Source organism: Toxotes jaculatrix, chromosome 12 (genome assembly GCF_017976425.1).
Source record: "Toxotes jaculatrix isolate fToxJac2 chromosome 12, fToxJac2.pri, whole genome shotgun sequence".
Taxonomy (NCBI): Eukaryota; Metazoa; Chordata; class Actinopteri; family Toxotidae; genus Toxotes; species Toxotes jaculatrix.
The window spans coordinates 7,082,830-7,630,112 of NC_054405.1; the positions used below are offsets into that span (position 1 = coordinate 7,082,830).

At 41.0% G+C, this 547,283-nt stretch overlaps 17 protein-coding genes and 2 long non-coding RNA genes across 29 annotated transcripts; 12 read left to right on the forward strand and 7 right to left on the reverse strand.

Annotated features, from left to right (window-relative positions):
- The first annotated feature begins 3,112 nt into the window (after positions 1-3,112).
- On the forward strand, positions 3,113-47,621 carry atp2a3 (ATPase sarcoplasmic/endoplasmic reticulum Ca2+ transporting 3). The gene is made up of 21 exons (XM_041050993.1): positions 3,113-3,490; positions 15,335-15,352; positions 15,696-15,778; positions 19,877-19,981; positions 20,622-20,760; positions 25,554-25,634; positions 25,912-25,997; positions 26,318-26,782; positions 33,139-33,227; positions 34,242-34,344; positions 35,339-35,470; positions 37,355-37,471; positions 37,605-37,823; positions 38,388-38,723; positions 39,691-39,911; positions 40,010-40,212; positions 40,794-40,879; positions 41,254-41,387; positions 42,237-42,354; positions 43,294-43,411; positions 43,729-47,621. Exons 1-21 carry the CDS (start codon positions 3,373-3,375, stop codon positions 43,770-43,772), a joined length of 3,015 nt encoding a protein of 1,004 aa, XP_040906927.1. The 5' UTR covers positions 3,113-3,372; the 3' UTR covers positions 43,773-47,621.
- A 5,175-nt stretch (positions 47,622-52,796) lies between these two features.
- Positions 52,797-108,506, forward strand: camkk1a (calcium/calmodulin-dependent protein kinase kinase 1, alpha a). 4 transcript variants are annotated; one of them, XR_005894968.1, is made up of 18 exons: positions 52,797-53,142; positions 58,355-58,485; positions 71,829-72,282; positions 78,053-78,100; positions 79,820-79,873; positions 84,317-84,368; positions 86,454-86,587; positions 89,750-89,786; positions 90,188-90,209; positions 92,525-92,613; positions 94,982-95,181; positions 96,535-96,588; positions 96,918-96,991; positions 98,416-98,503; positions 100,027-100,155; positions 101,510-101,613; positions 103,609-107,876; positions 107,977-108,506. XR_005894968.1 is itself a non-coding variant. In XM_041050898.1 (17 exons), exons 3-17 carry the CDS (start codon positions 71,950-71,952, stop codon positions 103,679-103,681), a joined length of 1,491 nt encoding a protein of 496 aa, XP_040906832.1. In that variant the 5' UTR covers positions 52,797-53,142; positions 58,355-58,485; positions 71,829-71,949; the 3' UTR covers positions 103,682-108,506. The 4 variants fall into 4 exon arrangements, 3 of the variants coding, with proteins under 3 accessions (XP_040906832.1, XP_040906833.1, XP_040906834.1); XM_041050898.1 differs by having other exon boundaries at positions 103,609-108,506; XM_041050899.1 differs by lacking the exon at positions 58,355-58,485 and having other exon boundaries at positions 103,609-108,506.
- An 18-nt stretch (positions 108,507-108,524) lies between these two features.
- p2rx1 (purinergic receptor P2X, ligand-gated ion channel, 1) lies at positions 108,525-120,143 on the reverse strand. Of its 5 annotated transcripts, none has more exons than XM_041050904.1 (14): positions 119,814-120,143; positions 116,630-116,774; positions 114,532-114,603; positions 114,114-114,171; positions 112,765-112,852; positions 112,477-112,557; positions 112,017-112,158; positions 111,691-111,836; positions 110,185-110,275; positions 110,019-110,084; positions 109,815-109,910; positions 109,330-109,419; positions 109,180-109,224; positions 108,525-109,081 (listed from the first exon to the last, which is right to left on the reverse strand). In XM_041050904.1, exons 1-14 carry the CDS (start codon positions 119,948-119,950, stop codon positions 109,076-109,078), a joined length of 1,263 nt encoding a protein of 420 aa, XP_040906838.1. In that variant the 5' UTR covers positions 119,951-120,143; the 3' UTR covers positions 108,525-109,075. The 5 variants fall into 5 exon arrangements, with proteins under 5 accessions (XP_040906838.1, XP_040906836.1, XP_040906835.1 ...); XM_041050902.1 differs by having other exon boundaries at positions 109,189-109,224; positions 114,102-114,171; XM_041050901.1 differs by having other exon boundaries at positions 114,102-114,171.
- A 2,920-nt stretch (positions 120,144-123,063) lies between these two features.
- Positions 123,064-131,295, forward strand: dhx33 (DEAH (Asp-Glu-Ala-His) box polypeptide 33). The gene is made up of 12 exons (XM_041052101.1): positions 123,064-123,395; positions 123,652-123,812; positions 124,063-124,290; positions 124,493-124,663; positions 124,976-125,161; positions 126,182-126,293; positions 127,327-127,486; positions 127,691-127,779; positions 127,865-127,992; positions 128,188-128,391; positions 128,506-128,592; positions 129,465-131,295. The coding sequence occupies exons 1-12, from the start codon at positions 123,185-123,187 to the stop codon at positions 129,771-129,773; spliced, it is 2,046 nt and encodes a 681-aa protein (XP_040908035.1). The 5' UTR covers positions 123,064-123,184; the 3' UTR covers positions 129,774-131,295.
- A 964-nt stretch (positions 131,296-132,259) lies between these two features.
- LOC121191270 (complement component 1, q subcomponent binding protein) lies at positions 132,260-135,339 on the forward strand. Its single transcript, XM_041052446.1, has 6 exons — positions 132,260-132,659; positions 133,125-133,275; positions 133,371-133,461; positions 133,599-133,694; positions 133,842-133,967; positions 134,525-135,339. The coding sequence occupies exons 1-6, from the start codon at positions 132,407-132,409 to the stop codon at positions 134,672-134,674; spliced, it is 867 nt and encodes a 288-aa protein (XP_040908380.1). The 5' UTR covers positions 132,260-132,406; the 3' UTR covers positions 134,675-135,339.
- Positions 135,340-137,138: 1,799 nt separating this feature from the next.
- LOC121191296 (carbohydrate-responsive element-binding protein) lies at positions 137,139-154,999 on the forward strand. Of its 2 annotated transcripts, none has more exons than XM_041052487.1 (17): positions 137,139-137,606; positions 139,096-139,202; positions 139,384-139,466; positions 139,680-139,769; positions 140,238-140,279; positions 143,414-143,588; positions 146,048-146,128; positions 148,799-148,950; positions 149,070-149,682; positions 149,775-149,848; positions 150,331-150,601; positions 151,754-151,860; positions 152,046-152,168; positions 152,401-152,528; positions 152,786-152,909; positions 154,061-154,190; positions 154,281-154,999. In XM_041052487.1, exons 1-17 carry the CDS (start codon positions 137,260-137,262, stop codon positions 154,442-154,444), a joined length of 2,811 nt encoding a protein of 936 aa, XP_040908421.1. In that variant the 5' UTR covers positions 137,139-137,259; the 3' UTR covers positions 154,445-154,999. The 2 variants fall into 2 exon arrangements, with proteins under 2 accessions (XP_040908421.1, XP_040908422.1); XM_041052488.1 differs by having other exon boundaries at positions 150,334-150,601.
- A 352-nt stretch (positions 155,000-155,351) lies between these two features.
- Positions 155,352-225,842, forward strand: srrm3 (serine/arginine repetitive matrix 3). Its single transcript, XM_041051731.1, has 14 exons — positions 155,352-155,513; positions 190,990-191,294; positions 199,776-199,877; positions 206,634-206,735; positions 207,297-207,377; positions 207,868-207,936; positions 210,446-210,481; positions 210,757-210,807; positions 211,418-211,525; positions 212,619-212,781; positions 220,508-220,803; positions 220,925-221,176; positions 221,279-221,404; positions 223,644-225,842. The coding sequence occupies exons 2-14, from the start codon at positions 191,002-191,004 to the stop codon at positions 223,915-223,917; spliced, it is 1,953 nt and encodes a 650-aa protein (XP_040907665.1). The 5' UTR covers positions 155,352-155,513; positions 190,990-191,001; the 3' UTR covers positions 223,918-225,842.
- Positions 225,843-228,588: 2,746 nt separating this feature from the next.
- hspb1 (heat shock protein, alpha-crystallin-related, 1) lies at positions 228,589-232,647 on the forward strand. Its single transcript, XM_041052377.1, has 3 exons — positions 228,589-229,060; positions 231,155-231,218; positions 231,868-232,647. Exons 1-3 carry the CDS (start codon positions 228,688-228,690, stop codon positions 232,022-232,024), a joined length of 594 nt encoding a protein of 197 aa, XP_040908311.1. The 5' UTR covers positions 228,589-228,687; the 3' UTR covers positions 232,025-232,647.
- A 7,904-nt stretch (positions 232,648-240,551) lies between these two features.
- Positions 240,552-251,574, reverse strand: ywhag1 (3-monooxygenase/tryptophan 5-monooxygenase activation protein, gamma polypeptide 1). The gene is made up of 2 exons (XM_041051942.1): positions 251,335-251,574; positions 240,552-241,305 (listed from the first exon to the last, which is right to left on the reverse strand). Exons 1-2 carry the CDS (start codon positions 251,419-251,421, stop codon positions 240,649-240,651), a joined length of 744 nt encoding a protein of 247 aa, XP_040907876.1. The 5' UTR covers positions 251,422-251,574; the 3' UTR covers positions 240,552-240,648.
- Positions 251,575-254,447: 2,873 nt separating this feature from the next.
- On the reverse strand, positions 254,448-262,456 carry LOC121190971 (scavenger receptor cysteine-rich domain-containing group B protein). The gene is made up of 11 exons (XM_041052002.1): positions 262,321-262,456; positions 261,314-261,346; positions 260,241-260,279; positions 259,423-259,725; positions 259,259-259,327; positions 256,925-257,239; positions 256,551-256,619; positions 256,220-256,288; positions 255,717-256,031; positions 254,868-254,951; positions 254,448-254,764 (listed from the first exon to the last, which is right to left on the reverse strand). Exons 1-11 carry the CDS (start codon positions 262,454-262,456, stop codon positions 254,448-254,450), a joined length of 1,749 nt encoding a protein of 582 aa, XP_040907936.1.
- An 8,192-nt stretch (positions 262,457-270,648) lies between these two features.
- On the forward strand, positions 270,649-329,664 carry LOC121190436 (peripheral-type benzodiazepine receptor-associated protein 1). The gene is given in 33 exon segments (XM_041051159.1): positions 270,649-270,956; positions 271,810-272,803; positions 292,641-292,748; positions 293,128-293,256; positions 294,255-294,431; positions 295,266-295,448; positions 301,978-302,145; positions 304,518-304,601; positions 304,750-304,839; positions 305,129-305,251; positions 305,336-305,440; positions 305,671-305,721; positions 306,956-306,976; positions 308,497-308,677; positions 309,555-309,644; positions 310,090-310,295; positions 312,002-312,108; positions 312,203-312,312; positions 312,402-313,277; positions 314,907-315,058; positions 315,222-315,413; positions 315,415-315,702; positions 315,810-316,196; positions 316,599-316,754; positions 318,574-318,673; positions 320,528-320,670; positions 320,924-321,092; positions 321,991-322,059; positions 322,774-322,827; positions 323,672-323,787; positions 323,877-323,948; positions 324,411-324,530; positions 325,105-329,664. Coding segments are annotated over 32 exon segments (6,009 nt in total). The 5' UTR covers positions 270,649-270,956; positions 271,810-271,960; the 3' UTR covers positions 325,444-329,664.
- Positions 329,665-333,022: 3,358 nt separating this feature from the next.
- Positions 333,023-335,989, reverse strand: LOC121191043. The gene is made up of 3 exons (XR_005895062.1): positions 335,904-335,989; positions 334,369-334,652; positions 333,023-333,308 (listed from the first exon to the last, which is right to left on the reverse strand). It is a non-coding gene; the product is annotated as an uncharacterized LOC121191043 (long non-coding RNA).
- Positions 335,990-339,596: 3,607 nt separating this feature from the next.
- On the reverse strand, positions 339,597-340,811 carry supt4h1 (SPT4 homolog, DSIF elongation factor subunit). The gene is made up of 5 exons (XM_041051665.1): positions 340,625-340,811; positions 340,265-340,371; positions 340,122-340,177; positions 339,961-340,014; positions 339,597-339,860 (listed from the first exon to the last, which is right to left on the reverse strand). The coding sequence occupies exons 1-5, from the start codon at positions 340,691-340,693 to the stop codon at positions 339,793-339,795; spliced, it is 354 nt and encodes a 117-aa protein (XP_040907599.1). The 5' UTR covers positions 340,694-340,811; the 3' UTR covers positions 339,597-339,792.
- A 1,558-nt stretch (positions 340,812-342,369) lies between these two features.
- On the forward strand, positions 342,370-345,811 carry hsf5 (heat shock transcription factor family member 5). Its single transcript, XM_041052003.1, has 7 exons — positions 342,370-342,416; positions 342,946-343,457; positions 343,718-344,023; positions 344,223-344,314; positions 344,461-344,832; positions 345,077-345,169; positions 345,272-345,811. The coding sequence occupies exons 2-7, from the start codon at positions 342,962-342,964 to the stop codon at positions 345,284-345,286; spliced, it is 1,374 nt and encodes a 457-aa protein (XP_040907937.1). The 5' UTR covers positions 342,370-342,416; positions 342,946-342,961; the 3' UTR covers positions 345,287-345,811.
- A 700-nt stretch (positions 345,812-346,511) lies between these two features.
- On the forward strand, positions 346,512-425,144 carry LOC121191103 (E3 ubiquitin-protein ligase RNF43). Its single transcript, XM_041052181.1, has 9 exons — positions 346,512-348,067; positions 396,037-396,150; positions 418,530-418,604; positions 418,738-418,872; positions 419,363-419,464; positions 419,585-419,755; positions 419,870-419,972; positions 420,381-421,886; positions 422,557-425,144. The coding sequence occupies exons 1-9, from the start codon at positions 347,846-347,848 to the stop codon at positions 422,580-422,582; spliced, it is 2,454 nt and encodes an 817-aa protein (XP_040908115.1). The 5' UTR covers positions 346,512-347,845; the 3' UTR covers positions 422,583-425,144.
- Positions 425,145-425,855: 711 nt separating this feature from the next.
- On the reverse strand, positions 425,856-447,497 carry LOC121191105. The gene is made up of 3 exons (XR_005895065.1): positions 447,483-447,497; positions 432,218-432,237; positions 425,856-425,972 (listed from the first exon to the last, which is right to left on the reverse strand). It is a non-coding gene; the product is annotated as an uncharacterized LOC121191105 (long non-coding RNA).
- On the reverse strand, positions 426,305-432,159 carry hpda (4-hydroxyphenylpyruvate dioxygenase a). The gene is made up of 14 exons (XM_041052182.1): positions 432,092-432,159; positions 431,882-431,908; positions 431,485-431,547; positions 431,022-431,126; positions 430,878-430,920; positions 430,703-430,785; positions 429,384-429,473; positions 429,183-429,289; positions 428,400-428,477; positions 427,951-428,113; positions 427,602-427,673; positions 427,328-427,450; positions 427,105-427,221; positions 426,305-426,450 (listed from the first exon to the last, which is right to left on the reverse strand). The coding sequence occupies exons 1-14, from the start codon at positions 432,092-432,094 to the stop codon at positions 426,337-426,339; spliced, it is 1,188 nt and encodes a 395-aa protein (XP_040908116.1). The 5' UTR covers positions 432,095-432,159; the 3' UTR covers positions 426,305-426,336.
- mtmr4 (myotubularin related protein 4) lies at positions 433,856-471,963 on the forward strand. Of its 3 annotated transcripts, none has more exons than XM_041052179.1 (20): positions 433,856-433,909; positions 438,616-438,716; positions 453,030-453,119; positions 458,018-458,134; positions 459,184-459,213; positions 459,875-459,957; positions 460,531-460,697; positions 460,837-460,933; positions 463,236-463,349; positions 463,460-463,659; positions 464,545-464,673; positions 464,992-465,103; positions 465,271-465,466; positions 465,631-465,816; positions 466,113-466,283; positions 466,746-466,900; positions 467,096-468,569; positions 468,736-468,846; positions 469,021-469,109; positions 470,955-471,963. In XM_041052179.1, exons 2-20 carry the CDS (start codon positions 438,714-438,716, stop codon positions 471,130-471,132), a joined length of 3,702 nt encoding a protein of 1,233 aa, XP_040908113.1. In that variant the 5' UTR covers positions 433,856-433,909; positions 438,616-438,713; the 3' UTR covers positions 471,133-471,963. The 3 variants fall into 3 exon arrangements, with proteins under 3 accessions (XP_040908113.1, XP_040908112.1, XP_040908114.1); XM_041052178.1 differs by lacking the exon at positions 433,856-433,909 and adding an exon at positions 437,332-437,478; XM_041052180.1 differs by lacking the exons at positions 433,856-433,909; positions 459,184-459,213 and adding an exon at positions 437,332-437,478.
- Positions 471,964-515,537: 43,574 nt separating this feature from the next.
- Positions 515,538-523,099, forward strand: ca4a (carbonic anhydrase IV a). The gene is given in 8 exon segments (XM_041050912.1): positions 515,538-515,670; positions 519,258-519,302; positions 520,404-520,568; positions 520,660-520,805; positions 521,789-521,881; positions 521,987-522,053; positions 522,136-522,299; positions 522,920-523,099. Coding segments are annotated over 8 exon segments (993 nt in total).
- Positions 523,100-547,283: the final 24,184 nt, after the last annotated feature.

Here is a 547,283-nt window from a genome sequence, read left to right on the forward strand (position 1 = left end):
AGGCTGTTTCTCAATACCAGGACAGCCAAGAATGGACTTCAGAAGGATGTTGTTTCCTTGAGAGAACAGTCTGGCAAGACTGCAAGGGCGAGGGACACAGCTGTCAGAGTTTGAGACGATCTGTTTAGCTGCGTTTATGCAGCTTAAAATGTCCAGCTCATTTTACCAGTGACAGAACAACACAAGCATCATATTTTCTTATATTTGGATTATATTTATTTTGTTGTTTTACATTGCATATTCTGCTGTTTTTATTTCTTATGTATGTCTGTTGTTGAATTTGTATTTTCCTCTTTGTAAAAGTGCTATATCCTGTAAACCGACATACCAAAACCACTGTCAAAACTTGAGTATTAATATTTTATTTACGCAGGTTATGATACCTGTGGCCTGTGTGAGAGCAGAACATAAACTCACCCTTCATCTTACTTCTTGTGATCATTGTACTTAACACTGGCTACAACCCTCCTCTCCACAAACATCTGAGTCCTTCTTCCAATTATCTGCTCCTTGTATAAAATATGCAGCAGTTCAGATGTTGCTCATTTCTTCCTTTTCTTTTCTTTCAATACATAAATACAAACTAAACTCTGATCATCCCCTCTGCTCTTAGTGTTGCAATAACTCCTGTGATATCAGGGACAGCTTTCATAGATGTGGACTTTGATAATGTTAAGATCTAACAAATAGACTTTGGCTGAACAAGAAACAAACACAGTAAATCCACTGGCTGCACGAAACTTTCAAATTCCTGATGGTGTCCAGACGGTGTCCCCCTCCCATGTCTTAAAGCCTGTGCTGTCCAACTGACTCCAGTCTTCATGCAGATCTTCAACAGATCCCTGGAGCTATCCCCGATCACCTCCTGTGAAACACTCCACCATCAGCCCAGTCTACAAGAAAACTGCCATCACAGGCCTGTCGCTCTGACATCTACAGCCGTGAACTCCTTTGAATGACTGGTGCTGACCCACCTGCTAGACCCCTACAGTTTGCCTACTGGGCAAACACATCAGTGGATGACACGGTCAACATGGGACTGTACTTCACCCTACAACATCTTGACTACCCAGGGACATGTGCAAGGATCCTGAAGGACCTCAGTTCAGTGTTCACTACCATCATTCGAGAAATCCTCTCCTCCCAACTCTCCCAGCTCACTGGATTCCCCACCATCTGTCAGAGGATCACAAGCAGGAAACCAGCAGAAACAGCAGGTGAGACTGGAGGAAGTCACCTCTGGTCTACAGACAGCACTGGTGCCCCACCAGTGGATGTGTCCTCTCCCCACACCTCCTCTCCCTCTACATCAACAGCTGCACTAAGGACCCAGATGTTAAACTCCTGAAGTTTTCAGACAACATTACAGTCATCAGTCTGGAATGGCTGAATGTTGAATAGTTGAATGGCTGGTGTGCTCTGGTGCAGTCAGAACAACTTGGAACTGAGCAAACTCAAGGCTGTGGAGACAGTGGACTTTAGTCCAGACTGTGTGTGGACACACAGTCTGGTCTCAACCATGGAGGCCTTCAAGTTTCTGGGAACTACCATTTCCCAAGACCTGAACTGGGAGACCAACATCAACTGCATCCTCAAAAAGGCCCAAAACATCTACCTCAAAAAGCAGAGGATATACTTTCTGTGTCAACTGTGGAGGGATGGTCTGCCACAGGAGCTGTTGAGCCAGTTCTACACCACAGTCATTGAATCCGTCCTGTGCACGTCCACCACAGTCTGGTTTGGTGCAGCCGCAGGAACAGACTGCAGCAAACAGTAAGGACAGCGGAAAAAAAATCACTGGTGCTCCCCTGTCCACCTTCCAGGACTTGTACTCATCAAGAACCAGGAAACGGGCAGGGAAAATCATTACAGATTCCACAGGCTGGACACACTCTTTTTCAACGCCTCCCCTCCGACAGACGCCACAGAACCTACATCAGAACTACCAGACACAGGAGCAGCTCCTTTGCTCAGGCCCACAACTTCATAAATAGCTGAGCAGTGTCATCTGCTATGACACAGCTTCTTCAGATACAGACATCACAATTTCATTCTCATACGTGAAGCACATCATCGTTATCAGCACTACCACACACATTTGCACTTCATGTTTATTGTTTGTCTTTTATATCATCTGTATTTTGCTTGTATATTACATATGGTCTGTAAAATAACATGTACATTTTCTGTCTGTCTGTATTGCTTGAGAGTCACCAGCAGCCAGAACACAATTCCTGGTGTGTGTTCACATAAATCAGATTCTATATTAGGTACACTTAAGTGTATATTAATTATATAACAAAACTACTAGTTCCAGCTGCTCACCTCTCCTGAGCACAAGAATTTAACTGTTTTGTGATAATTCAGTGACATGTGAAACAAATGTATAAATTCAAAAATACACATATTTCAAGTGATTATATGTCATCTACAGAAACTTTATTGCCTCGCTGACTCTACAACAAACCACAAATTACAAGCCATGTTTCCTCGTTGTCAGTTGTGAGGACAGCCTCGCAGTGGAAAGTAGCCTGGAGGGCAGAGTTGCTGTCTTTTTATGTTTAAAATTAGTCAGCCTTATTTTTGTCTGACTTGCTTCTGACTAGTTTCAGAAAAAAAAGAAAACTGGGGCTTAATTGACTAGGTTAACATAATCTTTGTGCAACTGGCCCCAGGGCTGCTTTAAGGACTCACAGGGTGCAGTACATGCAACCAACACTGTAAAACTCTGCACTGGTGTCACTTTAACTGCAGTACTCTAGGTGCTGAGGGACTGAAAACTATCATTTCATGGTGTCCTTGAGCAAGGCACTGTGTCCCCTTGCAGCTCCAGAGGCGCTGATGTGCAGCTGACCTCTGTTGAAATTTATAATCATCAAAACAATTTCCCTGTGCAGAGCAATGAACATGACAGCGCTAACTATAACCTTTATTGACCTGCTCTGTAACAAGGATCGACGGAGCTTTACGTATCCTGTTTCAAGGAAAGATGTTTGAAGTGTTTGCATGAGGCAGCTGAACCCTCCGCTCAGGTACACGCAGCCAATGGGAGCGCAGGAGGGAGTGCTCAACAGCGAAGAGGCGGTCCGCCCCGGCACAGATACAGCACACCTTCCGATGGAGATGAAGTAGCAGCGGCAGTCGATCAACAGAGAAACAACATCGTCTGTACCGCGGATCCGGAGGTTTTCTTCAGGGGGGACAGGTGATAGAGCAAACCGACCAAGATCGACCCTGAACGTCCATCGGTGGAAATTACTGCCGTTTCACCCCCCACCCCCCCTCTCACCAGCACACCCTCCGATTGCCACAGTACATGCATTTCGATACTACATGCATTTCAATCTGATCCTCTAAGCCCAGTCCATCAAGATGGAAAATGCGCACACTAAATCGGCGACTGAAGTTTTAGACAACTTCGGTGTGAACGAGAACACTGGGCTGACTCTGGAACAAGTCAAAGTCAATTTCGAGAGATATGGACCGAACGGTGAGTAGTTTTATAAATTATCTTTACATGTCAGTTCGTGGTTGGCGCCTGCTGTAAGCCCGTATCGATTCATTTGCCAGGAAATCCAACTGCTGCGGCTATATCTCAGGCTGTTCGTGCGCGTAAAAATATATTCCCCGTGGCGCGCCGTCAGTGGAAATGTAGGTGGCACATTCATTGATGCACATGCCTGTGTCGAATTCATTCAGCGCGCATCGCACTGGTTAAAGTTAACAGGTAGAGAGACAAGATATCAGTGCAAATAAACTCTGATCGGTCGGAATAATTCATCCAGAGCGACTTTTTGAATTCAGCTTGTCCCCTGAGGTCACATCATGTCAGGCCTGGTTTGAAAGTATGTCAGGTGGAGTTCCCAAAGAAAGCTTTATTCTTATCGCAAACAAACCTGAAGCCCTCCCTGACCAAGTATTGACTCAGTATGTGCTGTGCTGTGCTGTGTGTGTGTGTGGTGTGTGTGTGCGTGTGTGTGTGTGAAGACATGATATCCCTAGCCTGTCATACAGGGATCAGGAAGTGCAGGGTAGGTTCAGGCTACTGGAGTGGAAGAAGATGAGTTGGTGAACATAATGAAACAGAAAATCTCGAACAACCTGTTTTCACTTTCAACAGTTGTTCTTCACATGGCTTATACTTTCCAGTTCATATTACATATCCACTTCCCTCTGTGATCCTGTAAAGTCGTGTTAAATAGACCCTTTTAGAGTGGTGAAGACTCTAACTTCTGTCAAAACTGTAACCGTGCAAGTAAAATTGTTCTTTTATCAGATGTCTTTCAAGTGAAAATAGTTTCTGTCAGTGTGGATCATGCAGCTGCTCTTACACTAGGCCCCCCCCCCCCCCAAGTCCTCATCATCTTTTACACTCAGCTCGCGTTTGATGTATGAATTTTCGTGTTGAGCTCGGGCTTGACATCACCGCACCTTTCCCTCCTGGCCTGTCATTTGCATGTGTGGCCAAGCTGTGGAGTAGAGCAGCACATTGTGCCAGTCAAACAGAAGTCCTTTTGTTGCAGCCAGCCGCTCTACCCAGGGGCTTGTGATGACTTCATGGAAAAAAAGCAACGTCTTGCCACAGATAACATCTCTTTCGCTTTTAGCTGTGAACTTCCTGTCTTATGCGAGCATGTTACAGATAAATGGAGGGAGGGAATACCCTTTTTCCCTTTTAGGGCTGACTGCATTGGGGTTATCCACTCTAGCTGCTCCTCCACAAGCCCAAAAAAGGGGAAAAACAACATTAAATTGGAATTGGTTTGTTTACTATTTTAGTGCAGTCATTGCAGAGTGATGTACAGCTGCTAAACGGCTCCTTCCCCTCTGCACACAAACCACAGACTTTGTAGTTGACTGCAGAGGACTCTGTGTGAGCCTCGGTGTTTTGTTCCAGGGAGCGCCTGTTCAAAGCTGTTTGCGGGTGGTACGATTACCTCGCTCCCACTGACATGCATGCACTGTGTTTCACTCTGCGTAATGGTTAGCAGGATCTGATTATCAGAGGGGTCATTAACCTAAATCAACATGTCCACAAACAAAATCCTCACTGTGAGTCTGAACTCAGCGTCAGTGCTCGTCTCAGTTTGGACACGAGTGGGTGAACAGGAGATGAAAATGACATGATCAATGTCATTTCACCGTCATCGCACAGTTACACATGTGTGCAGGAGGAGGCACTGACGTGCAGGGAGGACGGTGTGACATGTTTGACTCGGACATAACACTCCTCCGTAGGACCGGAGAGGTTTTACACATTCAGTTTGCCCCTGGAATATCTGGGGTGGGTGAGGGAGTTTAACCGCTGCTGGTTTCCTGAAATATTTGAGCACTGTCTGCTCTGCTGGCTTTTAGCTGTCCCCTCAACCCAACAATTAATGTACAACAAGAGTGTGTCCTGTCTCATTACTTCTATAGATGACCTGTAAATTAAAAACTGCTTTGAGGTTCCATGTTCTGGCCTGGTTATGGGATTTTCTTTCCCTCTTATCATTGATGGCAACATTCATTCCAATTTAAAGCTGTGCTGTCCCTTTAATTTGTCTTTAATGGCACAGTGGGTTTATAGATTGTATAGATTCTTGCTCTTCGTGGTGTTTTAGGAAAGCACATAAAGTATTGTTTTTCAGTGGTATCTAGGCTTCCTGTCATAATGTTGGCACTTTCATGTGCTGTGACAGAGAAACCCCACTGACCAGCGTCAGGGTTTCTGATCCCTTTCCGAGATGTTGGAAAATTAGCATAGCTGCCTCATCTGTTCAGTCTTTTCTACAAAGCCTGTGCTGCAGAAAGGTGGCGGCTGACCTTTTATTCACACCTTCCATTCATGGTCCACGAGCAGTTCCTTTATTTGCAACTTCGTTCACAGACACACACACACACTACAGGAATCTTGCTAATTTACTGTTGAGAGCTACATGGGCCACAATTTACAAGACAGTTTACCACTTTCATGGTGAAATAGCTAATTCTGATGTAGTAGAGGAAGTCACAGGCCTCTCTCACTCTCTCACATACACACACACACACACGCACACGCACACACTTGCTCGGTGTGTGTGGGTGCACAAAGAATGTTTGTGCTGTTACATCTTGCAGTGCTTGATGATTGTATTCCATGCCCTCGCAACCCCGATTTCAAAGGCACAGTTCGTTCATTTTTAGAAGGTGTCAGTGAAAGGGCACACTGTCCCCGTGAGCAATCAACTGTTTTTTTGTTTTTTTTTTTGGAGAGGGTGGGTAGCCTAGACAGCAATTCTCTCAGGAGCTGGCACTCAGGTGAGGGAGTGTCCAGGGAAGAAGGAGGTGTTAATTTATTGATTCCTTTTCTAACATTTTGGAGAATTTTGTGCTTTAATGTGACAAAATACTACATCAAAGCCGAAGTTCTTCAGACTCTAAAATATGAAAGTATAGTTGACTTAAGAGACGTTATTAATCAAATCACATTCAATAAATGACTCTTTAAATTACTCTGCACAGCTGAAGAGCCTTCAAAATTCGTTTAGGTTGTAAAAATGCCACTTGACACTCCCTGCAGGAGAGGAGTACAGTTGCGCAATACATTCAGGTTAAACAGCCTCGCAATGCATGTCATGGCAACATCGTGTTGCCGTGTCCATAGTTAGAGACATACAAGCAGAATATGGTAGAAATGCTTTTAGCAGTGTCAACAACGATCTTCCCAACAGCTGCTGATTCTGTCAGTTTCACCACCATGAAACTATTTTAATTCTTGTTGTTGATTCAATTATTACATGTGTCAGCTTGTTTTCCAAAGGGGAAAATGCATCAACCCTCTGGCACCTAAAGGTGTTTTGTTTTCTGTCACTGATGCAAACCCAAGGGTGGCTGACATTGCTGCTAGTGATCAATAGCTGATTCCATCCTTGGTAAATTATGCGATGTTATTGCTCTTTCTTCACTCAGGCTTCTGCCACAAATAATAATTACAACTTCCTCTAGTGGGATCTCACTCACAGCATTGTTTCTCTTCCTGTTCTGCGACTCAACATTAAAGCGGCCTGATTTGCACACTCCTGCGTTTGAAATTTGAGAGGCGTTCTGCTGTTTCCTGCTCCTCCTCCTTCACTCTGACACACTCGTGGTGGCACATTGCAGAGCACTTCTCAATCAGCGGTTGTCAGCTTCAACTTTACTGCCACTTCTTCTGAAAACTGTCCAGCTGAGAGTTGAATTCTCTGAGCAGTGTTGGAGTTGTGTGGGCTGAGAAAGGAGAGTTAAGTTGTAGAAAAGTCATTTGAGTCACTTCCCTGTTCTAGTGGGCTCTGTGTGTGCCTGCCCTGCTGCCTTCAGCGGAGCTGTGATCCTGTTCTGGCCTGTCACTTGTCTTGGCTTCTTCTCTTCCACCTCTGCATCTGTCAGTCACCATCATGCCCTAATGGTGAGATGATGTTGAGTCACCCGGGTCTAACTCACAGTTGACGCCACCGCCGCCTGCAGCCCAGACACTCTGCTACAGCACAGTCCGGTCCACTGTGGGGATGCATACTCAAAGGTGTTTGTGTTTCAAGGAGTGGGTTGTGTGTACACAGAGCATATGCTGAACAGTATGTGTCTGCCTTCTGTGTATACCATAAAGGTCATCTAAAGGCACTCAGATAGAGATGAGCTGTTTGTGCAGTATAATGATCTGTATGTAAAAAACACTTGTGTTGCTTATTAGTGTCTGGAAAAATAAGTAAATACTAGAAAAGTCATGTGCTTGGACCAGATGGATAAACCTGTTCCACTTCACTGGAGCAGGTTTAGCCGAAGAAAACAAGTAGCAGTGAAAAGAACATAGTGTCAAAACAGAGCAAGGAAATGGTAAATGATTTGCTTCCTTCTGGTTAATTCATTATTTAATAGCAATAGTTTAACTAATAATATCCAATACTTTTTTATGTTGAAACTCTTTTACTTTTCAAACTTTATACATTTTAAAAAATTGTTTATACATGGTGAACTCAAACCAATCACAATTTTAAGTTTCACGTCGACACTTTGCTGGTATCCCCCTCTGTACTTATTCAGTTCAACCAGATGTAGAATTTGTGACACCCTAAGATGTTTGATTAATTTCTAAGAACTATACCCTGCAGAGAATTTATAATAAAACTGCAGAGTATTACCACTTTTTAAGCTAAGGTGGCAAAATTCAAGATATCAGGCTTCCAGCTGCCTTAAAAGATAAGGCTGAGGATATTCTGTGTTTTTTGTTATTGTCAACAAAACTGAAATGAAGAATGCGTTAGTCTGTCCCTTAAAATGTTCCAACTTCGCTGTACGGTGTGTGGCACTCAGCCCCACCTCAACTGGCTCCATCTGAAGATAATCTTTTGAGAAGCAGGTCACAAATATATACTTGACTTTTTATTTATTTATTTATTTATTTATTTTTTAAAGGATCAATAATTCATTAAAATAGTCAGGCACCGTGGTTTGAGGTTTGGTTACTCAAAGAGGGGTAATGGCACATATATTTTCAGTTGTGGGTCTGATGCACTCTTTGGTGAAACTGCCTCAAAATAAACTGCAGTACCCAGTTTGGCCTGATAATGGAACATCCAGTGTAACAGTGTGGCTCGCTGATGTGTTTTAATAGTTTTTGGACAACAGCGGAACTCAAAGGCACAGACTTAGGTTCCACAGGCAATACTTGTTAGTGGGATCAGTTCATTGTTAGATTTAGTATTTTCATTGGATTTCTTTAATGATATAGAATATCACCAGAACTATACTTAAGTATTATTTTGTCATATCATAGGGGAATGTGATTTTATCTTGGTGTGCTAAAGTGTGTGTTTTGAAAGTTACACCCTTTTTTACAGTGACATATACACCCAGTCGTAGTAGGGTGCATATATTTAACCTATTCAAAACATTTCCAACATTTTAAAATTTCACTAGTTTGATTGGCCTCAATTTCTTCAGGGCTCAGATCAGTAAAGTTGTACTGTAGCAGGCGTTTGATTGGATAGAAGTGTCGCTCTGGTTTCTAAACCTAGAATAAACCCTATAAATAGAATGATGTTAACACAGATATTTCAGGCTGCCGTTAGGGGGATTGCTGACTATTTTTCACAGCATTTAGCTTCTCCATTTGGCTACTGGGTGGCCGGGTGCCATCCTTCTCTCTAGCCTATTGAGATGTTCAGAAAATGGTTCTTTACACAGCTGTGACCTTAAAGAGGAAGCTTCGAGCCCTGACGAGATACCAGCTCTGTGCTAATCACCTCATGCATGTCCTGCTCAGTTGACAGGCCCTTTTCCTTTTCCTCTGTTAACTTGCCAGTAGCGCTCACCATGCAGTACTGTTTTGTAAAATGTGACACAAGGTGCTTATTTGGTGTGTTTCAGAGTGTTTATTCAAACCTGAATCTAACATGCATTAAGCTGCACAGTATGTATGCAGGTAAAGAGCAGATGTATGCACAGTCAGTGCATATATACAGCTGTCTTATCTTTAGTAATCATCAGCAGTTTCACTTTGTCGTGGCTCATGTCATCTGTAGTGTGCAAATATTTGTGGCCAAGGAAATTTCCTTTTCAGATTGACCAAGATGTATTGATTTTAAGATAAAGTAGTTAAGAACAAGCCTTTTTGAAAGACACAGTTTGGTACTAATTGTGAAAATATATAGTAAAAATAATTAATACATACAGAGTGATTGTGCAGTTTGCTTTCAGCACACTATATTGTGTGCAATGTCCCAAGGAAAAATCCAGTCTCTTTTTCCCTGACCACAGCTTGATGATGTCAGAAACAGTCCAACCAATGGGCAGCTGCAGCAGCCACTGAGCTGGATCTCATGCCATTTGCTGTCTTAATTGGCCGGAAAAGATGAAATCTACACGTTGATACTAATTCTCCTTTTCTGACACGATAGTCTTTCAGAGATGAGCCTCACAAAAGAAACGATCTCAGTGCAGCTTTATTTTTTCTCTCTGTCTCTTGCATGAAGAGAATTAGAGCTTGATCAGTTAATCAAACACAGCAACTAAAATAAAAATTAATTGTATTGAGTCGGACATCTCATTCCTCTCCACTAGTGTCCTTTCTCACCCTGTGCATGATAATATAATTTGCCTTTCACTGAAATAAAACCATTATTTCCTAGTTGGGAAAATGTTACTGTCAATGCTACTTTGGTCCAGACTGAAATGTATATAACAGCTGTTGGATGGATTGCTGTGAAATTTTGGACAGGTATTCAATTCATGGTCTCCAGAAAATGAATCCTAATGACTGCTGATCCTGGTTCCTATTTTAGCACCAACAGACAATTAAAATGATATGCTGTGAAATATCTCAACATCTACCAGATGGATTGGCACAACATTTAATACAGACGTTCATAGCTCTCAGAGGATCAATCCTGATGAGTTTGGTGACCCCTTAAATTTACCTGGAGCATCACCGTCAGGTTAACCTTTGTGCTTTTTAGTGAAATATCTCCACAACTAATAGATAGATCACCAAGAAATTGTGTACACACATTCATGTTCCCCTCAGGATGAATTGTTATAACTTTGGTAATCCCTCTTCACCCAGCACCATCATCAGGTCACAGTATCAGTTTGCCAAACACCTGCTGAACTATTGACATTCCCATTAGTCTCAGCTATGCTTTGTGTTTTTAGTGCTAATTGGCACATTCTAGCATGGTGACACGCCAAACTTAGATGGTGATCACGATTAACATTAGGCCTATATCTGCTCAACATTAGCATGTTAGCATCGTCACTGTGACACTGACGTTAGCATTTAGCTGTACTTGTACTTAAGAACAACCTCAGATAGCTGCTAGCATTGCTGTTGCTTTGTTTGATCCATGTGTTTGAACACAGCAGCTTTAATCCAGTATGAGAGGCTTGTAGAGGGCTGATAATGACTGAAGAGTAGCTGCATGTCTGGGGTCCATGTCCTTCTTTCATTATGCTGCAGAGGAGAGATTAGTGACTTGGTACCACTTCCTCCTCTGCCCGCTTTCTGATCCTCAGGGTGGCTTCTCAGAGGTTGGCGGGACGCCTAAAGATAGCTGCTGACACTCACCCACTTGACACAGTTGTGTATGTCTTCCTCAGAGAAGGGAAGCCCTCCATTGACATTTATGTAAATGAAGACAACACTGACTTTGTCAGACTGCAGACGTCTCTTCTGCATTTACCTGTGATGCCCTCTGTGTCTCACAGATAATAAGGTTAGGGAGGAGAATGGGGTACATCTATAATTCACATTTGATATGGTTAATGCATTCAGACCTTTTCCGGTGGGAGAATACATTAGGAGAGTGAGCGGATATAGGAAGCTATAGTAGGCTGTGTCATTAGGGGTTACCATCATGGTATTTATAGGCCTTGTTCTGCATTCTCATGGTTAGTGGATGGAGCGGGAATCCTGGAGCTGGAGCCACTTACGGAAGCAGCACAACTGCACCTCCATGTACCCGTTCTTCTTATGCCTCCCTGCTCACACTTAACCAGCTGGCTGCTAGCTGTTTATTTGGAGGTGTGTCTGCTTGCCTGCATGCTATCACTCATGGTAACTGTACATTAGCAGCCTGCGGAGGCCAGAAATGAGCCTGTTCACATCAGAATGTGTGTGGTTTTTGATGCCTGCAGTCAGAGCGTGCTGTATCAAGGCCCCTCTGATTGCATAACAGTTATTCTTGGTAAATTTTGACAGACCCTGGCACATTACCTCGTGAAACACGCGTTTTTCAAGGAGCCTTCGTGATCCAAGTTGTCATGGTAACTGCTGAACCTTTCTCGTGTTTGTAGTTTACACAAGACAGCCTGAACTCTAGCTTGTTAATACTGCTTAACCACACTCAGATGTGATGTTTACTGGGGGTCCTAATAATCTGGGCTGTAATTTGTTAATGTACTCAGTCAGACTAGGCAGAGAAGAGGAGATTGCAGTGAAACCTCCTTTATCAGAACATGGTATGTGGTGTAGATAGATACATGGCCGGTTTCCTGCTTTGCTTCCCGACTCTCTGGACAGAGAAACCAGCTCCCTGCTGTTGTTGGCAACTGTCTCCAGGAAGTGTCTCCCCTCTGCTCGGCACTGCTCACTTTTCTGCTGCATGTAAACAAGCTCTTTTATTCATTGTCTGGGCTGGGAGGGTGGAGGGGGGGGTGGAGGGCGGGGAGGTGCTGTGGGGACACAGAGAGAGAGGGAGAGGGAGAGAGAAGAGAGAGAGAGAGAGAGAGAGAGAGAGAGAGAGAGAGAGAGAGAGAGAGAGAGAGGTGAAGTCAGTATTCAGGAATGTGCCTGGGCAAGCCTCGGGTTGACACAGCCCAGATGACTGTGAGGGAATCCTTGGCAGAGGGAAGCAGGGGAACCCCGTTCAACACCTCCAGCCCTTTCCCTCCCTCCTTCGCTTTCTCTCTCTCTCTGTCTTTCCCCTTTCGTCTGTCTTGTCCTTTCAGTCAGTCTGTCTTTGTCTCCTGCCCTCGAGCTGCAGCCAGCCTGTCTGCCATAAAAACATTATACAACCAGGGAGGCACAGTAATGGGGAAACAGGCTTATGTCAGACTGGTGGAGCATGGAAAACAGCAGAACCCACTTCTCCACATTTCTGCTGCTGCTGCTGGCAGAGTGCAGCCAAAAGTCCCCTGTGAGTTCAACTGTGTCCAACCTGAACTCTGAAAACCCTCCAGACAGCAAGTTTATTCGCAGTGACTCATCAGCTATTATTACACAGACTGAGGATGGTCGTTCATGGAGCTGTGAGGTGACCTCTGCACGAGGTTCAGTCCTCCCCAGGAAGCTTGTTTTCTATTAGGCTATACAAAACTAATAATGTTCAGAAGATCATTTGCAAGTTTGACCAGAGGCATTGTCAAATTGCTTTAATGCCTATTGAAGAACTCATGTGTTCTTTAATAGCCTCAATCTGTTTCGCTCCCCCTGGTTTTATTACAAACCAAATGAATGAAGTTACTCCACCTGAAATGATCAAACTTTTTCATCTCCTTTGGGGAGAAAAAAAATTCCCTGATTGCTTTTGCTGTCTCTTGACCACTTAAAAACACATTTGACTGCAGAAGTCATGATGTGAAATAATTTCTATTTCTGCCAGTGGCATGTGTAATGTGAGTTGTGAGTGCCTGCAAGGTTTTTGTTTTTGGAAGGAGGCTGTGGGCTCACGTCATGGGCCTTCCTCTTTCCAGGCCCTCTCTCCACAGGGTCACGTTTGATACTCGTGTAGCACGGTCTGGTCAAAACATGCAGGACACGAGGTTTCCACTGCTCAAAGGAGAACACTGCTGTCATTTAGGGTTACAGCCCACAGCTTCCTAAATATAGCCGCTTTTCCCCAATCATTTTGTAAGGCACGCTGTAATTCAAATTCTTTCATTACTTTATGCTGCATATAAAAAGTATTCCTTATAAGACATAGGTTAACGGATGATAATATGTTAGAGGCATTATTCTGTGGTGTTGGGATGTTTGAAAACCCACTTTTCCAGAGAGAAATCATGACAAAACACAAAGACCTTGATGACAGACAGATGCACAGAACTGAGCGGAGAAAATAAACCGATCAGATGTGTGTTATCATCGCTCATCAAGCTCTTCAGATGTGATGGATGTTGTTTGTTACATTGGGCCTGTTCAGTCATAGCTTTGCGTTGGACGTGATGAGGACCTGACAAACGCAGTGACTAAGCACGCCTGTGTCTCATTATGGTGACACTGATCAACAGTACTTGTCAATTGCAATGATTTTAGAATATGACTGATGTGTTTTCTACTCACACCAGTGACTCATGTGTTGGTGGGTGTTGTGTTCTGGTAATGAAATCAGAATGTTTAAGATGCTCAGCTTGTCTCAAAATGCAAAAATAAATAAATAAATAAATAAAATGCAGCTTCTCTTTGCAAGCGACCGATGAAGACTAACAAGATGATGTGAACGAAAAGAGCGATGCATTTTTATTCATGGGTTTGTTTTCATGGGGGCTTATGCACATACTGATGCAAAAAAAAAGGGGGTTTAGAACAGGAAGCAGCGTCTGTGCTGACCACTGAGACTGAGAAATAAACTCAAGCTGTTTAGTGACTGAGGCTGCAGTATGAATGTTAATGACCACCACATTTCTGATTAAGGAAAAGTGTTTCCTGAACAAGCTAACAAAGGTTAGCTTTATTCTGAAAGTCATTTCACACAGGGGTTCCAACCATTGATTATTTTCATTGTTTCACCTTTCATTTATTTTTTTTAGTTGATTGAAAATGAAGCAGCATTGATTGAAAAGGAACAAAAGTTGCAAGAGCCCAAAGTGAGGTCTTCACATTGCTTGTTTTTTGCAATTAACAGTTTAAACCAAAATGCATTCAAGTTGATTATAAAACCCTAATTATAAAACCAACATTCATTTGTTATCGGAACCAATGATTGTTTATTATTTCATGTTTAATAAATGACTTAAAAAGCATCAAAATAAGTACCAAAGTTGAAGTACCCAGAATGTAGAATGGCTAATTTCAGATTAATGCAATGTATTATATTATTGGATTATAATTATAGATCCATTAATGTGTACAGATAGATAGATTACTTTACTGTTGGGTACTCTGGGAATTTCCCCAGGGATTATTAAAGTTTTATCTTACTTTATCATGACGTATAACAAAACAGAATAATTTATTATTATTATTTATCCTTATAATCAGTTAAAAAAGAAAAAAATCATTGCTTCTAGTTTCTCAAATGTGAATTTTTAAAAAGGTTTTTCAGAGCCTTCTATGATATTAAATTAAATATTATATTACAAAAGCTGAAGATGAAAAATCATACTATATCAACAGCCTTGGTTAAGTTATGAATCTGTTTATTATCTGTGTTGACAATGATTTCAGACAGTCATTGCACAGTGAGTTGATTCTGTAGGTTAGAAGCTACACAAAAGCTACTGAGGGTGAAACTTAAACCATCCTTAGTTAAGGATCCATAAAGGATTATTTGTTTTAGAGCATATCTTGGAGTTAGACTGGTGGTTATTCATTTCAAGAACAGTATGACTGCAGACAATAATTCTCGGCTTGAAAAACAACAGTGTTGCTCTGCTGTCGTCCTGCGTGCAGCATTAAATCATCATAACCAAGCAGGAAAATTCTGCAGAGCAATTTGTATGTGTACGTGCATCTCAGAGTCAGGCTGAGTTAATCAAATGTATTAACTGCTCTTTGACTTTCTCTTCCAACCCCCCCTCACCCCCCCACCCTCTTTTCTCTCGCTCTCTTTCTCTCTCTCTCCACTCTCGCCGGCCCCGCCAATTTGATTCCTTTATATCTGCCGTGGTGTGACATCCACAGAGCTCCCGGCTGAAGAAGGTAAATATTGATTTTTCCAGTGAGCTGCAATCCTCCTCCCTTTACTACCTGATTAAGTGTCTTGAGCCAGGATCTTTTCTTTTTTGTAGACTGAGGGGTAAACTTTGGGAGTGTACACTACTGCAGCTATCCACCCATGGACACACACTACTACTCCTCTGTAAATACAGGGATTGTCTTGCTTTGCAGCTGCAAACGAATACTAGAAAGCTAATGTTGACATATCATGCAGAACTTTAAGTATAAAGGCACACTTTCAGTCCTTTACACAGGAAGACTCGAACTTTAAATAAAGTAGGATACATAAAGGTGTGTGATGGTTTATTGTCTTTGCATATTTCAGGCAAGTCCCTGTGGGAGCTGGTGGTGGAGCAGTTTGAAGACCTCCTGGTCAGGATCCTGCTGCTAGCTGCCTGCGTCTCCTTTGTAAGTATGACCCAGCTAATTAAAATGCCAGTGGCTCTCAGTGTATTTGTTCTGGATCTTGACTCCACATATGGAACCTCATGGGGGTTTGAGACCCGAATTGGACATTAGTCAGGAAATTGCCACCTAATAAACTGCTCCATTAGCTTTAGGCAGCTTTATTCCCCTGTTAAAGGCTGTTCATCCTAGTTTGTGGTCCCTTTTCATGTGGAGCAGGCTTTTCCATCCAGTGTTGATATGGTTTCAGTGGGGGGAACAGGCAGAGCACTTCGGCTGAATTGGAAACAAAAGTATCAATCAAAACTCCCTCCACTGCAGCACCGCAAACTGTGACCCTGGTTGCCATCTGAGGGTGGTGAAGGTCGAAGAGGGGTGGAGTGGGGGAATCCTGACTGCATAATAACTTTTCCATCTATTACAGCACGTCCCTGGTGTCTCGGGATGGAATTGCTGTTGCTATTTCTGAAAGTAGGAAAATTGCTCTAAAAATGTATATGACACAATTTATCTTCTCTAACTGTTCCCCGTGTTAGTGAGAGGCTCGGAGTGCAGGCGTGGGCTGTAGCTGCAGGACTTTGGAGTGTGGGCTCACTTTTCCTTATGTAAATCAGGCTTTCCTTACTTTAAAAAGCTTGTTTATAGTGGAACACAGCCCCTGTTCCACTGCTGCACAGACCCTAATGCTTTACAGTGTCATCGTTGCCTGGAGAAGTTTCAGCTCAGTGACTAAAGCAAGGTTCCTTGTGACCTGATCTGACTTGAAATCAAAAATATATTACACCCCAGAGCAGCTTCTTTAATCACACAATTTTCAGAGCTTGTCTTTTGATGGGTTATATTCCTATAGTCCTTTATAGCCTTTTAAACTTTTCTATTTGCTCACAGTTTTCTGTGTTTCCAGTATAATCAGGGAGTGGCTAAAGCTGAGTGAACTGCAGTGAAAGTTAAACCCTAACCCTGGGACTCATTTGGCTGTTATTCTGAACATATTCAAATTGAGATTATTAGACTCTCCTTCCTCCTTTGCATGACACAAGAGTGAAGCTGGTTAACCAACAAAACAGGTCAGGGCCACTTTTATAATATATAGAAATATATGACAACAAATTTTTCAGCAAGTAAGTGGGAGAATTTAACAGTGAGTGACATGCATAACTGTGCCATTTTATTATCTCCATTTATCATTTATCTCTTTTCATTTTGCTGAAGCAGTAAGCTGGTCGTCAGCTCTCTGGTAAGGTTTAGGTGGGGCAGAGCCACACAGAAAACCACACTAGCCACCTGAAACAATCAGTGCACTTCCTCCCTTTGAGTTTAGGGAAGAAAGAGGGCCGATCTTTTATTTGTTTTTCCACTACATGAAGTTGAGTTAATGTTGGGGAGTACAGGAAGCGTCTCAAAAAGTCAAGTGACAGTTGAATTGGATTTCAAGCCTCCTTTGTTTATAATACATTTTTCAATAGGTGACCTTATGATCAATTTGATATGAATAAAATGTGTTTTTTTCCATTTTGCTGCTAACTGTGCGATGTTCCAAAACTCTGGAGACATTCAGATATAATGGGCCATCTGTCGACATGTGTCTCAGCGTTCAGTTATGCATGTGGGGTGTGAAGAGTGCAGTGTTTAAAGCTGTAGGGAGAGGTTTATTTTGGTGCTGAAGCTTTGATTTCCAAACCCAACGCTGAATTAGAGCTTAATTTTGTTTCAGATTACAGAAAGCAAGCAGTTAAATTTCCACCAGATTCCCTCAATAAGTTCCCAAATGAAATCCCACTCATCTCTCCATTTGAACAGCATGAAAGTAGGAGTTAGGTATTCAGACTGCTCTCTGAATGTGTGCTGATTGTGTGAAGTGTCTTTTGAACCGTCCTTAACTGAAAGGACTGACATTGTTGCCCTCCATTCTCGGCTCAGTCAGAAGGGAGATTTACCGTCCCAAATGATGGGGAATGATGAGCTATCGACCAGGCTCAGGCTGCCGTGACTTACACGCTGGTGCTCAATACTCTGTGGAGAATATACTCTTTTATCATTTGATAGGCCCCATCAGATCATCGGACCAGAGACCCACTTTCTCTCTTCTTTTCTCTCTCTCTCTGCTGCCTTTGTTGTGCAGTAATTTCAGTTTCTTCAGTTTCGTGCCATCGATAAAATGATGGAAATATAAGCATAAGGTCATTTTTGTGTTGCAGGGGAAGTTTTCTCTGTTGCAGTAAGCTACTGACTCTGTAGTTTCTCTCAGTTCAAAGGTGTTTTATAGCATCTTTCAGTTCATTGTTATAATTTTCTGGCTTACAACTTTTCTGTTTTAATTCACTCTTATTGCTCTCATCAGTGTTGCTTGTGGTTGCAGCACACAGCAACAAAGAAATCTCTAAATCGACAGTACGCTTTTTGCCCTCAAGTTAGCAACTAGCTGGTTAACACAGTGGAGTTACGAAAGGGGAGTGAAATTCATTAGGTTGCCAAAAACATGACACCAAATGAATGTTAATGTGGCCAAACGAAATTAGCTCTTACAGATAAATATTTTAAAATATTTTATCTCTCTCGAAGGTTCGAATCATAATGACACAGTGACGAGTTATGAGCGTCTCCACTAGGCTGACATCTCTGAAATTTGAAATGTGAAGCTGAAATGTGAATATCAAACGGGATGATTTTCTATCACCCGAACAGACTGATCCCTAAAAGACCCTGTAGAAGGTCAGACAGCAGTTTAGGAGGTACACACTTTTAGTATCTCAGCATTAAGTCTGTGATGTTGTCATGAACGTATTTTGCATCATCTAATATCATTTGCATCTCCTCTCAGATCTGAAGACAGAGATGTTAACTGCATAGTAATGTCAAATGTCCTTTCCTGAAGTTATTTTAAAGCTGCAGGGATATTTATCTGGAAAGTTATTTAATATTTAGTAGATATTCCAAAAGCTTGTCTCTGTCTTACAGGTAAAAGAGTCTGTGTTTTCATTAAAACATGTCATTCTCACTATTTTAGCTGTTGACTGTCATGCCATTCAAACCACTCATGGCTCCTGCTCGGGTACACAGTCATCCTAAGAGACACTACACCACAGAAAGAAGTAGATCTCACAAAATCCTTATGCAAATGTTAATTTGTGTGTGATTTTCCTACCATCCAGGAGCTTTGGTGTACTGGTACTAATCTATGCTGCAGCAAAAAAAAAGAAAAACTGGGCTTCATAAGAATGACAGTGTTTTAAATTAGCCCAGTTCATTCAGTGTAATCCCAATGATTTTATTTCTCCAATGATCACATTTCCTGCACGATTTAATTTATTTTTATTGCTCTTGTCATTTTTGCCGTTGTCTTGCTGCTCCAGGCAACATTTAGGGTTCTTATCATTACTTTTATGTGTGTTTATTTTTACCTTTAATTCTGAATGATTCTGTAAACTTATGCATAGAGAAATGCATATTAAACTAATCAGTATTGCATTTTTTTTTAATATTATTTGTTTTGAATGCCCACTGTTAACTTTTGGGGTTGTGGGGGGCAATGGCATACCTTGCTGAATGTGAGAAATGTGAGGTTTTCTTTTGTTTTCACTGTGTCCTGTTCTCTGCAGTATCTTGGTCTTGCAGTTATTTCTTCAAAAATTATTATTGCAGCCTCTAACTGTATTTACTGCAGAGGACAGGTCTGGACTCTGTGGTCATTTCTCAGCCTTTCTTTTTAAAGTGCTAGTTTTGATCTTTTCTGGCTTCAGCCACACTTGATCACCAACTACAGGTAGTTCTGCAGTTGCCAGGGTGGTACGTAGAAAGACTGTAGAGTAGCTCAACTAATTTGAAAAATAGACGTTACAGTGTTTACACACTTGATCAGCTTAAACACCTGAACGCTATGTGCTTTATTGACCTAAACACTGACAGATGAAAAATTTATTGTAACAGTATCTGTTACAATATCTCACAGGGTTGTCAGACTACATCAGACAAAAAAAGGTTGGGAACCTCGGCTACAGCAACACACTGAGCAGCCTCCAAATACCATTACTTAAGGAGTTGCAGTATAATATGTGTATAATATGTGTCTGCTGAAGTTATGCCTACTTTATGTTCATATAGGTGTTGGCGCTGTTTGAAGAGGGAGAGGAGACAACCACCGCCTTTGTGGAGCCTATTGTTATTCTTCTTATCCTCATTGCCAACGCTGTTATCGGGGTCTGGCAGGTGAGATACACTCTTCATCCTGTGTCTCTGTGAAAAGTGTGTATGCATATGTCTAATGTTTCTTTCCAGCTGGTGTTCTCATGGTTACAAGGGCTAACAGTGGCTAAGGAGACAGTGTCAAAAAATGATCCAGTCCACCAGCTGTTGCAGGATTCATCTTTTGTGTCTTTTTATCCGTGCACTATAGTCAGACTGACACCATGTCCAAGTAGCACATAGCAGTGGGATGAGGCTGTTGACAGTGGAACAGTTGAGTCTGTGTCAGGCCAAAACATAGAGATGAGGCATCCATCAACACTTTAGTAAAGAAGTTGTGTTGTGTTTCTGTGTGTACACTTGCTTGCTGTTAGGACACAGTGTAACAAAGTGGATTATTGTTTAAACTATTAGCACAATTTCAGTGTACGTTGGTGTTTAAATAAAATAGGATTTCAATTTCAAAACAGAACTTGCAAAGCCAAGTGCGCTTGAATATTTTTTCAGGATACAGTAAAACAGAATAAGCTGTTAATGCAAGAGTTTGAACTACATTTATTGTAAAATATAATTTACTGAGATATAAATGAAAATTTAAAATAATTTAAAATTGTCCTTGGCGTGACGTTATCTTTTCCATTTCCTGGCACGTCTCCCCACATAGGAGCGCAATGCAGAGAATGCGATTGAGGCCCTGAAAGAGTATGAACCAGAGATGGGAAAGGTGTACCGCATGAACCGCAAGGCTGTCCAGAGGATCAAAGCCAGAGACATCGTCCCAGGAGACATAGTGGAAGTGGCAGGTAAGCTGTGCCTACACTCAACTAAACTCTTCTTGTCACTCGTTGAGACATGCTTTGTCATGCTTTGTCTACTTCCAGGGGACTCTGACTGTTGTCACCTAGCTGCCTCTATATGCTACGGCTGCCACTGACGTGCACAGACACACACACACTCACACAGCCTTTGCCACCCATTCATGTGTCTGGAAACACTGTTGGAATATCTCAGACTAGATTACATAAGAGTCTTTTCCCTGGATGTGCAGGTGCCAGGGCTGTTATCCAGTTGGGTCTATTCGTGTGTGTGTCTGTGTGTGTGTATGTGTGAGGTTTTGTGTAAGTGGCTGTGGTCACCCCTTATATTTAAGGCCCAGTTTAATTTTCCACAGCCTTCCTCTTCCCTTTGCTTTCCATGCTCTCAGTCTCACCACCTGGACACTGCTGGATGTTTGTCAACTCCTCACTCACACTCCCCTACGTTACATACACACAATTCCCCTGCTGTAAACTCACCCATGTGTGGGCAGCCTCGGCTAAAAATAGTCTTGTTGTCACTGTGGTTCCAGAACATCTGTGTATGCCAGAGTCAGTGTGCAAGCGCACCACACACATGCAGCACCAAGGAGATCCCTCCACCATCAACATAACTGGGTTTGGGAGTGTAATCTTCGCCACTGCATGGCTGGTTGTTTATCTCCGACAGTCACAGCGATGCATGGGAATGGAGGCAGACCTCAGGGGGTGTGTGACAGATCACAGTGTTCATTCACAAACATTAAATCAAATTCTCTAAATAGTTTTTCTCACAATTAACAGAGTCTAGTTTACATTACTTGCAGGGGAAAGACACGTCTTAGTGTGTGTGTGTGTGTGTGTGTGTGTGTTTCTGTGACAGATAACGCTTCCTAGGAATTTGGGCTTGTTACAGCCGGTGTCCTCCATCACACATGCGTGAGCATACAGTTAGAAGGAAACAAGCCCGCACAGGTAGCAAGCACCAAAATGACTCCACTCAACCTCCATCTAGCACCACCACCATCACCCTCACTGTCAACACCACCGGTGTCACCATGACAACGCTCCATGCTCGGCTCGTCTCTGTGTCGCTGAAGTTCACAAGGGGTTGGGGTTTAACGACACCTGTGATGACAGTGTGGTGGGGAGACAGATATGAGTTTAAATGAACCAGCTGCTGTTTGAATAAGCGGTCTGATATTATTGCTGGATGTCAGCAGCTGCTAGTGTATCCATGTTGGTCGTCCCATTGTGTATTGACAGTGGATTTAAAAAAAAAAAAAAAAGGTTCCAAGGCTGACTTCTCTGCTGTTTTTTTTCCTAAAAAATAAGCTGGTAAATTAAAATATAATACATTTAGAAATAGACACGGTGGAGGGTAAAGCCTCATAAGCTCAGTTTATCCATCTTTTATTTTTTGAGATAAAGTACATGGATAGTTTGACCCCCTGTAAACCCACAGTCTACATTATATTAGAAACAATAAATTTAGTTTCTATTGCTGGTTTTGTCCACACTCTTTTTAATTTCCTTCATCATTTTCCTTAAGTGCTCTATGTGGAGTCGAAGGTGAGGATATATATTTTTGATCTAGGTGTGAAACTCTGTTGAAGATGAGGCACTCATCAAGGCTGGCATTCCAGTTTAAGCACACGATGCATTTACTATCAACGTACTGTTTGGTATGATAGTGGTATTATGCACCCTGCTGCATTTTTGTAAAACATATGTTCAGCGCTTCGTTTTGTCTGACATAATCTTGTTGCTATGCAGCTTTAAACAGGGGTAAACAGCTGAAGTAGGCACCGCACCACACACACCTCTCTCTTAGAAAATATGTGTGTCAGGGGTCTTCAGGCACACCCTTCTGACTGAACTAGGTAGAGATATTGTGACAAAGAAAACAAATTAATATTTTCTTTTCCTACATTGATTTCCCAGGCTTTCCTGTACTTCAGATTAGCTGGTGGTTGTTCCATGGGAACTTGATGTTAGGGGTAAAATAAACTCTATGGAGATCTCGGAAAAGGACACCGTTGACCACAAGCGCCTTTGAGTAGAGAAACGAATATAAATATATTTACTCAAGTTTCCACTGCTGCTGCCCGCCTGCCTTCTTGTAGGTACTCTCCGGCGATGCCAACCATGGTTATGGCACAGTTGTGATTTGCGCCTCTGCTGGAACTTTCCTGTTTTTTTGTTTTTTTTTTAATGGAGTGACTGCAGTGGTCAGATTGTCAGGAAATCCTAGAGGGTTTGCACAGGACCTCCACCAAGACATTCCCAGTAACCAGTCACGGTTATCCTCCACGTGAATGAAGACCTCTTTGCCAGTATATTATGCAAGACATAAGATTTTGTTTGGAGTCCAGTTTTAGCAAATGGAAAGAGGGCGCTGACTGTTCAAACCAGCTGACATCCTCATTTGTTTTGATCATCATATGTGCATGTGTTATGTTCCAATTTATTCATGAATTCCCATTTAAATTTGTTTTTTTTTCTTGCTTTTATGCTCTAATCACTAAAAGTAATAGCCAGACAAATTTCTGATCGTTATAATATTTAAAAGACTGCTTATCTGAACTCAGCGTGGCTATATTAGGATTTAAATTTCTCTTCTAGCAGATGGAGAGTGTCTGTGGGAGGCCGTGGCACAAAGTGAAGGTTTGATAGGGGAGAAGGAGTCTGTGGGTAGGTGTTTGAAAAGCCTCTCTTCTCTGCCCTCGGCCAGTCCTGCTACAGTGAACCTGTAGCCCCCAGCCACCTCCCACACAAACAAACCACACACTTCTCTCCCCGTCCGCCTCTCCCACTGTTGTTCTCCCACAGCCCATGGGTGTCAGACAGAGAAAAGTAGAGAAATACAGAAATGGAAGTGCAGGCTATTCAGCTACACACAGTACGGCCTCTTCATCTCTCCGCCTCTCTCTCTCTCTCCATCTCTGTCCCGACAGGAAAGAGACGGTGAAAAATTCCCCTTGAGTCTCAGAACATTGAGCAAATGTCAGAAGGAGATGATGGAGCTCAGAGAGAAATGGAGAAAGATCAAGAAACGAACACTCAGAAACTTATCAGCGTGAGGCCACTTTGAAAAGTTTTCACAGTGAAGTGTGCTCAGACAGAAGACATACTGCCTGTTGAGCGTCTTTCAGTGCATGAGCGAGGAACAGTAGAAATTCAAACAAGATGTCCAGGCTTTTTCATGTTGAAAAGCCATGCTTGATTCACACGGAGTCCTGATTTTTGTTGTAATAAAGGCTGAGAGCGTTGATGGCTGCAGACTCATTCACGAGGCGCTTATTACACAAAGTAATGATCAAGTCTTTTTCCTTGTCTCTCGTGGTAGAAAGAAACAAGTGAAGAATATTACATCTGTCTGGAGTGTTTGGAGTCATTTCCCTCTCCTCTGCCCTGAGATGATTGCCACTGACTACATCAAATGATCCATTTTTCACAAGCCAGCTCTGACCTGCTTTTATGAAAATATTTTCATTAAATGTTCATTGTCAGTCTCTGACAAAGAGGAAGCAATAACCATTTTGTTTGGGGGCCTTAGATACTTAGCTCTGGCTAAGAAATACGACTTTAATATGCAGGCTTAATAAGCGGACTGTAAGACTACTGTGGAGAAGATAAAAAGCATTCTGTGGATTTAGTGCAGGCTTCGTCTGTATTTTGTGTCTGACATGTGTGAGGAAGTGGTGTTTCACAGGAACTAAGAGAGCAGCAGAGAGTGAAGACAGAACAAGCGGGAGGAAATGATCGATCATTTTAAAACAGCAACGTGACTCCATCAAGGCTGTATCGAGCCGCTGTTTACTTGCGGCTGCAGCCTGAGCCCGGGCAGAACCCAACGATGTTTCTTTGCTCAAGGATTTATTGTTTGAACAGACACTCGATGGGGTGTATCGGAGTGTTCACCTGCAGCTACATTTGTGGACTCTTCTGAGGGGTTCAACACAATCCGAAGGTCAAAATTACTAGAATTTTACTAGAATTACTACATTGTCCTCCTCACTGTCCTGTTTTCTTTATATTCTTTGTATTATGTAGGTATGTTAGCTCCCGCTGGGTTTTTAACCACACTAGCAGCTTGACTCTTGGGATGGCGATTGACGTTTTGACCCACACTGAAAAAACTATTGGATGGATTAGCATGACATTTTGTACAGAAATTCATGGTCCCCAGAGGACCAGGTCTAATTAGTCTGATGATCTCCTGACCTTTCCTCTGTTGCAGCGAGCAGGTTGACATTTGTGGTTCAGAGTGAAATATCTTGAGAACTGTTGGATGGATTTCCACAAAATTTGTTACTGATATTCAAGGTGATCAGATGATAAATTCTAATGACTTTGTTAGTCTTCTGACTTTTTCCTCAAAATTTCGTACATGCATTCATGGTTCTCAGATGATGTTTCGTTATGGGAGTCCTCTGACTTTTTCTTTGAGTGAAATGTCTCAACAACTTTTGAAGGGGCTCCTTTGTGATATTTAATGTCCCTAGAGGATAAATTGTAATAACTTGATAATCTCCTGATTTCTAAGGGCATCCTCATCCACCATCATCAGGTCAAAATTTCACTTTGCCCAGTATCTGCAAAACTAATGTATTTGTATTGTGCTTTATGTAAAATAAATCCTTACGGGTTAATGACCCGCTTTGGATAACCACCCTCAGTTGCTAGAGTGAGGGTGAGTTGCTAGCATGGCTGTAGACTCTTAACTTTGTTCAACTCTAACATTCATTTTTGGTAACCCCAACCTGTTGTGTGTTTTATGTTGTTTGTTCTTTTGTTAGTTGGTGACAAGGTGCCTGCTGACATCAGAGTGACTTCGATAAAGTCCACCACCCTGCGAGTGGACCAGTCCATCCTCACAGGTATTTCTCACGTCTCATCAGGCAATGAACAAATCCTGCTTCTGGGCTTTCACATAATTCAGATAGAGTATACTCCCTTTATTGCACGTTTATTGCATGGCCTTAGAAGACAGAGTTATAGGCATTCTGCAGTTTTAGTTTCTGTGGCAGTAGTTTCTGCCCTTTAGGCTGTGAACATAACATTGTTTGGCTCGGTCACTGTCGAAACATCCTATTGTTGGTCTAATAATCACCTGTCACACCTGCAGATCTAATTGTCTCATTTTCTTTTCTTAAGGAGAGTCTGTGTCCGTCATCAAACACACTGACCCTGTTCCTGACCCCAGAGCTGTCAACCAGGACAAAAAGAACATGCTGTTTTCTGTAAGCACATCCCCCTGCAGCTTCATAGTGGCAATTAATGTCATAATACACAAACCTATAAAACACTGACTTTTAGTAACATCATTGAATGAAGGTTACACTTCTCTAATGATCTGGTGATTGCTTAACATCTGTCTGTTGTTGATTCATTTCTCCATTTGATGGAAACTCTTCTCTCCTATCTTTTGTCAGCATGACTGATTTTTAGCACTGATTTTAGTCAGAGAGATAAAAATCGAGTTTCACCAATGCTCATTTTAGAGACTTTTCCTGCTTCACTTCCCTGCACTCATTTCTCTCTCTCTTTTTTCCCCCCTCAGGGCACCAACATTGCTGCAGGCCGTGCCATAGGTGTCGTCGTAGCTACTGGTGTTTCCACAGAGATCGGTAAGATCCGTAACCAGATGGCATCTACAGAGCAAGAGAAGACGCCGCTGCAGCAGAAACTGGATGAGTTCGGACAGCAGCTCTCCAAGGTCATATCCCTGATCTGCGTAGCAGTGTGGGTTATCAACATTGGTCACTTCGGAGACCCCGTCCACGGTGGCTCCTGGGTCAGAGGGGCTATCTACTACTTTAAGATCGCTGTGGCCCTGGCTGTGGCTGCTATCCCCGAGGGCCTGCCTGCTGTCATCACCACCTGCCTGGCCCTCGGCACGCGTCGCATGGCCAAGAAGAACGCCATCGTTCGCAGCCTCCCTTCTGTGGAGACGCTGGGCTGTACCTCTGTTATCTGCTCTGACAAGACGGGCACCCTCACCACCAACCAGATGTCTGTTTGCAGAGTAAGTAGCAATCATAAAACTAAAACATGCTTATTGTTTGAATGGGGATCTGACTGTTGATAATACAGTTTACCATATACACACAGAGGAATTTGTTCCAGAGAAGAAATTAAAGTTAAACCATTTAATTTCCACGTCTTATCATTTGATTGACACATCTAAAAAAAAAAAGCTTGTGGGAACCCCCTCTGAAAAAGTGTGGTGGAGGTGAATTCTAAAAGGGTTTGCTGTTCATTATTGATGCCAATCTCCACAGTTGATCCGTCTTTGAGATTTTTCGGCATGTTGTTTTTTTTTTTCTTTTCGTGCAGTGGAGCTTAAAGAAGGGTGGAAAATTCTTGTGGTGTTGTAATGTTTACCTCCACTTGGCAGGTATGAGATAGCTGCTGGTGGAGTAGTACAGACTGGCATGAACCAGCGGTACCCAGAGCACGACAGTATATCACCAGATCAGCTCACACATACACAGTGAAGGTTTCCAAAATGTCACATCACCTGAATAAACACAATGCAGTGACACATGTCCTGTAGGTTTCAGTATATAAATGGTGTATATATAATTATATTAGACAACAAACAGAGAAAGATCTTATCCACAGGTATTCATAAGTGTTCTGTAGCACACAGCCTCACCCTTCTCTTTGTGCCTGTCAGTGTGTGTGTGCATGTGTATGTGTGTGTGTGTTGCTCACCAGCCGTCTTTGCTCCAAGCACAGAGTAAATGCCAGCGCTCCTGTTTGTCTTGGCTCCTGTTAAGGGCTCTCGCTCTACACACACAGATACACACACACACACACACACGCACACACTTAATCTCAGTTAACACTCATTGTCCTTACATCCTCCATGTCACCTCTCACCTCTGCTTATGACCTCAGAGTTATCAGAGGATAGACCTGGCAGCTCGTTCAGTGATTTCCAAAGGTCTGTATGCCTGAATGTTAAAAGGGAGTTTGTTTCCACTGGAATCTGGGCAATTGTTGTTCGTTATTCGTGAATCACAAACCACTAATCCTACTGGTAACAGAATTTACCACTGTCTTTAGAAAACATAAACTTTTGGCATCATTTTGAAGTCTCTACAGGATCTGAAACAGACGTGGAAAACCGACCCAAACCCAGCGTGCATAAATTTAGGTTGAATCTAAAATGCTGTAATAAAGTTGACTGGGACACACCTTAAAGAGAGAACATCTACACCGCAGCTGCGTGATGAAGCAGTTAACAAGCAGCTGCGGTCAAAAAGAGCAGTATCATAATAATTATGAAGAGTCACTGGAACTAATTGCAAAAATCATTTCTTTATGTGCCTCAAAGACTCATTTCTAGAAATAATTTAAAGTCCTCCCTCTCCAACAATAAACCAATTTGTAGCCAACTCAGACTGATGATCATAATAGTCTAATATAAATCATTAGCATAATTTTTTTTACATAGGTTACTTTTTTTTTCCTACAGTGCTTTCTTGCACTGTGATGATGGTGCTCCGTTTTATCAGAGCTGATACCGAGTAAGCTTGGATCTATTCTGATTCACTTAGATATTAGACATATTAACACACAGACCTGAAACCCAGGGCTTTTCCCAAAGTCAAGTCTTGGTCATGAAGACCTTTAGTCTAGAGATGATTTTAATTTTGCCCAACCTTTTGTTGATTGTTTGAAGCCAGAAGCCAAGCACATTTGGTGCAGTGGGATGGAGCCTGGGTTGAGCCTACAGTATGTAACATTAGCTGAACAGCATACACTGTGGCCACAAATGCTAAAATGTAGTTTTCATAGTCATCCACTTGTGATATTTAGTGAGTGTAGATAAGGTAGAAGTTATTGTCCTGCAGACTGAACCTAGTCCTTTGTGTTTGGACATGACTTACTGTGGAAAACCAGGGAGAATGAATACACAGACTACTATATGTCTTTCTCTTAGTGTCTTTCACTTTATTTGTGTTTCAAAATGGAGCTTTGTGGAGGACTGTGCACTTCCTGTGCAGCAGACACTCTCTGTCGTTGCTCTTTCCGTATAAATGCCCCTCCCTCCTCCTTCTCATAAAGATGACGTGGAGTATCTGTGTGATTAATGCGTAGCAGCAGGGAGTTCCCTCTTGTAGGAAAGACACGGAGGAGTGATCTCACCACACTCCTCAAACCCTCCCAGACAGAAAAAGAGTGAGGTAGGCTGATGTCGGTCAATATTGACCTTCTGCTTCCACCTGTACTCCCTGACTTGCTGCTCTCAGCTCTCTGGTGGGAGATAAGGGGGCACGTACACACTCATGTTCTCACAAAGGCAAATCAAACTTCCCCTTTGCAGTTTTTCTTTTTTTTTTGGTCAAAGTGTTTCCTGAAGATAGTAATTTTTGTGGTTGTTTAACTCGTCCCTCCTCATGTTTCTTTTATGCTTGTCTGCTCTGTTTTTATGGTTTTTGTGCATCGTGGTTTAATGCCTGCACAAATGTTTGCCCATGCTTATCCATCTGTGCTTATTCTTGGACTGGTCCCCAGCCAGTGGCCCTGATAGGGCAATGTGTCTCCCTGGCCTCGGGGGTATCCCCGTATCGACAGGATTTCCAGGGATTCCCCTCCGTATCCTGACACCGTACTTCCCTTTTCCCTTCACACACACACATGCACACATAAAAAGGGCTACTCACCATTCATCCGCTCATAAGCTTAGAGGAAGGGAGTAAAAGAATACAAACTTGTATCACTACCACTGCGTCACATGCATCGCACTGTGCCTTGTTTCCTTGGAGACCAAAGCGGATCAGATAGTGAGGAAAACTGACCACGAATGAAAGAACAACCTTCTTTTTTCTCCCTAAGGCCCTACTTTGTGTGTGCTGTGTCTGTGAGTAGTCATTGTTGATTTGTTATAGGATTGTGGAACAGAGGAGCGAACCTGATGACCTTTGTGAAATTAAGAATTGAGCAGAAGGGTGAGGCTATTTAAGAGATCCTTAAAGGGACAGTACATTCCCCAATATGAAATGAAAAATCAGTGACCAAAAATACAGGGAATAATCTGGTCCAAAAATGTGATGGGAATTTTAAAATCCCTTTTCAACATCAGTACTGTACTCAAAGCAAAACCTTGCTGCTGCAGACGTAAGTCACACACATGCATACAGCTTACACCTGCACACACGCACATTTATTAACCCACAAATGACAGTGATAAAAAAAAAAACTGCATCTAACTGTTTTGAAAGGAAATACAGAATACATAGAACAAGGTATAGGAAAGTAATAGAATAATGTAACTGTCTGAACTTAACCCTGTGAGCCCGTACGTATCATATATGATACCCACATTTCTGGGACTCATTGCATCACCATCAAGCATAAACTTTGCATTTAACCCTTTTAGATGAACTCTTATGCTCGTATACTGACTCCTGGTGGACCCCCCTCACTTTTCCAAATGTTTTGACATGTGTGATACAAACAAAAAATATAATTAGAATTTATTTTTTTAATTATTTTTTTTTTACATTTTGTCAAAGGGACAAATAAAGAGTTCATATTTGAAAAATTAGAATTTTCTGACCATTCTTTCATAGTTCAGGTCTCACAGGGTTAAAGTTATTCATATTCATTCCTGGTTGATGGGTGACACTCATGGTTAGTGCTGGTACAGCAAGTGTGGATCAGCACAGGAAACACAAGATGAACAGATGCTTTGTCAGAAATACATCTGAAGAGCAACCGGTGTGTCTGTTTTCAGCGCAGCCAAACAAAATCACTTTGTTTTGATAGAAAAGTCTGTCAATACTTTTTGCAACTTTGATCTAATTTCATCCTGCACACAGCATGAGAATAGTTTCCTACACAACAGCAGAAAAAAAACAGCTGGTTGCCTTGCTTGTTTAGTGCTGCTGTGTGACAAACACATTGCATTTCCTGTGACTGTTTCATCATAAATGCCGCCCTGTGTTTTACCAGTAGAATGCCTTTAATGTGAACCGGTAGCAGGACTAGACTAACCTGCTAGCAGGTGATTTAGTTTATAATCTGATTAATTGCAAATTTAAGAATATGTAACGTTAGAATTATTTCAACTGAAATATGAAAACTATTAAAACCAGGTTTTGACACACGGTCACAAGATTATTTCCACATACAGGAAGTGTTTTGGCGGATATTAATCAATTAATCAAGTAACTAACTGCCACACAGTGAACCCTGGACTGAGCTGGCCATATTGCCCAGTTGGTAATCCAGACATGACAAGCAGCTGTAGGAAATGGTGGGTTTGCATCATCAGTAATTTAATATAGGTCTGATTGTTAGTGCATTGTGAGACAGTAAACAGTGAGGCTGATCAAAATGGGATAAACAATAACGCTGTGCTAAATGCATGCATTGTTTTCTACTTGTGCAGTGGAAGGCAATTTGATTTCTGTGTCGAAATGGCAGATATCACCATTAACTGTTTAGGAAAGTGTCGACACCCTTAATGTCAAAAATGACAGATGCAAAATTACGTGTTCTCACAAAAGCTATAATCTCACAGAGGCTATAATCATGATTCAGTATGACAGCTATTTATAAGTGTGTTTCATCTTGTCCAGACTAGACCACAGCAATAGACTATGTGCAGTAACTCTGTTGCTGCAGAGAGTTGTTAAGGAATAATTAGTCCATTAAGAGGCTAAAATGTACCTTTTAGGCTCATATGCTAGAGAGACCCCAGCTGCCCTACATCTCAAGTCTACAATTGATTTTGTGTTCCTTTTTAAATTGATGGGTGCTGTTAAGTCAGTGACACACACACACACACACACACACAGCCACTGACAGAAGAATTTAGAAGGAAACCAAATTTAACCAACGAACTGCTTCATTAATTCTTCAATTAGCTAGACTTAATGGAGTCAAACAGAGTTTAGCTAGGCTATATGGGTGTTTCCCTCTATATGTATGTGTGTGTTTACTGTTTGAAGAACTTCAGTTATTAAAAAGGTGAATATTAATCAAGGAATGGAGATCAAGGGCGGCCTGTTAGCCTGTTGAATTTATGTATTTAGATGCACAGAGAGGCCCTGAGCTGTGACTAGTGTTGTCTCCCATTCTTATAGAGCACCAGCCACAGCTCTCCTTCCCTGGTTTTATTGATATCTTAGTATTACCAGTACACCGTGAACTGCCTGTCCTGGGGGAATTTCAGGAAGAAGATTTGCCAACAAAGCAGCCAACAAAGCAAATCTTTGGACAGCTCTGGGACTCCAGCTCTTTCTCCTGTTTTCTCTGACTTATGCTTTGTTTTTCTGCAGCTGACTGGAGCGTGTACGGTAGTGTGAGTGACTGATAAAACTTTACAAGAGGACGTGCAGCTCCCATGTTGCCTGCATGTTTGGAAATACCAAAGAGTCTGGGAAAGAGGTGACAGTACAGTGTACACACAGTGGTTGTCAGTGGGTAGAAAGGCCTTCGCATTGGTCATAGTTTGAAGTCCACCTCTCCAGTGACCCATCTTTTCCCATCTGCAGAGTACTTGCTGCTTACAGCCCTTATTTAATTGCCATAATGTCTTTTATTTATCTGGAGCAGGTCAAGAAGCAAGGCAAGAGTAATTGGTCTTTGTTAGCAGTGTCCTTCTTCATGGTATTTACACAAGATATTTACACAAGTGCGTTTTGACAGCATGGTTTTGTGTGGTGTGAATTGGAAGCTGATACTGCAATGGCAGTAAATCATTTGGCAATTCGACTGTAAGATGTACCAGCATCTCCACTACAACTCCACATTGCCTTATTGTGACAACCAAGGTATTATGTTTCCTGTATGAGCCATACAGCCCACTCTTCGGCGGTGTACATTGAAACCAGTTTTCATAAATTGAAACATTAAACTGTGGTTTTCAGCTTAAAAATGAAAAGTTGGATCCATTAGCAATAAAACACCCAATTAAATACACTCAGGGGTTTTTCTGCTACAGCCTCACTTTGTCTGGTATGACCAGTCACTTATACTAGCTGATTTTATAGGTGCACCATTACACAAAATGTAACTATTCCAGATGTCCTTTGCATCTTTTTACACACATTTCCCCATATTTCAAGACCCAACATATTTACACATGTAATGGAGGTTGACTTACTACAAAACCAAGAAAAGTCAGTCAGTGACAGTGGGTCATCTTTAAGCTTCTCATTCACTATTGGAGCTAATAAGGTTGTTGGGGTTTTTTTTTTCAGCTCCAAAGAAAGACAGAAAAACTGATACAGATTTCTTTATTTGACCCATCCTAACTGTTTAACAGCAGTGGGCAGCCACAGCACACAAGGACCAACTGCAGTTCCGACTAATTAACTAAATATACCGCCTCCGTTTGTGTTTGCCTTTTCTCCTCTCCAGATGTTCATCGCAGACAAGGTGGAAGATTCAAACTGCACCCTGCATGAGTTCTCTATAACTGGTTCTACGTATGCCCCTGAGGGACAAATGTGAGTATCACACTTTAAACATGTATTACTTTTATTGAGGAAAGTCTGTCCACGTTTAATACCTCATTAAATGAAAAGAACCTGTGTCTGATTTCAAATTTTACCAACACATTTTACACTGTACTCAAGTACTCTGAATTGTTATCTTCAAAACAAGATATAATCAAATCATGTAAACTGTGATGTGGTCTTTGGTCATCGCAGCTAATGATTCCCTAAAAATGTAGGTAGCTATGTTGCCACGGTAGTTTCTGTGATAACCACGGAAACCAGGCCTTTTGTAGTGTGTAAACTATCATGCAAAATTATAACACCCATAAGCCTCAGCAGCACTGTGTTCCTATTGAATTACATTCTTTCTTGGTTGTAATTCAAATTCTAGTTCAAGTGTAGAGTGAATTTGGGCAAATAAACAGAACAGAGGGTTTTAAACATGATCTCTGCTATGTCAGTCATTTTTTTTATTTCAGTGAAAAATGCATTTGTGGAGGAATATAGGTAGGTGGCTAGTCATTATGTAGGAGAAGGATTTCTACAGTTCATTGTGTATGCATGTTGTTTATTTCGCTGTTTGGTGAGTACAGCATTGTGACTCCGCATGAACCTGTCGATTTCATAACAGCAGAGAGTGGGTTATTGTGTGGGAGCTTCGCTAGCAACCGTTGCAGTCTCTACTGGGAAAGGATCCATGGTTGTCATGCAATCAGCACTGCTTGTCAGGAACACGCACGCACGCATGCACGCGTACACAGGCGCGCACACACACACACACACAGGCACAAAGACATTGTTTACTACTATACAACCACTGTTTCTCCAGTCAACTTTGGAAAGCTAAACAACTGAATAGCTTTCCCACTCTTAAATATTGATGAGGTTACTGTGTCTGAGGTGTAGCAAACCGTGGAGTATTTTTCCCTCGTGTGTTGCTGTTGTGACTGACATTTGTGTGTGTGTATCTGTGTGTGTGTGTGTGCACGTGTGTGTTTGTGTGCGTGTCTGTTTTCCTTCTAGACTGAAAGGAGACAGGCCCATCCAGTGTGGAGACTTTGATGGACTTTTGGAGTTGGCTACTGTGTGCTCTATGTGCAATGACTCTTCGCTGGACTACAATGAGGTCATTAACACACACACACACACACACACAGACCTGCATAGAGATATAATTTTCTTTATAATTTTATAAGTTTCTATGCAAACTAAGCCTCTAACTAAAATCTGTAACACATACTGCATTGTGTAGGTCAGGTTTCTTTGCATGTCCTCATGCTTTTACAGTATGTGTGTGTGTAAACACATACTGTAAATACAATCACTGCATGAAAGGTAGCACTGAGCCACACAAGTACACACTCTGTAGAAAGTGTTCTTTTCTTCAGCAGAGCTAATTTTACTCTGATGTACGATCTTTTTCTCTGGTGTGAATTGCTTTCTCACCTCTTTGTTATCACCATGTTATCATGGTAACCATGCTGAGGAGAGAGGCCAGGGATAAGGCACTTCTCAGCTTCCACGTATCCTCCCCAGACTGTTTCTGTTCTCGTAAATGGTCGTTTTGCCACCAGTTTTGTTCATTTTTGTGTAAAGAGCCTGAGAGTGAGATCAAAGTATGCAAAACCAGGATAGAGAGAGAGAGAGAGAGGGAGAGGGCGAGAGAGCGAGCAGTTGAGTGCTGGAGAGGTGCGAGGTGTTTTATTGCTGTCTGTCCCCGGTCACACAAACAAATGATGTGTGGTTCGCCATTACTGCTTCATCTCACCTACTCCACTTCTCAGCTGGCAAGGGCTCATTTAAAACCACTTTGCATGTATGACTCAAAGTTTGTGGAGGCAGAGGTGAACGACCTACAGATTTGCTCACAGCGTTTGCTCTGGAGTCGTTCTCGTGTCATTTTGAAGAGGATTGTTCATGTTTAACAATGGTCACAGTGTATGAGTGAGTGAGACTGTTTCTCCTCAGATTTTATCTCAAATATGTCATTATAAAGACATCTGAATTTAATGACTATAAACTCTTTAAATACTGTATGACTTGGCTTCTATAAAATAAAATCCTCTAAGCCCAACAAACAGTTCAGCAGCATGTTTTGATGTATTTCTGTTCTCTCGTAGGCCAAAGGGGTTTATGAGAAGGTGGGTGAAGCCACAGAGACCGCTCTCACCACCTTGGTGGAGAAGATGAACGTCTTTAAGACTGACCTGTCTGGACTCAGCAAGGTGGAACGTGCCGGGGCCTGCAACTCGGTAAGCGGAGATGTGTGTGGCGTTAGCAGGAACCGAGTTTGTGAGACCTCTGTAGCATGCTCTTTATCTCTGCTTGAGGCTCGTGGCTCCAGACTGCTTAAGCAGCTCCCAGCATAAAGTTGCATTACAGGTAATGTATGCACCAGATTTAGACAAGAAAGAAGAATGTGTGGAATAAAAAAGTGTTTAACGACTGCAATGTTAAATCAGTGGAGGACTCTTTTAATGTCCAATCAATGATGTATGAAGTATATAAACCAAGTCTGTTGAACTCTGTATAGTATTAGTGTTCATTCATCATTCAGCTACAGTGAGAATATTATTTTCTTCGACAACTGGCATATGTGCTGCAGGCTTTTCACTTCTCAGCATGAATATTCCACTTAGACTGCAATTACCCCCCTCATTATACCATACTGTACACTGCTGTGGTTGTGCACTGCACAGGGGGCGACATAATGACCTAGTGTGCCCTTCTTACACATGTTTGTACAAGATGATATTTTGCATTTAGGCATTGTTCATGATCCAGACTGACTTGCAGTGAGTCGACAGGTCAGGGTTCAGTGTGTTACTTTAGGTCTATTTAATAAGCACATAGCTGTTGATAGACACATGTGTTTGACTTCAGGGTGTGAGCCTGCGAGTGTTTAGTTAGGAATGTCAGCTATATGAATATTTAAAATGTAATTTACAACAGTTGTAACGACGCCAAGCCTGCCTGTTGGTTTAGTTTGAGTTTGAGGTGAATTTCGCCTGCAGTCTATCACAAATGAAGTGCATGATGTCCTTTATGAAGATGTCAGGTCTATGTGGAAAGTGTTGAGCTTGATGTGATGCATCACAGTAGTGGGTCTCGGTGTCTGAACAACCAGTGAGATCACTGTTGGCGTTTGAGTGCAGAGGGTCGTCCACTCTGTGGTCACCTCCTGTTCCGAGCCTTTTCACTCCACTGTCGATAAAGGTCCTTGAAACACCTGTTGGTTTTGCTCTCAGGAAGAACAAAGCTTGTCGATGACAAACACTGAAGAGTCTCAGGTGAAATGAGGTGAAATGAGCCTCCCAGTGAATGTTTCCTGGTTTTAATTCAAACCTCTGAATAGGCCCAGTGCACCTGCCGAGTGGATAAATGGACAAAAACAATAATGCGCATCCTCAGCAAATTTTAGATGAGACGACCTTAACTCTTCAAGAAGAAGAGAAGAAAAGAGACAGAAGAAGAAGGGGGAGACTAATTTCCCAGCATGCCATCCCAAAGCAAACTCCCATCGCTCTCCCTTTGTGATTTAGAGGACAAGTGTGTCACATTTACAGATTTCAGCACATCCATTAGATGTTTAAAGTCCCCTGGCAGGCTGTGTGTACATCACAGCTGCCTGGTTAGGTACAGAGCATTGTCACTGTTAACCTTTCAGTCTTTCATGTGTACTGAGATCAGCACAGACTCTGAACTAGAGAGACACCTGCTGGTAGAACTGGACCTGACACTAACTGCAGATAATACAGCATGGAAAGGACAGATTTGTTTTTTGAATTTTGAGTGTATATAGTAAACCTATTATGGTCTGCTTTCTCATTAGCATTTTACAATAGTTTTCCCTATACTTTCAGCTGTTATTGCTAACCATCCTCAGCCAGGTCTACACTAACATCAAGTGCTGTTGTTCACAGACATCTGGTAGCAGCCAGACATCCAGACAAGGTGGTTAAGTGCTTGATTTCCACCCTTCAGCTGTCAGGAGCTCAGCCAAGTCTCTCACTCACCCACTGGCTGCTGTACTGACAGCTGCCCATGAATACAGCCGCTTAGCTCAAGCTCTGACTCTTTACCACCTTCTTCTTCTTCTTCTTCTTCTAATTATTATTATTGTCATTATCCATCAGGTGATCAGGCAGCTGATGAAGAAGGAGTTCACCCTGGAGTTTTCTCGTGACCGCAAGTCCATGTCAGTCTACTGCACCCCCGTCAAGCCGGGCTCCCAGAGCAAGATGTTCATCAAGGCATGAATAAATAATACGATCACAAATACAGTATAATATACTTTCTAATCAGAATATACTTTTCATCACTTCCATTAGAACTCCATTCTCACCATTGTTTGGTGTCTTCTGTTGTGTAAATCCGTCTCCTCAGGGTGCTCCAGAGAGTGTGATTGAGCGGTGCCAGTACCTGCGGGTGGGAACAGCGAAGGTGACACTGACACCGGCCCTGCGTGACCAGCTGATGTCTAAAATTAGGGACTGGGGGACTGGCAGGGACACCCTGCGCTGCCTGGCTCTGGCCACTCATGACACCCCACCACGCAAAGAAGACATGGACTTGGAGAATTCCAGCAAGTTTGCACAGTATGAGGTAGAGGACCATGGTAACATCTGATGTTTAGCCCAGGAATCGTGACTCACATTTTCAGGATTTAAAGTAACTAAGGAGAGATAGATGAGAAGATCAATGTTGCCATCACATCTGTCCCCTGAATATGAAGCTAGAAGCAGGAGACAGTTAGAAAGCTTAGCTTAAAGGGAAAACGGACAGCCTGGCTCTGTCCAACCGTGTCCAAAAAAACAAAAAGCTGCTTACCAGTACCTGAGACAGGTGGCTAAGAATGGAGGTCTAAACCATCAAGAGTACTAAAATTAAAAAAAAAGTTCTTCAGCAAGATCAAACTATTTCTTTCGTGCCATCTATGCAGTTGTCTCTCTTTTGTTTGAGTCACAGTATCTATTAAACCCACTGAACTTGATTAAGCTTTTACGCTTAGTTCTTCTTCCCTGGAACAGGCTCTATTTGTATTTCAGCAGCAATACAAATAGATCGTGGCAAATTCCATCTCGGTGGTGAGATTGTGTTTTCAGATACAGTTCTGTGCAACCTAATCCCCCTGTCCTCTTTTTTTCTCTTCTTTTTTTCCCCATTCAGTTGGGTCTTACGTTTGTTGGCTGTGTGGGGATGCTGGACCCGCCCAGGAAGGAGGTGATCGGTTCAGTGAAACTGTGCAACGAGGCAGGTATTCGCGTTATCATGATAACAGGAGACAACAAGGGCACGGCTGTGGCCATCTGCAGACGAATTGGCATCTTCGGGGAGGACGAGGACGTGACAGGAAAGGCCTACACGGGCCGCGAGTTTGATGATCTCCCATCGGATGAGCAGAGAGAGGCCGTCAAACGGGCGCGGTGCTTTGCCCGTGTCGAACCAGCACACAAGTCTAAGATTGTGGGATACCTGCAGTCGTTCGATGAGATTACCGCCATGGTGAGGAGAGGGGATGATGCAATTTGGTCAACTCAGAAGTACATGGCACCCATCCACCCACTATAACTGGCATCCACTTTTCTCTGCTTCGAACAAATATACACTTTTTATACTTTATTTGTCACTTATTTATGTCTCTAGCAAGACAAAAAAAAATGCATCGTCTCCTTCCTTCAGCTTTGCTTTACGTGAATGACTTGTCGAGGATGCATGAGAAGAGGCCAGTGAGGCATGACATGTTTCAGGTCTCTCTGAAGCTGCTCTCTCAGACACTGCTATCTAAAGCTGTCATCTCTGGCCCCGCTCTGCTGCTTCCTCTCTGACACACGTCTCAGAAGAGGGGTTGATCCGAGGGGAAGATGGGAGGGAGGGAGACAACAATATCACCATTTGCCTGTCAGACAGACTTTCACCATTCACCGCAGTATAAAGCTGCTTTAGACCCTGCTACGACAGATAAATATCTCTGTCTTGCTCAGCTTTAACTTAATCCTGTCTGGATCTGAGGCGATAATGAGACTTTGCATAGTGAGATAACAGTTCGTCTTCAGTCATCTTTAGTTTGGTAGACTCAATACTGTTTAAAGAATATGAAGAATAATCAAAAAAAGTAATGTGGGCTCAGTATTTAGAGAGTGATGAACTCAGTTTAAGCAAAGAGTAATATTCATTTTTGTTTTTTCTGTCATATTTAACACCACATGACACTGATTTATGACCAACTAAGAAATGATTTGAGCTTTTCTTCTTCAAAGAGATTTATCCAACTGATTATTAGAAATTTTCCTCTGTTCTTTGAAAGCAGCTCTTGTCAACAAAATATCCTCACGTTTACAGTTAATGTCGCAGCCTCAGGTCAGGCTCAGCCGCAGCCATGAAAGAAGTCATGGCTTTTGAGATTTGAGACAATCTTGTGTCTCGTGTTTTCTGATGCATTAATGACTCAGGTAGTGTCTTCTTATCTCAGACAGGAGATGGTGTGAATGATGCCCCAGCCCTGAAGAAAGCAGAGATCGGCATTGCTATGGGCTCTGGAACTGCAGTGGCCAAGTCAGCCTCTGAGATGGTTCTGTCTGATGATAACTTCTCCACCATCGTGGCCGCCGTGGAGGAGGGCAGAGCCATCTATAACAACATGAAGCAGTTCATCAGATACCTCATCTCCTCTAACGTGGGAGAAGTCGTCTGGTGAGGAACAGGAGAACACACAGAGATACAGACTATCTTCACCTTCAGTCTGACCTCCTCGGCTGACCTTTCTGTGTCTCCTCTCTGTCCGTCTTCAGCATCTTCCTGACAGCCATCTTGGGTCTCCCTGAGGCTTTGATTCCAGTGCAGCTGCTGTGGGTTAATCTGGTGACCGATGGCCTGCCAGCCACCGCCCTGGGCTTTAACCCGCCAGACCTGGACATCATGGACAAACCTCCCCGCAACCCAAAGGAGCCTCTCATCTCTGGCTGGCTCTTCTTCAGATACCTGGCCATTGGAGGTAGAATTATCTCTGACCTGAGTAAACTACAGTTAATCAGTGTGACTTAAACTTAAACTTAAACTTATGTAACAGTTTAGACAGGTTTACAGTTTACAGCAGCTACCATCAACATGTTAGCATATATGAAATTGCTATTGCACAAGCTAAGAGCTCAGAAGCCTTCTGATTCTGGATATTAACACTGGTATGTATGAAATTCCTCTGTTCACCATCAGAAAATAGAAGACCTGAGATATTTGCCAAATATGGGCAATAACTTACAGTACAGACCTGTCTGTGAATTGTTTTTATCCTCTGAAATATAAGTAATAACACAAGATGCATTTTCAGCTGTCAGTCTGCTCCTCTATCAACTGTCACACTGAAATAATAAACACACAGTGAACTGATCAGCAAAGCATTGATCATAGAGCCTGTTTAATATTGGCAGCATTCATTAAAGGGACATAAACACACTAACAGTGTGAAATCGATAGATAGACTTTATGGTTCCCCTAAGGGAACATTTACATTTACATTAACTTTTATAGGTCAGTTATAGGAATTTTTAACTTGGTCTCTGACTGTTTTTCCTGTAGGATATGTGGGTCTTGGAACGGTGAGCGCTGCCACATGGTGGTACCTGTTTGATGAAGATGGCCCACAAGTGTCTTTCTATCAGCTGGTAAGTTGCAAAACACTGTTCTGCTCAGTCTGCTTTGCTTTGTTTGCTGCAGCACAGTCCTGTCCTCAGAGAATAAGGCTTTTATTACTGTTATATTTTGATATGCGCCCCCCTCCACATCTTCTTTGCATCCCCTGCTGTTGGACACTGTGATGTTAGGCGATCCCAGCAGTGTACAGAAATAGAAAAGGAAGTAAGACCCATGTGGTTTGACTGCACACAGGGTAGGAACAAGGCCAAGGTTCTGCAGCTGTTCCCCCATCAGATCTGAGCTCCATCAAACCAGGTCACAGAGGTCCTGGTGACACACGCAGGCATAGACACACATACACTTACACACACTCACACTAATTCTTGCCTCTCTCTCTCTACAGAGACATTTCATGCAGTGTACTGAGGAGAACCCCATGTTCCAAGGAATAGACTGTGAGGTGTTTGAATCCCGCTACCCCACAACCATGGCCCTGTCTGTGCTGGTCACTATCGAAATGTTCAACGCACTCAACAGGTTAGTCTTCTTGTGTTATGATGTTAAGATGAGGTAAACGCACGTTAAATGTCACAGCTGTCGGATATTTGTTAAAAAGAAGAGGCACTGTCACCCAACAAAACACTGTCATCCCTTTGAGAAAGATTTACACAGTCGTCAGATGGATAACAGCATACTTTCCATGCTTTCCATGCCAGAAAAACACATCCATCACAAACATCAGTTCCATTCATTGCTGGAGGACTTAATGTTACTGTTTATAATGGCCGTAGTTTTAATATCCTGCATTCGGTGAATGTGGCGAAGAAATCAGACTCAGGCACACATCTTAAGAAATGGAATAATTTTTTTTCTTTTTCTTTTTTTTGAGGAGACAGAAAATAAAAGGAACAGTGGTATGAAGGGAAAACTCCCTGTGTTTTTGCCAGGATTGCTCATGGAGCAAGTCTGTCAGTGGCTCCCTATAGAAACAAATGCTAATGTCTCATTTAGGAAAGAATCTGAGAGAGGGAAGGTTAAAATAAAAGGCTGTCTGGCCAAGTTATCCGAAACCAAGAGGGGGCATGTTTCCACTTTTGCTAACAGGAATGAGACTTGTTGTTATGATGTATTTACTGTTATTTGGTCTATTGATAAGACATTCTAATAAAACGCCATCTCATTTCTTTACAGCTACATCTTTAATTGTGATGTAGCTGTAAGTCTCCTATGGGAAACTAATGAAATCTTAAAGTCTGTGAGTTTGCCAGAATATTCTCATTTGATCTTAAGCAACATGATGGAATAACTGCCATGTAAGTCCCTAATGTCAAGTCAAGCAGCTAAATTGTCAACATGTTTTGATCTATTAAAACTTCTCCCTCACAGTTTGTCTGAGAACCAGTCCCTGGTCAGGATGCCTCCCTGGGTCAATATCTGGCTGCTGGGAGCCATCATCCTCTCCCTCTCCCTCCACTTCTTAATCCTCTACGTTGAGCCTCTGCCGGTGAGTACTCAGGACAGTTGTTTGGGTGGGTGGAGGCTTTGCCACTGTCAGTTAGCCTAATTTAGATCTGTGGGGAAATGTGAAAAATGCATACATATAATGCTTGTACAGATCTTGGTCCAAATTCATGCCAGTGTTGTCTAACTGGACAACTGGACTTTCAGAGAGTTTGCTCAGACTGAAGACGACACCATCCATCCCTTGGATAATTACCCAAATGTAATAATAAAAATAATAGTAATAATAATATGTACCATGTTTTAATTTAGAAAACATTTGCTTTTGTAATATTTAGGTTTCATATTTCACATACAGAATATGCAGAGGCTGAATTATCTGGATTTGTTTTGATATGTTAATATGTTTCAAAGTAGAAACAGAATATTGATATAATATTGTGTTTGGAAAATATCAATATCACTGCAAATATCAATATCATTAAGAACCACACTCTTAAGGATTTTACTCTAGAAAAAGGGATCAGGAATTTCAGTTCATCTCCATGGAAACACGAGGCCATAAAAGTTCCAACTCACAGCGCAATTCATCTCCTCATGGTCTGGCACAGTCTGCAAGTCGAGAGGGTGGATATGCAGGGATCCAGCCAAAACAACAGACGTTTCCAGGGGTGTCTAAATATGGCTGCTGTGTTTATTACTTTTTAGAATCTCTTGGAAACACATGTTGTTCTGTATCTCATTTCTACTGTGTTCTGTGCTACTTCAGTATTTCTGTATTTGGTTGTGTGTCTGTGTTTAGTTACAAATATATAAAGTTGATTGTACATTTGACTTGTGTTTTCTCACTTTGCAACATTTTTGCCTAAACACTGTGTGTGTGTTGTCAGTGTGTTGAGCTTCCAGGGCGCCCACAGAGAAGGCTTTATTGGACATTGTCTCCTGTGACTCTGTCTACCATCTGATTCCCTCTGTCCTTCAGTTAATCTTCCAGGTGACCCCTCTGCACTGGTCCCAGTGGATTGTGGTCTTGAAGATTTCCATCCCAGTCATCCTCCTGGATGAGGCACTGAAATATATCTCCAGGAACCATCTAGAAGGTGTGTTGAGCCTTTTTGTTCCAGTTTCCTAACGAACCAACCTGTAAAGAATTTGGTTTTAAGACTCTGAAATATTTAAAATGGATGAAGCTTCACATTTTACTAACAAGTGTCCTCTGCTCTTTTTTTTCTCTCCTGCATTTCTAATTCAGCCTAAATTCTTTTTATCTCACCTTCTGTGAAAAGGTACTCTATTTCCAACCTCTTCATGCCTTCAGTCTCGAGGAGAGACTTGTAGCAGTAGACTAATCAGATCAGTTACTGTGTTTCCTAAATTCTGTGTTTTTGTGTTGTTGTTTTTTTTTCTGCCCCGGCAGGTGATGAGGAGAAGAAATATCGGAGGAGATGGCAGCTGAACTAAGACCTCTCCCTCAACACACTCACACAGTTAGACACACACCTACCCTCTTCTCTTCATGAGCTAGGAACCTTTTCTCTCCCCCCTGTCCTCATTCCCCACTCCTGCATGTCCAACAAACCACCACTAGAAATGAGCAGGGCTTGCATGAGAATGAGTGTGCAAGAAAGACAGCATGTGTGTTCCTGCGAGCATGGCTTTGTACGAGTGTGTGAGTAGATGAACGCTGTGTGTGTGTGTGTGTGCGTGCGTGCGTGCGTACAGGCAGATGCAGGCCTGTCTTCATAGTTGCGAGAGCGAGAAACAACTGCAGGAAAAAAAAGATAAAACTGCCCAGGGCTCTGCTTTTTAAAGATATCTGCTCATTGTTTTTTGTTTTTTTTTTTCGACTGTACAGTACAAACATAGTGGTGCAGTAACTGGACTTTGGGGAGGGAAGGAGAGGGAGGACAGGGGAATGCAGGTTGATAATACTGGGTGGGAGGGGAGGGGGGGTGGGGTTGAAATTAGCACAGAGGCCGGAAGAGAGATGGAGAGGTGAAGCCTGCCGTGGAGAAGAGACTGGTGTACACACTGGCAAAAGAAGAGCATCAGAAAGCACGTGGTAGAAGAAAAGAGCCGGCTCTCGAGGCGGTGCTTGTGTGTGTGTGTGTGTTAGACCAGTGCAGAGAACTGTTGTACCTGTGTGTGTGTCAACAAAAGCATTATCTCAAGGTACTTCCCAGGCTTCTGCCGCCCACACTACTGGCAGTGAGTTCCAGCCAGCTCTGCAGGAGCACGGCCTCATCAGCACAACACAGTCACATCTGTGGCCCGTTTGTTACAGAGCTGCTCCTTCATCGCTCTTTGTCTTTGCTCCAACCACATACACAAACTCCTGTTGATCATATTTTAAGCAGAATCACTCTCCTTTTGCCTGTCTTGCTCTCTCTCTCTCTTTCTCCGTCTCTCTTTCTCGCTCTCTGTGGAGGAGGCAGCTGTGGGGCCCCTGGTTCGCGACGTTATCGGGCTCTTGAGTTGGGGTGTGGAGGTGTCGCTCCACCTAAAGGTGTGAATAGCTTTACGCTGCTTGGCCGCTTCCTTCAGCTCTTAATTCGAGGAGCTGGGGTCAGCTCACAGACTTGGCAAAAATGAAAACATAGAAAAGAAATAAAAATGTCAAACAGCAACCAAACCAGCATATTAGCAGTGTAGTTGTCAGCCAGTCCACCCAGCTGGTCCTGTTTAGCCTCACTTTAATGTCCATCTGCCGTGCTGACATTGGACTTTTAGCTGTCAAATCTTTAAATCAAAGGTAGATCTGAACGAGAGGATGATGCTCCTGTACATTTTGTGCAGGATAACCATCTTGGAGCGTCATGCTGTTCATCTACCTTTGATTTATCTGGTTATTTCTAACCCTGCACCAGTGCTTAGATGTGTGTGCATATACGTAGCCTTACTTGAATACGTTTTTTCTAATTTGAATTGATAGGCTTTCGGTCAGTGAATCGCACAGAAGATGTAGTTAAAGTAAGTTAAGGAATGGCAAGTAAACTGCTTGATTGTCACGCTTGGTCATGAATCATTTATATATTAGACACCTTTAACATACAAGCCTTATACAGCCCACTGCACCTCCACATTGAATATGTGGTCCAAATGAATGTGTTTCTGCAAACCTTTAAATACCTTTTTACCCACCACCACCATTCACACTGACATGTGCCCTAACAGTGACAACAGTGATAACAGATCACTTGAGGTCTGACAGAGTCTGATTGTCCACCTGGTCTGAGGCATGTTTAATAGGAAACCCTTTTTGTTGTGCTTTGTGCGCTGCTCCCTCAGCTCCTCCTGCTCTTTCAGTGCTTTAGCGACTCACTTGGGTATTGTTTTATAATGACTAAATAATAATGTATTTGACTGAATGAACCCATAGGGGGGTGTGGATTGTGTCTTTAAGTCTTAATTATGGGTTTTTGTGTTGGGCCCTGGTGCTCTGTGGACTGGATCAGGGGTGCTTTTGGTCTACACATAGGAAAGAGTGTGCACATTAAAAAAAAAAAAAAAAAGTACTTTGCAAAGGTCCTGGAACAAACATAAGGACAGGATCTCCACACTGTATCAGCTGCTTCCAGTGAATTTAATAAAGGTGAAGGTGTCAGGTTCTCAAATGTGACAATTAACTACTAACATGATGGTAAATTGAATGTTTTGGGGTTTTTGAAAGTTGGTCAGACAAAAGAAGATGTATAGAGATGTCACCTTGTGCTAAAAGATATTGTAATTGGCATTTTTTACAGTTTTCTGTTTTATAGACAGAATGATTGATTGATGATAGAAAATAAAAGATTTCTTTTTAATGAATTGAACTAGGAGTTATTGGCACAGTGTGTAGATCTTTATCCTTTTCCCTACCCTTTCTTGCTTCCAGAGCTTATTTCAACCAGCAGGACTGATTTCTGCAGTGCGACATAGAGCATGGTGTAGAATCTAGGGCAAATCCATCCTTAAAATCTTCATCATTGGCGACTGGCCTGCGGTACTGTATGTTGTTGCACTCATCTATTTTGTTGCTTGGTGAGGGGTTTTTTTTTCATACCCCAGAGGAGAACTAGCCAAACTTAGATAGCATGACATCACTGAGTCCATATTTCCATCCCACATGCTCTCTGGGGTCATTCTTTGAAATGTACTGTAGGAAATCGCTCACTTGAGTAGAAGATGATGAGGATAATTAAGGGGAAGTGCTCTAGAAAAATTAATAACAACGCGTCATCTGAAATAAATAATCTGATACTGAAATGCTTTCAACATCACAGATGGCCTGTAATCGTGATTTAAGGCTGGACTGTTCCTTTAGTTTTATGCCAGAAGCTGGATTTTCATTATTGACATAAACAGCCTTTATGTTCAGTGATTTCTTCAGCTCTTTATTTTTCTTTAGTCTTTTTTTTTCACCACCATGATAATGTGGCACCTCTGTCCAGACCAGCAGACCACCTGTCCCTGTCCCAGGTCTCCATGGCTCTGTAACATGCTGGCACTCTGGCCACCCGGGCACTATAGGTCTGTATAGCCTTGTTATTTACTACTGAATCCTCAACTCTGTACAGAAGAGGAGAATATGATCGCACGGACCCTTGTTACTGTAATAATAACCTATACAGTATATAATATTTAATTTTTGATAACTTACATCAATGAAATCTACTTACCAACAACAGAATTGCTTAAAAAAACTTTTTTTTTTATTATTTTTCTTTTGAGCACTTTTTTTTTTGTAGAATAGAAAGGTTGTTTCTTCATTGTTCCCGTTTGTTTGGTTTTTACAGTTACTGGGGTTTTGTGTCTCTTACTGTAGGGAAAAGAATATGACGTTATCACGTTAAAGGTAGACAAGAATCATGCTTACGCTAATTAAAGATGATGACGCTGATCATTTCAGTGATAGTTATCCAGTGTGAGAATGTTCAAGAATTTGTGAATGAACTGTGTCTGGTTTACACTGAGCGATAAGCAGTGATGAATCCTGGCTTATGAAGTTTTATGACTGTACATTGAAGGGCTTGGTGTGGATGCAGGCTCTAGAGACCCATGACAATCCAGCATGGTTCTCAAAGTCCTCTACATCCATAAGAGAATAACCTCCCTTACTAACAGTGAAGGAGGGCTCAGTTTCACTTCAATAACATTTGACCAGTGGTTCCCTTTTTCTTTGTCTGTATAGACAAGTAAACAGTCTCTAGAGCCTGAGTTTCACCTCTGAGAAATTAAAAGGATTCTCTGTATTGCCTTGTTAATATTAATTGTGGACACATAATTTTATAAATGACAAAGACGTGGAAATAAAGATTATTTATCTTGTTATTTATTCAGAGGTCGTGTTTTTTTTTTTTTTTTATGTAACATTTTGAATATGATTTTTTTTTTTCACTGTGTGAACATTTTTATTTGGAGCTGCTTCCTACCAAAGAAATTCTGTTGTCCCAGTGAAAACTGATGACAGTGAGGTTTTGTGGATTATTCTGAATAATCAGCAAATCAGCATTGTTTTCATAATGTAATTTTTTGTGTTGCATTGAGGAAAATATAAATCCATTCAGTAGATTCAGAGTTAGACACTTGAAAATCTGGGCACACAAGATAAAGTTATGTGCATAGCTAGACACCATCAGGGGTAAGTGGAAAAACAACCTCCAGTTTTGAGAAAAGGTGACACAAACTCAAAAAACTGTTTTGGTCTGAAAAAGCAGAAATTTCGTGCTCCAAAAGGTGCTGTGTTCTCCAAACTGAGCATGACAAAGTGTTCTCATTCACATCCAAAAATAAACTTCCACAGGTGCTGGATCAAAAAACAAACTGAAGGTAGATAGGTATGTAGAATATTAAATATGTAAATAATTCTGAAAAAAAAATATATGAATGATATAAACCATATGAAAAGGGAATAATGATCATAGAAATAATAATTGCTGATCCAACAGAGCATGTTGAAACACACAAAGTATCACAAATATAAAAGATAACCATAAAGCAACATGAGACTGTAGTGCCCAGAAGCCCTTTCACATGTTCAGCTTGTTTTGTGGAAGTTTCAAAAGGCAGTTTCCCTCTCTCACTTCTCTAAAGTGTGAAGTCTATGATCATCTCTGTACGTTTTCCTAAGTTTAGCTGAAGGTCACAGTCACTGCACCAGTTCACAAGATTAGACACTTCCCTGTTACTAACTCAACCACTGCAGTGTCATCAGAAAATTTAAATACTTCATTATATTTATTTAAATGTTGTGTCATCCAGAGAGCACAAACCAACTGACAGAGAACTTTAGAGTCTAAAAATGTGATCTTATTTTCTTGCTGTAAAATAAATTACCTGACTAATTATTATTTTTTTTAAAAAAAAGCTCATTTTACTTTTGCTCATGTGAAACTGCTGAATCCTGGTTTCACGCGTTAGGTTCATTCAAGACTTCCAGACTGTTTTGGCTTTTCAGAAGAAAAGAAAACTTCCTTTTTGAGCCTCCTTTATGAATGGAGTCAAAAGTTTTCAGCTCAGTAGAAACAGATTTCTCTCTCAGCAGAACTGAGAACAGTAGTAGCAGAAAACCGTCGGTGCCACAGATTATGTTAAATGTAAATTCTTTGCTTCCTATGTGTGAGCATAGAACAGAAGTCATTAAAAGTTGTGATCATTGTATCACTGCATTGCAGAAATAGAACAAACTTGACAGAAGTGCATGAAATGACAGTGTGCGCAATGAACCTTTCAGACCAGCAGGGGGAGATATACACCACTTTTCCCACATGTCTAAAGCTACAAGGTGACTGACCATTACAAGACAGAAAATGTGGAGCCATCCTTTAAGTATGAAGCGGTTGTATTCTGCCACACAATGCCAATCAGATCTGTTGATGTGGAGGAAAAGAAGCTTAAACAGAACAGATGATTTCTCCATGAAACAGAGAAACAACACTTTGGACCTGCACTGAGCTTTTACATTTTTAATTGGCTGCCTCAACATGTTTACATGCACCTCCACCTGCCTGTCTGAATACAAATTACCAACAGAGCTGTGAGTACTCTCTTTTGCTCATGCTATGCTCATGCTTCCTGAGAATGACACACACCCTCTCCAGGGGAAGTTCCTGGAGTGAAGGTGGGATCCCAAGGGCTGTGGGGAGAACAGGAGAGCGTCTCATTAGTATTAGGCCTTTATTTCCACTCTGAGCCTCAGAGGGATGCAGGATAGGGAAAGTCAGCAGGGCACTGCCCCAGTGAAACACACAGGTCAGGGAGAACGTGAGGCAATAATGAACAGACAGAAAGGTCACACACAGGGACAAAGGTGTTGGAATAGAACAGGTTCTTTGTGTCCAAATTTTAATTGAAGTGGATTTGGTGTCTTTTTCTGTCGCTATTTTTTTAGCAGCATGAGCCCTGCCTGTAATAATAGGGTGCAAGATTTCCTCTAATTGAACTGGGTGCTCTGCTACAATCACTGCAACATATGAGTGGCACTCCAAGAGCACAAAGCATGAATGCTGCCTGTGATAAGCATTATTTGGCAATTAGGGTTTTATACTGAGATGAAAGGCAGAAATATATCGATTGGACATGTTGATGAAAAGCTGATGAAACACAGGGGAAAAAAACTGGACTTTGTGCAGGTGAAATAATGAGAACCTAAGTGTTCAATGTAAGCACACATTTAAAATAACAAAGAAAACCAAGGCAAGCATCACACTGGTGAACCGGGGTAAAGCTCTAACACAAGCAGCAGTCACAGAGCTTTGATAATGATCTGGTCAAGCACCATTCCCACATAAAACTAGTCTGATGTGGCCGGTCATTCTATGCACATACAAGGCAGTGCTGTGGCTGATTTGCACTATGACTCATAGGAGAACAAGCAGGGGTTGCTGTCTGTGCAGCAGGCTCTGTGAGGACACGCGTCCAAAAAAGTGCCTTAAGACAGAAAAGGCTGGAAAAGACTTAAATTTAGAGGGTGATTGTGCTGTGAGGGAGGACATTCTGCCCCTTATCCCGTGGTGTCAGCTTTTGTTGTGCTATGAAGCTGAAGCTGTTGCCAAGAAACTAAATGAACTTGCTATGAACTTCCCCCACCGCCACCACAGGGAAGAAGAAGTACTCTCAAAGGCTACAGCACCCATCAGGGCCACTACCAGTTACTGCAGTTTTAATGCTGATGAATAGTCTAATACACTGTTCAGTGTTTGCAGTGGACTGTAGGTTAAAGCCAGTAGTAAAACATAAAGGAACTATTTACTCAAATGAAGTAATTCAATACAAATTCAATACAAGGTTTTTGAGGTTTTTGTGTTTTCCACTTTATACTCTTACTCAATTTTAGAGGGAAACACTGTGATGTTTCATCATTTTACTGCACTTCATTTGTATATGACAACTAAGAGTTTCTAGTTACTTTACAAATACGAGAGAATTTTACAAACAAAAGACATGAAGAACTCGTAAAAAAAAAGAATCACTTTGGACTGTAACTTTTTTTTTTAAAAATAATTAATCTAATTATTGAATTTATTAAAATGTTCTATTGTGGTTTTAAGATACAAAACAAGGAAAAGGAAAAATGATTAAGAAACAAATGAATAAACTAACTTAAAAAAGAAAAAGGAACTGTGGTTTCCGTGCTGTTATGAATTGCATTTTATTCAGAGGGACTGACTCATGCTGACACAGCATGTTTTAGTCCACTGACATGCAAACCATCCTCATAGTAGCTGTCTTTTGAGTAGTATGTATATATGTAAAGCACATGTCAGAGTCATATCATCTTCCGTACAGTATATTACATTATAGTCTGTCCTCAGTTATCACACTGTGCAGTATGTCATCATGTGTCTCCTCTCAGTGATCCATCTCTGCTGTCAGCTCACACATGATTCGGTAAAGTGTAAAACTAAGGGTACACAGTAAAGGAATACGTTGTACTGTCTCTTTAATCTATTATTAGAGAGTTAACAGAAAGAGTTGGCTCTAAGTGGGTGAACATGGAGCATGGGCATTATTGTCTGTCATAGAGTACAGCTCTATGGCAGACAATAATGCCTGGTCTGGAGAACTTTTGTTTGTGTTCTTAGTCTTCTATTAAATATGGATAAGGGGGAGACCTGTGTGTACCGACAGTAGGATGTATATTCCTGAATGACAAATAAAGTCCCCTTCCACTCAAAAATGGGTTAGCACTATTGTTACTTCACTTGGATGTTTCACTGTGCAGAGTGATGTATGTGCAGGGTCTGACACTCAAAGTTTTCATCTGCTGAAGGGAGAAACCGTTTAAGACGATTGGACGCTTAAGAATTTTAAACGTGTTGCGTGAACTTTTTGGAGGAAAAACCATACAAAACCCACATTATTATTGCTGTTCATATTTCGACCCTTCACAATATGGACTGGGTCATTTTTGGCAGGACTCAAAAATCCCCTCGTAATTAGTCCCTATTCCAGATTTTAAACCATAAATCTATTTAGCATTCATACATATCTTATGAGTCATGAATAAAAAAGATGATTTACATTATTTATTTATGGAGAAAAAAACATTCACAATCATACTATATGGTGGTCTTGTGTTTTGCAGGCGCAGATGCACATCGTGACCCTACTTATTTATCTACACCATATATGATGATGATGCCTATGCACAGTTTTACTCCTCCACAGAATTCCCCCCTAACACATCAGTGGTCTACAGGAGCCCGCCTAGGTGGGACCCTTGACTCTTGAGTTCAGATTACACTATCCCGCTGACAAAAATACAGACATGCCTGACCTGAAACATTCACTATGCAAAAATAAATAAATAGAATGGAGAGGATCTTTAAACTACCTCTATTTATCTAATATGACATAAAATGAGCACCATACTCTCAAACAGAAGAGCGTCTTAGATAGTATTTTGATGGGAAACAAAGGTTGAACGTATCCATTGGAAATGAAATTGATTTAATGGTTACAGATGATGAATTTATTGCCTACAACATGTTCAGACTCAGTAATTAGACTGTTACCCTCTGCAGTCACAAATGACCGCTTCAGCTCTTCAGTAATTACTGAGACGCTCATTTGAATTTTGGCAACTGGTTAATAAAGTAGGAGTGTGGCCAGTAGGGGCGCTAGCTGCACATCCCCACCTAAATTCACTTTCTGTGAAATCCGGGCTTTAATAGAGGAGCAGCGAGTCCACGTGTCATATGTGGTGATAATACATTTAATCTAAAAACTGTTTAATCACATCCACTGCAGGTGTAATGCTATTCTGTATAACATAAAGCAGTAATTGTCATACTGTAGCAGAGCTCAGTGATGGCAGGAAATTGGTCACAGTGCAGGAACATGGCGGATCTTAGGACCCATGGATTCGTTCCTTGTCGAATAATAAAAGTTGGGGTTATCTATGAGCTGTCGACGTGCGACAATAGCAGTCAGTCAGCGTGTGTTTCTAAGTGTTTGTGGCCACACTCCGCCGCTCTGTGCACAGTGCAGCGCTGCAACAATAGCCAGCTGTGGTGGGCTGTGTATACATTCAGCCGCTGGGTGTCTTCACTCTGTGGCTCCTCTGTACACAAGGAGGAGAGGCTAGAGTGTGGGCTGGTCTGCCCGTGTTTTCCGGAAGAGAGGGTGTGAAACATGGGACACATCTCAGGTCCAGCAGCTGATCCTGGCACACATGTAGCAGCGTGTGTGGATGCGTTTCTGTCAGTGTTGTGTCAATAATCGGCTGCACACGAACAGAGTGAGTCAAACTGGCACCGCGCGTCCAAACGGGACATCCCTCTCGATCCCTTTGACTGGAACACGCTCACACAGGGGGGGTGGGCTCAGATACGCCCGAGCACTCATTTGGGTAAGTGAAACTTTTAAGATCTGCTCAATTGGCAAGTGTCGAAGGAAGGGGCCACTTGGTGTTGTGTTAATATGTGTCAAGTAAAGCTGAACATGTCCTTGTGCAATGCAGATGGAGCTCGCTGCACGTGTTTCCCCGCCGTGGTTTATTGTTGCTCAGTCGCGGGTACAGGAGGATATTGCATCCTCTGCAGTTTTGTTGCACTGGATCTTTTACCACTTTACAGACACGCACGCACGGGCGGGCACTTTGCACCGTAAATTTGGAAGCTGCACTGAAATGCAGCGCGTAAGCGTGCCAATAATGTGCCACTGATCTGTGTCATGCTCCTGACAAAAAGGTTGTTGCTTCATAGTCGACAAAAGACATTTGGAGATTTCACGGTAGAGCTTTGCATACTGAAGTCCGAGGTCCCTTAAGGGACATTTGAAGAAAATTCGACCCCCCACAAACCCCTCCTAGTAATTTTGTTATAGTTTGCTCTTTAGGAATTAGTCAAGCTACACACTGGGATGTCTGATGGTTTGATCACAGGTTTTCCAGATTAATTGATTAGTCAGTTGATAGAAATTTAACCAGCAACAGCGCTTCTGGGCATTGATTAATCATTTAAGTGATTCATCAAGAGATAATCCAGTGAACATTTGCTGGTTCCAGTTCCTCAGACATGAGGATTTGAAGCTTCTTTTACTGTTTGCAGGGCTGAATCCTTCTTTTGGATTTACTGTGAGGATGACTTGAAACTGAATCCACTCCTCCAGTTCTGCACATTGAAAAACAATTAGCAAGCATCTGAGTGACATGCAACAAATTACTGCAGCTGTTGTTCTTAGTTCTCCCTAATGAATTTGTCTGCATAGTGTTTGTTAGTAGAGAGAAAACTAGTTCCTGTTTTGCTTGTTGATAAAATGACGATTTAAATATTCACATGCTGTTAAAATCAGCTCTGCTGACCTGGACAGAGGCTTTACTCAGCATTGTATTTTGTAAGTGTTGTCTCTTCCCTCTTGTGGATTCATATCATTTACTCTGTATGCAACTCTATGAGCATTAAATACCAGACATGGGGACTGTGCTACACACTGTAGTATGACAGTGCTGTTACAGGACTAAGACAGAGAGGTTTTCCAATCATAACAACCCAGAATCATGTGACTGCCTGTGACATATTGAAGCAGAATTATTTTTTGGTCAGTCACGTGTAAGGAGAACAAAATACTTTGATTGAAGAGAAGTTTAGATTGATATAAAGTCTCAAGTCACTCTGACTTATGTCTGCATGTTATATGTTCAAGGCAACTCGGTGTAAATTAGCAACACCAGTATCACTTCTGTTTGTCTCGTCCACTTTTTGTTGCTGAATGTGCTGACGGCTGTAATTCCCCCTTAACACTTCTCACCATGGGCTATGTAATGGTGCCAGAGCTACGACCCAGCTACTGAAAAAGAGGACATGTCAACAGCTCCCAGCTTCCTTCAGCCCCTCTGGGAAATCATTGTGGAGAAAGACATCAGCTTTGTGTGTGTTTGTGTGTGTGTGTGTGTGTGTGTGTGCAGGTTTATGTGTATATTGCCATGAATGTATTGGTGTCTTAAATAAATGTCATGGAGGCCTGGACATCATTCGCCCATATTATGTCAAGCACAGCTACACTGAGAATCAGAGAATGAACAGGAAGCTGCTCTGCTCTGAGATCGGTCTCTGCTGCCTCTCCTGTTGCAACGATTTTCTGTTTTCAGTCCTCATACCAATCGTTTGCACTCACTGTAGAGTTGCAAACAATTTGCAGAAAGTACTTTTCTTCAGCACAGTCAAACCAAAAGACCCTTACATTTGTTTGATGTGTAACTGCTTGATGTATCCCCCACGCGATCATCATCCGTGGGCTGCACTTCTGAATGCATCTTTGCGTACGTGTGTGTGTGTGTGGCCACAGAGACAAATTCACAGCCACTCATTATGGATGAAAATAGAAATCCATGATAACCTTTACTTAGAGGGCTTAAGCAGGTAGGGTTTGATGTGTTGTCTTTCATCCATTAAAGACATGAGTTATAATTTTCACAAATGCAGCACTAAAAGACAGGCTATAATTAAATTTCAATGTCATTGGTCTTTTTTTTTGAAGACAACAACCTCAGTGAGTCATTTGAAACAGCATTTGCAGGAAAGTGGTGTATATACTTTCACAGAATAGTTTACTTCAGAAAGGTAAGACAACTTGTAGTGTCTGTGACTCAAGTGTGTTTTCCAGTCTGCAGAGTTAAGACGCTCAGCCCTGTGGAATCCACCATGAAGAGCTCCTTATTTGATGTGTAACAGGCTTTCATGTTACAGCTGAGAGAAAAGAGAAACAGCCGTACCTTCTGTAGTGTTTCTGTTCGTACTGTTAGCACATCATCCGCCATCTCCTCTGTGGAATCAGCGTCCAATTCCTGGAAGCTTTCGAGTTGTGTTTGTGGAGTTCCACTGTCATGGAATCACTCAAGTGTGTGTGTGTGTGTGTGTTTGTGCGCGCTTGCATGATGTGGCAGGTTGCACTGACTCTCAAACAGTCATAACAGGCGATCTCTCCGTCAGGGTTGAGGTGATAGGAAGCAGGTTAACATTCGACGGGTCAACATTCCTGTTGATGCACCTTCTCTGTTTGTCAGCTGCTATCAAAAGTGCACGTTGAACCACATCAATGATGTAAAGCATCTTGGTGTTTTCTTTTTTTTTTTTGGTGTTGTTTTTTTTTTTTTTTTTAATGTTTCATATCTGACTTCGGTCTTTAGTTCCTGGTCTATATCCAATCCTGAAAACTTATGGAAACAAACTGTCTTTAATCTTGTTATAGGGAGATGCCACCATTTTAACATTTTACACACCATAGCCATGTTGAACACTGCTCAACATGATGAGAAAAAAAATAGATGTATAATGTCTTTTGTGGCTTTGGGTGGAGATTTCCAACGTCCGAGAACATAACCCTGGTGATATCACCAAACTGTAACGTGTTGTCTCCTCTGAGGTATAAATAGCTCTTTAGAGTTATATAAGTGCAGTCAAAATACAGTTTTCCATGAAGGGTGTTTGCATCTCAACACAGGTCAAATTCTAGTAATAGGATGCACAAGGATTTCATGGAATTCATGGCACTGAATGGCAATAAAACCCGCAGTCACACTCTTATCATGGATCATCCATGTGGGAGCTGGCTGGGATGAACCTGGAAAAGCTCATGTCCAGCTGCAGAGAGAGAAGGTTTCACTCTGTATAGATGGTAAGACTGTGCCTCAACAGGTATTCAGTCTACAAAGACAAAATTTTCCCTTGAGTGGAACAACTGCAGACAAGGGGGAAAGATAAAGCTTTAATCGCAGAGGGGAAAGGAGACTCTCGGGGAGATGTGAGCAGCCAGAGAGAAGCCAGGAAACACAAAGGGTGGCAAGGAGGGTTGGAGGCAAGAGTGGAGCTGAGTCCACACAGGTTCTCATTGCTGCCTAAGCATGACCAGGGTGTGTGCATGCAGCAAGACGGACATTTCTGGCTGACAGAGGGAGATGTATCTTAGCCAGTCTGCCATCTTTACTTTGCTGCTAGAGTTAAAGAATGCTGATGCAGAGAGATCAGCGTTATTGCGTGATCAGACGAGCAGAGACAAGTTCCATCATGCATTTCTCATCTGTTAGTTGTCTGAAGTCCAATGTTTTATTTTGTTGTAACAGACTCTCTATGTGCTCTGTGCGCGTAGAGCTCCAACTAACCCACCATCCACCTCCGGAAATAAGGACAGCAAACATGCAGATAAAGCACAGGTGATTCTGAGGGCAGACATATGAGACAGGCAGGATGGACATCTGCAGTATCTGCATGTAAGCTGTGTCGTGTATCTGAAATATCTCAACATCTAGGGGATGTACTGACACTAATTTTATACAGGCGTTAATGGCTTCCAGTTAAATCCTTATGATTTTGATGATCCCTGACTTTTTCTGTAGTGCAGTTGACGTGTGCTTTGGAGTGAAATGTCTGTGCAACTATTGGAAGGATTGTTTTGAAAGTTGGTACAGACATTACTACGTACATGGTGGCATCATCAGTTCAGAATTAAAAATTTGTTTAATACTTTGGTTTGTGACAAAATACCTGCAAAACTAATGACATTCCCATCAGCCTCGGCTGTGCTTTGTATTTTGTGCCAATTAGAGAATGTTAGCATGCTGACATGCTAGATGGTAAATATTATACCATCTAAACAGAACATGTTGCTATGCTACTGTTGTCACTGTGAGCATGTTAGCATGCAGAGGTGTGTGTCTAGCGCAGAGCACCACTGTGCCTAAACACGGCCTCATGGAGCTACTAGCGCGACCATAGACTCGTAGTCTGGTGAGAATATTTAGAAAACCTTGTGAACAGAATGTATCAAAGAAGAAGTCACAGGAAAATGTGCATCTTGCTGTGACTGGATCAACTGTACTTATTATAATAATTATAATTAATTATAATTTTTTATACATAATTATAAAAAAATTAGGTGAAGACAGGTCAGTTACGAATGTTTTTAGGTGTTTGTAGGGAGCACATACATGGGCACATGTACAGATCCTCATTAGTTCATACTGTGGCCGGGCTCACCGCCACATCTGCATATTAGCCTTCATTATTCAAAGCACAAGCAGTTAGGACTCTGGGGGTTCTCAGATCTTTTAGTTAACCTCATCCAAGTGCTAGCATGCACTCCACCCCACTTACACTTCTCTCCTGTGCTCATTAGCCTGTGTGTGAGAGTCACCCAACACGAATGAGACACCTACTGGGAACCTACACCAGTTCATTTCTTTTATGAGGACAGGTTTATTGGAAGAGCACGGTTTAGCTCTGAGGAGGTAAAAGTAAAACCAAAGAAAATTAATACGAACCTGTTGCTTTATTTAGTTCTTAGACCCGCTTGAAAGACTCAGGTTGGTAATCTGGCTGTACTCTCATTTAAAGGAATTTTAAATTTTCTTTAAACTGTGTTTTTGGCCAGGCAGTTCAAAAGTTGTAAGCAAAAGTAACAGGGGATGTGTGGTATTCCCAGATAAAGACGAGTAACCTCAAATCTCTTTCAGTTTTATTTCTAAATGTCTCATATCTAAATACCCTGGTAGCTCCAGATGTTATTCAGCTGCATGTCCCCAGAGTTATACTGTTATACTGTATAACTGTGTCTGTCCTCTGCAGAAACTGGTCTCTGTGCTGTCCAAAACTCTTCCTCGAACCCTGACACCAGCTTTTTCCTCGACGGCCACTTGTCACAGTGGATTCCCTTGGGAAACCTGTAGACATCAGCCACAGTCTTGCCTCCTTTCCAGGTTAGTCCCTCTTGCACAGAGGATTTCATTTCTCTCTGGATGGGCTGGCAATGTGCAGAAAGTTATTGATTTCAGCTTCAATAATATGCAGTTAAAAATAGTAACTTATCTATATATCTGTGATTTTGAGTGAATGCCCACACACTCACAGAGGCTTTTGTAGTTTGCCACCCAGCCCACATGTTGCTGCTTACATGCTGCCTATAGTAGTAAGAAGATATACATTAACAGATGGTATTTTCTTTGTTTACGTTTGATTTGAGTGATACATGGGTGGACTTTTTAATTGTTTCGCTACTCTGCAAGAAAAGAGTTGGACTCACCAGGGTCCAAGTAAAGCCCACATCTGTTGTTTGCTGTCGTCATTCAGTGAGAATCAACACACGTATGTTGCAGTCCAACTGCCAGGACTTATCATCAGGTGTTTCTCGAGTGACAATGTGAAAATCACTAATTAATACATTAAAGAAAAAAGTAGTGTCCTTCTCTGCTTCTATAAAGTGTGTGCAGTGGTGGTGTAGGAGGCTCTGGCAGATTGTCTGCTGGTGCATAGCAGTGACAGTGTTGCTGGGGGAGGAATCAGCTCTCATGGCTCCAAAAACAGGTTTGTGATTGCAGCGAGTACTGCCAGCTAAAGAGAGGGAGCTTAAACCTCCGCTAAGTACTCTCCCCTTCATCTTCTCTATATGACATGCTTTACTATTTCTGCTCAGGTCTCATTGCAGTAGGCTGGTAGAAATATCCCTGTGTGTGGATGATGTACTGAAAGGAGCTGGGTAGTCTTTTTCATGAAATCCTGGAGGAGTGAGAAGCAGAACCTGACCCTGGGCCAGCCGACACCAGCGCTCTCCTCTTGAGAAACCTATTTTAGTGAGCAAACGGTTCCTCAAATCCATTCCAGTTCTGGAGCATCGACCAACCTCGGCTCCCCTCTCCTGGCTCCTGCATCTAAATTTCTCTTTGTAGCTTGCACCAGGGTGGAGAATGAGAGACTTTTCAATGGTGCTGCTAACATTATTGATGAGGAAAGAAAGAGGCTCACAGCCCAGAGGCCTGAAATTCTTGTATTTCTCAAAAATAATCTGGCCCTTCTGCTGTAGGAAGAGAAATATAACTGTCACATCAGATAAGGGCTGAGAGAAGTCAGAAACAGCCGTCAGTAAAAGTAAAAAGTCTGCCTCTAAAATGGAGAAACTGAGTGTTGTGTATTAGATTACAAGCTTTTTTTTTTTTTTAAATATAAGCAAGGCAAAATATAAGGTTGCCCTATTGTAGTGGATTTTTTTCCTTCTACGGTAGCACAGAGAGGACAAAACTAATGTTCAGTCATCTTAAAAAAAAAAAAAAAAATTCCTCTGTGTTGTATGTTGTCTTCGGTCTTCTGCAGTCTTTGTAAGAGCTATTTGGATCAAGATGCGCTGCAAATAATTATGTTAATAATCTAATTAATCGGTCAGTTGTTTTCTCAAGTAATTGTTTAATCTAGTTTAGACAACAGTTAAAAATATTCACTCCAGTTTCTCCAAATCAGAGTCAAGATCAGAGATGAATTCCATTTACAGTCATATAAAACACAGAAAAGCATATTGAACATATTAAAGAGGCTGAAAACAGCATGCTTTTTTCACTTAAAATAATTTCAACAATTGATTATCAAAGTTGTTGCCTATGCCTGAAAGATCAGCTAATTGATGACTCAGCTAGTCACTACGGCTATAGAGGACCTTTGTCTCTGACTTGACTTTGACATGTAAACTTTTGTCATATTTTTAAATATCTGTTATTTGCCTCTGTCATGTAAAGCTGCAGATATTCTGAGCTTCATAATAAAAAATGTAAATGAGTATTTTTAATCAAATGAGCTGTAAAATATGTAAATAATGATCCTCTGTCTTTAGGGAGAAATATTATTAAGATGAGTCATCAAAGGGCTGCTGGGCTAAACGCTTGCTCCATCTGTGATAGCAGCAACTTCTTCATGCTGATACCTCCCAAATCCTCTGCTTGTGACCTTTCCCCACACAAAGAACACAACCTGGAGTCTGATTTTGTTTTCAGGTTTGTTTTCTCTACATATTTAAACCACTAAATCCAAATGCACATTTAGGAACCTGTTCCTAAGAGATAAGAGTTAAAGAAATTACCATTTTGTTTTGGTGCTGGGAGAGACAGATTAGCTTGAGGAAAGTGCTGTTCAGTCTCTTTTTGGAGTGTTGAGTCTCTGAAATACTGTGCAGGAGGGAGCTCACTCCTCAGCCAGTACAGAAAGTAGTGACGATGACAGGGGTCAAACCAAGTCAGGAAATGTCTGTATTTAGTCAGGTTACAACTGACTGCAGTCTTTGCTCATTTAGAATAACTGTCCATTACACGGCAAGTGTAATTATGCGACTAATCATGTTTATTAGATCATTATCCACAGTCAGGGGTGTGAACATTATCTTGTTAGTCATGTTGCCATTTAAGACACCTATACTATAATCTGCACTTGCACGACTTCACACATACACACGCACTGTCAGTTCACACTTGTTGGACCGCACACACACGTGTGTAAAGACACATGGGTGGTAAAACACCTGTGGCTATATGAGGCATGAGTGCAACACTTGCTGTGCCACTGTAGATCATCTTGACTGTGTGTTTTGTAAAACAGTCTGATGCCGTAAATGACATGGTGAAAGTGCAGTATATGAAGACAAAGGGTTTGTGGGAAAGGGAAATGTCATATTGAAAAAACTTGCGTGAATTTTGACTTTAAAGGAAAATATTTGTTGTTGATCATAAAACCTGTAAAGCATAAAAATGGAAACCTGCACGAACAGTGGAAGTTGTGTCTTTGTTGACAGTGGACGTCAGCAGAGTATTAACTTTGGGACAGTTTTGTAGTTTTGGATTACCTAGACTTCTATCCAAATGACCTCATTGGTGTTTTTAGCCATGGCGGTGAGGTGGATGTCCACCCGTTTGGTCCAGACTGAAACATCAGAACAACTACAGTGTTTCTGTAAAACCTGTAACTGTGTTAGCAAATAGTATGCTAAACTAAAATGGTAAACATTTACCTGCTTAATTTCGGCATGTGAGCATCGTCACTTCTGTGCCCAGGTGCAGTACAGCTTCACAGAACCAATGTGTTCCCTTAACCATGGTCAGCTGATGGACACACTGATCTCTGTATTTCTTTAAAACCCCCGAGTAGAAATGTATCATGTCCTTATTAATTCAGTTCAGCACTTGCTCATATAATATGCATCTTTATTGCTCAGGCTGTAATGAGTAGAGAGAGAGCTGGACTCATTTTTCTACCTGCAGCTCACAGCTTGGTGGATGCTGTATTGGTCAGTTAGATGAGAGTAAACCGCAGCCAGCACTGGCCTCTGTGCACCAGGACCGACCTGGCAGCCTGCCTACCACCTGACCACAAGTTTCTAACAGCGATGAGTATGGATAGAGATCACTGGGATATTCTGCCTCTCTGAGGGATTTAGAGGGCACTGAGTATCTCTCCCAAGGGAAAAGATAGATGGTTTCTCATTTTCAGCAGCTACAGATTAATCCTCCGCAGGTTCATACCATCACAGATTTCCAGAATCGTGATGTCGAAAGCTTTGAATGGAAATTGTGAGGAACGTGTTCCTCTCTTATATTAATTCTATCAGCCTCTTTTGCTATCCCTTCCGTACTGAGCCCAGTGCTACGAACTCTTTCTAAAAATAGATGATCAGGTAGTAGCAGGTCCTGTACCTGGACAGCCTGAGTAGTGTCACAAGGACAGAGGGTGGAGCCACCATCAAGGCCCGCCCAACCTGGAAATATAGTGAGTCCTCTACATCAGAGATTTGCAGATCAGTTTTTATCTGCCTGTTGGTTGGAGGTGTGTGTGTGTGTGTGTGTGGGGGGGGGGGTGATCCCAGGCTGGCCTTTCCTTGTTAGAGGGACCCTTGTCAGGTGACATTTCTAGGATTCCAGGAAGGTCAGCCACGCTGGAAGCTACAGCCTCATTGTCAGTGTGAGTAGAGGAGAAATAATTGGCTCATCCAACTTGCCAGTTTGCACTCTTATATCCTGTGTAATCCTGGGCTTATTATTGCCTGAGGCAACCAGCCTCATAGAGGGGGGGCCCTGGATTTGGTTGGGATAGTCCCAGAGTGCATTTCTGTGCAGTGAGATTGATTTTTGCTCATGGACCCTGTGTCCAGCATCTAGCCCAGGGAGCAGAGCTGGTGCCTGTTTTCTCTATCACATCACAGTGATTGGGCAAGAATTTGTTTAACAGGTTTTACGGATACAGATAGTTGTGTCTCCTACAGCTGCCTGCTAATCCTGTGGATTGAATTAAAGAGTTCCAGGGATTAGTCTGTGACCGGTAACACACAGGAAATGATTGCAATTATGGTGTTTGTTCCTGTGTGTTTAAAGCTAGAATTTGTGGAGTTGGTTTTGTTGACGGATTTGAACTTTCTGTGCTGTCAGTTTTAATTGTTTGCCATCAGTAATGTGAAGAATAGACTCTTTGTGTGGGCCAGGACCTGGGCTGTTTTTGCTTTGGGTATTAAACTGCAGCAGTGGTTGTTGAGTTTCACAGATCCTGATTGTATTCTCTTGTACATACTGAATACTGTGCACATACTGAAGGGTTTCACTTTTTGCACCCAAGATATGACATACCTACAGTGTCCTTTAGGGAAATTTAGGTTATTTCAGTTGTGTGCAAAAGATTTAAACCCACTAGAGGTAAAGTGAGGACACCATGATGTGTTTGTATTTGTCAGTTAACATATCAAATCGATATGTGGCGTGACCAACCTTTTGCCTTAATAACAGCACCAGTTCTCCTCTGTACACCTGTGTTTTCCAGGTACTCTGCTGGTAGGTTGTTCCCAACATCTTGGAGAACTTCCTCTTGAACATTTCTTCTGGATTTAGGCTGATTTAGGCTGTCCCAGTGTCTTCTGTCTCTTTATGTAATCCCAGACTGACTCCGTGATGTTGAGATCAGGGCTTTGTGGGGGCCAGACCATCTGTCGCAGGACTCCTTGTTCTTGTTTGTCTCTGAAGATGGTTCTTCATGACTCTGGCTGTGTGTGCGTGTGTGCGTGTGTGTGTGTGGGCTCGTTGTCTTGTTGCAGAATGAACTGATCATATACCTCCCTGATACCGTTGTGAGATGGATAAGGACCTGAACATCTGTAGTGACTACTGTACTGTGCTGTATATGACAAAAAAAACCTCCCTTTTAGTACTGAGTAGTTAGCAAGAGGTATATACCTTGTATTGTGTGTTTGGTTGCAGTTTTTAGCCACACTAGCGACACGGTTCTTGTCACGGTATGACAGTGTTTGTCTGTCCACCACTGTGGTCCATGGCTGACCCTGACTTTTGCTTTAGTGCCATCATGAAGTGGACTGGAAATGTCTCAGCAACTATTTGATGGATTTTGATGAAATTTAGTTCGCACATTAATGCCATAAAAATTGAAACATTTAAACATATAATTATTAGCACTGTAGAGTCCCGTTAAATAGTATGTCCAACACATACAGTTCACATATTTCTAATTAAAGCATTAATGTTTATAAAAAAGCAAAACTAATTATTGAGTTAAATGTAGTCCAGTGACAGCATTTCACTTTTGTAATTTCATGCACTTTGATTATCACAAAAAAAAATTTCAAGTGAAATGACCATAGAGGATTTTTCACTTTGTTCAAAGACAAACTTTATTTAAAGTCTCAAACTGTACTTTCCGGATCATGTTTTTTTTTAAGCGAGTAGATCACCACTGTACTCTGGGTGCTGTCGTCTGCTTTCTGTAACTGCTGGTGTGGCGCAGTGAGTTCCACTGATTCTGACGAGGCACTTTAGATACTGACTTGTCATTCGGAGTCTGTTATTGCCTCTAAGAATAAGTTGTCTTTGACATTAAATTTATTCATCAACATTCATAGTGCTGACAGTTTCCCTTGATCACAGTTGATAGCTGATTACTATGCTCTCTCACTGTTTCCAGAGGCCCTGAAAATGCTGTACACTCTGCTCCATATGAATGAGGCTCTCTCAGTCACTGCCAACTGTTTGCTACCACAACAGGAGGAACATGAGGAAAAGCTAATTCTAGTGTATGTGCCTGTGTGTGTGTTTGTGTTTGTGTGTGTGTATGGGGGGGATGAAATGTCTCCCTTAATCCGTTTTCAAAAAAACACTCTCAAGTGTGTCTGTGTGGGTTTGTTTGTGTGGGCACGTGTGCGTGTGCATGCATACAAAAGCCATGCAAATCCGAGCTGTTCCCCAGGCTCCCTCTATCTTCCACCAGGAACAGTCAGGTAACATTCCTGCTGGGCTTTCCTACCTTCCCATTCCTTTCTTTTTTTTTTCCTCAGCAGTTCATGTGACCTATCCTGTTTGAGTACGATGAAATGTGACAGGAGAAGGCGACAGGAGAGAAAGCCTGGTCAACCTGTGGGCCCAGCAAGAGTAGAACTGCAGGAGTGGAGGAGATACAGTATAAGAGCTCTGATTTGATATTATAAAGTATTAGATGGATGTATTGGTTTGGGCTGATTGTGCCATTTTATTAAATATGGGATAAGAGTCAGTGAGAGTGCTGTCTGTAGTCTGTAAATCCCTGCAGTGAAATAGTGTTTTCTTTATTGTCTTTTAACAAGATTCTCACCCTCTTAAAGAATTTTATTAGAAGAGATTTTTATTATCGCTTTACCACATAAATGCTGTTTCCGCCTGGGCCAAGACTGCAAATACTGGATGGAGAGCACTGAATCCTGGTTACTCTGCAGTTTGCTTGACATTTAAATGGTCACACATGGTCACAAGACAAGATATTGTAAATATCTGTAAGTAAATAAGTAAACTGTCTATAAAACTGTCTTTTTATTGATTTTGTAGTACAAATTGAGTTAAGTAGATTACAATGAGATGTGTATTTGTTCCTGACATTTGTCCTTTAATCAGCTCTGAATGTTTTTTTTTTTTTTTTTTTTTTTCAATGTTGTGAAGATGCAGCTTTGCATAGTCTTCCATGATGGCCCTTCTGGCCTTGATGTCAACTCCTGATCAGGAGTAAAATGCAAATGGCACCCAGCAGAGTCCCAGGCAGTACTATGAATAGAGTTTCAATAGTCTAATCAGTATGCACACTGCCTCAGCACATAGCAATGGACTATAAATGTTTATGATCTGGCCTGCTCTGTAAGGTGCAGGAGGGATCAAAGCTCAAAGATTCAGCTTGTACTTTGAAATGCAAGATAAGATGCAGCCTATTTCATTTCTTTTGATCAGCTGACATTTACTTAGTGTGGTTAGGCTACCTTACGGTATGTTCTCTAGGTCTGTTTATATCAGCGATGCAGCATGCAGGTCAGCAGTCTGGACGTTCCATGTGCATTTCATGGAAAATATGCACACACACATACTTATACCTTTGTGAGGACTCTCACTGACATAATGTATTCTTTAGCCCCTTACCCTAACCTTAACCATCTGAACTGAATGCCTAACCCTAACCAAAACCCAATTCTAACCCTAACCTTGAAAGTCTTTACCCTCAAACAGCCCTTCAAAGTTATGAGGACGGATCCAAAATGTCCTCACATTCCCAAAATGTCCTCACTCTGTGAGGTGTATGCTGATTTCGATCCTCACAAAGATGTATGAACAAGTATAGTAATAGTGTAGAAATAACTGTGTGGAAGATATTGCCCTTTGTAGCTCACAGTGGCCAAAGTTTAAAGATTCAGAAGTAATTATACACATCAAGTTGAACAAAATCACAACATTTAGTGTCTTGCCTCAGTGCCCCTCTTCCCTGGAGATACTCTGACTACAGCCTCCTTCTGCTCTGGTTCTGCTTTGGTTGCTTTGTCCATATGTTTCTGATCGTTGTCCTGCTGAATGATGAAACGTCGTCCAATGAGTTTTGCTGCATTTGGCTGAATCTGAACACAGAAAGCTCCCGTAGATCCTCTGCATTCATCCTGTTGCTTCCATCAGCAGTGAAACCATCAATAAATGCCAGTGTACCAGTTCCATTGGATCCATACATGTCCAAACCAAACCATAACCATCACCATGTTTGACAGATGGGGTGGTGTCTTTGATTCATGAGCTGTTCCTTTTTTTTTCCTCCACACTTTTTCCATCTTTGTAGATGGAAGGAAGCTCAGTTGTGTTTGAACCCTTTCAAGTTGTGGACTGTGTGTTCAAACATCTCACTCACATTTCTTTCAGTTTTGACCTTCTCAAATTAAAGCAAAATCAAAGGCTTGGCACCTTAAAGTAGAAATTGCAAATTAAATGTGCTGAAGTACAGACCCTGAAGAAAAAAATATACTGTATGATTGTCCAAATACTTATGGTTTGGGCTGTATTTGTTTTTGTCCAAACCCAAAACTTCTCAGTTTTCTAGACTGTAAGACATGAAAAAGCAGCAAATATTCACATCTGAGATTTTTGAATCCTCAAAATGTTCCTAAAAAAAGGCTCTTTTACTTGAAAGATTAATCAGTTTTCAAAATAATTGCTAACTAATAGTTGAAGGCTTGATGTGGTGAGTAACAGTATAAGTGATGTTATTAATCCTGAAGAACGTGCAAATGTTCGGATTCTAGTGGCTGTATGTCTCCGTGCCTGTCTCTAAAGATTACACATATTACCCAGGTTTGGACAGTGTCCCACAGTGCTGAAGGAAATCTGTATCGCTACACAATATGAGGATGATTGCAGGGTGATTCTCCCTGTGGTACACTGTGGTTACCCTCAGATATTGCACAATGTTGCTAAGGTGAATTCTGTGAGCAGGTGTCCACAGTATGTTGTCCATCAATATGTGCTTTGTTCCACCTCAGGAGTTCACAGTTTGTCAACATGAGCACATGACTCTGATCTTACAACGTGGAACATCTCAGAAAACCTGACACATAACACAGATTGTACTGTTCAGTGTTTTTCATTTATCATGCAGATGCAAAAAAAAAAAAAAAAAATCTGTTTGGGTTTGACATGATTGCACTGCTGATTGTCCTCCTATTACACCTTTGTAATCAGAAAACAAACAAAGTTGATTGCTTTTGATCCTGTTGAACAAGATGATTGACTACCCCTCACTTAAAATATTCCATTTCACAGTTGACAGAGAAGAAGAAATGCACTGCTGCCTCCCATCAAGGGAAGCCAGCACCAAACGTATGCTTTCAACATACTGCCATGCCCTCTGCTCTCAGCATCTCCCTGTATACTGCAGTTACGTGGACAAACACTGTGTTTTTCAGGAAACATGAATCACTGCAGGTCTGCAAGGTCAAAATACGAGCCTTTCAGCCCTCTCTTAAATGTAATCTGTAGATTCTGTGCCTGCTCTTTGCACTTTGTCAAGGACCCCAGAGGAGGCAGAGAAACATCTAAATAAATAATCAAAATACACGAGACCAATATAAATGAACAACCACTTGTTGTGCATTAATAAGGTTTGTTCCGGAGTTTCTCTGCTTTTTCTTGCCAGATGAAGGATTTTGTTTTGATTTTGGCCTCGGACGTCTCTGTTTGATGTCTGCACACAACAGAGCGATGGAAGAGACATACAGAAACCAGGTTAAGGGTAAAAGTGGTTAAATAATGGAGCTAGATTGATCCATTTGTTCACCCTCTGTGACTCCCTCTCTCCTCTTACTGTAATTGGCTCTGCTGAAGCTTCTTTCCGTTTAAACAAGTTGAAAGATGGCAGCTATTGAAAATACTTCATATTCAGGTGCTGTTCTCAAGGTTTTCACTGGGTGCACTTATCCTTGTTTTTCTTTCTTTTTTTTTTTTTTAAACCTAATTAGCTTCCTCTAACACTGTGTCGTCACTGTGTCAAGCTAGACAGGAAAAAGTGTTTTAATTTCATCTCAGATATTTATATGACGAGATGGACAGATGCAGTGGAAACTAATAAGGTTAGATGTGAAAGAAAATATGAAATCTAATAAAAAAAAATTAGTCTTCCATAATGAAAATGTGTGGTTACCTGCTACTGTAAACAAATAAAAGTCTCGGTGCAGCTGAAATTAATAACCAGTCCACTGCCGCTCCCCCGCCTCCCACCTCTACCAGGATATTGCTCACACACGCAGCAGGCTGAATGGTGCTACAGTGGAGAGAAACCTGTTTCAAGAGACAGATAATCACTAGTTGGGATAAGAATTAGCAAAATATGACAGTTTCCTTTTTGTTTTTGCTCAAATGATTCAGGAGTCAAACAATGCGTTTCCCCTCACTGCTGACAGTTAAAAGGTTTTTCCTGCAGTCTGAATTTACATGGTTTGAATAACAGTCATCTGAAATATGCAAATGGGAGTGGGCAAATGATGATGGGTTACGTGTGTGTGTTTGTGCGCACATGTGTGTATGTGTGTCATGGGAAACCGGTGTTCATGGCTCCTGACACATGAAAGGCTCAATATATGACACTCATGACAAGCCATTATATATACTGTACAGAATGAAAGTTGCATGCCAAAAAAGTTTTCTAGCTTACAAATATAAAACCTCTTTGGAGTAAAATTCATAATAGAAAGAGTAAAAACCAACCTTGTTCGCTGTGCCAGGTGTCCTGTCAGCAGTTTAACAGATGCTGGTTTCAATGGTGGTCCATGAGGAAAATGCTTTTCGGACTTCAGGGCATTTTTTTCATTGCCAAACCGTGACAAATTGGCAGCACGGCTGAGTGGAGACGCCGTATCCAGCTCTCTTAATACATCCATAGAAACCCCACAGAGCTGCGAACATGACTGTAGACTCCTTAAGGCTCTATTGCACAAATCTAAGCACGTGGTCTAGAGTGTATGGAGGATGTGCATTTAGGTAACATCCAAATCCACTTGTGCTATTTTAACAGCAGAAAAAAAAGGTTGCGCATGGTGTAAGATCAGGCCCTTAGTTTTATTAGAAATATCAGTTAACATGTGGGAAATGATGTACACATGGTGTTGTGCTCGTGCATTGTTTGTACTTCTGTCCCTTGAACTCTTGTTCACTGTAAGAAAAATACGTGCTGTGCCTGTCAGTCCTCATCCATGCGAGTACCAGATACTCTTAATTGTTTTGCCAGGGAAACATAATCGCTGCTTGGATTATATTCAGTTTTGTTTTTTTCCAGTGAAGGAAATGGTACATTCTTTCCATTTGCAGTGGAAGGTGGTTGGGGTTTCTAAACATAACCATGACAAAGGTCAATCATGTATAATGTATTGAGCAGATATTGTATCAGAGGGTGCTGTCTGAAAAACAACTGAAATACAGTGTCAGTGAATATTTTGCAGATGCATTCACTGTAAAGACTTTGCATCTCCACCATGTTTCTTCATAATGCTGTTTTTAAAAAAAAATATATATATATATACATATATATAAATAAACTACAATAATGATCTTTGACTCCATGGACATTCATCCACTGCATGTAAACTCTAAGCTTCCTGTGTCACTGCTGTCTCAGCCATTCACTGTGGAGCCTCCAGGCAAATTTCACCCTCATTTGCATAAAGTCAACATTATTCAGCTTTCAGCCTCTCCCATATAGCAGCCCCACGTTGCCTGCAATCCCACAATGCCTTGCAAAGCGATGAAAGGGGGAAACTTTGCTTTACTTCATGCTGAGTTCAGTGGGTCTGAACTGTAAATGTCTGCAGTCATCCTCTGTGACACTGCACTGTTTGAGCTAACATGCTTTCAGTGACAATGCTAACATGCAGGTATCATGTTTACCACGTTCACCATCTTAGTTTAGTGTGTTAATGTGCTGACATTTGGAAATGAATTGTGAGTATATAGAAATTTTGGCCTGATGTGTTGGTGGATTAAAAAGTCCAGATATTTCATTCTGGGCCAAAGTGTTGAACCGACTGACCGACATCTCTGTGCCGCTCGCATTGTTAAATATGTGATACACTGCTGTTAGTGCTGAGCTGTGGTTGTGTAAATGCATGAATGAGTGCGACCCACCTGGATGAAGTGGAACACTGTTATTTTTGAATATGAAGCTCTACCTACCTGACACACTTCAGGAATAGTATAACATGGCCCATTTAACTGAATACTCCCGTTCTAATGCCTACAGAATTGCTTTGTATTTAGCTCCATTATTTCTCTTCAGACTGTGTCTTTTCATGGCATATATACAGACCCAGGTGGCTCCTATGGGATCAAAACAACCACCACACTTTTTCCTCTTGATTCCTGCTGTTACGTGAATGGACACTGTTTGAGGATTAGGGATTTAAGGGCTCTTTTCTTTGGATGGTTGTGCAAGGCACACTTTGCATATCTGTGTTCTTCCACCTGCAGAACAAAACCTGAACCAGATGTACTCAAGAGCTTTGATATTCTCTGTCTGTGGCAATCTGCCGCTGACTTGATTTTCATTAGAGATGAAAGGGAAAAAGCACAATAAACAAGTTCCGCTAAATGTCTGGTTACACGCACACACATAGTGTATGTACGTAATACCTTCAGTCTTTTTTTTTTCTTTTTATGTGTGTATTTCTTTGTGTGTCCACCCACAAGCATTTGACAGGGACACAGGAAGCCATGACCAAAGGCATAAAGCATAATGAGTTTTGCAGCATTTGGGCTGGGTTTTATCTGGAGATTTGTTTCAATTTATGATTGCATGTCTACTGTAGGTAACTTGACCCACCAGACCACCCACACAGAGATGAGATGACATTTTCTCTTTTACTGTCTGCTTGATTAAACTTCAGTCTCACAGGTGCTCTCGCTGCAAGATGTGGTCTGCCAACGATCTGTAATATAAGTCAAAGGTTTTAATTTACATGTAGCAAAAATATATATGTCGTTCACATTGATTTGGTTTGGCAATATGGACTAAATCAGCTTTAACAATCATATAAATCTGTATGTTTATTATAAAGTTACAGTATTCTGTGCATGACAAGCAGCATTTAGATTCCAGGGAAATCTGAAAATGAAAATTGCTTGTAATGTGGATACGATGATCGTCGATGTCTTCATCTAACACACAAACACTCTCAACTTAGATGACAATCTGGTAAATATTACACCTGCTAAACATCAGCTTATTAACATTGTCATTGTGAGCAACTTGACATGCTAATGTCATCCTAACATACAACCTCACAGAGCCATGACTTGTGAATTGTTAGGGACAGCAGTTCTACACCAGTCAATCCTGTCCATTTTATTTAACAAGCATTTTAAACCAGGATTGCTGTTAAAATTCTTTCTCTTTATCCAGATGTGGTTATAATGTAGATCAGCTGTTCTTGCTACATCTGATTTAGCTCATAGTCCTTTCTTCTCTGTTCCAGCTTTAGTGAGACCCTGAACATCGTGCTCACAGGCTGGCCCGGGTCACGTTGATGCTGGTGGGCAACCCCCAGTACTCTCCCCGCCACCTGCTCCTGCACCGCTCCCATCTCCCCACCCGCCATGGCTACAAGCAGTGACCCTGGCTGTGAGAGGCTGGACCCTGACTCTGACAAACAGACCAGCGGTCTCACAGACATCATGGCTGCCATGACGACCAACGACTCGGACAGCTCAGCTGCCAACGGCGTGAGGAACGGTGGGGCAAAGCAGGACGGGGCTCAGGCCAAGAGGACTCATCCGCTGCGGCCTCACCTGACTGGAAGGAAGTTGTCGTTGCAGGAGAGAGGTACTTACCTGTCGTCAGGCACTGGAGGAGGCTACACACACATCTCCCCCCGTGTGGCTCGCAGGCCCACAGTGGAGTCAAAACGGGTCTCTATTTCAGACTCTCAGGTGAGAAAGTAATTTTAATTCATATTTTATTAAAATTGTTAATCATTAAATTGTTTAAAAGACCTCACTGCATGAGAAACGATAGATGAGACAGTGAGACAGAGTAAAGAAAAATCAAAAAGGTCATCTTTAACATTTTTTTTTTTCCAACTACAGTCCTCTGATCTGGAATAGTGGACATGTTGGGTGTGACAGGTGGCAACATAGCAGGGAGTGACACACAACCTGAGAGAATGCAGCTCCATTGTGCTTATTAGAGCAGTTATCATAACTAGATCCAGGCATGTTTATATATCTGCTCTATCACCAAAGGGAGGGGAGCAGGCGGTCAGTGGAGAACAAGGCAGGGAGAAGGAAGCGTGAGGTGTGTGCAGTAGTCTCCCATTAGCACACATGATCACAGAAACATGCCTCTGCTGGTTTATGTTAACACATCATTATCCCAGCTTCTGTCATGATGTGCAGCCTATATAATACTCAGTGCTCTGCACTGTGAGCACGTGTGTTGTAATGACATGTGAGAGCATTGTGTTCTGCAGTAAATGTGACAAGAGCACTTTTGACTGCTTTCATCAAACAGACATGAAATGCATTCTGGGCAGCATTGTGCTGCTGGATACACCATAGAAGAAGTGAGGGGTGGGGGTGGGAGCAGCTGAGAATTTGCCATGGTTGTCATGTGGAGCAGCTCTACTTGTTTTTCTGTGTGTGCATGTCAGTTTGTATAAATGATGGAAAATATGATACAACTTTGGTGACAGTTAACACCTTTCCTGTTGTATTTTAGACACTGTAGTTTTAGACATAGCCTGGTCATTTTGTTACACAGTCACCTCTCATCCCCCTGGCTCGGTGAAGGCATTCCCCTCGCTGGTTGTTATGCCGGACCCGTCACATGCCTTTGCATTTCTGACATATTTTACTGCACATTCAGAAAAGAAATTCATAGTGTCAAACCTGTGAAACTACCTGCTTTATCGCCTGCTTTCCAGGGTTTCAGGGAGACAGGAGAGAGCTGACAAACCCACACTGATGCACACACCAGATCAGACCTGGAGGTGTACTGCATGCAGCCTATAGCCTTCAAATTTGATTCAGGCTTTATGGCTCTTGGCCGGTCTCCAGGCTCCCAGAGCAGTAGGGCAGGTTCTGCAGGTGAATCGGACCTGGCGAGGGGCAAAACAGCCTTATAGCCCTGATGACTGTAGACACTTGTAATGCAGTCAGCTATTGGAGACCCCATGGTACCACCTCAGGCACTTCAGCCAGGACCAGGCTGTTATACATCCTCAGTGTGGTAGATGGGCTCAGATACCTGCGCTTCCATACATGGTTGATACTTGCTAAGAAGTGGCAAGCTAACCAGCTGCTGGTTGTATAGAGTTTACAGTTTAACTCTCTGCAAGAAGGTAGATTAGATCTAGATCCCAAGAAAAAACTTTATTCATTACATCACATAGAAAACATGCAGTTGTAAACACAGATAATCAGTCTGTTTGTATTAACCTATGAAAACTAGTAGGAGTATCATGTGGAAGTGGGTGACTCCCGAATTTCCATTTTCCACTGACTTTTTTTTTTTTTTAATTCAGAGTGAACATTAAAAATTCATGACATCTGCCAGGATGTGGAACCCCTCTGAATTTAACAGACTGCTGCCTCAGACTCGCAGGCCTGTCATTGTGTCCTTTCCTATCTGAAAATGGAATTGCAGCTCTTGCACTGAACCATAAAAAGGATTCATGTTGCTTGTATTTCCCTGCTCTCACTGGGTCTACAATATGGCACAGTGGAGAGAGCAACATTTCTTTCTTGCACAAACATCAGTTTAGACTGACGTTTCATAAAGCCTGGGAGGAATATATACCAAGCAATGAGCACCGATGTTTTTTTTTTTTCTTTTGGTTGTGGAATTTCATTTTGTCCATCTTTACAGTCTGGGCAACAAAAGTTTCTTTCTGCTTCACTGTTCTTCACTGTTAAAGGGGCAACAAATAATTGGCCATTTGTTGAATTCATAGGGGGCAGCATATTACCAGAAAATTGGGGTGTCCATCCCTATTAGAAGAAACAAGGAAGTGCACTTTTTTGTGCCTCGTCCCTTGCTCCTGTGCCATAGTCAGACAGGCCATCGGGCATACAGGGACAAATCCCAATGGGTCACCCCATTGGTGAGCCGGTGGACCGTCAAAAAATCCATAAAGTTTGTTTACCTGTCATTCAGGGTGCGCATGAGAGCATTCTGGGACTGGGCTCACTGGCCAATCACAACCAAGCTTTAACCCCCCCTCCCTCACACTGAGCTAACGTTAGCTTGATTTAATCCAGCCTCAGCATAGGGCAGTAGTTGAAATGCTGCCAAACCTGCATGAATTGGAGAACAATGTTTCTGCAGTACAATACTTAGACGTCTTTGACATAACGTCAAAACTGTTAATTCACATTCCTTTAGTAGTCTTGGTTAATTTTTGATACATATTTCCCTTTTATTATTATTATTATTATTATTATTAACAGCAGTTAATGCAGTTAATGGAAAAAATGTTCTCATCCCCACCCTACTGAACAATTTGGGAAGTCCTGCACTAAACCACATGAGGAAATACTGTGTGTATAGCTTATATAATGCTTTAATTAAAGCACAGAGGCTCTTACTCTATGTGCTTTTCTTGCTGTGTTGCAGAAAACTCTTTTGGTTCTCACGTCTGACTTTCTCATCACATTTGTTATTGTGTTTCACTCTGTTTTGTACACATGGTGTTTGTAATTTTAAAGCAGGATGAATTATATAACACAATGACTCCTCAGTTTTGTGGTTTTAAGTTTAGGATTAAGAAAATCCAGGGAAAACTACCAAGAATAAATGGTGTTAAATCTATGCCTTCATATGTGAGAATGATGTTTTATGTCAAAACAGGATATCAACACACGTTTATTTATACAGCCATTGTCCTGGGATCCATAACATCCAATTTATGAGACTATAAATGCAAATGATACACAACTCTCCTCACCCTCCCCACCCCCAACCTTAACCTGTAATGAGAAGGAGGAAGAGATCCTACTATAAACCAGTCCACACATGCTGATATGTACATAGTAGTGTTTGCACACTGGCTGCAAAGGAACCACTCCGCTTTGGCTGAATATTTTACTTATTTGTTGCACAGAAATGGGACCGTGCATTTTACCCCCCAGCAATTACATTGGAATCAGAGAAAAAGCCATTACAACAACCATTAGTGCTTTAAATGTACATAAAAGCATGTGTTGTTTTCCAAATAGTACTTGAAAACATGTGAACCTGTCCTTTAAGGGAGACAAATAGAGGACATACTGTGAAAGGCCTGACAAGACAAGAATCATCATTCCAGTTTGTCAGATGGGCGCTGAGGGTTGGCAAAGTAAGATTAAACACTGTCCTGTACTTCAGTACTCTGTGAGGACTCTCAGGGTCACTTTGCAGCTCTGTACAGATGAGTCTCCCTTCTGTTTGTGTTTATGTTCACAGCCACTTTGAAAACAAAGATGCACCACCTGCAACTTCTTCACAGGCGGTGCATCTTTGTTTTCTTTGCAAGACAAATAGTTATTACCATGAGAGTGAAAATTGATATACCAGAGAACTGACTGTGATAACTGTGAACAGTGAATGTTAGCAATGTTTTGTCATTATTAATATTACCCATTTTCATATGTACAGATTTGTCTCTTTTGGAATTTTGTTTTGAAAAGTCAACAAAGCCTTTTGCTTCATATCTGTTATGTCTGACTAACTGTTTGTTAAAGCTAACAGCTGAAGAAATTTCAAAATTAGTCACTTTAGCCAGCCCATGAGCAACAGTGAATGTTACTATCTGTTCCTCTTCATAGGACATTAGCACAGTAAATGACGTGGTTATCTCTATTCTTGTCAAGTACAGCAGTAGTTGATAGTGGATACATGCACACAACAGAATCTGTATGTGTTACTTTCATATTTTATCTATAAAAAAAGTGAAGTGAGGCAGCTATGTTCCCTGTTTTAGTTGATTTTCTTTTGTTTTGCCACATGTCAGCTCTGCACATTTCTGACATTTGCACCAGAACATACCCTGTGGGGTCCAAAAAGTGTGAGACCAAATAAAACTGAATAAACCACCTTCCTCTACTATGGTCTCATTTTGCCATGGGCTTTATGCCACTCTATCAAAATTGATTTTAAAATGACAGGATGGGACAATAATTTTACACTTCCAGGCTTTAATTACACTCAGACACAAGTTCCCATTTTTATTACATACTTCCTGAGGAAGACATGCTCATTTTTCATCATAAGAATGAAATGCGTGGTCACTGCTTTCGAACCAGTGGCAGTGGTCCATTTGTTATGCACTGATATTGATCGCTTGTTGAGTAATGGACGGAGAGATGGGTGTGTTACATACTGGGGAAGACAGTGGAGCTGCACTGTTAATGTAAAGCAACAGTCTGACGTGACAGTAAGACAGAAAAAAGCCCTCTAAATATTTATTGTGGCCCAGCGGAGCATTTGAGTTTAATTTATGAGTGTGCATGTGGCTGATGTATTTAGGCTTTCTGCATGGCCCTCTTTATCCATCAGCCCTGACAGAGTATTAACTGCAATGCAGCGCCCACTGAGCATGTGCCAGCAAACTGTGAACCCAGTGGAAGTCCTCTCAGACAATCCCTCCTATTGCTCCTTTCTTTGGATTCTCCTCATTTGCCTTTCCCTTTATCCTTCACCGCCCTACTTTCTTTATTCTTTTATCTCACTTTAACAAATCAAAGCAGTTCTTTTCTGAGTCGCGCTGCTTGCTTCACCTCACAAACCCCCATCTTCTATTCTATCTCTCGCCCTTTGTCATAATCCCTGCCCACAGTACTTCACACCCTCATACCCTACAGTACATAACCCTCCTCACATTTCCTGCAGCACCAACAGTAATATTCAGTACAAGCTACATAACCAGCACGTTACATAACCCACTATATAATATCATTTTTTCTGAAATACCTTGCCTGGTGGTGAGTGAAGTCCTGTCCTACACCATGAGTTGGAGCTGTACTTTCAGTCTTGCCACGCTAGTCTGTGATGTTACATCTGTGTTCTCCTACCGCCTCTCATCCTTTTAAGCATGTTCCAGTATCAAGCCTCAGGCACTGGTCTGGCTCAGACTAAGCCATCGCCCCCACCCTCACCCCCCCGCCAACTGTAATGAGAGAACAGCTTTCTCTCCCTTTTCTCTCTCCATCGCTCCATCCCCTTCTCTTTCGCACTTAAATCACTGCTCACTTTCTGCTCATTGACTTTGTCTGTGCACCCCCCCTCCCCTCCTCAGCTTACCTCTTCTCCTCACCACCAAACTCTCCTCTCACCTCTCTGTCCCCACCCCACCCCCTTCCTCTCTGTCCTGCTGTGGTCTCCTCTCCTCTGCTGTGCCCCTGGCTGACTCTGTGCTGTAGCGGTGGTTGCTATGGAACTGCAAATCAGCCATTTAAGCAGTGGCACTCTAATGGATTTGCAGACAGTAAACAGAAACTACAGACTGCATCGTTACCTACATCTCAGAAATAAATGACTTTCACCACACATACACACACACACACACACACACACACATAGTGTGGGAACATTTTGTTCCTGTACCAAAGACTGTCCCGTTTCTCTTTGCTTTAGATGATGCAAAGCATTTAATCTATTGCTGATTATATTTATGTTGGTGATTTAGTATCTCATGTCCTCACCTTTTCTCTTCAACCCTCACAGGACTGTATCCAGTTAAACCAGTATAAGCTGAAGAGTGAGATTGGAAAGGTGAGTTTGTCCTATTTCTGCCATTTACCTCTGTTCAATTTCAAGTGGTTTGGGAAAATAGCAGCAGCTTGGGGAAGATTGGCCCTTTGCTCAATTTACCTGTTGGCTGAGAAAACGGGCACTGCAGCCATCACAGCACATGCACACTTAAAATTGCGAGTTGTCTTTTTTTATATGACTTGTAGTTTATTCAATTTTACTAGTGTAATATCATATGATGCAGACAGGAAGGTGTGTTTTTGCACATCAGCTGTCCATTCACTGTGTAGAGAGCCATATCTAATACTTTCAATAATACTGCCACAAATAAATCAATATATGGGAAACACTGCAGTCTGGACTGCAGCAGTGGACAGACCGACCAACAGATTGACATCACCAGCCCGGATAAAAATGTCTCAGGGTGACAAAAGCATGAAATAACAAGTAACAAATAAGGAGGAAATGAAAGGCGAAATAGCCAAATTCAAAGTGCCATAGTCGGTGTTTTGAGGGGCAGAATTAGTGTTAGTAATCTTTCAAATTTTACAGGAGGCACATTGAGCTGCAGCATTTGTCTTTACTAAATCTGACAGCTTACCAGATCTGCTCAAGTGTTGCATTTCAAAAAAAAAAAAAAAAAGCGACACTGGGAGATAACTAATTTTGGACTTAACACATGGGGAAATTCATTGCAGCAGCACTAGAGATGGAAATTGAAGTGAATTCACTGATTGTATACAGCAAGGCCAGGCATATGCTGAAAGTGATGTATAGATACTCATCTTTAGCAAAAGGTATTTAAAGGGCTTATTAACAGTAGACCTATTGTTAGATATTAAAGAGTAAAAAATGAGTATCATGTTAGGTGATGTTTGGAAGAATTCACACTCTTACCATGTGTTGACTAAAGCCCACAAATAGATCTCTGTCCAGAAGATAGAAGAAATTTTGTTCAGGGGACGATTAAACCCTGAGTCATTTATGAACAGCCAGCTGGCAATTTTGGCAGTTAAAGGCATGTAAGGTGATATAACTCTGTTGATTTAATTTGTGTCAATGTTTGATCTGCTTTTCAAGCAGTTATGGTTCTAGTTTGCTGTTAAGTAAAAAAAGGGTGAGGGTGGGGGGGTTGACTATGATGGTAAGTACACATCCCATGGCAGTGTGTGTGTGGGAGGAGCCGTTCTGTGCTGTCAAAGAATAAAGATGTTGTTTTTGAATGGAAACGGTGCTGCCTTCAAAACATTCTGTCAGTCTGGTGTTGCCGTCTGTTCTTTAAGTGAGGCTTTAGGAATCTTAACAGAATCCCTCAGTTCTGCTTTTCACTACTTAGTTTTAATGTGTAATGTGTGGAGCTCCAAAATCATGCAGGCGCACTGTAGGAAAATATGAAGCAATAACTTGTCAAATTATTTAAACATTTCTGAAACTCAATTCATTATTACAATACATAATTTCATCCTTATGTGATTCTAATAGCCTTTTTTTCCGATAACTCATTCCATGTCAAGTCAGGTGAAATGAGATAAAAATGAAATCCAATAAAATTCTGTTATAAAAATGAATGATGATATGATATTTCATATTAATGTGTTGAGTTTTGATAGTTTCTCCGATTATCTCACACACCTTTAGCTCATTTATACGATTTATTGATATGATTATTTATTTCATAATGTCGTTTTTTATTTAGGAGGTCCATATATAAACCTAAATCTCTCTGTTGTTGTATTGCAGGGTTCCTATGGTGTGGTCAAACTTGCCTACAATGAGGATGATGATAAACATTATGTAAGTCAAGGCAGTCTTCTTACATTTCAGCCTTTTTCTGATCATTTACTGAAATGCTGTCCCTCTGCAGCACAGCCACGGCTCTTTTCAGTTTACATCCATTCTTCCTGCATCTATTGTCTAGACAGAGGAGCTTTACAGGATCTCACCAGGGCTATTGATTTTTTTTTTCCCTTCCACCTTGTTGCTTAGCTGTGAGTTACATGCCCTCAAACTGCATCACTTACCTTGGAAGAAACATGGAAATTAGAGTGACTTCTGGTGCTACTTAAGGTGCATCTAAGAGCTCTCACTCTGTATATCAGGTTGCTGTTTTGATGCCAGTTTATGTGGGAGAATCTGGGTATGAGCCGGCACACTGACATGAGGTCATCTCTCCATCAAGATGATTTGTTCCCGTAAAAGCTTGGGCAGCCTCAGCCCATCCTCAGTAAGCTCTTTTATGTTTTAACATAACTAAGCTGCCCTGTACAGTAACAACAATAAAAGTGTTTGGATGAGTCATGTGGACTTAAGCTGCCTACTCTGGATGGGTTTAAGATGTACTTTTGAACTGGAGCCAGTAGGAGCTCAGAGCTAAACACAACCCAGTATTAAAATGGGAGCTTATAAATGTGCTGGTGCAGAACAGTAAACAACAGGAGTTTATGTAAGGACACAGAAAAGGCCTAACTAAGATAAGTGAAATATTATAACAAGGGAGAGCTTACATAAACTTTCCCTCTGCAGTGGAATAATGACACGCAGCTTTAAATGATGTCGACCTGCAGAGCTGGTCAGACATGCAGCAGTGAGCAACCCTTCCCTTAATTATATCTACACACTACAAATTAGCAACAGCAGCAGTGTATTTTGTGGGAGACGGTGTTAGTGTTGTAGTATGAGAGAAACCAGGTGCAAATGGAGCCTCAGAGAGTTGCTCTTTGCCTAGAATCTCTTAATCTCTTCATTTAGATTAATAGAAGGACAGTGCAGCTCATTTTTGACCTCTACATTCTGTCCCTTCTAAAGTATGTTAAGCTTTTATGTTCGTTGTGCATGTGTCTACATTTAGATTTCTATTCTCTGTTTTTGTTTCTGGTTTTCCATGGAACTGCTCTTGTATTTGATGCTGACTGTTGACACTGATAGAAAATGTTACCTTCCGGGACAGACTGGCTAACATAGCAGACTCTGTAATAACACTGACAGGAAGCAGGAGAGGAAGAGATAAGTAATGATGACATGAAAGGGTGGTCCTATTTCCTGACAGTCTGCATAGGTTTTATATAGAACTGATTGGATTTTTGTATGTGGAGCAGCACAAATATCACATGCACACACACACAGACACAGACACACGCACACACACGCACACACACACACACACACACACACACACACACACACACACACACACACACACACACACACACACACACACACACACACACACACACACAGATACCACACAGGAAAGATAATATCTTAACTGACTCCTATAGGTTCCAGTACTTCACCTGTATTTACCTGCTTTCACTGAACTTGAAAGTTTTTTTTAAGATAAAATAAAGTGACAACTGTCTGTGAAAAAGAAATGACTGTTTTGAAATTATTTAGTTTTTATATTAAGTGGTATCACTTAATTAAATACTCATCCTTGGCATCAGCATAGTAAGGAAAACACTGATGAATTAACGTGTTGATAAAGCAGCAGTGGTCAGCTTTAAAATGAATGGAAATGGCACTGTTTCTGACTTGGGATAAAAATAAACTGATGACTAATTCTTCCCAGTGTTATGTATTAACACAAAAATATTGTCCAAGTGAGTGTTGGAAACCAGGCTTTATTGTCCAACATATCAGCAGATTCACTAAGGGCCTTTGAATCAGGCATGTGTTGTGTCGTGGCGCCCTGTTTCGTATAATTACCATGCTCACAACTTGATTGGCAGGCATCCAATCATGATGATGCCATTTATCAGCCTCGGGGGGCTAAAGTAAACCTAATTCATGCAGCGTTTGCTCAACTCATTTCAAACTGGAAGAGAGATGAATTTAAAGAGCTAATTATTAGCAGATACTTCTTGTTCTCAGAAATGGGAACAGAGTCTTTCCTTTCCTTTGCTACCATGAATGAAAGTCTGCAGACACCGAGATCCAGCAGACACAACTAGACACGCACACACACACACACACACGCACACACACACACACACACACACTTGCACCCAGGACTCAGCATTTCCTCCTGCTGCTGCTTTCACATTAAAATTGCTCAACAGGTGAGAAGGTGTGAAGCAGTCACAGGTATTGCGATGTATTTATCATAGAAGTATATTTATTTATGTCAACAAAATGTGTCAGCAAAACAAAAGATGATCATTTTAAGCTTTTTCTAATCTATTTTTTTTCTTAAATTTTTTTTTATTTTTTTTTTAAGATAGCCCATTAGGTTTAAGTATCACAGGGAATGATGCATCAGAAACTATGTGACTTTGTTTGGCTGCACTGTGAACAGAGAAGACAGTACTGTAGAGAACAGAAGTCAGAAAATATAGATCAGACGGTATATTTTTCTGGAGATTAATTTTGAAATAGTCGGGGTTGCTTTTTAATTTTACTGTGTACTGTGAGTAGCACAGTTCTACAGAGAGTGTTGAGTAATGGGTCATTCGTAGCCTTAATGTTGCCAGAGTAATGAGTGATTTCACTCATGTCTGTTTAGAGGGACTCTTTCAGAGTTAGTCAGCCTTAAAAGTGTTTCATTAGCCCAGGAGTTTCTGAAAGCTGGTGTAACGTGTTTTGCTGCCACGAGGAAATAAATTCATGAAATGAAGCAGAGAGAAAATCTGTCAAACGGCCAAGTGTTATGACTGTCACAGATGATGAGCTCAAAAAGGCCGTCTGAAAAATGCTAACTGTCAGAGAAAATGATTCTGAACGCTTCAACAGCGCAATAGGAGAGAGCTCGAGCCTGTGACTGATAGACGCAGTATGCAAATGTGTGTTTTACGTGTTACCCTATTTCATATTTCATTCGTACAAGAGAGGAAGATTCAGTGATGAGGACTCTTTTCCTTGGATTAATCAGGGAAACTTACCCATCTCTTTCTCAAACACAGATGTTGGAAAACGGGGTTCTTCTTATTGTAAACCAGCCTTTTGTTACCACCTGTAACCACAGCTGTCGCCAGATCAAACAGGATTATGGTTTAAAGTGGCTCCAGCATTGATTACTTTGATATGCTGTTTATGATTTAACTAGGAGAAATTCAATATTAAGATATTATATCAGTAATTATATGTGTGTGTGTGTGTGTGTTTGTACATATATATATTTAAAACTGTAATTATATCAGTTATTACACTTACATGGCAAACATCTACACATATCTAGATATAGGTTTAATAAAATCAACACTAAACTAAATGACACATAGAGAACGAGAAGAGAACTAAGCAGTAAAATATGATATTTCCGATACTGTGAGTAAAACTGGTGACGCACCTACACCTACATACAGAGTTAGAATTTAGCTTTTCGAGGGAAGCCAGCCATCAGTCCCAGAGTCTGTAATGAACTCAGATCAGACTGTGGTCATGATTAATGTGATTGTCAAAGTGTCTTTATGGACAAATGAGCCCTGTAGCCTCTGTAGCTACAAATATTCTGAATGTTCTTAGACAATCTTTAACTGTTTGATGACTCTGTGGTTGAAAGATGATTTATTTTCCCCACCTTAAGCACCCTCCCACAAGTCTGTACACACACACACACACAGGCAGCACACCATGGAAACTGTGTACAGGGAAGGATATGCTTTCTTGCTGGTTTCTGCACAGTCATACCCATGGCGACCACAGTTTTAAAAGAAACTACAGAGCTGTGCATCACTGAATCTGTTTGTGGTGAAATGTCCCACCTTAACATGAATTAGTGATCACTGAGCTCACATTGACTTTCTGACAGCGAAGGGGATCTACTGTTTTTGGGGGGTTGGTTTGAGGATTGTCCTACATGCAGTGAATGTTATTTTTCTTCTCTCTGCCTTTACATAACCAGTCCCTCATAACCAGACATCATTATGACCTGGAGTTTATTCTATCTCTGTCTCTCTCAGACACACACACACACACACACACACACACACACATTTATCCTTGCGAAACCGGTCAGACGATTCCATTGCTTCAGACTTTTCTGTTCAGATATTCCCCAGACCTTTTACAAAGGATAAGACAGATAACAAATCCAGCTGCTGAAGCTTGTGTCTTGAATTAACATCTTTATGGTCCCATTTACATTAAGTGTTAACTAAAACTTTATTTCATTTTATTTTATTGGTATACGTCACATAAGTCAATTCTTGATTAATGACTGGTGATTTTGGCTTCCTTCACTGTTCATACTAATTGTATGTGATCACACTGTGTGATCTGAATCATTTTTCACTTTCCTAGGCCATGAAGTTGGTGTCCAAGAAGAAGCTAATGAAGCAGTGTGGATTTCCACGTAAGTCCTGTTCTATTCTCTTGAATTCAATGAATGAAATGAAACAAAACAAAGAAGGTAAGAGATGAAGGAAGTAACCCACAGAGAAGGATTGGATTTTGGCAGCAAGGCCTTGACCAATTCCATCTAATACCAGATAGAGCCACAGGACGCCTTCCAGGATTTTCTTTAGACCGGCACCCGTCTGTTGTCTGTTAACAGCATTACAAGTTCCTGAAAGTGAGGACAGACAGAGTCACACCACAGTGAGACATACTTGGACATTGCTGTCTATATGAGAGTTTACAAGGGCTGTTAACCCTGAAATAACATATAGTGCTATGAAGGTGTGTCACATGAGGTTGAATTCCAAAAAAATGCCAAAAATTAACATCTTCACTCCACTTTCTTGCAACCAAATTGTGATTCTGTGTACAAATAATGTTGCATCACATCTGTAAGTTATTTCCTTCTGCATAGTGCCATAGATCTTGCTAAACATAGCTTGAGAGCTTACAAACCACCTTTTTAAGATAATTTGACTGTATGTTTTCCCATGAAGGATTATTTTAACTTCCTTGAGACGTTTTCATGGGAAAGTGCTCGTATTCATTGCAGATACGAGCAGCTTGAGACAACTAACAGAGCGCCAAAGGGGTGAAATCATCTGCACCAGATTGCAGGCGTGTTGCAAAATTATTGTGTACAGCAGACCAGGTTTCAAAACTGTGACAGCAAATGCCAAAAGACAAACAACAACAGGCACATTTGAAAGAAAAAGAGGAACAGCAGTGACAAAATTCAACATGATGGACATAAAGAGAATATAGGGGCGGACAAATGCTTCTCATCAGCAGGCGATTTAATAGCAGTGTTCGTCTCTTAAACTTAAGATCCCTTCTTCTTGAAGAGTTACTTGGTGTGGCCCTCAAAGATACAACATTGTGAAACTTATAACTGATTATGGTTGGTCTATTAACATTTAGGATACATAATGACTACGACTGAGTCCGTCATCATGATGGGTGCAGAGGTAGGAATTGGGGGACCACTTGAACAGCAGATTGAACTGAGAGGCCAACACTGATGCTGTGTTCAAGAAGGGGATGGGCGGACTCTACTGTCTGAGGAAGCTCAGGTTTTTTTCAGTGTATGCAGCAAGATGCCGGAGATCCTCTACCAGTTTGTAGTAGCGAGTGCCATCTACTGTTCTGTGGTCTGCTGGGGGAGCAGCATCAGTGCCATAGACCCCGGCAGGATCAATAAACTCACCAATAAAGCTGGGACCATCATTGCTTAGAACCTGGAGACGTTTGAGGCAGTGAGGAACAGTGAGATCACTGAACAAACTGCTCTCCATCATGGACAATCCATCCCACCCCCTCCACGACACACTGCAGAGGCAGAGGAGCTCATTTTCTAACAGACTCATTCAGCTCCGCTGTGACAAAGAAGATTTCAGGAAATCGTTCCTGATCACTGTTACACTGTGCAACAGCTCACCTCTGTGTGACAGACAAACACACTGCTGCTCTACCATCTGTACATACTGTCTGTATCATCATTCTGCTGGGTTTATTATTCACTGACATTTTGCGTGGTTCTTCTTGCACTCCAGCCTTTCTTATATTGCACATTGTATTTCTGATTAACGCTGTTTTTTTTTTTGTATTTTTAAGTCAGCACCAAAAAGGGTTTATTCAGTAGCTCTGCATGTCTGCAGTTCTACAGTGGTGATTATAATTTTTCACTCTATTGTTATACCCAGTCTGCTGCTGTTACAGCTTTGTGGAGAACAGTCCAAATCATCTGTAACCTAAACGTTACCATTCGAGTAGTTTCCTGTTGGGGTTTGTTCCTTTAATTTCACACCTTGCTATCAGAGAGCACAGGGAGTACAAAGGTATACGACAGTGTATTGCTGTAGTAGTAGTACACTTTGTGATGAGTAAACTGAACTTTTTCTCAGGCAACCTGACACATTTTTATTGTATTTTCTTATTTTCTTGTTGCTCATACTTTCACACAATAGAGAAACATCTGAATCGTGATTAAATGAATCATTTAGTAAAGTGTGTGTGTGTGTGTGTGGTTTATTGTCTGCAGGCCGCCCACCCCCAAGAGGACCCAAGGCAGCCCAAGGAGAGCAGCCCAAAATCTTAGGACCCCTGGAGAGGGTCTACCAAGAGATTGCCATTCTTAAAAAACTGGATCACATCAACATTGTCAAGCTGGTGGAGGTGAGAGTTCCTCTGTCTTTTGCTTGTTGAGCATGCAGTAGTAAGTTGCTGCTGTGTTTGCATTTGCATTAATGCAGGAGATGGGTCAAAGGAGGTGTGGCAGTATTTATATTTTATTTTGCTTCTTTTATATTAAACTGTTATAATGAGATTCTCTGAAAAAGCCTTTTACATTGAAAATGTTCAAGCACACTTGGTAAGAATGTGTTCTCAGGTGTTTTCAGCAGTATTTAGCCATGCTATAGTAAAGTACTGAGGATGGCGATGTCAGCTGGTTGGTCCACTACTTTAGTCCAAACTGAAATATCAATACAATTCTAAACGTTATTGCGCATTTCTTTAAATTAATCACAATATGAATGTTTATGGCTCATAACAATACCATACTGAAATCCATGCAGTGCCTCTCTCCACTACTTGGGCAATTACGACCCATTTAAGGCTAAATCAGTAGAATAACTTTATCTTTCAACAGCATAAACAAACAGAATTGCTGAATGAAAACAATATGGAAACATGAGGAGAACATTATGCTCATTTACTCAAGCAGTGCACAGATGTTACTCCTCTGCTCCGTCTCTGCTCTGCATGCAGTAAATACAGACACTGACTGTCATGCTGGCACCACTCACAAATGAGGCCAGGCGGCTTCTTACACAGGCTCAGAAGGTAAAAGGTAGTTGCCTTGTTAGCGTTGTGGATAAGATTTTTTGCTGGGAAGTCAGCCTAACGGGATCAAGGACACAAACAGCCACTAAGAAATGCAAAAAGAGACAAAAAAGTTGCACAAATAAGATGCAAACAACTAAAAAGAGACACAAAACGTCCACAAAGAGATGCATAATGATTACAAAGACACATAGAGACGCAAAACAACAACAAATTGGCACAATACAACCGCAAAAAGATGCAAAACAACCACGACCTGACACAAAATCATCACAAAGTGATACAAAACAACTATAAGCTGACTATTGAGAATCACAGACAGCTGTGATGGGAGCTACAAAAAAATGTAAAGACCACAAGCAGATGCAACATAAATACGAATATGTGAAAGTACCACAAAAAGATGCCAAATGACCAAAAACAAAAAAAAAAGAAGAAGAAAAAACAACTTCAGAGATACACAAAACAATAACAAGACTCTGAAGGCAGCTGTGTCATTTGCAGTTGTTTTTTTGTCTCTTTCAGTCCACAAGTTTTGCCGGATGTTTAGTGGTGAGGATAATCCTTTACCACTGTATCTTCAGATAACCTTTCTTGCTGTGTACCCTGACTCTTGCTTTGTATTCATGTCATATCAGTTGGGCCAAACAGGTGGATAAACCCTGTGCTGCCAGGAAACAGGAGGGAAATATGAGATCCAGCACATCAATCACACTTCTGTCACTGGACCTTTATGATATTTAGGTGACATATTCTGGACAACCACAGCTTCCACCCTGTAAATGGATTCTTATATTTACAACAGCCACCGCTCTCAAACTGAGTTGGGACATTTTGAAGACGGATTGATTTCAGTTTCTGCAGAGGCGGCTGTTTATGAAATATGATAGCCGATTTTGAAGATGTGACTCAAGATGCCTGTCGCTCCCTCGCGATATCATCAGAGTGTTTTTCAATCTTGGCCAGATGGCGGGGGCACCGCCGCTGTGGCTGGGAGTTAAGCTCAGGGACTCAGTCAGTAGGAAAGCTGTCTGGCTTGTTTGGATGTAGAGTGTGCCAGCAATATACAGTCGAGTTTTTCAGTAAAAGTTGAGTACTTCTGCTCCTGTGTGCTCGCTCCAGCACAGAAAACTCACATACACACACTCATCACGTTCTTTGTCCGCCTTCACACACATAATGGGCATACATAGGCAATGGGAAGACCTGCCCCCCCCCCCCCAGTCCACATCCCCATCTCTCTCTGTTCATCCATTTAAATGGGCTGTGCTTGGGTCAGGATCACATTCATTATGGGTATCCAACTGGTTCCTGTGAGACTGCAGTCCAGTCCATCTCATTATGAATAGACGTTTTCACTCGTTTTGAAACATTAGAGCCCACGCCAAGTGGAACAGATTAAAACTGATGAAAGTGATATGGTCATTTGTCACAGATGGTTGGGAAGAGACAGTAAAACCGGCCCCATACTCGCCAAGGCGTGCAGTTGTTATGAGAGCAGACACTTATATTAAAATCCCAAGTTTAATTTTCCTTTATCGTTTCCCCAAGAGTAAAAATACACTTTTAATGCACCTTAGTCACTGCATTAGCCAACATCTACAAATAAAAACATTTTGCTACTAATGGTTTGCACTTTGCAAACAGCAACAGCTCATTTACTGTTTATAGCTTTCTGTCCTTTTTACTTATAACAAAGAGGGAAAAACAGTGTGCAATGCAAAAAGAACAGTATTTATTTAAGCAAACAGGAGCAAACATTCACCTATTGACTGTTCATGACTTGAAACTGACTGGGTGAGTAAATTACGTTCCTGTTGCTTTAGAGGTGATTTCCTGCCCTTGTTTTTCCAGTACCGTGTCCTTGGCAGACGTTACCTACACTGTGGTAATTTAAATTCACCAGGGTGTTGTATTTAAACAGATGCTCCAGATGGACTGCGTGTCACATGCTTTGAGCTGTGAGTGATCAAAATGTATGCAGCAAAACCAGAAATCTCCTCTATGTTATTCCACACATTCCTCTTTTATTGTGAAAACCTGGTGCCTACATTAACCATGATGCAACCACAACAGTCAGTAGTTCCTTTGGAGATTTGGGTGTGTTATGTTAGTAGCAGCCTTTTCAAACTTCATTTCAGCCCCAACCATTACTGACTCAAGAGAACCATGAGAGAACAAAACCATTTTTTGTCAACAAAGGAAAACTGAGCAGAATTTTGAGAACCACAAGCAGCTTTCTCATGAGAAAAAGGAAAAGGCCAAAATGTAATTTTCAAGTATCAAGGGCACAGTCATCACAGTTCCCTCCTTCCTTTTTAGGAAGAAAAAGGACCATTTAATTTGGTACTGAATGCATTGTCAGCTTTTTAAATAATCCAGAGAAATACCACAAGTGTAATTTGTACATTGTTCACACCCACCTGTACCTATAGGCCTTTGAGGTTTCCATCTGACGAATCTCTAATCGTGATGATGATGTTGAAATTGCAGGTGCTGGATGATCCTGCAGAGGACAACCTTCACATGGGTACGCATATCATATTTTCTTTGTCCAGATCTTTCGCTCTGTGTTTGCCCTCCCTCAGCCTTTGGCACTTGACACATATGCCACCAACAAGTGTTCATATAACTAATTCATAATTTAGATGCTTGCTTCCTTCCACACCACCTCAGGGCTCACACATTATGCAGAAACCTTCCATTAGCAGTGCCAGGTCACAGTTAGGACACCTCTGAGTGTGAAACTTCAAACTCTTGATGTGCTTAATGTGGCACATTCAGCTAATTCACTGCTCTTGACAATGAATAAAGTGATGCTGGGGTGTTGCCTCAGTGGCAGCAGTGGTCAAACCCAACTGTTAATGAATAAATAAGAAACTGTTTGGTCTTATGTTTTCACATTTCCTTCTCCCTCCCTTTTTTTGACAGTGTTTGAGCTGATGCGTAAGGGGTGAGTAGAGAAAATGTCCTTTTTTTTTTTCTTTTTTTTTTTAATAATTTAAGACTCATCCCCTCTGTTCCACTACCTTCCACTCCTCATTTCTTCATCCCTCCATCCCTGCCTCGGTTTCAGCAGTGTTCTCCTTCATTACTCCAGGCTGACACTGTGCGGGTGTTTGTTCCATCCCAGGCTTCAAAGGGATTGATAATGTTCTTAGGTTTTCACAGTTATTACCAGTGGCAGTCAACCCTGTAAGCATTTTAGATTCTGATGCATGAGCTGCTCCTTCCTACAACGATTTGTGATGATCTAATGATCTGAGACCTTCTTTTATTGTCAGTGAAAGGAGGTGGGAGGGAGAAGTTGGTGCCTTTTCACATATATGCATAAATAAGTTATATGGGCCTTTTAATGGGAAGACGTGCTCTATATGCTATTTGTTAGCTTTTTCATAATGTTGCTCTCATGTTGCCACTGGGAGGAAGTTGATAGACAGCCGTTACTAAACTGCCCTCTGCTTCTCATAAAAATAACAACTCCACTTCATAATTATGATTTCATTGGTGTGTTATCACCTGAAACTAAGAATCACTGTGTTTTTGTTAGAATGAGCCCTTCGTATCTGCACAGGGAGCAGGGCCTATTCTATGGAGCCATGTTTCTACAGTAGCCCAGAGCAGACAAACCAAACACTGGCTCTGAAGAGGGCCTTTCATGTTTTTATGCTACCCGAAGGCCACCGTAGTTTCACTTTAAAAGGGAGGGGTGAGGGGCTATTCAGTTGGTTGCAGTCTGCAGCCTCACCGCTAGATGCCACTAAATCCTGCACACTGGTCCTTTAATACATGAGCTGCAGCTAAAAGTGCTGCTACAACTACAGTTTCTATTTCTGTTGCCTCACAACAACTTGTTCTACTACTTCTAACACATATAACTAATATTTGTCCTCCTAGTGTTACAATAGCAGAAGTGTCACTTTGATCGCTCTTACTATTATCTGTATTGATACTTCAGTTGTATGACACTACAACTGATAACATGAAACTGAACTTGAAAGTGCAACTTACTGATCAGACTGAAGTGGGGTTTACCTTGAAATTCTCAACATTTTAGTTAATCTACAGTTGATTACAAAATTAATCGGGGAATGAAAAAAAACAACTCCTCTTGGCACCAAGATGTTGTGAAGGATATTTTACCTTTTAAAAAAGCAAACTTACTTAAAAACAGTTCAGGATTATCAACAGAGTAAAGTGGGTAAATGCTCTATGAAGGCTCCAGGTTCACTCCTACATGATTTGATCGATCTGATCAATTTGTTAGAAATTGCACCACCAAAATACAAAATCAATGATCCTCAGCCCTCCATCTTGTTTCCTCAGTTTTACACCCTTACTTATTTTAATCAGTCCTGAGCTCAGTTGCTGTAAGACTGTAATCAACAATTATTTCCATTATCAAAAGGTTTCTCTAATCATCAGTTGATTGTTTCATGTAAAAAATGTGTGAGAGTAATGAAACAGGTCCATTGTTATTCCCTGGAGCCCGAGTGAACATCATGAACTTCAAATGTCTTGTTTTCTCTGACCAACAGTGAAAACAAATATGTTGAGTTTAGTGCTAACTAGCAAACCTGAGAAGCTGGTAGCAGTGAATTGTTGCTTAGAAATTACTTGACAATTAGTCAGTCCATTTCAGTCAATGGACTAATCATTTCAGCTTTAGTGTAGTAGTAGGTTTCTGGGTGCCTGGGAAAGTAATGAAACTGCTGTGTACATGGTGGGTCAATAGGGGCCAGGGGACAGCAAATTTTTGCCCTGGGGCCCCACTAGGAGGTTAATGTGGCCGTGGTTTGAACACATAGTGTTTGCTCAGCTCATGCTGTTCTTAATGAAATCTTCTTCTTTTTTTTTTTTTTAATCTCTGCTTCTTGTGATATGATTCTTTTGTGTTCATATAAATGGCTACAGGTGGAGTTAGAGAGGGTTATCTTTTAAACAAGGTTAAACTGGGGGACTGAAACACAGTATCCCAAATGTGAATATTAATGTTGATGCATAATGAAAAATGGAATCATACACTCACTCAGAAAGACACTGAGCTGTTTTTGGGGAGAAGACGAAGATGGTCTTTACTGTAAGACTGTGAGCATCAGTGCTGTTTGATCAGGATGCGTACTGTCTGTTTGGACGTGTGTCTTCACATTTGGAGTCAAATTCCAGTGCTGATGACAACTGATTCATGTAATGCGTGGATTTGTCTGCCTCGCTGTCTGTGTGTCTGTTTCTTTTCCACACTTCCTGTCTGCCTGCATGGATTTGTAGTCCAGTGATGGAGGTACCCACAGGCAATCCTTTTTCAGAGGAGCAGGCGAGGTTATACTTCAGAGACATCATCCTTGGCATAGAGTACTGTAAGTACCTTATTTATGGAGGCAGCATCAGAAAATGGAAAATCACCATTTTCCATTTTTCTTTTGACAAACCTCTTTATGATCCTCACGGTGTAAAAGCAGAAACATTTGGACTGCTGTACCTTTCCTATGCTCTCTTACTACTCTTAAAAAAAGAATAATACAGTATTATTTTCCATTTTTATCTGAAGGAACAAAGCGTTCCTCTAATTCCATGTCCCTGGGGTTTGCAGTTGTGTGCTGTCCACCTCATCAGTATCAAGCCTCTGTTTAGTGAAACGTTTTTTCTCAAGCTGTGTCGTCATTTGCTGTACTAGATCCATTTCACGGGGCTATGAGCCTAATTATAAGGGATCATTGCTGCTTCTCTCTGAGCTCTGAGGTCTAGAGACTCAGTATACACTTTCAGTATTTCCACATAATGTTTTTTTTTGTGTGAGTGGTTACACCTCATACACCTCAGAGGTCAGAGGTCATATTTGAGGCTCAGTTACATTTCCTGCTCAAAGGTACATCAGCAGATGAACCACATTCCTGTGGCTGAAAAGCAATTTTCTCACCACTTGGCTTTTATTGAGAAATACAACCATGGACTGTGGATAAGGAACACATATTCACATAAACAATACGAGTTTCCAAATCATAATTTTGGTGACTGCAAACCTGGATGAATGAAAAAATGAAAAAAAACAAAAAACATTTTGAAACAAATGATGATATGAATTATTTGTGTGAAATATATAAATGAACCGCCAATCTGTGAAAATAATTGAAGAAATTATTCAAACTCTACTCATTATTATGAAATGATATTTTGTTATTCATTTTCATTTTTCATTATAGACATTCTAATTCAAAAAATGCCCTTAAAAAAGGGCCTGCTTTATTATTTTAAACAGTATATTATTGGCATTTCTGTCTGACTTCATAAACCCCCTTCAATTCAAAGTGAAGAGCCTGTGTTAGGTAGCTGCTGTTGGCTTAGGTGACCACAGAGACACAGGAGCATCTGACTGGCTGAAAGGTGACAGCGTGTCATCAAAAATGACAATGAAATAATCTTTTCTACCATAAAATAAAAACTCAGAGAATTCTTATTTTGAAAACAAGAATGATAAAGCAGCATTTTATAAAACTGTGTTGAGTTGAATTTTAATTTCTTAAATTAACACATTGTTTCATTCATTCATTTTCCACGATGGGTTAGGGTTATGACTATGACTATTTATATTATAATTATTTATTTAGTTAATATTGAACATTTAGTTGCTTTATAACAAACCCCCAGAGTAGTCAATGTATGATTTTCTCTTGATGGACAGATCATATAGTGAAAGTGAAATAGTTTGTCTTCTAAAACCTAAATAAGCCTGAAATATAAATCTCAGCAGTCTTTCTGTTGGTCACTGATGTTGTGTCTTTAATTTGAGTATTATTAGAGCTAACAACGTTTAATGGCCAAGGCCTTTAATAAGTCAAGTGCCTCATGTTTTAATAAGACCTCTTCAGACAAGAAGGCACCACTTACCTAATCAGTGAAATATCCAGGGCTTAACTCCAGATGGCTGTTAACTGTTAAGGCACAGAGACGTACATCACTTTCAGTCTTAGATGACCTTCAGTTCACCGTGTTCACATCATTCTTTCACTGCAGCAATCAATCAGACCAAGGTCAAAGTAATCATTTCTTAACTGCTATAATCATGGTTTGTGTCTCATACATGTTTTCTAATAACCAAGATTCCCTCTGTATCTTGGTTATTACTTTTTTCTGCTGAAATGATGAAAATGCAATGCATTCTATGCAATCTTTTTGTCACATGATTATAAGAACATTTTGCTGTAAATACTTCTGTACTTTTACTGATGGATAGCACCTTAGTAGGATGTTGAATGCAGGACTTTTACTGTGGAGTATTTGTACATTGTTATACTGTTACTTTTGTGTTTGGTCCAAACTGAACCTCGCGTTTGCTGTGGATATTCATGTTCCTCGCAGCGTGACTCCTTAATGATTTTGGTGTTCCATCACCTTCCATTTAACACCATCTTGCTCCATGACATGGTGTTTCAATAAAAAAAAGACAAGTTTATATTATGGAAGATTGAAGAGAAGAAGAAATAATCAAACTCCACTTACTGAAGCAGATTGGCATGAAATTTACTGAGTTCATTCACACGTCCCTCAGGGGAGAAGCCTTTTAAATTTTAGATACTGGCTGAGCTTTTCTGCAGCACCACAGTTTAGATTTTTTGCAGCACTGCTGCTGAGGGTCCAAGAATAACAAAATTAGGAGGATGTTGTGTAGTCTTTTAATTATAGTAGCTCTAAAAAGCTTGCAAATTACATCTGCTTTCTTGTCTTCAGTGCACTACCAGAAGATTGTCCACCGGGACATCAAGCCTTCCAACCTGTTACTGGGGGATGACGGCCACGTGAAGATCGCGGACTTTGGGGTCAGCAACCAGTTTGAGGGAAACGACGCTTTGCTGTCCAGCACAGCGGGAACTCCTGCCTTTATGGCACCAGAGACCCTGTCAGATCAGCGCAAGAGCTTCAGCGGAAAAGTGAGTTAACTCTACATTCATACATAAATGTGAGGTGTGATATCTGTGCAGGTCTGATGTGTGTGTCTGAGTTTGAAATTGATGTGGCTACAGCAGCTGCAGGTGCCGCCCTGAGCCTTGACATCGGGATTTAAAAATGAGGGCCAATAAACCAAGATGAGTTTTCAGACCTTTGCTGGCCTGCTAATCTGAGGAGCAAATTGGCATTGTCAGTCATTTCCCCTCTGTGTTTGCTGGTATTAATAACCAGGATGCTACAGAAAACAAAGGCATTACCAGAGTAAACAGGAGGAATAAGGCTCTCAATCTGTTTTACATACCTGTTATTGATTTGGGAATGATCCACACCATTATGCAGTACTGTTTCTACTTTACAATAACATTGAGATCATGTTTATCGAGGATAAACCACCACTCTGCCATAATGATGGAATTGATTACCACTGGCCTCTACACTGAATCCACATTGTTTGCAAACCAATTTATCACAAAGCTTTATTTTTTTATTACAACTGAAAGAGCTGACTGATGTAATTCCTCCATGATTTTTGCAGAATGAGTGATTTGAGTGATCTTTTGTGGCTTGTGAATCAACCCTGCCTGCTGGTTTATAAACAATTACCAACAAAGCCTCAACCATGACATCCTATTCATCTCCAGCATTATTGGTATAGGTCGTGTTCCTCTCTACAGTGGTAATCACCAAAGGCAGACTGATGGATTTGCTTCAGGAAGGACCTTGCATATCCATAAAAGAGGGTCCAGAATAGAATATTTGATTGCAGACAAAAAAACTATCAGGATGTAAGAGCCATTCAAGTGCCTCAGCCTACTGTTTCCTCAAGCTTTCAAGAAATAAATGCAGTCTTAGTGGCTCCTTTTCTCTGATTAGGCTTGCCCTCTTCCTGATTTGGATTGGTTCAAGCCATGTTCCAGAGAGCTTTGTGTCCGTTATTCACCAACGTTTGGTGCACATCAGCGGAGAAATGTTTAATATCTGACACTCATATGTCACTTAAACGCTCAGTCGTCAGTCCCAGTAGAACATTAGGCAATTAGAACATGTTGAGCACACCGAATAGAGGCAGAGAGAGGCTGAGGGGAAGACAACAAGCCTGATGGATTGTTGTGCTCCCTCTGCGGATCATACACATCCATCTCCACGGTGTCTGGTGGTAGACGGCCTCAGAAAATAACCTTAAAATGTCTCATAAATCACCGTAGGCATGTATTGATTTAGGGCACTGTGTTTATGTAAGCAGGTGTTTGGATAGTTTCAGTGTAAAAGAATATTTTGCAGTCTGTTTGCCATTATGTCGTGTTTAAAGTACTATTACTGCCACTTTCCTACAGGCTCTGGACGTGTGGGCCATGGGAGTAACTCTCTACTGTTTCGTCTTTGGGAAGGCAAGTCTGCACATTTTCTGTCCCTCAGTCACTTATAAAAATTCTGGTCCATAAAAGGTAACAGTAAAGGCTGGGAAAGTGCTCATTTCACAGACTTCAATGCTTGTTAACAGCACAGAGTGGCATTTCAGTAGGAACACTATCACCACTTTCTTTTTTTTTATGTTTGATACTGCACAGGTCAAGTGGCATCATTCTTTTTAATGAATACTAGAAGCTGCTGTGATTTGTCTTGTTTTTTTTTCTTCAGGGATTACAGATTTTCTCTGGCACAGTTCACTGTTCCTCCCTCGTGTTTTTCACTGGCTTTTTTTCTGCTTCCTCTGCAGTGCCCATTTATTGACGAGTACATACTGGCTTTGCACAACAAGATCAGGACGAAGCCTGTGGATTTCCCAGAAACGTAAGTCCGCCTCCTGCATCCTTCTCTCTCCTCCTGTTTATAGAACACACAGCAGTGTTGTTTCAGCCATCTCCAGTCCTCAGCTGTAGTCTTTGCCTTCTCATCTGTATCTCAGTCACAAAACCATTTTATTTTCATTTCCAGTTACAGATTGCACCTACAAAATAAATGAATAGTTTGGCACAGCAGTCAGTGCCAGCACATAGTAAATGTCACCTGCGTGTGATCAAAACAAGCATTGAAAAAGAAAAAGCAATCAGGGGCATCAGCAGCTTGGACACAAGCTGCTGTGCTTCCTCTACCTTCCTTTTGCCCGAAGAAAAACACGGAGGTCTCGTAGGGTGAATAATCCTGAGAAGACAGTGAGAGAGCAAAAGATAAAAAGCCAGGAAGAGGCTGGCCCGTGGTGATAGACTGAGGGAACACAGTGATGAAGTATAAACACAGCACATGTGAAGGGGCTTTGAGTGGCAGTTGGAGTATGTGTCAGTACAGAGTGTCATATCATTAATGATAAGTGTCTTCCCCCAGCAGGCTCGAGGGACTCCATGGCTGTGCAGAAAGCTCGTTCATTAAACGCCACCCTCCTCCTGAACAGAATAGCACACCTAATGAAATCATCTCCACACTCTACCTATCAATGACGGTTAGCAGCACCTTGTTGTCAGCTCTGATAGGGCCATTATACTGCAGCTGTAGTGCATTCAGTGTTGCATCTGCCATTATGATCAATGACTGAGCTCCCATAAACTTATTTTACTGAGATGAAAATGACCTCTACTCCTATATTGCATTTGTTCCTAATTTTTGTTCCAGTGTGGTTCGCAAAATGCCCCCGCAAGCCCTGTCAGGTGGATTCAAGAACCCCTTCACTGACACCAGCATTTTATGTTGTTCCAACTGTTTATCAAGTCATTTTAGTAACCATTTATCTCTTACATATACCTCTGTCAAGTTTATCCAAGTTTATTATACAGTGACGTCTAATTGTAGTACATTTAAAGTAAGGACTACAATGTCTACCCATAATGCCCTCCCTCAAGCACTGAATCAGCCAATGGAAGACCTCCAAAGATGACATGTCAAGGCAGCATCAGACCCTCATCATCATCATCATCACAGCTTCAGTCAAAAAAAAGAGTAACCATCATGCATTGTGTCCAGCTGTGAGGGTCCTATGAAATGCTTGAGTTAGATTTATGTGTTTATGTGTGCTTGTGCCTGGTGTTCTCAAATATGACATTCATACTGGCAAGTTTGTAGATTTAGAATAAACCTAATTTGTCTTTTTTTATAAATTTTTTTGTCATTGTCTTTGAAACTCACCAGAATTCTTGTATTTCAGGAACAGTCATAGAGGTAATCTGGGTATCACTGTCTTAGAGTGTTCGTAGAGTGAAACGTTATTATCTTGTTTCATTCAGACCAAAGATCAGTGAAGAACTGCGGACTCTGATCTTACGGATGCTGGATAAGAACCCGGACACCAGGATCACCATCCCTGAGATCAAGGTACCGTACAGAACAAAGCAGTTGTGAAATAAGACCTTGGGGTTAGTCACTTGTTGTTCAGGATGACTGGCAGCTAACATGAACATGATCATAACAAGAGAATTTCCCTGTTCTTGTTCAGACACAACAGGACTGTGCTTTCTCTCTTCGGCGATTGGCTCGTGAGACTCTGACCTTGCTGTGATAGCTACAGCAGGGTTCATTAAACATGCTGGGTTGCTCCAGGGCATGATGAAACTTGTTTGTCCCTGAGGAGGACTGGGCTGAGTCAGTCAGCGTTAGAGGGGTAGGGAGGTCCAGGAACCGGCCATGGACAGATGACATTCCCTGCTCCCCACCTTTTTTCCATGACACAGTCTAACCATGTGTCAGTGAGTCGTTTTCTCACCAGAGACTCTGTGTTTATGGAACAAGAGATAATTAGGCTGTCAGGCATCATGCATGTCCTTGTGTGCAAAGACACACGCAGTCACACACAATCACATCTTATAGTTAACACAGAATACAAGAAGCAACTCAGAAAAGCCTCAATTGATAGAGATAACAGAATTGACTGAGAGCTACACTTTACTCTCACTATCACTGATTTCAGATTATTACACTATAGTATACTCGTTGATTTTTGAAGTCAAGTCATTGAGAGATTTGAAAGTTGCTTCAGGTCCATAACCCATTAACATAAACATCCTTCCTGTGTAAATCTTTGTCAGTTGTATTTTTTCATTAATGCATGTGAACGCATCATAAGTCTCTGCAGATGTTCAATTTGTTTCTTACTGTCAACATTTAATATGAAAAGACCAAAACCAACAATGAAATGATCATAGTGAAGTATAAATACATCAGTGAGCCATTACACTGGGTGATATGTTCCCTCAGTTTGGTGAACACAGGCACTGTAGGTTATATCCCAGACACACCATTGTCCTGTATAAATAATTGCGAGAAATGTTTGAGTAACTTTGGTAAAAAAAAAACTACAGTGCCCAGCAGTTTTAAGAAACTTTTTTTGTCTTTTTGGGAAAAAAAAAAGAATATACCCATGACTGGAGCTGAAAGCAACAGACAGTCTGGGGATGTCAGAAAGTACTGATTGACAGACATAGCTGGTTTTGGTCTTTTCATCAGATTTGGTGACAGTAAGAAAACACAGAATATCTGCGGCCTTAGAAGTCAAACCAGTGCATTCAATAATGAAGTAACACTGACAAAAATAAACTCGGCTGGTTTAGTCACTTTGATGGATTATCTGTCTCAAGCAGCTTTTAAGTCTTTGCAGTTGGTTTTTTGGAGCGTAAAGAAATTAATCAAAACAGAGGCATTCACACTTATAAATCCAAACAAGTATGTCTTGCTTTAGAAAATGCTCAGTAGCAATGTAAAATATTCATTCTGTGTAGTACAAAGTCTTAATCAAAGGAAGGGAGCCGAGCTTCCTACAGAGATGTTCAGTTGCATACAGACTAACTGTTGATCACAGATTTGTCAGACAGGTTGTCATGTCTTTATGCGTATGTGTTTAGATGGACCAGTGGGTGACGCAGGGAGGCACCGACCCTTTGCCTCTGGAGGAGGAGCACTGCTCTGCGGTGGAGGTGACAGAGGAGGACATCCAGAACTCGGTCAAGTTTGTTCCCAGCCTCTCTGCAGTGGTGAGTGTCCTCTATTCACCAAGCACTTTTGTGTCATAACAGATACATTCAGCAGCTCTCAGAGTGGCAACTGCATTCCTCTGTGACCAAGAGACCAAGAAAAAGAAGTAATTTTACATTTCAAGACACAGCCATGTTTACCTTCATAGAGGACAAGGCTGCATCAAATTGTTGAACACTGAAATCCAAAAAAAGCACCTTGATACCTCAGTATAAATATTGTGTATTCCTTAACTTCTCCTTCCGTTGTGCACCATGTAAAGCAACACTATGTAACGTTTACTGAGCAGAGGCAACAGCAGGCTCTGCACCCACAAGTGGTGATTACAGTGACGCATAAAATTCTGTTGGGCTCCATGTCTGAGCAGTTAAGGGTGATGAAAGCAGCATATCACTAGAAGCTAACAGCTCATGTACAGAAAACAAAGCCTTTCAATCCCTCATTTGGGGCGTGGAGTGGGAATGAAAACGGCACCGTGTACCATCAAAGGGATTTTGAAGCTTTTATTTTGAAGGTAAAATAGTTGCATAATGTTGCTTTTAAGTCATCTTTACCGCACAGCAAGGTTAAAGCTTTACGGCACTTTTAAGTATTATTCAAATCAACCGTTACAGCCACCGTAAAGGAACCTCTTCCCTGAAAGCAGGAAGCCAGAGTCTGCCCTGTGTGGCTCCATAAATGGCACAACGTTACATTCATTTGGAGATAAGCTCATATAGTGGCAAAGGCATGCACAGAAATTATTAAATTGATCCTTTGACTCACAAAATGACGATGTATTTTCTTAAAAAAAAACCCTGAACAATAAAAGCTTACCAAATTAAAGATGATATCATGCAGTTATTAACAGTAAAGGTTCGCCTTAGTCTGCCATCACAATGTCATGACAGCTCATATATGGACATTTTAATTATGTAGAAATAAAGAAATTTACTGGAAAGCAGTAACATTACGTTTTAGAGGCGAATGTATATGCTGATCTTTTACTTGTGTTTGCGAAACTTTTTGAAAGCCTTGTGTTGATGAACATTTTTTGGTTCTAGCTAGTTAACATATCATATGGGATTATAGCAAAGCTTCACTCATGACAAACTGTATCAATACATGATTGAACAGTGAGTCATACACTCTACCTAACTAGCAGAGAGGTTTTTGAATGTTAAACATTTTCCATGTATTACCTTCTCACGTTGATTTCTCCATAAGAACTATTATATATATTCTGTTTTGCTTTACCCCCTGTGTGCAAGTCTCTCGATGACATTGCTTGGAAATCCATCTACTCTCAGTGCACAACCACAAGCTCAAAACAACAATTTAGCACATTCGTTCCTGTGTTTGGGAATGTTTCAGATCTTGGTAAAAGCCATGCTGAGGAAGCGCTCCTTCAGTAACCCCTTTGAATGTCCAAGCAGGAGGGAGGAGAGGTCCATGTCTGCACCTGGCAGCCTGCTCATGTAAGCACACACACTCCAGCAGCCGGGCATGTCCACGCCTCCCTTGCACACTTAATTCTTACATATCTTATCCATGAAGAGGAAAAACAAAAAGTCAAAACCACACAGGGTCCATCTTATTGCCAAGATTGCTTGAGATTTTGACATAGATTGATAATTCACACCTGTCTCCTCTTTCTGCTGTATCAGGTTAACTAGCACTCATTCCTGCGGCAGCAGCTGCTGCTTTGTGTTGCCATAGCACCATAATTCATTCTTTCATTGAATGCAGTGGAGCTTACAGCTTTTCTAAGTGTTTCTTTGTGTGTTGCTTCCAGCCTTGAAAGGTAGAAGGATTCGATTCAGAGTCACAAATAATGATACAGATCCACCAGTGCCTCAGGCTGACCTTGGACTTTCTGTTACAACGACTGAAAGGAGTCGTCTTATCCCATCATGCAATTTTAACATACACAGCCGAGGGCACATTGGAGCATCTATAGCTGGTCCCTGCTGTACTGCCGGTGCCCTTGGGACAGTAATCTGTGTTACATGTCCAGCAGACTCTGTCATGAAGACAGACTTCAGTAGCGCTGGTTGTGGAGCAGACTCAAATCTCCTATTGTTAGGTTGTTTTTTTTTTTTTTTTTTTTTTTTTTTTTTTTTTTCTTCTTTATCTAGGTCGAGGTTTCCCTTGTTACAGTCTAGGCAGAGCTGGGAGCTGCTATCTGAGGTAAAGGTGTTTTCAGAGGACATGTAGGGAGTTTGGAGCAATACTGCCCCCTGCTGGGAAATGAAAAAACAAGACCTTTCAAGTAGCAGCAAGTAGTGTCCTTTTTCTTGTCCGGAAGCAACTGGATTTATGGGTAATGCGGTCTTAACTGTAATAAACACCATGGTGAGCTGAAGTCCACCAGTGTCCCTGACCTTGATCTTGTCTTCATACTAATTATGCAAAGATTTCAGAACTTATTAAAAATAATGATTTGATTAAAACTGCCGACGATGATTGTTCCCTTTAGTGAAGAAAGGGGTTTTCCATAAAGAATGCTCAAAATCAAAACACCAGAGGCTGATAGCCTTACGTTTAATCCCTAGTATGAGTCAAGCTCCAAAAACACTGGATCCTACATTTCCTATAGTGCAAGGTGATAGCGTCTTTAGCTTCTTTTTTATTGTCTGCCCGTGGTGTCAATCATCAGTGTGTAATGCACCCTTTCAGTTTCAGAACTTGAAAAACATGCTGAGGTGTACTCTCCATGATGAGTAAACGGTCTTTTAATATTGCTTATTTTATCTCACTGTTAAAAATCAGAATAAAGGTAAATTTTTCACATTTTAGAAACTGTCACTTTATCAAAATGATAATTAGTGACTGACAAACTCAGCACTAACAATGTAAAAATTTAAAAAAATTACCTTCCTACCTTCATGTTGAGGAGTTGGAGTATGTAGGAAGGGAAGGTCATCTCCACCTGCGACTATGTCTTTGACCTCCTGAGATGACCTTTGCCCTCTTACCTGTGACCTTTTCCATCTTTTCTCCCACTCTGCTGCAGGGACTCGTGGCCCTTCCGGCCCTCTTTAAAACTTCACCCTTCTCTCAGGTAACACGTTGTGCATTACAGTCTGACACGCTGTCTGTCCAACATCTACCAGCCGCTGTGCCTGTCATCATCTTAGACTCCTCAACTCTTGCTTATCCCCATCATGAGAAGTGATGGATCAGCCCCTCCCCAGCTGTTACCTCAGAGAGTTTTCTCATCCCCCTGCTGCTGTCATTTACTGCTGTGTTACGTGGATAAAGCATTTTGTATTGTTACCATCCGTCATGTAACGAAGCAGGGACGAGAACCTCAATGATTGCGCTGCTTTTGGAGAGAAAGCATAGACTTTTTAACAGTGTGATCATTTAGATCTCTGTCCTTGCTGAGGTTGTCCAGCTTGAAATAATCGGAAGAAAATACTGACGTTGACTTGTTTCTCTCTCTTTCTGTCTTTCATTTCTTCTTTCAGAAAGGGCAGCACAGGAGATGGCCCCAGAGAAGGAGAGCTGGAGGACCTGCATGAAGACGAGCCCTCCTCTTGAGTCTCTCATCAACAGAGCTTTGTCTTAAATTCCATCCTCTTTACATCCTTTTGCTTGAACCGTTTCATCGTGCTCACCCTTTCATCCACACATTCCCCTCAAAGCAGCGACACACTACAGACTTCTGTACATTGAGGGAGGAAACTCTCAAGGTTTGGAATCTGATCCGCTGCTTGTGTTAACGTTCAGATTTGTTCGCTCAGGCTTTTGCTTCCAGTCTATCCTTTCTTACCCACATTTTCCCCGAAACGTCTCCTTCCCTGCAGAGTTTGTGGGCACTAAGTTTGATCTGCAGGGCTGCTTGTTGTACCTGCTCATCCACTTAATGTTGTGACTGGCATCAGTGAAGAGATAAGAGATAAGAGGAACTGACTGTTTTCTGGATCAGTAACAGTCAGTTATTGTTGCAGGAGAAGAGTTTGTCAGCTTGCATTACACTGTAATGTGGGAAAAAAACAGTCAAACTGATTTTTTTTTTCTTTTTTTTTTTTTTTTAAACCGTGTGCATGGTGAATAGTTGTGGCTCATCATCAGGCTGTCCACAGCCACCTGTCACAGTCATAGCCAGTCTGATGAAATGAAAAGAAACTCCTCTTCATTACTCATCACAGACTTCAGCATGTATATGACACTATATTGTCTCTTCAGTAAAGTACAGGGCTTTTGATTTCTGATCAGTGATCAGTCGTTTTATTATTGTACATAGACGTCTTGAGGTATCTTCAGCATTATCGTCTCACAGTCCTCTTGTGTATGTGCCATGAGCAGCTTTTATTTTGAAGCGAGGTTATAAAGGTTGAATTCCTTCCTCTGCTGCCATCACAGTCGTGGTTGAACTTCTCTGACAGGAGGGACAGGAAGTCCGCCGTCTGGCAGTGATCGCACAGAAAGCACAGTGGCTTTGCATTGCTTAAAAGTGACTTTCCTACTGTGTGGTGTGTAATTATTTTTTTGTTCGGAGTCTTTTCACGCTTCTTCTTCTACTGTTATGTGTTGTTTATATGGAGATTTTGGTTTTCTAACGCTGTCTCTTTCCCTCCATATCATACTGTGCTGTTTGGTTCGACGTGAAGCCTTTTGAAGTACATGTTGTTTGATGGTCAGTGTGAACTGACTGAAAAAAAGGACTATAAACTACTCAGACCGCCTGTACTTCAGTTTATCCCAAATTAGAACTTATTATTAACATTCTTGGATGCAGAGCTGATTTAAAGGCATAAATAATCTTATTGTCCATGTTAAACATCAGTGAGCACTCTTGCAGCTGAAATTGAATCAGCTTATACAGCAGCGTTATCCAGGCGAAAGGACTGTACACAAATTATTTAGGTGGAAGCCGAGGTCAGAAGGGGGTCAGGGTTATGTATGTTTTTTTTGTTTTTTTTTTGAGAGCACAGGGAAGGGTCTTATTTTATCATTCCTTAGTGGGATTGAAAAAAAAGGGGGAATTAAATAGTTGTGAATGATGGTTCTGGCGTACATAGTGGGTCCAAATCCTGTCAACAATCCTGTCTCTAGATTTACTAGCTAAATGTCAAATATAAAATTGGTGTTAGAGGCTACTGTTGAATATATTAAGGTTAAAGTGACATAATCTTAAATGCATTATGCTTTGCCTCTTTTAGTTATTGATGGTTGAACAAGTTGTACCAACTAAGTATTATACATATTTTTTTAGGGGGAAAGGTGGTGCAGTTTTGTTTTTGTTTTTTCTAAGTCAAGGTTAGGGTCCAAATAATATATTAATGCTGAAGAGGCTCATGAAATTTTAAGATTTAACCTCCGTCCCCTAGTAATTTTTTCACAGTCCCTAATTATTTTTGCCTGGCTGATCTTTTGAGGTCGTAACTAGCCATGCAAGCTTATATCTTATAGAGCTGGGTAATGTTGGGAATGAACATTTTTTTGTGATGTGAGTCCCTTCTTTACCATTCAAGGTGGTTAGCTAAGTTAAAAAAAAAAAAAAAAAATTATGGAAATCATTGTTTTGTTCTGCCGGCTGAACTCAGTGAGAACATCTCTGCCTCCACAGCAGCTCTGCGTCAGATAAATATTTATATAACTCCATTTGGATTCCTTCCTGCTCTTTCGCTGGCCTGGCACATTGAACAAGAAAGCATGTTTTGCTGGCCAAGTGCTCTGATCACTTGAACCGAAGTGAAAAGGAGCATTTCAATGTCATGATTAGGCGCAGGCTGCAAACAACAACAACAACAGATCCCACATCCACTTCAGTGCCCTCCCCAGTGTGGCTGATTAGAGACAGAGAGTGCAGTGCTTTGCATTTCCTCTATTAATCTTGCCCTTGGTATCCTCCAGTGAAGGACACTAACTGAAGCACAAAGGATGGAGAGAGCTTGGTGGAGTCTGAATGGAAAAGTATATGACATGTAGTGACTGAGCCTCTGTGTTTAGGGCTTTATGTTCACAGAAGCAGGGAAATAAAATCAGTACTGGAGAATGTAGATCTATATCTATCTATATATATTTTTTTTATTTTATTGTTCAGGAAAACAGTTGGTTCGGTTTGATCGGTTTGTACAGGATATATGAATATGATAAATGAATCTGTATGTCTGTCTAAAATGTCTGTGTGTGCAGTTTAAAATTAAGGGTTGTGGTTGATGACGCTTCTCTTCTGTTTTTGTCCTTCTCTGTGTTCAGGGTGATGTAAGTGAAAGTAAGTACTGAGGTCTGTTTGTAGGGTAACCTTCAATGAAGGGCTGATTCAACCAAAAAATATGAAATGCTGTCTTGTATTTTATTTGCTTTAAAGCTATGTGACACTCATTCTTGTAAGAATTAATTTTTAATCCAGGTGTTGCCAGCTTTACATTGGTGTGCTTGTACAGATGTTTTGTCAGTGTCAGAGGTGCAATATTGTTGTGGTCTTAATCATCAGTGCATTATTGGCTCATTCCCCTGCTGTTACAGCGCTCATGCCAATCATCCTTATGTGTGTGTGTGTGTGTGTTTTAGCTGTCCTTGTTCAAAGTTAAGCTAAAACGTTGCTTATATTTAAATATTTGCACTTTTCCACTTACAAATGCATATTAAAATTATTGTGATTACATGTAACACTGCTGGTGCCTACCAGCCATGACACATTGTACAGTTTATGATCAAGAGAAAAACTGTGGTTCACCTTTAAAAGACCATATTTACTGTGTATCGGTTTGTTCTCATAAGCTCCTGTGCTTTTTGGTGCATTGCTCTGCTGTCGATCTGCATGTCACAGCGATGCTGCCTGGTTTTTGAGATTTTTTTTTTTTACTAATGACACTCAAATATGTTTTCCAGTAATTTATTCTCCTACCTGTCTTAAAATGCTGTAGCAGCTGCAGCAACATGATTGGTTTTGAATAGCTGTTTCTGTTGTGCATATCTATATGATTACAGAATTGTGAATGTGGTTTAACTGAGTTTTACTGCTGAAAGGATAAAACACTGTAAATCCCATCATATGAACCAAGTTCAGTGCATAGGAGCAGCCTGGTCTTTTTTTATGTATCCAGACAACAGTTATTTAATAGTTAGCTATTTTATATTAATTATTTCAAAGATTATGAATAGGCCTAACACTATTTTGTGGAAAATTAGACAGTGGGCTAATAAAGAACTGTTTCATTTTTGGTGCAGAAAACATCACCACTTATAAACCTTTTATGTTTTTGTGTTTTTCATTTGTTATTCCTGAACTGAGTATATGTGCAAATAAGTGCAAACATTTGTTTGTTTGTTTTTCCTGGATTCCATAGTCCAACGTGTCAGTCAATCCACATAGGCCACACTGATTTCCACCTACAGATATGTCCCACCATTGTGATTTATTTATTTATTTATTTTTACACCACCACTCTTCCCACTGATTTTTTACCTCACTAAATTGTGTGTAACGTATCTGATTGAACCTTAACATTTTCAGCAAAACAAAAGTTCATTAAGAAAATGGTTTTCTGAGTTTTCCATAGGTTTTGTCATACCTCTTGAAAACATCAAGCAGTTGCAACCGGCTTTATACTGTTTCAACTGTATCAACCCGCTGATTGAACCTGTTTAATTGTTTGCCTGGTGGTGGCACTACAGCACAGCACATGAATTTAAATGGCCATAACGTAGTGGTCACCTATATGATTATTTTGAAACACAGGACAGTTCATCCTTGTAGGAAGCCCTGATACTTCCACATTTTGGGGTTTCTCCAAAACTCAAGCATTTCCCATTATGATTTGCTGCAGGTGTCTGAGTGCAGAATACAGGCTTAAAATGTACTGCACTGTGCAGCCTTGGCAGAGGTTGCACTCTCAAAATTCTTTCTAGCTTAGTACTGTTACAGCAGTGAAACACAAGAAAAATCATTGGGTGCAGTTTCTACAGTGGCAGCACAGGAAATGACTGACAGGACTAATTTCTCTTGATTTCAGGTTGTTATTATATCCAAAGGAGAGAGAGTGTGGGAGAGCGAGTCTGTACATAATAATGAAGTCAGGGACGAGTCGAATCGCTGCCGTGTATCTTATGTGACTGTCCTGACACGTGTGTTGAAGGTGCCTGCTGTCTCTGTGTTTCTAGATGTCAGTTCAGTGTTGTTTTGTGCATTTCTCTGAATGTACTCACTGGCCTGCATAAGTCGCTCATATAAAAACAGATGCATGGCACGTCCCTATAGAATGCAGTTGTTACAATGTAAATATGTACCAATATATATAAAGAAGCTATTTTTTGCATGCTTTTTGTACACAGCTACAAATAATCAGAGACAATAAAAAAAAAAAGAAAATTTGAATCCTTTTGATATTTTTCCTGTATTCCTGTTTGACTGCTTGAAAAAGAAGAAGAAAAATAGCAGGAATATCACTTTTATTAAATTCAATCGTCAATCACAAGGTGCACACAAGGGATGAATCACTCTGACGGTGGCACATCCACACATCATGTGTGTATATTTTGCCATGACAAAGACAGAGACAGAGGTAATGGATGACTTATGGATGATTTGTGTACACACAGGAGCACTTAAGTGCCAGAAATTGTTCTTTCACCTGTCTGGGTATGGAAACAGTTACACCCAGAGATTACACCCAGAGTATGAACGAAAGCAAACTGAGCTACACCCAAAAAAGTACACATATGGCTGAGCTACACCATCAATAGCAAGAGTCACAGTCACTCAGGATGGCTTTAAAAGTTGGAGAATGTTGTTGGTAGCAGATGCTGGACATCAAAAAGAAACAGAGGGAACACAGAGCAATGTCATTTGACTTTGTCCCTTCAGTCCCAGTCCTTTTTCAGTCCATTTATAGTGCATGTTGTCTTGCAGGGTCTAGTGCAGGGTCCCAGTGTGATACACCTTCAAAGTAGACTGGCCGTTGTCTTGAATGTTTGCGCCCCAGGTCACTTCTACACAACAACAGCAGATAAATAGATGAATCAGCCATCAGGCATTACAAAAACTAAATGGGCTTTAATCTTAAAAAAAAAAAAAAAAAATATCTTACTTTAGATACCTCAGTCTCTATGCTACCTGCCTCTGAATCAGGATCCTGCAAAAAGATTAGATAATGGGCCAAAGAATTTTCCAAATCATCACATGACAGAGTACATTTCAAAAAAACTGCCTATTGTCTTAAACTTCTACATACACTCACATTGGACTGGTCAGTGCCTTGGACTTGTCTTGCATTTGCTTCAAGGGTGTAATAGGCGCTTGTGTCTAAACCGAGCGACTCGCTGTCATGCTGCAAATACAAAATGTTCTGCCTGTTTCAGTTAAAGAGGGAAGCTGAGTGGGTGGGATATGAGGAGATTTCATCTTCCATCAGATAAATGGCTGTACTGTACCAAGCACAGATGTTTCTGCAGCGCTCACAAATGTTATGGGAATAAACACTGCACTAATGTGGTCGCTACTGAAGTTTACTGCTCCTGTGTGCTAGTGGGGTTTCCAGTTCTAGTATGTAGCACTCCTTCACAAGAACTGAAGCACTTCCAAAAGATGTTTAGATAAAGAACAGCTAGATACTGCTCTGTGACTGCATGGACTGATATTGGTAAATGCCTCTCTGCTACCACCTTGTGTTAAAAATGATAACAGCAGAGTTTACACTGGATGGTTAGTTGATGTAGAACTTACCTGTGCTGGTGTATCTGTGTATTTGAATTTCATGTTCTTGTAAAATTCTCTTTTTGGCAGCAAATAGAGCAGCACCAAGTCACATACTACAGTTGCCTAACAAAATATTTGAAAGAAGCAGAATTAATAAATTATTTTACATTCAAAGTATTGCACAGTCAAAAATAAACAGTTATTGCAGGTACGAGTTAGGCTACAACATACCACTCCAAAAATGCCCACTCCAGAGCCTATAGCTGTCAGTGTTGGGATGATATCAAACTTTCTTGCCTGTGAAGGACAGAGTTCTGATTATCCACATGTTCTTTTTTCTCTCTAATTCTCAAATCAGAAGTTTGAGTAAATAAAAATATTTAAATGTAGAACTTACCAGTGATTGCACAATGATGTCAAATCTGATCCCAAACACTTTGAGAAGGGTTCGTTTCTGAACTTTGTCCTCCAAATAGTGCTTTGCGTACCTAAAATATGTTACATAGAGTATTTTGGACAAAGCATTTGGTAAATATTTACAATGGCCACATATTTCCTATCATCCATTTGAGATTGTACTTAGGAACCTGCACAATAACACATATTTCCCATAAAATAAACTACTGTGAAACATCAGGGCTTTTTTAAGTCTTTAGAATTTAACTAGAAAAAAAAAAGGTTTCACACCCTCTTTCTGAATCATCCCATTAGAAGAGGATAAATTAATTCCTTTCCATCAATGAAAAATTGTAAGCTACCCATGTAATTATAGTCTACAGCTCTCCAGCCAATTAGCACTGCTGTAATATAAATAATAGCCTGGTAATGACTCTGCCTGCATTATGTGTGAGCAGAGAGAGCGGACTATCCACTCAGAAGACCTTAAACAATAACAAGTGACAGTTTGAGACAAATCTCAGCAGCCACATGAAGCTGCTTTACTGTGGGGCGAGTAAACATTATAAACTCAAAGCTGTCAGCACTCAGTGCAAACTCAGAAGACCTGAAGCAGAGCAACATCAGGAACCAGCGAGTTCAGTTCAGTCCATGGAAAATGAGTTGAGCCAAAACAGTGTATACTGCATATGACACTATATCAATGTGAAATATTAACTCCCATAAACTGTATTTTGTTAATATTTGTCAGGCAGTCCAAACCGAGCAGTTTTATCTACAAGAAACAAGAGATGACTGAAAATCATCAAAGTGGCGCCTGAGTATCAAACCTCTCTTGGTCTTCACTTTGGTTACCATGCTTTCTTGCCAAGAGTTAGAGAAGTTAGATGATATGAAAGAGTTAGCAGATAAACATGAAGCTGCAGCCAGGAGACAGCTAGCTTAGGATGAAAACTGGACACAGAGAAGCATCCCTAACCCTACCAACACCTCTATAGCTCACTAACATGTTATATTTTGTTTACTCCACAAAAAATATAAAGTGAAGTAGAACAACACTGGTTTATGTGGTGTTATAACATCCCATAAAACAGGGCTAGGAGAGCTATTTCCAGTTTTTGTCTTGTACTTACTGATATAATAGAATGTTTAATTTAATTTTCTATCACTTCCTCTCCTCACCTACTTTGTTTTCTTTGATACATTTTTATTTTGCCTGGTAGAGTTTACACAGTTTCTCTGGTTGTTCCACCATTTCCGCTACCAGTAGCTGTAGAGGAAAACAATTGCACTTTCTCTTCTCTTCCTGTTTTGGTTGTGCTGTAAATCAAGCCTTAATTTTCCGGGGAGATTTCCTACGCGCGTGGTGACAGCGAGGCTTACAGGGAACCAGTCTAGATGCTGATGGTGTCTTTATTCTATAGCCATTACATTGTGCAATCAACATTTACTTCATAATGATAAGTTCATAAGTTCCATGTTCATTCAGTGAAGTATATTTACACACCTGAAGTTGTAGCCCACTGATGCTTTCGCTTTGTCTGTCTCAGAAGGGTTTCCATACAGACCATGGAAGTTGTACTTTGGTTTACAGTGTTTTACATCCAGATCAAGGTTACATGTCCAGTCAACCACAATGCCAATGGCCCCTCCCTGTCAAGATACAAGCACATAATAACATCATACAAGTCTCCATTATCACATGAGAAATAAAAGACACAAAACACCAAAAGACGTGCAGCTGTGACTGCAAGGAATGGAAATCTACTCATCCACCTGTAAATCATTCCTATCCACTCAGTGTTGAGTAAAGATTTTATGCAGTAAACTCACCACTCGGGCTATTGTTTCAAAATTAAAACCAGAAAGTTTAATTATGTCTCCCAGTCTGAATATTGGACACAGTGGATCATGGTCTGGATGATGAAGGCAGTTACTGATGTATGTGGAATCAATGCCCTCCACCAGGTTACTCCTGAAAACACAATTGGGTGTTAGAGCGCAAAGTCCACGTTGCACACTCAAAAGCATAATTTTATCCTTCACCCTCATCTACAGCATGACTGATGTGGATTTAAAAAGAAGTTTTATTAATTTATAAGAGATCACAGGTTTCTTATCTGTCTTTTCATACTCATTCCATCTCATTTAAAGATAAGGTGTAACATTGTGCTTGTGTGCTATAACAACATATGCCAAAGCCTGACTTTTTTTGTACTTATTTATCTAGAGTTGATCACATTTGTAACATCTGCTGAGCTAAATGTACTTTGACATGAATGAGGTCCTTCACCTTGTGACACCAAATAAGGGGAAAGTTACAGAATTTTTGATGAATAGAGTGTAGTTCTCTGCAGACATCAACAGAGGTGGACTGGAATGGAAACAAGGAAAGAATCAAATAGAGTATGTTGAGGAGCTTCATACAAGTATTCAGGATAAATCATCACAAATTCTGTTTGTCATGGAAAGACTTTTTTTTTATCTTATAAATGGCACAGAATCACTACAAATTCAATCATCACATGAATTACAAGTCAGTATCAGCTTGAAGTATGAATAATTCAGTGTTTCCACATACTCTGGTATGTTGTGATCGTCCTCAACAGGGCACCAAGCCAACACTTCACAGGTCTTTGTGGAGTTCACACAGACTCCCGTCATTTGCCCTTGAAACAGAAACACACTAGAGTTCATCAGTGTGACAAAATTAAAAATGGAGCAAATGTGTTTCAAGCAACAAAAAAGGCATAGCTTTAACATTAAAGCAATTCTCGAAGTTTTCTGCCTCCAGTTTTCACCATATCTTGAATTAACATCAAGAGCAGCAAGCAAGATATAAAGTCAAGCAAAGCAAATGCTGAAATAGCTCTTTCCTTTATCTCGCCCTGATCCTAACATGTCATTTCTCTCCATGTGATTAGTTTTGTTAGTATCAGTCTCTCTCATCATGTGTTGTATGAGTTCGCAGACAGTTCTCCAACAGGCTTTTGGTCGCTCAGCTTCAGTCTCTGACCTTTCACCAGAGCCCTCCAGCCTTTATAGCTATAGGGGCGCCCACCATGTTTACTTGTCTACAAGCATAGACACAGTATGAAGCCTCTAAAAGGACACTGGCACCTCAAGGTGAATTTGACTGGTCTGAAACAGACATATCTAAAGCTTTGGCTAACATTGGTCTTATTGAAGGTGATGTGGGACACAGAGAACTTGAAAGGCTCAGGATTTAACCCTGGGACAGATGGAGGACAATAAATTTATGTAAGTGCTCTTTGAACTCACCTTCAATACTGTGTATGTTCGGACCTATTAAAGAAAGCTCTTGCCTGAATGGTTATATGAATTTAATGTCTCTGTGTGCTTATATTTTGTGTCAACTCATATTCACAAGCATTGATGTAACATCTGTGCCTGTGCTTATACATGCATGTGTCTACTTGCTTATGGCAGGGTTTTACTTGGATGCTTCAGTGTTCAAAGTCAAATAATGAAAACAGTGGGTTTGGTTGCTAGGACTTGGGTTGTTGATTTTCATCAGTTCTTTTTTTTTCTCCGTGCTAGACGAGAGCAATGCTCGACTTATGTCTAAGTGTTTACCTTAACAGTGATAGTGATGAGTCAGATCTGGTGTATTTTAGTTTCTGCTGTGTGATTCTGTCCTGTAGCTGTTCTCAAGAGCCACAACCCATTTTGCAAATACACTGCTCCACAACCTGACACAATCCTCTACCTCCCTCAGTACATCACAGTTTTGTCACTGGCTTTAAGAGGTTTAAGATGGGCTTTTGTCTCTGGCAAAACAAAACAAAATAATGAGAGGCCAGAGATCTGGACTGATGTGAGTTTGGCCATAGGCAGACAGACGGTTATTCAGTGAGGACTGCTGACGTCACACACTGTCAGGCCGTCAGGATTTACCATGTCCCGTACGTTTGAAACTCCCTCCTTCACAGTCGGCATCTGAGCTGCAGTTGTGCTTGTCTTTTAGCTGTTATAAACAAGAGACTGGGGTCAGTGTGTGTACACAAGGGTGAAATGTGGATGTGAAAAAAAACAGAACATTTTAAATGTGAAAACAAGGTGAAAATTGTTTTGTGCTTATTTAGATTTTCTGCAGCGTAGAAACCGCTGTTTGCGTCATCTTGAAGCCATTAAGTTTAAAAAGACTCTTTCCTGCCATTTGACAGCTACACAATTACCCAATTACACAAACAGTCTTGGAATGGACACAGTTTCCGTTTTGTTTTACTATTTATGGAAGTGTATAAGTCTGAGGGAAAGGGAGAAAACAGAAAGACAAAAATCAGCAAGAAGGAGAAATGAAAACAGAAGAAGCATTTTCACATACCTCGGTACACTTTCCCATAGTCTGACCCTCAGTTATGATGTAGTTTGTCATCACCACAAAGGATGAGTCTCCCTGAGGTTTAGGTGGAAAAGAAGGAATATGTTAAAGTTTTTATTTAAATTCTCATTTCTTTATGCTATAAAATTACACTGTGCAGTGGTTGTAATTTAACATGCAACATTTGTTGAGGGCAGCCTGTCAAACATGAATGTCACAAACACCTATAAACAAAACCCTTTGATGAACTATTGATGCCACTCTCATATCTGTATCGTAAGTATTAACCTAGAGCCAGGAGACTGTTTTCTCAGCATAAAGATGGGAAACAGGAGGAAACAGCAAACCTGGCTCTATCTAACTTATTAAAGGTGGAGTAAGGGATTCTGATCCAGTACACTTTTGGTCAAATTCCGCAAAAATCTCCTCACAGTCTGCTAGCTGTCCATTCTGCGTGTGCACTGAAAAAAAAAATTCGAATAAATCCTTGTTTTGCTGATGAGTTCAAATATCAAGTCTTTCTCTAGAATCGCTAACTCCACCTTTATCATGTTTTATCTCCTTTCTTTAACCCACACAAAAATAATATTAAAAAATTAAACAGAATTACACACTTTTTATTTATGTATTTGAGGTGTTAGACACTGTATAACAGAGCCAGGCAAGCTGTTTCCAAGACATGAGAGTGGTATCAACCATCTAATGTGACTCTGAAGCAAAGTGAAAACAAACGAAGTATCGCTTCATGCCATATCTCGATTATTTAATCTGATCATAAAAACTTGTTTTTGGTTTGGTTCTCAGGGGTTATGTGCTGGACTATTCCTCTGCTGTGAGGAAGGTTATAGAAAAGCTATAGTTGTTAATTTGCGTGTTTCTCTGAGTGTTTTCATACAGAAAGCGAAGCACATTTTTGCTTTACATCTTTCTTACAAATTTGCCTGCTGGACCGTTCGTGCACCCTGTGTTGATTCCAGCATACAGGTCTTAGATGTAAACCAGCTAACAATAGATGCACATACTGTCTGTTGTACTGTGTCTGTAGGTCTGAGAACTCATGTTTTCCTCTCTCTCTGCTCTTCTTTGTGTGTACTCACAAAACTCGTTTTGCACCCTGTCTGGACACACAGTTACAGGTGCTGTGGGGCGTGTTGTGTTACCCTTGGACAGAGTAAGGCTAGCTTCTCCCCCAGTTTACAGCTTTCAGTCAATGGAAAAGTACTTGATGTATCGGTGGAATCATTGATAATGGGATACAGGAAACAAGATGCTTGATCCCATACAACAATATACTCCTTTGGTGCTTATTGTCATCCGCTAAAGTGATAAACTCAATTAAGAAAACAATGACTATCTGGGAAATTCTTACAGACAAAGGGGTGGATTTCAGAATAAAGATGAACAGGTTTGTAAGACCTACCTGATCAAAGTGTGAGGCATTGTACTGAAGTATCCTTTTTATCTTGCTGGTTGGATTTATCATACCAAACCATGTGTTAAACCCACTGAATTAAACAAGGCCCACACCCACACCTCAAAGCAAACATGACAACCTTCATTGTGTCTTCTTTATTTCTTTCAAAAAGATAACAGGACCTAGCAACATTTTAGGTAAACAAAATATATTTGACCAGAGTTTCCCTTTTGGTAGGTTGTTTGCTCAGTTCTCAGTACAGGAGGCACGCAATGACTTTTGGAAAGCATGGGGGCACTTTGATGTTGACAAAGCCAGATTATCATCAGGGTCAAATTTACAAACCTACTAGTAGCTCTCAACCTGTGTGTACGTCATCCTCGTGATGTTATTGGAACTGGCATAAAATCAAGCCAACACGGATGTTTTAAATGTGTGCCTTGAACTTTGTAACAATCTGACTGGCGATGAGCATTCATGGTCTGACTCAGGCCGATGTTTAATCACTCTGTCAGTTTGAATCATGGACTGTGGATGTTGACGTCATGACGTCAGACTCTGACCCAGATTTAATATAATCCCAACAGTGGTAAGGGACTTGTTCCAGGTGCAAAACAAAATATGTCACCATTAGGAGCCATAAATGTTCATACATGCATGGAGGGCTTCAGCCAACCAGTCACCAACCTGTGGAGGGAAGACATAGTCGGCCACATCCCAGACTCTCTCATTTCCGTTCTCATTGGTGTAGCCTATACCTTTCATTTTGGTGAAGATGGAGCTGACTGCTGTGTCTGTGGACTGGTAGCCTTTTTCGTAGATGAAAACCCACCTGTCCGGGACACACAAAACATCCTGTCAGGCCTGTCAGCACCTCAGACTCCCACTCCACCCCATTCAAACACATATTTCCACAGGCAAGGGCATGTATATGGGTGATGTTGACATTCTGCACAGCTATCCCGTATGCCAGCAGCACACCTCACAGCGACACATGCGCAAGTGATTGTGGATGTGCAATGTCATGGTCGTCATACTCGTCCCTTTACCACCACTAGGACAGATTAGACATACTGAATCTCACAGTACTGAATATATTTTTTTCAAGGTGGTAACTTACCAGCTTTAAGTTTCAGACTAATCAGAGGATTGCAGCAAACTCTTAAATGTCTGTTGAGGAAATGACAATAGTGCAAGGAGGAAGTAAATACTATGCATGGTCACAGTTGCAGTCAGTGGCTCTACTGTGCTAATTTCCCAGTTGACAGCAGAGAACATCTGATGGTATGTCTGAGAAATTTGAATGTCATTAAAATGTCGGCTTGCATGTGTATCAGTGCAAATAGATGTAATCAGTCCTCCCCCAAGAATACTGATTGTTTAAAGTTCGTTCACTTATGTACTGTAATTAAGTACAAATTAAATAATGTATAGGAAGGACAAGTACTTTTGATACTTAAAGTGTATTCATATAATATTACCCCTGTAGTTTTACTTGGACTGGAAGACTTTTAGTTGTAATCGAATATTTTTACATTACTGAATTGGTGATTTTACTTAGGTAAAGGATCTGACTATTTTTTCCGCCAGTGGAAGAAAGACATTTTTGTTTCATGCACCAAATGTTAAATATTCCAAACTTGTTCTGGGGAAAAACTGCAGTTGTGTTGACTAAATCAAGAGCAAGTGCCTGAATCCTTCATCACATAAAAGAATTCCAATCAAGCAGACACCAGCTTCCTACTCGAGTGCTGTACGTTTGGATTTTTGCAGAGTGAAGATTCTCATTGTGTTGCTCAGTCTGAGTGTGTGGCCAGGAGGTATGAGTAACAGCTGGTGTGCACTGGACAGATACTGTATGTACACACACACACACACACACACGCACACACTCGCACATGCAGAGCTATTTTATATAGGGTTATAGGGTATGATAGGCAATTATCCCCTGGCAGAAAGCCTACATAACAGAATGTATTGCAGCAGGCATTCATTTGTCTCTGCACAATGAAAGCACCTTGCAGCAACAGACGGACAGAAACATCTTTCAACAACTGCAGAGTGAAGTAAGGTATGCACAATGAGCTAAGAGCCGCAACTTCTATCAGTTAGGCAAATCACATTATGTAAGTTAGAGATTTCACTGAAGGGGAAGTGGGGAAAAAATAGAGCACATTAACGGAATAAAGGAACCCATGAGCATGAAATAATAGAAGTATCTTCCAAAACAGCAGTCTAAGTGAGATCTGTATCTGCTCCGACAGAAGGAGAACGGGGAGGCAGGGAGGAGGCTCCTTGATGTGCGTAGTGCTTTTTCTTCCCAGCATACTGTGGCGCTGAGATTAGAATTCGTTTTGTAAAGACAAATTAAATTGAAAAAAAAAATCTACCTCCAGCTATTCACTCTGAAATGCTAACAGTGGAGTGGCATTTTTGTCAACTTAAAAGGGACAAGATGGAAATGAAATAAAAAAAAGTTATTATGATTTGCTGTAGCTGCTTGTCTCTATTAAATTAGTCTTTTATATTTGAGACTTACTTTTGATTGATTTATATTTATATTTTTTGATCGATTGCCTGTCTGCTGCTCCGACCTGTCAGCCTGCTGCTTGCATCCTGAAGAGGAAAATCTCCTCTCATGCCCGTCCAGCCTTAATGTGGCCTGATGGCTGCAGAAGGCAGGTGACAGAGGGAATGAGGCAGAAGAGTCTGTCATGCACAGAGAACCTTGATACCAAAAGAGATAATGGAAACACACTGCAGCCGCTCCCTTTTTTCTTTTTAACGGTTCAAAATAGAAACTAAAATCATATTTCCCAGAAAAAGTTCTTCACGGTTTGAAATTAAAGAAATTACCATAATGAACTTTTTTGATGCCGGAAATTGTCACGAAAAAAACACCATGATAAGACAGGAACCACAAAGAGAAACCAGCAGTGAGCCATTTCAAATCACTTTAAATCAGCAGGCTGTTTCCTTTAAAAAGAAAAAAAAAAACAACCTTGCTATTAGCAAGAAAAGATGTTCTTAAATTTGTCTTTCTCTGTTACATTTTTGGTCATGACCATCAACATCACCAGCAGAAGGTAACACGTCCTTACGCTGTTTGGCAGTGAATTGGGCAGCAGTTGATTGTTATCTGTGTTAGCATATGCCTCAGCGTGTTCATCACACACAGCTCCTCAGGTTCTGCTGCTCAGAGGTGCAGAAGAAAAAAAATAGCCCCCCCCACACATACACACACACACAATCATACGCGTGCACAAACAGCGTGTGCATGATCTCAAACTAACAAAAACAGAAGCCTATATGCTGTGAAGTGAGATAAACAGGCTCTCCCTGCCTCAGACTGACTTTCCAGTGAATGACTCCAACATGTTAAAGCGTGTGGAGGTTATGAATGGCTTGAGATGCGTAAGTTAACAAGCATGCTGTTTTTTTTTGCCTCAGCTTGATAAGGGCAGATAATAAGAATAATATCTCCTGTGATCTCATGGTCTTTCCCATTCACGCAGTCAGTCAATACTTTTTGTTGCGATACCTGTTTGCTGTATCAACAGTATCTAGGTAAGTGTCCGTATGTATCTCTGATCAATGGTGGCACCTTCTAAAAGTCGAATAAGATGTCTTATCTAAAGTATTTTAGAAAAACATGAAGTCATCATTTGTTTTTAGTCACTCTAAACAGCCGACAAGAAACTAAAGTTCCTGGAATTTGCAGGATCACACTGAGTGGTCATTCCTGTATCAGACCGTGTTCCTCCAAGCAAGCTGAAACATGTAAAACAATGCGAATATTCTCTGCACTCCAATCTGCCTGTTTCCCCTCTGAACAGCAAAATAAAGAGAAGGTTGAATGTGTGGGTCTTACCCAATAATGTAAGCCAGGACCCCCAGCTGGATCAAACGGCACACCACTCCCACCCTCCTGTTCCTCACCAGCACCTGGCGTGGGGTCTCATACTCAAAGAAGAAGTCAGAGAGAGCATTGGTAATTTGGCTCTTCATCTTCTGTCATCGGCTGACCCACAGAGAGTGGGGTCTCTCTTCTCACCCTACTCGCATATAAACACCCAGGCTCCACTTCCTCTTCTCCTCCTGGTCACCTCTACCTTGTTCCTCTCTAGTGGCGAGGATCCTCTACCTCCTCTCATAAGTGACGTCTGAAGCGCTTCATGAGAAGTCCTGAAGTGTTGGACTTCCTCCTTCCCTCGCTGCTTTCTCTTTCTCTCCCTCCCTCTTGCTCCCTCTTGCTCCCTCTCTCTCTTTCTCTCTCTCTCTCTCTCTTTCCTCTCTCTACACATGGTCACACTCTCTTCAGTCTTTTATGCATCTTCCCATTCACCTTATCGATGCATCATTTGACTTTTCATTGCATCTCTCGTCTCTCTTTTGTTGCACACAGCACTCTAAATTAGTGAAAAGACATTTCTGGAATTCAGTCTTCACTTGGCTGCAAGTTCAAATAACTCAACAGCTGCCACACAAGCACTGGACCTCCTCCTCTCTGTGTGCAATCAAACCTTATCGTCTCCACTGACACTCTCTTCCTGCGTGCTCAGCAGAGATAGAACTCACATAAGCTCAACACAAACACAGTGCATATTCCACAATTCAGCTTGTTTGCCCACTCTCGTGTCACCATTTGCAGACATTAAGCCTTCTTATGTTTTATCATCATTTTGTGTGGGGGCACAAAGAGAAACAGTTTGGGTTTCTCACTCCATATGACGTGCTTTGCATTTCTAATCTTCACCCTTAGAGGAATGGAAGTGGCAAACGCACAGTTCTACTTAAAGTGTACCATTCCATTTCAATATGAATTAAATTGAACTATTAAGAATATTACATAAAAGGTTTTCCATCTGGAAAATGTTTTTCTCACTTGTGTTTTGTGTTTTCTAATCTCCAGGGATTAGTGAATGGAACATCTTATTTTGGAATCGTGTATAAAATCCAAATCTAAATCTGGTTAAGCCTATTCCAAAAGAGATATAAATATACATTGGCAAGGTCCGCAAAATGGCCATGTCTAGACTTTGGTAGGATTGCAAGGAACCAAAAGATTATGTGTCAATCACTGTATCCAAAATCACCGTCTTGATCACTCATTCGCTTCCCCCCATATAATGGACACTCGGTCATTTTGTATCATCCCTGACAGTTGTAGAAAGTAGTGTAGATGCCATGAACACTACTTCTGTGTAGTGGTTACATTTACACATCAGAGAACTGATACTCAATTAAAATGTCGGACAGTAAATGTAGTGCATTCTGTAGTAAAGAGGGAGTGATTTCTGAAACAGCCATGGGCTCAGGCACGAACACTTTCTGCAAACCATCCCACAATGAATGAATGAGAGGATGAAGGAGTGATTTGGGACACAGCCTCAGAGTCTACAGCCACTCTAACACACAGCAGGACTAATGTTTACCATATTACATTTAGATTAGTCTATTACAACAAAAAATACAGCTGAGGCTGATGGTGATTAGTCATCAACAGACATCTGACAAACTGAATTTAAGTCTCAGGCTGATACCTTGGTCAATATTGACGGAGTATGGGATGCAGTTATGAAGCAAGTAAGCTGGAGATTAGCTTAATTTACTCCTTTCATCTGCAGTAAAGAACTGCTGGTTACAGAGGTTACAGCAGTGCAAATGGAAAAAAGGAACATCAGATAATTACAAAATGCCGCTCATGACAGACACATTGCGGTCAGTGGAATGCAAACAAATGCAAATGTGGCAGAGTCATGCAAGGCTTTAATTTTGTCACAAGCAAACCTGTGCAAAACAAAAACATGTAAATAAGCTGTATGGCGGTTTGGAGGAGTGGTTTATTCTTACAGCAGCTTAGGTAATGCAGCTATCAAGACTTCTAACAGTGTGTATACTGAACACCTGCTTTGTTCTTCCACAGTAAGATTTAGACACAGACAGTCCTGTCAGGACACAAACTGTTTTCCAAAGAAATACCAAGAATTTTTTTTTCCTAAAAGGAGAAATCAAAAACATTGCATGAGCCAGCAATGTGTCAGTCATAATGATCCATTCATGTTCTCACAGTTCCTTGGTTTCACAATATTAGATGCATCATTTAGTGTGTGTTGCCACATTACTTGACCTTTTATGACATGTTGGTGCTTGAAATGTGTCCTCAAATTTGACTGCTGCATTTCAGAAAACGGAAAATAATAATAACAATAATGTGACACCTCAAAAGGCACCATAGATGTGAGGCATTCATATGTTTTTACTTTTAAGGCACTTTGGTGTTAATACATTCTAGGTTCAATATTTCTGTATTTTCAGAAAAATCTGTTTTATAATGGCAATTACAGCTTAGAAGCTGACTTAAATTATGAGAACAGTCGATTGTTTCTTTGCATTGACAGTGTGTATTCATTAAAAAAAAGAAGATAAAATTCCTGTGCAACTCATGATGAAATGTAATGACAGTGCTTTGTATTTAGTACTGGCACAATGAAATTCAATACCCCTTTCACTTTGCTTTCAGTGTGTTGATGTTGTTTGGAAAATTCACGTCACATGGAAAAACAATTCATTCAGTTCTCAAGGACAAAAGGCTAAATATCCTTTTAACATATGTTTTGCATTTAATAATGACACTAAATGTATACATATTAAAAATACATATCACAATGTGTATTGTATTGTATTTTTTTTTTTCTTTAATTTGTTTAAAACAATTCATTCAGTTCTCAAGGACAAAAGGCTAAATATCCTTTTAACATATGTTTTGCATTTAATAATGACACTAAATGTATACATATTAAAAATACATATCGCAATGTGTATTGTATTGTTTTTTTTTTTTCTTTAATTTGTTTTTATTTATGTATTTCAAATCTTCCACAGAGGTGGTTAAGATAGGTTAATTACATATGAGAAAATAAGTTTGTATAAAAAATAAAACTAAAGGGTGTGACTGCAACATTATGCACCGTGACAAAACAATGAGATTGTCCCTGGTTTGAACCTGATAGACCAGACTCGGGTTAAATTTTATATCGGAGGTGTGACGTCAAACATCTGCGCCGAGCTTGGCTTAACCACGTGGGCACGTTCTTGCAGAGGTAGCAAAACATCCGCAGTGACGCTTGCGTGTCTGTCAGTGAGCACGAAGAAAACTTTTTCTTTCTTTTTTTTTTACATTAAATGAACCTCAAGAAAAAGGCGCAAAGGTTTTGAAATCAGAGTCACTCTTTCTAGACCATGCCCCACGACCCCGACCCTCCTCCGGCTAAAAAATTCAAGCCGGGGTCAGTTTTTTTCCGCCTCGATAAGAATAAACCTGGAATGCTGCTGCCTAGAAAGGGAAATGCAACCACTCCGATAGACGTCCAGAGGAAACAGCTTCCAATCTACCAGGCGAAACCTCAGCTGCTGAACCAACTGAGACAGCTTCACAATGCTATTCTCATAGGTAAAGTGCTCACAGCTACTGTTAGCTAATGCTGCTACAGCGTTAGCCGCTGCTGTGTAACTCAAGTTAAAGGGCAAACCCACTCTAAAATATCTTGTCTTTAATATTGTACAGCTCCGTTTCGGTTTATGATTTTCAATACAATAGTAAATCTCTTCAAAAGCCTGAATTATTTGCGTGTTTTGTTTTGTTTTTTTCATTCTACATTTTACTACATGTGACTTGTACTATCCCTAACTTGACCTGTATAAATCAGGGGAGACTGGCTCTGGGAAGACCACTCAGATCCCACAGTATCTGTATGAGGCTGGCATTGGACGACAGGGCATCATTGCCATCACTCAGCCCCGTCGAGTTGCTGCCATCTCACTGGCAGGAAGGGTGGCAGAGGAGAAGAGGACTCAGCTGGGCAAGCTGGTACGCACAGGAGACGTGTTTCCCACATAAGTGTTTAGTCTTTACTTTAACACACAGCTGAATGTTGTTGTAATGAACTTTGTTTTTATTCTATAGCATAATCTCAATATGTGGAATAATATGTGGAGTTTATATTTCTGGTTGCTATCAACATGTTACAAACCTGAGAAGGATATGTGAGTTGATATAAGTGAATCAGTGCTAAGTTTCAATGGACTCTTGATAGTAAATACATCAAACTTCCTCTCAGGTTGGTTACACGGTGCGTTTTGAGGATGTCACCTCCGCCGAGACAAAGCTGAAGTTCATGACAGACGGCATGCTACTGCGTGAGGCCATCGGAGACCCTTTACTGCTGCGCTACACTGTGGTGGTGTTGGACGAAGCTCATGAGCGCACCGTGCACACTGACGTACTGTTCGGCGTGGTTAAGACCGCTCAGCGCAGACGCAGAGAACTTAATAAGATTCCCCTAAAGGTAGGAAGACAGTTGCAGCTGCTCTGGTTTCAATAAGATATTTAACTTTCATAGTAAGTCCTGGGCTAATCCCTTCACTGCTTGTGAGATTAAAAAAAAAACTTGCTCTACATTAATTCCTGTAAGCTCATTTTCTGCCTCTACCGTGTTGATCTGCTGAAGCATATGTTTTTTATTTTTTGTTACCTTTTTTGTAATACAGGTCATAGTGATGTCGGCCACCATGGATGTAGATTTGTTCTCTGAGTACTTCAACAAGTCGCCTGTACTGTACCTGGAGGGGAGGCAGCATCCCATTCAGATCTACTACACCAAGCAGCCTCAGTCAGACTACCTGCAGGCTGCACTCGTGTCTGTCTTCCAGATCCATCAGGTAGTCTTCAGTATTTGCCTTCATCTAGAGAGAAACTTTTGTTGTACTGGATTAGTGATGTCTTACATCTTCTAATATCTTATGTTCTTTTAGTGTTGCTTAATACTGCAGACTCTGATAAATCAGATATTTCTTATTGAATCCCTAGTATCTAATTGGTTGTATTTCCAGATTAAATCAAAACCATAGAAACCTTTTACTTCAGTATTATAAGGAACACAAACCTGTGTGTAAACGGTTTTCTGGGTACATGTTCATGTACTGTTTCTTTGTGACACTGGAATAGAACACAGTCTTGTTGTGTGCATACAGGAGGCACCTCCGTCCCATGATATCTTAGTCTTCATGACGGGTCAGGAGGAAATCGAGGCTCTGGCGAGGACGTGCCGGGACATCGCGAAGCATCTGCCTGACGGCTGTGGTCCCATGGTCGTTATCCCTTTGTACGCGTCGCTGCCGCCAGGGCAGCAACTCAGGGTCTTCCAGCCAGCTCCCAAGGTAAAGGCAACAATAATCATACAGGAGAAACAGAGCTCTGCAGACTAGTGTAGACAAAAGGATGTGTTTAATTAAAGGATATAAATATAAATGAAATTATTAGTTATTGGATGCTATATGTGAAATGTTCCTAACAAATATGGAGACAGCGGACACCCCTGACATACTCCTCTAAATAGGGTGAAACTGTTTGATAAATTATATGTTTATACTAGTTTGAAAACCCAGGACTGCCATCGATCCCAGGTGATTTACCAGAGGGGAAAGAATTAATGGCATCCAGTGACCTTCCTTCTAAAAATTTCACCTTCACAACTTAGTTTCTGATGCACTGAAAGTATCTGATCGTAGTTTACATGAAAAAAAAAATCAGTGTCAGGTCTGGAGAGAGTTACTGGAGAGAACAATGCTTTGAAATAATCCACCTCCTCACACAGTATTTCCTGTGGGGATGAAAGTATAATACCATTTATGGTACAGAGGTTCACAATGTTTCTCTTGGCAGAACTGCTTTGATTTAATCTTAAGAAATGAGCAGTGCATTTTTCTCCTTTTTCCATCCAAATGGTGCGAGATGTACTGATAATACCATTTACACGCTCAGAGTATAAATTCTCCATTTCCAGTTGCTTATTATTTATTAAATAAGTCGTTTTTAGGGAGGGCAGTTTGGTTTCATCCAGCCTTTTATTCAGTTTATTTATCTCGTCCATTAATCTCCTCTATTCCATCAAATGTCCCCGCCTTAATGCTGTGTCCTCTAAAGGCACATTTAAAGGACTCCCACACGTTGTATGAGTCAAATAATATTTCATAATTTTTTATTAGAGAATCTTGAGGTTTTTTTAATAAACATTGTCATTTGAAAGAGATTGGTTGAATTTCTTTCTTGGTTTTGTTCCTCTAGAGGAGAAGAGACACTCAATGGTGAATTGCTTTCTTGCCATTTTAAATCCAGGTGTATCAGTGGCTCATTATTTTCTGTTATTTTATCCGTTTGTCCCTTTTACCTCTCTCCAGGGTTGTAGGAAGGTTATCCTCTCAACCAACATCGCTGAGACGTCAGTTACAATCTCTGGCATCAAATATGTCATAGACACGGGGATGGTGAAGGCCAAACGTTTCAACCCTGGTAAGAGAGTTCAGTCCTCACACAAAATTTAGGATCACAGTGAAAATGTATTTTTCCTTAGTAAAGGAGTCAAGGAGCCATTTACAAGCACTACAACTACCCAAAGCAGTTTAAAGAATATATAATGACGTGGTGAGAACATTATTTCTGCTCAGGCCGGTGAAAACAGAAAAAGAGGAGTCTCGAGGGCCCTCTGCTCTGACGAACGGATAATGTGTTCAGCGCAGGGACCACATTATCATCATCATCATTGTTGTTGTTGTGTTATTAACGTTTCAACTGTAAAAGAAAAAAAGAGCCTGCTTTTTCACACACGTGCTCCTAAATAGATTTTACGGTTCACACACATCTATTTTTAGGTGCTAATGCAGCTCACACTGTTGAGCCCTGACTGTAACAGCATTCTATTGACATCTCATGAAACTCTGAATAATATCGTGCATTCAGAAAGTTCTCACTTTATTCACATTTTCTCATGTTGTAGTCTTATACTAAATTTGTGTAAATTAATTCTATCCCATAATGACAGAGCAAAAACCGAATTTTGGACATTTTTGCAAATGTATTAAAAAAGCTCAGAACCTCAAACTGGGTCGAAGGTTCACCTTCCAACAGGGCAGTGACCCTAAGGACACAGCCAAGACAATACAGGAATGTCTTAGGGACAACTCTGTGAATGACTTTGAGCGGCCCAGCCAGAGCCCTGACTTGAACCCAAACAATCATGTCTGGAGAGACCTTAACATGTCTGTCCACTAACAGTCCCCATCCAGCCTGACAGAGCTTATGAATGGCCACTGCCAGAGGTGCTTCAACTCAGTACTGAGTAAAGGGTCTGAATACTTATATCAGTAATATTCAAAATTCTGTTTCTGCTTTGTCATTATTGGATATTGAGTGTAGACAGATGAAATAGTGTTATTGGTTACTGTTAGTGTTTTTAACAATAACACTAACAGTATCCTGCGGTTTTTATTGTTTTTCTGTTCAGTTCTGTTGTTGTCTTATTGTACATGTGTTGTTTGACTCTCAGAAAGTGGTTTGGAGGTTCTGGCAGTGCAGCGGGTTTCTAAAGCGCAGGCATGGCAGCGAGCAGGCCGGGCTGGCAGGGAGGACTCCGGCTCCTGCTACCGTCTTTACACCGAGCAGGAATTTGACAACCTCATCCCCATGACTGTGCCTGAGATCCAGAGGTAGGACTCTGTGTTTCATACAGGTAATGAATCACAGTACAGTATGTGCTGATCTGCAGGAGCCTGAGTCTCTCCTATAGGTTGATTCATTTAGGTCAGTGTGATTGAATGGCCCTTTCTTCCCTTGTGTTTTTTCCCTCTGTGTGTGTGTGTGTGTGTGTGCGTGTATGTGTATGTGTATGTGTATGTGTCTCTCTACTGCAGGTGTAACTTAGCTGGTGTGATGCTGCAGTTAATGGCCCTGGGGATTCCAGATGTGATGAATTTTGATTTCATGTCCAAGCCCTCTCCAGGTAAGATGCGACTGCTTATGAATCACTGTCCTCCTCTGGTCATTCGGGGTTGGTAGGTCATAGTAAGTTGCTCTGTTTATCCCAGAGGCCGTTCGTTCTGCTGTGGAGCATTTAGAGCTGCTGGGAGCTGTGGAGAGGAAGGAGGGGCAGGTTTTCCTCACTGCCCTGGGGAAGAAGATGGCAAGTTTCCCTCTGGAGCCTAGATATGCCAAGGTAAAAAAAAAAAAGAAGAAGTGCTTTACACAAATAGATGCTGTGTTCAGGGGTTCTGTCCAGATGTTTATGTTTATTTAATAAAGGATGACATGAAGTGACAGCCTGTTGCCCACAGCGCCACACGGTTCACATGCTTATAAATCGGACACAGTTTGGTGTAACACTTCCTGCCTCGTTCGCTCTGTCTCACAGACCATCCTGTTGTCCCCGGATTACTCCTGCTCCGAGGAGATTTTGAGCATCGTGTCTCTGCTGTCAGTGGACACTGTACTGTATAACCCTGAAGGCAGGAGGGAAGAGGTGCTCGCAGCACGCAAGAAATTCACCTCCAGCGAAGGAGACCACATGACTCTCCTCAACATTTACAGAGCGTTCAAGAAAGTCAGTGGTAATAAGGTGAGTGTATGTGGACGAGCAGAGGAAAAAAAAATACTTGTGACTAAGCAAAACCCAGAAATCAGATGATGTGGCTGAGCTGCCTGATAATCCAGTGTATGTCTGTTTTTAAAGGAGTGGTGTCGGGAGAACTTTGTCAACAGCAGGAACATGGGTCTGGTGAAAGAGGTCCAGGCACAACTCAAAGAAATCTGCCTTAAGGTAAATCCCTGTGAGCCTGGGCCAATACCACCTGAAGTTAATATCACATTTAACTTTCACATGTACCCACATTATCCTATAACACCTGTGCACAAGATTCTCCATCGATTCCTCAATTTTTCCAACTATGGAAATAAATAATATTAGACTTAAAAATATGAATAATACTTCGATTGCTTCTGTTACCTCAGTCCGTGAGGAGGATGTTTTATGGTATGGAGGGGAACTCCACATCAAAGTCTGTTTACAGGTCCTGGGGAAGAATGACTGCATATATGAAAAAGTTTTAGAAATGCCTTTGTGGCTCCAAAATGAGCTGAGCTAAGTGGAATTTGAGTCACTTGAGTCAGCGTCTGTTGGGGAAAATTTTGGGGAAAAAAAAAAAACTGAGGCAGTGGTGTTAGAAAGCAGTGAGCTTACCAGGCCTCTGACGACTGGTTTGGACAAGGGAGAAGAATGAGTGGAATAAACGGGACAATATCTCTGGTTCTGCTGCATTGATTTTAATACTTTTGTTTTTAAAAAAATACTATCCATCATGATGAGTCCAGCAGTGCTACAGGAGTGTGACGCTAAATCAGCGGAGCGCTCTTCTAACCGCTGAGCGATGGGGGGAGCTGCAGATAACTCTCACATTTATTTTCTCACAAACTGTACACTGACATATTACATTCACATTTTACTGTTAACGTGCCTCTGTTCTCACCTGTACACCTGCCCGAGCACAGTCACACTGTCTCTGCCAAACAAGTTACCACATGACATCACTCTAAACTCTAACTAGTACTTAATACTAATACTTATGTCTAAAGTCACAGTTAAGGGCAGTGCATTTGAGCTTATTGATAACTAAATTCTTTGTATTTTACCAGCTGAATTTGAAGCTGGAGTCATGTGGGGCAGACACAGGGAACGTTCGCCGCTGCCTTTCCCATGGGATGTTCGTCAACGCTGCGGAGCTACAACCTGACGGCAGCTACTTAGCTCTGGACACCCACCAGCCTGTGGCCATCCACCCCTCCTCTGTCCTTTTCCAGGCCAAGCCTGCATACGTGGTCTTCAATGAGCTGCTGCACACCTCCCGCTGCTACATGAGAGACCTCTGTTTGGTTGATGCTGACTGGCTGCTGGAAGCAGCGCCAGAGTACTTTGGCCGCAAACTCCACCCTACCAAGAGCTAACCAACAAAGAAACTGAACACCTTCCTCAAATCACCCAGTGACAATAATACTGGGAAAATGTATCCTCTTTACAAAGCTGAATTTGCATAAAGACACTTGTTACAAAAATAAGCAGAGAACATTTTCTGTGTTGTAAACTTCTCTGGATTTCACTACCTCCCAGTTGACAAGCATCTGGTATGTGTCACTGCAGCAGAAATCTGCATACTGAGGCCTCACAACCACGACCTCCTCCAGACTGTAATTCAGATTTTATAAACTCTGTTTCTTCAGCCTGATAGTATTTTATCTCGCCTTTCGGCCACATGTTTAACACCTGAAAAGGAGATTCTTTTTGAGGTGTCATGCTTCAGTTCTTTCAACATTTGCATGTGTTTTAACAGCACAGATAACCTCACTGAAGCACAGTTCTTTAAATAGGCAATGTCTTGGTCTGATATGATTTATCTGTTCGTTTTTTTCTTCAACATCAAATTGATTTCACCAAACATTGTGCTTAATTGCTAAGCTACTGTCCCATCAAGTTGATTCAGAAAGCTAATGCAGACTGGTTAGTTGTTCTTTTCAGTGTTGTTTTGAATAATGCTGACAAGTTCTCAGTCTGATTTCTGCCTGCAAAATGTTAGTTTATCAGAGGCTAAGAGAAGAAATCTCATCTTAAACTTGTGTGTTTCTGGGTTTATACAAAGTGATCTGAAAGGGTTTTATACTTGTGAGAACAGCAGCTTTGTCTGTGGAGTTATATAATTACAAGAAACATGAAAAAGACCAAAGTTATAATTAAAATATAAGGTTTTCAAATGTCACAGTGACATGGTTTTACGTAGTCTACATGCAGCACTTGTCTTGTTAACGTGTGCATGACCGTTTTCACATCTACAACTGTATAGCCACAAATACATGCACGTCAGGAGAAGTAGCATGCCTTGTTCTCCAGGTTCTCCTCTTTGCTGTTGTGTGTTGCACAGATCCTTACTCAGACCCTGCACAGACTAACTGCAGATGTATGCTGACAACAAATGTATGCAATGCATGGAGATTATAGTCAACGATCTGATCACTCAGGTCTTTCGTACTTTGTAGAATGTAAATCACACCATGTTGAGGATTAGGATGGATTCTCCTCTTGTCTTTTTTACACTGGACTCAGGATTGTACAATATATACTGTAACCTGAACAAATGACATAAAGTATTTCTAATTTTGCAAAATATCAAACACCAAATGCATCTGGGGTTGCTGTAGAGAACTGTCAGGCTGACTGTTTGATACATGTTGTATGTTCAGTTACTGAAATTCTTACACATCGTGCTGCCCATGAGGTTTGTAAGATTTTTGTTTTCATTCGCAAAGGAAAAGTAGACAGTTCACAGGTCTGCATGTACTGTTCTATACTTTCTAAGATTAAATGCATGCCTTTGATGAGTTTATTATAACTATATTTAACACGATTTGTTATAATCTTACATAACACACAGTTGTTATCGTTTCTAATAAAAAATAATAAACCAACTGCCTCAGAGCATAAGTCTGTATGTGGAGAGGAAAGATTTAAAGAGGAACATGGGAATTTTCCACTGCTTGGTTTTGGCACAGGAATAGTCCCAGAGATCTGTGAGTGTGTGTTTGAGAGCTGCTGCAGAATTTCAGACCTGAAAGCTGTTCAGGCTTTGTGCTGAGAAGATGATACAAAAAGCGCATAAGGCAGAGCTCAGGTTACTCCATCTATTGCACTTTAGTTTGTTTTAGACTATCTATCTATCATCTATTGTTCTATCGTTCTATCGTTTTTTCTCTCTCTTTTAGATAGATAATAGATCTTTTTTTAAGTGGATATTTAATTCATCAATTTGTCACATTCTTTCATACACCTTTCTGGTGATACTGACAGTTAATACAATTCTTCAAATGAATTTAGTTTTTAATGTGCAATCTGTGCAAAAACTGAGGATCTTCAGTTCAAAGTGTTTATTGTCATGTGCACAGTAAGGAAACCTGTTTTCCTGTACAATGAAATTCTTCCTTTGCAGTCCACAGTGAATGCCAAACGATATAAAGACACTGACAGACTGTCCTTGATGTGATGATGTGAATCTTATAACCTTTCATGTCCAGTCGTCTCTTGTGGACAGGTACTGTATTTATTTTATATTAGATGTAGGGATCATGGAGGATTTGTGTTGTTTCAGGGATAGATATATGAGCTATAACCTTCCAGTCATTGCTGAGGTCACACAGCCCCACTCTTCAACTTGAGCGCTTTAATTAAACCACGAGGGGGCGCTAGTGGGTGGGCTGGAATCCGGAATCATAGGCTGGACCATACCATTACCCATTCTCTTAAAAACATTTTTCATTTTAATAATTTAGTTTAGTTATTCGTATATATTACATACAATCTTTATCGTATTTAGGAATTTTAAAGATAGAGGCAACAATTTTACTTTACTTTCTTTCGTTTTTAAAGTATTATTTCCGGGTCAAAGTTCGTAGTTACGGTAGGTCAATGTGTCCTTCCACACGTGTGTTGCTGTAATCTTCCAGAAGCAGCAGTAACTGAGAGGGAGCCGGTTGTTGTGTGCTGTCAAACTAATTTATTCTGTCTCTACAAGCTTTAATATTTTTACACAGTCATGCTAAAGTCGGTCGTCCGCGCGGTGGGAGCCGCTGTCCGCGTTTCTTCAGCCACCACGTCCACAGCACGAGCTCTGCCGCTCAGCTGCGCGACCCTGCGCTTTCCGAGTTCGGCTACAGCTCGGCCCTTCACCCGGTCTCTGTGGATGCTCAACAGCAACGGAGCCTCGTCGGGATACAGGCCGAAACTGTTTACTTCAAAAGGGCTTCATCCCTCGGTATCATGTGGATGTGGAGGACTGCACACAGAAGGTAGCGTATGGTTTGGAAGACAAGCTAAGCTAGCTAGCTAGTTTGACACTGTTGCATGGCGAGAGAACAGCTTTTTTTTAAAGGTATAAAGACAATATGTTATGATGATGCTGAATTAAACATATCACTTTTTTGTTTATAAAGACATTTCGTCATTTAACACAACTAGTTTTGGTCTTTGTGACAACAATGACTGCATGATGTCTTCTCTAACAGCTTTCACCTTGACAGATTTAGTTCCTTTCAACAGTTAAAATGTATAATGGTTCTTAAAAATATCCTAGTTTTGTATTGTGTGTGTAGGTGTATGAAATTAAGTCATACTGTGTTTTGTGTCAGTTCAGTTTCTTTCACTAGTCCTAAAACTGAAAAAAATGTTGTTATATGAAAGCTTAGCAACATTAGATGTACTTTGTGGTAGTGTCCCAGGATGAAGTTATCTAACCCATCTTGTACGTCAAACAGGTGACAAAGCATTTGGTGATTTCCTGACTGATGAAATAAAAGAAGAGAAGAAGATCCAGAAAAACAAAACTCTGCCTAAGATGTCTGGAGGGTGGGAGCTGGAGTTGAATGGCACAGAGGCTAAACTCTCAAGAAATGTTTCTGGAGAAAAGTAGGGCTGCAGCTGTTGGTGATACCACTGTTGTCTAAGGATTGTAGAGAAAATGATACACTAAATGAGCTTACAATGTGTCTTCTCTTATACAGAATCTCTGTCACATTCAACATCAACAACAGCATCCCTCCCAACTTTGAGGAAGAGATGGAACAAGGACAGCAGAAGTCAGCAGAAGAAGAGGTGAACCACCAGAGTCCTGTGGTCACCCGTTTAAGTCAGACCTACATGACTGTGTTGACCTGAAAAATTGCCCAATTAAAGCTGTTAACACTCAAATTTGAAAACTAGAAAATTTATGATTGTATTTCTCTTCTCAGCCAGAAATTGTGTCAACGCCCAACTTTGTTGTTGAAGTAACAAAACAAGCTGCAAAACATTCCCTGGTGTTTGACTGCCATTTTCCTGAGGATGAGGTAAACATGAGCTGCATTCATTTATACAGAAACAAACCTGCCGGATGTATAATATAATGAGTAGCAGCATGACATGTCCCTGACCTTCCTCTGAGAAAACTGAGTTGTGAATCTAAAAAGTAAAGCTGGGTTTGATTGCATTTGTAGATGAGTCATGGTGAAGGAGAAGAGGAGAGCGACATCTTTGCCATTCGTGAGGTCAGTTTCCAGCCTGAGGGAGATTCAGACTGGAAGGAGACCAGCTATACACTCAACACAGACTCTCTAGACTGGGTAAGACTTGAGGCAGTACATAATTACAATAATTAATTTATAATTAATTTAACTCAGAGTTAATCATGGAGAGAATAGCTGTGTTTAACATGAATCAATTTCAGTATTTCCCCCCTAGGTTTACAGCCATCTTCACCACCCTGGGAGCATTTTTTAAAAAATGCAGATATTTTGTCTGGTGGTTGACACGATGTATTTTCCGACATGCGCGCTCTGTCCGCTGGTGGGAGTGTGCTCACCTGTGTGTGCGCGCACGTTGGAGCAGAACTCCACCATGCGAGATACAGAAAGCAGAGGAGAATTGTAAACGTGTGACCACGTAGAGATAAATAACATAAGGCTATTTAATATGTTTAATAAAAGAACAAGGTATTGACCTGTTCTATAAGAAAGGTGTCATTAAATGACTTCTGTTGTGATTTGGCATATATATAGAAAATAAAATGAGATAAAATAAACTTGATCTTCAATGGGGGTGGGGAGTCTCACCCACCAATATAATGGTAGACGAAACACTGAATTTAACTGACAACTGATTTGTTACTGTTGTTTTGCAGGCCTTGTACGACCACCTGATGGACTTCCTGGCCGACCGCGGGATCGACAACACCTTTGCTGATGAACTGATGGAGCTGAGCACTGCCGTTGAGCATCAGGAGTACATCAAATTCCTGGAAGACCTCCAAGGTTTTGTCAAATGTAACTAATGTTAGATATAAGTTAAATTTCACTCTTCTTCCACACACATTCTGGCAAAGTTGGACATATGATGATACAGTAAGACAAAGACAAAAGTTGCAGCACTGAATGATTGATCTAAAGAGACTGATGACAGTGTCTGTGACAGTGAGCCTTGTTGCCAGCAACTGTCACATAAAGACTTGGCTGCATATGTGTTTTCTTTGTTAAAATCCATTGTTCTGTAACTTAAATTAGATTGTTTAAAGTAAATATATGAAGGCCATAAATAATGCAGGTCGTAACAATGTGCAGAAACCCTCATTATAAGGAATGCCTCTCAATTTTACAGCTCCTGTCTTAACTGCAGTGGTTCAGTATGGTTCAGTTAGTATTTATGAATGTTTAATTTCCCTCAAGCCAACAAAGGGTGACTTTGTCAAGATGTGAAATCAAAACCAGAACACCAAAGAGGAAACAGTTCACGAAATCAGTCCTCACTTCAGTGTATGTGACAGCTTCTGGCAATCTTGCTTTGAGTCTTGCTTCTAGCTGGCTTGTTAAGGGAGTTCATTTTGACTAATACTGATTTGACTGTCAGACCGTAACACATGAGATCTAAATTTGAATGGCATATATCAGTGTGTGTTGAGAGAATGGAAGGTTTGTGTCCATTAAAACAGTTTGATATAAATGGATTATTTTTTTTTTTAATGGGTTTTTTATGTAAGTAAATCAGACATGACCTTTATTAGAACCTAGCAAATTACTAAAGCAGATCAAAAATGTTTTTATTTTAATTTAAATGTTTAAATTTATCACAGGTTTCACATTTGTAGGTTTTCGCCCTAAAGGAAAGCAGGTGTGGGTAAGCTTTCTGTGTTTACAGATAAGATTGAAATCCACTGTGTTATCCTGTGTTAAAATACTTCAGTTGTTCCAGTATTTTCCTTAAATGCTCTAATTTTCTCTGTTATTCTTGTGTAAAACTCAGAAGTAGTTGATTCATTGAACTCAAAGCTTCTCAAATAGGAGAGTTTCTTGTGCTACAAATGCAATATTTGCCCCAGTCAGCATGAAAAAGGTACCTGTTAAAACTTCACAATAGTCACATAAAGGACTTCTATTAACCTTTTAACTTCAAGTATATGTAGTGACTGAGCTGTTGACAGATTAAGGTTTATATAAATTATAGCCAACTGTTCATTTGAGCCACAAGTTTTTAGTTGTTCAGCAACATACAACATTTTAGACATTTCAGGTTTGTATCAGTGAGTCTTGTCAGAAATTTGAAAGGTTCACCAGGTTAATGTAGCTCAGTCTTGAACAAACACAATCACATTTCTTTTATTTCAAACATGAGAAAGGTCTAATGGAATTTTACAATGGCTGTAATCTCTGGTGGAAGAAGTATTGATCTTTCACTGGTTTCATTTTTACTTAAGTGAGAGTACATAAAAATTAGCAGCACAAATTGCTTGGATTATCTGTTAAAGTACTCATGCAACATGGCACCAGTCAGGCTGCTACCTTTATCATGTACACATGACTGTGCAGATTTTTAGGCACTAAGTGTAAAGTGTAAAATAATGTCATGAATAGTTTTTGTTATTTAACTTCATACAAAAACAAAATCACCTTTTCCTTTATAACAGCAACAGTTCTCCTCTGTACATTTGCACAGGTTTTCCAGGTACTCTGCAGGTAAGTTGTTCCAAGTGTCTTGGAGACCTTTCCTCAGTCCTTCTGTTGATTTTCTCTGTCTCCGTGTCTTCTGTCTCTTCATGTAATCCCAGACTGACTCTATGATGTTGAGATCAGGGCTCTGTGGGGGCCAGACCATCTTTTGCAGGGCTCTTTGTTCTTCTTGACTCTGGCTGTAGGTTTGGGCTCACTGTCTTGCTGCAGAATGAATTTGAGACCAGTTGGGCATGTTGGTATTGTGTGATGGATATGAATCTAAACGTCTAATGTTCCTATAGTATTGGTATTGGAATGTATTTATATGCTGCTGGATAGTTAATCTTTCACAATACGTCGTATTTGATGAACTGATCATTTGTTTTAGAAAATAAGAAAAGTAAGTGCATCTCTGAAATGTAGTGGAGTAACAAGTACAATATTTGTATGTAGTGGAGGAGAAGAATGAAGTAGCATAGAATGGTGATAATCAAAATCTAAGCAGTAAAGTTGATCTGCATTTAATTTTAGTAACTGTTCCACCTCCTGCTTGTTGAAATTTTAAATAATATGTTAAAAGCTTTTAATCACTCAGTTTGTTATTAGAATATTTCTACCTGAGCTATGGTACAGTATGTGTTAAAGTCAATATGTATTATTGTGTTTTCAAATGATTCATTTCCCATTAGGATTAGTCCATTAATAATTAGCGCCCTCGGGAAGTTGACATAGTGATAGTGCTCTTACACAACGGCCTCCACACATTGTGTTCAAAGGTGTGCTGCTACGGGGACAGCTGTGTCTCAGCTGACAGATGTTCGCAGGCAGCGCTGGTTAGAAGAAATCCTGGGATATCTGAAGGAAGCGGGAGGAGTCATCTGAGGAGAAAGTTCACTGTCTGGAAGGGTTAGTCAATACCGAATGAAAACGCACCATGGCGGGCAAAGGGAGAGTTTGTTCCGCTGGAGAGACCCAGATCCCGGACTCCTCAGACTCGGACTCTGAACCGGAGGGGGAGCCTGTTCGGGTGGCCGGCACCGGACCGTCCGCCGGCTCCTTCCGCAGCACCCAGGTCATCCACAGCGGACACTTCATGGTGTCGTCCCCCCACAGCGACTCCGTGCCCCGCCGGAGGAAAAGCGGGGGGTCTCTGAAATATGACTTTGACACGGTGAACAGGACGTGGTGCCAGACTTACCATTACGGCCCGCTCAGCTCCGGGAGCCTGAGCATCGACCCCACTCTGACCCGCCTGTTTGAGTGCATGTCCCTGGCCTACAGGTGGGTCTCTATGGTTTTTGTCAGGGACAGTATAAAACCCACCTCAGCTCAGTTTAAGCTGCTTCTCTATGTTCCCCCCTTTGACGACCCCCTTTCATTTGTGGGAATAGATCTGTAAATGAGTTGTTTTCATTATCTGGAGCTCACAGCAGCACATTATTTTGAAAAAATAAGTCTATGATTGATAAGAGTTTTCCCCCTGCAAGTGCTGCAAAAAGTGCTGCAAAAAGTTTACACAGAGAGCTCCACATACAACTTTTTATCTGTTTTTCGACAAATTTCCTTTTTAAAAAGTGCTAAGGTTGTGGTAATGAGTGACTGTGCTGAAAAGAGGGACTTTTCAGTCTCTTGTGCAACAGCTTGGAAAATCTTCACTAAAAACTGGACTTTGATTCTAGTTGGCAGCACTGGAAAGATTACAGTGTAACTGAGGGAAAGGAGAGAAGATCCTGAAATGATGCCCCTGATTTTTTTTTTTTTTTGAATGTTAGCCCTTTGCTTTGACTTCACGCCATGCTTATTTTAGGCTAGGTCTTTCTAATTCTAAGTTATAACTCACAGACACTGTAACTGGGAATATATAAGATGTTAATTTTTATTTTAGCAGTTTTATCCCCTGCCCTGAATATCTGGAGTGAACCTGCTCTTGCAGGAACATTGTTCTCTTCAAAACAAGTGGAAAATATCAGTTCTGCTTTACCAGCTAGTTCTGAAGAGCTCCCATCAACCTTTGGCCCAAAAAAATTTCTTTTTCTTCAATTTTGTATTTTTTATATTTTCATGATAGTTGCACAACAGATGGTTACCAGTAAAATCAGACCACAAAATCGACATTGACCTCAAGGACTTTTACTTTAAGGACACGAAAAACTTGACATATGTAAATTCAGCAAAAAGGATTTTTATTTTTTTACTTTTAAATGAATCCAAGTGTGTATACAGCGTTATGTGGAGCAAGTGGAATGTATTTGTGCTAACAGCTGTTTGTCATTAACTAGCTTGGTGTTAATTAGTTCTTCCCCTGACAGGTTTTTTTCAGTAAAATGCTGTCTCTGCTGTTTCGGAGCGTGTGACATGCAGCGATGTCACTCTGTTAAAAGCATGTTGAAAATGATTCCCTCTGGCTTCCTAGCAACTCCCCAAGCACTTCACATTATGCGGCCTCTTCTCTGCACTCAGCAGGCTGAGGGGCACTGGAAAAAAGTGCAAACAGGCTGACAGTGTACTGGTGAAGAAGCTGATTGGGCTCTATTAGTCAAAATCAGGACAGGTTTCCAACAGAGGTGGCAGCAAGGCCAGTGATTGTTTTTTTTTTTTTTTGTTTTTTTTTTTTTCACTGTGTCACTTCTGCATGCCTGTCACTCTAATTGTTTTTAACATAAGGGGGAAAAAACAGGGCATTAAACATTGCCCAAATCATATATATATATTTTTGAATTTCACAAAACAGCTCCAAAACCAGGACTGCTTTTTTTTTTTTCTTTTGCAGTGGTAAGATAGTCTCACCAAAGTGGAAGTCCTTTAAGGGTCTGCGGCTGCTGTGGAGGGATAAGATCCGTCTGAACAATGCGATCTGGAGAGCTTGGTTCATCCAGTGTGAGTCCACCACTCTTCACCTGCTCTCACTCACATCTCTCCGCTCATGATGAAGGATGACATTACAACAGAATGCAACTGAAACTGAAATTAAAAACAACAACTAAGTGAGCACAGTGGATCTTAATCATTTTTTTCGGTGCAAATCTGTTGATTCTGTCTCTGTCTCTGCTACGTTCAGATGTAGAGAAGAGAAAGAGCTCAGTGTGTGGGTTTGTTACCCCTCTGGAGGGCTCTGAGGCTGATGCACATCGAAAGCCCGAAGTGAGTAATTTGTGTCACAGGAAAATTAATTTTTAATCAAATTGGTTTAATGAAGTACAAGCTTGCACATTATTTCAGATTTGCCTGACACTTAATAAAACGTTATCGTTTATATTACTGAGTTTAGATGTTGTGTAATGAGGCTCAATGTGTGTGTGCGATTTACTCTGTCCTGAAAGTTTCATGCTTTGTATTTCTGCTTCATGTCAACAGGCGATTGTATTAGAGGGGAGCTACTGGAAGCGAAGGATCGAGGTGGTGATCAAGGAGTATCACAAGTGGAGGATTTACTATAAGAAGAGGGTGAGAACTGAGAACTCAGCTCTTGTTGTTGTACAGACCTTCTTGGTTCCCAGATAATATATCCGAAGGACTTTGGTGACACCTTGACTTTTCCCCTAGATTCAGCCATAAGGCTGGCATTTGTGACGTTGACTGTAGTGTTTCAACAACAAGGATGAATTTCTGTGAAAATGAGATTTGGTACAAACATGTTCCCCTCAGGATGAACTGTTAATCACTTTGTTGAGCAATCATCAGGTCAGATTTCAGTTTGTCCAGTACTCTGGTTTATGACCAAGTAGATACACAACTAAAGACATCATCAGCCTCAGATGCTCTATGTCTTCAGTGCTAATTATAGCAAATGTTAGGATGTTTAAACACTAAGCTACAACAGTGAATGTTGTAAAAATGACCTGCTGCTACCATGACTCTTTATTTTGATTATTTTAAGATTAATCAAACTGTTTCTCTTCTTTTTCTTTGCAGCTTCAGAAAAAGAAGGATGATATTCTATCAATGCTGCAAGAGGTATGACAAATATATGTTTTGGCAACTCTAAGGTAGGCAGACATTGATTTTGGCCCTGGGAGGCTAAAGTTGGCTAATTGATCCGGTCGTCAGTGTGAGTGTGTGTGTGTATGTGTGTGTTTGTGACCTGCTAGCATTGTTTACTTTTGAAATCAGTTGGAGTTCAACATATAATTACCAAAGCGGCTATTTTTAGCGTGTTGATTTCGCCTCCCCTGGTTAAATAGAGAGGAAACAGAGACATGCAAAACGACGTGGTCTGACATTTGTAGGCAACTGACACATATTGTTTGCCGGCAGCGACAGTACCTCTTTATTCAAGTGAAATAGCTGCAGAATTTAATGTCATTTAATCAAATCTGACCTACTTCGAGCAGCGCTTTGTAAAAGTTGAGCAGTGGAGGGGCAGTCAGTGTGACAGGGACGTCACAGAGGCAGAGACAAAAGATCAGGAAGAAAAGAGGAGAGGTAGGAGACGGGCAGAGAGAGGGAGGGACTCTGGGGAAGCACCTCATTCATGATAGTTCTCACAGAATATGAGATGTGCCATGTTCCAAGCCACAGCTATACAGCTGTTACCCCTTTCAACTTTGGCATCACCATTAATCTGTTTTCATTCAGAATTTCTTTGAGGTCAAACCTAAGACCACTGCGACGAGGGTTAAGGTTACACTGTAACACTGTCTGACTGTCTGTGTGTAGCTCAGAGTGTTTATGTGTTGTGCGGCACATGAAAGGGCTCATATCAGCATGTAGCTGAGAGGTCAAGGATCACTAAACCAGGTTTTTATGCTCTGTCCCAAGGTGTTATCTCCGCGTTGGCTTAACAGATGATCTGCAGTGGCTGGAAAAAAAAACACACACACATCAGAACCATTTTGTTATTGTAGGTGTTGTTATTGTAATGAATATTAATGTCATATACTCTATAGCAGTTTCAAGCTCTTAAAGCCTAATTTGAAAATTTATTTCCCATTTAATTTCAGTCTGAGCTCTATTTTCATACAACCGTTAACAATCTGAGTTGTGCAGGGAAAGCCGTTTTGTCACGTTAGACTAGGCATCATGTTTCAAAAGCATTGTGTGTGCAAATATATCACAGACTCTTACTCTTACATACTATACTGTCAGTCATCATATTAAAACTCAGTCAGTCTTTCTCAGAGTGAAACAAAGTCCATCAAGGCTCTTGAATCAAGTCATAACTTTTGCGTGTATCCGGGAAGATGTGCTTCAACAGTAGCAGTGGACTGTACAACCTCTGAGAAGTTTGTACTCTGATAATGATGGAATATTACTATTGATCTGCAACCAGACCAGCAGCAGCTCTGTAGATCTACTTTGGTTTAGGACCAAACACCTGCAGAAGTACTACTGATAATAGTAATAATAATAATAATAATAATGAACAACATTTGCAACAGAACTCTTGCAAGTTAGAAAAATAGACAAATATATAAAAGAATAAAAGAAAGAAACACACGGAATGTGTACATGAAAATCTGTACATAAAAATCAGCCTTTAAAAGAGTTTTAAAAGATGACACTGAAGTTTTCTGTCTAATTGTCTAATAGCATATGGAACATTTTTCCAGAGTTGTGGAGCTTGTACAGCAAATGCCTTGCTACCCTCTGTCTCAAGCCTTGCCTTGGGCACAGAGAGCTGAGACTACCGGCAGTGGTGGCAAGGCTGACCAGTACGTCAAAGACAAGCAGCAGAATTTTAAAATCAATTGAAAATGACAGGTAACCAGTTCAAGGAGGTGAGAATAGCGGTAATGTTCTCATATTTTGTGGTTCTTGCAGGACACAAGCCACTGTGTTTTATACAAGCTAAAGACAGTAATACATTGTAGTAGTCTAGATGGCTAGAGACAAAAGTGTTTTCTGGCATTAAAATCTTGTTTTAATCTATTATCTTATGTTGCATATTTTTTCTTCATCTCATCTCACCTCACATTGTGACACCGCGTTGTTAAATTTAATGCAAAGGACCGCCCCCGTTGCAGGAAAGCCCTCAAAAAATGTAAATATTGCTCATCGGAAGTGTGAAATTTGGAGTCGCTCATATGCATGTATGTTTTTTTTTCCTCACCAAGGCGACAGCAATTTGTGTTGTTAGGGGCTTCAGGTCTTCGTGTTTGCCAGCACGTGAATGTGACTGCCAAAATTAGGTCAGGGACAAAAGGCTGCTGCTCTTATTGAAATGGTGAGACGTCAAAATAAAGAAATGAACAAAGCCAACATAATGATAACCTGTGATGGGCTAGTGTTTTTGAACAATATGTCAAAAGTGTTTTTTCATCCTGCACTGTATACACACACAAACACACACACGCATGCATATGCACACAATAATCTTACCTCATTTCTACTTGGACTCACTTATGGTCTCCCTCAAAGAAAACAAATCGAGAGGTAAATAAACAAATTACAAGAGGGTATGTCGTGTGCTTAGACGTAATCAAAACAATTTCCGGCTCCATCTGGGCTTCCCTATAAATGTGGCCTCAGACGTAGAAGTGGAGGGTAAAGCCAAGAAGATCAGGCTGAAGCAAAGCATCTCACACAGAGGGAACAGAACCGGGTCTAGAGCTTCATTTTCTGTGAGTGTTTTTTTATTTAACTGGGTTTCAAGAAGAGAATGGGCACTTGGAAACCTTTATTAGAAGCATTACATGTGTCTGGCTGGATGTGATAATAGAGGTGAAACAGTAGCTATATGTGTACTTTTGTTTTTGTGAATGTGATTTGTTTGTTTGCTGTTTTGATATTTGTTTTTTAGAGAGTTGGGCAACTGGATTCATTAATTTTTCACATCACTAACACTTTCAACAAGAAGTATCTTGGCATATTATGTAGCTTTTTGTGTTCATTTCTCAATGCAACAAACAGCAGCTTTTTTATTTTTGAAAGGGGCATTATTACCTTTTCACAGTCTCTATAGAGCTCCAAACGCCGACTTAAAGAGGTGGGGAGAACCAAATGCCATCAGTGCATCAATTTGCATTCAGGTCTTTTCAGTCCTATTTTCAGGGAGCCCTCTAATGGATACACCAGGGGTTTACAGGGTGTATCACTTCATAGAAGTTCCTTCCTATGAAGTGTTTTGATCTCTGGCTCATGTGCTCCAGGGTCAGATCTGCCAGTCCAAGCTGGAGAAATGGTCCAGTCAGATGTACCAGGAGCCTGAAGCTGCACCGGTGGAGGCCCACATGTTTGACCTGGACTGCCTTCTGTCCGACATCTCCGACACCCTGTTCACCATGACACAAAAGCCATGTCCCTGGGCCAGTGACCGACACAACAGTGAGTAGTCCGCGCTCTGAAGTTTTCAGATTGACTTTCAGCTGTGACTTTGCACTGGTCTCAGATCAGTCTCAAATACAGTGTCAAATGACTGGAAGTGATTAGTAGTAAGGATGAACAACAGGTGGACACGTCTTCATTTTGACTGTATATTCATCATGTGAATGCATTTTTGGGCTGAAAATGAATCCCTACTTCATTTGTTTTTATCAATGATGGTCAAAATCCATAAACCTGGATTTATGACATCTCTGCCATGCGCAGATAAACTTTGTCTACATCACATCTCACATATATGTGTGAGCTGTGAAAATCCAGTATGAGTATTTGGAAATATGTCATGCTTAATGTTTTACAGCTCCTGAAAACCAATTTTCCAAATTTCAGTGTCTCACCATAAATGATGAAAACTAACATTTCTGCCAGAGTTTGAACAGTTTTGTATTTTTCCCATGAGAGTTTTCTGTAGTTTGTGTTTTTCTCTGACTTCCTCTCACAGGGTTGAAGTGAGCTGGGCTCAGTTGGAAAAATCAATTACAATCAATCACCCATATTTTTATACATACACTTATTTTTCCTGCTTATTTAGTCATGACTATTTAAAGGAATGATTTGTCATTTAGGGAAATACATTTATTTGTTTTCTTACTGAGATAATTGATACCACTCTCACATCTTTCAATTCAATATAAGATTACATTACACAATGCAGTTATCTTAGTTTAGCATAAAGACTGGAGACAGGGGGAAGCAGCTCGACTCGCTCTGTCCAAAAGGAAACAATGTCCACATACCAGCACCAAGCTCAGCTAAAGCTCAAGCCAATTTCTTGCCCAGCTGTAGTTACTACCTCTGGTTGATGGCTAACTCACAGTGACAGCAAGACTCCAGGAACTCACTGTGCCCTGCTAACAAATAGTCCACAAATAACTATCCATAATACCACTAGTTTTCCTTCAGAGAGAGTGAGTCTAGCTGTCTCCTTCCTGTCTCCATTCTAAGCTAAGATAACCAGCTGTGGGCTGTAGACTTACAGTGGCAAGAAATAGTAAGTGAACTCTTTTGAATTATCTGCATTTTGTAGAAGTTTGTGTTAAAACATGATCAGGTCTTCATCTAAGTTACAATTATAAACAAACACAATCTATTTTAACTAATAACACACAAATCATTGTAATGTTATTGTCCATATTGAATACATCAAAGATTCACAGTGTAGGTTGTTGGAGCTGGTTAACATCTCTGTACATGAGTTTACCATATTCAAATGGAACATGGCTTCATGGAGCATGGAGTCCATGGTAGGGCACCACAGAGGACGTTGCTCTATCCAAAGAAAGTCATCACTGTGTGTCTGAAATTTACAAAGAGCACCCTGATGCTCCACTATGCTACTGGGAAAAGGTTTTGTGGACTGATGAATCCAAGGCTGGATTGTTTGGGAAGAACAGGCACAGACACCAGTATGAAAACATCATCCTAACAGTGAAGGTCAGTGGAGGGAGCATCGTGATTTTGGGGCTGATCTGCTGCCTCTGGGTCTGAACAGCTCACTGTTATCGAGGGGAAAATGAATTCTCAAATTTCTTAAAGTATCTTACAGGATGATGTCAGGGTGACTGTCTGTCAGCTGAAGCTCTGTAGAAGTTTGGCACTAAAGTAAATCTTCTACAGAATGATCTCAGACAGAGAAGATCCACGTTTTGGACTTTAACCCAAACGAGATGCTGTGGAGTGACCTAAAGAGAGCTGCTCACACCAGACATCCTCAGAATATGTCTGAGCTGAAGCAGAAGAAATGATCTGAAATTCCTCCTGAATGTCGTGCAGGTTTGATCTGCATCTACACGGGGAGCTTGTTTGAGGTTATTGCTGCCAAAGGAGGTTTGATCACTTATTAAACCTGAGGGTTCACTTCCTTTTTCATCAGCACTGTGAATGTTTAATCAGGGTGTTAAATAAAGATAGTAAAGATTATAATTCTTTGTGTTATCAGCTCTAGCACATGGTGTTTGTCTGTACTTGTGACTTAGATGAAGATCAGATCATGTTTTATGATCAGTTAATACAGAAAACCGGGTGATTCCAAAGGATTCACATACTTTTTTCTTGCCACTGTATATTGATTGTACAGATATTAGAGACGCATCGATCTTTTCACCTAACTCTCAGCAAGAAAATAAATTAGCGTAGTTCCCAAAATGTTGAACTATTTTGAAAAATCCTTTTTTGGGGGATTTAAGATTTTTTGTGCCACTGACACATTTTTGTGTCTTTGTGCGGCTTATAGTCACATGGGTCATCAAGACAGACAAAGGAACCCACCCTACAAATAAGGAAATTCCCAATGATGAAACATGACCACTCAAAAAACCCACACACAAGACACACACTCTGACTGATGCATTCACATGCATTTCTCTCTCTCATGTCTAATATTGCTTTCTTTTCCTCCTCAGCGTACACGAGCAATGCTGATATAATCCAGCCAGGCCTTACTCCGCTGCAGCTCAACTTGGACGATTTCATGGATATACCAGGTACTTACTTACTTACTGTCTCTGTCTGTCTGTCTGTCTGTCTGTCTGTCTGTCTGTCTCTGTCTGTCTGTCTGTCTGTCTGTCTGTCTGTCTGTCTGTCTGTCTGTCTGTCTGTCTGTCTTCCGGTGGGATCTTCATACGTTGTCATAGAATGGCAGCAGATCAATATTTCCCATTGATTTGGCTTCTCATTTTATCCATCAGGTTTCAACTGCTCATCTCTGCCCAGCATAGTTAATTATTCAGTAAGAGTCTGATACATGAGTCAGTGCGGTAAAATATATTTTATAACAGATATAAAATGTCTGAACTGAAAGACTTTTTAAATCAGCCTGAGAGTTTGGTGTCCTTATGGCAAGCCATAATCCTAGGCGCTTATCTTGATTTCCTTCTGTCCCTCTCAGACACACGTCAGCAAAGTCAAACTAAAAAGTCATTCAGTCAGATATTAAGCCTTTAAATCAAATGAAATTACTTCATGAAGGGATTTGCTATTTTGCATTTTTGTGTGAGGCTATTGTTTTTCCCGGGGGCTTTTGCATCAAAAGAAAAAAAAAAAATCTGTTCTCGAATCACACTCCTTTGTTTGTGTGCTGTGTCCGCGGTATATTACTTGGTTCTCAGAGGTGAAAGGGGGGTCAAAGGCAGGGTTAAGCTGGGAGAATGGGGAAGTGGAAGAGGATGTATTTAACCGTGAACCCTTGTTCTGAAACAACCTAAAAAGGCAGTGGAACATAAGGTGATGGGCTGGGAGACGGTGGAATTTCCTTCTCCAAAACAAGGTCTTGATGACCTCTGTTTAAAAATCAGCCTGATCATTTCTTAATTTGCTTCATTTTGAAGTCTAACTTTCTTTGAAGGTTTTGGTTTACCATTGGGTTTTAACACAGATTCCTGCAAATAAATGTGATTATTAATTGAAGCTTCTGCAATCTGTATTTTTACAACAAATGTAAAAATGACTGTGTGTAATATGTAAGGGGTCACTTGCAGTGACAAACCCAGAGAGAATTAGTATCTAATTCTGCAGTTCCCCTTTGCTCTGCTGAGTTTCACAGTGACTTTCAGTTCAAAAAAATTAATTATTTAATGATTTAGAAAACGTCTCGGTGAAGTAAACCTATGACAAAATGTTGAGCACCAGTTAATCTATGCCACAGTTTGAATAAGTTCTGTTTGGCTGCAGCATATTTGATTCTCTAACGAATGACTCCTGAATCCTTTTCTAAGTTCATACTTTGATACGTCCCTTCGAGTGTTAGAAGCAGGGAAAGGGTTTGTTTTTTTTTCTGCTGTTTTGAGGGCAGACCGCTAGCCTGCAGCAGCACACAGACAGCAGAAGAGCTTCATACAGCAGGGAGGAAGCAGGCTGGAGGTTAGTTCCTTTCTTGGGGATACAATGGCTGTGGTTGTTCTGGCGTGTGTGTGACTTTCAGTGAAGCAACCCAGCAGCCCTCTGGCTACAAGTCAGCCTTTGTAACCCACAAACAACCTGCTGCTCTCTGTTGTAATGTGTGTGTGTGTCTGTGTGTGTGGCTTCAGTACACCACACTGGCAGTGTCCTGAGGGATCAGCTGTCTGCCTCTCTTTTGGTCACAAGGTGCAGGGAGTTGGTGAGTGTCTGTCAGAGTGACACTGCCATGAATTAAATGTGTTCGGAGTCTCGGAGCTCCTCTTAGATGGAAATACAGATCACTTGTCTGAGACAGCATGTTCAGCCAGTAGTTTCTCCTGACTGAGACGAAAACACAGACCCACTGGTATGTATCTGCAGATTGTCCAACACATTGTTCCTGTATTTACAGTGCTTGTCTCATGCTGGATTCTGAATACTGTACATGTTAATGTTGATAGGGGTTCAGTTCTAAAAAGATGGGGTCTCGTTAATATTTGTCGGCTCGACTGGTTAAAACTTGGTTTGAAGTGAGTAAATTTAAATGCTGAGAAACGGTTTTTAATCACAGATGGCATCTTGCCACCATCACTTGCCAGTGTGGCTCCGAAAATATGTGGCCTGGCAGATACAAAGCAAATACCTTGAGTGACCACGTCTCACAGAGAGCTTCGCAGTGTTTTGGAGGGTGACCTGCCGTGACTGTGATGTCAAATTGCACAGAGACAGTAATATTTTCAAGCTACTTTGAGCCATGTCAAAATCACAGCTTTTGTGGCCAGAGAGTGAAATTTATGCCAGAATTTGTTTTATACATTTTATAATCAGCTTTGATTTTTCCACAGATTTCTTCAGAACATAACAAGGCTAATAATCTAATATTCACCCGTAGTAGTTTTGTAATTTATTGTAATTTCTATTAGAATTCAGCTATGTAGGCCGGACACCTGACCCTCCTTTTTTTTTTTTTTTTTTTACACTGACATTTGTTGAAGTTGGCTTTTAGATAAATGACTATAATTAAGACATGTTTGGCTCAGCTGAACCTTAGTAAACAAGCTATGTGAATATATTTTAGGTTAAGTACAGTGTAATAATTTTCTTGTTGTTTGCATTGTATTTGTTGTCATTGTGTTTCCTCTATGCTGAGAGATTTACATCTCAGTGATGATATAAATTGCTTACATAAAGGAACTGAAGTCGATTGTCCAGTGTCAGTGCTCAAAGTTTCTTTCTAACTGACAGTTTGATTAACAGCATGTGTGTGGTTTTCTCAGATGTATTTATGAACTACAGGGGCCAGCCCACTGAGCAGACTGGTTTTGCTGACTGTGGCTATTTTGAGAGCTCATCCAGCACAGCGTTTGCTCCAGTTCCCTCCCCTGTAGTAACAGCTCCTCAGTTACTCATTGACAGCCAGCTTGCTCAGGTATGTCTCCTTTTACAGCTCCTCCTGCTTGTGAGATGTGTTGCTGCAGAAATATTTCATTAGCAAGTAATCGTAGTGTTTTTTTAATCAGTAAAAATGACTGAATCTTTCTTTTCCAGCCCAATCTGTCATCTGACAATTTGCCTCAGCCCTCCTCATCCGATACCAGACCAGACCAGGCCAGGCCAGGCCAGGACTGCAGTGAATACAACACATCCAGCATCATATCAGGAGCCATGCCATATGGGCATCAGTCATACTCTGATCCACCTATTTCTATAGCATTCACCACCAGCATTGAGCAGCCAGTCACTGCAAGTATTCCTTTTTTGTACCCACTGCCATGCCACAAGTTTGGTTACTACACAACGACCAGCGTGACCTCGTCTGTCATTACCCACACCGCCTCGTCTGTGGGGGGCCAGGGCTCTGTGCACCAGGGTCAAGGCTTCCTGCACTCAGGGGACACATACCCCCAGACTCCATGCCACTCTCTCAGCTACCCCACTGCCGTGTCCGACCCGGTCCTGGCAGCGCTGCCCTCTGTCACTGCAGCCCACTGCTTCTCAGTCCCGGAGCAGGTGGCTGTCACAGGGGTCAGAGGGAAGCACAAGCAAAAGACAGGAGGAGTGAGGACGGTTAGTCCATCTGTAGCTCTGTCTGGCCCCCAGTCCACCACCCCCACACCCACTAGCTGCCTAGCTAAGCTGCTCTCCTCCGGCACCCGTGAACGTGAGTCAGTTCTCTCCCTCGTTCTGTCCTTAACATCAGTTATTAATGAGAATAAAACAGTGGGATCATGTTTCTGGTTTTTGTGCTTTCAGGGAAGCCATCGCTGGGATTTGATGCTACTGTAGTGACAGCCAAAGGTCAGAGGTCATCATCTCCCAGCTCTGTGGTGAGCCTAACCCTTACTGTCACACATTTTGACACAGTAACTGGCTCGGCACAGCATCTCAACAACAAATAATTCATTAACTTAAAGGAATAGTTTGACATTTTGGGAAATATACTCATTTTCTTTCTTGCCAAGAGTTAGATGGATAAGATAATCATAACAAGCTTGATAACTGTGGCTAAAAATGTAATTATTTGTTCTCGAGTGACCTCTGCTGGTCAGCTAACCTAAATGGAAGCTGGCTCAAATTAAAGAAATTTACAGTGTGGTTAATTATCATACATGAAGTTGTCTATATTTAAGTGTCTAGTTGAACTCTATCTGAGGGGTTCTTAAATTCAATTATCTTTCCAGTGAAAGAGTTATAGAAACTAAACAAACAAAAAAACAAGAAATGCTAAATGCTTGATTTACTCCCTCTGAGGACGAATATTTGCATTTGTGTGAGAAGGCAGTCTGAGTAGAGGTTGTGTGTTGTTTAGCAGTCGAGCAGCAGCGCACATATTGGAGGAGCTTCATCGCAGCTGCAGCATGGAGCTGGCTGGCCTGCAGGGATCCCAGTGCTGGCACCTCTGCAAGGCCAGAGTGCCTCCCTGGGTCACAGCGGACCCCACGCGAGCACTTCCAGAGGCTTGGCTGTGTCTGCTCCGCTCACCCACGGCTCTACACATGCCGCCACCACCCTCCTCATTCCCAAGACTGAGAAACTATCTCCCGTCCAGCTGTATGGCACCGAAAGGAGCAACTTAACCGGTAGGCCCTCAGTGCTCCAAGACACTGAAGCAAAAAAACTGCTCGCTTTTTCCAAATGCACTAAGGAATCAAATCTTGTCAAGAAATATACTGTAGGTCGTTTCAGGGATGTTAACATGTGAAGCAGCCAAGTGATGGGAAAACAGACACCAAAATGATCCATGTATCCCTGGTTCATTGGTTGCTCTAGTGCTCCAAGCTAATACTTCAAGATACTGTCTAGGGAGTTTCAGCAGGCACATGGTTAAAGTGAGTACATGAGAATTTGTAGCAGCTTTAAGTGTAAGTAAATAAACATTAAATGGTGTGCAGAAAAAACTGAGATTTTTTTTTTTAACTGGATAGTGGTGAAATACAGTGGTTTATTGTGCAGCAATACTGTCAGCATAAGTGAATTAGTGTGTTTTGTGCTCAAAATAATGATAAGAAAAAATAAGAATATGTCTTCCCACACCAGCTCTACAGACTTAGTCATGACTCATTCTTAAAGTTCATTAGTCTACAGCCCATAACACAAATGTCCTAAAAACTCACAGCCCTTTATTACTAAAACACTCTTCATGGGGAAAATGGGTAATACTTGTAGATAAATGTTCAATGTTGCTCAGACCGAAGCAGAACTGGAAAACAAAGCAGTTATGAGTGATATGAGTTCGTAAAAGATAGATAGAAGAGTAAAATATAAAATGATTAGTGCTTAAGAAAACAGTAAAAAGCTTTTTTCCCCCTTTTTTACCAACTGATTTGAGCCTCAAAGAAAATGAAAAGGCTTTGTATTTCTCTGTGACTTGTCTGATAACCATTTAGCACCTTTTGTCAGTTTCGGAGCTCCATAATTATCACACAGCATAATGTGTAAGATAAAATGATAGAATCTTTCAACACGTTGATGATTTTCTGTGTTTTTTTAATGTTCTCATCAGTTGTGGGTGGATCTTGCAGGGAGGTTTGGTCAAATAAAGCTTGCTGTAGAAGTCAGCATCCACAGCCACAGTATATGTGACTGATACAATTCAATCACATTATTGTCCTGGAGAGACACAGCAGTGCATGTAAATAAGTCATTCGTGAATGAACGCATTCAGATGCATCATTATTTCATCAAATATTTACCTGCAAATATATTTTTTTAATGTTATCTGTTTGTTTTAGTTAATTTTCCAGAACATCCAGGACGAACATCACCACCAAACCCTCTAGCCAACCCCGAGTCCCCACAGTCAGGCTTCTCCGGTTATGGAAAGATAGAATCAAGTAAGGTAGGACATCCTGTCTCATTCAGTGTTTTTAAACAGTGCATGGCATGGCATTGAGTATTATTTTGAATATGAATGCATACATCCCTGTTGAGTGCTAAATATGTGAAAAGTATAGGAAAGTAATTGTTGACCCAGCAAGTCACCCTCAGTGCGATGTACATATTTCTAAGATGTGTTATCTGCAGCAAACAGAGACCAGGAGGATAACTCACATCTCAGCGGAGCAGAAGAGGCGTTTCAACATCAAACTGGGATTTGACACTTTACACAACCTTGTGACAACACTCAGCTCTCAGCCAAGCATAAAGGTACTGTGAGAAGACATGCAGCTGCATTATAGATAGATGTACTGAGAGGTGGAGGCAGAGAGCATCACCAAAGAGCAGTTGATCCAATGAAGAATTTAACTGGAAAACTTTGACATGTAAATGCAGATAAAGATACACCTTATTAATAGCGATGTAGCCACAGTAATATTGAGTATTTGTGAGTAATTGTGGTGTATGGCTGACGTGGCAATCCCTCTGTCTGTTGGCACAGATCAGCAAAGCCACCACACTGCAGAAGACGGCTGAGTACATCAGCAAGATGCAGCAGGAGAGAGCTCAGCTGCACGAGGAGGCTCAGAGACTCAGAGAGGAAATCCAGCTCCTCAACTCTGCCATCAAGTGAGACCTTTAGCCAAACTCAACTTTATATGTGTGTGTGTGATGAAGAACACTTTGCATTAATTACAAAGAAATGTTTTATCATTAGTGGAACAGGATAAATACATGTTCACATCTGCACTGTGCATAAAGTACCCTGCAGTTAGGACTGTACTTGTTAATGTGACATACAGCTGTTTAGAAGCCATTGGTTCATTGGTTTTGCTCTCTGTCAGTTGTGTTATGGGGGCTGTTGACTCATGTGTCTATCCATGCAGTGCGTGCCAGCAGCAGCTACCGGCCACCGGTGTGCCCATCACACGGCAGCGCTTTGACCACATGAGGCAGAAGTTCAGAGAGTACGTCCAGGCACAAACCCTGCAAAACTGGAAGTTCTGGATTGTATCTTTACCAATGTAAACCTACCGAAGGTTAATTAAAACATCACACTTCCAGAGACAGGACTATAAAATCTTACTTACTCTACATACAAAAAAATTACAAGAGTGCAAGTGTTTCAAGTGTTGTGTACTAAATGTACGCATCTATTCCTGTGTGAGGTTTTTATGTTTCAGTACAGTAGCTGGCTGCAGCATCGTTTGGCTTCTTCAGACTTTGGAGGAATTTCAAATTATGTTTTATTCCCAAAACCTTTTTCTTTGAATCCAAATGAGATAATTACACTGAGCGTTATGCCAATCTGGACAGATACTGAGAGGGGATAATGTTTTTAAAGCGTGGCAGGGAAAATGTCCTCTGAAATGGAGACTTTGGTCCAGTACATATGGTAAATTTCCAAACCTGGGTTTTGTACAGATTTGAGTGTAACACGGTACTTTTAATTCAAAAGGAGCACATTATTAATGTCGGGCTTGTCAGTTTAATCAGGCAGATAAAACAAATGTCTGTGTGTTGCCAAAAAAAAAAAAAGTAAATTTAATACATAACTCTGGCCTTAATAACCACTGAATCTGTTACTGCTGCTGTTAGCCTGCAGGCAAGATAAGAAGATTAGATAATGGTTTTATCATATTTGTGTGTTGCACAAAAAACACCTTGAGGGTATTTCCTCTCCATGAGTATTAAGGTATTTGCTATGGATCCTCCAGAGATTATTATCAGATATTTGTCCACTGATTTTCTTTGTTGTCAGCCACTAGTTTAATTCTTCTTTTGTTTTCCACTTTCAACAAATCATATGAAAAGACCAAAACCAACAATATATTGATTTCAATAACAAGTTTGTGTGTGTTTCCAAAGCTTTATATATCATATTCCACCGTGCCATAGAGCTCCAGTGTCCAAAAATGTTTAAAAACACATCAGTGAGTCACATCACTGTACTGGATATGCTCCTTTTTACCATGAACATGGGCATTGTTCATGTCGTTCAGACAGACAGACTTACACATTGTTGGCTTTATTCTTTTCTGGGATAAAAGCTTGAGAACTTTAACACCAACTTTATCTTCTAAACTCTGTAAGACTCAAATTCATTAACCCACATGTCACATTTTTGATGAGCCAAACGTCTTTCCTCAACTCACTGTCAGTTCAGTATCATCATCGAGCCGCTGTTTGAGTCCTATAATGGAATGGTGTCCACTGCCAGTGTGGAGGACCTGTGTAGATCCACTCTGTCCTGGCTGGACCAACACTGTTCCCTGCCTGCCCTAAGACCTAGTGAGTCCACAGTGTAATTGTATTGCTACATATATATGTATATATTTTGTCATTTCTTTGTGTTTGTCATTTCTTTGTGTGTTCCCCCAGTGGTACTGAGTTCACTCCGTCTCCTGAGTACCACCACAGCCATCCTGACAGACCCCAGCCTACTGCCAGAGCAGGCCACCCTTGCTGTCACCCAGGGTGGCGCCGCTGCTGCCCTGGATGACTCCTTACAGCCCCCCACTCGAGACAATATACACCCAATGTGACCCTGAAGAGCAGACTCAGTGGAACTTAACAGGGACCCACCAAAATGCGCAGGAGACCACGAGTCAGAGGAGAGCCTGGAATGATTAAAAAAAAAAAAGACTCAACACTAAGCCCCAAGACTGTTAATAATTATATTCCAATAAAACTCACCCGCTGCAAAAAGAATGCATTTCAGTACGCCCAAGAGTCATAGGAGTTATGTGATATATACTTACATTCTGATTAAGGCATAACATAGTTGTAATATGCACTTGTGATTATTTCTCAGCCTCAAAATTATTTCCTTTGGCAAAGCCAAAGTTCAGATGAGTGGAAGGAGACGTCAGGTACTGTGACTGTGATGAATGGCTTTATTTTCTGTTGAAATAATTTGGTAACATCAGTTGACAGCTGCATTTATTCTCTATTACTCTGACATCTCAGGTTATCTTTTCTGTGTATTATTGCCCTCAATTACTGACCTTTACCTAATGCGATATATGACTAAGCTATACTGTGTACCACACACCAGTGCATGTATTAGGAGAAAATATGAGAAAATGAATAGTGGTATTTCAGAATATTAAGTGGTCAGTGCATCAGTTGTAAGTTTTGTACTAAACTATAACAAGAAACATATTGTGTTAAAGAAGCCTTTTGGTGTTTATGAATTGCAAATAAGAAAGTGAACTGCCCCAGTGTGGCACAGTCTGTCACACAGAAACAACGTGGGATCATCACGCTAGGTGGCGCTCTCCTAGTGCTCTTGAATCCCTGTAGCTCCGCGCTGCTGATGCTCCTCCGAGCCGACAGAGGGCGCGGGCGGGGCGGGAGAAGCGCAGTGTGGGCTTTTTTTTTTTCTTTCTTTTTTTTTTTTGTTCCCAGAGCTCCTCGGTGCGCTGTCCACTTCAGCACCACAAGCCGAGCAAAGGCAGCGGACTAGCTAACCCAGAAGAGGAGCGACTGAAGACACGGCTCAGCATCAGCACCAGCACCGACACCAGTCCCAAATACAGAAAAATAAAGAAAAATACCCGCCGATATCCGCCAGAAACGCCCGCAGCTACGAGGCAGAAGACTGCAGGAAAGGTAAGAGTTTACGAAGAAGCTGAAATAGGATCAAGTTGGTGGAGGCAGGGATAATAACGGGCATCAGCGGGGAGGAACGAGCTCTCCTTCCCTTCCTGGTTCATAAATACTGTATGACCGTATTAAGTCGGTGTTTACGTTAGCTGCTTCTTCTTTTTGAGCTTCTTGTATTTACCCTGTGCTTCGCTTGCTACAGATAAAGAGGCACCCCACAGTAACACGCAGCTGGTCGGAGACCGTGTTTTTGCTGGGCAACCTCTCCTCGCTTTGCAGATGGTTGTGTTTTATAAGTCGTCCGTTTCCGCCGCTACACCGCGGCCAGCTGCCGTCTCTTTATTCACCCTCCCGCCCCCTCTGCTAGCTGTGGGACATTTAATATCACCGTCGCTGTCGGAACATTGTTGCCATTTTGTGAACTAAGGGGCGTATTGTGTGGTTAAACCGCCTCCACTCAGTTTTACACACCGCGGTGTCAGCTGCGGAATTACCCAGCGCCTAAAGGCTGGCACACAGGGCAGAAAACATAATAAACATCATGTAAAAACGCGTGGCTGTGGATGAGATGAAACGGGACTTGCTAAAAGAAGCGGAAATTCGAACGGAGTTCTGTTCAGAGCTGAATATGGTCATTTCCTTTGTGCTGAACACTTTTTGAGTGATTGTTAGCGTCTTGTAAATAGACAAAGACTGAAGGGCATGTGTGGTCATGTACTGTTTTGTCATTCCAGTGAAAGGGCTGTTTTATTTTAACCAATTTTTGTCCTTTGAGTCGCATGAAAAGTAAATCCTTTAAAATTACACTGTACTCACTGTACTCGCTTTTTTAAAAATGATTGACTCACAGACACGTTATTTGAAGAAGTTGCTCTTCTGTTTATAAGTGAGACACCTGACAGGGATCATTTGCTGTCACTTTATTAATATTTTGTGAATCCTTTCTTCTAGTGCTGGTAGACTGAAGTGTCAGGTCTCATGAGCAGCCTGACTGTAAACTGTTCACTGTGCACTGAGGGAGTGTTAGATTCTGTCAGCGTCTGGGTAATTTGAAAGAGCAGATGTTTCAGGGATTAATGCAGATAATAGATTAATCAGAAACTGCTTTGATAATCATATAGTGATTTGTGTGATTTTTTTGAAAACAAAAATGACAAACGTTTTAGGACATATGAGGATTTGTTGTTTTTTGTCTGTTTGTTTGTTTTTGTCATCCATGATTGTAAGCTGTTGTTCGGACAAAACAAGTCTTTTGAAAACTTTACGTATATTCTGTCATCATCATTTCTCACTATTTTCTGATATTTTATATACAAAATGATCAGTCAAGAACACAACAGGCAGATAAATTGATAATTAAAACAACTGCTAGTTGCAGCCTCAGATTAAGGGGGAGGGTTAGAGATGAAATGATGAACGTCTAGATCACACTTTAAAGGTTCAGACGGAGCTTAGTTTAACTCCTTTGCTGTGGTGGCTTCTGCAGTGTTTCCAGGCTGCATGAAATCCTGATATATAATATAACAAATATCAAAACAAATGTACAAGCAAAATATAATGTTGTATTTGAATCTTACAGAAATAATGATGCATAAGATGAACAAAACACACTGTAAGTCTGTACAGGGAAAGTAAAGTGATAGTTGTAGTGCTTGTGACTAGATCTGACCTGTTTCCTAATACACTGAATATTGAATTGTGACACAACATATTGATACGAGGGCTGAAATTGTTAGTTGCGGCCCCTAATTGTTGACAAAACCTCATCATCCATGCTCCTTCAGATTACTTAATAAAATGCAACTGCGTCCAAAATTCAGATATTGATTCAAATGCCTGCTGCAGTCCATGCCGACATAGGAGATGACTGCTTGGCTCAGCCCTTATGAGCACCCTGTAAATCAGCGCTCGGTTCGTGACGTGCTGCTCGGATGAAAAAGGAAACGTCAGCAGGAGCTGTGTGAGTGACAGGACAGTCACAGTGCAGACCAAATACTCAGCTGCATGGGACTGGAGCACCACCGTGCCTGTCTGGCCAAACTAAAATACTGAGTGTACTTTGGTAAAGCAGTCTTCCATTTTGTTGCCGTGTATCTGTTGGTGAGATAGGCCCAGGTGAGGTAAGAGGCTGATAGAGGGATTAGCTTGTATTAGGATCTGGCTGCTCATAGAGGTGTGGGGAGAAATGTCAGTCACTCTCACTCTATCTTCCTCTGCCGTCTGTCCTTCTCCACAAAGCATCTGTCTCCTGCCTGCACTACATTCGCATTGTTCCTAGATGAGCAGTGATATCTCCCCCCATCCCCATCCTCCCAGTCTGCAGCATCTCAGCGGTTCTCCTCGCTGTCCCTCCTCGCCACATGAAGCCACTGTCAGTGCATACCTCCCTTGCGCTCTCCTCTCATCCCGCTGGCAGACACACACTGCTCCTACTCCTGTCCTACTTCCTTCTTCTTTGGCTCTCCTGAAGGGCGAAGCTGCTGTTGGTGAACCCTCGAGGGCGGTGTGTGTGTGGGGTGGGGGGGGGGGCAGTTGAACGGGTGGCACGTGGAGCATGTAAAGGTTAGGATTTTTATCAGGCTCAAGTGATTCAGGCAAGTACCATTCGCCAAGTGTCAAAACATAATAACCTATATATATAAATAAGACATAAAAAGCATACAAATTACTGCAATGTAAGAGCGCAGCAGGGGTGTCTCTGCTTATTCAAAGACAGCTGTGCCAAATAGACTCAGATTCTCAAGAAAAATGAACATCAGACTAAAACATTACTTTCTGATTCTCCTTGAAACTGCATTTGAGCAGGCAGGATAAGGGCAACGGCGTATCTGGGCTGTATGGTATCACTGCAGGTGGTAATTCCTTTATGCTTTATTTAAAAAGCTTGTCAGTCTAAGTTCCTTTCTCCAATCCAAATCCACTTTGGGAGTATTTCTGATTAAAGAGTTAAGTTTTACTGCTTTATCATTTTGGATCAGTTGAGTGAAGCATCCAGGAGGTTGTGCTTTTTTTTTTTCTTTTTTTTTAAAGCAAACTTATCATGGTGGTCAGAGTAGGAGATTGAACTAGACCTCGTACCACCATGAGAAATTAGACCCCGTCAACATTTATTACAAAGATATTTGAGGCATTTTATGCTAATTAGAAGCTTAAATTTTTCAAATTACACCATATTGGTTTTTGTTCTGGTGGCTGTTTCTACTCTGCGACTAAAACCTTTAAATTGTTTTTTTTTTTTTTTTTGGCCCTGAACACCATTTTGTAGCACTCTATTTTTCTCATTATTTAGTCACAGTGTGTTCGTGATTGACGGTTACGATAATGACTAGCTGTAAATGATCTCTTACTGATGCACCAACAAAGCAAATAAGTGCGTTTCTCACAATCTGAATTGATCCCTCTTTAGTGTAACTAAGACAAAATGAACAGCTGCACAGAAAATCAAATAAAATTCAACTATAGACAAGCCTGCCTTTTACAACATGGCTACATTAAGGAAGTTATGTAGACCACGTTGTAAAGACTACAACCTGTTTATATAATTAATATAAAGAGGTTGTAGTAATCACAGTGATTCATTTGAAAGTTCATTTACAGTTTCACCTCCTATCCTATCAGACAGTATAAGAGATATCCTGATGCTAAAACCTCCAGCCCTCTTGTACTTGAAGATTTATTAGCAGCTGCTATAAGACCCTGGTCTGATATGGATCGATACCCAGCAGCACACTCACCACTGGCTGCAGCCCTTAAGAGGCTGTTATGAGCTCTGTGCTATTGTTGTGGTGTATTGTTGCCGTCATCAGAACCTGCAGCAGCCCACTCACAGGCAGAATGCAGCACCTTCCTCTCCTCCATTAAGACTACCTGAGATAAACTATCCCCATAAGCAAAACTTCCACCTCCACCACCACCACCACCACCCCCAGCCGTTGGCTTTGCAGCAGGGCTTGTGTCACCGTGCTCAGGTGGACAAAATAGCACACCACTCTTCCCATGTTAGAGCGCATCCATTTTTAATCCTTTAGTCCTTTGAGTACACACACACACACTCTCAGTGGCTGATTCTTTATGGAGTTTGCTTTTGATGTTGCATCCCATTTCTCAGTACCTTGCAGAAGGAGCACACGTATCATCGTATGTTTTTTTTTTGTTTTGTTTTTTTGTTGTTTTTTTTTCCTTTTTTTCTTTTGTGTATTTCCAATACTCACCTCTGTGGGAGATCGTATTATTTGTGTACCGTTTGCACTGCATCTACAACAAATATTGGAGCAGGCTGGTGTAACTATAGAGTGTGACTCATTTTGATAACCAAATCAGACCGTGGATTTCTTTTATGAGGATGCCTAGAAAGATGCCAAGATTAACCTGAGCACATCTTTTTAGAGCCCATCCTCGTCCTCTCATCCTTATGAATGTCACACCTGACATTCAGAAGTGATTACGTTTTCCTTTCGATAGTTTTAAGTGGTAATCTGTGCGTGTGTAATGTAACTTTAGGTTCTTTGTTGCCCGCCATTGTAGAAAGCATTTAAGCAACTTGGAAGATCAAGCGAACGCCTGCTTCATCTTCTGATCAAAGGGAGCTTAGCCCTGGATTCATCCTCATCAAGACGCGGAAAAACGTTAGATAAAATTTTGATCAAGCACTAAGGGCTGAATAATTCAACCCTACTTTTTCCAGTTTGAGGGTGTTTCTAATGAACCTTGTCCTTTGCAGCTGTTAAATTAGAGAATCTACAATTCATTAGTATCTTCAGATCTATTATTACTAAATTAAATGTTATTATTATTATCCTCTAAAATCAGTGCATTCTTTTCTACCAGACATTTTCTATTAGATATGGAGTGTGCATGCATGTCAGTGCATGTGTGCGTGTATAGGTGCATACATCTATCTTTGTGAGGACCAAGAAAAGTATAGACCTTACGGAGTGAGAACATTTTGGTTGGTTCTCACAACTTTAAAGGGCTGTTTGAAGGTTAAGACTTGGTTTTAGGGTTCAGGTTAGAACTGGGTTTTGGTTAGGGTTAGGTTAAGTGTCAGGGTTAGGCATTTAGTTCGCATGGTTAGGGTTGTCAACGAGTGCCCTCACAAAGATGTGTGTGTGTGTCTATGAGAGAGAGATATGTGATAAAACTGCATTATTGAAGTCAATACAGTCATGAGAAATGGCAGCGATCTTTTCGAGTTGGGGCCGTTTGAAGCTGTCACCCAGTTACTGCTCAAAGGGCACTGTTTGACTGCTTGTTAGCCATCTTTGGGCTGTGTGTGTATGTGTATGTGTGTGTGTGTGTGTGGTACTGTCCCCCTAGGGATCCCCTTCCTCTATCCCACTGACTTCAGAGCAGCTTTGAAGTTCCTCCTCAGGAGAGGAGAGGTGAAGGGGAGGGGAGGGAGAGAGAGAACGGGGGAGAGAGACTGAGACAAAGAGAGGGTGGGGGGAGGGCGAACAGTGAAAAATGCTTCATTTTTATTCCTGCGCTCACTCCGCTCATCGCTCAGCCTTTTTCCCCTCATAATTTGAGAATGATGTCACAGTCTGCATGGTGCTTTTTGTATGACAAACTGTAGCTGCGTCGGTGAGGAGAGTACAGAGTACACCAGAGAGCTCAGAGGGAGAGAGAGAGAGAGAGAGAGAGAGAGAGAGAGAGAGAGAGAGAGCGAATGGTCGAAGCCAGGAGAGCGCTGTGTTTGGAATTTATAGCATATTAGGGTGGTCATGTCGCTGCTCTCGGTCAGCTGATGAATAATAGAAGGGATCAGTGTCTAGTTCCATCAGGTGATCCTGGTGTACTTTTCAGGAGTGCCGTGTTTGTGTGTGTGTTTGTGTGTGTGTGTGCATGTGTGGGTGGGTGGGTGTGAGGGTGAGAAGAATGGAGAAAGGCGCAGTGAGAGCAGCTGCTGCACCCAACACACCCTCAACACAAAACCATCTGCCGTGCTGACTCCAGAGGACTAACACACACACACACACACACACAAACACACACACACATCCTCCCCATTCCCTCTTTAGCAAACATACACCACTTATACAGACAGAGAAGAATATACTTTGACTTCTACCGCAAAACTAAACTATCTATCTACCTGCAGTTTTCATGCTCAAATATATCTTTTAATAAGGTTTACAAACATTAAAATATAAATAAAAGTATATGTTTCATATATTTTTCTGTAAAATTAGGCCCATTTAAAAAGAAAAAAAATGGATTTCAGATTCTTTACAATGGCAGCACAATCTAGTTTTTATATGGGTTCAGGGGAACAGTACTGCAGCCTTGTGGAAGAAGAAGAAATATAAGCTAATTAACCTTCAATGTGTGAAAGCCACAGAAATTAATGAGTTGATGTGAGCACAGGTGGGTCCACCTGCTGGGCATTTCTGCCTGACGCACCTCAGATGGTGCCTTTGTGCCAGCTGTAGGGTCGTCAGCCAGGAACCACTCTTCACTGATGTTCTGCTCCTTTAATCCCAGAAAATCTCGAGGTTGTGGAGCAGCGGTAGAGACGTCTCCGTACCTGACAACCGCAGCCAGCCATAGGATCCTTGCTTTCCCCACTCCCTGTCCTTTCTTTGGAGCCAGAGCCAGAACCTTGCTTGTTTTGCCTCCTCCACCAGGTCTTTGGAGTCTGTGACCCCAAGACACGTCAGGAGCTGCTGGGTGGATGTTCCATTGTAGCCTCTGCAACCCACTTCCAGTGGATAGCCTAGGTCTCCTCCACCCTGCTTGTGAACAGCTGACAGCTCTGTGCGCTTTTCCTTCTTTCTCTCGAAGGCAGCCTCCTTTCCCTTGTCAGTTCAGCCATAATGTCTGTCTTCGTAGAAGTGGACCAGAGCGCGATATCTGTCCGTAGGGAAGCTGTGGTGATCTCTCGTGGGACCTGCCACATAGGAAAGACTGCCACAAGAGATTTAAACACACGTGTTTACAAAACACACATTCGGCAAATTCCTTATTCAAGATGGTGCTTGATTGCACGTAGCCGTTCAAGGAGGGCAGGGTTTTGTTGTGCAGGAGATGATTGTTTGATGGTTGTTTTTGTTTCTTAGTATTCCTCAGGAAGCCTACTAAATCCTACTGCGGCGACAGATACTGTCGATAAAGCAGAAGAATGAGTGGGAGAAATCTTCTCAGCAGCCCATCCAGAGCTGTCATAATCCTGAGTGGGTGAGGTGGTGGAGAGGATTGGGCAAAGATAAGAAGATGACTCAGGGAGTAGCTCTCACAAGAGGAAATGAGACATAGCCTCAGTAATAGCTTGTTAGGTGAATTACTAACCTCTCTCTCACCCATGAAGAACAGTATTTACAAGAGTAAACTGATATCTGGTATAATCTCCTACAAGACTCAGTTTGCAGTTTTTATGGTCTGTTTAAATCACGCTGAATCTTTGCAGCATTTATTTGGATCACATTCGGCCTTTTGAATAAACATGGTTTTAACTGCTCTGGATAACAGTATTGTTGACGGTTGCGTGAAATGAGTGACAATGATTTGCTGTGAGTGAAAGCAGCCCAGCAGATGACAAAATGTCATCAGTGCTGGGCTGCGCTGCGTGGCAGAATTCCATTTATTTACCCCAGAGAGATGGGAAAAAGGCCAAGGACGCAGAGGAATAAAAGCAGGAAAAGGTGATCCTGCGAGCAAAAACTGTGCTGAGAAGATGAATGCTGGCTCTGACCTTTTCCATCTTTTCTTTGCGGGGCATACTGGGAATTCCTATCAGCCCTGCCTGCTGCAGTCGGCGCACCGTCACTGGTTATTTAGAGCAGGTCAGACCTAAAATAACAGTTTGTTCCCTTTATCGTCAGCTCTGATTTGGCGTGCCGGTGGACTGACCTCAGTGTAAAAACCATACCTGTGCTTGGTTTTGAGTTACGCTGTTATTTCAGTGTTTGTGTTGCGATCAGACTGATGTGTGTTCAGATCAGCTCATCAGCTCACTCCTCCCTGTCAGAGAGAGTCATACAGCTGTTATGGGGGAGGGTGAATCAATCATGTTCTCTCTCTGATTATGTAAAACTGTGTCAGTGCGTGTGCATGTGGTGGCTGATAAATGTCTCTCCCTCTCTCTCTCTCTCTGGTTCAGTATAGTCAGACTTATGAGTAAATGGCTCTTGTAAATAATAAATAGCCAGTTTAATAGAAAGACCTGAGTATATGTATATTATTCAAAGCTACTTCTCCAACAGCTTGAGCTTCACTTTACCCTTTAACTGCTCTCGTAACTTGGATTATTGTCCACTTAACACTAACAAATATGTAAATATGTATGTAAATAATATATAAATGGGGAAGATATATCAGGAAATAATTAGGAATAGGAAACAAATAGAAAAGCAGACTGGATCAGGAAAGAAATTCTGGTGCTAATGATGTGTGAGATCTTTATTCATGTTGTTGATACCTGTGGTAAATGCCAAAAATATAGCGTCCTAGCACAGTGTCAGATCAAATGCAAATAGTATGCTAAAGCTATGCTATTCTCAATTACTATCGCCCACTCGATAAATTGTCCAGTACAGATAATGTCTCATTGGACAACAAGTTTATTTTTCAGATGTAAAATGTTCTGTTCAATACATGTCTTGGTTACAAAAAGAACAAATTCAAGTGACCTTTATCAAAACCTTTTATTCTTGTCATGTGTAAGGAAAACGAATATCATCAAATATTTGATCATCTGATTTTTTTTTTGCCTCGAAAGTTAATCAGTTAACATCTGGTATCTTTATCAAAAATCCTGTGTTTGTAGCTGCCATGAGGGGGTATTGTATTGCAATGTCATACTGGGGAAAAAAGGAATACATTGTCAGTGAACATTTCCTAATTTGTTCAGTTTCAACATTCTGCGACTTTCCACATGTTAATTAACAACATTTTCTCATTATGTGGCTAAAAAATGGAATCGGGGTGAGATTACATTTCACACAAAATGTATTTGCTGTTGCAAATTAGTGGTATATAAACCTCATTTCCGGTAGCAAGGGCTGTTTGATAAATACAGGCTCAGGGATCAGCTTATATGCACACTTTCACTGAGCTTTTGATATACTGGTATTGTCACTCTGCAGCTGCTATAAAAAGAAGAAGAACAAAATGAAATGAGCTGGTGTTGCCGTGTTATGTTGTTCAGACAGTCTCTAGTTTCTAGACTGGGTTGTTTTTCCCAAAAGCACCAGTCAGTTACATTGAATAATGAGATGTCCTGATGTTTGTGGACATTCATAGAATATGCCAAAAGATTTTACTAGCAATTCTATTACAAACAGAAATTGGCAGCAGGCTCCTGTTAAATTGGGCAAAATAAGGCACTGATGTTAGAAACAAAGAAAAGGCAGGACAAAAGCAGGGAACACCCGTTGTTTGTCCAATCGCATCCGTAACATGGGCTCGACACTGAGAGAGCCTAACATGGCTGTACCCCTCAAACAGCAGAGCAGTCCGTATGGATCTATGGTGACTACCCTCTTCTGAGGGAGAGTTTACAGGTAATAGACATGGATAGTGGATCGTGAATTATTTAGGATCTCTATCCGACAGTGTCTGCCAGGCACAGCCCCAGACTGTGAATTTAAACCTGATATTGGACTGATATGGAAGGAGGGAGTCCTTATCTGCTGCTCGACAGACCTCCTCAGTGGAAAATCAACAACCTATGTCAGAGAATGAGCAGTACCAACAGACTGGTGTACTGTTGCATACACTGTTTTATTGTAAATGTTGTAAAGAAGTAATCATACAAAAGCATTTATTATAAATGATTGCGTGTTTAATAAGTAATGCAGCGTTATGGTTAAATGCTTTTGTTCCAGGAACCTCTCAGCGGCATGAATGCAATGCACGAATGTCTCGTTGGCAGTAAAGCTCTGACTTAAATGTCTGCACTCTGTCATGATGTTTAGGTGGAGAGTGTTGAGAGGCTGTGTGCATTCAGGTGCAGTCTGGTTGGTTAAAGCTAATGATGTCAGATGTGCTGTGCGTATTCTGCAGACACGTTTGAGCGTCTTTTCTTCTGAGTGGCACGTTAGGCGTGGTGAAGTAACACATTGCTGCTGTCAATAAAGGACATCCTCTTAACATCTCATACTGTCACCTCCTTTTATGTCTCCAAACCTCTGTCACCGCTTTGATTAAGCAACCACAAGCAATTACCCAGACTAATTGTATCCAATATACAGAGTGAAAGCACTGGCAGCACGGGAAGCCTGTTCATCAAGATCTCTGGGAGGAAAATTGCTTCTGCTGTTGGCAAGATCACTTTTAGTTCATTTTAGCAGTGTGTGTGTTATACATAGATGTGATTTAGTCTGTGTGTTCTTAAGTGCAGGTTTGAAGTTCTCCTGCTTTGCTTGTGTATTTCCATTTAATGCTGTTTTGTATTTTAGAGGGAAATATTGTTCTATTTATTCCATTACATTTATTTGAGAACTGTAGTTGCTAGTTATTTTACAGGTTAAGATACATAGAAAACTGAATTTTTCCTTTCTTTGTACTAGTAATGTTAGATTGTTGCATAGGTACTTTTACATAAGTAAAGGATCAGCATACTTCTCTCAGCAGAATAGTTTTACCAGCTTTAGCAACAACAATTGCATGCTTTATATTTGCAGACTAAAAGCATCTGTTCTGGAGCCATTTTGCCAACATGAAATCATAAAATGAAACGATTGCTTTTTGTAACTGAATCATTTTTTTTCTTATTCTTTCCTGGCCTAAGTACTTAGTCATAGTAAAGGGATGGCTTTGCCTATAGGAATTCAATAGTGTATTGTTCCTTTCACAATTTTATTCTTCAGTTTTTACCAGCAAATGTTCCTGAGGCTTTAAGTAACACTGGGTTGAGTCATGTTTTTTTATATATATATAAAATAGGAGGTATAGAAACTCTGTGAAAGGACTTTATCAGAATTCACCAGCAGTTGGATAAAGGCTCATAATACTCGACTTTTCTGGTTGTGATTCAAAAGTCTTGCATCACAATAAATTCTTCAATTAATTTTAAATGAATATTAAGAGAGCTGCATGTATTTGAAGTAGAGACAGTGGTAATCTGTAAGCCAGAGCTTTGATTTTTGTCAGAGTTTTGATTTATCTGTAACACCTCCTTTACTTGTGTAACACCGTGTTTATAACAGGCTAATAAACACACCCCTTTTCTCTTACACGCACTCTCACATGGCCACACTGTACCAGCTCCTTTATAATGACATTTTTTTGCCCATGCCACCATCAAACGTCTTCTTCTACAATCAGTGTGTGAGTGTGAACTTCAGTCCCAAGTATAATTATGTCATTTCCAGGGTCTTATGCTAATAAGGCTGATTAAAGCAGATGAATTCAGTTTCCAGTTGTTGCTGCAGTCACAGCAGAAATTCTCTGTATTGTTAAAGTAGAACACACTTTTTTTTTTCTCCTACATACATACTAACATTAGGCTCAAGAGAATACGATCCGAAAAGAAAAGCACAGTCATAATGAGCTAGCCAACCAGAAACAAAAAGACTGCGGCTCAAATAAAGAAGACAAAAACACACGTACAGTGAAACAGAGCTGTTCAGGGAGCTCAGCAAGGCCAAACACCAGCAGCAGGCTGCAGCAATTCACACAGCAGAGAGCCAGTGAACATTTATGGACCCCGGCTGCCAATTTCTTTTTGGGAGAATGTTTGGCTTCATTGCTCCCAGTGGACCTTTGCTGGAAGAATTAGAAATAGGTATGTTGTCAGAGGCAGACGCAGAGGTATGAGGTGAATAGATGCTGAGGCCCTGCTCTCCTTCGAGGCTGCTGCTTCACCCTTGTTAAGTTACATGGGCTGCGATAGCAGGCAGGGGCTTAAGTGAGAAGATGGAGATAAAGTGGGACATTTTACTATTGCTATTGTGTTTGAATCAGAGCATTTGTCACTGGCAATATAGTGCCGCTATTTACCACAGGGACCCACTTATATTAACCAATCTGATAAAAGAGACACACTGAGACACACGCCTTTCTATCTCTGAGGCTCCCAATAGCCATAAAAGAGCTTTTGTTGACTCCCATTCTGAATGGGTATTACTGCGAATACTGGCTTTCTCAGCAATAGGAAGCTACAGGCTTTATAGCTGTCTTACATCAGCAGTGTAGACCTTATAGTCCTTTGATACGCCGCAGTGCTGTTATTGGTTGATAAGTGTTTTGTAGCGGGGAGAATGTGTGGCCAGTCTCATCTCAGAAGATACTGAGCTGAAGGATTCACGAGGAAGATCAGAAGGAAATATAAATGTGTCTCTTACAGAGGCACAATTTTTAATCTATTAATAATTTCTTTGCTAGTTAGCTAGATCTCTGTTGGTTTTAACTAACTGACAGACAGGGTTTGATGTAAATGGGTGTCAGCTGAACATCTTTTCAAACATGAATCTGGCTCAACCACCATCACGTGCTGGAGAGCACTAACTTTTATTTTATTTCTCTCATAAGTAAAAAACAATAAATTTGTCATGTTTTTCAAAAGAATACATTTCAACAACAAATGCAGTTAGCCACAGGATGCTTCATGTAATCTCCTGGTGTACCGTGTTTTTCTGGTGACCCTATTCTCCTGTAGAGCTGTGCTACAGGAGAAGTGTCTGACCTTTACTTGCTCACTGAGGGCAAGTGGCCCGTGGGTGCCAGGCCGGCGCCAAATGAATGCTAGCACCAAACTACTCCGTGGCACCGTGGCAGTGTTTCTGATGATTTGTCTTTCTTCTTGTATACATCTAACTCTCATCTGTATTCTATCCTCAGTCCTCCATCCCCATCGATTAACCCCAATGTGTACAGCAGATCTTTTGCTGGGTTTAAAGGACTCAGCTGTCAGGGGAAATTTCATGCCCAATGCCTTTTCCATTAGGGAGAAACAGGAGAATCTACCTCCTTGGGGGCATGCATCTAAAAGTTGTGGACCATGAACCCTATAGGCTCTTTTAAAGCTCACATTATGAATTAGAAAGCGTGCGGGGTCATACATCTCACTGGAGACAGACAGACAGCAATTCAAAATCCTATATTCAACCCATCTGCATCCCATTGATGAATATACAATTCAAGGTGTATACAAAGCACTCAAGGCATTGGACCATGACCATCTAGCTTTGGCATTGTGCGGCTGTTTAAAGGGTGGGGTTTGTGAGGATGTTAGACATTTATTCAGTGGCAACAAATACGATTACCAACAGAAAGTGGGAATGTGAATGTGAGAGATGGGCGGGATTAGAGTGAGTGAGTGAAGAATGAAATGTATCTGTGATCTTGTTATCTGCAGGGTAAGTGTGTTAGAATCTGACGCTAAATTTCTATTCATGCTGCAGGTCTTCCTGCATCACGCTACCGACGGCTGTGGAAGAAATAGGTTGACAGTTTGTGAAAATTTTAATGGAAGGTTGGTTGAGAAGATCAATACCACTCCAATATCTGTACAATAACTATGAAGCAATAGCCAGCAGTTAGCTTAGCTTTGCACCAAGACTGGAAACAGGGGGAAGCAGCTAGCTTGGCTCTGTCCAAAGGTAACAAAATCCACTTACTATAATTAACATGTTATCTTGTTTGCTTAATCTGTCCAAAAACCAAAGTGTAAATATGACCATTTGCTGTTTTAGGGGGGGGGGGGTTATGTGCCAGACTGTTTCTTGGCTGAGACATGTTGCCAGGCAACCAGAGGAGATTCCAAGAAGTTACCGCTCCTAGCCAAGAGGTGGTCTGGCATATAATCCCCTGTAAAACAGCAAATTATCGTTTTACACTACGAGTATGTAGTGAAATATATCATGTTAATTTGTAAGCTTTAAAGGTGCTGGTAGGTGGATTTTGCTGCCATTCCACAGAGCCAGGCTGACTGTCTCCCCCTGTTTCCTGTCTTCATACTAAGATATGTTAACTGACTGTAGGCTATAGCTTTACATTTACTGTACAGATACAGCTAAAGAGTGGTTTCAATCTTCTTATCTAACTCTCCACAGAAAGTGAATAAGCACATCTTTCTAACTTTTGCATCAAGTCTACAAGGATATTTCACAAATGTTAGGCTACACTGAATCCCAGAAATAACTTTGAACACCTCTGCAGCCGTTTGCTTGTCAGTTCTGAGGGAATGTCCTGAGCTGAGATGAGAGGATCTATAGTGTGCTGGCTTCACAGTCAGGGAGCTGAAATGGCCAGAGCAGACGTGCTGTGATGCTCGATAAGAACCGGGGCCCCAGGAGAAACAGTGGGGAGAGAGAAGGATTTGAATTTTAAAAAATAGCCTAGATATGCAGTGTACACACAGCTTTCTATACATTTTAATACATTTCATCCTTTTTTAGAGAAGGAACCACGGACAGTGGCTTACTGACAGCAAGGCGTAAACAGTTATAACTGCCAGGATGTTGTGTCGTGTTATGTCATGGCTCCTGGAGAATGAATAGGAATGAAAACTGCTCTGATTCAAAATTTTTCTGTTTTGAATATTTCAATCCAAACATGCAGAACATTGTCAAAATGAATCAAACATCTTACAATGGTGATCTGACAGACAAGATACATTTTCTGTTGTTTATGATAAATCAAACTGACAAACTCAGAAACCCAAATTTTCTAACCATCTTACCATCAGTTATTGCTTTTACGTCTCGCAAAAAAATGACTTGACTTGATCGACTGTCATTGTCTACTGTAATGCTTAATATTCTAACTTGAAGGTTATACATTTAGAGGCTCTGTCTGAGATGTCGTAGCGACTGACTTGGGCAAATTTTCTATGCAAGAGGAGCAGGAGAGACTAAGGCTTAGCAGGGACTTAAGCCAGAGAGCTGGGCAGGAAACAGATGGCACTGGTGGAGTGAGTGGGGGTGGGCGGTGCACAGATAGACACGGTGCCTGGCCAGAGGATATTACAGCAAGCCTGGACACACTCATCCTCTGTCCCCTGCCTCCCAGGGGATTAATAAGTCCATCATGGCTGCTGCCCATATGGGGGAGCTGCAGAAGGATTGTGACTCTGAGGGGGTGATACTGTGACTTGTTAGCCATTTTGTCCCACTTTGAGTCCCCTAATGTTTGGGGACCATGTTATTGTTGCAGATGTTACAGTGCTGTCACTTTTGCAAGTAATGGAGGGCAAAGTAAGAGAGTCAGACAAAGGTGAGGGTTTTTGCTTTGTTCCACTGAGAACACTTAGGAGACTGCGGGTGTTCATCATTTAGGTTATTTTTGCACCAGCGCAGCCGAACAGGTGGCCACTCTTATGACTGACATAAAAACAAGTAGGAAAACCCCCTATCTGGTTCTATTCCTCTAACCTGGCCTCCATAGAAGGATATTTTATCCTCCACGTTGTCAGAAATGGCTCTCTAACAAAGGCTCTAGCCTTCTGTGTAGCTGCTGCCGTGTCAGTATCGACTTTGTCTGGAGCTGCTCTGGTGTTGGTGACATTTCTTGTGTTCATCACCTCTGGTGCAGCCGAGGGTCTGTCTAACCTTTGAGGCGCCAAGTGCTAGCCCACTGGAAGAGCAGCAGCCAGCTCAGCTGACCTTTATGAGTGCTTTCACAGCACCCTACCACCACCACCCCACCCCAACCCTCTCTCCAGCCAACTCTCAGTCTGCTGGCTCCTCTAGGCACCAGTGTCTAGTGCTGACAAGCTGGATCTGCTGCTGTCCTCGGCTCCGCAGAGAGCTGGCTGGCCTCCGCAGCCTGTCTCTAGGTATAGGCTTGCAAACGAGGATGGCAGAGGAGAGCAGACAGTGCAACTCGACTTCCACACAGTGAAGACAGATAGTTTTACTGCAAACAGGCCAGGGACTCCTCTCTGATGGGCTATGCTCCATATCACTGTCTCTGTGTGTGTTTCTTCACCCTATGAAAAAGGTTTCTTCCCGTCACAACAGCTGTTAACCAGCCACAACTTTCTTGACCTTCATTCTTGACAAAATGTAAAGGTCCTGCATGGCATGAAAATTAATTTTCCATATGACGTACTGTATAACTTTTATACAGTGTAAAGTGTTATATGGGCTCGTGTGCAGTTGCTGCTTTTATTATTGAGTTGAAATGTCAAACTAGACTTTGATGAAGGTGACCTCCAGTCACAGGCATCACTGCAGGTCCCTCGGAGGAATAAAATAAAAATCCACAGTAATAACAACAGTGATGCAGCCTGCTATACGAATGCACTTCTTGCTGGTGTCAACAACTCTGAGATGGAAAATGAGGAAATTAACTTTGTTTGTAACTGACTGACCAATTAAAATGCATCATGATTTTTCTGGAACAGCCCATTTGTTGACCTCTCTGCACTTTAGATCTATAAAAGGATGGTCTTAATGTTATTAACATAACCTTTAAACAGCTTGCGGTGGTAAAAGATAGCTCATTTTAACACAGGTATTCACTTGCACTCTCCCTCACTGATTACTTTTCCGTACTGATCAGCTCAGCTCATGCACAGAAGTGTGTATGAATATACAAACTGTTATTTGTACAGAGGCTGGGGATTATAGCAGGATGCCTCCTCTGAAAGGTGCCTTAATCCTGCTCCGGGCTTGCAGATTAGAAGCCCATGCTTTTTGAAGATTTTACTCCATATCAGCTCCTTCCTCCAGCATGTAAACACATTTCAACACTGATTATCCCACAAACATTGCTTTGGACCTCCAGAAAATACTGCCCTCATGAGATATCAAAGGCATTGCTGCATTCATACATGCATGCATGTATCATCTCCAGGGGCAGTGCGGCGGAGCCTGTGTTAATGCTTGAATATCTGCCGCTTCGTAGCCCACTAGCACGTAGTCCTTTCTGACAGATGGCCAGAGGAGATGTGAAATCTGAGCAGGCAGAGAGAGGTGGGATGTCCATTGTGGCATTATGGTTTGTCTCATGTTATCTGCCTTTTGCCACGACCCAGGCGCTTCACGCATGGCCACTGAAAGGGGAGCGCCGCAGATTGAGATATAAAAGCACAGACAGGGTTAGGAGCTACACAGTGGAGGAGTGACCTGTCTCACCTTGACAGTTTGAGGGAAGCAGCTGAAATGAATTTTTTAAAAACCCGTCTCTCTCTCCTGCTGCAGGGTCGACGGGTGTTTACGTGTATGCACGTGTGAACCCGTCCGCGTGCCTCTGCAGGGCGGTGAGGTGTGTGAGGAGCTGATGACAGATGGCCATCATCACTGTCAGTGACATATCTGTCAGTGCGCCCTCATCTCCACCCCTCTCATCCTCTGATGGAAGCCTGCTTCTCTCTCTGTGATCTTTTTATTCCTTATGATATAACGATGGGCTTGAGGTCACAGAAGATCAGAGATAATGGAGGTCTCAGCCCTCCATCAATCAATCAATCAATCTCTCTTTCACGGCCCTTTCCATCTAACATCCTCTCTTTGTCTTTCTATCACTCAGTGTTCTTCTGTTTCCTCTTTTATTCAGTCAGTATCTGTGCCAGAATAATGTTGCCCTCATCTGGCTGCCTGGCTTCAGAGGCTGTTTGGTTTGTAGTGTTTGTCTGCACACGCAGGTCCAATTTTAAGCTTTGCATTTTTCAGTGGGAGCCATTACTGAGAGATCCTGTCAAAACAGGGCTTTTTGCAGGTTGACCTTGATTCAGTGGAAGCAATCTGTCCTCTAGCGTTAGTTAATCACTGTGTGTCTCCATGCTATGAAGAGAATGCTTCCTTATCGTGACACACAGAGGACCTGTCAGTGATGGTGGGGATGGGAAAAAAAAAAAAAAAGAAATAAAGACTTGGTGTCCAAAAATATCAGCGAAAATGACAAAACCTTCCCTAATCACTCTCCTGTGGTGCAGCATCAGACAGCGCTCCCGATCTGTCAGCAAGCTGCTGCGCAGTCCCAGTGGACGTGCACCGGAGATTGCACGCCAACCCCCATCTCTACACATACAGCGCAGAGCAGAAATATATGTACACACTGTGAACGCAGAGAGGGAAGAAGGCACATTTCGCAATCTCAGTCTCAGTCTCTCTGCTGTGAATGAACTGCAGAGAGACCAGAAGGTAGGAAGGGGAAAGGTATATTTATAGTGTGTGAGTATGTGTGTGTTATCTTGGTGAGGAGAAGGGCAGTGTATGACAGGTGACAAAGTGTACTCCCTCTGAAAAGCCGCCATCAGTGACACTTGTCCTCTCTCATTTCTGTGTCTGGTCTATTATTGCTGTGGAAGGCGGCGTCGGCCAGCAGCAGGGCCCGAATCTAGATATCACCAGCCGACATCGCTAAGTGGAGCATGTATGCAAATTACACCGCTGTTTATTCTTATAGATGATTACGTCCACAGGCAGCCAGCTGTGAAATAGAGCCCTTTATGCTACAAGGCAGAGCTGGTCATCTCCGGGGAATTTCAATGGACAGGTTACACCCTGTTTCTATTACAAGTGTTTGACTGAAGCACAGGCAAACCCTACTTATTCACACCGAGGGACGTCTGCTGCAAATATAGAAAACATAACCACTGGTACTCGACAAGCATTTTTACCATCATCATCAAACAGCCACAATCAAATAAATTACGCCTGCTGCTACATTCAAACAACTGCCTGATGATTTCAAGAGGCACACAGAGCAGAGCAGTCTTTAATGGACTGACATTTTGCCCTGTATCTTTTTTTTTTCTTCACTTGAAGATGGAATGAAGCCTCTGCTGTGTGCTCAATTTATAAAAGCGCTACTGTCCAAATTAATTTGAAATAGAACGTCAGTGTTGCCTTGGAGACACGCTGAGGTGGAAGCCTGCCATTGTAACTCACCTGAGATGTCACAGGAACGGCCGACTCTGCGGTGAAATAGTCATTTCATTGTGGGTTGCTGTGAAGAGGGGGAATAATGCAGGGAAATAGATTGGGGATTTGTCATTGCCATTGATTTGTCAAGGCCACCATGTGTATTTACGGCTCACGCTGTATGTTTCTTCAACTAAGCTTCAAATATGTTTTGTAGGAAACGTAATTGCTTGATGGATTATGTGCAGAGGCAATGAATGAAGCGCTGTGTTTATTAACAACAGCGGAGTCACCAGAAGGTGGTTTCACATCCACAGCCCTGTCTGTGGTTAGGTTAGGGAAAGAATGCTGTGCTGTGTCTGAAGTCATTGTGAACTTCTTCTGTATTAAACAAAAAATCTTTCATTAACTTTGACCAAGTGCTGTGAGTGCTTACACATAACCATAAAACAGATTAACAAGGCTGCATTCAATGCAAGTAGATAAGATCAAATATTTTGGTGGGAAACAAATACGTTGATGAAAGTTTCAATATCAACATACTTCCCAAATACGCAAATTAAATCTCGTTACGTTTATAGAAAACGTAATCTGGTCGCAGTTAGTTAGGTTTCCTACAAAACCTATTTACTGTTACAGCTTATTTGTATAGAAATGTAATTCTAGGAGACTGGGTTGTTTACAACACAACACAAATGGGTCAAAAACTCCAGTTTAACAAAGACCATAACAGAATGTCACTGGAAATCATTCAAAGGCCCTAAAAACATATTTTCTCTGCTGGCTTCTCACGAGTGATGGGTTGCTACATCTGAGATTTCTGTTTTTCTTTCTTTCTCTTTGTTCTTTTTGCTGGTTTGAAGTGGGCAGAGGCCGCTCGGTTAGCTCAGTTGGTAGTCGTGCTCAAACCCGGAGTGGGGCTCAAACCCCACTCCGGGTGGCACTGCCTGCCTGTGTTGTAGGACTTCGGTGCATTGTGGACTGGGTGGCAGTTGCCTCCACAACCTGGGCCAGACCCAGATAAACGGCAGATGATGACATGACATGAAAAGTGGGCAGAGCTCAGTTAGAAAAGGGTGATGTCACATGATATCTGTAAACCAATAAGAATTTAGCGACATGTGTAGCAGCGCCTGATGACAGTGTGTGTCAGCCGTGGCTTTGACAGTTGTTTTCATTATCGGTTAATCTGCTGATTATTTTCTTGCTTTATTGGTTATTTATTTGACGTATCATGTGAAAACAGTGAAAAATGGCCTTCACAATTTCTCAGAGTCCACAGTGACTTAAATTTTGGAAAAAGGAAGGAAGGAAAAGCAGCAAATCCTCACATTTGAGACCCTGGAGCCATCACACATTTGGCGTTTTTGCAAAAGAAATGACTAATTGACTGAATTGTTGTAGCGCTACTGTCAATCAAATCTAATTAACCCAGTCCTTCTGAAGCAGTTTAGTTGAATTTTTGAGTGTTAAATTCTTAATGATTAATACCACAGGATGTTTTATTTCCTCTAACTTTGGCAGTTGCTTATTTAGTCATGAATACTTAATGTTATAGGGAAATATGTTGATTTAAAACCTAGATTTCAGGATCTTTTTACTACAAATCAGGTTTTCGAACATTTCAATGTATTTTTCTAGCATTGTGGGCATCCTATCCTATCCTCTCCCATTCACTTCCATATAGCATGAAAATCTATCAGCAGAAGCTTGACACTTGGAGTTGTCCAGTCAATTATGGTCAACATGAAGTTTGGTCAAAGTGCCTCCACTGTTTCAGTCCAGTAATTGATTTTCATACAGAAATGATTGGAAACCACTGGTAGGTAAAATACAGTTGAAAAACCTCAGATATTTTTTATTTGAAAAATATGCTATTTGTAGTTAAAGAGCTAAAAGTTGCAAACACATATGGGAACATAAGGGAATTAATTTGGGGCTATACTCGTCCAGCTTGCTCATCAAGGAGGTCTGCTTAATGAATCCTATAGCTCTCATGCTAATTAGCTTGTTGTTGCTGCATTCTTTCTCATTTCTTTACTTTATCTCGCAACTCTCTCAGGCATTTCTGCCAAAAAAAGAACTTTCTTCTAATTAAGAGAAAATGCAAGTTCAGCTTGTTGCGTGATACATGCACCAGTCCAATCCCTCTGCAGTTGCTTGTCAATGTTCCACATGTCACACTGTTGTTGCGGCCTTACCTTGGCTTGCTGAACATCCTGTGTGTAGCTGTCTCCATCTTACTGCGCTGCCTCACCAATTAACAAGCTATGGAGGCAGCGCTACCAGCCCTCCACATGTTAGTTTTAGCTCTGACAGATGCTGGTTAATTTTAAAAGGCACAGTATAAACTGCTCCTGTCAATACAATTCCAACAGTACAGCAAAGAGCAATAAATCTTGTCCTCTGAAGTGTTTTATTGGAAAAGAATGTTCTTACAGTCCCTTTCATTCACTGACACTTTTTCTCCTCTTCCCATTAAATTGTTCCATTTTCTGTAGCAGTCCCTTTCTTTTCATTCTTCTCTCTCATGTTTGGGCCATTATCCTCTCTCCTCTTCATCTGGAGCAGCCTAGTGGACCATCATTTGGCAGGAATATCCAAATTCCTTGATAAAGAAACCATGAGAATATTAGCAACATTATTAGTTTAATGCCACCTGCATATCCTGAACGGATAAGCTTCAAACAGCTCAGAACAAACTAATGAGAGTTGTCCTTAATCTCTAGAAAGCACATTAGTCCAAACCATTTTAAAGAGTTGAATTAGCTCCTTGTTGAATGTTAAAACTTATTATGGTTTATAAGATTTTACAAGGTTTACATCCAAATTATTTTATCATGGATTTTCAGTTTGTTCAGGACTCTTATGGCCAGAATACAAGAGCAAGTGTATTTAACTTCAAACAGCCCTGTCTGAAAAGCAAAGCACATTTCTCTATACAGGGGGGAGGTAAGGAATAAAATCCCAAAATGAAATTAAACGTGCTCCCTCTCTGAGTGTTGCTGCTGCTGCTGCTGAGTATGTTAGCATAGTGAAATATCTTTTTCATGACAGTGTCAGAATCTGTGTAGTTTTGATTATTTTTATGATTGTCTAATTTTGACCTTTTTATTAGGTGTATTAAGGTAACATGGGGTAAGAGTTGCATATACATCTCACTCGCTTTGCCTTCCTGCTTTCTAGCCTAGACCTCAGGACCACAATGGAAATAAGCCGTGTGACTTTATTGCGTTATCCTGATGGATTGTAGTACTGTATGCACATTTGTGTACTGTATTTGAATTTATTGTATGAAGTCAAACAGTCAATCAATCAACGTGTTACAGCATGTAATACTAATTTAACTTTGTATCTATAGCCATTAGGTTTATAGATCCTCAGCCATCATTTCCTTAACCTTCTTTTATCTGCTTTCATCTTTCTGCTTTTTTGTGTCTCAACATGCGAGTTGGAGAAGAGAACACAGCATCTGATTTGCGTGCAGGCTCGTGACTCAGGAGCCCTTGGCTCACAGCTGTGTATGCCAGGGCTCAGTCAACAAGCCAGCCGCTCATGCCTCTTGTGAAGTCTGATTCAACCACTGAGCAGAGCGGCAGCGGCCATCATGGGATCTGTGTGTGCCTGTAATGAAATGAATGGCATTTCAGTAATTACTAGATTGCAGGATTAAATCCACCTTCATAGAAGCTGATGTGAAAGATGATTTAAGCTTGATAGAGCCATTGTTATGATCAGAGAAAAGATTGTCACATTAATGTCGCTTGACACTGAAAAACAAAACTTACACCCCCCTCTCTCCCACTTATTACATTCTACATCGTTTTTCAAGCAACTCAGTGCATTTCTTCCAAAATCTATATCCTGATGGCCTGGGGAAAGATTTTTTAAGCTTCCTCCAGAAGCCAACTTGAGAAAATATTTGGGAAGAAAATCATTTGGTTTGCTGTTGCAGCTCTTGGCAGACACTGCATCTTAAAATTCATTATTTTATTACCATAGCAACCAGTGCACAAATTTAATTCCTAAGCGTTAGAAAAAGCACACTGTTGAAATTGTTAGCCGCACACACAAAGCATAACTGTGGCTATTGTTATGGCTTTTAATAACATGGCTGCAGTGATAAACGGTGGAGACACTGTCATCAGATATTATGTTTGCCTTTAATCACTCTCTCTGTTAAATCAAGTCAGTGCTGTACTCAGTCCTCTAAAGCTCCTGATTGTCTGATTGTCTTTTTTTGACAATAATGGAGATTTTCTTTCCTCTTGTAAAACATTGACTATAGTGGTGGCCAGTAAAACACGTTCACAGTCTGCTGATAAATGGTGTGTAGTTGCCTTTGTTCAACCTGAACTCCACCACCCATTTTTCTTTCTTCTTCCTGTGACTATCTTAAGCTCCAGCTGTGTAGCACTGTTTGTATTAGACGTCTCATTTTTGTCCATTATAAGCCCTGTCACATGACTGGACTGCTTATGAGGACAGTAAACATGTCGAATTTAATATAAAGAACAAAAAGGGGTCATACGATGGCTTTGAGACGGAGGTGCAGGTCAGCTAGCTTCCTTCTTTCCGAGGGGACCGGCTATCTAATAACAGAACAGCAGGTCGATATTTACCGCTGTCGTGATTCTAGGTTTAGTTTTGATCGATACCTTGGGCATGTGCTGGTCAGTGTTGCCAGACTACATGTTTTCCCAGCCATTTGGGCTTTTTTTCTTTGATTGGGTGGGTAAAAATTGATATGGCTTGTTATAACTTACTATACTTTTGTACTATTAGGGCAGTTTCCACATATAAAATGGTTAGGCTGTATTCCAGAGGCTATCAAAGTGTAAGGCAGGTGTAGAGGGAGACACGTGAGGCAAAGGTACTGAGTGAGGTGAAAGGAACAAGCGCATTGAGGTGCTCTAAAAACAACAGGAAATTAGCCGGCGTAGAGACAATCAGAAATAAATGTTAGAAATTATAGATAAAACACAATCCTCAAAACTCAAGACAAGACAAATGTATTGATATCTGTCAACACATCAAATTGTACAGAACAATCAAGCTCATTTGGTGTTCTTAATTTTCCAAAATGTAATCAAATAAGAATTATAAAATGGTGTTCAAGTTGGAGCTGGCAGCATGGCTCACTGATTCCATGGCAACATTATGCTACCTCTCTCTTGTTAAAGTTTACATCTGTTGATTTAAGTGAAGACTTTTAATGTTTAAATGTACCATTATCCAAAGGGTTTAGGGATTATCCTAAAAATCATTTATCATACTGGTATTTAAGATCATAATATATAAACTGGCTGGACAAAAAAACCCGACACTGTTCCCCTGAAAAAAAAAACTACTTCATAGGTCATCTTTGCCAGCAGCTTATTACAACACATAGTTAAATTTTATTGTTAAGTGACCTCTAGCTGCTGTAGTAATTATGACGGGAGCCAAGGAGGAAGTCAGGTGATGGAGTATAAAGAGTGACAAAGCACTCTGACACAGTAGACCATCGTTCAGTTCCCGTTTGAAACCAGAAGTCCACCACTGGCACTGACATGATTCCAGCTGTTATAGTTAGGGTGCAAATGTTCATACAATGTATTTGTGTACTTTACTAATCAATATTGGTCTTTCATTTCGCCTCAACTGGTTGTGACCCTGCTGAATACACCAGCCTGGTTATTGTCAAGAGAATTGCTGAATGTTTTGTATATATTTTGATAGTAGACCGAACAATACTCTAGAAAAGAGAATTTCTTTTTTTTTACTGGATATTATTAAAGCCACTAAACATGTCAGAAGGCCAAGAAACCATCTACTTAGGTGGTGTAGGAGGCAGTGGTACATATGGACATGTCACATAAGGCTGTAGCTATAAATAAGAATGCGGCATCTCAGTCAACATGCCACATTTAATAAGGACTGAAATGCATTGTTGGCTCTGCTCCACTTGTTATACTCCAGCAGCAGATGCGAGTATTTCAATCTTACTAGTCTGCAAGGAAATGGAACTGGATGTGTCTTCTGTCAACTGGGGACAGCAAGTAAGAGGCAGAGGCCCTGATCTGAATGTTTCTCTTCCATTGAAAACCTTTAGTAATGAATGGATGTGAGTTTACCCTCAGCTCTCACTTGTGCCGTAGACATGGAACAGCTGAACCGCTGCCCAAGATCCAGATCCAGATCGTCACGGTGGCAGCGATACAGTGCCGTAACACAAAGCCGCTATCACGGTTATAGACTATTGTCTTGTTGTTGTGAGAGACTGATTACTATGGATATTAAATTGCAGTAAATTGCAGTAATTGCTTTACTTGTGTATTTGGCCAGCCAGTTGAAACTGAAAGATGTGTTAGTGGTATTTCAAACTAAGGGAACAAAAGCACTGATCGTGTTTTACAGGAAGATGAAGTGCCCTGGCTGCTGTCTGAACATTTCGCCATATCAGTAAATTAACCTTAATTGTAGCTCATACTCACAAATTGTTTATAATGGATCTGTTTACATGGTCTGTTGTTTTCTCAATGATACACTGTACATTTTGACTCATTGTGAGAAACCGCTGTGTAGAAAGGACAACATAACGTAGCTCTTAAAGTCAACAAACCAGCTTGGAGTGTCTGCTCACATCCCTGCTCTTATAGTTTTAGATGTACAAGAGCCCTCTGAAGCAGCAGAGAAGAGTAAATACAGCTAGGTTTCTTTTGGCATCGTGCCTTCTCCGTCCTTGACTCTCTTCCGTCTGTGTTACTGTGCAATGGATCGTTTTATTGTAAGTCTTCACCAGATTAACCACAAGGTTGTTCAGTAATTTGGACCGTTCATGCCACATGTGTAATTTTATTTACCACTATAAAAGTAAAACTATTAAGACTAAGATTGTTAAAACCAAGAACAGAGAATGAAACTTAGCAGAGAATAATAACAGAGAATTCTACTAAATTAAATATTTGATGAGGATCAGGTTATCATGATGATCTCTACACCCCCAGCTGTTAATTTCTGATAAATGAGAAATGTCATGATTTATGTTTTTTTTCCCCCCAGTTTTTACTAATCAGTTAGAAACGTATGGGTTGGAACATGTGAACTAAAACAAACAAAACTGGGCGTTAGCTCGTAGGGAACTAATAGCAAAATCATTTGGTTCATTGGCCTGGAGCTAAGTGACAGAGAGCCTGAGTCCCCAGTGTAATTAAGCAGAGGTTTGAGCTCATGACTCATCAGCCAGCACGATTTCTGTTATGCATAAAGCTGTGCGATGGCAGTCGAGGGCTGCTTGCAGCCAGTGATTATGATCGTGGAAAGGTGTAGGCAGCAAACCTGTATTTAAAACCAACCCTTTGACTGCGCCGAGCAAAACAATACCTCTGTAAACTCCTGACAAGTTTTAATCCTGTGGGAAACAAAAAGGGGCATTGTCTGAAAGTTTGAGGGATTTTGTTGTTGTTGTTGTTGTTTTGCTATCACTGGTAGAAAGAGGTTGTTATGTGGGATGAAAGCAGTTGCTGCACGGGCAAAAGTGAAGGTGCTTTTGTGCTGAAGTTTCGGAGTGATGCCCCTGAAGTCCAGGGGTGATCGCAGTCAGGGAATGAGCGTCTGCGGCTAACTGACAGGCATCACTTTGTATCAGGAAGCTGATCGCTCTGAGCTTCAGAGTGCTGTGTCAATTAAAGAGCAGCAGCACAGGCAGGTGGAAAAGAGAACAGCCTCATTTCTGTGCTGCAGCAGTCTGGAGATTGGTTTCAGATTGCTGCAGGCACCGACTCTATTCAGCCAACTCTCTCTTTGACTGGCTCAATCAACCGTATACATACCCATACACAGCAGGCAGCTGGTTAAGAGAGAGATTTCATCCATATCACTACCATTTCTTCTGATGTCTTCAAAGCATACGGTGTTCAAACATGATTAAAAAGGTGGAGTACTGTGAAATATTGTGAGAATTCTTTTCTACTTCCGTTTTAAATAACAGACTGTGAAGGCCACCTGTGATGAAAACACGCTTGAGTTCGTGTTTTGTGAGCCCTAAGTGGCTGGGGGTTTTCAAAGTCTGACACTGTGGACACTGCTTCAGAAGTAGAATCGAGACAACTGCACCCGCGGGGGGAGCAGTCTGGTGACTTCCCTGGATGCTATTTTAAATTGTTGACGTTCTTGTCGGTTAAATCAACCAGTTTTCAACACAGGGCAAATCTCTATATATGCACAGACAGGGGATAGTGCCAGTGTTCAGGAGCCATGTGGATGGGACGTGAGCTTCAGCATTGTCAAAAAATATTTGCAGTTCCCATAGCTGTGCAGACAAGTATCACTGGAGTACTTTGATTCTAAAGAAAACTAAAAAACAGATGTTTCTCAGGCAAGTTCTGAATTTATACACAGCATCTTTTTTCCATGATTTCTCAGCAGATTTATAGATATTTAATCTCCATGGACATCAGCTATAACAATATCCCCAGGAAGTGTAAGTCACACTGAATCTAAAAATATGTGTACCGTATCTGTGTGTTCCGATTTGATACTGAGGAGAAGTACAACTTTTGACACAAATTGCAGCAAAGCGCCTTAATTGCCTCTTTTCACCTCACGCAGTCTCTTTGCCTCTTGTTTTGAAGTTTGAGGACCTCTGCTCTGGGCTGCAAACTTTACTGCTCATACTGTAACCCTCCTGTTGACTCCCCACGGACCCTTTGAGGAGAAAACTCTACCACTTTTAGACCTCCCCATACTGAGTGAACTCTGGTTCTACTAACTTTTTAAATTAGATTTTTTTCTTTGAAGCTGACTGTGCCATGGACGGGCTCCAGCTTCCTTGCCTCTTTGAAAAACCTATATTGGAACTTTCCTGTTCAGTCAAGCCAGAAGTTGCAGTTAATTTTGAACGTTATCATACAGGATGATGATAATTCATGGAAATATTTTTGGATATGAACACTATATCATACATTATATAATCATATCATAATAATATATGGATAATTGTAGCTGATGGGTTTTGTGAACTTGTGAGTTCAGCTACTTTGGAATATTTTTAAGTCAGGAGGAGGAAAACTTTTAAAATTTATAATAATGATTGTGGGAGATCAGTTGAATTTATGAGAACACATCAGCTGCAGACAGAAGCCCTTGCTGGTATGGTGATGAGCTAATTTAGACCTGGCATGTCTGCTGGATAATTGATAAATTCTATAATGGCTGGTCCGATTGGATGGAGAGTGCATGAGGCAGGCTAATCTCCAGATGTCTCTCTGACATTCCCAGCAAGAAGGAGAGACAGGGACAGAAAGACACAGCTCAGGAAGCTGCTCTTATCTCGATCCTTGGATAAAAGAAGGTGATTTTTAATAGTAAATGCCACTGTCCAAGTTCGGCTGCCCTCTAAGGAAGATAAGTCACCTGGAAGTTTTTTTTTACATCATGTTTTCTTCCTGGCATTGAGTTGCACTTTAGAAAGAAAGAGAGTAATTTATTGCCTCAGTTACTTTTTGCTTCTCATTCACAAAATGTAATAAGACTCCATACTGGGTTTGGAAAGAGGTTTTCAACACCATACAGTATTGTGTTGCAGCTAGATTTTCAGTCCACTCTCAAAAGCACACTGTGGCAGTATGAGAAAAAAAAACTGCTTTGCTGGCTGAAAGAATATTGGGCTTAGAGTAGTGGAACAAAGGCCAAAGCAGTTGATGAAACCTGAAACGCAACTGAAGTTGTATCTGCTGAGTAAGCAAGGACATGTGATCGAGACTGAATCCATTAGTACAGTCCACATGGACTCTACTGAAATGATATCGCAAAGAAAAACTGGCCTTTTTTTTGTAACTTCTTTAAGTTCTGTCTTCAGCTCCTCATGTGGCTCTGAGAGGAAAGTCAGACTGCACTTTTAATGAGATCTGCTGACTTTAATGTAAAATATATTTCAGGGACAGCAGGGTTATATTCTCTAACTGAAGTGGCTGTGTGGCAGAGTTGGTTTGAAATGTTATAGAGACATCATAGAGACAGAGATAGAGACATAGATAGCGAGTGACTCCTGGTTACTCGTTGGAGGTTAAGAGCATCTTAACAAGATCCAGAACCCGCAGGAGGAACCAAAACTACATGTATTTAAGTTTCCTTGCCCTTATCAGGAACACAGATGTTTTTTAAATGCTAACAATTAAATAAACACATTATATCCCTTTCACCCTTACCTTGTTTTACTGTTCATCTCTACTCTGTCTTGTCCAATAAAGACAAAAATGCCCAATAAGAGAAGATAATGCTCTTAACTTCCAAGATTGATTGTTATCAGGAAATGTGGCCCAACCTATTTGGAAATATAAACCATTCAGTCTTTTGCTACAAAATTTCCTTTTATATATATAGATATATAGATATAATGTATTTAATTTGTTGCACTAGCTTTTTTCATAGAAAAGATTTACTAAGAAATAATTGTTTTGCATAAAATAATTTCATTGCAATTCTGTCACACAGCAGAGATGAGAGAAACGGTTAAAGATAATTTAGAAAGAGTAATCCTGCGTGACCAGTTTCATCTTCACATGCCCTTCCCTAGAATTATGCTCAGTGTCTGCTGTGAGGAAGATGTGTTGTGTTGTGGTGTGCAGTGTACTGACAGGCAGGGAGTGACTCAGGCACACCGACCTGAGCCCAACTCTCCCCCGCCAGTGACCCCTCTAATCGCATCACAAGCAGTCCTGTGCTAATCATTTCTCCCCGGAGACGCTGCACATGGCAACACAGTGGAGTTTATGAGTTTGAGCAGCGTGAATGTAGTTGTGCCACAAGCCAGCTGGAGCAGACACAAACCTGCTGAAGGAGAGATTCAAAAAAGCAGAGTTCGATCCCCGAGGAGCAAACCAGAGCAGACTATTCAAAGCCCTTTTCTGAGGTCGAGCATGTGTTCCTCCTGATTTTCAACCCACAGCTCAACTGTGTGCCAGGACGGGCCCAGATGTCACCGTATAGACAGCATCGCTGTCTTCATCTGAGGTGACGCACAGGATTCTTTCTGTGTTGAAAATGGGACAGGGCTGGTTTATTTCTGTCACACTCTGTCTCTGAGGTTGCCAAGGATGTTTCTCCACCGAAGGACAAAGATTTTTCTGCCACCTTCTCGCCTTATCTTACTCTGTATCTCTCTCATACCACTCCTTTGTTCAGAGTATGTCGATGTGAGACATTATCATCCTGTCTGTGTTGTCTGCTCAGCTCCAAATGATACACAGAGTGGCTCTTACCAGTAGCTCTACACATGAAAGTGCAGTTTTTGCATCTGAGAGGAGTGTTTGCAATTTCTAAATGCCTTCGCTGGCATACTTTAGCACAGAAGCATCAACCAGGCTCCTGCAGTCATTCCCTCCTCTGCTTTGCCCCTCTCTTTTTTCCTGATAGAGTAGAAATCTCTCTCAACTGCTGTTGAAGCCTCACTCTTATTTCACAGCTCCCAAAGCACAAACAGAAAAGTAAGTGTGGCACTTTATAGAAGCTCATTCTTAGCCTAACCTCATGTCTCTTTAATAAAGTTAGCTGAATGGTGGGCTGTGCCTGGGCATGAATCTACCAAATCAGAGCAGCTGTTTGTTGAAAATGTGCCAGCGTCTCAGCTGAAGTCTGTCTCTATTCTAGTGTTAGTCTGGTCTCATTGTGACTTGTTAAATTGTATGAACAGGAATCGCAGAGCTTCGGTAAACAGCAGTGAATAAGAAATTACATGAGTCAGATCTTTTGATCCCCCATTTAAACAGAGTCGCTGTTCATGACTATTTCTGCCTTCTTTTCTGTTTCCATTCCTGATACCTCCACTGCTCATTTTGTATGCACCGTCCATCCAACTACGATTAAAAAAAAAAAGAAAGAAATTTTTAAAAAAAAGTTGAGGCTGCTTGTTTCCCGGCACCCAACAGCAATCCAACGTGCCTGGAATGAAGACAGCTGACCTTGGGAGAGCTAAACACATCCTCTGGGTGCCAAAGTGCTAAAAACAAAACACAAGCTTCCAGCCAAGGGGCAGACTATTTTGGAGGGAAGGTGTGATGGAAAGCAGGAGATAGGAACCAGAGAGAGAAAGGAGTACAGTCGGGTCTTACTAAGACACAAATTATATCTAGAACACATACCTTGACTAAGAGTATTTTTCTTTTGACAGAGGAAAAAAAAAAAAGTATGAGAGAAAGCCACCCAGGATGTTTTTTTTTCCAGCTTCTCTCTGCCACTCTCAGTCAAGGTCAGGCCCCCTGTTACTGCCACCCTGCAATCATGGATGAGGTTCAGCCACCGCTGAGTGAGATCCAATCATTGGAGCCTTTGTGCACAACAGAGAGTGCCCTACCGTGCTATGAGAGAGGGGCAAAGGGTCAGGGAGGGAGAGGGAGTTGGCTGTTAGAGAGGAACATGGCCCCGAGACCAGTCCCACCTCTCTGCTTTTTTCCTCTGGAGTGTAGCAGGTGAAATGAAATCCACTTAAACAAGCCTCAGATTTTGAAAAAAAATGCAGCAAGCTGTTGTCTTTGTGTGTTTTTCCACTATAATTGCAAAGTCAGCTCCATTAACCGATCGATAGATTTAAATTAGGCCTCAAAATAAGAGGCAGAAGAAGACAATAAGAGGGATCTTAAATTATTCCTGCTATGAAGCTGGATTGTTGCAGTACTTACAGTACATTTTTAACCTTCCATATTGATGTTATGTCAGTGTTATGGATGAAATGCAATCAATGTTGGCTGAATTTTCCTGCTTACAGTCAAGTACAGACTGTAGTCAACCACTGCCCACTATGCTCAATATTCATTTATGTCTGCAAAGAATATTTATTAGAATGAAGAATTCATTCACATACTCAATGTTTGGACTTCCTTCTGTCTCTCTCATAGTTGTACATATAGCGCTGTCTCTGTAGTATTTACATTATAAGGTTTATCAAGACTAAATGTACAGATGGCCGTGCATATGTCCTGTGCTGAAAGTGCCCTGCTGCGTATATAAACCACGTAAAAAAAAAAAAAGCACCATGTTCATTCAGCATAATGTGTAAAGAATGAGCTGAAATCCACCTGCTGTGATGGAGCTGATCCATATGTACAGAAAAATTACACAGGCAATGAAAAATTCATAGTGCCATATTGCTAAACTCTTCGCTCATCAATATAACTGGCAATGACTGTAGTGATGTTAGTGTGCATACATGTGTTGAGGCCAACTTGCAAAGGTTCATCTAGTTAAAAATCACCATAATCACACTGCAGTTCAAGTCCAGGCAGTCCCCTCTCTAATGTCCCATTAGCCTAATGCAACATTAGATTGCTAATGAGACTAAGATTTTTTCACTGTGTGGCCATGGAGAATGTTATTCTTAATAATTGAGCTTTAAGTGCGTGTTCCATCTCTCCGTATGTTCCAGATGAGTCAGCCCTGCGTGGGCCATCAGCGACTGTGTAATTGAGAGATCATGATGCTGGTATGGAAATTACAGCAACCCTTCGACATTTAGTGCAGACAGGCACCTTGCACATCCACTGCGACTGGCTCTTTATTTTACACCACAGGCTTGTTTTGTTGCATAGGGGATGTGATGTCAGCAGACAACGAGGCTGCGGAGCCAACACAGCAGACGCCGCTGCAGCAGCAGCAGCAGCAGCAGCAGCATCCAATCAAGCAGACAGCACAGGAAACCATGAGCAAAGGTTAAGAACAGGAACAGTGTTCTTTCACTCCCTGGAGAGAGGGTGTGAGCTAATGGCTCTTTTATTTCTAACAGCAATCAGTGTCATTGCTCCAAAATGGAATATTGAACGTTCAAGACACATTATCACTTTGTGATTTGAAACAAGTGATGGTGACACTTAGCGCATGTGGCTAAACAGCGTCACTTAGCATGATGGCTAATTGCAAGCAGTGTTTGTCGGGATATGACAGTCTTATACTCCCTTACAATAATAGTTGTAGAGGTTGGTGCCACCATTAATACCGCAGATAACCTTCAGTCCCTGTAGAGGACTCTCACACCATTAACTGTGTGCTCTGCTTCCTTATCAGCTCACTGACAAGTCTCCCTTTATGCTCAGATTTTTTTTTCCATTACACAATTAAATGATTTAGTTGTTTTAACTTGAAAGAGAACAGATCTCTGCGCTCCCCACCCCCCCTCTTGGGAACAAAAGGAATGACTATGGAATGATGCATTAGTATAATGAGATGGCTGGATACTTACAGCAATCATTTAACACAGGCTGGCGCATGGCCTGCAGCTCCTGACTCCCCACACACATTTGGCATTGTGGAGAATCTCATTTGTGATGGGAGGTTCCTTTTTTTCCAGACAGTATCTTCACTTTATTTATGCTTGTTACAGCTGAATTTCAAACAGCTTCTTATGTTCGGTCTCTTGCATATAGTGAAAATCATGAGGTTTGTTACAAGGAGCGACACAGTGGCCAGGACATGATGTCCAGCACAATTGGGATAAAGCATGGTCCTCCCCTCTGACTGAAAGATGCAGACCGCAGCAGACTCTGTATCTCTTCCTAAAGATAAAGAAGTGCGCTTCTTATGAATTATGAATGAAAAGTTCCCATCTAATGAATTTCTGAGACTTTAATCTTTTTGCAGTACAGATGTAGAGATCTTTTTAGTGACTTTAGAGACCAAACTCTTACCACCTGTTAGATTAGAGAGCATCAAGTTTGGATTGTGCTTTCAAGAGAGTGATGCTGAATTTCTTATTAACAGTTTATTTTCTTTGAAAAAAGTTCTTTCATAAATGCAAATTGTGTTGAGAAGAGTCTTGTTTGGTTGTATTCAGGGATGAAATGTAGTCACTTGTCAAATCTCTGGGATGCACGAGTGGTAAAGGAGCGTAAAAATGACTGTCTGTGATCACACAGATGCATATACTTTAAATCCTGGCTGATCGTTATGTTTGATAGGATGTTTTGTTTGTTTTTTCTCACTTCTTTTTTCCCCTATTGTTTAGTGGATATTTTTATTTGTCTTATTATACTTTCCCGTCAATCTGCTCTGTCTTTTTGCCGGTGGACTGTCTCTTCCAATGAGTTCTGCAAATATGGGGAATCAATAAAGCAAAAGAAGAAAAAAAGACTTTCTTCCAAGCTCGAACAGAAGTGCTTTGCACTGCTCCTGTCTACCTGAATGTCATTTTAAAGTCCCTTTTGATAGATGAGAGCTTTTCTCCTCAGAATCTTCCACAGACGAGCGTGTGCAGATGAGAGATCACTGTCATGGAATATCAAGTGCTGATTTACTGTATAATAGATTCAGCGATAATACCTCCTGCTGTCCTGCCACCTGTTCTGTCAGCCGAGAGCCGTGTCGCTGCGCACAGATCCACGGCTCGTTTACCAGCACGCAGCACTTCAAAAACAAGCACATCCCCATTAACCAGTCAAAGACTTTCAGAACCAGCTCAAATGGAGAGAACCACCTTCCTGCATGACTCAAGCTGCTCACACACTCACAGCAATGAGATGAAATAAGTTGGGAGAAGATGTAAATGTAGTCCGTGCAGCCTCAGTATCCTCCTGTCTCCATGTGTGACAGTGATGAAGTGCCTCAGCTGGGCGTCTTTGGCTCTTTTCTGAAAAATGAAGCCATTAGTTGTGGAGGGAGAGGAGCTGAGGAGCTGGGCGGCCGAGGCTGGTGGCCACGCGAAGGCCTTCCCGCTCTTCCCGCGTGTTCGATACTGGCCTTAACAGAGCGATCCGTCTTTATCAGAGCCCAGTCCATGCAGCACTTGTACCAGACGACTTTTTATTCACCAAAATGACAGCCTCATTATTTCACGAGTAAACGAGCCAGAAACAGAAAGGTCGAGAAAGTCGCGAACAAAGAATGCATGAAATTAGTCGGGTTATATCACAGACAGATCAGTACTTTCCACATTTTCCACTGTCACCTGTTTTCCTGCTACAGACTTCTCCCACTCCCATCCTTCTTTACCGGTCTTGATGTACAGTGTGTGTGGGATATGACTTTGGTTTACAGCTTGGTTTGGTCCAGGAGATCAGAGAGTTTTAAAGAGAAAATCAACTCAGACCCTCAACCCCCCCCCCTCCCTTTCCAACCAGCCTCTAGGCACTGCTAGGTTGTTGACTCATAGAGCAGAAGTTGCTGTCAGTGCTGTCGCAGGCAATGCACGTCTACATGCACTCAAGATCCAAAGTGTGTGTACAGTATGCTGCTGTGTGTGAATGTTTGCAACATGTACTGCTCAGTTCAGGCAGAAACACTGCAGCGTGTCCAGAGCTATTACCATCAAATCACAAACGGCTCACCTTTCAGTGTGTATTGTCCAGTCCCTAAATGTTTGTGGCTTGCTGTCTGTCCAAATACGGTGTAATACAAATTTGCGTGTGTATGCGTGGACAGATTTGCAATCAGTCGACAGGTTTGTGGCTGTCAAATGGGCTTCTGGGGACAATAAAAGGTTCCTTTGTGGAGCTCCACGCGGTGGAAATGAAAAATATGCTACTTTCATATTTTATTTTATTAGATGTGTGCCATGCGTATAAGAATTACTAACTCTCACCACCATAAACTGAGCAGTAATAAATCAGCAACTACCAAAATCCTCCCAAATGGGGGATCTTGGAAAGATTGGACGTTCAATCATGAACATGAAATGAGACTAAGACAGTCAGTGTTCCACTGACAATTTCTGCCTTCTCTTTCCTCAGCTGATCTTTTTCTCTCCATCACCTGTGTCTCCACAGAGTTCAGTAATCATGTACGATGCAGCGAGGGTGCCATCTCCTAAGGATGGTGCAGATGGGATGGCCCAACCAGTGGTCCCCGGAGCAGGAGCTGGAACAGCTGCAGGATCAGGAGCACCCACGCCAACTGCAGTCCTACAAGTTAAAGCTGAGGAGGGACAGCTAGGTACGGAGGAGGAGGAGGAGGAGCCCACAGCAGAGCCTGTCCTGGTGAAGAAGCCACACAGAGAGATTCTGGATCATGAGAGGAAGAGGAGGGTAGAGCTCAAATGTATGGAGCTGCAGGAGATGATGGAGGAGCAGGGGTAAGTAAATGGGATGAGCCACCAATAACAAGTTTATGCAGTTTGGTTTATCCAATTTGAAATGCTCATACAGGCAAACCTCACAGAAAAAAAGTTTTGGGATAAGAATACAAAAATGTTTTTGCATGAGGCCTGATATGTATGAAGCACAAAAACATTTACGTTGCACTGAGTGGATGTTGTTTCTACAGGCAAGTAAGCACTTCAGTTGCACTGGGTATTTGATGTCAAGTGACATTATTATTTTCACTGAAACGGTAGTTGTTTATCTTTTCTTTACAATTCACTTACTGGGGAGCCTTTTGGAGTGTGAGCCATGAAAGCATTCTGTGTGCAGTAGAGAACCTGACATTGACAGGTATGTACCTGTAGGGGTGCTGAGTTCACAAGCTGCACCAAAACATTGCATTCAAAATCTGTTACCTGCCAAAAGTCATTTTCATCGCAATACTGGGAAGAAGAAAAAAACAAGCCGCTGCAGAGGAGGAGAGTAAACACAAGGTACTGTGTTTCTGTTAGGAAATGGTACATAGCTGCTGTGTTTCAGTGGTAAAATGACCATTTTTAGCTGCTTGGTATGGAGATGTTATCAGTAGCTTTCATGACCAATCATGCCCATTAAAAGCGATGCGTTCTTGTGTAATGCTCTGACAGGTCTGTGTTGGAAGGAATAACATGGAATGAATTTGCCACAAATTTAATTAATGTCTTTACGTGGGAGGCTGCTCTGGTCCTGAGGTAACCGTTTCCAAGCACAGGAAACAGATCAGTGTTAGGTGAAGGACTCTACAGGGACTATTTTGGCAGAGACCTGGGTACTTCCTGCTTGGCCAGCTGCCCCAGATTACATAAATGGCAGTGTTTACAATTAACAACCCAGTGAATGATCGTGTCCTCCTTTCTGGACTGGGAGTAATGACTTGACATGGTTGGGCACCTGTGGAGAAGCGGGGAGGTGGTGAAGATCCTCACTGTCAGGTAAGAAGAAGAGACCTGCTGAGCAACTATGTGTGTGTTGAGGGGTTTCTAAATGTGCCCAAACCAACAGTGGGAGTTAGTTATGACAGGAACCACTGTGTGCAGGGAATTTAAGCCTCAAAATTGTGAGAAAAGATTTAAAAAGATAGAAGTGTCTCATGGTTTAGAAAAAGAGTGCATATTACCTGAATTGCAGCTTTTGAATTTGTGTGTGTAGTTTGTTAAAACATGAAAATGATGTGCTTTGAACACTTTGGACCACACTTGCACCATGTAGCAGTTACATTAATTTTACCTCATAGATTAAAATGCCACACACACATAAAACCAATATTTTTAGGGTACACACGTGGAGATACATGGAGCTTCTTAACATCGCCAGCAGCCATTTTACTTCGCAATCTTGTGTGTGTCACAGATGCAACATTACTCATCCTTGATGTTGTTGCATATTATTTGCAGCCAACACTTGAACTTTGCATTAATGGCCTTATCCTCAAGTAATGCTCATTAGTGAGGTTGCCATAGAGACAGTCAGTTAAGAACAAAGGCCATCCCAGTGTAGTCAGTTTCATTAGCATGATATGTGTCCTCCAGCGCAAAGTTAGGAAGAGCTCAGTTTGCTTTAAAACTGTGTCCATAGAAATTGTAGTGACTGCAGTCAGTCCAAATCCACAATCTGAGGGCTTCTCGCAGGCCAATTTGCACACACTCACACATACATATATACACATATATACACACACACACACTGCTGCTGAATAACCACAGCTCGCAGGCAACCTCAAGGCTAACTGAGACTGTAATTAATGACAAGCTCTGTGATCCTGCGTTGGTACAGAGAACACTCGCTTTCCCACTGATGCCTGGTGACATTTTATTAATGACATTATAAGGTGATTTAATTGAGTAAAGGGCAAGCTAATTAGTATTTTAGTATATAGTATTTTGTTGTTGTTGTTTTTTTTTGGTTAAGGCTAGATAAGAGACGTGACAGACTGTAGGATCTATGTTTTCTACTCTACCTTTCCTCCTGCTGATTGTACTTTGGTATGGAGAGGAATGAAATCAGTATTCCTGTGGGGGGGGTTTGAGAAGATAGAGATGGATTCTCTTTCTACCCACTTATTTACCCTTTCCTTCCTCCCTTAGCATGGCTGGGTTTGTCAGGCAGTAGGGCCTCATTAAGACTGCAGGGTATTGGTGACACTACTGTGGACTGATGCTGCTGAAAGGGAACTGCTGGAGTTTCCGAAAACAAACAAACAGAGTAGACATAGTTTCCCCTGGTTTGAGAGTGATGTAAAAGAGCCATGATGTCAAGTGGAACAGTGTGGTGGCAGGCAGCAGCTTGGCTAATGATGACAGAACACAAGGAGACCAAACGCCCACACTGACCAGCTCTACTCACCGCTCAGTCTGCATGGGCTCGGCTGGCAGACGGTCACACTTGAAGGACGGCGACCACTCAGCTGAGTGTTAAAGCTCTGGACAGACCCAACTCATCTTGTTAAGCTATAATAAAAGGAGAATCTCATTTGCCAGCTTGGCTCAGCAGAGCTCAGCCTCTCCAGTTTCTAATGTGCCTCTTTAAATGAGAGAGCGTGTGCATGTGTGCAGGATTAAGGGATAGAGCGGGGGATGAAACACAGGGGTAGAGAGGGAGAGCAATGCCAGGTATTAGACACAATTAAGATGGTGGCTAGAGTCTGTTTTCATTTGTTGTGGATTTAAGGCAGAGGGTTCAGCCTCTACGTCACCCATGAGTCCCCATCCTGACTGAGGCCTCAGTGAAGGATTAGGCGGGGGCAGGGGGGGGCAGGTTGGATGCCTGCCTCCTTCTGTAACCCTGCCAGCATGACACTCCCCTCCTTTCTTTGACACACAACCCCCCCAATCCAGTCATGCTCTTCTCCAGAGATAAGACCAGGATAAATAGTCTGTCATGAGTGATGGCCTCACCCCAGGAGCCAATTAGACAGGCTAAGCAATTAAAGGAGTCTGTTCATTTAGCTATCCAAGACCTGGCAGCTTCTCCCATTCACTGATGCATTGAGTGCTCCGCCGCTGCAGGGAACATTGCCCTTTTTTTATGTATATTAGATGGGCTGGAGGACACATACGTCGGGCCATTTATACATGACATCTGTCTGGAAGAGAATGAGGCATGATCTGTTAGAGCAGCTCTTGGAGGAGATGGTTCATAACTGACACACTGTCAACAACATCCCGAACGCTTTTAAAAAAAAATGCTCAGCGTCTACTCTTAAACAACTTTGGATACTTTATGATAACATAACTCACTGAGTGTTTTCTGGGCTGCTCTGCATGCAAGAGTTCAGTCTCGATTTCACGGGTGTTTTTCCACGTTAATTGAGCCATAATGATTGTGTATGATTCAAACTCCTGTGGTGTCTGAGCCTTTTTCCAGCTTTTTAATGAGCTCTGTTCACAGGGCCTCACTCAGTCTAAACTGCAGGCTGCATGGGGCTTCCTTTAAACACATGAATCCTGTATAATACGCATGCACACGCACACACAATAATTTGGCCTGTCTAATGCATGCGTGAAGCTGTATGTGTGCCACCGATGGTAAGAGCTTTTTTAAATAAGCGGGAGTAGAGAAGATATTGTTGTCCCTGCTTCACCAAGCAGAAAAATTAGATGCACAAGTTTATATTGAAAACTAAATATCTGTTGTTTTAAAGTAGAGAGTAGAGAGTTGGTGCCTGGCACAGGCTTAAAAAGACCCAACAGCACGGATGTATGACTGAATTTGCACATTTACATGAACATAAGTGCACGCAAGCAAATCAGTTTCAGGACAGAACAGTTTATGGTAAATTCAGTCAGAAAGGAAAGAGGGAGCTAAATTGCTGCATTTTGGCCACTATTTCCACGTATTGCTTTGGTAACATCTGCAGTGACACTTTGAATTGCAAGAGATGTGAGCAGCTAGGATCTTATTAAGAGAGCTGCTCTCAGAGCCTCGGAGGCCACAGCAAATAACTATCTCTGCTCTGATGGAGGTTTTCCTGTAAGCCAAAGACTGAAAATTGGAGGGAAAAGCATCTCAGGAACAATGACCCATTTTATGCACTGTTATTTGGGGGGGGTCTCCCAGGCCAATACAGAGGTCCATGCTTGACAGAGCAGCTTCAAATGCTGTTGTTACAGAAGGTCTTAGAGAAGATGAGCAATCAGAAAGTGCGGCAATGGCACATTGTGGTGCTCCAACCTCTGATCTGCTTACACTGTGGAGGAGGTGAAAAGGACAGCTTTATATAGTGAGAGAAAGGTGGACTCTTTTCTTTGCTACATTTTGTCTGGTATATCAAACTGTTATCTAACCAGAAAATCTATGACTCTAGAGAGCCTCAATTGAAAATCCTCTCCACTTGCGAGTTAAACTACTATGGCAGCTTCACCGTGGCACTCGGTAGGTCTTTTTAATTCTGCCCCTGAAATAGAAATGTGGGGGTGTTCGGGTTTGCCTTCCCGTGCTCCCAACACCACTCAGTCTTACTAACTACACTGGCATCACTAAGCCTCTGTACTCTTTGCGGCGGGATTGATGGCTGCAGAGTTTCATAGGTGTACAGCAGCGCCTGGGGACGATTTGTGGAAAAAGGCTCTTGAGACACCAAATGCAGAGACATCGCTGGCAGTCAGGAGGAGTACACACGCACAAACACACAACTGCACGTCCAACACGTAGGCACGTCCTCATCAAATCGATGATTATCAGCGTAAGGATGGTCTCTGGGCCACAGCTATTCATTTTCCAGGATCATGAGTTAATGGGGGAAATCTGTGGGCGCTCGGAGCTGTCTAATTACTCCAATCAAGTTCTTTAATTGTGGCGATTTTTCATGGCTGTGGTGGTGGGGAGTCCCTCACTCTGATCGATGTCCCCTGTCTCTTTCCGTCCTATTCACTGGGACTTTGCATGCTGTAGGCAATGGGCCTGGGCTAAATGGCATTCATCTGGCTCCACTTGGCTAACTCTGGGCCTCATACACATATACAAACACAGACATGAAAATATACAAATGTCCTGTGCAGTGTTCACAACATTCATTTTAATCTGAATTCCATGTTACCCAGCCTTGCTGAGAATGACCGCTCCAGTCAGCCCCTCCCCTGTGTCAGGGCAGAACAGATGGTGCGTTAGGCAGAAAGCAGCTACCTTTACAGCTGCAAGAAGTGCTAATTAAATGTGCAGAGGAGAGATGTGTTGTTTTAGTGTGCTTATCTTAATCTCTTCTGACAAACATCCAATATATGGCCATTTACACAGATTGATTCAGAGCTCATTATGGATTTTTTTTCCCTCACTTATATTAAATGCAGCACACACATTTGGCCATCAGGAAAGAAAGAGTTTTCAGTCTCACATAAACATGGTCTTTTTTCTTTAGACGACTTATTGTCCGTAGATTTTTACCTGCCAACCGTTCACCAAGTTCCTGCAGGCGTTCAGGTGCTGTGGGGGATTCTTCTGGCCTATATTTCTAAACTCCAGGTTCTCTGTTGAAGCAGCACCAGTGCTGGGTATGCACTGACTTTGGTTGGTAAGCTAGACCGATCAAAAAGAAACACGCTTGGCTGTGCTTCATGCTGTGAAGCTGTGCTGTGCTTCAGAAGCAAGTCAATGGGAAGACAGAGAAAGAGGAGTAGGAGAAGGAGGAGGAAGTGATTCTTAAGGCCACGAGTCAACAGAAGCTTTAGTCCCATATGCTCTGACTCCTCTTTTTGTGCTTTAGCTGTAGTGTCAACAGAGATACCTGCACGCTCTGACATCCTCACCATCATCAGCACAATGTGAGAGAGAAAGTCCTCTGGTCATGGCACATGTTTGGCCAGAACACGTTCATTTTCACAACCAGTTTCCTATTGTACACCCTTCTTCAGTCCACAGCAGATAGCTGAAAGCACGCAGGCCCTGCTGTAGAGTCGTCTAGAAGCAGCTAACATATGGTGATGGCTCCTGCACTGCGCACGGAAAGCCCTGAATATAAAGTGCGTGTTTGTGGCCTCCATTGTGCTGAGCTGACAGCCGCTGGGCTGAGAGATTGCCGTACAGCGGGACCTGATGGTGCTGTCACACCGGCTGGCTTCTTCTTCTCTGTTGGGCCATCTTCCAGCTATTACAGCTTTCCATCACACTTCTCCTAATCTCATTCTCCGCACCGTCAATGTGCTGATAGCACTCGGCTAAGAATACATGGTATTGGCTGCTATATTTAATCTGAGAAAAGTAAACACTCCTCAGACTAATGCCATTTTCACGCTGAAATGAGCCACTGGTTCATTTACAATCCCCTCTTATAAAACTGGTCCTGCCATGAGCTGCATTTATGAGAGAGAAAGAGAATCTGTTGTCGTGTTAGAGTCTATGTCTCAGCGCTGAATGATGGACAGTTCCTCTATACTTCTACTTATTGCAAGTAGAGCTCACACGCCAGATTTAAACAGGAAAATTAATTACACGTCCAAAAGTCTTTTGTGTCTGGTGCTGTTTTTCATAGCATGAGTCAGGACTCTTATTTCCAATTAAGAGGAATCTTAAGAGAGACTTAAGAGGTCTAATACCCCCCGACTCTCCCAGCCCTCTCCCATTGTGTATAAACAGATGTTTATACACAATGGACATAATGGAAACATATTGGCAACAGAGCTAATGATATCCTCAGGAAGTGTAAGTCACACTAGACCTTAAAATATGTGTATAATGTCTGTGTGTTTAGATTTGATTGAGTAATGAACAAATTTTGATGCAAATCACAGCAGTCGGGTGCTAAGGGTTTTAAAAGCACATTAACTGCCTCCGTGTGTCACACCCCCTGCTGCAGCTCCAACCGTTGAGCATTTTGATAAGTGAGCCGACATGTGGAAAGCCCAGGGGAGAGGAGGCTCTTGATTTAATGTCCACGTATTGGAATGAGATGTTCATATATGGCTGTCCTCATGTTGTATCATATATTGTATACGTACATACTGTAGGTATGATGGCGTAGAAGAGATAGAGATATTTTCCTTTATAATAGCCACAAAACCTCTATTATATTCAGTTTATAATTAGTTTTTATCACTTCTCTCTAAATGCAGATCATCTAATAAGTTGTAAATTGAGAGATAATGATTTTTCTTTTTGTTCTTGAGTTTTTTGCTCTTCAGTTAAAGGTTTTTAACATTTTGAAAAATCCACTTATTCATTTTCTTGCAGTTAGATTCGAAGATTGATGCCACTTTCATATCTGTATATATGAAGCTACAGCCGTTGTTGTTGAACGTGATATGGACACTACAGTATATTTTTAATGGTAGAGCCTTCCAGTCTGTGATGCCTGGCTCTTGGCCACAGTTTCACAGCTTTATTAATTCTCTGCCTTTCCCCTCCCTCCTCAATCCTCCTCTCTCCCTTCATATTCCTCTGCCTCTGTAGCTCATTACAGCTCATTACCACATCCAGAGCCGAATGTGGAGAATGTGTGTACGATGGTACGAATACACCAGGAGATCAGCTCGGTGTACGGTGCACTGAAAAGGCCATGTACTGTCAGAGACTGGCATAGCTTCTCCTCTGAGGATCTGTGGAATAGAAGAGGACAGAATCAACTTCATTCCCTCTGTGGTGCTTGTTCAGACAGGCTGGTTGAATTATTACTGTGTCCCTTGCACAGCTGTCACCACTTTTACAGTTGTGTTATTCACACACTGGGAGGATATAGCTCAAATCTGTATGCATAAACCATTTTAGGACTCTTTGATTCATTTATTATGTTTTGCACCAAGTAAGATCACAGTGAATTAAAGTGTAACTGATCCTGGTGATGCTCCTCTGCTGCACCCACTGACCGCAGCAACACACTTTGAATGAAGAAAAGCCAGATTTTCAGAGTTAAAAAATATGAATACAAATCCACGATGTGACACAGACAGTAATTTCTTTCATGTGCCACTGCAGCGGTCCACAGTATTCTGTCTGTGTCAGCTTGTTGAAAGCTCCTCACACTGCCCCTCAGTTCCTCTCAAGTCAGCGAGTTATACGGCGCTCGCCTGCAGAATAAAACATGACGTGCAGTCCAGGCCTGAACAAGTAACCCGCCGGGGTCGGGAGAAGTTGACAGTGAGTCATCAGAATATACATCATTCGGCTGAGTGTAATTTTTGGTCAGGACACGGTCAGAAGACAGTCTTTGACATTTGTTCAGACTCTGTGTGATAGCAGGGGATGACACGGCTCCTACACGAGCAGCTGGCAGATATGACGAATGACGGTTAGCTTCACCAGTGCTCCCGCTGCATTCAGGACTGTTATTAAGAGCTGCTGCTTCGATTTGCAGTATCTTCATAGGTCTTCACACAGCCTGTGGTTAACACTGAGAAGGATTCACTTCACACTTGTCTGCTCTCTACTGAGCCGAATAGTCAAAGCAGCAGATTACTGATGAATGTCTGTTCCTTTACTAACTGCTACGACTTCATGTCCGTCCTCAGGTACACAGAAGAAGAGATTCGACAGAAAGTGAGCACATTCAGACAAATGCTGATGGACAAAGAGGGCGTTATCACCAGAGAGGGCACACACACTCAGCCAATGTAAGTATTATCTTAGCCTGTTATAATACAGCATAATTGATTTGTTGATCATATTTTGTGTTATTACTCTGAATCTGCAAATTAACAAATGACTAAATTTATGAAATTTAGTGGAACAAAAAGAGTTCAAGCATCTCAAAACTGTACATAAGTACAGTACTTGAGTAACTGTACTTACTTTCCACCATTGGTAATCAGATTTATACTGGAAGATGGCATGATTTATATCAGGGGTTGTTGGAAATTGTCTTTAGTTTATTTATTCTCCTCATATGTCTATATATAAGTTTAGTAGTATTTGAATCCCACCTTCAAAAAAAAAACAAATAAATAAATAAAAAAGTAAGCCTGAACTGTCAAAATAAAAACTGTATAACGGTCCAGGTGGAAATCAGTTTTGGAAACAGAGCAGCAGTTTAGTGGAAAAAGCTATGGGAGGATGACCAGATGAAAGTAAAGTTTGTTTGAAATGTCTGTCAAAATATATAAGAAAGGTATCGACCAAAAACTGTCTTGGTCCATTTTGATGTACTTTTAGAAGGACCCTTTAGCTTTAGCTCATCAGCTTCCAGTCTACTGTCAAGGTGCTCAGGGCGTAAGGATCTGGTTTCTGAGATCTTCAGCTGAAAAAACAACATAACACCTCTGAAATATCAGTCAGGCTTTATCCTGCACTGCACAACTAATGGTGAGAACTGATTAAAAATTATACAGGAAAAATGAAGAAGTATTTCATATCCTTTCAGAGCTCATTACTGTATCTGTGCAAGTCAAAATAACAAATTTATATTTGTTTACACCCTTAGTGTACATGCACCATAGTGTGTTATTCACCTTACCTCCCTCCTTTTCCCTCACACAATTATTTTCAGCAAATTTATTAAAGAACCCAAAGACCTTTGCATTGTATCTATTAATTACAAAACGATTACAAATGCTTTACAACAAATGAATCCAATAAAACTAGGAAGCAATAAATAACAAATGCAAAGCGAAATTGATTTTGAAGGAAGCTATGAGAAATGGCCTGCTGGTCTAATAATGTCTTCAGGCAGTCAGTTTCAAAGAATATGGACCTTAATTGCAAAGGTGCAATAAATTTTAATTTGAATCTTTGGCTTTTGACTGGTAATGCTCCTCTTTACTTTGAAAATGATCAGTACCATTTTAAAGTGTATTCTAAACTCTGCTGGAAGCCAATGAGGGGAAGATTGGCATGATAATTATCAATTTGTTTAGCGTGAAGCCACAGTGTGGCTTTGAGCTCGGGGTGGGAGGGAGAACATCTCATCTGAGGCAAGCACAGATGGAAGGAAGGAATCAAGAAGGAATCAAAATGAATGAATGCCCGTGTGGTCGACATCTAGATCTCACACACACACATTCACAATGGCCGCTGCTTCAGCCCTGAAAAACATGAGAAACTGCAACAGCAGGATGTGGGTGCGGTGGCCCTCCTGAGTCAGTCCATCATTACAGTATGTGTGAATGATTGAGAGAACCAGTGTGGTGGTGGCGATGTGTCTCGCTGTCTGTGAACTAATGACTGGTAATGACGCTGATGCTTCCTGTCTCACAGACAGGACTAATGATTCTCCCTCCTCTGCACCTCAGTCGGTGTCTGACATTTAACTAGACCACGCTGAATTGAGGAGGAAGATTGAGGGAGGGAGCTATAAAGGACACTAATGTACAGTAGGATAAATAATAATAACAATAAACATTTATGGCCCAGAGAAGGCAAACTACAAAGATACAGAAAACCTTGTTTGTGTTGCTTTTCACAAGTTCACTCTCAAGGGCACTTCTGAGTCAGGTCCACATAGGATTTTCAAAACTTGCCTCAAATTCTGCAACTTTCCCTCTGCAGAAAGGCCTTGATTAGAAAAACTGGCAAAGGTTGTAATTTGCAGACTGTTATCCCCCCACTCCTCCACATCCTCCACACTCACCCACTCCAGACACACACACACACTGAACTACAGACCTCTCTGAGTTAATCCACAGAGTGTCCCTGTGCCCAACATTCTGACTTTACAAGTAAAGTGTCTAAATCTGGAGCATTACAGCAAGGATGCCTCAATTAACCCATGGTTTGGCCCCCTGGTCAAAACTGTACCCTGACAGACTCCCCTGATACTCACTGTCACCAACAATAAGCACATCAACAATCACCCTCATTAATAGGTAATAGATCAGGAGACCCTCACATTAGCTAATGTGGGTCTATGAGGGCCTCAGTCACTGTGGTGAACAGCCAGCACTAATCATGGGCGTGGCAGTGATTTCACACGAATGGCTTCGGCTGTGTCACGGCTCATCTCTGTCTCTGAAACTAGGGCTCTGGTTTGTTTCTGCAGCTCAGGTCCTTTATATATAGGAGGCTCCATTACAACCTCAGATATACAGCTTCCTTCAGTGTGTTTGAGTTTGCTCAGCGGGGAGGTTTTAGTCTGATGCCATTTTTTCCACAGGGACCAGTACTATTGACAGGCTGGGCCCCTCAGCTGTAGCATAATACTCTAACACACTAGCAATAAACAGCCAGTGAGCATGGATGTGCCAGCTCATAACTCTGTTTACCAATGTCCCACATTGATTTCCTGCGGAATGGATGGGAACATAGAGTGAGAGAAGGAATGCAGTGTGTAAAACCTCTCAGAGCTATTCAGGCTTACACACTAAGGCTGTCAGATCAGAGCAGGATCAATGGGGAAGCTGACCCTGGGCTTTGCATCGCCATTCAATTTCTGATGAAATGTCTGAGACCAGCTTTCTTTATTATGAAACAGAAATATATTTCATTTCAGTAGAATTGGAGCTGCTGTTTGACTGTAGTGCAGATATGGAATCTGGGTGCATACAGAACATCAAGGTTTTTCCCCATGATCACAGAATTGATTGACTCAGCTTAAACTCCCAGCCCAGTCAATCCTTCATCTTAATATGACCACCATAAAGCAGCAACTAGATCTGCCCCCACCCTCACACTGAGGAGTAATCAATCCGACCTCCACCTACCTCCCCCCAGAATAACAAACTATAACTCTCTGCAGCGATAGAAATATATCCGGGCCTTCGGTGGCAGAGTGGCTGTCTGAGTGGGGATATGAATGAGCTGCACTACTTTGTGCCGCAGCCCTGAGGAGGACCTTGGCCATAGTCCATCACTGCCAGGTCCCAGGGACAGTGGCTGAATTAGGGAGTCTCTTCCCTCACCAGGGCACCATTAAGCACAGGGACACTCACTCATCTGCCTAACAGGGACGCTGTCTTGATCAGGAACAGACTGGACAGATGTCTCCGGCATATTAGAGCATGGCATCAATTAAGAGATTAAAGACAGGATGGGGAATTAGTTGATTTATCACTAATGACTAAGCATGGGGACCACTAGATAGTTTCAATTGTTGTTAATTGGTCTTTTTGGCAGTGTGCTTCATTCCCGGTCCTACAGGGACACTAATCTGAGGCAAAAGGCTAAACAGCAGCTGAAATGGACATTTTTGTTTTTCAAAGGCCAAACTGAGATTTTAAATGTAAATTCATCAAGTAGTGTAAATACAGAGGTCTCATCTTCTTATGAATTGGATTGCGGTCAAAAATAAAAAAGTATGTGAATGCCATCACTGACATTTCACTCATTTATATCAATGTAGAAAATTGCACATTATCATAAAAGTGGTCATACGCTTTTCAAATTAATGGTAACTGTATGGTAATTAATAACACACCCTACTTCACATCACATTTAACTTTTGTTTATAAAGACTTTTTACTGTGTTGTTGATTAACACTGTGTGTGCATCTTCACTACAAGGAGTTATGTCCTTTACCGCCGAATGTAAATTTAATATTGATTTGATGCTCAGTTCTGGCACCTGTTTAAAAAAAGAGTGACTGTAACAAGTGGTGTAGTGTCTGCAGGTTAGCCTGTACGTAGCCTTAGAGGCAAAATCCAAAATCTACTGTTTAAAGAGAATTTAGTGAGTAACTGAAACTGACAAAGTAGAGAGGGGGATGTATAGGATTTTGTACTTCAGAGCATTGTGTGTCTCCCTCCTCTCAGCCCAATATACAAAAGTTAGATACTCTCCCTTTTTATTTTAGTGATAAAATGAGTCCTGTCAACGTGCAGTGTTTAATTTATCTGAAATGCCATCCACTCGTAGGCAGTTTCCAAGTCAGAGTTTTAGGCTGGACTGCAGCAGCTGGGCCGGACCTATAAATGTGAATGTTTGTCACTGGCTGACTGAGTGATGAAGTTATACAAACAGTCAGCCAGTGGAGTGTGGCCACTGGCATTTGCTCTTTCAACATGAATTTGTGCAAACACTTTCTATTAGGTCATCATGGGAACATTTGCAGACAGTGATGCCAACTTAGTGCCTTTGTCGCTAGATGTACTTCAGATTCCTTTAGGGATATTTTTCACAAAAACAGTTGACCACACAGCAGCTGATATAGACGTGAATGACCTTCAAACGTTCTCTCTGAATGATCATTTTACAAGTAAATACAGCCCAAATCACAGCACCGCCGTTGTCTTTGACTCTTGGTTATAAAGTCAGGATTTTAGCAGAGCAGAGCTTCAGCTTGGAAATGCTGGTGACTGCTGGTTAACATGTATCTTAATGAGCTGCGTTTCAGTCATTAATTCGTACTTGTTCCGTTTTCTGACAACGGAAACAGAAAAACATGTAAATGAGAGCAGCTTTATTGAGAATTCAGCTGTATTTAATTACTGTATATGTGAGCACAGGGGGGTAGGAGAGAAGCAACTGTACTATACAGCAGGCTGTATCTACTTGCCATTGAAAAGAGGTGTTTACTGCAGCTCCACAGCAGTTTTCAACTCCGTCCTCAATTTTCGTATTGACCGTATGCGGCCTTCTCTCCTCAGCTGATTCTGTTCTCTCAGACTGTGGTTTTGTGTTGCTCAAGTTCAAATTTACATGATTTTTGTAATGCAAGTTTATTCATTAGAGCAAGTGTCGCAGCGTGTGTGTGTGTGTGTGTGTGTGTGTGTGTGTGTGTTGAGCTCGCTCAAGCACTTTTCCATGCATGTGTGCAGAAAAGGCTGTCGTTGTGAAGTGAGGTTATTTTGCTGGCACTTGGCATCCCTGCTGTGCCCAGTGGTGCTCAGCCAATTAAGGGCTCTGTTTCCTCGTCTCCTCCTAACAAACCGTCAGGCCTGTTCCCTGTTCAAGCCCGCTCCACACTGCCCTTCCAGATACTTTACACCATTTATTTTGTCTTTTTTCTACATCATCCATCCTCTCTATCCTGATCTGATGTAAAATTTGCTCTGATACTGTTTCCCATGTGTGTTTGATGTCCTCACTCCAGATGCACTTATCCTTTGCTTTGTTAACTTGTTTTTGTGTAACACTTCATCTCATTACCCCTGCCTGTTTTTATCTCTAACTAACTGAGGCAGCATGGAGAGTCATCAAGGTTATGACTCCATCATCATTGCTCTAATCCAAACAACCTCTACATAGACTTCCATATATTACATCGCTGGGTAGAAAAGTACCAGCGAGCACAGACCATGACCTGCTGAGTTTGTAACAATACTGGGACGTGACAAGGTGGGACTGTGGGAGGGTAAAAAAAATCACTGTGGTGTGGCTGTTTTTATCAGGGTTTTGTTTTGTTTTTTTAACCAGCAAGGTCAGATTTGGTAGATTAGAGGAGGCCACATAAGAGGGAAGGGGGAAGTGGGGCCAGGAGGATTAGTTAGGAGGCTGGTGCCATCTGTCTGTATATACAATACATATGTGTGAAAAACAAGCAGGAAGATATGAATCCCACAAGCTGAACTGTCGGAGTGTGAGTAATGATGATATTCTACAGCTGTGGTGAGGGAAGATTAGAAATTACAGCCATAAAATGTTTAGTGTGTGAGTGATGAATAAAGAAACGCTCTATGGTCCGTTTCCATTGTCTTAAATGAATGTATTTACTCTGGGCTCAGGAAAAAGACTCCACACATCAGACTAATCGGGCTAATCTTCCTCCTTCGCCCACCAGCCTCTCATACCAAACTGCAATGAGGACAAGGTCACGCTTGTCTTTTTTTTCAGAATAACAAATTCCACTAAGAACAGTTTGCAATATGCAAATCTCCGACACTGAGACACTGCAGTGCTCTCAAGTGGACAGTCTGACATCAAAGGATACAAATACCTTTATGCGTTTTTACAAGAGGTCATTTTAACAGTGATTCAGCAATTATACATATGCATTTGAATAGGTTCTGTAACAATAACCATCAAATTGCCTCACATCAGACTGATAAATAACAAGGAACTGCAATGCAGAGATGCCAAATCAGGTTTGAGGTCATTTAGAAACAGTGTCACCATCACATAATAAGTCCACCAGAGAGCACTGACAACTTGATTTTTCAACTGTAAAATGTCTTTCTTAGTGTATATAGTTACTTAGCTACCATACTGAACTAAGATCCTGAACTTTATACCTGCTAAACATGAGCATGTTAGCACTGGCACTGTGAGTATGTTAGCATGCTGACACCGACATTTAGTTCAAAGCACCTACGTACGACCTCACTGAGCTGCCTGCATGGCTGGAGACTCTTGTTCTGGTTAGACTGTCACTGTGAAATCTCTACTGAGAATTATATGGAAATCAGTGTTTGCCATACGTATACACAGACTTTTAATTACTCTTTCTTACAATACTCTCTCTGACACACGCTTCATCTTCACGATCCTCTTGTATTTTCAGGGTCAACCACCTACGCTATGAGCCTGATGATTATGAAGAGGACCCTGAGTTGGCTGGCTATGAAGATGGAGACTATGAGCAGGATTACAACAGTGACAACAGGTAAAGCACATATTTAAACACACATACCGTGTTGACCAGCTCTCAGCCTTCAAGTGAGGAACTAGATCAACCATCTATTACCTCCTTCTCACGGCCTCCAGATGTTTCCTTCGATAATATCCATAAACATAAAACTGATATCAGGTTTAATATGCTCCTCAGATCAACTAGCAAAGCTCATGCCCAGTAATACGCTCACAGAGATAAACACTGGTTATTACTTATGTTTGAAAACCATAATGCAGATGGTCATTTAGATTGTGCTTTCTGCATGTGTCACTTCACAGACAAGATTAAGTGTAATTTCCTTGAAGCGATTTCCTATTTCCATTGTAAGATGTATTGCATGAATTTCGTATGTTGTGGCAGACTGAACTCAGGAAATGAGAAAATATACACTTATCGTCTTGTTATCGGCACGGCAGCAAATAACTATAATCAGGAAGTTATTCCTTCTGAAAACGATTATTACAGCAATCACTTGTAAATTATTTCTGCATTTCTCGCCCTCGATCTCAGTCTCACTCTCCCTCTCGTTCTGTCTTTCTGTGGCCAATTCAGAGTGAAGAGGAAATCAAGCAGCTCTCCATCCCCTCGTCCAAAGAAAAGGAAGAAGAAGAAATCTGGCCGCCGAAGGAGTCGGTGAGTGGAAACGGCTTTTTTTTTTTTTTTTTTTTATAATTACACTGTGATTTTATGAAATGGAATTCCAATTATTTTGGTGTGAAAATTGTGAACGGGCCATCACATACTGCAGTTGTGTGTAGGGGGGCAAAAGTGAGTGATTAGGAAAGCATGTCTCATCTTCCATTATCTTTTGACAAGGTCAACAAAAGAAGGAGAGAGAGTGAGACTGAAAGAGAATGTGAGAATGAAGAAGTGTATTGGTGGTAAAGAGAAGAAAGAATAAGAGGAGAAAGGCAGAGAGATGAATAGAGCTGAGGACAAAGAGAGCCTTGGTAAGAAGAATCAGCTGATCAGCTAGTAAAGGATGACACCTCTGCTAACAATCCTCTTGAACTCTGAATGTAATGTAACACAGTGATGAGTGAAAAGCCAAAATCTGGCAGTAATGTGAGGCTCATTCTGCAGTCATGGCATGCAAAAAATATTCCCCTCTCTCCATCAATAGGTTTGGCAGCTCGTCACCAACTCGCAGAGAGAAGAAGAAAAAGAGTGGGAAGAAACACAAGCGAGACAGGTGAGTGTGTGCGTACATACCATGCACGAGCATCATCAGCGACATGTCAGCACAAGAAAGACGCTCTGACTTTTCAAGGGTTTGTCAACAGCCTTCCTCTCAGTGATGGATGTTCAGAGATAGCGACATGTTTGATGTTTCACTTAACCAGAAACAGGAAGTAAGAAAAAAAAGTTATTAAAATATTAAAAAGAACATCGCCCTTTTCTTTTTTCATGGAGAGTATTTCATACATTTTCTATGTTGGTTACATTTTTCTCTTGTATTTGCCTCTTGGTGCAATAATTCAGCAATTATTGCATAGGAACGAAAGCAGGAAGAAAGGAAGGGAGGGACAAATGAAGGAAAGAAACAGGAAGAAGGAAAGGAAGAAAAAGGAAAGGTAGAAGGAAAGGAAGAAGTAAAGGGAAGGAAGGAAGGAAAGTAAGAAAGTCAGAAGGAAATATGGAAGGAAAAGAAAGGAAGGAATGGGAAAAAAGGGAAGCGAACAGGGGAAGGAAAAGGAAGAGAGACCCCCCAGGGTGGGTCTCCTGGAGGATAACAATGAAAGAAGGAAAGATAGGAATAAAATTAAAGAGAAGAAAGAGAATGGAAGAAAAGAGGGAAAGAAGAGTGCTTTGGAAAGACAATAAGAAGAAAGATAGAAGGGAAGGAGAGGCAGGAAAAGAGCAAGAGCTCATCAGCAGATACCTGTGCAGTGCCTTGGGATATCATAACGACAATAAGAAATTGTAGCGTGCCCTCCCCCTCCAATTTCTCTCGTTCTCCGCCTGCTCTAATAACCCAGCCTGTATGGGGGCGCACAACACAAGAAAAATGAGCCTCTCACCAAATTGCTGAGCATCACTGCACTGCCCCGCTCTTGTTTCCCACCTCTCATCCATTCACGCACATCCGAGTGCCCCACATCCTCTCCCGTCATCCCCACACCTCCCTCCCAGCCTCACACCAAAGCTGTTCTGCATTGCAGGTACTGTTTTTTTTATATGAATAATGTATAGATGAGGAGGGGGGGTTGCTCCCCAGAGACGCCCTCCTTTGATGCTCCTTTTTAAGGTGCACTTTAGGAGGGGAGGGGGAGAATACTGCTATCCTGGCCTGCTTACATTAATGCCGCTGCTTGTTTATAATATACAGCCCACTTTAAAATAATAGCTCCAGGTGGGGCTCTCCCATTTGATGCATGTTTGTCATACATATACGAATCATGTCCTTGCATTAGAAGGAGGGGTGAGGGATTCAGCTGTGACCAGAGAGTGTGACAGAACAGAAAAATAATGAGCTCTCCAAAATATCAGCTCACATACAGTGGTCCCCAGACGACTCCCTCCGGTGGGGAAACATGGGCTGCTACTGGGGCCACAGCTCTGAGTCACATATCAGCCACATACATTACTGTGACAGCTTTATTACTCCCCTTTCAGTGAATCAACACACTTTGTGCTGCCGCGCTCTCCCACTCCATGCTGCATGCTGTAGGTGTGTGAAACAGCAGGGGAGATGTAGGGCTCTTCAGGAAAATAGCTACAACTCTCAGAGACCGGTCTGACTAATCACCATGGAAACTGCAAGGAGGGTGAAAGTGATATGGAGGTGATGTGTCAGCTGCTGAGGACTGAGGAATGGCCGGTGTCCCCATCATTATACTTTATAGTAATAGGGAGCAATAGTAACTGTAACAGGGAGCAGCATCTTCTACAGTGAGAAACTGTAAAAAAAAAAAAAAAAAAAATAGTGTGTGCTATCCAGCACCTGTAGAAAACCAGCTGCCTGCTGTGAGATTCCCCTGGGCACATCTCTGCACATATAGATGTATGCATGTGATCCAGATGCTGAAATAGTCCATTTATCAGTTGGCATATAAAAATACATGATCCCTCTGCAGCATCTTGAACATATTCATATTATGAGATAAACCTTTTTTGACTTGTAGCTGTAGCCTTACACGGTTTTGTGTGTCACTGTGTGTGTTTGTAATAGTTACCGTGCTGTTAATGTTCATATGTAGAGACATATTTGTCATTAAACATACACAAATATTTCAATCCAAATGGCTTCATCCAAAATATGAGCTGCAGTCTGTGCTAAATGAAGCGTAGACACCCTCAGCTGTTATGTGGTCTGAGTGTTCTTTGAGGTGAACTTGAAACAATCACAGTAAAAATATGGTTTAAAAAAAAAAAGAGGAGTATAAAAAATGTGATGACAGCACAGATTAGATTTTGGGCTCAGCCTCCAGCATTTGTTCAAAATACAACCTTGGATGTCCTAGAATTTATTCCAAGAAGCAGATTTAGAAATTCCCAGAACCAAATCAAATCTGGAACATGGACTGGGTAAAAGGTAAACCTGGACAGGTTGTCCATATTTCTCAGTAAGCCTGCTTCTTGGAACAGGCCCCTGCTCCACCATTGCAGCATAATGTATATGAATCATTCAGTTGAATATTATGTGATGTATCTGTCATGATATCATCATTATAATGAATGTGGTGTTTTTGTGTTTGTAGATCTGCATCTGGCTCCAGGAAAAAGAGGAGATACAGGTGTGTATGAAAGGCAAAACCAGTACAGCATAACATGATCAGCACTGTTTACAACCGAGTTCATGATAGTGTGCATCAAAGCAAAATGCTGCAAATGAGTTTTCCCTTGTAAGGTGTGTGTTATTGTGATTCCTGCCTGTTGAGTACCATTTGTTCAAAAGACAATGCAATCCATATGGGCGAGCGCTGCAGTGAGTTCTGTTTTTTTTACAAAGGGAATTTCCATTGCTTTAATATACACAGCTTCATTATCTTACATGTGGCATCTGTTTCAGATCGGGCAGCCCAAAGAACAAACACAAAGACAAGAATAAGCAGAAAAAGAGGTGAGACGCACATAGTAATACCATAGTAATATCATTTACATGTTGATGTTCAGCTGGCAGAAAAAGCTACAGCGTATGTCTGCTTTTCTTTTCAGTAAAACAAAGCTTCACATTCTTTATCTGTAAAAATGTGATGTTCTGTAGAAATGTAGTATGCAAAGTGTAAGAATACTATAAGCACAGTTTGTCCTCTGCACATAGTAAAACAAACAGTGAGCCCACGTCTCAGTGCTTGACAATGGGTGCAACTGGAGTCACGTTCAGTCTCTCATAAATTTATATTGGTATTTTACACCCATTATCTCAGCCTCAGACTCACAGCGAATGTTAACAAGTGTAAAGCACTGAGTGCATCTCCTAAACATTATGTGCGAGTTCAACACAATTTCAGTGCCATGCATCGCACCCTGTCTTAATTAGAATATATATTGAAAGTGTTTGGCAGTGCATGAGCTGTTTTACATATCAGTAGATTGACTACTGAGCTCTCTGTGGCATGTGTGTTTCCCCGTGATATATGCATATATACATACACATGGCTTTGTGTATATGTATGCATGTGTGTGTGTGTGTGTGGTGTGGTGTTCGTCCATTTGTTGTAATCCATCAGGTCCCCTGGTGAGACCCCAGGTAGGAGCTCACAGCGTCAAGGCAGCTGCTGCAGCTCCCGCAGTGCATCCCTGTCCTCCACCCGGAGCACCTCCAAATCTCCCACCAGGTAGACTCCTCAACACACACGCAGTCACACACACATATTCACACGCACGCTTCGTTTTGTCACACACTGATATTGCTCTACTGACTGTCGAGCGGTTGCCCTGGTGACCGACAGTCTGTCTCTCTTATTTACTGCCGGTCCTCGGGGGATAGATTAGGATACAAATGGGGCTTCTCAGCAGGTCTTATAATAGCCCCCTCCTTAAATGAAAGTGATATCTCACTCCGTACTTACAGAGTTTGATGAAAAAAAATCGTGGGTAGCACTGTTAGTCATTTCATGTGGCTCAGAACATTGAGGTCCTGCTGCTCTATTTGAAAAGCAGAATATACTGTATCTTTAAGTTAGCTGAAATGTCCTGGTTTCTGAATGTACTGTCATTTTTAAAGGTACTGACAAGTTTGTACATTTTCTTCATTTAAGGAAAATAACTACGTAAAGGAGCAGCTCATCTGAGTTCTACTCCCGCGTGCAAGGTGTTTTATCTCTTAAAAAAAAAAAAGCCAGTAACAGAGCAGAGTATTTATCTTCTGAGGTACTTTGAATTGGGGCATGTCACATTTTAACATAGAATTTCTGAATTTCTAGACCTGTATTTACCAGAAATTTAGGATTTATTAATTACACTTAAAAATCCTATTATGTAAAGAAACACTTAATTGATTAATCGGTTAGTTGATCAACAGAAAATGTTTCATTATTTTTTGTCGTTTGTAAACAGAATGATTGATCAGTTGGCTTGGTGGATTATTTTCTTGATTAACTGAGAAAGATTGATCTATAGTGAATCATTCGTTCCAACTGTGCTTATAGGGACTGACTAAAAGTAAAAAAGTTATTTGCAGAGTGAGAAGAAAGTGTAAGAGTCACCGACTGTTGTATCAGAGTTCCTTAGTTTTAACCAGGTGTGTACAATATTTCACTGGTAGCACTTTGATAACTACAAATGTTTTACTTGGACAGTAAAGTCACAATTTACTGACAAATGTGACACTAATTTCCTCACGATGAAGGTTTTTTACAGCGTTGTTCCCCAGGCAGCGGAGTGACTGTGTTTTACCTCTTGTGTCGCTGTGTGGCTCTACTCTTCCAGACTGAACTCCAAGCACAAGACGGACGGACAAAAGGCGTCCGGCACCTCGCTGTCCCCGGGCCCCAAAAGTTCTGCCACGTGGCACAACGGGGACCACACCCAGCGAAGCCGCAATGGCAAGGCCAGCAGACTCAACCACGCCGAGGGCGAGAAAGGGCACGATGTATGTAATCTCCTCTATTTTGCTCTCACACCCCCACCCTCCCCCCACCCACTCCTACGGTATCAACCACAGTCTTGTATGACAAATGAGTTTTATCCTGCTCTATTGTGTTGGGTGACATGAATTCTCATCTTCTTTGATATTGAAAGATTTTTTTTTTGTTCTTTGATCAGTTATTCCAAGGACAGTTTTTATTATTGACATTATTATTTTTGACGTGTAAAAAACACTTCTGTCCTGTGTAAAAGTTGCCGCTCCTGCTGCTTTGTTTCTGGCTCTCTTTGACTCCTCTGCCATCTTGTTTTTTTTTTGTTTGTTTTTGTTGTTTCCTGTAACAGAGGGAGGGAGCTAAGGTAGCCGAGGTTCAAGTGTTTCTGTTCAGTACACATCCTCTGAGTCAGAGCACAACATTAGCATAACACATCTCGGATGGAAATATGAAAAATGAATGAACAAAAAGATTGTTGTTTCTTCCGAGTGGGGGCCTGCCACTGCATAAGACAAATAACAAAAAGTTGAGGTGTGACTACTTCATACATTTGCTTCCCCCAAAGAGGTCCATGTCCGTGAAGAAATATAAAAAAAAAAAAATGTGTCCAGGAATAAAAGAGTCACGATCAGACACCTGATGGCTGTGATAACAATCTGCAATTCCTCCTTAAACTGATTAATGCAGTTACTCAGTGGAAAGTCGTGATCCAAGCACGCTAAAATTAAGTGTAACAAAATATGGCTATAGGTGCAGCTCACTGTACCAGGTATCTGCTGTTTCTGTTGGGGTGTATGGGAGATTTAAAATGCCTAAATAAAAACACACCAAACAAAGAAGGTGACATACAGCACACAATGTAGTATGTATTTACTTTTATGTATGCAAGTACAATTATTTAGCTTTTTGTCTTAAATGGATGAATAAATCGTTTTTTTGACGCGGTGTGAATTTTCACATTAAATTACAGTGAAATTGACACCAGTGTTTATAAAGATAAAGGAAAAATCAACTCAGGATTAGAACTTTAAAGATATATCTTTTATTTCACTGTGTCTTTCAAATCAAATCACCACAAAGAAATCAAAGAAGTGTATTGAATTTCAGTGTTATCCAGCAGAGGGCATCGTGGACCTGTCAGTAATAAATGCAAAGCACCGTCATTAGTTTTCATGAGCCGCATCATAAAATGAAAAACAACCAGTTTTCCAATCACAGCTTGGGAGCAGAACCACAGGTGGACCTAACATTAAAACTGCTTCCCGTGGTCTAGTTAGCAACAGGGACACTTCTACCGACTGTATATTTACATTTGTGATTGCGAATTCTCGCAACTGTTTGTAGGCAATCAAAAATGGAAAGTCAATAGTAAAAGCTAAATAATAACATATGTTTATTTGAACTATTTCACAGTTAACGCATACATAAAAAGGAAATATAACAAAGTGCATTGTATTTCTTTGTTTGATGTGTTTATATTTTGGCATTTTCAGTCTTCCATAGACCCCGTTCATGCCCTGAGTCCATTTCATGCAACAGAGTGGACCCTTTGTACTGAATCATTTATACGTCTATTCTTTAAAAAAAAAAAAAAGAAAAAGAAAAAAATGACCAGCACCACACACGGTTCACAATACGTCCACAAAGCCTAAAGTGTTATAAATCACACATGAACTGCTCCCTGTTTATTTCTGTTAGTCTCAGATTATCTAAAAGGCAGTGACTGTGATGAGTTTTAAACGACTTTCTGCTATTATGAAAACAGCCTTGTTCTTCCATACTGTAAATGGATCATTAGTGCTACAGTAGGATGACAGCCATTATGTGGGAATAAAACAAAAAGCATCACTTAGACAAAGGGATCGCTTGTGAAACAATCTTCTTCTGATGAACAAGCATCTAAATAGGCTGCAAACATCCTGTGAACACTTCCTCCAGAGAACTGATGTCTCTTATTTTCCACTCCAGCTTGCATGTATCTATGAGGTCTCATCTGATCTCTTTCTCTCTTTTCTCTGTCATTACTGTTTTTTTTTCCTTATCAGTTTAAGTGGTATTTACCCATGAATAAATGCCCAAATCTTTCTGTCTCGTTATATAAAAAGCACTCAAATGCTTTGGAACCGGACCAAGTAGGTTAACTGGGTATGTTTAATAGTTTCTTTTTGTCAATACAGTTGTCTTTCTTCTCAAGCACATGCTCTGCTCAGTGATAGATCCTCCTCTCCTCCAGGCGTCCAACATCTCCTGCCAAAACACCAGGGGTTAAACACACGCTCCTCTCTGCTGCTTTACTTTACTATGTTGATATGCATGTTGCCCCTAGGTGGCAGTATCTGTTCTGTCCCTGACGTATAGTTTCTACTCCATCTGTTCAGGCCAGTGGAGAATGGCAAGGGAAGTCTGTTAGTCCATGTTCATGTTTTTAGCCATTCAGATGGGATGCAGTAAAAGAGGAGCATTTAATTGGCTCACAGTTTTTAAGCAGCATCTTTGTAGCATTAGGTGATGCTGCCCCACTCTTGTTAATCTCCACCAAAGGCTAAAATATGTCATAATAATCCTCAAACTGAAATCTTTGCACAGGAGGATGGTTATGTGGGCCAGACCTGGATCCCACTGAAGTCTGGTTTTACTGCAGCAGTTGTGTGGTTTAGCAAATGTTCTGTATAGCAGCTCTGGTTCTTTATCTGTCATCTCAGTTTGTGTTCCTGTAGTTGTACCCTAGCCCTGGTTTGGGACCGTCTCAGCCACTATAGAGGAGACAGTCCTGGATGTTTCCCCATGGAAAAAAAGCTGAGGGAAGCTGCAGTGTGCTGCTCTTTATCAGAGGGGGGGTGTTAGAACCCAGCTCCCTCATGGAGGGGAAGCAACATAAAGCATAAAGCAGGGTGGAACTGTTTTCCATCTGTACTGGATAAAATGTGATATACATAATGTTCAAGAATGATATGAATTGAAAAGGCACGCTAAATAAATAAGTAAATAAAAAGTGCTAAAATAACGAATGAAGAAAATAACATGATCTGATGAAGTGAAATGAAAGTTACAGCAAACTGGGCCTGGCCCAGTCCACAGCTACATAAGTGAGTGCCTTAAACTCACAGCCTTAAACTCACAGCTGTCCACTTGCATAAATACCACTGTATACTGGGGGTGTAATTTTGATTCCTGCACTGGAGAGTCAGACTGGGCATTCCTCCAATCTTAAGTGTCCCAGTTGCAGCCAGGGAAGAGGATGGACAGTGTGTCAGTAGAAAAACCACACAACACGGTTTGCATAAGAAAAAAAGGACAGACTCACAGAGGAGTTAAGACACACCATCATATCACAAGGCTTCAGGAATGAGGACTAACTGCCTGGTTTGGTAAATACAGGTGTCTTTAACATCCCCATCTCTGATAAAGAGCAGCACACAGACACTTGTGTACGGGAAACATCTAAGACTGACTGCCATGCAGTTGCTGAGACAGTCCCAAACGGGGCTAGTCATCCTCTTGCTCATTATTAAAGGATGTATTCAAACACTTGAAACACAAGTGCACAGGCTCTTGAAAATAACTAGGACAACTCACTCATTTATCAACATGATTGTGATTTTAAAGGGACCCAAGCCATTTTGAATGCAAGCTCCCTCTTCACTTTTAAGAGTTTAAACAGCAGATCGGCCAGAGCTCCCTGAGGCTCCCTCTCACCGTGCCTGTGTTTAAATAAAAAAAGATTGCTGGGAAGAAAGTTGGGCTGACGTCCAATAAGTACAGAATAGAGAAGTGCTGCTGCTGAAGAAGACCCAGGCCAAAATGTGACTGGGGTCCCTTTCAAATGTGCTTACTCTCTTAGTCGTCCATCTTAGCAGTGACTGCCCCCTCCAACACTCTTCTACCCCCCCCATCTCCTCCTCTCCTACCTGTTCATCTGTGTCCTGTGTGACTCATGTCTCACTCTTGTTGTCCTGACATTTTTCTTCCCTCATCTCTTTCATTTCTGCCAGCTCTGCATGCCCCCCACCCCAACAACCCCCCCTCCCCCACCCCTCCTCCTCCCTCCCTTCAGCTACTCTACTCTACATGAATGTCCACTAATATGGCAATTAACTCTATCCGCTTACCCCTACCCCACCCACCCCCACCCTGTTTTGATACAAATATGGCTGCATTATTTGTACAAGCGAAAAAGACAAAGCAAGTCATGCAGATTTTTTTTAAGATTCATCCTTTGTTTCTAATTTTACTTTGATTTAAAATTCCATGTGGATTTTTTTTGTTTACCCCCCCTCCCCCCTTCTCTATTTTCTTTATACTTTTTGGTTTGTTTAGTTCTCCTTAGTCTCTGGACTAAATATGTAGCTTTGATACTAAAAGAGGTCATTGTCTTTTTCCCATTTCGCTGCGGAGAACATTCCTTTCTCCTTTTTTCTTTCTTTCCTTTTTTTTGTTGATATTGCATACGTGTCACTGATTGAAATGGAAGGTAGGTAATGCTTTGCCTACGCACGTGATCTTTATGCAGATGAGAATGTGACAAGCACCCTAGCCTGAGTGACGTCAATGTTTCTCTCTCTCTTTCTCTCTCTCTCTCTCTCTCTCTTTCTGTTGTTTACCAATGGTCTTTAACCAAATTAATTTGACTTCATCAATTGTGATTTGACTCTTGAAAGATTGGGTTACGTAGAGCTCTGGTTTTTCTCTTTCCTCCTTAACTTCATTCTGAAGTCCAATATCCCGCCCTATCTTCCAGGTCCATTTCTTTCCATTTTTTTTGTTATCTTTCTGTTTTGGTAGAATGCATTCCTGTTTGTCCAGCATCTCTCTGTTCGTTGGTGAATTAGTACATTCGTCTTATGATTTTCACCACATTGATTTCCACAACTGTTTCTAACAACTGTCATAAGCACCAGTGGTTGTGTGTTTTCTTATTATACCGTTTAGTTGTCTTCTCTCTACTGGAGAACGGCTCTTCTTTCTGCAAGGATCAGTCGGCGATTTTTCTGTATCTTAGATTACAAAGCAACTCAGACAGTACATGATTATGCATGTGGAAGAGCCAGCTGTATTTGGTTTCTTATAAATGGCCTTTTGGAGATTTACTCTCTTTTTTTTCTGACCTGCTTGGAATGAGCAGTGTGTAACTGTGCATCATGTTTCAGTCCCTGAACTCCAACTTAATCACTTATCCAAGTTCTATTTTTGTTGAATGCTTAAAATAGGGGTTTTGAATATATTATAACACGCTCTCTGCCATACAAAGTTGAGGGGATAAGGCTGATATTACTCTGTTTTTCTTACTATTAACAAATCCCTTGAATAGACCTAAACCTACAATGTGTTAGTCTGTCTATACTTTCTGGCTTCGCTACCTTGTCTGTGGCACTCAGCCACAAATCTACCAGTTCCTACTGCAGATGGAATATTTTAAAAAGCTAGTTTTATTTTTAAACAAGGCAGGAGTCAACAGCCACACTGTGAGACTGTACTCACAGTGGGTACACTCGTGCTGTGAGCTGCATGCTAATGTCAGCATGCTAACATGCTCACAGTGACAATGCTAATGTACTAATGTTCAACAGGTATAATGTTTACCAGGTTCACCAGCTTATTTTAGTATGGTGACATTTGCTTATTAGCATTAAACACAAAGTACAAGTCAGGCTGATGGGAATGTTGTTTATTTTGCAGGTATTTGATAAACCAAAGACCATAAGTACTGGATAAATTAAAATCCTGACCTAATCATGGCACTAGATGAAAAGTCAAAGGACCACCAATCAGTCGCAAGTTATCCTGAGGGAGATATCAATGTGTGTGCCAAATGCCAAGGCAGTCTATCCAGTGATTTTCAACACAGTTCACTAAAAAACAAAAATGTCAACCTCATGGTGGTGCCACAGGAAAAGTCAAGGGATCACCAAAGTCACTGGGATTCATAATGTGGGAACCATGAATGTCTGTACAACATTTCATGGCCGACAGGCCGACGTTGCCGTCCTTAGAGCCATGCTAGTGGCTCTAGGTAAGGCACAGTGGTCTCCTCAAACAGCTGGGCACTGTAGTTTTAGAACACATGACTCAAACAGCAGTAAATAGTGCATTTGTTGGGGACTAATCTTGACCTAATACACATTTGATGCTCTGGTGAGTATTTACAGAAAGGGACAATCTATGTGAGTGCATGTTGCCTCAAAATAACAGCTGTTAGACATCAATGGCGCTCAGTGGCACCAAGGAATTAACTATATCACGCTGTCATGGTAGGATCAATTCATTGTTGATTTTGGTCTTTCATGGGATTTACTGACAATAAGAAAAACAGAGAACACGGCCAGCCTTTCCCCATAATACAGTGGTCATTTTGAAAACTATTAGCTTCAAGGTAAATGAGTCTATTCATGTCACTAAAAGTAGCTTTCCTCTTTAAAATCTCAAATGATCCAATCACGTTCTTGTTGTCTTATCAATTCAATGCAATTTCACTGACCATGTGTTTTGGGGGATTCTTACATTAGTCAGTTCCCCAAAAAATTACCTCTGATTGCCATAAAATGTGATTGATCCCAAGTCAGCCTCAGTAATAATCTAATACTCTCTGTGGTTTTGTAGCACTAACTCCCTGGAACTAAAATACTGGAAACTTTTTGCTATTGTGATGACTATAAGTGTCTTGTATCAAGGAGCCCATGAGCACAAACACAGGTTGTAAGCAGCGGAAGCTAAGGTAGAGATCCTGTAAACGTGTCAGGCAGTAAAATAACACCTTCCCTGTGGCAGATACTACATGGAGAGAAAAAAGGTACAGAAAATACCTTTAACTCTCGCCAGCCAGTTGCTCCCTGATGTTGAGGAAGGTGACTGGGCCCAGAGGATTTACTCTCTGTGTGAGGGACTCCCTGCACATTGTGGTTTTCCTCTTTGCTTTTGAGTTCTTTTCCATTGATTTCCATGCATTGTCTCATGAGTCACTGGCAGGGAAGGGTTTTGTGTCTTTTTCTCTTGCATTTTGTGAATCTAATGATGCACTTATGTTGCCCCACTTTTCCCTTTTCTTCATACCTTACCTACTAAAGGAGGGAATACCACTTTATTGGTAAGTGGATGTTAACCAGAAGGGAGTTAAACAAGAGTAACCATTAAAAAAAAAAAAAAACAAAGAAAATGGGTCGCTGTTCACATCTCAGCAATTGTCTTCAGGAAAAAAAAAATCCAGAAAGAGAAAATTGAGTAGCAGACGATTTGTTTTCTGATTCGATTGATTCAATAATTGTGATCTTTATTTTGTTCCTTCCATTTCTGTGATGTTCTGTCAAGTTGTCTTCTCTTTCTGTTTTGTTTACTTTTTTTAACCATTACTAAAATAACTGAAGAAGTCCTCTTTTTCTACTCTACAAAATCTGTAGCTCTGTACTCTCTGCCTCTGCTCTTAATCTTATTTGGTTCACAGTTTTGTTTTTTACTTTTTCCCTCTCTTCCTCCTCTTCCTAGTTTTTTTGTTTGTTTTTGCGATTATGATTTCTTCAACTCATTATGGTTTTGCATGCCAAGTATTGCATGCGCTGCACCATAGAGGACTATCTATAAGCCATATGGAGAAAACCTAGATCTTTTTCTTTTAGATGTTTACCTTCTTTTGGCAAGTACACCGTAGCACTCAATCACCAACCTGAAAACACTCTAATGCTCCTTTTGTCCTTTTTCTTTTTTTTTTTTTCTTTTTTTCCTTTGTTGGTCATCATTTCTCTACAGAAGCTCCATCTGCTGACTGCTAGCACTGCAAGCATCCAGTCCACTCTGCTGAGAGAGCACAAGCTCCACAGCGCCCCCAGCAGGAGCCAAACAGGACCGATGTGTGCAGCAGGAGAGGCTGGGAGTGTGGACGGCAGGAACACAGCTGTAGGGAGCTCCGTAACCCAGACGCCGGGGAGGAGAGGGAGCCAGAGAGGCCAGAATAAGAGCTCCCACTCCCCCGCTCACAGCAGCGACTCAGCCCACTCCCAGCACAACCACACTCACAGAGGGAGGAACTCTCGGCACCAGAGAAAGTGAGCCTTCATGCAGCCTATATTTTCAGGCTCTTATCACTGCTGGATCATTCGTCTTTGACTTTGCAGCTGAGAGAGAATTATTTGACATTTTCTGTATTAAACTGCCCATTGCCCCTAGGACAAAGGGTGGCCACTCTTCCAAGCGTCACCACCGCTCCAGTCGGGCTCAGGCCCACCATCGGAGCCCGTCAGCGTCTCCAGGACGACACTCACACGCCTCAGGCAGGAAGAGAGAGGAGTCTCGGAGCAAACCCAACCTCCGACAGCGCAGCAGCTCCTGGAGCAGCGGGCGTTCATCCTCGCACTCTGCATCCAGAGACAGAGGCCCCAGCAAGGCCAAGTCCCCACACAACAGACAGAACAACTCCAGGTGAAACTCCGCTCTCTCTGTCACACCTTCCTCTCAGCTTATGGTTTTATTTTGTTCTCATGTGGTGGTGGTGGTGTTGTTGTTGTCCTGTGTGTTGTGCAGGGAGAGGGACAGCCCTAACCGTTCCGACACAGACAGCCGAGCTCGCCGCCGCTCACGCAGCTACTCACCCATTCGCAAAAGGAGAAGAGATTCACCCAGCTTCATGGAGGCTCGCAGGATCACCAGGTGACACAGCTGTCCACAATCATAAAACACACCCTGCTTTGTTGTTTTTTTTTTTTTTTAAGTATTCCCTTTTACCCACAGTTATTCACAACTTACCTACGGTGTGAAATTTTCTTCCAGCAGAACACCAGCGTAACACAGGCTCCAACACAACATTTTATCTTTTGAATTTTATTTTCAGCTTTTTATATGTCTGGAATTAATGGTACTAAAGCATGACACACTTTAATATAACATTTCCCATAACTGTGCAGCACTTCACTCGTGCAGGGGAAGACGTTGTTCTTTTACAGCTCCAAATTACAACAGTGACAATCAAAAGGAATAAAGTGAAGGAAGTGGTTCCTGCTCTAACGCTCAACAGAAAATTTTAAGAACCACTTTCAGATCCATTAAATCCTTTGTGTAAAGTGAAAATGAAAAACTGCAGGTGCACATGGAGGTAGTGAATTACACGGGTGTAGTGGTGTGGTTGGAGAGGGACGCAGTGAAGTCAGAGGTTCTTGAACTAAACACAAAAAGTGCAAGTGAACACTCTTTGCTGCTTTACACATACATGACCAGTATATATATGTGTGTGTATGTGGCTTTTATGCTAAGCCAAGCTAACAGCTAAAGGCTGTAGCTTTGTATTTAGTATACAGAGATGAGAGTGATATCAATCTTCTCTTCTAACTCTCATCGTGAAAGAAAACACGTATTTGCCAAAATGTTGAACTATTCCTTCAGCAATTTCCTTTCATGTAGTTTTAATATCTAATTGAACAAAGTGTTTCCGTGCAGGATAGAAAGTAAGAGAACACAGAAAAACTAAAGCAATAAAAAAGATATATGCTGTACACAACAATAAGGACATGAAATCAATACAGAAAATAAGTATGATTAAAGTGGTAAAGGGGAACATTGAACTCATCTCTGTTGATTTATTTCCTGTTTGATGTTAATGAATTGCTTTATAACCACACTGTGAACATATTTGTGTCTTGTTTCCTCCTCTGCTGATGAAAACATGTTTTAATTAGAGTTAACATGTCTGCAAAATATTTTGATGGTGAGCCAGCTTCTTATTTATCATTTGATCATTTTATCGTTTCCCACAGAAGCTTTTTGAGGCTTGTTGCACTTGCAATGTTGTTTGTAGTTAGTTATTAAGACGTAAAGAGAAAAGTCCTGCGTCCATGTGAAAAGTGTTTGTGTGGTATAAAAAAAAAAAAACAACTCTCCATGTTACCTCTGTACTTTCTCATACAAGTGTAAATAGACATGGGTGAAATGTGTGTACCTTGTCATCTTCCACTCCAGTCCTAAAGGTCCTGATGCCAAGACAACGGGATGCTGCTGAACTGAGCTGCTGCAGGCTAGTTACCCTGGTAACAGTTGCCGTGCAGCAGGACCCCTCTAGTCTGACTCCTGAAGCTCGGCTGAACAGCAAACCATCAGAGCTCCCCTGAGTAAACCTGGCCTCCTCCTGTTTTGTCTGTCCTCTCTCTGCTCCTTCGTCTTTAATTTAAATTTACACTGAGAAACTCACACCAACTCTAATGCTGCACCCCACTGTGGCTATGCACTAATGTTGTAACACAGGGATACAGAGATTGAAATGCTATCAAGGTGTATTTAAGTGGATACCCCCTATTGAACAGGCTGTGGTTTTCCATGGCAGATATAGAAGGCAAAAGCTAAGGTGGAGTTATCCACAAAGCTGCGGAAGGTGGAGCACACCTTGTAGCAGCAGTTGGACCTTGATAGCGTTTCTCCCCGCCCTGCTGACTGTTGATTTTTCTGGGTGTTGGCCTCCACTGAGAAGAAGAGGTTCTTTTAGGAGCTAACAGCTAATTACCTTACAGGAAGCACTTTGAGAGTGGCTATTAACAAGACAATCTAAGCTTAATCTTGAACTAACCACATGCTTTTCTGTGCTATGGGTGTGTGCAGTTATATTGTGACTGGGAGTGTGTGTGTGTGAGAGAGAGAGAGAGAGGCTGAACAGGCTGATTTTTTTTTTAACCCACATAGCTGCTCTCTTTCAGATCCTGTACTGATCTTAAGTCTACCACTTCTATAACCTCCTGTACACTGATTTGCTCTCAAGCAATCAAATCTTGTTTTAACACATCATGTGTTTCAGATCTACATGTAACATATGCTAAAGATCCCACTGGCACTAACTCGTCAAACGTGTTGTCTTTGTCTAATGTAACTGTTAACACTCCATCCTCCCCCTCTTTCCCATCCCCAGCGCTCGGAAGCGGCCGATCCCATACTACCGGCCCAGTCCTTCCTCGTCCAGCTACGACAGCAGCCCGTCACGGTCCAGTCGCAGCCGTAGCCGCAGCTACAGCAGCTACAGCCGCAGCAGAAGCCACAGCCGGAGCCACAGCAGGAGCCGGAGCCGGAGCTGGAGTCGGAGCCGCAGCCAGAGCCGGAGCCGGAGCTGGAGCCGCAGCAGGAGTCGCTCCCGCAGCCACCACAGTTACTACAGCCGCAGCAGCTACGACAGCCCCGGCTTCTGAACCCTCAGCTCAGGAGGCAAAAGAAAAACAGACGAGAGGTCCCGTTAAACTGACTGTGCTCCTGTTCAGTTATCATGTATCCTTAAGAAAAGCCCTTGACAGTGTCCACACTGCTGTACAGTTGAGGGCTCAAACTCCTCGACCCACATCCATTATCCCTGTCTAATACAGAGCCTGGATCAAAGAGGAGAAATGTATTTTGATAGAGCACATTACTATGAAATTGGGTGTCACTGTTCATGTCTTCACATATCCAAGGTATTCAAGGAAATGGGTTACCACACGTCAAACTATTTGGTAGAGCCCAAAGAACAAATCTTGCTGTATAGTTAAGTTAGCACTTTCTTTCTCTTCTTCCACAAAACAACCAAAAATGAATTCATTAAAAACTATATGCTATATAAATATTTATATGTGTATCCTAAAAAATTGGAGCTGAGTAGAAGACAAAAAGAGGACACATCAATGGCTTAGTGTACATTTCAGAGCCTTGTTTTCCCTTATCATGCACTCATCTCCCCAAAGACTTCCATTTCACAGCAGCACAGAGATCAACAAAAGCGAGAACAAAAGAAAAGTCAGCAGATGAAATAGGAAGCAAAAAAAAAAAAAAAAAAAATCAAAACTAAACTTTTTTTTAATGATTAAAATTGTATTGTATAGGTTTGTCTGTATAGATGTAAACTCCTTTAAGTTCTGGCTTTGTAAACTATGCACTGTATATTCCATATAGTTTGAGGAGGTTTGTCTAGCATGATGCATCAGGAGACACTTGCTGCTCGTAGGAGAGAACGTTTGTTGAAATTAAAGATGCCGGGGTGCATCTGTGCTCCCTCTGACCTATACAGTATGTCAGACACCTGCATACAGAGGTGAATGGGGAAAAACATGTATTATGTACTTTTAGTCTTTTTCCCGGTTTAAATGATTATGTTGATTCTGCTAATCCTGTTTGAGTGCGTGTGCGTGTGTGTGTGCGTGTGTGTGTGTGTGTACCTCCTCTGCAATGACCAGTGAGGTAATTGTTTGTGTATCCACTGTAGCCTGCTTCAGAGGCTGCTGTATGGTACTGTACAGGAAAACTTTCTGCAAAAAGTCTCCATGCACACATTTGTGTTGACCACAGCTATTTATGGATCTACTGTATTTATTAGTTTATTTATTGGGTTATTTATTATTTAATGCATTTCGCCTTGAGCTGTAAAGCAGCTGGTTCATGCTTTGACGATGAGATTGCTGCAGAGGTATTCTCATGTTTAACACAAAGTTGGTTTCTTGTGGCGAAGGTTTTGTTTCGCTCTCAGATTTAGCGAGCAGTGTGTAGACTGACTGCTGTGTGTTTAAGACGCTCTGATTTTACCCAGTGGAACTGAGTCCTCGCCCACAGTTACTCCCACGACTGCCATTACGGCAACCCAGGCCCATTGTAAGAGCCACTGTGGCTCTGCCTGTACTGAGAAGCAGAAGACCGGCCTGAAGCAGAACCAAAACGTCCACCCCCCCGTGTGGAGAGGACAGTCCGTTATTCTTCTCTGCTGGATGTTTCCAGCCACCACATACTCCAGTCCCTGGTATAATGGGTCGCACCATGTTCCTGAAGGTCCCCCTGGTTACCAGCTTCAAAAGGAAGACGTGCTGTATGTAAGTTTAGCATAGCAGAGACATCAGCAGCTCTGTAATGCCTCCTCTCTCCAGCTTCAGTAGTACGGTAAACAAACTGGCGAAGCAATCAGGGATCACCCAAAGTCTTCCTTACTATTCGTCCAGTCTCATATCACTCACACAGCGTTGCATTCCCAGTGTGACTTAACCCAACTATAATACTCTGCAAACCTGTTAATTTATTCAAAGTATAGCATTGCCCCTTTGGTTCTACAAGTCATTCTTTGTAATGTACAAGTTATTATACCTGACAATAAACAGAAACAAATGGGGAAATAACTATCCTCTTTCTTTTCCTTCTTCTAACTTCAGCTGCAGTGATACTGGATGTTGTCCTGTAAGCCCAGTGCATGTATTTGCCTGCAGGTGGCACTGATGAGAACCTTCCAGTACCTGGAAAAGAAAATGAAAACTTGAAACCTTGTAGAAATGGTCTAGAACGTTCTCCAGCTCTTACTATTCCACCTCCAGTCAAACCAGACCAGTCTGTTTTAGACACTGAGCAGATATCAGCACCATTTGCCTCTGCTGTGATATAACTGTAATATTTGTTTCACAAAAAAAAAAAAATCAGCTGAATCTTCCAAGAATCAAATAAAATAAATAAAAATAAAATTGGGAAAGAACGAAAATGAACCAAAATTCACCCCCCAAAAAATGGCCTTAAAAACGAACCCTGCAGTAAAGGCTTCCCCCTCTGAGTCTCCACTTTAATTTCACTGATTTATCTCTTACTGTCCCTTTTTTCATTTTCCCTGACACTTTTTAGTGGTTTCCTCCTTTCTCTGTCTCTCTGTGGACAGACATTTCCCTGTAACACCTGCCCACACGAGAGTAAAGTGTAAAGCCCCATAGACTTTGTCGCAGCAGACTTTTAGACTTGTCATCGTGGGAAAAGAAGAAGTGGAACATATTTCATTAATGAAGGCTCACAAGCCATCAAGTCCCAGTGAACCATGACACTAAACCAGCACGCCCAGTACCAGAGCCCAGAAACTAGCTCATCTAAATGGAATCTAATGTCGTCAATTACACGCGAGCAATGTTCAGCAGCAATCGGCTAAACCCACAAAGGTCAACAAGCAGGGCTGCAACACGCCACATACACAATGAGGAGGACGCCCACCACTGGTCAGATCTGTATAATACACCTGTAAAGAAGAACATCTTCTTTCTTTTTTTTATTTGTTCAGACAAACACAACAAATGAGGGAGCTCTTCTTCTTTCTATCCTGAGATTGGCGTTTGTTTTTCTTGTGAGTGAGTGAGTGTGTGTGTGTGTGTGTGTAATGTATCTGCATACATAGAAAGTCAGTTTTACTATGTGCAGAGCTAGTACCAGGGTGTTTGAACTTTTTTTGGGTGTTGCTCACATTTCAGCATATAGCTGATAACTTATGATAGCAAGAGGAGTTTTTACTTAACCTACTGAGCTTTGAGTCTGTGTCACAGATGGTATCAGCACTGCCCCGAACGATTAATTTGCAGATAAACCCAGTAACCCCCGCCCCCAAAAGAAACAAGACAACATAGTATTTGGCTTTAGTCAGTCAGTCAGGACAGACGTTCATGTTTACATTATTGGCCCTGCTGTTGTGGTCCAGCCAAAAAGAAAAAAGAAAAAAAGAATGATGAGCAGCTCTGAGGAAGGAACAGAGCCGTAGGGTCCAGCTTCCTTCAAAGAGCTCACTACAGTCGAGCGGAGTCAAGTATTCGACTTTGAGCAGGTTTATAGTACTGAAGGGTCTAAGCAGCGAGTTCACACAGCTATGAAACAGAGGAGGAAACATGTCAGTCAGTCTCCACCTGCACTGCTTAGCTTAAAGCTAAACTTTGTCACACAGCACTCGAGTGAGTTTCAACAGTATTTAGGGTTGTAATGTTCTCATTTACAGTGCTGGCAGTTTGGAAACACACAAAAGCCGAGTAGGTGGGAAAAGGCAAAGGGCTGTTGTCAGTGTCAGACTTAAAGTGCAGGAATACAGCTTTTTCCTGGAAGCAGTACATATCTGTTTAAACTCAATTCATATCAAACTTATAAAAATATACCAGTAGAAAGTACTGAGTCATCAATTTGGAGCCAGGATCACTGTTCACGTCTGCCGTCCATGTGCAAATCCACAGTAAAAGTATGAACAAACTTGTAATTTATTCTGAAATACTTTTTTGTTGTTGTTGTTGTTTGATTCTTGGGAAATGTTGTTCAGTAATACTGAAACAGATCTAATCCTATACATCTCCTCCCAACAGCAACTCTGAACAGAGCGGGATGACAACTTTGAGGAGTCTGTGGGAGACTATGAGGCCTCTGACTCACTTCGTACTAGCGCAGGGTGACAGGGTGCGATGCAGGAGCCTTTTACAAACACAGCATCTCAGCAGAGTTCCTGTCAGGATGTCGGGAACTTTGAGAAACCACCGCTTATTAATTCCCTGTTTGTGACGTTAATAACATGAAGGTTACTGAAAACATCACTGATCTGATAACATCCAGTTGTGTGTGCTTTGATCACATGTAGACCAAGACGTGCTTTCACAAATGAGCTGAGGATTAACCTTCTGGTGAAGTAGTCCCATACCTTTGATGATTTTTGAAGTGTTTTGGCTTTTGTACCTTTAATGGTGTTCTTGTGTGTGTGTGCATTTAATATGAGGCTGTCTATAGCAGCCTTAGCCTGCACAGGGTCATGTTAGAAACAACATGTTAGTCATTCAACTCTGAGTTTGTCTGTGCTCAGCAGGACTAGTTTACTTCCGAGCAGCCTCCAGATCCTTCAGGGTCTCTGGGACGTCTAAAGAGGGGAAGGGGTATTACACGCAACATGAGGGAGGCAGGTTTAACAGTGCACTGGGCAGCTGTTACTGGGGAGGGGCCTTCCTGTTCCATTCCATTCGAGTGCTATGTCTGCCACAAATAGATATGCGAGTACTTTCCAGAAATGTTTTGGGGGAGTGAGCTAAGGGGGGGCTCGAGTCAGACGGGAGGACTCTGCTGACAGGGGTGGTGTCAGTGTGTATAAAAGCTCTCAGCTGAGAGGCAGACAGCACGTTGGGAAAACATTTTCAGAGAGGCCAGCAGCTCTTCATTGCAGCCTGAACACAGCAGCCATGGCTGAGAGACGTATTCCTTTCACCCTGCTCCGCACCCCAAGCTGGGACCCATTCCGTGACTGGCCCCAGAGCAGCCGCATCTTCGACCAGACCTTCGGCATGCCGGCCCTGCCAGAGGACTTCGCCACATTCCCCAGCACCCACTGGCCGGGGTACCTGCGGCCCACCATGATGGCCCCGGAAATGACCCCCATGATGTACCCAGGCGCCATGATGGCCCAGCACGCTCGTGCCCTTTCCCGCCAGATGAGCAGCGGCATGTCAGAGATCAAGCAGACCCAAGACAACTGGAAAGTGTCCCTGGATGTCAACCACTTCTCACCTGAGGAGCTGGTGGTGAAGACCAAGGACGGAGTGGTGGAAATCACAGGTGGGCCTTCAGTGATCCCCTGTTATATTTATAAACCTACAGATTACAAACCTGAGGTGTTGATGACAGTTTCCTCTCAGTTTAGCAGCAGTTTAATAACACTTTAAACAGGAAAGATGCATTGACAGGTACATAACAGAGTGTCTCAATTGTTGCACTGCACTAAGGTGTAGAAAAACTGCTACAGTACAAAACCAAAAGACACAAAAGAAAAGGGCTAGAAAAGTGTTTTGTTTTTTTGCTACATCAAGCACAAGGCAGATGCATTGCTGCAGAGTTACATAACATCTTGAGACAATGTACTGAGTTCCTGTACACAGGAGGGCGGGGGCTCTTGGATGCCTGCCCGCTAGATGCAAAACAACCCACAGTTCAACATGTGAGAGTCGACTTTTGCAACAGCTCGCAGATGATCACAGCCCAAAAACTGTGGCAGAAAAAAAAAATCCATCCTCCGTCTGAGCTCATGAAGGACCAAAGAAAAATGTGCAAACCTGAAGATGATGAGGAGAGGATCATATAATAGCTCAGCTCTCTAAAGCCTTGAGCTCCCTTTTCCTCTGAGGCAGTCTCAGCCTCTTTGTCTGCCATTTCACAAAGAATCACACTCTTAGGGGGATTTAGCCATGACTCACCCAGTGTGTCTGCTACTTTAAAAGGACTGCTGGATCTTGTCCAGGCGCAGGGTCCAGGGCCTGACCATGGCCAATATCTCACTTGGTGAGGCAGGAACAACAAAGATAAACAAAGCATGGGATTCAGTCCGAGTGGAATTTGCCACCTTGTGGTTCTCATGTGTCACCAGAGAACGAGGATGATATGTTCAACGGTGATATCACAGGCTTCATTTAAGAGTTTTGTACACAGATCACAGCGCGGCCTCTTTGTGCTACAGCCCTCATACATGAAAAAGTGCCTGCTTGGCCCAGCCGGACACGCGCTCACACTGGCAGTGTCGTCCTGTTGAAAACAGGACAGCTCCCAGAGGAAAGCATCCTTTATCAGCCCGTTGTCATAACAAACATGTTTCTGTTGGTCCAGAAGGGAGGGCAGTGTTTCAGAATCACAGCCAGGGATCTGAGAGCCTGTGAGGGACTGACATGATTAAGACTGGTGACGGCCTTCTGTGTCTGGTATGGTCACACAGATGAGAGGTGGGCAAGATAAAAATACCACGACAAAGGCCTTCACAAAGCCGTTCCCTGCTGTCTGCAGTCTTTATGCTAAGCTAAAGCAGCTCCCGGCTCTGTAGCTTCATATTAAATGTACAGATATGAGAATGGTATCGATCTTTTCATCTAACTCGCTCCAAGAAAGCCGATAAGCCCATTTCCCAAAATATCATGGCATGTTAATGTAGCTGGCACTACACAGTATGTGTAACAGGAAACCACAAAGTAACAATAAATATGACGCTACAAACAGGAGCTGGTTTAGCTTAGCATAAAGACTGGAAACAGGGGGAAACAGCCTGTCTGGCTCTGTCCAGATAAAATCCACCAGCACCTCTGTGTGAAGCTTCTACATTTGAGTTCTGATACAAATTAAATGAGATAATGTGATAATTAGTGCCTGTAGATCTTATTATCTTTATGCTTTTTGTGATGTACTTGAACTGAGCCATAACTGATGATTTTTGTTACTTATGACTGAACATCATCTAAATATTGAGAATCCTCAAAATACTGAATCTGTTTCAGTTTGATATTTAAAAACTGCTATCAAACTTTATTTTTGAGCGACTCATGACAGTATAATGACAGTCATAAGGTGTAATAGTAATACACACCTGCCCTGTTTCACTTTAAGCGTGTGTAAAATTATGGAACCTGCGTTCTGTCAGAAACAGGTGCTCAAATCTGTTCTGCACCATGCAATCATTCCCTTTGCTGCTGCTGTGTTCCTTAAACAGCGTCCCTCCCCCCTTATCACTTTTCTTTTCCGTTTAATATGCATTTTACAAATACATTCAAAATGTCTTCTTGCAGAATTGGTGCGTCAGAATATTTTTCTTTTATTCATAACTCTTCAGAGTGAGCGTATCTTTCAGATTAGTGCCACATTTAGGTCAAAGAATGTTGTCTGTGTCCTTAGGCAAGCACGAGGAGAGGAAGGATGAGCACGGTTTTGTGTCCAGAAGCTTCACCAGGAAATACACGTAAGTAGCTCAACTTCTTTAATCATCAGCGGACAAGCTCGTCAAAGTCAGCTGAAACCAAATTAGCTTTGTTCCTGATCACTGTGTTCTCCAGTTGATAAAAGGAAGCTACTGGCCATGCGATATGTCAACAACTCACTTCAAAACAGATTTGCTATTAAAAGCGGGTTTGTTGTGGCTGTTTTATGGTGGCTTTACAGTGAATTTTCATGGAGGAAATGCATTTCTCGGGCCTGGGTTCTGATTCCTGTGATTCTCTTATCGTGGCTTTGCTGCCGTGAGTCTTTGGTTTTGGGTTGGTCCGGCCTGTAGATGGCTGGCTGCTGCTGATAGCTGAATTTCATGCTCTGAAAAGCAACAGCAGCAGCAGCCTCCACCTCCTAGCGTTCATCCCTCCTCAGTCTGAGTTTTCAGCTTCATAGGGCTCTGCTGCCATCCAGGGGCCACAGCACACACTGAGGGGACAAACTGAACTGGTCTAGGAACTGATTTTGTCCCATCAGGGGTGTCTGAGGCGTTTGATATTTCAGTCAGTCTTTGTTTAAGTAGCAGCAGTGATGCTTTTTGACTAAGACAGGAGCTCTTGGTAAATTTAGTGGAGTGGTTTCCTTGACTTATAATCTAACCGTGTTGTGCTGCTCCCCTCCAGCCTCCCGTCTACAGCTGACATTGAAAAGGTGACCTCTGCCCTGTCTCCTGACGGGGTGCTCACCATTGAGGCTCCTTTGAACAGACCGGCCATCGAGTCCTCAGAGACCACAATACCTGTGTCAGTGGAAAACAAAGGTGATGTGGTGAAGAAGTAGGAAGAAAAGACGAGCTGCCCCCCCCCCCACACACACACACATTTGAATAATCACTTTATTCCCACAAAGTGCTTCTAGAAAGGTGAGGAGGCAGCTTATCGCTCTCACTAAAGCAGGCTTGTTCACACACCAGAGACAGAAGAGCAAGGGATTGCCCTTGCTCTTCTGTCTCCCCTCTGTCTCTGATAATGAGCCAACCCCAGCTGAGTGCACTGTGTAAACACATCTGCAGCAGAGCCATATGCCTTCTCTTTCTGCTGTAATTACACTCTTCATCTGAATGTAGGAAATCTTAGCTTAGCCCCACTCACGGTTTTCTTTTTTCCTCCCGCTCACTTACACACACACACACCTTTCTTGTTCCTACTGAGCATATCCCCTTCATGCTGCCTCTATAGACACATTAAAGACAACAGCAAAGTGGACTGTTATAACAGTGATCTTGTAAATTAAGGAAGTAAGGTCCCAGGAAAGCACACACACCACCACCCTGTGTGCAGAACAGTGCCTGTCAGCGACCATGCTGTGGTCTCCCTGGACAGGAAATAGACTGGTTTCATCTTCTGTTGTCTTTGGATACAAACCATGCAGTCATGCAATAAGACAATAAAGAAGGAACAACACAATGAGTCTCTTCTTTTTCTAAGTTACAAATTCTGCTGTTTACTTGCTTGCTGGTGACACGACATCAGTGGCCTTCCTCTTCAGGAAAGTGGTCTCTGGAAACAGCTGTATTTTTTAGAAGTGTGAAAACAGGAAGATAATAACTCAACGGAAATGCTAAGCTTCTTAATGACACAGTGTCTTCTACTAAATTATACATCTGAGGGTCATCCATGCAAAAGAGAGCAAGTGAAACATGTCAGCCCCCATGGGTGAGGCAGGCAGCCCATACCCAACACGATGCTTCACTGCATCATTGCCTGTTAAGGTTTGTAATTTTCACCTTTAACAGTATGGCCCCCGTCAGGCTGTCTGATCCCCACACAGAGCCAGGATGGACCAGGTTTCATTAAAATTGTAACTAAAGCATTACTTAAACAGTTTATCCTTTAATTACAGCGCCCCCATAAGGCCAATCAGTATAAAAACAACACTGAAAAGGCATTTATATCATTACATCATATTATTATTATATATGATACATACCATAATATTATTTGAAATTCAGTTTATATGAAGGATTCCTAAACTTCCACAGACAGGACTGCTGAAGGTCACTTCATTTACTATAACTGGAGTGGGTTTGCACTTTTTGAAGTGGAGAAAAACTAATAAGGTATTATGAGATATGAGATAGGTGTCACGTGTGCAGGGAAATAGAGCCATTTCTACTGTGCATCTGCACTGAAATGTGTCGTAACTCCCCAAATTGCATAATTCCATCACACAGAATGTCTATGATGAATTATTCATGCACAGATAGATACATAATTGATGGAGATTTGCTCTTTACTCTTTACTCTGAGCAAGGTCATTTAAAACAATTGCACCAGGAATGGATGCTAGCCGGGAGTGAGAATACTGTAAAGTCAGCCGAAGCCGAAAGGTTTGTGAGTGCGTGATAATGGGGGTACATGCATTAGTTATTTCATTACTGATTAATCTATGGCTACTTTTTGGCCGTGCATTTTAAAATGGTATACTTGTGGCTTCAGGGAAATCCTGTGACTGGTACACTTATGAATGTACAATATGTGCAGTTTTGTGGTTTCCCAGTGAAGCATGGCCGAGCCTCTACAGGAACTCTGGTTTTTATCACTGCCATGATGTTACATAAATCAAAATTCCTTAAGTACTGATTCAGTTCTCTGCTTTCATTAAATATTCATGAGGCTTAATCAGACAGTTGAGAAACAGATTTGGATCAGTGTGCCCATGTGAACAGAGGAAACTAGTAACGAACAATGAACATTGTTATTTCATGTTATTTGTGTTATTAAGGAGGAAACATTCAAGAAATGTGTCCTGCATGACATGTATAGATGGAAAAACATGTATGAATAGAGGAACTAGGCCAAGGGCAGTATTTGAAAGTGACATCAACAAACCGTATGAGCTGAGGTCTCTGTCACAATCAATACACTGTTCAGCTGCATGTATGAAGCCAATTCTACATGTAATTCCATTCATCTCCCTCCAGTTAATCATCAGCCACTGCAGGGTGAAACGAAAGATGCAGCAATACAGCCGGTGACGTACTGAGTGGCTGGTTGTTTTCATCACTTCTTTTTCTTCCTCCCTGTCAACTTCAAGTCATTCATGTTGCGTGCCAGGCCACTAATGCACATACTAACTCTACTCTTGACTCTAGAGCTGCAGGGGATATCTATTTATAGAGTGCTCTGCTATGCACCGAGCCTCCAGCATGTTGTATAGTTACACAGGGTAGATAGCGGACATGGACTGGTGCCCCCCCCCCCCCCCCCCCCCCCCATGGTTCTAAACCTGTAGTGACTAACAAGCTGCTTATGAGCGACTTCATCATTAGCTTTAATTGAGCCATTTCTACAACATGATGTGACTGTACAAGACTCAAATAAAAAAAATACAGTGCATGTGTGTTTGTGAGAGAGTTCTAAACATCTGCCAAAACATATGTCCATTTGCTCAGCACCATATTCAAAATATATGAATTTACAGTGTATGTATGCAGTGCCATATGTATTCAGTACTTGTATCTTCTACAGAGTGAGCTTAGAGGAAGCTCTGCCAATCATGGCAGCCAGGCCGACATTGCCTTAAGACGAGGCAGCAGTCTCTAAACCACTTAGCATTTCAGCTTTCCCTCTACCATGAGTCACCATTTCCTTCCAGTATAATGCAAGCCTAAATTATTCATGCCAATCCCCATCAATCTACAGAGCTATCCAGGCCGTAAGTCAGGGAACTGCCTCACGTGAAGAGCTATTAGCGAGTGGGCCGCTGATTGGAGTCTTCTCAGATCTCCTCATGCTCTCTGCTCTCAGGCTGAAACAGGACCAGATTTTCCAAAGACGTTCTCATCACAGCCGAGAGAATTGTTCAAGAGAAAAAAAATCCCAAAAATGTGAAGATAAACAAATATTGTATTGTGGAAATATAAATAATATGGTGGACATTCTCTCTCTCTGTATTCCAAGTCAGAAAATATTACCAGGGCAACATAAATGAACATTTCACTTTAGGGAAAAATGGTTGCCTAAGAATGCATTGTTTCTTACAACCCAGCATGTGGAGTCTGTCAATCCATTATTTTGTCAGCAACATAAATATTAATGTTAGCTTTAATTTTTTTTTACAATCAATCATGACTAGATTGTGTGTTTGTTCTGTTTTGATTAGACCTTTTTCACAGCAGACATTTTGACTGTCATCACAGGAAAAGCAGGGGTGTTACTAATAACATTAACTATGTGTCACAGTGAGTTGTGATACTGAGTCAGCGTGTACAATACCGGGACACTGAAGCCTGCAGCCCCCATGAAATGTATTATTTACACCTGTGCTTTTCCTGCTGGGACATCTCAAAATGTCTTCTGTTAAAAATCTGAATATGAACATTTTGAATACAAATTCAACATGAATACTCTTGCAATGGATTTTACATTTTACATATACATTAAGAAATAATAGATATTATAGCTGCATTTTGCACCAAGATCCTCACTGTTAAAAAAAAGTGTCCCCTCCTATTGATGGCTCTCTTTACACTGTGATTTATTGGACTGAAATCATATTCTACCAACTATAAATCAAAACAAAGAGAAAGCCTGTTTTGTGCCTGTGCTACACACTGTACACAACTCCTCACTGAGGGAAACATGGCCGTCACTTGCCAAATTATGAAACACTGATGGTGGTAGTAACTTACTGAAAGTCAGTGAGTCATTCTCATGTTGGTGAGGATGAACTTATTTCTTATCACATTTTAACTGGTACAAATTCACAAGTGCGTCCTCTGAAACAACAAAGAGACAAAGAGTTCCCCATCTTTAATAATTGCCACTACACCACTCATTTGGCTGAATACACTGTGTTCATTGATAAGACTGACTGATATTCTGCTTCTACAGTAGGGCAGAGGACAGACTACAGAGGAATGATGCTGTTGGTGCTGCTGGGTGGAAATGTTCAACAGAGGACAGGTTCGTGGAACAACACCTGAAGTCGGTACCTGGCACCTTCTTCTTGATGACATCACACAGGTTAGAAATGATAGCAGGCTGTGATTAGTCGAGGACCAACAAAGACTAAACATACATGAAATAGCTTTGTCCTTCAGATTCTCAGGCAATTAGTGAGCTGAACCACATCAACAGACTGAATAGAGAATAAGTAGTCTATTTTATAATAGAGTTTAGAGACTAGAGACTGCAGGCCAGGTTAAAGAGTGACTACCTGTAAAAGCATTTGATTAACATGCAAACAAAACTGCAATAAATCGTGCTCTGTGGTGTGACTCCACTGTACGTTACTGTAAATGCTAACTGTCCTTTTAATGACATTTTATGTCACATATGGAACATTAACTGTCCTTTTAATGACATTTAATGTTCCATATGTGATGGCCATCTCTTCAGTAAACATGAAAGTCATGAGTAAGTGCAACCACAAACTCACTAAATATCAATATGTCATTTTTAATCAGTGAAATACTACATCTGTTGAAGGCTTCAAGGTGAGTGTGTTGACTGAGGCCCTCTGAGCTGTGCACTGATAAGAACAGGTGGTGGGCTTTTTTTCCCCTTAGCAACAGACCAGGCTTGGCTAGTGACACCACCTTTAGATCGGGAGTTGTCCAATCATGTGTGAGGGTGTTGATTACCTTTCAACCAATTAGGACTCACAACCTGTTTCCAATAATTAGTTCTCCTTCTGTGACTGAAGTCACTACTGGTTAGATGCATTGGATTCATTGTACTTAAAGTGTTTTCTGTATTTCAGGTGAGTTACGTGCGTGAAAATTTAAATATTTCATGAGAATTTTAAAGTTGAAAGGTTTGGGGCTAACAATTTTAAGAACAGTATAACTGCCCACAGCTATTTTGGCCCAGTTTAAGGGTAGAAAAGCTGTCCTGGTCCTGTCATTGTTTTATGAATGATGCAAGAGTTTAATGGACTGACTCATTAAATTCCCAGCTTAGATGATGTGCATTTGTTTCAGCTTGATATTACCAATTGCATAGTAATCAAGGCTTTGAATAAAATAAACTTTAATTCTGCATTTTGTGATCTGCATTTTGACTTAATCTAAATCTGTCCTTGCTGGATATTCCTTTGCTTGCTTTGGCCTCAGTATGTTAGCATGATACCATGACCTGAGACCTGTTAGCTTTAGCCTCAGTGTCATGTGTCATGAGAGGAATCAGTTCACCCCTAAGACATCAGTAAGCAGAGGTAAACAGATAACAAAACTGCTCAGCTGGATCTTTATCACAGGTTCACTGATTTCTGTATTTGCAGGTTAGTAGAGCAGCCTCCTCCTGACCTTTGTGAGCAGGACACATCTCTGATCGTGTCAGAGAAGATGATCTGCCAGCCTGCTGAGGTAAGTGTTAAATAATTTGTGAAGACACACCTAGAGGAGTCAGAAATGCAGGGATATGGAGGCACAGAGTAATACAAACAAATACAGCAAGATGCAATGCGGGACATGATATATTTGGATCTACAGTCTATACCTGTGTTTTCTTTTCTTACTGGGTATCATGTCTGTATGTGGTATAAAATGCAGTATTTTTCTTCACAGTGAGAAACAGGCATTTAGATCACTGATGACGAAGTCTGATTATATAATTTCACTGTTCATAAACACGTTAAACTGTGGCTTCAATATACATATCATAAGGTTGTTTCAAGGAGCTGCTGAGCTCCCTAACAGTTGTTCACTTCTGTTTAAAGAGTAAGTGACTCTTCAATGCATCTGTCCTCGTGGGGTTAATGAACTGCACATGCTTCCTCACACAGTGTTGTAAGGACAGTCCTACATGTATGTACTGTCACTCTTAGGACAGCTGTATCTAAATGGTGCGTTTGGAACCAAGTTAGCTGCCAACAGTTGTGGAAAGAAGGCTAAGTCAGTCATTTTACTCAGCTATTTTATGTAAGTACTGTTTCGAGGTACTTGTACTTTCCATGAGTAATTTCAATTTATGCTTCTACTTCATGACATTTCAGACGAAAACGTTGTACTTTCTACTCCACTGCATTTACTCAACAGCAGTAATTAGTGGTCAGGTTGGAGCTGTGCACAGCTATGCTTGGATTTAAATGAGGACAGCAAGCTGCATGTACTAATAAGAAAGATAAGAATACTGTAACTTGTCTGACAGCATAACTAAAAGGTGATGGTGAAAGAGATGTTGAGCAAGCCCAGTCTGTCTCTTAGGATAAATAAGTAGAAATACCTGTGGTGGAGCAAGGACCTTTGAACGGAACTGTTTCGTAAAGCAGTTTAAATGATCTCGCAGCTACATTACAATGATACTTAAATGTTACAGCATCAGTAATAGTCCACTAATGGCATTTATGTACTTCTGGTTGCACAAGATGATTGTGAGCACAATTTAAAATCTTTTATGCACAAGCTAAAAAGAAAAGGCTGGGGGTCTGCAGTTAAACATTTAAAGGGGCCACTCTGTCATGAACAGCCTGTTTCTGCCTGATACTTGTGGTATTGCTTGTTACCTTCCTCCACCACTGACTAAGTGTCCTCACTGAAACATGAAATCTTTCTCTTCTGTACTGACTGAATGGTGGTTGTGTGGTTTCTTGTCAGCTGTAGTATGTGCAGTGTTTCGTGAAGAAGCCTCTGGACGGCACAAGACAAATATGCTGTTTCTTGCACTAAAAATATTTTCCTCTGTGGCACTAAGAGACTTTATTTCACTTTATTGTGCTGTTCACCAAATTGTAGTCAGGAGAATTTTGCAGTGTTTCACAGGTTCTTTTAACTATCATGATGTGACCAATAAATCAGAGAACGTCTGGATCTCCCACCGTCGAACGTCACACACCAATAAGTTTTTTTTTCACTTTCTGTCACTCTTGCCAAGAACTGCATGTCACCATAGCGATGTCCGTAACAGATCAATTTATTGTTAACAATCACTGTTTTGGTATAGCGTACTTCAGCAAATGGAGTAAAGAAAACACAGATTAAAATAAGCTAGCTAACAATCGCAATAAAAAGAAATAAATAGAAAATAATCTGATTAAGGTCTAGTAATTCCATGTTCATATGAATACATAACATCTACAGTATAAGTTAATAAATTGAAGCTACTGTATAAATACATCACCAGCATGCACAATATTGTATTATGGAGAATATTGGAGCAGTTATCATCTTACACTGAAGAAACAGTATAATAGGCAAGTGCATTTCTTGACCAAGAAGACACTGAAGACAAAGTAAATCCACAAACCTCAAATCTGCTTTTAGAGCTTCCACTTAACATTGCATGTGCTCTATCCACAAATTGTACTTAGTTCACTAATCGAGTCTGTGGTTCCAGGTGCCTTTTCAGAGATCCTACTGCTTGTTATGAAGATAGCATAACTGGAGACTAAGGGTGGACTCACTTACTGTTTTCAGAATTTTCATTCACCACACTGGTTAAAATTTCCATTCCTTTTATTTTGCTATCTGGATTTTTGTGAATCAAATCGTTTCCTATAAGCATTAGGACCCAATAGAAGTTGTTATTGTAACAACAATACTGACAATAAGAATTAGGTGTCCAAAAACAGTTAATTTATTCAATAAAGCACATCAGCACATGAGAGGGACAAGCTGCACTAACTTTACTTTATGAATTTGTATTTTTAGTTATAGTATGACTTGTGTGACTGAGCTGGACACATACCTGACACAAAGCAAACAAAAACATTTTTTATGTTATCTTCAATAACAGAGACAACCTGCTTCTCACTCAGAGATCGTAGTGTGGTGCAACTAAAGATGTCGGGTACGTTTGAAGTTACGCGATGAAGTTCGACACCCCTAAAAGCCCGTCTTCACCTCTGTAACCTGTCTGCCCTCTCATTCATTCATTCTCTCTCTCTCTCTCTCTCTCTGTCTGTCTGTCTGTCTGCCTCTCTGTCTGTCTTCCTCTCTCACTAAGCAAGGCCATGACATTCAAGGTTACTCTTAATTTTCTTGTTGCTCAAGCATCGGAACTCAATTTCTGAATGCTCCTCCCCTCACCAAATACAATAAGACAGCTCAGCTTCATTTGCGCGATAAGACCAGTCTCTGCCAGTGTGAAGGTATCGTTACCCAATAGTCACACTGTGATGAATGACATACCTCTTGCTTCTAAAGTGGTATTTTGGCAAATGCTGCAGAGGCTATCAAGGAGGGGGTTTCATTCTTTTATTTTTTTTTTAATTGTAGGTTATTTCTCAAACTAAAATTGTCTTCCCTCCTCCTACTTTTTTTTTCACTTTTAATTTGTGGAAAAATAAAGAACAGCAGCCGCGTTAGTACCATCAGCTAAATTGGCCGCCGATGTTCCATCGCCCCCTCCCACCCTCCCTTTTTTTTAATTTCTAAGAACTTTTTAACTATTATTATTATTTTGTCATCATTTGTGAGCGCGCGTGTTGTGTTGTTTTGGCAGAATGAGGTTTTGGACTCTTTAATTGTTGCCCTCTCCTCCCTCGTCGTCCTGCTGGTCGCTCGTCCACAGCGTCAAGTTGTCTCGTAGCAGCTGCATGATGAGAGTGGAGTCTTTGTAGGAGTCCTCGTTGAGGGTGTCCAGCTCGGCGATGGCATCATCGAAGGCGGTCTTGGCCAGGTGGCACGCCTGCTCTGGGGCGTTCTGGATCTCATAGTAGAAGACGGAGTAGTTGAGAGCCAGGCCCAGGCGGATGGGATGGGTGGGCTGCATGTGCTCCTTGCTGATCTCGTGGGCCTCACTGTAGGACTTCTCGGAGGACTCCACCACCGAGGCTCTCTTCTCCCCCGTGGCCACCTCGGCCAGGTAGCGGTAGTAGTCGCCCTTCATCTTAAGGTAGAACACCTTGCTTTCGTGCTGCGTTTCGTTGCAATTCTTGATCAAGAAGTTGTCGAGGAGGTTGAGCACATCCTGGCAGACGGCCTCCAGCTCCTTCTCAATCTTTTCCCGGTAGGCCCGCACCATCTCGATCTTCTTCTCATTGCCATCGGCCGACGTCTTCTGCTCGATGCTGGAGATGACACGCCAGGATGAACGCCTTGCACCAACCACATTCTTATAGGCCACAGAGAGCAGGTTCCTCTCCTCATTGGATAGTGCTTCATTCAGCTCTGTGACCTGTGAAAACAAAAGAAGAAAGAAGCATAATGCCTCAGTTGTCTGATTCATATCAAATATGTCAAAATATATAGAAAACATTTAACTTCTGAAAACAGGACAATTAGAACATTCAATAAAATGACTACACTCAAAAAACAATTAGATCTCACAACTGTCGCAACAACTGTCACAGATGGCTCTGGACAAACTCTACCCAAGACAACAGTCACTGCATCGAGCAGGCTAAAACCACGCCTCCAGCACGCTGACATCATCCTCAGTGGTGACTTCTGATTGGCTGTCCGAAGGTCTGAAAGCTGGTTTTGTTTTGTTTCGACAGGCCCGTGTCTGGCTGGAGGATTTAATCCTTTATACCCCACTGGGACTGTGCAGCAGAGGCATCTTTACAGACCTTTTCTGAGTATAAAGCCTGTTGTTACTTTCTTTTTCAGCACAGAATTCAGTTCCATGAGCATACCAAAGCAGAGGGGCCCCCAGTCGATCACGTGGAACAGCTTTCACAATGCCTTTACTGAATGCTGTATCAGTCAACATAAAATTACATTCTGGGGTTTAAACTGATGGGACTGTTAGAGGCCTGATCCTTACTTAGGTGTTGGTGATGCTGGCACTGTATCTTCATCCAAAACTTTGAAAAAATAGAAAAATTGATAAAAATTAATAAACAAAGCACTTTCCCTTTACAGCTACATAAGAGCTGCTTCCTTTTTTTGGGTAAATAAGAAAAGATCCAACAGACAGGATGGCCCCTCTATGCCAGGAGTACCTGCACCGCTTTGAGAGTGTTAACATGCTCCCAATGATAATGGCCATGTTCAAAAAGGTATACTATTTACCATGTTCACCATCAGCATGTTAGCATGCTAAAATTTGCTCATTAGGTCTTATCACACAGTACAGCTGAGGTTGTACTTTGGTCATAAATAAAGAGAACAAGAACTCTTTTACCCAATTCACCCAGAATAGTAATCCGTCTAATAGTTGTGGGAGATATTTCAGTCTGGACCAAAGTGGTGGACAGAACAACCAACAAACCGATGCTGCCATTCTTATAGCCCTGTTGCAGTCATGGCTAAAACATTATTTAATTTTTCTTTTTTTCTTCATTAAAGTAAAGCTGTGTGTATTACCGTGTTACTCCTAACCACCCAGGGGGGGGGGTCACACTCTGCCACAGTGTTAGAAAAACACTGACATGGCACTTTTTTAACTTTTGAACACAGTAAGACAAATATTCTGCAGATGTTGTACTGCATAAGGTATATCCCTGACACATGGCAGAGACTCTGCATCTTGCTCAAGGACACTGACACAGTTGAAAGTGACCTTTAACCTTTGAGGTGCATCCCAGAAAAAGCACTGAGTTTGGAGATAAGTGTCTGCAAGCGACTTAATATCTTACACCTTTAAACCAACTCATATGCTGGGAAACATGGGAAGTCACCAAAACCACGAGTAACATTTTCACTTCAGTCATGTGTCAGAGCTGCTCGGTGGCATGGAGGGCCTAAGGATGATGGTGTCAGTCAGCCTGTTTACTGAACACATCCATGCTGGATGATTTCCATTTTGAAGAATCCATGAGTTTTCCTTACCGCCATCAAACTGTTGGCTCTGTAGCTTTAAATCCATGACATTTTGGATGGCACTGTCAATCAGGGCACCACTTTCATCCAGCCTGAAATATCTCAACAACTACTGGATGGATATGCATGAAATTCTGCACAGACATTCATGGTCTGTGCGTTCACAGTTCTTCGGATGCCACTCTAAGACCAAAGGACCAACTTCACCCAAAAGATTTTAGTGGTCTAGATGTCTAGATGACGTTCATGCTCTCCAGAGGAAACAAACCAATCCCTGTTGAGCCACCCTGAGGTGAAACTTTACATGTTACAGCTAAAGCATCAGAATGCTTTTATTTTGCATTGTAATGAACAATACAGCCTCTAGAGGGCCTCCGGCAGGACGGGAGACGTTTATGTTTGTTCACTAAGGAGTGTTTCTACACAAAATGTTGTAAAATTTACAGCTGTCATAACTAAAATAACCTCTGTACTGGCAAACAATAAAATGGCATCCATTGCGTAATCATCCCACTTACAAGCCCAGGAGAAAGTCACCCTGCCCCCCATTAGTCATTCCTGAAGCAGAACCTCGCCTCTATACTGCTCTGTGCCTCAGTACAATAAATTACAACTAGCATAAATGAGTATGTGACCTACAGCAAATGCAAACCAGAAGAGTGGGTCAGAACTGGAGCAACAGAGAGGTTAGAAAACTGAGGCCTAAACAACCCGTCTGTATAAACATGGCTGCCATTGTTTCAGTAGGCTGCAGGGTGAGCAGAAAGCCCTGACGGAAGCTGTGGTACAGGGATGACAATAGAGCTCTGTCTACCCATAAAGCTCATCAATTGCGCCTGCTCTCTCGTGACTCATCCTTACACAAGGCAGTCAAACTTCCAAACAACTGAGTGTTAATTCAAACAAAGGCCAGCCAGGACAATCAATAACTTCCTCTTTGACAGCTCTCTGCATGGCCATTAATATCCACAGGAGAGACACAGTAAGAGCTGCAGGGCTGGGGGAGAGAGAGGATCTGCTGGGCCTCAGCAGAGCCAGGGTTAGAACTCAGTGCCCACTGCCTTACAATTCCATTTAATAGGTTACAATTCACATAATGAAGGCTTGCCACAGTCCCTCAGTTACCCATTTTTCTTCCTGTTCCACACTTTCCTTCTGTCTTTCCCTTGCTCATTGGCTCTCACTATCCAGGCTCCTAACCTGATGTGACAACCCCCCCGCTGACCCTCTTTCTGGCAGCAGAGCACAAAGGCGCCGTGGACTACCTGACGTCACTGGCGGTGTGAATAGGGATAGATGGTTTATCTACAAAGAGCCTGGTACTAAGAAAAAGGGGGAGGGGGGATGTAAGGTAGTGTATGTGCTTGTCTTAGTAATGGTAGTGGAGGGGGAGCTTCAAGTAGCTGTTTTGCTGCTACACCACCATATGATAGTAGTTTTTCCGTGATTACAGCTGATATCCAAAAATAAGACGCACAAAAGGCTGATCACTCAAAAGGAATGAGAAGGATGTGTAGACCTAATTAGGCGTCTGGACTGGTACGGAGAGAGGCCAAGCACTGGGTTCATGTAAGCTGGGGCCTCTCTGACAGAGAAGACAGAGAAACAGGCAACATACAATGTGACCAAAAGTGAAAATAAAAAATTAGCCCTATTACATGCTGCTACATGTTTGAAATATATCAGTGTGAGTTAGTTAGTTAGTTAGTTAGTGATGGCCTATTAAAAAAAAAAAAAAAGAACATTGAGTTTACAGTACAAGACTCATGTTCAGCCCACATTTTTTCCTGCTTAGCTGTTGCTGTCAAAGGCAGATGTGTTCTCAGAGGTCAGAGGTGGGTTATGACAGGATCGCCTGTTCACTACAATGACAACAAAGACAACAGATCTGACCGAAGACAACATTAAACTGTTGTTTAGACTATACAGTTAATATAAACTAACATTAGGTGAATAAAAAGAAATGTTACTGTTAGGTTTTCTGTACATTCTTCACTTCCACAGTTTGGTGTCACTACAGTCTCATCACATACTGACAAACAGTATTACTAACAATGACAGCACTGACATTATTGGGTAATTGCATTACTAATACTTGGTCATAGTCTCAGTGCCATAGGCTGCACTTTTAGGGTTGGGCCATCTTCTAGGAACCCAGCTCTTGTCAAAATCACTCTTTTCATGCTTCCCAGGTAATAACCCTGTAAACTCAGATGCATGAAATGCCCAACAAATAACCCTCATCATGGTGCCAAAGCAATAAAGCAACAACTTCAACCATTCTTCTATAAATGTTAAATGTAGCGTCAAGTGATGATTCACACCATGAGCTAAGAAGAAAAAACGCAAGAACCAAGGAAAAATTACGACACAAGAAATTTAAGAACCACAGATCTGATGTTCAGTAAAGCCTAACGTCTTAAGATGGTAGATCAGTGTCCTTGTTTGGCCCAGAGTCCTTGCTGACCATGCCAGTACCTCGAAAGCATTGCTGTGCTGTTGTAATTGTGTCACTGTTACTACGTTAGTGTTGCTGACAGGATGGGACACTGAGGACTGTGTCTCCATATAAGACGATTTCACAGTTATGCGACATCTGTGAGTACTAGATATTGGCAGACACTGCTGCCACATCTCATCCAATCTATCCATGAATAGAATCATGTTTGAATGCTGAGGGAGAAGATTTTGAAGTCAGGAGTGGGCGTTCAGACCAAAAACTGCACTAATTTTAAAAAATATCTGTGTTGGAGGGGATGTGTTGCTTCAGGTACAGGTGAGACACTGAAATACAACTCAGGAAGTCTAGTTCATGTAGCAGATCAATGCCTTAGAAAAAGGCATTAATCAGTTTCATGAACAAAACAAAATTTTGCTGTATTCCAACCGGTTGGTTTGGAGACGTGGGTCGTAGCAGCAGTCACAGTGTGAGAATTTGTTCCTAATTTTCTGTCACTGTCTGAGTTTTGCCATGGGCTGTGTGTGGTTCACCTAATCGGTTGTCGTGGATCACAGGTTTTACCACGTTTTTCTCACAACAGACAGTTTACGTCTTAAACAGCCAAAAAACCTACAGCGTAAAGTGGCCTTCGAAGGCACCCTGTGGAGTTTTTGACCACTAGTAGTGCTATGGAGTGATGTTTTAACAAGTGGCTACCTGCTTTGTTTCTATCCTGCATACCCACAAGCATATGGGTGGTGAAATCGGTTTCACAATATTCTGGCGATCGACAGTTGCTGGTAGTAGGAATTGAAGCGACGTGTAAACAAAGATAGGAAGCAAGTTAAGGTGAATGTAAACAATGCTTTAATAATGACGGATGAGCTGGACTTTAATGTGGCTCATGAGACCCTGTAAAATTGTCTAATTACTTCAGGTGTGTGGGATAAAAACGTTTTGGTAATTTGGCACTGATGACTGAGAGATGTGTATATCATACAAGCAGACACCAGTCTGTACATGTTTTCGCGCTCCACACTGAGAAGATGTTTTTGCTCTCTGCTTATTCCTATAGGAAAAGCAGACATCAGAACAACTGAATGATGCTGCATGTTAATAAGCTACTGCTGAACCTGGAGAGGAACAGCTCAGTTCAGTTCTGCACATACTGCTGCAAATGGAAGTAAAGCTCTTAGATGTTGTGAAATGAATCTGATTATAGTGTAGGTGGGTAACGTGGGTGTTTTTCATCGCGCTTTTGTGACTCACCACTCGGTTAAGACGCATTTCGGGACATCCTGAAAATGTCCACGGGTGACATTGGCTGCATTCATGATTGGACTGAGATTTAGGAGGATGTTCATACTTCAGCAATAAAGAAACAGCAGTTTGATGCTTCCTGTGCCCCCCCAGACAAAAACTGCAAGATGAGGATGATGAGGATGAACTAGAGCAGGAAATAAAGACTGAGAGAAGACAGACATTTTCTGGGCATATAACCCCATTTCCCAGTTTAGCACAGTGATTGTATCTGAAATGAAGCTCAGCATAGGTGTCAATTTTTAAAAAAAAAAAAGCCATTCACATCACGGGCACATTTTGAGACTATAAATCTCATTTGATCTTGAAGATATCTCCCACAAGAGGCACCATCCCACTCACACCCACTCCTGTGGAGATTTTGATCAGTCTTGCACACAACAATGCTTTCTATTGAAAACGTGTTGTACAGAGAATAAGACACAGGTAGCCCAAGGATTTTGATTTAAGCAGTGAGGACCCAAGGTGGCCAAAATTATTATGGATCAAGTCTCTGTTTTTGTGATAATCTCCATTGTTTCCCATAGCAACAGACAAATCAGATGTTGGAGTGACCAACTTCAGTAATGTTAAGAAATGTTAGATTTAAATGTAACTGCCTACAAAAGAAAATAATATTATTTGGTTATTTGGTTTATTTCAGAATGGTGGTATATGGTTCCATACTAACAATAACAGCCTGTCATATTTATATATATTACATTTCTGCAGTCCTCCTGCAATGAAAGATGCTGACCACTCAATCCCACCCACACTGGAGCAAACATATTCTGCACGAGCACAACACTTGTGCTGGGTCCTGGGGGACCTCCAGGATCACTCACTACTGATCCAGATCCAGAGCATATGGCCTGGGACTACACTATATCTGTGATTATGCATGTGTAAGAAACGCTTTAACCAAGAAACATCTGTTTTTACAGCTTATCCTCAAATAATTCGAAATGAAGGCAGTTGGATAATTAGCTGTTCTGCTGCACCCTGAGATTTACAGACATAGAGATGTTTGTGCCCACCAGTTTATCATTAATGAATGAATTCTTTATCCAAAGCAGCAAAACACCATATAGCATAGTCAATTCATATTAAACATCCATACAATGTATGGAGCAGCTGCAGCACAGTGTATCTGTTAATGTATTGAACAAACTTCCGTCTGAGAATAATGCATTCAGTTCATTAAGTGTGATGGAAGCCCTGGCACAGAAGTAAGCTCTCCAGCTGGATGTGTGTGTGAAAGCTAATTCAAAGCAAGTAGACTCTGAAGACTCTGAAAACCAGTAACGTTCTCCTAACATTGCAAATACATTTCGTACATTAAGATGAATGTATTGATTCAGGTTTATTAGGCCAGCCTTTATGAATGAATCATTACTGAATCAAAGGGCTGAGGCAATGTGCCTATGTGGATACTATGATGTAATAGTTTCATTAAATATGCAAACTGTAGTACCGAGATTTTTTGACATGAATATTCAGTATTCACAGTCACTCTCCAAAATGACACTTAAAGACAAATTCTTCATCAATGGTCAGCTGCATGTACATTTTGTAGTAAATACAGTGTAACTAGAAGGAGCACTGCTGTACGTATTATACACAAAGAAATGGACGGTCTTTTGTGCCGTGTTGTTTCTGATGACATATGTAGGTCTTAGTTGCATGGGAAGTGTGGCAGTTTTGGCATGGTCATGGTGAAACCCATATGGAGAGCAAAGATTTTAACTGTGGGGCAGTTTTGTGACGGCATCATCTTCATCTTCATCTACAGTATTTGAGAGTCGGACATTTGACTTTGTTAAAGTACTAACATTCACCAAATTGCTGTGGCACAACATTTTTCAGGGCTATTTTTGTGAATTTCTTTGGCTTTTTTAAATTCCCTTTGAATAATTTGTAGTTAGGAATATTTTTTGAATAACTATAAAACTCATTATCACTTAATGTGGCTTTTTCTTACAGAAGTCCAGGACCCTCATTCTATTTCCTAACTCTTGGTCCAAGCCTAATAGAAGCACATTGTAAAACAAGTTGGAGACCCACACATAGCAAATGTTGAGCGCTATAGATTTAAAGAAATTTTTCAACAATGACTGCAGTTGATCTGATCTGCAACTGGGTCTGCATTACTGATCAGTTACTTACACTCACAGGTGTCCCCGACAGACAGAAAGAGGACAAGCAGAATTTAAGGCTGCTCTCAAATCTGCAATGTCACACGTGGCTCGTAAAAATTACTCTGGAAAAAAATGATAATGACCTGATAGTAACCTACTACTGCAGTGTTTTTGTTGGATGTAAAAATTCAGACGAGTAACATAAGAGCACTAAGCATGGGTCTCATTTAGTGTTGGTATGAAATCACAGACTAAAAACCTGCTTTTTGATTTCTACCATTATTTTAATTCCCAAATAGTGAAAGTCCCAGATAATTAAAATAACTTGTGTTGTATGTTCCTCAGTAAATCTGATTCCTTCCTCAGTTATCAATGCTGTTAATATATGATGATGATGGAGAGACATGCTGTTCTTATATCAGTTTCACTGTAATCTTACTAGGGCGGTGGTAAAAATGCAGGTCTAACAGCAGCCTATCAACATTATCATTCGTTTTGGTTGTGGCTGGTTCCTGACTGTGAAGCGCTACAGTCCTCCCGAGGATGGGTGCAGCATCGTGTTCTGTGATCCTGGTTATTTGGTTCCGTTGCCACCGGCGCGGTTACCATGCCTGCAGTGGCAAGGGATTCCCCTCAAATGATGGGCGAGGCAGCAGACACACCCCGCTGCCCAGTGCTGCAGAGAGACTGGCTGGGTGAGGGGCAGCTCTCTCTCTCTCTCTCTCTCTCTGACTCGGCATAAATTGGAAGGGGTGGAGCCCGGCCCCCTCTACAGCCTGGTCCTAAAGAGCAGTGCACACCACGGCCTCTGAAACACACTGACAGCTCACTTGTTGACTCCCGGAGTTGAAGCTGATATAGAAAATGTAAAAGTACCTTCTACTAATTTCACTTTCACTTCTATTTAACACAACCCTACATTGCTTGGGTTCACACTGAGGCCACTGCTGGTAAGCCTGGCCATGTTAACAAAAGCAAACAGGCATGTCTTAGAAAAAATAATTACAGTAAATTTATAATTATTTTTAGATGAAAATTACAGAAATATGACGCCCAAACTACAAGCCTTTTAATATTAAATAAAAATGGGTGGTAAAGGCTTCTAGGAATTCTTATGTTATCACCTGGAAGTGATTATTAGTGACCACAGACACAATGTGAGCCTCCACAGGGACATTAAGGCCAGGCTTTGAAAGAAAGGAGCGTGGGCCTGGTCACACATCACTCCATTCCTAGACTTCCCCTGTCAGTTTGTCCATTCCTCTGCCATGGTATTGTCCAGACAGTGATGATATAGTGAGATGCAGCCTTTGTGAAGCTGTGATGAAAGGCTGCCTATGAAATGGTGCACTACGGGTGGGCCTGTGCTGCATCTTGGCAGATGCTGCGGCACGCCTCTGTGTGGGAACCTGCTGTAAGAGGTCGAGGACGCAGGGATGCGGTTGCCACACGGCATCGATTAACGCACGGCAGCCCGTCATGCTACGGTTCGCAGACAAAAAACAAAAAACGAAAACGAGCGTTTGCTGCAATACGACAGCTACAGAGCTTTCTGGAAAACCTGTCCGTCCACCAACACCCACGTCTGAAAGGTGAACGCTCCGTAGTTTGTGCGCTGCTTCTGCGCAAATCGATTGCGATCAACCTTCAGCCAACATTGCTCTTTCCAATGCGCCAACAGCGGAGCGGTGAGAGGGGAGCACAGAGCCTCGGCTGCTTTCTCCACACCGAGCCAAAGAAAAGCGCTGTCACACACCACATCCGCGGCTCATTATTCGGCGCTCAGCATTATGTAAACCGGAACACGACCATCAGCACAGCCTACGATGTCACTCTCATCATCATGGTACCACCTAGCTCGTCCTCTGCTCCGCCAGTATGCGCATCTTTCGACATGATCCATTTGATCTTCGTTTCCTTGTTAGGCCCACGTTTGTCTCAGACGACTAAAAAAAAAATCACGTCTCAGTCTGATTTTTTTTTTTTTTTTTTTTTTTTTTTGGTGCCTTATTTCCTTCAGTTCTTTTGCAGCCTGAGCAGCCTGGTCGCTTTATAAAGGAGCCTGGCCAAAGGCACCGCCCCAAGATCAAACAGTCCGCATTTCAGAGAACCACAATCCACCGCAACGCACCGCCGGTACAACCGACTGATTTACTGCGAATTAATCATTTCAGCTGAACCTCATTATATCCAAAGGATGTAAGTAATACGACTGAAATGTGTGGTGAAATGTGAACAGAGGCTTTACGGGCCTTGCAGTCCTGTTCAAAAGGATGCTGCTCAAACCCCAGTGTAGCAGTCCTTTATCAGGCTCACAGTCATGTCTTTCTCATAAATGAAGTCTTTAATCAGAACTTTCATACACCAATTTCGTGTGGTTTATCCCCTTAAGTCAAAAATGTGCTCTGACACAGGGGCACGGTCCCCCTGCCTGCGTATTACTGCCCCAAGGCTCCGTTAACAAGCCTTATTTAAAAACACATTTCATAATAAACGCGCACACATATAAGAAAAAAAAAAAAGGTTCAGCAGAGAAAGGTCATTACAGAGGAAGCCTACTTACCGATTTCATGGCAGCTGCCATATCATCATACCTCTCTGCCTGCTCGGCCAGCCTGGCTTTCTGCACCAGTTGCTCGCGGTCTACCATTTTCGATGTCGTGTGTGTGTGTGTTGCTGTCCTGTGTGTTCGGGGAGCTAAAAGTCGTTATATGAATGTTTTAATGCAGAGTCGCGATACCGGGTCCTTCCGCTGCAGCTGCTGCCTGCTGTCTGTGTGCCTGCCGACGGGACACCCCTCCCCCCTCCGAGCACTTTCCCTCGGTTGTGTCACCACCCAAAAAGGCGTGTCTTCACCGAGTGATGTAACGACCCTGGCAGCTCAGGGGAAAATGACAGTACAGCCCATTGCCCCACAGTCAGGGGCTGAAGGGTTTACACTTCAAACATCCAAGGAAAAGGAGGTGTGTTTTTTTTAATATGCTGGTGATATGTGATGTAGTAGTATATGGTTATGAATAGGTTTATTACACTTTATAAGAAGCCTTCTGTAACCACAGGCCTAAAGCAAAGCTTGGATACTAACCAGGCCAATGCCAACTTACTTGGGCCCCAGACCCCTAAAGGCACCCCCCCAAAGGGCTATCATAGACTTTGGGAATGTGGTAATACACACTACTGAGGTGCAGTACTATACTAACAGACATGATTAGGGCCTGACCTGATCTGGAGTTCCTGTCTTGAAGGGGTGCTCTGTATCAAAGTCTAGCTTTAAGACCTCGGTTATATCAGATGATGTTATGCTTACATGGCTAATTTGTGTGTGATCAGATTACCACACAGCTAACCCAGTCACGTGACACTGTGGCACAGGGCACGATGTAAAGAGAGAGAGAGAGGGATGAATAAGGGGGTCCAGCTCATTTCTGTTTCAGGGGTCCTCCTGCTACGTTTATCCAAGTATGGCCAGGATATAGAGAAATAACAATATACAGTCTGGCACAATACACAGTATCTTTCTTTCACAAGAAACTGTTATTTAAGGTTGTTTGCAGAATATATTATATAATAATATAAATTATAAATTCTGCTCCCAGTAGATACACAGATCTTTTTGTGTTGCTTCAGTGTACAGTATGTGTAACAGGTAAAGAAGAGCATATGTTCTACGTAGGATTTTTATACTAATGATAGTCAGTGAAACAGATTTCCTGTTCTCAGGTCTGATTGGCTGAGTCACCTAGAAAGGCTGAGTAGCTGATAAAGAAAAGACACCTCTGCCCACAGAGCAGCTGATATCTCATGTTTGACACTGTTGCATGGCAGAGAAGCATAACAGCAAGTCTGTTATCATTTTAAAGAATTTATCCTGACGTTTCCACGTTTTACTGTGTCTCTTTTACATATTCATATAAATAACTTTTTGAACATGTGATTAAAATATAGTTTGTTGGTATACACTTATGAATTGTAACCACCTTTGTAACCATGGATATGCCATTTCTGTTGATTGTAGTGATTATAGGTATGAAACAGGCTCATAATGCTGATATGCTGAGTCATTTTATCATGAGTCACCAAACACACCCTGTTATGCAGGCCGTTCTGTTTCTCTGTTCCTGTAGACACCGGACGTTTAGGAGTTTGATCAATCAGTTCTTATTTTGCTTTTGAGCCTTCCAGAGTATGGAAAGTCATTATAGCTTCTTTTTTCCTGCTTACCACATTCATGCTAGATGTACAGATATCTGTAATTCATTCAGGAGTCAAATGAGCAACTTAAGATATTGCATCACTAAATGTATTTTACTTATCAAATTGCCAGTTAAAGCTCTTGAATTCATCTCAAAGCGACTAAGTTTACTTTTGCTTTTTTTTTTTTAAATCTGAAACTACATTTTGTCACAACAGTTTACTGAAATATGTATTTATTGTTCTTTATGTCATGAACTGAAAAGTTAAAATTAAAATCAAGACAGTCTGAATTTGTTTAAAGTCTATTTACAGAATCTATAAAGAAACATTAGATATTATAAAAGGAGTCTTTGCCAGTTTTTGCTATTTAAAAGATCTGCATTGCTGTTAAAGCCTTCTTTGGTTGGGTATCACCATAAGCATACAGTGGTTAATGTCAGCTAATGTTGGCCAACTTTAGATCAATACTGTTGTGTAAATAACACATAACATGGACAGACTAAACTAATAGCGTTCAACCATTAGCTTGTTTGTATTAGGGAAAAATACCAAATGACTAATTATGGAGGGAAATAAGCTAATAGCAAAAGAAACTGAAAATGTAAAACCTTTTGTTAACCAGACGAACTCTATTAACCTAATCTCTGATTCTCACCTGTAAATGAAGACATCTTGTTTTTCCAAAAATCCTCTCCTTTCAACAAATTCAAACCGTGGAGTGATCAGATTTGCATGTGCTATTAGAAATTAAAAGAAAGAATTAAAGAGATGCACATGTATAGGAAAATAACAGATGCAGATACTGATTCAAACATCTCTGCTTTCACATCAAAACATGTTTACCAAAAAATAAGAACATTTATTTTGTCACATGTAAATGATTATTAGTTACATTTATTTATGTGATGGTTTACAGAACACAAGTAACACATCATTTATTTGTCGATGGATACCGTATATTCACAGGATATAACACATTTATTTGTGGATGTTTCTGTTGCATTCTTGTGGTGTGTAGTATATTTGTTTTCCCCCCTTGTTTCTATTTATCATACATATTTGTAAATTGTGGATCTGAAATAGAAAAATGTCTCAGTTTATCCACATAATTAATAATGGATGGACTTTCTCCAGTATATTCCTTACTTAATCATCAAAGTATACATGTGCAGTAAATATTTAAACATTTTTGGGCAAAAGAAAGAGAGACAGACAGCTCAAAGCTTTGTTTTTCTTTGTTTATCAAATTAAAAAAACTGTGTACATTGTATTTCATATCATATATTTATTTATAAAGTGCTTAATAGGCATAGATAGTCATAATATGGAATCATATATTGTTATATTAGTTATTTTGTATGTTGGTGGTGGAGTATTCCTTCAGCAGGGTTGAAAGCTGTTATTTACATTACATATACAAGTCCCAGGTTGGTACGCCAACCTCCTACCCATGGTGGAGATGGGAGCGCGGTTCAGCTGAAATCACAACAGTGAGCAGGTGACGCCAGCATCTTCAGAGTGGTCACAGTTGTGCACATTCCAGGATATATGGGAGCACTCCTGCAGGGAGGCCTCAGCACCGCTGCACTTCAGATTGTCCAGCAGGATTGTTCCTGTTCCAGGCCCAAAGAAAGCTTCTAGCCGCGCCTCTGTGGCCTCTCCGCAGCCCAGCTGGCGACACACAACCTGAGCATCAGGCAGGTCCCAAGCATCATCGCACACTGTGCCCCATTCGGAATTTAGGTACATCTCCACCCGACCCTCACAGTGGTGCTGGCCACCAACCAGTCTCAGCATTCCTTCAAAAGACAAAGAGTCACATAAATTCAGAGTCTTGTTTCTGAAACCTAGTCTACTGTGAATAGCTTGATCTTGAGCTAGCTGAAGACATATGTGACCTACCTTGAGAGGGTTGTGTGGTGGTGGTGGCAGGTATCTGTTCTGTTACTCTAAAGTCACGTCCAATTGCGTTGAAGTATTCAAAAGCTAGAGGAAGCAGAGGAAGGCAGAAAAAAACAGTGATCCTTCTGCATCCTGGGCTCAGGTAATATCAGGTCACAAAAGCATTACCAAGGCTCTTTTATAGTTACTCTACTGATCAATATAGGAAGTGTCTTGCTTGGTCCTTTTAATGTGATAACACAGAGACGTACTTTGCAGAGAAATTGTTGAGCAATTTCAACAACAGTAAGGTTTGTAAGGTTTTTTTGCATTGTATGTTTTATGATGGTTTTGATGCTTATAGTTGTCATTGTCACACACAAACTATGTGATTATGTCCTTTTTGCCAATTTTTAATTACCGACTGAAGGCAGAATTACTCAAGAGCACTGATTAAAACGATTGCATTTAGAAAACAATCATATTTTCCCATCAACCTGAAACCAAGGATGTGTTATCTAAGTAAGGGGGAGTCTGTATGTGCTTTTGATTTAGCCTCAAAGAAATTAATTTTGGCCTGTGGGCATGCAGTGAGGCTGATGTGCCTTGACTCATCCACTGTATTTTTTATGCTCTCTGGGCTGTCTCCTCCTCAGAGTGCTACAGTCATGCATTGCAACCGGACAGCTCAGCAGGGCGGGGATAGATGACTGGATGAATAGTAAGTATAAGCTTTCAGTGGAATTGATGACTGAAGATAGATCTTTGTGTGCTTACAGATACAGACTTTGTCTGTGTTTAGTGCTGTCCAGTCTACGTGCTTGTCATAAAGATATGCTTAATAGAGCCTGAGGCCTAGTCAAGTCTTACGTGCACAGATAACTCCAGCGTCCTCATGATGGCCACAGTTGTGCTGACCCCAGCCCAGGTGAAAGCACTGGGACAGCTCCAGTTCAAAGCCGCTACACTCCACATTGTCCAGCAGGATCGGGCCAGAACCGTAACCAAAGTAGGCCTGGGTCTTGGCTGCTATAGCCGGGCCACAGCCAAGCTGCCTACAGACCACGTTGGCATTGGGCATATCCCAGTCATCATCACAAACTGTCCCCCAAATATTTTTGTAGAGGACCTCGACACGACCCTGGCAGCTGCTGTTACCGTTCATCACACGAATGGCTGGTTTGCCTACAGGAATAAACAGATTGGTACATTATTGTAGTTTCAGAGTGTGTGTGTGTGTGTGTGTGTGTGTGTGAGTGTGTGTGTGTGTGTGTGTGTGTGTTGTAATAAAATCTATACACCTGAAAAATGCATAAAAATTATTGTAATAGTAGTTGAGTTTACAAATCAGAAGTCTGTTTAAGAGTGTTTACCTTTTGTCTGAGCAGTTGTGGTAACAGTTGTTGTACTTGGTGTCTTGGTGACTGGAATATTTTGTGTCGCTGGAGGAAAGATATGATAAGGGACACAGTTACTTGATGGCTCAGTAAACCAGTGGGGTTAGTCTGTTGCACACTTTCACCACCATGTTTTGCGGCACTGTGGTGCCACACATTTAAAGACTGTGGGGGAGAAATGGCTCTCCCTGTTGGTCATCTAGCAAAAGTGCACATTCAATTTCTACTGTGGAAAAAAAATCCAGCTAAACAAACTTGACATACTGATGCACAGGAGTAATAATCAGTGTACAGTATGATTGTATACCTTCAGTGTTATATGTCCCCCAGAGTCCTCTCTGGTTCTGTGTTGCCACAGGAGGTTCAGTAGTGGATCCTGAAGTGAGCAGAAATATAACTGAAATCTTTTTTTAATATATATATATATATCTACAATACAACTTTAACTGTTAATATCTCTGCTAACATTGCTACTGCTTGTTACTAACACTGATACCATTACTATACTTGTCCTCTCCTCCTTCAGTTTATCTTATCTATTCAAAAACATTACTGTTTTACTGACTTATTCTCCAAATATGGTCAAGCTACATAAGCTTGGCTCTAAGGATAGTAATGTTTCTTTCTTCTTCATTATTCCTGATTTACATTCATCATATTCTATGACTGAGAGCAACATACCAGTGCAGGTGACTCCAGCGTCCTCATGATGGCCACAGTTGTGTTTGCCCCAGCCCAGGCTTTTGCATTTCGTCAGGTCCTGCTCAGTGCCATAGCAGTTGACATTGTCCAGGAGAATCAGGCCGGTGCCATAGCCAAAGTAGGAGTTGGTGTGTGCATAGACAGCACTACCGCAGCCTAGCTGCTGGCACACCACCCGGGCATTGTTGAGGACCCAGTCATCATCACACACTGTCCCCCAGTTTCCCTGGTAGTAGATCTCCACCCGGCCCTGGCAGACGTTCTGTCCATTCGCCAGACGTATGGTGCCATCTCCTGCACCAAGAGGGAGAGGGTGGAATTTATAGAGTTTAGTATTGCTAGAATTTTTCTCTACAACATATTTTTAGACTCTGTAGGTTTTTATATGATTCTATAATATGTGCTGATTTAGAGTATCAGAGGAAACAGTAACTGCAAGGATTTGTGTGTGAGTGGAAGACAGTGGAAATGACTGAGAGACACAGATACAGAGAATGGAGAAGGGTGTGGGCCTATACAATACATTCTTTGGCTCCAGAAAACAAGCAAGTGAGTTAAGGTGAACATCTAATATTGCACTAAGCACAGATGTTGTCACCTTACGCCTCGACCCAGACAAAAACTCACCTTTAATGGAGACAATAGACATTCTCATGTGTCCATCATTTAAGGAAACCATGAATCTGGAAGGCTACACTGCAATCCCAGTGGGTTTCATGGAGGCCAACAAAGAATTAGCTAGATACGTCACTTTTTAACTGAGTTTGATTCTGCTCTGGTCTCTCATGGTCCTCTTAGGAATTAGGGGGGAAAAAACAACATTGCAACCACAACAAAGGCAAACCCAGCAAACAATAAGGACGGCCTGGAATTCAAGAGGCCTCTGAGGTGCATTGTACAGTCTCCCTGGTAATGTCCAAAAGATACTTTCCACTCAGCTGAAAAACCTTTGATGTTGTGTAAAATTTGGTGACAGTTTTGTAAAGCTGAAATAATGAAGCCCTTCAATTCAATTTATGTGGGGTTTTTTTTTTTAGATAAACTTATTTTTTATATTAACCTGAGTGTTTAGTCCATGAGCATTCCTGCATTTTGAACCCACGCAATGACAAAATAAGCCATCATTCATTATTTAATGAAACCTGCCCTTGCATTTTGTAGTAACATCTGGCAGTAACACCTGTGAACTAGATTTGGGAGTGTGTGCTTTTGGTGTGCATGCTCCTTCCTGGAACAATAAAAAAAAAAACATCTAATCAAACACAGAAAAGAAAACTTGACCTAAAGTTCCTTTCCTCTGAATATTCAGCATGTGTTCTTCTGCAGCCATGAAAGTTTTATTAGCATTTTATAATTTGCACTGGATTCAGATGTCTACATGAATGATGCTCTGATCTACTTATTTGGCAGAAAGACAATGGAGCGCCTGTCCTCAAACCTTTATGCAAATCAGCCTGATGGTGTGATTCCCTTTTTTGGAGCTGGACCACTGATGTCGTCACTTGTTTCACTGAAGATTAATTCCACATGCAGGTATGGTTTGTGGTTTTCAGAGTGCGTATTTGATGCTGAGGCAAATGTTTAGAGCTGCAATAGCAGATTTGTTTGGCCACATGGGGGCGGTGGAAACAAAATGGAGAAAAACAAAAAGCACTGATATCACCTTTTAAGTTAATTATGGATGATGTATTAACATGTTGTCATTCACTGTGTTTTTGGCCACCTGAGGAATGAAGTCCAATACTAACTGTAGATTTAGTTCTGATTTGGTTCCCACTAACTAATGAGGGAAACATCTGGCTCTTTAACTGCCATCTTTAGCACCTTCTTGCTAACTTTGTCTGTCATTTGGTGCTGAGCAGCAGAGCAGTACAGTCTTTTTTTTTTTTTTTTGCTGAAAACAGCTGTCTGGTACTGGAGCAGTGAGAGTGAACCAAAACAATGAGCTGAAAGACACCACAAAGCTCCACAGAGCTGATGGTGATCCTTTGTTTAATAATACCGATTAGTGCAGCTTCAAATTTAGACACAAAGGAATTTTAAATAGTGTGATTCAAACACAAGTTTATTATAGTAATTCCAAGTTATACTGCTTTGTCTACTACCTGGGCTTGTAGTTATACACATTTTGTTTACATAAGTATTAATTTTCACATGGTCCTGTGTTTATTATCTCAAAATTACCATATTTGTTTCTTGCCATTTTTGTTGGCAGTCTGCCTTTATGCTTTTTTAAAAAGACAAATCCATTCCTCTGACATCTCAAGTTGGCAGAAGACCAGTCTCATTTAGATAAAAGCAGGCGACACTTACGTAAACCAGAGTTCTCCTGGGGTGGCGTGGTGAGCTCCTCAAACCCCTTTCCCCCCACCACTGCTGGTTCTGGCAGCAAAATGAAAAGTAAGCAGGAATTGAAATGAAATAAAAAAGGAATTCACCACTACCTCAGCCAGCTGAAAGCTGTGTAAAGGCCTTACCTCTGCAGGTAACACCCACATCTTCATAGTGGTAACAGTTGTGGATTCCCCAGCCCAGACTTCTGCACTGGCTGAGGTCTGTCTCACTTCCTCTGCAGTCTACATTATCCAGCAGTATGAGCCCTGTGCCTTGTCCAAACTGAGAGCTGCTGCCCACTGCCACAGCGACCCCGCAGCCCAGCTGCTGGCACACCACATTGGCGTCCACCATGTCCCAGTCGTCGTCGCACACTGTGCCCCACGAGTCATTGTAGCGCACCTCCACTCTGCCCTCGCACCTGTTACGTCCATTCACCAGTTGTACTTTGGAGACATAAGCAGACAGTATATGTCAGGGTCTCTCAGTCTGTGTGGTTATGATTGTGCCACCTTACTGAAAAATCAGACTCTCAGATTAAAGCTCTCATGTCTGTGGCACATTTTAACAATATGTGCTTCTATTTAAAGAAGAAATGACGTGAAAAGACAGATAAGCATGTTCTAATGCAATGATAGTTAATAACAAGAAAAGAAATCCTCCAGGAGAAAGTTGAACCCTACCAAGTTAAGACACACAATAAGCCACATGACTCCTTGGAAGTGGATGCAGGAGGGTGGGAGGTTACATAGCAAATAAGTGGGGATTAGGGAAATGGAGAGCTGGGAAAGTGACCTTGTTTGAAAAGCCCCAGGCACTGATCTACCTTCTGTGCTCTATTTCAGTGAGACACAGCCAGCCACTGATAGGTTTTGTGATAGGCGTGACCTGGATGTGGACATGTTTTTAACTGAGCGTGAGTGTCTGGGCAGGTGGGGGTTGCTGTAATACTCATTCTTACCTTGATACTGCGTCCTCACAGAGGTTTGCACGCCATTGGCTAAAACAGGAGGGAGGAGGAGAGAAGGGAGAAAGAGAGAAAGAGAGAGAGAGTATGGCCAAATGATTTGTTGAAAGGAGGTTCTTGGCCTTCCATAGTTACTGTACTCTATATCTACTATATCTATTTTCCTGTAACACTAGACACAGACTGAAACCACAACAGGAAGCCTGTTCAGACCATGTACTGCACCAGGAATAAAAGAAATATGGTAGCTTGTTCCTTTAAGTTGGATTTTTAGCCACGCTAGCAACATGGAAAGGAAGTTGAAACTCAAAAATGATGGAGTGGATTACCATTCATGGTCCTCAGAGAATGAATCCTACTGGGTGACCCACTGGCTTTTACCATGAGTTTGATTTGTAGTTTGAGGGAAATTTATCAACAACTATTGGACGGATTGCCATGAAAACCAGTGCTGACATTCATGTTCCCCACAAGATAAAAACATAACTTTGGTGATTCCCTGACTTTTTGTCTGGCTCCACTGTCAGGTTAAAATTTCAATTTGTCCAATACTTTGGTTTATGACCAAATGCTTTCAAAATAAAATGCATTTCCAGTCGAAAGGAAATACATTTCTTTCATTCAAAACAATAGATATGTTTTTTAAACAATGCATAGAGGGTCCATGTGGATCTGTGCTCTCACTCTCTTTTCAGAATTGTGAGTGTTTCAGCACAACACATATATTCCCAAGAGTCGCACTGGAAGACGTTCCCTGGCCTGTACAGAGGATCTTCTGACACCTGGAGACTAATATCTTAGGTTTCAACAACTCACAAAGACACCAGAGGGACTTTTTTGAACCTTCACATCCAATGTAGGTCAATTCACAGGCTTCTCCCATTTGTTTGTGGCACTGATGCATCTACAGTACAGTACAGTATATAGATACATCTACCTGTTTTAAGGTTTAGGTGGTAACACCTGTTTACAGTGTCAAATGCCGGTTACAGGCTGGTTTTAATTCTGAGGAGACACAGTTCCTATTCTGAGGAGGATCAGAGAAGTCGATATTAAATATCACTTACTGGACACAGCCCGTCTGTTTATTTTCACGTCTCCTGAAATTAGAATACAAAAAAATGTTAGTAAGACACACATTTGGACAGCTGCTGGCTCAATGAAGAGACAAAACCAATAATCTGGTGTCAGCACATTTGAACAAATTGCTCTCTATACATTTGTGGATCCATAACGTCCAGTGAGTGGGATTGATCCTGGCTCCCTTCAAAGTAACTGCAGGGCTTTTAGCCAGCCAGCACTGCTAATACAGGGCAGACAGTAACTGTGAGCACAAAAGCACTCATCTACAGGGAATTCACTTGCAGGTACACCCGGTTCTTAAGCATTATTAACACCTAAAACATGCGGTTAAGCACTGACACACAAGAAATCATCTCATGTATCACATTCTGTTTGAGTTTATGGCAGACGTGACCTTTTCTCTTGAAACCAGCTTTTAAAACATGCTGCATCTCAGAGTAAATTTAGTGAATAGACTGGATTGGCCAGCAAAATGCTGATAGCCCTTATTTAAAAAAGTCCTGAAGAACTTCAATATTCAAGAGTTTAAAAAACAAGGACATAGGAGTGTGTTGAATGTTGCAGTGGTGGATAATAGCTTTTGATAGAGCTTGAGAATCAGTTTCAATCTTCATACAATCAAACTCTGGTCCAGAGCCAATGTATGAAAATTTACCCCTTTAAGAAATTATATACTGTCAGAAACTGCTCTACCTGAGACTTTCCACTGAGAACTTGAGCCAAGTGCACCAAACTTTTTGGGCCTATAACTTTCCATATATATTTCACATTGTTCTTTTTAACAATGTTAAAGAGAACAATACAGTCAAAAAACAAACAAAAAAAACCCCACCTCTTTCCTAATCACGCAAAGTGTTCTGTTTGGCAGGAAGTGGACTCCTTCAGTCAGGTAGCTTGGAAAGAGTAGCCTTCACCTGTTTGTAGAATCTGGATAAATCTAACATTGCTCCCCCGGCCCCAAAAGCCCCACCAACCCCAACCACACACTCACCGAGTCGCAGCAGCACACTGACAGCCACCAAGACTAAGGATCCCAGTAATGATACCAGGAGCCAGACGGCCGGGTTCCAGCACCTACACTCGCTCTCCACCACGCGCTGGCCTCGCATGGCTGCCTGACTGACCATCCGCCTGCAACACACACATTCACACACACTCAGCTTCTCTCATCAGGCTTCCCAAAGTCCTCAGATGTATGTTAACACACTCCTAAATTTTGCAGACTAGAGTGTAGTAGACGCTTTTCTGCTGCTACAAAGCAATCACTATTTTTGTCCTGCCTCAGAGTAGCCTAATTATAGTATTGGATTGTTTTCTCTGATGGAGCCTGCAGCTATTGTCATTGTGCTGTAGTAAGTATTGATGGTAGTCTGGGGTCAGGCTTTGGGAAATATGTAGATTTCAAAAAGAAATCCTCGTTTCCACAGATTATGTGACAGGTATCACTCCCGATGGACATATGACACCTGTATGGAAGTTCTTATGGCATGCATACACTTCTTGGAGCAAACCGGGAACAGATTATTAACATAAAGTTGCCCTGGTTTCCCAGACATGGGCATGTGCCACCAACTAGTGTTGCTCTTGCCAATATAACACCGGGAGTCAAGTTACACTGCTGTTTGGTAAGCACAAAATGGCTGCCATGCACCAACCCGACAGCAGGTAACAGAGGCAGCAACAAGAGAATCAGGGTGAGGTCTGAGGGTTGGAGCTGAAGAAGGGTAATGTCCAGGCTTACCAGCATCATCTACAGCTGAGGAAGGCTTGTGTTACAGACAGAGGCAGGCACCTGTTTTGTGGTTTTCGAGGGGATTTTCCTTCAGACAGAGACAACCGGGATTCACAGGCGATCACTCAGTAATCAGCATTAGATAGTAATGTGACAGACACTGAATACCCTGTGTTCCTCACCACTGAGAAACTGGAATGAATGATGTTTATTTATACTGCAAGTGGATTCAAATTGACAGAAGAAGTTGAAACATGCTGTGGCGTGAGGATGTAATTGAAAAAAAAACCCAAAACAAAACAAGTGATATTTTTAACATATGCTGCCAAAAATCAAAGGAACAGAGTGCATTATAAAATTTCCATGATGAAATTGGAATGACTGAGTCGAGATTTCACATATTCTCGTTGCATGTCCCCAGAAACTAATTGAAGAGATTTATTACACACATTGTTGTAAAGAGACGACGGTGTATGGTTCAGCCTTGGGTTGTTTGTCTCTTTGCTCATGCAGAATTCCCCCTGACCTTACACAGGAATGTGTATTAGGGGATGATGAGGGGAGAATTTGATATTGGCCCCTCGAGATAGTGGACATTCCGGGCCCAGGGGGCACAAAAAGACATTTCTGCTTTCTGTGGTCCCCATCGTCAGGCATAAGCGCTGCTTCCTGCAATCTGTCACTAGAACCCTCCAAAACGCTTAGGCACCTGATGACACTGCAGGGGCGCCTCTCGTCTCCTTGGAGAGCAGGAGGCAGGAGGACTGGGAGGTGGAGGGGGTGTTTAAATCATGAGCCGCTGTAGAGTATACGTACAATTATCTTCAGCTGGTGGAGGTGTATTTAACACACTGTCACTCTGCCTCTGTGGTAGATTTTGAGACATTAGTGTCATGACAACACTAAACATCAGCCAACACAACAACTCTGGACACTTAAGTTTTCGTCCAGGTCCAGTCCATTTTCACTGGACAGTTGCATTGTCTCTGTAGGTGCAGCGCAGAAGGCCAGAGGCCCACTGACGCCCACTGCATGTCCAACTGGGAGGTGGGGATTTTAACACCAGCACAACGTTCAGGAACCGAATGCTGTCTCATTTGCAGACTGTACCAACAAACCACTCGAAACTCTGGGACAAATGGCTCAGTTATGAGGGATGAAAAATAATCTAGTCCCCAATGTTATGTTTTTCAATACTCCATTCATAGTAGGATGTAGCGCAGATCCGCTGGGGAATAATGTTGCCTTTTGTGTCGGCTCTGCTTCCCCTCCCTTCTCACTTCCCTGTGCTGAGAAATAGCTGAAAGATCTCGGCCCCACAAAAATACCCCTTAATGTCTGAGATAAACCACTGAATAACACTGTCAGTCCCTTTAATGGAGAGAATTTCGAGCCATTTAAACAGAGAATCAATGCATTTGTCAGCATGTGGGTCTGACCATGGTTTCTTATGTGTAATATCCTTTTTTTGCCATTTAGTTTGTGTGAAATGTGACAAAATATAGCAGAACAAAAAACATCTTAAAAATGTTGAAATGTACTTGATCAATTATTCTGAGAGAATTTGAAGCAACAATTCATAGAATATGAGCATTTGACACAAATAACCTTAATGCTGAATGGCATGAACATCTTAATAATCCTCTGTCCCAGAGATTTAAACTTTTCACATTGTGATAAATGTACAGTTATAAAGAAAACGCCTTCAGCAACAGAGAAAATAGTTACTAGCTACTGTTTTGTCACAGGTCCATGTAGAAAATTATTGTGATAGTTAAATAAAACAAATTCATAAACAAAATCAACTTAGAATTTCATTTAAAAAAAATACATACCTGTTGTGAAGGTATTTATCTTCAGCCACAATAAAAAAATAAATAAAAATAAAATAGTTTCCTTCCCCCAAAACAAGTACTCAAAAATGTCCTCAGAGCTTGAATAGCAGGCAGCTTAATTCCACAAGTCACACAGAAAACACAGAAACTTTGTGCAGCAATGGAGGCAGAATATTCAGAGCATCCAGCGCTGCGTGTTTTAGGTCTTTCATCTCCTTAACCCTGCTTGACTATAAGTACCTGGCTTCAGTGAGAGACATTACGTAAAACATTAAATACCAGAGCATTGTATGGTAATATTTTAACGCCCTGTACCTGTCTGTGCTTAAAAGAAGCAGGAGGGGCAAAAAAAACAATGAAAGCTAACCCTTCACTGGTACCCCTGCATCTCCAGTTTCAAGTAGCGCTCACAGAAGGTGCGGTCCTGCTCATCTCTGCACACACTCGCAAAGGGAGACAAGGCTGTGGCTTAGGTCCTGTGTGTGTGTGTGTGTGGTGTGTGTGTGTGTGTGTGTGTGTGTGTGTGTGTGTGTGTGTGTGTGTGTGTGTGTGTGTGTGTGTGTGTGTGTGTGTGTGTGTGTGTGTGTGATAGAGAGTGATTGTGTTTGGGTGTGTGTTTGCACAGGACTCTCCCACACAGAGGTATCCTAAAGCACAACACTGTATTCTTGTGAGGCAATGAAAGTAATGACTCAGAAAGTTTTACACAGGAGGTTTAAAAAATCATCCACCCTTTATTAAGTCCCACAAAAATACTGATAACTGAATATTATTACTGGATCAGGCTTTGAAATGAAAAGACAAGGCAATTTGAACACAAACAACTTGTCTGAGTGCTTTACAAAGCAGCTTCAAACTGCAAAATTCCAAAATATATTGTATATTCTCTTCATGTGTTACCAACATAATCTGAACCTCAGCATGTACTGTACATCTGTTGAAAGAAAAGTTAGTGCTCAACATTAAAGACTAACTCCTCATCGCATTCTTGTACTCCATCTTGATTATTTGTTTTCCAAAAGTTTCTCCTTTGAGCTAGAAAGAAGCTTAATGTGTGTCAGTGTGTTCATATTTTAGACGTGCAAGATATTCTATACTTTTATTATTCTCCTTACAAAGAAAAGCCTGGGGCCTCTCTGAATTGTGCAGCTGACTAATAGCAATTGCTTCCAACCACTAATCCTTCCTGAGCCGCAGAGAAACGTGCAGGCTGTCCATGGCCATTGTCAAGGTTTTCAAGGACCAATTCAGGGCTCCCTCCTGCTGTGTTACCCGAATCAGTGGTTGAGTAAATAAATGGGGATTCTGTTACACTAAGCTAATTTTCTGAACCTCCAGGATAGGATTGAGGAAAAACAACACCTCACAGATAAAGCTACAGATCTACCTTGCCTTGAAAACTTGTTTTGCTTTTTGTGTTTAAACCGTTTTGTTTGCCAAAGAACTAGAGAAGTTTCTCCCTATTATTAAGTGGTGGCTTAAAGATGTCAAGCAACCATTTGTATCAGTTTATACTGAAAGGAGATTTGTATCAGACACTAGGATTGAACACAACTACTTGAGACTGTAAATCATTACTCCAGTGAAGTCTGATTCAGTTGAGACTGAAATTAGTTGAGACCAGAAATTATGAAAACATCATGTTGGAAAACAGTGTTCTGAAACAAATAAATTCAAATCAAAATCTGCTTGTCTACTGTAGAAAATGAGTTAATTCTTTTATCTGGAAAATGCACATGCACAAATGGAGAAAACTGAGTATCACATGAATGTATTACATCAAATAATTTGTAATGATGTGTGATTTTAAGACACATCTTCATAATACAGTAACAGTAGTCAAAGTAAAAACATTAGAATCGCAGAGCTACTGTACCACACTCATCATCTCTTTGTTTCTTTAAAGAAAGCTAACTTAAGCCTTGATTCTGACCTTAAGGTGCTGAGAGGTGCAGCAGAAAAGAGTGTTTCTTTTTCCTAATGACTTTTCTTTCTGCCACGACATGAAAATATTCCTAGTGTCAGTGCTTATAGGACCCACAGTAACCATGGTAATGTTTTTGATTTTTCAAAAGTTTGTTTTGTTCATTTTTGCTGATATTTGATAAGCAGCACACAGTCACAGTTGAAATGTAATGCACAGGTGGCATCCCTTTTTCCCAGTTTGTTATAGCATGTGTTGGAGGGTTCACGTGTTACTGAACGCTGCTGAACACATATTACAAGGATTCCCAGCTGTGCTGAGACGTACAATGATGGGGAGATGGTCAGCAGTGATTAGCAGCAGTACAAACCTGACCTTGCTGATTTATGGCTGTGGCTTAAAAAGCCCCCTGTCTTTTCAAGTGCTTTGTAAAGAATCTCTTTGTCAGATAGATGACTATACTATATCCTCACTTTTTGTGTTTCCTTTTTAATGTTGGAGTCCGAATTTTTGTGGGATCAGCTCATGTTTGCGTCACAGATACACACTGTGACAGTTAAAGCTTTCCCTGTAGCTCAGTTACTTGTTTGAACAAAAGGCCAGAAGGAAGAAAAGGCTCAAGGAAGACCAGTCTTCTCATTTCCCAGTTGAATTTCCGAGCAGAGACACATACAATGTGAGAAATTGGGCCATTCTCAGTTGGGAATTAAGAGCTTTCTGGAATAGATGCCTTGTTTCCGAGTTGATGACTTGATGAGGTCAACTATTGTACATGTTGTTGCAGTCTAGTTTACATAACTTTAATGGTGCAGACTTAAATGTAAGAGGAAGTGTGTTAGATCACCGGCACAATGATATGCATGGTGTGCGGCTCTCATAAAGACATGAGTCATCTAAATGCTTTTGTTCCCTAGATATGAGGGTCTTGAATGTGAACTTGACACAGATATTGCAACAAGACATCCTGACACCTTTGTCCTAGACAATTATTTTTAGTGGGTCATGAAGACAGGTAGTATTCTATGTCACAGGTATTTAAAACTGTGACACTGTTCAACAACATCATTCACTCATCAAGACTTAAAATTAATTCTTCTAATGCCCAACAGTTCTGAAATTCTTTAATTAGAAATAAATGAAAGCGGTGAGTTTTGTGTATGAAACATGTGCACTATAGATAAACTTGATCTGGCATGTTTGTTTTAAAAAATATATTTGGTTACAAAATGCTGCTGCTGTATTACATAACATTGAGGGTATTGTGTTTATTAAAAAAAAAGGTAAGGAAATACCAGTGTTGCACAAGATTAGATGACATTTTAAGTTTTTTTGTCCCATATAGCTTCAGTATAAGTTGCAGTTAAAAAGGATACTCAAATGTCTTGGAAATAAAAGTCTGTAAGAAAGAGCTATACCTGCCTCTGGTCATTTGGCTCATGTGAATGAAAACAATTGACTTTAATGTCAGTAGAAATTACATGTATGTTCAAAGCTGGTGTCAAAAAAACAAAACAAGTGGCCACAAATAGACCAGACTTTATGAGCTGAAACTACAGAGAATTAAAAAAGAAAAAAGCAAATATAATATATATCTATACTTTTCACATAATAAGAAATAAGTTGTAGATAGAATGAATACACACCCAGAATGTGCTCTGGTGGCTGTTGCATTATAAAATTCACAGAATGATTTACAGAAATGAGTCAGGACACACAAATGGGGGTTGTTAGCATCCACAGATGGTACTGAGATGTGTCCAAAAATACAGAAGCCATATGTGTCAGAGCATATTGTATATGAAAATATAGATCCAGAAATATGTTCATGTCATGTTCATGGCTTCAGATCAGCGCAACAGAAACAGGGTAGATGCAAGAGGTGCTGAGATGGAAATGTGTCCAGAAAAGTCTCTGGTCTCTGAGTTAAAAGTACTGTGTGTGTAGAGATCACAATCAAAGCAGATGTACAATGAAGCAATAAGGGATGTATTTAAGAGTATCATTAGTGCAGAGGTAAAATGCACTGCTAGAAGGAAAATGTGTTATATGTTTAAACAGATGCAGCATCAAGAATTGGGATTTTGCAGTGACTTCGCTCTCCCTCTCTGCCTGTTTCTGCCTCTTTCCAACAGTCTGCCACACGTGAGCAGATACAGATGGAAATGAGAGAGGGAGCGGCCCAAGGACACCCTGATAACAGAGAGTGGTATGCTGAATCTCTTTCTTTCTATCTCTGTCTCTTTCACCCTCACACACAATCCGTTAGAGATGCTCTCAACCGATTGTAAAAATGAAAAAGAAAAATTTAAAATTTAAAGAGCAAGTTGCAGGCTTGATTTATACTTAACATCTCCTGGAAAGATAGGACAAAAATTCAGAGCAATGGTCTTAAAAAGGATTATACTACAAAAATAATGAGTAAATGTCCAATTCTCTGCTTATGCAAATGCCACCCGGTGGCCATATATGGTATGCTTTGCCTCTTTGATGCATTTTGGCAACGTGATATTGAAAAGGTATGTACATACCTTTGAGGATTTATACATTTCAATATCATTGCCTTTGCCAAATAATGAAATCTCAGGAAGAATTTTATCAAGGTCCCAAGGGATCATATTAAACACTGCATTCCTGTCAATGCACAAAAAAGTTAGATACGACATTGGGTTGGTTGGAACTATTTGATGATAGTAATAGAAGCAATCACAGTTTGCAGTGTGTAGGCTGAGTGCCTGTTTCCGCTGAATACTTGACTGCATACTCAACCATTCCTTAGTCCTGTGTCCTATCGTAATACTACTTTTTTACATTACGTGTGCCTGCCAGTAGTGTCAGTGAGCTGGACTTTGAGCTTTGATTTAGTTAGCCTAGTATGCTGTAACCTTTGTCGGCTTTTTCTGCAAAACTGTGGCACAAGTGTTGTTTTGTCAATGTTACGATGAGACACTTGCACACACTACGGGTAATCCTCTGTCATTAAACACTGGGCTGACATCTGACACTGCTCTGAACAAAATTAAAAAAAAAAAAAAATGTCACCTGTGAAAATTGTTCACAGGTGGGACTGCTTGATGCACAACTTTACATTTAAATTCTTCCTCCCAATTTTTATTTATGATAATTAATTATAACAATTAACAATTAATTATACTGGTTGATAAAATGAAATTCTTCTATAGAGGACATAAAAATATACCAGTCTGTCAACCCTGAAAACACCTATACATTTACTGTTACAAAAAAGAGAGATGAATGCAGGTTGTGTATGGCCCCTATGTCCACTGAGCTGCACATAAGTTAGGAGTATTAGGTGAGTGGATCACATTTAAAAAAATAATTAAAACAACAATGTTTAAAGATAAATCTAAAATTGATTCAATTATCAATCTATTCATAAACCCATAATACCCCAGGCAAATTCAGCACTATCAGCCTGTGGCCACTAGTGGTCATCCATCTCACACAATACTCAAAGACTGTTACCTTCATGGACTGTCGGTCATATTGAAATTATAGATGACACGCCCGCGAACACCTCAAATAAATCTTTAGGCTAAATGCAGCTATGAAGGCCGGTCCTTTAGAGTTTTGGGGCAGAGGTAAAATTAGTAGCAATGGTGAGGATGCATACAACAACTCTTGAGAGATACACGGCCGCAAACTTTAATTGATAGTCAATACGCATTACTCTCTTCTTTCTGTTGTTTGCAGAAGCATGCAGGTCCTAAGTACTTGACATTTAATATTCACATGAAAAATGTGTTTTGATCTAATCTTGTCAGATTCGTTTAAATGCGCGTCAAGCGATTCAGTGCGAGGGTAAGTCTTTAAACGATGAGACAACGGCGAAGTGCAAGTGAAGGCAGCACTGCTCCTGGACTGGCCAACAGAGTGACGCCGGACACGGACACAGCCTGTGTGAGTGACACTGCTGCCTGACAGATAAACAAACTCTGCTTGCATGGCTTTATGGACCTTTAACAACCAACGTTAGCTGTCTCGGTGTTGCTAGACAGCTAATTTTAATCTCGACAAAAGTACCTTGGTTGAAAGAAGATGACTCCATTGATGAAAAGTTAAATATAATAGTTGAGTCCGGCTGAGTTTGTTACAAGTTGTGGCAAGAAAACTTAACGGTAAGCTAACACTGGCTAACAAGGCGTAGTTAAGCTAGTCAGGACTTGTTCCAGCTCCAGTTATTCATATTATAATATAACGGTACTTGTTGTAGCATTACCTACTGGACTATATAATAAGTTGCTAAAGTAAGCTAGTTAATTAGCCATTTACCGAAGACGTCCCCATCCCCTCTGTAATATGAACCGTGTCCTAGCGACCATATGGGCACCGCTAGGTTGAGCTAGTGATGGTGACACTGGCTACAGTGGTGATGGCTAACGGTGCAGAGCTGTTTCACTGGAAGTTCACCAGTTCACCTGTTGCTTCCTCAGCTCAGGGTTAGACTCCTGCTCCCTAAACATTAACCGTGTGTGGGATTGAGTAAACTTGAGTTTATGCAGTTTTTAATGTTCGCATGTTTAAAGGTTGTTATTTCTGCCAAACATTTGTTCATTAAGCTAGATTTGGATAAAACAAATTAAAAAAAAATATCGGGTATAAACAGTCAAGTATTTAGAAAGTACCATTTCATGTGTCCGTATAAACAGTCAAATTGTATGTTGGTTGGACTAAACACAGGCAGCTATCACCACAGATTTCTTTGCTGCACAGAGATGGTTTCTAGACACTTTATTTATGAGAAAATATCACAGGATTTATTTTGTGTCTATTGTGTTTGCTTTCCTAAAGCTATTTCGAGTGCTACTCTCATTTTTTTCTGAACCATCCTTCTAACACAGAGAGGGGATTGTTTAAACATCACTTGTGCTTTCACCGTGCTAGAAACACATGATTTCTTGTTGGTGCATTTGTCTAAAACATTAATACCTGACCATTTCTCTCACATCCTCCACTGTCTCATCTTTCCAGTGGCCTGTGACCTGATGTGATAATTGCATGCTGCATGTCTGATAACCACCCATCACCCACCTGGGCTTCCTCTCACTTCTGATGCATGGCCCCTCTTTAGAAATGAATGTGTCTTGGTTTTGCTGGCATGTTGTGCTGTGAATGAGGCATCATGAGGAAAGACAGGGATAACCCTCTGGCACTGTCATCCAAGAAACCGTGCCAGAGCCAGACGGACTATGGACGAGAGCTTGAGAGGCTGCGTGCTGATTTGGAAGCGGAGAAGAACCGAACACAGCGGGCCCATGAATACCTCTGTGTGGAGCTAAGGTACCTGCGAGAAGAAGCAGAGAGGGAACATCAGAGGACTGTGAGGGAGCTGACGGCAAGGCGGGGGTGTCGAAAGGACACTCAGTCTAACAGGCACAGGCGTTTACTGGCTAAGGAGGTGAACATTAAGGACGCTGGACGGTATAGTAAGGTTGAGTCCGCAGAAAAGGAGGTTTTTTCTTTGTGCAGTGGAGAAACGTTTACAAAGCTGGAGCAGTTGCTGCTGACACTGTATGAGGAGATAAACGGTGAGCAAGCAGTCTATAAATTGCATCACAGACAGGAATTTGAGCTAGAAAAGGCCATCTTCCTCTGCCACCTGCTACAGGCCCACGGAAAACAGAGGCAGAGAGCAGGACATACCAGCTACATTTTTAAAAGTCTGCCCAGAAAGCCAGCTCAAGAAGACGGTGACAACTCCTGTCAGACACTTCAGAGATCCCAGAGTGCCTCCCACTCATCTAAGGAGAACACCAAACAAGATCAGCAAAAGCAGCCTTCAGGCGGGGACTTGGGTGCAGCTGACCCCTTCACCACTGCTGCAGTCGTGGACACCTGTCAGAGCAGCTCTCTGAAAATTTGTCACCCTCACAACCCTCCCCATGCAGGCTGGAATGACCAGCCCCCCCGCTGCACTGGGTCAGACAAGTCATCGCCCTCCAAATGCATGGACAGAAACATGGAGGTAAGTTATTTCATGTTTCCAAATGATTTTTAACATTTACACTGGATGTTCATTCAGAAAGAATGTTAACTGAATATATACAGTATGTTGGTAGACATTTTGGTGTATAGATGTATAGAATTTTATAGAATTTTATAGAATTATATAGAATTACATTTTGGTGATTTCCCTTCACACTCAGTCAGACTATGAAACGCTGAATGGTTTGTAGCAAGTTATTTTTAATTGTATTTCTAAAAACTACCCTGTACTGCACATTTGTTTTAGAGGAAAAAGATTTTAGGTCAAATCGAGATGGCAAATCACATTGTATTTCTGTGATTAACCTTATATAGATCCTGCAGAAGTAGTGGCTGTTTTGTGGGTATCAGGAACATGATGGCTCTGGACACACACATCTTTCAGCTTTTCCCTGTGATTTAAAGGAGAAAAATACTTCCAGCTTTTCTGTGTTTGATTAAAGACACCCTGCAGAGTAGTTATATTTCCATTCAGTGTTACTCACTAAAAAGCATTGTGTGTATCCTCAAGGTCTAACAAGCGTGTTGAATACATTTCCTTCCTCATAAAATTGCTTACTTCAGTGTTTACTTGCATACAATCCTGCCACTTACAGATTAGTGAAATAATGTGAAATCACTGACAGGAGTGTGTACCACACCAGCTACATAACCACACGTGTACATTCCTCTCCATGCTTGTGCACAGGATACACACAACAGGGACTCACTCATAGAAAACAGCTCCACAGCACACACAGGGGACCTTTAACACACTTTGTAAATTACATGTTGACCAACATAGCCTGTAATCGCTTCATATTTCCATCATTTCTAAAGAAGCACATAAAATATAGGTATTAATCTTGATTTAGGATTGACTAAACATATCCTCACCACCACAGTAACCATACAAAAAGCTAACATCAGAGAAACTGAGCTGCTAACTAGCACTATGATCATCAAACCAAAACTAATGCATTCATATTGATTTAACATGCACAGAAGGCATATCACAGAATCTAGAATAATTAAAACCCAGTTCACTGTAAACTGATATGAAAGGCCAATTTTTATCGATAGATCTTTATACTGTTGGGGTCTTAAATTATGATGTAACTGTCAAATAGTTTCTCCCCAATTGAGCTAAGATTAGGATGTGGCATTGTTTTCAGGCAGCACAGTTTTGTAAAAAGGCAGTGGTGGTGCATAGCCAGCAGCAGTTAGGTGGAGAACACAATAGAAGCTGCTAAGATTTCCATGAGGAGCTTACGACGAGAAGGAGAACTGAAACACTGACTAATGTTGCGCGCCTTTAACTGCTGCCAGTGTGATGCATTACTGACGAGGTGGTGTAAAATACGTGTTTGTCAATTTCTGTTGTTGTCAGAGCAGGCACATTGTGTGTGGTGTGGGCAGAGAGGAGGGGTTTGCATGTGTTGGTGGATCCTCTCTGTTTTGGAGTGGCAGAAGTGGGTCAGTGTACTTCTGCCTCTTAAATTTTGGATCAAGTTTTCATAGAAAGGAAAGTGAATAATTAATCAAAGCTTGTTCAGTTGAACAGTGTCTAAACAGCAGTGCCCACTTGCCCAGCCTCATTGTTGTTTCATGTTTCTTGCACAGCACTGCTAAGGCATCACCTTGTTATTACTGAAACAGTCAGTGGGGTAAACTCCATTATAAAGGTGTTCCAATGGGAATGCCTTTTATGTATGGACTGACTCATGCATGTTTCTTTTAATCATGTCAGCTGTCTTCCAAGTGTTTAAGAAGGGTATCTTTTCATCCCACTGACACTTACTGTATTTTTAATAACCTCGTCATAGGTGTCATAGAAATTTTCAAAGATAGATATGATATTGTACCTGAAAAATGTGTCTATGCAATTCACCAGGAGAAAAAATTAAAGCTAATGATGTTTCAGAGATGTTCATTTAGTGGATACAGTTTCATGTCAGATGTGTTTGACCAGCAGCCTGCTCCTCAGTCACATGGCAGGCAGATGGGGAGGTTCTGTCAAAATATATCAGTGTGATAGGATGTCAATACCACTGAGCCAATGATGGACCTGGCTAAATGGCTAGATGGACATCTGCATTTCCGTGCAGAGGATATGCTGTGTGACATGCATTAACTTATGCTTATGTGAGATTCAGTGTATGTGTGCTGTGTGCAGCATGAGATAAGTACAGTTACAGGTGGCAGTGGTCTTGCATGCAGCAGTAGCCTCACATATTTTATTTTATGTTGGCCTTGTTTTTTTTAGCTGTCAGCACCTCTGGTCCCAGACAGGGAATATATTTGTATTATCAAAGGAGCTGAAGCAGAATAGAAATACTGTTCAGTGGAGTTCACGCCAAGGCTGGTTTCAGTCTTTAGGCTACTGAAACCATGGTCTTGTGAGCAAAGTGGAAATAATGATGGGAAGGACTGAAATGCAGTGCAAATAAGAAGCTCATGTCTGATGGAGACAGAATATGTTTGAGCTGGATCTCTAACCCTAACCCCACATTCAAAAGAGGATCATAGACAGTCAAGGGAAATGAATATCACTTTAGTTGTCCGAGTGAACCATTGTAAATGGGACAGTTTTAGTATTGAGTGCACTGGAGTTGTACCAGAAAACGCCCGTTAAAAGAACAGAGACAAAAACGTCTATTTTTAACTAACCAGCACCCAGCTATGGCTTTTCCAACAGTGACCTTTAAAGGCTGCAACAAAGCAACCACAAAGTATTGAACTACTTTTATCTGCTGTAGATGAGTTGGAGTAGGCTGGATAAGAGGTGTTCGGAGTGATGTTGAGTAAATTTTCAGGAAATAGCCAGATGAGAATGAGTATGTTCATTCAGTTACAACAGGCCCACAATGTCCTCCAAAGAGACACACAGTATTAAGTGAATAAATCTGTATCTCTGTCAGCACAGAGATAGTGTGTATACAATTATGGCTCAAAAGGTTTTGTCAGCCAGCAAGCAGATGCTGCCAGGCAAGGAGAGAGGGGGCAGCTGGCAAGCTACTTTCTGTAGAGGACAGTCGCCAGTATTGCCCTGCAAGCACAAGGTAGGTCTTTCCCTCCTCTCTATGCGTTTCATTCAACTGGCCGCACAGCAGCTGACATAGATGTAAATGAGCTTTTAAATTTCCCTCTGAGTGATCATTTAACAAGGAAACATAGCTGAAATCACTGCACAGTTTTGGCCATGACATGACCAGCCCACGTTAGAAACAATCTACCAGTGTCATTGTGAAATTCAGCATTTCTGCTGTGACTTGCATTTATTCAGTCACGGCAGGTTGCTAGCTCATTTTTTTAGTGCTACATCTATCCCTGACCTCATGTTGCCTTATGTAAACTCAGTGAGCTATACAGATTTTAAATGCAGAAAAAATAGAGGGCCGATGGTGGGTTGGTGCAGGGAATCAGCAAATACTCTAAGTTGAGGTGTCAGAATCAATATTGGTAGAGAAAAGTTGGATAGGTGCATCCCAGCTTGCTCGCTGTGGCCTGCTGTGTAACCATGGCAACCACAGAAACCACATCAAGGAAAATGCAAAATTACACGGTATTCAAGTTCCCTGAATTATACGCATCAGCTTCAGAGTTTGAATATCTGGTCTGGGCCAAGAAACAATGTTTAGCTAACCAGTGTTATTTGTTAGCTAAACTTATATTTAGTGTGTCATCATTTCCTTTGCTTTAAGCTACAGCCTGCCCAATTTAGCTGCCTAATGATGGCATTAGGATAGTGGTGGATAACAGCAGCCTGCAGTGTTTGGTACACATGGTTAGAAGGATCAGAGGTAGCCATAGGTAGGTGCTTGCGGTGGAGTTTCATCCATTCAAAATACAGAACACCAGTGTCCCTCAGAGGCAGATACAGTGGTAACTATTCACTGTCTGAAAGCACCTTAAGGCTTTTATATGGTCATTTAACCTTCTAACAAATGTGCAAAGTTTTCCTGTGCACAAGCCTGAAAATAGCATGCCCCCCTCTCTTGATCCCTTCCCCTCTGATAATAAATGATTATGACCTTGATTGCTTCTGAAAGGTAACTCTGGAGTTTATTACTAAAAAGTCTGAATTATTCTACATGATAATGAACCCAATTTAGAGAGGTTCAAACATGGTAAAATGTACTTTTTATTTTATTTTTTTACTGTCTGTCTTTGTTCTATTTTTTTACTGTTCTGTTTTGTATAAACACGTGTTATAAAATGAGCAACTACCACAGTAATACTGTGGATCTTAAAATGGTTTGCATAAATTGAATTGTGAGGCTTTGTGCTTTCAAATGATGTATAGTTTGTTATGGTTGAGCAAGGATTTAACCAGATGCCACCCCAAATAACTTGAGAAACCCTTCTCTTGGCTTGTTTTCAGGCGGCCGCTTGTTAAGGGGATTTATTAGGCTGCCTTGCTCATTTGATAGACAATTAGCTGGAGTACTTGAGGGTACCTCCTGTAGTACAGAGACAGGCAGTAAGGCTAAATAAACCCACATTAAGTTGTGACAGGTTTTATCTTTTGCAGTGTCAGACCTACTGTTGTGCATGTTTTTGTTTTTGTTTTTTTTATAAATGTCTGTTTGTAAAACATGAGCAGCATTCATCACCTTGTCAGACATAATTAGTTTTTTTTAGTGTGCAACTGCAGTAAAACATTAGGATTAGTTTGGACAGGACACACTTGTTCCTCTGCCTGCCTCCTGCAGCCTCCCTGTGTTGCAGTGTGTACTGCCTCTTGAACAATCAATAGGCAGCCAACATCATTCCAGCGTCATCTCCATGGAAACGAGCTCTAGTCGCGGTAATGATTGGGCCCCGTCTCAAAGCCTGCCTTTTTGTGATAGGACGATTGAAGCGGTCCTCCCTACCCCCTCCTCTCAGCGACACTCGCCGTCTTACACACACATTTTTCCCTTCGTCCTCTTTCTTCACCTTTATGGCGCTGTAACCAAGATGGGATTAAGCAGCCCTGTCGAGTCTTATAGCATCTGGATGAAATGCTTTTTGACACAACAGCATCAATGAGGACAGAGCCACAGCTGAAGAGTCAACATGCCACCCACATCTCAGCCTTACTGAGAGAATGGGAACTGGAGTGGAGACCTGTTAGTTAAATCGCTTTCTTGTTTTTTTTTTTTTTCCTCCATCGCACGTCTCTTCTTGTTTGCTATTTCAGTTGGGCCTGCATGCGCTATTTCAGCGTTACGGGGGATAAGAATTAAAACAGACTGTATTTTTCAATTTCTGGACAAGAACCTATGAAGAACCCCTTCAGACGACAGCGGTAAGGCATGAAGAAACAGGCTATTTCAGTGCAGTGAGCAGGACTCTGAATCTGAAGGCTACACTGTGATATATACCGAAAACAGTATGCTGAAGAATGCTACCAGGATGATGACATTCATTGCATTACAATGAGAAGCTAAGGCCAAAAATATCTAATATCCCTTCAGAGCTGATTGTCCTCATTTTGGAAAATGTCACAGTGCAGAGGTAGGAGGTACTTTACAACTCCTGGTTCATATATAACTGGTTTTGTCTTGGATGTGGCACACTGACTCTTACTGTGACAGATTTTAAGCAAGGTACTAGACGTCCAGCAGTGCTAGCTTAAACTCCCACTGTACAGTGTTGTACAAATTTATGAGACTCTGTGTTTTGTCTCTGACAACCATGGCAAAAACAGTCCTCTGCTTGGTTTCAGACACTTCACCTTAGCTGTGAAAAAACTCTGCTGCTTATGGACTGTCTGAGAAGAGGAAAAGAGGAGGAAAGTGACATCTTTATCATTTTTAAGTCAACCTGCCACCGCTGATCTGTGTTATTCTTCTCCAGCAAATGAAAAGCCCGTGATGGCTTGGTGTTGGCTGGGCACCCCATTTGGTCATATTGATCCCATCTATACTGTTTGACTTTGAGAGAGAGTGATGTATGACCTGTGCACCCGGCCTGAGCAGCCTGAGCAGCCCGAGCCTGCACCGGCACACGCAGAGATGGAGAGCCGAGAGGAGGCGGAAGCTCCTGGACGACAACAGCAGGAGTTCAGGAGGTCGGAAGAGCAGGTTAATACTCAACATGGGCTCTTGGACAAGGCAGTCCCAACCACGGCTAATGTCACTACAACATCATTGTTAGGAAAGAGGCACCACTCACTGTATGCAAACCTCAATGGTTTTGAAGTGGAAGGAATCCGCAAGGTAAGTGTGGAACATTTGTTGTGTCTCCCAGAGTCATTAAAGATGGTTGACATGAAAATGTTTGGGCCCGGAGCCATATGAGAGGTGTCCTGTAGTCCCGCAAGTATTAGTGTAACAGACATAGCAAAGTGTATTATGGGATCACTAGTCTTCTCAATAAAATAAAACAATTTGATGGGAGATTTTCAAATCGTTACTCAAACCCATTACTGTTTGTGGTTTTATGACCCTTTTCACACTGCAGACTATAATATTGTTATTATTTTCTGGTTCCTCTTATTTTGTGAACTATATACAACAAAGGAACCTTCGAGTTGTAGGATTATGCAGAGTAAGGTTTAAATTTTAAAACAGTTTGTTGTTTATCATTTGCATTGGATTACAGTGATGTTGTATTGACCTTGTGTATGCAGCATGTTTTCTTGACACATTATCTGGGACAGTGCTGCTGTAGAATCAGAGCTTTGGCAGGTATGATGCTGACCCATAATGACCTTGACCCTGATTTCACACCTCTGCATATCCTGTTAGGACAGAATATCCATTTAATGGTAGATAGTGGAAAATCAATAGGGCACCCATGAGATTTTCGTGTAACTGATGAATGTCAAGTCAAGAATAATGTTTATATTCAAAAACATCTGGAATAATTGATTGTGAGTGGTTTAATTTGTCTAAAGACAGTTGATTGATTTCCTGTTTAAAGGTTGCAGGTGGTGGCACAGACAGTGTCGTCATCCCAGACTGTGAAGAGCAAAACATGAATGCAGCTGAATCAACCTGGACCGTGTTGATGTGCCACTCAGTAACCTGGCACAATGTTTGGTTTTTTGAGTAAAGTTTTAATCACGTGTTTCTCCGCGCTCTCATTTCCATTTTAGTATAAGATTATGTTCATTCTCAGGCAAATTTGCGATTAGCTAATTTGTTTATGTGAATCATACAGTACATTGCTGGGAAAGAAATGCCAACTATAGAGAAGGTTCTGCAGCATGTTTAACCACCAGTTCTTTCTTAAAACCTCAGTCACTTTTCCTTTGTTTGACGGTTTGAATGTACCTTTAGCTGAGACGGGACTTCATCATCTAAGCAAGCTAGTGATCAGTGTGAAACAGTTCCTGCTATCTTTCCCACCCCCCGCCACTCCATTACCCAATCACCACAATCACAGTGCAGTAAAAACCCCCTAATGAACTGTCAACACACAACCTGCGAGATGATCTGCAGCCACGGAAGCTGGGAGGGAGCATTAAATGATGCATTAGAAATAATTATTTGGCCATTTCAGACCAGTGGGGGCTGTCACTCTGAGATCATTGTTTATAATTGTGTCATTTCTTGCAGTGGGGTAACCACAGCTATTCCTTTGTTTCACTATCGCTAGTTCCACCAATAATTGATGATTGTGTGTTAGTACAACAGGATGCGTTTTAATAAGAATATAATGGACCTCTGTTGTCCTATAATGAGAGTAAAAAGTTGTAAGAAGCTGGGCAGGTATTGTACAGCAGAAGGAAAGTGGGTGAATCTCTAGCTGGGAAATTGCTTTCATGTTCAGCACACCCCCACATGAATTGGCTGGGTTATAAATGGAATATATATGAAAGAAGGCTGGTTTTACTGTGTAGGTGATGTTAATCATCAGATCTCCATGATCCAGTGTGGCTTAGCCCACAGAGCAGAAATTTGTTCTGTGTAATTGTACTCCACATGAAGCTTTAAAGGACTATTTTGGTTTTGTAGATTGACTAAAAGATTGTTGGGTAAATACATGTTGGTCTAACTAATGAATTTTTTAAAATCAGTAATAAATAGTTTTGTCATTATTCATTTAAAGCATTGTGGAGGCGTTTAGACACAAGATTGGATGAGATAAAGACGAAGCTTTGAGAGAGACCGGCATCCCCTTTTGTCATTCTTTGTATAAAAACAACCCTCCTAAGAATCATCACAGATATTTGAATGTAGTTTTTTAAATCCTGCCATTTCTACACACTTGCCATCTGAAACCGTTCTGGGAGGTTGATCATGGGAGAAGTTTCATGTATAATTATTTTGACTGTTGCAGTGTGCATGGGTTCTTGCACAAAGGCCTCTAACTTCAGAACAGCTGAACTCAAACATCATGGTTGTGAGCTGATATACTGCAAATAGATGCAGCGAACGACAACGAACAGTGACCAAGCATATTAAATAATCTGATTTTATTATCCAAGTGAGTCAGTTTGGTGACAGTTATGTACAAATGAGTCACAGTTGTCTAGAATCAGTATTTCAGTGGCTGCTGTTACATTTCATTTGAAACCATTATAGTCGATTGCAAATCTGTAAGGCAGCTGTCAGTATCAGTCTTTCCACTTCATGGAAGGACAAAGCGTGATTCCTCTGTAGGCTAATTAGCTTGTTGACTGTGTGGTCCTCTGTGATCCACACTCTTTAACACCTGTCTGGATACCATATGGCTGCCCGTCTGATGATTGTTGGGTTCACACAGTGTGAGTTCCGAATGGAGCTACTGTACAAAGGAAATGAACAGTCACTCCTCTGAAGACTGTTGTTTTATCTAATGAGGACATTATGGAGCTAAGGCAAGGCAGGCACAGTCTGAGATCCTTTGAAAGTGGACTTTTTGTCAGAGTTGTGTGAGTATAAACACATCTGTCCCAGGTTTAGCCTCACCCACATTTTGGTAAAAGTATAGTTCTAATTAACATCAACCGTGGTAATGCAGTGATCTGTCAGTTCAGGCTGTTAATCTCTGGAGAATGTGCGAGGGTGTGCAAGCATGTTTCAGCTCTGACGACACACTGAAGCTGCTCTTTGTTTATACTGTGTATGGCCTGTTCAACCAAGGAGTAACTTTATCTCAGTTGCTCCAGTTAGCAAGGGCATTCCTTGCCTTGTAAAATAGCCCAAACATAAGAGTACTTGTCACTCAATCTGTTGTCAGCTGCGGTTCCATAGCCTGTAAATATAGGCTTTGTTACCTTGTCAGCATGTAATTTCCTCTGCTGTGAATACAATGGCATAACTGATGCTCAGCAAAAAAGTCTGGAGCTATTTCATACAACTCAAAGCAGCTCTGTAACAAATGCAGTCATATTTCTCAAGGTACAAGGCAGTATCAAAGGCCAGGTTTATAAGTTGTGGAAAGGAGTCGAGGTTATTATCAGAAGATTGTGTCCATGTAAAGAAAATGTATTTGGATTTCTGTTCTGTCTGCGTTTGTGTGACTTTCCTCCCACAAACTGAAGACACGCTTGACAGGTAAACCGAAGACTTTGTATTGCCCGGAGCTGTAACATCAGAGGCTATGTGTTAGTGTTAGTTATAAAAATGGATAGTTGTGTTACCAATTAAAGTAAAAGATATAATGAGTTCTTACTCATTGGTGCTGAGTTCCTTTTCTCTGTGTTACACTGGTTAAAAGTTTTGTTACTGATCTGTAGCTAAATGCAGAGTGTTGGGTGTTTGACGCACTGTCGCCAGCCCTACAGGTCACCACTGACCCAGTTTGTACCTATGGGAGAACAGAAAGTGGAGCGCTGTGTCTGTATGGAAAACCTGACAGTCAGATTTTACTCTAACTTTGTCTGTGAGTTTCTAAAGAGGATGTTTTCACACCACCTGGGTCGAGTCTTTGAATAAAAAAGTCATGCATGATTTTGTGACACAAATCCTTATATATTAATCCTAATCATAGTCAAAAGTAGGAATGCAACTAATGATTGTTTTCACTGCCGATTCATCTGTTGATTATTTGGATTAAGCGATTTATCATTTTAATCTGTTACGCATCAGAAAATAGTGGAAAATGTCCATCTCAGTTTTCCATAGTCCAAGGTGATGTCTTCAGATGTCTTGTTTTGTCTGATCAACCGCGCAAAAACTGAAAGATACTCAGTTTGCAATGATAACAAACAGGAAAAACAGCAAGTCCTTACACTGGAGAAGCTGCAGCCACCATCTGTAAAAGATGTATTCCTGTAGCTGATTATGTATGACTCCTTTTAGCCCCAAGGTTCTGTTTTTGTGTGTGTGTGCACATATGAGTGTGTTTTATTGGCTAGCCATGACTTGTGAATAATTGATAGAGCAGTGAGAGGAATCTCTTGAGTATCTGTCTCTCACCATATCCCAGCCCAAACATCACTGTCTGTCTGTCTGTCTGTCTGTCTGCTGTCTGACTGCTGACACTCTGTGGAACAAGGGTCAGACGTTGCAGGGTGGAGTCATGAACTTGGGGCATCACTTCCACAGCAGCTACCGTATGTGGGATGCACAGAATATTCTGTTTACTGTCGAGCAGATCCTCAGGTATTTACTCCCGTGTGATGCTCACTGTGGTGCTCCAGTCCTCCAGCAGCTCTCCGCTGTCTGTGACATTTCTGCAGTGTTTGGTCCTGGTCCCAAACTGCTGGCAAGATTAAACCCATGATTACCTGTCTTCCTTCTCACAATGGGAAATGCTTTCGGCCTGAGGGAGACTCATTCAGTTCACCCACTGAATGTCAAGAAAGGTCACTCTGGCCTTTTATTACCAAAGCGCCCCTACCACATGTACATGTATTGGATGTGACTTGTAAAGGTTTGTTGTGGAAGGCTGTAATAGTGTTTAGTTATTTGAATAGAGCAGCATTATTGTTGACTGTCTAGACTCTCTGCTGCTCTGTTCTAGGCAGTGTGTATGTGTGCATGTTGTCATGGGTTCTGTCGAGCCTGATCTACCCCATGCTGTTTTAATATGTTAGATACGTCTACCTTGTGGCTAAGCCTACTTCTAGATCATGATATCACATGCTCTGTACAGCACAGTGAGATATACAGTGTTTTTAAGGTCAGCATATTTTCTTTGTTCGATGTTACCTAGTTTAATGCATTGAAGAGCAGTGTAGTTTAAAGGTAGACTCAACTCCTAGTGTCAATATTTTGTAGCATTGCAGACAAATTCTCAAACCTATCAACAAGCTGTAAACTCCTGAGTAGACAAACGTATGATAGTCTTTAGACATTTAGTTTGATTCTGTTAAAATGAAAAATACGCAAGTAACATTGGTTTAGCATGTTGGCTCAGGACTGGTGATGAAGGTCAAGGGAATTCCCAGTGTTCACTAAGAGTGTTCACTCCATGTTGGAAACATCCGGGGGAATATTTCAGCCTTTTATCACTTGAGCTCCGGGTGATGAGATGCTGGCTTCAGTGATGACAGTGACGAAGTAGGAGGAGTGACTTTTTGGCAACATCAAGGGTGACGACAAGGTCCTACTGGGCGGGTAGGATGCATTTTTTAAATTAATTTTAGGCACTTCCATCTCTGACTGAGTGCATAGTGGCTTGTGGAGATCAGCCCAGTCTGTAGAATGAAATTGGCTAAATGGTTTTGCCTATGTTTGTCATTTGCTCTGATTGTTTTTAACAAAGCACCAGTTAACAAAGGCAGTTTAGCCTCAGTCACGTGTGCCTTATGATCCACTACACAGATGCAGCCACAATACATAAATGCTATGTGATTCCATTGTAGTGTTGCTTTGTGAATGTTGTTGACAAAATAGTAGCAGAAACAGCAAAAGCTGCAAATTAGGAGAAATATAATATCCAATATGTTAGTCAGTATGTAATTGAATATCACATTGTAGTGCATAAACATATACTTGATGACTGATGTGGTTTAAAATGTTAAAGCCGGTTAAGTAAAACCATTTCTAAGCGTGTCTGTTGTGATAGACCACATATTAAGTTGTTGCTGTTACAATGGCGGAGGGTCGAGGGGCTTGTATGCATATGCAATTTTCTTTGACAAGATTAAGGGTTATATTCTTTGGAAGCTTTCAGGGTTGAGCCTGTGGAGGGTTGGGGGGTGGGGGGGAAAATCGTCTCCACTACATTCTGTCTGTCTCTGTCCATTTTCTGCTGACACTGCACTAAAAGGAATAATTTGGCGACCCCTCCTTCTGTTTGTCTTTTGACTTGTAAAGAGCCAGATGTTCCCTGCATGTCTGACACCTTATTAAGTCCTTAGAGGCTCGGGGGATTGTGACATTTTTATTTGTGGACTACGAGATGATGAGGCAGCCATGTTAGTATGGATTTTAATTACTGTGTGGGTTATAATGGCTTTGTAAAGGAGAAGGCTGAGACAGCTCCAAGCCGTAGTAGATGCAGGATCTGAGCACTGAAGAGATTCAGTACAGATGCTCAAACAGTGACCATGTCTTCCATGTTCATTTCTTAACTTGGATGAAGCGTAAAATCAGTACTGGCGGAACAGATGAATTAGCCCAATGCTCCGTGAGAACACATCATGACATGTGGCTGCATCTTGACTTCCAGAGTCACTACACGGCAGGAACTGTCTAACTTACATCCCATCACTGAATGTAAACTAGACAGTTCACACCATGTAAAGGTTATGTGTTGAAATTTATGCACATCTTATATTCTAAGCTATGGAAGGGACAAGGCACTAACAAGCATTTCCAGACAGTGCATTTTATTTTTGCACAACCTCACCCAGAGGACGTTTGTCTGAGGTGTGGTGGAGGTAGATTGCTGGATGCCTGCGGGGGCGTAAAGGGATGTCTCGTGTTGGCTCTTTGTTCTCTAACGCTTTATGAGAGACCCCCTAATCTGTCACCGTCAGGTACCCCGGGGAGATGAGTCGTGATAAATACAGGAGGGGATTTGAGAGGACACTTAAGAGAGCTTCTTCATGACTTATATATGAGTATAGGGGGAGAGCTGCTGTTAATAAAGCACCTCAGGCCACAAACAGCTTTGTGGTTCTTTCTATATGTAGTTTTTTTTTTTTTTTTACAGATATAAAGCCATGGCTATAGTCTCCTTTTTTGTGCTGTAAATAATGTGGGTATTGCTACCTTGATCACGGCAATTAGAACAAAACACAGACTGGGAAAGGGTGTTCGTAAATAGCAAATAAAAATAAAATGTTATGGAGAAAAGGAGCAGCGCATTGTTAAACCACAAGAGATGTAGGTGGGAGTCAGGACTACAGTGTGTGGTCTACTGTAGAAGACAAGGTGTAGGAGATCAAAGCAGATTGTTTCTTCTAACTTTTTCATGGTGTTGGACAGCAGGGCACTTCTGTAAATGTCATTAGAAAACCACTGATGTAGGAGACAGTGATAAAGAGTGTCATTGATTTGGCTCTAGACTGTAACAGTTCACTGATATTGTCAAGTCCATTAGTATCCACTTCAGTGCAATTGCAGCCATTCCCAGTCTTTGCTGGATATTGTTTTCCTGCCTCTTGCCGCTGCTGGTAATTAAAACCGTGTTCAGGAATCATTTCTCCGACCATGTGGTGTTTGAGGATTGGGTCTATGGGAGGAAGTCTTCTATTATTGCAGAGAGCAGACAAGGCCGGGATTAATTAAGGCACATTTCCACATTCAGCAGTCTGCCTCCTTCATACCAAGTCTCTGAGCAGCATTGCTGCATGAAACACTGCAACTTGTTTATGCATTTATAAAAAAAAATTATCCACAGTCTCTGAAAAGCCAGAGTAAAAAATAGAGGGATGATCATAATCATGCCCACATTTGAGAAACTGAAGCACACATTTTTAACAGAAGCTGCCTCTGCTAGAATTTGAGCAGAATTTACCAGAACTGAGATGCATTGCAATAAAAACAATGGTTATCCTACTGCAAAAATGTCTTAAATCCTGTCACTGCTGGATCTTGCTTTCCTCGACTATGCAGTCAGCAGACCTACTGAATTGCAATAGTGTGTGAAACTGTTGTTTGTTCAGTTGCTGCTATGTGTTGTCCTTTTTTTCCATCCAAGCCTGGCCAGCAGTAAGCTGTGTGCTGTTTCTGTGGGAATGGCAGAGGAGCACTGGCAAACAACCAAACCCCTGTAAATAAAGCTTCTCATATTTTTAAGTCCCAGTCCACAGTTGGTATAATTAGTGGTGTATTGATGTATTGCTTTAGCAGTAGACCCTGTGATTGAATGGTTTCTGTTGTACTATAATATATATAGTATTGACTTTGTCTCAAATGCTGTTGTACTCTAATGGCAGCTTCTAGCTTTTGTACTGCGTCTTCAATTATCATGTCCCAAAGATTTAACAATGGCAAAGCGTGTGTTTGCGTGCTCCTATGTGCATGTGTGTGCCTTTGTCTTGCTGTCTCCGTAGAGGCTTATAGTGGGGGATTTCTAGCTGTCAGCTAAAAATGCTGATGTTGGTGTTTCTATGAAACCAGACTGTAGACATTTCCATACGCCTTACAAAAGCTTGCCGTGGATCCCAGACAAAAGGATAATCTGGTTGTGTGACCTTATGAATATGCAAGAATAAGCCTCGGAACATTTAATGATTTATTTAAATCTTTGTTGATAGGTTCTGTAACAGTCAGATGGTCATTTGGTAAATCACATAGAAAAACAGTGGAAATAGAGATTTTTAGTAGGTCAGGAGCATTAAACAAAAGAAAAAGCACTTGAAACTGTGAACTGTGAACAGATCAGTCTTCCCTCAGCTTCTACGTCAGCCCTGTTCTGTGTATCTCTCCCTTTCTTCGTGCATGTTTTAAGAGCACCGAGAGAGCAATTACACTGCCCAGTGTTAAATGAAGCTTTGTAGTAAATCAGCTGTTGCTATGTTCTATTTTTATTTTAATCTGTCCATAGCTGTGTCTGGGTTTGTTCTCCGCTTCACAGGGCTGCCAATAAGATGCCCAATAAGATCGTGAATTCCAGAAAACCCCCAAGACATTTTGATTTAGGCCCTCAGAGGCATATAAAACAGCAACTGACCTAGATAATTGAGAGGCACATTAGCCTGCTCTCTTTACAGAGCTCAGACTTGTCAGTGTCAGCTTGTTACTCGGAATGAAAGAAATGGAGTTAGATCATTTTTAACTAGACACTTGCGAAGTTGCTCTTTGATGTTACTCTTTTATGTTAGCTCATAACTCGGGGTGTTTTGCTTGTCTATGAAAACTTTGTTTTATGATAAAGGAGATTTAAAAGACTCTGCATTGCTCAGGTAGTTTGTGTTTTCAAGGTCAGTAACATATGCTGGTCCCGGGACCACCTGCTGTGTTGCCAAACTATGACAGCCATGTGATGGTAGGTTTTGTCCTTTGGTGGGCCCTCAAACATTGTTAGGTTCAATTATCTGGATCTCTCACACATAGAAATCTCCTATACTGAGAATTCAATGTCACTGTAGGTGAAAGTATTTATATGAGATGGTCTGCTGTTTGACAAACTGTCATAGAGACCTGAAAGTGAAACCTTCTTTGTGATAATTTGAAAAGCCCAAAGTGATTTAACTCCTCATCTTAGGTGTTAGGAAAAAGCACCAGAGAGAGTATTATAATGAAAAGCTGACCCACATGCCCTGGAGGCTTTTCACAGCACAAAATATATCACACACCATCAGTAAAGGCTGATCCACCCGCGCTTTTACCAGCTGCAGTCGCACAAGAGCTCTCACAGCAAAAGGCTAACTTTGGTTAACTGTGTTAAGTTATGAATTCAACAAAAAAAAAGAGCTTCACATCTGTGTTATGTTGTGTTTTCTGGACCTTTCAGGCTGTAGACAGTACCAGTATGGTGAGCAGTGTCAGTGAAGTGTTTATGGTGTGAGTTTGTTTTTTAATAATCTGCTTGTATCCACAATTATTGCAGACAGATTCAAACAAAGTATTGGGAGATGGCTCCATTAGGTCCATCTGCCCTGCCCAAGGCTCAGGCTCTCCTGACAGACGTTTGTGTAGAGACCCCTGCCCTCCTGCTACTGAGATACATCTGCCCTGCTTACTGAGCCAGGCCCATGTGAAAACAGCATTGCTGTTAGAGAGGAGATCTGGCTGAATGCTAATAGACTGGCCTTGGGTAGACCTCACCACCTGCAGCCCTTTTCTGTGGCAGCAAGAGAAGCAGGAGCAGGGTGGGTTATAGTTTGTAAGAAGCCGGCATTACCTCATGCTTAAAGAAAAGCCTCCGGTGTATTTCGGAATGATTCCCAGGGAGCAATTACAAGACATGGATGGACTCCAAGATCATTAGAATCAGAATGGAAGCAGGCGGAGGCTGAGTTCACTCTGGCTGGCCTTCCGCTGAGGTGATTGATTGGGCTTTAGCATCGTTGTCCTGAGAGGAAGACTGGTACACTGGGACCGACTGACTTCTCTGACTGATGGCAAAATAACTCTCAAGGACACAAAGGTTCATCTGAGAGCTGAGGCTACAATACATCTCTTTGAATTGTTCGATAATGTTTGCTAGTATCCTGCCCTTTTATGTTCAGGAAAGGCAAACAAAACAAGGTGTAATGTTTTTTCCAATAACATCTCCTCAGCAAATCTGAAAGACTAACTTGGGTTGCAACAATTTCTGCTCTGGGTAATTGTAGTGTAAGCATCACTGTAATGGCACAGGGCAGTGTTACTAAGTGTAAATGGTGTCTTCTTTTGCACATTGGGTCTATAATTCTCCAGTGTGCCACCCTCACTTCTAACATCCCTACTGCCCTAATTGGAAGCAGAGTAAAATGCCCGCTCCCTCAGCTGAGCTGCTTTATGAAGTCATCTTTGGAGGGAGTACATTTTTAAAATACTTTTTATTTGGAGTTTTTAGTATTTTTTTCCTCCTGTGTATCATAGGATTTCCTGAGATTTTTCCTGTTTAGACATTTGTTTCATTTCCACATTGCTATTCTTACCTCTGTCTTACAAATACCAGCCTCACTGTTTTCTGAACCACCCTCCTTCGTTGTGCTAACATGTCTCTTGCTGTTCTGGCAGCTGGTAATTCAAACTGAACACTTTGTACTGCTGCCTCATTTTAAATGCTTTCCATTGGTATTCAAACCTTCCAGTTTAGTAATGTGCACTAACATCACTTAATATGATCCCCAGCAATTCATTTACAATCTTTGTAGTCACTGACAAATAGCCCCTGTCTTATTTTCTGATTGTTTCAACAGTTTGATTTGTTTTAGTTTTTACCATCCTGCAAGTCAAAACTCCCATGCAGGACAGTAAAAACAGCAGTGAACTAGTAAACCAGTGACCTGGGTAGATGGGTACAGTGTTGTAGTAAAACATCTTAGAACAGAGTTATGTGTTTCATTTGAGCTGATTGCTTTGTGCTCTGACTCTGGTAATAATGTTAAGCCTTTTCTAAAGAACTTCTAATTTTTTTTTTTTAAAGATTCTTAAGTGCAGTGTGATATTGTTGGGAGTTGTTAGTTACAGTAGGAGTAAATTGTTTTATGGCTTCATTGGGTTTTTTTTGTTGTCTAAAAATGCTTTTTACTTTGAGTCAGCAGCAGTAGGATGATCCATTCACATCAACAGGAACTTAATACAGCTCTCACATGGTGTAAAGAGAGTGAACAGTAAAGGGTGAGGCTGATATCGGTGAGATAAAATTGCACTGGGTTTGATTTCATGAAAATCTTATGTGTAACATTATGTCAGGTGATGTAACAGCTTCAGTAGTTTCCTTGTCAAATGTTTGAAGCACAGTCATGTCAAACCAGAATAATGAGATGAAGTATCGCAGTATTTTAGCTGGTGCCAACCTGTGCCCATAGAGTGCATTCAAATTTAAGGAGAACGTGCCTGCTGACTCAGTGCCTGCATTGATTATAGATGTCGTCTATGAAGCATCTTTTTTGCCTACAGTGACAAATAGTAATCACATCTTTGCTTTGACTGCAAGCTTTTTACAACTAATTTAGACAGCATTGGGAATTTACTCAAACATGCACTTCTTTTAGGAAACTGCTGTGGGTTTGACCATCTCCAAGAGATACTACTGTGCATTTATAACTGTTTCACTTGACTATGAATTATTACACATCATTTATTTTTCCATGCTACTACTTTTACATTTTAATAATTTTTTTTTGTACAGTATTTTCCTCACTAGATAATGCTCTAATAATTTCATTCAAAATATTGTGTCTGCTAGTCTGTACTGGTCTTACCCTGAAAACATATGGTCTTTCTGGCACTAGTTTGTAACCCACTAACTAGGTCTTCAGGCAGGATGTCCAGTGTTAGCATCACAATGATATTGGAAGATAAACATAGAGGAGCCTCAGCTGCTGGTTTAGTAAACAGCTGGTCATTAGTGTTGACTTAAACAACAGGTACACTAGCATTAAAAACCCTCCAGGGAGCCACCAGATTGCCCATCATCTGCAGTTACCAAGACAACATAATCTCACAAGATGATGTTGATGCAATTTTTTTTTTTTTTTAGTGCACCAAATCATCAGGATGTTTAATATAACATTAGTCTCTGTGCTGTTTCAAAAGCATTGTTGAGGCAGAGGGCTATTTCAGGTTAGTAATGAGGTCCCAAAAGTATTATGGAGACATACAGTTATGGAGCACATCTGAACAGGTTTGCTGGTGTTTCACATGTGGAGCCATCTGTGTGCTTCTGTCATACTGACACTCTGCAGGACGTGAACTGCCTCAGTTCTCCTGTCTTTATCTGTCTGTGGGTTACAGTGGCTGCCGGTGAGGATGCTCTGCCTGTTTCACACTAGTCAGAGCGACCACAGGTATCATCCAGCAGTATTACCTTTCTCAGCAGTAATTCCTTTCTCATCATACATAACCAGCCAAAGTCAGTCTAGGTGACAGTTTTGTCTAATGTGTTTTACTCTGAGGACAAACCCTCCCCTCACCTCCAGCTTATCTGTTCGCCCTGTCTGTCCATCTGCTCTCACTGCAGCCGTTGCACTCACGTGTGCCAGGTCTACTCTCCCACCCTTCCCTCTATGCCTCAGAGCTCATTTAGAGCATCCCTGACACACAGAGGCACTGAGGCACGGTGGCATCACCACTTCCAGGTTTCCTCCACATGGACGATAAGCGTCCATGACTTGCCATGATCACCACATTGACTATCTGCCACACTGACTGCTGCTTTGTTCAGCTGTCCCTTCACAAAAAGCTCACAAGATAACAAGCTTATTAGTGCATCACCCAGGACTATTACACTGTGTGAAATCGCTCATCATGTGTGTTAATTTCAATACATGACTACAGTCATTAAATATACACCAGGTTTGGAAAGTATCTTTGGGAAATAGTTGGAGGCCTGTTCTCATTTCTTTGTTTGTAACCAAACAACACCTGGTTGTTCCCTGTTTAAAAGCCAACACAACACAATTAAATGTCTAACACAGCAAAATGAGTCAAAAGGAATGGATGTGAATACAGTCTGATTTCACTCTACACTTTTTTGGCCTTCACACTCTGTCTCTCCTCCTCCTCCTCTCCCCATAGTGCGATTTGAGAGCAGAGCTCTCCTTCTTCTTATGCTGAGTTAGTGTGATATAAAAGGTGTTCAGAGCCAGTGGTAGACTGATTGATTTGGTCTAATGAAAAGCCTTTTCAGAGGGCCGTCATCTGTCAGCCACCATTAGATAGTGCTCCGTAAGCAGAGGAAGGCTTTTCTGAAACTGACAGACAGAATATGATTTAAGCAATTCTATAGAAAGGAAAATTGATCCCTGTTTCACTCTTTAAAAAAACAACAACAACAATATTCATGTGAGTCTTGGTGTTTTATAAAAACAATAAAAACAGTGGTCGGTAAACTCTGCATCTGTTTTTGTCGTGCTTGTTTTTCAGAATGGCACTGATTATGGCTTCCTGGTACGTCAGAACTCTGAACTCTTGCGAGCCCTCGATGAGCTGGAGAAGACTTGCACCACACTGAGGGAGGAAAATGGCCTTCTGGTAAGACTAAAAATAACAGAGTTTGTCTTGACTGAAGGCTTCCATGAAAGTAGGCCAGGTGCTCAGATCTGTCAAATAAAACATCTGTGTACATTGTTTCAGTTAGGTGTTGTAACTGGCTCTTTCTCGTTTTTTACAGTCATTTATTCAGTTTATAAATAGATAACTGGTTTGTCAGCATACTGGCCTTACCCCGTGTACCATCTGAATTTCCACTGGTTACACTGGCAGATGATAGGAAGTGTATTTCTGACTCCCTCTTCAATTAACAAGCCTTCCTGAATAACTGTTTGTGTGACTTTCGTGCCTGACATTGCTGTGTTGGTATTTGCTGGAGGCATTGTCTGATGATGATAATGTTTGTTTCCCGTGTGTTTAGCGGAAGAGCAGCGCCCCAGAGACTGAGGAGAAGGTCAGGCGGCTGAGGAGGAAGAACACAGAGCTGGCTGTTCTTGCTAAGAGGCTGGAAGAGAGGGCCCGAAAACTGCAGGAGGCCAACCTCAGAGTGGTATATCACACACACACACACACACACACAAAAAAAAAACCTCTAACAGTTTCTCAGCAGAGCTTATTTGCCTGCACCCTGACCCGAATTCTGGGAGTGACTCATTATTAAGCATCGCCATCCAAATCACCACATCACCATAATGTCCAGTAATGAGTTAAATGGAATAACTGAGCATGTGATGAATGGGAGCCTTGTTGAAAAATACCAGCAGCCTATTGAATAATTTAATGCATCACTAGAATAGCTCCAAGAACTCAGTTTTCAGTGACAAGTCCAGCAAGTCTCTTATATAAAAGACATGGAGCAAAGAAATTAACAAACATTACATAAAGAAAAACCAAAGATCAAACACAGTGGTTGGCCGTTTAAAACCCTCACATTCCTCATGGAACATTTCGTGAATTCACTATTTTAAACCCTGATATGATTTCAACCCAGTCAACACTGTGCTGTTTGCTGTACTGACAGCATAAAAATACTAAGATATACAGTTGCTTCATCACAGTGTGTGTCTCTACTCCCTGACTACTTTTTAACATAGCAGGTAGAAGTGGTTATGCAGCATTTCTGGGCCTCTTTTTATTGACAGCATATACATTTTTCACAGAAGGAAGACTATTCTAACGAAAAGCTGCAGGATGCACAGTGTTTCTCTTTGAAGTCTGAAGTAGTATTTGAAGCATGCTGTTGATGTAACAGAGTAGGGATCTTGAAAGGGAAAAAGCCCCCAGCCTCTCAGTCTGCCTAAAGTGCTACAATATCTAGCAAACAAGTCAAGGACCAGCTATCTCTGTCCTGGCTGCTGTGCTCACTGTGTGCACCTGTTCCTCCATCACCTCCTGTTCCTCACTGAAGGACTAAACTACAGAAACAAAAATCTTTTGAAACTGAGTTAGTTTGCTTCACTACTTGATATTGCTTGTACCCAAAGTGAAACTTTACCTCTGTAACCCTCTCTGGTGATTAGCACATATTTCCTTCTTGCTCTTACACAGGTGAACTCCCCGTCACTGATGAGACCCGGGTCAGTGGAACAGTACAAGAGGGCGTTTGCCCGTCAGCGAGCTCGTGACCTCGCCCAGCACGCTGATGCACTGCTGTCTAAGGACAAAGAGATTGCTGCCTTACAGCAGGAGTGCAGAGAGCTGGAGGCACGGCTTGGCACCACTAAGGTATGTCGTTTTATAAGAACTGACTTGAGCTCATTCTTGACTGAAACCACTGCTCTTCTTAACATATCTCTGACTCTCATTGATCTTCAAGTTTTCCCTCTACTATGGCACAAAACCCCATCCATCCCCAGCTACTAATCATCCCAGCCACGGGCTCATAATGCCACAAGCTCGCTCTCTGCTGGACAATATGGGCACTGCTCATCCTAACTCCCTCCTAAGCCCGTATTACAAAGGCTGCGTCATTGCTGATGTCTAGATGACAGTGCAGGAATAAGCTGCCTTTCTAAGTGCCTGTTTTTAATTACTGGTCCAATGACTTAACTTCAGATACTCCTGAATGTGAACATCTGATGTGTTTAATAATGAAACTTTACATTGATCTAATGAGAATGTCTGTGCCGCATCTTTAAAACACATTTTCACTGTGTGATACAGGTGACAGTGAGGGAGGGTGAAGTGCTTCACTCAGGATGAATTTCACAATTAAAATATATATTGTCCAAATCAGATTAATTACTTTAGATTTCCATGTCCCAGAATCAGCTTCACTTGATTTTTTATTGTTTTAGTTACGATGTTCCTTCTGATTGTGCTTTTAGACTGTTATACTTTCAGCTGTTTACACTCAAAGGTATTTATTAAACATTATTTTAGAGTGCTTTGAAGTCAGGTCTAAATTGCATGAAAAATAAGATTAGATCAATTTAGTAATTTTGGGATGCAAAAAAAAACTGTAACTGAAATTAAAAGCAATGCTTAATAAATAAATGCTAAAGTGAGGATGTCACTATCTTATGGTTGTTTTCAATGTGTGTGTATATGTTCGTGTAGGGCTCCCCTGTTCCATCTGGCAGACTGGAATTTGAGAAGCTTCTGAGGGAGTCTCAGAGGGAGGTGCTGCGTCTCCAGAGGCAGCTGTCTGTCACATCATCCACACAGCAGCACAACCACAGTCCTGACCCCATTGGCCCTGAGAAGTGTGGGGAGATTGAGAAGGAGGAGGGGGAGGAGAAGGTAGAGTCACCCCCTCATATCAGAGCACAGCTCTACACTGACCCCTGTTGGTCTTCTATAAATCTAAGTACTAAAACTGTTGATATCAGGTAATTTTAACTGTAATTTTAGACTATCAAAATGGCAGTGGCTAAGCAAATTCCACCATAGCTGTGTAGGTAGAATCTTTTTTTTTTAATTAAAGAAAATTAACCATACATTGCAGCCAAAGTCAGTGTAAAAGTGAAAAAACCTGTAGGACCTCTGAAAATCTGGTTTGATGATACTTCAGCATATTTGAGGTTAAATATGTGATTGCAAATGAACATAGACCTGATCATGTATTTACATGTAGGAGCATGGATGGCTTTCGTTCTACAGTTTAGTTGGGATTAAGCGTCGTTTGGTAATGTAAAATATTTCTGAAACCTAGTGAATATTTATGTTGGCATGGACGTTGTTTTGCAGTGTTATATAATGGCTTGTCGTTGGACCCGATACTAATCTGCCACAAGCCATAATGAGATGATTCCCTGTCTTGAACTTGGGCCTGATCAAAGATACCAAAGTCACACACTCTGATCCTCTCTGCATGTAATACTGATCTCCTCTGTATTCAGTTCTTAGAAACAGTTCTTTACCGATGATGTGATGCTCAGAGATATCAGTCACTGGCCGAAGTGTTTAAATTACACACAGTAGCAGAACTACAGGTTACATAACGCAGTATGGGTATCATTTGTTATTTAAACATTTTATTTAGCCACACCAGTGAACATCTGTAATAGGGCAAAATGTAATTTTCCTGGTGTCCTTTTGCGAGATACATTTTAAAGGTACAGTTCCAGTGTATTAATATCTGTTCACATCCCTTAAAAGGCATACATGTAGTTTCTTTTTTTTTTTTTTGTAAAATTCTCCACTGCCTGTGAAGTAGAGTAAAATTATCTGCCTGTGGAGCTCAAATGAGAATGCCGATTGTGGTAATCTCTCGTTTGTGGGACGCACACACGCACTCCCAGTGGCACGCGCACACCCAGAAAGGGGCCATGTTGTGTGAACTCTAATCCCCTCTAACAACAGAATGGTACAGTCCAGTAATCCGCTCTCTGTTGCTGTGGCAGCGGTGAGAGGGTTTTGGGTGGTAGGTAAGACTCCAGCCGCACTAAAGACTTTTCTATCTCGCCCTGCTCTGGATAACTAGCAGGCCAAGGGAAGCCTTGACGTTGCCACAGATCACACAAAAGGGGTAGGTCGTCTTACGAGTTTTGTTGTCTTTGTGTATGGTCTCAGTGGTCCATCGTAGATTTCCTTGGCTAACCTCATATGTGTCTGATTGGATGTGAGACTGAAGACGTGCAGGACTCAAAGTTGGGACTTAACACTGAAAACTAATCAGTGTCATGACGAATCCAGGGTGTGACAGAATTGGCTCAAGGCAGTGGGTGTTGTATTTGTGTTAGAAATTAAAACTACCAGCTTATTCTAGAAGATTATTAGTATGTTACATCCCCCATGTTGGTACTACAATACGGAGCTAAGGGGATTTTTCCTGTAGGTCTTATAGCTGTTTTTTAAATATTCATTTCAGTAAATTCTGTTTTAAATCCCACCATTCTCTGTGATGAGACTGCCACTTATATCTTATATCTTATAAATTAGAAAGACGGGACATGCATGAGGCCTAGTCAAGGACAGCCTGTCAGAAACACGGTTTTGTAACAGTCATATTTTGGAGCTTCCAGATGTAGAATTTAGGCAGAGCGACTTAGTGACAGGGTGGTAGAGCGTTTGATTGGTGGACATCGATATGCTCCGTATTAAAAAGAAAATCAACGGCCAGGCCAATCCATTAAGGTGCTTTTAAAAGAAGTGATCCAGTTACCCGTTTCAGTAGTCTGCAGGGATTACACCAATGTGCTTATGGCATTCAGGGCCTGCTGAATGGGATCTGGCCCTGCTTTAGTACGCATGGGCCCAGGGTGTACTTGATCCTTTAGTATTCATGGACCCACATCAGTGTGAAGTGTCCACAATGGCACCTCACTGTGTGAAGCAGTGTGCAAGGACCTCGTCTGACAAAAACATAGGCAGTGGCACCTGCTGTGGCCTCAGCATGACCACAGACTTTAGACATGGCTCCATCCTTCATTAGGCCATTTACTTAAAGGGATGTATATGACTGTCTTTACATATCCAGCAGCATTTGAGTGTTTTCTCAACATATACAATATCCAATACTTATTATGTTTAATGCATGCATTGATAATTTGTAGATCAGTTCTGTCACACCCGTTGTCACTGAGTCAACAATCCAACAATCACATTTTACAAATTCTTATCAAGACTGCTAAGATGCTAAAATAAACATTTTGATTGTAAAGAAGTTTCAGTTCACAATGAAATCAACAGTAGAGATAAGACAGAAGGTGTTTAACTTTTGATTTCTGTGTTTTCAAAGTTTAAACAAGTGCTACTATATTGACATTATGACCTATTGTCCTGTCTATCATAACTCAGTCAAGCCCAAAGACAAAGCAAGATGCCTCCATCAGGTGTAGTCTGTGAAATTTAACTGAAAATCTGAACTGAAATAAAACAGCAACGGAATGTAGGAAGTGGTCAAAACAGTCAGTATAGTTGGAACTGTTCTTAAAGGCTGAATGTCTTATTAATAATAATAATAATAATAATAATAATTTAACATAAAAAATAACTGAACATTTACAGTATACTGTAAGTACACCTGAGCTCAGTGTTTTATTGCATAGTAAACAGGTTTAATGTTCATGTGTATTCTACGCAGTAGAAGTAGTGTAGTGTATTCTCAAGTAGTATGGAGCCAGCACATTTTTACTCAGAGGTGCAACCAGCCCCACCAGCTAATTCTCAGTGATGATTTAATTTGACTCCATCATTAGGATCAAAGAGCATTTGTCTGCAGTCTAACTGTGTGTGAATGTCTGGTGCTGCTGACTGAGCAGAAATGGCATCAGTGATACTAGTATGTAAAATAAAGAAAACATTCTGGTAAGGTATTTACACAAATGAATTAGCTTTTCAAAGGTGGTGTCTGTGTATTAGTATTTAAGCTGATGCTAAGCACAGCATCCTTGAATTTGTCCATTTCCTTGCCCAGAAATTCCACATGACATTGACTGCATGGTTGCTAATTCATATTTAATGGACATGGACATGGACACAAGAAATCAGCAAGTCTCTGAGCAGTTAACTGTAATGTTACATTTTGGGACATCAGCCTAATGACACCAATCGAAATCAGAAACCGGATGTAAACTCGTTTTATGAGGCCTCAACAAAAAAAAAACATTGGAAATGTAAACAAAATCCTGAACCCTGGAAAATGACTGTAATCCTTAACTCATGTTCTCTTAAAAGAGGGAACGTTTATTGTAATTGTTAAGATTATTCAGAGATTGTTCAGATTATTACTGAACATTGCACAGGCTTTATCTTAACACAGGTATTGCTTATAATTTCTCAGAGATGGTAATTTATTTTAAAGCATTGATTGACTGTGACCAGTGTAGGTCAATGCGAGCATAAAATTCTTGCCAACATGCTGGATGATTTACCTTTTCATTGTATAGTCTCTTTTAAATGTACTTTTTATATGAACAAATTGGTAACTTGTGAGGATTGGTCCTTTGGGGAATCTGTACAAATGTTTACACGTCTTAATCTAATCACGCTCTGACATGATTCACTCTTTACCTTCATTAAAATGATGTGATATTCCTGAATTGATAATTGATTTATCGAAAATTCATTGAGAATTCAATGAAAAAAAAAATCAACCCAAAATTCATATGAAATCCGTGTGAATGCCTGAGTATGTACTGCTACAGTCCTCACTGGAAAGGGGCTTTATCGCTTCCCAGACATGATTTGAGTTTCAGTACAGTAAAGTGGGTACAGCAATGCCACATGAACTTTCTGCTCATGTATTTTAGATTACAAAATACTGTTGAATTTGTTGCAGCACTAACAATAAACTCAGTTGATCTTTTCTCTTAATGGTCCATAGGCGAATAGAGAATTAAACACTGACTGCACCATGACCAAGTGAAATCTCTAAAACATGCACAGCTTGTTAGGTCACACAAAGTTTTGTTAGGTTAGTGTGTTGGCACATAAACCTTTGAAATGATTCATAATAGCCTAAGCCTTGGTCTAATGCTCTCTATGACAGTCCCTTTATTCCTCATAACATTGTATAAATGAGCCATTATGTAATATTCCCCCTCTGTGCTCATTCGTCAAAACCATGTCAGAATTATATCACACGTCGCCTGAACCCTGATTATATTTGCTTTGAACTCATCATTGTGAGCTCTCACATTCCCTTTAGAAAAAGGATTGCTCTTTTAAGGGATTTGACCTGCTGACTGGGAGAAATGTATGACATACTGATTGGAATATGTTATCACTGTGTAGTTACATAAAAATATATCAACTTGTCGATAGAAAGGTAAAAACAAAGACTTTTTTAAAAGTAGGTTTGTTTATCTATAAGATCTCAGTAATAGTAAGAAAAGTTCAGTTTTACTTAGTGCAAAGAGAGGACCCTCAAAATGAGTGAAATAAGGATTAAAAAGGATGGGGCTTGTTCAGATTTGCGCAGGGATCTTAACTTGCCAATGTGTCACTCCCACCTTGCTGCATGGCTGCCAGATTGTAGCAACAAACTCCACACACTTAAGCCAGCCCAGTGGATGGGTATGAAGAGCTGCAAGCTAATTAAGAATCACAAGAAGACCAAGTGGTTTAACCACAACTAACCAAATACAAGGATGGGAATTTTGCCCCGATGCTGTGATCACCCTGCACGTCTGCACTTATGGTGGATGTGATGGGATGTTTAATGACCACCAAAAAGAATCAGGAGCAGTAAAGTCATCAGAGTGCTTAGTTAAGGCCCTCATTCCTCTGCACTGTTTTTGTACAGGGGCCAATGGATTTAGTGCCTCCTGCTGGCCTTTCGTCACCACTACGAACACCATCTGGTCCCCTATCCTAAAGATAAACCAGCGGTAGCCTTGCTTAACTTAACTTGCTCAACAGACATGGCACCCAGTTGGTGCTGAACAGTCACAATTAGTTACCTGCCCCATGTTGAGGTCTTCCGTATCAGCTATGATGCCTGTACATAGTACTGAAAAACAACAAACCTTCACTCTCCCTGATGCAAGCTGCTGCACGTGTGAAAGGCAGACAAGCTTACATTAAGCACCTGCACATTTAACCAACAGGTATTTAACAGACAGATGTAACTGTGTGGTGCCAGAAGACGTTCACATGATTTTTATGCTGCACAGGGAAATAATATAGAGGATGAAATTAAAGCATGCATGCATCTTGTCATATATAGTATTAATACCAATGAGAATCAGCTGCTTTATGAAATGAAGGGTTGTCTTCCATAGAAGCCATTCTGTCTTGTTATTGCCAGGCTGCTGCATGACTGCAAAACACATTATTTTCCAGTCAAGTAAGAGGTCTTGTTATAATTTAGTCTCTTATTGAGAGTAGGATACGACTGCATCTACCTGGACTGTCATTCTCTTCAGTGTATATATACTCCAACATGATAAGATTGAATGTTTTGAGGTTGAATCATAATGAGAAATAATTTGTTAAATTTTTTGTGTTTTTTTCTTTTCCTGTTTCTTTTTTTATGTTAAAACCCTTTGCCAGCTATTGGAAACGGTCAGACAACAAACACTCTCACTGATCTGAAACAACATGTATAAACGTCTTTTTTGGGGTATGTGGCTGGTTTAATTGCACCCCAACATAGAAATTGCCAGTACTGTTTATGAATCTGTACCATTTATTCTCTGATAATCCCTGTCTTTAACCGGTGGACACTGTGCTGAGTGATATGCCTTTTAGCGACTAACGATGTAAAGGAAAGGAGAGTGTAAAGGAGAGATCCCCTCTGCTGCACGTGGCAGAGTGCCTTTGATCCTGTTATTAGGTCATGGCCTTGGCTGCACTAGCACAGTTCTTCTCTGAGCATAAGTAGGTTTGCTCTAAAATTAGATACTGATTCCCGACTCTTAACCCTTAACCAATGTCAGACTGTCCCCCACCTGGATCCTAGTCAGACAAATCATACAAGATATGAAGATAAATGTGTAGCTGCAATTAGTAAAAAAGAAAAAAAAAAGTAACCCACTGTGAAACATTCAAGTCATTATATGCAACCTAATTAGAAAGGACAGGTTTCCTGCTAATGAGCTCCAGTCATGTTGCCGGCTAGAGGGATTCCCCTTGGATTATTCATTGATTGTAGTTGGACCACTGGGAAGGAGGCTTGCCGCTAATCCCTCCCTCACAGCTGGGGGTGTAATGTTAAGTGTTAGTGTACAGTATAACAATCACACATTTGCTCCCTCCTCACTAGTTGGTTCATGTTTTTAGGATCAGAACAGAAGCTTTTCAGTACCACGCCTCGGATGTTGGCTTTTCAAGGTGACCTCTGTCAATGTGAAAGTGACTGACTGATTCTTCCTGTCCCTATCAGGTTGTAGGAGAGACCCCGTGTGTGGCATTAGATGAAGCTCCGTCCAGGTGTGAGAAGACTCCCGGAGAGGAGGAGGAGTCGGGGCTGCGAGTGACGCCCCCACCGGGCCTCAGCCCGACCCCCTCCCATCAGGAGGAACACACACAGGAGCAGCGCCTACAGTTTCTGGTGAGAGCATCCAGTACTAAACTTAGCTGATACTTGAAAATAACCCTGACATGTAGGGGAACATTCAGAACACAGTGTTTTTCCAGGCCTACACTGCCTCGTTTTTTACTAAACTAGAGCTGTTGCTTGTTCTTGCTCGAATTAAAGGCTCCAGTCATTCAGTGGGAGTCCTATACATCACTTAGCAGCAATAATTGCGTATTATGCCTTTTTGCAGGAATAGTGCTTTGCTAACCACTGTGCATTTTCATGTGAAACTGAGGCTTGAATTTCAGTGCTGTGACTGAGCTGACTGCCACTGAAGGAAAAACTAGGGTCAGATTTGTTATGTAATGCTGGGATTATTTTGATCTTGTCCCTTGGAAACAGGAGCATAGCACATTGGCCTTGCTGATTCTACAAGTTGGTCTCATGGCTTAAATAGACTATAGTCCCTCTCAGCTCTGTATAGACTTTCTATGTCGGGATAGAAAATAGAGACTCCAGACATTAATTCATGTTGTTTTGATTGATTATTGTTAGAGCATTGATATTGTTCATTACATCAGCTGAAAGCAACTTACGAGGCAGGCCTGATTATAAAGTAGCAATAGAGTCAGTTACCGTTTGTATGCCATCATTATTTGTGTGTATTTCATTCACAAAAACACAGCTGGTAGTGAAGTTTTCTAGCAGTGAGGAAAAAGTCATAACTTAAATGCTGATGTACCACTGTATATTTTTTTGGTTTGCTGAAATGCACAATTTCTGTCCTGATTAACGCCGCAGAACTAAGAAGGGGGTTGGGGAATGAGCTGATGAGCTGATAGCTGGTGATGTAATTTAAATCAGTTTGGCTTCTGCTAAACATCATTATAGCTAAAACACAGCCTGGTTAGACAAAGAGGACCTTAATTTATTTGAGCTTTGTCTTTCTAGGACATCAGGAATAGCTCAAGTGTCACTTAAACTTGCATCATAAAGTAACTAGCTGTCTTTCGTGAAAAAAGTGGGATTTCTAAGACGAGTTAAATGAGTTACAGATGAATGTCAAAAGCCATCAGCTGAGTAAACACTGAGCTCCCTCATAAACTAATTTAGCCCAGAAAGCATGCGGGTTATATTTTTAGCTGCTAGTGATGTTGGTTTTTCCACCACTTTGGTCCACACTGAAATATCTCAACAGCTATTGGAAGGAATGTTGTAGAAGCATTCACGGTGCTCAGTAGGTGAATTGTCATAACTTCAGCGATCCCTTACTTTTCCATCTCACACCATCATCAAGTCAAATTTTTTATTTAATTTGTCTAATACTGTAGTTTACGACCATGCTAAACATCAGCAGGTCAGTATTGTCAGTGTGAACATGTTAGCATGCTGATGCATGTATACTGTAAGAACAGCCTCACAGATCTGCTAGCATTGGCTGTTAGACTCTTAGTCTAGTTTGTATCCTTAGGAATCCTCAGGGATACTGAAACTATCACTGGCATACTCATAACACTGTTGTAACAGTGGCCCTTTTAAAAGTCCCATAAAAAATAGCCTTTAGCATTGTTTATGCTGTGATAAAAAACAAGGTTAGAGACAAAATGACTGACAGCTCCACATGCATGAGAGGAGACACATGGTAGTATGTACCGTCCTCTGGGCAACAGACAGAGTTAGTACATGGGAAGCTGGACAATCCAAACTGGGATCCAAAACTCTGAAAATAAATAAGTAAATAAATAAATCAATCAATCAATCAATCTGGAGCCACAACAAATGAACAGCTCAGTGAGAAGCCTCTGTGTTAAATGTCAAATTCCAACTACCATGTTAGTTTAGCATCACAGCCAATAATTTAAAGCTGTGACAGATACACAATCAAGCAAATCAGACCACAGATTGCAGTTTAATTATCTTTATTGTCTTGCTGTGTCATCACTGGTGAGAGTACAGTATCTCTTGCAGTCAGCTGCTGGTGGTCTGCAATTAGCCTGTCTGTTCTGTAGCTTCCCCCCACACAGACACAGTGGTAATACTTGATTGAGGCCCTGTGGCCATGCTGAAATAAGCTGATTTCTCTTATGCTGGTCCTGCATGTAAGCTGCATTTAGAATAATTAAAGGATGCTAAGCTTTATAATACCTCGTTGAATCATGTCAGAGGTCAATATAGAAACTCAAGCCAATGTTTTCTGCATTGCAAAATGTAAATGCAAATCACGCCATTATATAACATATTGCTTTTCATGACTTTGCTCTTGTACCGTATATCCAGCTCTCTGTTTAAAGGTTGGTTTTGTTTAAAACCACGTAAAGAACTAGATCTAGTTTCAGAACTGCTGTCAGATTTCAGAATAAGGATTTAGTGTAACAGTCTTCGCTTTGTTATCATTGTTCGTTTAGGAAAGCGAGCTGAGCAAGAAGAGAAAAGAATGTGAAAACCTTGAGCATGAAGTAAAGAAGCGACAGAAGAAATGTCTGGATTTGGTAAGCAATCTTCTTACTCCAGTATTTCTTTCTCATGTGATGTCTGGCCGCCCTCCAGTCTGGTCTAAGCATTACCTTAGTGGACACAGTGATGACTTGGGAGACGTGGATTTCCTCTGTTTTATCTGAACTCGCGGTTTCGTAACAGGAGAGCCAGCTTGAGGATGAGCGAGGCAAAAATGAGCAACTAAAGGAGGAGGCAGATCTCCTCAGGAGGAAGGCACAGCTGCTCGACCAGGTCAGTGTGCCCCTGCCCTGTTCAGCTCCACCCTATGTTTTTTTTTTTGTTTTGTTTTTGTTTAAATAAAGGTTATCATATCTGTCATAGCTTTTATAATAATATTTTATAAAATATTGAGGATGCAATGATGTTACAGAGTGTAGTAGGTTGGGTAGCACAAATCTTCCTATAATCGTAATAATCACAGTTTAGTTTTGGTGTAAAATGACTGATGAAAATTCTGATTTTAAAGAGAAAAAAATCCTTTAAAATGATCCAGTCAATTAACCCACTGTTGTTTCTCAAGACTCGGGCTGAGAATGAGGAGCTGAGGGAAGATCTCTCTGAAGTGACCGCTCAACACAATTCAGTTCTCGAGGAGAACCAGAGACTCCGTGCCAAACTGGAGAACCTAGAGCAGGTCCTAAAGGTACCGTTGGGCTCAGATACTCTCTTCTGTGTATTATTTTCAGTTTCTCTCCTTACCATGCCTTTTTTTTTTTTTTTTGAACAGCATATGCGAGAGGTCGCCGAGCGAAGGCAGCAGCTGGAATTGGAACATGAGCAGGCACTGGCTATCCTTAAGTTCAAACAGGATGAAATCAAGCGGTTACAGAGGGTAAGAACCACAGCCTCCATGTTTAACAGAAGTATTTTTCTTACTTAAATCAAACCCTTATGACCCTAAGGTTGCTTCCAGCCCAGTTGGGGCTCTTGTCCAGCAGGAGGCAACCTTTGGGCACCTATAAAGCACTGAGCTTTGTCACCAGAGCTCACTGTGCTCTGAATTAGAATTTTAGGAGGAAACAATGAATGTTACACTGACTTTAATGTCTTTTTAATCATCAGGCTCAGTTATTCGCCAAGAGGGAGCATGAAGGAGTGGTTCAGATGCTGGAGGTGAGTTGAAAGTACAACACTGTGACAACTCATCAAAGAAGAAAAGCAAATAAAGGATGTTTATACACCTCAGATATTTTATTGTCATACAGTAAAGCTCTGAGATGATTCCAGGACTTTAGGATGAGTTACCAAAATAAAAATCAAAGCTTCCAGTGTTTAGTAAAACTGCACAACAGAGTGGAACTTACTCCCAACATTAATGAGAGGAGGAGTGTTTTCCAGACTCCAGTGTTACTCTCGTACGCTACCAGAAGGTGTTTCTTATCTCCGTTACACAGAGCAAAAAGAGTAGAATTATTTAATTCTCTCCCTTTTCTGAGTAGACAAAAGACATCCCATTGCCCCTGAAGCAGCGTGGATGTACAGTGCAGTGGGCTCTTTATTCTTATCTAAACACCTAGCAGAGAAGCTGTTGCAGAAAATACTTGTATTTTTGCAGCGCTCATGGGCCTGGAAAACCGTTTGAACAGATGGCTTCTCTGCTGTTGTGTGACGTTCATGCATGCTCTCAGTGTGAGTGTAGCACACTTTGAATTTAAAATGAACCCAGACTGTCTATGGCAGTTGAAGTCCCCGTCTGTCTCACTGGCTGCTGAGTTTCGATGATGAAAAAAAAAAAAAAGAGAGAGAGATCAAAAAGACTTAAGAGCCCGCAGCAAAAATTCTAAAATTTCGTCACCCACAGTTAATGACTGTATTGACGACTGTGCATGTCTGCTGTATGTGATCCTTATTCCACACTGTGCATTTTGTCATGAGAGTTTGTTCCTAAAAGAAGTGTGTATTTTATTTTAGGATTTGACTCAGCTTGTGTTGCGGAGGGAGCTGGTAGAGTATAGCTGCTCCTGTTTTAAAAACTGCTTGTTTCCTTCCTCTTGCTTTGTTTCACTGACTTTCTATCTCTCTATTTAAACCCAAAGCATCACAGGAGAAAGTCTCTTTCCTTCCCAAGAGCATGAGCTTTGTCAACACGCAGTCTTTCTTAATCTGTCAAAAAACCTTTTTTGAAAGGTTATGAGGAATGTGTGCGTTCACTCAAAAGGCAGCTGTTGGCTGCTGAAGGCTAAGAGACGTTCTAGTGATACTGGCTCCTGACAGGGATTTGCTCGTCGACCTGGACTCAGACTGCTGTGTTTCTACTTTATTAATATATTTTGTCTGTCCCAGATTCATTTTCTTTTCTCAAGCATGTATTTACTTTTGTCCTTTGTGTTATCTTTTTGCTAACCAGAGTACACTGGACTGCATGCAGGTACTGTTAATGTTTAGCCTGTCTGACCTCCTGGGCCAAATTACATATCATACTGCCGCAAAACCTTCCCCAGACCCTGTAGAAAGATCCGCCAAACCCCGGCTCCTTTTATTTAAATCCTTCAAGTTGGCAGAACTTAACCAGATTTGTGCATCATTTGTGTTTTGTACACATACTTAAATCAGAACAGCTGTGCAGTAATTACTGTGAAACAGTTTTTCATAAATGTTTCATTGGACCATAAAGGCCAGTTTGATGCTGACACAGTTTTTGTAGGTTACCAAACTGTGTGTAAATCAGGTCATTCACACGAGGCCAGATAACAGAGTATCTGTGGCACAGTTATCGGTCCCAGCTGCACTGAGCACACTTATCATACTTGTCTTGCTGGGTTGTTATTTGATCTTATTACACTGAAACAGAATTTTCCTTTTGCATAAACCCAACTCATCACTGGGTCAGATAAAGGTTTGTAGCAGATTATTTATTTGAGGGTTATAGTGATTTCTGTTCTCATGTTTTGGTACTCTTCACCACGACTTCAGCTCAGTGTAGCTAGATGCAGACTCTTGTTTGCGTAGGTGAGAGCTAACAGGAAATGTTGTTCAGACAGTTTCGTGCAGAGGCTTTTGACAGATCAGCCTGCCAGGAAACTCCCACCGCAACCGGAAGTGAAATCAGCCACATATAGAAGCTCAGTAGGGCTTAGGCCAACCTCTGTAGTGTTCTGGCAAATAACACTGCTGTCTAATGACTTTGGTAAAGTGGTTGCAGTGTAAAACACAGGCACAGTATGTGTTCTCATAACCAGCTCTGATTTTTACTACTGTTTCTCATCTTACAAGAAAACAACCCGCCTTTTTTTCCCTCCCATTTTCTTCCCACTGAACCTGTAATTGCTTGTCATTTGTGTTTGAAGCCTCACATGTTTCAGTGACAGTTTATATTGTCTGTCTCGCAGAAACCTAACCTCAGATTGTAATACTTTATTTCGTAATACATTCCTTATGTAACCAGCAGTGTATTTACTGTATGTCTGCAGTATTGTGTTGTTCCATTTTTTTCCACCCACCAAAATAATCCTATCTGTGTAAGATCCGATGTGTTTTGAAGTGTCAGACACATGTGAACGTTAATGATAAAAAAGGTTTTCCATAGTTACCAAGAACATTGCTGTATAGAGATAAAAGATTTCTGCATTATACTGACAGTTCATAGAGGAGGTAACTTTCTCAGTCTCACAGGGTTAGATCCCTCCAAGTGACTGATGCATTACAGTAAAGCAGTTGTGATTCTGTTAAAGGAGGAATTCACCTTAAAACACATGTTCCTCCTGTACACAGAAGAAATGTAAATCATAGCACTTCATCACACAGTTACCACTGAAATGTTGTGACCATAACAAACTGATGATATCCCACATTATAGTGTGGAAATGTGGATTTTCCCCCTTTAAAGTCATATTCCACAGCGTTTTTACTGTATATCTGTTCTCCGTGTTTGTTACGCCTCGTGTGTAGTCAAAGGTGCGAGAGCTGGAGGAGAAATGTCGTAGCCAGAGCGAACAGTTTGGCTTGCTGTCCCAAGAGCTGGAGAAGTTCCGACTGCAGGCCTCGAAGGTGGACCTGGCCGGCTCTAGCCTCCTCAACAATCCCAGCCTCTCGGTTCTGACCAACGGGGTGGGCCTGACTACAGAGCGAGGTGAGCCACACCACTACGGACGTGTATTCACACCCAAGAACGCAACTTATAAAGATGAGAGAATAGTAGTTGTTGAGTTCTTTAGGCAATCATACATACTTTACTGCTGGTAGATGGACTTCAGAGGATCCTTAGTGATTTTTCTTATGATAGAAAGGGCATTTAACAACCAGGTGAAAGGACCACACTGCTTTGGTTCATTTATAATATGAGCAATGCATATTAGCAAAATGCTAATAAAGTCACTGCCTTTCTCCATCTTGTTTCAAGATAAACTTCTTGTTAAATCATTGTCTAACCAAATTTCAGCTTTCACAGTATACGTGTTAGTGTTCAGTTCCAAAGGAAACCTTGGTGGAATGTCACTAAAAGAGGAACTGAGTCCTGACAAAAAGCTTGGCTTTAAAATTAATGACTGAAACACAGCCCAAGAGCATCAGTCCATTCATGGACAAAATGCCATCAAAAGCGTCCAAATCCTTTTTTTTAAACTGTCCCATTGGGGATGTGTCTTTTCAGGTTTTAGTGTTTCTGTGTTATTGATAGGGATTTTTTTTTTATTATTGACTTTGTAGTTTCCTTCTAAATAATAAAGACACATGAAACGATGCCTACAATTATCTTTATGCCAGTGCATTTCCTTATTATATCAGTAAAACTAATTTGGCCTAACAGCTTACATTTCACCTGTGTGCGTCTCATCTTAGCTGCTTCTTCAAAGGCTGTAAATTTGTTGCACGGGCATTTTAAACGATGTCACCAAACAAGAAAGAGCCTTAAACATAACAGCTCCACAAATCTAGTCCAGATCTTTCCTACTGTGTGTATCCCACAAATGTATCCAACCTCTTTCTCCTACACTGTTCATGTGTTTTAGACTGCCCTGGTGGCTCATGGGATATGGTGTCTCTGGGTGAGATAGCCTTCTGGAGTCTCGAGGGAGGTGACACTCTCTCCTGCCCTGAGGGTAATGATCCGCTCGGTACGCTCTCTGTCTCTGTTACCCATAGTCTGTGCTGGGCACCGTCACAAAAGCACGGCATGTTCTAACCTATCATCTCACCCACACCGTCACAGTCCAACACCGTAACAGAGCTTGTCTGTGATATTCACCATCACATGAGGGTCAGAAAATGTCTGTGGACCATGGAACCAGTTAAGCCCCTTAACAGGGCTGGTGTGACACACGTTGCCACAAGGTAGTGTGACCTCTGACCTCAGACAGATGGAGGCAGGATTTTTCCCCCACTGTTTAATCAGCCAGGTTCAACCTTGAGCCTCCTGCATGTCAACCAGCGACCTCACCCACCTAGCTGCTCAAGGACTCAACCAGGTTAACCAGTGAGAGGGCTGGAGGTGTCTGTTAAAGTCATGGATTACGTATTATCCTCTTCTTCTCGCTCTTCTGCTAGATGTGGCCGCTGCACTGCGGATGGGGGCCACCCCCCACGCTGCAGGGCTGTCAAGGGTGGAGCGCTCGCCTGTCACCAAGCATCGAGAGCTGCCCACCATCAGTGTCAGCAAGTCAGGCTCTTCCTCCAGCAAGTCAGAGACCACACACCTCACCCCCAAGTCTGACACCCACCTCAGTCCGCACAAATCCAGCCCAACACATGAGGTACAGTTATGAGAGTGTACAGTGCATTACTCATTTCAGAATTTCATGCTTTCATGTTTTTTTTTGTTTGTTTCTTTGTTTTTATTTTGCTTTATTCATTATTTGTCAAGGGCGTAACACACGTTAATTAAAATTGAGATTAGATTTGGGTTTAGCCAAACGGCTTTCAGCTGCTGTCCCTGAACAGGCTGATGTTATACATTACAAGAAAGAAAGGAGAAACCACATAATACACAAGCAGCATTTTTAGCTTTTAGTGAAAACTCTGAATTCACTTAGCATAGCTTGAAATGACATTTTTGAAACCCTTACTAATACTGCCACTAGGTTTGAAAGCTGCCAGAACCTCTCAACATGTGAGTCTCAGTGGTTTTCTTTTGACCCACATTTGATGGGATGGTTAGTGTTAAAGTCCTGTTTGTAGGTTTGTGAAAATGCTCCTTTGGTCTCTTGATGTTCATCCTGGTTTTGTCATCGTGCAGGACGACTGCCTGCAACATTTCTGCTTTCTTTGTCTCCACATGGGCAGGCAGATCGCTCATCAAGATTACAGAGACAGCTATGCACGAGCACATTGATTGTGTGGATTTAATGGATTAAAAAGCCCTCCTTAACCTTTCTGTCTGTCATCTCACGCGAGTACAGACTATAGCTAAATACGCTGGAGCTCCCTCTGCTCATACATAAGAGAAATAATTTGGATGTGCTGCCATGATTTAGTATTTTTGTTGTGTAATGTTTCCTCAGAGTCTGTCTCTGGTCTTCACTGGTCTTTTCATCTCGTCACTCATCTGCCCACAGTTCAATAAAGCTCATATTTAGTGAAATAATCCACTGGCCACTGTGGATTATGAAGGTTATACAGTAGTAGTTGTCAGTGATTATCCTTAAACAGGTTTTCCCAGGGAGCTATAAATATACAATCTCTCCTATTGTATTGTGTGTGGTCAGTATGAATGGAAACCCAACTCGACATCAGGTATCAAGGTGATTCTACCATCAGCAGTGGCTCAAAAACAATATTAATCACCATGTAATAATAATATTGTATTTTCATGTGTGCGGTCATTTATGGGTTAGGCTAATACCTCTGTATTTACAATAGATACATTTTCCAGTACTTATGTCAGATTTTTCTTCCCACCTGTGATAGAATAAAAACTGGGGGAAAAAATCCTTTACGGTAAAACATAAAGATTTCCTTTGCAGTCATTTCCAAGCAGTCATGGCCTTTACATCATGGATTTTCAAAATAACAGTTTTCATATGTGTAAAAAGCACACTCATCTAATGCCAGGTTTAACAGTACAAGTATTCCCTCCCAGAGGCAGGTTTCAGTGTTGAGAAATATGGAAATAAGTTGACCTTTAGAAAACTCCCTCTGGTGTAAGTGGGGTTGATAAAAATATTTTAAACATCTCTGGAGAAAATATTTAAAGCAGCCTCCAAAATGATCACAAGGTTGAATCAACACTTTCCTTTAACCCTATAAACCTTCATTGTTTATTCAAGTCATTTCACAACAATTCCTCAGCTTCTACAAAATTCTGACAAAATTCCAAGTCAATCAATATGTCCCATCACTGCTTTATGATGTGTGGATTTACCATGTTGAAAGAATAAAATGTTTTCAGTCATTAATGCAGGCAGTTGTAGAATTGCCATAAAGGTCCTAGTGATTCACACTGTGTTCATGGTGTTCTCAGGTGGACACTGCCAGTGAAGTAGAGGAGCTTGACATTGACGTGGCCCCGGCACCTTACACAGCCAGCAGAGGAGCAGCGAAGCTTCAGGTTTTCATTGCAAGATATAGGTAAATGTTACAGTAAGGCAGCAGTTAGCTCACTACACCAGCAGTCTGCTAATATGTGATGAAAATAACTTCCTGGCAAATTCACTTTCAACAGCTATAACCCTTATGATGGCCCCAACGACAACCCTGAGGTGGAACTACCACTTACTGCTGGAGAATACATCTATGTCTATGGAGACATGGATGATGATGGCTTCTATGAAGGTACGTCCAGAGTGTCATTTGTTGTGTCTGCATTTTCGTGTTCCTGTCTGTATGTGGTAGTTTCAGTATTTGACTGTGGTTCCTTTCAGGTGAGCTGATGGACGGACGGAGAGGGCTGGTCCCCTCTAACTTTGTGGAACGTGTATCAGACGACGACGTCATGAGCACTCACCATCCAGAGACAGGGGACATGTCCCATAACTCCCTGCTAGACAGCAGCCTGCACAGTGCCAGCCACCAGCATCACCTCCACATGGGCGTCAGCGCCTCAGAAAGGACAGAGGCCCCCGCTGCCTCTGGCCCTGCCTCAGCCCCCTCAGATTCAGCATCGGCCTTGGCTGTCCCAGCCCCCCTCACCAACGGCCTGGACTTGGATTTGGAGGAGGTGGGAGTGGACATTGTGCCTTACCCACGTAAGCTCACCCTCATCAAGCAGCTTGCCAAGAGCATCATCATTGGCTGGGACCCTCCGTTGGTGCCGGCTGGGTGGGGCAATGTGTGGAGCTATAATGTGTACGTGGACCAGGAGCTGCGGTTCAATGTGCCCTTCGGTGCCCAGACCAAAGCAGTGCTGGAGCGGCTAGACATCAACCTCAAGGCCTACCGTGTGTCAGTGCAGAGCCTGACGGAGAAGGGCCTCTCAGACCAGCTGCGCTGCAGCATGCTGGTCGGTCGGGACGTTTGTGTGGCGCCCACGCAGCTGCGTGTGGAGAGGATCACCGCCACGTCTGCCAACCTGACCTGGCTGCCCAGCAACAGTAACTATGTGCACATTGTGTCCTTGAACGAGGAGGAGTGTGAGCTGGTGAAGGCTGGCTGCTACTCGCTGTGCCTCAATAACCTCTTGCCCAGCCTGCAGTACACAGTCAAAGTGGAGGCACGGCCACATCGCACACCATGGGAGTTACCTGTGGAGCGACGTGAACACAGAAGCGCCACAATCACCTTCACCACACTGATGGCAGGTCAGGATTTAGTGTTTTCTCTAATATCCGATGCTGCTCTCTGAAAGTGTCATTCTAACTACACTTGTACAATTTCCCCATTCCAAATTCAATCAAACATGTAAGTTGGATAAATATAGGTACAGAGCATGTAAAGCTCAGTCAGGCTCAAATGTTTGATCCAGATCAAGGATTTTGGACACCTTTTGTAAATAGTAATTGCAGTGTGATGCTGTAACTCTGTGAAAATGGCTGATGCTATTAGGTAATTCATATTTTACCCACACAGCACATGAGTGTGGCAGTCTGGATTATTAGTGTAGGATTTGTGATTCAACCATTTTTATAAAAAAGAACAGTATAGATTAAATATATATGTTCAGTATCAAAACTAGCTGTGTGTGTGTGTGTGTGTGTGTGTGTGTGTGTGTGTGTGTGTGTGTGTGTGTGTGTGTGTGTGTGTGTGTGTGTGTGTGTGTGTGTGTGTGTGTGTAAGAAAGAAACCTGAGATCTTACCAAACCTTTGTGTAGATAACATGATGAGTAATATAGCTGAGGGATTTTTGATTCTAACTAAGCACATGTGACTGTTGTGTTAGTGACTGACATGTGACACACAGTAGGGATTGTTGAGGCAATTCCATCCTCAGTTAATGTCAGGGACTTGTCTGGTAGGTGACCCCTCCCATAGACAGACAGTTCCCAGAGTCCACTGCTGCTTCCGTCCAGCTCTTCACATATTATCACTGGATTTTTTTGGGCAGCGGTTCTTGAATTAGATCAGCAGATATCAGAGCTGCGTGGTAACCTGATGTGCTGTATCTTGCAGAGCATATTAACAGGCCATGTATTCTGTTTGGCTGATTCAGGATGATTCTCTACCTCCTACGCAAAGTCATCAGTTTATTCATGAGAGCTGCTTTTGTGAGCTGCTCTGAATCGTATTTCCTTTATTAAGTAACCAAAGCACATGGGCACAGAACGCATTGCTTGTAAGGGGAAGGAAAGTAGATGACTTAATTACTCATGTTGTCACCCTGTACTGCATCTACTCATCAAGTGCTGCTGATGACAAGACTGTTATTGTGGCTTTTTTGCTGTTTCCTTATCTTGAAGTACACGTTTCCCATTTGCTTGATAGTTTTCTGTTCTGCCCACAAAGCACTGCTCACAAGTGCTGCACACGCTCAGAGAATCTGGATTCCATGTAAATGGCATCTCAGTGCGAGGTTTTGGTGTCACTGATGTTTCGTTGAGTTGTTAATCCTGAACCTCATTTGATGTCCCTTTGTGCCATTCTACTTCTCCCAGTCAACAAAAGTTTATTAGGCCTGTGAGATACATATTTATGATCGGTGTCATATTAGATGTAAGTTGTATTTCTCTAAATGATCATTCAAATTTGCTTAAGTTTCATGCCCACACTCTGGGAACCCAGGTATATGGTTTCTAAATTTCTTACTGTCCTTGTAGAGTGTAGAGACAGTAACGTACGTGGTAAAATCTCATACCCTTTGTGATAATTAGTTCTTATCCCAAGCACTGTATTTTCAATATGAGCAATTCCCTTGATCCTGTATTAAAATAAAATCGTGCTTCTCTGTATTTTGCCTGCCACTGGCTGTGGTGGGATGCTGTTAATCCCCGTAGGTCCCCCTGATGCTCCTCTGGATGTACAGCTGGAGCACGGCCCCTCTCCAGGGATTGCCCTCATCAGCTGGCTGCCTGTTACTATAGATGCTGCTGGGACCTCCAATGGAGTCCGTGTCACTGGATACACTATATACGCTGACAAGAAAAAGGTAAGAGCTTCCTTTTTTTTTTTTTTTTATTTGTTCCATCCGCTTTCATCCAACACTGTGCTGCTGTTAGAATTCAAGTTAAATCTGTCTGCCTGTGGCTTTTATTGTGTGACATGAAAGTTTTACATATTTTACATGTGTAGCTGTTGTTCTCCAATCCAAGGTGCTGGAGGTGTCTTCCCCAACAGCCGGCAGTGCCCTGCTGGGCCCTTCTCAGATCCAGTCCCTGCAGGCAGCTCAGGAGCTCACTGTCCGCACCATGTCCGCCCACGGGGAGTCCTGTGACTCCCTGCCAGTCAATGTGCCCTCCAAGCTGGCTGCCATCATGGCAGGCCCAGCTGTCACCCCCCCCACTTGTGCCACCCCCTCTACCCTGCGCCCCAGTAGGCCCCAGTAACCTGCCCTCACCGCCGTCCTACATGAACTCTGCTGCCAAAGTCTCCGTTCTGCCCAGCACTTTGCCATCAGACACACACAACACTGGCCTCGCAGTGGAGGCTGCTGCCAACCGTCCTCATGCTCTCCACTCTGAAGATCTTCTCTCATCTGCCTCATATGTGAAGGCCTGGGCCAACCCCTCATCTGCTGCTGCCTTGGCCGTGTGTGAGGCCACATTACCAGTAGCCCCCACCATTACTCCAGTGGTAATCCTCTCTCCAACATCCTCCTACATATAAGAGACCACAATTTTTTTTTTCAAGGAAAATAAACTTGATTAAACCGTACCACATTGTCTCTTTCTCATCTGCAGGTTAATGTGACCTCCCCCACCACCTCAGCACCCCAACCATCTCCCGTTGCAGCACCAGCGCCTGCACAAGCACCAGTCGTGGCAGCAGCAGCAGTGTTGGAGCAGCGCAGAGACACTGACAGCCCTGGAACGATACGTCCTTTCCCATCCATCACGGAGTTCATCGAGGATCCTTGTGCCAAGCTCGGAACCCCTGAGCGCATCCCTACCCCACCCAAAGCCCCCATCACAGACCTCCTTAACCCTCAGGACATTAACCTCCTCCGTCCCCCCAGCACTTCACCGCTGGAGTCGGAGGTAGAGGAGGAGCAAGAGAATACCCGCCTGGTGTCCATCGAAGAGTTTTTGAGACAGGACCAAGAGCCAGCGTACTGCAGGGGGCAGCAGGTCAGCCCCGTTCTTTGACACAGTTGACTCCTCAGTACAGAAATAAATGTAGAATGAGTCTGATCACGGCTGAGAGCTGGACTGAAAGTGGGAAGATCTTTTTGTCTGTAGAGGTGTTGTTTAATTCACCCGCAAACATTTGTGCAATTAATTTAGTAAGCTTCATGCTGCGGTGGTGCAGGTCATATATCAGATAGATGTAGTCTACATATGAAGTTGCTGATGTTTTCTGGAGCCTTGAATAGTTTGTACATTTGAATTGGCAACATGTCATCACTGAACTTACAGATTTGTGGTTTTGCTCATTAAATAATGTCAGTGACAAGTGAGAATTTAAAACTTAAGGCGAAATAAATTCACAGTGGATGGTTTGATTCAAAGTGTTGACATATCTTTTCACAGGGTTATGGCAGAGGGCTCGTGGAGCCTCCCAGCGACTACCATGCAGACAACAGCCGATCAGACCTGTCTGACATCCTGGAGGAGGAGGAGGAGGACCTCTACTCTGACCACCTTGGAGAAACACAGGCCAGGGGATACGCAGTTGGAGCTAACAGGGTATAAGAATGAGTGCACTATATGTTCTGCTTTTTGCCTGAAAAATGCTTCTTTCAGTTTGTCTTGCATAATTAAGTTCTCACTTCTGGCTTTGTTTATGCTGTCATATTCCTAAGAATGTTTGATTGTTTTTGTTTCTTCTTCTTTCTTTTCTCTTTCCTTTGCATGGCCGGGTTGTCATCTGTTTTGTCTGCGCGTCTCTTTTTTTTACTCTGATATTCCATTCCCCTTCACCAACCCACTCTTGCTTGCTTTGACCTGTGGCCCTCGTAGTCATGCAAGTTGGAGCCTCCAGACAGTGATGAGGAGGTTCTTGAGAGGATCCTCAAGTTGCCCCCTCAGATCTGTCACGGCAAGCAGCTGTTCAGCATTCCTGAGGTGACAGAAGAGGAGGACAGTGGTCAAGAAGAGCCTTTAACCCACCACAATCAGCCTCGGCCCAGGCCCGGCCACCTTCACCCCAGGGACTCAGAACGTCTCCATCATGTCCCCCAGCATAATCAACATCACACCAACCCACAATCACATGTTCCCTCTCACCATCATCACTACAACAGGGATCCCAGATCCCTAACCAAAGAGCCTTTACTCAGACACGGACCCTCGCAGGTCAAGCCTAAGACACAGCACAGGGTGCACTACGCAGACACAGTGGACACCATCAGTTATCCTGAAGAAGAGGACATGAGTTTATACGAGGGTCCCACCAGCAGGCGGGTCTCAGCCCGCTGTCCTCCCCAGCCAACCCCCAACAGCAGAGAGAGAGTACTGCTCAGAGGGCTAGGGGACCGCCTTAGGAGGGAGGCCATGCTGAGGAGTCAGATGGCTGCCGCCGCGGCAGCCAACCTCAGCCATGGCCCAACCCCGCCAAGACCCTACCCGGTCAGCAAAACAGTACGGACTCTGAAGTCACCTGTTGGTCGTGGGGTGGAGATCGACGTGGAGTACGGCACAGATGATAACGAGGAGCCCGTGGAGTACGGTCCTGGGGAGGTGGTGGTGGAGCAGATGAGCGCTGAGTGGTGGGTGGAGGGGGCTCAGATGGAACACTGCAGGCCTCCTCTCCGCCGAGGGCTGAAGGCTGATCTGCTGGTAAATTTTGCTGCAAGCCAGCCGCAGTGGGTGTGTTGTCCCAGCCCGCTTCTCTTCCCTGTAGCAGTGTGGATCTAATCTTTAGAGGAGATCACTTAACTCCACCGCTCACTAGACACCAACTTACTTTTCCATCATCATCATCACTGCAGTGGACAGAGGGAGGTCAGGAAGCCTTGATTTACAAAAGCAAGCACTCTGCAGCTATAGTGTATTATTCCATAATGTTATGCCAAACATATAAACCAGTTTATCATCACCATCTGGCTTCAGACTTCTTTATAAGCATAACTGAATCTGCTCTCTCTCTGTCTGACTGTGCTAATTCCTGTTGCTGTCACACTCTCCAACCTTGGAAACCCCTCAGCTCTTGTCTTGAACTAGTCAGTTGTGCTTTGACCTGCATTAGCTCACAGTGGATGTGCTTTGACGTGTGTCTGCGTCTGCTAAGATTACCACCATGTAAAAAAGGAACATGTTTATGTTGAAACAGTAGAATGTTGGAAACCCTGTTTTTTTTTTTTTTACTTCATGAGGTTTCGATCTCTATTACAACTCAGTGAATTATCATTACATGAAGCATAGATTATTAAATATTGTTCTGAAAAATGAACAGCTGCATTTACTGTTCATTTTTTCGTGAACCTCTTCCTCTCTCCTCAAGTAGTCCCTGTGTTTCTGTGGAAGACGGTTTTCTTATTGACTTGTGTTTCTGTTTGCTGAGCAGGAGCCCAACCAGATCCCACCAGCTGAGGCAGGTCCATCGTGGGGAGGCCAGCCTGAGCCCTCTTCTAAGCCAATGTGCTCACAGGCCAGGCAACTCAAAGGTCAGTGACTGTTTCCTCTTGTGTCTTCCTGTTTCCTGTGTCTATTTATTTGGTTCAAATATGCAGTGGAAAGGTACGAGGCGTTGCTGACACACCTGTGCGTTCTGTTGGCAGGCCTCCCCCTCTCTCACATGATGGTAGTCAGATTAGCACCTTGTGTAGGAAGGGGTGGGGTGGGGGTGGGTCAGAGAGGAGGAGGTGCTGTAGCTGCAGTGGAGAAGTGGGAGAGAGCCCGCTAAGCTGAGAACCGGCTTAACCCAAAGTGGCTTGTCATGGCAGGAGGAAGTGACAGACATTAAAATAGTAACCTTGATTAGCAAGCAAAGAAACAGACTGCAGTGTTTCTCTCTCTCCCTCCACACCTTCCCTCACTCACCCCTTCTCTTCTCATTTATCTTTAAGGCACATGACACATACTGCACACTCATTTCATAAACATCTCTGGTGTATGTGTGGGTGCACTTGACTACCCACACAAATGCATAAGTGTACACGTGCACGGAGTTAGAGGAAGGGAGCAGGGAGAAGTTCTGTCCTATCTACTAGAAAATCAATGAGGATGTGAAAGTGTTCAAGTTGTCTGCCCATGACTCCTGCCGCAGATGGGCTGATTCTCCATAATGAGATAGAGGGCATGTCTCTTCAGTGCAGCTTAAAGTCTCACTACAGCTCTTCAAATTTGTCTCGCTGTCAACTAGGCTACAGTTCTAATGTCTTTAGTCACAGTGGTGTCATGCCTCACGTCTGCTCTCCTGTAGACAGTGCTGCAAGCCAAATTTAAAGGTTGCTTTGCATGACCTGTGACATGGAATGTATTCAAAACACCTTCCATAATATTAGCATTATTCTTTTATGTTAGCTTGAGGGTGTGTTGTCAGTAAACATCCTCAGATATAAATCAGAGAGTGAGCCAAACGCTGTTTCTCCCGTCGCTCGGTTGCTGCAGATCATGAACGAGTGCACGTTTCTCAAACGGCTCACACAGCTTAGGATCAGTGGTTTAGCTTGATTACCTCTTTTAAGGACATGCCTGTGCTGGGCTAACTCTGTTCATAGCAGCGCTACAGTGGGTGGGGGAGGGGCCAGCTGGCTACACTTTTTTGCAGAACTCATTGCAAGCCATGCATGGCTTCTTTGCAAAGGGTCCGTGGTAATAGAAATAACTGATAATGCTGAATTGCGTTTAGGTTCACAAAAGCATAAGAACAACCAGATAGTAGAGACAATGAATTGCATGAAAACAATAGTTTATGTAACATAATGAATTAATTAGTTTAATTAATTTTTTGGTCTATAAAATGTCAGAGTTGTGAAAAATTCCTGTTATAATTTCCAACTGCCGAGTTAAACATCTTTCAATTTCTTATTTTGTCCAACCAGCCGTCCAGAATGCATAAATATTCTGTTTACCAACCAAGAAGTGCATCAGATCATCACATTTGAGAAGCTGGACCCAGTGGACCTTTGGCATTTTTGCTTAAATAAATGACTGTAATGATTATTGTGATTGTCAAAACAGTTGCTGATTAATTTGCTGTCAGTTTAGTTGATGGACTAATCATTACGGCTCTAAATAGAATTGAAATATAATCATGTATTATTTTTTTAATGAAATAAGAATATCAAGTTCAACTTCTTTGATACACTTTCAAGAAAGTAACTGATTGAGTATGGCAGATAACCAACACTGTCAACTTCTCTAATCAAAAGGAAATGTGTGTTAAGCTGTTTCCCTGTGGAGATCAATAAAGTTTTTCTGATTCTGATTCTGAATGCTCAGATCTAAGTCAACTGAACACTGTAGGCATCTTTTAATTATCTCAGTCCTAAGTGTGTCTGTGCCTGTGTCTGCAGGTGGTGTTGATTCATCAAAGATGAAAGGAGACAGTGACATACGCATCTTTGTGGCCCTCTTCCCTTATGATCCCGCCACCATGTCACCCAATCCTGATGCCGCTGAGGAGGAGCTGCCCTTCAGTGAAGGACAGATCATCAAAGTATGTCCCTCACTGCTCACACAACACTGGAGTAACGCTGTCAGTCATGCAGGTTTCCCATTCATAGCAGCCGTGATAAGCTAACATTCACAGGTAAAATATGCTGGTTGTAATGAGACGTTAAATGTGTGCAGTGATCTTCTCATGAGTCTGAACCACAAGGCATTAATTCAAAGGTTGCACGCAGCCAGCAATATTAGAGGTGTGTCTGAGAGATTGTTGTGATTGATGTATTTTACACTCTTTTCCTCAGGTTTACGGAGATAAAGACGCAGACGGGTTCTACCAAGGGGAGTCGGGTGGTCGTCTGGGCTACGTGCCGTGTAACATGGTGTCTGAGATCCAGGTGGAGGATGAGGAGACCCGGCAGCAGCTACTGCAGCAGGGCTTCTTGTCCACAGCGGCCTCCATGGAGAAGATAGGTACGTAACACAGTCAGTCAAAGATTTACATCGACCAGAACACGCGCGTGTTGGCAGATTTCTGACAAAATGGTGCGTCAGTTGTTTTACATAATTATGCCGTCTGCTGTTAAATGTGACCTGTTACACTTGAAAATGAGTATATTTGGACATTCTTTACCATACTGTAGGTACAGAGTTTAATGTTTTATTCATAATATCACCCCTGTTCATGTTTAAGTGGGAAGTGAAAATAGCAGCACATGTGCAGAAGAATCCACTGCTGTGAATTATGGAGGTATTTTCTTTGGTGTATTTTTGCCTGCAGACCATTAGAGGAAATCCTCAAATTAAAAATGAAAGCTTTTTTTCCAGACAAGAGGACGTGAAGTAAAAACTCCCTCTTGTCTGTGACCATTTGGCTCAACAGGAGGAACAAAGAAAGTTCAGCTAATTAAAATGGAACCTGAAATGTTCCCCATGGCTTTGTTTTCTGTCTTTTTTATGGTTTCTTGTTCACTGTGTTGCTATTAAGAAAATCATAACCATCGACGTACTCTCAGTCACTGACTGCGTTTTCATGCAGGTGTTTAAAGAATAAAGTTAATTCAAAGTGTTTGCCTGTGGTGAGTGGTAGCGAGTCACCCTGTAAAATCGAGCAGACACTTTGCTTCTGTTTCCTGCTTTCTACCCAGAGTGGTATTTGCAGATGGTTTAACCTTTTCACTTCCACTTGTTCTCACTGCTGTGTCTGCTGCTCGCCGGTTGTCATTTTTAAATTGCTCTTCACTTGGCTTTTCATTGTCTACTCTGTCTGGTCTGCTTCTCTCAAATATTACACCTCTTTGTTTCTTTTTGGTTTCATTTTTTGTTTGTTTGTTTGTTTGTTTTTGGTTTTCCTTTCTAAAACTCCATAAAGGCACTCGCACACATGCACAGCTTCCACGTCGCCCCGTTCCACCGCCGAAACCGAGACGATCCAAGAAAGGTGTGTCTCACTGCAGATTGCGGCTTCCCGCCTCCCTCCTTTCTTCTCCTCTCTGGTTTTCTGGTTTGCTTGTCTCTCTGTCTCTTTGACTTTAGCTTTTGCTCTTTCAGTTGCTGCTTCTCACTCAGGGGGAGGGTGGAGATTTCTAGGTCAGCTGCTGTAGTAATGAAATCAGCTTCTCAGCATTATGGGCAGATATTACCACCATGCATAGTCTCCTCTACACTAGTTTCCTATTCTGTAATTAAAACCTAGTGTTACACTTTCTGTCCTAGTGTTAATAAGTTATTCAGAGTAACTTCATCTTTCCACAGGTTAACTTCTTATGATGTTGATTTTGTCAGTAACACCAGTGCAGCAGCTTCACAGCTGTTAAACTGCACGTACACGAGTACTGAGTCACTGTGGTCAGCGTTCATTGGACATTCATGTAATACGCTGCAGACGTGGCAGCAGAATGTGGCAGTATGCCCCTTATTAAGTGATAATCTCACAGAATGGTATTCTGCCAGGATTCTGCTCCTCTGTCCCAAAAGCATTACATGATCACCTAAACCTAAAAATCATTGTCGAGGCATCCATCCCCTCTGATTGTCCGTCTGTGACTGTGAGACACACTGTAACTTAACACTTTGGCTTTTGAGGTTTAATCTGCGTCTCCTTTCCTTCTGCGATTGTGCTTATGCTCTTGTCCCCTCACCTCATCTCTTCCAGTGGAGTCTGCGACACTCTGGGAGGAGAGCGTAGACTCCTCCAGCCAAGGGCAAGGTTTGTAGTTAGCCCTTTGACCTTCTTCCTCTCTGTTTGCACCTTGCATGATCAGAATGGCCTTTTCGGTGTCCACTGGAGGTCAGCATGCGTTCAGTTGATATTTTATGTGTTCAAATGCCATTTTGTGAGCTTTTTCTTCTTGGTTTTAAACATGAGGACTGTTTTCTAGCTGCTGATAACATCAGGACTCACCTTCATCCATCCTCATTAAGGACTGTTTGAATTTTTCGGGGAATACTGAAGAATTTGGAGCTTTGTAAACATCCTCAATAAAGGACAGAATGTTAAAATTGCACCTTTATTGGGATGGAAATGATTCAAATAGAATATAGAATATTATTTCTGTGAGTAACATAAATTCAGGTACTGATGTCTTATGCTTTTTAAGCTCTTCGTTAGCCACCAGTTATAAATGTTCAGCAGTCCCTTCTCCTAACTCCTCTTCTCATTTCACAGTTCAAGTGGCATCATTGAATCATCAAATAATTTCATTTGTCCTCACTTTCACTAACAGTGCTGGAAAGAGTTGGACACACTCTTCATCTAATCGCAAGTGTTTGCTCCAACTGATGTTTAAAAACAGCAGCACAGCTCAAGCTGCTACAACCGTTGTAAAAGAAATGAAAGAGCCAACTCTGCTAATCTCTCGTGGTCTTTATTTTTTTGTGTTCGACTGCGGTGGTGTGACTTTTCCTCAGCTTAGCATGACGCTGAGTGGATCGGACATGCAGACACCGTGAGCTGCATGCTGATGAGCTGATTGGGATTGCGGAGACGTCTCACTCCTCTAATGATCAGGACGTCAGGCTCAATTGTTTCCCCTTCTCTGTTTGACTGACAGATCCCAGCCAGACTGTTGCTACGGCAGCTGCGGGGAACCTGGCCCCCGGAGCTCGCAGGATGGTCGCCATCTTCGATTATGACCCACGAGAAAGCTCCCCCAACACTGACATAGAGGTCAGGCTTCCTCATACATGATGTTTTTATTCAGGTTTTTATTAAAGTAGTAGTTTTGTTGATTATCTGTCTGTTATGGCTCCGTTCAGGCTGAGCTGACCTTCAGTGCAGGAGACATCATACATGTGTTCGGTGACATGGATGAAGATGGCTTCTTCTACGTGAGTGTTGACATGCCTCAAGAATTTAACGTGATCTTTTTTTTCTCTTTTTATCTTTTATTAGTATTTGTAGTAAGTCTTTTGTACTTCACTTCCTAAAAAATCCTGTAAATCTCATATTTCCATATTTAGAGATCAGACTTTACTGATTATATCAAAGAATATAGTGTTATATTTAATATATGTGCACCATACAGTAATAATACAATACTATGACACATGTGGGTATGTGCATGTAATAGAAATTGAAAATACTGTTACAGAATATATATAGTATTGTTATATAGTGGTGTAAGTAAAGTAATGTGTGTTGAGGATGTTCTCAGCAGCTGTGAAACATCTCAGAAACTGAATATGAAATAAATTAAATTTCACTCATCTGTCAGACACAGATGTAAATATTTATAGAGTTTAGCTTCAGGTGAGTTACAGCCTTGTCTTTGTGTGTAATTTATCTTCCAGGGAGACCTGAATGGACACAGAGGCTTAGTTCCCTCCAACTTCCTGCAGGCCTTACCAGACGACGCTCCAGCTGAACTTCTCCCCGCTCAGCCTGCACCAGAGCCCAAGAAAGAATCACAGGTAGCTCTGCTTTTCTGTCTGTTTAGCATGTGGTCTCCTGACCCACGGTCACATTATGTACCATGTTCACAAATCAGTGACATCAATGACACTTCTTTTTTTAAACTTCATTTTTCATCACTTGCAAGTATTTCCAGGCAACTGCATTCTGTCATTTTCTGTTCAGAGTGTTTAATTCTGTCCTGTCGCATTTCTTCTGCCCCTCTGTTTCCTGCATGGCCTTGTGCAGAAGCAGAAACGAACTGTACACTTTGAGACGTGATCGTAAGTGTTTTCAGACAGAACTATGGCCGCTCAGTGATCAATGCTAGTGTCCCCTGTTCTCTCCCTGTTTTATGTCCACTTCCCTCCACCTTTCACTGTAGTTCTACACTGTTCCTATAGGATCCTACACCTGCACCTGGATTTAGTTTATTGAAACACAGGTCAAAAGCTGAGAGAGCCTCCTCCTTTGTGTGTGTCCTGTCCCAGTGTTTTTGTTTCTGTAGGATCATTTTAAACATAACTAAGCTTTAGATGTTGTTTAATAAAAATCCCACAGACTCATTATAAAAAGCTTATTTTCCTCCTGAAGGATTCTGGGACGTCCTCTACAGACCTAAGAGATCCCGGATGCTCAACAACAGAGGAGTCTTTGCACACCCAAACAGAGCCTCCTTTCCTTGACCCTACAGAGCACACAGACCTACTGCCCCAACCACCACCCACAGCAAGCCCCACGTCAGACCTGGACCCTGCTCCAGGTCCAGCTGTTGCTCCAGCTGCAGTGGAGGCCTGCTGCTCCCATCCAGCCCCCCTTCCAGCAGACAGCCCGACTCAGAGGGACTGCTCTTCACAAGGCAAGAAGAAGAAAGGCTTTTTCTCCAAAGGCAAGAAGCTGTTCAAAAAGCTGGGATCCAGCAAGAAAGAATGAGAGTCAGGACATCTGACTCAGGATACGCTCGAGCACTTTTTCTATCTTCACTGTTAGTCTCGGTTGGTAGTTGGTGCGGTTAGTGGCTATCAGATCTAATAACTGATGGTTTAACCGTTAGTAATTATACATTTGCCTTAGAGCACTGCTAGACCAGCTGTTAAATATAGAGTCCTTTCAAACATCAACATACAGCTTACAGCATGTAGAGGTGCATGTTGACGTGTGCAAACTCACAAACATACTCTCTAGAAACTTCCCAGTTATCGAAGCATTTGCAGATTTTCCACTCATTAGAGGCTTTAATGCTTGATATGGATCAGACTTATGTAGAACAGTCTGATACAGAACAGCAGCTCCAGACTTCAGCCCAACTCAGACACAGCTAATTAATATCAGCTTTAAAGCTCATGTACTGGTGCCACTTTATTTATCTGAAGCAAATGAATAGAAGCTGCAGTCTGTCTCCTCTGTGTGACTATAAAGAATGCACTATCCATCCTGAATGGATGTATTTTAGATATGTCTGCTAGTTCCTCACGTGTGTTTCTTGTCTTTAAGAGTATTTATACAGTACTTTGTACAGAACATGTTATTTATTTGTATTTGACTCTTTCCCTGATCATCACCACATCGCATGAAGTGGCATCAGGGCAGAAGGTCAGTCCTGAAAAGCTGTCAGAGACAGTGATGATCTACGTCCATATGTGTAGTTTAGGTCTAATTTATTTGGGGGTCGTGACTGTTTGTTGAAGTGAAACATACTGTTAATGTAAAGAATGTGGAGGGTTGCCCTTCTTCGGTGTGTGTGTGATGAAGTTGCCCAGTCCATTGGTGAGACTGAAAACAGATGCCTTTCTCAGACGTTTCCACAGGAACTCTTGATGTTTGTGACCCCAGTCACAACTGGCCTAAATGTTGTATACTACGTGTTTTCTGTGTGTGCGTGTGTGTGTGTGTGTGTGTGTGTGTGTACTTGTATGACTGTGTGAAGACTGGTTTAAGTTTTAAACCATCAAAGTGAGGATGTTTTGGGAAAGTGAGGACATTTTGGCCGGTCCTCACTTTCTGACAAACCTTGGTTTTAGGGTTCAGGTTAAAGTTGGGTTGAGGTGTAACCTAGTAGGGTTAGGCATTCAGATGTGATGGTTAAGGTTAGGGTACATGCGTGTGTGTGTGTGTCTGTGTGTGAGAGAGTGAGTGAGAGAGATCGAGAGATCAGCAACATTTGCAGAAGGTGAAAGAAGGCTGCTCTGTTAGCTTAAAGGGCTGCTACTAATGATTGTTATAAGATTATTATTAGTTATTGTCTTGGTTAGTCAGTTTATATTTTCGGTCTATAAAACATCAAAAAGAGTGAAAAATGTCCATCACAGTTTCCTACAGCCGAGGATGAAGTCATCACATGTCTTGTTTTGTCCGTTAACTCTGTCTCAGTTGACTAATCCAGAGGTTTTCAAAGTCTGACACTGTGGGCCACCACATGCGGCTGTGCCCCACCAACACCCCCGCCCTGCCCTGAAATGGAAAATTTTTATTTTGTCTGTTTGTCCACAGGTCAAATATCTGTACATGAATAGACAGAGGAGAGAGTGCTCCATGTCGATGGGACGTTCTGAGCCTTAAATCTGTCAAAACAATACAGAAAAAAAAAACTATTGAGCGACAAGAGAAAAGTTAATACTAATGGATTTTGTCTCCTGTTATTAGTCTTTGTTTTGCTTCTCTGTGGGGGATAATCATGCTCTTAAGTTTTGGAGCTTCAGGTCCCATCATTGGATGGGACTGTGCCCCCATCAGAGAAAAATAAAAAGCCCCTGTCACCCGCCGCCATGTTACCATGACGTTTTTTTTTTTTTTTACAGCTCTCCCACAGGCCTCTGAGGAGGCACCGCTCACAGTTTGAAAACCTCTGGACTGATTGATTGATTAATCAACTAATTGTTTCAGATCTAGAAAATTGATTCTAGAGTGACTGAATATCCAGATTAGAGTGAAGCTAGAGTTAGCGATTATATTTAAAGTGAACAGTCTTCAGTCATGGCACTGGTGGTTTGTGGCACTACTATATTCTGTGTATATCTTTTCTTTAGCCTCCATGTTTGGTGTATAATGAAGTTCAACTTGCGGTGTTTGATATTGGGTCAGACAGGCTCAACATCTTTATCAGCCCATGCAGTGTAGTGCTGGTAGTTAGCATCATAACGTCATAGACTGTTTGGTTAAAGCTAATTAATAACACTTTAGCAATATAGCGTATTGTGTGTTACAATACTAGAACAAACACAGGACCATGCTGTACCTTTAAATGCTTTGTGACAGCTTTCTTTAAGTGAAGACGTGGTGTAAATATTCAGTTTGGATGTGAGTGTGTGGACCAGGCCTTAGTACATTCACATGCGGTGATCGTTCACTGAGTCTGATGGGGTCTTTCCTCTGTGTGACACAGGGCTGTTGGGTAACTTCTCAGGTTTTTACTTGTCGTTTCTTATTCACGCTGAGCCACCTAGTTGACTCCGGCTGTCAAAAACTGCAGAATATGCCAAAATCTTAGGTGCTTTGCCTGTTACCATAGCTACGAGAGACCAGGCATCCAGCAGCGCGGGGGACAGGTCGGGGGTTGAAGCGTGGAGGTTTGTTTTTGATCTGATTTCATTCAAGTTGTTGAAGTTCCCCACACAGGTAGACGGAGTCACACCTGATGACACAAGTTGGAGGCAATTTTTTTTTTTTTTTTTTGCTTTAATGTCGTGAATGTTTTAACTGTTTGTCAGTGTAATATAAAGGGAGCATGATGATGCCAAGAATAAAAAGGAGGGCAGTTTGACAAAGACACTTTAGATGTGACCTGGCCCAGATAGAGGCTGTACTGTATATTCAGTTTTTGTTTTGTTTTTTAATGTTTTTCTTATTTTGTTTTAAAGGGGGGAGTGGATGCTCAAAAGTTGCCGAAATGTACAGCGAAATATTTATACTGATCTTGTATTTGACGGCCTTTAATGCACAAGTATTCCTCTACCTGCTGTGTAGTGAGTAGGCGGCTCCACTGTTGACTGAATAGGACCTAGACCCACGTAGGTAGTATCTTAGCTCAGCTGATCATATTTAGCCTTACAAGAAGACCTTGTTTAGTCTTAATATGTTGTTTACAGGATGTTTATTGACTGCATGCATACCAATGTTAAACCCATGTTCGGCCTTATTTATGTTACTGTCATATTTCAGTTTTTCTAGGCTGACTTATCTACAATATCTGAGTTGTAGATGGTCGATGCAGTGGAAAAGAAGCTGTAGGAGCTTTCTGTATATAATGAACAGTGTTGGGACTTGTGGTATATTTTCATACAGCACGGGAAACTTTTTTTTTCTTTTTTTTTGTCTTTCCTGACCTACATTCATTGTTTGAGACCGGTGTAAGATTGACCTTTTTATATAATACTGTTTTTATTATCCTTTTGGAAGCTCATCTGTAAATATTTTTGTTAATATTGTTTTTCAGTTTTTGTTTTTGTTTTTTTTTGTTTTTTTCTTTTGCATGTCCAGACAGTGTTGATGGAGGAACAGTAACTAAAGGTGTAGTACACAGAGGACTTGTTGACTTGAAATTGTGATGGTTTCTTTCAATATGGATCTTTTTACAGGAATAAAGTATGTATATTTTCACAGAAAATGACTGAGTCTAAAACAAGACACTTGTTCATTTTCATCTTTATTTCATATCATGCAGGTGAAATGTCACATGTACACCATCATCTCTGTTTTCTTTTACAGGACAGTTGAGACAGATAAAGTAGAAAATGGAGGAAAGAGCTGCAAGCTTTGCTCTGCACCACACACCGCCCATGTGAAGTGACTGAGGGCAACACTCTGGGTAATGTGTGGCCTAGCGAGACAAAGCAGCTTCCTCTTTTCTGATTTCCTGTGTGGGCGCCATGCTGGGCCTCTCCTCTCCCTGAAGCCAACAGTACACTCATCCATAAAGTAGGAAACACTACACTGTGGCAAGGAGTTTAGTAGTGCTTTCTACTTTATGGATGACTGCACTGTACATCCACCGCTCTTCTTCCGTCTTCTGTCTTCTATCCCACTTCTCTCTTCTTCTTCTGCACCTGTGTGCGCGTCTGCAGCTGCACACACATACACACCAGCCCCCGCCCAGACACACGCTTGTGCACCAAACTGAAACCTCTCAGCCCAATGCACACCCAGCGCTCAAACAGCCTTTGCTTCTGTCAAACCAGAAAATGCACACTTCCTGATTTGACTTGAAACATTTGCATCTAGAGTTTTTTTTTCACAAAACTTGTTCAAATTGGAGTGAGGCCTGTTAACGTTTTTTTGTACAGAACAAAATAATCTGTCTCAAATTGTCCCCACAGTGTAGTTTTTTTTTTTTGAGGTAAAATTCAGATCTAAAGCGCCAGAGGAAGCGCTATCTTGAGGAAGCCATTTTGGCAGGCATGAGTAAGCTTTTCTGTCTGAGCAGTAACTTGTTACATTCAAAAGTCACGTAAAAATTAGTCCAAGAATAACTGCAGACGTTTGTTTACAGTTCAGAATTCAACTGGAGCGAATGCAGAGATCCAGTAGAAACATTTAACAGTTAAACAATAATTATAATAATGTTACAGTTACAAAAAACTTTGAGTTTTCAGTTTTAGGTACAATGTTTTTTCATCGAAATTCTAAATGAAATTCTGAATAAAGGTCATTTGACCAGATGTTAGATTTAAAAACAAAAATGCAGTTAATGAAGAAAAAGCTGTAACACAGCTAATCTTTCATTATCTGACGCATAAAATACAATCAGTCATTTTTACCATGTCGTCACAAATAATTCTTGCATCAAGCAGACAACGCCTTCCATCATACTTTACCTCAACCTGCAATTTTTTTCTCTGTTTTAAGTGAAGATTGTCCGGCAGCCTCACAGGTGTCTTCTGTCAGTCCGGGGAGCGGATGAAGAAGAAGAAGAAGAAGCTGTCTCCTTTTGAACCCTCCACAACCACGTGATGTAACCACAGGAAGAGGTCTAACAGTCACAGCCGCTCTCTTTCTCTTCTTCCGTCTCTACTCTCTGCTTTCTGCAGGCGCTTTTTTAAAAATGCCGACGGCAGCTCTGAAGATTTTCCTCCAGAAGACTCCACGTTATGATACTGACACTAACTACCTGGGAAACAAAAACCCTCCACATTTAAGATTTTTTTTTTTAGAATCAACTACAAACACTAGAACATCCTGGACGTTGCTTTTGATCATTTCATTTTTCTTAATCAACTTTTAAATCAGATTCTTTTAAAGCTTAGGCTCAGTTTCTCCGTATGACGCCATGATGCTGTGCTGCAGGCACATCGGCATTTATACTCATGTAGACCTGCTGTGGCTTCATGCAGTTTTGTGCAGAGCACTGTGCAATGTGAGGTTGGCTAACAGGCCCAGAATGAAGTGGAGACAGATTACAGCACAGTGGGAGCTTATCTGTATGTGGCTGTGTGTTTTCCATTTGTATTTCACATTAAGCTCAGTTTATCAACAGTTTCATGATGTGTATGTGTGTGTGTGTGTGTGTGTGTGTGTGTGTATATATAATATAAATGAGGTGCACATCCTGAGATCACCTGTATCTTCTCAGAGCAGCCTCTTCAGTCTATGCGTATTCATGCTCGTACAGGAATATTTCCTGTGTGAAGATGGTTTCACTGATTATCTGTCATTTACTAGAAATATTCAAATCTTCCAAGTGTTATTACTGTTAAATGGGTTAAACATGAGTAGTAAGTATTGGTTTCTTTTGACTGAAGCAAAAAGTTCATCACCTCTGACAACGTAAGAGCGATGCAGGTCTGTTCAGAGTGAAACCACTTTATCTCAGATAAGTTGTAAAACACCACGCAGCATCATTAAAGGGCAGGTGCACTTTTTCTTTTTTTTGGATCTTCATGCAGCTCTCATATGCTCACATGTACACTGAAAGTGTTATTGGTAGCTGTAGCTATTCTTCCCGTCCATACTGGCCACAAAGAGAGTCCTAAAGCAGTTTCAGTGTAAGTGATGAGTGACTGCGTTCTCTTGTTCAAAAGGCAACATGTTGGTCTCTATGACTACCTGCATTTTAGTTTTCAAAAGTGAAAGGCTACAGGTTTCAATTCCCCATAAATGTAAATGTCCAACTGTAAGCATGTGGTTTCTCATAATGCTAACCTGGAGGGGAGTCTGGTAAGTCCCCAGATATCAAGGCAACAGACTGTGAATGATGAAGTAAAGCTGCACTGATGATGTTCAGTAATATGGAAACATCAGCATGTGAGTGTCAGAGACAGCCCTAGGTTTTACAGAGATCACTAATATGTAGGTAACGGGCAGTGGTGGAAAGTAGCTTAGTATATTTACTCAAGTACTGTACGTAAATAAGTTTGAAGTACTCGTACTTCACTGGAGCGTTTCCATTTTACAGTGCTCTGCTTTGTGTTTCCACTCTGCCACGTTTCAGAGGGAAATACTGAACTTTTTGCTCCACTTTTTGTTTCTGGAGCTTTAGTTTCCATTTTACAAATTAATATTTTACATACATTATGAGTCTACCTATAAAAAGAGTGCCTGAACTACACAACAGTACAGTATTTAAATGATCATCAGATGTCAATGCATCAGTAATTCAAATCTAATAGTATGTTACATAATAGTACAACACACAGCTCATTTTTATGCATGAGTATATTTACTTTTTATACTTTTTATACCGTTACTTAAGTGAAGGATCTGAATACTTCTCCCACCACAGAGTTTAAAGACTCAGCCTTTTATAAGCCTAACTAACTAATTAACCAACCAACCAACCAACCAACCAGAGAACCAACTTTTTTTTCCAATCAACACAGTGACTAGTTCATTTTCTGCTGCTCTGGTAGTTTAATAGTCGACTCTAGCTCAGTGAAAGTGTCACACGGCAGCTGTGAGCAGTTCTGTGTGCACTGTGACAGAGACGTTTGGTTTCCTTTTGTGGCAAACAACTGTAACACACATCAGTAATAATGAAGCTTAAATTTTCTTTTCTTCTTTAAGCTCCTAACAAGTCTTTTAGTTTTACAAACAGGATGCTCATACACAGTGCACTAAAGGAAGGAGTGGATGAAGTGACACTGCTGGTAACGGCAGCACCCAGCTCTCCCTAGTTAGTGTTTATGAGCAATATATACAGGTAGACACTGAATATATACTTTATAATATATTATAATAAGCTGTTTAGTAATGTCAACAAACTATAACACGTGTAAACAGCTATGAATGACAAAATATTAAAACACACACAGTTGTAATAATTTAAAGTCGTCACAGGAGAAGCTATAATTGTTAACAAATACTGTACATGAATGAAAATGTTCTTTTATGTGTTTACAGCTACATTACAGTGTATTATAACTGACTAATTAAATGTTTCTGAACAGCCTATAAATGCTAAATTCAGGAAAAAAAGGTCCTGAATGATTATTTCTCTTTCTCCTTTTCTCTTTCGTACCTGTCTTACTCTTCTCATTACAGGCTTTTGAAATCTGGTCTTAAAAGTCCTGGATCACTGTTCAAGTCTGCAAGCTTACCGTGTTTGAAGGTACTCATCTTTTCCTTTTCCTACCGTAAAAGTTAAAATAAATTAAATAAAAATAAATTGTCCCTGTGACAGATCAATTGCTATAAATGACTTTATTTTATATATTTTTAATTCTGATGTACTCGTGTTTAAGCAGCAGTACCTTCGTTTGATAGGGGTAGAGCTAGTTTTAACTACTTCATATTCAGTTGCTGAAGGTTGTCTAGTCCAGTGGTTTCCAGTCGTGGGTCAGGCCCCTCCAGAGGGTCAGCAGATAAATCTGAGGGGTCATGATGATAAAAAGGATGTGAGGTGTTGTGAAACATTGAATTGGAGCATTTATCAGTAATTTAAATAAAACAATGTGAGAGGTTTAGAGGGGAAATGTCTCTCTGAGCCGCTAACTGCTAACAATTCACACCTGACATGTGACAACTAGACTGTTTTCTGTCAGAGGACACAGTCCACAAAGACAGTGTGATGTATTTCATAAGATTAACATGTTTTTCTTGATGTAAAATCTCACTCTGAGAGGAAATTAGTAAATATAGCTTTCAAACACGTCATGGAGTAATGGAAATACTCACGTAAAGTATAAGTACCTCAGAGTCACATGTAAGCACAGACGTTGAGCAGATGTAGTTATTTGAATTCTACCAGTGGATTTAGGTTCTGTATGTGGGGACTCACACATGTTCACATTGTAAACAGTGTGTGTGTGTGTGTGTGTGTGTATAGAAAAATGTGACATGGTTAGGTGGACTATAACTTAATTCCCATGACATCTGCTCCTGTTGGGAGAAAAGGAGTAGACGTCATTCTGAAATTAATACCTCAGAGGGAGACAAATCCCTCTGTCTACAGTAGTTAAATGTGTGTGTGTGTGTGTGTGTGTGTGTGTGTGTGTGTGTGTGTGTGTGTGTGTGTGTGTGTGTGTGTGTGTGTGTGTGTGTGTGTGTGTGTGTGTGTGTGTGTGTGTGGGCAGTACACAACAAAGGCTTTTGAGATGACAAAATTCATACAAAAATATGGCCAGGCTGACGTCAGCTGTGGTAACTAAAAGATGTTAGGAAAACACACTGAGACCATAGAAGCCCACCGAGTCTTTTTCATGTATGTTTTCATGTTAGAGGCGAGCATCACTGATGACAAATCAAACATGTTTATTAGAATGAAGACATGTTGAAAAGATTCAGCATATGGCGTCTTTTAAAGCCACGCATTTTTTAGCCTTTGACCCTCCAATCTCCTGACCCCTGCCCTGCATTTGGCTTATCCCTGGCCTCTCCGGCTAATTGAGTCACCAGCCTCCACTGAAGGGAGAATGCAGCAGCCCTCACCCTGCAGACGGCCACTAAAATTCGGTCATCTGCTGCGCGTGCCAGTAAGGAAGTGATCCTAGCTCCCTGTGCGAGGAGTGCACCGAAGCTGGGGCCTTCCCTACCCCATGCTGCCTCTCATGATAGACCTTATCTGGGCTGGCAGCCATTTCCCCTCCCTGTCTGTGCTCTTCAAGCTCCTCCTAGGCTGAGGCCGGGTGTCGACATCACCGAGCCGCCCAGAGGCTTAGATCCCTCACAGACCTGCGAGCTCCGCGGAGGCCTGAGCTGCTCTAAACCGGCTTCTGCAGAGCAAGAGCAGAAAGTAGATTTACTTTAAGAACTGCACTTAAGACAAGTTTTGAGATACTTCAGTATTTTTCTTTTTGTGCTTCTTTATACTCCACTACACTTCAAAGGGAATCATTCTACATTTTACAAAACAAAATTGTTCACTTCAGCTTTACAAATAAATATTTTACATTAATAAAATACAACACATTGTTAAAGATTACACACGTGGGTGCCAGCCCTTTTGTGACCTTCTTGCAAAAAAAAACCCTGAGTCTGGTTGGGGCCCCGTGTCCTGTTTCAGATGTGTATGAGTTGGTACAGTCGTACTAAAGACACATTTCCCCTCTAAACCTCTCACATGGTGCCATTTAACCCTCTGGAGTCCAGACTCAACTGTATTTAACTTTCTATGCATTTATTTTAACCTTTCTTTAGCACCTTTTAAACTGCCCTCACCCCACGTGCATGGGGATTCTTTTTTCAGCCCAACTGTCTGAGCCTTGTTCAACATGTCAGTTTAAAAAAAAAAAAAGTATTAAGCTGCCAGGAAGCCAAAATACAAGAAACACTGATACAGACACCGATACAAATGCATAAAACTCAAAATATTATTTTAACAGAAATACAGAAGAAAATATGCAGGAAATAGAATTACGATACAGTCTGTTTGCATGTAAAGTGATTTTCCACTGAATGTTTAAATAAGCCTGTAAATCACTGAAAATATTCAGAATTCACAGTTTTGAAACTTTCTTTCAGGACAGTTTGTCGTGGTCGCCTGACACACCAGCACCTTCAGCTGCTTATCTCAGCCTGTCTCATCATGATATATAAATAAAATTATGTTACTATAAATAAAACCACGTTCAGGGTAGACACTGATGAATAGACAGACTCTTATTTAAAAAAAAAAAAAAACTGAAAGCAGATTCATTTGTTGTTCTTTCTTCTCCCATTAATCATCTCACGACCCCTCAGATTTATCCTGCCCAGGGGGTCACAAGATAAAGTAGTTAAAACCAGCTCCACCACCTCCAGCAGCTACAACAGTGAAGTTCTGCTTACACACTGATGCATCAGTATTAAAAAGCTAACAGTGTCACAGAGCATATAATAATATATCAGTCCAAGGGGACACTATTGCAGAATAAGTGCTTTTATTTTTGATACTTTTTCCTTTGTATTGTTTACGTCATTGTACTGCTACTTAAAAGGAAGCAGAGAACGTCTTCTACCGTCGCAGAGCACCAAAGCTAACATACATTTACGTGCTGTCGCTGTAGAAGAGGACCTCCTTTGTAAAAGGAATTGAAATCCTTAAAATTTTGTAGAGCTGCTCTCGGTTCTGTAGCTTCTCTCTGGTCTGCGAAAGAGAGGAAGTTTTGTCAGCCTTATGAAACACTCGCACACATCAGTTTCAGTGTGTGTGGCCTTGTGCTGATAATGTCCATCTCCCATGTACAAATACAACCCCTTACTTCCCTAAATCTACTTAGTCCCTGTCAGACAGAGCATGTTCCAAGACTGACTTGGAGAAACCTTCACTCGCTTTTTGCCTTTTTGTTTTAACAGAGGTCACCGAGCAGCCAAGACAGTATAAACCTGGTGTCAACACCACAGCTTCTGATCTAATAATTCCCCTTTAGCTCGAAGCCCTGACATATCCAAATAAGGGCAAAAGTCACAGTGTAGCTGCGAGCAGCTACGAGGCCGTGACAGACAGGCCCCGTGTGTGTGTGAAAATGAAGGGCGTGCTTCGCTTCGCTTCTCTCAGATGTTGGTACGGACACTTGATGTGTAGAGGAGAGCACATGGGCGGAGCTGAAGGCCTTCCTGACAACGCCTGTGGTCGTGGAAGTCTTGCAGCAGTGAGCCAAGTTCTCGGTTTTGTTTTTAGCTTGCAGCTCTCGTGAAATGACTTCAGCTTCCCCTAAGAGAACAAAGATTAAAATCACTTGGGAGAAAAAAAAAAGAATATCAGCTAGACTTAAGTGTCAAGTTGTTTTATTTTACATGGCAGAAAAGGGGTCAAACTGGAGCATTTGAAGGATGTTGCACTCATCTATACGTGCGCTCAGCTCTGCACTGAGTTAAAAACCCACATGTAGGCGCAGGCGCTTGTGGTCTGTTTCTCATTTGATTATCAACTGTCTCCAACCACTATATGTTCTCTGTTCACAAAGTCTCTGTTCCACTTGTGATGGAACGGATGAGAAACAGTCAACACTCTGTACATCTGAATAACGGTGAGATAAATGGGAGTTCTGTCTGAATGTGCCAAAGTAGATTTCAAAATAAAAGAGGAGGCATGGTCCCTGTCAGATGAATGAGAATATTACTCGGATTCTGTGTAACATTATCACAACGAGAACCAGAATCAGAACGATGTGCCCTCCTCCCACCTTCACACTGGTCCATCACTCATTCATAATATCAATAATCAAACTTTATTTGTACAGCACTTTTAAACAAACTTATGAGGCTGTTAAGCAAACTGAGATTAGTTCGTTTTGATTTGTTGTACATTTGCACTGAGAACAAGTCAAATGAGACGTGCCAAAAGTTGGGTGAGAATTACTGTGAAAGTACAGTGTTAATGTTAACATTAATAGTGGGCTCATCAGTACACACTGTGTATTCACAGTGGAAACGTGTTACACACTGACATCAGCTTATTTGTGGCTTCAGTCAGAATAATAAAGACATTTCTAACATCACAGACCACAAGAGGTTTAAAAAAAATGGAATGAGTGGTGGAACAAAGAAAAAAAGATAGTACAAATAAATGTAAAAAAATAAATTAAATGCAGGAGTCAAAACAAGAGTCTCTGACCTTTGACCTCATTGTGGCAGCAGTAGAGAAAAAAAATCCCCAGCTAAGTTTAAATGAACCATTGCATTATTTTTAATGAGAATGAGTATCCAACTAAAGAAGCATTTTAATGAACTGATATATTATCAATTCTGTGTGTAATAATGCATGTTTCTCAATGACCGAGATTTGTAATTATTATTTCAGAACCTCATCAGATGTAGACACCCACTCACCTTTAGTTTTTCTTTGTATTCATCTATTGCTGTCATTTATCTGCTCTGTAGCTTTGCTGCTTACTCTAAATATCCTCAGTGATCTGTTCACAGCTGTAAGTACTTTTACTTAAGTACTTACTTAATTACAATTTGTAGTACTTCTACTTTGAGTATTTTGAATGTCTGTTACTTTATATTTTTAAACTGCCACATTTCAAAGGGAAATATTTTCATTTTTGCTCCACTACATTTATTTGACAGCTATAGTTACTATGATGTGACACTGACAGAGTCCACTCTGCTGGATAATTTGATGTTTTCAGTAGATTTTACTGCTAACACTTCTGTTCCTTTATTTAAGTATGCTTTTGAATGCAGACATTCAAAAAAAGGGCAGAAGTATTTTTACCATGTAGTAATGAGACTTCTGAATGCACCACTGTCCTTTAGTACAGGTCACTTTCTCATTGTTAAAACTGAAAAGCATGAAGAAACAGAAACGTAACAACCTTTTACCTCTGTGGTGACAGAGAGTCCTCACACACTGTCGTAACCTGCTTCTAATGGAAAACAAGTTACAGTGTCATGGCCTACAAAGGGTCCAAGACCAATCGACATGAGACACACGAACACATCCTGTAGCACACGACAACCGTACAGGCAGAGAATTCGGTGCGAGGTACAAAGTACATCTGCATGATTCTTTCTAGAAGCATTAGATAAGAAATGACGTTATAGTCATTAAGAATAGATGCAGGACATTTCCTTCAAATGGTTCAAATTTATTCAACACTAAGTCTTTGTTCATGACGGGAAAAAAAACATGTAATGTTACATATGTTGCTCCATGCTCCATGACCCATTGTGGTCTGTCCAGAAAGGTAAAGTGAGACATTTTCCTACATATATGAAACTGGGACAGCTTTCCTGTATCATTTCACATTCACCTTTTTATGCTCTTTTCATCTCGTTACTTTAATTTTTTTTTTTTTTTTTGACCTGGTAGCGTAATAGAGGATTCAGAGATAAAGCCTCACTTCACTAAACCATAACCTCAGCTATTTCTTTCTTTTCTAAATCAAAGGGTGGTTTCACTAACCAAGCCCTTGTAACAAAATATGAGCACCAGGTCCCAGTGAAATGAAATAGCAACTAATGACATCTAAAGAGACAACAGTAAGAGCTCACTGTGCTCACTGACAGAGATTTAAAAAGTCCTCGGTGTGCATGACCCCAGTCCATCAGGTTACAGTGAAATTAAACAATGCCTGGACCCTCTGGCAATAAAAATGTGTTTCCTTAACAGTAATAGAAGCCAACAGTAGAGTACTACACCTGATGTACACAGCAGCACAGGATGACAGCCTATAAACCTGGTATTCTGTACAGACTATTATACAATGAAACAGAAGCCACAGCAGTTACTGGAACTGAAAAGAACTTTAAAAAATTAACTGGAGACATTATGTCCGACAGACAGTGGGTGAGAATGTGTCCACTCCACTGTAAGTTTGACTTATGGTTCTCCCTACAGGCAGTGTGTGGTTCTGCATGTAATTCAGGTACTCAGGCAAAAGCACCATCTTGTGGCCCAGATAAATATGCACAGAAACATTTCATTATCATTGGTTCAAACCCTAAATGATAAGATGATTTCACTGTTTAGTCCCTCCTCTCTGATGTGTCAGATCAGTTGCCAGGTCACTTGTTTTACACTGCAGTGATTCAAACAGTATTTTACAGAGTTCTTGAGATATTTCAGTGTGGACAGAAGCGGCCATCCACAGAACTCGCTGTTAGTGTGCCTAAGAAAGTTATAAATGAAGTTAGTTGAAATATCTGTCCTTGAATAAGTAAAGCTCACTGCATTTACAGCTTACAGGAGCATGAAAATATAATGAGGAATATTAGGACAATTACTCATATTCCTTAAAAAACACACTTTTATTTTTTCTTCAAAGAAATAAAAAATATCCACTTTTTCTCCCCAGTCATCACCCATGTTAATATTTCTAATCACAACAAAAAACAAGATTTGAACAGTTCCACTGTTGTAGCCTCTGCGGTATGATTCCGCTCCCGGTTGGCTGATCAGACGACGTAAACTGGAAGCAGTCAGGTTTAAGTCTTCACTGCTGTATCTCTGGATTTGTAAATCACTCCTCTGCTTTTCAACTCTCTCACCACACCTTCAGGAAAGGAGAAAAAAATTATTAGCAACATAAACAGCCAAACATTTACTCTGTAAGTGTGTGATTTGCTGCATATAGAGGCAGTAGACTTAGATACCTGGAGGGAGTCTTCCCGTCACTGACACTGCGTATACACCTGGCTTGAAGTTGCCTGTAGGTTGAAGCACAAAATATACATATGTTATGACTCACATAATAATTCAAACTGACTTGAGACAATACTTAAAAAATAAACAGTGTAGGCACACACATGCTTACCTATCCTCTGCCATTTTGCTACCCAGCTGTCCTCAGGGCTCATCATGGCTATCACCCTGTGAACATACGCACAGTAACGGTGAACACCGGGAAAACACTCTACGAGAACGTTTAAGGATAATCAGTGCTACGTCGATGTTTACCCATCAAATGAGGAACTTGTGCATTCATAAACCATCTCTCGGTTCCCCTTCATCTGCAGGTAGGACTCACAGTTGTCACAGCCGTCATATTCAAACTGGTCGATGGTCTAAAGAAGACAAGATTAGTGAGTGAGTGTGTATTATGTTGCTTCCTGCAAGACGAACACACTATGACCGACTGTCTTATCACAGTCTTTCGGTGATATTCGCTAAATAAAAGTCATCGTGAAATCATTACTTCAAAGCTTCACTTTACTTTTCTACGCGAGACACAAAAGAGGAAAAACGCTACGCAGAGAGCGGCTACGCGTTAGCAGAGAAGCTAGCTCGATGGTCTTTTTCTCACTGTTCACAATTTACCTTCACCAGCGAACAGAGGAGACACGCGCGCAGATGGCGCAGGTCTTTGGGGACAGTCTCCAACGCCATTGTGTTAAGCTCCTAGAGTAAAATACTACAGAAATACCAAACAACCAAACAGATTAATGTTTTGAATGTATTCCTGTCGCTGGGGAGTCACGTCATCTGCAAGGACCTAGAAGAAAACCGGCACAGAGGTGTCGGCGTAGTGTGCCTGTATAAAAATCACCATAAAATAACGAGCTCGGTTACAGGGATATGCTTGACCTGTTTTGTATAGTTACAAATTTTACATTTGTCCCTCTTCGTCCAGAAAACTTTTTATCAGGATAGTGAGCAGCGATTTTTATTTATGTATTTCAAACATACCCATAGCAGTGAAAACTTTTCAGTTATACTAAAATATTAAAGTTCAAATATAAAAGCTGAGACACCCACAGATTCATGTACGAAAAGAAAAGAAAAGAGAAGTTTCCTTCTGGATCAGACATTCCTTACTTGTCCTTACTTATACTAAAATTAAAACCCCACAACCATTTAATTATGAACACATCCACATCTTTTCAGATTTCATTCTGTATTTCATTCTCTTTCTGAAGTTTGGCTGTTTTTGCATTTAAAAGAAGAACTGTTCTTATGTTTTCTGCTTTCTTATTTAAGTTGTTCTTTTTATTATTGTTCTTAGAATTATTATTTTTACATCGCTGTACTATTATATCCCTTATAACTGTAATGAAAGTCTCTATTTTTGCATGCAAGGGATATTTAAATATTTTTATTTATATCAGCATTTACTTAAATAACTCTGGTGTTACTGAAAACTACATTTTAAATTTAAACTGCTGCATTTTGCAGACTCTGCCCTGCTTAGATTTACAACTTGGGAAACCATATATGAGTAAGAAAGTGAGGAGAGTACATTTTGGGGACAGTTATTGTATTTCTCTTGAGTTCAGTTTCAGCTAAACCGCTTTTTGTGTCATTCTTTCCATACATATTTCGAACAAGTTAAGATTTTTCACAGTTGACACTGTGATGTGTCATAAGTACTGTGTCATAAGAACCACATTTAATTGTGGTTTCCTGGATTCCCTTTAGACGTGCTGTGTCCAGGGTCCTGGTGCTGTGCATGTTGGCTCAGTGACCATTGCTCATTGGAACAGTTTGATGGAAAAGATTAATTCCTTAAGCTACTGGTAACACATATGCTTTCTGTGCTGTGATGAGTAAAAGCGTTTGATGATGGTGTACAGAACTGAGGCTGATGGTGTTTAATGAGGATAAGAATTATGAACTTTACTCAGTATGCACAACACACACACACAGAATTAAATATTGTACTTTTTGACTGACTACATATGTTTGAGAGCTATTGTTTATAGAGATTAAAAACACCTTATATAAAATATGATGTTATGTTCATCAGAATCAGGTAATTACAGAAGTCTAATAATTTAAAGTATAAATAATCTAAACCTATGAAAATGAGCACTTCTATATTTAGCAGTTCTTACTTTGCTCTTAATGCTTGAAGTAACATTTTGACAAGACTTAAACTTATCATGAAGTATTTTTAAATTGTTGAACTTGAACACTTTCCCCTCTGTGGATCTGTCCAAATCAAATCCACATACCAACCCACGTTAGAAGGAATAGCTCATAAACTCAATGGGCACTGGCCGTTGACTCCAGCATCAGCGTTACTGAGCCGTTTGGACTCCAACAGTTTCAACGGTTCGGGAACTTCCAACAGTTCTGAGAGAGCAGGACAAGGTCATCTGCTGTGATCCAGGTACGGTTATCATGGTTTTCTTTTTTTATTTCTATAACACGACCTGAAAAATAATACATGGCAATGTCGAAAGAATTTTCTCCAACCTTAACTAACGTTACTGTGCTGAAAGTGATTCCAAATACAGAGCAGGTCCTCGGAGAGCTAACGTTCGCTAATGCTACCTGAGGAAGGCTAACATTAGGAGTTAGCATTGTTACATGTTGTGACTTTGAGTACAGCTAGAACGTCACAGCATTTTCGTTTTAAGTTAACTTGCCATGAATGTTATAAGTTTATAGAATAGTGTTATGCTAACTTCGTGAGAGTTACCAAGTTGTTATAAATTGAGAGTATATGGGTCTGATCTTTTTCTTTTTTTGAACGTTAACTGCTCCTAGCTAACGTTATGAAGGCGTGCCAACTTAGCTAAGTTAAGCTACTTCAAAGTTAACTGTATAACTTGTTGAAAATGTGATATGGTGGATTATTAGCTAGCTAACTCCTGACAGTTGGTCTGAAATTCAGATGAGCTTACTTGTGTTTCCAGGTCTACACACTAAAGCATGGATGCTGGTGAAAGTGCACTCCCTTACAGCATCAATCCCAACAATTTCCCTGCCAAACTGTGGCGTTTGGTAAACAACCCGGCCTGTAAAGCCATCAGCTGGGACACCTGCGGTCAGGTCGTCATCATTGACCAGCAGCTGTTTGAGAAGCAGATCCTGTCTCCCACCACCACCACCACCTCGGACAGCGCTGACGCCTTCAAAACAACCAACTTCTCAAGCTTTGTCCGTCAGCTCAACCTTTACGGCTTCAGGAAAGTCGATGCGGGTATGAAAGACGGCCTCCTTACCGCCGGGGACAGTGGGACCTATCATCATTTTTACAACCCAAACTTCAAGCGAAACCACCCAGAATGTGTTGCGAGTCTGAGGAGACTCACAGTCAGCAATAAAGCCAAGCTGCAAGCTGGTCTGAGCGTCAATTGCCGGCCTCCGAGTCGATTCCACAGACACGGTGGAGGTGATGATGGCAGAGACAAAGATTTGAAGAGAGGCAAGTACCTCTGCAAGACTTCACGATTTTACAGTGAATACTGTAAAATGAAACTATTTCTTAAACCTGTCAAGAACTGGAAATGACCCACAAATCCCACTTTGAAAATCACTAAAAATATCCTATCACGTCATCTATTATCACCTATCATCGTATCACTTGTCATCTGAACCAAGTATCTATTTGCAGTTTTAATTTCACAATCTGCTACCTTCAATAACCACTGTCTAAAACGTTGCTGCTTTTTCTTGTTTTTGCAGGCACATCACTACTTAGCCTCAAACACCAGAAGTCTACTCCTTACCATCCACATAAAGTTCAAGCTATGATAGCACACAATGGAACCCCAGTCCCACCACGATACCTGATGAGGGGTTATGGTGCATCTCTGCCTCTTTCTGTCTTAGCTACAGACAAAGGGATGCCGGTATCTTTAAGCCCCCCCTTCTCTGGAGTAGCCCCAAGCTCCAATGATGTGAATATTCAGCAGGGTTTGCATGGAAATCTAAATTTCACCAGTTTTAATCCTCATAATGCACAGTATCAGCCTGGCTACTTTTCACCAGGTGAGCATGACCTCAGTTAACCTGTTGGGTAGAGAGGTATGAACTACTTAATCTAAAATGTGCTTGTAATACACTAAAATTTACTAGCAAGGACCTGTGTGTTCTTAATGATGAATAAAGAATATTTAGGTTTGAAGAATAAACCAAAACATATGCATTTTATGATGTAAAATATTATTCTTTGTTCTTCTTCTTGAAGTTTGCCAGTGCTACCATCCAAACCTTGTTGCATCACATATGACAGGTGGTGGGCTTCAGACAGGGCCATTCTCTCCCATTAGCTATTACCAGGTATGTGAATTGGAGTGTATTCACTCTGTCATGAAATAAGTGACTCTATTATAACAAACTGGTGATTGGCCAAGAAAAGGTGAGTATTTTTAACATGTGCTGTGCCTAAAACATGTGTGCCTGAAACATTTTCATTTCATTTTTAGGCAGGATATCCTGCGGCAATGCTGTATCATGGGGACCGAAACCAGGACTTAAAGAACAAGGAAAACCAGGAGGGAAAAAAATGTGACGTTAACTTGGACACAATTTTCCAGATTGCTGATGAAGTGATGCAGACTCCACCCCATAATTGCCCTGTGAAAGCTGTGACCCCAGAAAAGCCAAGCCCTGTATTAGAGCTGTCCTTTAACGCCATGCTGTGCGACAACCCTGGGAGCACCGTGAAAGCTAACCCTGTGTGTGCTGGACCAATTATAATGGCTATGTCAGACAGTGCTGATCTAGGCACACATGGACAGCAAGAGGAATCTCTGGTTTCAGTACCTGAGCAAATGCCTGAAGATGCCATATGTGAGGTAAGTCCAAACATTTTAGATTTCTCTAAGACGTTTAATCGTTTCTTAAGGCAAGAAACCTTGCCAGGAAAGACTGTGTGAGGTCTGTTTAGCAATTTGAAAATAAAAATAGAATAGAAATTTTCATTAGTGTCATGTATTTGTATATTTTATAGGTTTATATATATAATAGCTTAGCAGAAGACCTGTACATTATTGTTATTGTGCATTATTATTGCTGTTGTTTCCTCTGTGCCCTGGTAAGGATACCAGTGAAGATCCAAAGGTTAGCGACTCTCAGTTAGCTCCCAGTCAGGCTCACAACAGCAACTGTGAAAGAAGTACACCAAAGCTAGAGGTGAGATATAGCTGAACACTGAGGCAGCACATTCAGGGTAAAAGTAATGGAAGTCATTACTGCAACAAATTTACTGACCATTGGTTATATTTCTCTTTGTAGATCTCACCATGTTGACTTGATTGGCAGGTGGTAGGGAGTCTTGAGGATGTGATGTGTAATAGTGAAGTTTTCAGGATGGCCAGACTTCATTCTCCACTTTAATGATTATTTATTGTTTAAAGGTTTGTTGTGTTGGTGTCTTCTAATTTAAATCTCATTTAAAACATATTAGCCAACATTTTATTATTAGTGACTTTGGAAAATATATTTATTTTGTTTCTCTCAGAATTAGAATAACTAGTACCACGGTATATTTTTAAAAGTTGTAAGGCAAGATTTTAACTACATTTACCTATATTTTTATACAGTATTATCTCAGAAGTTTTACCAGCTCGTGATGTTCTTAAAGAATTGCAATTTTAAAGTATGATTTACACTTGCAGTAGGAAGCCTACATAAACTCAGCCTCTCCCCATTTTAATATGCACATTTGAGACTTATATTTTAATAACATAACTGGTTTATCATAACGAGCTGTAACAAATTGCTGTGATTGCTGAGAACATATTATATAATTTTATGAAAATAATAATATTGATTGTTTGCTTAATGGTAGTGACCATATTGTGGTGGTATTTTCTCCACCTTTTTGTTTTTTGCTACATCTCTTAAAAGGTGCAGTTTTTTAAAACAGCTAGTTGACTTGTTTTCAATGAACGTGTGTAAAAGTATTGTTATTAAAATGGAATATAGTTTTGATATTGTAGCTGGATGGTTTGTTTGTGTGTAATTTCATTATGTCCTGTTGACACGGCAGCTGGAGCAGAATGTTGTACAGGGTTTTGGACACTAGAGGGAGCCACTCGCTCGTTTATTGATCAGGGCTGCTGCTGTGCTGCTGCTCCTCCCTCAGTATCTCATGCTGCTTTCACGTGCTACTCGGAAACTCCTTTTTCTTCCTTTCTTTAACTTCTTTCTTTTGGAAGCTATAAATGTACGTTTGACTGAAAATACAGTAAATACCAGCTGTAATTCTTACCTTGCATTTCCAACAGTTGTATTAAAATAATACATACAAACATATTGTGTAACGTCTGTAACCCAATTCGTTTATATTGCTTCTCTTTCTCTGAACATGACAGTTGGTTAAAAAAAAACCCACTTCCCAAACACAAAGGCACTTCTTTTGGTCGTTCCGTTTCACAGTTTTTATAAATGCTTAATCTCCGACAGCACGCGAAGGCAGCAACACAGTGAGCAGGTAGAGACTGTCAATGAGATCCCAGGGGAACGAGAGAGAGTCCGGGAGGTAGACTTTTGGGACGGTGTCATAACTGTACGCTGTTTCTCTCCACTTTGTCAACGTTAAATGGGAATGAAAAGGAGTTTTGAGCACTTTTATTCCGTACTTTTTGTAGTGTTTCTTCTCCGTTCTCGTTGATGGTTTTGATAAACGATTCATTTTCCCTCGGTGTTCTCAGGAGGATCGTATCTAATTTCTCACTGTGCAGCGGAGGCACTGGACTCGGGAATGACTTTTTTTTCCTCTTTTCTTTCTTTTTCTCTCTTTCTTCTTTCATTTTTTAAAGCAGCGAATGGGTTTAAACGAGTAGCCGAGTGTGGAAGAGAAGTTGATGGGTCTGTTACAGAAGTCGCTTTGGTTTCGGACCCATTAGAATTACCACGTTTTAAGTGAAGTAGAGCAACGGTCCATTCGCTTTGGTTAATAATAAGATAGAAGGGTGTACTGAATCGAGGATTATTTTTCGCAACTCTTTGGTTGTAAAAAAAAAAAAAAAAAAAAAAAATATTGCCCAACTTTTTTGGCACTGCCTTATCTGTCAGGATGCCTTTTAAGTTTCCGGCGGCAACCTGTAACCCAGCCTTTGAAGTTCAAGTCGTCGCTCTTCAGCGTTTGCGGTGGATTTATCCAGAAAATGTGGCGCCCACAGGACGTGCTGCCTTTTGACGCCGTTTGTCAACTCAACTCGTGTTCGGTCGCAAAATGTGATTGTAAGGTACAGTGACTGGTGTACACTGTAATAAGAATAATAACAGTAGTCGTTCGGATACGGATGAAGATCGATACGCCGTTGCCAGGACCTGCACTTCTGGGAGAGGATACAAGAGTTAAACAATAAGGCAAACACGATACAAATGAGGACATTTGTTGTCTGTCTCATGAAGACCAGGCTGTTGGAAACCTATGCACACTTCAAGCTCTAACACAACACAACGTGTCTTCATGGTGCATTTGTGCATGCAGTGTTTCGCCACCCATATTAATGACACTGGATAAAAGTTCACTATAGCTTGTTGTTTTTTTGTTTTTATCTCGGAAGATATCAGTTTTCTGTAACGGAGGAGTTGGCTCCATGTGGGCACTGAGTGCATTTCTGTAACGCGTAGCGTTTGAATATTAACTCTGGTGCTGAATGGAAGTTTGAGTTATGAGTTTGAGTTATGCTGGCAGTCCTCCAGCTTTAAACATTTGGATTGTATCTATTTCGCAGTAGTCGCCGAGGCAGAAAGAAGAAGTGGGACGTATATAAATATTTTTCTTGTTTATCCGTGGTGCTTGCCTGCTTTGAAGTCCACCATGTGCGGCCGGGCACCGCCGCTACAGCCGAGGCCATGACCGTCCCCCAGTGGCGCCTGGCCGGGCTCTGGCCGTGGCTGCTCATGGCGGCCCTGCAGGTGGTGCTGGGTCAGCCGGGCCTGGAGTCCGAGCGGCCGGGCCTCCGAGCGGTCATCAAGGTGACACTGCTGAAGAACGAGCCTACGGGGAAGCCCATCACTCTGGAAGGGGCGTTCGTGGGAGGAAGTGCCGGCTACGCGGAGGGAAAACTAATGCAGGTAAGCTTTCATAAATGTACATTGTTTGATCACACCAGGGCTTCCACATTCTCACTTTTCATTTATCTGGAAAAACAACAGTGGGTATGGTTGCAGTGGTGCGGGTGGGCACCTGTTGTCAGAGTTGTTCATCTGTTTCAGGGGGCCAAGAGTTTATATAGGGTCTCCTGTGAAGTGAATAGCAGTTGTAAAGGTGGGATTCAGTGCCTTGCTCAGAGAGACTTAAGCTGTGTGGGAATATTTGGTCTTTGACCCATGTATTGTATTTGAAGGACCGCCTTACCACTTGACATCCCTGGTGCCTTGATATACATTTACACTGACCCATTGCTCCAATAACCATATTGTCCTCGGGTACCCTCCCATTCACAGTTTCACTGTAGAAGATGATTTACTGTTCTTCTTTTTTTGTTTGTTTTTGTTTTTTATCTGTAAAAACTGGCAGATAATTGAGAGACTCAAAGCTTAGGTCAGGATTACTAAGCTAAATGTTCTCCCATATATGTATATTAAAAGCCGATAGGCTCCATGTAAAAAAGCTTTAATTTGACAATTCGTTTTCAGAACACACTGTCCTGTCTTTCAGTGCATCAATCCCTCTGTGGAGTGACTGTTGGCCCCACATGTTTCCCTAACCCCAAAAACAGTTTACACAGTATCCCACTGTCTGATAAACCAAATGATGTTAACACCTGTACTTGTTGCTATACGCCATCAAAATACTGTAGTGACCATGGGTTACAGCACACTGTATCTTTCCGAGAGCTGCTCACAATACTACCCTTTCCACTCGGCGCTCAGCATGTGATGACAGAATATCTAAATTCCTTTAACAATAGTGATGACATACAGGTGTTATTGAGGTTAGTTTGTTTTCAGTCTATTTTTACTTCCCTGAAAAACATGGGTTTGGTTAAGGTTGCCAGCTTTTGTAGGTGTATCTTTTCTAAGGTGACGGCTTTGTTTTGCAGTAACTATTTACAGCATCTAATGTTCTTCCAACATTTTTAATATCAAGGTGTGGTGGTAGACTGCTAAACAACACGGCAAATCATGTTTGAACCCATGCAAACCTATAATTTAAGGAAAAGTGTTTTCTTTTTTTCTCTCTTTTTTTAACATTTAGAAAACAGCATGTCATTACCCTGCAAATCTAAAGTATGTAGTCTATTCAGTGTGCATATTTAGGATTCAGGAGCGGATTAAGGTTCCCGGGCCATAAAGCTGAGCTACGTCAATTTATTTGCAGTTTCCAAAGAAACAGGACGACAGATATGAGGCACTGTAGGATCTTGTCTCTCTTCACTCACCAGGTGTGGGAGGTATTGTGAATGGCGAGCCAGATGCTTCAGTTTGCCATAATTGATAAGGATTTACATGGCTTCTCCACGGAGAAAGCCCAGAATTAGGGACGGTGAAAAGCCATTGCTGTTTTCCTCTCCAGGAAAAGACACATTCATTGGACTTTAATGTGTCTGTGTGGGATGTTGGCAACATGTTATGGAGGCAAAACACAGTGCAGCTGAGATCAAAGATATTTCCACCTTTCTGGGATTTCCAGCTTTCTTTAATTTTTTCCCATAAAACCTTGCACAGTTTTTGTACCGGTCTGCAGGACAAAATATGAGTTTGCTGTAAATGCACAAAAAGGTATTAACCCCCGTCACCAGGTCTCAGCAAAAAGCAACAGCTGCATACTGTACATACAGAGGTACAGTGCATATTAAGTTGGCACATGGGTGATGGGGCTTGATCAAGATTATAGAAGAGATATGTGCCCGCATTTCCCTAAAGGTGTGAAGGAAAGTGCAGCAGTGCCATAGTCAACTAATCTCTGCCACAGTCAGAATGGCGACAGCCTAATCCTCTGCTGATAAGATCCCTGTTTTTTCTTTTTTCTTTTTGCAGGCTAAAAAGTCAGTAGAGTTGGTTTTGTCCATACTTTTGTTTTCTTGTTTTCCTAAGTCAAATCATTGATTGTGGTTCTGTCCAAGGCTAGGAAGGTATATTTTAGTCAGACTCTCTCTTCCCAGTCTGTTCCCACAGTGCACAGAGGTGGTGTTGTGCTGCAGGATGCTCTTTGTGGCAGCTTAGGCCTGTTCCAACAGGTCCTCATTGCCTCTGCAGGCTGCTTTACAGTTCCCGCTTTATGTTCTTGTCTTCCAGTGGATGAGGGGGATGAAGGCTAGGAAGGAGTTTGATTTCCATAGATGGATTCTCTGCATCACAGTGCTTCTGTCCTCTTTTTTTTTTATGAAAGATTATGATTTATTCTGTGTGGTGAAACTGTCCACCTTAATGTATTATAATAACCACAAAGCTAAATTGGTTGATGTCTTCTATGAGGCTAAATTCCTCTCTGTTATTTCAGCTATTTTGCTAGTTTCAGAAGCTACCCCAGATTTGACTCTAGACCACACTGAAAAATAGCAGCCAGTTTTCATAAGCTACAGTTAATACTTGTCAGTTTGGCCACATGTTGATCCTCTGAATCTAGACCTATCTCATTTTGGAGGTTGATATTTAGGAAAGCAAAATAGAGCATTAGAAGCTATAAGCTGTCATTTTGATCTGAAAACTCTTTGGGTTTTCAGATGCTGAAAAAGATTCATCTTTACTGTGCTGGTAAAACAGTACAGATGCACATTTTGTAGACTTTTGCCAGTATACATTTTTGTAAAGGTAGAGCAGGAGTTCTTTCTTCTATAAACCACAAGATCCAGTTTTGATCATGTTTGCTAATGCATGTAAAGAAAAAACCTACAAAGTAGAGGGTATAGAAAAAGTTCCCAGTCTTCGTCTGCGTATTCAAGTCATGAGACTTTGCTTTGGTACGTATCTTCCTCTGATCTATTAAAACTGTGATCCCCCTGGAAGTATGCCCTGTTCTCTGAATGAACACGTTCATTGGAACACTGGCTGGGGTCTGGCAAGCACTATTTGGACAAATACAAGTACAGAGGAATTTTGACTCTCTCTCCCCCCTCCAGAATTAACCTTGCATACTGACCCTAGGAGAAGTGCAAAGGCTTATGGGATAACTTTGAACTTGAAAGGATTGTCAACTGTCTTCTGGCCTCTTTTTAGAGAAGTAGTCGGAGTTTATCCTATAAACAGGCATTGTGCCCAATTAAAGGACTTCATAAAAGCTCCACCTATTTTCGTTTAAAGCCATCTTGACTTTCTTTTCTTCCTCCTGCTGTATTTTTGGGTCTTTGTACTTTGAAATGTTGAATTGACCTTTGAGAGCTCCCTTAAATACATCAGCTATAATTAAGGCAGGCCAGGCAATTGACTGAACACCAGTTAACTCTGCACTTCACATTCTTTCGTCTTCCTTCTCAGTGTCCCACAAGGTACTGAATGCTTCCCTCAACTGTCCGAGCACACTATCTGCATGTTTCCCCCGGCTGGCCCTCAGCACGGCCGTTTGGGAACGAGGGATGGGAGGGCGGAGGGGGCGCTGAGGGAGAACATCAAAGCCAGTCCAGTTCCGAACGTGAGCTGGGATGATTAAAAACCGAGACTGTTTATACTGCACTTCCCATATGGGCCCTTCCCTCCCCCTCCCTCTAGATTTCTTGTCCATACTTCCTATCTCCCTGGATGAGATAACATCCTGTCCAGGGCTCCTTTGGGCTCCTCACTGCTTTACATTGCTGGGGTTGCTGCTGTGCAGTTTGTACATTTTGAATGCATTCCTGAAATGCGTGTAGGAGTGTGGAGCTTTTTAATGTCATATTCAACTCTCTGAACTCTTTGTTGTGTGAGATAGGTGAAAAGTCATTGTAACTTAAAATGATGAAAATCTTCTGCAAATTTCTGGGGTTAGCTTTTGTTCTTTGAAAATAGGTCTAGCTCCTAAGCCATGAAGGTTTTGGAGGATTTCTTATACAGTGCATAGCAATGGGGATGAGGATTACAACATTTTATTTTATACATTATTTTATTTTTATATCCAGTTCTTTTTTTTTTCATTGATTTTATTTATTTAAAGCCACAGAAGTTTTGTTGAAACACAAGTATGTGGGGTAGTGTAACAGAATTCAGATCTAACTCTGTATGAGTTTTTGTCACCTGCAGGGTGAGCCATGTCTGTGAACGGGTACAGTGGCTACCAGCATTCCAAGAAAGCAGCACTGAGAGATGGGGGCAACTTTTGCAAAATGGCTTTCTAAATAAATAAGAAGAAGCGAGCAGGCAGCAGGAGTAATATACTGCCAGTTTGTGTAGATTCCTTACAAGAATAAAGGACATCTGCCTATAGATGAAAGTTATAAATGTACAAAGAAAAGGTTATATAGTTCATATCAATAGTATATAAGATCAAGGGCAGAATCTTGGGGAACAATTCTGAAACTGCAGGCAGCTAGCATTATCAAAGCACAAAGAAAGTCATTGTCAAAGCAGAGAATGGTCACCTGTGTCAAAAGCTTTCATTAAATCAGGTAAAAGAGCAGCACAGGTTTTTTTTGTCACCTAGTGCAGAGATTATATTGTTAATAACTAGAGAAGGAGCAGAAATAGTGCTATGCTTAAACTTAAATGGAGTTAAAAGGGAATGTGTGAATAAAAATGATTTCAACTGCTCATTAATAAGTGGTTCAAGTATTTTTGCAGGACAAGATAATTTTGAGAATGGACGATAATTATTAATTCAGAATTGTGACCACCATTATAGAGAGTAAGAACATTGGCAGTCCTCTAGTCTGTTTGCTTGCTAATGAACCTGGAACAAGTTTCAGGTAAAAGTTCTCCACATTTGACAAACAGATTCACTGAGGAATGATTCTCTTATGTCTTCTGACTGTACAATAACAGTGAGAGTAGCTACAGACTGGAAGAGGGCGGCTCTGAATTTTGCTGCAATCCTCAGTTTACATTCACATTGATCATGTCTGCCATGCAAAGCTCTGCCATGTCCACTGGTATGGACACCATATGAGACCTCAGCATACGCAGCAGTGGAATCATGTCCCCATCCATTCTGTCTGGCTCTCAGTGACACTGGCAGTTACATAAAGGAATGAATGAAATCGCTATAAGCTCACAATTTCCGCCTGCTTTGCCACAGCGCCTGTTAAAAAGAACACTGACTTTTCTGTGATTAAGTGCTATATTCAGAAAGGGAGGACATTCGGGGTCAGTCGTCAACTTTAAAGCTCAGCACATAACATAAGAAACTTACTCTGTGCTGCTGATATAAAGATTATTCACATTCCTTCATGTGGCCAACTCACAAAGGTCTGTTGTTAAGATGTGTTTGTTTGTTTTGGGTTTCCATATGGTCATCAGCTCTGCCCTGTTTGCTGTTGCTTTTCTATTTAGTGATGTGAGACTATAGTTCTGTGTTTCCTCTGGCTCTTGCCTTGAACAGACCCCCCACGTGTGTCCAAACTATCAGACAAGCTCTGGACTAATGGTTTCTCCTGAGCAGGGATCTGACAAAAGCTGCAGCCTGCAGCACAGGAAGCAGGGGCTAGTGCTGTCCTGCCCACCCTCTTTCACAAGAGATGGCTGCTGAGATGTTTCTTAACATCTCAACGGCACTAGGAAGATGGGAGAGGCAGGTAAGGGGAAACATGGCAAGTCTCTTAATCCAGCCGGCCCCCTTCTTTTTAAGTCATTAGAACAGGTCTGGAATTCTTGAATGTTATACAACACATTCTTTTCTACTTTTCATAGCTCTCCTCGTGCAAATAACAAGGGAAGGTCTCTGCTACTTCTGTGTACACTCTGACACTATCACTGTTTCACTCATCCACTCACTCCCTCATACATTCGCTCCAAAGAGACACATGCTTAACTCCATGTTCTATGCAGCACGCCCATACAGTTGAAACACACTCACGCTAAGTACACACACGCGCACAATGCAGCATGGTAAAGGAATTACTACTGGACTTATCCTTGAACCGGCCCACAAACAGGGTGAGTTGGGGAGGACAGAGGAGGAAAAAGAGAACATCAGAGCAGAAACAAACAGCATTACAAAATTTCACATTAAAGTGAGGGCTTGTCCTCCTACACCACTGGTTTTCTGTGTGTGTGTGTGTGTGTGCTTTCACATTTACACACTTCATTGGTCTTAGAGTGGTGGAAAAACTTGCATACACACATAAACACACACTTAAATGAAATGTTAATGATACAGGCTTTGTCTCGCTCTTCTTTTTGAGCTCTTTTATTGTCTGTTCCTCTGAGAAACCACCAGAGCACTGAAGGAGCAGCAATGTACGCAGCCCTTTTAAGTTGTGCCATTATGTAGCCACGCATCCGTTACAATGGAGAGGAATGAGTCACCACTGACTGTAAAAGAGAATGTGCGCGCACTCGCATATACACACACATACCTATATTTTCCTTTGATGGCACCATACCTGACATAGGGCCAACTGGGGCCAGGGTGCATTCAGGTTCAGTGGAATTCAATTATGTGAAATGTCCGGTGATAAACAGTTGAGAGCACCTTGGCATTTTTGCATTCCCAGGGAGATAGGTATCCTGTGCGACCTTTTCTGAATTTGTCCTGACAGTGCAGGTCAAGTGAAGCACCTGTCTCTTTCCAGTTGAAACCGATCCACTGGGAGCACATAGGAAAGCCTGCTGATCCATAGCTGGTGTAGAGGCCAAGCTATCCCTTCCCTGCGGATCAAGGCCACATTTATAGAGATTTACAGAGAACCATGTTGCAACAGATGACAATTGCACCATATGGCAGGAGAGTTCAGATGCTACTGGAGGGAAAGTTGGCTGTGTCTGTTTTGTACTCTCCTCCAGGTGAAAGGTTATGATCACAGGGATAGGTTGACCAAAAAGTAGTTGCACACCCTGTCTTAGATTTTTGCCATTAGTACAATTTGACCAGCTTGACCAGTTAAAGCTAATAATTGATATCTGATATCCAATATTTCCTGTTTGCATTCATCTTGTAATTTACTGCCCTCTTGTAGCTGCGATATGCTATTGCCTTGAGAAGCTAGGTTGACTTCCAGCTGTTGCATCTATCATTTCTGTCATTTACGTGGGCGTGGCCATGTCTGGTTGACAAAGGCTGGGGCTTGTCAGGGAGAAGGGAGAGCAGCATTTTTTGGATGTTTGCATATGTGCATTGTGGATAATCCTGGGATCGGGTGACTAGCTATAGCTAGCAACAGACAAGTGTGTTTGTCAAGCTTGACTCACTCCCCACCATTCTGAGATCAGTTATGATGTTACACGCCTTATTATAAACATGCAGATGCATGTGGAAATGGTACTTGCGTGTTAGAAAATAACTTCAACCGTTTTTTCTTCCTTAGCGATAAGAGGTAGCAGCAGCAAGTAAATGAGCACATTAGCCTGTGATTTATCATCTCAGATCGGTTTAAGTTATCTTACTAATCACTTTGGTCAACATGTGTGACCAACCATTCCAGTCACTGGTAAACCATTTCAGTCACTGGTAAACCATTCCAGTCACTGGTAAACCATTTCAGTCACTGGTAAACCATTCGCATCCTTAGCCATGTTTGCAGCTCTGTCCACCACTTCCTGTCCAAAATGAAATATGTCAACAGCTGAGAGATGGATTGCCATGATATTTGGTACAGAATATCATGGCAATGATATGAATGAATCCCAGTAACTTTGGTGAAAAGTCAGGTTTCACCTGTCCTGTGATTATTATATACATAGGCCTTTTCAGAGATTTAGTCTACGCAGTTTGTTGAATGCTGATTTGGCTCTTCTGTATTTTGTTTATACACACAATTTTAGATGTGGTGTTGAATTGAACTCCCCACTGTTTGTAATCTTTTGGGACCTCATTATTGCTTGCTGTCTTATCATTACGCAGTTAATTGACAGTTCTGTTCATTTAGGCCAACTGTCTCCATAGATAGTGCAAGTGTTGACTTTATCGTGCAGTCAGTCACTATTAACTTCTGCTCTGCCTGTAGTGGCAAGAGCAGCCTTTTCTGCTCCCTCTAACATCAAAGGCTCAGATGCTTCTCTGCACTTTCTCATTTCTCTGCTCGTCTTTGCTCCTCATTCTTCCAGGAGTGCAGCTTCAGATTCCTCCTCCTCACCTCCTCTCTTCTAACCAGCCCTCTCGTGTTTGCTGATAGCTCTTTAAAACGGTTGTAATTCACTGCATGCGTTTCAAGGACAAAAATGGCTGCATGTACTCAAAAGGCAGGAAGCGCTTAGTTTGCTGAGAGTTTGGAGGAAAAGAGTCATCACCATACCACAGATAAATGCTCTCTGACAAACTCCCTCCCTCTCTCCGGCTCCCTGTGGCTCCTTCAGTCACTCTCTCAGACATGTTTTTTGTATGGCTTTGTGCTTGCCGCTTTGGCAAATGTGGCAATAGCACCTCCCAGCAATTTCATCAGTTATAAATGGCCATAAGTTGGTTGGTTCCTGTATGACAAGCTGAAAAGCTTTTGTACTACATGTTTATGACAGATGCATTTATACCAGAGCCGTGCAGTGATATTGTTAAAAACAGAATTTGCAGGAAGCACAGAGCAATCTTCTGAGTGGAAGCAAATTTCCTACTTTTCTGCTTGAACGCTTGGCTCAACGATCCGCAAGAAGAAGAGCTTTCACCTTTGTGACGGTCTGATTCTTTATGTATGTGTGTACAAGCATGAGTGAACCTTTGTGAGTGTGTCCACTGTGTGTGTGTGTGTGTGTGCGCACATGGGAGGTGGAGCTCCCATACTGAGATCATTTACCAAACTCTATTAAGCGGGATCAAAGTGACTTAGATCTTTCAGTGCTGCATGACTACAAAAGCCATATTGTAACCCCAGAACCAGGGAGATAACGCTGCTGACAAAAAATTCTTTATGTCTCCAAAAGTCACATGGTCACTTCCAAACAACAAACAGCATGTCCCCCTTTTGACCTTTTTTTTTTCCTTCCTCTCAGAAAGGCTTCAGTGTTAGTAGTAATAGTGGTCCTCATCCGTCTCTTCTTCCTTCAGTTTGATTTACTTACCTAGAAAAGCTAAGCACAAATGCCAAATTTTACTGTATCCACTGAAAACAAGTCTGTTTCAGTCTCACTGCCAAAAATAAAAAAAAAAACGAATCATGTGGTTTGAGACGTTAAAATATTGGCTGTAATACCTTTCCATTATGTCCTTACAGTACTGTAATACACACAGTCACGCTTGGTTGTTTCAGTATTAGTTGGTGCATTACTGAAGCCAGGCAGAGGTGTGTACTCTCCTCAACATCAGATATGCAGAAACGGTGATATTGATATCAATGAGATAAAATTACAAACATTAATAGTGGATTACGTGCTTGCATGAATTCCTGTGAATCTACAGAAGCTACTGGAAAAAAAAAACTGCAGATTGTGAAAAGGGGTTTGATTTCATGGATTATTACTCAAGGTCTTACTCTGGAAAAACTGCTGTATGACTCTATCGGTGTTCCTTGCTAGTTGTTTAGCTTGCATTGTTAGTTATGCTGCCCCCGCTCTATAGGATAACTGGGCAGATTTATAAGCCATGCTGATTGTGTCTTCTCAGCCGTTACTATTTGGTTTTCAGTGCAAAACATGACAGTGCAACCAGCTTACGACAACAGGTCCCTTTCATGTTTGTTTGGCTCTGTAGTCATTTAGATCACACACGTTTCTGTGAAATCCCAAGTCCCTTGAATTATTACTGTTAACGACAAGTTCTTGTGATTAAAATATTTTTAAAAAATGTCTGTGGCCTGACACGTTTTTAAAATCTGTAAATATCTGAAAGTCCTCTAGTGTGCACCAAACCTTACAGTGCCACTGAGTCTTTGAAAATTAAATTGATAACAAGTTTTCTATCCTAGGAATTCTGTTCTCTCATAACTGCAAGCACTTTATTGGAAACTGGTTACAGTGCTAACATGTCAGCTGTCAGTTGTGATTTAAGGTGGCCTGATGCAAAGAGTGGGCTGTAATTTCCCAGTCGAGCTAACTCTGTTCTCTGCAGGCAGTGTATGGTAAAATAAAACACTGTAAATGGAAAAATACTTTTTCATTTGCTGTTTTTGGCTTGAATGAGGACTGTGTTTTCACCTTTTGTAGCTGCTTGTCTGTTCCTACTGTGTGAGCAGGAGGTGAATGATTGTTCTCTGTGAACATGACTGATCATCATACATCCAGTCACATGCCTGCCAGCATGATAGATGGCTGTTCTCTCAGTTGGACTAAATGAAAAGTGCATGCTTTTGAATTAGACAAAGGGTTAGTATATCTGCCAGACAAGTGTGTTTAATTGATGTGTCCGTCTCTGTTCACCTACAGGGAGAGTTTTCTTCTTCCCCTCCAAGGAGTTTCTGTTGGAAATGTACACTCAGGGCTGTATAGAAAAAGTCCCATGTGACCTGCTGAGAGAATCTGACCTGGTGTCACATGGCGACTGCATATGCACATACGTATGTTCTCACATATACATTTCACACATTTTTTCCTGTCCATGGCCGTCAGTACCACTTCTCAGCCTGCCGCTACTTGTTCATTTGAGTCAATGTTACACTACGGCACAGTGGTCCAGATCCAAGTCACACAAATCCAGCTCGCTAAATCCGTCTCATCAGAGGGGAGCTGTTCAGGCGTGTATGAGCAGCAGAGATCTTTATGGGTCCTCTTGTCTCTTAGGAGCAGAGACCCAGTCCAGGACCATTGTCAGACCGGGTCTAAATAATACTCAGTCTGATTGGGGTCATGTAGAGTCATGTCCTACTGCCACAGGTATCAGGTCTGTGTCTATTACCAAAGTGGAGACAAATGGATCTAAGTGTACTCTGATCCATTTGGATCCACTAGCTATAAATTATTGCAGTTATTTTTAGGAATTTTATTCACAGATATTAAATTGGTTGAAAGGCTGTTATCTTCTGTGTGTGTATTGCCCAGCTGGCTATAGAATGTTTTATTGCTGGTGCCGGATATTTTTCTGTATATTCGTCTACTTTACATTCAGTGATAGTTCATTATTAGTATTATATTAGTGCTCTTTTCGATCATGGCTGCTTGTCAATTGATAAGGCATTTTGCTGCTGTGGTGTTGGTGCTCTGTCTCTAATTGGGTCAGTTACATTTTGGCTCACGTTTAGTTTGGGTCTAGCTAGGTAAAGTCCCCTCTGGATCGCATCTCTCTGTTTAAAAAATAATTTGAATTTCTCCTCAGGACGTGCGGAGGCATGAGGAACTCCATGCAACTTGAAATCAACTTGTTGTGTAAATGAGCAACTTGTGTGGCACTGCACCCTCTTCACAACAGTGTTTTCAGAGGCTCCATACTCACTGAAAGGCCATTTTAGAGCTTTATGTTCTGTCAGCTACAAGCAGTTGGACTTTTCTTTAAAGTGTGCGACAGCAGCGCTGCCACCAGCAGTTTATTAGTCTTAGCCCAGGTGGAATAATTGATTGAGCACTGACCTTGTTGCACACTCCAAAAACAACTAAGCCCAAACTAGACTGTGCTTGGTGTACTGTCCAGCAACCCTCAGGAGAGGACTGCGTATCTAGGAGACCCGTTCCAATTGGCCATGACCTCCTGACTGGCTGCTCCTAATTAGAAGCAGTCCCTCACAGTGCCTCCCTCTCTTGTCCAAAGTAAATACCTTGGCACCCAGCAGGAATTCTGACAGACTGCTGTTTAGGGTGCTCTGAGAGAGGCTTGGACAGTCACTGACTCCCCTCACGTTTAACCCTCTGGAGTGTGGTACAGCCAACACTAACAGCTAACACTACTCAGCAAGGGAAACACAAATGATCTCATTGTTGAACTCACTCAAAATATGCATTACTATCTTGGCGTTTTCATGCCAGCATGCTGCGTTGGTTTTCCACTTGGAGCACAGTCAGATTATTCTCTTCAAATAGCCTTGACCACAGGCTGGGACTTTGTAGGGAAGTGATAGAGCGGCGGAATATCATCTACATCTGGGTTACATAACATGTGTGTTTACATTTAGTCCAACATTATGCTTCCTGCAGCCTCCCAAGTAAAAAAACAGATCCTTGCTGTTTCAATGTCAGCTGCCCTTGGTGTGCAGCGGTTGACTGGAATCAGGTGGGCGGATCAAAAGGCAGTCTGTGTTTGAGCGAACAGGGCCATGATGTCTCATCAGGGCCGTTCACCTGATAACCTCCTGTGTGGGAGCTGCTCCAAAACAGCAAGCAGTGCTTGACAGCTACCAAGGCATGTTTTTAGGACTGTATGGAGTCATATGGGCTCCTTTTCAACTTTGAGATGGTCTGTTAGTGACTCGAGCTGCCAAGCCTCATTCCCTCACAGCCTGCTATTTAAACCCCCAGATTACTGTGGGGGAGTGGTGTGGAGCATGGTGTTGCTCTTTGTTCTGGGCCGTAGGTTAGGGTTAGCACAGCATTACACCAGAGCAGCTCTGGAAGCCAGCTCTGAAGACTAAAGCAGAGTTGTGTGTGGTTTGGTGTTTGGTCTGCTCACTCTGAGATTAGAGCAGCAGGTTGGCAGAGGATTGGGTAATGACATGTCTACCACTCTCTAGTCCTTGGACTGTCTGGGACTGCAGGGCTACTTGAAGCAAGATGCACACACACACACACACACACACACACACCTACACACATAAGTGTAGCACATCTTCCACCACCAGGGTAAATCTGGCCATGAACAACCACCAAGACAGGCTAACATTGTGGTAACAGAAACAACATAACATTCATGATCTCGGCCAAAAGAGATGTGACACGGTCAGCCACTAATAGTCATGGACAAACACATGACACATAATGTTCCACTCATGTCACTGAATCAACATCTTATTTTCCAGAGCCTTTAGTCTCTGTGAATGTATATAACATGAGAGGAAATGTGTAGTGGCCAAGGAAATGTTACTATAAACAACCTCATGGTGCCAGTACTAAAAGTTGTGTAACAGGATAATACAATAGAGGAATGCATCCATTTGAAGCATTGTCCATGGCTTTGATCTTCACCCTCTTGTACTCCATTAATGTAGGTGTTCAATTAATCCTTTTGTGCATCCTTTCTATTCATCACACATGTGTTTGTACATGCTTGGAATGTTCCCCAGAGTATATTTAGGGTCTTCTATATCTATGTATTCATGACAGTTGACAGTGAAAATGTCAGCATGTTAGTTGTCTCACATTTTCATTAATCTTATTCCAAATCTCACCCGTTACCCTCAAGAAACACAACAGAAATGTCAATACTTGTAGATCACAATGTTTTGATTCATTTCTGAATCCTAGAAATGTATTTGCATCACATGGGATTGGAAATGAACACGTTTTCGAGGCAGTTCGGTTGGATTGTTAGGTCTTGTGACCTCGTTAGAGGAGTGTTTACATCCTGCAGCATTTTATGAAGAAAGTCCTGTTGAGTGCTCATTACAACATTTTGTCCTATATGAGTCAACAGTATGTTTATGAAGCTCCAGTCCAAACCTAAGAGCCAGGAGCTGAGCCAAGATCTATCTGAAAGAGAGAGCTAGAGAGGGGGCGGTGGGGGGTATACACAGTGTATCTACTGCAGTTCCCTGACCTACCTCCATGCCACTGACTTCCACTGTTTGCCCACTCTGTTAACTATTACCAAAAGGCTGTGTACCTTGGCTGCAGCCCAACACTCTTACACATACTGTGGCCCATTATCAAAGGAGACCTGCACTGGAGTCCTTCCAAAAAGGCCACAGCCACAGTTTCTGCTTCAAGACCTATCCCAGCATTGCAGCTCTATCTGAGCACTCCCTCCTGCTTTGTCTTCCCATCTCTCACTCTCTCTCTACCTCCTCCTCACATTCTCTCTCTCTCTCTCTCTCTCTCTCTCTCTCTCTCTCTCTCTCTCTCTCTCTCTCTCCTAATCCCCTTGCTTGAACATGCACATGTTGGTTAAACTGTTCTTAGTAACTACCTCACCCACTCACACTTATTTTTATAATCCCTTTCTATTTGCATTCATTTTCTTTGGTGTGGTTACAGTGTAAAACATGAGGGTTTCACCTCAACCCATAAAGTTACTCTTTTTTTTTAGGATTTAAATGAGCTGCTTCACGATTGTATTATTAAATGTACCTGTTGATTTGTGATTATGCTGCTACTCTAGTGTAGTCCCACAATGCATTTTACATCTAGAGATATCACAGCAATATGAGAGTCTTACCTGATCGTCTTCTTGGCTGTAGTACCAAATATGGCTGTAACTCATGATTTGTGTTTTTATGAGCCCATTAATTAATTCAAAATTTTCTATTAAATATCAGAAAATAGTCCATTAAAATTTCACAGAGAAGATGCTCATTCTGTCTAATTGCTTATTGCATCCAACCAACAGTTCATTATGATACAACTGATAACTTTCTTTACATAGCACTTTTCAAAAACAAGTTACAAGGTGCTTCAAAAGACATAAAACAATAGATGTGTAGTATAATAAAGTATAAAGCAAAATACAGAGCAGTTTAACAGGAAAAAAACCCCAATAAGATCACATAAAATAATGTGTTTTTAGAATAGACTTAAATTAATATAAAGGGCTACTGTAGTAAATTATAAAGGGCACCATCTGTGATCCAAATGTAAACAAAAGCGTCACCTCACCTCCTAAAACCAAAACACAAGACTGGAACCTGTTATCACTATCATCAAATTGTTATCACGACTTTGTTATTTAATTATTCCTGATAAATTACAATTTTGTGCTATTTTGCCAATTTTGCTAGCCCATTATTCTGAGATAAGGAATCAATTATATTGACATCTTGAGATATCAAACACTGATATCTTGTGATGATCATGACTTTATTAACTTATTATCACTAGATGACAAATTCATGTTTTGGCTAGATCCGGTCCGACTACAGTGTCTGGTCATGAGGGCAGTAGACATAGACAGGAGAGAGAGCACCACTGATCAGCTAATCAGATTTTGACATCAATCAGTTTATTGACTTACAAGTCAAATGACCAAATAATGAACAAGTCGACTTGGACAGAATCTTCATCTGAATCAATCCAACTGGACACTGACGAAGCCGTGAATTTGCCTTCACAAGGTAATGGGATATGTTGGGCATGATCACATGAAAACAATTCTATTTGGAGGTAGTTACATAATTGGGTCAAAAAATCCCAATCAGTTATTTTAAGATACATGATGTTGATGAATTTGGAGATGGGGAACAAAATCGGGCATCATCTTCATCCTCAAGGGCAAATCCCTGGTGGTCAGCCACACCCTTTGTCCCTTAAGGTAGAATGGAGCAGTGGACCTCTGATGCTTGTCGCTTGTGAGAATTCTTATTCTGGGAACAGACAGGACGTGGCCACAAACTCCCTTGTCATGCTCCACAGTTACTGTCCCCACTCCCAAACCCAGTGTGTCACCTTCTACCAGGAACTGCTTGGATGGGTCTCAGAGAGAGAATAGAAGCAGAGGAGAACAGAAACAGGAGCCAGTTGAAGGCCTCTTGAGCAGACGGGGACCAGGAGAACTGAGGTGAGGGCGGAGTAGGGCAGTCCTGAGGAAGATGGCCAATCAGAGGCCACCTTCACCTTGTTTGGATCCATCTGGATGTGATCTGCCTTGAGAACAAACCCCAGAAGAGACACTTGGGAGACATGGAACCCACATTTCTCGGCTTTGACAAAGAGCTGATTCTCCTGCAGTCTCTGCAAGACACGCTGAACATGTTCCTGGGGGGATTTGGAGAAGATCAGGATATCATCCAGAGACACAAAAATGAACTTGCTCAACATTTTGCATAACACATTGGCCTGAAACACAGCAGGAGTGTTAGATCAAATGGCCTCACCATTTGCTCGCTCCCATCTCCTCTCTCTCAGCCAGTAATCGATTTGCACAGCTAGTCAGCTCTCGAGCAGCCAGTTGATCCTTCAGTTCCTCAGACAGACCCTTACAGTAAGCTTTGAAAAGAGAGGAAGCATTCCACTTACCTTCAGAGTAGTTAGTCACTCTTTGATCCCCTTGTCTGAAACTCAGCAGACTCCATGCCTGAGCTTCATGTGGACGAGTGGTCAAACTTTTTCCGGAGCTCAGCAGTGAAGAGGGCCACCAGTGCACAGATGATTGCCATGTTTGGTGGGGAAGGATGATGACTGAAGCTTGAACGCAAGAGAGCAGTGGATCAGGGATGGGTGACACCCTGCCAATTCCCCAGAATACCACTTACTACCCGTCCCAACTGAGGCCGGAGGGGACCTGGATTCAGCTTGCCATGGAGGTGAGGTGAAGTTCATGGCACTGCGGGGCATCCATTTGGGCCCGCAATTCTCTGGTTAAAGACTCTGTCGGCTAGATCCATGTCGGTCGGATTGTATTGTCAAGTTCTGAGAAATTCTAGACTCAAAAGCACAACAGAGTCAGTGATGGCAGGTAAAGAGCCTTTATTGGAATGTTCAAAACGAGGCAACCAAACCAGGCCAGCAATGGTACAAAGTGGTCACGTACGTAGCCAAACAGTCAGGAACAGGAATCAGGAAGGTATGCAAACTAAGATCTGGCGAGCTTGGTAATGGGCACAATGTGACAACTGGTGAATGGAAACAGGGCGGTATATATACAGAGGGGTTGATTAGGTAAATGGGAACAGGTGTGTGCAGGAGGGAAGCAGCCAGCCGACAGGAAACCAGGTAGAGGGGAGTGGCTTGGTCTGAAATGACCTGAGAGTTGGTGACAATAAAACACAGAACTGGCAGAAACACTAGATGGAATGTGAGAACCATGACAAATAATCTGCTTTAGTGGATTCAAGTCTTTTTTATACTGAGTGCGGCAATTATACACAGAGCTGTGACCTGTATTAAATTATTACTATTCAAGCTTTGTTTCCTGATCTTTCAATTTCAATATAATTTTGTGTGCATGCTTCAAATCAAAGTCCTGACTCAAAGTGCAGTCTATTTCTAGTTCTATAAAGTGAATTTTGTCCCTTTGATTTCTGCGCCATGATGTCCGGTGATTCACTTCTGAATACTGAATAATGTTGGGCATACGTGAACCAAATATCATCAAACAGATTTAGAGTGATTTATTTGTTATTCGCTCTGTTGGTTAATAATAATATGTAGCTGCTGCCATGTTGTTCATCTAAGACTGTGTGTGTAAAGTACACTGATATTATTCCCGATATATTCTGCAGAGTTTTTTCATTTATTGTTTGAATATTTTCAGACAAATGTAGGTGAGTGGAGTTGACAGCGGATGAGTACTGTGAATATGTGTCTGTGTGTGTCTTTTACAGTGTATTATGTTGCGTATTTGATCAGGTGGCAGCCTTATCATACTTAAACCAGGTGCTCGCCCATATTAAGCTGAATCTGTCTGTATAAATGGCACCCTTGATGGCATGTAAACATATAATACTTTGAAGTGTGGAACTTGGAATCTGATTCTTTATAATTGATATGTAAATACAAAGCTCTTTGAAGCGTGTGTGTGGCACAGACTGTATCTGAAAGTGTGATGTCAGATATCCTCGGGCCATATGCTGCCGTGTTGGTTCAGTGGAGCCTGCTAATGTGGAGAGATAACGACCACGTTTTCCCTCTCTCAAGCTCACTTCCTCTCCCCAGCAGGAAGTCCTGGCTTTTTTCACCCTGACAAAGCAGTGGAGACAGTAGCTTCTCATCTGAGCCTTACCTCTGCAGCTTTTAATTAACTCTGAGGTGTTTACTCTCTGCTCTGTCATCTCAGCCTTTAATGTCGGGGGGCGGGTGGTGATGATCAGTCATACAATAACAGCACCTACTGTGTCGTTTTAATCCTTGACTTGAATAAGTTAGTTTAGCTACAGAATGAATCACTTGCAGTTCTCCAGCATCTCTCCTGGTTTGATGGAGCAGTACCCAGTTCACAGTTGCTCTTGCTTTTAGTAACCAGTCACAGCATATTATACCAGTATCATACAGCAGATGATGCGATGATAGACAGACCCAGTCATCCATAGAGCCACGCTGCTAACAGTGCTAAAGATCATGACTAAAGATGGCTGAAGACTCTTTATTTGACTTTAATTTGTATGTGTGTGTGTGTGTGTGTGTGTGTGTGTGTGTGTGTGTGTGTGTGTGTGTGTGTGTGTGTGTGTGTGTGTGTGTGTGTGTGTGTGTGTGTGTGCGCATAAACATGCCGGCTTGCTGTGTCATAGGCTTTGTGTGAAAGCTGAAAGTTACAAAACAGGTACAGATTTTACAGGCGTTGACTGCAATTAAATTACCTGTTTTATGTTGTGTGCCTATGGGCAGTAATCCTGTTTGATTTCAGTCTGATGCTGCGGAGTTCTTTGTAGTTCGTTATATAACAGTTTGCATACAGCACTGTGGCAAGTTTGCTGAAGGGCTGGTAAGTGGAGAGCCAGCTTTGACTTTGAGAAGGCCGGCATCATTTAACTTTTGTCTGGTTGGTACCCAGAGGACAAACAGTGGCTGCACTTTGCAGCTGGGTATTGCTAAAGACTTCATAATAGAATTTGAACAATAAAACATAGGTCTCAATATGATTAAATTACAACTTGCCAGTTGAAATGTCTACTGTTGTCAGTACATAATTATGTGTAAAATATACAGTTACTCACCACCTCCTGAACACACTCAGTGCTTTTAACAGTCTAATTAGGCACAACTTGAAAATTGGTGATCAGCGAGATCTGAAACACACCACCCACACACTTACACTACACACAAACACACAGATATAATATGCCCTGCAGCGACCCAGTGGTTCCAGTCTGCATGGCGAGCAGGGAGGAGAGAGGGCAGTACCCTTCAGAGGGTTTTCTCCTCCACGCCTACGACGCCTTTGTTTTCTCACATAATGATTTTCTTTTGGGTCACCTCTCGTGCCTTTCAGGGCAGTGAAAGTGGATCTGTCCAGGGCTTCTCCATTACATAGCCCATCTGATAGGGAGCGCTAGATAAGTCCCCCCTGTATAATAAATGTCTCATATTTGATCTTCACAGGTGGGAGCGATCTCACAACACTGAAGCCAGGGTGCCTCTCCTGGGACAGCTTGCACAAACACCTGCTCTTTAGGAGGAGAAAGACATGTCTAGATGCCTTTTCACGCACGCTGTGTCATACAAACACAGTCTCACTGAAACGCGCACCCAAATGTAGCCGTTTCCTGTGACTCTACAGTGTCGGTGCGTGGGAAGGTGAAAGGTTAACACATCCTTGCTTATTCAGCCTGACCAACCTTTCAGGAAGCTTTATGGTGCGAATCGTAAACGAGTTAACCTCCAACCCAGAGCCCTCTCTCCATGCCTCACCTCCCTACAGCGTATAAGAGAGAGTGCCTTTGCTTTGTAGGTTCAAAAGTTCAGATTCAGAGCCGGGCAATCATTGACACAGTAAAGCAACACCGTTTTAACGGAAGGAAATGTGCCGCAAAATCAAAGGGAACACAAGAAGGGTTGGCTCTAGAATAGACAAGAGATCATAAATACAGTGGAAAGTAAATAGTGGAGGCAGAATGTCAGGCTGCCTTGTTAGCAGGTATAGTATTGCATGGCTGTGGTCTGAATGGGAGGCATTGGAGACATGGGAGGCAACCCTAGCTGTAAGTTATGTTCCCCTAGCTGCATGGGTATGCAGTACTTGTTCCCTCCTTAGCATTCACCAACAGTCAGAGCTGTGGCTTGTCAGTCATTTTTCAGGGTGACATTTTCCTTGGCGATCATTGGCCACGCGGGGCAGGGGTGTGTTCCACCAGACAGCCCACTGCAAACTCTCCCTCTCAGCCCCACCTATTGCTTCGATTAACTCTTGGACACTTTGTGCCTTGATATGATGGAAACATAGTGACCTGCTTTTCTGCTTGGCTGCTTCACTGTTTGTCTGTTTGAGTCTGTTTGACTTGTCATACAGAAGAAACACATTTAAATGAAGTGAATGCTGGACAGGAGGATTTCAGCAGTAGCTTAGAATGGGAGGGAATCTATCTACTGTACATGCTGCTGAAGCTATGGACTATACTACCAAACAGTGTAACAAAATCACATGCATTAATTTACATTATTGCAAGAATCACCGCTCTTTCTTAGCTACACTTGAGTTATGGCTTGGAAACTTTGCATTGTTCGTTGTTTTACTGTTATTCACATGGCTTATCTTATGTAAATAGTTGAAAGGTTCTTTATATCAGCTATTTTAAAACCACAATCAGAGTTTGTTTTTCCAGCCGTGGAAATAGTCAGCTATGCCGTCTTTAAAGAAAAGACGGATTACATTAATAAAAGGGCCACAGCATAATGGTATTTAGGTAGTATTCATATATGGCACTCTACTATAAACAGGAGTTCTACAAAAACTTCAGTTCACAGCTTTAATCCATAGCAAAGTTAACCGAGGAGCTGACCCCAGACCTGTGTTGTTGTTGTTGCCACTGTTTGTATCCAGTAGCAATGGAAACAGGCATTTTCCTGTTTTATCTCCCTCTGTTTCCTCCGCTACACAGATTCAGATTCATTGTAACCTGCACGCTTTACTCTGTCATCGTCTACCCGCATCTTTAGCCCCTTATATTTTTAGATCTCTTATCTGATATTGTCATGGCAATGCAGAATAAACAAACCGTTTTGATAGCTGCAGGTTTTTCAGTTGGAACCTGTCTCTGGGTCCTTTGATCAGAAAGGCCTTTTATTCTGCCAAGAAGCTTGAGAAGCCAGGAGGGGGCTGAAACCACAATAAAGCAGCCAGAAGAGCAACGGTGTGCCTTAATGTGAGGATAAAGAAGAACAGCTGATGAATCTCAGCAAAGTTTCTGAGTTTTTCCTGCATTGACCTGGAAGTATCTATAATCCCTCGTTCAGACTGCACAATATCTGATAATGGCCCAACCTGACAGAAGTGGGGCGTTGGGAAAGAAATTGAGTATCAGGTGTCACGATTACTAAGCCCTGCTCCCCTTATTTGACGTTACTGTTTTCCATTCTAGCATGACACAGTCGCAGTTTAAACTGGAAATTTTTAGTAATTTTGAAACAAAGGATCTTCGGTTTTACACAGAAAGGATCAAAAGCAGGGCCCTCATTTCTGTCATGCAACTGTGGTTTTTTATCAGCAGAAATATCTGCTGTCACCGTCAGATTTTATCAGCTGTAAGTAGCTAGCATATGCTAATGTTTAAATTGTGAGTTAGTTGAAAACTCCTGAGCTGATTTTTCTTAAAACAGGATTTCTGTGAAGGGATTTTAGATACGTTAAAGATGGCTACATACATGATATTGTGCTAAAAAGCTGCATGTACCAGACAAAATGTCACCATCCTCACCAGGTAATGACTCACGTAAAAGACACTGAAATAAAGAATAGGATTGTTCTTGCATTCCAGTATACAGCTGCTAGTCCTACATTTAGGATGTAGTGTACATTAGTATTACAAATAAAAATGTAATTAAAGTGTTATTTGTTCTAAAAGAACCCTTAAATGATTTGGATGCTTACTATGGGAAAACGTATTTTTACAAGCGACACACTGGTTCCATTTAGGCTTTAATGTTTGCACACAGTACGCTTCACTTTTACAAGAGGGAGGAATTTTAAGGATGAGGAATAACTGATGTGTTTGGCAAATGTAACACAAGCTAAAGTCAGTTTGGGTGGAGTTGCTGGAATGTAAACTTCCCCAAACCAAATAAAGTGCAGTTACTCTAAACTCTGATATAGTTGCATCTTGGCTCCCACAGGATGGATGCTGCAGGCATTTTTCTAACCTGTAACCCCACTAAATAAAGTAGCTTCACCAATGATGCCACTGGCCTTTGGAGATATTGTCTGATATTGCAGCTTGTGTTAGAACAGATAAACACACAGTCAACCCTAACCCTAACCAATTCATTACACGTTTGCTCTTGTGTTTTGGCTTTGGAAAGGCTAAACAAATGTGGAACTCAACCAAGACGGCTGGGACGTCTCACACGCACATCTCAGAACATCACTTTCTCTTGACTTGCCTTCTGTAGTATGACAAATCTCTAAAATGACCACCCATAGGAGCATGGAGCACTCTTCTGCTCTTAAACGTGGCGAACGAACACAGGCACAATGTTTTATTTAATTTCAATGAACTTGAAATGGTCAAGAGCATTATACCAAATTAATCATGGTGAGACAGGATGCAAAGCCGCCCTCTGCTCACTGTATGTATGCTGCTCACCGTCACACTCACTGTCTTTCCTGCTTCACAAGAGAAAAGAAATATAAATAATATCATGCAGTGTTTTCTTCCAGCAGCATTATTCCAGCTCATTATTGTCTGACATAAGAGACATGTCTGCAACATTTGTGGGTGATGTTTACTTGTTCCTTCTCTGCTTGTACGTGTCATTGTGACCTAACCAAAGTAAATGATTCTTGTTTGGAGAATATATCAGATAAATGACAGCGCAGTTGTGGGAATGGGAGGGGTGGCATTGATGAAGTAGGTGTGTGGATGTGTGTTCACGATTGTGTTTATGTGTAGATGTTTATGACAACACGTGCGTGTGAAGTTGTGCATGAGCGCAGAGCCTCTACATAGTGATGTCAGTGCTCATTGGCTCTTTTGTGGTGGTCAGGTTGGGGAGCAGTGATGCCTGCTACAGAAAGGGGAGTGTGGGAACCAACTGGCCGGTGCACAGAGGATGGGGGTGGGGGTAAAAGATGAGGTAAATGTTCGGGAGTCCAACAATCAGCATGTTGATGTCTTCACTGGGTGGCCTAATTCTAGGGGGGCCACAGGACAGAGCAGGTTGCTGGGTCTCAGGGCGTCATGGGAGCTATGGACAGGGACACACAGCACCATCCTGCTGGTTGATGGATGAGCTGTGCTCGCTTCTAAAAATAACAAGGTGGAATCATTCCATGGGGTGTCAAAATATGTACTCCACTCGATACTGAATCCAAAAACATGTAGCGCATGAATGGACTGGAGGGTTGTTGTGTGTGTGTTTTGCGATTGTAGGATGTGCACTGTGATTTCTTGTTGAATGGCTTAAAGCCATATATATTTTCAAATAAAGTCATAGTCATTAATTCTGTTGTGAAAGTAATTAAAGAAGGTATAGCTAAGCAGACATATTTGTTTTTAAATTTCGACTTATTTTGACAAAGACACACCGAGACCAGGGGTTCAGTTCCTGTTAGTGGTACCTCCAGTGTGGTTGTGTGTGTCTGCAGGCGGGAAGCCGAGGAGGGTGCTCATCCTTTTCATTACTGTAACCGCTTCTACTGGTTTGTTGGGGCACCCACACAATAGTGGGTGGAATTAGGGGTCATCTGATGCATTCATGTAATTTTTGCAGAGTGGAAAGAACCAGAAAACTTCATGTTATTCTGATTTGGGACTTTTCAAGCAATATGTGAAGACTGACTGTAGTCGGATAATTTAAATACCATAAATTTGCCACTTTTGCTTTGTTAAAAGTATATCATGATAGTTTACCTTTTCAGAGATTGCATTTGTGTTGATAATGGATTTTAATTTAGATGTAATTGCCAGTGATGGAGGCTTTGGAACCGCTGTGCCACTGTTCTGTTGGAAGATGATGTTGCTGTCAGAAATTCCTGATCTCATTAAGAATTGGAGGCAAATATGAACAATTTTTTGACAGGGTTTCTCATAAAAGTGTTGTGAAGTGGGACGAGTTATTTCAGGCTCCCCCTGTAGTGAAAGTCGGTCCTTTTTTCCTATAGAGAACTGCCTTAAAATATCTGGTTCTTTGATAAAAAGGTGAAGGGACAAGTTTGTGAAACATCCAACATCCAAGCACAGGCCTTTAAATTCTGTCATGTATGCCACTTTAGACACGTCGGCCATGCCAACATGACAAACAGGCCGTGTTTCTGTGTTAAGTAACATTGAGGATAAGGAAAATACTGGTCCCTCCTCCACAAAGCAGTCCCTCCTACTTTGCAGCTCTATTACTGTCTCAACAGTATGATGTAAACATGTCAATAGTGTGATCCTCCTGCATGTTATGCTCTCATCACTTGCAGGTGAAAAGACCATGTGTCACTGAGGTAGCGCAGTTAACACAGTTTTCAGTGGCAGGGTAGGTCATATGGATTTAAAGTGTGAGAAAAAAAGGGCTAAGTCTGGAAAAAATAAAACAGGATACATTTGATATGACATGAAGTCCAACCTTTATTGTGGGTTGGGCAGTGCTATGCTGGCATAACATTACAGATTAGAGTCTTAGTTCTGTGATTTGCAGCTTTGGCACAGTTAGCATTGCTTACAAATAATGATTAGCCTTCGAGTTCCTCAAGAGCTAGCATGAACTGTCATTGTGGTATCAGATTTAGTCCTTCCAGTTACTCTGTTGTCCAAAGAGGCAGCATCATCCCCCCCTGCTTGACAGTACAACACCCCCAACACTCTTCCAGGTGACTTTATTCCTTAGCATATATTTATATTTTTTCCAGTCACAGTAGACTCCTCTTGGAACAATGTCAACGTCCCCCTGCCACCACTGCCCCCCCTCCCACCTTGGAGTGAAATCTTAACTGCCAGCACTCAAAGCCTATCAATGAAAGGCCAGCTGTTCCCCGCCCTCTGCCGGCCTGCCCAGGCCTCTGTTAGATGCTCGCCTCGATGTTCGACCCCTCCGCCCTCCCCATACACACGCACGCACACACACACACGCACGCACGCACGCACACACACACACACACACACACACAGACAGCCCAGGCTCGTGTGAAAGCATGAAATGCCTTTACCAGCGGGCTTCAGGTTACGTCGGCACAGCACCAAGCTATGTCCCCACTGCTAACGAAGGATGTGGTGAGAAACTTATATGCTACATGCTAACTGCGCTCCCAGCATGGCACTGGTGCCTGCACTCTCTCCTTCACACATATATACACACAGCTCTCGAGGCCAGTGGTTGTCAGAGCACAATTCTGTAAAACTTAACCACATGACAGAAATAGAAGGCAGCAGTCTTTAATGTTAGAGTCTCCTGCAGAAAACATAGGCTGCTGGTGGGACCCCTTGGAGTAAATAAAGACTCCTGTGGCCAGCTCATATGTTACTGTAAGAGGAGAGACTGTTTTAGGCTGTGGCTAATCAAACACAGTTTGGAGGAATGTTACTGGGAAGAATAACAACTTATAGAAAATGAAATGTAATTACAGCTGATTTTAACCATGTTGTTCACTCTCATTTTCAGTCTGACAGCTTCAACCACAATCATACGGAACAGCAGTCCCACATTTAAGCATTTTGTTTTTAGTTTGCTTTTTAGCTATGCTAACAGCATGGCTAAGTACTTACAAAACCAGTGATATTTTCATCAGCCTTAGCTTTTATTGGGTGTGGAAATAAACTGGTCGCATCCAAAAGAATGAATATTTTGAAGATTATCTAATCACATATGTTCCAGTTATACATGTTTTTACACAGAAATATCACAACATTATTATTGTTCTTTATTATTACTAGCCCAGGTTTCCATTGAGAATTAAGGGCCCCACACTAGACATGCAAGTGGAATTTTTGGGCATGAAAACAAGAATTTTTACTCGTTGTGATAAAATGAGTGTGATTGTTAATGGTTTCCAGCTTTGGGAAAGAGTTGCCAGTGTGTTGTTTGTTCGCAAGTTGTTTGAATGTTGAATCACCTGTTTAGAAGAGTATAGTTAAGATTACATTAGATAGCTGTCCGTTTGGTTTTATTGTATATATTTGCTTTAATTACATCATGCATGGCAACAGAACAGTATTTAGTAGACTGATACCACACTGTTGTTGCAGAGAACAGAGGTGGTGTTCATGAGTGGAGAGTGGTTTCAGTTCTTCATGTGGGAGGCATGCTCTGCATAGCCCAAGGATACAAAACCGGATAATCTCTTACATCTGATATCAGTTCCTATCAATTCTTAAGTCTCATTCCCTCCTGCAGAAACAGTCTTGCTGTTTGACTTCTGTTTATCTGTCCAAGACTGATGCTACTGAATGAACGCTGTCAAATATCTTGTTTTGTATCAGATGTTGTTGTTTTTTTTTTTCCCTTTCTGCATTTCATTTTTTTATACATGCTCCTACTCTCTCCCTGCTTGTCTTCGTCAGAGTCGGGCTAGCTTTAATGAGTGGACTCCATTGTTATTTGGGCTGGCCGCCTGCTTGCAGCTGTGGATAAAACTATCTGGTGTATTTGGCATGGCGCCCGTCTTTGGCCTCAGTTTCTAACAGGAGGAGGAGGAGGCGGAGGCCAGCACATTGGATGTGCTTGATGTGGACTGATGGACAGCAGACAGCTTGCCATGTCTCCACAAAAACAAGAGTGCTCTCCTAATCTACTTAGATGGGAATCGTTAGAAACCAAATGCTGGTGGAGAAGGACAGGGAGTTACAGAGGATGAGAGACTGGCTAACAGGTCTTGAAGTGAAAGTAACTCTCTGTTGAAATATTTCAGCAATTCATTTGATGTTTTGCTTGTTTCCATGGCCCATATAATCTGCTTGTGCAGTTTTCATGGTGGAGTGTGTGACAACATCAAACTGCAGTGTAAACTCTACCTTAACCTGTGGGTTCCACTGTCCCCTCAGTCATTATCATGGCCCAGCAGATACTGCTGACAGTCAAAACATCTTTTATCATTTTACGCCCCTGATGCATTACTCTGTTTGGCCCAGTGGGGTTAGTTTGTCATGGGCTTTCCTAGCATTTTTGGAACTTTATACATAAATCATGTCTGATATCAGCTGCGGGTCCCATAGTCCTTTTCTTTCTGAGGTAAATCTGAGGCTAAGGTGGATGTAGGTGATGTCTTGGAACTCCCATATTATACACATCACCCAAATCAGATAATACTTAATGTGTGAAGTCATCTACAGAGTCTTTTGAGCTTCACTGAGATCTCTAAACAGCACTGAGAAACACCTCCACCCCTCTTAAATTACATTTGTCTGGAATTTAATCTAATACAGTCATATTTTCAGGATCACTGATTTGTTAATAGCTGACCAAATACAGCTTTAATGTGACCAGATCAGGAGCATCAAGGAGACCTAGATCTAGTCCTGTAGAAACATTCAACCATTCCTTTTTATGACCGAAATTTGTGATTAGTGTTCTGTTTTACAGGACCGGATAACGGACTGAAGCATGGCAATCATTTTCTCAACTTTGATTGAAAATCTGACACTTGGTTGACCGGCCCTGGGTGCAAAATTCTGCTTTTCTGACCTTTGTTATGAAAATGCTGTTGAGTCACTGGTATTTATCAGCATTAATGTTGTTCTATTGTTTTGTGCTCGGTGGCAGTAAAATTCTAATGTCAAGTGGCCCTTTTTGGCATTTCTTTAAAACTGTCATAAGCTGTACATTAGGGTGTATATACAGGGATTGGCATCATAAAGGCCCGTAAATACACACATACACACAGTGAGATTTGACCCTGTGACCTGTCTTTTGTGTGGCTTGTGTGCAGCATATCGTGCCTGTGGAGTTTTCATGTCGCTCTGATCAGCAGCAGAGCAGGCTACTGTAAATGTCCAGGATGGAAATAAAGGATCTGGATGAAAGAGCACAGATTACATATTCATCTGGCCCATTTAGAGGAAGTGAAGCCTACAGAGATGCCCGTCGAAGCACACTGACAAACCCAAGATTACTCACAGGTGCAACTGTGAGACACACACACACATACACTTCCATCTTCACCCTTAATCTCTCTCTCTCTCTCGTGCCCTCCATATCTAAGTCTTTTTCGCTTCCTGTCTCTCTTTTTCAGACGCTTGTGTTTTTGCCACCTTCAGCTTGGTGTGTTTTATCACCGGCCCTCATCTCCCTGGTCTTGGCGCGTTTCTGCATGTACAGTCTTTGTCTCTTATCACCAATCTACCTTGCTTATCACTCCCCTTTTATGCGCAAGTTTTTTCTTTATTCCCTTGTCTGTTGTCGGCATGCTTTTATTTTTCCACAGTTCCTCATAATAAACGTCCTGCTCCAAGGCCAGTGATATTTTTCTCCTCACTGAGACATGAGACAGTTCTGTTGGCACTTTGAAAAAATACAGTCCTTGTGGGCTAGATCCCACTTGCTTTACTTACTTTGCCTTCTGTCTTTTTAACATTTACCTCTATATAATTACTTAAGTAAATCAAAGCTGTGCTGGGAAAACACAGCCTGAATCACTGCTCTCCTGATGTGGTTTCCTATGGTGTATTATACATTGTCCTGTAGTATCTGTGTAATATCAGAAGAGAGGCAGTGGCAGTTGTAACAGTAAAAGGTTTGGACAGAAGTTGGACCTTTTCCTCCTCTCCTTGCATGAACAAAATACTTAAAGGAGTACTCCACTGATTTAGCTTTGTACTCCTGTAACATTGTCAGACTCACAATGGACAGAAAATAAGATTAAAATCATTGCAGCAGAACCAGGTGTATCATCTTTTTTTATTCCACACATGCTCTTTTCTTGTCAAAATGTGGCACCTGCAATACCCACAATGCAACTTGACCGCCAACAGGTGGGTCAGAGACTCGGGTATTTTATGCTGGTTGTTGAGCCGTTAGCCTCAAGCTGAGATGAGGAGCAGGCTCCAGACTTTGATGTGTAAAATCAGTGGAGTTCCCCTTTAAGTTCAAATGTAGCTTTTAATCATCAGCAGCACTTACAGTTAAACACCACTGGACATGTGATCATTCTGAAAAAGAAACTGCAGGATGGGTGATTTTTTTTTAATGGTTTGGAAATCTTGGAAAGTTGACATGAGTGATATATCATGTGTGCATTAATCATTGTTTTTCAGATGTCCATTAAAGTACTGTATGATCTTTAAATGGTTTTAATTGTGAGATAATTGCAAACATCTCAGGTGACACTAACACATCCGTTCACTGCCCCAACATACTGTGTGTGCTGTAACACTCTACAGTGTGTTTCACTTCACAGAGCATAATGTTTGTCACTCTCAGCTTGAATTCAATCAGCAGTGTTGTGAGTCTACAGTCCACAGGGATTTATTGGCCAACATCCACTTGCACTCTACACTGGGTTTGGCTGCACTGTGTGAGCGATCTCTGGTGCCCTCTTTCTGTAGACCAGTTGGTTTCCCTGTTTACAGATGGCCAACTCACTTTGCATTGCATTGTCACATCTACATTTGATAAAAATGTAAGACATAGTTCATTTTCAGATGTGCTATTCTGCTCAAAGTACAAACAAGAAAGTCATTCAGACACAGTCAAGAACGTGTTATTAGCCCATCAGTTTTCTTTGTTAATAAGTGCTGTGTTAGTTGGGTTTTGTTATAAAATAATTGGATTGGCTTCCATCTCAGTCCAAACAAAACATGCTGCTCTGTTTTTGCTCTGGAAAGACTGTGCCGCAATTCAGTCTCCTTTTCATGCAGTGGATTTTTGATGCACTGTTTGTGACCCTAATGATTACAGATGATTTCCCTGGACTCTTTATGGGCTGTAACAACTGATAACAAGGTCAGCACTGAAATGGCAACATGTCATGTCTCTTCTGACATTATCAGTCAGATTTACCACCTCTTAAAGACAGAGATTGTGCACTGGCTCAAGATAATCTCTCATTTTGACCTCATGTGGAGGAGTTGGTTGTTGGAAACATTATGTAGTACATGAAGTCTGCGGCTTCACGATGACAAGAGTGCAGGAAGTTACTGCGCCCAATCCAGAAATAGTCCAGTAGATAACTTCCTCTGAATGCGTTTTTGTATGGATTAAACTATGAGATATAATGTGTTAATTAATGAGTTTTAGAGGTGCTGGTAGGCCAGTTGTGTAACATTGTGGCAGATCCATGTGTTTCACCCAGTTTCCAGTCGAACCATTCCCTCATGCCGTGCCGTTCACTATACACTTAACCACAAATGCGTGAGGAGAACACAGGATGCTTCTACCATCAGTCTTGTTCTCCTTGGGCGTCTGTCACCTTGACAGGCGTGTTTTTGATTCATACCTGATCTACCTGCCTACTCCCCTCCTACTTTCTGCCTGATTAGCCTGGAGGGCCGTGCTTCTGAGCGGATCCACACCTAAAGAGCACAGCAGCTCAGCTGTCGCAGGTCTATGCCAAGGGCCAGATCCATCGCGTGCAACCACTTCAGCCTCTAATTAAGCTTCTGAAGGGAGCAACAGCTTTTATTAAGAGCAGAAATATAACTCAGTGTACAACTGCTTCCTCTTTTTCCCTCCCTCGTGTTCCACACCCCAGCTGCGAGGAAGGCAGGAAACCAGAAGAAAGGTGCCTTCCATTTAGGCCCTGTTTTAACCTCTAAGTAACTGTGTGTGTCTGATTTGTTGACATAATTCTAAAAACTGCTTTGTTGTTGTTACGTTGATGCGTGAATAAGTATGAGTATGTAGATGTGATTGTGCTTTTGCATTGTGTTTGGCGGTGATAATGGTGGTTGGGGGGTGGGGGGAGGCTGTAGCCACTGGTGGGGATGACTCCTCCAGATGAGTCTGTGTGTAGCAGCAACAGCGACACAGCTGGAATTGTTATCTCCTTTGATATTAGGTCTCCATGTAATGTGGAAAACACCCTGGGCCGACTCCACTTCCTCCTCAGACGAGAGGGGTTTCACATGCCAGTTGGTTTTTATAATCCTCTCGAGATTTGTAGTTTATTCCACTGATTTCAACCTTAGCTATGTTAAATATTTCCCCATCACTGTTTTTTTTCAATGAAGAATATAAGGATTAGATTTTGTTCTGCTCTTTCGGAATCAAATCAGCCACAAACGCAGCTTGGCATTAGGTTAGATTGGGTTTTTTTCTTTCTTTTTTTTTTTTTTTTTTAGTGGTTTGCTCCTGAACACACTCTTCACAATGAGACCGTCACGCCCAAAGTCAGGGTTTCTGCTTTAAAGGAAATGACTTAATTTGCACCTGCGGTAAAACTGGAAAGCGTTTGATAAAATGATGCGTCAACAACTCACTGACCAAGTAGGTGGGGCCAGATAAACAACAGTCGTACCGGCGTTTTCCTCAGGGCCACTGATATGGCGCTCCCTTTTGATGATTGTCTGAGACGAGTCTGTCTCTCTACGTTAACAACATGCTGCTTTGGAGGGAGTACAAGGGAGGAAGTGCTTTGGATGTCACTGCCCGTCTACCCAGAGGGGCTGCATGTTGAGACACACCCCTCCCTCAACCCCGCCACCTTCCCTTCCCACCTTCCCTTCACACCCCTTGCACTGATCTCCTTTACTAGGACTGTCTAGTCTGTGGGGTCCACATTATGAGACAAACACACACTCACTGTAAAACACTGCCAACATCACTGCACTACTTCAGAACAGTGCAGACTGTCTCATGCTCTTGTGCCTGTAAATGTGTGTGTGTAGTGTGTATGTCAGAGGAATGTCTAAAGTAAACCACCAATAGAAAGAGAGCACAAGGCCACTGTTGTAGTTCTCTGTAGACACAGATGTTTGCTTGTATCTCAGCACTGACTCATGGATCGTCCTTTATCTTACTGCATCTAAAGTGCACCCCATATGAACAACAGCCACACTTAGTATATTTTAGGCCCTGTCCGTACAGTATATATTACGTTAGGAGAAGGGGAAACCAGGGGTACAAGGGGGAGACAGCTAGCCTGAAGGAAACAGGCTAGTTGTCTCCCCCTGCTAAGCTAAGCTAAGCTAACCAGATTCTGGCCCCAGCTTCATGTTAAATGGACAGACATGAGAGTGCAGTCAGTCTTTTCATCTGACTCTCAGCAAAAAGGCAAATAAACTTTTTTCCCCAAATGTCAAACTAGTCCTTTAAGATGGTGTCCAATAGGAAGAAGCCAGCTCACTCATACATTCATCTTTTGTTATGTGAAAGAGTTGTGAAAGTTTCTTTGTTGTTGCCGGCACCTACCAACAACTATGGTTTTTAATATTCATTTAAATTATGAGCTACTGTGTTTTGTTTGAGCAGCTGAGGTTTTAGTGGTGTACCTTTAGGGGAAGCCATAAATCTTTTCCTCTGTGGGAGGTCTAGATGGTTGAACTGATGTTCTAACGCTTAGAAAATCCAAATTAAATAATCATGAATCAACAATTAATTACTCTAAAATGAGAGGGAGCGAGAGCTGGGTTGAGACCTCCCTCTAACATAGTAAATCAGTGCCTAGAAAGTCTTGAATGTCCCCGCTTTGGCGAATTAAGAACTCCCAATAAAACAACCATCACATGAAAGACAGCCCGGGGCTAAGCAGCACTGAGTAACACAACATGAAAACCTCTTTTAGAGTTGGGGTCTTCTGGTCTTTGTCAAGAAACGCCTGATGATTTCTTTTTCTCCTTCCTTGATTTAGTGTCTATGTTTAGTTTCTAAATGCGTTTTGATTTTAAAACAGGAAACATTAAACAAGGAAAATAGAAAAACCCAGTAAAAGCAAATTTGAAGCCTTTTCAGCTTGTTTTGTCTCAGAGCAGGCTGTGTGGCATTGTTTATGAATTCCCTGGGGCACTGGGAGTAGGACAATAGAACTAATGATATTTCACTGTTTTGTTAACCTGAGTGACGTCTTCAGCTGGCACCTTTATGAAAAGCACGTCTAAAGTGTGTTTGTGTGCCAAGAATCACAGAGAGTAGAGATAACCACTTAAGTTCATAGTAATTCTGCCTAAGCTTGAGCGCTACAACAGCCTGTGCTATCGGGATGACTCACGTCGGGCTTGCAGTGATAATAGGTTGGCAGGGTGTCAGGATGACTAAAAATCTGCCTGAATCACACACATCTGCTGATATTGATTTAACAGTTCATCCAAGGCTACAGGTCTGGTCTGAGTACTGAAATATATAGAGGGACACACCTACAGCTTACCTAATGCTTTATGACTGTTAGACACAATTAATTCCTCTGCAGTTAGAGAGCTTTCTGAATCCCACCTGAGTCACACCTTCACAGAGGCACATGAAATCAGTTACACTAAATAGGGGGTCGAGCAGGAAGCAAACACCGGATCAGTATGTTCAAATTGTGAGCATTTGTTTTTATTCTATATTTTATTGTTGATATGTTCTATTTTTAGTTTAGTAGAGATCTCCCTATATCTTCCCTGGATCGTTTCTTATATTATAACAAAGCACAGACAGATGTGGAACAGTAGCATGAGCATTAACATCAGCCCGACACCCACAGGGGGTTGTTTTGAGTTGTTTAACTTAAGAGCTTAATGCTGATGCACTGCCTCCCTATCCACAGCTCTGTTATTTTACCATTATCCTGCAATGATAAGCAGGTGTGAATGGCAATGGGAGGGATGTGACAATAAGGAGGCGATGAGTGATCTCAAAGGTCAGGGCCGGCGTGGTTTTTGGCTGTGATGTGGTTAACCAGGAGAGAGCTGCAGTGCGATGGCAGTTTGGCAGAGTGGCAGCTGGCCTTTGCCACACAGCACTGCTTCCTCTAAGGGACAAGCCTGTAAAAGCTGGTTCTGATTTGCAGCCCACCCACATAGCAGCGCAGCTTGAATGGACCTATGTGAGGGAATGCTGTGCTTTCCCCTCAGTCTTTATCATTTCCCTGCCAGGAGTTTAATTTTATGCGGTTATTTACTGCGGTCTACAGTCGAGTTCCTTTGCTTTTTTTTTTTTTCCCCCTCTCTCGCCTCCTCCTCCTCCTTTCCGCCGGGTGCAGGTGTGTGTGCACTCGACCGAAGAGATGTGTTGGCTTGTCTACAAAGGTTCCAACACAAAAATGGATCAGGAAATTCTGGTTCCACTTTACACCGAGTGCCTCCCCCTCACATGGCAGTAAATGCCACAAACCAACCCCCAGACCCACCCACAGCTGCAGGAAAAGGTGATGAAAAGTTATTGCCACATTGTTGTCACCTGCCTGCTGCTTAGTGGAACATTTCTTTCCAGTAGTCTGCAATTACTACTTAACTTTAATGATTTGATCAGTCGGACAGAGTGCAGGAAAAACCCGATCCAGGGTTTTCTTCTTTGTGCCGTAGGCAGTTCAGCAGATGAACTTGACTCAGGTGGCAGTTAATAGGAAACTGCAGGAGTGTCAGCATTGTGGACCCTCCAGTTGACTCCAGTTGAGACAGGATTCTCGAGTCTCCTTTCATGTCATATGAGGTCACCCTCTTTTGTGTCCACTGCATACACAAACACACACACACCCTCACAGAGACTCACAGATACCCATGGTCCTCACACCCTCAGGGCCAGAGGAAGGAGACCCAGCAGAGGAAGTGTAAAGGTCTAATGTGAGGCTGCTGAGTGACTCTGCTAGGATACTAGATCAGGTTGCGGGGCCAGCCATGTCTGTATTGTAAAGATCTGTCTCAGTGAATGGGCCTTGTCTCCGTCAGTAGGGTCCTGTTTGTGTCGTAGACCCCTGAACCTACCCGTAGGCACTAACCACAGAATGCCTCAGTGGAAATTTGAATTCCTTTGTATTACAGAGGAATGCCATTCATGAAAATTTGACTTGGAAAAAGATACCGGACATACATGACGCTGAAATTTTCTGCTGCATGTTGTTTTGTTGATTTTTCTAAAACTTTTCTTTTTCTAAGACTCAGTATGAAGCCTTTAAATGTCTTGCTCTGTCTAACAGTATAAACCCCCCAAAATATTTAATTTACTATAAAACAAAGAAAAGCAGCAAATTCTAAGATTTGTTTTTGTTGGTTTTTTTGCTTGAAAACTGGCTCATTAACTATTGAAATAGTTGCTAATTAATTTTCTGTCAATCACCTAATCAAGAAACCATCTAATCATTTTAGCTCTCCTGCAATCTGTTTGTTCTCATGCTACAATATCCATTATGGTTTCCAGCTAAATTGTAGCGACTCTAGATAAGGGACATTGGTTTGGAGGGAGTGGTGCCTTTTATCTTTTCTGTCTTTCCTACTTTTTCTTCCAAATTCTGTATGTATAGTTGGAAATAAAAAGTAAAGATAAAGCAGTGCAAACTGCATTATTTTGAAAAGTTAAGCTTGAATGACATCCTGTTGGCTAAACTTTTTATCTTGTTGGAATTAAATGATGAAAAGGAAGCACAATAATGTAAATCTCCATATTATTAAATACTTTACAATGTGGCTATGCAACTTTCTCTATCTTGTAGCGCTGTGTCTGCAGGATCCCTGCATTACGAATGCAGTCCCCATGTGATTCCAGCCCTCCTGATGGCACCCTGCTGGTGTTTACGTGCAATGATGTGCCGGCAATAAATCCCCTAAAGACAAGGCAGGAACAGAAAGCCTAATGTTTTGATGGGGCGCAGAAGAAAAGACTCAGGAGGGAAGAGAGTGACCCCATGAAATGCTAAGATTGAAATAAGTATTCCAGCAGGAAGTGACTTAAGGAGCTCCCTGGATCTGACCCCAGACTGGTTTAGTCATTTGCCAGAGTCTAAGACAGTAGCAAAATAAGGAAGGCACACTCTCTGTGAAGGACGGACTTTCTCTTTTCTACAGAGGACACGACACTGAGGATTCAGAATGTCTGTTTATGATGAATTCCAGCCAATGATAGTAAAAAGAAAAAAATGCAAAACTCCAGTACAGTCTGCGTCTGCCTGTGATTGAATTGAGAGGCCTTCTCTGTTTCTGCCAAGAATGTGCAGAAAAACAGGAATGTTTTGTCTGCAGGCCCCCAGAGCTTCCAGGTTAGGAGGAGGAGAGTGCAAGGCATGGCTGAGGTAGATGAACTGCTGCTGGGGTTTTATGTACCTTCGCCTCCTGACCAAGGTCTCTCAGTAGTGGAGCGGTGCCTACTTGTGGTATTGGCTGGCCCCTAAATCACAGAGAGACTGTCCCTGCTGAAGAGATTTATCTAGCGGCTACCAGAAAACACCAGCAGACCTACCCTGCCAGGCAGCAGAAGTACCAATTTAAAAGCTTCCCTATGATATGACAACGCAGCAGTGATGACAGGCCGCACTCTGTTCCGGGCTCCTCTACCTTTCATCCCACACAAAACAGAGGGAGAGCGGAAGCCTGCTCTTTAAAGTAGGAAGTATTGCACCATAATGTTGCCGCTGCGGTAGAATGACGCCCTGTGTTTTGTTGTCTGAGGCAGATTGAGTCTGGCTCAATACATTCAACATACGCTTCCCCTTCTGTAATTATGCGCCAAATATATTTTAATGAGGAGTGATGTCTAAATAAATGTTATTTGTGCAAAGCCATTTTGTTCTCTTGCTCTCTACCTACATAGTTTGTTTTCAGAACAAGACAGAACTACAGTAGGTGAATGCTGCGGAGTTCATTCATCGGCCTCAGGACTGTGTGTCGATGTTCAAAGACCCTCAGACTCTTCCTACTGAGGTGGCACAGCTCTGTGAAAATGAAATCCCGCCAGTGGCAGACAGCAGCAGCAGCCACAGCTCAACTTTACTTTGTTAATGTCCAAGTGTGTACTGTATACATACTGTTTCCAAGTAGGACAAGTGATTTATGTGTATATACACTATAGAGACTTTTATGACTGTATTTATGGATGTGTTGAGTGTTTCGTGGTAGTGGTGTTGAGTGTGTGCTGCTGTTGTAGCCGTCTCTGAAGATAAGCATGGTTTCTCGTGTATTTCCAAGGCCGGTCACATTTTATTCAAAATTTGAACTTTAGTTTGAATGTGAAAAAAATTATATATATTTGAACTGTAATGACCAGTTCGAATTGAAAATTCACCCTCTCTGAGCGCATTGAATCGTTTGAAGTAGCTCGCTTTATGGTCCAGCAGAGGGCATTCTTAAAATTCACCGCCAGCTTGAGTTATGGCATGTCCTGTTGATGTGTTAGTAAACCAAGCTAGTACATAAAAATGGAAGAGAGCACTAGCGAGGAAGGCCGTACGTTCAGATTTGTTTGAACGAATTATGTGCCAGTTCAAATTCGTTCAAACTTGACTTTTTGCATACGTGACAGCCCTGTTATTTAGAGTCACATGTCTGTGTTCATGTATTTACACTATGCTAAACCACCACAGCGTGTTCAGTTTGGTTTATAATTTTTTTTTCGGTTAAGTACACTAATGTACGAAGTACATTAATGGAAAAGAAAAAAAAACAATAGCCGAGAAATGACCTAAAGATTAGAGATCAGAAGGTTGCTGGTTCAGTCCCCAGACTGGCAGGATAAATCTGGGCAGGGAGCTGCACTTGCCCGTCCTTCACCACTTACCACCACTGAGGTTCCCTTAAGTAACACCTGCTCCTAGAAGCTGTTGTTGTATTGGACAGTTTTTAGTTGTGAATATATGTAACTGTGTCAAAATGTTCCTGAAAACAGTACACACTGACACACAGTACACAGGCCGCTGCTGCCCAGTGATAGCTAACAGATTAGCTATCATTTAACCTGAACGAAACCTAACTTAAAATCACCAAGGGTTCAAATTCCAATAGACAGTGCTGTCATACGCCCTCATTTATCTTAGACTATGGATAGTAAAGCCATGTTTCATCATCTATCACCTGTCACTGTGCACATGTGACAATACTCAGTGTATGCATATGCCCAAAGTGAATATATTCATTTATTTGCATATTGTAAATAGTTGTACTAATATTCATATAGTTAGTTTTTTTTCCACCTCCTGTGCAGAAGGCTTGTTTACCCAAGATCCCTGTGGTTTGAATTGAACCCTCACCCCCAGTTTGTCCACAGTCTCACTTTTTATCTGTAACACACACACACACACTAGTAGTAAGAGAGAGTGGTGTTCCGAGGGCAGCAGTGTTTACCTGCCCACTTGAGTGGATTCCTCAGCCGGCTGGCTCAGACGCTGAGGTGGAGGCTCCGGTGCCTGTGTGTCTACTGTCTACACTGGAGGCATTCTTAGCCTGATATCACTGCCGCACTCTCAACAAAGATGTTGAAAGACCATATTGAAGCAGGACTAGCAGGAGTGGATGGGACAGAGGAGGGAGGGAGGGAGGGAGTTTGAGAAGCTAGACGGACTCGCCTCATAAAATTCACTGTCGTCAGCAGGGCCGGAAGCCTTGAAGTGTCGTGCTTGCTGAGGGAGAGCAGGTGTGAGCTCCTGTATATGTTTGTGTGTGAGTGAGTGAGTGTGTGTTCGTGAGTTTGTGTGTGTGTGTGTGTGGACGTGCTCTATGTGGCAGCACAGGCATGTGCGTGGGTGCATATGTGTGCTCATGAGCTGAAGTGAGTGCATCTGTGTTCGAGTAATAAATAGTGTGTGTTCTGGCCTGGCAGACATCTCTCTGGGCTGAGAGTGCACACAGACTGTACTCGCTGTGTTTTGAGTTTGCACTCATGTCACCAGAACTTACTGTTCACTATTTAAAATCATGCTTTCTCAGTTAATCACAAAGCAGCGGAGTAGGTCGTGTGTGTGTGTGTGTGTGTGTGTGTCTGAGTCTGATAGGGAGATGAAGTGACTTCAAAGCGGCATGGCAGCATTCTCTCAGCCCGGCCTGTTTACACTGCTCAGTAGAGTCTGCATTCCTCTGTCTCATTTTTCCATGGCATTCCACAAGCAGCTCCGTGCTCCTGGCCTTGTGCCCACCAACGTTTACCCTGCCACCCCTCCCTCCACCCCTACCCATGGAGTACATACATACTTCTCTACACAGAAATGTACACTCCATTTGGCTATTAAAACATGACAGGACCCAGCTGGGACCGGAGAACCCGGCCTGCAGAACCCACCTGCAGGGCACCTTCAGAGAGAAGGAGGGAAAAGGAAGAGGTGAAAGGAAGGATCCTATCACCCTAGCACCACAGGGGGGCAGGAGATTCTGCCTCCCAGCCTTCCTCGCCCCCCGTAATCCACTGACTCGGGTAGATATCCAACCAATGTCAGTCACATCTCACCGTTATTAGACAAAGACACTGGTTTGTCTTGAAAAGCTCTCCAAGCATTCCCTGAACAGTTTTAACAGCTTTAGCCAAAGTGAAATATAGCAACAAAAAAGAAAACAATTGTGATGCCAATTACAAGGTGTGTTGCAAGGCATCAGCGGCCACATCAGACAAGTTCTCTGCTGATGTTTTTGGGACTGTTTACTGGTTGGGTTGCTAAGGATGCAGCATGTGTATGTTCCCGGGCAATATGGTCACAGAAACATTTGCAAAGATTAAAAATAACACAGAAAAGCCCTTAATTTAGCTGTTGTGTTTACTTGCTCTTTGCCTTTATGACTGCATTTCTCCATCGGCCACAGGTGATTATGGGATTCCCTTTGGGATGGAGTGGAGGGATGGTGGCAGACTGTGACATCCGTGGAGAAATATGTCACTGTGTTTCTTCTTTTTCCTTTCCATGGGATCCTCCTCTGGATTAAATTAGAGACCTTCCATGACAGTATAGTAGGTACTGGCAACCGCACAACAAAAATAGCCATGTGAAAGAGTGTTTTCATCTAGTTTTGAACTTTAAAATCTCCTATTCCTCCAAATATTTAAAAAAATGTATGGGTGTCTCTGGGTGTTTATGACTTGTTTGTATGGAAGTCTTCTGCAGTGTTTAGCATGTGTACATAGTTGGGGGACAGATGTTTAAAGAATCAAGTGTGAGGAAAGAGGAAGTCAGTGGGTTAAGTCATTTTTGTCTGTCATTTGTTCTGTGCAGATGGGAGGATGGAGATCCCTCGGAGGGCATTTCAGGAAAATGATTTATGGCATTAAACCTTAACCCTGATTCACATTTCTCTGCAGCTCTTTATAGTTATTTTGTTTGAATTGTGTTGAGCAGCCAGCAGGTGAACCACACCTCCTGCCAGCTTGTAGACAAGATGAAAAACAACATGATCTATTATACAGAGCCTCATGCCAGAATTTCTATCTCAAATATAATCTAAATCATTACACAACATTTATAAAATAAAAAAAAGTGCCTGTTAATTAGTTTCTATCTCAAAAACAGAAACAGTCCTTCCATTTAAAAAAACACATTATATTAAACTTGTTCAGATGAATAAAGATTTTGATTTCATTTATTGATTTTAAATAGCAGTTGTGCAGCTAAAGGTTTCAGGCCGTCCCTTTTCTCACACAGGGCTTCATGACTGAAGGAAAGCTCACTGACTGGTGGTGTCACTGTGCAGTGGCATCTATGTTCACAGGCTATGTTTAGGTTTTTAAGCTTTATGAATTTAACTGGGAGAACAGTTGGAAAGTTGCAGCAGCGAGAGGAAGAAGGAGAAGAGAAAAATGGCTCCCTCTCATATGTCATAATCAGGTCTGTCCCCTTTTTAAGAACTACAGAGGCTACAAAAGAGACATGTTGGTAGGTGGGTGCAGGGGGGGGACATGGGATTGCATTTCCAAATGAAAGACTGGGGTGTTAAAAACACCCCCAGCAGCCTACTGTTTTTCATTTTATGTGCAAGCGTGTAAAAAAGGCACCTGTCTCTCGTTAAAGAGAGCCACACTGAAGCTCTCCCCTGGTGTCCCTCAGTGTGTGCGTAGAGTGGGACTTTTCCGTGTTATGCAGTAGTTTTATTTTGAAGAGCTACAGCATCAGCTTACATATGTTTAAATAGGCCCTGGTTCATTGGAGTAGGTCACATGTTTTTAGCCATGGTAGGAGTGTGGTTCTAGGGACGGTCTGTCGGTCCACCACTTTGGTCTGGATATTGTAGCAAGTATGGAATGAATTGGCATAAAATTTTGTACAGATATCCGTGAGCATTTAGCTCAAAGCAGGACTGTTACTAACTACAGCCTCTCAGAGGTGCTGGCATGGCTTAGACTCGATTCCCCGTCTCAGCACAAGGTACAGATGTGCCTTTTGATACAGGCTTGTTTTTGCTGATAAATGTAATGACCCCGTGAAGGAAAATGTGTGTATGTAAAGCAGGTACAGTGATTATTTAAGATGAATTATGAATAACAGCAGAGATTCCATGCAATAAAATATGATACTAATATGATATGATAGTAGTAAATTGTAATGTTGCTGTTTTAAGGCAAATAACCATAATACTGTAACCGTAAACAAATCATTTACAGTACACAGCTGGTGACTGAACAACATCTGGCTAATGCTAACTCTGCTTGAACATGAGAGTTAATAGTGTTAAATTACTAATATAAAGTTTATCTCTGATTCAGAGTCTCTGAAATACTGAAGTACTGATGCAGTTTTAAGTTTACTAGTCATAAGCCCAAATATCCCTGAGCAAAGTGGTGTTGTTGACTTCAGTGAAGTCCCAAAAAAGTCAGTAAAAAGTCTCTCCATCTACGGGGGCACATATTAGCTAGTGACACACAGCTTGTCCCTGCTGTTCTGTCACATCACATTTCCTTTTTCTCTGTTTCTCTGTGTCTCTCCTTCTCCTATAAGGAGAATAATCCTATAAGGAGTTCCCTTCAGTGAACATCCTTCCTCATTCCCTTGGCTAATCTCTTTCCAAGTAGCTGACCTTAAGTTCCCAACCTTAAATGATTGACACGTAGAAAAGTGTGGGTTTTCTCTCTGACTGATGTTGTGGAACCTGAGAGAGTTCGAGACTCGTCCTGCAGGCCAGGGACAGGCCGGAGGAAGCCTGGAGGACGTGTGGATGTGGCCCCAGTGTCTGCAGGGAAGAAGGATAACTGCAATACTAACAAACTGCTGGGTTACCAAGCCACTGACTTGTTATGACAGGGAAGTGCTGTGTTTATGTTTAACTCAGGGCTTTGAAATGTATAGCATAGCACTGGCCTGAGGCTGATGGAGTGGCCCTAGTTGTTGATTGTGTGTATGTTTAGGTTTATGTATAAATGCAGGCATGAGCGTTTGTGTTAGTGAGACCACAGAACCTGTGCAGCGAATGTGGAAAGGACACAGAGCTTCATCTTTAAACTGTTTCCATAGTGATCACAGTGCTTCTGTTATATTTTGTCTGTTGAGTGGCTCTGAATATGTTGTCACCAGACACAGAAAGAGGTCATTCTGCCAGGATTTACTGTAGCAGCCATACTGATCATAAAAACTCAGGTACCAATGTGCTTTGTGGCATTTACGCTGGGAAAACTGTTGAGTAAACATTGCAATAAGGTACATTTGTAATTTCTAAGTGCTCATCCTCCTGATGCTTTCCTGTGTATGTAGGTGTGGTGACCTACTTTGGGCTTGAGATTTTAAATACAAGCCAGTGTTTCATTCATCCACTGGATCTAAAACCAAATCCTGTTTGACTGTTTTGGCAACTTTTGTTCGCTGAATTTAGTATATAAGAGCGTAAGGTATAGTTGGCTATGGCAGCTGTACAGTAACAGAAGAACATGACCTCAAGAGTCAACTAAACTACAAGCATTTGAGACAAATGTAGAGATGTAAAGCTGTTTTCATGTAGGGCATCATAACTCCCCCACACGAGCTCTAAAATCCTGCACTGGTAATAACCCAAAATCTGCTGCTCTGATCAAAGCAGAGGTGTGACTGTGCCCAGCGTGGTGCCTCGGTCCCCAGAGTTCATCCCAGTTGAACTTATGTGTTGCTTGTTATGATGAAACCCTTGTACATCTTCTGGAAACAAGGGGAGAAGCTAGTGAGGAAGGCAAATGAAAATAAGTAAAAGATGGATATGAGTGTGAGTTGCCATGAATCAAAGATATGATCTGCAGAAATATGTTGCATCAGAAAAAAAAAAAATCACATTTATTTCCTCATCTGTTATTCCACTAATACCAGTACTCAACTCGCCCCTCATCTCCCTTTCTTTAAGGCCAACTCCTCTTCCCTCTCCAGGTTCTTTCTTCTCTGTCTAATCCCTTTTATAGAACAGAGAGACAGTTCGACGGGCCTGGGGTTGGGGGGGGGGGCACTCCCACTTAAAGAAAGCGCCCGGGCAAATTTAGGGCTGGTGGTAATTATTTGGGCCTCATTATGGGATCACGTTTCCCCAAGTCATTCTCTGTGGTAACCGTTACTGGATATGGGGCTGACACTGTCAATAAAGCGGGGGGAAAGATGACACGCCTTTTGTTTTGACAGGACCAAAGCAGTAATGCGTCCTGTTCGTTTGCATTTGCAAAGGGAGGAGAGGCGAGGGCCTCAGAGCCCACTTTTCCAGATGCTCCAACAGAGAAAGAGCCTCTGCTCCACTCCCCTGGCACCGGGCAGTACGGCAGCACTACAGCAGTCTTTCATGTAAATCTACTTAGTGTAGGGTCATGAGATACAAGCCTGTTTGATTGAGGAGGGTGGTATGAGGAGTGTGTATCTGTGTCATCTATGGCAACGAGATCTGGACCACAGTATGTGCGTGTGTAGAAGCCGGCGTTGCTGGAATATTGGTCCAAGAACGGATATGATATTTGAGAAAAGGCTCAGTGTCTTGGCTTTCAGAGATTTACAGACACACTCCTGTACCCTGCAGGACCACGGAGGGACTTTTTGCACCAATATATCAGTAGACGCATGCTCATGCACACATACCGTATGTCCACATGCAAGCACATGCTCAAGTGCCTCTAGCAACGATACATAGCTGTGCTCTCACTCATTAACCCACGTTCTTACACACACTGATGCTGGTTAGGTAGATTTGCTACCTGATGTGTGCAAAGGGTGAGGATCTCAGCCTGTCCTGTCACCTCAGGCTCCTCATCCCGTAACAAATACACACACAAGGGCCAAATCTTAACCGGGATCCTCAGTATGTGTTGCCTAGTAACCCCGGCAACCAGATTGCGATCTCTTTCAACTGTTGCGGTCTTGTTTCTCCGTTTGGCAATGACTATTCCCCCGCTTAAAAAAAGAAAAAAAAAATTGCCCTCCTTGTAGAATCTTTTGCCAAGTTTGAAGAAGAAAAAGTTTTGATTTATACCTTCAGAGACAACAAAATGTGATATAGATAAAACTACTGTTGTGTTATTACTTAAATCACTGTACCTACGGTGCGTGTGTGTCTGTGGGAGAATCAAAACAATTTACTTTACAATGCCGAGTTTTACATTGCTGAATAAAGGAGTCTAATTATTCACAACAATTAGACCTATTATGAAAATAAATTATTAGATGTCACTTTGAGCAATTAGGTTTATTAAATCAGCATTTCATATAAAACATAATACCCAGGCCCAGCTGCAGCACATGCTGACTCTTTTTTTCACCCTGTTTTTAACCCCCCTATGTAATTGTGTGTGTGTGCATGTGTGTGTGTGCGCGCACGCACGCACTGAACAGGTGGGTCTTTAATGGTGGAGTTTCAAGAGAATGAGAGAGACAAAGAGATTTCATTAGATTTAGAGTCCAGACATGGGGCGGCTGAGTCACTCAGTGAAGAAGCAGATCAGAACCCAAGCAACAGATAGTGTGTGCATGTGTGTGTGTGTGTGTGTGTGTGTGTGTGTGTGTGTGTGTGTGTGTGTGTGTGTGTGTGTAAGCTTGCATGCGGCAGAGTTGATTCAATTCTTCCCTGATATGCACTAACCTGGCAGGCTTTCCAGGCCTCGGGGCAGAGCTCCATTAAAGAAGTCTTTTGCCCTCGTCACTCTCAGCCTTGATTTATACTGTATGATAGAATAATCGCATACTGATGTATTTCTTTCAACTCTTACTAAACCAATCTGCTTCATTTTGATAATGTAGCATATAACATTTCAGCCAGCAGTTTTTCAGAAGCCTTCTGACCTGAGTGGCTGGTAAGTGAGTGGTGGAGCTTGATGAGAGGTGCAAGCTCTTTTTGGTTCCCCCCCCCCCCTCTCACACACACTGACATAACTGCCTGGGCCTGGTTCCCTGCTGGCAGCAGATGAACTAGAAAACTCTCTTGCTGATTATTGGCAGATGAAAAAAGAAGATCTGCAGGGCTAAGTGAAGGGGAAAAAAATATTATTGACTTCTCATCACAGCTACTATTTATTTTCCTCTTTTTCTGTCCATGTATTTGTTTTTGAGGCTGTTAGATTCTTGCCTCGGAATATTTTTGGGGTAGTCTTTGATTGAGCTGGAAAGGAATGCCTTTAATCGTGGTTACAAAGAAACCGAGGGACATATCCCCGTCAGTTTTGCAACAGATCTAGACAGATGAGGAGGAGGCGGAACGGAGGAGTGAGCATTGTTAACAGTCTGTGGGGAACTGTTTGCGTGCCCTGTGGTTTCTAGTCCCTGTGAAATGGAGACTCAGTGATTTGGTTTCCCAGGCCCCTTTTTCTCAAGGCCATACAAAAACCAAATGAAGACGTTTCAGTCTGTCCTCGTTGCTATTTATAGTCCAGGAGCAATGTGTTTCTAAGTGGTAGATGGCACCATTGGTGGCACATGGAGAGTGTTCACAGCCATCTGATTGTAAGTGGTGTGGGCATATCTAAAATAGAAGATAATGCTTAGTCTTGTCAACGATGCAAAACATAGACACTGTGCCTCAGAAAGTCAGCAGAATCTGAAAGCAGCCGCTCCTCCTGAGCCTGTTTGGCTCAGCTTTGGGATTATTATCTGCTTTATTAGATATGATTGCACAGCCCCGTGCATCAACATGTTTAATATCACGGAAAGATCCAAAGTCAAGTAAGCCTAAAGTCAAGTAGGCCTAAAGACTGAAATAAGCATTGTAATTTCACAGTAAAACCTGATTCTTCTAACTGAATGAAGCTCTTTCCCAACATTTCCCACAAACCTATAGCAAAAAAGAGCAGAGGTCATGGCATCAGTGAAATAGTGTCATTAAAGGATTTTTTTTATTTTCTTTCTTTTTCTTTGTTAAGGGCCAAGTTCAACTGTAGGCCTCTAATTTGGGCCTAGTAAATGCAGACTGTTAGAGGCAGCTGGCAGAGCAGCATGCAGCTCAGGCCAGGGGCTCATGCTGTCTTGCTGCCTGCCTTCCTTCCTGAACAGGGACTGCCATTCAGCAGACATGCAAGAGTCAGGGCACAATCCTCAATCAAGGGTTAGTTTTCTTTTTCTATTTCCCTGAGTGCATATGACCCTGTCTTCAATACTCTCTAAGAATGGTTCCCAGCCCTTTTTGTTTCATGTGCCCCGACATCCCTATCAGATGAACTCATGTGCACCTCCATCGACACCACCTGCCATGTTCCAGATGTGTTCATTTTCATGGACGTCAAAGCTGATGTCCAGTAAAACTATATAAAATGGCTTAATGTTATATTTTATTTCCACAACTGACTTGCAAATAGAAGCTGGACAAGTGTTCAGTCATTTGTTAAATAACTTTTAATCTTAACTCAGTGTTCATTAGTTTTACCTAATTATTTCTACTGCTCATCCTTTTCACAACTGACACCTTAAACCCCCCCCGGTTTCCCCAGAAACCGAACTATGGTACAATGGCACTATGGCACGCTGGTTTCCCAATGAGATTCATCATTAGTGTTGGTTTTACTTGTCATATTTATTACTTGTGGTATGTCAAGGTGCTTCACTCCTAGTGACCCCCCCCCAAAAAAGTCTTCTTTCTGCTGTCCTCTCTCTCCTTCTGACAGACATGCACCAGCCCTTTGCAGCACATTACGTCAATTCCCCAGGACCGGGGTGCCAGCTGTTGATGTCACCCTTGGGTCTTTTTAATTTAGGGATTTCCGCTGGGTGAGATGAGGGGGAGCCCCATGAACTCAGCCCACAGCCACATGAAGAGGCCCACCGGGGCAGAACCAGGCCAGGCAGGGCCTATACAGGGCAGGGCAGGGCAGGGTGGGACCGCTTCGCTGGTGTGTGGGTGAACACAGAGACTGGGCGCTCCAGGGTAATCTGTGAGCTGTAACAAGGACTGATCTAGGAGCTTTGTATTGATGGGTGCTCTCACTGATGTCATGTGAACAAATTAGCGATGCACGGGGGTGTTTTAGGAGTGGTTTTCTCCCTCCTTCGCTGCCGTGCAACCCCTCATACCCGTGACAGCTTGTCTGTGACCTGCAAACACTGCTGCTATTCCTTGAGCTCTTAAATGCAGCCTTTCAGCAGTTATGAATTTCCTCCCTTTCAGAGGGGATCAAATGTTCCTACCAAAGACTATCTCTCATTCTTTCAGTCCTCAAGGCTTTGAGTGGGAGTGAACATCACTATCCATGTAATTGATTTTGCAGGGTGCCAAAGTTTTTCCTCTTGATTTTAACTGGGAAGGAAACGCCTTCATTTAACACATAAAAACTTCTATCAAGTCCAACTGTTGTTCTCTAATGGTGTGAAAGCCAGCTCTGGATTCTCTGTCTAGACTGTTGTCTCAAATATGATGTTTTTTTTATTCTTGGTTTTTGTACAATCTTTGATCCCTTAAGGTCACATAATGTAGGTCACATGAGGTGCCTCTGGTGCATATGGATGAATGTATGGGTGATACTGAGTGACTGTAGGAAACGCAAGTTTATTTATAAAGCACCATCCAAACACAATGCTTTCCCAAGGCATAGACATACATTAAAAATAAGACATTAAAACTACGCTGTGATTTTACAAAGTACTGAACAGATGGATGTCAGTGCTATCAGCCTGTTATGTCTCACTGGTTTGCAGCTGTAGTGTTTTTTGTAACACACCTCCACCTCTGGTCATCAGAGGACAAATATCTTACATGAATTATTGTTTTTAAAATTCTCTTTTCCTCCTTTAAGTTGTCTAATTTTAAATCAAAACCAAAAAAACATATAAAATTGAATGTTTCAGTAATAGTGAAGAAAAGAAGTCTCAGTCAGTTATTATTCTCTATATATTTTGTCATTTTTATTCATTAAAAACGAAGGTTTTGTTTAATTTTTCATTATGTTTCATGGATGTCAGTGCTGTCACAAAAAATAAATCTAATCCTTTTTTTTGTTTTCAGACCAGTTCACAATTTCAAAGAACAACAAATCGAAGCGTCAGTGTGATGAGGTGGAAGGAGCTGTAGATGTGCAGTTTGTGTACCTTGGCTTTCATGCTTCTTGCACTTCTCATGAAAGCTGCACATCTAAATCTCTAGTGCAGTGGGCATTGTAAAAAAAAAAAAAAAAAAGAAAGTGAAAATGTGTTCCTCTCAGTCTCCCGTCCAAAAAAATGATCCCACCAGAAACATCTGTGTTGTTTTAAATTTCTGTTCTTTTCCTTCCTTAACCCTTCTCTCTCTCTGACACTTTCTTTGCAGTATCACCCTTTGTCTCTGTGCAACACAAGCGAGGATGAACGACAAGAGAGTGACTTCATCACCATTGTCAAACTGGAGCACAGGGTTCCCCGCTGCCTGCCGCTGCTCGATAAGGTACGCACAGACGTGGCTTTGAGTGTTTCACGCATTTTTCCTAGTTAAACTCTCTGAGAAACTCTCCTCTCTGTGACCCCTTCCCCACTCAGACATGGCAGCAGACAGATAAACCATCTTGCCATCTTGTCTTCTCTCCAGCACCCCTTCCGCTCTTGGGTTTAGACTTTAAAGAGAAGATGGTTTTAGAGGGAATTATTTGGCAGGAGCGTAATGTTTTGTTCAGGACAGTGATCTTTCAGAGTGAGGGCTTGGACAGGAGGGGATGGGCTTAGCTCAGCGCTGCTATGTAGCAAGTGGCAGTGAGCCCTGGCTTTGGATGTAAGGCTTTCAAGCCCCAGCTGTCACTGGTCCGATCCCAGCCAGCCAGAACCAGACACTTGGTGTTCTCCATTTCTGCTTCCCTCTAATATGAACGCAGCCAGAGCTACATAGATTCCACCCACAATGGTTTAGATGTATGTGTAACTGCAGCGGAGTTGACCTAAATCTCCCTTATGTTTAAGTATTCTACCATACACACTGGCTGGCATATCCTGACTTTAAAGTAGTGTGATTTAAAACTGTTGCTATTTTTTCCCCGTTTTTCAAGTGGTGACAAATTAGCAGGCAGGAGTATAGTTAGGCGACTGCCTTTTTTTAGCCTGTGTTTTCTTTTCCCCTAATTTAAAGCCATGTTTAGGAGCTGCCCGCCGTGGCGACGATGTAGAGACATTCCCACACTTCCCCGCTCCTTTCTTCCTCCTCCTGTTGCTCCTTCAGTGGGAACCAAACAGGGGAAGAGGGGTGTCACTCAAGGCTGACTCTAGAAAACAGTTTTGATTAAAGCCTTAATGGCAACACTGTGTTGTCCCATAAACAAAACACGGTCTCTCCCTTATGCAAAAGTACCCCTGAACAAAAGGCTGTTGCTTCCGAGTGCTTTCTCCCTCCCTGCAGATCGCCTTTGAAATCAGGAGAAGTGAAGGAGGGAGGATGGGGGGGGGCAGGCGGGTTGGTCTTTCTTGTTGTTTTGGTCGTCTGGAAAGTATGCAATGCAATAAAAGCCACTGCAGCCACCTGCATCCTTGCTTCCTTAGTAAGATTCAAAGCTTTTGGTCGTAGTAGATTTATTGGGGATTCATCGTGCAGCTGTTGAGGAGTTTGCTCTTGGCCTTTTGAAGACGATGAATCAGATGGTTTGGGATGTGCAGTGCTGGGTCAGCCCTGCTCTCTGAATGGGACTTGTTTACAGTTTAGTCTGACTGTAGCCCGCCCCACTGATCTATAGATACTCCGACGGCCACAGAGGGTTCGTGTTGCACCACACACACTCAGAATAGACTGTAAACCAAACAAAGCAAAGCTCCAAACCTTGAAGGATAAGGTTTCATTGTTGTTCTTTGTTTTTATTTTGGTTTTCAGAGGTTCCTACCACCGGCATCGCAGGGAGATTCCTTTGCTGATTTGCAGTGATTTGGCCTGTCTCTCTAATGCTCTTTGTTTTACTGGATGAGTCTGACAGTATCTCTGAACTGCCTGAAGAGTGTAAGAGCTGATGCCTTAGGATGTCTCTGCTGCACTTCTAAACACCTTCACATTAAGAGGAAAACATGCACTTTCTCCTTTTACCCTCAAATTGAATTTGTGCATTAAGCCTTTAACCATCGCCCCCTTCTGGTACATTCTGCACTGCCACCTCTCACCCACATTCACGCAGTTGTGTGAAATGAGCAGCCTTTGAAGTTGAATTGAATTTTAAGAGGATATTAAACATTATCAGGGGCTTAGGTTTGGTTTCAGAAGTGGGGTGGGGGAGTACGTTGAGGGGGGTTAGTTAGTTTACCCTACTTACATTCATTTTTAGTTTCAGATACCTGATAGATGATGTTGTATTTGCATCTTTGCTACAATAGACACTGGGTCGTTTTAGGAGAATATTAACAGTAAATAAAAATAGGCTTTTATTTATTTGTTTGTTTGTTTGTTTTACTTGAAGAAGTTCTGCATGCATCTCATTAAATCCTTAGACTTGGTAATGTTCCCTAAATAGTAATTAATTGGCTTCATTTTTTAACTTGAGGGAACATCATGCTCATATCATCAGTGGAACAAGAGTAAGAAGAAATGAAACACCAGAATGATGGTGCTTTCATGTAGCCACGTGATTTAGTTTTTACGTGACTTATACTTTTAAAAAGCTAACCAGAAAAATCTAAAATCGTAAGTGTCCGTAAAGTATCCAAATCTTCGCTTCGTACAGTTATTTCCTGCCGATCTGTGTTTCAGATACAGCTCTCTCTATGTAAATGCCTGAATCAAAACCCTCCACCGCTCCAGTGGTTTTGCATCATTACACAGCACAACACAAGCAGAGGCCACGGGCTTTCTCTGCCAGCATGTTGTGCTACAGTAGAAGTGATCCGTCTGCTTTCCACTAGCCAGCCTGGCTTTTCTGTTTACACTAAAGCCCTGGAAAGGTTCTCAAGCTAAGTCACAGAGCAACACATGACTCAAGGAGAAAAGGCATCACAGCGGTGCCAGGAGGGCTGCTCTAAAACACGAGGCTGACTTACTTCTGAATAAATAACCTGTGCTTTTTGAAACACTGACTTTCTGCCACTCACACTGCAGCTCTGTGAATCACCATCAATAAGAATCCATGCTTCTGTGAAAACAGCTCTTACAGTCATTGAGGTTTTGGCCCATGTCTGGACTTGTTGACTCTCACAGAAAGCCTCGCTTATTGATTCTGCTCCCCTCAGATAAAAAGGGTTTTTGGCCTAATTGTACAGTAATCCTGTTTTCTTTAACTAGGGTTTTCATGTGTACGTGCCCGTGTGTGTTTTATTGGATCACATTACCTCAAATCTCCCGAGCTATTGGAGAGTTGGCCACTTTGTGAGGAGGCAAGCCTGAGGATCCAAAGCCAGTGTCAGTCACAGGGATCAAGATGTAAACGACACTGATGAAGCATGTCTAGTGTTTGTAATGTCACTGAATATGATACACTAGTATAATTGCTCTAAAACCAGATGACTGGCAGCATCCATGTAAAGCTAAAGGTATTATAAGTTGTGGTTGTTATTATTGTTCCAGACAGCCTGCAGCTTGAAATTTCTTTTGATCGAGCTAAATCGCCAAACGTGCATCTCTTTCATTTGTGTCTGATTCTGTACAGATGTTCATGGGTGATCAGAGGATGTAGGTTAATGAGTTTGGAGATAGTGAACACAGTCAGTATTATTCCCTCTAAACATAACCATGTTAGCATTGTCATTGTGAGCATGTTGACATTAGCATTTAGCTCAAAGGAGGGCACCTAAGTACAACCCCACAGAGCCACTAGCATGGCTGTAGACTCTAAGTCTTCTTATTTTACTAAATATATATTTTTATTTTACATGCACACACACACTGACATTTGGTCACTGTTGACTGATCAGTGCTCTACAAGTACCTGAACTTGTGCATCTCATCATAATGAAGAAAATGGTATTAATGATTAAATTTAATAGAACTGAAAGCGTATTTGAAAAATGAAATGAGATAAATAGAAGACTAAAGGAAGTTTGGTAAATATGTGGCAAAGAAAAAAACTGCGAAGGATTTCCCTTTTTCATAAACTGATTGGACGTTAAAGAAGAAGTAAAAAGGTTTATATATCTTTTGAAACACCATTGAAATTATTTTCTTAATAGAGTCGTTGATTAATGTATTCAGTTATATTTGTGAATCTTCTGATTCCTATTGGCCCGTGGAGTTTTGATTAGTACAACAGCAAATGTAAAAGTCTCCATCTGTGGCTGTAGAATGAGTACCTAAAGAACAAATAACATAAATACTTTCTTAGGTACATCTCATAAAAACTTGCGGTCAAATCTATCTTCCACTGTTGCCTAAACTTTCTGGCCTGGAAGAGTTGTCACAGGGACAGGAAGTGCTTGAAAACAAGGGAAGCCCGTTAAGGGAGGAATAATTCATAGCCCTCATGACAATGTTTTTGTCTTCTCATGTCTGATTGTCTGTAGGGGGTGACACTGACCTCAGGCTATTCCTGCCTGCTGTTTTTTAGCAGAGACAGGGGCTGGAAACACAATGGCAGCTGCCTCTGGCTTCTTTTCCTTCAGTAGCCGAGTCCAACAGCTCCAGTTCATCGGAGACAAGTTGAGGAGGAGGAACACAGGGGAACATCTGGAAAAAGGGGGATATTTCAGCTTTTGAGAGTAAATGCAAAAAGCAGCAGGTACACAATGGACATTTTGGCCGGTTTGAAATGCGTCAGTGTTAGCAGACTTCTGGGTTCGCTTTGATTTCTCTCCCAAGAAAATTCATTATTTGCTTGTCTGTGCCAGACAGTTGCATGGTTGTCTTCAAAGGGATAAACTATGACTTTCTGTTTCTTTCTTCTGTTAGTCAAAGCTGGACTCAAACTTTTGCAGCCTCGGCCATGCTTTGCTAATCGACCATGCACCTCTTAAACCATTGTATCCACCTTTGATTATTCTTTTTAATCTTTCAAGCGTACAAAAAAAACACACACCTCTGCATTTTTACTGTTTCCAATATGAGCTCTACCATAAATCACTGCATAAAAAGTTTGAAAACCACGTGGGGACATTTCAAAATCTGTTTTTCAGTCCTCAGAGCGAAAAGTACAAGCCCTTTCTTCCTGTTATCCTGAGGGTCTTATTCTTTATGCTCTTAGTCAGATAGGTTTACACTGCTTTGATCACTTCATCTTGAATGCAACTGCTTCAAAAGTGATGTAGAAGTAGCTCTGGGCTTAAATTTTTTAAGCCTCGCTTTCTATCAAGCACTGACAAGTGTCTCAAATATTTTTGCTTCTTTTAGCTGCTTAGAAACTGTTTTACAGTGTCTTTCACACATTTCTTCCCTTTAGCTCTGCCTCATTCCTCCTCTCTTCAGAAAAGACAAGACTAACTAACCACGTTCCTCTGTTTGTGCCTATTTGACCCTGACGACGCAGTCTTTTCCCTCCCATTTCCTCTGTTGCTAAAGTTAGGCGCTGTCTTAGCTCACCATATCAATGTGCAGATAACTCAGTAGGAAGTACTTAGCTCTGAGTCCAGCAGCCTAATGACTGCCTTCTTTTCAGTCAGTGCACTCATTATGGCTCTTACTGTACCCATGATGTAATTTGTAGTTTGATTAGCTTGTCTCTCTGGACTGTCTTATTTATTTTGTCTTTGAGACAGATGGCGTTCTGACTGTAGAGATATTTTCCTGAACCAAAGTCCTCTCTCTCTCTCTCTCTCTCTCTCTCTCTCTCTCTCTCTCTCTCGTTCCTATCATGGTGATGCGGATATTAAAAGGGAAACCACACTTACAGGGTTTTTAATAAAGCCAAACAAAGGGCACCTTTGTCAGGCCGTTCCCTTATCCACCATCCTGCACAAGCAGAATCATAACCCCCCCGGCAAACAGTGGTAACATCAGCTGTAGTCTGCTTTTGTCCTGTGGTGTTGTGACAGAGTTGGTGCTGCATTGCTGTGTATCCATGCATTTGTACTAAGCATGCGTACATGTGTTGTAGTAGAAGACAACCTGCTAACAATCAATAGTAATCTTTATTTCCTTTCTAAAAACACTCATAGTAACAGTTTTTTTTTAAACCACTACTGTGGCCTGTAATCACTGAAAAATCAAAGTAAATTAGGTATTTGAATGAAAGCAAAATAAATTGAAGTAACAAAAATAATGCCTTAACATAAATTGCAGTTCTCTCACTGCCTTTTATCCCTAATCTACAAATGGGCAGTTCAAAATAATTCAAAAGTTAAGTTTAAAATATTAACATGACAGTAGTTTATGTTGCAGTAGACACTGACTTGCTAACTTGTTACTCAGTCTGGGGAGTTAGCTCTGAAGACAGCTACAGTGAGCACAGCAATGCACAATTATTTATCATCTGTCTGTCTGTCAAGTCTTCTACATTACTTCTATAATACCTTCTTCATAGTTTAGCACAACAACTCCCTGCTAAGCACCAATGGTTAGTCAGGCTTTATTTTGGGAATATGTCAGCTTATTTCTAATTATCCAATGTTAGCATGCTAGCATTAAACTAAGGGAGTGAACATAGTAAACATTATACCTGCTAAACATCAACATGTAAACATTGTCATTGTGAGCACGTCAGCATGATAATGTTAGCATTTAGCTCAGAGCACTGCTGGGCTTAAGTACAGCCTCACCGAGCAACTAGCATGACTGCAGACTTGTTATCTTTTGAATCATCTTTGCTATTTGTTATGAAAATGAATACAAGTGTAATAAGGGTGAGGAGGGAGCAAATGCATCATAAATAAAGAGTTCATTTGTATGATATATTAGGCTGCTTTCCACCCTTTAAGATGTCAACTTAACACTTGGAGGTTAGCACTATCTTTCTAACCAGATGCTCCTCATTTCCAGCCTTTTGTCCAACACTATTGTTTTGGTCTGTCATCCCTCTTTCTTGCAGAATTCATCAAGAATAACTGAAGGGAAGTGCAGATGTGTACTGAGCTCTGGTATCTGAGTAAAATATTGTCGTGATGAGCACCTGTAGGACAAATGGGGCAATCTGAAATGAAGCTTGAGAATGAAAATCAGCACTTAGTCGTCGTAGATAGTCGTGAAGTATCTGCCGCGTTAGAAGGCCAAGGACAGGAAAACAGGGTGATAAGTCTTTTGTTGTCGTCACACAACCAGGAGGGTGCATTCCCGTGGGACTCAGCCAAAGAATATTTTGGACAAGGAAGAGTTATTCACATTCCAGCCACCAAAATACACCTTGGGTTGCTGCTTGTTCACCTCAGCTTGTGTGGGAGGGCTTGTACACAGTTTCAGGAGGATTTTCTGCTCATTAGGTGCAGATAGTTGCTGTATTCATATCTGTTCTGTGTTGTTGATGTCAGGTCTCCAGCCTTTACCACTGAGTGCCTTGTTATCAAAGGGAAACCTTGCTCTTTCCGAGGTCACCAGCTGGTTATGGTGCAAGTTCTCAGACATGGATCTGTAGACAGGGGTGGGGCAGAAACTGTACTGTACACCGGTGTACTTTTAACACAAGTTCTGTGTGACTTTGTGAGCCGCTCAACAATTACTGGAATACTTCAGGTTTCCCTCCTCAATGGGAAAGTGCATTCCTCTTTTTGTCACCACTTCAAGAACAAGTAGAGTGCTTTGAATTTCGCAGTCATGTGTAGGTTTTGGAACAGTGGTTTTGGTGACCTGTGTGAGGCAAAACAAGCATTGAATTTAATTTGTCTGTTCAGGTGAGCAGGTGGGATACTAAAGGGTTGTGTGGTTATAGAAGGAATTAGGTCGTATTTTCTCCCCGGGAGGTTGGAAAGTGGGTTGGGCTGGTTGGTGAGATATGTTTGACCTTTGGAGCAACAAAGTGAGTCTACACAAAGATACATGAAAGAGAAATTAAAGGTTAAATCAGCTTAATGCCACAGGGAAGCTATTGAAATCCGTTTCATGCCGTATTTTACCAGTGATCAGATTTTGGAGGAAAGGTGCATCTCACTGCTGCATTCCTACATTTTCAAAAGAAAACTTTCTGGCCCCAGGCTGCTGCAAACACAAGCGTAAGCGAGCAAGCGTATCTGTTAGTTTATTCATAATCAACCACACACATTTCCACCTGCAGGTGACAAGGAAAATTTGAACTGCTGGTCTTCGAGTTGAGAGGATCGTAACACAGCAAGACTTGAAGCTTGGAGGTTAGAAAAGCCTACAGGTTGCAGCTAAACAGATGTCACCTTGACCTGTGGCATTGTTGTCGTTCAGCTCAGTTCAGTGCTGTCATCACTCTTACCAAAGAGGTGTGAGTGATTTGCAGAGGGTCTGCTCTCTGCTGCACACTCTCCACTCATCCTGTCACCTTAAATAGGTGGAAAATTCTCTGGCCTGAAGGTGCGAGTGTTACTCCTTGAGGATATTTTCAGCATAACACACCCCAGCTGTGGCCGCAGTTCTCATCGGCAAGTCTTGTCGGTTTCTCGCCTGATGCCAGCGTTGCTAAGCTAAACATTGACTCTGAAGGCATGGCAAACTGTCCTCCCCACACGTACATAAAATCTGGAAGATGTGTTGTTTGCTTTGAGAAACGATGTTTTCAGATGCCGGTTGTCTTTTCCCAGGGACTGGCGATTAGCAGCTTGTTGCTCCCCCTTTCTCACTTTTCTGCTCTTCCTTTTTTCTCTCCCCGCACTGACGTGACACATGGGCTGTGTACCGGCTCTGCATGGTTACTGTAGGCATGGTGAGCGAACACAGTCTTATCTGATTCTGCAGCTCAGTTTGAGTCAACAGCTTCACCGCAAAACTTTAATGCACAAACAGCGAGATGTCTACAATGCGGCAGGGTGGGGAGAACTTTTCCAAAATAGAAGCTGTTGGAATATCACCTGCGTGTTTATATGTGTGGATTCCAAAATATGTCTGTCTTCCTATTTTGAAAAACCCAGAAAATGCAATTGTTTACAGTGCAGGTTCACAAATTTTCTCAATATTTTAAAACATCATTCAGTCAAAGATAGTATTATTCTTTTAAATAATAATCCTATATAATAATTATTTATAATTTTCCAACTATCATCTTTTGTCTTACCTCTATTTTGGGAAAATCATTCTCTGAATTCAGAGCTGGGTGCTACAGCTTGAGCCTTGTGTTGTAGCCTTGTTTGTTTATTTTTATATACACATGAAAAGTGCCCTGAGATTAACTTCTGTTATGATTTTACGCTATATAAATAAAACTGACTTGACTTGACATTTGAGCAACCCAGCGGCATTAAAGGAATGCTGAATGAACTATGAGGAGTTTCTGTTTGCACTGAGCTCATATTGCTGGATTTCTTTGATGGTGCAGAAAACTTAGGACTGTTGCGATAATAAGCATCTTTTTCCTTTATGGATGTTTATTGAAGACTTAATGTAAAATGTAAGTCACACTGAATCCCAAAATAGGCCCATCACATATACGCATATAGGTCTTTACTTGAGTTATGACTCAGAGTATGAATTTGACGCAAATTACTTTGGTGTCCTCCTTGAGCTGCAGCTCCACCTGTTGACTGTGTGATGGTAAATGGGCCAAATCAGCAAACCAAAATACAATTAACTTCCTATTATGTGTAGAACATTTGCATGCACCTGTTTCTTCCTCACCCCGCAATATCTTTTCCTCACCTCTCTCACTCCACACCTCTTTCAGCTCTCCGGTGTCCCACCTGGAGATGATGGAATATGATGGGAACTTGCTGTGTTTGTTGATTAAATTAATGGTTGTTTATTCTTATAATAATGAAAGCAGTGCAAACCGTGATGAAGGTTTAGTATCAAAATGTATTCCCAGTCCTCATGCACTTTGCGTGTTGAGTCTTAAAACTGAGGATCTGACAGAAACATTTGTCACTGTTAAACAGTTGTTGATCCAGTTGCTGAACTGCTCTAAGTTTGTTAAACTTGTAACCTCATATGCATTGAACTTAACTCGGTAGGTTTTCCATTTCTTCTTAAGTTCAGTTGAGTCACATAGTTTTAAACGTTTGAAGGTTTTAAAGTCGAACCAGTTTGAGATGTTGCACATTGTACTATCATGCAAATGACCTTGAATTTATACATTATCTCAGCTGTTGGACAAGCTTGTTTACTAATGAAGCCACAAGAAGGGAGAAAATATTTTCCTTAACAAGCAACTGTGTATTAGTAATTTTGCTTACACACCTACAAAGATGCATATGCTGTACATTTGCCCATGTGAGCGAGCGTCTATGCACGCCAGGCTGCTTATCTGCTCCCTGAGGCGAGCACACCACCCTCTTGCAGGGCTGCTCCTGGTATTCAAGAATGCATCTCAAGGCATTCATATTAGGGCGGCACATCTCTCACTTGTCACTTCAAAGGGAGCGTGCGGAGGTCAGGGTTTCATCAGACTGTTGTCGGCGCTCGACGCAGATGATTGGAGAAAAATGCTGACCTAAAAATAGAATGCCGTGTCATGCTCATGAAGAGAGACAGAGCCAAATTGCTGTTATTAAAATATAGCCATGCCAGAGGGTTGGGAGACACCTTGAGCTGGCTGCAGGAGGGGTGGGGGCGGGGTGATGGTGTGGTTGCAGGGGCAGCAGCACAGATGAGGTGGAGTGGGGAATGATGGGGCAGGTGCTGGAGATTTGGTTCCAGAGACGACGGTTGTGCACTCCCTTATCAGTTTTTGGTGTTACTGGTGTGAGCTCATTGCTCGTTCTCACTCTGCCTGCAGAGCTGAAGATGTTTTTCCACACTGGGATGGCAAATAGGATCATATGATGAGTGCTTAATGGCCCTGCAGTTACAACTGTATTATACCACTGCCTCTCCCTGATGAATGAGGCGTTCATAGGGCAGTAACTTATTATTACTGCAGTATTAGTCCTTTGATCTTCCAGCAGTTTGAACCCTGGAGTTTTTTAGAGGGGTGGCTCGTCAGAATAACTTTGCAGATGTGATCGGGCCTGGTCTTGCCCTGGCTATGGGGAGAGGAGGCCTGGAGGTGTGCAGAGGCACTAGCATGCAGGAAAACCTGACTACAGAGACATCACACTGCAGTCCTTGGATCCTAGTGTTTGAATGGATCCAAAAACTCATTTATTATCATATATTTATAACTAATCTCTTGGCTTTTTGTTCATGTCCTCAGCCAGGAGATTCATGATTCTTGCACCAACTGTAGAAAGTTTTATTCAGAAGGAGAGTTTTATCTTCAGACCCTGAATGTGTAGGTGCCGCCCTTGAATCCCTGCTCAGGAGCCACAATAAAACACAAGATGTCGTTCTCGCCAGGACATTCCTCTATTAATGACAAAGGCGAATGGAAGGCCTCATGGTGAAACATGAAGAGGGAGAAGAGAAGGGAACAGAAGGCAGGAGAGAGTCGGAGAGGTGAATGGGTTGATTCAGAGGAGTGGCAGGTAAGGCCAGAGGGCGACCCACGCCAGTCCTGTCTGTCTGCCACTTCGAGGTCAGGCCTAGCAGGTCAGAAACAGGACTGTTGACAGGAAAATTTGTTGCTTTGATTTAACTCTTTCACATCTTTCTCCTCCCTTTTTCTTGTCGCTAGGCCCTCTCTGCTGCTCACATTCCCCTCTGTTTACCTACCTAATTCTCTTTCCACCCTCCCATCCTCCATCGGTTCGTCTGGCACATCCCAGTTCTCATTGTGCAGGCTGAGCCGCTGGCCCTCTTTAAGATCTGCATTAGAATGTTGTTTTTATATAGCAGCAAGCGGAGGCATGTGGAGTCTCTTTTGAACTGCTCGGCAAACAGATGGAGGTTTTCACGCTGCCTTTATGAGATTAAGTGAAACATTCCCATAAAAAAAGACATTTCCCCCTGTCCCTTCAACCTCCACTGTCTCACTTTCTCTCTGTCTCACCCCTCTCCTTCTTTCTGTCTTCGTCTCTGTCTCTTTTACTTTCTTGTTTTTTTTTTTTTTTTTTTTTTTTTGGCTCGCCTCAGGCTTGGGCAAGGGCATGCTGCTGAAAGTGAAGTGGAAAGTAGACAGGTTTGTGTTACCAATAACTACTTCCCCAGGCAAGCAAGTGAGCACCAAGCATCTCCCAGAGTTTAAAGCAAACCAGCAAACAGGTCTTGTGAGTCCGACACTGCAGGCAGAGGGAGTGAGTTCTTGTTTTTCCTCTGCAGTATGAACCTGTTTAACTCTGACTCAGGTAGGTTAGTGCCAAGTGCCCCCTCTCTGGCTTTTAACAGGGGTTTGACAAAACAGATTCACAGGGCAGACAGTATGTAATTCACTAGGATACAATGAGACTATTTAGACTTGCTCGGGCGTTTACCCCATGCTTTAGATTTGTATGGGGTAAATACCCAACAGCTATCAAGCACAGCTAGTTTGAACTTTTGTGATTTTTTAAAATATATTGTCCCACTTTTTTATAAGAATAGTATTATAGAGGCCAGGTAAAATTCAGACAGACACGTGTACATGTGAGTTGTGCTGTCTTACCCACTAACCTCTTTTTGGATGTGAGTAAACATCAGATATTAAATCTTCATCTTGTGAATATGTTGGAATGTTGGTGATGAATGTAGTAGGCCTTCATTATGTGACCTCTCTATTGTACAGCTAGCAGAAACCAACTTTGTAACATTTAATTTCTGCAGTATTTTGGTTTATGACCAAAAACTGGCAAAACTAACAACATTCACATCAACCTGAGATTTACTTTGTGTTTGGTGCTAATTAGAAACCATTAAAACAGTAAGATGCTGAACATGGTAAACAATCTTGCTGCATTAGACATTAGCATGTTAGCATCGTTGTTCTGAGCATAAGCATTCAGGGCAGAGCACCCCCGTGGCTACACACACACACACAGACACACACACACACACGCTATGTTGCAATCCGTTGTTGTATTTAACAACAAAATACATTCAATGAACAGTGTTGAAATGTAACTACATTTCAGTAGTTACCATTGTAAGTTCATTTACTGAAGTAGTGTCCTTCTGTCTTTTTGAGTTACTTCTCATATTCCACTAGAGAGGACATATGTTTTACTTTACAGATGTTTATTTGACTGCTATAGTTATTAGTCAGTTTGCAGGTTTTTCATTTAAAATGTCTTGTTATTTTATTAAACATGATTTATTGTTGAAGATTAAACGAGTCAGCCGTATCTAAAACTGTTAAAAAGCAGCTACAAAATTAAAGTTTTATGTTAATGCATCAATAACAATAATGCCTTTGTACTTTTTCTTAAACAGCACTTAATGCAGGATTTCTACTTCTAACAGTATTTATATTTCTACACTACAGTGCAATTTAGGTTAAGTGACAGCTGTGAAAATGCGGTCCACCACTGCCAATAATTGACTTACATACTTTTCTGTTGCTTGCTCATCATTTGAATTAAGGAAATAAAAGCTTATCTGTACCAGTGTTTACTGTATTACCAGTATTTAGGTGTCCACCAGTAGCATGTAAATGGCTACCATAAATGCTGAAGATGTGGTAGGTCTTATTTTCATAAACAAATGTCCTGTTGACTTACATGAAATGAGATTTACAGTTGCGCAGGAGGTAGTGTATGGTGTTCTTGTCATTTGAAATCAAACAAAGTCTTTTGAACTTTATGCGTGTCTAAGTTTCCCTCATTTACAGGCAGTGTGTATCTTCAGTCGTCACTGTGCTGGATGTGCGGGTGTGTGTGTGTGTTTGCTCTGCAGAAAGACATGGCTTACTGCACGGCCTGTTCCAAGAATGAATTCCTGGAGGCTTACAAGAGCTGTTGAATGAGATGGAGGGCTCAGGGCAGGAATGATGGGAGGGAGGGAGGGAGGGTGAGGAGGGAGGCTGCTGTACACTATAGGAGGGGTGTCAGGCTCTCACTTACAGGCCTGATTAAATAACAGGATGCTTTATGAAAACAAGAACATTATCTGCCTCTTAAAAGGCCGGGAAAGGCCCTCTAATTGGCTTCCCCTGAGTCTCTGTGTTGCCGCCCATTGGTGAGAGAAAAAAATCCTCTGCCAGCCACAAACTGAGAGAAATTATTCAGGACACTTTCTCTCCCTTCTCTAGTTATACTCTCATCAGTACTGTAGGAATGTATCAACATACCGATACCAAGCCTACAAAAAGGGTGTCTTTTTCCACTCAAAGGAGGGTTATTCCAGCCTGAATCTCTTGATTGAGTGCAATACAAACAATAAAGAGATGGTGGCTCCTCTGTGGGATCGGACGGTTTCTCATGTGGCAATTTTCACAGCTGAGGTTTTAAAAAGGCCCTGTAGATGTTTGGAGAGGTGAGAAGAAAGAGTTAGAGGTGGGTTTCGGTATGTTTGTGTTCCCCCTGAGATCAGAAGAGTCCGTACATCCAGGGATCTAACTCTCCCTCTTTACATTTCTCTCCCTGCCATCTAACCCAGGTGGTTTACGTAATTATACTTATTAAAGTCAAGTACTGCCATAATTAAAGTATATCATAATAGTCACCACTGTAATTAATTTTAGAACTATTTCATATGCTTACACAGCTTTAGTTAATTATAGTGATGTTTCAGCGTAGTCAGTGTTGGTAATGCACTGTTGAACTGACAATGTCAAAAATATATTTCTGTTCACTGTCACAGCAGTATACCTCTTTACCAACACTGTTTTTAAATGTATCCTTTCAGGAGAGCACGTTTCGGTAGCCAGGTCTGTTTGTGTGGGAAATCAAGATGCAGTTTTAGGTGTATACACGTTGATATGACTTGTGGGGTCATAACTCTCCTTGTATAAAAGGCCTAAAAAAGACCATTCAAAACAGAGCTGTCTTACATGTCATAATTACATGTCATAAATTCAGTTAGAAGTTTTGTTAACTTTTATACTGACCAGGTCACATCTCACATTACAGGCAAGTAATCTTCTAGACAGTCACCTTTATATATTTCAAGTAGAAAAGTATTCTTTTAATTTCTAGCAGCAATTGGCTTTTGATTAAACGGAAAGACAACAACTGGGCTACAAGATCCCTCTGAAGATGTTGTGGGCTAATCAACAAAGAAGGAAGGTGCCCACCACTATCTGCCCTCCCTTTCCTACTTACCACAGGGACTGAAACATCACATCCTATTAGTTCTACAAACTTTGTTAACAGATATATTTTTTCATGAATTTGTAATAAAAAGGCTAACGTATATAAAAATCTGGATCTCACCTTTGAGTTGTAAAGATAATTAAACGTAATGTTAAGGCTTTGTTGGTCAGACAATACATTTTAAGATGTCACTGCGGGCTCATTCTATACACTCAACATTGACCACAGTACATATACTGTAATTATGACATTACATATAATGTCATAATTATTAAGGTGTTTTAACATCCTCACTACTACTAAAGTCCCGATATGTATAGAATTGTGTTAACAATTCCCAACTCCCAATGCACAGTGCATATTTCTCTCCTGATTTCATACTGAACAGTTCGTATATGTATGTATATACAGTATATGTAATGGATATTTGTAAAACATATTTTTCTGCTTGGATGGCAAAGTATTCACACACTGGTGGTTTGGATAAAACCACTGTGGTCCAGCTGAGTTAAAAAGAATAGTTTGACATTTAGGGAAATAGATTTATTTGCTTTCTTGCCAGGTGTTAGATGATAATGGCTGCTTGCAAGGCTTTAAAACTCGAAATCTTGTTAACTTTTTTCCTCTTCTTGACATGTTTACTGGCTCTTAACGCTCTCAGTGCCCAGGCTCTGGGCTCGCTGGGTTTAAAGAGCGATATGTAAGGTCACATGTTGGCGTGTGTGAGATCGAGTCGGGCCTCTCAGCTCCATCATCGTGGCTGTGACTGGCGGCCACATCAGTCTCATCTGCCCTCAGGCTGCAGTCACTTGCTGCCCAGCTCTTTGATGTTTCGAGGATGTGTTTAGCAAACGATAGTGTATCAGATGGCACTGGTCTTTCTCTGTCAACTTGTGCTTTGCATTTCAAATGTGTGTCACAGTGCAGCCAGCGCGTGCTAACGAGAGGGGGCGAGAGACAAGGGAAGTGCTGAAAGAGAGAGAGAGAGAAGGGAGGGAGGGGTGAACCTCAATACCGTGAGTTCTCTAAATGACCTCTCTTACCTCCAGACAGGCAGATCAGGTTCATAATTTTTTCCAGTATGTCTCTTTCCTCTGCATGAGAAAGGTGGCCAAGCCCAGGTTCTGGATTTAGTGTTTCTGTGTGTGTGTGTGTGTGTGTGTGTGTGTGTGTGTGTGTGTGTGTGTGTGTGTGTGTGTGTGTGTGTGTACCAGGATGAATGGGAGGTAGGAGGAGGAGGAGGAGTGTGTGATTCAGGCCCACCCCCTCAGGCTCAATACTTTTCCTGAGAGCGTAGAATCTGCTCACCTGCCCCAACTTGCTCGCCCGCCCCCCTCCACTGCCTCCCCTCCTCTTCATTCAGTACTCACCCCCCCCCCCCCCCCCCCAGCGGCCCCACATCAAAGTACCCCTGTGAGTAATGGATACCCAGCAGGGCCACACCCTTCCCTCCTCCAACTAACTTAACTGCTGCTCAGCCAGTGGCGAGCGCCCGGCAATCACACAGCACACACACACACACATATACACACACAGCAATTATTCACACACAATTAGGCTTAAATATACAGCTTCAAAGATAGGGAAACAATACTTAAAGCAAGGCCGTGTAGTTTGAGTTATTTTCAATGTAATTTACTGAATTATTTCAACATTTATATAAGTTTACTTAGCTAGAAAAAATCATAAGAACCAAAGGAATGTAATCACTTTAAACTTTCCTGATGCTCAGTATGTAATTTGCCACTTAACTGTCTAAGAGCTGTCTAAATAATAATAATTCTAACTTTTCAGTTCCACAACAGTTCCACAAAAAAACTCAATCCAATCAGGTGGAGTACTGCCATGAGTGTCACATATCAGCTTCAGCAAAAATACATTTTTGATGTTAAATATGTTAGAAAATTATCTGTTCATCACTAGCTTAGCTAGAATGTTTTATGGTGCAGGATTTATTTCTATAAACTGATCTTTGAATAATATAAACAAATTCTTTTTAGAATAAGTTTCTACAACTTCACATTTAATCATTGTTACATTTTGCAGGATTATTGCACGGCTGCCCTTATTACTTGTTTGTCGTCTTTCATGGTAAATATCCAATGTCATTATGCTAATACACTGAACTATGTTGGTGAACATCGTAAACATTACCCCCTAAACATCAGCATGTTAGCATTGTCCTTGTGAGGGTGTTAGCATACTGGCTTTAGCTTTTAGCTCAAAGCACTAAAGCCGCTAGTTTGGCAGCAGACTGTTAGTCTTGTTTAATAGTTAGCTATAAAACTGCTTCCATGTTGTGTTTTTTCTCTTTGAAGGTAATGCCATTTAACATAGTGAATACTAATGAGTTTACATTCATTAGTCAACAGTGTGCCAGGGACAGATGAGTCTGATGTCTATGCTCTCATCACTTAACAGGTAAACTGACCAGTGGGCAAATCTCCAAACTGATATGAGCTGTTATGTGGCACCAACCCCACCCCACACCCCTGATCGTCATCACCAGCCCCCGCCCCCGTCTGCTCCTCATTTAGCCACGCGGCGTGTCCCAGTGCCTCAGTAATGGTTCCAGTGTGCCAGGCCGGTCAGGAGAAATGACAGAGCAGAGTCTCGGCCTCAGACCTGTAGGCCCAGAGCTCTGTACTCTGTCATTAGACGCTTTAATGCAGCAGCACCACAGCGTGCTCGTCTCCCTCCCTCCCTCCCTGTCCTTCTCTTTTTTCTTTACCTCCTTCACTCTCACTCCTTATTCCCACACATATTATTCCATGCTATAATTTACTCATGCACTGAATGATGTGGATAGTCACGCTGGGAAAATAGACCAACCAAGTCCCCACAAGTGCTACAAAGTTAGACCGAGTTAAATAGAGTCCAGTACCATGTTAAAGGGTTATCAGAGCCCATGGAAAGGTTTGTGTCATGGTAACGGTAATAAAGATTTTCAAAATAAAAACATCCATGCTCACTTAATTAGCTTAAATTTAGACTGAAATGTCTTACTTGCTGGTTTCAGTGCTAAAAATCTCTGTCATGACAGAGTTTTTTAGTCATAGTCAATTTAGTCATTTGAGTTTTAAAAAAATCTTGTCATAAGAAAACCCGAAAATTTTACTTTATCTGGTTCTTCAAAGCAACTTTTTCAAGAACTTTCCAGAAACAGTCATTTTCTTGTTCTGTTCCTTGTTCTGTCTTATTTTAAACTGAAATGCAGCCACTTCTGGAACAAATTAAATTATCTCACTCGTGTTTGCAGATTGTTTTCTTGATATGAAAATTGTAGAAGGCTCAATATGAGTGAATAGTTGAATTTTTATGTTGCAGTCACTGGTGCAGGTTAATGGGCTGTAAAGATCTTGCTCACTGCTACTTTGAGTGCAAGACCTACATACAGTCTACTGTCAAAAGTCAAAGGTTATGAAGCTACTGGGTCACTCTGAATATAGTTCTGTAATCATAGATGTTCAACTAATATAGCAGATGTTTCTCCAATGGCCAGACTTAATGTGTGTATGTGTGTGTGTAATATTCTCATTATTGCCCTTTCCTTTTTCTCTCCGTGACGTTGGAACATGGCTGCAGATGAAGGCAGTCGGCCCGCTGGCCTGGCTGTGCCATTCGTACCACATTAAACCCCTGACTAACACTGACACTTTTACAGGCAAAGTGATCTTGTCAGACGACGGAAAAAAAAAAACCTCGGCCCATCCCTTATGTGAAATAAAGACATGACAGCAGCGTAGTTTGTTTCTAACCAGTCGGGAACACGCTGTGATGCCAGGCCTGGCTCACACGCTGCGCTTTACCAGGGATGTAAACAAACAGCTCTGGCCAGGCCCAAGCAGGCCACCCACTGCTGCAGAGGGCACATCACTGGCTGGAGTCACTGGAGTTTATGCAAGATGAGGTAGTGATGATACTGTGCATAGACAAGAGTTGCTTGTAGTAAGGTGAAGCATACACAGATTCATGCAGCTGGTGTTACCACTGTGTTTGATTTGTATGTGATTATAGCATCTTTTCAAATCATTCTGAGAGCAAACATTTTTGTTTATAGAAACATGAGATACTAAAAGTTAGAAAATAAGGACAGTGTGACAGTGCTGGCTGACTGTCACACTGCCCTGGGTGTTAACTGGGACACTTAAATAGAACAGAGCCATTGCTAATGTTATCAGTAACCTGTGTTCTTCCATTTTTCCAAGTAAAAGTGTCTGCTGTTGGTCACCATAGCTGAATGAGTGTTGGACAACCCTGATAAGCCTTTAAGTTATGGATTGTGTGTGTTAAGTTGAATGCATACCTGCGTCTGTGTGTGCGTGTGTGACCTCACGGTGCCTCTTTCTGGCTCTGTGCCCTTAGGTGTGTTTATGTTTATGACAGCTTGCCTTTGCAGAACGCTCTACACGATCCCACAATCCACAAACTCTGTCGCCCACGTTTGCCCACACCCTCCTTCAAAGGCCCGTCGCTGTTAGAAGTAGCAGCAGACTGTTGTGGAATGTGCATTGTTTGTTAGTTTTTCACTGATGACGTCTTCACTGTGTAACTCTGTAAACCACAGTCATTTCCGATGCTGCAATTGTTTTTCCTCACATGCCAAATATTGTTTAATCACATGTGTCAAGTTGCACCTCATGAGCATGGGTGTTTACCTAACCACAGCCATGTCTGTTTCAGTTCTGAGCATAACAAACCTGGAGATGTTGAAACACTTTAGCTGGCAGTCCATTTAGCTGTCTTGTTAGCATCAGACCTGCGCTTTTCACTGCAGCATTAAAGGTTAAATATATCTCTTATTAATCGTGTAATGACATCACTCAGGCCTCTTCCGGGTCTGTGGCTCAGTAGAGGCGTATGTCTTGGCGACCACAATGTGGTGCCACTACTACTAATGCTGTGATATAATAAGACCACAGCAACAGTCATCTGAGAAACAGAGTATGACATATTCTTATACCGGCCGTTGTTAGTTTGAACTGTAGGAGGCTATTTGAAACTTGTGTATGTGTGTGTGTGCATGTGTGTTGGACCACAAGTCCAGGCTTTCCTGCATTTATTACCATGATTAGAGGATGCATGGGCACAGTGCCGCATAGAGAACTTTTGAACCCCAGGTAAAGCACACATTCCCACATGTCAGAGATCCAGCTTTTTTTTTTTTTTTTTTGACCACACCCCATGTAGGCCTATGCATGTACTACAATTACTGTTCTGATGAAACAGAGAAAAAGACTGCTGTGCCAGAGCTGGAAGCCAGATCACAGGGAATATGTTCATTTTTTTTATTTGACCTCTTCCTGACCGCTGATACTTTGGCCTTTGAATGCCACCTGTGGTTCTGTGGGACAGTGTTGTAAACTCACAGCTACACAGAAACACATATTTACTGTGTGCACTCTCACAGATGGCAATTTTGAGCACACATTGCTTTGAGGACGTAAAGTTTGTGGCATTTTATACACACAAAGGTCTGTTTCTACCTTGTCATGCACTGACTTACTTTTTTTGAAGTGTTAAAAAGTGATTCCAGTTCAGTGCCACCTCCCCACAAATGAGGTTTCTAATTAAGTTGATTAATGAATCAACTGAGTGATGCGTTTACCTGAATTTCTTTTGTTAGTGCCTTGTGTATGAGTGCATGCACACCTACCTGCCCTGGGCTGCAGGCAGTAGGCTAGGAATCACTGTTTAGTGTTGTGTTTGACCCGGGTGATTAGGTGTTTAAACTTGTGTCTCCTCCTCATTAAGCGTTGGCAGATGCCAGACACTTCAGAGTATGTGATGAGATACTGATGAAAAGGCTGCCATTTGTTTTCTCCCTTTCTTCTGGGGATGCTGGAGAAAGCATTTCTGGGCTTTTGTGGAGCGTGCTGATAACACATAACAACATTAAGAGCACACGTAGAAACACCTAAACACAGAAAAGGCCTCACACACAAGAAGACAAATTCAGGTCAACCCAGCTCCTGTTGGGGAGGAGCTGGTCGGTAGCAGTGGCAGCACAGCAAAGACACACACTCATGAACCAAAGCGTGTAGGGACTACAGCTGGGCTCCAAAATCTCTGTGCTCTTAATGTGTGTTAAAGATCTTAGCAACTCAAACACACATTAAGTTCTCCACAGCTCAGCCAGCAAGCTATCAGTGAATATTATTCACACTTTGAAATTGAAACCATCAGCCAGCCAACACACACACACACTAAAACTCAGTCTTGCAAACAACTTCTCTATTGTTTTTTGGATCAGTGGAGAATCTGATAGGGCTAACGTTGAGGGAGGTTTTTGCATATCAGCCTTGTAGTGGTGCTTTTTTGTTTTATTATCGTTACTGTTTCACTGAATTACAGGCTATCCTTCTGTCCACTGTTTCCACAGTGTCTGCAGCTTTCAGTAGCAGATATGCAGTAAACTCCACTTAGTTACTCTTCCACATTTGGATGTTAAAGTGACACTATGTAACTTTCTGATGAAGAAAGAGCAAATTCAGCCTTTTACAGATAAAAAGTTGAACTTATGGGCAATGAAATGCAGCCTTGATCAGTTCAGCACACTCAGTGGTTTTGATGCTACAGCCTTACCTGTTCTGAGCTAATGTTAGCAAGGTTTTCACAGATATTGCTATGTTGCATTATGTGTCACATACTTGACATTATTGATTTCGTTTGCTGACCACCAAGTCACTGACACCATGACTCTTTTGTACTTGTGCTATTGTTTCACCATTGACCATTACCCTGAAACTGCCACTTGTGCTTAGCTTTTATGAATCAAAGATTCACATACGATTGCTTTAAAATGGCTATAATCCATATTATTTATAGACCATGACTGCTTGTATGCAAAATGGGGAGCTCATAGTGATGAAGCCATCATCACTGAAGGAGCTGGTGACTCTTCAGCAGCTAACGAGTCAAGCTTTTTTTCCTTGAGAAGAAGCTGGAGACCAAAACCTGAGCAACAAGGGAAGTGATTGGACTTACATTCATCCGTTTGCTGACATGACTCCAGATGAAGGCTAATGTTGCTCCTCATCAGCTGTGGCTGTGTAAATAAGTAACTGATGGCTAACACATTTGCAGATTGTGCATATAGGTGATTAAAAGTTGATGATACAGTAGTAAGCGAATGGTGCTCCGCTGCCCCTCTCCAGCTGTTGCCTGACAGTATGTAGGTTAAAGCCACAGAACTCTGATCATGACTGACGTGCCACCATACCTGTTTAGAATTTCTCCTTTTAAAAACATTAGCTTTAAAATTGCACAACGTAAAATGACACAGTGACATAATGAAACTGCTGGTTGGGGAGACCTGCACAACTCTTTCAGAGCCTCGTTTGAATACAAAATGCTCCTTATTTGCATGGGAGGCTGATGCCCCACCTGTTTTCTTTCATTCACCATTTCCCCCTTTTTCTCTTCACTCAATCAAATAATACTCCACTGTTTCGTTTAGCCGCTCGCTCCAACATGAGAAAAAGGCAGCAGATTTGTGCTGCGGCCTTCCTGCTAACACACTTTGTAGTCAGTGTGTCTGGCTTCCAGAGTCAGGTGGAAAAGTGGCAGGAGGAGCTGTACTTTGGTCTGTGCTGTGAGGCCTGAGGCCTGTGGCGTGACTGCCACCTAGTGGTGGTTCAAGACACTGACCCTGCCATAAGCTGTTCCCTGTCTGACTGGCCTCTGAAGGATGAGCATTTTCTGTTGCTTGGGTCACAAGCTGTTTTTGTCCATTATGCAGATCATGTGAGTTAAAGAACACTAACCTCTGTCCTGTGTTGTCTCCTTCAGGCTCGCATGGCATTGGACAAAGGAGCTCAGGCTGTTATCTTTGATGTCAGTGATGATGCCAATGCTGCTGCTGAGGTGAGTGTGCAAATATGTTAGATGAGTTAGCTCACAGAAGATGGTAATTTTTTCACACTCATATTGCTGTGTTTTTCTCCCCTGGTACACCCTGTTTGTACAACACACACACACCACACACACACACACACAGCTGCGAGAAACAGACTCCCTTCCCCGTCCAGTTGTGCTGGTGGAGGCTGAGGATGCTGAGGAGCTGATGGGCTTGGTCAACAAGAACGAGGAGGCCAAAGTTCGTATTGAGATCATGGTGGAGCCCCCTAGATGGGTAAGCACTGAGGCACACACACACACACACATCTATCATGAGCTCTCAGGCGCTGTGACTTTCCTGTTACTGGCTGGAAGAAGAAGAACCCCCTCTGGGAAATAGCAGAACAGAAAGGAAGTTGTGTGAAAAGAGGGGAAATTTCACATCATGTTAAGCTGAGAGGCCACTTAAGGCTCTGTGTTAAATGTTGTGTTGGTGTGAAATATTTCAGAATTTATTGTGGACTGAATGTTAGGATGCAAACAAACCATCGAGCATAGAGAGGAGAGGGTGAGAGACAGACGTGGATTTTGATATCCATGAGCCCATGGGCATGAACATCAAAGGACATTTAGTAGAGTTACAAGATTTGAAACACCAAGTTATTGTTGCTGTGTGGTGATGCTGCTGTGTTCTGTTTTTTTTTTGTTTGTTTTGTTTATTTAAGAGCTTTAAAATATAGCGACTACAAATTATTATAAATATTTGCTCTCTTTCCCCTTGGCAGCCACATTATGATGTGGGTATCCTGCTCACCATTGTCCTGGCTATTCTGACCATCGTCTTAATCTTTGCTTTCCGCTACAAATGCAAGTCCAACAGAACCTGGGTGAGTGAAAGCAACAGCACTGGTAGAAGTATAAAGCTTGTAGAGACAGTGGATTGTCAGTGATTTGGAACTGGAAATCTTTCAAAGGTTTTTGTAAGTCTCCCCTTGTTGTGCGTGCAGGACTCTGTCCATCAACAGACCATGCGGGCTATTAGTCGATTGGAGACTAAAACCTACAGTTCTCAGGGCTGCTCAGGCTCACAGCGGCACCGAGGGGCGTGGGGGTCGGCCAGCAGCTCCAACTCGAGCCCTGTCTGTGCTATTTGCTTGGAGGAGTTCCAGGACGGGCAGGTAAGAGGAGAGAGAATGAGGAACATGTCTGCAGTTACTTAATTATTGAAACATGCAAATTGTGTGTCATTTATCCTTGTAACTACCTCTGTCTCTCATTTTTTTTCTGCCCAGCATTTGAGGATCATCTCCTGCGCTCATGAGTTCCATAAAGACTGCGTCGACCCCTGGCTGCTGCAGCACCGTACCTGTCCTCTCTGTATGCACAACATTATGGGTGAGGACAAACATATTTCCAGATAAGTGTGCTGAAGAAGGCCCGTCAAGCCGTAGGCTGCAGAAATCTTTCTATTTCACTGACTACATCGAAAAATTGAAATTACTCTGAGGTTTAGTTTTCAACATCTCAGGAAACTTTTCAAAATTAGATGAGTTTTTTCTTCATTCATCCATGTGGAAACAGACATCTGTGACTCTTTTATTCCATTCATTGACTTTGACCTGCTGCGAAATAACACAGAAGACTTTTCATCACTTTAAAAGTTGAGATTTGGAATTCAAATTGAAATAAGTTCACAGTTTTATTAATAATAACTAAGGTGTGTTTTAGAGAGCTCTATAAGCAGAAGTCATTATTACACCCCTGCGGTCCTCTCCATATTCTAACTGCTCTTGTGGTCCACAGGGACAGAGCGGCAGCCCCAGAGAAACAGGCTCCAGCAGAATCCAGAACAAAGCCAAGGCTTCCTGCACCCTCAGCCTTACAGCAGCCCACACAACCACCCCTTCCCTCAGCATGCTATCCCCTTCTCTATGAGACTCCACTATCCTCGTGGACCCTCTGGACCATATCCCTCTCTGGGACACTACAGTGGGTCTTCTCCCATGGACCCCCAGACTCTACGTTTCCTCACCAGTAGACAGCTTGGCTCCGGCTGTGGGTACCGCCTTCCTGCAGAGGGTCCTGGAAGGCCCCACAGGATTGGAGGTAACTGCAGGACGTCCACTCACCACTACACCCCTCGTCGGTCCTGCCACAACTATCGCTCGTCCTGTCCGACCCAGCGCAGTGCATCCTGCTCAAGACTGCACCACGCTGCTTCTGTCGCACCACAGACCCGTGGTGCTCCAGCCCACAACCGGCAGGACGAGGGCAGCTGCTCAGGCGGCAGCTACCACACAGAACGCAGTGGATACTTGGCTGATGGGCCGGCGAGTGACTCCAGCTCAGGGCCCTGCCATGGCTCCTCCAGTGACTCAGTTCTCAACTGTACTGACATATCCCTACAGGGAGTGTATGGCAGCTGGTCCACTTTCCGTAGCTCTCTGAGTAGTGACTACGATCCGTTCGTGTATTACGGGCCAGGTAATACGCGGGGCCCCCGGAGAAACAGCCTGGAGGCTGGCGCCCAGGCCCGGCCCAGGTCTCTGGATTCTGTGGTGAACAAAGCAGGCTGCCCTGAAGAACAGCCGCAGACTGTGTTCAGCCACATCCACTACCACCGCCACAGACACCATCACTATGAGGAGGGAGAGCATGGTCAGGGCCCGAGCAGAGGCTCTGACGAGGAGCAGGGGGCTGCTGCTGCTGCGCCCGCTGCTCTTGTCCTTGACAAAGACTCACCTGTGTGCCCTCCTAAGCACAGTCCCTGCCAGTGCCCAAAGCCAGACCCCATGGATCGGCTTAGCCCGGGACAGACAGAGTGTCAGGACCTTGACCCAGGCAGCCCTACAGGACCTCCAGTCCTGATGTCCCCAATCCCTTTGCAGCTCCAACCCCACTGCTGCCACCAGGGACACGGACACCCTCCCGCTCCTCTTGGGCGAGTGGGTGGCTGTGTGCTTGATGGCCCCTCCGTTCGCTTCCACCAGAGCCTGGATCTGCAGGATGACCGTAGCATCCACATTCACTACGGCCAGGGTCCGGGCTTCTGCTGCTCTCCTCCTGAGCTGCACCCTGCTTTGCTTCCCGTGCCCCTCATTCTGGACTCTGGAGGGATGGAGGACTGGTCTTGCTGTGCCGGGGCCCATGTTGTGTGGCAAAAACGGGTGCAGCAGGCTCATTCAGAGCCTCAGCTCCTGGGGCCTGGGACTTCTATGGACAGGCCACCCTGCAGGTTCCACCACGGACCTTCTGCTGACTGCAACACAGGCATTTGTTTATACTGCCAAACATTACACCACAATCAGGGTGGGTGTCACCTCTTTAATCTTTAATAACACGGACAGGTGTTTGGTCTTAAAGGATAGTTAACAAGTCTAGACTTTAGCAGATTATCTAAACTACTTCATCCTGAGGTAAACCCCGTTCAGTTAGCCAACTGGATTATTATCTATAGAATATGTGCAGCATTGATATTTGTCATCAAGGCTCTGACTTCATCACTCCTGACAATAAAACACAAAGCTCAGCACAGCATAGAGTGACGATAATAACTTTGTAGACTCACAGGTGGATGCTGGGGTAGAAGTGTGGCTTTTAGAAATGCTACGTGAACAGCAGCAGCATAGTTTTCAGCTGAGAGGTGCAGCAGCAAGCTGGTATACCAACAAAAGACTGATCGGAGTAGCGACAACTGCACCAACACAATGCAATGAGTGCGTTGGATATGAGTTGCAGTGAGAAGTAAAAGCCACATGAGTTTAGCAGCGGCCTCGAGTTCAGGGGCCTGAAGTAGCACGCAGGGTTAGTGGGCATAGCTGAAATGTTGGAAACAATAATCCCTCACTGCAAAAAGAAAAAAATTCTTTTCTCTTCCAGAGAAGTTTTGCTAACCTGGGGGTTTATTAAAAACCTGTCTGCTCATGTTGGTTTTTTTATTATACTTTGAAGCTGACTTGAGCTGCGTTTGTGTCCGCAGGATCAGAAGAGGAGTCTGGTGTGTGAGAACTTGTTGCATCCCCATTATCACGCTGCTACACAGGAGCCAGAATGGACAAGCCTCTCATTGGCTGCTCGCTCTCATGTCTTCCACGCAATTCCACCCGCGATGCTTTCGTTCGGACGATTCCCCAGCTCCCACCAGGATTCAAAGCTCACACGCTGAAATGCTTTCAGTTAAGTCGGTTGGGTCATCACTAAAAATGAAATTATTGTGATTAGATTATGCTAAAGATGTTTTATATCAAAATAGGTTGAATGATTTAAATGTAGAGACAGGGAGCTGCTGGGGAAACAACTCATTTGAGAAAAAAAAAAGTGTTTTTCTGTGTTTCTCCTCGTCAGTTATCGGAAGAATATTCATTCATTCATTTCTGACATGACATCACAAGCTCCATGCTCCTTAGTGACAACTAACGAATGATCCTTGCTTAGGGTGTTGAGCCCTCATGAAGTGAGACTCCATCTCTGCGTTGCTCACTCTATTACAAAATAACTTGATTTATCTTAGAGGTACTTAACTTTCACTTGTGTGATCTTGGTCTTCCTTCGCTGAGTCCAGTCTCAGCTGAGAGAAGCCTTACTCTCCAGCCTACCTCAGCTCAGATTTCTTAACATGCCTCACGCAGGGGGTCTTTAAAGGTACTGCTGTAGTGATTTATGATTTTTTTTTTTTTTTTGACACAACCATGTAGCTCCCATAAACTAAACTAAAAGCGATCCTCTTGGCAGTCTGACCTGTCCAAACGGAGAGAAAGGTTAATGCTCAGCCCCTCAAACAATGAGCATTCACTGAGGTTGCTGAGCAGTGCATGGGCCTTGTTTTCATTATTTCAATAATGGCAGCTGTTTTTAACTTTTTTTTTTGGTTTGTGTTTATGATCACTTTCTGTTTAGTTTTTTTTTTTTGTACCCTATAATTTTTTTTTTCATCTTTCAGAATGAACCGGTTTGACTGAATTATGTGGTCGTCATTACAAGCTATTGTCTCATTATTGTCATTTCTCTTGCCAGTGGTTACGTCATATGTTTGACCTCAGTGCTGTTTAACCCCCTGATCTGTGCAGAGTGAACAGGCCTCATCAGAAGGATGACAATCATATCCTCTGCTCCTGTAATGCCCAGTCCATCACGATATCCTATTATCCTCCATAAAGGATATAACCTCCCACTGTCTTTCAGCAACTAAAGCTCTAGAAAAATGTTCTACATTGCAGCCATAGAGAAGATTTAGTTACTTTATAACAATGGTAAAAATATAACTGGAGTAAAGCCATGCTAGGTAGACCTTACAGTCCCAAGCATCAGCTGAGTCTGTTTGCATTAGCATCAGTTTAAAGAAAGCTTGGTGTGCTTTTCCCATGATTTCAAACTATAATGGGCAGAGTCTGAGAAAACTCTCAGGAACAATCAAACACTGGAAAGATGGGACAAATTCATCTAAGTTACAGTAATGATACCCGAATCAGTGAAAAGTCCTTTGTCGAGGTAAATGTGCATCGCCAATCCCTGCTTTTGAGCTTACAGCACTTGAAGGAAAATCCACCTTAAATCAGAAATCCAACTCAGATTTGAGTAAGTTTTTTTTTTTTTTTTTTAACATTCTGATAAACAATAACAATCTCTCAAAGCTAGAAATGACAGAGTCCATGTTTAAGTCTTTATTACCAAGAATTCCCTCTGTTCCTATTTAGCCTGTCTGGCAGACTGACAGACACAAAGTGTGCTTATGTTCCAAGAAATTTCTCTCTACTCTCAAACTGTGTAGATAAAAGTGGACCTCATTATGCCATCAAAGATGGCTTTCCTATATTTGGCTTCACCACAAACGTCTTCATGCTCACATGTATGAGACTAAATAATCTGAGATCAGAGGAACAGGTATTCTGTTTTAGTGTGGACTTTTCCTTTAGGGCTCAGTGAAAATGTGAAAGGATTTTCCTTTGCAGTCAGACTGCAGATACAGTTTAGCTTAGCACAAACAGCAGACAAAGAGCTCATGGGTATTGCAATGTAACCAGTAGCACTTACTAAAACCTTCCATGTGCCTTATTCTTTCAAACTGTTCATAATCCTAAATCAGGAACTTCCCAACACACTAAGCTCTTACCTGTCTAACCAAAGACACAAAATCTTGAACGCAGTGAATTTAAATCATAGTACGTGTTTGTGCCTTATCTCCTGCTTCATCCTCGTCCTTAAATCTCAGAATTAAATGTACTTTCAATAACAAGAGGGAACATGCTAGAACTGAAGTGCAAATCATTTTGGACATTTTTTGGACAATCATGCAGAACGTTTCACCTGCAGTTCCTCATACTAATACCTCACTTTGAATGAGTCAACACAGCGTCCTCTAGCTAAAGTATCAGAGTTTCCTTGTCTGTTATTTTTCGTGCCCAAACAGTCTCTGAGATGGAAATGACTGAATTACAAGCAGCACTTTGGCTTAAGTAGGTTTTATATTAACAAAAAAAAAAGAAAAAAAAAAAGAAAAACAACACAAATCTCATAGTATTAATTTAAAACAATCCCAAAACCATCAGCACATGAAAAACAGCGTTTGGTGATGCCGCAGAATATCTGATGTGATCTCATCCTGTTCAAGATCTTTCTCTTTGCGTTGTTTATGTGTTTGTTTTGTTATGTTTTGCGAGAATAATGAGTTGAAACTGCCTTTTCTAATAGAGTAAAAAAAAGAAATAATAAAATCCCTCCAGAACTTTAAGGGATATGTCAGTATATTTTGGATACTTTGTGTACAAAAAGAGAACAACAAAAACAGAAATGAAATAGTGTTGTATTTTATATATAATAGAACATTTCAATATAGTGACATGTCACTAATATATTTATTTACTAATATATTTATCCATTTTGTCCAGGTTTGAAAGAGTGGTTTCTGTATAGACTGAATGTTCCTATATGGAAACTGACCAGTGCCATCACAGATGTATCAACCTTCTTCATTCCAAGTATATGCAAATAAATTATTTTGAAATAAAACCTCTCCGTCGGGTACATTTTTCCGCAGGAGACTCCAGTGAAACTCCCATAGTGTCAAATGAGTTGCGTTTTTGTGCCAGTGTAGTCGAGAATAGTTCCCCCCCGGAGTTTACCCCGCTGAGTGTAAAATCAGTTCCCTTCAGACTGCTAAAGATAACTGTCATTTTATTAGATCATGGAATAATTCAGGAAATATCTGTAATGATGCATGGCAGGGTACGGAAATGGATGTATTTGCTTTCTTGATTAGAGTTATATGAGAAGATTGATGCAACTCTCATGTCTGCACGCTAAACCTGAAGCTACTGCCAGCAGGCAGTTAGCTAAGCTTAGCTCAAAGACACGGGGAAACAGCTAGCCTAGACTGTCTCTGTCCAAAGGTAACATGTGCTTCATGTTTTCTGTACAGGCATGAGCGTGGTATCAATTTTCTCAACTAACTCGCCACAAAATATCAAATAATCCTATTTCTTAAAATGTCTTCCCTATTCCTTTAATATCTGTACCATTGTTTCCCAAACAGACATGCCAACCCACATGAATATAAATGTCTTTATTTAGCCATACAGCATGCAATCCACTGACAGCTTAAAACATATCTGATAGCACTTGCACCTTGTCACATGAAGACATTCAACAATCTGTATCTGTATATATATTTGATATACGGTTGTGGTGGGTGTTGTTGATTGCCTCTGAATTGTACAGCCATATATAACAGTCAAAGTGTGGTTTGGCAGCAGCAGTGTGAGGATCAGTAGAAGGTTCTGGCCTGTCCTTCGGGTGTCAGCACAGTGAGGTTGCCCCTGGCGTCTTGGTCCTTCTCAATGGCCTCAAAGAGAGACTTGAAGTTTCCTGCCCCAAAGCCCTGGAGAGAGAACAGACACACACAGATGGCTAATTACCCAGAGAGCTGTGTCGTTTGTTATGGCTCTGGGGATCTTCTCTCAAGACAGTGTTAGGGGTGTTCAGCGCTTTGATGTTGGATCACAAACGGCAGATAAATATTCTCACTGGGTTCAAACATCCACTGGGCTCTGACAGAGAGCTGCAGTCACCGGCAGCTCCCAAATTAATCATGTAAATATTTTCATAGATAATGAAAAGATCAAGTGTTGGGGGTTGCTCTGAGAGATTCTTTGCTGTGGTTCAGATTCAGTTTCTCACTTTCATGCATTGTATCCACATCTGTAGACTCGGTGAAGTGCTGGAGAGTGACAAGATGTGCCTGTCCTGACAAGCAGGATGGGTGCTGGGTGTTATAAATTAAATGCCACAGGGTGCAACCCTATCCAAAGATCCCCCTCACTGTGAAGCAGCGAGCCTTTTAATCTGTACCTGTGATAGATTTACTGAGGTTTTACTAGTGGGCTACTGTTATACTGTTCGCACTGGGTGGGAGCTGTAAACAGGTGTTCAGACGGCTCTGTCTCAGCTTCTTAAACAAGGACCACAGGCCTGTAAATCCCATCAGTGAGGGGTGACATAAATGCTACAAGAGACTGGCTAACTGGTCACTTACAAAGTGATTGTTCCGCTGAATGACCTCCAGGAAAAGGGTCGGTCTGTCCTGCACAGGCTTGGTAAAGATTTGGAGGAGGTAGCCCTTGTCATCGAAGTCAACTAAGATTTTCAGTTCCTTCAAAGGAAACACAGATAGTTTATATTTTAGTACACAAGCAAAAGAAAAAAAAAAAAAAGGCTGTAAATAATTTCACACTTGCTGAACTAACACGCCTCCTCACCTGTAAACGGTCAAGGTCCTCCTTCACCTTGATCTTAGCAGTTCGGAGTTTCTCCCGCAGGGTGTCATAGTACATGTCAGGGGCTGAGAGGAACTCCATCCCCCGGGCTCGCAGGTTCACTATCTGTTTAAAAAAAAAAAAAAAAAAAAAGACAGAAAGGCAGGATCTAAAGAACATGTCTTTACTTGTAGATTGAGGGAGGCTGTGCAAAGATGGAGCCAAAGTCTGTGGATTAAATTGGAATTTTGTTGGTAATTGAATGTGGGAGACTCACAGTTTCGATAATATTTGATGTGTTGAGGGCGATGTGCTGAACACCCGGTCCCCCGTTATAGTCCACATATTCCTGTGCAGAGGGATATGCATGACATAAAATGCACTGAGGTGCAAGAAGGTGTCACAAATTTTAATATCACAGACCCCAGTTAGTTCAAATTTGGACCCATAGATCCACATACGTGGACTAAAGTACTATTGCTAAATTGTTTATTTAGCGCAGCTATTCCTAGATCTGCTGGGACCCCTGAGGGACAGCTTACAGAACAAACCTGTGTGATAAACCTAAGTGCCAAAGAAAATGACCCTGAGTGTTGCATTAATAAAATGAGCTGAAAAAGTCACACCTGGATTTGTGACTTCTTCTTGCCTATGGCAGGTTCATTGATGGGCATCTTGATGGTCTCTTCGTAGTTTGTCACCACTATGGACCTCAGTGCACTGTACTGGGTGTGGATCTGCTTGTCGTCTATTGACCAGAACCGGTGGAACATCAAACACTTCTGATACCTGGAATTTGGAGATCACAAAGAGAAAATCTGATGACAAGCTAAATAAACAAGCCAAACTGTATTTGGAAATGAATATGCCTCCTTTCCTCTCAGTGGCTTTTTCTGAGACAAAATTTGCTCTCGCAGTTTTGTAGACCAGCAATGTGGGGCCGAGGCCTAACGTTTCACCCCTCTGACAGAGGTTGGAGAGACTGTGTGTGGAGTGTTTACTCGTCCTTTTGCCCTGTGTGTCTGCTGTGCCCGACGTATGTGTGTGTGTACGTGCGCTCAAACAGGTGTCTTACCAGTCAGAAACTGGCACCATTTGGTCATCTGGCTGGTTTCCCACAATGTGATCAATGAAGTTCAAACCTCCTGGTGGACTATAGAAAAGAAAAGAAAAAGAAAAAAATCTGCATGAGTACTTTTCCATAAAAGTTCATCAAAAAAAAAAAAAGAGAAAGAGAGAATAACTGGTATTTACAGGTGATTTACTCATCCACCCTCATTTTTGTACATTTTTATTTGTGTGTCAGACCAAGAAACATTTTCAGTGACAGGCTTAAATCTGTCACTGACACTGTCAAACTTCACTATAAAGCATAAAATCTGATTAAGATTATAGAACAACGCAATAAAACATTTCCTATCATGTAAGGCCAAATGAGAAGAAATGTAAACAAAACCAGTGATGAAAAGTAAAGTACATTTACTCAACTACAGTACTTCAGTACACCTTAAAAATAACTCAAATATAGAAATAAATGGGTAAATAATGCAAATAATACAGAAAAATAAGACAAACATTGGGCCAAAAATTTTTTTTGGATTGGTTACCCAGTGATTTTCTGCCCACTGGTGCTGGGTAAAGATAACCTACTATTCCATCTGTACCAGTATGTAATGAGTACTTTTACTTTTGAATTGTATTTTACTGCTGATACTTCTGTATTTTTACTGACGAACGATTTTGAACACAGGACTTTAAAATGTGCTTGTGATGGAACATTTTACCCTGCAGTAAAGGATCTGACTCTTCCCTCCACCACTGAAGAAAGCAGAAAATTGTTGTTATGTAAGACACTCACAGTTTGGCTAACAGAGGATCCCTAAACAGAGGCTCTTTGTAGCCGGGCAGGAAAAGGCCTTTGTAGGGTCCGAGGTATTCAACGAGTGTGTGTGTTGTATCTCCATACTGAGGACAAAACATTGACACAACAGTTATTCCTTTCCAGTTTCATGTGTGTGTTTACGTGGGGCTTTCAAACACTGCGTCACTCTTTACGTACCGTTTGAACCACAGCATACTTGACCCTCCCGTGGCTGTCCTGCTCCACCCAGGGCTCCTTGACGATTACACCTCCTCTCTCTTTAGCTGTCTGTCAGAGTGGTTTTGAGATCAGTTTGGAAATACAGCAGCAAACAACAGTGTGTTTCTGTAGACAGCTCCTGGAAGCCCTCCAGTGGTTGAAGAAGGAATATCTTCCTACACAGCACAGGTTGTGATCTACTACTTTATGTATATTAGATGATGCTACTGCTGATCTCTGCATGACGTCAGGCGTGACTGTGTTTCTCCATAGCCACCTGAAGGTCAGCACAGAGAGTTTACGCAAACCCCCCCAGCCTGACCTTGACTGAGCTGAAGAGTTCAAATGAGCCACTAGACATCAAGGTTGCTCTTTAGTGGAGCCTGTCACAACACCAGCATGTTTACTCCTATTTCAACACACACTGAAGTGACCAGAGACATAGTACAAACCAGGCTGAGTTTGTTTCTTGTAGCTAAAGTGAAGCAGTTTAGATGGAACAGAATCGGGGATAAATTTTTCATCAAAGTTTGAAGAAGTGAGTGGATTTGAATAGAGTGAGACTCAAATCTATTACTTCTTTTATTGCCTCTATTACTATGCTGTATACTATATGAACAGTGGTGGAAAGCAATTGATTACATTTGCTCAAGTGCTTAGTAGAAGTATACAAAGTGTACTTCTATTGCATTACAGTTCAGAGGGAAATGTACTTTCCACTCAACAACATTTATTTTCTAACTTGGTACCACTTACTTTGGAGATTTAGATTAATAATTAAAATAGTAAGAGAATACAAAATTAAATTATCCTAAGATAAGATGAGATTAGGTAAAACTTTGACAAGGAAACTCTCCCAGCAACATATAAAGCAATAAAAATTAGCCCCACTTCTGCCAGCTACAACATTAAAGTAAAGTGCACATTAATGCATCAGTGATTATCCAATAATTTACATTATTCTGAACAGGCCGTGCTGCACAATGAGTACTTTGACTTTTAAGTTTCATTTGACTGTGATGCTTTTTTATACATTTTGAAAGTAGGATTTCTACACTGTGGTGTTGCTACTTTTATTGAAGTAAAAGATCTTATCTCTCATGACTGTATACAAATACACAACTGTGTGAAATCGTAAAGTATGTAATTTTCCAAAAAAACGCACAGGCCATGGCTATAACATTATATCAAACTGTGAAAAATCACTTCTGCTGCTTGCAATTAAATTTCAGTCAAACTCTTCTTAATTCAATGCAACTAAATCAGTGTCAAACACAGGTCCTCCATATCAGTGTTACCTTGACTAAGAAGTCACAGTCTTCCACTTGGAAAGCAATGTCTTTGACTCCGTCTCCATGCTTCATCAGGTGTCCTCCCATCTCTGAGAAAAGATAAAACCATGCAAAAATGCAAACATGTGCGTGCTGTGTGTTATGTTGACATATTCTCAGGTTCTCAGACTAGAAAACTTGCCTTCATTTCCAGGATTTAGTGGAGATTCAAACACGAATATTATCTGTGAGGACAGAGGGGGCATGGTTGCATTTGTGTAGAAGACCATAGATCAACTGTGAGTGTTTATTCATTTCCATCAGCACAGGATGTTACACTGCGTACCTTATCCTGTCTGATGACATGAGACACCACCTCTCTGCTGCCAGTCTCCAGACCCTTATAGGCCAAAGGCTCGAAGCCCATCTTATCACAGTAGAAGGAGGCTGCCTGCAAAGAAACCAGACTGTTTTTAATATGAAGAGAATTTCTGATGAACTTTAACTTTAAGTGAGATACACTTTAAAATGTAATGGCTGTAGACTGACCACATGTTGAAGGTAAAGTCCCCATCCCCCCACCCCATTTTTACTTTCACGTGACAAAGAAATGTTATGATAAGTTTTATGCTTACTGAAACAATTAAGGAAATTTATGTCAAATTGTTCTGGAGCACATATTGTCTCTTAAATAACCACATGAATACTGTGGTAAAAACTCAGATGTGCTTTAACTGGTGCTGAGATCATGAAAAAGACACAGATGACAAACAAAGTAAAGTTTCAGTCGATTGTCAGTGCATACGGACCTGTTTAGCATTGCCCACCCAAAAGGTGACATGATGAAACCGGACAAACTTTCCCCTGGCAGGCTACAAGGCAAAAGTACAACAGAAGAATTATGTGGGTGGGTAGTAAAATAAATAAATAAATAAAAAACATAGAGTGGAACATGTTAAAAGAACTGTACTGGTGAGAAACAATAACACCATAACTAAGTGGGTCTTGTGTTTTAGAGGACTTGTTGCAAAATATCACATTAGCTGTAGGTTTAAAATGATTAATATACTCCTGCAACATTCAGCCGCTCATGTATGATTCAGGCCTTCTTCTGCAGAGCTAACAGCACTGTTAAGTGCACACACCAGACTACATAAGACTGCTGTCTAAAAAACAGACGATCCTGTGAGGCAGTTTTAAACTTACCTTCTCCCCTTTATCTGTGTAGCTTGTCTAAAAACAAAGAGAAGATATAAATCATTAAAACTTCTTAAGCAAGCACTCTGATTTTATTGGTTCTTATTCACTGAAAATCCAATTATCTGCCCAATTACTCAGCTGTGAAACTGTTTAACGTCCCACATCTGAGAGCACCTGCTCTTCGTAACTGACTCTGAGGATGGTGAAGTCTCTTACCATGGTGTGATTATAGATGGGCCACAGTCCAGAGAAAAGACAGATCAAAATCAGCGTCTGAACTGACAGCGTGCAGATAAGTACTGACCTGATGACCAACTCTGATTGGTCCTTTGGGATCTACACCCACCTGTCCACCTCCTCTCCTCCTGCTCCACTTGAGCTAAAAAGCTCAACAGCAGTGGCACATTTGTGTTTTCCCTCTTGGGTCCAGTGTCTGATGAGTCCTCAGAGGCTCTGTTGTCATAGAAACATAGACACATTAACCTCGGCTTAGGGAAAATAATGAAATACAAACACTACTTTTAACTACTTTGGGATGTTTTGTCTGAGATACTTAATATACCTCTCAAGTGAACAGGTTAAAAACTGTTTATGTACTATAACAGAGGCTCATTAAAGCATGAAACGAACATGGTGCATCCAGAATGTGAAGAACTGAACTGAGAGCACTGAGCCAAAATTGCAAAGTGGTAGTGTTGAGGGTATAAAAATGAAAAATAATCCTGCCCTATACCACACCAGACCCTCTCCCTCTCTGCTTTCTGGTTTCCACCACCAGAGGGAGCAATATTGTCTGCCACAAACACCACCAACAGAAATGTATCAGCAACCGTGTACTGTAAGGTCAATGTTCAGCAGTACCAGAACTTTCTAGCTGCATGTGAGCTGATTGAATTACTCGTTTTCATTACTAACCATGAACATGTATGCATTTGATTAAGAGCTATTAATTAGGATTAAGAATTAAGAAGGATCTTTAAAAAAGACTGTGATCATAAGTTAAACAACATCTTACACCTTATTATCTGTAGCAAACATCACCTTATCTGGAAAATAAAAAAGGTGGATGACCTGATTTCAGGTTATAAAAATGTTCACATTAGGGGAGTTATGTGCTATGTGCTTTAGTTGTGTGCCTGGCTGTGCAGGGAAAAACGCCACAGGATTGGAGCAGACATAGGGGTGAGGTGAGCCACTGTGTGGCTGTTGACCGGTATTGGAGAGCAAATGAGGTCAGGTCTAGGCTGTTACAAACAATAGTGTCTGGCCCCAGCGACTGCACTGTAAACTGCAGGGGCATGTCACATGTACGTGTGTGTGCATTCCACTGTGGGTGTCAGGGAGCAACATGAGGACAAGACTCATGCAGACAGGTGTTGTGGTGAAGTCTGCATACATTTTTAAGTGGTCTAAATGTAAATTGAAAATAAGAGGTGATCAAACTGGAATTAATTTTCTATTAGTTAATTGACAAATGACTTCAGCTTTAGATGAAGCAGAGTAAGGCAGACTTAAAACACTCTGTCCTCATGCTATGACCTTTGAAAAGTTATTTCCACTTCCCTTTCATACTTCTCTCTTTTAGTTTTGTTTCCTTGCTGGTTATTTTAGGTATTTTTTTTAAATCACAGACACGTCGGATCCAGTTGTCAAAGTTCTTCATGTGAATCTTGAAAACTGAAACGTGTCAATATTATTTTATTATTATAGTTTTAATTATTTTAACATGATCTGTGACTGATAAAAGTACGTGTGCCTGTGCGCAGTAGTGTGTACTGAGTTTGTGCCGCGCTGTGATTTTTTATTGGTGCGCTCCAGGAGTTTGGGGGCACTTGATTGGCTCTGCTGTGGGTGTGTGTGATTCACTCTCCCGACTGTTGTTAACGCTCATTGGCCGGTACGAAATCTATCTCGCTATTGGTCAGGAATGTTTAGTTTTCTTCCCGACTATTGGTTGGCGCTGTAGTCATCACACAAGAATGCGGAAGTTGTGTAGTCTACTGAGTCACCGTTGTGTCAGCTGATTCTTTCTGAGTGAGTAACTCGATTTCATTTTTAAAATTAGGCAACTTGTAAATAATGTATTTTGTGTGACATGTTCTCGGGCTGTCAGACTTGTGCTGGACGTGTGAACCTTGAGCCGTTTTGTCGTTTTCTGTTGTAAACTGAGCGAATTTTACTCATCATCCTGTAGTTGTGGTGCTATCCGGTAGCTAGCATGATGCTAAGGTTTTCAAACAGTGCTCAGACACACACACACACACACACACACACACACTCACTCACACACATGCTTTCGGTTTGTCAACTTGCACAGGACCAGTCTGTGATGAGGCTGTCGTCTACTTTCACTTTCACCATACATGTCTTTAAACTTTATGCCTGTGATCACAGGTTCACACCTGTTGTGTTGTCAGGAGTCAAACAGCACCTGTTATTCACGGCAAAGAGGGAGCTAACAGTCTCACCGGGAGACCTGGAAATTTCTAGATGCGTTGTTTTTTGTTTTGTTTTGTTTGGTTTTTTTGGTGAGAGGAAATCACCCTAGAATCCCCCACTGCACTGGAAATTTATTTTATCCACATGAGGAAAAGAAACTGATTTTGCAAAAGTCATCTCATCGCTGTTATTATTATCTCTACAAAGGCTTTAGTGCCAGTTGCTTTGAGTATTTCTTCTTATTATGTAACAAGTGTGATGCCTTCACTGTGCACATAACGTAGGCTCTGCCAGGTTTTATAAATGCTAATGTCCATAAAGTGGACACATACCAGGTATCCAGTTTTACTCTGGATTGACATGTTTACACCTAACTGGTTAATTGCTAATTGGTTTCTTGGCTAATCAATCATTTCCTCTATAAAGTGTAAAAATAGTGCCCATCATGCCCATCATGGCTTCTTAGAGCCCCCTGTTATGTCATCAGTATTATTAATTTATTTATGTAGCTTGATCAACAGTGATATCTGTTTGCTGTCACATAAGAAAAAGACAGACTGCAGGTATTAGTATAAAATTGTAATCACCAATGAATTGTATGATATATCATCAAAGGGAAACTTTTAATTCTTAGAATTAAAGTCGACATTGTGAGGATAAAGCATAAAACATTACTGAAGCAAAACAAACTAAATGAAGAGAATAGTTGTCTGTTTGTGGGGGTTTTTTTATGATACATTTTTACATACTCTCTGCCAACTTATTAGGTACACTTATTTAAAAATAATGCAGTCTTATACTACAATAACTCTTAAGTAAATTCTACGTTTATGAAGGTTATGATGTTTGGAAAAATGTAGTTTGTGTTGCTGTTGAATTGTGCTGCATCACACTATCCAATACAGTATCATAAAGTTGAATGAACACCTCTCTAAAACAGTTGCAACATATTCTGAACATTATGACCCTCATGAAGGTAGGATGTATTGTAGGACTGTTGTGTTAGGCTTCATTAGTTTTAGCTAGATGTACCTAATAAGCTGTCAAATGAGTGTACAGAATGGTGCAGTCAATTTAAATGTCTACACTGCCACTTTCTTCTCTTAGTCTTAGTCATTTGAACAGTCTTTCTCACTGTTCTGACTTTAACTTTATTTCTCTCACCATTTTTCGTCCCTGGATATCTCACACCCTGTATTCATCAGGTCACCTCTTACCAACCAGATGTGTGCTGTTCTCTCCTAAATCCTCACCTGAGCTCTCTAAAGCGCTGACAGACATTAACGCTCGGTCTTGATGGATGCAGTCCGGAGTACACAGGTTTATTTCAATCTTTTAATAAGGTTCAACAACTAAACTTTGGACAAAGATCACATCTTCATCAGAGGGCAATACATTCAAGCACCACTGCACCGTCAAGACTGACTGAAGAATATACACTGGTAATTCACTGGGACTGGGTACTGGGTACCTCAGTACTTTTTTGATACTGGCCTAAATGTGTCCACAGCATCAAGTATTGATTGTAACAAAAGCTGGGACTCAATGCTATGCTTGCTTAGACTCTTACTCCTCTTTGCTTCTCATTTTATGGACAGTTCCTGATTTGAATCCAATTTTACCACTTTTAGACTCACATTGGTACCAACTACCCAGACTCAAGTATTGAATCAGTGCCAGCACAGAAACGTGGGACGATGCCCAGCCCTATGACTGATATTGACTGAAGTCACTGTTGCCCTTTGTGAATCCTTCCTTTAGCAGAAAGCAGTGAGGGGAATTATCACACAATAGTTTTTTAACATGACAACAAAAATGTGTGAGTGATTGACTGTTTAATGAGCCAGTGTCATGTAGAGAATGCAGCATTCACAATGATAAAGTATCTGAAGACAGGACTTGACATGGCTGAGCATGCATAATACTGAGGAGGGTGTGGTAGGTACCTGGAATAAATAGTAATGTTCCTCTTCTCACGTTTTTATCCACACACAAGTACACACCCTACTGTATGGTTGTACTGTACTGTTTTGTTGTCCTGACAAGACATTTAATAGTATTTACAAATATTACACTGTAAATATGACAGTACCTAATCTGCAGTCTGTGGTGTATTATTTATTTTCACAAGCATTTCCTATGAACTGGTGTCAGCTGGAGGCAGGGGATGTCATGGGACAGATGTGATCAGTGTTCTGAATCACAGTCTGTTTTCTTTTACCAGATAAAAATTCCTCAGAATTTTGTAAAAGCAGAACGAATACAAACGCGCTGTCGCAATCTCTGCATCGTCGTATGTTTTGAGTTTTCATAAGCTGGAAGAGTGAATGAGGGGAAGAAATGCTGGATTATACTTTAGACTAAGTGATCTCTTGCACAGGTTAATACACTGAGCACGAATGCACTGTGTGGTTCAGCGTCACGTCTCTCATCAGCCCAGTCTCCAGCAGCAGCAGGCAGTTGTTTTCAGCAAACAGGCTCTGATAAACCCACTGCACGCTACCTGTGACATGTAAGTCACCACAACTTTATAAGGCAATAAAATATGTCCGGTTTCTGTTGAGTTGTTCTGCCTCCTGACGCTTTAAAGTATCTGGTCTCACTTACTGTTAACTTGATCATTTCTCTGCTACATTTGTGTTTAGCTTTGTTTTTTTTTACCTTCCACCTCATTACATTTAATTTTTCCGGACGCTTTTTGTAGAGTTAAATGATCCGACACTATTTTTGTTGAGTCAGTAGGTGACTCACGTTGCTTTGAGTGTAATATTTTGCCTTTTTGAAAGCAATTATGACTGGTTGCCTACACGTAGTGGTTTCTGTATTTGTGACTGATTAGCGATGAAAGCCATCCCTTCTGATAAAATGAGTCATGAGTGTACCGTAGGTGGGTGAAATGCAGAGAGTCCGTGCCCTGTAGTATGGCCCCTTTCACTTTGAGAAGCCTGGCACCAAGAGAGTGGGAGGGAAAAAGAGTAAGCAATAGAGACAGAGCTAGCGAGAGAGAGGGAGGGAGGAAGGGAGGTATGTCATGCACTGGATTACAACCAGTGTGTGTTTGGGAGACGGAGACTACTGCTACTTTGCAAGGCATTGAGCTTTCATTCAAGCTTAAAAGGTAGAGAGCAGTTTCAGCAGAAAGTTTGGTTCAGCACTTTGTACAGGTAAGAGAAGGTTACATTGCACGTAATACAGTGAGTTGAGAGAGTAGTATTTTTTTTTCTTTTGGTGGAGCTGTGTGCAAAAGGGGGTGTGTCAGAAAAAAACAAGCGGGTGGGGGGAGTGTGCGATGACAGCACTGCACAGTGAGAATTTCGATCCATTTTAAAGTCCTTGTAATTAATGTAGTAAAGTATGTTCTCAACACAAGGAAGTGAACACTTTGTCTGTGTATAGTGTGGCTGCTCTGCTTGTGTGTATGTGTTGCAATCTTTGTAGTAAACCTACACTGAGTTTCCTCCACTCCCTCCTGACTGAGCTTGCATATGCACAGGAAGAGGAGGCAGTGCAGTGTCACAGTTACTTCTCATACAGTTTGTTAGTGACTAAAGTGTTTGGTTTCAGGCTGGTCTCATTCTTTTAACTTGAGTGTTGGTTTATTATGTGTACACCCCCTGTAGTAAGGCGTGATTCTGTTCAGGTTTTCATTGTTAGAAAGGATTTCAGAAGCTCTTGGTCATGTTGTTTAAAAAAAAAAAAAAAAAAAAAAGACCAGACTATTCACCTCAGAGCTTGTTGGTGTGCTGGGTGTGGAGAACAGTTGTGGAGCATGCCCACGTCTGTCGTCCACTTCTCCTGCAGTTATCTGTTTGGTTGCTGATAATCTGATGAGGAATGTCGAGTTAGCATTTCCTGTAAATCAGACTTTCTCCCATCGGGTCAGGTCAGCTGATCTGCTCCAAGGTTTCCACTGTTACGACGGACTTCACGCCTGTGCCTGCAAGTCTGTCTGCAGCACTGCATGTGTGGAGTGTGTTTACATCGACTTGACCTGATTTTTAGAGAGTACTTCTTGTCCCAGGCAGCCAGTTTAACCATCACTCTGTATACCCCCACATTCTTCTGATAGCTGCTTGACTGTGGGAATGTGGTCAGTTATATAAAATACAAATTACAACCATATTCAGCATCTTCAACAATTAGACATTTTATGATTTTAATATTCAGCATTCGTTCTAAAGTACAGTGTGCAGAATGCACACTGTACTTTAGACCAAGAAGGTTTGAAATAGTGCCATTATACGCAACCACCCACGCACACACATCCCATGTCTGAAGATAGTGTGTTTTTATGTTGTCAGGAGCCGTTGCTGGCACAGCAGAGCCCAGTAGACTGGAGGAGAGGGAGGGATCCGAAGAGGAGCACCCAGACCAACTGTCTACAGCACTGGCTGGCAGCATGGTGAGCTAACTACACTACTAGGGAGGGGGATTGTGTATGTTTATATATACTCTGCTGCAGATTCCTGAATGCTTATAAATGAGGTACTACTATGTGCTTTCTGAAGGTGAAGTGACAAGTCGGGACTTCTTGACTTGCACACAGGAAATGACACAGTACGATTACAGGCCTAAACAAAGTGCAGGGTGTTGCAACATTTTAAAGAGCCAATGTGGAAGAGTTGGCAAACTGTCAAATTCATACTCCAAGCAAATAGGTGGCAGCGTATTACCAGTATGTTGGGGCTGGAACTGGGCTTACTGGCCAATAAACCCTCAGTTTCAACCCTCACCCACACACTGAGCTAATGTTAGCTTGATTTAATCCAACCTCAGCATAGGACAGTTAGTTACTGACTTGTTGCTAAACCTGCATGGATTGGAGAATAATGTTTTCCTCACAGGGTTACCTTCCTGTCTGATCATGTAACTTGTAGACTGATTGACTGACAACGATGATTTCACACCACAGTCTGCCCAGTCAGAGAGAGAGAGAGAGGAAAGATGAGCTGTGGCAGGGGTAGAGAGGTGGGTGGAAGGTGAGGTAGAGATAGAGCAGCAGCATCACTAGCCGAGATTGAGGAAAGAGTGGAGGAATGTCGCAGAGAGAGGATGAGTACAGCACAGGTTCATTGCCTACTCACAGTTACTACTTCTTCATCTTCTCATGTTGGACCGAGGGCAAATTCGACGCCACAGTGGCTCACTGTAGCCTCCTGAGGTACAAAATGGTATTGCAAGACAGGACAGGCTGAGGCTAGTCTGGTTAGCATGCTAACTTTAGTAGATATCTCTGCATCACAATACTTAGACGTCTTTGACATATCAAAAGTGTTATTTCTTCACATGCATTCATTGTTTACGGACCAGCAGTACTTTAAAATCAGACACATGGGGTTCAGTTCTCAGAGACAGTACCTCTAGCTTGCTCATACATGCCAACAGACACATTAGGCCATGTTTTTGGGTGGGAGGCCAGTGAGGAATCATGTATTTGTTGCTGCATTAGCGATTCCTGCTGGTTCTTTGTGGTTCCTGCACAAATATGCAAATAAATACCTGGAAATAACAATTTAGCCATAGTCAGCTCTAAAAAGAAATTTGCGGAATACCAAAATGAGTGAGTGAAAGTAGATCATCCTCAGGCAGCGTCTCTCTACACTCCATAAGTACTTTTCTCAGCAGGGTTACTGTTTTATTGCACTGTTTGTTTCATTCAGGAACGTTCTGCTGCTTCCGTAAAAGTGTAGCAGGGAACAGATGTTCTATGTTTGATGTAGTCGCCTGCCACATGTCTCCTGTACAGCTCTCTGTTGTGTTGTAGCTGAGTGGTGAAGGTGTGGAGTACACGCCCTCCCAGAATGATCGAGACATAGGCCTCCTACAGTAGGTATTGGATAGAGATCTGATCCTGATTCTACCCTGATTGCCCTCTAGTGGGTGTTCCTGGCTACCCAGTTCTGAGGAAAAACTAAGACTAAATGGTTGTTGTGTTTTGCAACTTTACCATGAAAATAATTACTTCAGTAAGATGAAAAAATAATCTCAGTAGCTTCAAGTAGCTGCATGCATTTTTGCTGGAATCTGAGGGTTTTCTTGGGATTGCTGAGTCACAGATTCTTCCATATGAGAGACAAGCATGTGGTTTGTCTAATCATGCTGCAGTCGTGGGCCTGAGGCTTATTTTTATACTGCACAGCTAATGATGTGCAAGATGCAAGACTATTTGTACTTCACAACTCCGCTGACATTTCAACTGGGCTGTGCACATTAAGTATTTTATTTTACAGTAATTATTGAGTACAAACTGACAGTGACCTGAACTGTAAGTATATTTGACTAAAGGTGGTAGTAGGCATTAAATGCATATTGTTCTGCAAATTTAGCACTGAGTATTCAAAATATGTTTTTGTTTTTTATGTTTGCTCTTTATCGGTCATCAACCATCAGAGATGAGAAGCAGTAACCACAGGCGACATTTGACAGTGTGCAACAAAGCATTCGAGGCACCGACCTCCATGTCTGATCACTTTGTTTAACCACAGAAATTGTCCTGTTTGTTGCATTAACAGCTGCTGCAGCCATCGGCCCTCAGACTTTGTTTTGTTCTCCATAGGAACAAAATGTGCATCAATATTCATGAAGGCTTTGTACTGACCATTTATGGTCAATTGTGGGAGTGTTTTGGGTGAAGCATGAGGCTTGCCAAAGTGCACACATTTTCAAATTGGTTGTGATTTATAAAGGGATATTGCGTGGAGGCTTCTTTGTGCACCTCATTTTTGACTTTTGTGCACCCGTGTACTTTTAGTATGGATGCTACACACTGTTTTATAAATGAGGCCCCAGATGAGTGACAAACTCCTATTGAAACTAATGGGCCCGGTTTTTATGGGACAGAAATAGGAAGTGTAACAGGAGGATGTGTGTCCCGAGGTTCTGGTCAGCTTGGTCCACAGAATGCCACCGTGGCCGCATGCCCAGCTCTCAGCCTTTTTGTGGGACACACGGTCGAGCTCTGGGCTTAATTGATGGCAGAGCTGATGAACGAGTAATGTGCCCACTGAGGCACGTAGAATGAGAATGCAGACTTCCACTAGTCCTGTGTTAAAGTTCAGTTTTAGACGTTTCTGAAAAGCATCTTTTCACTCACTCCTCTAGTTGTTTAGTGAGTTGCACTTTGGGTGTGGTCAGAAGTTTGCTCTATTGCCCTTGTAACCACACTCAAACAGTGACATCAGGTGCACCTGCACACACTCTAGAGCACTTGAATCACTGGAGATCAGCAAAACCCATATTTTAAGTTAAGTTAAAGTATGACTGACAGATGCACTTTAGAGGGATTTGTGTAACATTCATTTGCAATTGTCATATATAAGTATATATACACTTATGTAGATATACATATATATTAGTGGGTCCTTTTCAAGTTTCTCTGTGGCCACAGCTAATAATATTTCTACCTGTCCTCAGCTGCTGTTGATCTAAGGGTTATTTTGTCAGGTAGTACTGTGGGACATTTGTTCCAGCAGTTTGTTCCACAGGTAACATGATCCTTTTAATCCCATCTTGTGAAGCAGTGTTAAATTGCTTCCCAGCCTCCAGCTTTTTCCCTGAAACAAAACGGGAAGTATTAAGTTCATACTGCCGTCCACTCATGCTGCCATGTTGTTAGCAGGATAATGCAAGCATGGAAACAAGGACAATGGGGTTGTTTTACCCTGCCCTGAGTACCCACAATGCACTGTAATGCTACCTTGTAGGGCTTGTGCAGAACTAGCAAGAAGCGAGAAGTCGGTGTGCCAACACCAGGCAAAGTTGCGTGTTTCTTTGTCACTGCCCCATATGATGTCACCTGCTTACATAAGGATTAAGTCACCTGAGTGTGTGTTGTTGTTGTTTTTTTGTTATTATTGTTGTTGTTTTTAAAACACACTGACACACCCTAGCTAGAAGCTGTCAGTTAGGGTGTAGTTAAAGCCCCAGGGTTCATTCCAGGTTGTTGTTAATGATTTGACAGTAACTCTTCTTGAAGGGACTTTTGCCTCTAGTATCATTTGACCTTGTTCTGTTTCCTGAAGTCTGGCTGTCAGTGTCTGGTTGCAGGTTCCTGCTTTTCATTCGATTCAGATAATGGCAGTGTTGCTGTTTTGATCACTGTACTATGTGTGTCTTTTTAATCAGAGCCTGTTGACCAGAACTACTGTCTGTTTGAGATGTTCTGATATACAGATTTTAATGGATGTCTGGCAACTAATCAAAAACCAAAAAAAAGAGAGGTTACATGGGTGAGCACTTGGAGTCAATATATCAGACAGCCTGCATTTTAATGCTTTTAATACATCATATTAAGTTAATGGGTCAGAGTTGCCACAGCTAACTGTGACAAAACATATTTTACATACACAACCTGTATGCTGCAATCATTTTACCTACAGGATAACTGTAATTGATGGGAAAACACGTAGACAGCAGACTGCAGAATAGTTACAGGTTATGGCTTGTATGATTTCAAACTGTAAAACACATGAGAACATAACCATATGCATTTGCAGACACTTAAAACATACACATGCAAATATTTTCAGGAGTTTGAATAGATTTTATCTCCATATAGACTCGTGTCTTGATCATATCCTACTTCTATAGCTGTGTGTTAACATGTAGGCTGACACTCTGCGTTGGTGACTCGCTGCCCTCCTTTCCTAAAATAAAACGTGAGACGCAGGAGACCAAATCCGGTGCTCACTTTTGCGTCTGGTTCGGGTGGGGCTGGGCAGGCAGAAAGGGGGAATATAAAGCTCAGGGTTTGGACTGTGGACCCAAACATCATAGATTAGGCTGGGATATTCAGAAATTCCTAAAATGTCTATGCAGCTTTTGTTTTTTTTTATGGATAAATATGGATAAACTGGAAAATGAAGTTTAAACTGAGATAAAATATCAAAGCATCTATACACAAATTATGTTCCATGTAGATATAAGTAGGTATATTGAAAAAAAGGTATATGAGCTGAGGTTATATATATAGAGTTCATAAATCTGCTGGAGAGTTTCCCAAAGGACTTAACGCCTCAGACAGAGGTGCTGACCTCCCAGCAACAAGAGTACCATCTCACCATGATGATTCACTAGAGCATACATGCACTAACTAACATTTAAACAAATATTTGTAAGGGTGATTTTGCACAGCTGGTGTGTGTGGGCTTAGCTGCAATGCATAATGCTTTATTTCACTTCCTCATCTCACTTAAGGAGAATCAATGTAACCACGTGTCATGAAGCTGGTTTTCAGTAAGGTTCTGCTTGATTTGTGTAAGTGCATTTTATAGCAGCAGATGCATGAGTCCATTTATCTGATGAGATCAGAGTCGTACCGCACACTGATGTAGTGCATCATGCCTCCTGCAACATAAGGATCTCTTTCCTAATGTATAGATGCAGTCAGAGGGTGTGAGAGTGTGATGGTAAGCAGTGAAAAGCAGTGACTTTCTGTGAATCTTATCAAACTGGAATTGTTTTTGTGCTCAAAAGCCAGTGTAAGTGAGCCGTGTGAAATACAATAACCTAGAAATTAGTATTCACAATCGAGCGCATTATATATTGATGGATGCTATAAAATTTGCAAATTTGAACACTGGACAGTTGTGTACATGTTCTGCTTGTAGGCGACCCAGTTCAATCTGAAACTACAGCAAGATAAAAGACAAAAAGCATATTTTCTTTTTTCCTCAAACAAACTTTCACTTTTCATTTACAATAACAAAAAGACTTGCATTAGACAGTATACTGTGCTGCTGAATGTGCAGGGAAAATATGCTGAAGCAATGAGGTTGAATGACATGCTGAAATGTTTTGCTGTGGTATAACTACACCCCTGTGATAGTGATTTGTAAGATTTTTCCATACTGGATTATTTTTCTTACTGTGTTCTGTAGTTTTTGTTTTTTTAATCCAGCAGAAATGAGTGTGAATTGTTTGTAAATCTAGTTATGTATTTAATTTTTAGTGTCCTCTGTACATTGTGTAAAGGTCAAGGTTTTACATCTTGCTGTAATTTTATGGGAAAAAAAATCTTTTCTTCAATATAAATGGCCCTCTGGACACAAGTACGACAGATATAAGAAAAGAAGCTACAATATAGCTAACATTAATTGTACTCTTTTGTAATTTTACACATTGTTATGGACATTTTGCAGCCGTTGGCACAGATGTGGATATTTTATCATCAAATACTTGAATATCAATTCACCTTCCTTTTTACAGAGAGAGATAACACTGCACACTCACTGTCAGTCGTGAAGAAGTATGAGTGGCAGCAGGTCCTTCTACAAAGCAGCTGAAATGTGTCTCTTGGAGATGAATTTAGAAACTGGAAAAATAAACTGTACCGAATGGTTTGTTTATCTGCAATACACTCAACTATGATAAATAATTACAACCCCCTCCCATGAAAATTCATACCATTAGAATGAGGCTCTACCATGTTGAAATGATTTTGTTGGACTTCCCCCTGTAAAATTAATCCCATTTTAATAGTGCTGCGTTCTTCATGCAGCCTATGCTCTGTTTACTACACTATATGTGTTACATAACATGGGGTCATACCACTGAAAGCAAGTGGCTGTCACGACTCTGCTGGGGAGGAGATTGGGGCAGAAGTGGGGGGAAGGGCTGTGTGTCCCTGTGTAGAATACAGGACATGGTATACACCATACACATTAAATGACTTTCCCTGATTTCAAGCACAGGAAGGTGCTGCAACGAAGCAGCGTTAAGTGCAAAGATGTACTGCACTTGTGTTGGACAGTGCCGGGAAGACGAGGAGAGATGGGTAGAGGAAGACTTTGTGTCTGTAGAGTGCTGTGTCACCAGAGATCTCCGCATAGACTCGCTCTCCTCAGCACCCTCCCTCCTCTGTCCTCTGCCACGTATTTTCCTCCTGCACTAGATCAGTTGCTGCCAATGCAACGGTTTTGTGATGGGATACGGTCCAACCGCTGGATCTCTCTACTCTCTGTGTGTGTATGAGTCTGCTTCAGGTTGTGTTTTTTTTTTTTGTGTGTGAGTGTGCCTGTACACACAGCTATGAGCAGATAGTGTGTGCGAACGCTACAGTGTACTGCGGTTGATGTCAGGTGGTGCGTGCATGTCCGTCGGAGCATCTTCTGGTTTCTGGCGGTACACTCTACCGCCTCACTGCTGAGGGAGAAGCATATTTATGAGGAGATGTCGGTGAAGGGTGAACAAGGAGGGAGTGGGGTGGAGTAAGGGATGAGAGGGGGACGGGGAGAGATGCGTGCGAGCATGTGAACGTGAGGGAGGGAGGTAGATGCGCATGCAGAGGGTGGAGCTTAGCATCAGGCAGTTCCCTCTATCTTCCTTTCTCTCCTGCTTTCTCTTCTCGCAGTTTCCCCCCATCCACACGCCACAGTTGAGAAGGCACATCTGCTGTCATTTCATCACTCTTGCTTTCCCCCCTGGTTCTCACTCAGCTGATCGGGTGGACTGCTGCTCTTGTGTGCACCTTGGACTATCCTTCTCTCAACAGTGCAACAGGGGTTGTCTTCAGACACCAGCGTGCTCTCTCTCCTCTTGCTGGGGGGGGTGGGGTGGGGTGGGTTCCTGAATGAGAACCGGGACTGGTGTGTTGTCCCATAGCGCCTCTTGAGAAGGGGGAACGTGCAAAAGGTGGAGGGGGGGGAGCGGGGTGGCAGGCAGAGGGGTTCGGAGTGGACGAGGGGTGGAGAGGCTCCGGCTGGGAGAAGAATGGTTATGCCGGCTCCTCGTGCTCTGGTCGTGCCGCTGCTCCATAGGCTGCGTGTCAGTGTGGCACAGCCCTGCCTCTCCTCGACATGAGCCTCGCAGGAAGGGTGTCCTGCTCCATGCTCAACTGCTTTGTAAGTCAACAGGCTTTTATTTTGGTGTTCATTTTTGTTCCCTTACTGTGGTTTGTGTATTAAAGCCCAGCCCTCCCTACCTCGCCTTGTGTGTATCTGCCTGCCAATCAGTGGGGGATGGAGGAGCTGGGGGGGGTTGGTCGACACACGTGAGCGCTGCAGTTATTAAGTAACCAACTCTGACTCAACATACAGATAATTGAATTACCTCAGTGTCTTCTCATGCATGTGGTGATGAAAAGCTACTTTATTGCTGTCATTACTCAGCTCTGTTGTATGGACTCTGAGCTGCCAGTGTGTTGATTGGCAGGAGGATGAGAAGGGGCCTGTCAGGAGTAAGGCGTGTAAAACGTGTGCTGCTGAGAGGGAGCACATTGTGCACTCACTGTTGCAGCCTCAGAGCAGTGAAGTGTCCTCACTGCAGTGGAGAACCAGCATTGTACTGTAGGGGATATAAAAGAACAACTGATGTAGAGCATGTGTTTTTCTTACTTTGCATCTCGAGACAGAATGGCAAAGAGGTTGACGGTTTAGGAATAAGGCAGAGTGGTCTGAGCCTCATGGATCTAGGCCTGAATTAGCTCTAATGGTTCACAAGTGAACTTCTGACCTTTCAGTGACGTCCACTGTCTGGGCTCATTAAGTGCTAACTTTCAGCAAATCTTTTTCAACAAAACAATAAGTTCTTTCACATTCACCTGTCTGTCATCCCATAGTATTAGCCAACCAAATATAACATGGCCCTTTCAAGACTTGGTAAAAAGACCACAGACTGTTGTCTCCTTCATATAGTTACTCGAGTGTGTGGTAACGAGTGTGTGGTAACTGGCCAAGTTTTTTCATGGTACAAAATACCTGTACACATGTCATTAGGTTGAAATAAAATCCTCACTGGTTACAAAATGTTTTACTCGTTGTACAAACATATGCCTAAGCAAATAAAAGTGAAGTAAGTAAGTAAATAAGTAAATTACATTGCTGGTATCTATCAGTGCTTTGTGCTGAGTTCTGTGCTAAATGCTAGTGTCCAGGTTTCTCACAGTGCTAACGTGCTAATGTTTGGCAGATATAATGTTTACCATGTTCACCCTCTAAGTTTATTGTGTTAGCATGTTAACATTTGATAATTGGCACTAAACACAGCGTACAGCTGAGGCTGATGGATGTGTCATTAATTTTGCAGGTATTTATTCATAAACCATAATAATGGACAAATTTAAATTTTGAGCTCATGGCAGCTGGTTTGGGACAATATTTCATGGCAATAAGTAGGTGCTAAGATATACCAGCAGTGTGGCTAAATAGAAATTAGTTAAAATAATCACCACAAGCAAAAGTATAAAGATTCATCGTCTTCTGCAACAGGCATTATACTGATTCAGGGCACAGAGTTAGACCTGCTGTGTATAGACAACATTCACTGAGAGATCCCATGTTCTAGTCAGATTTTCACCAACAATAGGTTTTAATAATACTGATAAAGCTTTCATTTCCAACACTAGTTCTTCCAGAGAAAGCATTGTAAAGTTATCTGGTGGATCAGGAAGAGTGCAGCAGCTGGTTCCTCTTCTCCTTTCTCTGTAACCAGACGTGGCCAGGCGCTACACAATTTATGATCTTTCTTTAATATGTCTGTAGTTCAGCTGAGTCAGCAGTTCTTCTTCTGCGTCAGTGTCTGTATAATTTAGCATCCAGGTCCCCTGTTATTTAAGTGGATCACAGCTCTGTCAGTCTTTTCATGTGGAGGAGGGCTGCATCTTTATCATCATTATTGTTGTGATCCAGCTGCAGAAAAAAAAACATCTTCTGTTACTGTTCCAATATATCATGTTTATCTCCCTCTGCGTTATGTTGTCTGCAATAAATGGAGCCATAGAAAGCCTAATTGAATTGGTTAAGATTTTTCCATGACTCAGATTCTATTATATCCACCAGCTAAATGAATCAAGAGTGTAAGTACAGCCGAAAGCTTTTTGGGGATGTGCTTCAGGCTGTTTACCTTATTGCACCCTCTTTGGTACCTGGGAACAGTCTGGTTCCCAGGTACCTCACCTGCCTTTGTTATCCATCACTTTGACTTTGTGTGTTTTAATGCTCATGCTAGTGTTTTGAGAATAACTTTATCGTCACCAGTCTGCTACATCATTTGATGTTCACATATAAATTTTCCTGAAGAGGAACCAGTACTTTAAATGTGCCTATGTAGAAAAACCTGTTCTCACTGTGGTGTGGAGTGTTATAATGACTTTGTATGTTTCAGATGAATTCTGCTTGCCTATAGAAAACCCTGGCCCTGCCTAGTTTCTTCAACTCTTGGAGTACGGCCCAGTTATAAGCCTAAAATGGGACTGATCATTTAGAACACGGTGGTCTATGAAATATTAAGTCAGAGTGAGGGCAGGGAGAAAGAAATGCATTTTAAGAGATTCGTCATACTCTGCCATCTTTGATCTTGACCAATTACTTAGCATGCCCTGCCCAACTTGACTCTTAGAAGAGCATGTCTTTGTCTTGGTTGTTTTTCACGTTATATTTTATGGCTTTCATTCTGCCCTGTCCTTGCGTCCTCTGTTTCCATCCACCCTCGTCATTTCTTGTACTCTGTGCCACCTCATTTGGGTCGTTCTTCACAATTTAGACAATGTGTCAAGCCGCGTCTGCCTCGTTTAATATGTCCAAAACAGTAAATAACCGGACACTTAAAAGCAGACATATGAGTACATGCAGCCCACATATTTGAGAGGTCACCTCTGCATCATGTAGTGGTTCTCTAATCTGCACAACTCCAGGACAAAGCCCCAGTCAGATTAAGTAAATAATCTGGTGAGTAAGGACAGCAAATTGTTTCCTAAAGCTTTGGAGAGAAAGGGACTCTCACTCTAAAAAGAGATTGTTGTATCCATGGCAACCAGACACTTATTCATGAAGACTGTGCCAGTGTCTTTTTCAATCTCTCTACCTATTCTACCTGTGTGTTGTTCTGCTGCCTGTTATGTTCATTTACCCTTAAACACATGCAGAAATCCCTGGAAAACAGTTATTCACACACGCTTTACCTCGGACAATTAAAACTTTATTTTCTAGTAGTGAAAATGAGCCCTGCCTCCACATACTCACTGTTAATCAGCTGCGTTAGGGCTGCCTACTCAGCTGCTAGCTGATACTATCACTGTTATGGCAGTACATGTTATCAAGACATTGTATGTGCTATCAACTCTGACATTTATATTTGATAGATGCACAGAGGCGTGTGTGTGTGTGTATGTGTGTGTGTGTGTGTGTGTGTGCGTGCGCGCATGCCTGTCAGCGCCAGCGTTTTGATTGCTGGTTGGACAAAGGTGGGGGAGGGTGCGCAGGCTCACAGCAGTGACAAAGCAAAAACGTGTCGGGCACAGGACAAGCTGTGCTCCGTCTTTGGAAGTGAGAGCTTTTCTCTTTTCCTTTAATCTTCTGTAAGCTGATGGTTGTCTGGTTGTGGACACCATGCAATGGACCAAAAATCAGAAAGCAGAAGGGCCTCACTGTGTGTTTGTTTGCAAGTGTAATGATAGACTTTTTTGTGGTTTTGTTGTGTGCTAAGGGACTGAAATATCAAGGTCGCCTGCAGGAGAGCTTTTGGTTGCTTAAATTCTTCACCCTAACACTGCTACACTGAGATCTGTGCGTTAGTACAGCTCAGTTTTTGTTTTACTCTACCTGACATTTTCTGTCCTTTTGTTGTCTGCCATAAAAATTTGTCAGGTAAACAAGTGGTAGTATCCTCTTTCTGATGTCTCGTGTTTAACACCATATACGCCAGTCTGTGTATATAGACTGTATGTTGTTTTATGGAGCTGTACAACATCTACACAACTTTTGGTCAGCTGCTTTTTTTTGTTGTTTTTTTTTTTTTTGCTTTTTAAAGTACACTGTGTTCTAGCAGACTTCTCAGGAGTGCAACGTCAGGACTGCTCCATAAGAGAACTGAGTAAACGGTGCCAAGTATGTAAGTGCAGCACAAGATGTATTGGAACTAAGGGAGAGGATGGATTATTGACATAGAATGGTGTGTGTGTGTGTGAGTGAGAATATTGAATGCACGCTCCTCTCAGCTTATTGGCATTGGATTTCTGAGTGGGAGACTCAATAACGATAACTTCTCGAGTAATTTATGGCAGCTGTCTGGCGTGCCATGGTAAACTTTATTCCCTTAGAAAAGCAAACGAGTCCGCACCTGGATGGCAGGCTGGTGGTTCAGACCGCCCGGCAACAGTGTGTGACATCGACCTGCAGTGACCCCGCCCTCACTGACTGATGGCCACTGTCATGGTCCACCCATTCTCAGATGAAAAAAAAGTAAAATTGATGATGCACAGCTGCTTCATCTGTCTGATGCTGAAGGCAGACTTAGGTCAAAGGTCAGGAGATTAGTGGTGTTGCATTGCAGAGGGATGTGGAGGAGTCCAGACAAGTTTACTACTATTGAAGCACTTTAATGTCAACTGGTGCATCTTCTTCTGAGAAATGCAGGACTGTTTGGAGTATAAATACAGTATTTTACCGTGACATTTGGTGAAACACTCAGTGGCTTTGTTCTTGTTATGCTAGAGAGCAGTTTCCACTTCACCTTCATCTTGAGTGTGTCTTACGTGGGAATGGAAACGCAGCATTAGCATTAGCATGAACATAACTGCATCATTTGGAGGAAATGGAGCCCTCAGTAATGCCAGACAGCACTTAACGCTGGAGCATCTTTTGAGGTGTGTAGACATCTCAGGTTGGCACAGCCTTGACCCCTTGGCTGCCATCAGCACTGCCATTTATTACAATTCATTGAGCAGCAGTAGCAAGTGAACTGGCTTTGTGCAGTGATTTACGGTGTTAGTCTCTCTCACACACATACAGGACAAGCATCAGCAAACAAGTCTCCATCCAGCTGACCCTGTGATCTCGACACCTGTACTGGCTATGCTTAGATTTAGGGCTAAAGCTAATGATTACTTTCATTATCTATTAATCTGCCAATTATTTCCATGATTAATTGTTTTATCTTTAAAATGTCCTGGAGCCCAGACCCCAAGTTGGCTTTCTCTTTCTTTATTGCTGAACATAAAGAGGTGCACTGTTGGTTTAGCCTCTGTTAGTTATGTGACAGAAGCAGATGAATGATGCTTTGGCTATCCTATTCTTATGATCCCATGCTTTTGAAATCAGATAGTGACATGTTGGTGACTTGTAGGGGAGAGGTTGTCACTGTAGGGACACTGTCTCCATCTGTTACCAGTCAGACCCACGGGTGGTATGCTTATCATGTGGTTTAATCACCAGGTTGAACCTTTGGATGACAGATGTAATGACTGTAAACATGGCAGGAGGTCTTCATGGTCAGTTATCAGGGAGTTTCCCACTATAAGAAATTACGTTTTGCTGTTTTCTTTGTCCTGTGACACAAGAAAAGACCACCCCGAATTTGTGGATGTGGTCCACTGAAATAAACCACAGATGACTGCATTCTGCCTCCTTCTGGTCTTCCTTCAAGGCTCCATACCTGTTTTCATTAAGATACAGCATCGACATACGGTCATACTCAGATTGAAAAGCCAAATCCAGCAGAGTAGTAAAGGTAGCGCCGTTCAGGCAGCCAAGAAACCAAACAGGGCTCGTGCCTCTACTGCTGAAGTGACTCCATTTGCAGCAGAAAAATGACACAGACAGTCTGGATGTGTAGGAGTGAAAGACGTACCTGCAAATGTCACCTGGATAATGTTAGTCACATAATGTATTTATACAAGCAGCAGTATTTATAAATCACACCTGACGCATGATTAAAGCAAGAATAACACTCAAAATCAGGATACTAGTATATTTGTAAATTCAGGGGGTGGTTACAGATAGGTAAAGGTGAATAAAGGGCATGGGGATATAATCCAATTTCATCGTGTGATTACCTTTTACCCCTTTCTCTCCGATGACTGAAGTATGACCTGATGAAAGCATTTGCTCAGTCACAGAGGGCAAAGGCACCCTAAGCTGCAAGGACAGGGTTGACTGCCCTCTTTGTTCCTCTCTCATTCTCGTCTCTGCTGCTTCTTGGGGTGTTGCAGTCTAATTTTAGCCAACGTTCCATTATAACAGGTGTGCACATGATAAAGCTGCGTTTGGACGTTTATCAGAGCCCTTAGAAATGTGACTGTGTGAATTAAATTAGTGTTTAAGAAAAAGTCTCTCAATCATTCGATCAGGAATTATTTAAACTCTAGACATAAATGTCTGTGCCTTGTGAAAAACTGGTCAAGTGTGTGAAATACTTTACTAAGTCTCAGTATCTTTGTTTGCTTAAGACTGTAACACCCAGTCACAAAGTCTACAGGTTTTTGGTGTCCGCTGCCCAGTTCTGTCTATCATTAGCAGATTTGGCAATTGCCTGCACAGTGCCAGAGCAAACAGAATATAAATATGTAAAACTTGCGTTCTACCTTCAGCATTATTATAAATCAGCCAGGTGAAATGCTGTCTATAATCGAGTGGTGAACGTTTTAAAATAGCTTGCCTCATTGACCTAACACAAAGTTGTGTGCGCACTATTTAAAGAGAATTTTGAATCTCCGGTAGTCAATATTTAATCTGCTACGTGATGTCTGTGAGTTAGCTGGTGGCGGATTGTGAAATTCCACCTGGCATGTGTCTTACCACCCTGATAAATGCTCAATACAAGAACACAATATGAACTTTGTGTTTGATTTTACAGTTTTTTTTTTGGCCAATGCCTACTTGGCGTTCATCCGTGTGGTGTGACATTGACAATGTAACTTTATGTGTTGTTCCATCCTTTGTTGACCTAAATAATGACAGAAGTATTTGTCTTACTACCTCTGCATTGTGCTTGCGTCTGACAGGGTGAAGAGGGGCCTCCCAGTCTGGAGTACATCAAGGCTAAGGACCTGTTCCCCCAGAAGGAGCTGGTGAAGGAGGATGAAAGTCTTCAGGTGAGACGAACGGCCTTCATCAGCCGTCGACAGCTGCAGCTCTAGAGCACATTTACCTCCGCCCTGACACTTAGCTACATTTCTGAGAAGCAGACAACTTCCAGATACTTTCAGAGTCATGTTCAAACCCATCTCCTGGTTTGGCGTCAGAGCGTTTCGCAAAAACACCCTGATGGTAGTATGTGGAGTTGTGTCTTGTAACTGCCAAGATACTAATGCAAGAGCCATAACTTGGTGGGCTTGAGGCCAGACGATGAAGTAGAGTGTAACACTGGCCTAGTGGAGCAGAATTTTGTTATTGTTCTTCCAGATTTTATGTGTTCAGCACCAGGAAAAGTTAATTAGGTAAATTGGTGGATAACAAAATATTTGCATTTGAATGCAGCCACTGCCCACGCTCTGTACAGATAAAGATCTTAGTGGTAAAAGAAACACATTTTCTTCAGTATTTATTTAGAAAATTGATTCTGAATTAGTCCCCTAAATTAAGATGAGACATATTAATGCAAGGCCTTAACAGGACTGGAAAAGGAGAGTTTTAAGAGCAGGAAGCTGAAAATGTTTACAAAGATTTTGTGTGTAGAGAAGGAAAGGGCTGAAGAAGGTGTGATTCACATTTTTCTGCAGTAGTAGCTGTTTTTACAAATGTGACTGTCACACTGACAGAAAAATGAAAAGCCACATCTACATGAATGAACAGTCCCCAATCTGCATTAGCTGACCATAAACAGTTCCACTCATACAACACTATTACAGGCCCTGTAATGGGCCGAAGCCCCAATTTTACAGCTTTTGCTTAATGAATATTATGACAGTATTAACACATTATCAACCTCAATTTGTCAGTGCTTTAAAGGCCAACTTGACTAAGTACGACAAAGATTTAACTCTAGTGGTTTGTTTCTGTTTGAGGACTATAGGCTGTCCCACGTTGTTCCACTAAAAAAAAGGAGATGTCACTGCCGCAGATAAAGAACAGGGCAGCTAAAAACATTCAGGTCAGTGATGTGAGAAGGATTTGTACGTCTATTAGACAGTGAAGATGCCAGTAGCTAAACTGTGATGGGCAACTTGTGTGCACACAGAGAGTAGACTAACAGGGCTGGTAAAACCTTTGTGATGGTGCACCGCCCCCCCGGGGGATTTGTCCTGGTGCTCCCAATGGCCAGTCCTACTACAAAGGGTTTTTTTTTTGTTCCTGGGTGGTGTGTGTGTAGCACGCCAGCAGTCAGAGTGAATATTAAGAGGTAATAAAAATCTTTCTAACGTAATGTTAACTACTTAAATCTGCCTTTCCCTGTCCTCTCTTTCTTTTTCTTTTCTCTCTGTCACTCCCTCTCACCTCGGCCAAATGTTGCCACATGTCCCTGTTTCCTGTATCCGTCATTTCAAATTAAAAGCCCTCTGCAGAGTCATATAATTGCAGCTTCATGACATAAATATATATATAATGGAAACACTGGGCTGCATCTTAAGCCAGAAGGCGTAGCTATAATTGTTCACATTTTTCTCACCTTGCAACATTTTCTGTCAATGCACTCTTCTACTTCCCCTCCCCCTGCATTCACACATGCAGCCACACATTGTGTCTCTGCTTTTGTGTTCTTCTTTGTGCGCTCCTATGATGGTTTCACTGACAGCTGATGTCTCTTACCACAGCTTTCCTGCAGGCAAATTACAGGCATTCCCCACCACATTTAATACCCTGCTGCCTTGCCTGCTGTGTGCGTGCAAGCCGTGGTGCATGCTTGGAGTTGAGTGTGCACTTGCACACGTGTATGTCCTCACAGACAGGCTGCTTGAACCGGAAGTCACGACTCCCAAGTCAGAGTGTTATTCATGGGTCTTTAAGCTCTCTCTCTCTCTCTCTCTCTCTCTCTCTCTCTCTCTCTCTCTCTCTCTCTCTCTCTCTCTCTCTCTCCTCCCCTCCCCCCACTTTTTTTTTTATTATAATTCTGCCGCTGAAGGCTTCATAGAGGAAACGTGACACAGTATCTTCTGCTGCACTTGCTGGCTGCCAGTGACTCATGCACCTACTTTTGGAGCACAGCTTGCTTAATGCAGCTCCCAGTCTGTACAGCATGTTAACTATGGCACTCTGTGTTAGGTCTATTCCACAGGAGAGCAGCACTAAGACTCAGTAGTTGCACGTTCCCATTTCAGCCATTTCTGCAGCTGTTGAGGCAGTGTTTCATGCAGACTGGCTACATGCCAGATGCATTAAACATCATGGCAAATGCAAAATACTTTAGATGAGGCTTTTCCTTTTTTCTTCCTTTTTTTTGTTGTAAAACTATATCTGCAGCTTCTCTGACACCATAAAGTTGGTTAAGTTGCATCTGTCGCATTTTAAATATTCCACTTTTGAGAAATCCTGGTACAGGACGCCAGGGGGAATGCTGCCTATATTTGGCTCTGATGGTGTTTGAGTGCAGATACTATGTGCTCCATTTCCCAGCTTAAGCCGTACTCTTTCATGCTTCCTGTCCAGGCTCATACACACATATTCAGTTAGAGATGAGCAACAGCAGGTGCAGTGATAAATGTCAGGGGTTTCTTTCTTTCATTTTTATTTTTTTTAACAACATAAGCTCTCCAAACCAAGAGTTGTTAACAATCTGATGCAGTGACAGCTTTTGACCTCCTGCCAATCGACAGTATTTCTTAAAAAAAAAAAACAAAACAGCAAAAATAGTTTTGTTTTATTTCAGATTTATTACATATGTTGTCTCCTCTTTGTCATGCGTGGTAAAAAGTAATTTGACTGAGTAGATGTTGACTTATATTTTTAGGTCTGTCATTCACATCAAGCTTGTGTGTTCTGTGCTTTTAACTGTGTTGGCTAATGTTGTTTCAAGTGAGCCTGATTTGCTGACATCTCACCATAATCCCCCATCTGCCTGGCTGCATGTCCTCTTTTAACATGCAGCAGTGGGTCCTCCTCTGCGTGACTCAGCAATGCATGCTAATGCAGGATGAGGTAATGTTGTCTCTAAGCAACAATGTTGTCCTCACTACCAGCAACCAAACAACAAGAGCTGGGTTGCAATTCGTGGTCCCCAATGATTATGGTTATGTTTAAGCAGCCAGAAGTAACAGCAGCTCATGCTGTGATTACTAAGAGAAACTGAGGTGTGAAGAGAGGTCACCCGAGTGAGGAATGCATGGGTATAACACAGTCCTTACTCTGACAGATGGGAGAGAGTGATGTTCGACCGATAATATATCTCCCAACAGTCTTTACTGTTTCACGTGGGTCAGAGGGATTGTTTTATGCAAGGTGATTGATTTGCTGTGTACATATTGTTATAGCTTAAATCCTCCTGACCGGCAGTATTCATAAAAGGGCTTATTGTTCACTGAATTCATCATGAATCTCTTTTAAATCTCTTGAAAAAGCAGGTACAGTAAACAGTACAAAAACTTTTACCAGAGTGGTCAGTATAAAATTGACTGCTCTGAAATTGGTTGGACACCTCCATTTTTACATTAAATCGCTTAGAAGCTGGCAACTGTGGCTGTGTGTCTCTTCCACACGGTCGGCTTTTAAGGCTAATGCCCTGCCTCTGAATGAATTGAAAAGTGTGTTCTTTTAACCTCTGTTGGGAACCAATTATCTTAATGTAGGGGTCTTGTTGGAGCCAAAGCCCGGGCTTGGCTGTGTCTGTAATAAAATGGGTACAAGTAAGAATGTTAATGGACAGTTTGGGATCCCTGACTGTACCGTCAGCACTGGTGGAGACAGTCTCCCTCCCCATCCTGCCTCTTGTCTGCCTGCTCATTCAGGCTCACCAACAAGCCCTCTGCACTCACAAAGGTCCTTCTGTAAAACTACTATGCGCTAATTGGACAGCAACACATGCACACAGTTTCTCATGCCGCCCCCCCCCCCTTTCTCATTTCTGTAACGGCACAACAGTCATTGTGAGTTTAGCTTCTAGTGGGCAGGACAGTTATGTTTAGCTCTGGCTATTGTTTGAAAAATTTTAAAGCTGTTGCCAGTTTCAATAACAATACCACTATGGTCTTTTTATTGTTGTATCTTTTTTTCTGTTAAAAGGAAGCCAAAGTTCAGTGTTTAATTTTGTCTTACTACAAAGCAGCGATGCAGATTTTTGTCTGGATAAAATACAGTAAAGTACAGTATTTCAGTGCTAATCTGTTGACTAGTTAAAATGTTTTTAGCTCCAGGGGTGGGAGCAGTGGTTGGTCGGAGGGTCCACCACATTGGTCCAGGCTGATTAATCTCAACAACTGTTTGATATTTTATTTGTACAGACGTTCACGGTGCCTTTTGTGATCCCTTGACTTTTTCCTCTAGCGCTGCTGGTAGGTCAGAGTTTTAACATATCCAGTATAATACATCAACGTCTGCTCAAATGATTTACACAAGTTTTCGTACAGATACTCATGGTTGTCAGATGATTAATCTTACTGACTTTGGTGATCCCTGACTTTTGATCTAGCTCCAAAATGAGGTTGACATTTGGGATTTGAGTGAAATACCTTAACAGATTTGGATGCATTGTCATGAAATTGGGTACGGACATTCATGGCCTATGACTGTACCTGCTAAACATCAGCATGTTAGTATTGTCTCTGTAATCCTGTTAGCATGCTGACTTCAGCATTTAGCTCAAAGTACCATTGTTCCCAAGTACAGCCTGACAGAGCTGCTAGCATGATTGTAGACTCAGTCTTGTTAACCAGAGTTTTGTATGGACATCTTTAATTAGAACCAGCTTAGACAACACTGAGAGCACAGCTTTAAAAATAGAAGTGTGGATGACATGATTATCATCTCAGAAGACACAATAAAGCCCGACAATAAACAAGTGTTGGTGTAATGTTTTTGCAGCGCAGACCAAAACAACTTTGCTGTTTTTGTGTCCCTACAGGTGCCATTCCCAGTTCTTCAGGGGGAAGGGGTGGAATATCTTGGCCGTGCTGATGAAGCCATCATTGCCATTTCTAACTACAGGCTCCACATCAAATTCAAGGACTCTGTCATCAACGTGAGTGCACGTCACAGACAATAAATATACAGAAGAACCACAAAGAGTGTCACTACTGCTGCCATGCCACGCCACTACAGAAGCCAATAGCAGCAGAGAGGAGGTTATAATGTTTCGTTTGGACACACATAGGCTTTTTTTCCTTTTCCCCATATAAATTTTTATAAACACATAATTGTGCTAACAAGGCAAATAAACCTACAAGTATTTTACATGAGGTACCCGTAAAGCGGTTTTAGTCATATCCCAGCGTAGTTGGCGTGAAGTTGTTTGCACCAGGATTGTACCGCGTGAGTGGCGGGCCCTCTGATCTTCGAGCAGGAGAGGTTTAATGTGACATCTAGGCTCCAAAGGCCCGGCCCCACTGGCACGGATGTCCACCAGCTCACTCCTGCTGACGTCGAGCCTTGCTCAAACACAAACAGGCCAATTGTTTGCATTCACTGGCAGCGAAATTCCTCCTTCTTCCCAAATCCCTGTCATCTATTCCAGAAGCTGAATCCCTGTGGAAAAGATGACAGGGATTTGAAAAGGAGGAGGAGGAGAGATCACCAGAATGTGGTGATCTCTCACTTACTTTATCAGAGGGAAGTCATTAATACACTGAGTTCACACGTCACCAGCTAAAAGTCCCTATCGAACTGGTTTCCTGCGGGGCAGAGTCCTGCCTTGACCCCAGCAGCACAGAATGAACTCTGAATGAATGCCAGCAGGCTGCAACCTCTCACCCACACACCCCCCTCCTTCACAACTCACCCCCCTACTTCTAAGCTGTTTTCTTGCCCTTTGCTCCCGTCCATGTTTGTCTTTCTCTCCATGATTTCCATTTGGCTTGGTCATGTGCTGCAAGTAGCACACTGCGTGATCCACTCAGTTATCTTCCATCCTCTTTGATGTTTTTCTTTCCTTTTTAACTCTTCATTTCCCTTTTTCTCCTGAATTTTTTTGGTTTAATAGTCTTTTTCCATTTCCTCCTGTCTTTTGTCTTCCCTCCCTCCTTCTCTCTCTCTCTCTCTCTCTGTGTGCTCCATGGTGTCACTGTGTTTTAGACCTACCCAGGTGTGGACAATGAAATATCTGTGAGTACCATATGATAAAACACCACCCTCTGCCACAGTCTAGACAGCTTAGTCATTCAGCTCTTCTTCACTCTACACGATTACAGTGCACTGAGGACAAATTGTAATTTACATTCAGCTGAGTGGTAACACTGGATTTATTATAATAATTTTCTGTGAAAGCACCCTGCTAAATGATTGTGGTGCGTTGTAGTGGCTGAACTCGAGACGTAAAAAAACAGGCACTATTTTCTGCCATATGACTTGAGATAGTTGTTATTTTTCCATTCATATGAGGTGCGCATCAGCACCTTGTCACCTAAAGGTTTGTCCAACAGTGAAGTTGCATGGGTGATTTTGTAAATCTTGGCAGTGCCTTCATTAACACCTCGGTCCACACAGTATCACTTAAAAACCGAGAAAGCAGAATAGACAATCCCTGTGAACAATGCCAGGTTTAAATCTGTCGTTTGGTATCATAATAGAGGTCTAGAAACAAATTTAAAATACTGAGGCAGAGGCCTCCTTCTCCTCTACAGTGAGGTTAAAGCTGTACTGTGTGAATATAGCCTGGATTCTGTCTGTACTAGACCAGAGGGTGGTAACCTCTTTGCAGATGTGCTGTCTGTCCTGGCACTGGGCCATCAGGCTGATCACGCGTGCTCTCCGTCTCCCCCTACAGGTGCCTCTCAGGCTGATAGAGAGTGTGGAGAGCAGAGATATGTTCCAGCTGCACATCATCTGCAAAGACTCTAAAGTTGTCAGGTAAGGAGAGCGGCTCACTCTCACACATCATATAAACCCTGCAGACACGTTGATGCTTATTAATCAGGGCAGAAATAGTTCAGTGCTCTAGTTCTCAGTTGAATGAAAAACACAATAGTTCAATTCTGTCAGACCTTAAAGAGGCATTTTACATCACACCATGCAACACTTAGCTGCTAATCAATATTTTAAGGTGTAAAAGTAGCCAGTACAACTCTTATAGTTATAAAATGGGATGTAAGTAACATAATTCCAGTGGTTTTCATCTTAAAAAAAACAATTCCAACGAAAAAAAAGGCCGAGGCCTGCTTTCATTTCACGGCAGACTGAAGTTCTCATTGGTTTGCAGACATCTGTAAAGTTCAGAACTACTGGAGTCTTTAGTCTCTCAGCAGCAGATGTGCCAGCGGCATCTTGGTTCCTCATCATTAAGCAGCCACATTATTACCCCTGTTTAAAGGCTGGAAAATCACTGATTAGTAGATTTTCTTGTTTTTCTCCCAAACACCAGTGTATGATTTAGTTCTTGGATCTCACTAATCTTTCTCATCTTCACACTGGGTTCAACCACAGATGCCACTTTGCAACGTTCAAACAGTGCCAGGAGTGGGTCAAACGTCTGAACCGGGCCATAGCTCACCCGTCCCGGCTGGAGGACCTGTTCGCCCTGGCCTATCATGCATGGTGTCTGGGAGGCAGCGCTGACGATGAAGACCAGCACGTTCATCTCTGTCGCCCAGGTCCAGACACACAACAGTCAAGTGTCACAGAACGTGACACAAAAGTTGAAGAATACTTGTGCCTTTTGGATTGTTTACTTCAATAAAGTATTGATATTGCCACAATAATTTCCTCCCTCCATGTTCTGTGTGCGCGCAGGTGATCACGTGCGTCAGAGAATGGAAATGGAGGTCAAAAGGATGGGCTTCGACACACAGAACATCTGGAGAGTGTCAGATATAAACTGCAACTACAAGTATGTCACAGATACTTTACCTATTTATAGTATGACACTTCTGTCCTAGCAGATAACTGTAAAATACTTTAATGGTAAAGAGTCATGATGGTCGCCTACAGAGTGGATGGTGAGTGACGGTGTTTCAGATAGCTTTTTGAGAGCTGTGACAGAGAGCAGCCCAGACTCAGGCAGGACTGTATCCACCATGTTGCCAAACTGAACAGATTGTGTGAGAAACAGCTTGTGTGTGTGTGTGTGTGTGTTGGCACATCTCAGCACTGTGTGTCAGAACTCTGTTGGGAAATGGGAGTTTTGAATTTGTGCTGAATTACAGTTACATTTGTGGGGATAGTAGTCAGGTTGGATTTGAATTCCATGAGTTCACCTGACTCTGGTGACTCTGAACGGTTTTGCGGCTGGCTCGCCGAGGACAGCAGCTGTAGCCAATTTAGATTGAGTTTTTCAAACTGCGAGGCGTGCTTTTCCAAGGCAGCGTGGGAGAGTTGAAGTGGGGGCGCGAAGGGAGAAATGTGAGGCAAAGATACTGAGTGAGCAGAAAGGCAGTTACAGCATTTTAAAAAATCCTTTGCACCCGATTTCCACAATTTCCATCTAATTCATATTAATTCTGAGAGACGTAACTCGGTCAAATCAGAACACACAGACGTGATACACGTATTCTGAGATTCAGTGTGACTCACACATCCTGAGGATATCATTATCTCATATTTCCATTGCAAATTTTAGTCCATAAATCCACTTAGAAATCATAGGAAAAAAACTTGCCTGAGAATCATCAGATTTTTAAGTTTTCTCCTTCATCACAGTAAATCCACTGATAGCTGACTGTGCCTCTGTGGCTACAGTGTAAACAGGAACTGCTAATAGCTCATTCATTATACTGTAAATGGTAGCACCATTATTTGCCAAAACGTAAACAAATATAGGGAAAAAAAAACAGGACTCTAGTTGTAGATCACAGCTAACTGACTCCATGGAAACATTATATTCATCTGCCAAAGAATTATGGGAACTGTAGTTCCAAAACATAGAGCATAATCAACCGTCAGAAGTAAGAAGGAGACTAACAAGAGTGACAAATCCATTAATATTAACCTGCTTCATGTCGTACTGTCAATGTTTTTGTTGTCATTAGCGTAAATGGGAGTGACATTTTGACATATTTCTGCCGTGAATCTGGGTCGACATCGGTATCCATTGTAACTGCTGTGAATCCAGGGTGACGCAGCTGCCATGTTCCAAAAATGACTCAACAATTTTTCTGAGTCATCTCTCAAGCCTTCATTAGGTGAATATTTAATACATTTAATACCCAAAAGACAGATTTGCAGCAGACTATTCCTTCAGATGCCTTCAGCAACACGAGTACTTGTGTACTGTGCCTCATCAGCAACGCTCTCACCAAGTCCAGTCTCTAAGACACACACACACTCATGCATGTACTTCTGTCTTTGTGAGGATACTTACCGACTGACCCTAACCCCAGCCTAAACCTAATTCTAACCTGAACCCTAAAACGAAGTCTTAACCCTCAAACAGTCCTTTGAAGGTGTGTCAGGAAGTGAGGACAGGCCAAACTGTCCTTCCTTTCCCAAGAGGTCTTCCCTCCGTAATACACACACACAAATAAATAACATTGTAGCACTCACTTAAGCAAAATAGTGCAGTGTACTGTGTGTGTGTGTGTGCGCGCGCGCGTGCGCGTGCGAACCTGTGCATCAGACTTTTGCGTCTCCTTTGCTGTCTGGGCAAATAAATGCTACAAAAAAAGGTCAGTCTGCTCGGAGGGCCCAAGAGAGCACATCCTGCTGAGGGAGACAGACACACAGGACAACTGGCTAATTAAACAAGCCGCAGCCTGCTGAGGCCCATGACTCAGCACAGTATTTCACTTTCACTCTCACATACACACAAACACATGCACACTGTCTCTGTCTCCCCCTCCCTCCCTAGATAGTCAGCAGGTGAGTAGAAATTGAAGAAAGTATCATGAGAAAGGAGGAGGAGACCAGAGACAGATGGAGTTGGACAGTAGCACATTGTGATTTGTTCTGTGCTGGTGCTGAGAGTTAGAGATGCAGCAGTGGCCCTGAAAACCAGGACATTGGTCTCAGATCGGAGAATACGTGTGTGCTGCACATCAAAGCACTCTCATATCTAGTTTTACTCATTTAAATACTTGTTTTTTTGCACAGTCGTGTAAAGACAGCTCTAATGTACTGACTGGAAAATGCAGCATTATAAACTGCATTTAATCTTCCTCCAGCAACATCATGTCTCTTGTCCTTCCTGTGCACAGGCTGTGCTCCAGCTACCCACAGAAGCTTCTGGTTCCAATTTGGATCACTGACAAGGAGCTGGAGAGCGTGGCTTCCTTCAGGTCCTGGAAGAGGATCCCTGTGGTGGTCTATAGGTAGGTTTACTGATGCACAGTCATGTATACTCATTTGCTCAAGAATATTTTCCTTTTTTGAAATTTAGATCTCTACTCGTGCTTACTGACTCCACCACCTCTAATTCCAGGCACCAGAAGAACGGGGCAGTGATCGCCCGTTGCAGCCAGCCTGAGATCAGCTGGTGGGGCTGGAGGAACACAGATGATGAGTACCTGGTAACGTCCATTGCCAAGGCCTGTCAGATGGACGCTGGAGCCAAGGCTACCTGTGGAGCACCAGCCTGCCGACAACGCGGGGAAGCTCCCGACTCCTCGGACAGTGATTTTGGTAAAGCTGTTGTGTGATTTATGTGTGTGGATTCAAGCGTGCGTTGTTAGACTACTGCAAATCTCAAGAATGCATTCAGACCTTTGGCTGCTTATTTGTGAAAATGACTTTATAACTCAGAAGGAGGAAAACTATTTCCATTATTTACTACCAGCAGATATTGATGCTAAGTGCCATGCAGTACAACATTTTCAATTACTCCTGCGTACATTGTGCTTGTTCTACAAACACACTGTCAACAATTTATTCAGCAGTAGATTAACTAGCATTAAGTCACATTTATGCTTCTATTTCCTGAATCATTTACATGCTCCAGTTAAAGAAGTAGTACATGCAAAGCTGGAAAAGCTGAAAAACAACACTGCAACACTATATCTTTTTCAACCTCATTTTCTTTATTTTTTAGTTTTTCTACTTGCTTTTTTTTTGTCACGTTTTCTATTTTAAAAACATGATGCGAGTATGTCAAATCAAAGTGCATTTACTGAGTGACATGCACATCTCAAAGGGGCTTAAATACCATTATTATTTGGTGCACAACAACAGGCTGGAAAGTGAGTGGCATCACAACACTGACTGAGTGCAGAGAGAAGTAGTTCAGCTGCAGCCTTGGAGTAATTACTTCTCTTTCTCAGTGGTAGCTGTTAAAAGCTGGTCGCTTGTGATTGTTACCAATAGCAACACTGTGTTTGTGTCATCAGGAGGAGATATTGAATTTCAGTACTTTATAAATAGTCAGGTTCTGCTGATCATGTCCGTGGCACTTCTCTGATTCTCTCCTATCACACTTTCTTTCTCTCCCTCTGCCCAGCAGTTTGATTCACGCAACACCGTCCTCTCATAACAATAAGAACCTTGTCTCTGTCCTCCCACCTGTGTCTCCAGACTCCTCACTGACAGGCGGCTCTGGCTGCGATGACAACACTGTGCCACAGAAGCTACTGATTCTGGATGCTCGCTCATATACCGCTGCAGTGGCCAACCGAGCCAAGGGCGGGGGCTGTGAATGTGAAGGTTAGTGTGATCAAGCAGTGTGATCAAAAAGTCTTCAACAGTTCAGTCGGTCCACATTTGCACAGACCGGTGCAACATATGATATTCAGTATCATCAGCATCAGATTATTATTGCCACCAATGACTGCGCACTGTCGCTTTAAGAGCTATTTGTTGACAGCTAAGGTGTTCATATGAAGACGTAGTTGTTTGTTATGACTGTGATTTTTGCATCGGACTGTGATAACACCACCATCTGAACACATGAGGCTGTTGTATCTTAAGTCTTGGTATGTCTGATGACCTTCATCAGAGTTGTTTGTGTTTATTTGTGTTCAGAGTACTACCCCAACTGTGAGGTGATGTTCATGGGAATGGCCAACATCCACGCCATCCGGAACAGCTTCCAGGCTCTGAGGGCGGTCTGCAGTCAGATCCCTGATCCAGGAAAGTGAGTCGATCTGTTTGACCTTTCTCTCTGAGCAGCTCTGCCCTCGTTTGTACCTTCCCCCACTCCCCTACTTTAATGGCTTAAACCCACTGTGGGGCAACACCATACAGATATATATACCCTTATAGATTTGTTCCTATTTAATCGGTCCCCTCTTGTGCTTCCAGCTGGCTTTCAGCACTTGAGAGCACCCGTTGGCTGCAGCACCTGTCTGTCATGTTGAAAGCAGCCACCCTGGTGTGTTCAGCAGTGGAGAGGGAAGGCCGTCCTGTCCTAGTGCACTGTTCGGACGGGTGGGACCGCACACCTCAGATCATAGCCCTTGCCAAGATCCTGCTGGACCCTTACTACAGAACTTTAGAGGTGAGAGTCTGCACAGTTTGTGTTTTTGTCTTTTTTAGGTTTAGGTTTAAGTCTGTTTGGTCTAGATTGCATGAATCCACATGGTTTTAAATATAATATTAAGCATAGTTTTTGTTTCACTATGATTTTATTACCTTCACTCCTGACTAGCGTGTCGTCCACAGGGTTTCCAGGTGCTTGTAGAGACTGAGTGGTTGGATTATGGCCATAAGTTTGGGGACCGCTGTGGCCACCAGGAGAATGCTGACGATGTGAGCGAGCAGTGCCCTGTCTTCCTGCAGTGGCTGGACTGTGTCCACCAGCTGCTCAAACAGTTCCCCTGCCTGTTTGAGTTCAACGAGGCCTTCCTGGTGGGTGGTGCAGCCCTTTTTTTTTTTTTTAACTTCCCTCTGTCTTTCTGCTAATGATTATATACAATTTTTTGTGACTGTTTCACCAGTATACCTCAAAAGTGTGAATCATTTTTGTTTTTTATAGTTGACTAATTTTTTTGCATTCTATTTATTAATGAGAACCAGTTCTACTATTAGTTATATCATCATCATCATCATCACATCAGTCAGCTGTTACATTGAATTGGCAGAGTGACGATTAGATCACAAAGAATGTAAATTCGTTGTTATATCTGTACCTTCCGTGTGTCCAGGTCAAGCTGGTGCAGCACACGTACTCGTGTCTTTACGGCACGTTTCTGTGTAACAACGCTCGTGAGAGGGAGGTGAGGAACATCTACAAACGCACCTGCTCCGTGTGGTCCCTGCTGCGCACAGGAAACAAGAACTTCCAGAACTTCCTCTACATCCCCAGTCATGATATGGTACCTACCAGTTCATGCTTTTATAGTAGAGCTACCATTTAAACACACTAACAGTTGTAGGCTGCCTGGTACTGTTTGCCACTGAGCCTTTCAGTTAGTGAGGAGAAGGTGACTTGAGAAGAGAATACAGGCATTTTATAGCATAAATGAGCAGATCTCTGCTCTTTTTTCTCTTAGATCCTGAGCAGAATAAGTGGCTTGATTAATGATTCATTCATGTATGACTCCAATTTTAACTTTAATCTCCGAGCTGTGTTTTAGATCAAAGATTTAAGGCATCAGATTAAATCTATCCCCTTTTCTGTGCCACACTCTCTGATCCACGCTGTCTAAGAAAAGCATAGATGTGATCATAATACACTGCCCACAGCTGTGGAAGAACAGCACTGATTGAGTTATAGGCTCCATCGTTATTACATATTGACCTTCTGAGATTGTCCTTGTCACTTGTTTGTCTGCCAGGTGCTGCAGCCAGTCTGCCACACTCGGGCATTACAGCTGTGGACAGCTGTTTACCTGCCCACCTCCTCCCCCTGCACCGCTGTGGATGATTCTATGGAGCTCTACCTCCCTCCAAGCGTCACAGGGGACGAACTCACCTCCCGTTCCCTGGACAGGTACGTTGTTGTTGTTGGATGCAAATCTGTTCTGTTACTCAGTATCTGTACATACTGTTCTTGGCAATCCCAGAGCAGAGATTTATAGTAGTTTAAAATTCACATGTTACAGAGAGTTAGACTGCCCTCTAGAGTCTGTCATTGCCATTGCAGCATATGGAAAAAAAAAAATTCTTATGTGTTTCTGATTTCCAGACTTCCCAAGACCCGCTCCATGGACAACCTGCTGACTGCTATTGAGAACGGGGTGCCCCTGACACGTACATCCAGCGACCCCAATCTCAATAAGCACTGCCAGGAGGGTCGCTCTGCCCTGGAGCCCTCGCCCACCACGGAAGAAACCTCTGCAGACTCCTCTGACGAGGTCATACCTGACACTGGACTGGACACTGCTGAGGGGGAATCTCTGCATCAGAGTCCTGCCAAGACCCCAGAGGATGTCCCAAGTGCAGAGAGCTGTGAAGACACACTGGAGGAAGCCTGTCTCACCACACAGCCTCTGCCCTCTCTGCCTCTTCCTCCCGTCCCTCCCAGGAAGGACGTCACACTCGCTCACACTCCTTTCCCTACTCCTGTCCTCCAACAGGCTTTGCCTCAGATCACAAACCCTCCACTCCCACCACCTCCACTGGAGGCTGAAAGCCCTCATAGGACTGCTGAGAGCACCACATCACCCACTCATAAATCAGAGCCGTGCTTACCTCTCCCCTGCAATGGCACCCAACCTGCAGCCACCACACCCACCTCGCTGCTCAATGGTCACATCGACGGCCAATCAAACAGCGTCCCAGAATCTGCAGGTCTCCTGGCTCTGAAGCAGCTAACACCACTCCTTCCCATGGAGGACTCCACTGAGACTCTCACCGATGAGGGCGAGCTTCCCTCCTCCCTGCCCCCGGCGGCGAGCCAGGATCTATCCCAAAATTTGAACAATGAAGAGCAGCCTGAGTCTCAGCCCCAGGTTCAACCCCAGAGGGAGAAAGAGGACATGAGGACAGAGGTTGTGAAAGGAAGAGAGCGAGTGCTAACAGTTTCAGCGGTTCCTGCAGACTGCACCCAGGTAACAGCTCGCCATCTGATCTCCCAGAGCCAGCTCACAGACCTGTTCGGCTCTCACTGGGAGAGCGTCCAGGGTCTGGTCCAGTCTGCCTGCAACAGTGCCAGTCACTCTGGCGTCAGCCGGCCCCTGCAGCATAACACTTACCAGAGCCGCCGGCTTGCCAGTAAGCTGCTCCGCCCCCAGGGCTTCGCCATGGCCAATGGGTCCCAGTGCTGCCGCAGGGAGGCTCTTTGTTGTCCCAGCAGCCCTCTGCAGCCTGGATGGCTGTCTGCCGCCAGGAGCGCAGGCTACATCGGCCTGTGTGGGCCTGCTGCTGCTGCTGCCCTCAACAGCTACTCCCTGGCAGGCCATCAGCTCTTACCGGTGTCATACTCCTCACCCTCTGCCTCCAGCTCCCCTCCCCCACCCCAGGCCCCAGCTTACCTCGATGATGACGGGCTGCCGGTGCCCATGGACGCTGTGCAGCAGAGACTGCGGCAGATTGAGGCAGGTTACAAGCAGGAGGTGGAGGTGCTGCGGCAGCAGGTGCGACAGCTGCAGATGAGGCTGGAGAGTAAACAGTACGGCACCCCTCCCTCAGAGCCAGACATCGATTACGAAGATGACATTGTGAGTAGGTTTTGCAGTGATGACATTAATGGCAAACAGCCAGTGCAGGGAGCTTTTTTTCTGTTTGCGTTGTTTATAAATATTTACTCTTGATTATCTCCAGAAGTGTCCTTTCTTCTCTTATTCCCATCTGTCTTCTGATCTCATCCTGCTCTCTCTGCCTCAGACGTGTCTGCGGGAGTCAGACAACAGCAACGAGGAGGATTCGCTGTCCACCCACAGTGAGGACCGTCTGTCTGAGGGCAGCTGGGATCGAGTGGAGCGCAAGGACACAGAGGTCGGCATCCTTTAGATCCTTCATCTCTCTCTCTAATATAGATTTTCTCCACTCCCACACCCTCTGTACTCCCCCTCATCTGTATAACTTGGAGCACCCCTTATTACCATACACTGTTCTGATAGACATTTTGTGTGTGTGTGTGCGTGTGTGTGTGTGTGTGCGTGTGTGTAGGTCACGAGGTGGGTGCCGGACCACATGGCCTCACATTGTTTCAACTGTGACTGTGAGTTCTGGATAGCCAAGAGACGTCACCACTGCAGGTGGGGCTTCATGGTTTTCTTTCACTAATAAACACAGAGCACAGTGAATCTAAAATCTCACATGTCCTCACAAATGATTAATTATCAGAGAGTTTATTTTGGTTAATTTTATTTTGGTGGAGCAAACATTAACTGGAGACCCGTCAGGTCAGTTCTCTTCCTCAGGTAGAAGAGATGAGCTTGCTTCTCCTGAAAGACGTTGTTGGATTTGAAATATTGTAGTTGTTGTTTTAAAGAGGAAAATGTCCCGATTTAGCTGACTAAACTGTGAAGTAAAGGAAAGGTCTCAGTCTTAATATACCTCGTGATTCATGTCTGACCAGTTAACACTCAGAGTTTAAAAAAAACAAACAACTATTCCTTTAACAACAATATGAGAGATTGAGATTCAAGGAACATTCAGGAATCTGTTGCCAGCACATCTCTAATAATCAAATCATGTCAAAATCAGTGATGCCAGAGCTTAGTATTTAGTTTCACTGCTGTTTTTTCTGTCCCACTTTTTTCTGCACTCTTCCTACAGCACAGTTTTGCCAAGCTGCAGCCTGCGATCCGAACACACACTTTTCTTTGTGTTTTCAAGGAAATAGAGCGGGCTTTGGTCTCAGCATCAAAGGCCCTTGGTTAGTCAGAGAATTATTTATATGCTTCACTGAGAAACTGAGACAGTTGTCCCAAATTAGACAAAGGAATGAATATTCACAGACAGAGCAGCGCGCTGAAAACACGAGGGATGGACAAAATGTAATGAGAACTATTAAATGCTTTCTGTATATTTAACACACAGCAGATGTACAGGTTCAGTAAGTTAAATCAAATGCTTAAATGATCTCAGTTCAGAGGTTGATTCACTGGCTGTTAACTGTATTTAAATAGTGACCTCAGCAGCCAGGAAACATTAGTGCTAATAGTCTCTGAGGGATAAAGCCGTCACTGTCACATGCCAGAAATCTCAGCTGAGAGCTGGAACACAGCGATGCACTGATACTGATACTGGAGACATTTGTTTTGCAGCAGTGTGACAGTGAAGCTGCTGTGTCAGAGGAAGAGAACCGACATGAAACATGTCAACAGTAAAGGATAAAGTCATACGTGCACTGCTGTGTGACTGGGCCTGAACTTATTAATTGTTCAGCACATAAATTGTTTCTTACCTTTTTCATTTTGAGTATATTTATGCCTTTTTTTGATACTGTTGATCACACTCCACTTTCACATACCAAGCAACTTGGTTGTTGAAATGCTTTACATCTGTAACTGTAAGAAGCTGATTTGATTTTGAAAATTCACAGATTTAGTATTTGACGTTTTCAAAAAAGTGAGAAAATCCAAGGTGCTCTGAGTAAAGTCTTAAAAATAAGCAGATTTTTTTTCTTAGGTCATCATATAAATTCATGTAGATTAGTGCACACACTGTGGACAGGACATGTCATTTAATGGTGCAGTTGCTCTAAATAATTTAATTCCTTCTTTACTTTTATTTTATTCTGGAGTCTGAAGTTTTTGATCCAGGCTGCTGATTTAAAATGAACTGTTATTATAGAAAAGTATTTTTACCAATGTCTACTTGACAACTGACACTAATATACATTTTATATTACATTACTATAATTATACAATAAATGTTCATTACATATTAGAGTCCTACCTCCCTGTTTTATGCATTTTATTTAGCCTATTTTAGATGTATAAAACTTGACCTTGTTTCTCTCCTGCCTCATTTGTGTTTGTGATTTATGTGAAGTGGCTGCTGTAACGCTGCAGTTTCCCTTTGGGATTAATAAATAATTCTGTCCATCTATTTAAAAAAATGATCTTAACTTCCTGTGTGCTCTCTGTTTTCAGGAACTGTGGCAATGTGTTCTGTAAAGACTGTTGTCATCTGAAGCTGCCCATCCCAGACCAGCAGCTATATGACCCAGTGCTGGTCTGCAACACCTGCCACGACCTGCTACTGGAGTCCCGCACCCGCGAGATCCGCAGCCAGCAGCTCAAGAAGGCCATCGCCACAGCCTCAAGCTGAGAGAAGCGTCGCGTAGCATGGCCCGCCTCGGCTCTGTCCTGCTCGTTTTGGACCGATGAGCTGAGCGCCCTGTTGTGAACCCAGCCTGCTGCAGTTTTGGGTGCAGGAGGGGGCGAATATGAGGAGGAATTGTTACTCTTTGGGAGGCTCGGTTTGCACTGTGCGACTGTCTGAATGGTGGTGAAGGGGAAAGGGAAAGTCTGAGAAGGAGGCGTGTCAGCAGGGGAGGTTTTCCTACAGAACAAAACCCTTCTGACATTTTCAGCCCGGAGCGCTGCAGCGTGCTGCTGCCTCCACACGGCTCAGTCCTCTTGCGGTGCCCTGTCTGAGACACATCTCTAACCTGTCCACCCACCTTTAGTACCAAACACCTGCACCCTCCTTACAGACACTGTCTCGCACTTCAGAGGACAATCGCTCACCCTTCCACGTGTTGGGGACTCCAAAGCCTTTACCTGTACTATTGGAGGCTTTCAACTTTAAAAGAAATGAATTGCTGCTACAGTATTTAAAAGTCTAATTTTGTATTCTTATTTTGTGCACTACTAGCTGTTGTGTATTTGAGGGAACTTGAGACCAAACTTGAGCAAAAGGGAGAAATCTGCTGTTTACTTTGCCATCGCATCTTTTTTTCTTAGAGCCTGAATGTAATATGTAATGGGTAACTGGATCGAGTTTATGTTCTTGTGCATTTGGTGGGTTGTATATGTGTTCATTGCTGCAATGTGTTTTCAAAATTATGTATATGCACAGTCAATGTGATTCTGTCTTTATCAATGCTTTTCTCCAGTATAGCCATGTTGCAACATTAGATGTCCTGGGGGGATGGGGAAGGGGAAGGGGAAGGGGAAGGGGAAGGGGGGGGCGATGTGTACGGATAGACTGATGCAATACTGTGCGTTGTTTGTTTTGTGGGACGTGTGCTTGATTTGTCAAGAGAAGGTGACGATGCCGGAAGACATGCCGCAGATTTCTGTAATGTCCTCTAAAGGTGAGAAAAAGAAATGTGAAGGTACTGTTGATATCCTGTGACGTGACAGAGGGAATATCCCCGAGGTTTTTCTGCTGAGATGCTTGAGAATGAATGGCTTAGTGTCCACATGAAGCTTAATGTTCATCTGACTGACGGAGACTCCTCAGATTGCTTACTGGCAGTAAAGACTGCTCGGGAAAAGACTGAACAAAGTGCTTGGAGTTTGTTGTTGTTTTAGGGGAATTTGGCCACAGTCCCCTTTATAAAAAAATGTGTTTGTGTCTACTGGTTGTTCCTTGAGACAATAGTGCCATATTTTGTTTTGTCTATTTTTGAAGCCTTTTTCTTTCTTATGGATGGCAGCAGGTTTCTAATTGGCCACCTCTCTGTATGTTTTAATGGTACAGATAGTTAGCTGCTTAATAACACTGAGACAACTAAAGATTAACAAATGGTTCAGTTTGATGAGGCTAAACATTTCAATGGATGATGGGACGCCACTGAATTAGTTAACCTGTGTGGTCATCCGTCATCTGATATTTGGGGTTTTATCACAGGGTGTTGATGAAGTCAGAGTCTTTAAGAGGAGCTCAGAAATGTAACATACATAGTTATCTGATCCGTAGTGGTGGCTAAAACCTGTCACTTAATGAATAATTGTTGTAAAGAAATGCACTGTAAAAGTTAAATCCCATGGGTTAAAATAAAAGATTATATCATGGACCTGTTTCCCAGCCTAATTATTTATTTGTAAAGTGTCCAAAGCGTCCAGGCATGTGGATTATTTTGTCTCGTCACAAGGTGTGACTAGAACATAAGAAATCAGAAGAATTCTGTCAGAGACAATGTGCAGAAAGTTTGCAAAGTGGCTCAAATGCACTGAAAATGATGTTTTAAATGAAAGGAGAAAAACTCCAGTGCTGAAGCATCAGGAAAGGTGAACATGTTTATCACAATGAAAGGAATCTGTCAATTTGATGTTGATGTAAATGGCATGATTTTCTATAATATATTTTAAAAAAAAAAAATTGAAGTACGAGGCATTTTACTTTTTTGTGGGTCTGAAGGGGCAATAATTTTACACTTTGTGAGTGAGTGAGTGAGTGAGTGAGTGACTTGCAGGTGTATGTGGGGTGAAGCCAGTGAAGGTGCTGCTGGTGAGGATAGAGCGCCATCCTGTGGAAGTGAGGGACACACCGCGGCTGTTGTGTGTTGTCAGAGCTCTTTGTGGTAAGTGGATTTAAAAAAAAGAAATCAAGGGCCATTTCAAAGGGGCTTTGTGTGCTGATTCTTCCTGTTTGTGTTTCTCTTGCAGGATGGCAGAGCTTATTTGGAAGGCCATGAGAGACCAGGTGAGACGTTGCCTGTTGGTAACATTGTTTAGTGTTTCTACACATATGCATGCATTAATTTCTGTGTGTGTGTGTCTGTGTGTGTGTCTGTGTCTGTGTCTGTACTTGCAAGTGTTGGAAGTGCAGGCGTGTCTTCAACGGCTTTGTTCTGTATCCAGGTGCATTGGAGTTTGGGTCTGGCTGAGTATTGTCAAGGCTTAGTTGTGGATGGATTCAGTACATGTGAAAGGCATTGGGGTCAGTGTAGGTTTAGAGAGTTTATGGTTGTGTCAGTGTTGTCCGTAGGTGGAAGCATATATGCAGTTGTGATCTGGACACAACTGTGTATATGTGGAAGCCTATGGGCAGATAGTGTTGGAAGTGCTGGCTGAAGTGTGTAGCTGAGTGTTGTCAGGCGTAGTTGTGGTTATTTGTCAGTGTAGGTTTTGTGTGTGTGTGTGTGTTAGTGGATTAAAAAAAAAGTTGGCTCTTGATGTAGAGGCTGTCAATAGTTGTATGTTGTTGATGGAGCTGTGTGGCTAGGTGCTGCGCTTAGGCCTGTAGGTGTGAGTCTGTGTGTGGCTGTGTCTAACAGGTTGAAGATTGGCATGAAGGTCATGGAGGAGGTCACAGTCAAAGTGGAGCTCAGGAAGGCCTCCTGTTGCATCTGGAGGTTTTCTAAAATGCAGGGTTAGACTTTTTCTTTTTTCCTGTGGCTCATGTTTAGTTTCTTTGTGCATTGTGCAGGATGGAGCAGCTGATCAAGAGGACCACGAGAGACAAGGTAAGAGCAAGCATGTTGGTCAACATTGCTCAGTCTTGGGTTTTGTTTTTGGTTTTTTTTTTTGGTTTTTTTTTACGTTTGAGGGTTCATTTATGTCTCACTGCCTCCATTTCTGTCTTTAATTCAGGAAGCATTGGATCAGAGGCAGTTGGTGTGTGTCCTGGGCCATGAAGAGGAAGCATTGTATAGAGCTTTGTCTCCTGTTGGGGTTGTGGAATGTGTTTGCAAGGCTTGATTTGTACCCAGTGGCAGATGTCTGTTTGTCTGTGCTTATTTTGTGATGTACAAACTGATTTCAAGGCTGCATGGAGTTTGGAAAATGTGCTCTGTTTAAACTCAGTGACTGGCTCCACCCTCTAGGTTAACATTTCAACCTTAGGTTTAGGACTTTTAGTTAATTCTTTGTTTAAATGGCTAGAGTCATCTGTGAGGCCTGTCAGAGTGTAAATGTAGTTGTAATATTTTGAGCTGTAGACAGCTAGTTAATATGCAGATGAAACAGCGCAGGCTGTGCTGTGTGGATGCCAGATTCTCAGGCTTTAAACTGTGAGATGTACAAGTTAGGCTTGACAGTTTTACGAGCTCTTGGTTTAAACAGACCAAACGTATGTTAGAGAGCTGTATGCTTTGGCTGTTGGCCTGTGGTATCTGGGTGCCATAGTGGAAGAGTTTAAACTGAGGTGTTGGATGCAATAGTAAGACCTATGGGTAACCGTTAGCTGTACTACTTTGACTTTAGACATGAATTAAATAGAAGTGTGTGTGTAGACAAATAGTTAATATGGAGATGAAACCACAGGCTATGCTGTGTGGATGCTAGATTCTTAGGCTTTAAACTGTGAGGTGTTAGATGCACCATTTAGACTTGGTTGAGTTTTAAAAACTCAACTCAATTTTTTTCAGTTGTTTAAACAGGCCAAACCAATGATTTTTTTTTATTTGTGTTTGCGTTGTCTTTTTTGTCTCAAGCTTGACATAACAAATAGAAAAATAGAAAAAGATGACTTGAGGTTTCAATTCCTTCATCTAGTAGCAGTGTGCATGTGGTTTAAACATTCGGCCAAACTCGCAGATGCAGGAAAGGGCCTGTCTGGGCTCGACCGTGACCACCTCCATGAAAAATAGTCATAGTTTAGTATGGCCTCAAAATATGCCAAAAAACGTCATAGTAAATTAAGGCTTCAAAATAGGCCAAAAAACGTCATAGTATAGTAAGGATTCAAAATGGGCCAAAAAAAGTCATGGTATAGCAAGGTTTCAAAATAGGCCACAAAAAAAGGCATAAAAATGATCATAGTATAGTAAGGCTTCAAAAGCTTTTTTTTGTTTTGTTTTGTTTTGTTTTGATTTTGTTTTTTTCAGAGAAAAACAAAGTCATAAAAAGTAATACTTTAGTATGGCCTCAAAATGTCATAAAAACAGTCATACTATATTAAGGCTTCAAAATGTTATCAAAAACGTCATAGTATAGTAAGGCTTAAAAATAGGCCAAAAAAGTCATACTTCAGTATGGCCTCAAAATATACCAAAAAATGTCATAGTATAGTAAGGCTTTGAAATAGGCCAAAAAAATAAGTCATACTTGTCATAAAAATGGTCATAGTATAGTATGGCCTCAAAATATGCCAAAAATGGTCATAGTATATTAAAGCTTAAAAAAAGGCCAAAAAAACATATTCTGTAGTATGGCCTCAAAATATGTCAAAAAACGTCACAGTATAGTAAGGCTTCAAAAAGGCAAAAAAAGTCATGATTTAGTATGGCCTCAAAATGGTCAAAGCATAGTAAGGCTTCAAAATAGGCCAAAAAAAGTCATACTTTAGTAAGGCCTCTAAATGTCATAAAAAAAGTCATATCGCGGTATGACGTCAAAATATGCCAAAAAAAGTCATACTTCAGTAAGGCCTCAAAATGTCATAAAAAACGTCATAGTATAGTAAGGCGTCAAAATATGCCAAAAAAAGTCATACTTTAGTAAGGTCTCAAAATGTCATAAAAAAGTCACTGTATACTTTGGCATATTTTTTATGACATTTTGAGGCCTTACTAAATTATGACTTTTTTTGGCATATTTTGACGCCTTACTATAGTTTGACGTTTTTTATGACATTTTGAGGTCAAAAATTTTTTTGACTTTTTTTGGCCAATTTTGACGCCTTAGTATACTATGAAGTTTTTTATGACATTTTGAGGTCGAAAAATATTTTGACTTTTTTTGGCCGATTTTGACGCCTTAGTATACTATGACGTTTTTATGACATTTTGAGGTCGAAAAAAATGTTGACTTTTTTTGGCCGATTTTGACGCCTTACTATACTATGACGTTTTTTATGACATTTTGAGGTCGAAAAAAATGTTGAGTTTTTTTGCCCGAAAAAAACACCATACTATACTATGACGTTTTTTATGACATTTTCAGGTCGAAAAAAATTGTGACTTTTTTTGGCAGAAAAAAACGGCATACTATATTATGACGTTTTTTATGACATTGTGAGGTCGAAAAAAAATTTGACTTTTTTTGGCCGATTTTGACGCCTTACTATACTATGATGTTTTTTATGACATTTTGAGGTCAAAAAAAATGTGGACTTTTTTTGGCCGAAAAAAACGCCATACTATACTATGACGTTTTTTATGACATTTTGAGGTCGAAAAAAAATTTGACTTTTTTTGGCTGATTTTGACGCCTTACTATACTATGACGTTTTTATGACATTTTGAGGTCGAAAAAAATGTTGACTTTTTTTGCCCGAAAAAAACACCATACTATACTATGACGTTTTTTATGACATTTTGAGGTCGAAAAAAATTGTGACTTTTGTTGGCAGAAAAAAAACGCCATACTATACTATGACGTTTTTTATGACATTTTGAGGTCGAAAAAAATTTGACTTTTTTTGGCCGATTTTGACGCCTTAGTATACTATGACGTTTTTTATGACATTTTGAGGTCGAAAAAAAATTTGACTTTTTTTGGCCGATTTTGACGCCTTAGTACACTATGACGCCATACTATACTATGACATTTTTTATGACATTTTGAGGTCAAAAAAAATGTTGAGTTTTTTTGCCCGAAAAAAACGCCATGCTATACTATGACGTTTTTTATGACATTTTGAGGTCGAAAAAAAATTTGACTTTTTTTGGCTGATTTTGACGCCTTACTATACTATGACGTTTTTTATGACATTTTGAGGTCGAAAAAAATGTTGATTTTCTTTGGCCGATTTTGACGCCTTACTATACTATGACGTTTTTTATGACATTTTGAGGTCGAAAAAAAATTTGACTTTTTTTTCCCAAAAAAAACGCCATACTATACTATGACGTTTTTTATGACATTTTGCGGTCGAAAAAAATGTTGAGTTTTTTTGGCCGAAAAAAACGCCATACTATACTATGACGTTTTTTATGACATTTTGAGGTCGAAAAAAAATTTGACTTTTTTTGGCCGAAAAAAACGCCATACTATACTATGACGTTTTTATGACATTTTGAGGTCGAAAAAAATGTTGACTTTTTTTGGCCGAAAAAACGCCATACTATACTATGACGTTTTTTTATGATATTTTGAGGTCGAAAAAAAATTTGACTTTTTTTGGCCGATTTTGACGCCTTAGTATACTATGACGTTTTTTATGACATTTTGAGGTCGAAAAAAATTTTGACTTTTTTTGCCCGAAAAAAACGCCATACTATACTATGACGTTTTTTATGACATTTTGAGGTCGAAAAAAATGTTGAGTTTTTTTGGCCGAAAAAAACGCCATACTATACTATGACGTTTTTTTATGACATTTTGAGGTCGAAAAAAATTGTGACTTTTTTTGGCCAATTTTGACGCCTTAGTATACTATGACGTTTTTTATGACATTTTGAGGTCAAAAAAATTTTTTGACTTTTTTTGGCCGAAAAAAACGCCATACTATACTATGACGTTTTTATGACATTTTGAGGTCGAAAAAAATGTTGACTTTTTTTGGCCGAAAAAACGCCATACTATACTATGATGTTTTTTTATGATATTTTGAGGTCGAAAAAAAATTTGACTTTTTTTGGCCGATTTTGACGCCTTAGTATACTATGACGTTTTTTATGACATTTTGAGGTCGAAAAAATTTTTGACTTTTTTTGCCCGAAAAAAACGCCATACTATACTATGACGTTTTTTATGACATTTTGAGGTCGAAAAAAATGTTGAGTTTTTTTGGCCGAAAAAAACGCCATACTATACTATGACGTTTTTTATGACATTTTGAGGTCGAAAAAAAATGTGACTTTTTTTGGCCGATTTTGACGCCTTACTATACTATGACGTTTTTCATGATATTTTGAGGTCGAAAAAAAATTTGACTTTTTTTGGCCGAAAAAAACGCCATACTATACTATGACGTTTTTTATGACATTTTGAGGTCGAAAAAAAATTTGACTTTTTTTGCCCGAAAAAAACGCCATACTATACTATGACGTTTTTTATGACATTTTGAGGTCGAAAAAAATTTTGACTTTTTTTGGCCAATTTTGACGCCTTAGTATACTATGACGTTTTTTATGACATTTTGAGGTAAAAAAAAAATGTTGAGTTTTTTTGGCCGAAAAAAAACGCCATACTATACTATGACGTTTTTTATGATATTTTGAGGTCGAAAAAAATGTTGACTTTTTTTGCCCGAAAAAAACGCCATACTATACTATGACGTTTTTATGACATTTTGAGGTCGAAAAAAATGTTGACTTTTTTTGGCCGAAAAAAACGCCATACTATACTATGACGTTTTTTATGACATTTTGAGGTCGAAAAAAATTTTGACATTTTTTGGCCGATTTTGACGCCTTAGTATACTATGACGTTTTTTATGACATTTTGAGGTCGAAAAAAAATTTGACTTTTTTTGGCCGAAAAAAACGCCATACTATACTATGACGTTTTTTATGACATTTTGAGGTCGAAAAAAAATGTTGACTTTTTTTGCCCGAAAAAAACGCCATACTATACTATGACGTTTTTTATGACATTTTGAGGTCGAAAAAAATTTTGACTTTTTTTGGCCGATTTTGACGCCTTAGTATACTATGACGTTTTTTATGACATTTTGAGGTCGAAAAAAATGTTGAGTTTTTTTGGCCGAAAAAAACGCCATACTTTACTATGACGTTTTTATGACATTTTGAGGTCGAAAAAAATGTTGACTTTTTTTGCCCGAAAAAAACGCCATACTGTACTATGACGTTTTTTTATGACATTTTGAGGTCAAAAAAAAATTGACTTTTTTTGCCCGAAAAAAACGCCATACTATACTATGACGTTTTTTATGACATTTTGAGGTCGAAAAAAATGTTGAGTTTTTTTGGCCGAAAAAAACGGCATACTATACTATGACGTTTTTTATGACATTTTGAGGTCGAAAAAAAAATTGACTTTTTTTGGCCGAAAAAAACGCCATACTATACTATGACGTTTTTTCTGACATTTTGAGGTCGAAAAAAAATGTGACTTTTTTTGGCCGATTTTGACGCCTTACTATACTATGACGTTTTTTATGACATTTTGAGGTCGAAAAAAATGTTGAGTTTTTTTGGCCGATTTTGACGCCTTACTATACTATGACGTTTTTTATGACATTTTGAGGTCGAAAAAAAATGTTGACTTTTTTTGGCCGAAAAAACGCCATACTATACTATGACGTTTTTTATGACATTTTGAGGTGGAAAAAAATGTTGACTTTTTTTGGCCGAAAAAAACGCCATACTATACTACGACGTTTTTTATGACATTTTGAGGTCGAAAAAAATGTTGAGTTTTTTTGGCCGAAAAAAAAGCCATACTATACTATGACGTTTTTTATGACATTTTGAGGTGGAAAAAAATTTTGACTTTTTTTGGCCGAAAAAAACGCCATACTATACTATGACGTTTTTTATGACATTTTGAGGTCGAAAAAAATGTTGACTTTTTTTGGCTGAAAAAATCGCCATACTATACTATGACGTTTTTTCTGACATTTTGAGGTCGAAAAAAAATGTGACTTTTTTTGGCCGATTTTGACGCCTTACTATACTATGACGTTTTTTATGACATTTTGAGGTCAAAAAAAAATTTGGACTTTTTTTGGCCGAAAAAAACGCCATACTATACTATGACGTTTTTTATGACATTTTGAGGTCGAAAAAAATGTTGACTTTTTTTGGCCGAAAAAAACGCCATACTATACTATGACGTTTTTTATGACATTTTGAGGTGGAAAAAAATTTTGAGTTTTTTTGGCCGAAAAAACGGCATACTATACTATGCCGTTTTTTATGACATTTTGAGGTCGAAAAAAAATGTTGACTTTTTTTGGCCGAAAAAAACGCCATACTATACTATGCCGTTTTTTATGACATTTTGAGGTCGAAAAAAAATGTTGACTTTTTTTGGCCGAAAAAAACGGCATACTATACTATGACGTTTTTTATGACATTTTGAGGTCGAAAAAAAATTGACTTTTTTTGCCCGAAAAAAACGCCATACTATACTATGACGTTTTTTCTGACATTTTGAGGTCGAAAAAAAATGTGACTTTTTTTGGCCGATTTTGACGCCTTACTATACTATGACGTTTTTTATGACATTTTGAGGTCGAAAAAAATGTTGAGTTTTTTTGGCGGAAAAAAACGCCATACTATACTATGACGTTTTTTATGACATTTTGAGGTCGAAAAAAATGTTGATTTTCTTTGGACGATTTTGACGCCTTACTATACTATGACGTTTTTTATGACATTTTGAGGTCGAAAAAAAATTTGACTTTTTTTTCCCAAAAAAAACCGCCATACTATACTATGACGTTTTTTATGACATTTTGAGGTCGAAAAAAATGTTGAGTTTTTTTGGCGGAAAAAAACGCCATACTATACTATGACGTTTTTTATGACATTTTGAGGTCGAAAAAAATGTTGATTTTCTTTGGTCGATTTTGACGCCTTACTATACTATGACGTTTTTTATGACATTTTGAGGTCAAAAAAAAATGTTGACTTTTTTTGCCCGAAAAAAACGCCATACTATACTATGACGTTTTTTCTGACATTTTGAGGTGGAAAAAAATTTTGACTTTTTTTGGCCGATTTTGACGCCTTACTATACTATGACGTTTTTTATGACATTTTGAGGTCGAAAAAAATGTTGACTTTTTTTGGCCGAAAAAAACGCCATACTATACTATGACGTTTTTTATGACATTTTGAGGTCGAAAAAAATGTTGAGTTTTTTTGGCCGAAAAATACGCCATACTATACTATGACGTTTTTTATGACATTTTGAGGTGGAAAAAAATGTTGACTTTTTTTGGCCGAAAAAAACGCCATACTATACTATGACGTTTTTTTATGACATTTTGAGGTCGAAAAAAATGTAGACTTTTTTTGTCCAAAAAAAACGCCATACTATACTATGACGTTTTTTCTGACATTTTGAGGTCGAAAAAAAATGTGACTTTTTTTTGCCGATTTTGACGCCTTACTATACTATGACGTTTTTTATGACATTTTGAGGTGGAAAAAAATTTTGACTTTTTTTGGCCGATTTTGACGCCTTACTATACTATACTATGATGTTTTTTATGACATTTTGAGGTGGAAAAAAATGTTGAGTTTTTTTGGCCGAAAAAAACGCCATACTATACTATGACGTTTTTATGACATTTTGAGGTGGAAAAAAATTTTGACTTTTTTTGCCCGAAAAAAACGCCATACTATACTATGACGTTTTTTATGACAGTTTGAGGTCGAAAAAAATGTTGACTTTTTTTGGCCGATTTTGACGCCTTACTATACTATGACGTTTTTTATGACATTTTGAGGTCGAAAAAAAATGTTGACTTTTTTTGCCCGAAAAAAACGCCATACTATACTATGACGTTTTTTATGACATTTTGAGGTCGAAAAAAATGTTGACTTTTTTTGCCCGAAAAAAACGCCATACTATACTATGACGTTTTTTATGACATTTTGAGGTCGAAAAAATTTTTGACTTTTTTTGGCCGAAAAAAACGCCATACTATACTATGACGTTTTTTCTGACATTTTGAGGTCGAAAAAAAATGTGACTTTTTTTTGCCGATTTTGACGCCTTACTATACTATGACGTTTTTTATGACATTTTGAGGTGGAAAAAAATTTTGACTTTTTTTGGCCGATTTTGACGCCTTACTATACTATACTATGATGTTTTTTATGACATTTTGAGGTGGAAAAAAATGTTGAGTTTTTTTGGCCGAAAAAAACGCCATACTATACTATGACGTTTTTATGACATTTTGAGGTGGAAAAAAATTTTGACTTTTTTTGCCCGAAAAAAACGCCATACTATACTATGACGTTTTTTATGACAGTTTGAGGTCGAAAAAAATGTTGACTTTTTTTGGCCGATTTTGACGCCTTACTATACTATGACGTTTTTTATGACATTTTGAGGTCGAAAAAAAATGTTGACTTTTTTTGCCCGAAAAAAACGCCATACTATACTATGACGTTTTTTATGACATTTTGAGGTCGAAAAAAATGTTGACTTTTTTTGCCCGAAAAAAACGCCATACTATACTATGACGTTTTTTATGACATTTTGAGGTCGAAAAAATTTTTGACTTTTTTTGGCCGAAAAAAAACGCCATACTATACTATGACGTTTTTTATGACATTTTGAGGTCGAAAAAAAATTTGACTTTTTTTGGCTGAAAAAAACGCCATACTATACTACGACGTTTTTTATGACATTTTGAGGTCGGAAAAAATGTTGAGTTTTTTTGGCCGAAAAAAACGCCATACTATACTATGACGTTTTTTATGACATTTTGAGGTGGAAAAAAATTTTGACTTTTTTTGGCCGATTTTGACGCCTTACTATACTATGACGTTTTTTATGACATTTTGAGGTCAAAAAAAAATTTGGACTTTTTTTGGCCGAAAAAAACGCCATACTATACTATGACGTTTTTTATGACATTTTGAGGTTGAAAAAAAAGTGACTTTTTTTGGCCGAAAAAAACGCCATACTGTACTATGACGTTTTTTATGACATTTTGAGGTCAAAAAAAATTGACTTTTTTTGCCCGAAAAAAACGCCATACTATACTATGACGTTTTTTATGATATTTTGAGGTCGAAAAAAATGTTGAGTTTTTTTGGCCGAAAAAAACGCCATACTATACTATGACGTTTTTATGACATTTTGAGGTCGAAAAAAATGTTGAGTTTTTTTGGCCGAAAAAAACGCCATACTATACTATGACGTTTTTTATGACATTTTGAGGTGGAAAAAAATGTTGAGTTTTTTTGGCCGAAAAAAACGGCATACTATACTATGACGTTTTTTATGACATTTTGAGGTGGAAAAAATTTTTGACTTTTTTTGGCCGATTTTGACGCCTTACTATACTATGACGTTTTTTATGACATTTTGAGGTCGAAAAAAATGTTGACTTTTTTTGCCCGAAAAAAACGCCATACTATACTAAGACGTTTTTTATGACATTTTGAGGTCGAAAAAAAAAGTTGACTTTTTTTGGCCGAAAAAAACGCCATACGATACTATGACGTTTTTTATGACATTTTGAGGTCGAAAAAAATTTTGACTTTTTTTGGCCGATTTTGACGCCTTAGTATACTATGACGTTTTTTATGACATTTTGAGGTCGAAAAAAAATTTGACTTTTTTTGGCCGAAAAAAACGCCATACTATACTATGACGTTTTTTATGACATTTTGAGGTCGAAAAAAAATGTTGACTTTTTTTGCCCGAAAAAAACGCCATACTATACTATGACGTTTTTTATGACATTTTGAGGTCGAAAAAAATTTTGACTTTTTTTGGCCGATTTTGACGCCTTAGTATACTATGACGTTTTTTATGACATTTTGAGGTCGAAAAAAAAGTGACTTTTTTTGGCCCAAAAAAACGCGATTCTATACTATGACGTTTTTTATGACATTTTGAGGTCGAAAAAAATTTTGACTTTTTTTGGCCCATAAAAACGCCATACTGTACTATGACGTTTTTTATGACATTTTGAGGTCGAAAAAAATGTTGAGTTTTTTTGGCCGAAAAAAACGCCATACTTTACTATGACGTTTTTATGATATTTTGAGGTCGAAAAAAATGTTGACTTTTTTTGCCCGAAAAAAACGCCATACTATACTATGACGTTTTTATGACATTTTGAGGTCGAAAAAAATGTTGACTTTTTTTGGCCGAAAAAAACGCCATACTATACTATGACGTTTTTTATGACATTTTGAGGTCGAAAAAAATGTTGACTTTTTTTGGCCGAAAAAAACGCCATACTATACTATGACGTTTTTATGACATTTTGAGGTGGAAAAAAATGTTGACTTTTTTTGGCCGAAAAAAACGCCATACTATACTATGACGTTTTTTATGACATTTTGAGGCGGAAAAAAATGTTGATTTTCTTTGGACGATTTTGACGCCTTACTATACTATGACGTTTTTTATGACATTTTGAGGTCGAAAAAAAATTTGACTTTTTTTTCCCAAAAAAAACGCCATACTATACTATGACGTTTTTTATGACATTTTGAGGTCGAAAAAAAATGTGACTTTTTTTGGCCGATTTTGACGCCTTACTATACTATGACGTTTTTTCTGACATTTTGAGGTCGAAAAAAAATGTGACTTTTTTTGGCCGATTTTGACGCCTTACTATACTATGACGTTTTTTATGACATTTTGAGGTCGAAAAAATTTTTGACTTTTTTTGGTCGATTTTGACGCCTTAGTATACTATGACGTTTTTTATGACATTTTGAGGTCGAAAAAAAATTGACTTTTTTTTGCCCGAAAAAAACGCCATACTATACTATGACGTTTTTTCTGACATTTTGAGGTCGAAAAAAAATTTGACTTTTTTTGGCCGAAAAAAAACGCCATACTATACTATGACGTTTTTTATGACATTTTGAGGTGGAAAAAAATGTTGAGTTTTTTTGGCCGAAAAAAACGCCATACTATACTATGACGTTTTTTATGACATTTTGAGGTCGAAAAAAATGTTGACTTTTTTTGGCCGAAAAAAACGGCATACTATACTATGACGTTTTTTAATGACATTTTGAGGTCGAAAAAAAAGTTGACTTTTTTTGGCCGAAAAAAACGCCATACTATACTATGACGTTTTTTATGACATTTTGAGGTCAAAAAAAAATTTGGACTTTTTTTGGCCGAAAAAAACGCCATACTATACTATGACGTTTTTTATGACATTTTGAGGTCGAAAAAAAATTTGACTTTTTTTGGCCGATTTTGACGCCATACTATACTATGACGTTTTTTATGACATTTTGAGGTCGAAAAAAAATGTGACTTTTTTTGGCCGATTTTGACGCCTTACTATACTATGACGTTTTTCATGATATTTTGAGGTTGAAAAAAAATTTGACTTTTTTTGGCCGAAAAAAACGCCATACTATACTATGACGTTTTTTATGACATTTTGAGGTCGAAAAAAATGTTGAGTTTTTTTGGCCGAAAAAAACGGCATACTATACTATGACGTTTTTTATGACATTTTGAGGTGGAAAAAATTTTTGACTTTTTTTGGCCGATTTTGACGCCTTACTATACTATGACGTTTTTTATGACATTTTGAGGTCGAAAAAAATGTTGACTTTTTTTGCCCGAAAAAAACGCCATACTATACTAAGACGTTTTTTATGACATTTTGAGGTCGAAAAAAAAAGTTGACTTTTTTTGGCCGAAAAAAACGCCATACGATACTATGACGTTTTTTATGACATTTTGAGGTCGAAAAAAATTTTGACTTTTTTTGGCCGATTTTGACGCCTTAGTATACTATGACGTTTTTTATGACATTTTGAGGTCGAAAAAAAATTTGACTTTTTTTGGCCGAAAAAAACGCCATACTATACTATGACGTTTTTTATGACATTTTGAGGTCGAAAAAAAATGTTGACTTTTTTTGCCCGAAAAAAACGCCATACTATACTATGACGTTTTTTATGACATTTTGAGGTCGAAAAAAATTTTGACTTTTTTTGGCCGATTTTGACGCCTTAGTATACTATGACGTTTTTTATGACATTTTGAGGTCGAAAAAAAAGTGACTTTTTTTGGCCCAAAAAAACGCGATTCTATACTATGACGTTTTTTATGACATTTTGAGGTCGAAAAAAATTTTGACTTTTTTTGGCCCATAAAAACGCCATACTGTACTATGACGTTTTTTATGACATTTTGAGGTCGAAAAAAATGTTGAGTTTTTTTTGGCCGAAAAAAACGCCATACTTTACTATGACGTTTTTATGATATTTTGAGGTCGAAAAAAATGTTGACTTTTTTTGCCCGAAAAAAACGCCATACTATACTATGACGTTTTTATGACATTTTGAGGTCGAAAAAAATGTTGACTTTTTTTGGCCGAAAAAAAACGCCATACTATACTATGACGTTTTTTATGACATTTTGAGGTCGAAAAAAATGTTGACTTTTTTTGGCCGAAAAAAACGCCATACTATACTATGACGTTTTTATGACATTTTGAGGTGGAAAAAAATGTTGACTTTTTTTGGCCGAAAAAAACGCCATACTATACTATGACGTTTTTTATGACATTTTGAGGCGGAAAAAAATGTTGATTTTCTTTGGACGATTTTGACGCCTTACTATACTATGACGTTTTTTATGACATTTTGAGGTCGAAAAAAAATTTGACTTTTTTTTCCCAAAAAAAACGCCATACTATACTATGACGTTTTTTATGACATTTTGAGGTCGAAAAAAAATGTGACTTTTTTTGGCCGATTTTGACGCCTTACTATACTATGACGTTTTTTCTGACATTTTGAGGTCGAAAAAAAATGTGACTTTTTTTGGCCGATTTTGACGCCTTACTATACTATGACGTTTTTTATGACATTTTGAGGTCGAAAAAATTTTTGACTTTTTTTGGTCGATTTTGACGCCTTAGTATACTATGACGTTTTTTATGACATTTTGAGGTCGAAAAAAAATTGACTTTTTTTTGCCCGAAAAAAACGCCATACTATACTATGACGTTTTTTCTGACATTTTGAGGTCGAAAAAAAATTTGACTTTTTTTGGCCGAAAAAAACGCCATACTATACTATGACGTTTTTTATGACATTTTGAGGTGGAAAAAAATGTTGAGTTTTTTTGGCCGAAAAAAACGCCATACTATACTATGACGTTTTTTATGACATTTTGAGGTCGAAAAAAATGTTGACTTTTTTTGGCCGAAAAAAACGGCATACTATACTATGACGTTTTTTAATGACATTTTGAGGTCGAAAAAAAAGTTGACTTTTTTTGGCCGAAAAAAACGCCATACTATACTATGACGTTTTTTATGACATTTTGAGGTCAAAAAAAAATTTGGACTTTTTTTGGCCGAAAAAAAACGCCATACTATACTATGACGTTTTTTATGACATTTTGAGGTCGAAAAAAAATTTGACTTTTTTTGGCCGATTTTGACGCCATACTATACTATGACGTTTTTTATGACATTTTGAGGTCGAAAAAAAATGTGACTTTTTTTGGCCGATTTTGACGCCTTACTATACTATGACGTTTTTCATGATATTTTGAGGTTGAAAAAAAATTTGACTTTTTTTGGCCGAAAAAAAACGCCATACTATACTATGACGTTTTTTATGACATTTTGAGGTCGAAAAAAATTTTGACTTTTTTTGGCCAATTTTGACGCCTTAGTATACTATGACGTTTTTTATGACATTTTGAGGTAAAAAAAAAATGTTGAGTTTTTTTGGCCGAAAAAAAACGCCATACTATACTATGACGTTTTTTATGATATTTTGAGGTCGAAAAAAAATTTGACTTTTTTTGGCCGAAAAAAAACGCCATACTATACTATGACGTTTTTTATGACATTTTGAGGTGGAAAAAAATGTTGACTTTTTTTGGCCGATTTTGACGCCTTAGTATACTATGACGTTTTTTATGACATTTTGAGGTAAAAAAAAAATGTTGAGTTTTTTTGCCCGAAAAAAAACGCCATACTATACTATGACGTTTTTTATGACATTTTGAGGTCGAAAAAAATTTTGACTTTTTTTGGCCGATTTTGACGCCTTAGTATACTATGACGTTTTTTATGACATTTTGAGGTCGAAAAAAAATGTGACTTTTTTTGGCCGATTTTGACGCCTTACTATACTATGACGTTTTTCATGATATTTTGAGGTCGAAAAAAAATTTGACTTTTTTTGGCCGAAAAAAACGCCATACTATACTATGACGTTTTTTATGACATTTTGAGGTCGAAAAAAAATTTGACTTTTTTTGGCCGAAAAAAACGCCATACTATACTATGACGTTTTTTCTGACATTTTGAGGTCGAAAAAAATTTTGACTTTTTTTGGCCAATTTTGACGCCTTAGTATACTATGACGTTTTTTATGACATTTTGAGGTAAAAAAAAAATGTTGAGTTTTTTTGGCCGAAAAAAACGCCATACTATACTATGACGTTTTTTATGATATTTTGAGGTCGAAAAAAATGTTGAGTTTTTTTGCCCGAAAAAAACGCCATACTATACTATGACATTTTTATGACATTTTGAGGTCGAAAAAAATGTTGACTTTTTTTGGCCGAAAAAAACGCCATACTATACTATGACGTTTTTTATGACATTTTGAGGTCGAAAAAAATGTTGACTTTTTTTGGCCGATTTTGACGCCTTACTATACTATGACGTTTTTTATGATATTTTGAGGTCGAAAAAATTTTTGACTTTTTTTGGCCGATTTTGACGCCTTACTATACTATGACGTTTTTTATGACATTTTGAGGTCGAAAAAAATGTTGACTTTTTTTGGCCGATTTTGACGCCTTACTATACTATGACGTTTTTTATGATATTTTGAGGTCGAAAAAAATGTTGACTTTTTTTGGCCGATTTTGACGCCATACTATACTATGACGTTTTTTATGACATTTTGAGGTCGAAAAAAAATGTGACTTTTTTTGGCCGATTTTGACGCCTTACTATACTATGACGTTTTTCATGATATTTTGAGGTCGAAAAAAAATTTGACTTTTTTTGGCCGAAAAAAACGCCATACTATACTATGACGTTTTTTATGACATTTTGAGGTCGAAAAAAAATTTGACTTTTTTTGGCCCAAAAAAACGCCATACTATACTATGACGTTTTTTATGACATTTTGAGGTCGAAAAAAATTTTGACTTTTTTTGGCCAATTTTGACGCCTTAGTATACTATGACGTTTTTTATGACATTTTGAGGTAAAAAAAAAATGTTGAGTTTTTTTGGCCGAAAAAAACGCCATACTATACTATGACGTTTTTTATGATATTTTGAGGTCGAAAAAAATGTTGACTTTTTTTGCCCGAAAAAAACGCCATACTATACTATGACATTTTTATGACATTTTGAGGTCGAAAAAAATGTTGACTTTTTTTGGCCGAAAAAAACGCCATACTATACTATGACGTTTTTTATGACATTTTGAGGTCGAAAAAAATGTTGACTTTTTTTGCCCGAAAAAAACGCCATACTATACTATGACGTTTTTTATGACATTTTGAGGTCGAAAAAATTTTTGAGTTTTTTTTGGCCGATTTTGACGCCTTACTATACTATGACGTTTTTCATGATATTTTGAGGTCGAAAAAAATGTTGACTTTTTTTGGCCGAAAAAAAACGGCATACTATACTATGACGTTTTTTATGACATTTTGAGGTCGAAAAAAAAATTGACTTTTTTTGGCCGAAAAAAACGCCATACTATACTATGACGTTTTTTATGACATTTTGAGGTGGAAAAAAATGTTGATTTTCTTTGGATGATTTTGACGCCTTACTATACTATGACGTTTTTTATGACATTTTGAGGTCAAAAAAAATTTGACTTTTTTTTCCCAAAAAAAACGCCATACTATACTATGACGTTTTTTATCACATTTTGAGGTCGAAAAAAATGTTGACTTTTTTTGGTCGATTTTGACGCCTTACTATACTATGACGTTTTTTATGACATTTTGAGGTCGAAAAAAAATGTTGACTTTTTTTGGCCGAAAAAAACGCCATACTATACTATGACGTTTTTTCTGACATTTTGAGGTCGAAAAAAATTTTGACTTTTTTTGGCCGATTTTGACGCCTTACTATACTATGACGTTTTTTATGACATTTTGAGGTCGAAAAAAATGTTGACTTTTTTTGGCCGAAAAAAACGCCATACTATACTATGACGTTTTTTATGACATTTTGAGGTCGAAAAAAATGTTGACTTTTTTTGGCCCATAAAAACGCCATACTGTACTATGACGTTTTTTATGATATTTTGAGGTCGAAAAAAATGTTGACTTTTTTTGGCCGAAAAAAACGCCATACTATACTATGACGTTTTTTATGACATTTTGAGGTCGAAAAAAATTTTGACTTTTTTTGGCCCATAAAAACGCCATACTGTACTATGACGTTTTTTATGACATTTTGAGGTCGAAAAAAAATGTTGACTTTTTTTGGCCGAAAAAAACGCCATACTATACTATGACGTTTTTTATGACATTTTGAGGTCGAAAAAAAAAGTGACTTTTTTTGGCCGAAAAAAACGCCATACTATACTATGACGTTTTTTATGACATTTTGAGGTCGAAAAAAATTTTGACTTTTTTTGGCCCATAAAAACGCCATACTGTACTATGATGTTTTTTATGACATTTTGAGGTTGAAAAAAAATGTTGACTTTTTTTGCCCGAAAAAAACGCCATACTATACTATGACGTTTTTTATGACATTTTGAGGTCGAAAAAAATTTTGACTTTTTTTGGTCGATTTTGACGCCTTAGTATACTATGACGTTTTTTATGACATTTTGAGGTGGAAAAAAAATTGACTTTTTTTTGCCCGAAAAAAACGCCATACTATACTATGACGTTTTTTATGATATTTTGAGGTCGAAAAAAAATTTGACTTTTTTTGGCCGAAAAAAACGCCATACTATACTATGACGTTTTTTATGACATTTTGAGGTCGAAAAAAATGTTGACTTTTTTTGGCCGATTTTGACGCCTTAGTATACTATGACGTTTTTTATGACATTTTGAGGTCAAAAAAAATTTTGACTTTTTTTGGCCGAAAAAAACGCCATACTATACTATGACGTTTTTTATGACATTTTGAGGTCGAAAAAAATGTTGAGTTTTTTTGGCCGAAAAAAACGCCATACTATACTATGACGTTTTTTCTGACATTTTGAGGTCGAAAAAAAATGTGACTTTTTTTGGCCGATTTTGACGCCTTACTATACTATGACGTTTTTTCTGACATTTTGAGGTCGAAAAAAAATGTGACTTTTTTTGGCCGATTTTGACGCCTTACTATACTATGACGTTTTTTATGACATTTTGAGGTCGAAAAAACATTTGACTTTTTTTGGCCGATTTTGACGCCTTACTATACTATGACGTTTTTTCTGACATTTTGAGGTCGAAAAAAAATTTGAACTTTTTTTGGCCGAAAAAAACGCCATACTATACTATGACGTTTTTTATGACATTTTGAGGTCGAAAAAAAATTTGACTTTTTTTGGCCGATTTTGACGCCATACTATACTATGACGTTTTTTATGACATTTTGAGGTGGAAAAAAAATTTGACTTTTTTTGGCCGAAAAAAACACCATACTATACTATGACGTTTTTTATGACATTTTGAGGTGGAAAAAAATGTTTACTTTTTTTGGCCGAAAAAAACGCCATACTATACTATGACGTTTTTTATGACATTTTGAGGTGGAAAAAAAATTTGACTTTTTTTGGCCGAAAAAAACACCATACTATACTATGACGTTTTTTATGACATTTTGAGGTGGAAAAAAATGTTTAGTTTTTTTGGCCGAAAAAAACGCCATACTATACTATGACGTTTTTTCTGACATTTTGAGGTCGAAAAAAAACTTGACTTTTTTTGCCCGAAAAAAACACCATACTATACTATGACGTTTTTTATGACATTTTGAGGTCGAAAAAAAATTTGACTTCTTTTGGCCGATTTTGACGCCATACTATACTATGACGTTTTTTATGACATTTTGAGGTCGAAAAAAAATTTGACATTTTTTGGCCGAAAAAAACGCCATACTATAATATGACGTTGTTTATGACATTTTGAGGTGGAAAAAAATGTTTACTTTTTTTGGCCGAAAAAAACGCCATACTATACTATGACGTTTTTTATGACATTTTGAGGTCGAAAAAAAATTTGACTTTTTTTGGCCGAAAAAAACGCCATACTATACTATGACGTTTTTTATGACATTTTGAGGTCGAAAAAAAAATTGACTTTTTTTGCCCAAAAAAAACGCCATACTATACTATGACGTTTTTTATGATATTTTGAGGTCGAAAAAAATGTTGACTTTTTTTGGCCGAAAAAAACGCCATACTATACTATGACGTTTTTTATGACATTTTGAGGTCGAAAAAAATTTTGACTTTTTTTGGCCCATAAAAACGCCATACTGTACTATGACGTTTTTTATGACATTTTGAGGTCGAAAAAAAATGTTGACTTTTTTTGGCCGAAAAAAACGCCATACTATACTATGACGTTTTTTATGACATTTTGAGGTGGAAAAAAAAAGTGACTTTTTTTGGCCGAAAAAAACGCCATACTATACTATGACGTTTTTTATGACATTTTGAGGTCGAAAAAAATTTTGACTTTTTTTGGCCCATAAAAACGCCATACTGTACTATGATGTTTTTTATGACATTTTGAGGTTGAAAAAAAATGTTGACTTTTTTTGCCCGAAAAAAACGCCATACTATACTATGACGTTTTTTATGACATTTTGAGGTGGAAAAAAATTTTGACTTTTTTTGGTCGATTTTGACGCCTTAGTATACTATGACGTTTTTTATGACATTTTGAGGTCGAAAAAAAATTGACTTTTTTTTGCCCGAAAAAAACGCCATACTATACTATGACGTTTTTTATGATATTTTGAGGTCGAAAAAAAATTTGACTTTTTTTGGTCGAAAAAAACGCCATACTATACTATGACGTTTTTTATGACATTTTGAGGTCGAAAAAAATGTTGACTTTTTTTGGCCAATTTTGACGCCTTAGTATACTATGACGTTTTTTATGACATTTTGAGGTCAAAAAAAATTTTGACTTTTTTTGGCCGAAAAAAACGCCATACTATACTATGACGTTTTTTATGACATTTTGAGGTGGAAAAAAATGTTGAGTTTTTTTGGCCGAAAAAAACGCCATACTATACTATGACGTTTTTTCTGACATTTTGAGGTCGAAAAAAAATGTGACTTTTTTTGGCCGATTTTGACGCCTTACTATACTATGACGTTTTTTCTGACATTTTGAGGTCGAAAAAAAATGTGACTTTTTTTGGCCGATTTTGACGCCTTACTATACTATGACGTTTTTTATGACATTTTGAGGTCGAAAAAAAATTTGACTTTTTTTGGCCGATTTTGACGCCTTACTATACTATGACGTTTTTTCTGACATTTTGAGGTCGAAAAAAAATTTGAACTTTTTTTGGCCGAAAAAAACGCCATACTATACTATGACGTTTTTTATGACATTTTGAGGTCGAAAAAAAATTTGACTTTTTTTGGCCGATTTTGACGCCATACTATACTATGACGTTTTTTATGACATTTTGAGGTGGAAAAAAAATTTGACTTTTTTTGGCCGAAAAAAACACCATACTATACTATGACGTTTTTTATGACATTTTGAGGTGGAAAAAAATGTTTACTTTTTTTGGCCGAAAAAAACGCCATACTATACTATGACGTTTTTTATGACATTTTGAGGTGGAAAAAAAATTTGACTTTTTTTGGCCGAAAAAAACACCATACTATACTATGACGTTTTTTATGACATTTTGAGGTGGAAAAAAATGTTTAGTTTTTTTGGCCGAAAAAAACGCCATACTATACTATGACGTTTTTTCTGACATTTTGAGGTCGAAAAAAAACTTGACTTTTTTTGCCCGAAAAAAACACCATACTATACTATGACGTTTTTTATGACATTTTGAGGTCGAAAAAAAATTTGACTTCTTTTGGCCGATTTTGACGCCATACTATACTATGACGTTTTTTATGACATTTTGAGGTCGAAAAAAAATTTGACATTTTTTGGCCGAAAAAAACGCCATACTATAATATGACGTTGTTTATGACATTTTGAGGTGGAAAAAAATGTTTACTTTTTTTGGCCGAAAAAAACGCCATACTATACTATGACGTTTTTTATGACATTTTGAGGTCGAAAAAAAATTTGACTTTTTTTGGCCGAAAAAAACGCCATACTATACTATGACGTTTTTTATGACATTTTGAGGTCGAAAAAAAAATTGACTTTTTTTGCCCGAAAAAAACGCCATACTATACTATGACGTTTTTTATGACATTTTGAGGTGGAAAAAAATGTTGATTTTCTTTGGACGATTTTGACGCCTTACTATACTATGACGTTTTTTATGACATTTTGAGGTCGAAAAAAAATTTGACTTTTTTTTCCCAAAAAAAACGCCATACTATACTATGACGTTTTTTATGACATTTTGAGGTCGAAAAAAATGTTGACTTTTTTTGGTCGATTTTGACGCCTTAGTATACGATGACGTTTTTTATGACATTTTGAGGTCGAAAAAAATTTTGACTTTTTTTGTCCGAAAAAAACGCCATACTATACTATGACGTTTTTTATGACATTTTGAGGTCGAAAAAAAATGTGACTTTTTTTGGCCGATTTTGACGCCTTACTATACTATGACGTTTTTCATGATATTTTGAGGTCGAAAAAAAATTTGACTTTTTTTGGCCGAAAAAAACGCCATACTATACTATGACGTTTTTTATGACATTTTGAGGTCGAGAAAAATGTTGACTTTTTTTGGCCAAAAAAAACGCCATACTATACTATGACGTTTTTTATGACATTTTGAGGTCGAAAAAAATGTTGACTTTTTTTGGCCAAAAAAAACGCCATACTATACTATGACGTTTTTTATGATATTTTGAGGTCGAAAAAAATGTTGACTTTTTTTGCCCGAAAAAAACGCCATACTATACTATGACGTTTTTATGACATTTTGAGGTCGAAAAAAATGTTGACTTTTTTTGGCCGAAAAAAACGCCATACTATACTATGACGTTTTTTATGACATTTTGAGGTCGAAAAAAATGTTGAGTTTTTTTGGCCGAAAAAAACGCCATACTATACTATGACGTTTTTTATGACATTTTGAGGTCGAAAAAATTTTTGACTTTTTTTGGCCGATTTTGACGCCTTACTATACTATGACGTTTTTTATGATATTTTGAGGTCGAAAAAAAACTTGACTTTTTTTGGCCGAAAAAAACGCCATACTATACTATGACGTTTTTTATGACATTTTGAGGTCGAAAAAAAATTTGACTTTTTTTGGCCCAAAAAAACGCCATACTATACTATGACGTTTTTTATGACATTTTGAGGTCGAAAAAAATTTTGACTTTTTTTGGCCAATTTTGACGCCTTAGTATACTATGACGTTTTTTATGACATTTTGAGGTTAAAAAAAAATGTTGAGTTTTTTTGCCCGAAAAAAACGCCATACTATACTATGACGTTTTTTATGACATTTTGAGGTCGAAAAAAAATTTGACTTTTTTTGGCCGAAAAAAACGCCATACTATACTATGACGTTTTTTATGACATTTTGAGGTCGAAAAAAAACTTGACTTTTTTTGCCCGAAAAAAACGCCATACTATACTATGACGTTTTTTATGACATTTTGAGGTCGAAAAAAAATGTGACTTTTTTTGGCCGATTTTGACGCCTTACTATACTATGACGTTTTTTATGACATTTTGAGGTCAAAAAAATTTTTTGACTTTTTTTGGCCGAAAAAAACGCCATACTATACTATGACGTTTTTATGACATTTTGAGGTCGAAAAAAATGTTGAGTTTTTTTGGCCGAAAAAAACGCCATACTATACTATGACGTTTTTTATGACATTTTGAGGTCGAAAAAAAATGTGACTTTTTTTGGCCGATTTTGACGCCTTACTATACTATGACGTTTTTTATGACATTTTGAGGTCGAAAAAAAATTTGACTTTTTTTGGCCGATTTTGACGCCTTACTATACTATGACGTTTTTTATGACATTTTGAGGTCGAAAAAAATGTTGACTTTTTTTGCCCGAAAAAAACGCCATACTATACTATGACGTTTTTTATGACATTTTGAGGTCGAAAAAAATGTTGACTTTTTTTGGCCGAAAAAACGCCATACTATACTATGACGTTTTTTATGACATTTTGAGGTCGAAAAAAATGTTGAGTTTTTTTGGCCGAAAAAAACGCCATACTATACTATGACGTTTTTATGACATTTTGTGCTCGAAAAAAATGTTGACTTTTTTTGGCCGAAAAAAACGCCATACTATACTATGACGTTTTTTATGACATTTTGAGGTCGAAAAAAATGTTGACTTTTTTTGGCCGAAAAAACGCCATACTATACTATGACGTTTTTTATGACATTTTGAGGTCGAAAAAAATGTTGAGTTTTTTTGGCGGAAAAAAACGCCATACTATACTATGACGTTTTTATGACATTTTGTGGTCGAAAAAAATGTTGAGTTTTTTTGCCCGAAAAAAACGCCATACTATACTATGACGTTTTTTATGACATTTTGAGGTCGAAAAAAATGTTGCGTTTTTTTGCCCGAAAAAAACGCCATACTATACTATGACGTTTTTTATGACATTTTGAGGTCGAAAAAAAATGTGACTTTTTTTGGCCGATTTTGACGCCTTACTATACTATGACGTTTTTTCTGACATTTTGAGGTCGAAAAAAAATGTGACTTTTTTTGGCCGATTTTGACGCCTTACTATACTATGACGTTTTTTATGACATTTTGAGGTCGAAAAAAAATTTGACTTTTTTTGGCCCAAAAAAACGCCATACTATACTATGACGTTTTTTATGACATTTTGAGGTCGAAAAAAATTTTGACTTTTTTTGGCCAATTTTGACGCCTTAGTATACTATGACGTTTTTTATGACATTTTGAGGTTAAAAAAAAATGTTGAGTTTTTTTGCCCGAAAAAAACGCCATACTATACTATGACGTTTTTTATGACATTTTGAGGTCGAAAAAAAATTTGACTTTTTTTGGCCGAAAAAAACGCCATACTATACTATGACGTTTTTTATGACATTTTGAGGTCGAAAAAAAACTTGACTTTTTTTGCCCGAAAAAAACGCCATACTATACTATGACGTTTTTTATGACATTTTGAGGTCGAAAAAAAATGTGACTTTTTTTGGCCGATTTTGACGCCTTACTATACTATGACGTTTTTTATGACATTTTGAGGTCAAAAAAATTTTTTGACTTTTTTTGGCCGAAAAAAACGCCATACTATACTATGACGTTTTTATGACATTTTGAGGTCGAAAAAAATGTTGAGTTTTTTTGGCCGAAAAAAACGCCATACTATACTATGACGTTTTTTATGACATTTTGAGGTCGAAAAAAAATGTGACTTTTTTTGGCCGATTTTGACGCCTTACTATACTATGACGTTTTTTATGACATTTTGAGGTCGAAAAAAAATTTGACTTTTTTTGGCCGATTTTGACGCCTTACTATACTATGACGTTTTTTATGACATTTTGAGGTCGAAAAAAATGTTGACTTTTTTTGCCCGAAAAAAACGCCATACTATACTATGACGTTTTTTATGACATTTTGAGGTCGAAAAAAATGTTGACTTTTTTTGGCCGAAAAAACGCCATACTATACTATGACGTTTTTTATGACATTTTGAGGTCGAAAAAAATGTTGAGTTTTTTTGGCCGAAAAAAACGCCATACTATACTATGACGTTTTTATGACATTTTGTGCTCGAAAAAAATGTTGACTTTTTTTGGCCGAAAAAAACGCCATACTATACTATGACGTTTTTTATGACATTTTGAGGTCGAAAAAAATGTTGACTTTTTTTGGCCGAAAAAACGCCATACTATACTATGACGTTTTTTATGACATTTTGAGGTCGAAAAAAATGTTGAGTTTTTTTGGCGGAAAAAAACGCCATACTATACTATGACGTTTTTATGACATTTTGTGGTCGAAAAAAATGTTGAGTTTTTTTGCCCGAAAAAAACGCCATACTATACTATGACGTTTTTTATGACATTTTGAGGTCGAAAAAAATATTGAGTTTTTTTGCCCGAAAAAAACACCATACTATACTATGACGTTTTTTATGACATTTTGAGGTCGAAAAAAAATGTGACTTTTTTTGGCCGATTTTGACGCCTTACTATACTATGACGTTTTTTCTGACATTTTGAGGTCGAAAAAAAATGTGACTTTTTTTGGCCGATTTTGACGCCTTACTATACTATGACGTTTTTTATGACATTTTGAGGTCGAAAAAAAATTTGACTTTTTTTGGCCGATTTTGACGCCTTACTATACTATGACATTTTTTCTGACATTTTGAGGTCGAAAAAAAATTTGAACTTTTTTTGGCCGAAAAAAACGCCATACTATACTATGACGTTTTTTATGACATTTTGAGGTCGAAAAAAAATTTGACTTTTTTTGGCCGATTTTGACGCCATACTATACTATGACGTTTTTTATGACATTTTGAGGTGGAAAAAAATGTTTACTTTTTTTGGCCGAAAAAAACGCCATACTATACTATGACGTTTTTTATGACATTTTGAGGTGGAAAAAAAATTTGACTTTTTTTGGCCGAAAAAAACACCATACTATACTATGACGTTTTTTATGACATTTTGAGGTGGAAAAAAATGTTTAGTTTTTTTGGCTGAAAAAAACGCCATACTATACTATGACGTTTTTTCTGACATTTTGAGGTCGAAAAAAAAGTTGACTTTTTTTGGCCGAAAAAAACGCCATACTATACTATGACGTTTTTTATGACATTTTGAGGTGGAAAAAAATGTTTACTTTTTTTGGCCGAAAAAAACGCCATACTATACTATGACGTTTTTTCTGACATTTTGAGGTGGAAAAAAAAATTGACTTTTTTTGGCCGAAAAAAACGCCATACTATACTATGACGTTTTTTATGACATTTTGAGGTCGAAAAAAAACTTGACTTTTTTTGGCCGAAAAAAACGCCATACTATACTATGACGTTTTTTATGACATTTTGAGGTCGAAAAAAAACTTGACTTTTTTTGCCCGAAAAAAACGCCATACTATACTATGACGTTTTTTATGACATTTTGAGGTCGAAAAAAAATGTGACTTTTTTTGGCCGATTTTGACGCCTTACTATACTATGATGTTTTTCATGATATTTTGAGGTGGAAAAAAAATTTGACTTTTTTTGGCCGAAAAAAACGCCATACTATACTATGACGTTTTTTATGACATTTTGAGGTGGAAAAAAATGTTTACTTTTTTTGGCCGAAAAAAACGCCATACTATACTATGACGTTTTTTATGACATTTTGAGGTCGAAAAAAATTTTGACTTTTTTTGGCCAATTTTGACGCCTTAGTATACTATGACGCTTTTTATGACATTTTGAGGTAAAAAAAAAATGTTGTGTTTTTTTGGCCGAAAAAAACGCCATACTATACTATGACGTTTTTTATGATATTTTGAGGTCGAAAAAAATGTTGACTTTTTTTGCCCGAAAAAAACGCCATACTATACTATGACATTTTTATGACATTTTGAGGTCAAAAAAAAATGTTGACTTTTTTTGGCCGAAAAAAACGCCATACTATACTATGACGTTTTTTATGACATTTTGAGGTCGAAAAAATTTTTGACTTTTTTTGGCCGATTTTGACGCCTTACTATACTATGACGTTTTTTATGACATTTTGAGGTCGAAAAAAATGTTGACTTTTTTTGGCCGATTTTGACGCCTTACTATACTATGACGTTTTTTATGACATTTTGAGGTGGAAAAAAAATTTGACTTTTTTTGGCCGAAAAAAACACCATACTATACTATGACGTTTTTTATGACATTTTGAGGTGGAAAAAAATGTTTACTTTTTTTGGCCGAAAAAAACGCCATACTATACTATGACGTTTTTTATGACATTTTGAGGTGGAAAAAAAATTTGACTTTTTTTGGCCGAAAAAAACACCATACTATACTATGACGTTTTTTATGACATTTTGAGGTGGAAAAAAATGTTTAGTTTTTTTGGCCGAAAAAAACGCCATACTATACTATGACGTTTTTTCTGACATTTTGAGGTCGAAAAAAAAGTTGACTTTTTTTGGCCGAAAAAAACGCCATACTATACTATGACGTTTTTTATGACATTTTGAGGTGGAAAAAAATGTTTACTTTTTTTGGCCGAAAAAAACGCCATACTATACTATGACGTTTTTTCTGACATTTTGAGGTCGAAAAAAAAATTGACTTTTTTTGGCCGAAAAAAACGCCATACTATACTATGACGTTTTTTATGACATTTTGAGGTCGAAAAAAAACTTGACTTTTTTTGCCCGAAAAAAACGCCATACTATACTATGACGTTTTTTATGACATTTTGAGGTCGAAAAAATTTTTGACTTTTTTTGGCCGATTTTGACGCCGTACTATACTATGACGTTTTTTATGACATTTTGAGGTCGAAAAAAATGTTGACTTTTTTTGCCCGAAAAAAACGCCATACTATACTATGACGTTTTTTATGACATTTTGAGGTCGAAAAAAATTTTGACTTTTTTTGGCCAATTTTGACGCCTTAGTATACTATGACGTTTTTTATGACATTTTGAGGTAAAAAAAAAATGTTGAGTTTTTTTGCCCGAAAAAAACGCCATACTATACTATGACGTTTTTTATGACATTTTGAGGTCAAAAAAAATTTTGACTTTTTTTGGCCGAAAAAAACGCCATACTATACTATGACGTTTTTTATGACATTTTGAGGTCAAAAAAAAATGTTGACTTTTTTTGGCCGAAAAAAACGCCATACTATACTATGACGTTTTTTATGACATTTTGAGGTCGAAAAAAATGTTGAGTTTTTTTGGCCGAAAAAAACGCCATACTATACTATGATGTTTTTTATGACATTTTGAGGTCGAAAAAATTTTTGACTTTTTTTGGCCGATTTTGACGCCTTACTATACTATGACGTTTTTTATGACATTTTGAGGTCGAAAAAAATGTTGACTTTTTTTGGCCGATTTTGACGCCTTACTATACTATGACGTTTTTTATGACATTTTGAGGTGGAAAAAAAATTTGACTTTTTTTGGCCGAAAAAAACACCATACTATACTATGACGTTTTTTATGACATTTTGAGGTGGAAAAAAATGTTTACTTTTTTTGGCCGAAAAAAACGCCATACTATACTATGACGTTTTTTATGACATTTTGAGGTGGAAAAAAAATTTGACTTTTTTTGGCCGAAAAAAACACCATACTATACTATGACGTTTTTTATGACATTTTGAGGTGGAAAAAAATGTTTAGTTTTTTTGGCCGAAAAAAACGCCATACTATACTATGACGTTTTTTCTGACATTTTGAGGTCGAAAAAAAAGTTGACTTTTTTTGGCCGAAAAAAACGCCATACTATACTATGACGTTTTTTATGACATTTTGAGGTGGAAAAAAATGTTTACTTTTTTTGGCCGAAAAAAACGCCATACTATACTATGACGTTTTTTCTGACATTTTGAGGTCGAAAAAAAAATTGACTTTTTTTGGCCGAAAAAAACGCCATACTATACTATGACGTTTTTTATGACATTTTGAGGTCGAAAAAAAACTTGACTTTTTTTGCCCGAAAAAAACGCCATACTATACTATGACGTTTTTTATGACATTTTGAGGTCGAAAAAATTTTTGACTTTTTTTGGCCGATTTTGACGCCGTACTATACTATGACGTTTTTTATGACATTTTGAGGTCGAAAAAAATGTTGACTTTTTTTGCCCGAAAAAAACGCCATACTATACTATGACGTTTTTTATGACATTTTGAGGTCGAAAAAAATTTTGACTTTTTTTGGCCAATTTTGACGCCTTAGTATACTATGACGTTTTTTATGACATTTTGAGGTAAAAAAAAAATGTTGAGTTTTTTTGCCCGAAAAAAACGCCATACTATACTATGACGTTTTTTATGACATTTTGAGGTCAAAAAAAATTTTGACTTTTTTTGGCCGAAAAAAACGCCATACTATACTATGACGTTTTTTATGACATTTTGAGGTCGAAAAAATGTTGACTTTTTTTGGCCAATTTTGACGCCTTAGTATACTATGACGTTTTTTATGACATTTTGAGGTCAAAAAAAATTTTGACTTTTTTTGGCCGAAAAAAACGCCATACTATACTATGACGTTTTTTATGACATTTTGAGGTGGAAAAAAATGTTGACTTTTTTTGCCCGAAAAAAACGCCATACTATACTATGACGTTTTTTATGATATTTTGAGGTCGAAAAAAATGTTGACTTTTTTTGCCCGAAAAAAACGCCATACTATACTATGACGTTTTTATGACATTTTGAGGTCGAAAAAAATGTTGACTTTTTTTGCCCGAAAAAAACGCCATACTATACTATGACGTTTTTTATGACATTTTGAGGTCGAAAAAAATGTTGACTTTTTTTGGCCGAAAAAACGCCATACTATACTATGACGTTTTTTATGACATTTTGAGGTCGAAAAAAATGTTGATTTTTTTTGGCCGAAAAAAACGCCATACTATACTATGACGTTTTTTATGACATTTTGAGGTCGAAAAAAATGTTGAGTTTTTTTGGCCGAAAAAAACGCCATACTATACTATGACGTTTTTATGACATTTTGTGCTCGAAAAAAATGTTGACTTTTTTTGGCCGAAAAAAACGCCATACTATACTATGACGTTTTTTATGACATTTTGAGGTCGAAAAAAATGTTGACTTTTTTTGGCCGATTTTGACGCCTTACTATACTATGACGTTTTTTATGACATTTTCAGGTCGAAAAAAATGTTGAGTTTTTTTGGCGGAAAAAAACGCCATACTATACTATGACGTTTTTTATGACATTTTGAGGTCGAAAAAAATTTTGACTTTTTTTGGCCAATTTTGACGCCTTAGTATACTATGACGTTTTTTATGACATTTTGAGGTCAAAAAAAAATTTTGACTTTTTTTGGCCGAAAAAAACGCCATACTATACTATGACGTTTTTTATGACATTTTGAGGTCGAAAAAAATGTTGACTTTTTTTGCCCGAAAAAAACGCCATACTATACTATGACGTTTTTATGACATTTTGAGGTCGAAAAAAATGTTGACTTTTTTTGGCCGAAAAAAAACGCCATACTATACTATGACGTTTTTTATGACATTTTGAGGTCGAAAAAAATGTTGACTTTTTTTGCCCGAAAAAAACGCCATACTATACTATGACGTTTTTATGACATTTTGAGGTCGAAAAAAATGTTGACTTTTTTTGGCCGAAAAAAACGCCATACTATACTATGACGTTTTTTATGACATTTTGAGGTCGAAAAAAATGTTGAGTTTTTTTGGCGGAAAAAAACGCCATACTATACTATGACGTTTTTTATGACATTTTGAGGTCGAAAAAAATGTTGAGTTTTTTTGCCCGAAAAAAACGCCATACTATACTATGACGTTTTTTATGACATTTTGAGGTCGAAAAAAAATGTGACTTTTTTTGGCCGATTTTGACGCCTTACTATACTATGACGTTTTTTCTGACATTTTGAGGTCGAAAAAAAATGTGACTTTTTTTGGCCGATTTTGACGCCTTACTATACTATGACGTTTTTTATGACATTTTGAGGTCGAAAAAAAATTTGACTTTTTTTGGCCGATTTTGACGCCTTACTATACTATGACGTTTTTTCTGACATTTTGAGGTCGAAAAAAAATTTGAACTTTTTTTGGCCGAAAAAAACGCCATACTATACTATGACGTTTTTTATGACATTTTGAGGTCGAAAAAAAATTTGACTTTTTTTGGCCGATTTTGACGCCATACTATACTATGACGTTTTTTATGACATTTTGAGGTGGAAAAAAATGTTGACTTTTTTTGGCCGAAAAAAACGCCATACTATACTATGACGTTTTTTATGACATTTTGAGGTGGAAAAAAAATTAGACTTTTTTTGGCCGAAAAAAACACCATACTATACTATGACGTTTTTTATGACATTTTGAGGTGGAAAAAAATGTTTAGTTTTTTTGGCTGAAAAAAACGGCATACTATACTATGACGTTTTTTCTGACATTTTGAGGTCGAAAAAAAAGTTGACTTTTTTTGGCCGAAAAAAACGCCATACTATACTATGACGTTTTTTATGACATTTTGAGGTGGAAAAAAATGTTTACTTTTTTTGGCCGAAAAAAACGCCATACTATACTATGACGTTTTTTCTGACATTTTGAGGTCGAAAAAAAAATTGACTTTTTTTGGCCGAAAAAAACGCCATACTATACTATGACGTTTTTTATGACATTTTGAGGTCGAAAAAAAATTTGACTTTTTTTGGCCGAAAAAAACGCCATACTATACTATGACGTTTTTTATGACATTTTGAGGTCGAAAAAAAATGTGACTTTTTTTGGCCGATTTTGACGCCTTACTATACTATGACGTTTTTCATGATATTTTGAGGTCGAAAAAAAATTTGACTTTTTTTGGCCGAAAAAAACGCCATACTATACTATGACGTTTTTTATGACATTTTGAGGTCGAAAAAAAATTTGACTTTTTTTGGCCGAAAAAAACGCCATACTATACTATGACGTTTTTTATGACATTTTGAGGTCGAAAAAAATTTTGACTTTTTTTGGCCAATTTTGACGCCTTAGTATACTATGACGCTTTTTATGACATTTTGAGGTAAAAAAAAAATGTTGTGTTTTTTTGGCCGAAAAAAACGCCATACTATACTATGACGTTTTTTATGATATTTTGAGGTCGAAAAAAATGTTGACTTTTTTTGGCCGAAAAAAACGCCATACTATACTATGACGTTTTTATGACATTTTGAGGTCGAAAAAAATGTTGACTTTTTTTGGCCGAAAAAAACGCCATACTATACTATGACGTTTTTTATGACATTTTGAGGTCGAAAAAAATGTTGAGTTTTTTTGGCCGAAAAAAAACGCCATACTATACTATGACGTTTTTTATGACATTTTGAGGTCGAAAAAATTTTTGACTTTTTTTGGCCGATTTTGACGCCTTACTATACTATGACGTTTTTTATGACATTTTGAGGTCGAAAAAAATGTTGACTTTTTTTGGCCGATTTTGACGCCTTACTATACTATGACGTTTTTTATGACATTTTGAGGTCGAAAAAAATTTTGACTTTTTTTGGCCAATTTTGACGCCTTAGTATACTATGACGTTTTTTATGACATTTTGAGGTAAAAAAAAAATGTTGAGTTTTTTTGCCCGAAAAAAAACGCCATACTATACTATGACGTTTTTTATGACATTTTGAGGTCGAAAAAAATTTTGACTTTTTTTGGCCGATTTTGACGCCTTAGTATACTATGACGTTTTTTATGACATTTTGAGGTCGAAAAAAAATTTGACTTTTTTTGGCCGAAAAAAACGCCATACTATACTATGACGTTTTTTATGACATTTTGAGGTGGAAATAAATGTTGAGTTTTTTTGGCCGAAAAAAACGCCATACTATACTATGACGTTTTTTATGACATTTTGAGGTGGAAAAAAATGTTGATTTTCTTTGGACGATTTTGACGCCTTACTATACTATGACGTTTTTTATGACATTTTGAGGTCGAAAAAAAATTTGACTTTTTTTTCCCAAAAAAAACGCCATACTATACTATGACGTTTTTATGACATTTTGAGGTCGAAAAAAATGTTGACTTTTTTTGGTCGATTTTGACGCCTTACTATACTATGACGTTTTTTATGACATTTTGAGGTCGAAAAAAATGTTGACTTTTTTTGGCCGAAAAAAACGCCATACTATACTATGACGTTTTTTCTGACATTTTGAGGTCGAAAAAATTTTTGACTTTTTTTGGCCGAAAAAAACGGCATACTATACTATGACGTTTTTTAATGACATTTTGAGGTCGAAAAAAAAATTGACTTTTTTTGCCCGAAAAAAACGCCATACTATACTATGACGTTTTTTATGATATTTTGAGGTCGAAAAAAATGTTGAGTTTTTTTGGCCGAAAAAAACGCCATACTATACTATGACGTTTTTTATGACATTTTGAGGTCGAAAAAATTTTTGACTTTTTTTGGCCGATTTTGACGCCTTACTATACTATGACGTTTTTCATGATATTTTGAGGTCGAAAAAAAATTTGACTTTTTTTTCCCGAAAAAAACACCATACTATACTATGACGTTTTTTATGACATTTTGCGGTCGAAAAAAATGTTGACTTTTTTTGGCCGAAAAAAACGCCATACTATACTATGACGTTTTTTATGACATTTTGCGGTCGAAAAAAATGTTGACTTTTTTTGGCCGAAAAAAACGCCATACTATACTATGACGTTTTTTATGACATTTTGAGGTCGAAAAAAAATTTGACTTTTTTTGGCCGAAAAAAACGCCATACTATACTATGACGTTTTTTATGACATTTTGAGGTCGAAAAAATGTTGACTTTTTTTGGCCAATTTTGACGCCTTAGTATACTATGACGTTTTTTATGACATTTTGAGGTGGAAAAAAAATTTGACTTTTTTTTCCCGAAAAAAACACCATACTATACTATGACGTTTTTTATGACATTTTGCGGTCGAAAAAAATGTTGACTTTTTTTGGCCGAAAAAAACGCCATACTATACTATGACGTTTTTTATGACATTTTGAGGTCGAAAAAAATGTTGAGTTTTTTTGGCCGAAAAAAACGCCTTACTATACTATGACGTTTTTTATGATATTTTGAGGTCGAAAAAAAATTTGACTTTTTTTGGCCGAAAAAAACGCCATACTATACTATGACGTTTTTTATGACATTTTGAGGTCGAAAAAAAATTTGACTTTTTTTGGCCCAAAAAAACGCCATACTATACTATGACGTTTTTTATGACATTTTGAGGTCGAAAAAAAATTTGACTTTTTTTGCCCGAAAAAAACGCCATACTATACTATGACGTTTTTTATGACATTTTGAGGTCGAAAAAAAATTTGACTTTTTTTGGCCCAAAAAAACGCCATACTATACTATGACGTTTTTTCTGACATTTTGAGGTCGAAAAAAATTTTGACTTTTTTTGGCCAATTTTGACGCCTTAGTATACTATGACGTTTTTTATGACATTTTGAGGTAGAAAAAAAATGTTGAGTTTTTTTGCCCGAAAAAAACGCCATACTATACTATGACGTTTTTTATGACATTTTGAGGTCGAAAAAAAATTTGACTTTTTTTGGCCGAAAAAAACGCCATACTATACTATGACGTTTTTTATGACATTTTGAGGTCGAAAAAATGTTGACTTTTTTTGGCCAATTTTGACGCCTTAGTATACTATGACGTTTTTTATGACATTTTGAGGTGGAAAAAAAATTTGACTTTTTTTTCCCGAAAAAAAACGCCATACTATACTATGACGTTTTTTATGACATTTTGAGGTCGAAAAAAAATTTGACTTTTTTTGGCCGAAAAAAACGCCATACTATACTATGACGTTTTTTATGACATTTTGAGGTCGAAAAAAAATTTGACTTTTTTTGGCCGAAAAAAACGCCATACTATACTATGACGTTTTTTATGACATTTTGAGGTCGAAAAAAAATTTGACTTTTTTTGGCCGAAAAAAACGCCATACTATACTATGACGTTTTTTATGACATTTTGAGGTCGAAAAAATGTTGACTTTTTTTGGCCAATTTTGACGCCTTAGTATACTATGACGTTTTTTATGACATTTTGAGGTGGAAAAAAAATTTGACTTTTTTTTCCCGAAAAAAACGCCATACTATACTATGACGTTTTTTATGACATTTTGCGGTCGAAAAAAATGTTGACTTTTTTTGGCCGAAAAAAACGCCATACTATACTATGCCGTTTTTTATGACATTTTGAGGTCGAAAAAAAATGTGACTTTTTTTGGCCGATTTTGACGCCTTACTATACTATGACGTTTTTTATGACATTTTGAGGTCGAAAAAAAATTTGACGTTTTTTGGCCGATTTTGACGCCTTACTATACTATGACGTTTTTTATGACATTTTGAGGTCGAAAAAAATGTTGAGTTTTTTTGGCCGAAAAAAACGCCATACTATACTATGACGTTTTTTATGACATTTTGAGGTCAAAAAAATTTTTGACTTTTTTTGCCCGGAAAAAACGCCATACTATACTATGACGTTTTTTATGACATTTTGAGGTGGAAAAAAATGTTGAGTTTTTTTGGTCGATTTTGACGCCTTAGTATACTATGACGTTTTTTATGACATTTTGAGGTCGAAAAAAAATGTGACTTTTTTTGGCTGAAAAAAACGCCATACTATACTATGACGTTTTTTATGACATTTTGAGGTCGAAAAAAATTTTGACTTTTTTTGGCCGAAAAAAACGCCATACTATACTATGACGTTTTTTATGACATTTTGAGGTCGAAAAAAAATTTGACTTTTTTTGGCCGATTTTGACGCCTTACTATACTATGACGTTTTTTATGACATTTTGAGGTCGAAAAAAAATTTGACGTTTTTTGGCCGAAAAAAACGCCATACTATACTATGACGTTTTTTATGACATTTTGAGGTCAAAAAAAATTGTGAGTTTTTTTGGCCGAAAAAAACGCCATACTATACTATGACGTTTTTTATGACATTTTGAGGTCGAAAAAAATGTTGAGTTTTTTTGGCAGAAAAAAACGCCATACTATACTATGACGTTTTTTATGACATTTTGAGGTAAAAAAAAATGTTGACTTTTTTTTCCCGAAAGAAACGCCATACTATACTATGCCGTTTTTTATGACATTTTGAGGTCGAAAAAAAATTTGACTTTTTTTGGCCGATTTTGACGCCTTACTATACTATGACGTTTTTTATGACATTTTGAGGTCGAAAAAAATGTTGAGTTTTTTTGGCCGAAAAAAACGCCATACTATACTATGACGTTTTTTATGACATTTTGAGGTCGAAAAAAATGTTGACTTTTTTTGGCCGATTTTGACGCCTTACTATGCTATGACGTTTTTTATGACATTTTGAGGTCGAAAAAATTTTTGACTTTTTTTGGTCGATTTTGACGCCTTAGTATACTATGACGTTTTTTATGACATTTTGAGGTCGAAAAAAAATGTGACTTTTTTTGGCTGAAAAAAACGCCATACTATACTATGACGTTTTTTATGACATTTTGAGGTGGAAAAAAATGTTGACTTTTTTTGCCCGAAAAAAACGCCATACTATACTATGACGTTTTTTATGACATTTTGAGGTCGAAAAAAAATTTGACTTTTTTTGCCCGAAAAAAACGCCATACTATACTATGACGTTTTTTATGACATTTTGAGGTCGAAAAAAATTTTGACTTTTTTTGGCCGAAAAAAACGCCATACTATACTATGACGTTTTTTATGACATTTTGAGGTCGAAAAAAATGTTGAGTTTTTTTGGCCGAAAAAAACGCCATACTATACTATGACGTTTTTATGATATTTTGTGGTCGAAAAAAATTTTGACTTTTTTTGCCCGAAAAAAACGCCATACTATACTATGACGTTTTTTATGACATTTTGAGGTGGAAAAAAATGTTGACTTTTTTTGCCCGAAAAAAACGCCATACTATACTATGCCGTTTTTTATGACATTTTGAGGTCGAAAAAAAATGTGACTTTTTTTGGCCGATTTTGACGCCTTACTATACTATGACGTTTTTTATGACATTTTGAGGTCGAAAAAAAATTTGACGTTTTTTGGCCGATTTTGACGCCATACTATACTATGACGTTTTTTATGACATTTTGAGGTCGAAAAAAATTTTGACTTTTTTTGGCCGATTTTGACGCCATACTATACTATGACGTTTTTTATGACATTTTGAGGTCGAAAAAAAATTTGACGTTTTTTGGCCGATTTTGACGCCTTACTATACTATGACGTTTTTTATGACATTTTGAGGTCGAAAAAAATGTTGACTTTTTTTGGCCGAAAAAAACGCCATACTATACTATGACGTTTTTTATGACATTTTGAGGTCGAAAAAAATGTTGAGTTTTTTTGGCCGATTTTGACGCCTTACTATGCTATGACGTTTTTTATGACATTTTGAGGTCGAAAAAAATTTTGACTTTTTTTGGTTGATTTTGACGCCTTAGTATACTATGACGTTTTTCATGACATTTTGAGGTCGAAAAAAAATGTGACTTTTTTTGGCTGAAAAAAACGCCATACTATACTATGACGTTTTTTATGACATTTTGAGGTCGAAAAAAATGTTGACTTTTTTTGGCCGAAAAAAACGCCATACTATACTATGCCGTTTTTTATGACATTTTGAGGTCGAAAAAAATTTTGACTTTTTTTGGCCGATTTTGACGCCTTAGTATATTATGATGTTTTTTATGACATTTTGAGGTCGAAAAAAAATGTTGACTTTTTTTGGCCGAAAAAAACGCCATACTATACTATGACGTTTTTTATGACATTTTGAGGTGGAAAAAAATGTTGACTTTTTTTGGCCGATTTTGACGCCTTAGTATACTATGACGTTTTTTATGACATTTTGAGGTCGAAAAAAATGTTGAGTTCTTTTGGCCGAAAAAAACGACTTACTATACTATGACGTTTTTTATGACATTTTGAGGTGGAAAAAAATTGTGACTTTTTTTGGCCGAAAAAAACGGCATACTATACTATGACGTTTTTTATGACATTTTGAGGTCGAAAAAAAAAATTTGACTTTTTTTGGCCGATTTTGACGCCTTACTATACTATGACGTTTTTTATGATATTTTGAGGTCGAAAAAAAATTTGACCTTTTTTTGGCCGAAAAAAACGGCATACTATACTATGACGTTTTTTATGACATTTTGAGGTCGAAAAAATTTGTGACTTTTTTTGGCCGAAAAAAACGCCATACTATACTATGACGTTTTTATGACATTTTGAGGTCGAAAAAAAATTTGACTTTTTTTGGCCGAAAAACACGCCATACTATACTATGACGTTTTTTATGACATTTTGAAGTCGAAAAAAAATTTGACTTTCTTTGGCCGATTTTGACGCCTTACTATACTATGACGTTTTTTATGATATTTTGAGGTCGAAAAAAATTTTGACTTTTTTTGGCCGAAAAAAACGCCATACTATACTATGACGTTTTTTATGACATTTTGAGGTCGAAAAAAATGTTGAGTTTTTTTGGCCGAAAAAAACGCAATAGTATACTATGACGTTTTTTATGATATTTTGAGGTCGAAAAAAATGTTGACTTTTTTTGGCCGAAAAAAACGCCATACTATACTATGACGTTTTTTATGACATTTTGAGGTCGAAAAAAATGTTGAGTTTTTTTGGCAGAAAAAAACGCCATACTATACTATGACGTTTTTTATGACATTTTGAGGTCGAAAAAAATGTTGACTTTTTTTTCCCGAAAGAAACGCCATACTATACTATGCCGTTTTTTATGACATTTTGAGGTCGAAAGAAATGTTGAGTTTTTTTGGCCGATTTTGACTCCTTACTATACTATGACGTTTTTTATGACATTTTGAGGTCGAAAAAAATGTTAAGTTTTTTTTGCCCGAAAAAAACGCCATACTATACTATGACGTTTTTTATGACATTTTGAGGTCGAAAAAAATGTGACTTTTTTTGGCCGATTTTGACGCCTTACTATACTATGACGTTTTTTATGACATTTTGAGGTCGAAAAAAATGTGGACTTTTTTTGGCCGAAAAAAACCGCATACTATACTATGACGTTTTTTATGACATTTTGAGGTCGAAAAAAATGTTGAGTTTTTTTGCCCGAAAAAAACGCCATACTATACTATGACGTTTTTTATGACATTTTGAGGTCGAAAAAAATGTTGAGTTTTTTTGCCCGAAAAAAACGCCATACTATACTATGACGTTTTTTATGACATTTTGAGGTGGAAAAAAATTGTGACTTTTTTTGGCCGAAAAAAACGCCATACTATACTATGACGTTTTTTATGACATTTTGAAATTGCGTACATCAGCCCACACAGTGCCACACAAGACCAAATGAGTATTATGGAGAGTGAATCACACAACAGCTGCGGTGTGTCCCTCACTCCCACAAGATGGCACTATATCCTCACCAGCAGCACCTTCACTGGCTCCACCCCACATACACCTACAACACTCTCACACACACGCACACACACACACACACACACACAAACACACACACACACACACACACACACACACACACTGTAAAATTAGTGCATGCATAAGTGTAGAAAGACTACAATTTGGCTCTTGCTCACCTGGTCTCAAATAGTCCTCTCATTCAGCTCCTCCCTCCTGCTAAAAAACAGAAACACATTGGTTTTGGAGATACTAATCAAGTCAGTGGTTGAACTTGTAATATTTTGCTTCACTTCCAGCTGCAGCAGGGGCCTTACCTGAGCTCCACATTGCCCATGGCCACAGAGTTGGATTGCCACTCAGCCAGAAGCAGCTGCACACAGAAAGAAACAAGGAGACATTAATGCATGCATAAGTTTTATTCTACATCAAGCACCAACTATGACTCACACACACTAAACCCACACTGACCCCAGTGCCATCCATATAGTGACAAATATCCACAACTAAGCCTGACAATACTAAACTATACAATACAGTCTGTGCTTCCAACACTACCTGCTGATAGGCTTCCGCACATATACAGTTGTGTCCGGATCACAACTGCATAATGTGCTTCCACATACTGATGCACTGATGCCTAGAAACAACAACACAACCAACAGAACAACTTTTTTTTTTCCACAAATGCCAATACTGCAATGGTGCAATGGGTCAGTCTGAATCTGGATAATGCAAACTATATACAAATATACATATATGTCATATAAAGTGTGTTCAAAAGCAAAAAAGTCAACCAGTGAATCTGTTGTTGTCTTCCAACATGGCCATTATAGCCATGTTACAATATGAAGCACAAAAAAAAAAAATCTAAGTAATTTTTAAATTTCGTGGACTCCCTTCAGACTCACTATTTCAATTTTGTTTTTTGTATTTTAAAACCAAAATCAAATAAGCACTCTTTTTTAATTTTTTAAATATCAGTGTTTGAAGGAAAATTCAAATACCAAAAGACACATAGACCAAAAAGGTGGTGAATGTTTATTATTATTATGATCAATTATAAATTCTTAATTATCAATTTATTATTATTATTATTATTATTATTATTATTATTATTATTATTATTATTATTATTATTATTTTGTTCTTTGTTTATTATTTAGTTTCTCTTATACCTTCAATTGTGTCAGATATTCTCTTGATGATTTTTTGCTTTGAATTATTTGGCTGAATTTTCTGAAAACCAGAAAAGGAAATTGCTATGTACATTTACTCAAGTTCTGTACAATAACAATTTATGTATTTTATTCAGGTTTTTCTACTTTAGGTTTTTCAATTTTATTCTACTTTAAGCTTTTAGTCCACTAAATTTCAGAGGTAAATACTCCACTTTTTAATGCACTTATTATTGTTTATAATAAGGTTTTATAAACATATAATGAGAATAAACTTCTTCCAATCTTGTGAAACATATGAATTTCTTCCATTTGTCCACCAGATGGAGCTTTTCCATCAAGAGACACACAAGGCATGACTTCCACAACAAGCCCAGCACTTTCAGCCAATCAAATCAAGAGATTATTCAATTTCACTGTATTAAAAATCACACCACACACACTCATACACACAGTGAAGGCAGGACACACAGAAACACGGCATGCCCGGCTGCAGTTTTTCAGACTTGCAGATTGCTGGCGAGAGTCTTCAAGAAGAGCTACGCAAGCTAATTTGTGTTTTTTTTTTTATTTTTTTTAGGGAAAACTGCAAGTGTCCCTCACTGTACTCACTCAGCATGATCAATAATTCAAACTTCTAGGTTTACACCAGCTGAATGAAAATAAAGGTGACAGCTTTAACTTTTCCGTGGAAAAGTTGAGGAGAGATGTTGAGAATTTTTTTGCAAAGCTTTGCACTGACTGGGCAGGTTTTCTGGACAAGCTGAACTGGGTTGGAAAATAAACCTTTTTAAAGATTTCACCTGATATCTTCCTTTGGATATGAGGCTTTCAAGTCAAGGTGTATGTGTGTTCTTGTGTGAGCGTGCATGTGTGCTTTATTTTGAGTTGATCCTAAATTTTCTTAAGATACCAAATCTGTTTGGCTAAATTTTGGGGAAATGTGTTTAGTGGTGGTGGAAAGTAACTAAGTAAATTTTGAGGTACTTGTACTTGAGTTGTTCTTCTTTATGATACTTTATACTTCTACTCCACTTCTGCCTTTTTCTTTCTTTTCAGAATAAAACACAAGATCATTCATGCATTATTATATATTAAACTATCAAACTTAAGTAATAATCTGCTCCGGTAGCTACATCACTGAACTGCTTGTTACATGTTAATAAATCAATATTAATGATCCAATAAAATAACACTGACAGGTGTCATTCAGTATAATAAGTACTTTTAGTTTGAATACTTCTTACACCACTGACAAAATGATGCACAAGACATGTAAAATATGGAGCCTTTGGTTTTAATATTTCACTTAGTTTAAACATCACATACCTTCAGTGAAGAGCTGAATGGCACTGACACTGAAATTCAATGATTTTTTTCCAACCTTACATGAAAATGTACAAAGCTAAACATGAGTATCAGGTGATTCTTAGTCCTCTAATGATCATTTTCCCCTCTTTCTCCCCACTCCATCCTCTGAGGGGCCACCTTGGGTTACCTGTGGAGCAGTCCGCTGCCCGCATTGATGATTAACTCCGTCTGATTTCCCCTTTTGCCACAGTTGCCAGGATGTGATTGCAAATCGACACCACGATAGTAATGATTGCATTAGATTGGTTCTTACGCACCAGGAGCCCATTGACAGGCCCCCTTCGTTGGAGCTCTTATCAGTGTAAAGCTTTATTGGAGGCGATGCCCGAAGGGGGAGGGGCCACTCTTTCTTTCGTGTCGGGGTATGCTGATAGATAAATATAAGACCCCCTGCAAGAATGCGATCATATTGGTAAAAAACAAGTCATTGTGTTGCCTTCAGTCGGTCGAGGCAGAAAAGCTCCAAAATGCAGAATCTAATCCTTCCCGTTCTCCTGGCATCCTTTTGGACAGTCTGCACAGGAGCAGGAGGTGAGTGTGATTTCATTCATAGCTGGAAAATGAGTAAATAATAATAATAATAATGATAGTAATTTTATAAATGGCGGCTTTATTTGGATATCTCTTGCCTTTGTACAGGTCCCAAATAATAGGCTACAAATACTGTGAAAGAAACTGGATTAGTAACTGAATTTGGAGATATTGATTTTCTAATATTACCAATATTACCAATATTACCTGGAAATATTTGATTTTTTTCCTGCAAAATTTCAGCCTGTCTTCTGATATCTGTCTCTCATATGTCTCTTATATATTTCATATTTCTGATCAAAATCTGTGAGCTTACTTTATAGATAAGAATGTTCCATGATTGATAGATTATTCATATTTGGATCAGTTTAAGATATAAGGGGGGAAATGACCAGATGAGAAAGCTTCTCAGTGAAACCAGAAGGGTCAAGTTGTTTTTTACCATTTTTTTTCCGAACCGTGCCCAGACTCTGTATTCAATCAGAAAGTTGATGTATTGCGGAATCCCAAGAATTTGAAAAGACAGAAATCCTAGAATAGAGAGAGAAAGGCGTTCTGCAGAGAGCGAGAAAAAAACCGAGTCACCAAAGAGCCACAGCTTCCCAGATGAAAGCGAGAGTCCCACCGCACCAGACCAGCACCAAAACGGTTTGCGTGACGCTCTCCACCTGCCCTGTCCATCACTCTGATGTGGCAGCACCGGGCTTTGCTCCGTGTGTCCGACAGGCTCATCTGCACCGTGCACTCACACCTCTGAGCTGCCTGTTCAAGGGCATGAGAGGATGCAGAGATCCTGTGTCAGCTGAGCCAATGAGGACTAAAGCAGGCAGGTCGAGCTGAGATTCACCCTGAGCCCTCTCTGTTTCGGATTCTCTCTCTCTCTCTCTCTCTCTCTCTCTCTCTCTCTCTCTCTCTCTCTCTCTCTCTCTCTCTCTCTCTCTCCGTGCACCTGCCCGGATCCACACTGACCCGCTGACAGACGTTCGCGTCCCTGTTGCCGCAGAGCAGACGCGTCAAGCTGCGCAGCGCCAATGTGTCCAAATTCACAGCAGCTGATTCTGAGGCGTTAATTTCACTGAAGAAAAAAAGGCTCGAGGTTTGGCACCAAGGCGCTAATGAACTAAATTAGCAGCAACCATGATTGCGGAATGAATCACAGCCCTAATTTGGTCAGTGAGATAGGTTAACAAATGCGCGCTGAAGGGAACCGACGTTCCTTTGATTTGTTTTTCTTATAATGTCAAAACACACCTTTTCTATCGGTCTTTAAATTGGGATTCGTAGAATGTAATCAAATTAAGCCCTTAAAGAGACAAATGCATGTATTATGAAGAGCAGAATAAACAATGGTTGCGCTGGTTTGATCGCAGCTCATTTTTTTGTCATTCGGAGAAACGACGCTACTAAACGCTCCTAAAACAAAGCTCTAAAATGCACTAATAACACTCCTTCACTCATTATATAGATGTGGATAGTTTACTGTCTATTATTTCCTGGGATAGTAATTGATGCGATTAAATATCGTTTTAGTTATTGAGAGTTTGAGATGAAGCACAAATCCACAAACAGCACAGACTGTAAGAAATGCTGGATGCGCCGCTTGGTGCGCTGCTTCATTCAGTACGCAGGGGAAGCACCCTGCGCCTGGCCACCTGCAGCAACCTGCCCGGGGCAGTTGTAGCGCCTTGTCTCGGTAGATGTTAGTGCATTTCATGCCATGGACCCGGAGCTTGGCGCACAGAGCCCTGGTGCATAAAGGTTTTGAGGGAAAAACATGCGGTGTGTTTGCGGTGAGAAGGGGAAATCTTAAATTTTCTGTGCTGTGATAGACCCTGAATCTATCTCTTCACGCCCCATTTCAAAGTTAAAGAACTGTTTCGGGACATAGGGGGATTCAGGGGGTGGCATGGCACGGCCCAGTGCCGATCTAAGTTATCCTTTTCCTCTGAATGGAGCATCTACGGGGACACAGCTTCTCGGTGTCTTCACATGGCGCTTTCAGCAGGCAGGCGTGGTCTATTTGCGTCTCCCTCTCGCTGCCTTTTGTTTTCCTCTCACTTTCCTTAGTTTGCTCTCTCAAATATTGTTCACTTGCTCTGCGCCGCACAAAAGATCAACGCCACGCGTCGATTGGTCAAGAACTGCGCGGACAGAAATCTGATTGGCCGGGATGAGGACAAGCGACTGTGGGCCATAAAAACAGACGTTTCCACTCACAGACAGTGATGGAAGGTGTTTAAGTAAAACTAGATTTACCACACTGTAAAAATATTCTTTTACAAGTCAAAGTTTTGCAGTGAGAATAAAAGTATTCTTTAAAAAAAAGAAAGAATTATTAACCAGATGTACTTAAAGTATCAAAAGTAAAAGTGCAGAAGACTCTCTCCTGTTATTGGTATACTGTTTTATAAACTAACAATTATTTCTGTTATACTCTTGTAGTTGGTGGAGGTGCTACTAACTTACTAAACTTAATACTGTAGTTTTTGTATAGTAGTTTTGTTCAATCTTTCATAGCGCATCATATTTTATTCACAATTTTTCAAGTTCACCATGTTTTGTATGAAAATCTTGGAAAGTGACACATTTTCGCTGTTACCGTCAATCCTGTGCGGCCTGGTGGGCAAAAGTGGGTCGAGGTTTGACATTAATCCTCATCCTTTCATCACTTCAGCATCAGAGTGAAGTCACGGAGAGTAATTATGCATTTCTGAGTTAGTTCCTCCTGCTTTCAGACTCCACTGGCACACATATGCATCCTGCAAAAAAAATAAACAAATAATAAACAATAAACAAAAATAAAAAAGTAAATACAAACATCATACTGCCATTATACTGGGACCAGTTTGGTGGCACCAGTGAATGCAATCTGAACCCCTCCCCCACATGTTTGCCCCCCTGCTTCGTTTATTTTCAGTACCCATTATCATGCCAGGGCAGGAGGAAAAGCTTACCAACATGGCAAAGAAACCAAGCACTGACTTCCTTCACAAACACCAGGAGAGGTCCTCATACAGTTCTAATAACAGAGTGGGAGACCCTCCCCATATTTTTTCAATGGTATGTGTGTTTTTCATAAATATTTGATCTGAGAGATACTGCAGATATTTGTCTCTGAGCACGGGGTGGAAACATGCAAACCAATTGTGAAATATTAATAAACCCTCAGACAAGCATGTGAGAACGGGACCTCGCTGATGCAAAAGACTGGCCCTGTGTTTATTCTGATAGCACGGAAAGATAAAGCACAAACGCCAACTTTTTTGTGAATAGGAAGACAGTTCCTGTGTATCAGGGGTTTTTCTATGGCCAGGAATAACAGTTGACTTAAACTATTAGGAGAACAATTCAGTGTTTGCGTTAATGAAAACAAAAATAAACTGTTAAAAAAAATGCCACATTTGTAAATACACATAAAATCTAGCTGGACAGTTGCCAGTCGCACAGTCAAGTCTGTGTGTGTGTATGTTTGTTTGTTACATTGTTTGCTCTTGACACCAAATTTCAAGACAGAGGTGAAAGACCTCAGGTACATTATCAATGAAAACTTTGTCTTAACAAAATCGATTTTGTTTCCTGTGTTTCAGATTGGTGCTATCAGTCCCAGTTCACCTGTGATCATCAGTGCAACAGTAAGATTATTTCTATTTTATATTATTATTTTACGTGAAACATTTTTTAAAAATAAAATAATTATTAATTTCTATTTATTTAACTCCTTTCAAAGGCAAATAAAGTTTTTCACAAAAGAAACAAAACCAACAGATTTAGAGTATATTAACATACATATACTAACCAGCCTCAACATTAAAACAGTAAGGTATATATATAGTATACAGGATACAGGATAGATAGATAGATAGATAGATAGATAGATAGATAGATAGATAGATAGATAGATAGATAGATAGATAGATAGATAGATAGAATATCTGTATTCTTCTATTGGATCTTGTGAGCAGTCTTCCTGATGCAACCAGAATCTGAACCAGCTGAGGTTTGGACAGGTTGTACCCACTCAGACAGGAATACACAGACTCCCAGGAATCTAATCTAATCTGGATGTAATAAAAGCATGGACACAGACACAGTTTCCAAGTGCTTAACAGATAAAATAATTAAAATTTTGGAAACGTTCCAAAGCTGTAAGATTGGCAGGACTGGATGGCCAAGTTAGCCTGATGATCAAATTTGAGCCTGTTATGAAATGTGACACAGAGGTTTCTGCAGTGAGGCTCAATGTTTGAAGACAAGAAGCCTAAGTGTGAAGACATTTGACTAACGGAGGAGTCTGAACCTATAGTGATGACTTTTGAGCTATTGGAGTAGAACGGTCAAAGAGAAACAGTTTTTAACCTCTGTACAAATGACCTGTAGTTGCATCTTATTTACTGGAATCAAAAAACATGTAGATCTGACAATCATCTGCATTAAAATGAAACCTCATATGAAACTTTTGATATATTTAATCTAAATGTAACTTGAAGAATAGCAAAAGATCAAAGACTGACTGACAGTACCTGTGGTACTCCACACATGACTTGTGTAGTTGAGGACTTACAGTCCTCTACACAGTCACTCTCAGAGAGACAGCAATAAAACCAATCTAAACAGTACATGATGTACCTACCCAAGGCTTTAGACATTAAATTAAAATCAAGTGGCTGTCTGTATCAGAAGCCACAATAAGATCTATGCCGTTAAACAGAAACACTGGTGTTTTCTTGTTTTAGCACCAGACAAGTGGAACCATGGCCACAGCAACTGCGCAGGAAGATACCAGTCGCCCATCAATGTCGTCACCAGAAAGACCCTGAAAGACGAGCGTCTGACTCCTTTCCAGTTCAGCAACTACCAGCAAATCTTCAGAGGCACTATCAAGAACAACGGCCACTCGGGTGAGTGTATTCTCCATTAAACATCTAATTGCTACCGGTGCTTTGAAGCTGTTGTTTTAACTCTTTCTCTCTGTTGCGCATGGTTCACCAGTCCAGGTTGGAGTTACTCATCCCAGCACCATCTCAGGTGGAGGCCTGCCAACCAGCTACAAGGCTGTACAGTTCCACCTCCACTGGGGCAACAACGGGGGACCTGGCTCTGAACATACCATCGATGGGGAGCAGTATCCCATGGAGGTATCTTAAGCTTTCTATACAAAATACACACAGCCTGTCTCTGAAGCGTTTACTGTGTGAGAGGAACTGTGGGTGAAGAATAACTGATACATTGATCTGGATCACATGAAGGCAGCTCTTTCGCTCTGAAGACATTAAATAGGAAGTGAAAACTTTAAATCAATAATTATGTACCACACTGAGAGAAAGCTCTGAGTTTTCATTTCCTGTAGGTTAAAGGATGTCTTTACTTCACTTAATAACTGATACTGTTAGGGGAGTCAAGCAGACCAATAATTTGTGCTAGCAAATCATAAAAATGCAGATTTTCTCTATAAATCAGACTTTTCAAATATGTATCTGACTACAATAAACCTTAAAATTAAATGATGTAGATGGCAATATTTGTCTTGTCAACAAATCCCATGAAAAGACCAAAACAAGCGTGTTAGTTTCACCTCTCAAAACTCTCTGACTTCACCAGCCTGTCAGTGGCTCTCAGCTCTAAGCATTAAACCTTTAAAAACAACTCACTATTATCTGCTTTCTGTTTTTTTTAAAGGCTCAGTAATTTCTTAAAACAGCTGGACATTAGTTTCAGCAAATGTTACTCAAACAGTAGTAAACGATGAACTTGTTGGGGACTATTTTCAGCAGTGGAATCAACACAGTAATGAGTATTAATGGCAGCAGTACAGCATACAAAGGGCTGATTCAAAACAAACTGCAGTGCCCGTGGTCGTTATAATGAAGAAACATGTCACCCAGTATGGATGTGTTGGATGTGCTGCAGAGATAAATAAGTTAAGTCAAGTTTTGGATGCAGAGAAAATATTTGTTAGTTTGATCAGTTCATCGATGGTTCAGTTCTTTTCATGGCATTTTTTGATTGTTAAATAAATAGGTAATAATTTTTTATCAACAAAGTCTTAAGACATGTTTTTGATAATGAGATAAAAAAAATGTGTAATCTTTGTTATCTTTGTTGTATATGTTATCTACAGCTGCACATTGTACACATGAAGCACCATTACACTGATCTGACGAAAGCGCTATCAGACCCGGAAGGAGTTGCAGTCCTTGGGTTTTTCTATGAGGTGACCATTTTTAATTAACCACATCGCCGAAATCAAACTAAGTGCCATTACACAATAGACCTTAAGCTGAAATGGTAGCTGAAATGTTTTTCTCTCCATTTTCAGAAATCCAATAGTGGAAACCGAAAGTATGACCCCATCATCAACGCTCTGCGTAGCATCAAAGCTACAAGTAGGTATTGAAATTCAATACAACCAACTAAAAACATGGCTGCATAACACTGTTGCAAACGTTTCATCTTTTCTGTTTTCAGACGACAACACATCTCTGCTTGGCATCTCCCTGGCACAGCTGATCCCACCTGAGCAGAACCTGACCAGCTACTACCGATACAAGGGCTCTCTGACCACCCCCGGGTGCACTGAGGCTGTGGTTTGGACTTTGTTTGAGAACCCCATCCCTCTGAGCATGGATCAGGTTAGGATAAAAGACCTCAAAATGTAAAGGAATACAAGTGAAGTGCGTGTTTTTTGTTTGTTTTGTTTTTTTAAATACCTTTTCTGTCTTTTGGTTGAAAAGGTACAGTCTCTGATCGAAGGTTAAAACCACAGGCATCAAATACATTTTCCTTAAACCAGTGGAAGGAGTATTCAGATTGTGTACTTAGGTAAAATTACCAATACAACAATCTAAAAGTACTTCATTACAAGTAAATGTCTTGCATCTAAAATTTTGCATGTACTTAGAATTTAAAAATTTAAAAAACTATGATTTAAATGAAACCATGTGAGAAGTTCAGGGGGAAAATGGTACTGCTAACAAATCATAGCTATCTAAAACGTGACAAAGGGAACCAGCCTCCAACTAGACACTGCTTTTTTGTAAGTAGCAACAAGCCAAAAAGCCACCAATTAATCTGTACACACACACACACACACACACAGTGCATCCCCAAATGTACTGACTTAAGTTCCACCAATGTTTGTACAAGTTTAGACAAAAACACTGTGTTCACAAACTCAGTAAAACTGCACACCATGACAAGCTCATTCCAGAGACTGGAGCCTAACATCTGTGTTTATCTTTTGTTCCTCCAGCTGCGGGCGTTCTCCGAGCTCAAGTTCCACGATGGGAAACCAATGGTTGAGACATTCAGGCCGGTCCAGCCCCTGAACGGTCGGCCGGTGTTCCGCTCCGGAAGTGCGGTGATCCTGGCCAGCTCCGCCCTCCTCATTGCCGCCATGGCCATGGCCTTGGGACTGTCCCAACCCAACTAGAGCAAGGCATCCCATGCTGCACTGCAACGTCCATGAACACATTTAGTTCTTTATCACTCTTCAGCTGAACCCCGGTTTGTAACTTCGTCATTTGCATGGTTGCTAAGATGATGAACCACATTGTAGTGCAGGCATGACTCACCTGGTGTTCTTCCCTTACGACACAAATGATGAAGGCGTTCAAGATATGCCTTATGAAAGGTGCCGTAAGGGTTTAATCAGCATTCATGCATGTGTAGTGAAGAAGTCTTATTTCAACATTATGAATGTGCCATAAAGCAGGTTATCAAGCACTCAAAGTGACAGCTGAGTTCAACACCAGTCCCTTTGGTCATGACCTAATTTTTCACAGTATCATCCTATAACACACACACACACACATCCTTGTACACTACAAACCTCATCCACCTTGACCAATGTCAGGTAAATTTAGTCTCTGCTAATGTCAGCCTGAGTTGCCGATGGTTTGCACTTTGAGCGCCGATGCCAGCCCCATGACCTGGCACGTGATGTTTTGTTCTCAGTGGGGCATGAGAACGGCATGGAGCTATTAATAGCCAAACTGAGTCATAAAACGAGCTCCATTTCAAACCCAGCGGTCAAAGGAGTCAGCAGTTTGGCTTTTCTCTCAAAGTCCAGGAGCACACAGCACAGCCACCAGGCGAACCCCTCACAGGCACTCAGTCGGCAGTTGGTTTGGAAAAAGGGGCAAAGTGGGGAGAGGTGGGAGGGATGTATAAGTACTCGCATTTCTCTGCGGGAATCCACTGTCAGGAAAATCCATGATGAACAAGTGCACGCTGTTCTGAGAGCAGAGCTGCGGTTCCTCTCCTCCCAGAGTCAGAGGCGACAGGCACCTGAGATAAGGATGAAGCTTCAGAGATGCTAACGCTAACAGTGGGTCACAAAGTGAGTGACAGCTCAGGAAAGAGGGAGCTTCTCCATCGAGAGGAGGCAACAACAGTAACGAAAATCAACCAGCCTATAAAGTGTCACTTCAATTTTCTAACCAGCGTCATTATTTTCATACATCTCAAACACCCGCATGAATCCGCATGTCTTGATGTTCCAGATGTTCATTATGAGCTACATGTACATGGCTGCTGGAGAGAAGCTGCACACACAGAACCGTGCTCGCCAAATTCACACACACATATGCACCACAGTCGCTCCATTTCCAATTGTTGACCTCATGAAGTTCAGTGAGCTTATCTTGAGAACATGTGACTGTGTTCATGGCTTGTATTACAGGGTCTCGGATGCACTGAATGTTATCAACTGTGAATTACACCCCACTGAGTTCTCACTCATTTATTCAGGAGGACTCGTCATGTATTCTAGTGAGAGATCTGTGCAATTTTCCAGCAAGATTTATTGTGATGATCGAGCAAGGAATCTGTATGTTTTCCATTGTTTCATCGAGATGCTGTGTCATTCTACACATATATTTATGTACCGAATGTGTATATTGATATGAGACGCACAGTTATTATTTATGTAATGCAAAGTTTATATAGAACTGAATGCGTATATGAAGCATTAAGTTGTTCATGACCAATCGAGTTTACTTATGATGTTCAAGTGTATGAGATTGTCGGTTATGCTTGTAAATGTCATAAATAGTATGGAGAATGTGTTCCAGCTGAACAATAAACTACTTACATGCCTTTTTCAATGGCAGTCTCTTCTGCTTCCACAGGCACAGTTCAAGCTATTTGAACCAGTGATCAAAACAGTGTTTAGCCTCAGTGTCAGTCGTGCCCCCGCATCTCTGCACTGTGAAAACTGATATTAGAACACACTCTGTTGGCTCTGTTGTTTGTCTGCTAGCTCAGACACACAGACAAGCTTCTCACTTTCCTGTCCGATTCCCCCTCAGTCCATCAGGAGAGCCTGAGAACGCTCACGGATCTCAATCCTTTAATCCTTTTCTAATTGACTTGTTCTTGATGTTATAGAGCCTGTTTTTTGGCCAGAGTTCACTTACACACACACACACACACACTGAAAAGTAAGGGAATGTTGTATCACACACAGCTCACTACCAAAGCAACCAGAGTAACACAAACACACTAATATGTATGAGACAGTTTGCAGGAGCCCACCCCCCTCCCCTCTGTCATTAAGGAATCAAAAGGCTTATTGTGATGGACAGGCTTAGGAAGACAGCAGCCTCTCACAGAGACATGCATGGAGACGGACAGAGAGCATACACAAAAGCTTGAATGAAAGCCTCCTGTTCATTCCCCTGCTCTGGCTTCTATTGCTTCTTCAGTTAAGCATCAGGAGAGGACTGGGGATCAAGAGGTGGATGCTTAATATCTGGCAGAGGTACCTTGGTGCTCTAGTCAACAGACAGCACCCATACAAGCTCACTAGCTCCTACATCTCCCCTCAAATGCCCGTTGTCCCTGGGGTCTCTGGGACAAAGGGCACCATTCTCCCTAAGAGAAACCAGAGGCATCCTCATATTGAATGTGACCCTCCCTGAAACACACACAGCAGCCCATCAGATAACCAGCTGCAGTTAAAGGTCACTGGGCCGGTCTTTGTCCATGTGGGTAAGAGTAAAACAAACAGTGTCACCTTTACCGCCTCTCTGTGTGATGCCCCCACTTCCTGCATCTCATGCCTGAAATAAATGCTGTGCAGCTTGTTGATTGATGCTGCAATGTGAGCATCTCTACACCAAGCTGTCATCAAGAGATATTTGTGACCGAATCAACTTTCCTCTAATCCAATTGATACACCTGCTAACCTAGTTACTGTGCTGCCAGTGATATAACTCACAGAGGTGTCTGCCAGCTATGGTGGTCATGATGCAACGTTTGCCAGAGGTGGAAAAAAACCCTTCTCTTGCCAGGTAAATGCAGCAGCAGTTAGCCAGTAACAACGGCCCTCATCTCCAGGATCTGGAGGAAGCAACCAAAAAGGCGCAGACATTCATTTCCTCTTAAATTAAACTCAAAAGACATATGATACTAGCAGAATGTTCATTTGTACTTCAAAGTTTAGCACACAAAGGCTTTTATTCATAGAAAGTCACATAAATACAGCAAGGGACCATTAACTGCTAATATCTTTTCAGGAGCCCACTTATCATAGCAGAGCTATGAGAGTTACAGCCATTAGCACACACGTCCCGTCAGTGAGGATAATATCCTGTCGTTTATACACAGTTGACATCAGTTTACATCCAGCTCTGTGATGAAGGATGAGAAAGAATGCAAAGCGACTTAAAGGCTTTTGATCTCACAGAGTAGGACAATGAGTAAATCATTGGGTTTAGATAGTCTTTTCAAAAACTACAGGCTCCCTTTCAATGACACTTTAGCTTCAGTTGCCCAGGAGGTCAGAGGTCGTCACGGTCAAAATTAACACTGGGATCTCTTTATCTGTCAACCTTGTTTGCACCCTGATCTGCACTCTGGTCCTCAGAGGCAGCCCTGTCTCCAAGAAATAAGTTTTGTAGGAAACATCATTACACAACACAGGACTGTTACATGAGAGACCAGTGGTAAGGTTTGGGAAACAAAAGCACATATGTCTGAAGTCTCTGTGAACTGTTTTGGGGTTTTGTTGTTGTTGTTGTTGTTGTTTTTTTTAACATTTATTAGAACAGATTCCTTAACAATAAGTCCCACACAGCTTTTCATATGCCAGTAATGTTGACATGAAAGAGTCAACGCAATACAAAGACATAAGATACTTTCAAGTTCACCCCTGATCATCACATTAAAGGTGTTTAATTTTCTGAGTGTAATTAACAGAGGATCATCTTTCTGAATAAATGTCTATCATGAGTTTTCCATGCAGTCCACAGCCTTGAGTTCAGTTTATAGTAATCAGGTATTTTATTGGCTAATAAGGCAGGAACTCTGAGTATGCAGAAATAGTTTTCCCCACTCCTCTCAGAGGTGCATTTTCTTGAATCAACTGATCTGGTTGAAATGGTCTAAGTTCAGAAAGTCTCCCATTTGGTATTGGTAGGATTAAGTTTTGCTCATTAACACTGACAAAAGTGACCCTGTACTCCAACACTCTGTGATCTGACCATCATGTTAACTGTCCTCTCAGTCCTGTATAAAGGCTGGTGGCTGGCTATAAAGGTCTGATAAAGCTATAGTCACTACAAATGGACATTGTACTGCAAGATCTGATATTTTGTCTGATATGTTTGATATGTTGTCTGTGAACATTTTACTGATACTGATACAACCAGTTGAATAGAAAAGGAATTTCTAGGAGACAGGGCTGTCTGAGGTGTTTGAGGAGCGCCATGGTATCTGGTTAGGAGGCGATGTGCTACCGAGGCAGCTCAGTGCTCCCGGTGTCTGACCCATGAAAGCGGAGTCAGTAAAGCAGACAGACCTGGCTCTGAGGCTGCTCTGACAGAGGCAGCTGAAGTGATAGGTTAACCACGGTAATCCCTTTAGGAGCAGCAGCTTTGGGAAAGTGATCCGGATTAGTCTGGCCTGCTGTAGACAGTAGTTCATGGAGATAGGAGAGGTGGATGCACAGTTATGGAAGAAAGCTCTGCAGCACTAATAGAAGAAAATCACTCAATTAAAAAAACAGTCAGGAGGATTTCAGTCAGTGATTGTGTTCACATTTTTTCAAGTCTGTCTTACTGTAAAACAGTATTCACATGTCCACATGCACAATGAAAGAATCACTGGTCAGTGTTATCATTCCACCTGTCCATATGAAGAGCTCTCTTCTTAACATGGTTCCAACGCAAATGATGGAGGACAATGTTTTTTTGTTCTTCTGGTCACATGTGTTGATGACCTCTTTTTTTAAGTTGACTAAAACTTGATGGAAGTGATTTCCACAAAAGACTCTGGATGAGCTACAAAGGGACAAAACTAAGAAAGAATAGTAAACACAACACTCAAATGCTGTCCACAAAAAATCACCTTATGTTTCATATCTTACAGTCATGATAGTGGCATGGCAGCGTGACCCCCAGTTCTCTTGTTGTTTCTTGTTTAAGAATAGCTGTTGATATGTACATATTGATAAGATGGTACTTGTGTGTGTCTGTGTGTCAATCTGGGGGCCTAAAAGTCTGTGGGTGTGCAGCTCTGAAAAGGAGCAAAATTTTACCCTTTTCCATGAGTAAAGCACTTGGGTTACAAGATACCTACAGATAAGTGAGAGATAAGATGAGATAAGTGCTGGCATTGTCTGACAGCCACAGCACAGATATGATATGTTGACCTGAAGCAAACTGTATTTGAGTAAGTAAAGTAAAGTAAGGACCAATTGTTGACTATCTGTCCTTTGGAAGATTGCATGGGAAGGACTCCAAAATATATGCGTAAATCTAGCTGTGAGGAAGCTGATATCATGGCAGTTTTATTGTGAAAGTGACGCTCCATCATGACCTGAGGACAGACTTGGAGCGAGGTGGCCTCGATCAACAGGAAGAAGGCTCAGGCTGGGGTGACAGACAGCCCCCCCCCCCTAACAGAAACAAAGGTACTTTAAGTACTGGTGCTCACAAAGAGCTAGAGGAAAACATGGTGAAGTTGTTCTATTTCTGACAACAATGAAATTTGGCTGCATTGTTCTTAGGGCACAGGCCAGTGAACGGGGTGAAGAGTCTTGTAAAAAGTGAAAATTGATGTGAAGCTTTGGGTTGACCCAGCATTCCCTGCAGGACTAGGTTTACTGCAGGTTTTCCTGAAGAACTGCCAAGAAATCAGAATTGTGTTCATGTGCTGATCATCAGCATTCATGTAGTCTTCAATCACTACATTTACGTTCTCTTCAATATCTCTTTGTGAATTTTTGAAGAGCTGTTCTGTGTCAGAGTCCACAGAAACCCTGCCAGAGGTGGGTCTGTGGGACACAGTGATCACACGTCCTGTCCAAAGCTTAGTCTCTGGACAGGATATTTGATTGGAGACAGAACAACAGTTGTGTCGAATTCGCAGATCCCACACACGGGTGTGATAATGCACATGTTTTATTATGCACATGTCTATGACTGTAAATACAATGAATCCACCCTTCTACCAAGTGCCTTGATTTTTGTTCTAGTTGGTGGAACGCCCTGTTCACCCAGACGCTGTGAGGAAGTGGGAGGCATTCGGAAATTTTAATTGTGAAAGTCATGAGTCATTCTGACCAGTCACAACGACAGTCACATCACCCCCCCCCCCCCCACCCCCCACCCCCCTCCCCCTCCCCTCTCCCCACACCTGCCACCCACTTTCTACCCGCCATCCACTCCTGGCACTTTGCCTTGTACTCACCACCCTCCCCCAGTCACAGAGCTCAGCAGCTTTTTGAATGCAAATAAAGCCAAACTGGGAAAAAGGGGGGAAGGGGGGGGGGCTAAACTGGGCCACGTTTTGGTCCATGATCAAACAACTGTTTGATGCAGAGGAAAAAAAATAAAAAAATACAGTTTGTTCTTTTCAAGAAGTAATATTTATATTTTTGAAGGAAGGAGACACTGCCAGCCACCACATGCAGACAGACAACTGCAGGATGAGATGAGAGGACAAGAGACAGGAGACGGAAGTGTCCTTGGACTTTGATGTGCAGAGCTCTGCTCAGTTGTGCTCAGGCCAAACTGATGTGAATACATAACTTTGGGTGATCAATAATTGCTTTCAGAATTCTTACATCTTGTATGCCGGTGTAATGCATGTAGACAAATCTAAGACAGGGGTTTTTTTTCTCTTACTGCTTCCTCGTTGTTTAATGGCTTTATTTTGCAGGGATAAGGACAGAAAGGCTTCAGCAGCACAACATAGCAAGTGGCGAGGCCTGTGGCTCTGATGTGTGACTTTTAAGATGAAGGTGTATTTATTTCTAAATAACTTTCACATAAATTCACAACCCAGCCACCCGTCTCCATGTGTTGGCTGGGTTGTAAAAGTTTCTAAGTAACTTTCACAAGTTGTTTCTAAATAACTTTCACAATTAACAGAGTCCTCTAAAGGACAGCAATAAATCAGTCATTGGTTAACTATGCTCATGGTGTAATTTACATAGAACCATTCACTAATAGTACCAGCAGTAATACATGGGTCTGTTGAAATAATATGAACTAAATAAATGTTAGAGAATATTTGTGAACTGTGGTGTGTTTCTATAACTGACATGAATGAAACTGAAACAGACATTTACTTTTCTTAATAAATGTGATTTGATACACACTAACATGGCTAATTTGGAAACGTCCCATTCAGATTGATGCGGTAATGCAGATTAAATTACTGGATAACTGAATGATATTTATACATCAGTTTTTAGGGGCTTAACAACTTCACGATCAGCGGACTTCTCTGTCAGCCCATGTACAAATATAGTGTCACCTTATTTCGTGACTAATTGTCAGCAAACAATTGCCTATCTACGCACACATCTACAGCCCAATATTCATTCTATCACCCAAGTTCTGGTCTTCAACTATTCCTGAAAAGCAGCTGCTGAGATAGATAGTTGACTTTTTTTTTACTAGCTAATGTTAACTGCTAACTTTGTGTCCCAAGTGGAGCTGAGTGATTAGCAGGTTTTTCAAAGCCTTTTGCCTGTTGGTGGCAACTTTTGTGAGAGTAGTGAGGCCGAACAATACAATTTATCTGTGAGTCTGAGGGTTTGCTGTTCAATGAGGTCTGAGTCACCTTACATTCTCTAGAAATTTGCTTAAAAAATTAATCAATCTAACTCAATTCTTCAAGAAGGAACTCTAAGCTTCCTGTTTTTGTAGCTTTATTTGGTGTTGTCTTCTTGGTGACATTCTTTCTGAGGAGCTGTGATGTAAGAAAGCAAACAATGGATTTTCCTTGCCACTGCCTCCACCTGGAAAATAAGGCTGTAAAAAGAAAAAGTAAGCCAGTAATTGAGGCCAGCTGAACTGTATCACTATAGTTTTAAAAAGTTTTTAACTTACCATCTAATTCTAATTTAATTTACTGCAGAGCTCATTAAGGAAATGTTTTAATGCACTAAATTATGCTTTTTGAGAGACTTCATTCCAAAATAAAAGTGCACTGTTATTCAAAATAAATTCATGCCAGGATTAACAAGTCAGTCCTCAAACTGCAGGCAAGGAATCAAATTAGTTCACTGGCAATTAACAGGATCATTTTAGCTTTAAGCCACATTTGAAGAACAGGGCCCAGGTTAATCTGGAGACACTTGTAGCCTTGCTTTGTCGTCACATTTTTGCTGTCAGCACCAACATCTCAGACTATTTCATTACACTTCCTGTGACAGTGACAGTGACTGTTACAGTTCACTGTAAGGCCACCCTGTGTTTTTGCCTGTCAGATGTTTTTAATGTGAACAAGCAGCAGTAGGAAATGTTAGATTAGCATTGCCAAGATTTTAATACAGCTGTGATATGGTGACAGAGATCTGAGTGGCTGAGAAGATGCCAACCATGATCAACGATAGCAAAAATGAAAAAAGGTCGATTGATTTAGAGAGTAAATATAAGGAAATATTGGGATCTTTAGGGTTCAAGTGCTAAGAATCCTGAAATCCTGTATAGGAGATGTAGAGTGGAAGCAGAAGTTGTTTTCTTTCCCTCAGCAGATAATATTGTCATAAGTGTACATACTTTCATGTTTGTAAATGTCTTTCTTTTTACACTCTTCTACACTGACCTCAGATATTTTGAAGCGGGCTGTAATGAAAAGCTGCTGCGGGTCAGTGGGACAGTTATGACACCTCTCCTCTCTGTGGCAAAGTGCGCCGACCTTTCCAGAAGCTGGTGAAATATCTTCCATATATTGTTACACCACCTAGCCACCTTTCCCAAGGGAGACATAGCAGGATTAGTGGCTCAGTGGCTGCCAAAACTGCACTCTGGGCAGACTGCGTAAGCCCTCACCTCTGACGCCTTTACAACAGAGGAAGGAAAGAGGAAATCTCAAAGACTTCCCCTTCTTTTTCTTCCTGTTAGTGGCCTTTCAGCAGGTCATGATTCGTGCTGTGGTGAGCCATTAAAACAAGAGGCAGCTTCCTCATCAGGTAAATGAGGTTCAGGGGCTTTAGCTCGCTGCGGCCCAGAGGTGCAGATCATATTCGACTTCTTCAATTTTATGCTGAATTAGACAAGCACTCCGGTTTCAAAGGGAATGCATCGGCAGGATTTGGTGGGTATCATTACGGAATGTTTCTGTGGCCAAGTCAATCAGGTACACACACACATACGAGAAACCAACGAGGACACAACACAGTTGTAAAAACAACAGCAAATGTTGCTGTGGATTACACACTGCAGGGCTGAAATATGAGCCTGACACTCATTATGTGTTATTAACAAGGCACACGAGATGCTATTATTGTAACGTATCTAATGACTTTATCACCACGTATCAATCACACACACTCAGGCCTCTTGTCTGTCCAGCAGGTCCTTGGCAGTGAATTCTTCTGCTGTGCAGTTCGGGACACTGTGAGCCTCTCAGATGTCTGATTTAAGTTCATTCAGCCTTTTTCTTGCTGCCCTGAAGGGGACAAGGGGCTTCTCTTTCCCTCGCTTCTGCTGACTTTGTGCTGATTTGGAATGAGAAGTGGAGAACTTTTTTGAAGGAGTCTGCAGGCACCCCACAGGGTGAAGCGTTTCATTTTATCTACCCCCGCCCCCTCCGCTCATACCCCAAGCCGCATTTGTTTGTTTTCCTGTGCAATCAGCTGCAAATGGGTGTCCTCATTCTGCCCTGAATGATGTTGCACAGATGACAACTTTTGTCAGCATCAGATAGCTGCATGGCTGTTGATCAGGGGGATTTCTCGGATCACACAAACCCAATAAGACACTGAAGCCTCGAGCATAAGTTACGGGTGTAAAACATACATATAATATATAACACATACATCTGCACATAAGGAAGAGGGAAAGGCTCCTGCTGGAAGAATTAAAAGCAATGACTTTACAGGGGACACACTTTCAGAACCAAGAACTGCTCTGTTTGACTTCACTGGTCCATCCTGACGTTGCTTTGCAGTTTCTATCATTTTTTTCTAACAGAGTTTACACAGCAAAAAGATGAAAAAAACGCATATAGAAAGGATATATATGTTTCATTATGACTTATTCAGATGATGAATATTTCTAAAGGGACATCCTGCTGCATCCATTCAGAAGTGGAGCTCCCCCCTTTGCACTTTCCCTCTTTCTATACTGAACATGCAATCATGGGTGGATGCACAGAGAAACGTGCATACACAGGGCCAGACCAGGACAAACACAGGCAAACGTGCATGTAAAATTCATAAATAACTGTCATTCACATTTTAGCCATCACATGATCTTCCTCAGCAGATGAAGCTACTCAGTCGTCATGGATGAAAAGCTGAGGTTCAGAGTTTATTTTTAACCTTGTGTAGTGAAGGTGCTCCTCATGACTGCTACTGACGGACGTGACTAATTAAAACATAGATTTGCACTTGGGTCACTTACGATTATTGTAATGGCTAAGAAATAATTGCATAATAATGTATGTTTTGGACATATTTTGTTGATTGTTGGCCACTTTTCTACTAATGTGTGCTTTGTTGATAGCTGCCTCTCAGCTGAAGAAACACACTCATTGCCAAAGTGATTAACTGAAAGATGGACGTTTAGATACTGGATTGAGCAGTGTTAATTTGAGTAGAATATCTTGATAAGTCACTTACCTCTGCTGGTGTGTCTCCTCTCCAGGATGTTGGGGCCAAAACAGTCCGTGGGGGGCCTGAGCCATTTGGGGCCTGAGTGTTTGCCTAGGGAGGGAAGGAGAGCAAAATGCATTCAAATTCAAACTCAAGATAACAGACTTCAGTGTGACGTGTGAATTAGTTTTGAATAATGTTATTAATTATGTTGAAATGTGTTAATGAACATAATTCTGTCTCTTTAATCTGTTTGGTCCCCTGTTAAATGGTGGGGGTGGAGGTCAGTCAGCGGTGTGCTACAAAGGACTGCCTGTTAACATGAGGCGCTGCTGCTGCTGCTGCTGTTAGGACCTCACACCACCTGCGACTGTGTTTCATTTGTTTGTCATATTTTACCGCATGCTGACTGTGGGTGAAAATAAGCACCTGGTTGGTCTGCGCCTGTGCATTTAGCAGCAGTGTTTGGAGCTGTCAGAGATTAGATGTTAAAATTTCTTTTTTTTTCTGATACTTTACATGATCAGAAGCTCCAGAGCACAATCTAAACGGACCCTGTGGTGAGATGGTTTTGCCAGCTGCTTTTTCCAGAGCCAAGAATGAACTTTGAACTTCATACATGACAGGAAAGACAATACTGAAAATCCCACATTCTGTAGAGTAAGGACGTGTAAGGATCATTCTAATAAGCCAATGAATACAATTAGAATCATTTATTATAAAACAAAGGCTTTTACACATCAATAATTTAATGCAGTTTAGGAAGAATAAAGCTGGTAGGTCTTCACTGTTGTCATTTTAAGCACAGACATTTTACATATACACATATACATCTCAGCAATCAACCACCAGTACTGAAAGTGATTGAAAGCAGATTTTAACCAGCAGCACTTGGTGTTCACTCATTCAGAACTGATCATTTTTCCTGAATATGTCATGTCTAAATATTTTCCCACAGCCATGTTGGCATTTGTTGAAGCTTGTTTGGGTTTTTCTGATCCTGAATTCTGTCCCAGATGAGCGGCTCTCAAAACATCGGGCCCCTGGATTATTAATATTTATCATTCACACATCCTGCCGTGAATTATTCTCCAGAATAGGATGAGATTTTGTCACTAGCTGAAAAAAATGAGTTGTTGTTTATTTATAAAAACAGGGGCGCCACTGGGGGGGTTGCCTCACCCACCCTGACCATGACCTTTGACTCACATGATGATGTCATCAGTCGTGCACATAGGTTCTGTGTTATTTGGTGGGACATCAAATTGTACCACGGTTTTCTTCTATTACCACCTCTGATGAAATAACTTTGCTGAGAGCGATTTACAACAGGTCACATAGACAGACCTGAGGCACTTTCACTATTGATGTAATTTTTAATTAGATGAGCTTAATTGCCTGTGAGACAAGGAACATTTGTGTTTACCCACTATCCCTGTCTAGATCTTTTCCAGCAGCAGGACGGCTGCCAACCTGCTCCGTTCCCCACTTAATTTCCTCATGAGCCTGGAAGCAACAGCCACCGGCTTTTTATAATTTAATCACAATATTTTTTTCAGTTTTGTGCACTTCACTGAGAAACACACCTCCACACCACATTTGGATAAGGCACATTTTTAAGGCATTTGTGAGTTGTAATTAATGGCTTTATTTTAAGGATACAGAGACCTTTATTGTCACCTCAGCACAGTTGCATCTATACTTTAACAGTACAATGCTACATGATGGCATGAAACTGTGTTGCACAAGTAAGCTGAGGGAGACAGCATTACTAGATGCTACACAGAGCCACTGATTGTATTAGAAGACCATACTATGTTGAGGTTATGCAAGTGAATTTTTAAATGGTTAATTAATTATTAAGTTATTTCTTTATAAAGTCATTTGCCATTTTTAGCCACACTAGCGAAATGGCTCTGTGAATTGCAACGTCTGACTGCAGACTACTTTTCAGTCTGGACCACTTTGGTTCATCTCAACAGCTTTTGGATGGATTGCCATGAGATTTGTTTCAAAATCTAAACAATCTAAATCCAAAATCTATTTATGAAAGACCTTTTAACATTCAAAGCTCAGATATGATGGATTATTGTAGTGGAAGAATCCCTTCATTTAATGATGTAGTATAATTTACTGTATAATTCCAGGACTGGTGTATAAAGTGAGACGTGACCTTTTAGGAATGACTTAATGACTTTCTAATAAGTCATCAAGTCTGCAGTTACAAATGTCAGTAAATCATCAATGAAGAGTTATGGGCCTCTCATTTCCGCAAACCTCATCAAACCTGCAACTGTGAATGAAGAATGGATTTCGGTTCAGATGACCTCTGTCCTGCATGTGCTCAACTGGTGCATTGACGAGGTCCTGCTGATTAATTAAAGAGCTAAATTTGTCACCGACCCAAAAGATTTCCAAGCACATACTAAGATATTGGTAAAGATGGAATATTTAGCACTATGATTCATAAAAATTTGATCAAGAGTCTGAGAAGATCTTCCATCAGCGTGGGCCTCTGACTGAGTGTGACCTGCCTATATATCACCAAACATTACAGGCTCATGGACCTATGGACTTTGACACCAAAGTGAGATTTTCCATTTTCTCGCCCACCCAAGCATTGTCTAATTCTCGCTGTTTGTTTTGCTGCCGATGTATGGTGCAGACCTGAACTTTTGACCCCAACCCACAGGTCTCAGATACACTGCGTGAGAAGGGACCAGGTCACGATGTGAGTGAACACAGGATGACATAGGTGATGAGTCTCTATAGGGACGTGCGGCGAGGGACAGTGACATCACACACACCCACCCCAAAAGGAGGATGTGAGACAAGACACCCAGAATCTTGTTTGTTTTCAGTTGAGGGGGAAGCAAATGAGTTAGAGAACTGGAGATAAGGAAAACAATACATCATCTGCCGAATTCATATTCTTTAGTTAGGTCAGTGCATGTAGGGGAAACTGACAACTGACAAGCAGTGTGGTATAATTAAAATTATGGTATGTCTTTTTTTTTTACATCTGGGTAAGAGCAGTTTATTAAAGGACTAATCTGATGAGATCTCATCAGAACAGGACTGTTGTACTTGTAGCCTAAAACCTTGTTGATGTTATGTCCAGATGTTTCCAGAAGTTTCACCATGGTTTGTTTGTTGAGGCGGTGGTCTATGCACAAGGCTGTGACTCTCTCATGGTCATTGTCCTCTCCTCTCCGCTGTCACTGCGTGTTCAGTCATAACCTTCCCTAGACCTCCAACCTCAGACCCCATGTTGGCCTGACCACATCATACAATGACTATACATAACACTGATGAGCAGGGATCAAGATTTTGCTTTGTGCTCCAAAAATCTGTCCATCTCTATACATAGAACAACCGAGTTTGTTGCCAACACCATACAGACATTTCCTTCCATGTCTTCAGGCTGAAGACCAGCATGCTGTCTTGTCATATAAAGCCATTGTTGATTTAAGCTTATCAGAAGAAGAAGTGGTTCAGGTTTGACAAGCACTGGACTGTATAGAATCTATGTTCAGATGTTTTGCTTTAAAATGTGTGTCAAGGATTTTTCTACATGTTTTGTAAAGTTTGCTTTTGATATAAGACTAGCTTGATTTGTTATTTTTATGCTGTTCCTGTAAACTGGGGCCACAATATATAACCTGCATTTTATTTCTGAGGGTCAAGAAGATTTTTCATTGAATATATGCTAAATTTTCTTAAATTTGACATGGTTTGACTGGACAAGACAGGAATTCGTTAACTAGGTCTTTGTTACAAAATCCAAAATCCAAAATCCATCACGTTTTTTTCAGGCTTCTCTAACCTCTTCAAACTTTACCCCAAATTTTTAATGGAGCAGACTTCTTTTGAGGTGCTGACTTGGCACATAAGCATTTTTCTGCAAACTTCACTTAAACGTCTTTTTCGATATCTGTCAGGCTGTCAGTGAGTTGGAAACCTGGACAGGGAATGCATCACCACACATTCCTGTGGTGGTGGGGTCACTTCACTAAATCTAAGCATAATGAAAACAACTCCTCCTTAATTTCCCAGAGTTTTTTGGATGACTAATGTTGTGGTGAATCCATGGCTACGTGTTAGATTAGAAGACATGGTGTGAGGACTGTGAGGTGCCTGCTTGAAAAGCACAGGAAAGCCCAGAGGCACAGACTGTGTGACACCACCTCACAAAGTCCCTAAGGGGAAAAAGCAGAGCCACCTTGTCCACCCTGGGACAATGAGAAACAAAACTGTGTCACGTCATGGCACCGGACCATTCTTAGTACACCAGGATACAACAGGGAGGGAGAATAAGGCTGCTGAGTCAAGCCAGACAGGTAGTCAGTGAGTTTGCCTGTGATATGTCACGCTACAGGCCTTTCACTTGTCGGCAAAGATTTTGGACCAGCTGCTGGAGCTGACCCTGCAGTGTGCTTGCACCAACTTCTGAGGAACAACCTTTCAGTGTTGATATGATTATAAACACTGATTAAGTCTCCTGTTGCAAAGCTCAAGAAAAGAGTTAGGAAACAGTTTGTTGCATTGTTGCCAGGAACAATAAATGCAGGGGCTACGATACAGGAAGTCTGCCTCTGTGACACCAAGAAAAGGTTTTATACCAAAAGCTAATGAACTGATTTCTACAAAAGAAGGAAAAAATGGCCCAGCCACATTATTAAAAATTCACAACAAAGCTTGTAATTTTAATTGTTTAATTTATAATTATCTCTTTTGTCTGTGCGTTAAGTATGCAGCTAGAGCCATGAGGCATTTAGCTTAGCCATCAATAAAGACTGGAATTGAGAGGGAAACAGCAAATAAATAAATAAATAAAAAATAATAAAAATCCAGGTACCAACATCTCTGAAGCTCATTGTACCTCATTTATTTAATCCACATACAAACAGAAATGTAATGAAGTAAATAGGATACAGTCATGGTAGCAGTTCTAAGAAGCTGTAATCAGGTAAACTAGTGCTTTGAGCTAAATGCTAAAGTCAGAATTCTGAAATTTAGCAGGTATAATGTTTGCCATGTTCATCATCTTAGTTTTGTGTTTGAATATGTCAACATTAACCACTAGTAAGCACCAAATACAAAGTACTGCTCATAGGAAAGTTATTAGTTTTGCAGGCAAAGTAAAAATGTTGATGTGATGGTGGCATTAGATGGAGAATCAGAAAATCACAGGTGATAACAGTTCATCCAAATTTCAAATTTCACAACAATCCCTTCAATAGTTTTTCAAAACATTTCACTCAAAACCACAAGATGGTGCCTGAGAAAAAAATACCAGTAGACCCCTAAAGTCAGCAGGCTAAATCCTCTGGAGACCATGAAGGTGTGTACAAAATTTTGGACCAACCAAAGCTTATTTCCTAAAATTTCTAAATATTCCTATAAAATGTTTATCTTCTTTTTTTGCATGCTCACCTTTCATGTCAGCTACTGTTTCATGAGAGTGCTTCTTTTTGTCAAGTGGTGATATTTGACCTTTCATCAGCAAAATTCCTCACACAAATAAAGCCATTTTATAACCCAAATGCAAATCTATTGCTTATTTTATGATTGATTACTTATTTTATATATTATTTTTAGTAAATTCAGTTTTTTTTTTCAGGAAACTAAACATGGGGGGCACAGGCTCACCTTAAAGAGGCTATATTTGTAAAGATCAGGTGGACACTCTTAGCATCCTAATGTGCTGATGGATATGTCCTTCTATCTAAGAGACGAGCTCACTCACTTAGCTGATTGATGCAGCTGAAGTCAACACCTGCTGCCACGTGAGCCCTTGAATACTGAGACCTCAAGTCTTTGTGTTACACCCCACCTTTGGTGGTCCTGTGGGGCGTCCAGCAATCTACACCGACCCAAATCAACTACAGAAAACAACCAAAGCCATGGAGTTTATCAACACAGACATACAAAACAACTATGACGCTAAACCAAGCCTACAAAGTACAAAGTCAGAACCCAACATTAACACCAAATAAGATCAACAGTCCCCATCCTAGAAACCACTCTCTTCTGATGCTAGTACAGGAGAGTTTAAGCACTTCATCCCCAGGACAGGTGCACCTCATTGCAACTGATCAGGTAGCACCTGGGCAGAGCTACAGAGGAGACAGGAGAGGAAAAGGGACAAACAGAGCACCAGGAACACACACAGCCATAATGCACTTTTCCAGGCAAAGGAATGTGTGCGTGCTTTCATGAGAAATGGTCCCCCAGACATCCTCTGTGTCTGTCTCTCTGTGAGGGCTCTCCTGCAGCGCCTGCCTCTTAACTCAGTTTCCTCAGAAGCAGGAAGAATGTTTCATTGTGTGTAGCAGTATTACAACTCCTCTAATAACAAATTATGTCATGAGCAAAGAAATATTTGACAATTGGCACAGCTATGATCAGTACGTGAAAATGTGCTCATGACACAGAACTTTCTCTATAATGGTGCTTATTCATCTGAATATCCATCGTCCTTTCTTCTGATAACATCACACTTCTTGTCTTTAAAATGCGTCCTGTGAAATCACTGATTTGTCCCTTGTGTTTTTCTCTGCAGGTCATGGTGAGGAATGTGCTTAGAGAGCTGCGTTGGCCAGCTTTAACAATTCAGGACAAGGAAAGAGGGAACAGTGATTTATTTTCTCAGCTGAAGACCCCAGGATGCTGGTCCACTCTGGATAACACTGACCCAGACCAGGAACATGAACCTCTGCTCTGTGAAGACTGAACCAATCAGAACAGGCCACACACACACACACACACACACACACACACACACACACACACACACACACACACACACACACACACACACACACACACACATTAGAAAACAACTCAGATACTACAGGTTTTAGCCATGACTCTAAAGCTGCACTCTTCACTATTTTCACAGGAACAATAGATCATATGACTACGTGTAATGTTAAAGGAGTCACTCATAGTGATGAGCCCACAGGGAATTATGATACATTCAGCTAAATGCAGCCCCCTTCAGGAGTGACTCAGCCTCTTTAAACTCATTGCTTCCTTTTTTTTGTTTTATGGCCAACAACTTCACTGTTTTGGTTCAGTGTCACCAGCCTCATCAACATCCTATTCAGTAACGTGGGATGTAGGAAAAGCTGCAAATGCCACTGATTCATTAGAAAGTTTTTTTTAATCCTTATTCTAAACTGCTGAATTTTCTGAACGCCTTTTCAATAGGTTGTTGAGAATGATTCCCCTAACAGCCCTTCACTTATCAGGGCCTGCTGATTGGCTCATCTGTCAAAAAGTAAAAATGACTGATATTCTTCCAGTCAGCACTTGAATCAGAGCGCCTCGGGAAAGAACTTCTTCAAAAATCTTTTTTTATTTACATATGATCAGCATGGCCACTATTTAACCATACAAGACCTAACCTTTAGTGCATATCTAGAAGCCTTTACACCTACATATGTCTTCATTGTGTGTGTTTCCAGTATGAATTATTCCTGCAGCCCCTGCTGAACAGGTACCCAGTGGCTTGGTGTCATTAAAAAGGGAAATCCTCAACACTGCCTTAAATAAGCACACGTCAATTTGCTCCACTGCCCAATGAGTTGCCACACACACACTTCTCATTTTACCATAATACATGCTGCTGAACACATTCATATACAACAAAACACTGACCTAACAGTCCACATCATACGCCAGCCTCTGCTCCCTGGTGTTTTGCAGTAGCTTCAATGAAACTGTCAGGTTATAACCTCCACCACACACATGCCTCCTACATCGCTTTAATAAGTAAAAATGCAGCATGCTCTTTTGTCTTGCCTGGAGGGGGTGTTGCTTCTGCTCATACATGTGAGGTGTATATTTAGAATAGTTGTACATACAACAGTGGGTGTTGCATGGGTGGAGTTACTTTTAACACTGGAACCAATGACCCATGTTCTACTAAAACAGCCACACATGCATGGGCTCAGATGCGTCAGCGCAGACACACACACAGCTTCACAGAGACTCATCTACATGCTCACACAACCACACACATACACACACACACACACAGACACACACACACACACTGTATAGTGTGTTAATTAGTGGGAGATAAACCCCAGATGCACCAGCTCTCCTCCCGCCCCTCCCTGTATAGGAAACCCCAGCGTGCAGACACAGCTCTGCGTGATGCTGCAGCGATGTATAATTCACCATCTTTAAACATGGATTCTCCTTTTTCACTCCATTTACACAGTTTCATGGAATTCAGAGAGCTTTGGAGGAGGGAAAAAGCATCAAGGAGAACACGTGGACGTGTGTGATGTTGTGTGTGAATCCGGCTCACGGCGCAGGCTGAACGCTTTGTACTCAATGAAATGTTTGTGTGCTATTTTAGCTCCTCTGCTGGAGTGTGTTTTTTTTTTTTTTTTGTTTGTTTTTTTGGTGAAGCAGGTGAGAGATCACACAGCGGGGGAAGCCCCTTTCTCTCTCTCTCTCTCTCGTCTAGCTCATCAGCATGTATCCTTTAATCACTTGCACATATTCATTATTCACCTCCCACAGGCTATGAATTATTCAACACTCAGATTTCCACATGAGAACAGTGAGAAAAAACACCAGGCTTTTCCCTGTCTTTACTCTTTCTCTCTCACCTCCTCATCCTCCTCTTCCCTCCCTCTCAGTGTTCCTCTCTCATGCACCATTGTCACTCCGGCACAACGAAGACAAATCACCCGCCTCCGATCAGCGTGTATGTTCTACCCCCAAGGTGTTTGAATGTAAAATAAATGAAAGCTGCCAAAATCCATGATCATCGCCTCAAAACAAACCACGTTTCCAGTAACTCTGCTCACAAAACGGAATGAATTTCAAGGCAGAAAATTCTTTAAAATATCTGCGTCGCTTTGTTTCTAATCCAAACAATTCTTCATGTAGTCCTCTGATTAATCATTAATCAACCAAGTATGGCAAAAAAAAATGTGAGCAGAAAATAGTGGTACACCTGCTTCCTGTCACTGAAAATGATGAGGCATCCAAATCTACTGAAAAGGTCGCTGACCTCTGCTCTGCCCTTCTCCCTTGAAAGCTATTACTTTTCCCTCCACAGCTCCAGCCACATGACCCGTGATGACCATTAACAGGTTGCAGTGAGACAGTTAATCTTTAGCTGGTTTCTTCCCTCACCTACACAGGTAACTGTGACAACAAGATAGTGAACGACCTGGATATTGAGGCAGTTTGCTTGGAATTTTGCTGAGATCTTGCAAACACCATAATCCACAACCATTCTCTGTAAAAAAAAATAACCCTGTTTCTCAGGGTCAGATGCTTTGCAGCCGTCATGCAGTATATCTTCTTCGCCCTGTTTGGACAGGGAGAGGATTGCGAATTGGAATTGAAATCGATCAACCTGGTCTGTGTGTGTGTGCATGTGCAGCTGAGGCACTCTCATCTCACACATTATGGTGTCAGAAGCTGCTGTCTCACATCTGTGTTACTGTGTCCACTGGGAGCAGCCTGCACCAGTCTGCTGTTATGTCATCAGCAGGAAAAGGAAGGATGGATTTTTTCATTTCATTTTGATTCATTCACAACAGAGCAGTTACAGCACATAAATCCTGGGTTCCAATAAAACTGACACATAGATCTGACACATACTTTGACGGATAGCAACCCTCTGGGCGAGCTGAAAACCTGTTTTGGTCCTTATGGTCCGAGACGTGTAATCACTCTACAGCTGCAACAGAAATAACCAGTGTGTCAAACTCAGCCTTACTGCAGGAAAGTAGCCATTAATAAAGCGTGGAGGAAAGAGCAGATCTCTGCTGAGGTGGTGGTGGTGGTGGTTCTGCAGGCTCCTGATCACAGCCTGGGCTTTGGCAGTGTGAAGCCTTGGCACAGAGGGAGGCGCAGCGGGACTTCCTACAAAGACTTCCTACTCTTTCAGGCGTGCGCCCACTCAGCCAATCTGCCACTAGTGCTATCTGACTGAGCCTCTCTGAACCTCAGCGCAGCTACACCCTTATTTATTTAGGCTTCTTCTCTCTGCCACACATTCATGTCTCTGGAGGGAGACAGTAGTGAAATTAAAAAAATATAAAAGGACCAGTAATGTGCCAAGGCAGCAGACAGCAACTTAATGTTATGCAACAAAGAAAATGCTAGGAAAACAATGAGTTGCAGAAATTTCCAAATAATTGAATAAAATCTGCTAAATTAATCTCTTCTTTGGATTTCTGTCAAATTTCTGCCTTTAAAATCAGTTTTGAATCTGCCAGATAAAAGAAAATCCTTTCACACCTGACTAAATTCAAACTGCTTCCTGCATCTTGACCTCTTTTAGCGACGCAGTTACACGTCCATTTATAATTTTCATCTCACTTCAGAATCTATTAGTGACTAAATACTAAATGTAATCCCTCATTAGATCATCTGCCAGAGAGTTACAGCATGAATATGCACACAGTATTTTACCACATGATGAGTCTTCTCTCATTAGGTTGTGCTATGCTTTTTGTCTCACTAGATGCTCTTGTTACATCAGTTAGAAACTGCTGAAAATATTTCAGGTGTTTCAACACAATGTGTTTGTGTTGAACTGAGGACTGCACTGCCTGGACAAAGGATGAGGAGGGAGGAAGAACACACGCAGCACGCTGTCTCAGTGACCGGTTCCACCTTGTAACACATGTTCACTGGGCACAACTTGTACAAGGAGAGAGCCAAAGAAACTCTCCTTCCTCCTGCTCTGACTGACATTGGTGAGTAAGACATAAAGGTAGCAGTGCAGAACAGTCCCTTCTTTCCTTTCTCACACAACAATCAAACAAATAAATTTAAAAAAACATCCTGCCTTTCAGTGGATTAAACACCCTAGTCTGAGAGACATTGGTTCAGATTGTGGCCCCGAGGTTCAGGAACAAAACCTCTGAATTCAGGGTCCTTATCAGATGTGCCATCACTAAGTAAATATTTATCCAAGCGGAGTGGACACTCTCGACAATGAAAGGAGACAGGATGCAGAGAGCACTATAGGAAATGCACAAGTACATCCGCACAACACTGGAACCAGATGATTAGCAACCGTCTGTTTCTGTTAATAACTGCATTACTATTAATAGACATCTTTCAAATAAATAGACAATACACATAGTTAAACCAGCGTACACCAGTGGTCCTCACAGTCTATGATGACACTGTATTGTGTTGAAGTTTTCTCTGAGGAGTTACACTTTGAGTCACTCACTACTCACTGTTTGATAAATGGCTATTATGAGCAATTCAGTGTCTAACAAGTCCTGCAGACTGAGATGAGAATTTTAGATTATCTGGTTGCATTTTGCTCTTTGGGCAAATGTTGTACTCTGCGCTTTTAAATTTCACTTTATACTTAAGCCAGCAACTAATCTTGTTTCACCTCAGCTCGGCTCTTTTTTCCATATCTGTATGTTGTGGTTTGTCACTCACATGTGTTTTTGGTGGAAGACAACTTCTTTAACTTACCAATGTGAGCAAGTCATAGCTAAGGCCGTCACTACTCCTCACAGCTGAACATGTCAGTGTTTTCTGTCACCACTGATGTAGTGGTAACATGGGTGCGGCAGGTCTCTGAAAAGCATATCAGCAAAAATTCTGGCTTTGGGAAATTGTGTCCCTCTTTATTCCCTCTCTCTCGCTTTCTCTCTCTCTCTCTAGATCCCCTATGCTCACTTATCAATAATGCATGAATGAACACCCTGTTTTTACTGCGGACGGCTTTTTTATTTTTGCCAACTAACAAATTTATCAAAAAAAAGGTAAAAAGAAGTTTAAAAGCAGGTCAGCTATGAAATTACCTACTGCTTCCAAATGACAGGGATAGATAGAGTGAGACTGGATGAATGAAGCAACGTTCATGTGTCATTTGTGGAGCAGAATCTAAAATAATGTGTATTCTGAATAACATAAGGATGACAACCAAATCCTCTACCCCTAAATTTCTCCATGCAATCAGGACTTCTGTGAACTAAGTGAACCACGTTCGAAATAAGTCTGAAACACCTACTCGTCAGTTTATCATTCTGTGATAAATCCACTTCAATCATGGTCATTTACAGTAACAGAAGCAACTAAAAATGCACATCCTTATCTGTTAATGTTAATTTCACAATCACCAGCAGCTTAGTAAAACACAGATGCACATGACAACAACTGTATAGTCATGTGCTGTATAGTGTAACAATGTATGTATGTAAAATGACAGGGGGGATTCTTAAACAACAAAATGCTCTGATAGATTGAAATTGAGAAGTCGTTGTTGCTTCATTGAGGTCTGATGTGGTCATGAACTCTGCGTTATTCTAGGTCAAGGTTATGACTGAACCCACAGCTCCTCTGAGCAAAGTGTGTGTGTTGTCTTAGCTGTGTGGCTCTGTCCTGAAAGGCTGCAAAGATGGTAGGTACATGGAAAAACAAACAAGCTGATGAAGATGTATTTTCATAAAAATCTTAAGCTGGGACTAAGGTCTCCAATATCTGTCCACTTTTGAGACAAAGAGTCAAATCAGTGTGGAAGAATGGAAAATGATTGCTGCCTACAAAGTAAGAGCAAGAGCCTGCAGGTATAAGGAAACAGTTTCCTGTGCAGTCGTGTGGAACGACAGGAGGGAAGTGAACAGGTTGTGGAGGGACACTGAGAGTCAAGTCATTTGTTGCTCTGTGAAGCATGTTAGGACTAACCTGTGTCATTAGAGCTTCACAAAATTTTGCAGAAATGTCTCAAAATGCACCTGGTGGTCTAGTCTCATCTAAATCAACCAAATACTGACAGAAATGTTGAAAACATTCAGGATTTGTCATAACTGATTTTTCACCTTTAAAAGCAGAGGACAACAAGTCTCACACCAGACTGTGGTATTAAAGGCGAAAATCTTCCACTTCGCACTTGATTTTTGCCACCATATTATGTCGACTGTGAATAGGTATGTTGAACAAGACATCACTGACATGCGGTGGGAACCAAAGTATGGTTGATAGCTCCAAAAATAGATTAAAAGTCCTTTTATTTTGAAACATCCTAAATGAATTGGTGGGAAAATGACTTGGGACAGGAAATTAACACTGAACTCTCCATTAACCTTCCATTAATTTCAGGCAGATGGCAGCGCTGTGGATAGTTTGGAGTCACTCTCTGAAGCACTTTATAACAAATCTTTCTCCTTTGTGCTTTCGATGCACAGTAAATTTGACTCTTCTTGTGCCAGACAGCATAATGTTAACAACAACCAAAAAAAATCAACATTAAATTCAGCTGATCTGATTAGCTCTGTGCCTTGGGAATAGTATTCCGACTCCAGTATGTCACTTGGTCGATGTGAAATATTTTGATTTACTGAGAAAGCATGTTCCCCTAGAATGAATCAGAGCAACCCTTTCTGGAGGGAAACCAGGGGGTCATGTGGTTAAAGACAATGACAGACATGAATCAGAAGTAATAAACAATAATACAAAGTCCAGTGCCTTCCAGTCAAGAACAGTTTGAGGAGTCACTCCCTCTGGGATTATGATGTGGGAAAAAAAGCATACACCAATTTATGCTTATGTG

What these genes read in the sequence shown, in the direction of transcription:
- atp2a3 (XM_041050993.1), top strand. Translation starts at nt 3,373, where the DNA reads ATGGAAAATGCGCACACTAAATCGGCGACTGAAGTTTTAGACAACTTC. An exon ending in AGAGCAAGATGTTCATCAAG is followed by an intron (nt 37,472 to 37,604) that starts GCATGAATAAAT and finishes CCGTCTCCTCAG; the next exon opens with GGTGCTCCAGAGAGTGTGAT. An exon ending in AACGTGGGAGAAGTCGTCTG is followed by an intron (nt 39,912 to 40,009) that starts GTGAGGAACAGG and finishes GTCCGTCTTCAG; the next exon opens with CATCTTCCTGACAGCCATCT.
- camkk1a (XM_041050898.1), top strand. Translation starts at nt 71,950, where the DNA reads ATGGCTACAAGCAGTGACCCTGGCTGTGAGAGGCTGGACCCTGACTCT. An exon ending in TTTGAGCTGATGCGTAAGGG is followed by an intron (nt 90,210 to 92,524) that starts GTGAGTAGAGAA and finishes ATGGATTTGTAG; the next exon opens with TCCAGTGATGGAGGTACCCA. An exon ending in ACTGTTTCGTCTTTGGGAAG is followed by an intron (nt 96,589 to 96,917) that starts GCAAGTCTGCAC and finishes CTTCCTCTGCAG; the next exon opens with TGCCCATTTATTGACGAGTA.
- p2rx1 (XM_041050901.1), bottom strand. Translation starts at nt 119,950, where the DNA reads ATGAAGAGCCAAATTACCAATGCTCTCTCTGACTTCTTCTTTGAGTAT. An exon ending in ACTATGTCTTCCCTCCACAG is followed by an intron (nt 114,604 to 116,629) that starts GTTGGTGACTGG and finishes CCTAAACCTCAG; the next exon opens with GGAGACTCATCCTTTGTGGT. An exon ending in ACACAGATACACCAGCACAG is followed by an intron (nt 109,420 to 109,814) that starts GTAAGTTCTACA and finishes TTGTATTTGCAG; the next exon opens with CATGACAGCGAGTCGCTCGG.
- dhx33 (XM_041052101.1), top strand. Translation starts at nt 123,185, where the DNA reads ATGCCCCACGACCCCGACCCTCCTCCGGCTAAAAAATTCAAGCCGGGG. An exon ending in GGCCAAACGTTTCAACCCTG is followed by an intron (nt 126,294 to 127,326) that starts GTAAGAGAGTTC and finishes TTTGACTCTCAG; the next exon opens with AAAGTGGTTTGGAGGTTCTG. An exon ending in TCAAAGAAATCTGCCTTAAG is followed by an intron (nt 128,593 to 129,464) that starts GTAAATCCCTGT and finishes GTATTTTACCAG; the next exon opens with CTGAATTTGAAGCTGGAGTC.
- LOC121191270 (XM_041052446.1), top strand. Translation starts at nt 132,407, where the DNA reads ATGCTAAAGTCGGTCGTCCGCGCGGTGGGAGCCGCTGTCCGCGTTTCT. An exon ending in TGGAGGACTGCACACAGAAG is followed by an intron (nt 132,660 to 133,124) that starts GTAGCGTATGGT and finishes TACGTCAAACAG; the next exon opens with GTGACAAAGCATTTGGTGAT. An exon ending in GCCATTTTCCTGAGGATGAG is followed by an intron (nt 133,695 to 133,841) that starts GTAAACATGAGC and finishes TTGCATTTGTAG; the next exon opens with ATGAGTCATGGTGAAGGAGA.
- LOC121191296 (XM_041052487.1), top strand. Translation starts at nt 137,260, where the DNA reads ATGGCGGGCAAAGGGAGAGTTTGTTCCGCTGGAGAGACCCAGATCCCG. An exon ending in CTCCTCCGGCACCCGTGAAC is followed by an intron (nt 149,683 to 149,774) that starts GTGAGTCAGTTC and finishes TTGTGCTTTCAG; the next exon opens with GGAAGCCATCGCTGGGATTT. An exon ending in GAAAGATAGAATCAAGTAAG is followed by an intron (nt 151,861 to 152,045) that starts GTAGGACATCCT and finishes TGTTATCTGCAG; the next exon opens with CAAACAGAGACCAGGAGGAT.
- srrm3 (XM_041051731.1), top strand. Translation starts at nt 191,002, where the DNA reads ATGTACGATGCAGCGAGGGTGCCATCTCCTAAGGATGGTGCAGATGGG. An exon ending in GGCACACACACTCAGCCAAT is followed by an intron (nt 199,878 to 206,633) that starts GTAAGTATTATC and finishes TTGTATTTTCAG; the next exon opens with GGTCAACCACCTACGCTATG. An exon ending in TCTGGCCGCCGAAGGAGTCG is followed by an intron (nt 207,378 to 207,867) that starts GTGAGTGGAAAC and finishes CTCCATCAATAG; the next exon opens with GTTTGGCAGCTCGTCACCAA.
- hspb1 (XM_041052377.1), top strand. Translation starts at nt 228,688, where the DNA reads ATGGCTGAGAGACGTATTCCTTTCACCCTGCTCCGCACCCCAAGCTGG. An exon ending in CGGAGTGGTGGAAATCACAG is followed by an intron (nt 229,061 to 231,154) that starts GTGGGCCTTCAG and finishes CTGTGTCCTTAG; the next exon opens with GCAAGCACGAGGAGAGGAAG. An exon ending in AGCTTCACCAGGAAATACAC is followed by an intron (nt 231,219 to 231,867) that starts GTAAGTAGCTCA and finishes GCTCCCCTCCAG; the next exon opens with CCTCCCGTCTACAGCTGACA.
- ywhag1 (XM_041051942.1), bottom strand. Translation starts at nt 251,421, where the DNA reads ATGGTAGACCGCGAGCAACTGGTGCAGAAAGCCAGGCTGGCCGAGCAG. An exon ending in TGGCAGCTGCCATGAAATCG is followed by an intron (nt 241,306 to 251,334) that starts GTAAGTAGGCTT and finishes TTGTTTTCACAG; the next exon opens with GTCACAGAGCTGAATGAAGC.
- LOC121190971 (XM_041052002.1), bottom strand. Translation starts at nt 262,456, where the DNA reads ATGGTCAGTCAGGCAGCCATGCGAGGCCAGCGCGTGGTGGAGAGCGAG. An exon ending in TGTGAGGACGCAGTATCAAG is followed by an intron (nt 259,726 to 260,240) that starts GTAAGAATGAGT and finishes ATGTCTCCAAAG; the next exon opens with TACAACTGGTGAATGGACGT. An exon ending in GGGGACATATAACACTGAAG is followed by an intron (nt 256,289 to 256,550) that starts GTATACAATCAT and finishes TCTTTCCTCCAG; the next exon opens with CGACACAAAATATTCCAGTC.
- supt4h1 (XM_041051665.1), bottom strand. Translation starts at nt 340,693, where the DNA reads ATGGCGTTGGAGACTGTCCCCAAAGACCTGCGCCATCTGCGCGCGTGT. An exon ending in TCCTCTGTTCGCTGGTGAAG is followed by an intron (nt 340,372 to 340,624) that starts GTAAATTGTGAA and finishes TGTCTTCTTTAG; the next exon opens with ACCATCGACCAGTTTGAATA. An exon ending in ACAAGTTCCTCATTTGATGG is followed by an intron (nt 340,178 to 340,264) that starts GTAAACATCGAC and finishes GTATGTTCACAG; the next exon opens with GGTGATAGCCATGATGAGCC.
- hsf5 (XM_041052003.1), top strand. Translation starts at nt 342,962, where the DNA reads ATGGATGCTGGTGAAAGTGCACTCCCTTACAGCATCAATCCCAACAAT. An exon ending in GCCTGGCTACTTTTCACCAG is followed by an intron (nt 344,024 to 344,222) that starts GTGAGCATGACC and finishes TTCTTCTTGAAG; the next exon opens with TTTGCCAGTGCTACCATCCA. An exon ending in CTGAAGATGCCATATGTGAG is followed by an intron (nt 344,833 to 345,076) that starts GTAAGTCCAAAC and finishes TGCCCTGGTAAG; the next exon opens with GATACCAGTGAAGATCCAAA.
- LOC121191103 (XM_041052181.1), top strand. Translation starts at nt 347,846, where the DNA reads ATGACCGTCCCCCAGTGGCGCCTGGCCGGGCTCTGGCCGTGGCTGCTC. An exon ending in GCCTGCCGCTGCTCGATAAG is followed by an intron (nt 396,151 to 418,529) that starts GTACGCACAGAC and finishes TGTCTCCTTCAG; the next exon opens with GCTCGCATGGCATTGGACAA. An exon ending in GCAAGTCCAACAGAACCTGG is followed by an intron (nt 419,465 to 419,584) that starts GTGAGTGAAAGC and finishes TTGTGCGTGCAG; the next exon opens with GACTCTGTCCATCAACAGAC.
- hpda (XM_041052182.1), bottom strand. An exon ending in AGTATGCTGTGGTTCAAACG is followed by an intron (nt 429,290 to 429,383) that starts GTACGTAAAGAG and finishes TTTTGTCCTCAG; the next exon opens with TATGGAGATACAACACACAC. An exon ending in ATGGTGCCAGTTTCTGACTG is followed by an intron (nt 428,114 to 428,399) that starts GTAAGACACCTG and finishes TCCAAATTCCAG; the next exon opens with GTATCAGAAGTGTTTGATGT.
- mtmr4 (XM_041052179.1), top strand. An exon ending in GTGTGGACAATGAAATATCT is followed by an intron (nt 459,214 to 459,874) that starts GTGAGTACCATA and finishes CTCCCCCTACAG; the next exon opens with GTGCCTCTCAGGCTGATAGA. An exon ending in CGGGGGCTGTGAATGTGAAG is followed by an intron (nt 464,674 to 464,991) that starts GTTAGTGTGATC and finishes ATTTGTGTTCAG; the next exon opens with AGTACTACCCCAACTGTGAG.